The 576,716-nt window shown below is 44.7% G+C and overlaps 1 protein-coding gene across 1 annotated transcript; it reads left to right on the top strand.

Moving 5' to 3' along the window:
- The first annotated feature begins 316,955 nt into the window (after positions 1-316,955).
- ZNRF3 (zinc and ring finger 3) lies at positions 316,956-561,579 on the top strand. The gene is made up of 3 exons (XM_086942470.1): positions 316,956-317,544; positions 559,213-559,338; positions 561,541-561,579. The coding sequence occupies exons 1-3, from the start codon at positions 317,317-317,319 to the stop codon at positions 561,577-561,579; spliced, it is 393 nt and encodes a 130-aa protein (XP_086798596.1). The 5' UTR covers positions 316,956-317,316.
- Positions 561,580-576,716: the final 15,137 nt, after the last annotated feature.

The raw sequence follows: 576,716 nt of genomic DNA, 5'->3' as shown, positions 1-576,716 counted from the left end.
TACTTATCTGCAGAGCTGCCCTTATATGCAGAGTAACCTTGCTCTGTGAAGACCAGCCTTCTATATTTTTCCATGCCAATAAGAAGGGAAGATGTTATGTATTCTTAAAGCTGTTTACTATTATCCAAGGAGGACCAGGCATTGGCAATTTGGGCTAGACTGTTCCATGAGGAGCAGGGTCAAGACTGATTTGCATATGGCTGGGTCCAAACTGGGGTGGCATAGTGAGCAAAAGAACCATGGATTTAACCCAGATCTCTTGACTGGGGTGAATTTCTGATTCACTCAGCATTCCATCCATCATTTGTTGCCTCAGCACTTTTTACCCTAAGTAGGATGGATATGCCCAGACATGGGTCCCTTGCTCTCTGTGTCACCGGATTCAAGCTAGCCTGGCTGATGAGGGGTGTTACCCCAAAACTGGTCCCAATATGCTTGTTTCCAGTCCAGGGAGGCGTGATCAGGCTTGGCAGTTCAGGCAGGACTGTTTCCACGAGGAGCAGGGTCAAGAATGATTTGCATATGACTGGGTCCAAGCTGGGGTGGCGTAGTGAGAAAAAGAGCAATGGATTTAACCTATATCTCTTGACTGGGGGTGAATGTTTGATTGACTCAGCATTCCGTCCATCATTTGTTGAGGCAGCACTTTAATACAGTTGACATTTTCCTGCTTTCGCCATTTTGTGCCTGCAGCCTTCTCTGTGTCACATTACTAGGTGTAGCTGGCATTTGGGCTTTGTGTATTCCACCTAGACGGCCACACACAATAGCGAGCTTAGATGTGCCATCACTGGCAGGATGGGAGGTCCTCCACCCATAGAGCTACAAAACTCCTGTAGTTAGTCTCAGAGCCGGACTGGGAACCAGAACCGGCCCTGGCAAAGTGCTCGGCCGGCCCCCCTCCCCCCTCTGGGAGGAGAGGGGAGGGGGGAGAGGTGCGACCGCGCTCTGTGACAGGGCCGGTTTTCGGCCGTTTTTGTTACGGGGCCGTTTTTGCAGCATAACGGCCCTGTGACAAAAACAGCCCCAGGGGCCCAAAACCGGCCGCCAACCATGCGGCCCACCGGGGAATTGCCCGGTGCCCTCAACGGCTTGTCCGGGCCTGGTTAGTCTTGAGCCAGGACAGGGAATGTAGGATGCCTGGGGACTTCAACAGCAAAGCCCTAGAAGCTTTCCCATTTCAAAGGCAGAACTAGGTATAAATACTGGACCTTCGACACCAACTCTTCAGTACACTTCGCAACCTGACAGGAAGAAGGACTACTGTGCTGCTGAAAGGACTGCCACGTTGCTGGACTGCTGCTTAAAAGCTTAATGCCCTGCTTTTCTGACCTGTTTTTCTGTTGCCTGGGTCTGAAGGTCTGGGCCTGCTTCTGTTGAACCCAGGTCCCCCAAGTGACTCCTAGGGCTACCTGGTTGACCTGGTTGAGCATCAGGGACAGAAGGCTCCAACAACCTTGAGCTTAGCACCTGAACTCTGCCATCTGTGGGTCCTGCCCTACTAAGGAGTGTCCCTTTAGTCTTGGAACATTGGAAGTGGGCCTAAATGTGCCCTGCCAGCCCAGCAGAACCAACGCATCTCTTCTGCTGAACGTTGCAATCCCGAGTAGAACTGATGCATCAGCTCTACTGAGAGAGTTCTCCATACACAATGATTCCACATCCAGTTCGCAGACTGCATTGGAACTGCTGCATGTGTAAAGCTCTCCATACACAGGCCCGCATCACATAGCTCTTGTCAACAGCAGGCCCGAATACGACATACGTACTCGCATCACAGCCTCACAGTTCCTCAGAATCAATGCATCTCCTCGACACCGGACTTCACAATGCATGCCCTCATTGATAGTATCCTCGTGGTCAACCCTGACCTTGCATCACAGCACCTCAGGACCATCGTATTGCCTTGCCTGCATGGCACATCCTCAAAGCTGGATCTCGCAATGCTCCGCAGCCAGGACTTAAGGTACTCACGTTCAGTGGACTGAACTAGGTTCTGTTGCTCCATTCTGATAGGCCTGATTTTGTGACTTTGACCCAGTCCACTGCCACCAGATATCCACAGTTAGTGCTTTGTGCTTCTTGACGCTATTTTCACTGAAATCTTTAAACCGGCATATATCCTGTTCTACTGATTGGATTTTTCTCATTTTGGTCTTGTTTTATGTATTCAAAATTACTTTATTTCTCTTATCTAGTGTGGTATCTTTATGTGGTGTGCTTGCACTGTGTTACTGTTTGAAGTGCTGCACGAATACTTTACACATTGTCTCTGAGTAAGCCTGACTGCTCTGTGCCAAGCTACTCGGGGCTGAGCACAAGTTAATTTAGGATCAGCTTTTGACTTCACCCTGACAAGGATTGTGGTTTCTGCTTGAGTATGGTTTCACTCCCTCAACCAGTAATCCAATTTCTTACAATATCTGTCTCCTGGTAATCAAAGCACAGTAAACTTCGATGAGACAGCACCTTCACCTAAACCCATCAAGGGGCCTCATTTATGAAAAGTGACGCATCGCTGCGTGAAAACAGCGATGCGTCACTTTTCACTGCGCACTCCTTACGACATTCCTGATGCGTCATATTTAATGTATGACGCATCATGTCGCAAGGAGTTACAGATACGTCAGTATTTCTGACGTATCTGTAAGCGCAAAAGTGACGCATTGCTGGAGTGTGTCACAAAAGTGACGCAACTCCAGCAATGCGTCCTTTCACATGGGGAAAGCCCCATGTGAAAGGGCTTGCGTCAGCCTTACGCCTGCTGTGAGGCAGGCGCAAGATTTTGACGCAACAGCGTCCTAAAAGTGACGCAGTGAAATCTCATAGATTTCACTGCGTCACTATTACGAGGCTTTTTGCGGGGGAACGCCCTTTCTGCATACATTATACCTGGCGCAGGTATAATGTGGCGCAGGGGTTTAAAAAGTGACGCATCTACCTAGATGCGTCACTTTTTAAATATGTCGCAACGAGGCGCATTTTTTACACCGCTGGTGCGTCACAAAAAGTGACGCACCGGCGGCGCAAAACTGACGCAAGGCCTTCATAAATGAGGCCCAAGATTTCTTAGACTGAAAAATGGGGCTTTGGCCTTTGTGCACTTAGGGGTCATGCTCAAGATTTAGTAGGTTTTGGCACAACGCAACACTGCAAACAAAGTTAGTGCTCTGCATTGTGTCAAAGGGTGAGAGAAAAACTGCCAAATCTACTGAGATACACTGTTTCTCTCCCCCTTTGCCGCCGGATTTTAGGCCCCCAAGCGTTAATGCAAACATCCTTGCACCATTGTGCATGAGTGTTTGCGTTCTGCCAAGCAAAGGTTTTGCACTGGAAGATTACCCTTCCAGCACAAAAACTCTAGTTTTATATGGTGTCCACTTTGTATGTGTGCTGTACAATGCAGCGCATGTAGAAAATTGTGGAGGTTTTTAAAAGTTGCTCTGTTTTGATGCCTGCGTAGAGGCGGTATCATTCTTTTTCTCACAAATCCCTGTTTACAAATGTTTGTGGATAGGGATTCGCATCAAAACCAATGGGTAATTGAATTGGGATACCCCTGTATCAACCAAGGTACGTACCCTTGGAGCAAAGTAACACAAAGTAGAACTTAGTATTGCCTTGCACTACTGTAGGCAACTCTCCAACGCATATCATGATTTGTATCACTTGTATGATGCTTACTGGGTAAAAATTATTAGTAAATCCGTGTTGATGTTTTTTACATGATGCTGTGACTCTGCCACTGCTGGGTGTAAGTCAGAAAAAGTCTCATCACAGAATTAGGTATAACATGTTGTGGCACTGAATATAAAAGGAACTGACATGCGTTCCAGGTCTAAGATCATACAAACAAGTGTGACTCCAGAATGTGTCTTAGTCAAATCACTTCAGTTATTAGACTACTCATTTACATAGTTTTGTAATGACATAGCATGAAGCACTATCCGAACTATTCATTTGTATACTAATGAACTGTGAATAAAATTAACCAATACAAGCGCCATGGCCCAATCCCACATTCCAGAACAAGAGGGTGACTGTCTGCACAGAACCGTAGGAACGTGGGGGGGGGGGGGGGGGGGGGGGGCATTGTTGAGGCCTTTGATGACCAGATGGTGAAGGTATTAGGTTTTGAGAGTAGCACATAAAATGACTTACATTTAGATAATATGTCCAATGACTTTCATATACATGGGCAGATACAAATGTAGGAAAATAGATGCTGCAGGTTAATGGACAAAAATCCCAGGTAAACAGTAGCTTGATAGATTCAAAAACCATTGTTTGCCGAATCTGTCATGGTTGTGACATAGCGTCATCATCAGGAGAGCCCCGCCTGGTGCAAGCAGATAGTCGGTTTGTAGGTAAAAATGTTCAATGAAAAGAATAACTCTTACAGAAAATAGTGCATTTCATAATTGATGTTAAAGCCCAGAGTAGAAGAGCGTAGGGTGCAAATCCACCTGGCATCATGTTGCCTTAGGGTCATCTCTCTATTTCCACCCCGTTTGCTGGGGACCACCACATCAATGCCATGGAAATGAAATCTGGATTTGTCAACCCCTTCCCTGCAGTCATGTGAGACTAGAGCATATGTGGTGTCCCCATTCATAACTGCTCTGCGGTGTTCCTGGATGCGGGTTTTGAGTTGTCCTACAATACTCCCTACATATATCTTTCCGCAACCACAAATCAGTATGTACACCACGAAGGTAGTGAGCCAGTTTATGAACTGACGTATCCTGTTTTCTGTGCCAGTGTTGTATCTGAAGGTGGTGGTTGCAACCGTTACATGTGCTGCAAGTGTAAAACCCTAAAGGTTTGCACAGCCAGATTTGTTGTGGTGTTTTGCACCGTGTGTAGCTGGGACACAGGGTTTTCCTGATGGTTTTGCTCTTTCTGAAAGTCATGGATGGTTTATGAGTTTTGCTCACCCTCACCACTAGCACTGTTAATATAAGTCACCATTTACCATGTGCTGAATAATACATGGACGTAATTTGGGATTTTATATTTTGTATATATTGTATGGTATTACAGCCCTGAAGAAGCCCATGTCTGTGTGAAATACTTTGGCTGTCTTCATATGAAAACAAAGTGCATCTTTAATAAAAGACACCTTAAGATCAAAACACTACAACGTGGAATTTCTTCTTTCTCTTTTGTACATACTAACTGTTTAGTTTATACATGTTGCCTCTCATACCCTTTTGAATTCATGTTGAATTTTGTGGTCATGTGGCAGCTGGCCATCTTCGGTGGGCAATATTTGGTTACGTTTGAGACTAGTCTTGGCAGTGCAATCCTCTCTTACCCGGCTGTCTCTACATGCTGTATCTACTCTGTGGGCTTACAGCTGGCCCCCCTCTTTAAATTTGTGGCTTTTCATGTCCTACACAAAGACTTGCTTCTCCGTGGTCAATGTGGGTTATATGTCCCTCCTTTTTGAGTGTCGACCCCTCCCATTGAGCGCGCCACTATTACTTGAAAAGCTTGCTCTTTTGCGCAGGTTTGTGTAAGCGCACAATTTTGTTTATTTGGTTTCTGTCCGTATTTTCAAAATCTTTGCTTTTCTTCACCCAACTAGTTTGTTTATACTGCTAATTAACTTACTTCTATCAGCATTCTACAATCTGTTTTGCAAGATCAGCATGTATTGATATTGTTTTTTATCAGGCACTGGGAGAACCGATGCTGAGACTCGAACATGGTTTCAAAGTTAACAGCTCTGGATGTTACGTCACACCCTTTCTCCATATGTTGCAGGGCATAGGCACCAGTGTGTTTGGCTTGACTAAGATCAACTGCTAAACGTGAACAAAGCTAGTGCCATTTAATTAAATTGTATCCAATGGTGGCAGGCATTTCAGAATTCCGTGATTCAAATATATACCCGTTATGATAAAATATAAAACATGATCCAAATAAATTTAAAACGCAATTGGTATACTGTAGCACAAACTACATTCGTAAGGTATTTTGCTTAATAAAAATGTAAATAGAAGATTTAGCTTGATTTTAATTATGACGTCTGGCAACGTGAAATTGTGAGTTTTTTTTGTGACAAATTGGAAAGACCATCATTGAAATATGAGAGTCATGTTCAGATACACTGAATACATCATAGCCTTCCTGCAGGGCTCTGTGACATCTCTTTGTGACGTTAGATGCATGTTCCCACCTAGTTTAATTGGTTCTGGTGTTTGCCCCGACTGCTTGAGTGGTGTTTACAGTCCCTCACTAGTGCCTGGTGTATGATGGCATCAGGAGGTGGGCAGCATTGGTGAAAAACCTTGGCACATCATGTGTTGGTCGTGCAATTGAGGGACAAGGCCAGGAACTGGTGGTTCAACAGGCCCCTGATCCAAAACCTTCTGCTCACTTTGGGCAGCAAATCTGGGACTGGGAGTGCGAGGGGCTGCATTGCATGCGTTTGAAGGGGCTCACTGGGGGAGAACCCGAACTCCATCGCTACCAGTTGAGGGCCTGCATCTGACAGACAGAGCTTTGTCCCAGTAAATTACGCCATTGTCTTGCTAACATTTATCATGGGTAAAATGAATGCAATAGAGCGCCCTTTTGAGGTCAAATAACGCGTTCATTTTAATAAACAAAAAACAGGTTGAATATCTTAACACTTGTCCAGTTCCAGTCCAGTCCCATAGTCATAGTCTTCTTGCAAAGAAAAAGAGGTAAATAGAAGGCCTTGAGGGGGCGTGGCTAGTGCCCGAGGGTAATGGCGGCTAAATCATTACTCTCTGCGGCAGCGGCAGCGACGAAAAACCTAACACGGCACTCACCGCTTGTAGGAGCAATGAGACAACGGTCTGATTTCCTCAGACGAGCCGGCTCGCAAAGAGCTGCTTTTCGTTGGTGGGCATGTAAGCAGCATTTTGATTTATTTTACCTACGGAGCGGTTCAGTGACCAAAACGCCCGCCATCTTTGATACGCGTTTCAAGGAGCATTTCACCTTAGTGTGCTGCCAGCTGACTTCACTTTGCAAACTTGGCTATGGCTTCCTTTTCAAACGTCAAAGTTGATTATGCCTAATTATTTTGTGCGCTCCAACAATTTCATGAATATCTATGCTGTTTTTGAGGGGCACTTCATTACTTCCTCACCAGGGAGGTTTTGCTGATACCTTGAGGAAACTCTATCATAATGAAAAGACAACCTCTAACCTATTGAACAAAAGATTGATGGCAATGGTTTCCTGTTTGAAACACTGTCTGGAGAACAGATTTTGAAGTTTCAAAATATAAATTTCTTCCACTCTGCGCTTTCCTCACATGAAATGTTAAAGGTTATGCGGCTGGGCTGTCATATTACTCTGTTTCTTGGTTGAGCTCTTGGGGGCCTCTCTCATTTGCCAAATTCAGCTATTTTTGAGATGCTATTATAAAAATTACTCTGTTGTCAAATAAAAATTTTATAAAGGAGTAGAGGGGAAGGAAGGAGGGAAAAGATGGTGCATACTCACTCAAAGATGTTCCACCTTCTGCAGTGGTGCTCCCGTGCTATATAATTGTGAGTTACCCAATTGCACTTATACATTCTGTCTGCCTTTAGGTTCTTGCGCTGTTGTTTTTATAAAAGAGATATCTACATCTTTGAATTAAGAGGCATTAAATTACTTCATCCCGACCAAGTGCATAGGCAAACTAATTAAGCTTCTGTTACATTCATCCAATTGCCCACAAAGCCTGTCAACTCGCCACAAGTCTCGCCTGTATTGCACCTCAATGAAAGATTCAGTCAATACTTCACCTAAAGGGGGAGGAGCCAAGCTCGCGACTGCGATGGCCGCTCTGTAGCTCGGCTCCGCTAGCCTTCCTGCCCAACACACATATCCTGCCAAATATCCTGCCCCGAGACGACACACTCGGGAAGAAATGGAAAGGTGAAGCAACGCTCGTACTCACCGTCTGACCTGGGGGCTCCTGCGAGCTGCGGATCCGAAGCTGTGCTCCTGCCCAATCCGGGGCCTTCGCGGCGTGGAGACCGGGGACTTGCCTGTGTAGGTCGGCCGGAGTGACGGTGTTGGCGGCGGCCCCTGGTGGAGGAGAGGGGTCGGCTGGGAGAGGCCGTTGTGCTGTTATGCCGGTGGAGACTGACCGGGCCCGGTCCAGCGGCCGGGGGGCCCCGTGGTAGGGCGCGGCACACCGTGGATGGGGGAAGACCGCGCAGGAGGATACCGCCTTTGTTGCCCTATCCGGCCATCTTGAAGCCCTGCGCCCGGAGTCGGCGTGTGGCGCCCGCGGGGCGGTGGCGCTGGCGGAACCCCCTTTTGGTGGCTCTCCTTTCTGCACCCAGGTTGCCATTTCTGGGGCTCGAGTGGACTCCAGCGGTGGCCTTGCTTGGGGTCCCGCTCCAGAGGTTGAGGTGTGTGGAGACGCGGCTGGACCCGCAAGATGGCGGCCGATGCCCTGGGTCACGGATTTACTCAGGGCGGCGAATTTGTGTCATCGAAGTGCACGGGGACCTGGTCCTGTGAAAGTGAGCCCACGCTTGGCGATGTCCTTGACGCCCTACAGTCTTTACATGTGGCCATGACCACCGTCGCCCCTGTGCAAGATAGACGGTCTGCCGCCATCTCTGTTGGGCCGTCCCTCATGAACACGGCTCGACTTCGAGTGTGCGCTGCTTCGTCCCCCTCAGTTGCTGCGGGGAGTGCAGCCGCTGTGCATCGACAAGACTGTACGCCTGCGGCCCCGAATCTCCAGGTAGCTTTGCCTGTGGCGGGCGCGGGTGTGGGCTCCATGCTGGGGCCCGTTCCTGCTCGAAGGTTCGGGGGGCGATGTGGATTGCCGACTCGATCTGCGTCGGTGAGGTCCCGTTGTTACCTTGCGGGGGAGACTTTACTTTCCTGTGCGGCGAGACTGCACCCACACTGTTTGCTGCTCCAGTTGTCACTCATGGAAGGTCTGGACTGCCGCGAAAAGTTCTTGCTTTGCTGCTGGTTGCCGGGGTCCTCTGGTTTACACCCTTGTCCCGTTTTGTTCCGATCGAGTGGCTTCTCCACCTTGAAAGGCTTGCTGCCCACTACTCTATCACGTATGGTGGCGATGACTAGGAAAGGACAGAGGTGAGCCGGACTGAACCCGGAGGACTACGGGTTAACGGATGGAGATGATGGATGCCCCCAATCACGATAATATGGACGATTCCTTTGAGGGTTTATGATACCTGAGACTATGTCGATCTCGTTTTGAGGTTGCATAAATATGTGGGAAGGCGGGGGGCAGGGGCCGAGCGACTTGATTGATGGTCTCCTTCCCCCCCTTGGTTCTTTTCCCTTTTTGCCTCTTTTGTTCCGTTCCCTCTCTCTGACTTTTTCTATATTTCGGGTTTCCTATTTAGGGCGACAGGCACGCTGCTGGGGGGGTAGGCCGTAGCCTTCTGCAGGGGTGCAGGGCGGGGTGGGTGGGTTGGGGCTTCTTATCTGTTCCTTTTTTCCTTAGTTCTATGGCTCTTTTGTATCCCTTTATCGGGGCGCCGTGTCTGTGCGTGTCTCCCATGGTGTGATTGCAGGTGGGGATGGGGGGCGAGTTGTTCTTCTTTCTCAGTTATTGCTTGCACATATATTATGACTTGCACGCCCTAACCCCGATAGCGGGATCCTCAGTCATTTTGCGTGCCTTTATTGCTGTGGGGCGCGTGCAGCAGCGCAGCGTTCTTTCTTTTCTACTGTATAATATTCCCCCTTCCCCTTTTTTCTTATTATTTAGGTTAGTATAGAGGACGATTGTAACCACTGTTGCTGTTCTGGTTCCTTTGTTATGTATCAGTACGATAATTGGTGGTCGGTGGACAAGCGACGGGCCACGGTGGGCACCGATTTGAAATATGGCGTCTATATCCTGATTGCTGTGAACTGTTGCTGATTACCGTCTTTATCAATGCCTTTATGTCTTGATGCTTGATTCGTAGCCCGCTATGGGAACTTAGATGTTTAAAAACTGCAACTGATCCTGCTATACTCCCTATTATAAAATTAACCTTCTTTGATCCTGTTTTCAGCGGTCGTGCTCAGCTTTTCTCAGACTGAACTAATTGCTTGCATACTGCTGGGTGCTACCGGGAAACCTCCTTATTGACTTATGTGCTTCTCAAAATGTTTCGTGGCCGGCCTGACTGGTTGTAGGCCCGTATTTGTACGCTCCTATCTGCACAATAAAGGTTTTCAAAAAAAATACTTCACCTAAAGTTACCATGGCTTCCACCATTGCGGCACCCTCTGGCAGTAATAAACTGCCAAGTGAACGCCTGAAAAAAGACCCTCCATCTTCCCCTAAACAACCTGCCTCAGTATCCATGTATTTGCTGTTGGACGAAAAAAGAGCTCTTCGCCCATTTGTGGCAGAAACTAATACCAAAATACAAACTTTATCGGACAGATGGTCAAGTTTGGAAGACAGAGTTTCGACAGTGGAGCAGAATATTGAATCTTTATCCTCCTCTCACACTAAAATGAATGCCCTTCATTCTCAAGTGACTTTTCTACAGAAACAAGTTGAAAATCTTGAAAATGGGAGAAGACTAAAAAACCTACACATTTATGGCTTGCTGGAGGGTTCGGAGGGATCTGACCTCATCATTTTCGTTAAGTCTTTTTTACCAAAGATCCTCAAGTTTCCACAAGATACTCATCTAAACATTCAGCGAACCCACAAACTGGGCCCTGCCCACACAACGTCTTCTTCCACCATGAAGAAATCAAGAGGTTGCATTATCTATTTTCTAGAATACACTGACCTGGTCAAGATTCTATCAGCTGCCAAAGCTATCAATCGTATTACCTGGTCAGGTAATCCTCTGTTCTTCTCTCAGGATTACTCAAAACCCACAGCTGATAGACGCAGAGATTTTCTAGCTATGAGACCACAGCTGCGTTCTCTGGGTGCAAGATACGGCCTCTTCCATCCATGTCTCTTTAAAGTGACCATCAAAAATAAGACTACTATCAATGATGATCCTATAAAATTTAAGAGTTTTCTCAATTCTTGTTGCACAGAGTTTATGGATACATCCACATTGTATAAATAAGTAACAGGTTTTGCCCAGGTCATACCTGGGATCTTTTTTTCTCTCCGTTCTCTCTCTTATGAAGGTTATCCTGCACTGTTGATAATTTTCTTTCGGTTTAAAAATTAATGATGTTGTTCTTGATTTTATTTCCCATTCCTCTCATACTTCAGAAGACTGTATTTGAATGATCATTAATCTTCTCTTTTCATTATAGGATTGGTCTCTTTCTTGTACTTCCCTTGTGTTGTGCTGCAGTCGGTTTTGCTGTCCTCCCCATTTCCCTTATGGAGTCTGGATTCGTCATTAGCCCATGTGGCCTCATCTCCCCCCACCTAATATATGTCTTGAGCTATTTGTAAGTATGTTACTTATGTTTTTCCCATTTTATCTCTTACTAATTATTTCTCTTACTTGCACTATTCTCCTTTTCTTTCCTTTCTTATTGTCTTTCTTGCTCTTCTCTTTATTGCAATTCACATCTCTGCATGTTCATCATTCTTTGCTACTTCTTTCAATTTAACTATTTGTACTATTCTTTCATTATTCAGCTTCTTCTCCTCCTTCACTATTCCGTAATCTTTCCATCATCACAGTTTTACATGCATTTCCACCTTTACTTCTCATCCCTTCCTTTTAGCTTGATAACATATATATTTAATTGTTTAATTATTTGGTATGCTTTCCATTGTCTAGTAACTTTTATTGATTGGTGCTTTATATTTGCTTTTACGTTAATCTCATGTCATTAAAACTTATTTCTTGGAATGTCAAGGGCTTACACTCACCTATTAAACGACAGAGAGTTTTGACGCATTTAGCTAAACTAAGAGCAGATATAGCTTGTTCACAGGAATCCCACTTATTGGCAGAAGAATCATTAAAATTAAAGAGAGGCTGGGTGGGGGAGGTTCTTTATTCACCAGGAGATGGCAAACGTAATGGAGTCTTGATTCTCTGTCGTAAATCCCTCCCTGTTAAATTGCTTTCACAATGCTCTGATGAAGGAGGTAGATGGTTATTTGCCAAATTGTTGCTGGGGAACGCTCCAATCTCTTTACTTAACGTATATGCACATACTACTGTGGTCTCATCTTTTTGGACATACCTGGCTCAACAAATTACACTTTGTTTAGATGATAACTTTATCCTTATAGGTGACTGTAATAAAGTATGTGGTCCGTTCTTGGACCGCAACTCCTAGGTCTCCTTCGTTTCCCACAAAGCACACAAACTTTTCGTCCAAGCTATCAAACAGCACAAACTTATAGACGCATGGCGACTATGTAATCCCACTTTAAGGGAATATACATATTACTTGCCCTCTCATCATACCCAATCTCGTATAGATTATTTTTTTATTTTACATAACTTCTCTCAGTCATTAATGGCGGCAGATATCGGATCCATCATAATTTCCGACCATGCTCCCATCACTCTCGAACTTGACGTTTTGCAGAATCCTACTACACCCCGGAAATGGCATTTCAATAATGCCTTACTTCTAGACCCTGTATTTACTACTTCTTTTGTTTCATTTTCCAACTAATCTTTTTTTATAAAATCAGTCTGATATTTTACCTTTTTATGTGATATGGGATGTTTTTAAAGCAACAGCTAGGGACTTGAGTATTTGGCTATGTCTCTAAAAAAAGATTTCACAAATAACCTCCTTGACAAGATAAAGAGATTGGAGCATTCTCATTATTCTTTGAAATCCAAAGCATGTTTATCTGAACTCATGAAATCTAAATTTCAGTTTAATAAAATGTCGACAGATAATGCTTCAACATATTTATCAAAATCCTGTTCAAAATGTTACGAGGGTCAGAACAAAGAAGGGAAGGTACTGGGTAACTATTTGAAAGTCAAACACAACAAACTTAATATAGAGGCTATTCTTGATGAACAACAAACATTGAAATTCAGAGATTTGGATATCCTAAACAAGTTCTTCCAGTTTTATAAAACCCTGTACACATCAGAAAATCCCTCTTCAGAACACCACATTTTTTCAGACATTCAGCAGCCTTTCAATGTTCCACTAAAGTTTACATCTTTGGAATCTGACCTGTCACAAAATGAACTCATTATTGCATTACAGATACTTAAGCGGGACAAGGCGCCTGGGACCGGATGGTTTCACTGTTGAGTTTTTCTTACATTTTCTTCAGCTGCTAATCCCCAAACTGCACAATCTTCTTATCTCTTTTTTACACTCAGATAAATCCCTTGGTTCTTTTGCAGATGCCCTAATTTGCTTTATTCCTAAGGAAGGTAAAGACACAAAATATTGTAAAAATTATCGACCTATTTCGCTAGTTATTATTGATTAAAACATTTTTTCAAAAGCTTTTGGCTTTACATCTAGAGTCTTATCTGCTGGATTTATTAGGAAGGGAACAACCAGGCTTTGTTAAGGACCGCCTTCTTACAGATAATACCCGTTAATTTTTTGATGCTTTGTTCAAATCCCCCAACAGCCCACATTCCTTAGCAGCAATAGCACTAGACGCTGAAAAAGCATTCGAAAGAGTAGAATGCCCTTACCTCTTTTACACACTTAAATGGTTTGGTTTTGGCCCCAAAATTATTTCTTTAATATCAATTATATACTCTAGCCCAGTTGCAGCTGTTTGTACAAATGGTAATGCATCTTCATATTTCAATTTAGGTAGAAGCGTCAGACAGGGCTGTCCGTTATCCCCTTTCCTTTTAAATCTAGCCTTAGAACATTTTCTTTAAAAAATTGTCAAATTAATGATATACATTACCCTAAGATGCCCCCAAGGTGAATGGAATGTCGGTACCCCTGTTAATGTTTGCAGATGATACTCTTTTAATTTCCAAGGCGCAACAAGGGCTACAGAAGGCCATTGGGCGATTTGAAATATTCTGCAAAGACTATGGCCTTACCATCAATGTGTCAAAGACAAAATTTATGGTTATGCACAAACATAAGTTTGCGAAAGGGTGCGCCAGTATGAACAGTGAACCTCTTGAACAGACCCAATCTTTCACCTACCTTGGAATTACATTGGGTGCCAGACTTGAATGGAAACCTCACACTAATCACTTAACCACCAGACACGCCCAGTTAGCAGGAGCACTATTAAAGGAATTGCGCCGTTCAGCCACAAAACCCATGGCCCCAGCACTTAAAATTTACAACACCAAAATAAGTGCTTCCATTTTGTATGGGGCCGAACTATGGGGGTTTAGTAACATTACCCCATTAGCCAAGTCCCAAAATAAGTTTGTGAGGTGACTAGTGGGCCTACCACCCTCTACACCTCTCTTGCCTCTCTATTAGGACCTGGGATGCCAACAACTGGAGGATGTGGCGAGGTGTAGACCAGTGGCATATTGGAGGAGGCTCTGGGTAACACCGGAACTCTCCCAGTATGCCCAGGCCATCCTCGAAGTCCGGAGTACCGATACAGCTAACAGAATCCCATGGTTCAGAGAGGTTAAGGCTGTTTATATCGCCATGGGCCTAAGCATATTGTGGGAGAATCCAGCAGCCAACCCCTTCCCACCACGTAAGGTCCTTGAAGAGCACTACTGGTCAATGGTGTCAATGTGAAACTTTTGAACATGCATTGGCCCATCACTAACTAGAGACCTTTTAGAGCTCAAGCAAGAACTAACGTATGAAGGCTACTGGGACTCCATTACAATTCTCGAAGATAGGAAACGGTTTCATCAGTACAGGGTGGGCACCCTTCCTGTTAATTCCTTTACAGGTAAATGGCTTGCAGGAAATAATATATCATGTCCATTCTGTAGTACCCAGCCGGAGATCATAGCCCATATCTTTTTCATTTGTCCAGAATACAAACATTCACGTCATAAGTGGCTAAAGTCTATATGCTTGTTGAAAGGCATTACTAACGGGACAGAGGCTCTAAGGAATTTTAAAACAGATTGTTCTGAAAGTATTGTCATTGCTGTCTCTAAATTCTTGCACTGGATGTGGGCCATACGGAGGAGAAAGTTACATTCCAATTGAATTTGGGTTAATTATTTTAACTTTATGACCTACCATCATTGTGTCGCAAACTGCCTAATGACCCCTAACATAATTTCTTAAATTTTAAATTAAATTATTGATTAGGTTTTAAACTGTACATTCTTTTTTTTTTAAATGAAATTCTTTTTTTCTACTGTAGAGGATAAATCAGCAGATTCGTTTCTGGTAGGAAATTTGCGTCCCAGATACTCTTGAGGTTTCATGTTGTGTATTTGCTCTTTTTAAAAAAGAAATGTGTGTATTTTATAAATTGTCCAGTCTTTTATGACATGTGTCGAAATAAAGACTTATCTGACTTTAACTTTGATATACATGGTCTTGATTTCAAGGACACCAAAATAAATTGGCAGCTTATGCTGATGATGTTTTACTATTTATTTCACAGCCCCAAACTTCGCTCCCCGCCTTCTTGCAAGAGGTTGACTCCTTTGCTGCTGTGTCGGGCTATAAATTAAATAGAGACGAATGTGAAATCTTACCTTTAGCAAAATATACTTTCAAAGATGAGTTCCATATCTCAGGTTTTGCCTGGAGTCCTCAGCAGAATAAATACTTAGGTCTACATTTTACTCCCTCCATCTAAGGCAGTCTTTCGTTGCATGGTAGATTGGATACAGAAACTATCTTCCTTATCTGCCTGATGGCATCCTCTGTATTTGTCTTGGTGGGGCCGTTTAGAAACAATAAAAATGATGATGTCCCCTATAGTCCTTTTCACAATTTCTAACATTCCAGTTTCCATTCCCCTAAAAACGTTTACAAAAATTAACTCTAGACTATCTTCTTTTTATAGAGCAACAAAAAAACACTTATGTCTCTATAAAAATTAATTAGTCCAAAAATGGAGGGTGGTGTTAATTTCCCTGATTTTCTTGCATATCACAAATCTTTTTTACTTCGCTAGGCATCTAGGTGGCTAGCGGACTCCACCGTACAAATCCCTTTATGGGCTGAACTTGAACGTTCTTTTATTTCCCCCTTTTCATTTCAAGAATACTTATCTTTTACCCGCAAACTACAATCTATATCCACTCCCATACCTGAACATACATAAAAAAATTTAAATCCCAAATTTCCTCTGGGACCTATGGATTGGACCTCCTTTTCTAACTCCACAATTTGGCACAATAACATGATCCTGATTTGAGATAAACCTTTATATTTTAAATCCTGGAGGAAAAAAGGTATAAATAGATATATCAATTATACATTCAAAAGGAGATGATGCCCTTTTCGCAAGCTAGCAGACTATCTATCTACATCTTACCTTCCTAAATATCTCCTTTTGAAAAAAGTCATTTTGGACGCTCATGCCAAATCTAGGTTATCAGAGTCTCTTCATACTCGCACCCCTTCCTCAAATAATACTAGCCTACACACTCTCCTATGACTAAATCTCAAAGCTTCTGTTATTATAAAACCTTACATACTCCAGTTACACCACAAGATAAAACTAAGGTGGAACTTTCATGGGAACATGATTTAGAGGTCTGCTGGCCCACAACACTGTGGAATAAGATATGGACTAAAATTAGAATATCCTCTAGAGCAGCTAACACTACACAGAAACTTTTCTTTGTCTATAACACACTTTTACTATCTCCGACTGCTCTAAGTGCAAGACACGCTGAACTTTCAGATACTTGTTGGACATGTCTCTGCCCTAATGCGGATCTATACCACTTACTCTTTACATGTCCAATTGTCCATAATTTTTGGAGAAAGGTCTGGATTCAAATCAATTTAATTTTTCACTCCAATCATACTTTTTCCATTTCTCACATTTTCCTAGGAAGTTTATCCCCTATTTTGACAGAATCTAACTCTATCACTAACATTATAGATTTGCTAATAGCAGCGGCTTTACAGCAAATAACCAAAAATTGGACAGACTTCTCCAAACTATCATATCAAGCATGGTGGTATGCTGTGTGTTACAACCATAGATTAGACACAACTTTTGTTTATCCCATCCGCATGGCAAAGAAGAGTTCAAACGTATGGTCACCTATCACACGGTTTATTGATGCTAGTGCTAAACGCTTCTTCTCCCCAATCCAGCACAACAGGAGGTCTCTAAACCCCTTTGACTTTCCTTAAATTAATGTTATAGCAATTTGTCATTATATAGCCTATACTATTATTTGTATATGAATTATAATCTTCTTCCTCTGCACCATATACCTTGCATACCCTTGTCATTTCTTCTCTATTTTTGGATTTGTTACCATGTTGTATACATTTAGGGCCAGATGTAGGTTGCCCAATACCGGTCGGTAATGGCCGAAAACACAGAATTTCGGCCGTTACCGACCGGTATTGGGAATATGTAATGTAGGAGCCCAAAACATACCGATTCAGTAAAAACGAATCGGTAAATACCGAATCGGATGTTACCGAATCAGTATTTACCGATTCTGTATTTACCGAATCAGTAGATGACATGTAGCAAGCACATCTAAGAGTGCTCATGTGTATTAAGGATTCTGTATTTACCACCAACTAATAGTTGGTGGTAAATATCGAAAACCTTAAAAAAAGCAATTTTGTGCTTTTTTCAACTGTGCCATGTGGCAGACATACATTCCCTTAGGGCATATATGTGTGCCACATGTGCACCCATGCACTATACAGGGGTGCAACAGGGTATCAATGTGACACCCTGCCACCCTTGTAAGTCTACCCCCTATTACTGATTCGTTATTTCAGGAATGAATGGGGAATACCGAATCGGCAAATACCGAATCATTATTTACCGAATTTTACCGATTCGGTAAAATTTACAGAATCATTAGCTACATATCATTTACCGATTCTAAAATACCGAATCGGTAGAATTCAGTATTTTAGAATCGGTAAATGATATTTACCTACATCTGGCCCTTAATAATTTTGTCTCTGAATTTTATTTCTTTGTATGAAATGCATTGTTGTTTTCCATTATCCTATGTATTGTAATTTTGAATTCTCTTAATAAACTTACTTTTGAACTTAAAAAAGAAGGCCTTGAGGAATCGTCCTGATCGCCTCTCTTGCACACCTCCTGATGCTCGCTCTTCAGCTCTGATGTGCTCCTCTTCCAAGTTTGCTACGTTTTGCTGCATTTGAGTCAAGTGTCTCATTTACACTTCACAGCTAGGCTTGTGCCATTGGATACCATGTCTTCCTTCATAGTGTTACAGTGAGGTGCCCCCGTCCCTGACGCTTGACTTGATTAGTAGCAGTAGCAAACACATGGTCGCCATTTTGAGCATGGGTGAGTAGTCATTCTAGTAAACAACATTCAAAGGTATGTCACAGACATACTTCATATTTCCACTACACATCTTCACACCACACAATTCGATGCCACATAATTCCACAACAAACAATTCCAATCCAACACAACTCTCCCTTGCACTTCCACCAACCCTAATAAACCTTCCCACACATGCCCCTCTCATCTCTCCCTCACACTGACACTACCCTCTCTCATCTCAAAATTCCACTTCCCACACTCATCCCTACCTCTAACTCCCTATCTTCTCTCTGTACTGCCTGCTCACACATACAAGTACTGTTTATTTCATGTGCATTTACAAGGCTTTCGTCCGTCAAAAACGCACTCTCCTTCTCTTTTTAGGGTGTATTCTACATGCACAGATCCTCCCTCTTTATAGGTCTGTGGCCTGCTCTCCCCATCTTTCTCTCTTTCTCACCCACTCTTTCTGCTCCTCTGCCTCGAGTTCATTCAAGACTTCCTGTACAAACTAGCTACCCCCTCTATCTTCATATCTACCTATTCTGTGCAGCTCCCACCCCTATCTAGTCACCCAGCCACATATATCCACTACACAAATACACTCCACAGCACACAATTCCACCTCACACAATTCCACAGCTAACAATGCCAATACAACCCACATAATTCCACTCCACACAACATACATCCACTACACTCCAAACCAAAACCCTTAGGAAAAAGACATTGTAATTGACAACACCAATAGCTCACACTCTCCTAAATGCAAGACCTATTGCATTACAAATGCTTCCTGTGTTTTGCTTTCAGCTTCCATGTGTGCTACTTCCCTCTTCCCATCCTTATACCCTGCGCTGTCTGAGTTGCTACCTCACTTCTCAAGCTTGTCTGCTATTTCTCCCATGCCTCACAATCCAGCTTGGCAAACTTTGCATTTTTAATTAAACCCACCTTCCGCTACTCCCTTTTTCCACTACAGTGCTCCGCTCCCCACCAATCATCAGGAGTTTCACTTGATTCCTCGACCACTCTACCATACCTCCTGTAGCTACCAATTTCCATCTGCCTATTTATTTATTTATTTTTAACTAAGGAGGTCTGGGCCATTTCTATTTGCTACCGAGCTGCTCCTTTCACTAAATTAGCTTTTGCACACTTTTTTTTATAGTTTTTAATTTACTGCTCCAAAATTGGTATCCTTCATCTTCAAATTGAAAATTAGATTTGAAAAAAAACGGTCTTTGCACTATGATGTGTGTGCCTGCATGTTTGTGATGCTCGCATGCGTACGTCATAATGCTGGGGCCGAAAGCCACAATGAGCTCCTGCATGGTGACAGGTGTCATCACCAAGGGACGACTTTTCTTCCATTTTTTTTGCTGATACCATTTAGCAATGGCAACAACCATTTTTTTCTTTTGACAACGCTGTTCAGCATCGACAACAAGCATTGGCAAGACCAAATGGTCGGCAAGCACCTTTCCAAGGCGAGGCCTATTGGTTTTGCCATTGCATTTTCTGCATAGACGACCAGGCCGAAATTATAAACAAAGGGGGCTATATTTACGAAGGCCTTGCGCCACCGGTGCGTCACTTTTAAAATGGAAAAAAGTGTTGTACCAGTGTCGCAAGGCCTTCATACATAAGACCCAGGAACTCTGTTTGTTACCAAGCCCTATCACTACCCGCTCACCCCACAACCATATTGGCTAATCAGGGCATAGGTGTAATGTAATGTAATGTAATGTAATGCGATGTACAAAAAGTCTAGTACCTTTAAGCCCAATTAAGAGAAACACAGATTTTCAGATATGTGCCAATATTTGTCTGCGTAATGGTTTGTTCTTTTACATTAAATACTGTAGAAAATATTGGAAAAGCGTTGCTGATAGTTTTTGTATTGACCACAGCAATTTAATACATTTCATAAATACTCACATCAGTATTAAAATTCTTATACTTGGAGAAACTCTCTTGACATGCCTTAATTGATGCATGATCCATAGTATGAAATATGTTCTTTGGAAAAAAGTGACGTGTAAATTGAACCTCTGTGCCTCACACACCAGACTGAGAAAAATTGAATGTGGGGACAAGACGCAACAATCTTGGTCCGGGGCCTGAGACCCCTGTGCACTGTACCTTCAGGTAATGGAGCTGGCTATTCACAAAACCTAAAACACACAGAATCCAACATTGATTTTTTTACCGACGTATGGAAAATATCAGCAATGTGGACCAATTTTCAGAGTGGGGTCCTGTTAATAATGTTATTTCACTGAACTCTTTGGGCCTGCGAAAAGTCCATGTGCAACACAAAAAATAGTGGTAAGGGAGTTATCTGAAACAAAAAATAGTTTTGAGTGCAATTTTGGGGCATTCTCTGATGAATGTTGTGGGGGAGCTTCCAACTGAGGGATATTAGTATGTAAAGAATGGGAGAATGCAAGTGCAGTGTCTTACCTTTTCACTCCTGCACTATGCCACAGCTTAATGCAGGGTAGGTACAGACAGCAAAATAACCACTGTGGAGGAGGCAACTTGTCAAGCAGGGGATATAGGGTTTGTGGGGGGATTAACCTACAAAATAGGCCAGTTGTTTTAAATATAATTTCCTGTAGCTGCTTTTTAGGTAAAAACTCTTTATGTAACAGCTTGTAATCTGAGTCTGCTAGTCTAAGGACTCAATGAAGAGTTTGGCGGTGTGGGAGCTGGCTGCCGCGTCACCTCCCCGCTCCCACACCGCCAAACAAGGTGCCGCCCACCTGCCAGATTACCAGTATTATCGTTGTCTGGCAGGTGGGCGGCATGGCAGTTCTGTGGCAGTGCAGTTTAATTGCTCATATGTTAGCCTTAAAATGCTCTACCACACGACTGCCAGTGCACGTTTCTGCACAGCATGAACTGTGCATGCACACAGGTGCCCTCCTGCAGGCATCCCAGTGCACAGGACCAAGAGGGCCCTGCAAGGCCCCCTTTTTTTCATCACCGCCAACAGTTTCATGGAGTAATAACCTCCATGAGACCACTGGTGGTTAGGAAAGTCGTTATATGCTTGGAGGTGCCGCAGGGCCCACCAAGCATATTGCAGCCCTCCAACTGCCACTCCACTGCCAGGGATCTCTGGTAGCGGTCGGACCGCCGGTGCAGTGGTGGCTGGACCATAAGTTTAACGGTTATCAGACTGCCAAACTCATAATTAACCCCTAAGTTCCCCATTGGTGGCCTGGTGGGCACAAATAGTGCTGAACCTCAAAAGTGCATGCCATTCTCAAAGTCAGTCGCTGCTGTGCATGTTTTTGATTCAAGTTTAAGCAATGATGCAGTTTTTGGTCAGAAAATAGATGAGTGGATTTTTACTGTGCATCCTGTTTCAAGTCCTGACATTGGTATGGATTACAATTTCTTTGTAATTTGACTTGTTCTCCCTCCTAGTAGCCCATGGCCCTCCAGCAGTCCTATTGCCTCTACCTAGAAGCCTCCAAACCAAACAACAAAGTCCAATTTGGCATACAAAACAGAAAACCTTTCTTATCTCAAAGAATGGTCTTCAAACAGTTATGTTAGAACAATTATGGCCTGCAGGTAATTTTTCATTAGGATTGGTTTCTTTACATTATTTCATGATGTTGCACAGCTCTGGTGTTCCATGAAGCATTAGTGTTCTTCACAGAGATCACAGTATCATATGTAAACATGCATCCCAAAGTCACTCAGTAACCTTATGCAAATTGATGCACCACATGACCTCGTTAAGGGTATCAAGTGATATATAATACATATAGAGTAGCTACTCACTCAACAATATGGAAAAAGCTTTGGGCCTCATGAGGGGTAGGACCCCCCTCCCTTCAGCGCCTTGAGACCCTCAAGGGTGAGTAGCGCGCTCTATAAATGCATTGATTGATTGATTGATTCTCTGTTATCACAATGCAATACTACATACAACAAACTGATTCAATACAAAGCAGTAACAGAAAATGAGCTACTGGAAAGATTAAAAGCCAACAGAATGTATTTACTTTTTTCAGGAAAAACTAGATGAGGTAACTTTTTAATTGTTTCCTGAAAGAAAGGAGAGTAGATTGAGATCTTAGGTCAGCCAGTAGAGAGCTTGGTAGTGATGTTGTGAATTATTCATTTTGTGCTTGGGAGGTTTCGAATCTCGGCGCTTTCAGATAAAGGTAATTTTTGTTTTAAACGTTCTGTGCCTTGATGTTAATCAGATTATCTATTCAGGTCAGTTACTTTAAGTGAATGAGTCTGTAGGCAAGTTAACCCATCTTTCGCCCGTATAATTCGACTTAAAAGACAGCTCTAGTTTTGTTAAATGTCATATTATTTCAGTAAGTTTGTTGTGGCCGAATTTTCAGGTAATACACGTCCATAGTGCCAGATGTGCAAAAATGTGCAGTGAAAGGTGCATGAAAGCTGCATGTTTTTATCAATATGGGTAATATGCTCCTATTAAACCAATAAAACCACATACCACTGTTCTGCTTTTTGCAGAGGGTGTGAATTTCATGACAAGACTGGAGGCTAGCATTAACTATGCATATAACTTTTAATGCCAGCTCCTTGTAGCACTTTAAAGTTTACATCAACAACACCAAATTCCAGAACCTAGAATGTCGCTTTCATCTAGATAAACTCCATCACATCAGCCATCTTCCTCTTTTGTCTGCTGCTCCTTGACAGATAAGTATCGTAGTTAAGACTTGTTGTACAGTAATATTAATTTGAAAATGTTTTATTTTGGTGAAATTATTTGAGTAGAAATGTAATGTATTGATAAAGGATGTTGTAAGTAGTTGTAGTTGTTTAAATATGAATTCGTTTGGGAATAATGAATTAATATTTGTTTATTTGATGTTTTGTTTAATATCCAATTTATGGGTTTATAGGAGGTTTAGGTTGGATGTTAGAAAGTTTTCTAGGCTTTAAATGGGGTTCTAGAAAATAACAAAAAGAGAAGCACGAAACCATTCGGTCACTTGCGAGCGGGTTGTGCTTCAGCTTTAACGGTGGTATAGGCCCAAGTTGGGTAGCGCAAGCTGTTTTTCTTTGCCCGTACACCTAGGATCAAGTTTCGGTTCGTAGGGTGCCTAAGGAAACGTTTGTTCCTCAAAGGCGTCCATAGTTGAAAGTAAGCATTGTCACACATGTGCATGACAACGTGACGTGGAGGCCATTTTAGTAAAGATGAAGTGTGCAATGAATGAAATGGTTTGAACCTACATTCAACCATCGCGGTAAAGAGAAATCGGAGTGTTTGTCTCACCAACTCCCAACCAGCTGATTCGGTTGGTCGGCAGGTTGGAAGACAGCGCGTTGGAAGGAGTACTGTGTTTTTGAAAGTCATTAGTAAGCAAAATTTAGATGTATTGGAAAACTGAGTATTTAAAATAAATAATTTTGAGGAGAATTTTAAGACTATGGAGAATATTGAGGGTGCAGAGACCTCAGCTAAGTAAAATGCCAATTTATGGAAAATTGTGTAGGAAGAGTTTAGAAGCTCTGTGAAGGAAGTTTTACAGAATGTTTTGAGAAGAAAGAGAAAGGAAGTAGAGTTAATGGAAGATAAATACTGGTCAATGGAGAAGCAAGAGGGAAGTGATGGTAAAGGATAGGATAAGAGAGCAAAGAAAACTAAGAATGTTGAAGTTGGTGTCAGATTTCTGACTAAGAATAAAGGTTTGCCAAGCTCCACAAAGGAGGATGGTGTCCAACTCAGCACAAAAGAAGGTGTCCATAGTGACACAAATGATGGTGAGAAATCACAAGGGTGAATTTATTCAGGATTATGGTGATGAGGATGATACATTTGTATTAGATGACTACATTGATGATGGTTCGGATATGGATATGGACAAGGTGGAATAGGAAAGGAAGGAGAAAGGGATTGTTAAAGATCCTCAAGGTGAGGATATGTTCAGTCCTGGGATGATAAGACACCCCAAGAGTGAAGACGGGTGGGCACTGCCTCATGTGGCAGACTTTTTTAAACTATGGGTGAGGAGACTTTTAGAGAAGGAGGCCAGAGCTGTAATTAAAGTGGAGTGTTCACGGCCAGAGGCAGATAACAAGACCTATATGACGCCAGATTTGGATCCTGATTTTATCAGTTTCCCATTTAAGATGGGTCGTGATCCTAGAAAATGATTGAAGAGGGCACTAAAGCAGTGTCAGGATCGCTTGTTGGATATTTTAGGGTCATTGGCCAGAATGCTGGACATGGCGCAGGAAGCAAAGAGGAAAAGTGTTCAAATAGATAACGATGTGCTGCATGGTTGGTCCCAGAGGGCGATCTGCTTCCTCATGAACGCAAATGCTGTGTTTTCTGCTGAGAGACGCAAAGCAATATTAATGAAGATTAGCCCCAAGTTTAGGAGATTTTGCTAAGAAGGAGACTTCGGAGGACCCTAAGGGTTATTTATTCAGAGAAGGACTGGTGAAGGTGATTGGAAAGTATGTATCTACCTTCACCAGCCTGCACAAAGCACAGTCCGCTTTGAGAAGGGTCTTTGGAAGAGGTGTTTTTGATTAGGCCGTGGCAAGGGCCTGTTTCCCTGGCCGGTCATACACAAGGGCTTAGTCTCAGTCCCAGGGAAGTGGGACATTCAGGGGCTTTCAGTACGTGATAGGACAGAGCAGGCAGAATTCCCCAAGCAAGGGGAAGAGCTCAGTTTGCTCAAGGATCACAAGGTGAGTATGAAGGCTGCTTTTGGTTCTATCCCAAAAGAGGTAGGAGTAAGGTTAAAGTGGTATGTAAAGAATTGGGAAAAGCTAGCAAAAGATAGATGGGTTCTTCTCACAATACAGGGTTATCTTTTGGATTTTATAGAAGAGCCCAGACAGCTGAAAGAACCAGGACAGTTGGTTTTCCAGCAAGAGTTGCAGGATTTAGTTGGGAAGGAAGCAAAGGAGATGTAGAAATGAGCAATAGAGAGGTTATCCGAGGAAGTTCGGGGATTTGTGAGTACAAATTTTTGGGTGAAGAAAAAAGAGAAAGGTTGGGGATCCATGATAAATTTGAGAGAGTTGAATCCATATATTGTTTACAGACATTTCAAGATGGAGGGTATCAATCCTTTGAGGTATATTTTGCAGGGTAGCAGTTGGTTGTGAAATCAGACGTAAAGGATGCATATTTTACAATTCCTATAGCAGAAGAGAGTCACAAGTTTCTTCAGTTCAGATGGATGGGGGAGCTGTAACAGTTTTCAAGTTTCCCATTTGAATTGGCATTGGCACTTTAGTGCTTCACAACGGTTTTGAGGCCAGTGGCGAAGTTCCTCAGGGAGAGAGGTATTTAGAATGATTATGTCCCCAAACCTTTTTTTGTTAATGTCCGTGAATCAGGAAGAGTTGGAGAATCAACTGTTTATAACAATAGATCTCTTGGAAGGATTGGGGTTTTTGATCACCAGGGAAAAGTCTAAATTGATACCAAGTCAATGTACATAATTATTGGGATTTGTGGGAACACGCAGAGTTTGCCAGAGAAGATGGTGGTAAAGAAAGATAAGAGGTATACTAAGGAAGGAAAACGTAACTCTGACGCCTTTTGCAAGGTGATTGCTTTGATTTCCTCTTCTATTCAAGCAGTGTTCCCCCAAGAGAGTGTTGTGGCAGACTGGAATTCAAGATACCTCAGGGATTTCAGTGACTGGAAACTAAATGTACAATTTTTTTCAGAGAATATATCAGGTTTGGCGACCTCTAGCGGTGGATTTCTTTGCATTGAAACTAACATATCAATCAATCATTCAGTCAGGGATTTATAGAGCATGTTATTCACCCATGAGGGACTCAAAGCACTAGGGGGGGTGCAGCTGAGGATCAGTCGAAGAGCCAGGTCTTGCGGTTCTTCCTGAAGGTGTGCAGGGTAGGGGATTGTCTGATGTTGACTGGGAGCTCGTGCCAGGTCTTTGCTGCGCGTTGGGGAGAAGGCTCTTCTGCCTGCTCTGGTTCTGCACATGAGTGGTGTCTCAACCAGGGCGAGGTCGGCTGAGCAGAGGTTCCTTTTGGGTGCGTGGAAGAAGACTCTCTTGTTGAGGTATTTGGGTCCGATGTTGTGGACGGATTTGTAGGCGTAGGTGAGTAGCTTGAAGGTTATTCTCTTCTCGACAGGGAGCCAGTGGAGGTCTCATAGGTGCTGGGTCATGTGCTTGTGTCGTGGGGTGCCGAGGACGAGTCTGGCTGCGCTGTTCTGGATGGTTTGGTACTTGTGTAGCAGGGTTCTGTTGATTCCGGCGTAGAGGGCGTTGCCGTAATCCAGTCTGCTGGTTATGAGTGCATGGGTGACGGTGTTTCTGCATTCGGGGCTGATCAATTTGAAGGTCTTGCTGAGGATACGGAGGGATTTGAAGCAGATGGAGGCGATGGCGTTGATCTGGCGGGTCATGGTGAGGGAGGAGTCTAGGTTGATGCGAAGGTTTCGGGGGTGGTCTGATGGGGTGGGTGGGTTCCCAAGGGCGGAAGGCCACCAGGTGTTGTCCCAGGAGGTGGAGGAGAGTCCAAGTTGAGCTTCAGACAGCTTTTGTTCATCCAGGCTGCAACGTCCTTCATTCCTTCCTGGAAGTAGAGTCTGGTGTCTTCAGGGTTCTTTGTGAAGGAGAGGATGATATGGGTGTCGTCGGTGTAGAATACTATGCTTAGCCCATGCTGTCTGACGATGGCAGTGAGGGAGCCATGTAGATGTTGAAGAGGGTGGGGCTTAGCGAAGATCCTTGGGGTACTCTGCGGTTGATCTCTCTGGATTCGGAGAGGACGAGAGGGAGTCTGATCCCTTGGGCTCTGCCGAAGAGGGGGAAACGGATCCAGTCGAGGGCGGTTGCTCGTATACCGGCATCATGAAGTCTGGTTGGAGGGTGCGGTGTGAGATGATGTTAAAGGCTTCAGAGAGGTCTAGTAGAGTGAGGGCCGCAGTGTGGCCCTGGTCGAGTAGAATGCGGATGTCATCAGTGGCGGTGAGGAGGGCGGTTTCGGTGTTGTGGTTACTGCAAAAACTGGACTGGGAGGAGTCAAGGATGGCATTCTCTTCGATGAAGGTGGCACAGCTGGGTGTTGATGAATGTCTTGTTGACTTTGGCTGCGAAGAGAAGGAAAGAGATGGGCCAGTTGTTTTCTGGTCCATCGGGTCAGTCGAGGGTTTCTTGAGGATAGGCTTGACCTCTGCCTGCTTCCAGTCATTGGGGAAAATGCCTGATTCAAAGAAGGTGTTAATGGTCTGGCCTAGTTCGTTAGATCGTTACTTCAATTGGAGACTGGATCGGTTGGCTGAAGAGGTGGATGCATTTCAGCAGAATTGGAGGAGGATTCGGGGGTATGCCTTTCCTCCATTTGCAATGATACAGAGGTTTTTGCTAATGGTGAGGAGGCAGAGGTGTCAAGTGGTTCTTCTGATGCCCTTTGGGCAGGACAGGCTTGGTTTCCAGGTCTGTTGAAAATGGCACTAGAAGAACTATTTTTAGCGCCAGAGTCAGAGGACGTACTAGTAGGGGCAGGAGGAGTCTTTCATCCTTTAGTCATGAGCCTTCTTTTGCAGTTCGGAGGACTTTCGTAGCAGGCTCAGGAATTACTCAAGGAGTCTTGGGCACCAGGAACAAAAATGGGTTTGTTGGTGCATGGAGAGGAGTCTGGATCACATGGAAGCTTCTGCCATAGAGTTATCGAATTGTTTATCATCTTTATTTCAGAAAGGGTTGAGTTATAGAACAATTAATTGTTATAGGTCTGCAGTTGCAGCAGGTCATGGTCTGGTAAGAGGTTGTTCCATAGGTAGAGAACCACTAGTTTGTAGAGCAATTAAAAGTATTAGGTTGCAGAATCTGCCAAAACCAAGGTACAATTGCATGTGGGATGTTAGTTTACTTTTTCATTTATGTGAAGGGTGGCCTACGAATAGGTATTTGAGTTTGAAGCAGTTGTCATGGAAGATGGCAACTATATTGTGCTCGATATTGTTCAGAAGATTATCTGATGTTATAGCTTTAGAAATTGAAAACCAACATTATAGTCCTGAAGGAGTAATTTCATCCTTGATCTTTTACCCAGGGTTTGAGGATCACCCAAAGTTGTGTGTGGTGAGATGTTTGTGAGAGTATGAGAATAGAATGAGTGAATTCAGAGTGCATGGTGAAAACCAGATGTTGATTTCTTATGTGAAGCCCTTCAGGCCAGTCACAACGGCGACGATTGCTCGTTGGGTAAGGCATTGTACAAATGAGGCAGGTATTAATTTGCAAGAGTATGGAGCGCATTCGGTGAGAGTGAGAGGAGCAAAAGCGAGTAAACTTTTCATGCCAGGTGGATGCTTAGAAGAGAATTTAACAAACTGACAGAAATAATATGACATTTAACAAAACTAGAATGAGCTGTCACTGATGTGTAAATATACATGTGAAAGATATGTTGCCTTATCTAAAGACTCATTCACTTAAAGTAACTCACCTGAATAGATAATTAGATTAGCATCAAGGCACAGAACAGTTGAAACAAAAATTAACTTTATATGAAAGTGCAGAGATTCGAAACCTCCCAAGCACAAAATGAATAATGAATAATTCACAACATCACTACCAAGTTCTCTATTGGCTGACTTAAGATCTCAATCTACTCTCCTTTCTATCAGGAAACAATTAAAAAGTTACCTCATCTAGTTTGTCCAGAAATGAGTAAATACATTCTGGTGGCTTTTCATCTTTTCAGTAACTGTTTTTGTGTTACTGCTTTGTATTGAATCAGTTTGTTGTGTGAAGTATTGCATTGTAATAACAGAGAATTCCTACTCCTCACGAGGCCCAAAGCTCTTTCCAGATTGTTGTGTGAATAGCTAAGCTTTATGTATCATGTGTCACTTAATACCCTTAATGAGGTCATGCATCTATTTGCATGAAGTTACTGAGTGGCTTTGGGATGCATGTTTACATATGATACTGTGTTCTCTGTGAAGCACATGAAATGAAATCCAGATTCTCTCTTTTTATTTACTTGGAGAATCTACATTTCCAACCATAAAAGAAAGTGAAAAGTAAAATTTATTTTGATCAGGAGCGGCCTGTGGCAGGTAAGAGCGGTGGAGCGGTGGGGTGGGGTGGGATGGTAGGGACTCGACAGAACGTCGAGAGATAATTAATTATGTATTTGATTTTCCCTCGTCGCTGTCTTTTGAGTTCCCTTCCACTGCTCTTACATGCACGGCCACTCCTGATTTTAATGACAAACAACAATGGTCCCATGCAAGATTAGGAATTAAGAATATAATAATATAGACACAATGGAGCTATATTAGTTTCAAGTGATTTGTCCAGCCGGACAGTGATCACAGAAATCTTTACTATATAAAAAATATGAACAACAAAAAATTCTCTTACATTCAGCAAAGAGTGAGACACAAGCCTGTGCCTCCACGCTCACAGATTGGCAAAGTGAAAAGACAGGGAAAGAGAAAGATATTTAGGCAGAAAGTGAACGATTTCTGTTAATTAAAGCAATGACAGAAATTCATAAACACCATTACTAGCATATCTCAATAAATATACATATTTATATCTGGTGTGACAAAAGGTCGACGACGTTTCGATTCCATAACCAAAATGCAAGGAATCATCATGCCCTTGTTGTTTGTCAGGTATCTGATTTTAATGACAGCACAGCTGAGAAAAACAAGTAAATGTATGATTTTCAGTGCACTCCAAAATCTATATTCTGGCTTCGATAAGTAGACTGTGTAAAGCACTTAATATTCATAAAATGAAACCACATTTTTAGTAGATGGTAGTCAATTACTCCTTATTATCAAAATCACTACAAGAAACAAGCAGAGTAGTTACATCCCCCTCCTGATCCAGCAAATAGTAAACCTGCAGACAGTGCCCAGGTCCACTTATATCCAGTGTCCACTTAAAAATCTGTTCTTATTGGAGGATTACTTTGCCAGGTTAGGACCTCTGAAACAAAGGTGTAAGAGGAGTGTCAGGACAAAACCTCACTCACCACAGAAACAACACACTTGATTGTGAACTGAAGTAGCTATTAGAAGGCTATTGTAATAAGCTTCTAAATCTTAGGTCCAAATTAGACATCTTGGATATAGGTCCAAGTTGGACTACTCTGCTGACCACACGTGTGCTTTATTATAAAAGGACAGCCTTGTCTTGTCTTCTCTGCTGAAAAAAGTTCAACATGACCCAAAGAAGAGAGGCTTCCTTACCCCTTACACATACTTCTGAAATCTACCAATCCAACTGCTACTATGATTCTCTTGGCCAGAATCAGATTCTGCAAGCATGACACCTAAAACAAATCAAGTGGTCAGTCAGGGTTGACGTCTCCTTCCTGACCTAGGTCAAGTCAAAAGAAGAAGAAACAATGGCTATACAGCTAAATTCAAGGAGAGCAGTTGACCTATATCCAAAATGTCTAATTTGCATCTCTACTCCAGAATGTTTTCTCAGCTGGCATGCTATTCAGTGGGTAAACATCTAAGACCCTGCCCTGAGAAATTCACAGAGAGATGAGGAAGTGGGCTTCCAAAAATTAGCTTTATTCCTGTGTCCATATCTAGCTGTTTTTAAGATTATGTATAGCACATTCAACACTAATTCAACTGTGGCCAAAGGCTGGGTTGTAAATGAGACAAATATTTCTATCTGATCCCTTATCAGGCTGGATAAGGAACCTGAGACTTGCTGTTTAAGTAATAAGATGGGCAGGATACAGCAAGACAGAATTCCTACTTGACATTAGGAGCACTCCACATGAGGACGTGCAGACACAGTTCTGGGCAGTGAATGCAGTGAACTGAAACCCCAAATAAGAACATGGAACCAAAGGACAGATCTTACCACAGGTGTATATGTAATAATGTGGTAAGTTAGATAAACCTTAGGAAACACCAAGGAATAGTCATATTGCAATCCAATGTCATTGAACTACTCAATAACAGAAGTGAGATGAAGTCTAACATCCCCTTTCATTGCTAAAGACTTGAGAGTGGATTTCCTATTAAGGGAAGCCATCTTGAAAAGATATGTTACTTACACTTGAGGCAGTCAAAGCAGTGAAAACGGATATTCTTTCAGACCCTACAGCAGTATTTCCAGTGTGTAGCTCAAGGGCAACATTTTCCTCAAAACACCTTAAAGCGTGGCATGGCAGGTGATCCCAACTATGCTACGTTTATCTCTCTGTGCTGCACTGGATGAACATTTATTTTAAATAGGCGGCTGAAGAGGCAGTTCTGATTGTTTCTCTTCTCCCCAGCTACTCTCTCAGTACTCAATTGCATCGTGATTGTTTTGAAGAAACACAAAGGTTTCAGGGTCCAGGAGTCTGACTTGTTGTGACACTGACCTCCCCCCCAACCTCATATCACTACGGCCAACATACTCACCGAACATTATTCCAGGACCATATCCAACATTCTTGATGACCTTGCTCCGCTAAAGCTAAAAAGAACCCAAATCAAAGACAGGAATCCCTGGTTCAACGGATCCCTCAACAATGAGAAGAGGACCCTCCAGTAGACAGAACGAAACTGGAAGAAGCACCCGTCAGCAGCCTATCTAAAACTTCTCCGCCAGTCCAGAAATGCCTACAATAGGAAAATCCTCAACTCAAAAAAAGAATTCTTCAGAACAGAGCTGGAGAACGCCAAGAACAGACTGTGCAAACTATTCGAATTGGTCAAACACCAATCGAACAAACTGGCAAAAACCTTCAAAGAAACCCCCAAATATCTAATATCTTGCGAGGAGTTGTCCTCCTTTTTCTCTGACAAAATCACTGACCTAGGACATGAACTTAGATCCTCTACTCTCTCCCAAACCCCTCCGGCTCTGTCTCTTCTCTCCATGATGCCCCCCAGACATCACCCAAAAACCTAGAGCATTGGTCGAACTTCAAAGTTTATAATGAACATTCCGTCTCGAAAATTCTATCCTCCCTAAACCCGAACAACCACTTCAATGACCCTCTCCCCTCAAACTGCTTAGCCACCGCCTCTCAGGCTATTATTCCTTCTTGCACTGCAATAATCAATGCCTCCCTCCTACAGGGATCGATACCTTACTCTCTTAAAGCCGGCCAAGTCATCCCTATCTTAAAAAAACCTACGCTTAATCCTGCTTCCCCTGACAACTATAGATCTATATCTAATATCCCACTCCCAGCAAAATTTCTGAGAAATGTGTTTAACAGCAGTTGAGCCAACACATCACCAACTTCCACCTACTAGACGACTTCCAATACGGGTTCAGACCTGGTCTAAGCACTGAAACCACCCTCCCCCACATCAGGGATGATGCCCTCCAAGCCCTTGACCAAGGCAAAACATGCCCCCTAATCCCCCTAGACCTATCCTCTGATTTCAATATGGTCAACCACGAAAAACTCCTTGAATGCCTCAAAATCAGGATGGGACTGGATGGCCCTGTTCTTGAATGATTTAGGTTCCTCCAGAATCCCTCTCAGAGATTCGTAATCAATGGCAACTTATCCGCTCCCTCTCCGATCACGGTTGGAGTCCCCCAAGGATAAACCCTGTTACCCACCCTCTACCGTGAACCTCTCTCAGAAGTGCTACACACAGCCAATATCTCCTACCACATGAATGCCGATGACACCCAGATCTACATAAAAATCTCTTCTTCTGAGAACATTCTTTCCCTGAATGAGGCCTTGAAGCTGACTGTCCAATCAATCAATCATTTGTAAAGCGCACTACATACCCGCGAGGGTCTCAAGGTGCTGGGGGGGGGGGGGCGCTACTGATCGAACAGCCAGGTCTTGAGTATCCTCCTGAAGGTCAGCAGGTCTTGGGTCTGTCGTAGGCTCAGTGGGAGGGTGTTCCATGTCTTGGCGGCAAGGTGGGAGAAGGATCTCCCACCAGTGGTTGTTCTTTGGATGCACGGGACGGTGGCGAGTGAGAGGTCGGCAGAGCGTAGCTGGCAGTTGGGGATGTAGAAGGAGAGCCGTCTGTTGAGGTAGGCTGGGCCAGTCTTGTGGAGTGCCTTGTATACGTGGGTGAGGAGCTAGAAGGATAGGATATCCTCTTGTTGACGGGGAGCCAGTGCAGGTTTCTCAGGTGAAGGGTGATGTGGCCATGGCATGGTACATAGAGAATCACTCGTGCTGAGGCGTTTTGGATGCGTTGTAGTTGTTTTATGAACTTGGTCGGGGCTCCCGCATAGATGGCGTTTCCGTAGTCGAGTCAGCTGCTGACGAGGGCCTGGGTGACTGTCTTTCTTGTATCTGTTGGGATCCATCTGTAGATCTTGCGGAGCACGCGGAGGGTGTTGAAGCAGGAGGAGGAGATGACATTGACTTGCTTGGTCATTGATAGTCCACTGGCTCACCTCTAACCAGCTCAAACGTAACTCAAACAAAACAGAATTTGTTCTAATCTCTCCACCTAGAACCAACCCTGACATCCAGGAATGGATCAAGGCGATCATAGCCCGCAACTGCCCACCAACCATAGTGCACTCTGCCAAATCCCTTAGAAGAATCCTAGACTGCAGCTTGAACATGCGCGGGCACATCAACTCGATGGTCAACTCAGCCAGATTTCACCTGAGCTACCTAAGAAACCTTAAACCTTTCCTTGACACTCCGACCTGAAAATGGCAATCCAGGCTCTAGTCATCTCCTTAACGCTGCATCCAGACTCCTAACAGGTTCAAATAAATTTGACCACATATCCCCTCACCTTAAAGCTCTGAACTGGCTCCCTCTCGAGGCCAGAATCCAACTTAAATTGGCTTGCATCACTCACAAGGCCCTATACTCTAACTCACCTGCATTCCTCGCCCAAAAACGTGTGGTATCCGGAGGAGCCAGAAACTCCCGTTCCACCAGAGACCTCTTACTCCAACCAGCACGCCAGCGAAAAAGAAAAAAAAGTACAATCAGCCCTTCTCTGGGGCCGCACCAAGAATATGGAATTCACTCCCGCCCGCAATTCGAAGAATTCCGCCTCTGACACGCTTTAAAACAGAGGCCAAAACTTTCCTAATGGTCACATTTCTCTCCTAACACTTGCATCACAATCACCTCAGCAAATTTGTGCTACCCTCTGTGTTGGCTTCTCCATGGTGTCCGGATGATACCCACCGGCACCTCTGGGCATCCCACCCAGGATTTGAGACCGTCTGTTTCTTGCAAAATGAATCTACCTGTTTTTATCCCAAATGTTTCCACCTGTGTTATTCCAAATGTATCTACCCCTCCTAAGTCCTTGGTATACTACTTGTCAATCCTGTAAACCTCTCTGATACCCTTACGGGTCTAGTTTGCACTCTATAAAACACAAATAAATATATAAAAATAAAAAGCACTGAGGTGGCCAGTGCTGATGCCTTCTCTTTACTAAGAGGACCATGTGGTGGGATGAACTTCACAGAAACCCGAGCCCTAGTGAAGTGACTGTACCTAATCTGCCTCTTGCCGCTGCCCATCTAGCCAGAACCAGCCAAGGACTATTTGCTATGCTAAAAGGAGCATTATAAAGTTTGTGAAATGTGTAGACTAGTAGCTTGATGGAATACACCACAATCTGCAGAAAGTACACAAAACTGCAAATAGGCGATAACTGGGACATCACAGAATTAATTAACAAACTGTGCATACTGATGGTATTGTGAAAGACTGGAAAGTGATACTATTAATGAAAAATGTAAAGCAATAGCTGGGGATTTATAAAAAAAATACCAATGTGTGCTACTCAGGAATTGCCAACAACACCATGGCTGCAAGCTGGATAAATATCGATACTATAAGGTGTGATAATTAGAGCATAATGGAAACTTAAATGAAACAGTGGGAAACACCAGTAATGCTTTCTTCCCCAGTTTACGTTTAAGGTCTCAGCTTACCATATATTGCAGCTGTGTTGTGTTCGAAAGATATCTTAAGGAGGTTAAGAAAGTTGACCTGGGAATGCATTCTGCCCGTCGCTGGCCTTTTGCTTTCTGGTTTGTAACTCACATGTTCATACTCCCCATTTGCTGGCTTTATTTACTTTAGGCTGCCCAGGTTCAGTTTGTCCCGCACAATGAGAAAACTGTGTTCACTGAATTCTTCCACTAACTCGTTTTCTGTTAACAGGCCTTTAATTCTTCTTATCTCGTCACGTTTGCTGGACATTCAAATACCGAGGTCAAATATCAAGCTGATTTTTCAAGTGGGAGCTTTGTTATTTTGCATTCGGCTGACTTCAAAGTGAGAGCGTTTATAGGAAACAGATATAAAGCATAGTTTCTCCATGGAGTCTGCTCGTATCCAATTATTTACATTTTATTTTAGACATAGCCATCTCAAAAGATATCTCGTTCTTCATCTGCACAAAACATTTGCACATTTTTAGAAAAATTACTCTTCTTTGGTGAGTCCATTTAATTTGTGAAACTGCTTTATAAGGAACAAAGTACAAAACCACATTTCAGTCTCAGCAGCAGCCTCACATATGGTGATCTTGGGCGCTTTAAACTGTTTAAGGTCCTTTTGCTGTCAAGCACAGGATAAGATATTTTCACAGGAAAGACCCAGCCACATTGTAACCAAATGTAACCATGCTTGGTTTTCACTTTGATGTGTAAAGCATATGCTTTATTGTGGCAACTCCTTTTGGAGAATTGGATACATTAATAGGTATCTCAATTTTCATTTGCACAAAACATTTGCATGTTTCTTGCAAAATTCTTCTTTTTGGGTGAGTCCATTTTATTTGTGAAACTCCTTTTGTAGGAACAAAGTAATTAGTACACATTTCAGTCTCAGCGTCAGCCTGACACATGGTGATTTTGGGCACTTTACAGTGCTTATGACCCTTTCACTGCCAAGCATAGGATAAGATATGTTCACAGGAAAGAGCCAGCCACATTGTAACACAATTTAACAATGATGGTTTTCACTTTGATGTGTAAAGTATATGCTTTATTTATGACATATGTGGCAACTCCTTTTGGAGAGCTGGATACGCTTTAAGGCACTTTTTATTAATGCTTTTGTGTTCATGTTTACCTACACAATAATTATTTATTCCGTCTGCAACTGTTCCTTTTTTCAGAACACATACATTACTATATATAAACAATCTCCTCATTTGTCCTTGCAGGCACTAGGGCCATTACTTAAATGGTTCACCAGGTGCAGTGGCACGGGGTCCAAAAGCTCTAGGAAGCCCACTAAACACAGATTATTGATATGTATTACTACTAAACAAGCAGTCGCAAGTGCAGTTAACTTGTAGGCTCAAGGGCCATGATTAGAATGGAGCAGCCGGTGCAGTGGCACAAGAGTCAAAAGCTCTTGGAAACCCACTGAACACTGATTATTGCTATATGTTACTACAAAGCAAGCAGTCACAAGTGCACTTATCTTGCAGGCACAGGGGCTGTAATATGAATAGTGCAGCAGGTGCAGTGTCACAGGGGCAAAAATGTCTAGGAAACCCACTGAACACTGATTATTGCTATATGTTACTAGTAAGCAAGTAGACACAAGTACAGTTACCTTGTAGACACCAGGGTCATGATTTGACTGGTGCAGCAGGTGCAGTGGCATAGGGGCCAAAAGATCTAGGAAACCTACTGAACACCGATTATTGCTATATGTTACTAGCAGTCACAAGTGCTGTTATCTTGCAAGCACTAGGGCCATGATTTGAATGGTTCAGCAGGTGCAATGGCACAGGGGCCAAAAGCCTAGAGAAATCCACTGAACACAGATTATTGCCATATTTTACTACTAAACAAGCAGCCACAAGCGCCATTACCTTGTAGGCACTGGGGGCCATGATTTGAATTGTGCAGCAGGTGCAATGGCACAGGGGCCAAATGGTCTAGGAAACCCACTGAACACCGATTATTGCTATATGTTACTCCTAAGCAAACAGTCTCAAGTGCAGCAACCTTGTAGACACCAGGGCCAGGATTGGAATGGTGCAGCAGGTGCAGTGGCACAGGGGCCAAAAGTTCGAGGAAACCCACTGAACACTAATTATTTCTATATGTTACCACTAAACAAGCAGTCACAAGTGCAGTTACCTTGCAGGCACCAGGGACATGATTTGAATGGTGCAGCAGGTGTAGTGGCACAGATCCAACAGCTCTAGGAAACCCACTGAACATGATTATTGCTATATTTTACTACTAAACAGACAGTGACAAGTGCAGTTACCTTGCAGGCACTAATGTCTTGATTTGACTGGTGCAGCAGGTGCAGTGGCACAGGGGCCAAAAGATCTAGGAAACTCACTGAACACTAATTATTGCTGTATTTTACTCCTAAACAAGCAGTAAGGAGTGCTTTTTTGGTTCTTTAGTAACTATTGCACACAAAGTAACACAAGCCTAAAGCATCACTGTAACGAAAGCTGTAACCTGTTGGACGTTTCTGTCTACCTACAACTTATGTTACATTCATTGCGTTTATTTGGCACATTTTCACAGTTTTTGTATGTGCAAAAAAATTTCTGAGCCTGGACACACTGACACCTTGTCACAGGCATTCTCCATTCTATAATATTAGCATTTCAGCCATTATAAACACTAGATAAATACTCATAACTTACCACATGGCATTCCATACCAAGCATTGGCAAAGCTTTGTCAATGTTTTTAAGCCATATCAAACAGCAGCACTAGGTTCAGTGCAGCATAACTTTAAAAAAAGGCACTATAACATGGACAGTACTGGCTGTGTTATTCGGCTTTTTACATTACTGTCAGCCATTGGCAACATAGCTAAACAACATTAGCAAAGCCAATAAATCTCACATAGGCAAGACCTCTTGGCTTTGCCAATGCTTGTTTATTTTTTTGGCCCTGGTACTCTGATCTCTGCTTGGGGAAGATGTCTGAAAATTAAAATTCTGACACTTGCTCTTTTATAATGGAGTGAGGCTGGCCTAACTCCCTATTGGGATCTCAGACAGACACTGGGGAATCATTTCATATTAGACCATTTCAAGCCTATATAGTGGATGTGCAGTCCACTCTGCCTGTTACAAAAGGATCAATATGGAATTGTGGAGCAATATATTTTCCCCATAATTCAAAGAAGCAGTTCACAAAGCTCTGCTGTTCCTTCAGATCTCTGCCCAGTAGCCTTAAGATAACATAGTTCACTGCTTAACAAGCCAGATAAAATCCCTATTGAACCATTAGAAAATTAGCAGAGAGTGGTAATTTGCATTATCTGAAATGGCAAACTGAGCTAAGACCCTAGTGTAAATTGTTATTTGCCTCTGAACAATTTGTCACAAAGTTCAAAGATTATTACACTATAAAATGCACTATTTGCATGGAAAAAAGCTAAAGCATTCTTCGGTAGAAAATGATCCCCCCTTCCAATAAAGCGGTCTTTATATGCTATCATGTTTTGACCACTGTTAGTAGACTGTTCTAATGTGAATTGACTAAAAGGTCCATGGGGAGAACCCCTAACTCCCTCCAAGTAATATGATTTTCCATAAGACCGCGTTGTATCCAATTTTGTTAGCATAATGCACTTTAAATTATTATGTACCACCGAGTCCTTCATGAGCTGCCCAGAGAGGGGTCGGATATTTATTGCACATAATGAAACACGACACTGCAGAGGATCACATTTATCGGGTTCAATAAATAGCACCTGATACAATTTTCTGGAGACTAACGTGCACATTACGATTTAGGTGCTTAGTACATTACAATATGCATGTTACAGTTATAACCAGGCATTTTTTCATTGTTAAATTTTGCAGCTGTGACCTGCCGAAATTAACAGAGTATTCAAACTTGATTGTATCCCAGTTAATAATTACCAGGTGCAAAAACATGTGCATTATTTGTCATTCTGAACCCAACGAAAATAGGGGTTTGTGGCCACTCAGAATAAGGGCCTAATTGTCTCAATAATTCATAGGAGAAACGTGCCCCACACCTCCTCATTAAATTTCATTTAAATCCCCAAAGCTCGATGTTACTGGCCTGATAAACAGTAGAATGTCCCTTTAGTCACTGACGTCGTAACAATCTATAGGGGTGAGCAGCCGGCTACTTTGCAGATTAGTCTGTACACTATTCCAATTTTCACCAGTGTTTCTTGTATCATTTTCTTATAATTAATCATTTGCTATTTTTTTTAATATTTCTTCATCAGAAGGCAGGTCTTTTCAAAAATTGGTCTTCTTATCAAATGTAAGCTTGTGTCGCTGGACAATATTATGCTTTAAAATGCACAACATGCCAGTAAATATAACTGGAAAACATTGTGGATTACTGAAAAAGTCGTTTCTTTATTTATGCATGCTGTGTTCATTACCAAACGAATACATTTTTCAGTCCTTTCATAGCACACAAGTGCAGCTATTTTTTGTGGTTTATGTCCTGCTTAATCTTTGTGCTGACTGACAAAAGCTGCTGATTGCTCACAAGAGGGTGGGGATTCACAACAAAATGGTTTGCTGGCCTCCAATGGGGATTGAACGAAATAACAGATAATTCAGGACACAGTAACATTAACTGTGGTTACAAGTGATATTTTTGATTTGTAAATTCATATCGTTGCTTTGTTCTCCTTTCTCTGTTGTGATTTTTACCTATTACCTTCAACACGGTGTCGATCCCTTTAATCAAAAATATGGACCATAGGAGAAGTTTAAACATTTTTGTGTTGTACTGAATCCATTCGCTCACGACTTCATGACCATGCTGACAGTTCTTTGCAGTCATTTATTTTTCCTTTTTGGAACCTTGCAAATATAGGTTCTTTAAGGGCAGGGCTGTTCCTTCCTAGTCATTATGCTTCTATTCCTGTTAGAAGGGAACATTTTGCTACCGTCCTATGTTTTTTATTTCCCTCTTGTGTACAATTATCCTTGTGCAGTGAAGCAGGAATGCTTGCACTCCCACCCATTTCTTTGAGTAACTATCCTTCGATCTGAGGAAGCGCCTCTTCACTCTATTTTTGGGCCTTTGGCACTTCACAAATTTGTTGAATGATTATATGCATAGCCCAATTGCACTTGGAATAGGAAATGGATTTTTAGGTTGTCTGCCAAGTAGTATGAAAATATTTTGATGTAGCATTATACTTAATTTATATTCGAGGAGAAAGTGCTACCATACTAATCCTGCAACTGCTAGTACATTTCCATTAAAAAAACATTGTCATACCTACTGCAAAAGTATTATTCTTAGAGATCTAGGGAGGCAACTCAAGTTGTGTAAGTCTGTCTAAATTCATCTTATTAGATGAATCAGTTGACGTTGTCTTCATCCCAATGTATCTTCTTTTATTGTTTGTGTCGAATGTCTCCACAGGTGCTGGTTCACATGCATGACTATATATATTTATTTTTCTATTTGGTGTTCTATAGCGTGAACAAGGCCCAAGGGTATCAGAGCACTTTACCCTGAAAGAAGTCGAATTCAGATGATCAAAACAAAACTATTAAACTTTTACTTCTACTTACAACACCAACTCTGTTTTTACTGTGCTTGGCATATTCCTTTAATCGTATCAAGGATGTGTTTTTTTATTTTGATATTTATTTTATTTATTTGGGTTTCTGTAGTGCAAACAAGACTTTAGGGCACCAAGTGAACACCAGATGATTAAAACTAAACAACAAAACCGATACTTCTATTTAAAACCAGAGCCATGTTTTTATTGTTTTTAGCATATTCATTTAACTGCATGAAGGGTGTCTTTTTATTGCTTTATTTATTTTACTTTGTGTAGTGCAAATAAGACTCAAGGGTATCAGAGCACTTTAAAGAAGTATGTGAACATCATATGATCAAAACTAAACTACTGAAGGAGTACTACTTATTAAAACCAGAGCCCTGTTTTTACTGTGTTTACAATAGTCATTTAACCCAATAGTGGTTGATTTTGATAATTGTTGTTCACTGTGTTATTTGTGAAAATCTGTTATGTATTCAGTTGATAGCTAGATTCACTGTGACATTTTAAGTTTTTAGTGAGGAATAGATATTTTTCATTATTGTTAATCATTTCTCCAGACACTGATTAATGGAATTGTAACAATTTCACCTCAGATGTTTCACTAATTTCTGGACCCTTTTTTGATGGTTATTTGGACTCTGTGCACTGTTATTCAGAGGCATTGTGTGTGTGTCCAAGGATGTGGTATTCCAAGAGAATATCGAGTTGGAAATATCGATTTACACAAATATCGAGTTGGAAATATCGAGACACAGAAAAATCAGTAGAAAGAATTTGTGGTCAAGAATATCGAAATCAAGGTAAGAAATAACGTTTTCAGAAAGATAGAAGCCACTAATATTGTTTGCAAAAATACAGTTCTTTAAAATATCGATTTTTTAATTAGTGTTATGTATTTTAGTTTATATTTTAAATGTATGTGAAGTATGTTTTTGTTAAGTATTGTTTATGCTTTTTAATATATGTGTTACATTTTTAGTAGTTATCAATTTTATTTTAATTATATTTTGCGATTTTTATTTCCCTTGCGGGTTGTCAGTTTATAGGGGAATAGGGTGAGAAGTAATTTAATTATAATAAATGATGATTATTTTAATGATTAATATTTATTTCATTGTGATTTTATAGTGTTAATTGTGGGAAGTAATTTATGTCTAATTAAGTATGTATGTATGTATGTGTGTTCTTATATAGGGCTCGACTTACCCTAGGGCATCTCGGCGCTTGCATTGGGAACCCGTCCTGACTTTTCCCTGTGAGATAACACGTACTGGGCATCCCCAAGGTGAAAGCCAGGGGGGGGCATTGTGGAGATTAAGAAAGCTTAATGCCCAGAGCTGCATAGTGTGAACCCGTGCTTAGAGTGGGCACCTAAGCGAGAATTATCAAGTCCGTGGACAATTGGGCTCAAGACCCTGCCGCGTCGGGAATTGAATCCTGGTCCCAGGTCTGACCTCTGCTTCAGGGTATACCTCCTCTAACCAGTGGTTGTTGATTAGCATTAATTAGCATTAATTAATTAATTGTAAATTAATTATGGTAATTGTGTAATTAATTTTAGGTCCATGTTGTGGGGTTTATATGGGTAAAGGGTGGAAAGTAATTAATATTTAATTACTTATCAATTAGTTGAGCATTACTATTAATTAATTAATTCTTATTTAATGAGGGTAATTGTTTATATTGTTTGTGTGTGGGTTTTACTTTTATAGGGGTAAAGGGTGGGTAGTAAATTAATTTTACTTACTTTTTAATTAGTTGTTAAATACTATTAGTTTTTTAATTGAAAATAAGTTTTCATTGTGTAATACGTTTTTTCCAGTTTCATTTTAGCTGTGGTTTGTGGGGATTATAGGGGTAAAGTGTGGGAAGTTTATTAATTTATATGAGTTTTAATTAGTTTTTTAATTAGTAATATTTCTTTAATTGGTAATCAATGGTGTTACTTATGGAAGTACATTGTTTTTAAATGTAGATATGGTATGTGAATTGTGTGGTGTTATAGGGTAGTAAATCTAAAAAGTAAAATTATGTAATAATTAATGTTTTGTTTTTAAATCATTTCTACTTAAAAATATTTATTTGTTTGAGAAATATTTTTTGTTATTTAAAAAATATTTGTAAGTATTTTTCATAAGTATTTAACATTATAATATGTTTATTTTTTATTATTAAATATATTTGTATTTAAATTTTTAACATATTATTTATTTTGTTTTTTAAATATTTTTGTCGTAAATATTTTGTTTGTTTTAAAATTTTAACTGACTAGAGTGCGAATATTTATTGTTACTCCTTCCCAAACCAACAGTTTTCCTACTGTTGCACTAATTGGAGTGGGAATAGTAATTTTTACCCCTCGCTATCCAACACTCTCCCTACTGTTGCAGTCATTGGATTGGGAATGGTAATTTTTTACCTCTCTGCTATCCACCACTTTTCCTACTGTTTCACTGACTGGAGTGGTAAATTTAAGTTGAAAGAACTTTAAATAGTTTAATGTTTACATTTTTAATAGATTTTTTTTAATAGATATTATGCTATTGGTTTGTATATACATATATATATATATATATATATTCACACTCACACACGTATATATATGTATATATATATATAAAAAAGCAGTCCTAGTCCCGTTCAATGATGGCGGAACAGAAAGGTCGAGACCTCATAAGCCTCACGCCCAGCAAACAGCAATAGCACCGATATAATCAGCAATCCAGGAATGGATAACAGGGAAGACGATTTATTCAGTAAAGGTGACGCGTTTTGCTCTACACGAGAGCTTGATCACACAACACGTCAGGAACAAACAAAGCAAATAAATAGTAATGATAAACAAAGGACAATCGAAAGTGACCAATAGTGCACGCCTTCTCTGAGTAATGAACATAGTGAAAGGACTCATAAAGTGACCAGTGTTGGAAAAAATATGAATGAGAACAAATGAACCGTAAAGAGGCTCCAAAATCCCACATAAATAAATCATCACTTGGAAACAAATTAGATACAAGGATAATAAGCACATAGACAAAATGCAGTGTATGTACATCATGTGCAACCACCAGTTGGAATATAAGAGGATGTCTGCAATCCATTCGAAACAAATAACGACATAGTGCCATAAGAAAACGCAGAAAGCAATACTATTGAGTGGATATCTGCAGATCATATAAATACATAATGACATAGTGTCAATAAACATCACAGAAAACATGACTATTTACAACAAGCACAAACTGCCCAGTGCCTAAATAGATGGTAATAAAGTGCTCAAGATGATGAAATTTATAACAAAATTAGTCGTCTAGAACATTCCTAATTACACTATATACAAACAGTCCATAAAAATAGAAAAAAACAAATAATGACTGGTAAACAATGAATGCGAAATGATAAGAGAAAGCAAGAAGAATTTGAAAAAATATATAGGAAGAAAAGAAAATAAACTGAAAAAGAATGTAAGAGAGCCACAGCTGACAAAAATGAAGATGACAGGGAAAGAAATCATCCAATTCATGTAAACCTGCAATCTGGTGTAACAAGATTGATTAGAAAAGCAATTAATTGAAATGCAGTAAAGTAAACACCAGACAAAAATATATACACATGAGAACCAACCAGGCGGCCAACCGCGAAGTGAAAAATCTAAATCACATCAGAAGAATTAATGAAAAACAGAATCATGGTAAGATATCAACAGTTCATAAGAAATTGCTCAAATCTTCAGTGAGGTTCAGTCCATTAGGGGCCTTAGTGTCTAAGGCAAGAATCAAATGTGATTCTCTCTGCCGAAGAAGCTTCATTCGATCACCCCCCCGGCCGGGTTGGGGTACAGAGCATAGAACTGTGTATTCGAGATCCTTAAGTTTTTTGTCGTGTACTGCACGGAAGTGTCTAGCGACAGGATAACTAGTGTCGCTGTTGACAATAGCACGAATGTGCTGCAAAATCCATTGGTGCACCGGAAGTTTGGTACTTCCGATGTACTCAAGATTGCAGGTACGCTTCAATTTGTCCACAACATACTCAGATCTACATGTAAGGTGTTCTCGAATAGGAATGGGTGTGGAACAAAATGCTGTGACATAGTGTGTGCTATTCTTGGCAAAGGTACAAGCTCGACAAGATGTACATCTGAAAAAGCCAGTTTTGGTTGTCAGGCTTCTTTTGAGCGTGATGCCCTTGACAGGCCCATGCCAGAAGGTCTTCTGGCATGGGCCTGTCAAGGGCATCACGCATAGTAGGCGCCCTCCTGAATGTGATGTTAGGGATGCTAGGAAGCAGTGGCCCGAGAATAACATCAGTTAGGATGATGGGCCATTCAGAAGAAATGATGCGCCTAATTTTGCGCTCCTGAGTGCTGTAGTTGGCAATCAGACGTACATTGCACTCTGTGGTAGAGATGTTTTGAACCTTAGGTGTAAGTAGTGTTTTGCGCTCAAATGTACGAGCTTTGTGAAGGGCTTTCTCCAAAATAGACTCAGAATAGTCTCTATTTATGAATCGCTCTTTAGACTCACTTAAAAACTTATCGAGAGAGTCCTTGTCACTGCATATTCTGCAAATACGTATGAACTCCCCATAGGGGATGCTGCGGATTGTGTGGGCCGGAAGGGAACTACGAGCATGTAAAATTGAATTGCCCGCGGTGGCCTTCCTATGCAGACGGGTTTCAATTTTATTATCTTTGATGAAAATGTTAACATCCAAAAATTCTGCTGCATCAGTGGTGACAGTGGAGGTAAATTTAAGGTTGAAAATATTGGCATTCAGTTCAGTAACAAATGCTTCCGCCTCTTCTGATGATCCTTTCCAGATTATACAGACATCATCTATAAAGCGCCAATAATGCGCAATATAGGATAGCCAGCGACGGTGTGTGGTCCTGAGCTCGTGTTCCTCCCACCAGCCCACATGTAAACATGAGTAACTGGGGGAAAGACACGAGCCCATCGCCACTCCCCGTAACTGTTGATATATCTGGCCCTGAAATCTGAAAAAATTGGTGTTAAGGCAGATATTTAGCATTTCCATCAACATGGCATTGTGACCCTGGAAACTGATGTCTCTTTTGTCCAAGTAGTATTTGCACGCCTGCATGCCGTGCTGATGATGTATTGACGTATAGAGTGACTCTATGTCCATAACTAAGAATAGTAAATTGTCACTCCATTCCACTTCCATGATTTTGTTTAAAAAGTCAGTGGTGTCCTTCAAAAAGGATGGGAGATTGTGCGTATGGGGCTGCAAGAAGAAGTCCACATATTTGGAAAGGTTCTCGTTCATGCTGCCAATAGCAGCTATGATGGGACGTCCTGGAGTAGGCGTCACCTGTTTGTGTACCTTCAGAAGAAAATACAGAACAGGTGTGATGGGATAATCATTGGTCAAAAAGTTACATTCATCTTTGGTGAGCAAACCGCTTCGCTTCCATGAATGAATTAGTTTGCGCGTAGTTTCATGGCTTTTGTTCATAGCGAATTGAGTGGACAGAAGATAACATGAAGTGTCACTGAGATGTCTTTCGGCTTCAATAATGTAATCCTTAGTCAACCAAAGCACCATGTTTCCGCCTTTGTCCGCATTTTTAATTATGACATCCTTGTTTTTTTGGAGCTTACTCACAAGTTGATGGTACTGGTTGTCATTGTAGTTAGTCTGTTTCCTCTGATTCAGAATTTCTCTATTGAGGGCTTTCAATTCTATAATCACCCTGTCGCTGAACACATCCACCACATCGCGGGGCATGATCGGTAGAAAAGTAGATTTGGGGCGAAAAGGGGTGACAGCTGAACGTCTCACATCCATACTTTGACTCACTGTAGGGCTAGATTGTGAGTCATTATCAAACGCTAAATCTAGCAAGTTCTGTAACCCCGCAACATCATGAACTTGTAAAGTGGGTATCGCAGTATCGACATCTGCCATAGTCACTACTTGATTCCTTTTGGATTCGAGTTTGAGGTACTTGATAAGTTTGATCTTACGGATGAATTTGTAGATGTCAATGCGAGTTTGGTTATACGAAAACCTGTTGGGAGGACAATATGAAAGCCCAAGAGAGAGTAGTTGTTGTTCTGCATGGGTCAGAGGAAAATCAGTAAGATTGATGACAGTGTTTTCCAACATGCTGGTTATCTTCTCCAATTCCTTTTTGTTCTTCCGCGCGAGGTACTTGCGCTTGAAGATGCCCCTCCTTGCGTGCCTGCGCTGGCTGATTGATTGCCTGGTTTGGTTTGAGGTTGCCGGGAGCGCAGGGAATAACGCCGGTCCTCGCTGACAAAATTCAGCTCGTCAACCAGTGTGAAATTTTCACGACTGGCGGGTCCTTCTGTAGATCTCCCTGGTATGTTATTGTCTTAGCTACCAAAAGTGAGCGAGTTTAAGGAGAGATTATAACTGTTGTCAGTTAGCACAGTACTCGCAGAAGTTGAAGGTTGGATGTTTTGAGAAATACCAACATTTGCCACAGCTTTGCGATTCAAGTTATCATATTTCCTGGAGAAAGTAAAAATCCTGCCAGTGGCATAGTCGTTTTTATCACGGGCAAATTTGGTAATTTTGCGCTCAATGATAGTATCTTCCAAGGGGGGCGCTAGAGGGCGCGCTTACGGAATGGCTGCCTAGACGCGCAGCTCCCGTTCCTTGGCACATAATCCTTCACCGATGCTGCGCCACCGGGTGCTAAATCACCCCAAAAAGGTCGGATCCTGAGTCCTGCATCGTTCCCCACGCTCGCTCCAAGTTTGGCGGCTCTACGTGCTCCGGAACCGGAGATACGGACGGTAGCAGTTTGACCGACCCTGCCACTGGAGCTCGGGCAGGCGCCGGACCGGCTGCTGTATCCACGCGACCCTGGGGATCGCCACGAGATTACAGGCCGCACCTCACCGCCACAACCTGCGACCCTGCTGGGAGGGCGTGCGGCGATCGCCGCGAAGGTAGGAGACGTCTGGCCGCCCTGCCTAGAGCTGCGTCCCCCCCTCCTCATCGCTGGTGGACCCTTGTTGTTGGTGCTAGGGGGGTGGCTGCTCCTCCCATGCTGGACGGGGCTGCGGCCTGCCCGGACTGATTCCCGCCTCGCTACCATAACTGGCCGGCACAACGAGTCTTGACGGACCTGCAGGGTCTGAGGCCTGACCCCACCGCGCTGGGACTTACCCCTGCACCGTGCTCCCTGCCGGCGGGCCCCTACATCGTGGCCACACCAGGGGATACTGTCGGGTCGGGGGCTTGCTGTGTCTCCCTCCTGCGTGGGGGCCCTGGATTGCCCCCCTGTGTGGCGATCCCCGGGGAGCTCTCTTCCTCGCTGCTAGCCGATGCTGCCTGTCCTGCTGGCCTGGATCCTATTGAACTGGAACTGCCACGGGCCCTGAGGCCTGTGCTTTGCCTCGATCAACCCTACGCCACTAGTGTCCTCTAAGTGCTCTGCGCATCTTTGCTCATACATCCACTGTCGCCTCTCTGGAGCCTGGGGGGGCGCGGACCGACGGGGCTCACCGACGTCTCTCCTGTTCTACTCTACTAAAATACACTGCGGTGGGGCCATCCTGCCCCCTCCCGACTGACCACTCCTTCTCAAGACCATTGAATTGCCCTGCTACTGCCCATCCGTGTTTGTGGACTATCGCTGGGAGCTGCCATGGGGCGCCCTGAACACCGCCAGCCTAAACTGAGCTTCGACAATGCTCGCAGAAGCGCTAAAACTACGCTGATGAACCCAGGGCCTAGCACATCTTCTCCACAACCCACCCCCCCCCCCCCCCCCCGGCCCCTGCGGCGGATCTCACGAGTCTGATCCAAGAGATGCGACAGGGCTTTGCCACTGTCGTGGAAAAAGTGGATGGGGTAACGGCTCGATTGGATGCCCTTGTGCACAAGGTTGACCGCCATGAGAAACGCATTACGACTGCGGAGCAGCGGATATCCGACAACACAGACACCACCGCGACCCATACGTCGCAATTGGCCAGGATGGACAATTTGCTACGTGTCATAGCGGCGAAGAACGAAGATTTGGAGGCGTGCAGGCGCCGCAACAACATACGCATAACGAATGTGCCGGAATCCACAGCCACAGGCAGAACGGAGCTGTACGTGGAAAAGTTGCTTAGGGGTTCCATCGGAGAGGACGCTTTTTCTCCTCAGTTCATAGTGGAGAGGGCCCACCGATCACTGGCACCAATGCCCCAGCCTGGCTTACCTCCTAGGCCTATAATAGCACGGCTATTGAACTATCGGGATCGCGACACGGCCCTCCGGGCGGCCCGCACTCAGAAATCGCTGCAGTATAATGGGGTCACTTTTTCAATATATCCTGATTTTACACCGATGGTCCAGGACGAAAGGCGCAAGTTTCTGCCCGTAAAGAAAAAGCTGCGGGAGGCCCAAATTAACTATGCCCTCCTATATCCGGCGAAACTGCGAGTTACCCATCAGGGTAAGCAACGTTTCTTTACTACCCCGCAGAAAGCAGAAGATTTTTTGAAATCTGTGCGTGCAGCGCGCAGGGGCGGGAATGTGCTTGCAGAGGACCTGGAGAATGCTGATTTACCCCCTGAACAACAAGATGACTAACTGTACTTGCAGGATATGTGCACAATGCCGGCCACGCCTGCTGTCTCTCCAACAGCGTATGGAACTTTGGTAGCTGGAGTGACGAGAGAATGATGGACATGCATGGACACTGCACCCCAGTGGTAATGTACGCCAAGGACCACTCCCTTGGCCTTAGTCTCCACCGAGGGTAGTACAGTACTGGAGCTAAGGACCAGGTGGTGGCAGTACGCACTCTATGCTTTACCCCTACTGGGTGCTCCCCATTACATGGTTGTGTTTTTTGTTGCTGCTGTTGCGGTTGGAAGGGAGGTTGGGGCGGGACTACGAGGGGGGGATTCATGGCTACTGGCATGTTTGGGATGCTGGGGTGGGTGGGGGAGGTTGGATTCTACGAGGCTTTTGTTGCTCAGACTGTATCTTTATCTGCTGATATGGTGTTTCTTTGGGTTTGCGAGGGATGGCTGTGGCTATATCACTAGGGCCCTTCGGGCGTTTTCACATATAGACTTGTTTTATCTATGGCGGTATCGAATGCAAGTGTGAGATTGACATGCATATCGTGGAATGTCAGGGGTCTAAATAATGCTAAGAAATGCAGAAATATAATTGCCTATCTGAACAGACATCATGTGCAAGTTGTTATGTTGCAGGAGTCGCATCTGCCTGCTCAGGGCGATACCACATTTGCGACAAAATGGGCTAGTGCCTGTGTTTTTTCCTCATACTCGACATATGCAAGGGGGGTTGCGGTGCTCATTGCCCGCGGAGTGCCTTTTCATCGTCTCGGAGAGGCGGCGGACAAAGAAGGGCGTTATGCTTTACTGTGGGGAAGAGTTGGCCGTGATGTCTATGTATTTGTATCTATGTACGCACCGAACGTTGATACTCCTGCCTTTTATTCTACGTTGTGGGGGAAGATTGTAGCTGTTGGGGCAAGACATGTTGTATGGGGTGGAGATTTCAACCTCGCACTAGTGCCCCCCATGGATAGGGCGGATGGTGTCAGCTCCTACAAGCCCAAGTCTAGGGAGACATTGGAGGGAATCATGGAGGAGGGTGGACTCTTGGATGCGTGGAGACACCTGCATACCCAGGGGCGGGAAGGGACACACTTTACCTCACACACCAGGACATGGGCGCGTCTCGACTATTTTCTAGTTGGCAGAGAGGTTACTGCAGAGTTGATAAGAGTAGAACACCTGCCTAGAACCTTTTCCGATCACAGCCCTGTGTCTATGCAATTCAGCATTCCTGGGTGGGACGATCCACGTCCTCAGTGGCGACTGCGTCCTGATGTGCTTTTGGACAATGTCTTCTGCACTGAGTTGGGTGAGGAGATAGCAGATTTTTTCCCAAGGAATAAAGGCTCGGTAGAATCAGTTGAACACATCTGGGAGGCTTTTAAGGTCACCATTAGGGGCTTCTGCATCTCCAAAAGTCACGGGGTGCTGCGTGATATCCTACAGTCCATAGCTGCACTGGAGCGCAACCTGCGAGCTCTGGAACACCGCATGATCACAAATTCTGACCTACACGCCGCCTTTAGGGAGACACTATCAAAGTTTGAAGAGGAGGCAGCCAGGGAGGCGAAATATCGGGGCAAACACTGGGTGGCTCGGATATATTGTGAGGGTGATAGGCCTGGAAAAGTGCTCGCTGCAATCACACGACCATCACGGGTGCACAACACTATACTTGAGCTTACTGACGACGCCGGCACTGTAGTCAGGGACCCGGCAGAAATACTGTCCACCTTCACAACACACTACTCTTCACTATATACTTCTATGGCAGTGGAACACACCTCATACGCTGAATACCTTAACGAGGTGGCATTATGCTGGCTCAGAGATGGGGACAGGGAGTTTCTTGCGGCTCCTATCGAGCTAGACGAGGTTCGTGAGCCCATCATGTCCCTTCGGAATGGCAAGGCGCCGGGGCTCGATGGCTTACCGGCCGAATTTTATAAAACCTACGTCGACATAATGGCGCCGGTGCTCCGCGAGGTCTTCACGGAATCCCTAGCCGATGGGATACTTCCCCGCTCTATGCGTGAGGTGGTCATCACCTCCCTTCTGAAACCGGATAAAAACCCCACCACCTGTGATTCATACCGACCACTATCCCTCCTAAACTGCGATGTCAAGATTCTAGCCAAGGTCTTAGCCACCCGACTGTCGCTGCTCATGACCAGGCTGGTCCTACCTGATCAGTCTGGCTTTGTGGCGGGAAGGTCTACGTCCCATAATCTTCGCACCCTCTTTGCCTTGCTTCGCACGGTTCACCCCGACATCCCTGTCGCAGCCGTGTTCCTGGATGCCACTAAGGCATTCGACTCGATCGAATGGCCTTACCTGTTTTCGGTTCTAGCCAGCATGGGTTTCCCCAAATTATTTCTCTCTTGGGTTCGACTTTTGTATACGGACCCCACTGCGAGAGTGCTAATCAATGGCCGCCTGTCACTACCTATTGCACTTACTAGAGGCACCCGGCAGGGATGCCCGCTCTCCCCCCTACTGTTTGCCATCGCGGTCGAACCGCTCGCCTGTCGTTTACGGCAGCTACACCGAGAGGGAGCAGTGCAATGTCTGCAACGGCAAATAGATGTGTCCCTATATGCTGATGATATCACATTATACGTTAAACAATCCGAGACGCATCTCAATCCTCTGCTTCGAGAATTCATAATGTTCGGAGGGGTATCGGGTGTCCACATCAATTGGGCAAAGTCGCAGTTTTTTCCCCTCACTGATGCAGTGCATGTCTTCCCTCTCGATTACCCACTAGAGTGGTGTAGCGATGATCTTAAATATTTGGGGATTCGTATATCTCGCGATAGAGATGAGACGTTACGTGCCAACTATGGAGTAGCCATGACCAAGTTAACTGCTTCAGTGGACAGATGGATCACTCTGCCGCTCTCCATGGCGGGTAGAGCCTCACTCATTAAAATGGTGATCTTACCTCGCTTCCTGTATCTTTTCCTTAACATCCCCTATTACCCTGGCGCTTTTTTCTTCAGAACGCTCCGCACGGAGCTGCGCAGGCTTTTCTGGGGTGGCAAATCCCCCCGCTTAAAATGGTCGACGCTGACCCTCCCCTACGATAGAGGTGGCTTTGACGTCCCTGATTTTGAAACTTACTACCAATGTGCACAAGCGCACTTTGCCTACCATTGAATGGCTCCAACTCCTTTCATGCCGCACATAGCGGTAGAGGACTGGATCGTACACCCTATACCACTGAACGGTCTGCTGCACTGTCCTGAGACGTCCGTCACCACTGCGAACACCTCAGTTTCCTGCACATTAGATGCATGGCGCCGCATTGCTAGACACCTGTCATGCCCGTTACCCTACTCTCCTAAATTGCCACTTTCTTACCACCCACAACTATCTCTCTTGTCGGAACGTGGTTTCCGTCAACTATGTGACAAATTACTCATCGCCTGTTGGGGCGACCTGTTCCATGAGAGTAGTTTCAAGACTAAGGAACTGTTCTTTAAAGCACAAGCGCACACCTCCCTTGAACTCTTTTACTACATTCGGCTACGTGCGGGGATGCGGGACATCTTACCTGATTATCCCAATGAACCTGAGACCCTAGCGCCACTGCACTTCCTGCTGGGGTCACAAGAGGGGACCCACTTGGTCTCCGGTCTTTACCGCCAAATCCGCAATGCTGCCCCGGAGCCGGACTCTAGTGCTCGGTTGCGCTGGTCTGCTGAACTCGCCATCGACATTACCGATGAGCAGTGGAAATATTGTTGCACGCTCACCTCTCGCGTATCTGCTAGCAGCAGATTGAAAATTATTCACTACAAATTCCTTCAGAGGATATACTATACTCCGGCTCGGAAATATAGGTTCGGTTTGGCTGACAGCGACCGCTGTGAACGCTGACGTGCTGACCATGCTGATTTCCTGCACCTGGCATGGGACTGTCCTCAGGTTGCTCATTACTGGCAGCTGGTTGTGGAGGCTATTGCGGAGATGGTGGGTGAGGCGGTGCCCGCAGACCCCTTGGTCGCCATACTCGGATACACGATGCAAATGCCTAAAGGGTGCCGGAAATGTGTTGACACCGCCTTGCTCTTAGCCAAGCGACGCGTTGCTTGCCGCTGGGGCAGAGGTAGAGCGCCTAAGTTTAAGGACTGGCTTACAGATTTGACATATTGCCAAGATCAACACACCACTTTTGCCGAATTGGTACCCCTCTCTTGCAGGCCCAGAGATATTTGGGAACCACTAATGCACTATCTGCTCACACGCCCGGACGACGATGCACGCTCGGGCGACCTGCCTCCCCCTCCTCAGCGCGCTGACATCCCTCCCGGATCGCAGCCCCTTGATACCTCCTGCGACATCTGACTCTCCTCGCCCCCACACGCTCTCATGCCCCTGCAACGTCCTGTATGAACTAGGCCGCCCTGTCTTGGCCTGACCCACACCCCCCCTCCTCTTTGGGCATGACTGTTCTCTTTTTTCTGCATCCACAGTCCGTTTCACGCTCTTGCTAGATGACACCCCGTTTTATTTTCTGCATCTATAGGACACACCTTTGCAGGCTTCTGCCACACTGGGATAGCAGTCCCGGACATCAGTTCCGCCATGGGCTGCGGCCTGCCTGACCCACCTTGCTGCACCACTCTTCATTTGCACTTTAGTACAGTCATATACGGCCTCGTAGTTATAACCTGAGTTGGGAAGTTTTGGGTTCTTGTTTTGAAAAAAAAAAATAAAGGAGAGGGATTTCATCTCTCGACTACAAAACCCTGTTCAACTGCTGCTCATCCTTGCTTGTCCTACTCCCCGGGCTACAGAACCAGCATCATGTATGTTTTTTCTATACGCCGCCGGGCCCCCGGGATGCCGGCTACTGGGCTGTGTACTGTTCATAACTTTTGCTGCCAGCCTCCGGGTTGTAGGTGGACCAAGCTGTGTACCATACTCTGTTTACTCCAATAAAGCAGGTTGAACCCCAAAAAAAAAAAAAAAAAAAAATGATAGTATCTTCCAACTTTTTTATGCGGAAATCAATTTCTGCTTTGGCTTTGGTGATCAGATCGGTTTCCCCTGAAGCCTCCAATAGGCCGTTTACTCTATCAATTTCAAGTAGCAATTTATTACGATCTGATTCTGCATACTTGATAAGAATATGGAGCATGTTCATAGAACTCTTGAGATTATTTTCGGCCCATTCTTGGAGCATCTGGGGATCTGGATTCTCATAGGTGGGGACAATAAGGACCCTTAAGCCGCGTGGTATCCTGTCAGCATCCCTATATTTCTCAAGGGATTTTTTCTCCCACCATTTAGAAATTTCACTACGAAGGAGTTTCTCAAGTGTTTTGAGTAGGGTTTTCACATCGTTATCAGCAGCACCTGGCGCCTCATTAGTAGGTTTGGAAGTATTGACAGGGAGACTGTCAAAACGAGCCTCAGCTGTGGCTTCTCTGTTCCTGAGCGCGTCACTTGAAATCATAATCTTGTGTATAAATACACATACGTCTGACTTGGATAAGGTGAAAAACCAAGACCCTGTATAAGTTCTGGAGGCTAAATGTGGGCAATAAGTGAAAGGCAATCCCGCAACCCACTACTGCGTAATCAGAAGGCAGGTCACAGCAAACAGAGGAAAGAGGGAAATGCCTTACAGGAATCGGTGTCGGGTTGCCCGCCAGTCAGCCGACCGGTGAGTTTCTCCTTCACCACGCCGTAAGGGCAACAACTCCTCCACTCGAAATGCGTGGCATATGATGTTAGGTCTGACGCGTAGATGGGGGGCACAGCAAAAGCAGAATCGAAGACGATCCGAAAGTTCAGTGACGCTGAAGAGCGCCAGGAGCCACGCCGACGCTGTGCCTCAAAGCAGCGGGAGGGTCCAGAAGCCGGGAGCAGCCAATCCCGGTTGAATTGTATAAAAAAGCAGTCCTAGTCCCGTTCAATGATGGCGGAACCGAAAGGTCGAGACCTCATAAGCCTCACGCCCAGCAAACAGCAATAGCCTCGAAATAATCAGCAATCCAGGAATGGATAACAGGGAAGATGATTTATTTAGTAAAGGTGACGCGTTTCGCTCTACACAAGAGCTTGATCATACAACACGTCAGGAACAAACAAAGCAAATAAATAGTAATGATAAACAAAGGACAATCGAAAGTGACCAATAGTGCACGCCTTCTCAGAGTAATGAACATAGTGAAAGGACTCATAAAGTGACCAGTGTTAGAAAAAATATGAATGAGAACAAATGAACCGTAGCTCCGTGTAAAGAGGCTCCAAAATCACACATAAATAAATCATCACTTGGAAACAAATTAGATACAAGGATAATAAGCACATAGACAAAATGCAGTGTATGTACATCATGTGCAACCACCAGTTGGAATATAAGAGGATGTCTGCAATCCATTCGAAACAAATAATGACATAGTGCCATAAGAAAACACAGAAAGCAATACTATTGAGTGGATATCTGCAGATCATATAAATATAATATATATATGTACGTTTTGATATCATTTAAAAATTATAAATAAATAACAATTACATTTATTAATTGTTTGAAGTAAATATATATCTATATGTACATAAATATTAAATATTATGTAGTGTTTAACTTTTTTAAATTAAATTTATTTGTTATATTTGTTAAAATGTATATTACATCTACTTTATTTTTTTATTAATTTTAATTTTTAATATATTTAATATTTATTGTTTTATTTTATTTGTATATAAAAAAATCGATATTTTGTACCACTATGAGCCAGATTACGATGCGGTTAGGAAATCTTCCCTACCGAATTGGTTTGGAAATGGTTTCCGACCTACTCGGATAGGGGGATTCCGACCGACCGAGTACGATGCATCCCTATTCTACCTGATTTGATTTGGTTGGACTCCCATTGACTTCAATGGGAGCCTATGTTCCTAACCGCATTGTAATCAGGCCCTCGTTGGGAAGACACATTCCTATTCCGAATCAGAAGGAGCAAATGCCATTAGGAGGCCTTCCTAACTGCATTGTAATTGGGACCTAGGTGGGAATGCTTTCCTAACCGCATCGTAATAGGGCCCTATATTTTTACCCTTTATATTTTTAACATCAATAATTTGTTTGCAATATTTTTGTACTTACCTGTTTAAATATAGGGAGTCAATATTTTGGCATTCTATAATTTTTCTGCAATATTTTGTAAATCTATATTAGTTTACATTGATATTCTGTCACTCAACCATAAAATGCTATGGATAAAATTCCTATACTCTAATGGGTCTATTTACTTTCCTGTAAGGCAGAGCTTTCCAAACTGTGTGTCCCGACACAGTACTATGTCACCTGCAAAGGGTGGGTGTGTCGCAGGATGACACAGGTATTAATGGCCACTTAGCACATAACTGCTGCTAATTAAGAGGCATTAAGCTCTGCTTTAAGGCCTCTGCCGGCGACGTCATTCACCCACTCTCCCCTGGTCTCTGTTGAAAACATCCGATTGTCTTATGAAACATCCCTCCCTTGTGCCAATGAGATACAGAGCTGGCATGTGGGGGACCGTGGGTCATTCAAATACTTTCCGCGAAATTCGAGAAATTTAAATACAAAACGCTGTTAAAGTGCAAAGTGCCAGGCTTTCTACACAGCAGGGCACGCGATCAGCTCGTCTGTGTGCAAAGCTTATGTCTGCTCTGTGTATGGAAAAGAAAAAGAATTCCGACCATATATTCTGCAAGAGGCGAAAATAAAATTCTTTTTTTTTTTTAACAAATATTGTTAGCTTTTTAATAGAACTCTCCGTGTCCTCCTTCCCCACCGGGTCAATTTTTTATTTTCTTTTATTCTTAACAAACATGTTTTGGCCTCTAAAGAAATGCGTTGGCATGTGCCCATCTAACTAACATACCCCTTCCGTCTACTGTCTGGAATAGACAGAGGGAGACAGACAGAGGTAGGAGGCGACAGACGGAGGGAGACGGACAGATAGACATAGGTAGGAGGGCGACAGAGGGAGGGAGACGGACAGACAGACAGAGGTAGGAGGGCGACAGAGGGAGGGTGACAGACAGACAGGTGGGAGGGCGACAGACAGACAGAGGTGGGAGGGCGACAGACAGAGGGAGGTGGGCGACAAAGGGAGGGTGACAGACAGACAGAGGTAGGAGGGTGACAGACAGAGGGGGACAGACAGACAGAGGTAGAGGGTCACAGAGGGAGGGAGACAGACAGAGGGAGGGAGGGAGGGCGACAGACAGACAGAGGTGGGAGGGCGACAGAGGGAGGGCGACAGAGGGAGGGCGACAGACAGACAGAGGTGGGAGGGCGACAGACAGAGGGAGGGCGACAGACAGACAAAGGTGGGAGGGCGACAGACAGAGGGAGGGAGGGCAACAGAGGGAGCGCGACAGATAGACAGAGGTGGGAGGGCGACAGACGGAGGGAGGGAGGGCGACAGACAGACAAAGGTGGGAGGGCAACAGACAGACAGAGGTGGGAGGGAGGACAGAGGGAGGGCGACAGACAGACAGAGGTGGGAGGGCGACAGACAGAGGGAGGGAGACAGACAGACTGAGGGAGGTAGGGAGGGCAACAGACAGACAGAGGGAGGTAGGTAGGGAGGGTGACAGACAGACAGAGGGAGGTAGGGAGGTCAACAGACAGACAGAGGGAGGGAGGGTGACAGACAGACAGAGGGAGGGCATAAGACAGACAGAGGTGGGAGGGTGACAGACAGAGGGAGGGAGGGCGACAGTCAGATAGAGGTGGGAGGACGACAGACAGAGGGAGTGAGGGTGACAGAGGGAGGGCAACAGATAGACAGAGGTGGGAGGGCGACAGACGGAGGGAGGGAGGGCGACAGAGGGAGGGCGACAGACAGACAGAGGTGGGAGGGCGACAGACAGACAGAGGTGGGAGGGAGGACAGAGGGAGGGCGACAGACAGACAGAGGTGGGAGGGCGACAGACAGAGGGGGGGTAAAAGACAGACTGAGGAAGGTAGGAGGGCGACAGACAGACTGAGGGAGGTAGGGCGGGTGACAGACAGACAGAGGGAGGTAGGGAGGGTGACAGACAGACAGAGGGAGGTAGGGAGGGCGACAGACAGACAGAGGGAGGTAGGGAGGGCAACAGACAGACAGAGGGAGGGAGGGAGGATGACAAACAGACAGAGGGAGGGAGGGCGAATGACAGACTGAGGTGGGAGGGAAGACAGAGGGAGGGCGACAGACAGACAGAGGTGGGAGGGTGACAGACAGAGGGAGGGAGACAGACAGACTGAGGGAGGTAGGGAGGGCGACAGACAGACAGAGGGAGGTAGGGAGGGTGACAGACAGACAGACAGGCAGAGGGAGGTAGGGAGGGTGACAGACAGACAGAGGGAGGTAGGGAGGGCGATAGACAGACAGAGGGAGATAGGGAGGGCGACAGACAGACAGAGGGACGGAGGGAGGGCAACAGACAGACAGAGGGAGGGAGGGAGGGCGAAAGACAGACAGAGGTGGAAGGGCGACAGACAGAGGGAGGGAGGGAGGGCGACAGTCAGATAGAGGTGGGAGGGCGACAGACAGGGGGAGGGAGGGTGACAGAGGGAGGGCGACAGATAGACAGAGGTGGGGGGGGCGACAGACGGAGGGAGGGAGGGTGACAGAGGGAGGGCGCTAGACAGACAGAGGTGGGAGGGCGACAGATAGACAGAGGTGGGAGGGAGGACAGAGGGAGGGAGAAAGACAGACTGAGGGAGGGAGGAGGGTGACAGATAGACAGAGGGAGTTAGGGAGGGTGACAGACAGACAGAGGGAGGTAGGGAGGGCGGCAGACAGACAGAGGGAGGGAGGGAGGGTGACAGACAGACAGAGGGAGGGCGACCGACAGAGGAAGGGAGGGCGACAGACAGACAGACAGACGGAGGGAGGGAGGGCGAAAGACAGACAGAGGTGGGAGAGAGACAGAGGGAGGGTGACAGAGGGAGAGCGACAGAGGGAGGGCGACAGAGGGAGGGAGGGAGACAGAGCGAGGGAGACAGAGGAAGAGAGAGGGAGAGGGAGACAGATGGAGAGGGAGACAGAGGGAGAGGGAGACAGAGGGAGAGTGAGGGTGACAGAGGGAGGTAGACAGAGGAACGGAGACAGAGGGAGGGAGACAGAGGGATGGAAACAGAGAGAGGGAGACAGTGAGAGGGAGACAGAGAGCGTGAGACAGAAGGAGACAGACAGAAGGAGGAGGGTGACAGGGAGCCAGACAGAGGGAGCCAGTCAGAGATAGACAGAGGGTGGCAGAGGGATAGAGAGAGGGAGGGAGACAGAGAGAGCGAGATGGTTAGAGAGAGAGAGGGAGACGGACAGAGTGAGTGAGAACCCCCCCGAATCCCTCCTTAGGTGGTTCGGACTTGCTTGCTATGATCGCTCGCTACACTGCCTTACTGTGTTCCAAAATGATGCATCTCCAAAAAGTGTGTCACCAACATGAAAAGTTTGGAAAGCTGTGCTGTAAGGTCATAGTAGATCTTGCAGAAAATGCACCTATGGCATTGAAGGTTAACGTCATATATAGGCTGCAATGTGTATTAAATCCACCCACATATATTAAAAAAATTGTCTGCCAGGCACACTCTGTGCTCTAGATAAACTGCAGTTTAAAGGCATTGCAGTAAAATATGGAAAGGAAAGTGCCTTTTTATGTAGGAAAACGAATTTGTGTATAAGAATAAGTCACATTTAAGATCTGCCTTTTAAGATCACAAAACACACAAGATGATGGACGAAATGTTGCACAATGGCAAAACATTCACCCCCAGTCACAGATCTGGGTTTAAGTCATCGTTATTTTGCTCACCAAGCCCCCCCAGTTCAGACATGGCCATATGCAAATCAGTCTTGACCCTGTGCCTCATGAGAACAGTCCAGACCGAACTGCCAAGCCATGTCTTCCCTGGAGCGGAATCAAGCATCCAGCGGTTTCTGACTATCCAGCGGTTTCTGGCTATCAGCCATCTTCAGCCAGGATAGCTTGACTCCAGTGGCGTAGTGAGCACGGGACCCACGTCAGGGCATACCCTTCCCACATAGGGTGATCAGCAAAACACACAAGATGATGGACGGAATGTTGCACAATGGCAAAACATTCACCCCCAGATCTGGGTTTAATCTATCGTTATTTTGCTCACCAAGCCACCCCAGTTCAAACATGACCATATGCAAATTGTGTGAGTGTTTGATTGGTTCAGATGCTACGTCCTTCACCACCCCCTTTTGTACCGTTTTAAGATCACAAGGCAGGGTGTCTAATATATTAATAAGTGGCACGCTGTATACTTTAAAAAGTGTTCTCACAGGGATTGAAGGCCTACAAATATTTCAATCTGTAGGTCTAGATACATTTTCCATAGGACAGACATGATTAAAGGAATGACAGGTATGATTACAATTTTACATTCTACACTTCTTTTCCTGAAAAAATGTTTGAAAAGCTGTTCAAAGTTATTTACCAGTTAGTTTTCAAAAACAAATGTATTGGTGAAAGCAGATTTGTAATAATATGATTAGAAAAGTAAGTTTATAAAAAATATATTTTAGGCTGCCTGACATCGGACGATCTTGACACCAGTTCTGCCACACCTCAGAATTTGAGAGCTAGAAAGCCCATCTTTAGCTGAGAGTGTTAAAGACCCTGGCTAAGAAGACAGTGACCTGCCTCTGACCTCAGGAAAGACATGGGGGTGTTAAGTGCTGACCCATTCGCAGGCACTAGCTTTCTGAGAAGGGAGAGGAGCAGCAGGCAGTACATAGAACAGTCCTAGCACTACCACTTTTGACTTGAGATGTCAGGAAGAGCTTCTTCTACTCAGTCAAACTCCAGAGGCAGTGGCATAGAGAAACATTTTGGACCATGTCAGGTGGGAAGAGAGCTCATCTAATTAGACAAGTAGCTAAAGAACTGAAGACAGTCCTGGTTGGTGGGAGAAGGACTTTACCATATTGAAACACAGGCTCCTGGTTATTTTACAGTAAGGCAAAGATGAAGTGCTGCAAATGAAGGAGGGGACTGTCAGAAAATAGTTGGGCTTGGATGGCAGAATTTCTCCATTCACCACCTAGTGCAGAGGATATAAATAGCGCCTCAACTACCCCTTCCTAAGAACATTCATGGACCTAGGAAGTTTCTCCCCGAAAAACGTTTTACTGCTAGGGGGTAGATCGGGAACTACAATTCCCTGCACCCCCTGCGCCCAGGAAGGCACGCATCCTGTTTACTGACCCGCCCCCGGAGGTGCGCTTAAGGCCAGCGCGAGCCCCGGGGGAGCGGGGGACCTTGTACAATCACTGACCTGGGAGGTCATCCGGGGGATTGCCGTGTGCTGCAGCCCGAGCGCTGCTTCCTTCCTGCCACCGGACCTTGATGCCAGCTGGATCCCGATCACCGCGGCGAGGCAGTAGATCTGGAACTACAATTCCCTGCACCCCTGCGCCCAGGAAGGCGCGCATCCTGTTTACTGACCCACCCCCTGAGGTGCGCTTAAGGCCAGCGCGAGCCCCGGGGGAGCGGGGGACCTTGTACAATCACTGACCTGGGAGGTCATCCGGGGGATTGCTGTGTGCTGCAGCCCGAGCGCTGCTTCTTTCCTGCCACCGGACCTTGATGCCAGCTGGATCCCGATCACCGCGGCGAGGCGGTAGATCGGGAACTACAATTCCCTGCACCCCCTGCGCCCAGGAAGGCGCGCATCCTGTTTACTGACCCGCCCCCGGAGGTGCGCTTAAGGCCAGCGCGAGCCCCGGGGGAGCGGGGGACCTTGTACAATCACTGACCTGGGAGGTCATCCGGGGGATTGCCGTGTGCTGCAGCCCGAGCGCTGCTTCCTTCCTGCCACCGGACCTTGATGCCAGCTGGATCCCGATCACCGCGGCGAGGCGGTAGATCGGGAACTACAATTCCCTGCACCCCCTGCGCCCAGGAAGGCGCGCATCCTGTTTACTGACCCGCCCCCGGAGGTGCGCTTAAGGCAAGCGCGAGCCCCCGCGTCGCGGGACCGCGCGCGGGCTAAGCCCGGGCAAAGGGCGGGCCCTCTGTGGCCCTCAGAGGACCTGAGGAGGACGGGACGGGCCACCCCACTTGGCCCTATCAAAGGATGAGGTATAGAGACATTCTACCCTTTTGTTTTTCTTTCGTGTTGTGTTTTGCCTATTGACGTTTGGGTCCCCTTTCTGTAACTCAAACAATAATGGAGCTTAGAGGGAATACGGAAAGGGTCGCCCTCCACTCACAGTCAATAATATACAATGAGACCCAATCCAAATAGCGAGCAAATCTATCAGTGACATATGGGGGGTCAAATACATCCCACTCCACACTACTCTCTTATCCACATTATAATGAGATAATGCACTGTGCTCTGCCTTGTTTAAAATATCTGTTCTCCAAGACAACCCAACAGAACGAAACGCTCAGAGTGACCCAAATCGTAGTGGTTCACAGCAGTCCACACCGGTAATCAGACAAAATATTGAAAAAAAAATATCGGAAAGACAAAATATCGAAGTAAAAATATCGTAGGACAAAAATATAGGTATGCAAAAATATCGGATACAAAAATATCGAAATAGGTGAGTATGCAAAAATATCTACAAAAAAAATATCGAGTGTCAAAATATCGTAAAAAAAAAATATCGTGTAGTAATGGAAATAATCAATAGTATAGGAAAAAGTTAAATAATTGTATGGGAAAGTTATAAAAAAGCTGAATTATAATAAATAAAACAATTATAAATAAAATATTTAAAAATACATATCTATGTTTAGGAGCGGGTTATTGGGTTTATAGGGGATAAGGGTGGGAAGTAATTTATTAATAATTAATTAATATATGTTAATAACAAATACTAAATTATACGTATTATTTAATTAATTATAATTAATTAGGTAATTAATTAAGATCATATAGTCTATATTATTAATTAATAATTAATTGATAATTGATAAATATTAATTATGAAATTAAAATTACATATCTTAAACATTATATGTAGATATTTGTTAATTTTGTATTTCTACATTTAGTAAAATAAAAATTTAAAAAATTACATTTTTTGTTTTAGGAGCGGGTTATTGGGTTTATAGGGGATAAGGGTGGGAAGTATTTTATTAATAATTATTTAATATATGTTAATAACAAATACTAAATTATACGTATTATTTAATTAATTATAATTAATTAGTTAATTAATTAAGCTCTTATAGACTATATTATTAAATAATAATTAATTGATAATTAATAAATATTAATTATTAATTTAAAAATATATATTTTAAACAATATATGTAGATATTTGTTTATGTTGTTTTTCTACAATTAGTAAAATACATATTTTTCACAATAATTTTTTTAGGTTTAGGAGCGGGTTATTGGGTTTATAGGGGATAAGGGTGGGAAGTAATTTATTATTAATTAATTCATTAATAAATAAATGTTTTAAAATATTTGTACATTATACCTAATGGTTAATTATTTTTTAATAATTATAATTAGTTAGTTAATTATTTAAGCTCATATAGTCAATTATATTAATTAATAATTAATTGTTAAATAATTAATATTAATTAACACATATTAAATATTTACTTAAATAATTCAATGTACAGACATGTTTATTTAGTATTGCGAAATTTATGTTAAATTGTTATTTGTAAATTACATTTCTAGGTTTGGGAGCTGGTTATTGTGTTTATAGGGGATAAGGGTGGTAAGTAATTTATTAATAATTAATTCAATAATTAATAATTGTACATATTTTTTCCTACATTACAACTAATTGGCAATTAATTAATAATAATTAGTTCAGTAATTAATATTATATAGTCTAATTTATTATTTACTCAATTCGTTGAGAATAATTACTTTTTATTGTTATTAATTTTTTTAATGTACTTAATTATCTTTAATTTAAGGGGTATTAGTTGAGTTTTGGGTCAGTTTTCAGTTTGTGGATAAAGGGGTATTTGTTGGGTTCAGGGTTAGTTTTCAGTTTGTGGATAAAGGGGTATTTGTTGGGTTCAGGGTCAGTTTTCTGTTAGTGGAGAAAGGGGTATTTGTTGAGTTCAGGGTCAGTTTTCTGTTTGTGGAGAAAGGGGTATTTGTTGGGTTCAGGGTCAGTTTTCAGTTTGTTGAGAAAGGGGTATTTGTTGGGTTCAGGGTCAGTTTTCAGTTTGTGGAGAAAGGGGTATTTGTTGGGTTCAGGGTCAGTTTTCAGTTTGTTGAGAAAGGGGTATTTGTTGGGTTCAGGGTCAGTTTTCAGTTTGTGGAGAAAGGGGTATTTGTTGGGTTCAGGGTCAGTTTTCAGTTTGTGGAGAAAGGGGTATTTGTTGGGTTCAGGGTCAGTTTTCAGTTTGTGGAGAAAGGGGTATTTGTTGGGTTCAGGGTCAGTTTTCAGTTTGTGGATAAGGGGTTATTTGTTGGGTTCAGGGTCAGTTTTCAGTTTGTGGATAAAGGGGTATTTGTTGGGTTCAGGGTCAGTTTTCAGTTTTTGGGTACAGGGCTAATTTTAGGGTTCTGGGTCAGTTTTCAGTTTGTGGATAAAGGGGTATTTGTTGGGTTCAGGGTCAGTTTTCAGTTTGTGGATAAAAGGGTATTTGTTGGGTTCAGGGTCAGTTTTCAGTTTGTGGAGAAAGGGGTATTTGTTGGGTTCAGGGTCAGTTTTCAGTTTGTGGAGAAAGGGGTATTTGTTGGGTTCAGGGTCAGTTTTCAGTTTGTGGAGAAAGGGGTATTTGTTGGGTTCAGGGTCAGTTTTCAGTTTGTGGATAAGGGGTTATTTGTTGGGTTCAGGGTCAGTTTTCAGTTTGTGGATAAAGGGGTATTTGTTGGGTTCAGGGTCAGTTTTCAGTTTTTGGGTACAGGGCTAATTTTAGGGTTCTGGGTCAGTTTTCAGTTTGTGGATAAAGGGGTATTTGTTGGGTTCAGGGTCAGTTTTCAGTTTGTGGATAAAAGGGTATTTGTTGGGTTCAGGGTCAGTTTTCAGTTTGTGGAGAAAGGGGTATTTGTTGGGTTCAGGGTCAGTTTTCAGTTTGTGGAGAAAGGGGTATTTGTTGGGTTCAGGGTCAGTTTTCAGTTTGTGGAGAAAGGGGTATTTGTTGGGTTCAGGGTCAGTTTTCAGTTTTTGGGTACAGGGCTAATTTTAGGGTTCAGGGTCAGTTTTCAGTTTGTGGATAAAGGGGTATTTGTTGGGTTCAGGGTCAGTTTTCAGTTTCTGGGTAAAGGGCTAATTTTAGGGTTATGGGTCAGTTTTGAGTTTTTGGGTAAAGGGCTAATTTTAGGGTTCAGGGTCAGTTTATAGTTTTTGGGTAAAGGGCTAATTTTAGGGTTCAGGGTCAGTTTTAAGTTTTTGGGTAAAGGGCTAATTTTAGGGTTCAGGGTCAGTTTTTAGTTTTTGGGTAAAGGGGTTATTGTTGTGTTCTGGGTCAGTTTTAAGTTTTTAGGTTAAGGTCTATTTTTGGGGTTCAGGGTCAGTGTTCTGTTTTTAGGGTAAAGGAGTATTTGTAGGGTTCAGGGTTAATTTATTGATTTTGGTACCTAGTTCTACAGGATAAATATATATTTATTTTTCATTTAATCAATTACAGGATTTTTAACATATATAATATTACATCAAGTTTAATTTACTGTACACTACTGTTGGAATAATCTATTGAAATTAATTAGTGTATAGTACATATTAACATTTTATGTAGAGTGCAGTAGGAATATTAATATTTATGTTATTACTGTGCTACATGTATTGTAATTTAATGTACACTGGATTTTGTATATTCTTCATTACATTATTAGAGGCCAACATATACTCACTTGTAATATGCAGTTATTTATTTTTTATTACATTGATACTTTTTAGTAAGATAATAAAATACAATATTCAGCATGATTTTATTAACTTTTTTTTATTTACATTTTAACAAATAACATAAATGCATAATAATATCTTTTTATTGACATTTCTTTCGAAATAAACTTTTATAAACACAATTAATAACAACTATACAGAACCATTCTTATTTATCTTCATTTTCATATGACATTAACATTCTTTATTATCTCTTTCACATATTGTTATGTCAGAAAAAAATTGCTAATAACACTAATATTTTTCTGTAAAGCTTTTCTCACCTTCATTTGTGAAGATAACATTTTTACAATATAAATAAACATTTTACATTTTAAAAAAAATATTTTTACTTTTTGTGACAATGTACTTACAATTTTTAACATTGTTAACATAAACATCATTGTTTTCATCATATTACATTATTATATTAATGTACATTTTTATCATGATTTCTTTGTAGGAAAAAAAAATAGATATTTTTCTATATAACATAAATTAATACTTCTTTTTTTACACATTTAGTTCTGTATAGATATTATATTTTACAAATGGGACTATTTTATTTAGTTTTTGGTGCTTTCTTTTGTAACCGGGTTTGGTCGTTTTGGGTTATTTTGAAGAAGGGCTGATCGCGGTTGGGAGACACTTCACGTCGCTGCAGGTAAGGTTCATTTTATATATTATATGTGTATTAATATTATGGTTTGACACTAGTGAGCTTATATTTAGTGGTGTTGAATGTGAGGGAGCTATGTTTCAGATTTAGAAATAACATATTTACGTATGGTATATACACGTCGTGTTAGTTAGTTTACTAATTATTTATAGAGTTCATTTAAGTCTTTTAGGGTATATCGAACATTAAATCATCAATGTTAATATGTTAGTCTGTCATTATTTGTTAAATATTGTGGGTGGGAATGTCTGTTTTCTATGTTTTTTTCCTAGGTGTTCGCAACATCGGAAGTTCCGTTTTTTTTCTAAAGGAAGTGTTAGTTTTTCTAATCCTACAGTGATTTACAAACACTTCTTTACAGTTTTTCGGGTTTTCCGGAGCGATTCTTTCTTTTTTTCGACTTTTTCGGGTTTTTTATGGTAGTTCGATGGCTAAGGACCGCGTGGAATTCCTAATTGTGGAACAGTTGTATTTTTACATTTTTTTTGGGTTACTTTTGCACTACCTGGATTACTTTGGTGGTAATGGACGTTCTTGGATAGACAACTAAATTGGTAAGTGTTTGCTTTCTATTATTTTTGTGGGTGGGTAATGTCATATTTATTACGGAATTGATTTTAACTTATTATTTTGTTTTAATGTGTGCATATATTAAAATAATATCATTATATATTGCATACATTAAATACTTTAAAAGCTCACGTTACATATTTTCACATACTTAGGTGCTACATTTGGTGTTTTATAACAGTTTCGGCTTTATTTACAGTAGTGTTTTGGCTATGATGTTTAGGTATTCTATGCCTTTCGTATTAGGGTACAGTTTAACCTGCTCTTCCAGGTACTTGTGCATTTGTTTATTTTGCTTGGATGTTTTAGGGACAATTTCGGTAACAGATTGGTCCATTCGGAATTCTTGATAGCTCTGTTCTTTTTGTAGGCATTTTATGAATTTTTCGAGACTAGGTTTGCTTCTGCCAGTTGATTGGACAAATGCATTGTGCCAACCTTCAACTGCATTGTTAGTTTTTGACTCCCCGTTAAGGGTGCTATGGTACACATTCCACCAGGGAATAAGGAATTTTGGATTTCTCCTGTGCCCAGATCTGTGGAGTCTGCCTACCCAGGTGTCCTCAAAGTAATCAAGAAAAGGAGTTTATTTAGCCTCGTTTTGTTTATAAAATGGACTGTCTATGATAATATTGTAATGTTCAGCTACATCTGTTGTAGGGACATAGGCAAGTGCTATAAGTTTTTTATTTGAAAAGCAAATGAAGAATTTGTAGCATATTCGACACTTAGGGTAGTTTTTTGAAGGTGTCGCCATAAACACTGGTTGAAATGATAATAGCACCCTTGAATGGAGGTATGTGGGTGGATCTTTAGAATAGTTGAGAGCATTGCATGCTCAAAATCAAGAATGATTTTGTCCGGAGAGAAATCATTGGTTTTTTGTTTTATGACATTTAATAATTCCATATAAGTAGAATTGTTTTTGTTAGGCAATAGTGCATATAACAAAGGGATATTGCAGTTGTGATAGAGGCCATGTATTGTGTATAATTGGAAGAATGGTTTGGGACAGATGTTAAATGTCCCATCCATCATCCAATATTGGCTTTGCTGCAGTTTCACTAAATTCATACTGGTACCAAAAATTATTAGTCTATTTTCATTGCTTTCGTTGTCATAAATTATAAAGGGTTGTTTATTTAAAGTTATTATTTCGTTAGCACTAAAACTAATATCCTGATATGTTCTAGGACATGGTGTTGAAGAAGTTGTCGCTTTTTTGGTCCGTGCTATAGTTCTTTTTAATGATAGGATGTTTGGCATTTGGGTTGAGGCTGTTTTGGGAATTTTTGGAATGGCTTCTTTCAAAATGACATTAGTTTGCTTTTGGGATCCGGTACTAGCTTCTTTTATACTTTCCATGGCTGTTCTGACTTCTATTTCTGTAATATTAGGTGGATGAGTATGTTCCCTAGTATATAGTACTGTAGCTTCTTTTGTTGTTGCTCTGCCGTAGCACTTGTTGGAATAATATTTGCAACATTTCCAATTCACTTTCATGCCATATTGTTTTTCCTGTGTGTACGTGTAACCCATGTAGCATAACAATAATTTTCCTTTTTGGCTGGTCACAAACTCGGCTCCTTCAGTCATTTTGTACTTTGTATATCTATAAAATATATATAATAGTTAATATCAATTTAAATGTGATCAATAATCTATGTTAGTGATAAGTAGGAATGTTTATACTTACGTGTTTTACAATGTACAGCTAAACTTTGGACTTTCTTGTTTCTTTAGTTGAGGATAAATAGTGTTGATGTTGTTGTAGCTGTTCTGAGAAATATGAAAGTAGTATATTATTTATTAATGTTTAGGTAAATTAGCAATTATAAAGCTCATTTTTACTACAAAGATGTGTCTTCATTATTCACATTGTAAAGATACTTACATAATTTTTGTTGTTGGTATTTGATTGATTGATTTTGATTGATTTTAAAACTTATATAGCGCTTACTGTCACCCCACGGGTATCCTGGCGCTTTTGACTAAAAACTGAGTCACGATTAAATAGGTTACATCAGCCCTTACCTGTATAGAGGATTCCTGCTAGGCTTTGGGGAAAAGCCAGGTTTTCAGGTTCCTGCGAAATTCCAGCAGGGCGCTGATCTGTCTAAGGCTCTGGGGAAGTCCATTCCACAGCCGAGCGCCAGCTACGCTAAATGCTCTACCTCCTAACCTGGCCCGTTTGAACCTGGGCACCGTGAGTAGTGAGGCACTAGATGATCGCAGTTGCCTGGAGGGTTGATACCTAGAGAACCTTTCCTGCAAAGGGACTGGCCCTAACTCATGTATCGCTTTAAAAACCAGACACAGGGACTTGAAGCGAATACGTTCTGTCACCGGTAACCAGTGCAGCTCCCTCAGTGCCATTGTTGTCGAGGAGCGGCGTTGCCAACCAAGAGCAAGTTTAGCTGCCGCCGACTGGATTCTTTGGAGCCCTTGTAGAATATATAACGGGGCCCCTAGATACAGCGAATTGCAGTAATCCAGTCTGCTACCCACTATGCTACTAACTACCAGTGGGCGAGTCTCTTTAGGCAGCAAGGGTAGAATTTTACGCAGCATACGTAGCAATGCAAAACAGACATTGGCGGTCTTATTGGCCTGTGATTCCAACTGGAGGTCCTTGTCAATCAGCACCCCCAGGTTACGTACTTTGTTCACCGGGATCAGTGGTTCCTCCTCTGGGGTCAGCCTAAATTCAGATGGAAATTGTCTAGGTGGCCCACCCGAGGAGCAGTAAACCACCTCGGTCTTTCCTGCGTTAAACTGTAGGGAATTCCTACTAAGCCAATTGGCTGTCTTCCGCATGCATTCCTGGAACCGATCAAGGGATACAGCATTGTCACCCTCCAAGGAGAATGCCAATTGAGTGTCGTCCGCGTAGTTAACTGTGCAAACTCCGGCAGACTTTATAATGGGGAGCAGGGGCTGCAAGTAAATATTAAATAAGATGGGACTAATTGCAGACCCCTGCGGTACCCCATGGGTGACCGATGTTTTCCTAGCCATGAAAGGGGCCAGTGTTACCACCTGATGACGTCCTGCCAGGTAGGATTTTAACCATTGCAGTGCCTGCCCCTCCACTCCCAAATTCTGTAGTCTCTCCAACAGAATTAGATGGTTGACGGTGTCGAATGCGGCCGACATATCGAGAAGCACTAACACAGTTGCATTCCCGTTGTCGGCACGCATCCGCAGGTTGTCCAGCATGGTGACCAGAGCCGTCTCCGTTCCGTGACCGGGACGGAAGCCGAACTGGTCTTTATCAAGAAGAGAGTTCTCCTCCAGGAAGTGTGACAGTTCCCTACTAACTGTTTTCTCCAGAATCTTCACTGGGTAAGGTAGGAGAGATATAGGTCTAAAGTTGGCCGGTACTGAAGGATCCAGGGAAGGCTTTTTAATCAGTGGAGTCACCGTTGCCAGTTTCCATTCCGCTGGAACCTCTCCTTTCTCCAGGGATTGATTACAAATCTGTCTCAGCCAGGGGAGCGTATCCCGGCCAGATGACTTCCATATTCTGGAGGGGAAATTTGGCAGGTATAATTCTTTCTTCAACTTCTGTAGAATACTTTGTAGTGTTATCTTTAAAAAAATAAGGAACATATGAGTTACTTTAATCACCATGTTGGTAGGTTTTTTGAAACATGTGGTAAATATGTCATTTAATATACTTACTTAGTTATTAGTTTTACTGCTGTTTAGAATGTGAAGTTCTGTATGTTGTCTGTATATCTATTCACTGTGTTTGCTCTGTAAATAAAGAATATGTCATAGAAAATTATTAAAACAGTTAGAAATGTTAGAATTGTTTTCACACAATTATTGCAGTTGCATAATACTTACTTACTAAAATGTATTTTAGAAATACTACTGAGGTCCTTAGTTAATTAGGAGCGCAGTTTTCAGAAGTCGAATCTACAGAGAAAAAAATATATGTTGAGGAAAACTGTTATTTTTTCAGTGTTTAGATTTTTGAGCACAAAATTACACAATGTAACTTAACTTACATAGTTATTCGATTCTGTGTTCCTATGCTTTCTTCACACTTAGTTTGAGAAGAAAATTCAGTTGTTGTAGTATCTAAAAAAATAATAATATGTTATTATTTAGGATGTTAAGTACTATGAATAGCAAAGAGCCACCGGGTATTTAGCATGAAAATAATTAGTAGTACTAAATATGCAGTTTCTATTTCATGTACTTACTTATGACAAAGTATTTTAGATATAGTTCTGATGTTTTTAGTTCTGTAGTAAAGCAGATTTCAGTAGTATAATCTATAGAGAAAAATAAATATGTGGGAGAAAAATTATTATTTCATTGTGTTTAGATTTATGTGGACATAATGAAACAATGTGCCATTCTTTACATATATTTTGGCTTCTGTATTCCTATGCTTTGTTCACAGTTATTTTGAGTAAAATATTCAGTTCTCGTGGTCTCTTAAACAAATACTAGCAGATAATTTATTAGCATGTTAACTGCAATGAATAGCAAAGGGGTACTGGGTATTTAGCAGGTAATTAAGTATTACTAGCAAATGAAGCACTTTCTATTTTATGTACTTACTTAATATAAAGGATTATAGATGTAGTACTGTAGCCTTAGTTCTGTATTAGTGCAGTTTTCTGTAGCAGAATCTATAGAAAAATAAAAAGATGGTGTGCAAAAGTCATTATTTCAGGGTGTTTAGATTAATGTGCACAAAACGAAACAATGTCAAATTACTTACATACTTTTCTGATTCTGTATTCCTATCTTTTGTTCACAATTATTTGGAGTACAATTATCAGTAGTGGTAGTATCTAAAAAAAATAATTTTATATCATTATTTAGAATGTTAAGTAGTATGAATAGCAAAGGGCCACTGGGTATTTAGCAGGTAAGTAAATACAAATAGAAAATAATGTAGGATATATTTTATTTACTTACTTAGTAGATGTAATAGTAGGTTTTCAGTCTCGTTCTTCTACTTGTTGTGCAGCAATTCGGATAGAGATGAATCTCCTTCTGTGACTTTTGGCAAGCAGTTTGTGCTTACGTTTTCATTGCTTATATAGGGGAGTGTCAGTAGTAATTACTTTGCTATTGGTTCATTTAAAAAATTAGGCTTGTGATTGGTTAGTTAGTAGATTTGAATTTCTGTTGACATTAATTAGTATTAGAATATAAAATCAAAGAATAATTAGAAAAGTATACACAGTACCATAGAATATTTTTATATGTGTAGGTGACATATTTTAAAATTAATAAAAAAAAATATTTGATTTTATGGTGTGTGTATAGTAGAAATTAAAGTGTTGTATGTTATTTTTGATGTGAAAACATATAAAGCGTTCCTTAATTATGTAAAGAAAAGCTTTACAAAAGTCGATATATTTCTAAATCCGATATTAATGTTCACGATATTTTTGATTTCGATATTTTTGTAAGTGTCATTACATTTTGCAGATTGCGATATTTTTGTTTTCCGATATAAATGTGGTCGATATCACAGTAAACGATATTTTTGTATATCGATATTAAAAAATCGATATTTGTGTAGATATATAGTTAAGTATAGGATCCCGATATTTTTGACATCGATAATTTTGTTCCGATATTTTTGTACTTCGATATTCTAGTTTTCGATATTTTGTCAGACATTCGTCCACACCACACATTGGACATTACTCTAAATAGAGGAAAAATGTGCGAGAAGCAAGTGACCCCTCACGGAAACACCACCAAGCGGGGTAACTGGTATGCAATTTCCAGACAGGCCCCTGTCTCATCATCGGTGGTCACTCGCTCCTCGGGGAAATAAAGGTGATAGGAAAGAAGACGTGTCCAAAACAAACAACGTATAAAGTGCTACAGTGAAGTGCAGAAAACTCTGCTAGTGACAAACACACACAAACATAATGGTAGAGTGCCTAAAACCACACACAACACACCAATCCCTTATCCACTTTTATTCGTAGGGTGGTGATTGCGTGCTCTTGATTATTAAAAAGGCTGGTAGCTAGTCATGCATACCATTACCTACAGTGCCGACATGTTTCACTGCTGTATAGCGTAGAGCAGTTTCATCAGGGCTGCACTCAAGTGCTGCCACTTCACTCTTTTTGGACACTCAGTTCTGTAACGTGCTGTCAATGGAGAACAGGTACGTAGTTAAAAACATGTAGACTCAGGCTGGCCAGAGGTATACTATGAAGGTATGTACAGAGTGGTAGTGTGAGGAATATTTACCCAGGAGCAGCAAAGCTTTGCATACCAGCCACTCCGGTATCAAATGGGGACCCTAGATACTTCAGACGTAAGTGTGCCCCTTGATTTGTGATCAAAATATTTTATCTGCAAAATGGAAGAAACAAATGCACAGTTGTAGTTTCCCTTGTGCTGTTATGCCACGTAGCACCTCATGTATATTACACCTGTGCTCCAGACTGAGCAAAAAGTGACATACACGCTTAACGCTGATCTCACAAACTGCTGACAAGGGTTGATCACCCTCGTGAAGGTCCAACACTTGGGCGCTGGTTGTAAATACCATGATGCAGCGCACCAACCACAGCGACCCACAGGTCAACAATAATACAGCCAGAGCGAACTGAAAGTTAATAGTCACGATCGTGACCCGCTTCAATCTGAGCATGTGAGGCTACGCGGAGCCGGCGGGCTCAAACATACTACATTTAGCCCAAGGCGCGAAAATCAAAAGCATACTTCCCTGGCGCTTGATTCAAAATCCCCATCTCACCGTGACAGACTAGGAAGACGCCTTTCCTCAGCCGTGTCGGTAGCCCACACCCGAAGCACTGAAGAACGCAGCGCCGACGAAGCCACGCCCATCCCGGCACATCACGTGATCGCGTCTCCATGCGTGGCGGCCATCTTAGCCTAGTCAAAGGGCTTCAATCACTCTAGAGGAATACAGTGACACAGCCCTGCACTTCACTGTAGCACTTTATACGTTGTTTGTTTTGGACACGTCTTCTTTCCTATCACCTTTATTTCCCCGAGGAGCGAGTGACCACCGATGATGAGACAGGGGCCTGTCTGGAAATTGCATACCAGTTACCCCGCTTGGTGGTGTTTCCGTGAGGGGTCACTTGCTTCTCGCACATTTTTCCTCTATTTAGAGTAATGTCCAATGTGTGGTGTGGACTGCTGTGAACCACTACGATTTGGGTCACTCTGAGCGTTTCGTTCTGTTGGGTTGTCTTGGAGAACAGATATTTTAAACAAGGCAGAGCACAGTGCATTATCTCATTATAATGTGGATAAGAGAGTAGTGTGGAGTGGGATGTATTTGACCCCCCATATGTCACTGATAGATTTGCTCGCTATTTGGATTGGGTCTCATTGTATATTATCCCCTTTCTGTAAACCAACTACCATGTCTGTCTGGGAAGAACTTAATGCCTTGTGTGGCACAAACTATGCCCCTGATATTCTTACTTCCCCTACAATGGACAGAGATATGGATCTCACAAACTGCACTCCCCAGGCCCTTGAAATAATCCTGCCTCAATCTGATACACTGTCTCGGGAACCAATCAGTAAAAGGAAAAATGAGGTTACTCCACCAAATGCCGCCCGTATGTGCTGTAGCCCCTTTTTTTTCCTTCGTCAACCCAAGCGTATTAACGCCATCTAAAGCGGGGACCACATCAAATGACTCTGTCTCCCCCCTCCATTCGACCCTACTGGCCCATATTGAGCGACTGTTGAATGCGGCTTTAACACCCTTGCTCTCAAAAATTACGGATCTGGGAAACAGGTTGTCTGATGTTGAAAAAATAGTACAAAGGATTGCACCATCACCTGTAAATACTGTTACTCTCTCTCGCCCTACGCTCTCTACTAACCTTGTAAACCCCGAGTCCATCGAACACAGGAAAGATCCCTCTCTCAGTACACCCATCCTAAGCGGCAGTAAAGTTACTCCTAAGCCCACTCGCCTCCCTCTCAAAGCCTCTAGGCTCCCTCAAGAAAGAAGACACCAAATGAACTTACCCCCTGAAGCCGCCCCCTATGTGACTGTTCTCTCCGGGGTCCCCGAACTTAGTCAGGACAAACGTGAAACAAGCCAGGACCTGCTGAATAAAGCCATCTTTTGGCTCAATAACAATCGACCGCTGCCACCTGACCTAGATGGCGGAATCCTGAGCGTCAGGAGGGTGGGATGGCTAGGGATGATGCCCAAAGACATTCCGGGAGACCTGATACTAATTAAATTCAAACATAGGAACATTGTCCCATTTTTAAGATTTTCCCAGCCCAAAATTGGAGATGGCCCTATTTCTATCTGGGACTTGTTTGATTTTTACCCTGGCCCCAGAGCATCGAACTATAACATCTGGTGAAAGGGGTTTCTGTCTACCATGCGTTTTAATTTCCACTAGATTGGTTTTACTTTGTTTTAAATATCCGGTCTTTTCTCAACATTGTAATGAACTGTTGATTTCTATATACATGTATGTATTTCTTTTTGCTGCTTTTATGGTTTAAACTCAAAAACCGAAATAAAGCTTATTTGATTTGATTTGATTTGACTAAGTCCAAGAGTAAAACCTTCAGCTCAGGCAAAGCTGCAAATCTGTTCACCCTGCAAAGCACTCAGTGGCTATGAAATCCAGATTTGTCTCACTGGGAGAGTTTATTGCCAAAAGGAACAGTTTCAGCAGGAGCTCGGTGATGATGTCTCTGACTTCAAGGGACTGTTCCCAGGCACGGCATTGGAATTTGCACCACTGGTAGATCTTGACATCCATTTCAGAGGCAGAACTTTTGATTAGAATGGATCCACATTTTGGTCAGCCTCAGTGGGTGCTTAAGTCCCAGACAACTGCGAACTGTTGAATTTATACTCTTTACTTTTTCTAGTCACTTTTTGCCTTAAAGTTTTAGAAATTAAAATCTCTGGTTCTCCTTATCCTATATTAATGATCTTGGTGTCTTTACACTCATCATGTTTCTCCATTTCTCTAAACTAGTTTGGGAATGTTATTGTGTTGTCTCCTTGGCTTCAAAAATGTTGGTACTATTTGAACTTAACTTGCACATATCTTGGCATTGCCTGCTGTGTGTGCCATAGCCACCAGGGGTGGAGCAGAGATTACCTCAGAATTCTGTTTTGATTTAAACAGATTGTGTTTATCAAGTTGGCAGGGGTTCCCCACCAAATTAATAAACACATGTGTGACAGGAAGTAATTGCTGCTTGTTTCTATCTACTTGCATGTGTTTTCCTGGCCAATAATTAATTTGAAACCCTCCCTATTCCATATTCTTGCTTCATACCATTTCTAAACATTTGCTTCTGTTTTTCTAGGACATGTTTATGTCCAATTCTAGATTGTGTGTTTACATATTCCAAGACAGTGAACATAAGTCAACGTTTTTGTAAATGTTTTTTAAGCATAGAGTAGAGAAACTGGCTATTTTGTTTTCAAATTTTTTGGTCGTAGGGTGTTCGTTGATATTTTCCTGCAGCGACCTGATCATTTTTGCCATGTAAACATTTATACTTCATGAGGCTACATGGGCATGGTATACATTTGATAGTTTATATGTGATGCATCTTTAGGAAGTCTTCCTTACTTCCATTTTATTGAACTTTCTGATGTTTTCTCCTTTCTAAGTAAACAACCTGAGCATGTTATATATATGTAAATACCCTTGATTGCCCTATACCGTTGTCACAGGAGTTGGGCATAAATTCTTCTTGACTTTCTGCTATACTTTCAGCATACCAATGGTTATTTCATCATTTTTTTAATCTACTCTCATTTTACAGATTCATTTCATTCCATATGTCTTATGCACATTAGTTTCATAGGAAGGGTAAACGAATGCAACATTGTCTAACTTATTTGCCGATCTGAATCAAGTCTTTTTCACTATGTTCTGTCTTGACTTTGGGATCTTATCCACTGCATTGGTTATGCATAGGAATAATGAAATATTTTGTGGTACTCATTTTCTTAGGGACATTCTACAGTTGACATGGTCAGCACAATCAAAGATGTTGCTGTGGTCAATAAAGCATGTGAATATCTTTTGGTATTTCCTGCCTTTTTCAAGTATCCTGCAGGTGCCAAATGATATCACTTGCTCCCTGGCCTTTCTTGTTTGAGGTAGAGATACCACTACTGATTTTCCATGCCCAGGTCCACCACTCCCTGTGCTCCCCCTGAAAAAAATTCCCCTTTTAGGAGTTTGCTGAAGAAAATTTGTTTCAGAAAATTGAACAATGAGTGGCAAGTAGGTGAAACAAATATAACATCTATTTGGCAATCATCTGTGCCTTTAGTGTGCTGTTCTGGTAGAAATATTGAAGACACAGAGATCTCTGCCAGGCTGGTGAATATATTTAAATATGGTGGGTGGTCATCTACCTAACGTTAAGTGTGGCCCTTATTTCTCTTTCCTTGGGCATGCTGGAACTAAGGGGCCCATTATGATGGCGAGCGGAGGCACCACCTAGGTGCTGGTGGTGGCGGAAATGCCATTTTCTGCACGCTAGCAGCGGTCTTCACTCCGGCCATATTAGTATGGACAAACATAGCCCATTTCCCGTCCGCCGCGGTGCGATGCGAACCGCCATCAAAATGCGCCCACCACCGCTGATGTGGGAGGCAATGGAGAGCCACCGCCGTGCAGAATGAAATCAGGATGTCCCAATCAGCCATTCACACCGCAGCGGAGAAACTGCCCAACCAGAGATGGCGGAAGCACGACTGCGGAGTGCCAAAATAGATTCCCGGTCCACACCACTCGGTCCGGACCGCAATGGATCCAGCTCTACACGTCTTCCTGGAGCTGTACCTTATACAATACCATCAAGTTATGCACCGTTGCTGACGTCGCCGCAGGTACGGAAACACAACTCCGCACACAACCGCAACACACAACTCATGGGCTGACATACATTTCCTGCCCATATCAGACACCCTGGTGGGGACAGGAAAACATCCACAAGTGTACCCACACATGTTCTACCTGTCACTAAATCACCCCTCCGCATCCAGTTCACCCATCAACCGCGATATCAATGCAATGTCCCCGTCACGTCACCGCAGCGGTGAAGACATAGGAAAACATGCGTGCAATGTAGAAGGCAGGGCCAGCGCCAGGCATGGGCAGTCCACAAAGATCATAGGACCACCCCACCACCCTGCACACACCAGGACCCCCCCGCACACCCATTAAGGGACATGCTATGTGACCCTCCTATGCACCCCCATGCACAATAACCAGCCAGGTGAACCCACACCCTGCACCACACACCAAACAACCAGGGAGACAGTCACAGCAGGCGGCGCTGCACAGGAACACACAGCACAAACGCTCAGGGCCAGGGCAACCCTCACACCACACCCACACTACACTCATGTCAAGCAAACTGAGTCCAATCACAAAATTAACAAACACAATGAATAGGAACAATCACTCAACTAGACACACCCCACACTGACACATACACAGACCAGATGTCAGCAACAATGGAGGACAAAAACTGGGAAAGCTAAAGTGAGGTGGACACAAATGCAAGGCCAAGGAGCTAGCCACTAAGCATGTATACAAGAGAACAAACATATAACAACACCCTTAGCCCATCAAATCACACATGGCTGGCACAGTGAGTAAAATGAATCCACAACAACTCAGGGAGACAGCAAGACAACCCATGCATAGGCACAGGGATGAAAGGAAGTCAATGAAGTCAAATCGTGTACAGCCACACATCTGTATCCAACTACTTGACAGGTGTATGTCAGCAGCACAACACACAGGCCCATTGTTACACTCCATGACTGTCAAACACAAGTTTGATCCTTCACACATACCACCCCCCACCAACTTCACACCTACTGCACTCAACACCAGTTTCAAACACACAGAATGGTGCCAATAATGTCCAGTCAATGCACTGACAAACAATAACACTCCCTGGGGGGCATCCAAAACATCACACACACACTCAGGGATGCCTGAACCAATGCTGGTACAAAAACAACAGCCAAACACGAAACTCACCAACAACATACACAGAAGTACAACAAGCACAGACCTGTGCAGTAAAACTGGAGTAAGGCAATGTGAGCCCAGACAGAACAGGAGTACCCAATATCACACTCAGGAAGGGAAGAAGTACCTCAGCAAATGGGAGACAGCGTTTACAACGCTGGTAGTACCACGCGGGTTGATAACAACGCAGAGCTTACATTGTTCGCGTTGTTACCACGCATGGCATTACATTGCAAGTTGTTTCAACGCATTGTGCTAGATGGCGTGTAACACAGGGAAATGTCTTGGATTTTAAGTCCAACACATTCCCTGCTGTTGCTCTGACTGGAGTAGGAAAAGTAATTTATACTATTCCTAAGTCTAGCCTGCCATTTAGCGCAAGTCGTAGAAACGACTTGCGATGTTATGCCATGCGCTGTAACAGCACGGACTATGTAATGTCCACGTTGTAACCTACTGCATGGTATTTGCTCGCGGTGTAACGCCATATATTCCAACAAACACACATACAGCTCACCCATCACCCACAGATGCACAAGTCTGGGACACCCAGGTGAAAACAACATGACCAGAGGACTGTGCAGTTGAACTGCATATAAGCAAGCATGACTGCAAGACAGTACACGAAAATCACATATAACCAATTGTGAAACTGTCCTGAGTGGCACATTGGTCCTGTGCAAGATCAGCACCACAAGGAAAAGTGTAACAAATAAAGTGGTAGGGAGGCACACACACTGGCAAACCAAGGGAACAGCTGACATGAAAGTGAAATGTTGTGTACATCAGTAGTGGACATGTCTGGAGTGCACCATAAACAAATAGATGGAGTGCCCCATACACACATAGATGGAGTGCACACTCGCAATGGGTAGGCTTCATAAGCACAGATAGGGGATGTTATGACTCCACAACCCAAATGCCATACTGGAGCCAAAAAAGCCTCAAGTCACAGAAAAGACACCCACAATGTCAGTGTGGCTGAGCAGGTCTGCACAGTGAGCACAAACAGCATCAAGACACATGGCTGATCAAGAAACCACAATGCTGACTTGCCAGTCACACACTCTGCATACTCACAATTGCCACCAACAAGTAGGTGTCCCCAGAAGTGCAAGGACACACCACCACACTGCACTGCACAGTGCACAACCTACAACTCCCAAATATGCACACAACCACAAGCACAGGACTGACTAAACAAACTAACAGGACCTCAACTCCTGGGTGACACATGTGTGCAGTTGCCATTGCAGGGGCACACACACATCAATACTACTGACAAAGGCACCCCCTTCACACTGCACACTTCTTGACCACCCAAGTGCACACATTGAAATTTACCGATGTGACTAGGATGACTGGCCATAACAAGACTACCATACACCAACACTGCCGTCCACACATCAAGAAACATCACACAGACATGATGGCCCTGGCCAGCCTGCCTGCAATCCTGTGGATAGAATCCCACTTTGTGCTGACAGTGCATCCAAATTACGATTTAGCTAACCTGACCAAAAAATGATTATGACAACAGTAGTTCATCACAAACCGCCATCATTGCACTCCCAAGACTCAGAGTCAAGAGGAACTTAAGTGTCTGTCACCTCTGCAAAACCCTGAAAAAGTGGAACAAGCCATTGGCAATGTTGAAGTGGCATACAGAGCATGTGTCACATTAAACCATACACACAAAGAAAACCCTTTATTTAGCAAGGACACTGACAAAGCAGACAACAGGAGTAACTGTCTTTATTCACATATTACACAGATAGGCCCCAAATGTAGACAAGAGTAAGGCCAGTGGTCAGTACAAAGTGCAGAGTAGGTACATTAGAAGCTGCACAGGGAATGGGCAAACAGAAGAGAACAACAATGCCAGTGGCCAGTACAAAGTGCAGAGCAGGTACAAGAGAAGCTGTGCAGGGAGTGGGAAAACAGCAGTGAACATCAATGCCAGTGGCCAGTACAAAGTGCAGAGTAGGTACATGAGAGCCTGCACAGGGAACAGGCAAACAGCAGTGAACATCAAGGCCAGTGGCCATTCCAAGGTGCAGAGTAGGTACATGAGAAGCTGCACAGACAATGGGCAAACAGCAAGGCCAGTGGCCAATCCAATGTGCAGAGTAGGTACATGAAATCCTGCACAGGGAATGGGCAAACATCAGTGAACAGCAAGGTCGGTGGCCAGTCCAAGGGGAAGAGTAGGTACATGAGAAGCTGCACAGGCAATGGGCAAATAGCAGTGAACATCAATGCCAGTGGCCAGTACAAAGTGCAGAGTAGGTACATGAGAACCTGCACAGGGAATGGGCAAACAGCAGTGTACCCCAAGGCCAGTGCAGAGCCCAAGGTGCAGAGTAGGTACATGAGATCCTGCACAGGGAATGGGCAAACAGCAATGAATATCAAGACCAGTGGCCAGTCCAAGGTGCAGAGTACAGAGAAGCTGCACAGGCAATGGGCGAACAGCAAGGCCAGTGGCAAGTACAAAGTGCAGAGTAGGTTCATGAAAAGCTGCACAGGCAATGGGCAAACAGTAGTGAATATCAATGCCAGTGGACAGTCCAAGGTACAGAGTAAGCACATGAGAAGCTGCACAGGGAATGGGTAAACAACAGTGAATAGGCAATGGGCAAACACCAAACCCAGTGGCCAGTACAAAGTGCAGAGTAGGTACATGAGAAGCTGCACAGGGAATGGGCAAACAGCAGTGAACATCAAGGCCAGTGGCCAATCGAAGGTGCAGAGTAGGTGCAAGAGAACCTGCACAGGGAATGGGCAAACAGCAGTGAACAGGCATTGGGAAAACAGCAAGCCCAGTGGCCAGTACAAAGTGCAGAGTAGGTACGTGAGAAGCTGCACGGGGAATGGGCAAACAGCAGTGAACATCAATGCCAGTGGCCAGTAAAGAGTGCATAGTAGGTACATGAGAACCTGCACAAGGAATGGGCAAACAGCAGTGAACCGCAAGGCCAGTGCCCAGCCCAAGGTGTAGAGTAGGTACATGAGAAGCTGCACAGGGAATGGGTAAACGGCAAACCCAGTGGCCAGTCCAAGGTGCAGAGTAAGTGCATGAGAATCTGCACAGGCAATGGGCAAACACCAAGGCCAGTGGCCTTTACAAAGTGCAGAGTAGATACAGGAGAAGCTGCACAGGGAATGGGCAAATAGCAGTGAACATCAATGCCAGTGGCCAGTACAAAGTGCAGAGTAGGTACATGAGAGCCTGCACAGGGAACAGGCAAACAGCAGTGAACATCAAGGCCAGTGGCCATTCCAAGGTGCAGAGTAGGTACATGAGAAGCTGCACAGACAATGGGCAAACAGCAAGGCCAGTGGCCAATCCAATGTGCAGAGTAGGTACATGAAATCCTGCACAGGGAATGGGCAAACATCAGTGAACAGCAAGGTCGGTGGCCAGTCCAAGGGGAAGAGTAGGTACATGAGAAGCTGCACAGGCAATGGGCAAATAGCAGTGAACATCAATGCCAGTGGCCAGTACAAAGTGCAGAGTAGGTACATGAGAACCTGCACAGGGAATGGGCAAACAGCAGTGTACCCCAAGGCCAGTGCAGAGCCCAAGGTGCAGAGTAGGTACATGAGATCCTGCACAGGGAATGGGCAAACAGCAATGAATATCAAGACCAGTGGCCAGTCCAAGGTGCAGAGTACAGAGAAGCTGCACAGGCAATGGGCGAACAGCAAGGCCAGTGGCAAGTACAAAGTGCAGAGTAGGTTCATGAAAAGCTGCACAGGCAATGGGCAAACAGTAGTGAATATCAATGCCAGTGGACAGTCCAAGGTACAGAGTAAGCACATGAGAAGCTGCACAGGGAATGGGTAAACAACAGTGAATAGGCAATGGGCAAACACCAAACCCAGTGGCCAGTACAAAGTGCAGAGTAGGTACATGAGAAGCTGCACAGGGAATGGGCAAACAGCAGTGAACATCAAGGCCAGTGGCCAATCGAAGGTGCAGAGTAGGTGCAAGAGAACCTGCACAGGGAATGGGCAAACAGCAGTGAACAGGCATTGGGAAAACAGCAAGCCCAGTGGCCAGTACAAAGTGCAGAGTAGGTACGTGAGAAGCTGCACGGGGAATGGGCAAACAGCAGTGAACATCAATGCCAGTGGCCAGTAAAGAGTGCATAGTAGGTACATGAGAACCTGCACAAGGAATGGGCAAACAGCAGTGAACCGCAAGGCCAGTGCCCAGCCCAAGGTGTAGAGTAGGTACATGAGAAGCTGCACAGGGAATGGGTAAACGGCAAACCCAGTGGCCAGTCCAAGGTGCAGAGTAAGTGCATGAGAATCTGCACAGGCAATGGGCAAACACCAAGGCCAGTGGCCTTTACAAAGTGCAGAGTAGATACAGGAGAAGCTGCACAGGGAATGGGCAAATAGCAGTGAACATCAAGGCCAGTGGCCTTTACAAAGTGCAGAGTAGGTACATGAGATCCTGCACAGGGAATGGATGAGACTGTACCCTGCCATGGTCAACAACACAGTTAGGGGGATAATAATGGGCAGTCCAGGCACCGCTTTGGGAGAGACAGGTGTGTGAGGGCAACTTTGACTCAGACTTCAGTAGGACTGGGAGGTGGCTGAGTGTCGGGGCTAGATGGAGGACTGGAACGAGGAGAGAGGGGCCCAGCTGAGGTAGAGGTATCAGTGGCTTCGGAAGCCAAAGCGCTGCTTGGACCGGGTGGTGTGGTGGCACGTGGAGGTGGAGTCATGCTGCCGTGAGATACAGTGTGGGTGGGAGAATGCGGAGGGGTGACTTTCCACTTCTTGGGGATTTGAAATAGCTTTCCTGTCTTGGTAGGACTGGGAGGTGCGGCGGACACAACAGGCACACTCTCTACCAAAGCTGCATCAGGTGCAGCAGGTGGCCCTCCCTCTGGGTAAATGCTGGATCCATTGGTACCCTTGGCCTGTCCTTGCCTTTGCCCCTCCATCCCCTGTTTACCAGTTGTACCCTCTACAGTGCCCACCATTCCCTGCTTCATAGGGGTGTGGATGAGAGTTGAGGTTGTTGGTGGTTCTGACTTGGTGCTCTTTTTATATGGACTCTTAGCAGGCACAAGCTTCTCAGCGGGCATGGCAACTGTCTGCTTGTCTTTACAAGACGCTTTTGGAACAGGCGAGTCCTTTGCTGGGGATGCCTCTGAGGCATGTGAGCCTGATGCCTGCTTCTTGGCTTTATGCCCCTGAGTGTTGCCTGAAGGGCTTTTGCCTTTGCCCTCTGGGGTGGCTTTATATTTTTGGGGGGATGGTGTCTGCGCTCTGGACCGCTTGGGCTACTGCTGTTGTGTGCTGCCTGTGCTGTATCTTGAGCCTGAGGTCTCTGGTCACTATCGTCAGATGTAGGCACTGGCAGGGGTGTGGCCAAAGGGACTGGAGCTGGACTCTGAGATTGTGCCAGTTGAATGGCTGCCATCACTACGGAGGACAAATACTGGACAGTCCGGTGTAGCCCACCCACGTCTTAATGAATGCCCTCCAGGAAAGCAACAACATGTGCCAAATTTTTGTCGTGGTCTACGAAGGCGTTGATGAGAGTTGTCTGGCCCACACACAGCTGGTGCAAAAGGTCCACAGACTCAACACTGATGGCAGAAGTAGAGACAGGGGCAGGGGCAGCGGTGCCAGGGGTGAAGGACACTTCCTTTCTTACTGGTGCGCACAAGGGAGGCACTAGTGGAAGTAGGTGGGAGGATGGGCACTGGACGCTGTGTGGTGGAAGAGGAGGCGGAGTCCCAGCTCCCTGTGACTGCCAACATAGATGAATGTCTGACGACCCAATGTGCATATTTGACTGTCTACTTTTCGTGGCTCCTGCACAGACTTAATGTTTATGCACAGATTGGGCTCATTGTGTTGTTGATGTGTGCCAGGTTCGACTTACGCAAGAAGGTCTGGCAGGTACAGCAGCTAGGTATGAGACATTAGTGTTGCTGTTTAACATATATGCTGTCTGAACTACTCTCAGGGCTGCACATGCAAGATGTGGACATTCACATAGTCAGATATTGTTTGGGAGGTGCTAGCTGTGTGAAAAGTGGACAGGTGTACAGATGGTGTAGCTAAGGTGTGCCTACATGTAAGTTGGGCTGTGAGCTTAACTGTGGGCACAGTCATTGTTGGCGTTGTGTCAGTCAAAATGTAAGATGTCAGACACATCTCCTGGTGGATTGTATTGACATGTGTCCCATATCATCTCACCTAGGAAGAGGCCAAATATGCATCGTCCCTACATAGTGTTGGCAGACATGGACGATGAGGAGGTCATACAGAAATTCCGTCTGGATCAACCCACTCTACAAGACCTATGTGCAATGTTGGAGCACTACCTGCAGCCTCGCAGGACATATCTGAGTACTTTCACAGCAACGTCTAAGGTGATGGTGGCCCTGCATTATTTTGCTTCAGAATCATTCCAGTACACGGGGTCCAGCGCAGGTGGGATGTCGCAACCTATGTTCAGCATGGTGCTACGTGATGTCCTGTCCTCAATGATGATCTACAAGGACAGATATATCCATTTCCCCAGGAGGCATGAATTGGCGGCTGTGAAGGGAGATTTCTATGCACCTGGTCACATCCCCAATGTTGCTTGTGCCATTGACTGCACATATATTGGCCTGGTTCCACCACAGGCATGTGAGCACATCTACAGGAACAGGAATCATTTCCTGTCCATCAATGTGCAAGTGGTGTGCCAGGCGAACATGATCATCTCACATGTCTGTGCCAAATTCCCTTGCTCCGGCCATGACTCGTACATCAAGCGCAACAGCATTGTGCCACAGCAGATGGATAATCTGCTTCCAGAGCATGCATGGATTGTGGGTGAGTACAAGTTTCGTTTTTCAAGTTTCAAGTTTATTTTATTTGATTTAGTTTTCAGCTGAGAACAACAAAAATTAAATACATAAAATTTTCCTTTAAAATTTGGCAATAAGAAGATAATATTTGTCGTTCTAATAAAGAGTTAAAAAAGATTTTAAAAATGTAACTAAATTGTAACATACAAATTCATTTGGCGGTACCTTACAAAGCAAAATCAAGGTCTGAACTGAATTAATTGTACGTTTTGTACGAATGGGTTGTATAAACCTTTTTCTTGCTTCTACAACTGTCACATTTGGGCACACAAATAACATATGTTCCAGATCTTGCTCCCCGCAGTTACATAGGTTACATTCACTCCTAGTTTTTTGTTTGGGGAGCCACTTGTAGGTAAAATATTTTAAAGGGAGTATCCCAAGCCGGAGTAATATAATCAAACGCCTGACACCATGCTTTAGGTTAAAATAGATATACTGCTATATGATCCTATAAACAATTGTTTCAGCATATTTTTTATACAGTGTCAAGTTGGAGCAATGCTGAGTATCAAGTTCAAAGCTTAACCTTGGTGTTAGATGTTTTAAAAAGAGCTTCAACTGGGCAGGAGTCCAAGATTGCAACAAATTAATATTAACATTTGATATTTTAAAAGCAATTGAGACATTCGTACAAAATACATATTTCAGCAAACATTGTTCAAATGGCTCTATTTTTAATAAAGATCGCAGCGTTCCTTGTTCCGCATGGACGAGGTTATATCCCCATCTAATGATATTACTAATTCCTCCGGCATAAGAGCTAACTGGTGAAAGCTCGAGGCAGGGAGCTTGTACCGGAACAGCTTGAGACATCTTTGTGAGTTTCCTTAAGACTTTCCCTTATTTGAGATCTAAATGTTTCCATTGACTCAGTGGGGTGTATTCAATAGCGTATGATAGTACTGAAGGAATCTAAGCACTATATACCTGAAGAATAGAGGAAAAATGTATTTTTGCGGTCGAGGCATTTCATCGTAAAAGTGCCCCCACATGGACGTCGACTTTCCGGTTCAGATTCTGTATATGAAGCAAGTTTTGCAGGGATTTAGAAAAAGTTCTCCCTAAGTAGGTATATTCGTTTACCACTTCCAACAGTTTTCCCCATAGAGTCTATTTGTAGTTAACATACCATTTCATTCATGAAAATTGAACTTTTTTTGTTTTTGTGGTGTTCGGTATTAAGTCATTTTCTTCAGTGTATTTATAGAGTGCTTGCAGATTCCTTTGCAGGCCAAATGGTGTTAAATCTAGGATGACTACATCATCTGCATACATCAGGGTGTGAATTTTGTGAAATGCAATTTTAGGTGGAAAGTTGCAGACTTGTTCGAAAGTTTCGGGCAGATCACTAAGATATAAGGAAAACAGTAAGGGAGCAAGAAGGCATCCTTGTCTGAGGCCGTTTGGTGTAGGTATTGGGCTTGTGAGACCCTTCTCCCTCCCTATTTGGACTTGACACCAAGTTGCGGAGTATAGTGGTATTATTACATGGAGTAGGTTACCCTATCGAATGCATTCGTAAAGTCGACAAAAACCTGAGATTTTAAGGTTAGATATTTATTGAATATGGTTTGCAGCACTGCAATGTTATCAGTGATTGTTTTGGTCTAATCCCAGCTTGATATAAAGGAATTAGACCTGATGAAAATTCCCAGTCTTTAAGATGTTCTAGTACTGCTGCTGCAAAAAAAATGCCTGTTGTGTCTAGGAGAGCTATCTGGCTGTACTTACCGGGAAGCAACCTAGAGCCCTTCTTATGTATTGGGATTACAATGCTCCGCTTCCAAGATTTTGGAATTTCCCCTGTGTCAAAGATATGTCGAAAGAGGGGAGCTAGGAACTTACTCCATTCTTTGAGATTGCTTTGGAGGACCTTAATTGGAATTTGGTCCGGTCCCGTTGCTCCCGAGTTTTTGCCTCTTTTATATATAACTCAATTAGACAGGAAGATGGAGCTCCATTGTCTAAACTATTTACCTCAGGATTATTTGCCGATCTGTTCGTAATTTCTAAACTTTTATTTAATTTATACAAATTGGTTAGATATGTTTCCCATTCTGTAAGGGGTACTGGGATAGCTTGTAATGTTTTTTTTTATGCCTATTTCTTTGGCGATTATATTCCAGTGTGCACGTTGGTTATTCTGTTTTGCTGCTATCTCTATGTCGATCCAGTTTTTATCCTGTGTTTCTTTCCGATTTTTTTCTTGGACTTTAATACATTGGAAGTTCTTTGAGTCTATGGGGATAATTACTTGGTCCCACTTAAAATCTTCATTAAGAAGAATTGTGATCCAGCCTTTTGCATGTCCCTGTTCAACCTGCACAGGGATATCATATACGTAAGAGTCTTGTTGGTCAAAGGTTGTTGTTGACCAAGTTTTTTGTAGGGCCACAATCACTGGTCAATCTTCCATGATTAAGGCTAATTTCTACAGTGTTTTTCCGGCAATGTTCCAGGAAAAGATGGTCAAACCTGCGTTAAAAAGGGCGTTTGTTTTCCTTGCCCTGTTTGTTACTATTCAAATTCTCCGCAATCCAAGCCCATGAGTATTCATTTTTTGTTATTTCCCTCTTTGGTAAGTTTTTTCTCCAGCTTCTTCTTTCTCCATTCTTTATTGAAACAATTATATTTTCTTTAAAGAAATTTGGAGGATTATTTATGGCGCTGTGCCTTTGGATCGATTGCTGCGTTTTGTTTTGTTAGTTTCTTCAGGAGTCTCCGATCTTTGGGTTTCGCAATTTTGCACTGGTGTCAAGTTGTAACCATATTTGTTAAGAATCTCACTTTACTTTAATATTATTCCTGGTATTACAGTAGACCAGAATTCTACAATCGCTGTTGTGGTTTTAGATTTTTCTGGGAAAGTTACAAATGTTATTTCGTTTCTAGATAAAAAGTGTAGCGGCTGTATCTTTTATAGTAGATTTGTGATTCTCTCACGATTAAGCGGGACGTCACCTGAAAGGAATAAATCTGTGATTTCCAGGCGGCATGGCTTGATCTTCTCAGATTGTATGTGCATCTTCCCAGTAGAATTGGTTGTTTGTGGGATGTCTTTATGAGCCAGCGACTTAGTTCCAGGTTCTATAGCTGAGAAGCTTGACGCCATTGGGTTCAGTTAGTTAGAGTTTACCCTTTGTACTTTAATTGGAGATGTCTGCTCCTTTTCTACCGGGTTCTGCGCCATTTCTGATCTTTCTTCTTTTTCTCAGGACTTGATCGTGGGGGAGAAGGTGTTCTGGAACTTTCGGGCTTTCTTCTTTCCGAACATTCTTATCGCCTGTTTCTTTGTCCTTTTCCGATTTATCTTTTTTTGTTTCTTTTCGTTGTTCGATGTTTCTAGGCCAGGAGAAACAACAGTTAAAGTTGCAGTAGTCTCTATTGCTTTTTGATTAGATATTGATCAGTTGTTCAAATTTAGTTGTGCTTGATTTTTTATGTTGGCGAAGATTGGGCAATATATTGGCAGGTTGGTGAGTGTCCAGCTTGTTATTTTCCTTGAAAAGATTTCTAAGGAAATAAATCTGATGGAGGTCTTGTGTTCCCCTTTTTTGTTTTTGGTATACTCTGACCTGTTTGATTTGCTACTTCTTTCTTCAATGGAGAAAGCTCTTTTGTTGTTAGTACATCTTTTGGTTTGAGGAGGTTTTCCGCATTATGTTTTTCACCTTTTTCTGCTGGTAGTGTTGTTTTTAATTGGTATTTTTCTTCTTTTTGTTCCCACTAGGTATTTTAACATTCCTAATTGGGTATCCAGTATCTGATCCGAGTTTTCCAAAATGTTCCCAAGTTGGGTGAGAACTGATTCCAGAATTTTTTGAAGGGTAGACAAAGATTTAGATACTGGTGTGTATTCGTTGGAGAGTCGTGTGAACTTTAGGAGTGAGAAGTCTGGTGATTGACAAAGGGACCCTTCTGGGTCGAAAGGTTTTTGTGGTGTACTGTTCTGGATTATCTGTGACTCCTTTGGTACTTCTTTGCAGAAGATAATGTCCTTAATGTTGATATCTGGACAGGTGACATCATAGTTTGCTGTGCTTGATGTGTTTCTGATGTTGTTGTTTCAGGGATTGTAATGTTACTGGTTAGTTCATCCAGGAAGCTAGGGGTGCTTTTTAGGTCTCGCCTGAGCCAGCTCATATGTTGCTCTGGTGAGACATTTTCCTGAGTGGGCTTTCAAAAGTCCGACCGGGTGGCATAGAGCGTGCGGTTACGCACACAATGATTGTAATATACTATAACACGTAATTCCCTTAAGGAATTTTATTCACTTAAATTCACTTGATGTCACAAATACAGTTTGTTCTGTTATTCTCTGTGGGGAGGAAGAGAGGCTGGAACACTCCGAAGCGGACGAAGAAGACGGAAACACCACTTCCTGGTTTCCGAGAACACAGAACCAGGAAGTCAATCGCGCTCTAGTGGTTGAACAACGGAAGGGGGAGGAGTCCCGTCGGCCGACGGAACCAGGAAGCATAAAAGTTAGAGGCGTGGAACGGACGGTGTGCCAGGGCGGAGAGGAGGCTGTGGAGCACCCGGAGGAGATCGGAAGAGAGGAGAGCGTGAGAGCGGAGGCGGAGGAGATCGGAAGAGAGGAGAGCGTGAGAGCGGAGGCGGAGGAGATCGGAAGAGAGGAGAGCGTGAGAGCGGAGGCGGAGGAGATCGGAAGAGAGGAGAGCGTGAGACCGGAGGCAGAGGAGAGTACACGGCGAGTACTGCTGAGCGACGTCACCAACACTGCTACCATACCCGGTGGGCTGAAGGGAGAAGACGCCACGGGTCCTGCTGCTGTGGTCCGAGAGTCGGGCCACAGCCCAAGGCAAGTGCTGTTGAAGGGGGCGTTCTGGTGGGGTGTTTGGGGAGGTGGGAGGTAGCAAGGTCGGGGAGGCGGGAGGCCCCGCGGTGACCCTTGCACTGAAAGCACAACCCCTGTTACTTTAACTTGGTGAAGGTAGCACTACAAATAGCACTGAGAATCGATCAGTAAAACCCGTTTATTTTTCCTTTTCCCTGAGGCCACGAGAACCGGGATCCCGGACCAAACCGTGACGTTCCCTGCATACAGAAAACGACCCCAAGAAGGAAGGAATACTACCACCACTCCTAAAACTTGTAAACCTTAAATAAATCTTGTTTAACTTTTGACAAACAGTGCTCTGGTCTCAGTCTCTGTCCACCCTGCCCCTGACAAAGTGGTGTCAGAAGTGGGATAGACAGGTGACGCCATGACACAGCCCGTGCCTGTCCCGGTGGAGAACATTATTACTCAGTTAGCGGAGGGACAGAGACACCTTCAACTGGTATTCGAACAACAGCTTCAAACCGCCAAGACAGAAAGGGATGCACTGCAAGAAGCCTTAAAGGACCAAGCCACCCTTCTTACCGCCAATCAGCAGGTACAGGATACTGCTATCCTGCGCCTCACAGACGCCATAGCCACTGCTCGCATCCATCCCAATGTACCCAGTTCGGTGCTACAAAAATTCCAGGACGGGGAGGACCCGGACTATTTTTTTACTAATTTCGAACGGGTAGCGACAACAGCGTCCTGGCCAAAGGAGAGATGGAGTCAGTATATAGCCCCCCTTCTAGCAGGCGAGTTACAGGCGGCATACCAGGCAGCAAATCCAGCAGGCAGGACAACTTATGAGGACGTGAAGAAAGCCATCCTCGAGAGACTTGGGTGCGATCAAGAGTACTACAGGGCCAAATTCAGGAAAGAAAGGTGGAACCCCGGAGACAATCCACGAGCCCTGTATTATCGAATCCAAGACTTAGGCATAAGATGGCTGACACCCCTTAACACAACCATAGAAGACCTGATGGCTAAGGTCTTCCTAGAACAATTCCTGGATGCCTTACCCCCATCCACTCGATCCTGGATTAGGCAACATCCCAACCTCACCCCAACTGTAGCGGTGGACTTAGCCTGTGCATATCACAGGTCGCCTGAATTTCGCACAAGCCCTAGTAAAGCACCCGTTCCCAGCCCTCGACCCTTGCCACCTAGACCCCAAAGCAGGCCAGAACCCAGGGTTCCCCTCCTTCCCCGCGTTCCATTTAGGCCGACCAGCCCCGGATCTGGGTCTGGTACACAGGGGCCCCAGTGCTATCACTGTTCGGAGTGGGGACATATCGCCGGAAACTGCCCACACAGAAGCCAACCGGCCGAACCCATGGAGATAGGGTATTCCAGAGGGCGTGTGTACGTCATAGGCAAGGGACCTTGTCAGTATAAAAGAGAGGTTTTCCTTAATGGAAGAAAACAACAAGCCCTATTAGACACCGGTTGTCGTGTGTCTGTGGTTGACACCTCGCTGGTCCATCCCCATCAGATACAGAAAGAAGAGACCGTCTATGTGACCTGCGTTCATGGTAACACCAAAGGATATCCCGTAGCAGAGGTCTTGCTGGAAGTGTCCGATGACCCCCAATTGCGCAGAGTGGGCGTTATACCCTCCCTGCCAGAGGCCGTTATCATAGGCACCGATCACCCAAAGTTCGATCAATACATCGATGAAGCCAAAAAAGACTCCGTAAACTGGTGGAGGGAGGCCCCTTTTGTAGACAGCGATGTGGAGGGGATAGCAGGGAGAGACCGTAAGAGTCGAAAGGAAAAGAGAAGAGAGAAAGCCGAGTACTCCCAGTTGAAAGGGCTATTGTCTGTTTTTTCTATGACCCCTGCAGATACGGTGGGACCTGCTCGTAGCTTCCGGACAGCTCAGTTGGAGGACAATACCTTGTTGCATGCCTGGGAGCAAGTACAAGAACGGGACAACGACAAGGTAGGACCCTATTTCTATGTACAACGGGGTTTGTTGTATAGGGCCACCAGAAAGGGTGACACGGTATCAACCCAACTCCTTGTACCACTGGCATTCCGTAGACATGTGTTAGAGCTCGCACACAATTATACTGGGGGAGGACACTATGGCAAAGAACAGACTCTTTCTTATCTTCTAACCCGATTCTATTGGCCCGGTGTTTATAGAGATGTGGCTAAACATTGTGCGGCTTGCCCTCGGTGCCAGTACTCCAATCCCGCTGCTGTCCTAAAGGCTCCCTTACACCCTCTTCCCATCATAGACGTACCGTTCAAACGGGTGGGTATGGATATTGTGGGACCCCTTACTCCCTCAGCAAGGGGACACAAGTATCTACTGGTGATTGTTGATTACGCCAGTAGGTACCCCGAGGCATTTCCTTTGTCTACAGTGTCTACTCCGGTGATAGCCAGGGCTATGATCACTCTCTTCACCCGAGTGGGTTTCCCTGAGGAAATCCTCACGGACCAGGGGACCCCCTTTATGTCTCGATTAATGTCTCGCATTTGTGAAATCCTGGGCGTCAGGCAGATACGGACTTCCGCCTATCATCCCCAGACAGATGGCCTTGTGGAGCGGTACAACAAGACCATAAAGAATATGCTCCGCAAGGTCATCTCAGAAACAGGGAGAAATTGGGACCACCAGTTACCCCTTATACTGTTTGCCATAAGGACTCACGAACAGAGGTCTACGGGGTTTTCCCCCTTTGAAGTTCTGTTCGGTCGGAGACCCCGAACCCTGCTAGATATGGCCGCAGAACAGTGGGAGGAGGAGGAAGAGGAGGGCAAACCCCTACCTCAATATGCCGCGGACTTGAGAAATTCCATTTCTCAGATCTGGGGTATGGTCCATGACCATCTGGAAGATGCCCAAGCATCCCAGAAAAACCTGTACGACCGCAATAGCCGCTTAAGGACCTTCCAACCAGGGGATAGAGTGTTGCTACTGCTTCCCTCGTCCGACAATAAATTGTTGTCCAAATGGCAAGGGCCCTTCACTATAGAGAAGCAGGTAACCCCGGTCACATACAGCGTGCTTCAACCCCTACATCCCGGTGGGAAGCAAATATACCATGTGAACCTGTTAAAAAGCTGGGTAGAACCTCCTGAAAATGTAGAGACAGGACAGTCATCTTTACTGGTAACCACACAGACACCTCTGGACATTCCTGTCATCCCCACTTCTTTGTCCTCCCCGGACGACATTCCCATAGGAAAGGTCATAAACCCCACCCAAAGGATCCAACTCGAGGCCACTCTCGCCCAGTTCCCTGGTCTCTTTTCCTCCAAACCCGGATTAACCACCATGGTACAACACGACATCGTCGTCCTAAACGACACCATTGTCAAACAGAGACCCTATAGGATACCCGAAGCTAGAAGGGAGGCCGTAGAAAAGGAAGTAACCGCCATGCTAGAGGCCAATATCATAGAACCTTCCGCTAGCAACTGGTGTTCTCCCATCGTGATAGTGCCGAAGCCCGATGGCAGTTTACGTTTTTGTATCGACTTTAGGCAAGTCAATAGTGTCACCAAGTTCGATACATACCCAATGCCAAGGGTCGACGAGGTGCTAGAAAAGCTGGAAGCCGCAACGTACATGTCTACTCTTGATCTAACCAAGGGTTATTGGCAGATCCCTTTGTCCCCACTTGCCAAAGAAAAAACTGCCTTTTCAACCCCCTCAGGACTCTACCATTTCCGGGTGTTGCCCTTCGGCCTCCATGGGGCTCCCGCTACATTTCAAAGGCTTATGGATCGCCTCCTCCAACCCCACCGAGCTTATGCGGCCGCATATCTCGATGACATCGTGATCTTTAGCACGTCCTGGGAGGAACATGTACACCATCTTGTTGAAGTGTTCACAGCCATACAGAACGCTGGCCTGAAAATTAATCCCAAGAAGTCGTTACTGGCCACTGATTCCATCCATTACTTGGGATACACCATTCAGGGTGGCCATCTAAAACCCCAGATGAGTAAAGTGGAAGCCATTAAAGCAATTCCTAGCCCCAAAACTAAAAAGGATGTCAGATCGTTCCTTGGGTTTATCGGATATTACAGGCGGTTCATTCCCCACTTTTCCACCCTCGCAGAACCCCTTACTGACCTGTTAGCCAACCGACAACCTACACACATTAGGGTATGGGAACCCAAACATGAAACCAGCTTCCAGAAACTTAAATCCATGATATGCTCTACGCCAGTCCTACGGTGCCCAAACTTTCAGACACCTTTCGTGTTGCAAACAGATGCCTCTGGTGTTGGCCTAGGGGCGGTTCTTCAACAGCCCGATCAGACAGGTGAACTGAGGCCGGTTTTGTTTATAAGCAGAAAGTTGTTCCCGAGAGAAGTACATTACTCCACTGTGGAAAAAGAGTGTCTGGCCATCAAATGGGCGGTGGAGGCACTACAGTATTATCTTTTGGGTCGTACATTCACTTTGTTGACTGATCATGCTCCCCTCACTTGGCTTGCTCGGAATAAGGACACCAACCAACGTATACTCAGGTGGTTCCTGTCATTGCAACCCTTTTCGTTTCAGACCCTGCATGTTCCTGGATCCAAACAGGTCTGTGCTGACTATCTGTCCCGTCATCCGTACCCCGAGTGGCCACCCCGTCCGTTCTTGAGGGGGAGGATGTGTGGGGAGGAAGAGAGGCTGGAACACTCCGAAGCGGACGAAGAAGACGGAAACACCACTTCCTGGTTTCCGAGAACACAGAACCAGGAAGTCAATCGCGCTCTAGTGGTTGAACAACGGAAGGGGGAGGAGTCCCGTCGGCCGACGGAACCAGGAAGCATAAAAGTTAGAGGCGTGGAACGGACGGTGTGCCAGGGCGGAGAGGAGGCTGTGGAGCACCCGGAGGAGATCGGAAGAGAGGAGAGCGTGAGAGCGGAGGCGGAGGAGATCGGAAGAGAGGAGAGCGTGAGAGCGGAGGCGGAGGAGATCGGAAGAGAGGAGAGCGTGAGAGCGGAGGCGGAGGAGATCGGAAGAGAGGAGAGCGTGAGACCGGAGGCAGAGGAGAGTACACGGCGAGTACTGCTGAGCGACGTCACCAACACTGCTACCATACCCGGTGGGCTGAAGGGAGAAGACGCCACGGGTCCTGCTGCTGTGGTCCGAGAGTCGGGCCACAGCCCAAGGCAAGTGCTGTTGAAGGGGGCGTTCTGGTGGGGTGTTTGGGGAGGTGGGAGGTAGCAAGGTCGGGGAGGCGGGAGGCCCCGCGGTGACCCTTGCACTGAAAGCACAACCCCTGTTACTTTAACTTGGTGAAGGTAGCACTACAAATAGCACTGAGAATCGATCAGTAAAACCCGTTTATTTTTCCTTTTCCCTGAGGCCACGAGAACCGGGATCCCGGACCAAACCGTGACGTTCCCTGCATACAGAAAACGACCCCAAGAAGGAAGGAATAATACCACCACTCCTAAAACTTGTAAACCTTAAATAAATCTTGTTTAACTTTTGACAAACAGTGCTCTGGTCTCAGTCTCTGTCCACCCTGCCCCTGACATTCTCTTACTGATATATTCCATTTTTCTTTCTTCTTTAGGCTATTGGAAAGGGGCGACCATTCGGTCCCCCCGAACGTATGGTGGAGTACCTCGATCCCCCCGGGAAGCCATCTTGGGCGGGAGGCGAGTCTCGGCTGGTATGCCCGAAGCGGCGTAGCCAGGGCGCGCCTTTTCCCGCCCTAGAGTGGGTTGTCCTAGACACTGACGCGACCGGCCACGCGCTCGGAGGCAGGCGGGGGCGGGTTTACGCCCACCCTGAAGACGGATAAAAGGAGCAACAAGCCAAGAAAGCATCCTCTTGTTCCTGTGCTCTGAAGCTGCACCTCCCCGCTGCACGTGAGCTCGAGGGATATATGATGTTACAACACGGACTTTTACTCCGCATACCGTTACAACGCGGTTTTTACAACGCGGATACTGTAACAACGCATGTATTTACAACGCATTTTTTTACAACGCAGGTACCTTTACAACGCAGACCATTACAACGTAAGTATTGGTAAGTATATGTTAATATTAATAATATAATAGTAACTTAATTTTAAAAATATAATTTAATGTAATTTTAAACAATTTAATTTCCGTTAATTATTTTAAATTTAAATTAATATTACTTTATTTTTACCATGTACCCCTGTACCCCAGAAACTGAAAACTGACCCTAAACCCCAAAAATAAATTAAAGTAATTTTATGAAATATAATTTAAATTAATTAATGAAAATAAAAAAAAAATATAACTTTATTTTTACCCTGTACCCCTGTACCCCAAAAACTCAAAACTGACCCTCAACCCCAAAAATAATGCAATGTAATTTAATTTAATTTATTTACTATTAAATAATTTAATTTAAAATTAAATTTAATTTATTTTTACCCTGTACCCCAAAAACTGAAAACTGACCCTGAACCCTAAAAATACCCCTTTACCCAAAAACTGAAAACTGACCCTGAACCCTAAAAATACCCCTTTACCCAAAAACTGAAAACTGACCCTGAACCCTAAAAATACCCCTTTACCCAAAAACTGAAAACTGACCCTGAACCCTAAAAATACCCCTTTACCCAAAAACTGAAAACTGACCCTGAACCCTAAAAATACCCCTTTACCCAAAAACTGAAAACTGACCCTGAACCCTAAAAATACCCCTTTACCCAAAAACTGAAAACTGACCCTAAACCCTAAAAATACCCCTTTACCCAAAAACTGAAAACTGACCCTGAACCCTAAAAATACCCCTTTACCCAAAAACTGAAAACTGACCCTGAACCCTAAAAATACCCCTTTACCCAAAAACTGAAAACTGACCCTGAACCCTAAAAATACCCCTTTACCCAAAAACTGAAAACTGACCCTGAACCCTAAAAATACCCCTTTACCCAAAAACTGAAAACTGACCCTGAACCCTAAAAATACCCCTTTACCCAAAAACTGAAAACTGACCCTGAACCCTAAAAATACCCCTTTACCCAAAAACTGAAAACTGACCCTGAACCCTAAAAATACCCCTTTACCCAAAAACTAAAAACTGACCCTGAACCCTAAAAATACCCCTTTACCCAAAAACTAAAAACTGACCCTGAACCCTAAAAATACCCCTTTACCCAAAAACTGAAAACTGACCCTGAACCCTAAAAATACCCCTTTACCCAAAAACTGAAAACTGACCCTGAACCCTAAAAATACCCCTTTACCTAAAAACTGAAAACTGACCCTGAACCCTAAAAATACCCCTTTACCCAAAAACCCAAAACTGACCCTAACCCCTAAAAATACCCCTTTACCCCAAACATATAACATTTAAAAAATAACTATATACTTACCAATACTTACGTTGTAATGGTATGCGTTGTAAAGGTACCTGCGTTGTAAAAAAATGCGTTGTAAAAACCTGAGTTGTAACAGTATCCGCGTTGTAATGGATGCGTTGTAACAGTAGTGCGTTGTAAAAAATGCGTTGTAACAGGTGCACACCGAGCTCGAGACAGAACGAAGAGCCAATTTTGAGCGTTGTAATCTTTCTTTTTGTCTTACAGAGATTCCGTCTGAGAATGCCCAAGAAAGTCGGAAAGCGGGTCAGCACCGATCAGATGCTCCGCATGCTCATGAAGGAGGTAGCCGATTTGAAGAAGCAGATGGCGGCTAAGGACGGGGAGGGAGGACCGAAACGGCCTTTGCCGGGAGCAGTCCCGGGTGGGAGAGGCAAGAGGTCCAGAAGAGGGGCACTCGGGGGGGAAACCCCGGTCCCCGATAGCCCACTTGAGGAGCCAACCCCGGTGCCGAAAGAGGGGAATCCGATCCCCGTGGTGGTCACCCCCGTGAGCGGGGAAGATATGCCGCCCGAGTTAGCGGCACAATTGGCAGCGTGGTTGGGAAAAGATAACGAGGGCACCACGGCTGTCGACGCCAGGGCAGTGATGAGGCAGCTGCGGGAATCTAGGGAGGCTGCGAAGGCATCGTCTCCTGTTACCCCGCCGGTTCCGGCGGCGGAAAATGCGTCTGGTTCAGGTAAGCGGCCACTGCCGATCGCGGGGGAGGGGTCTGTACCTTCGCGGAGGGAAAAGGTGGCTCAGCATGTTCCAATGGAAATTAAGGAAAAGATTTGGGCGAATAAGTATGTGAACATTTTTTCCTTGCTTACCGATCATTACGAGATGGAGCATGTTAAGAGCCAAAAGGAGCTCATGCATCCGAGTGTTTGGCGCGCAAAAATGGCCGCCTTTAAGGTTGACGAATACATTGGTACTTGGGGCAGAGCGTGGGGCATTTTTACCTCCATTATGGGCGAGCGCAGGCCCGAGTTGCTGACCGAGTTGCCTATTTATCAATCACGTATCATGGAGTATTCCGTAGCGTATGTGGGCAATCAGTGGTTTTGCTATGACAACCTTTTCAGAAAAGCTAAAGAACACGACCCAATTTTGACTTGGGATTGTTACGACTCCGTGTCATGGCAAAAGATGGAGAGTACAGGAATGTTGAAAGTACCATTGTTAGGGAGTAGCAGGGGTGAATCTTCCCGCCAATACTCGGGGACGCCCTTTTGGACGGGTGCAGGTAACGAGTACCACTCGAAGCCGAGTGGCAACACAGGTAAAAGGGGGATTTGTTGGAATTTCAACAGAGGGAAATGTACGAGGCCCCAGGGGTCATGCAAATTCAGACATGAGTGTGGGGGTTGTGGGCAGCCATCCCATCCTGAGTCCATGTGCAGAGCCAAAACGGGTGATAACGGTGGTAAGGGAGGCGCCAAACAGGTCTGATATAGTCCGAGGGGCGCCTTTACCTACCCCGATTGATACCATGGCAATGATTCCTTGACTCAACGAATACCCGGATCATGCTTCCGCTGGGGTGTTGCGGAACGGGTTTTCATATGGTTTCCGCATCCCAGTGGGGGATTTTCAGGGTGTAGCAAACTGTAAGAATCAACTGTCGGTCTTGCAGCATACGGCGGTGGTACAGGTGAAGATTGGGAAAGAGGTGACTCGAGGTCGTGTCGCCGGCCCATTTGATTTGCCACCGGTTGCTAACTTTGTTTGTTCCCCTTTAGGGGTGGTCCCCAAGAAGGCCCCGGGTGAGTTTCGGCTGATACATAACTTGTCAGCCCCACGTGGTCTTTCCGTGAATGATGCGATAGACCCGGAAGTGTGTTCGGTGCGGTACGCATCTTTCGATGAGGCCGTCGCCATGTTGAATCGCCTAGGGCCCGGGGCGCTGATGGCAAAATCAGACATCGAGTCAGCGTTCCGGTTGCTCCCGGTACACCCAGACGATCAGCGTCTCCTTGGTTTCATGTTTCAGGGTCGCTATTACATGGATAGATGTATGCCAATGGGATGCTCTATATCTTGTGCCTATTTTGAAAAGTTCAGTTGTTTTCTGCAATGGGTCTTCACAAAGAAGATGGGTTTTCAACATGTTATGCATTATCTCGATGACTTTCTGTTCCTGGGGGCAGCCGGGGATCCAGAATGTGGACAGGCCTTAAATGAATTTTGTGTCTTAATGAACCAATTTGGTGTGCCATTGGCGCCAGGTAAGACTGTGGGTCCCTCGACTTGCCTCGAGTTTCTGGGGATCGAGCTCGACTCGGAGGAAGGTTGTTTTCGATTACCGAGAGGAAAAGTGTTAAAATTCAGGGCATCCCTCAAAACATGTATTATTGAGACTAAGGTAAAACTGCATCAATTGCAACAAATGGTGGGTGGGCCAGTTGAATTTTGCCCTGAGAGTAATGCCGATGGCCCGCCCCTTTTCCCGCTCGATTGCTCAAGCCATGGTCGGCCTGAAGGAGGGTCATCACCGCACGAGGCTCTCGGCAGAGGTTCGCCAGGACATGCGCATTTGGTTGGCATTTCTGGCGGATTTCAATGGTCGAATTGTCTGGAACAAACCGGCGGTGTCCTCCGAGGAGCTGGGGCTGTGGACAGATTCGGCAGGGAGTATTGGTTTTGGTGCCATATTTGGCACACAATGGTCAGCTCAAAAATGGCCGTCATGGTGGCACGAGGACGGGCTGACAAGTAACATTGCTTTTCTCGAACTTTTCCCTATTCTGGTGGCCCTGAAAACTTGGCCTGAGGGGTTCCGGGATCACTCTGTGGTGTTCCGGTCTGATAACATGACCGTGGTTGAGTGTATCAATAGTCAGGCAGCACGATGCAAATGGATTCTGAGACTGCTCAAAGAAATTGTGTTATTGTGTATGCAATTGAATGTGCTATTTAAGGCAAGACATGTGCCGGGGGTAATGAACCAAGCGGCTGATGCGCTTTCTCGTTTCCGTATGCAGGCCTTCTGGGGTTTTCTGCCCACAGCGGACCCGGTGGCGGCACCCTTTCCCGAAGCTCTCTGGTCTCTCGGTGCCCCGAACTACAAAACCTCGTGGGAGAGAGTTTAGCACCCAGGACGAGGAAGGCATATGAAGGGGCGTTCCGTTCCTATTGGGCCTTTTTGGGGGCTGCTAGGGGGGAGCTTTGGGGCCAGGAAGAGTTTGTAGTAAAATTTCTGCTGTCTTTACATCAGGCAGGCAAATCAGTAGCTACGGCCCAGAGGCATCGGGCCGCCATTTCCTTTATGGCAAGGGCTCATGGGATCCAGGACCCGACAGCGTCTTTCATGGTGCAAAAAGCGCTACGTGGGTGGCAACGCCTTGAGGGTCGCAGAGCAGATGAGAGGCACCCGATAGGTCTGGATAGGTTGGCCCTGTTATTATCCGTACTCCCTGCAACGTGTTCATTCCAGTATGAAACAGTGTTATTCCGGGCCGCTTTTGCGCTAGCATTCCATGGGGCTATGCGGGTAAGCGAACTAGTGGCGAAGAACAAGCAGGATACGATGGGGGGACTGTGCCGAGAGCACATTCAGGTCAAAAGGGAGACGATATCTGTCTCGTTTGTCAGGTCCAAAACCGATCAGGGTGCGATTGGGGACTGCATAATCATACAGAGGATTCCCGGGTCTCCCATGTGCCCTGTTGTCTGCGTGGAGGAATATTTAGCGCTGAGGGTGGCATCATGGGGGGGGACCTTGTTGAGACACGCTGATACCACCCCACTGACGAGGTTTCAGTTCCAGCGGGTGCTTGCGATGTCGATTTCGGCCGTGGGCTTGAACCCCGGCGAGTTTGGGACCCATTCCTTTCGGATAGGGGCTGCTACAGAGGCTACAGCCAGGGGTCTGAGCGTAGAAGAGGTAAAACGTGTGGGGCGTTGGTCCTCGAACTGTTATAAAAGGTATGTGCGGTTGCACATGTTGTGAAGCTGTAATGATGTACTCACGCTTCTTGTTTTTGTTTGATTTTCAGTTGCGCAAGCCTACGAGGCGGGGCGGACTGTGCAGTCGACCCGACACCTGGGGACCAGCGGTCAGACATCACCGGCTGTGAAAAAGGAGGTGTGGGTCGTGGGCCACTCATACGTGAGGCGTGCCGCGGACGTATTCAAAGCAGGTGACATGATTCACGTGGCTGGGGAATACGGGTACAGTGTGTCCTTCTACGGAAAGGGCGGGCTCTGTATTGACCAGTTTCAATCATTTTTCGAGGGTTTGTTAGGGCGGACAAGGTCACCGCCGTCTATAATCATAGTCCATCTTGGGGGCAACGATTTGGTGGCCACTGGTAGACGACTTCTTCTTGAGGCAATGCTTTCCACAGTAAGTTGGTTGGCAAGAAGAGTTCCAGGGTGCACAATTGCATGGTCTCATATGATCCCACGAAAAGTGTGGCGGGGGGCTATTTCGGTTTCTGCTCTGAATCATTCAGTAAGGAAAATAAATAACAAAGTGAGTAGATTGTTTCGTTCAAGTACACTGCATTCTGTTTCGCATAGTTGTATCAAAGGGGACAGTATGTATTTGGGGGATGGTGTTCATTTGTCCCGGGTGGGGAATGAGTTACTCATAGGAGACCTAATAGCTTGGTTAAAGAGTTTATAACATGACCTTTAGGCAGGAGTGGTTGTGGGGGGTCCGGATAGCCGGTCAACTATCCGGCCTGTGGCGTTAAGGTCATGATCGGTGAGCAGTAATTGGAAGATCCCTATGAGGGGGCGTCACCCATTACGGATGGGAGCGCTTGGGGGAGGTGGCCATTGGCCCCTCAACGGGGAGGCGGTCCCGTCTAAGGATAGGCCGCCGGAAGGAAAGGAAAGGTGGTCAAGGCCCCTTCCTGCATAGGAGGGGCTACGGGCCCTCCTGGGGAATTTCCCGGGGCCAGGACATCTGCGACGGCAGATGGGTAAGTTGTGTGGGGTTCGGGAGGGGGTTTACTCTACCTTTTAGACACCTCACACGAGTCCTCGGACGACCGTTAAATGGCGTCGAGTTCATTGGGGCCCCCGTCAAGTCCAAGGGAAATTGGTAGATGCACTTGAGGTACGCCTCTGTGCGGTTGGTCCCCTCACAAGTGAGGGTGGTATTTCTGGTTTAGGGATCTGACACCGGTTACGACCTTGCCGTTGGCCCTTAACGTTAGGATGTACAATTTCAAGTCAAATGTTTTTGTAGGATGTTAGTTCGGCTAGGAGAACCTTTGTATTAGAGATCTGTTAAGGTTAGCCAAACATCGTAATGTGGAAATGAAATTGTACATAATATGAAACTGTTATTTTAATGTTTTGATTTTGTTTCATATTTTAATAAATACGGCCGGGAGGGTCACTCCCTCCCGCCTTCCAAAAGTTCAGAACCGTTTCCGGTTTCCCATCCTTGGGGATTGTGTTGAGAGGGGGTGGCGGGTATCTCAGCCATATGGAAAGGGGCGACCATTCGGTCCCCCCGAACGTATGGTGGAGTACCTCGATCCCCCCGGGAAGCCATCTTGGGCGGGAGGCGAGTCTCGGCTGGTATGCCCGAAGCGGCGTAGCCAGGGCGCGCCTTTTCCCACCCTAGAGTGGGTTGTCCTAGACACTGACGCGACCGGCCACGCCCTCGGAGGCAGGCGGGGGCGGGTTTACGCCCGCCCTGAAGACGGATAAAAGGAGCAACAAGCCAAGAAAGCATCCTCTTGTTCCTGTGCTCTGAAGCTGCACCTCCCCGCTGCACGTGAGCTCGAGACGGAACGAAGAGCCAATTTTGACCCACCCACCAGCCCCTGAGGACAGCTAGTTGTTTTGAATAAAGTTTTGATGTGGTAACTCTATCTCTTGCAGGTTGTGATGATTGTCGTGATATTTTTTATGCAATAAAGATGGTCACTTTCAGTATGTTTTGCAAATAAAGTATTTTGCACTAGTGTTTGATCAGTAATCATGCTTATAATAAGTTATAATTGTTTTTGTAATTTAGTAATTTAGGTAGATTTGTCGTATTTATTGTCGGGCGGTAAGGTCATGATCGGTGAGCAGTAATTGGAAGATCCCTATGAGGGGGCGTCACCCATTACGGATGGGAGCGCTCGGGGGAGGTGGCCATTGGCCCCTCAACGGGGAGGCGGTCCCGTCTAAGGATAGGCCGCCGGAAGGAAAGGAAAGGTGGTCAAGGCCCCTTCCTGGATAGGAGGGGCTACGGGCCCTCCTGGGGAATTTCCCGGGGCCAGGACATCTGCGACGGCAGATGGGTAAGTTGTGTGGGGTTCGGGAGGGGGTTTACGCTACCTTTTAGACACCTCACACGAGTCCTCGGACGACCGTTAAATGGCGTTGAGTTCATTGGGGCCCCCGTCAAGTCCAAGGGAAATTGGTAGATGCACTTGAGGTACGCCTCTGTGCGGTTGGTCCCCTCACAAGTGAGGGTGGTATTTCTGGTTTAGGGATCTGACACCGGTTACGACCTTGCCGTTGGCCCTTAACGTTAGGATGTACAATTTCAAGTCAAATGTTTTTGTAGGATGTTAGTTCGGCTAGGAGAACCTTTGTATTAGAGATCTGTTAAGGTTAGCCAAACATCGTAATGTGGAAATGAAATTGTACATAATATGAAACTGTTATTTTAATGTTTTGATTTTGTTTCATATTTTAATAAATACGGCCGGGAGGGTCACTCCCTCCCGCCTTCCAAAAGTTCAGAACCGTTTCCGGTTTCCCATCCTTGGGGATTGTGTTGAGAGGGGGTGGCGGGTATCTCAGCCATATGTGTAATGTATTTTTTAGGCACAATACTTTTGTCCTGATGATGATTCCGTGTATTGTGGTTATGGAATCGAAACGCCGTCGACCTTTTGTCACATCATATAAGCAAATGTATACCGAATGAGATATGCAAGTAATGGTGTAACTGAATTTCTGTTATCTTTTCATTACTCAGAAATCGCTCACTTTTTGCCTAAATATTTTCCTTTCTTTGCCTTTCCCTATCCTTCTACCTTGCCAATTTGTAAGCGTGAGGGCACAGGCTTGTGTCTCACTCTTTGTGAATGTAAGATATTTTTTCTGTTGAATTTTCTGAATAGTAAAAGATTTTTGTGATCACTGTCCGGCTGGACAAATCACGCCAACTAATATAGTTCCATTGTGTCTATATTTATCTAGATTTATTCCTACCTATGCATAGGACCACTGTTGTTAGATATAAACTATGTTCCCCGAGGTCCTGTGCTGACTCATTGGGTGCCCTTGTTGTTCTTCTGCCGGAGGAGATAAGAGATAGTATCTTCTTCCTCTCAAATGGCAAATCGCAGGGTCCGGATGGACTGCCGCCTGAATTTTGCAAAGCCTACTCAGACATATTGGTCCCGGAGCTGTTGAGAGTCTATAATGCAGCTTTCGATGACTCGGCCCTCACACCTACGCAAAATGAGGTGATGCTGATCTCCCTCTTAAAACCAGGGAGGGTCCCTGAACTCCTTGGTTCTTATCGTCCACTAGCGCTGTTAAACATGGATTATAAAATACTCGCCTCTGCGCTAGCTAAACTATTAGCCCCATTTGTGCCAGCTCTGGTGCATACCGATCAAAATGGATTTGTCCCAGCAAGAAGTAGCTCCCTTAATATACGTCGAGTATTTAAGGTCCAGAAATATGCAAAGAAGAGCTGGCCACGATCTGGATGTTTGGTGCTGGACTTGAAGAAGGCCTTTGATTAGTTGGAATGGCCCTATCTCACAGCAGTCCTATGCAAATATGAACTCAGACACAATCAGGGTCAGACGTGGAACCAGGCAGGAATGCCCTTTGTCCCCATTGCTCTCTTCCCTTGCCATGGAGCCTCTAGCGGCTCTGGTCCGTGAAAGCGGCGTGGACTGGGGTATTCCCTTAAATTATGACCACCAAACAGAGTTCCTATATGCAGATGACTTACTGCTGTACATAAGAGACCTTCATGCCGTGCCGCTGGCCATATCCACACTATTTCGTGGCTTCGAAGAAGTGTCAGGCCTCAAAGTAAACTGGGCTAAATCGGGTGTCTATTCTTTCCGCGAAGACGTGGCAACAACTGATATAGTTATCAATGGGACTGCGCTTGCTTGGTATCCAACCACATTCAGGTATTTAGGCGTCTATATCTATAGATCCCCAGCAGACATCTTGGAGGGTAACCTAGTGCGTGCCATTTCCTCCATAAGGGCACAGATACATTTCTGGGAGACTCTACCGCTCAATGTGATGAGCCATATTACCTTAGCGAAGATGATAGTACTGCAGAGACTGTTGTATTACTTTGCTAACATTCCGGTGTATGTTCCGGTACAACTATTTCGGGAGCTGAAGTGATTAATCAGAGGTCTAATCTGGAGTGCAGGGCGATCCAGGATAGCATTACAGAAGTTGTATGCACCACCGGAGAGCGGAGGCTTGGCAGTCCCACATCTCGAACTATATTACTTACCGAGTAGCTACAATGGGTTGCAAAGTGGCTGATTGGCAGGAACCTAGTGGACATGACGACCTAGTCATCGTCATGGACACAGACTCAAATCTATAGTCTGTTTCACCCGCTGGCAAAACTTCCCCGCCCAACACAGATACATATAGAATTAGCCCATAGATGCTATCGAAGGAGTCTTCAGCTTACTAAAGATACAATTCCTTATACCCCAATACTGCCGATTATCGGGACACCCAGAGGTAAAGATTATGTGACGGACATAGCAATGACACCCAGGACTGCAGCTGGAGTGGAGACGCTAGGAGACTTATATGCGGACGGAGCCCTTATGCCTTTTGCAACCATGGCAAGGGACAACGGTTTGCCGGTGGGCCAGTTCCTCCTACATGCAGCCATCATACGGACGTTGACATCGACATGGGGAGACTTGACAAATGTGCCGCTGACACATCAGCTATTGCAGTATCTGCACATGATGGGGGAGGGGTCACACGCGATCAACTGGCTAGCAGAGGCTTTACTCACTCATGTATTGAAACCAGCACAGAGACTCCATGCACGTTGGGCTGAGGACAGAGGACGACCCCGGACGGATAAAGAATGGGAATGTGTCTTAGCCAGTGCCACATATATACCACGCAATTCACGATTTAAACTACTACAAATGTATATATTACACAGAGCGTAGGTCTCCCCCGATAAAATCAATAAATATTTTAACATCAACACCTCTGACGGTCCGAGATGCCGTCTGCTAGGCGCTGACCTCCCACTGGCGTGCGGTAACAGAAACACTTACAAACAGTACTAGCACCGAGGTACCCAACACATGGGAGGTCTGCATTCTGGGGTTTTATAAGCGTACGACAGCTAAAAAAGTAAGCTCTAGATTTTGCTACCTGGGCCTCATAACCTTGAAACGATTAATAACCAAGAGGTGGAAACACAAGGACCCCCCAGGGGTGCCTCACTGGCTAAGGTCCCTAGGGATGTGGGCACAGGCAGAGAGCACTATTTTGCAGGGGGAAGAAACAGCCGGGTTATGTAAGTATCCCATCGCACAGGCCTGGGATGACTTCCTCAAAGCCCGTACATACTCTAATGATGCACCACATGCATCCCCCTCGCAACAAACAGAGGATGATGCCTAGCATGTTGTTTGGGTGCTTCGGACACGCTGCCTTGCATAGCAGCTCAGCCATCGCAGTCGGGAGTGGCGATGACCCCACGTTCCATCGTAGCTCTTTTTAGACACGACTACAGATATAAAATGCCCCGGTATTCCTATAATTATACGCAGTACAAGAAAAGCAGCTCACGTCCACTACAAACCCACAAGCCTAGACATGACTGAACTCGAAAGGCACCTACTATGCTAGATACATACTTCTCTCAAAATTGGATATCTCCCTTTTTCTTTTGATTTATTTTGTTTTCGTTTGTTGTGGTTACAATGTTTAAAATATGGATATCTCACAGGCAGTTATGGTGCTTACCCCTTTCCGTCTGAGCATTTTGAGTTTTGTGATTTTCTAAGTTGAGCTGTGTATGGGTGGTGCACAGCTGCTTCTAATGATATACCTGCATACTGAATACCATTGTTGGGATGAGATATGCATGATAGATATGTCCTGCTCTTCAATTAGAGGTGATGATATAGGTGGGCTGTTGAAGCCTATGCTAATCCGCAATTGCATATTGCTTACCAAGATGAAGCTGAACACCAAGACATAATTGTAAACTATATATATTTTGCACTGTGTAAACAATGGCATTTTAACATTGAGCCTGCTTTACAGAGCGACCTGCACCCATGTTTGGTTTGTATGGAATAAGAAATAGATAAAATGTAATAAAGATATCAACAACAAAAAAATCGAGGGAACGCAGTTGAAATCATCACTGCGTATCCCAGGTCTTCACACATCACATTGTATTGGATTGTCACGCATCACAACGAAGCGTCAAGTCTGTTGCATCATTGGGGAATGCAGTAAGAAACCAATGCATCACCTCCCCACACAGTAAGAAATCTACACATCATCTCCTCTCCAGTAAGGAACTGATACATCACCTCCCCTGAGCAGCAGCAAGGAGCCGACACATCACCTCCCCCAGAGCAAGGAACCAATGCATCACCTTCCCTGAGTACAAGGAACCAACGCATCACCTTCCCTGCGACTCTTTTTGCTTGCATTGTTTGACGCATCTAAGGTACTTTATCTAAAAGTGTTGCATTCAACATTTTCTTGGAACAGAACTGTTTCTACCTTTAGAAAATCATATTTTCAGTACTGCTTTGTGGATTTTTGTTGTTTTAGTATTGTTTTCGTGTAGATGAAGATTACATATTTTTCTAAACTGGTGTGGTGTCCATTTGTAGTGTTTTTACTGTATTATTGTATGGGTGCACACATGCTTTACACACTGCCTCTGAGATAAACCTGTCTGCTCTTTTCAAGCTACCAAGGGGGTGAGCAGGGGTTATTTTAGATGTGTATCCCTCTTACCCTGACTAGGAAGAAGGGTCCCTACTTGGACAAAGGTGCAAATGCATGCCAACTAGAGACCCCCATTTCTAACATATGTGTATAGTAAGGTTCATAAAAATACTAAACCTGTATTAACAGATTGCAGAATATTTGTTTTATCATTTCAGAAACACTGCCTCTTTTACTTACAACTACATACAGATTGAACATTTCATTTTTTCACACAACGTCCAATACTTGGAGTGTATGGAGAACTCATCTATCCCTTTTTACAATTCATGATCCCACGAGAGTCCCACAAGATTGTAAAACTTGCTTAAAAATAATATATATGTAATTTTTTCATAGTAATTATCCATTAGACAACTACGCTCGAAACTTAGAGGGACCGTATTTATTTCTGCTGCCCCCTAATATAGCTTTTTTATTTAATTTTGTCAACAATTTTTCACAGTAAACAGTAAGGACGCCCATTTCATTTCTAACATTTCAACTGCCAGCCAATCAGAGTGCTCTTGAGAAAATCTGACCTCTCGACCAATCAAAGGGCTCCGTTTTTTATTTCTTGTGGGAAACTCACGGACCTCTTGCTAGCTCAACTTCCAAATATATACAATTATTTTTTACCCTTAATATCTAACAAATTACTGGATGACTTTACACCAACTCATAAAAAGCACAATCTGCAAACCAAGCTCTAGCTTTATGTCGAATTTGATTTAATTCTGTTCAGAAGCTTTTGCTAAAACCTGTCTTAAAGAGGTCTATTGAAAATGCATGGAGATAAAGACCCTGTAAGTAATGGATGTATGGATGTTGAGGTTAGTAATTTATGAATAAGAGGATCTATATAGAGTGCAAATAGAACCGGAGAGCATGGGCAGCCCTGCCTTGTACCCCTCTGAATCGTAATAGCCTCCGACTCATTTCCTGCTATACAAATTTTTGCGGTGGGGTTGGCATAGATAGCTTTAATGGCACTGATAAAAGCATTTCCGAAATTTTTACTTTCCAGGATGTTCCAGAGAAATTGCCAAGATACTCGGTCGAATGCCTTTTCGGCGTCGAGGAAGATCATCGACATCTCGCACCCATGATGTCAAGTAGGGTTATGGCTCTACGAGTGTGGTCTGTAGTGCCTTTACCGGGTATAAAGCCGTGTTGCCACGGGGATACAAGCCGTTCGATGACTCCGCTCAGACGATTAGCAAGTATTTTGGCGTAAAGCTTTGAGTCGGAGTTGATCAGAGATATAGGCCTATATGAGGAAGGCAGATGGAGTGGTTTACCCTTCTTATGGAAAATTATTATATTTGTTTGTTTCCAAGAATCGGGAGGAATTGCGTGATATTGAACTCCTAGAAACAAATCAAGCAGAAAGGGAGTTATCTGGTTACCAAGGATTTTATATAAATCAAGTGGGATTTTATCTGGTCCAGCCGCCTTACCGTTGGCCATCTCAGCTAATGCAATCTCCAGCTCAATGATCGTAATCTCTCTGTCCAAATGAGTCTTATTTTCTTCATCGATATTTTGATTATTAATATGGTCTGGGAGCCAATTATTTAGGAATGTAATAATCTCACTATCAGGATGTGAGATATCACTGCTATAGAGTTTTTGATAGTATTTATGAAATGCTTTAACAATATCTTTGGGGGTAGTATACTCATTTCCCTCGAATTCAATCTTTTTAATATTACTCAATGATTGCTTTTGTCGTGTGCGTAATGCTAACTGCTTCCCCACGTTCTCCCCTGATTCATATAGTCTATCCTTATTGGCTTGATAGGTTTCCGCGGCTTTTTGAATTAACTTACTATTAATCTCATTTTTCAAAATCATTATTTTTTTTAAGATTTTCCCAGGATCAGCGGTAGGATCGACTTGGCCCCCGCGAGACAAATTTAACAGGGAAGCATGATGGGCCTCAAGATTGGACAACTCCTGCATCATTTCCAAATTGGACTGTTTTTCTAGCTTTCGCTTATTAGCAACAAATGAAATGGTCTCTCCTCTCAATGCTGCTTTAAAACAGTCCCATACTATAATACGGGGAGCACTGAACTGATTATAATCAAAGAAAGACTGGGTCCATAATTTAATATACGCTATGTATTCTGGATTAACCAATAGCCTCCTATCAAAGGTCCATTGTGTTATTGGTTTAACTAAATTAGATGTATCAAAAATAAAGGTCAATGCATTGTGATCAGATAAAGTTTTCGGTGATTTAACTACTTCTATTATATCCTTACGGTTAATGTTTGACATGATATAGTCGATTCTAACATATTTGTTATGGGGGAAAGAGAAATATGTATAGCCAGCCAAATCTGGCCCCCGGACTAGGCCCCAGACGTCAACCAGGTTGTGACTTTTCATCATCTGATCCAATGCTGTATATACCTTTGGCTTGCGCCCTTTATAGTTTCGAGATAGAGAGTTCCCAGAGGATAACCCTATGTCGATGTTAAAATCTCCACAAAAAATCAGGGAACCAGACCAAGAGGCCAACTCAATTTCGAGCTCTCGAAAAACGGCAGGGTCATCCAGATTTGGGCCATAAATTGCACAGATGGTGATATCCAGCTGGAGCTGAATTATAACCCATCTGCCGTATTTATCTGTTGATATACGAGTTGGGGGGCCTATTATAGGTTTAGCGAAGATAGCTACCCCTCTAGTTTTGGATGCTTGAGATGTAGCTGCCATTAGGTTATAACCAGGTAATTTAAGTAGGTTCCTATCAGAATGTGCAATATGTGTTTCTTGGAGACATAATATATCAACAGGATTTTGTTGTATTGATTGAAATAACTGAGCCCTTTTATCTTTATGATTGAGGCCTGCCACATTCCATGTACAAAGACTTATTCTCCCCATAAATTGATTTGAAAGGCTAACCCGACAAGCTTTAAACACCCATTCTCCTTAGAATATATAATACGGTTTTGGTTTTCTTTAACATTTCTGTAGTTTTTACTCTTAATACAACAACGTCTATGACTGAATTTGCCAATTTTTCTTTTTTGGTTCCCCCCCTTCCCTCCCCCCCCTCCTCAACCCCCTCCCCAAGGTCTTCCCCGAGACCTTACCCCCCCCCCTCCCCGCGAACTCCACCCTATGAGGCATAACAGACTCTCACTAGAGTCTATAGTGATGGAGAGACACCCTGTGACCGTGCCTTATCATTAATTCTGAATATTTCAAATAACACATGTGTAGGCTAGTGAGAAGGGTATGTAAGAGAAAAAAAAAGGAAAGCAAAAAACATGCAAAGCTATGAAAATATAAACATCCTAGAGCCATGCAGTTCCCAACAAGCCATGCGAAGGAACCCTTGAATACTAGGAGAAAGATACATTATGCCAAAATAGATAATACTTACAGGGTCTTTTTCTACCAAAGTTATGGCATATGCGGATGACATTGCCGTAATAACCACTAAACCGTCTGAAGCAATCTATGAAATTGAGGCAATTACCCAAGCTTTTGGGAAGTATTCAGGGTACTCTTTGAATAGAGATAAGACTATGGTATTGGCTACTAGTAACACTCAGTATGAAAGTACTCTTAGGGTTAATCAGGCCACTTATTTAGGTGTAATACTTTCAACAGAGATTAGTAATATTTGTGATATTAATTATTCTCCCCTTATTGATAAAATCAAAAGCGATCTAAGAAGGGTAGACAGTCTACACCTCTCCATCATAGGTAGGGCCAACTACATTAAAATGAACGTATTCCCGCGCGTTCTATACTTGTTTAGAGCAATCCCTCTATTACCTACAGCACACTCTATAAAGATTATAGACTCCCTTATAGTAAAGTTTATGTGGAGTTATGGAAAAATAAGGCGGGCCCTTCCCCTTCTATCACTTCCCCAATGTAGAGGCGGCTTAGCTTTACCTAATTTAAGATTATATTTTTGGTCATCACTATTGCAATATATGGATCCTCTTTTGACTGCAAAATCAGGAGGCCTAACCTCTACAATTCCTTACATACCATCAATATATGAGCTCAGCTTAGGTAGAAAACATAAGGGACTTTTTTTAAGGCAGGTTGAAACATCTTATTACAAAAAAATTAAATTTAAGACTGTTTTAGACGCTCTTTCAGTTTGGAAAGCCATTGGTAAACATCTAGGCCTTTCTACATATACAAAATATACACCGCTATGGCAATGTAAAATTTTTTCTAATATCCTTAATGATAGTGGATCTCATAGGTGGGAGCTCCTAGGCATTAAAACAATTGGAGACTTTTTCGGAAATAATCTCCCACTTTCCTTTGAGCTTTTTCAAACGAGATATAATGTCCCCGCAAACGACTTTTTAAAATTCTATCAAATATCAGCTATTATCCGCAATACCAAACCAAAAATTCCCCCAGATAATATCCCATTATTTGACATTTTAGGGAAAAAATCTACCAGAATTGGGGCCCTTTATCAGCTACTCTTGGCCAATACCCCGGATGATCTAGAGCGCACGGAACAATCTTGGGCCTTAAAATTAGCTAATCCTAATGTGGACATAGATTTTTCTTTAGCTCTCTCAACAAGATTTTTTATAGCCTCCAACTTAAAGGCTCAATATTATAAAATCATTTATAATTTGTATTATACGCCAGCTAAATTGTTCGCATGGGGGCTTAGGAATGACGATAACTGTCCTAGATGCAAACAACCATCAGCAAATCTCCTACACATGTTTGCTGAGTGCCCCACGCTGGTCACAATTAAAACTATGATGTTGGAATTTTGGACCCAAATTTTTGGCCATCGAATATATGATTCTATATCATTGCTCTTATTGGGTCATGATGACTCTTTGAAACACAATAGAGAAGAACAAGCTGTACTATTTCTGGGATATGCCGTGTTACGGATAATCCTAGCAGCTAGGTGGAAAGATACAGAGCCCCCTACCTTTAATATGTGGCTTAGTCGCTTTATAGCAATATATAAACAAGAAATTTCAATATATGCCACAAGAGGTAGAAAAATGAGAGCAATAGGAACACAGATTTGGGAACCTATTACTAGGTGGTATAATCAAGAAAGGAGAAATTAGATATAGGGCCTCTAAGTGATTTTGATCCCATTCTCTCTCTCTTTCTAGTATTCTATTTCTTCATGGTTTTATCTTTCTTTGTAATAGTGCTTTGATTATATTTATTTATAAATGTACCTTGTAACCCATGTATACTACATCATTTCATATTACTTATCTTGTATATTTTTGTTCTATGATTTGAATTTGCCAACAATAAAAAAAAAGAAAAAAAAAAAAAAGGAAAGATCAAATGGAGGCAAATAGTTTGAAAATATTTTCAATTAATATAACTGGATTGTATAATAGGTGTAAAAGAAAGGCAGAAAAAAATGGGGTTTGTCACACACCCCTTCAGTGATTTTGCTTCAGGAGACATATATTCCTAGGATGAAGCTAAATGATTTGTGAATGGTTTCAGGATTAGCAAGGATTATATCTTGTTTGCATCCGCGGTACCCCCACATGGGATATAGCAAAATTGTTTCCCCAAAAATTTGAAAAGCAAAATAATTATGGAGGTGTCAATAAGACTGGTTTTGGGTTAAATCTTAAACCACAAATGTTTGTGAATGTATATGCTCCCACCTATGAAGACCTCAATCCATTGTGGGAATTGTTTTCAGCATTAATTAACTAGAAGTGTGATTATTATGGGGGTTTCAATTTTACTTAGGGCCAGAGACTAGAGCTAATAGAAGGCAGAATAAATTTAAGACAGCAAAGGTTCTGCTTAACTATTATTCAGTTCTGAATCTGAGGTATCCATGTAAGGTGAGGTTCCAAGGGAAAGGAAATTCGATCATGTTTCTGACTGAGGCATACATTTACTGTGTATACTGCTTGACATATGCAATTCTTGAGATATGACAAATTTACTACAATTCAAGTGTTGGAGGTATTTCACCTATTCCAAGAATTAGAATGATATAAAATGAGCCACTTCTAAACAGAAAATCTGATATTTAATTCACAGCCAGAAAAGGCTACCAGATATAATTCAGCACGCGTTGAACAATAGGCCTAACGGATATTTATGGATATATGTTTCTACAGATTTAGTGAATCTATATGATCTGAATTATGCATCTTTAATAAAAAAAATTGAATCCATAATGAAAAAAAAAAAAAAAAAAAAAGAAAATGCATGGAGATTTTGCATTTAGGTAACCCCCTATTTCTCAGCCCCTGCTTGACAGATCACCCCAAAACCTTCCAGGAAGGAGCTGAGGTAGATGACCTCATGTTTTTGAAAGGAGGGGTAGGTGGCCCCAAGGACTCCCCGGAGTCAATGAGACTCCATCCCCCAACCAGCAGTGCGACAGGAGGCACATTTTCAGAGTGGTGGAGAAAGAGGGCATGGCCTCTGAAGTCTTTTCAGCAATCAGGCTGTGAAGGACTTACTGGAGGTATGTCCCGGGGGTGGGCTCCCCGGATCATAGCAGGAGCTGGCCCTGGGGGCGTTGACAGTCCGCAGGGTCATCTATCACTCCAGGAGGGGGGCTGCGTGCTCCCCCTTCTTTAAACTAAACATCCCTGGGGAGGTGGTGGTCCCTGGGCCTTCTGGGAGCCACGCAGCCCCCGTCCTTAATTATAAAGAGTTGCCCTGGGGGGGGTGGGGGTAACCAGGGATTTCAGGGTACCCCATGGGCACCCCACACTGATTTCATTGTAGCCGTTTAGCCCCCCGCATTATGTTTTATTTTCCCTGGGGTGTTCGCAGACCCCAGGGCTGGGGGGAGGCTATGCGGGCCCCCTGCATTTACTTAACATTTTGTCCTAGGGAGGTGGTGGTCCCCAGGGCTCAAGGGTTGTCGCACAGGCAACCTCTGCATTTTATAAAAAATTAAGCCCCAAGGAGGTGGTGGTCCCTGCGGCATAATAAGCCCCAGGAGGGAGGGCTTGTGTCCCCCCTCCTTTATTTCTATAATGCCATGGGACTTGGCCCACCTTGGAGTTGAATATTAACAAAGCCCACATGCCCGCATTTCATTTTTAATTATTATTTTTAGCAGTAGTCGCAGATCCGAGAGTGGCAACCACTGAATTTAAACACAAAAATGCTGTTTTGGCCCTGCCCAAGAAGCCTACGAGCCAGGGGGTTTCTACTCTGCCCCCTTTTATTTTAAACATTTTTCTGTGACTCAGTTCAAACGAGTCACAAGATGGCGGCAAACACTTCCTGGTCTAAAGTGTTGGCAGCCAATCAGTCCCCAGTTGTTTATCTTAAAAACCTTTTAATAACTCCAATTCCCAAAAGGTTCACTTTGTAGACCAACAGCTACCTTTCTGCCAAATGTGGTGTAATTCCATGCAGCAGTTCAGGCTGTAGCCTTGTCTAAAGTTTCCTATGGAAATTATCATAGGGTAATGCATTTTGGGACCCCACATTTTTTCGGCCCATGCTTGATGGATCACCCCAATATTTGCCCCCAATATTTTCAAAGCAGCAGCTGAAGTGAGGGTCAAACAAGTTTTGAAAATTTGCCAAAGCTATTCGCAAATGAAAAAAGGCTCTTCCTATGAAAACTACATTCTAATTATAACTACCTACTTGTGACCGTCAGTAGGTTATATATATATTTTTTAATGGAGCGAAAAAGGGATGGTGCGAGGAAAGGATTCAGGCCGGATGATATCCTGCCATGATCATGCTGCATAATGAGGTTTTTATTTTTAAATCAAGATGAAAACGATAACATTGTGGTATTTTACCAACTCACCTGACTGCCTTTCAAAAGTATTCCACACCAACATCAGTGCTTGTGCTGTACGAAAATTACCATCAAGGCAAATAACGTCTGAGGATATCCAGTTATTTCACCAACTGGCACAATGCACTGTGGGACTTGAAGTTAAGTGAATACAGGCACATGACCTAACCCTATTAAAAGTACGCCTAAGCGCACCTGAGTGTTTGATACTTCCATCTGCGAACAAGGCTAGTATGCCAAAACGTCGGAATATGGAAGCAGGGGTTGCCAGACTTTAAAAATAAACCTCTTTTGCAGTATCGGGCCTCACTATTTGTGTGCTTACAGTGGTGTAATGATGGGCTGCTCCGTGCCCATTGCGTGAGGCCCACTTGATGGGTCCTGGGCTCCGGAATGGGGACTAGCTGTTTGGAGTTAAATTGATATAATATATGTGTATGTGTGTGTGCGTGTATATATATATATAAATATATATAAATCATCTACTGGTGGCAGATAATATATATATATATATATATACATTTTTATATATATATATATACACACACACACACATACTGTTTTCAATAACACTTCACGCATGCGCCCAACATATAGGAAAGAAGTTGCCCCACAATGCACAGCATGTGCACAATAGCATCAAGACCCATGAAAGAGGTAAGGTGGTGCCAGGAGGTCACAGTCACATTCAAAAAGCAGGTCAAATACTGAAGTGCCATGGGAAAACAGCCCAGGAAGACTGAGGTATGACCGTGGTGAAGTCCATGGAACCCACACTCGATCGTGGTGTGGGAAGATAGTGCAAGAAATTGGGTTAATGGATGTGGTGAGGTGTGAAACTCTACTCAAGCAGGAACCACAATCCTTATCATGGGTGAGACACAAGAAAACCCCAAAATAACTTGTGCTCAACCATCTGGTAGCTTGGTACATCATATTTAATAGAAAATAGTGCCAAAAACTAAATAGCGCCAACTGGTCGTGCCAGACCGGGAGAAAGGCACAAGCTCAGTCCAAACGCAATAGAGCACAGGCTGGCTACAGTGACCCAGTTAGGCCCACTGAAAAAGAGTGCCTTAAATCCTAGTTGCAGAGCGGTCGGGCACTAGGACCCACGGGGTCAGAGACACTGGGGAAAGGACACCGGACACCACGTCCAGTCAAGGGGGCAGGAAGCCAGATACTACAAGGTCCGGCATCATGGTCGAGGGAGCTGCTGTGGATTGCATAGCAATGTATTGGTACTGAGATCAAAGGGTATCGCTCTAGCTGGTGAAGCCGCTGGGGCTTGCGAGAGCTTGCTTTGAGATGCACCATGCTGTGTTGAGCTGGACCAGTGGGTCAAGCTGGGGAGCCACTGAGAGAGCTGGGCTGGTTGTTAGTACTGAAATCGTGCTGAATTAAGCTTGCCGAGCTGTTGAGGCAATGCACAATATTGCATCTAAGATGTGTGGTGCAGAGAAGCCTGTTGTGTCCTGGTGGCTTGAGAGCAGGAAGCCAGCCATCTGAACCTTGGAGATCTTGGAGTCCTGGGACACAGAGGCAGGTTAGTTCAGCATGACAGCTCATAGCAGAAGACCCCTAGTGCAGCAAAAACCTTTGCAGAAGAGCAGTCTTTGGGCAGCAAAGCAGATCAGCAGGGCAGACTTCACAGCTGGGCAGTCCTTATTCCTGCCAGAGTCCACAGGTCCAGAGGGAACTGAAATGTTGAGGTCTGAGGTTTAACATTTTGTACCTGGTGCCTACTTCAAGGTGGAGGAAGCTTCTAGTTGTTTCCACCCCCTGAGGTGTCAGGCATCCCCTTCTACCCTTTCCTGGCACCAGCTTGTCAGGGGTCACAAAAGACTAGTGACAAACCCTTTGTCAGAGTGGTCAGTAAGAACATTTGGATGTGCAAGTGTGGCAGATGAACGCTCCTCCTTTTCATTGACTCAGAGTAGCCCACCCTGACAACACCTATTTTCACTCTGTCTCACTGTCTGGGAGCACTACACAGACCAACTGCCAGTTACAATGAGTCATGGGACTGAGAATCATACTGTAGGAACCAAATGTAAAGGGCAAGACATTGGCAACTTTCTAAAAGTTAACATAGATGAGAGCAGAGGTACTGCTCGCGACTTCGAGGAGTGCACACTCTTCTGTGGACCACAAAAGGTCCTAATATTTAAACCATTTTTGTTTCAATAAAGATATCCATACACATCTTTTTCTTGTACCATCTTGTGATTCACTTTTTAATGATATTTTCTCATTAAACTTTTTTCCAAATATTGGCAAATTCCATTTTTTTGACGCATTTCACATTAAACCCAATGCATTTCGGGTACAAATGGACCCTTCGTCGGGGGTCTCTATGGAAAAGAATAAAAAACAATTTTGAGCCCAGAGCTATGTTCATGATTATAAACAACTTAATCACTTAAACGTAAAACTGTGTCATAGGTCACATGAAACAAACGTAATTGTCCATACACAATTCAAAGCAATGTCAATTTCGTATAATAGATGCACTCTGCCTCAGCGATTTTTCTTAAATCAATCTATGCCACCATAACCTCTATGCAACGAGTAACGGTACACTTATATATACACTGCAATTTTTCTATGCCACCATAACCTCTATGCAACGAGTAACGGTACATTTATATATACACAGTTGGTTATCAAAACGGAGCGACCAGCGTTCCGTGTCAGTTAACTCACTGAAATGCTATCTTTCAACGCCGCCACTCCTCTCCTCCAATAGCTGCCAGGTTAAAATCGCGCACTACGTGTAGGTCTTATATCTAATCTCATTGGTTAGTTGCGCGGTCACGTGATCGCTACTGTTACAAATATCGGCATTTCCATATCAATGAATCAGCGCATGTAATAACTGAAGGAATTAACGTGTTAGATAAACGAAACCCCCTTAAATTGCGTGTGTCTTACTTCCATACATACTCTTACCCATCCGAATCTAAAACTGCACACATGATTTTATCGTGTTTAATCTATCTATTCAATAGATTCACATAAAATAAATGGCAAAATTAAGAAAGTGACAAAATTTAGAAAGTAAGTAAAGGAATCTTTCTATCTAAACCACCTCAACTGACCAAACTACTCGATGCCCATCAATGATGTGTCAGCCATGTTTAAACTGGAATGCGACCATGGTGTTCAATGCATATTAGTAGATCATTACCTGACAGCTTCAAATGTCATGTAACCTGGGTACATAATGCATATTCTTAAACATAGTGAGTTATGTTTGTGACATTTTGGTATTATCGTGGGTAACTACTAATTTCTAAGGTTATAACAGGGCAAATCAAAGCAAAGCCCATGCTGGTCCCACTGCATTGCGCATAATACTCTTTTTCCCATTCCGGGTAACTGTGGAATAACCCAAAATGTAAAATTTCCATCAGGAAATTTTTTTCTGATCCCTCGATCTCATTTCTTAATAGGCACCACTCCATTGCTTCGAGTCCATCATCATGAGGGATCGAGGTGTATAGCGCGGTGACATCAATTGAGCTTAACCAGAGTTCCTCATTCTCTGAAATTTTAACATCCTGTAACATGGTCAAAAATGCTGTAGTGTCTTTTATGTGGGTGCACCAATTTTGGACTAGTGGTTGTAAAAACCAGTCCAAATATTGTCCAATAGGTTCAGATAGAGATCCGCAAGCTGATACAATAGGCCTAAACGGTGGTCGTGTGGGGTGTTTGTGCACCTTCGGCAACATGTAAAACTGTGGCCTTCTAGGATGTTTTATGTTCAAAAATTGATAAGTTTTGTTGGTGATCCATTTCAACTCAAGCGCTTTATCTAATATCTCTTTTAGTGTAGCAGCGAAAACTTCTGTAGGGTCTCGTTCAAGTTTGTGATAGATGTTTGTGTCTTGTAAATGTTGATTCACACTTTCCTTGTAAAAGGTCGAGTTCATTACCACAAGGGCTCCCCTTTATCCGCTTTCTGAATGATTATTTCAGTCTTTTCTTTCAAGGTTTTTAAGGTGTTCCATTCTTTCTTAGAGAAATTACTTTTGGTACCACTCTTGTAATTGATGTTCTTAATTTCTGTGTTGACTACTCGTTCATAAGCATCAATTGTCTTGTGTGATATAGGGGCACAAAATGTGCTTTTGACTTTAAATTCTTTACTCATGCTCTCCTCTTTCTCTGTAGGCGGAAGGGTGTTGAAGAAGTTCTTTAATCTCAAGATACGAAATAATTTAAATAAGGCTATTTCAGTCTCTTCAGGGTTAGATTTGTACACTGGGACAAATGTGATTCCTTTATTCAATAAGTTCAATTGGGCTTTAGACAGTGTGCTGTCTGAAATGTTTATGACAAGTTCTGTTTCTTTTTCTTGGATCGCAGCTCCCGTTCCGCTTCTGACTCCTTTACTTTTTCTTTTTCCCCTCCTGGTTTTGAAGGTTCTATAGTTGCGGATGTTGTTGGTACATTGTTGGCTGCTGGACTTGTATCTAAAAAAGTCTTGTCCGTTTGAGTTTTCTGTCCTGCTTGTGCACTCTTCTCTATTGGTCTTCTGTTTTGGGTTGTGTCTGACTCTGGCACCACACTCTCCTGAGAGGAACTGATGTTTGTGGATGGTTTTTGCCATTTTCTTTGATTGTAAACTTCTGCCCAACTATACACCTCCTCCAGTTTATAGTCCACTGTGTCTCTTTTGTATTTTTTTATTTTTCTATCTTCTATTTCTTTCGCAGATCTGTCTAGTTTTTTATTGATGTCTTCAAGTAATGTTGTTAAATCATCATGTTTATTCAGCTCCCTTTTGATCCCTTCCAATTCTACATCCACTTCTTTCAATTCCTTAGATAGTTCCTCCACTATCAGCAAAATCAGATCTAAACTGCATTTGTTAAGTATTTGATACCACTTATTGAGAAAGGATTTGTTATTCCTGCATAACATCGGTTTCAATGCAATTCTTAAACCTCTTGGTATACGTTTGTTGCGATGATAATGTATTAGTGTTGTAGCATGTAGCCGTTTACTGATTTCACGTTTACTCATATATTCAAGTTGTTTTAGTAATTGATTTGCCGTATTCAATTGTGGGCTGAAGGCTCTCGTTTCTTTAATCAATCCATAGATTTGTTCTGCCTCTTCAGACGTATATGCTAAGGTCTCCGCCTTATTCGTTGTGATCTGGGCGATTTCTTCTAAGTTCCTCATATCTTTGGGTAGGTGCTAACAGTGGGGGGTAGACACTCTGAATAAATCTTTGAATTTCCACCAGTTGCACACTTTGTTATGGCCAACGTTAATCAATTCTCTTGTTTTTGTGCAACTACCTCATTAAAGTGTTTTGTCTAGGAACACTATTCAGTAACTTAACATAGATGAGAGCAGAGGTACTGCTCGCGACTTCGAGGAGTGCCCACTCTTCTGTGGATCACAAAAGGTCCTAATATTTAAACCATTTTTGTTTCAATAAAGATATCCATACACATCTTTTTCTTGTACCATCTTGTGATTCACTTTTTAATGATATTTTCTCATTAAACTTTTTTCCAAATATTGGCAAATTCCATTTTTTTGACGCATTTCACATTAAACCCAATGCATTTCGGGTACAAATGGACCCTTCGTCGGGGGTCTCTATGGAAAAAAATAAAAAACAATTTTGAGCCCAGAGCTATGTTCATGATTATAAACAACTTAATCGCTTAAACGTAAAACTGTGTCATAGGTCACATGAAACAAACGTAATTGTCCATATACAATTCAAAGCAATGTCAATTTCGTATAATAGATGCACTCTGCCTCAGCGATTTTTCTTAAATCAATCTATGCCACCATAACCTCTATGCAACGAGTAACGGTACATTTATAATATACACTGCAATTTTTCTATGCCACCATAACCTCTATGCAACGAGTAACGGTACATTTATATATACACAGTTGGTTATCAAAACGGAGCGACCAGCGTTCCGTGTCAGTTACTCACTGAAATGCTATCTTTCAACGCCGCCACTCCTCTCCTCCAATAGCTGCCAGGTTAAAATCGAGCACTACGTGTAGGTCTTATATCTAATCTCATTGGTTAGTTGCGCGGTCACGTGATCGCTACTGTTACAAATATCGGCATTTCCATATCAATGAATCAGTGCATGTAATAACTGAAGGAATTAACATGTTAGATAAACGAAACCCCCTTAAATTGCGTGTGTCTTACTTCCATACATACTCTTACCCATCCGAATCTAAAACTGCACACATGATTTTATCGTGTTTAATCTATCTATTCAATAGATTCACATAAAATAAATGGCAAAATTAAGAAAGTGACAACATTTAGAAAGTAAGTAAAGGAATCTTTCTATCTAAACCACCTCAACTGACCAAACTACTCGATGCCCATCAATGATGTGTCAGCCATGTTTAAACTGGAATGCGACCATGGTGTTCAATGCATATTAGTAGATCATTAACTGACAGCTTCAAATGTCATGTAACCTGGGTACATAATGCATATTCTTAAACATAGTGAGTTATGTTTGTGACATTTTGGTATTATCGTGGGTAACTGCTAATTTCTAAGGTTATAACAGGGCAAATCAAATGTCTTTCTCATTAATTATAAAAAACATGCTAGTTCCAGTCTGTCATTGAGCCCATCCGGGTGGAGGCTCCCCATCTTTCTTATCCAAAAGTATTCTGATCTGAGTCTCATTTTGTGTGTGTCCAAGCCTGGGCGCACTTCAACCACTTCTAGTATAGTGAAACGTAACTGAGAAATGTTATGTCCTGTTTCTGTCCAGTGTGCTGCCACTGTGGATTTCATATTCTTTTGCCAAATATTGCTTTTATGTTCTGTTATTCTTACCTTAACTTTACGTTCCGTTTGCCCAACATATAACTTACCACAAGGGCATTTGATACCGTAAATCACTCCTTTGGTATCACATGTACTTGAATGTTTCAATTGAATGGTTTGTCCAGTTCTAGGATGTGTAAAGGATGATCCTGTTATTACATTATTGCAGTGTGTGCAGTTCTCACATTTGCGCATTCCTTTATACATTGTCTTATTGGACTCCTTTTCTTCCCGCTTCAACAATTCTTTTAAATTCTTTGGTCTGTTATAAGCAAATGTTATTCGTTCTGCAAACAAAGGTTTAAGGTCAGGTTCCTGAGTTATAATAGCCCAATGTTTCCTCATGATGTTGGTAATTTGCGATGACTGCATGGAGTATTTCAGGACACACACTGTGAGTTTCTGGTCAGTTTTATCTTTTTTAGTTAATAGAGACTCTCTTGTCATGGCCATGACTTTGGTTTTAGACTCTTGTAATAGTTTTTTTGGGTATCCTCTTTGTTCATATTTTTTGATCTGTTTGTCGATAGTGTCAGAAACATCCACGGGATCCGATGTAATCCTTTTGTAACTAATAAATTGAGACGTTGGTAAATGTTGTTTTAAAGCTTGATGATGGAAGCTTGAGTAATGTAACCCACTGTTGCGATCCGTTTCTTTCACATGTACATTTGTGCAGATTTGGCCCTGTTTTATCGATACTTTCACATCCAAAAAAGATAATTGATGTTGATCAATTTCATGTGTAAACTTGATTCTCTCATGTATCAAGTTTAACCTCCCGATGTTTGCTTCCAATTCTTCGTTCTTGCCTTTCCACATGATAAATATGTTGTCTATAAAACGTTTATAGATTACCAGTCCTCTCTTCCAATCCGGATTGTCTAAGATGTAATCATTCTCAAATTTGGACATAAAAATGTTCGCATACGACGGTGCTCCAGCAAAGCCCATGCTGGTCCCACTGCATTGCGCATAATACTCTTTTTCCCATTCCAGGTAACTGTGGAATAACGCAAAATGTAAAATTTCCATCAGGAAAAATTTTTCTGATCCCTCGATCTCATTTCTTATTAGGCACCACTCCATTGCTTCGAGTCCTTCATCATGAGGGATCGAGGTGTATAGCGCGGTGACATCAATTGAGCTTAACCAGATTTCCTCATTCTCTGAAATTTTAACATCCTGTAACATGGTCAAAAATGCTGTAGTGTCTTTTATGTGGGTGCACCAATTTTGGACTAGTGGTTGTAAAAACCAGTCCAAATATTGTCCAATATGTTCAGATAGAGATCCGCAAGCTGATACAATAGGCCTAAACGGTGGTCGTGTGGGGTGTTTGTGCACCTTCGGCAACATGTAAAACTGTGGCCTTCTAGGATGTTTTATGTTCAAAAATTGATAAGTTTTGTTGGTGATCCATTTCAACTCAAGCGCTTTATCTAATATCTCTTTTAGTGTAGCAGCGAAAACTTCTGTAGGGTCTCGTTCAAGTTTGTGATAGATGTTTGTGTCTTGTAAATGTTGATTGACACTTTCCTTGTAAAAGGTCGAGTTCATTACCACAAGGGCTCCCCCTTTATCCGCTTTCTGAATGATTATTTCAGTCTTTTCTTTCAAGGTTTTTAAGGTGTTCCATTCTTTCTTAGAGAAATTACTTTTGGTACCACTCTTGTAATTGATGTTCTTAATTTCTGTGTTGACTACTCGTTCATAAGCATCAATTGTCTTGTGTGATATAGGGGCACAAAATGTGCTTTTGACTTTAAATTCTTTACTTATGCTCTCCTCTTTCTCTGTAGGCGGAAGGGTGTTGAAGAAGTTCTTTAATCTCAAGATACGAAAGAATTTAAATAAGGCTATTTCAGTCTCTTCAGGGTTAGATTTGTACACTGGGACAAATGTGATTCCTTAATTCAATAAGTTCAATTGGGCTTTAGACAGTGTGCTGTCTGAAATGTTTATGACAAGTTCTGTTTCTTTTTCTTGGATCGCAGCTCCTGTTCCGCTTCTGACTCCTTTACTTTTTCTTTTTCCCCTCCTGGTTTTGAAGGTTCTATAGTTGCGGATGTTGTTGGTACATTGTTGGCTGCTGGACTTGTATCTAGAAAAGTCTTGTCCGTTTGAGTTTTCTGTCCTGCTTGTGCACTCTTCTCTATTGGTCTTCTGTTTTGGGTTGTGTCTGACTCTGACACCACACTCTCCTGAGAGGAACTGATGTTTGTGGATGGTTTTTGCCATTTTCTTTGATTGTAAACTTCTGCCCAACTATACACCTCCTCCAGTTTTTAGTCCACTGTGTCTCTTTTGTACCTGAAATGCATTGGGTTTAATGTGAAATGCGTCAAAAAAATGGAATTTGCCAACATTTGGAAAAAAAGTTTAATGAGAAAATATCATTAAAAAGTGAATCACAAGATGGTACAAGAAAAAGATGTGTATGGATATCTTTATTGAAACAAAAATGGTTTAAATATTAGGACCTTTTGTGGACCACAGAAGAGTGTGCACTCCTCGAAGTCGCGAGCAGTACCTCTGCTCTCATCTATGTTAAGTTACTGAATAGTGTTCCTAGACAAAACACTTTAATGAGGTAGTTGCACAAAAACAAGAGAATTGATTAACGTTGGTCATAACAAAGTGTGCAACTGGTGGAAATTCAAAGAACTTTCTAAAAGTGGCATTTTCAGAATTGTGATTACAAACTGACTTTAGCATTAAATAGGGCTTTTAATTAAAATTCTTTAGACACCAAACACAAACTGTCTACCTGCTCCCAATTGGAAGCTATAGCTTTTTAAAGGTAATAAGGTAACTGTAATGTTATCATATGGGAGAAGTAGGCCTTGCAGTAGTGAAAAACAACTTTAGGAGTTTTTCACTACCAAGACATGGAAAAATTAAAAGTGCATGTCTCACTTTTTAAATACAGTGCATCCCTATCTTCTGGGCTGTTCGGGCCTTCCGTAGGGGTAGCTTATATTTATTAAGAAAGAGGTTTGGGTTTGGAAAAGGGTTTATTGTGCCAGGGTGAAATGGCAGTTTAAAATTGCACACACAAGCTGCAATAGGAGGCCTGAGACATGTTCAAATGGCTACCTAAATGGGTGGTAAAAGTATTGCTGCAGACTCACTTGTAGCATTTCATTTACAGGCCCAGGGCACATGTAGTACCTCTTAACTAGGGACGTACAAGTAAATTAAATAGGCCAAGTGGGTCTAACACAATTGTACCATGATTGAGGACGAGAACACAAGCACTTTGGCACTGGTTAGCAGTGGTAAACGGTGCAGAGTTATAAAAGCCAACAAAAATGGGTTCAGAAAAAAGGAGAGTAAAGGCAAGAAATTTGACCCTGCAGAAAAGGCTAAGTCCAACTATGAGGTAAAAACTCTTACAGGCCATCAGGATAAAAATGTGAATTGGGTCAATGGCATAAAAATCACAGAGTATCACACTGCTGCAGAAGATGACAATGCTGAACCTGAATTAAGAAAACTAATAGGACTGCTCTAGTCCTGAACAAACATGTGTTTGAATGTCTTCCTACAACTTCTGGATCCCATTCATTAAGAACCAAGCTTTAGGTAGCAATCCCAGCAACTGTAAAAAGGGAGAGGTTATGAAATTGAGGCTTTTGGGGGGGCTTGAGATTTTGGGCTCAAAAAGCCTGAATGTGGGCCACGTAGAGTCAGCTCAGCTGGGCCCTGGGAGGAATAATAGGGAAGATGTGCTGCATGGTCAAGATTAGGCAAATGAGTTCCCAAAAACTCAAAAAACATTTACAAAGTAGAAAAAATCATTAGACCTCATTCACATACAGATGCATTGACAGAGACCTTGAGAGTAAATGAGAAAATGAATTTGAATCGATCATGAATGATAACAAAGTCACCATGGAATAGTCACCAGTTGAAGCAGGGAAATAAGCAGCCTGAGGTGAAAGAGCAGAAGCTACAAATGCAAAGCCTTTTACTAATACCCCAGAGAAAACAAGCAGAATGTTTGCCCCGGGACTCTCAGATCTATTCGCTAATGACTGCATTATCCCAAGGAAGTTAAAATAAAAGAGCTGGAGAAAGCTGATTAGAGATTAGAAGACACCCATACAAGATTTAATACAATGGATTATCTGCATACACTTTTGAGCGGGCGGCATGGAGATGTCAGTCTCTGCTCCAGATCTCTCCTTAGTTAAGTAAAGAGAGGGGTTAGTTGAGAGAGAGAGGAGCCAGCAACTCTACCCTTCTGGAATCCTTAAGTGAGGTCATCCTTTGTAAAAGGAGAAACAGTCATGCCTGAATAGTTAATCACCTCTGAAAAGGCTGCTCCAAGTGATTTTGTATGAGGTTAGAGAAATCAAAATTAGCAAAAAAAAGCTAACGGACAACAAGGTGGAGAACTTTGATGAGAAAATCTGTGAATTTGTTGAAAGTCCCCTAGGGATACAATCTCGAGTTGTTATAAGGATCATGTTTTCCAGTGTAGAGATCTGTCTTTTATTTCAGTTTGAAGACATGCGTTGTTGAATATTTAACACGTTATTAATTGATATCAAATGCACATTTCTGGCATGTGTTTTTATTTTGTAAAGGAATAATAAATATGTCTGATAAGCAAGATCAAATAAAAACACATTCAGTCATAATTTAGTGACTATTTAGCCTATAAATTACTCTAGGAATGTTATAAATCCTATGACTGTTTCCTATCTATATGTATATTATTTTAATCATTTGCTTTCTCACTAAGTTCACTCGTGTCGCCTCTGGGTGGAAAATAAACCTTGTAGCTCTGAGTCAGAAACTCAGTTTATGCAACAAAGTATGCTCGCAAGAAGAGAAAATGCCTAAGAATGATTCCAAGTGTGAGCATCTGGAGAATAAACTGCATAGATCTAAAATAGGATTGAAAGAATCCTTGAACTGATGCAAGGTGCAAACTCTGCAGATAATCAAGTCATGATGTTACAAGGCCTTAGCAAATAACCTAGCCCCATCATTGACAAAATTCTATAATTAAAGTCTTCTGGGAGGGCAGTCCCTCCTTCATTTAAGAATTGAATCTTAACCTTTTTTTTTATAAACCAAAATCAGATCCTGTGGTTTTGTCAACTTAATTAAGCAATTTCTCTCCTTAATAGTAGCAACAAATTATTTATGAGTGCTTTGGCCAACCAGCTGTCCAGGTGTATTAGTGACTTGATAATCAGACCATGTACAGTTAATCTCGGAAGGTTATTGTCTACCAATACACACCCCCTCCTACTCCTTTGCTTGTGATGTTTCTAAATGAGAAAAGATTTTTGATCTAGTGAACTGGGAATTTTTATAGTTATCAGTGGAAATGTTTGACTTTCCCTTCCAGGTCACCGGATCAATTCTTGGGTTTTTGGAGGATGAGACTGTCAAAGTTAAGAATTAAAGTGTCTTTAATGTAGGCCCCTCCCCGCAGTGGATGACAAAATACCACAGGTTGAACAGACCAAAAACTTCTCAATATCAAGCTATGGAAAATCTAAAATCTGATAAAGAAATTGTCATACGACAATCTGATGAGGGGGGGAATGTTGTGGTTTTAGACAAACAGAAGTATCTATCAGAGGGTTTGAGACAATTAAATGATGTAAATTGTTATTCTTAATGCAGCAAAGATACAATCCTTGCATCATACATACATTTCAGAGAACTATTATTGGAATGGAGAGATAAGGGATTGATAGAATGGGAGGAGTACCAGTACTTGTACTGTACTCATCCAAAGATACCTATTCTATATCTTCTCCCAAAATTGCACAAAGACCAATCCAACCCCCAGGACGTCCTATAGTGTCCTCAATAGGTTCACTATTGGAACATACATCTAAATATATCGACCACTATTTGAGACCTTTTGTGGTGGCATTACCATCATATCTGAGAGACACCACCCATTTTCTGAGTATTATCAATGGTATTCACTGGGAGACTAACTACACATTAGTAACACTAGATGTGAGTAGTCTCTACACCTGTATTCAACACAATCTGGGCTTGGAAGCCATCAAACATTTCCTAAAGACCAGATCCGTTTCTCTTCTGCATCATTCACACATGATTGTGGCTATGACAGAATTTTGTCTGACGAATAATTTTTTTTATTTTGATGACGTCATGTATCGCCAGTCACAGGGCACAGCCATGGGGACGTGCTTCGCCCCCAGCTATGCGAATCTTTTCATGGGCTGGTGGGAGGAGCAGGTCGTCAGGGAAATGGCAGAATTTGACAACGTTGCCCTGTGGCTGCGATACATTGACGATATTTTTTTCATTTGGAATGGTGATGCTGTGTCAGCCAAGCATTTTGTTGACAAATTGAATATGAACTGTCTTAATCTACAACTGACAGAACATATCAGTCAGACAAGCATGGAATTTCTAGATATTGAAATAGAAATTAAGAATAATTTATTAACAACCAAATTATTCAGAAAAAACACAGCAGGCAACAGCATTCTTAGAGCCTCGAGTTGTCATCCTAAAAGCTTGGTGTACAGCATTCCGTATGGCGAATTACTGCGCGCCAGGCGAAATTGCAGTACACAGGAAGATTTTGAGGCAGAAATGAAAATCATGTGTCAACGATTCACAGACAGAGGTTATAGCGCCAAGGTGATAGACAAAGCTGTACAACAGGTCAGTACCAAAACAAGGGAGGAATTGCTACAGGTGAGAGTAAAACAGAATGAGCCAGATAACATCAGGTTCATAACCACATTCTCAGGGCAATCATGGGAAGTTCGTAAAATTCTCAAAAAACACTGGCATGTTTTAAATACGGATGAACGTCTCAAAAACTATCTTAGTGAAAATCCACAAATCACGTTCCGTAAAGGGAGAACCCTCAGGGATGAATTGAGCCAGAATTATGTCACCAAGTTAGGCCAAAAAGACTATTCTACCGGTGAGGGATACAAAAGATGTAGAAAATGCAAAGCATGCAAAAACAGTGTTGATTGCAAAATTCTCAATATACCTGGAACTACACGAGAATTTACTATTCGTAAACATCTCACATGCAATACTCCTTACAGTGTTTACGTACTTATGTGTCCTTGCAATAAGTGGTATGTGGGAAGTACCAAGCATGAGGCTAAAAAAAGAATCTTAGAACATTTGAGGGCCATACGTTCCCACAACAAACAATATCCAATTGCTAGACATTTCTTTGATGTACACATGCAGAATGAAGCCATGATACGGATGGTAGTCATAGACTGTGTTGACTTGGGTGTGCGAGGTGGTAATTAGGAATTATCACTCAGAAAACTGGAATCTAAGTACATCATTGATTTTCAGAGCCTTGCCCCAAGAGGGCTTAACATGAGCGAAGAATTATCTGTACATTTGCATGAATAAGGAAATGTTACATAATGTATTGTCAGCCATCTGATTGCACATATTTTAATCTTTTTAGATAGCATTGGAGGACTAAGAGGCAACTCAAATGAAATTACGTGGATGGAATGAACTTTCTAATGGAACTGTTGCATTAACAAGCCCACTGGGGCTAGGACTACTGTATATCGATGATGAATTTTGACATCGTATGGCGATACTAACACAGTGTTGAATGGGTTATTTGCCCACTGGGGCGTTACTGTGGCTTTGTTTACAAACAACACGTGACAGCGCTCCAACAAGAGCTGCACGATATCGGATCTTCCGTAGAGAATGACGGTGTCTGTGACGAGTAAATTTCTTTTTTAAGTTCAAAAATAAGTTTATTAAAAGGAATACAAGGTAATAATACAAAATAGGATCATAATATTATGAGGAAAAACAATAAGGGGATGAGAAGGAAAGGGGAAACATATGATGATTATGTGAGAAAAAGAAAGAAAAACAATGCAATTGAAATGAGCAATTTAAAATTGAATGGATTAATCATGGGTATCAATAGGCACAAAATAAAGGATGTAAGAAATATGCAATAGAAACAAATGCAATTTAAGCTATGCAGTAAAACAGTTTAGCAGTACATGAGGAAATGGAAAGGGTATCAAGGGGGTTTAGGAACCTCCTGCTGAGCAGGTCGTGGACGAAAGGAGCGGGTTGTACAATTATCTAAATACAACGTAATAGGTAGCCATAACTCAGCACGTTTAGCTGCCAACTGTGCAGGAAAAACAAAAGCATTATCAAGTCTATGATTATGACAAACATTATACCACCAAGCTTTGAAAGTGATATTGGACGTAGACTTCCAGTTGATAGTAATTTGTTGAAATGCAACCGCTAATAATAAGTCAACGATGCGAACATTGGGGTCAATCTTGTCCCAACAAGGGGAAAGAGTTCCCAAAAAGATTCGAGCATGAGAAAATGGAATATTAGTGGAGAAAATAACATTAATTTGAGCCCAAACTTGTAACCAAAAGGCATGTACTTCCTTGCATAGAAACAACATGTGAAACAAAGTAGCATGACCAACATGTAGCTGGTGTGGTAGGGAAACATTTGTGAAGGGTGGAAGGAGTATGTAATAAACGATTATAAATAAAAAATATAGATTGTGTTAGAGAAGCAGCTCTGGAAGTTTTACGAATCTTCATCCAAATCTTATCCCAAAATGAAGTTGGCCAAGATAAGGAAAGATCAGTCTCCCATTGCTCCTCCACTTTGCTTTTTGGTCTGAGAAGAGTGTGTGTATGAAGCTGTTTATATAGGACAGAAGCTTTTGGAAGGGTTAGTAAAGTAGAATGAAGTTGAGTAGTAGGATCAGGGAAGATAAAGAGGGGTGGGATTTGGGAAGTTTATTATAGGCCTCCATAACTGATGCTTTAAGGAGAAGATATTGGGGAACAGAAGAGAGGGGTAAGTCAAAGGTGGAACGAAGAGTGTGAAAAGGCAAGAAAGTGGAATGTGAGAACAATTGCGAGATCCAAAGCAACCCTTTGGCTCTCCAAGATTTCCAGAGAATAGGCTTACCTCGGATTAAAAGGTAGTTATTGTGCCAAATAGTGGAGGAGAGGAAATCAGTAACACAAACAGGAGGAGGAGGATGAGAGGATGAAAGGAGTTTGAGAGTAAATTTATGTATAGGAGTAAGAATTTAGGAGGGCTTGCGTGAAAAGGAGATACATTCAGCAAAGGAGAAAGGTGAGAGAAAAAGGCGCTCCACCTTAGTCCACAAAGGGCAAGGAGAATCAGGATCTTGAAGCCAAAAGGAGGATTGACGCAATAAAAAAGCTCTATGATAGGCAAGAAAATTTGGAAAATTAACACCCCCTTCAGAAGCAGGACGAGTGAGTCTAGCAAGGGACATTCTGGGTTTATTCTTATGCCATACAAAGGAAGATAAGACTGAATTTTTTTTTTATAAACTTAGCTGGAATAGCGATGGGAATATTAGAAAGAGTATAGAGGACAACAGGGGAAAGCATCATTTTGATAGTATCTAAGCGACCCCACCAAGATAAGTAAAGAGGGTGCCACTTAGCCGTAAGGTCAGATAATTTCTGGATGCACTTGGTTAGGCAAAGGGAAGCAGTATCAGTGATGGAGGGGTGATATGCAATCCTAAATATTTAATATGAGAAGAACTCCAGGTGAAATTGGAGGCACTGAAGTCATTCTTAAAAGTAAACTTTGTCAGAGGCAGAATTTCGCATTTATCATGTTTAAGTTTATATCCAGAAATTGAGGAATAATGCTGTACTTCTGCTAAAAAAGCGGGGATGGAAGCAGTAGGGTTCGAGATGAAAAGTAAAATGTCGTCTGCATACGCAGCGAGTTTTATGGAAAGATCCTTAGTCTGAAAGCCATGAATATCAGGGTTTTGACGTAGTCTGGACAAAAAGGGTTCAAGGGCCAAATTAAAAAGAAAAGGTGAAAGAGGGCATCCTTGACGAACACCTCTACCAAGATCAAAATAAGGAGAAATTTGGCCATTAGCAAAAACTGCAGCTCGTGGACGGGAGTATAATAACGAAATTAGGAAAATAAATTTAGGGCCAAACCCAAACCAATTAAGAGTATGAAAGAGGTAAGGCCATTCTACCCTGTCAAACGCTTTTTCAGCGTCCAGGGCTATTGCCGCAAGGGGATATTGGAGACGTGAGGATTTTGTTAAGATGTTAAATAAGAGTCTTGTGTTATCAGTGATATAACGTCCTTTAACAAAGCCTGATTGTTCATCTCCTAGAAGGTCAGGAAGTAAATGATCTAATCTAATCGCTAATGATTTAGCAAAAATGTTGTAGTCTATATTAACTAGGGAGATGGGTCTGTAGTTTTTACAATATTGGACATCTTTCCCGGGTTTAGGAATTAAACAAATGTGTGCATCCGAGAAAGTGCCAGAGGAAGAACCTAATTCAGCAAAAGAGTGGAGAAGGGAATGGAGTTTTGGAATGAGCAATTTTGAAAAGTGAAGATAAAACTCAACAGTAAAACCATCAGGGCCAGGAGCCTTGTTGAGTTTTAAACGTTGAAGGGCAGCAAGCAATTCGTTTTGTGAAACGTCAGATTCTAAGGAAGAAAGTCCAAGAGGGAAAGAAGTAGGGGTTTGAATGGTACAGAAAAAGTGAGCAAGGGATTGAGGAGAAGATTGGGTGTCTGAAGTGTATAAGGTCTCATAGAAATGGTAGAAAATAGCAAGGATGTCAGCATCCTTATGTTGTAAGCGTGCATCATTATCATAGATCGATTCAATATTTACTTTGTTATGTTTGACCTTTAAGTAGTTAGCAAGAATCTTCCCAGCTTTGTTCTTACCACCATAAAATTTGGCACTGGATTTAAGCAAATATAAAGAAGCATCTTCAGTACACTTTTCATTGAATTTGATTTTGGCAGCAACCAGAGATGTCAGACTATCCGAGGAGTGTGAAGTGAAATAGGCGTGTTCCAATCTCTTAATGTTATGGAGGAGGTTTTTAGTGAATTGGCGAGCAGTTTTTCGTTTTTTAGCGACAAAATTAATAATGAAATCGCGTGCAGCCGCTTTAAAAGCATCCCAGAGAGTGTGTTTAGAAATGGGTGGGATATCGTTAAAAAGGAAAAATTCATCAAAAAAGGTAGAAAAGGAGGTGGAAAACTTGGGATCTAGAAGGAGGGTATTATTAAAACGCCACCGTTTAGGACCATCAATTTTGGGGAGAACTTCAAGACTGACCACTACAGGGGCATGGTCAGAAAGCAAAATCGGACCAATTTCTGCCGCCTGGAGCGTTTGAGTAAGTGCGTGGGAAACAAAAATATAATCAAGTCGTGATTGGGAACGGTGATGGGGTGAGTAAAAAGTAAACTCTTGCAAAGTCGGGTTACATAAACGCCAGGAGTCAACAAGCTTATGTTCCGAAATGGCTTGGGTAAAGAGTGGTTTGTGTGGTTTTGTGGGAATATAAGTGGCATCAGATTTTCTGTCCAGAAAAGGATCAAGAGGGTGATTACAGTCTCCCGCAAGGATGAAATTGTCATCCATGAATTGGGTGATGCGGGGAGAAAATTCAGCCCAAAAAAGGGGTTCGCCGTTTGTGGGACCATAAACATTAAGGAGGGAAATTGAAACACCTCTAAGCGATAGTCTGACATGGTTCCATCTACCATTAGTATCTGAGTCTTGAGAGAGGACTGTAAGAGGGAGCGATCTGCGGCATAAAATAGCAACACCATTACGTTTACCATCACCCTGTGAGTAAAAGACTTCACCCACCCAACCTCTCTTTAGTTTCTCAGATTCTATATCTGTAAGGTGAGTTTCTTGAAGAAATGCAATGTCAATATTTAACTTGGCTAGGTGAGATAAAATACGTTGTCGTTTAATTGGGGAGTTGATACCCTTTACATTCCAGGAAACTATATTTAAAGACATAGTTTACACAAAAAAGCTATAAATTGGTAAACCAAGAAATCCAAAATATGAGAAATAAAAAAGAAGAAATCGGAGAAAAGGAAAAAAGTAATCAGAAGTGCAAGAAGAGAAATAAGAGTGAATTGAACAAGAAGGAAGCAAAGTGCAAAGAAAATAAACGCATGAGTAGAAGAAAGACCCAAGATTAAAAAGTAGAAAGTAGAAAAAAGGCGAGCAATGTAGAAAAATGGATAAAAGAAGAAAGAATAGAATTTCTCGAAACTGAGGAAAGAGGAAATACAACCTGCAAAAAGAGAATCATCATCATTATGCAATAAAGGAAATCGATTGATAAAGGAAGGGGAAGAGGACAAGAACAAAAAACAAAAGAGGTACAAAAAACATGAGGAAAACATACCTACAAAAGAGAATACGAGAAGAGGGTGAGGGGGGAAGGGGCCAGGTAGGTAAGGCAACACGACTGAGATCAGCCGGGCAGGGAACCGGGAAGACGTCATCAGGCAACGAAGGGTTCCTGTGAAAACAAACAAAGATGGGGAAAAATAAGATGGTGTTACAAAAAAAAAACTGTAACTTATAAAAGGACCACGGAACACATCTTGGAGGAGAACATTACAAGAATAAAAACAGGCAAGAAACTGCAAAGGGGAGTAATTATGGCGACAAAACGTAAGACTAGCACCGAAGCTAGCTAGTGCAAACATAAGTCAGCCAGAAGCATGAAGCAAACAGCAACACTGCAATGCGAACAATGGAACAGTCAAACAGGCGAGAAAAAAAACAAAAAACATCAGAAAGGAAACTACAAGTAACTAAAGAACGAGAGTATTACTAAGACATGCAGTATTAAAAGTCAGCCAGGGGAAGAGGACGAAGGACCAGAAGCATCCATGGCAGAGGTATGGTGTGCATTAATGAAGCTTTGCAGTCTCACTGGGTCTTCATAGGTGGTGGTTTTGTTATTGTAGGTGACTTTGAACAGACAAGGATGATATAAGCCATACCGAGCACCCATAGAGCGAAGAACCTCTCTCATGCTTAGGAAAGCTTTCCTGCGGTTAGCAGTTGCTTTGGCATAGTCTTGAGCAAAGAATAGCGGAGAATCAGACCATGACAATTTAGGAAGAGCCTTGGCAGCTGCTAGAACTTTCAAGAGATCGGTGTACTCCAAGAAATAAATAATTACACCTCTTGGCCTTTGTGACATGGAGAGGGATGTAGGTAAGCGGCCCAAACGATGCGCACGTTGGATGTTGAGAGATGTATCCTCTGGCAAGTGAAGTAATTTAGGAAGGAAGGATTTAAAGAAGGCAGGCGGATCAGACCCTTCAAGACCTTCCACCAGGCCGTAAATGCGGAGATTATTGCGCCTGCCTCTATTTTCTAACTCCTCCACCTGCTTCTGAAGAGCGCCAACCTGCGAAGACAAATGTGTGACTGTGGCTTGAGATTCTTGAAAAGATGTGACAGATTGCTCCACCGAAGAAACCCTTGTTTCAATTTGGGACCAGTTGTCAGTTAGAACCTGAAGTTTGGCATTAGTCTCCTCCATGAAAGGGCGGAGCGACCCAATTTCCTTGAGAAAAGGACGAAATGATCGAATTTCCTCCAATAAGAGCTCCATAGATACAGGTGTTGATGGCTTAGGTGGTGAAGGAGGATCTTTTTTTAGTCTTTTAACAGTTGTTTTTCCCGATGATGGCTGAGAGGACGGATCCATGGCTACCTCCGAACCAGATCAAGCAAGGGAGTCTTCTAACTGGGAAAGGCTGAGAAAACTTTAGAGTTCTTAACAAAAGCCACCCTTGTGGTTGCTTTGGAGGAAAAGCGAGACATGTGTTTTTGTCGTCCCATATAAAGAAGCTGAGAGCGAACAGGAAATGCAGTGTAATAGCACTGAACAGCAAAGGAAGAAGACACCTTGTATAGCGAATATAGTCACTTGTGGCAGGTCCAGTTATGAAGCGTTAAGCATGAGTAATATGAGGGATGGGTGAAGCATGGACAGCTAATATAAGTGTTGAGGAGATAATTCAGCCAAGTCAATACTGCAGAAACGGAGAAGGTATATTTTTAGGGCATATTTGCGCAAGCAGTAGCATCATAGAAGAAGTTCAAAAGCAGAATTGACATCCAAGAAGCAAAATAAGTAAAGGTGGTAAACCAGCTGAGGTGTGGAGAATATCCAAAAAGCAAAGCCTGCATTAGGTAGTTATCACAAAATCGCCAATAAAATGAAAAGTAGCCAGGAAGGAAGGCTCTACAGCGTTGAGGTATTTCTCATGAAAATGCATCGACTAGTAGGGACAGCAAGTAATCTACCGCCTCTACTCTGCATTAAAACGATGATGCAAGTTAATTAAATCCTTCCAAAAGGTGACCAAAAGACGTTATATTATGCCTAAGAAATCCATAAGGCGCAAGAAATGCGGAGTAAACATACCAATATGCAGGCAAAAGGACTCCTAGGTGCTCAAAATGGCGGTCTCGCTGTGTAGAAAAAATATTCAGTCACAAATGCATATCGCCGCTAAAGCAGTTCAGCAAGCTTCGACCCCATGAGGGTTGTAGAAGTAATTCCAGAGTTCAGCGATTTGCAGGTGAGAAAGTAAAAGCGAAACACACTCGCCTTTGGGAGAGGGACGCTCCGTGTCGGGACCTGCAAGATGGCGGCCGCGAGCACCGGAGCGCCCTCAGAAGCAGAGCCGTGAATTTCTCCGCCTTCCGCATGAACGAGGGCGGCTCAGGAGTTCCGCAGCATAGCGGAGGTATTCCGACGGCGGGACTGGACCTCCGACACAGGAACAGTGGGTGTGAAAAGGTGAGTTTCCCGGTGCCGTAGCGGAGCTTCACTCAGGCGCCGCCATCACCCACGGCGCCAAGCCACGCCCCCGACGAGTAAATTTCTAACTTTGCCACAAACACTGTCAGTCGCTTTCTGACACAGCCTATCAAATTGGAATTATTACGACTATCCATGTCTGTAATTTTGTGCATTAATGAATTTCAATATTGCATATTTGTTCAAACACATCTGACATATAATGAATGTAAAATATGATTATCTGTATGGGTCATAATACAGTGATTGTTATAACAAACGCCACATGGAATGTAGATATAATGCACTTTATGTATATATGTTAATGCCTAGACAAAGATGTCCGCCATGCTCACGATGTATGTCACATGATTTGCACAATGAGTGTGTTTTGGTAATTTAAAAATGGCCGACTTTCGTTGGTCCGACGAGCGTGAACAAGCCGTAATGGTGAAACGCATCGTAACTTTTTACTTGCCGAAATAAATGGTTACAAGCAAGCGCTGTGTGTCTGGGCGACCTTCTTGATTGAGAAGTGATTGGAGTGATAATTAAGGTCTGCCACTGGCCCGGACCGCTCATGACAACCGCAATGCTCTGACTGGCTTTGGTGGAGTGAATATATATATATATATATATATATATATATATATATATATATATATATATATATATATATATATATATATATATATATATATATATATATATATATATATATATATATATATATATATATATATATATATATATATATATATCAAACATCAAGGTTGCCCCACTGGAGATGTCACACAGGGCGGGGTTACAGCACACGCACCACCGGCAGCAGCATGTCAGCCTGCCTTCCTGTCTCCTCAGGAAGGCAGGCTGACATGCTGCTGCCGGTGGTGCGTGTGCTGTAACCCCGCCCTGTGTGACATCTCCAGTGGGGCAACCTTGATGTTTGATGTTTAGCGGCCAGTCCAGCTGCGGAGATGTCCCGCCGCCGAAGTGGCGGATCCCTGGCGTTCCGAATCACGAGCGCCGTTGAGAATGGTGGGGGCCTCGCCACCTGGATATATTGGACAGCATGCAGTATCTCCCTCTCTGCCTCTACCCACTGGGGGTGAAATATGTTTTAAATTGTAACTAACGGCACCCAACCGGGTCTATGACAGAAACCTTGAGTCCCAGCGTTTATCTTATGGACTACAACATCCATGTGACATTGCGGTTGACGCCCACATGGGCATGGCTCAGAATCAAATAAATAATGGTTTCACTTCAAGTCCGTCATTTCCTTACTTGTATGCAGCCAGTGATCAAGGAGCAACGCAGCTCCGAAACGCGTTTGGCACAAGAATGAGGAGACAGGAAGGCAGGCTGACATGCTGCTGCCGGTGGTGCGTGTGCTGTAACCCCGCCCTGTGTGACATCTCCAGTGGGGCAACCTTGATGTTTGATATATATATATATATATATATATATATATATATTATATATATATATATATATATATATATATATATATATATACATATATAGACATATATATATATATATTGTGCTCCGGTGGATTTTGAGAAATTAACGTTTTAAAAAACAGATATATCTGTAACAGCGCTCCGGTTAGCGCTCCGGTTCGCGTACCTGACGCGTAACGGAACTTCGCGAAGCGAAGCTGATTGGCTCTCCGTTGTCTGTCAACATTCTAAACAGTCCGGGCCGGCCGCTATCTTGTTTCTCAGTAGGATCGAGAGACAAGAGGTGGAGAAAAACGAAGGGGGAATTTAATGAAAGGGGTCATGGTAGACCCCTCCTGACCCCCTAGGATTGATGAGGGGGATATTAAAATGCCCCGCGGGGCAAAAAATAAAAAAATAAAAATGTTTGCGATTTTTCGCCGTAGAGGCGCGTCCCGGTACGCTTACCGGTAGCATAACGGGAGTTCGCCATTTTGTGTTTCAGTCGAATTTAATCACAAGATGGCGGAAAAACAATGTGGGGAAATGAGTATAAGGGGGCACGGAAGATGTATCCTGACCCCCTAGGTTTTCTGAGGGTGGCTGAGGAGGCTCATATATGTCGGAAAAAAAAATTGAATTTTTCGCGCGGTTAGCTGCCGGTACGCGAACCGGGTAGCGAACCGGGAAGCGAACATAAGTGAAAATTAGTGAAAAAAGGTACATTCGAAATTTTAAAAGAGTAATTATAGTTAAGGTAGCTCTGAAAAGAGCTTTTGGGTTCTGTGTAAGTTCTAGGTACTTATAAGTAGGTACCAACACACAGTCTTAAATTTTGTATGAAAACTCCGTTGCACTCATCTGAGAAGTGCACACCATCTCCTCTGTAGATATCTTGCATGTAATAACACAAGTTATTGTTGTAGATGGCACCCATTCCATGGTCTCTCATATAAGCTGAAACAGACTTATTTACATGCTTCCTCGCTTTCTCAATTTGTGGAGAAATTTGATTGGACCACCTCCATTTCTGTCTTTGGCATATATTGGAATATACCAAGGCAGTTTGAGGGAAAGGTGCCATTAATTGCTCAAAGGTGTCCTTTAAGAGCATTTCCAGACCTACCCCAGTCAAAGTACCCAAATCATTTCCTCCACAGTGCACTATTATGAGGTCAGGGTTTGGCAAATGTAAAAAGGTTTTCACCAATGGTATCAATTGGTGACATCTCAATCCTCTTTGGCCAATCCATTTGATTTCCACATTTTGTAAATTGAGGTTGTGTAAATTTCTGTTTTCAGCATACCTGTGAGCCCAGTGAATGTAACTATGTCCAACAATCCAGACAGAAAACATGGTGAGAGGAGGTTCTGCTGCAGTCAGATGAAGTGTGGGAATGAAATGGCAGTTGAAACAGTAGGAGTTTGTAAAGAAAAAAAAATGTGGAGTTTGTGTGCTAATGATTCAGTAGCAGTGATTGGTGGATTTCCATTGCTGAAAACAGAAAGTTAGGGTGCATGGATGTGTTCTTTGAAACATGTAATTTAAATGGTTAAGAAAACATGATTTTAAGAAACATTGCAGTGGATTAGCAGGTGTACTGAGAGTTCAGAGTTCATTTGAAACATTGTTGTGTGAACTTGTAAACATGAGAGGTCTGGCAGGAGGTAGTTGCTATGGAAAAAGGCCAGAAAGGGCAGAGAGGGGAAGGGTGTTGATTTGAAAAAAGTGCGGGAAGAGTTTTGATTGGGTCACATGAGAGATATGTGTGATGAATTTCAGCATTTCAGTGCCTTTGTTGGTTCCAGCCTCTGGAGTGCATACCTTTAGTTCTGCTAAAGAAAAATTGGTGTTTTTCTGAGACTGTTTTGAAATTCAAAAAGCATTTGCTAAGGTAAGAAAAAAATCATTTAATTTAGATAGAGAGTAGTATAGTATATTGAGAAAATAAGGAAGTTAGCTGTACATTTAAAATGTTGTTTTGTGTCAAGTGTTTTCATTATTTTTTCAAAAAAGATTTTACTTCTTTGACAAATTATAATTATAGATAATGTGAAGTATTAGTACTGACAGGGTGTGCTTGTACATAGGAGGTGTGCTGTGTTTTCAAATTATGACCAGAAAATCGTTTTTTAAGAAAAAGACATGCTTTTTACATTTATGAGAACGATAACATGGGGTGTGCTTTTTTAAATAAATATTTCACTTTCCAACATGAATATGGGAGAATTATTTGCTTGTTTCTTGTTTCATTTTAAAAGTGACTTTAAAGGTGGTGCAAGGTTCTTGTAAATACACCCTCATGAGTGCTTTGCAAATTTAAGTCATTTTCACCTGGTGCCTGTGCCTTGTAAATACGCCTCTATGTGTGCTAGACAATTTTAAGGTACTTCTCCCAGGAATCTGGGAGATTAATTTCCTTACATGATGTGTTTAAAAATCGTGCTAAGGTGAGAAAAGATTCCTTTAATTTAGAAGGAGATTAGTATGCTTATTGGAGAAAATAAGGAAGCCAGCTAGGGTGTGCTTGTACATAGGAGCTGTTTTGTGTTTTGAAATTATGACCAGAAAATCGTTTTTTTTTTAAAAGAAATACTTTTCACATTTATGAGAAGGACAACAAGGGGTTTGCTTTTTTAAATAAATATTTTATTTCTCAACATGAATATGGGAGAATAATTTGCTTGTTTGATGGTTTAAAAAGTCGTTTCTTGAAGTCATTTAGGTTTTACAATATGTACTGGTAGAGTTTCATAGTCACTATGATAATTATGATATACATTTAGGACTGTTTAGGGGGAATGGATATGCTAAGGCTTCTGTAATTGTCATTGGAGGAGAATTATGTACATTGTACTGCTGCATACAGTCCTCACCTTCTGCGTACTCTTGGATATGCTAGACTATATCTGCTCAATGAGATACCTAAGCTGAGGAAACACAGGTGATGTGATTATGAAATGAGCAAAAATATTTGCACGTTTTTCAATTACATCACCTGTGTTTCCTAACATTACTAATCACATTGTGCTGATGAGGTTTAGGCCTGTCCAGGGAGACAGAGGAGGTCTGGTCTTTGTTGAAGTGTGCAGTGGACATGACTCACTCCATCTGTTGGCCTGCACATGTATTATGTCTTCTGTACTCTTCAATAAGCCAAACTTTCATCTGCAACGCTGAGTAGGCCTCACCTCAAACAAACTTTTGTGACTGCCAGACCTGCCTTTTTGCTCCTAGATATTTCTTGGTTTTACCATGGCAGACAGACAATCCAGCATACTTCTGCATAGGCCACACCTTATGGTGGTGCAAGGGCCTTGTAAATACGCACTCATGTGTGCTTGGTAATTTTAAGTCACTTCCCCCTGATGCAAGGGTCTTGTTAATACACCCTCATGTGTGCTTGGCCATTTCAAGTCACTTCTTTCTGATGCAAGAGCCTTGTAAATACGTCTTCATGTGTGCTTGGCAATTTTAACTCACTTCCCCCTGGTGCATGGGTGTGGTAAATACGCCCTCATGTCTGCTTGGAAATCTGTTAGACGAATGTTCAGGTCAAACACAATTCTCTCAAAATATTCAGCAGGATTGTCAGGAGTTTTTAATGTATATGCTTAATGTATTGCAAGATGTAGGTGTAGATGTAGATCATCTGTTTGGCCTTTCTTATCAATGGCAGCATGACTGCGAGAATTGTACGTTATCAAGTATTACTAGTGTAGACTCAGAAAGATTTATATATTTAACTTTGCCAGACACTAAATCAGTATCCTTTAATTATATATCATGAGGGTCCTTCAACAACATCAGGACATTACACAACTTATTTGAAGTCTGGAAATGGCTGGTCATTCTGCAATGATTCTGTTTTAACTTTCAAAAAAAGATTGCCTTTTCACCTTCAAAATTCTTACCTAGTGTTCTTACAAACAAAATTTTAGGAAAGGAATCTCAGGATTTGTTCTGAGGAATTTCAAGAGGTTCTAATGGCTCCTACACTATATAGCCTTGTGGATAAGTGTAGCACAGAGCGAAAAAATTTTTTTTTAATAAGCTAATTCAAGCAGCAGATCAAAAGAAGGAGTAGAGGTGATGTAAGTCTGTAATGCTGTCTACATTATTTATAGAAACTTATCGGTGAAATGTCATTTTACAATTCCAACTATATAAACCGGATGTAAATAAGTTGTCAAGTCTAATTAAAAATGATTTGGCTGCACAGTCGTCGATTTCAGGAAGAACATTTGTAACTGCAGCTATTATATGACATGATGGTCCTTTAACAACTTCAAGATAGTACACAGCTTATTCGAAATTTAAAAAAGGCTGGTCTTTCGGCAAGGATTAGAATTTGACTATGAAGCAATGTTGCCTTTTGACTTGTTTTCAGAAGTGAGAATTTAGGGTAGGTAACTGGATTATAATGATTCTAGGTGTTGTTGTAATTTAGTGTGCTGTTTTAAATTGCTTTGTATGTCTCATTTTTCTTAAAACGATAGAGCTTATCTTTCAGAAAGTGGCGGGCAGAAAATAATAACAGCACAACAGAGTATAAGCTGTTCATAGGACATCCTTTGACGTCATGGAAAGTAAGTTACTTTTGAGGAGTTCTGATTTCTGATTGATTATATTATATGGGTTTTTTAAACACAATCATTTTGATTGTGTTTTTTTTTCCCCGCTGTTATATGATGAATACCTTCAACTCACTGTTTTCAGTGAAATTTGATATATTCTGAGAACAGCAAAAATAAACCATTTAATATGTATAATTAATTCTGTACTTTGAATTGTGATTTTTAATATGTACTTATCTTGTCTCATGCTCACTCATCTTTTACTACTTTCTATCAATTTTAAAATTTTTGTTCTCTCATTCACAGATTGAAAGTATAAAAATAACACGTGACTAAGTTAACGATAATTATAAGGTAAGTGTTTAGTACTCATTCTGTTACATCTCTTTTACATTTAACTTTTATTAGTTCCACTGCTTCATTTCTTTAACCCTCAGTTTCCTGCCTTTGCTACTTCCCTCATTCCTTTTTCTATTACTTTTTTTACTCTACTCTTTCCACTCCTATTCTCAGTCCCTCTTTAAACAGTATCTCTGTGTTACTCCCTCTAACTGTCTTTCTTTTAACATTACTCTTAGTTTACTTACTCTTCTTTTTTTTTTTTTTTTTAAACTTTGGAGTTCGCTCCCGGTTCGCGGACCGGCGCGCGAACCGGGAAGCGAACCAAAAGAAATAGAGGTTGTCAGAGTGCTAAACATTCTAGCAGTTTCTTATGAAGGGGAGGTAGTTCTGAAAAGAACTTTTTTTTTATTATTTTTGCTGTTTTGTATTTTTTTTAATTATTTTCTGAACATTTTTTTTTTTTTTGAGCGGTTTTATATTTTTTTTGTTTTTTTTGATGGGGGAGAAACAAAAATGATTCATTATGAAGGGCTCAACAGGAGCAACAAAAAAAAAAGATAATTTATTTCCTGGGGCGTTTTGCACATTTGTGATTGTCAATTGCTGTATTAATTAAGTTTATGCTGCTCTCTCTGAAGCAAATGAGTTGGCCACAAAAAATGCATACTTGCTTCACATTGCCAAATTTCATTTGAATATTTGGGACCATCTCCCTCGCCTCTGGTCCCATCACTGCCTCTTCATTGGTGGATGTACTGGCCACAGGTCGGGGGTTATCCACCAGATCACGTAGTTGTGCAGCACTGTAATTTATAGGGTGCCACCTTTCCATATGGCGATACATGGTATAATTACCATAACTGTATTTCTTTTCTGTTCCTCTGAACAGTTCATCTTTACAAATCAGGTAGGTAACATACCGGGCATTTACCTTTTTTTGTTCCGGGGGTATTGAAAAAAATTGCCAAATATAACTTTCTTTAACATGGGACCTCCTTGGCTGTTCAGGTAAAAACCTCCCTGTCCCTTGCTCCTCTTCTTCCTCTTCTTCCTCCTCTTGTTGTAGGATGACCAGAGGAGGTGGTCCTCTCTTCCTAGGAGGTTGAGTGGTGGTGGGGGTCAACCAGCTGCAGCAATCAATGAAGCCATTTCTATGGTATTCAAAAAAGGTCTTTCTCTCATAAAAATGAAAGTCAGAGTGAGGAAAAAAGGTGGGGCTTTCATCATTTGGGAAAACAAGTGTTATTTTTAGGTCATATGACCAAGCCTTCCATCATTAGGAAACCAAAAGTAAAATGAACCAATGAAAAGTTTTATAAACAAGTCACATGACCTGTTATGCTTACGTTACGCGCTCCGCGCCGCGCCCCGGATCGCTTCCGGGGTGCTGCGCTTTGCGCCTCGGTTCGCGTTCCGGAGCTCTTCCGGGTGCGCCTACGCGGTGCGTCATAAGATGCATTACGCGGTAACGTGATACGTCGCGCTTACGCGACGCGTCATGATGTTGCTTTCTAACGCGGTAGTTGCGCAAACGGAACGTTTACCGGTTGGCGGACCGGGTCGCGGAACAAAATGAAGCTAACGGGAAGCTGCCCGGTTCGCGGACCGGCAGCGAAACAAAAAAAAATATTTAAAAAAAATATAAATAAAAAAATTATATTACAAAAATATAAAATATATTTTTGAATTAGAATAAGAATACATTTTACAGCTTTTGATATTTGCTATTAAAAAACCATTAAAATTCACTGAAAAAGCATAGGTTATAGACCATATAAAGTTAGGAATTAGCATTTACAAAACCTTGAAAATTGACTGAAAAAACCATAGGTTATAGATCATATATAGTTAGGGATTAGCATTTACAAAACATGAATGATGTAATATGTGACATGATCAGCAGTGGATTGCGGGTGCGCGATATATAGTTAGTGCATTTAACTATATAGGCGAATTTCAATGGTTTTGTGCGAGTAAAATAAGGTTTTGTAAATGCTAATCCCTAACTATATAATTTTCAAGGTTTTGTAAATGCTAATTCCTAACTATATATGGTCTATAACCTATGGTTTTTTCAGTAAATATATATATATATATATGTATGTATGTATGTATATATATATATATATATATATATATATATATATATATATATATATATATATATATATATATATATATATATATATATATATATATATATATATATATATATATATATATACATATGCATATTCACTCAAACAACCATAGGCCTCAGGGGCGTTATAGTTAGCTGGACATTTCATTTGTACAAAACCATAGAAATTCCCCCGTTATAGTTAGTTCAGCTAACTATAACTCGCGCCCCCGCAATGCACTGCTGATTACGTCACATATTACATCACTCATGACATGGTCAGTGACATCACTCATGACATCACCTCCAGTAAGCCCCAAGCAATGGGATTTGTGAGAGGTAGACAAAGGCAATGCTTTTTTGGGCCCTGGGGTCCTTGTGGGACCCCTGAGCAGGCCCAGGGGTCAGGGTGTTTCTACCCTGCCCCCTTTTCTTGTTTTACACCTTTGTTTAACTGTTTTCTTGTGTCTTGTTACCTGTTTTCTTGTGCCTCGGTTAGTTGATGAGAAAATAAAAAAAAAATAGTTTCGATATTTAGAGGCACGAAGGATCCGCGGACCCTCCCGACCGCAAGCTTTATTCTAATTGGCTGTCAGCACTCCAAACCAAAAGGTGTTGTCAGCCATCTTGTGCCTCAATATGAAACTTTGAACAGCAATCGCCTAAACTTAAATTTCACTTCTACCATTATTGCCAGTACAGTCAACTTTGTTGATACCCAGATTTACATCAAGCCGAACAAAATAGAGACCAGGATCTATTGCAAAGAAACAGCGGGAAATACAACTCTTCACTCAACTAGTTCTCACCCGAGACACTTAATTAACAGAATACCATATGGTGAGATGTTGCGGTTGCACCGTATCTGCAGCAACAAACAAGATTTGACAATAGCACAAACAGATAGCTATAAGAGGTTCAAGGAAAGAAGTTATAATGATCAGACCATATCTAGTGCTATGTCAAAATGTATGCTCCCCAGTAGGGATTCCTTACTGAAAGATAAACAAACAGATGCATATACATTACATAAAGAACCTGAACACAGTAAAGAGCAAGCCGATAACACGTTTTCACAGCATGTCAAAATACAGAAAATAATATAGAAAAACCGGAAGCTAGTATTAAATGATGCAGTAATAGGACCCCTTCTACCACAGAGGGTGTCCATTACTTACAGAAAGTCAGCCTCCATGAGAGACGCACTGGTGAACACTAGCAAAGAAATGATAGAAAAAACAAGCTGGTTACAAACCAACAAGGGTTTTTTTAAGGGCAAGATGTGTAAAGCATGTGCCCACGGCGTAAACAAAAGTACATATGCATCACCATTCAGAGACAGGGAGTGTGCAATACAGAATTTCCTCACGTGCAAAACTGAATATGCTGTCTATGTACTGGAGGGCCCATGTGATCTCCAGTACATAGGCAGCACAAAATTGCAGGTTCACAATTGTATTTTACAGCATTTACGTGCCATCAGTAACCAGGATAATACTTATCAAGTGGCACAGCATTTCAGAGCAGCCCACAATTCCAAAAACACAGATCTCAACACTAAGTAATTGATAGTGTACCACCTAGTAGACGAGGAGGTGATATAGAATCCAAACTGTGTAGACTGGAAACTAAATAAATACTGCAGTTGGATTCCAAAGCACCAGGAGGCCTTTACTGAACTGGGGATATGTACACATACCTTGGCTAACTTGTTGAATTTAAGACTGGTTTGAGGTACAGTGGAGGCAAATTTTGGGGATATTTATAGGAGATTCAATACCAATATGTCGGATATTAGAGCATTCAGGTATCAAATCAAATCAGGTGTTTGTTAAGCACGACTACTCACTCGTAAGGTCTCAAGGCGCTAGGCGTGTGGGGGGTGTTTGCAGGTTTCAGTCCATTAAGAAGGGGGTCTGTTGAATAGCCAGCTTTTGAGGTTTTTTGCAAACATGGGGAGCGATGTTGTCTGTCTGAGGTGGAGCAGAAGGTCGTTCCAGGCACTGGCCGCACAGAAGTAGAAGGATCGGCCTCCGATCTAGTCTTTCTGGCGTGGTGACCACGGCGTAGGTGAGCTGGGCTGATCGTAGGGTTCTTTGGGGTGTGTGGAATTTGAGTCGGCTGTTCAGGTATGCTGGTCCGGTGCTGTGGAGGGCCTTGTGAGCTTGGGTTAGGATCTTGAAGGTGACTCTAGCTTCGATGGGGAGCCAGTGGAGTGTGCGCAGGTGCTGGGAGATGTGGCAGTGGCTTGGCAGGTTGAGGACCAGTCTTGCCGCGGCGTTTTGGATGTTCTTTAGCTTGCGGGTGAGGTTTTTGTTCATTCCGGCATAGAGTGCGTTGCCGTAGTCGAGCCTGCTAGTGACCAGGGCGTGAGTGATGGTCTTTCTGTGTTCGAGGGGGATCCAATTGAAGGTCTTACATTGGAGGCGGAGGGTGTGGAAGCAGGAGGACGAGACGGAGTTGATCTGGCGGTCCATTTTGAGCACTGAGTCCAGGATGATTCCCAGGTTGCGTGCGTGGTCTGTGGGGGTGGGCGGGCTTCCAAGGGCAGGGGGCCACCGGGTGTCGTTCCAGGCGTCTGGGTTTGAGCTCATGATGAGTACTTCCGTTTTATTTGTGTTTAGTTGTAGGCAGCTGGTTTTCATCCATTTGTCGACGGCTTCCATGCCTTCTCAAAAGTTGAGTCTGGCGGTGTTGGGTTTGTTGGATAGGGAGAGGATGAGTTGGGTGTCGTCTGCATATGACACAATGTTGAGTCGATAGGTTCTGACGATGGGGGCGAGCGGAGCCATGTACACATTGAAGAGCGTAGGGCTGAGGATTGACCCCTGGGGGACTCCGCAGGTGGTAGGTGTAGGGTCTGAGAGGAATGGGGGGAGTATGACCCACTGCATTCTGCAGGAGAGGAAGGAGTGGATCCAGTCGAGCGCCTTGTCTTGGATCCCTGCTTCATGGAGTCTGCGTATTAAGGTGCTGTGAGAGACTGTGTCAAACGCCGCTGAGAGTTTGAGGAGGATGAGGGCTGCTGTTTCTCCTTTGTCCAGTAAGGTACGGATGTTGTAAGGAGGGCGGTTTTTGTACTGGGTTTTTTCCTGAAGCCAGATTGGGAGGAGTCGAGGATGTTGTGCTCTTCGATGAATGTGGCAAGTTAGCTGTTGATGGCTTCTCTATGACTTTCACTGGGAACGGGAGAAGGGAGATGGGTCTGTAGTTGTTGAGGTCGGTGGGGTCCGCCGAGGGTTTATTCAGGAGGGTGTTGATCTCAGCATGTTTCCATTCATCAGGGAATGAGGCGGTTGCCAGGCAGCAGTTGATGGTGTGGCAGAGCATGGGTGCGATACTGTTGGCGGCTCTGTTGAAAATGTGGCGGGGCAGGGGTCTGTGGGGGCCCGGAGTGGATTGACTTCACCATCTTCAGTGTGTCTTCAGTGGTGAGGGCTGTCCAGTTGTCGATCGCTGGCTTCAGGGTTTCGGGGGTGGTTAGTGAGGGTTCAGAGTGTTGGTTCTCTTTGTCAAAGTAGTCATACATGCTCTTGATTTTGTGGTGGAAAAAGGTGCTTAGTTTGTCGCAGAGGTCTTGCGAGGGAGGGATGTTGGTGGACTCGTTGGTGGGTTGGGCGAACTCCTTGATGATGTTGAAGGGTTCTTTGCTGTTGTGTGCATGAGTGGAGATTCTGTCTTCAATCGCTTTTTTCCTCGTTTTTCTGATGAGTTGGTGGTGGGTGTTGGAGGCGGCTTTGAAGTTGGTGTGGGCATCTGTGGATTTGGTGTTCCTCCAGGCCTTTTTGAGGTGGCAGCAAGTGCGTCTGGACTCTCAAAGTTTGGTAGTGAACCATCTAGCTTTCTTGGCGTGGGTGTTGTTGTTTTTTTTTTAGGGGGGCTATGGTGTTGGAGCTGTGGGAGGTCCATCATTGCAGGGTTCGGGCTGCCAAGTTGGCATCGTCATTTTCTGCGATGGATGGGGTGGAGTTGCTGAGTGATGAGGTTAGCTGGTCATCACTGATTCTGGTCCAGTTTCTTCATGGGAGAAGGTGCTGGTGTCTGTGGATGGTGGGTGTTCTGAAGGTGAAGTGGACACAATGATGGTCAGTCCATGGGAGTTCGGTGGTGTGGCTGAAGGTGATGGAGTTTCCTGTTGTGAAGAGGGGGTCGAGGGTGTGTCCTGCTGAGTGCGTGGGTTCGGTCATGATCTGGCGGAGTCCACTGTTGTGGAGGTTGTCCAGGAGGGATGTGGTGCTGGGGTCCAGTTGGTGTCGAGGTGGAAGTTGAGGTCTCCCAGTAGGGTGTAGTTGGTAAATGCGATGGCATGTGGGGAGATGATGTCCATGATGGAGTTGGCGAAAAGTCTGTGGGGTCCAGGGGTTCGGTAGATGGTTCCATGATGAAATATCGATAACAAAAACACCGACCTACAAAAATATCGTCACAAAAACATCGTCTACAAAAATATCGTCACCATATACTTAAACAAGGATTTACACAAATATCGATAATTTTTTATCGACTACATTAATTTCGTTTACAATTATATCGACTACATAAATATCGACGACTACATTATCGACAATCCTTGAAATAACATTACCTTCTACACTAATATCGATAACACAAATATTGAGTTACTTTGTACATATTTAAATATACAAAAAATATCACCTTCTTCTCTATAACCTTAAATACACAATACCTTCAAGTAATTTACTTTTTTATAATTATTTAAATTATAAAAAAGTGTTTCTAACATATATCTATATACTATATATTTGATATATTTATATATAATATTTAAATATACATTAGTAATATAAACGTTACCAAACACTATAATACACTCATTTTAGATTACTTTAAATAAGATTTAACATATTTTTACATTTTTAATATTATTAACTATTATAATAAAACACATACAACACATTTTCTATTATAAAGTCAAACAAAATAATTATTGCTACAGGCTCATTAAAAAATAACGGTTTTCAAATTCAAACTAAGGTTCTCATCCAATGAATTTAAAATACATGTAATTGAACCAATCAAAAAGAAGAATTACTTAACTCACTACTATAAATACAATTACATACTTAACTAAAATTACCATTTTTGGCCCAAACTTGGAGAAAAACGGTTACTTTGCTGAAGAGAAGAGAATACACACCTACAACAACGACTACAACACAATCTACTACAACTCAAGTAAGTGAACTCCCATTTTATGTATCATAAAAACCTCTCGAAAAGTAGCTAAACTCCCTGAACTAAAGAAATGCTCTCTCTTTTTTGTAAAATATAACTAAAACATCCTGTCAACAACAGCCACAAGAAAAAAAATAAATGAAAATATAAACTGCCTTATCAATGTCTACTTAGAAACCTTTTAAATAACTAAGAATATAGCAAACAGAAGTTCCAAAAGACTTGATATGTTATGACCTACAAATATATCCTATTATTATAAATAACTAATATAATTTTTTCCCCCAGAATATACAAACTTCATCTACCAATCTACAACTACACAAACAACATCTTCTATTACATTAAGTAAGTATACCCACTGTGTCTATTAACAATCAGAAAGTACAAACAAACAAGTATAAAACTTTATCATTAATTAGTACTATTCTCTACCACAACTACAGGACATTAAACAGTGAAATTCTAAACATAAGAACAGAAAACATTTGATTAGCAGGAAAACAACATTGTAAGTACATTTTGAATTTTCTCCTTTTAACCTAAACATGTAAAGAAATGTTTATCACTTTTACTAAAAACACATATATATGTCTTCACAGATCTACCTTAGACATGGCAGATGGAGCTACTTTTATAACTTCTCAAAAGGGGAAAATAATGCTGAGCTACATGGGTTATACCTACACCCAAGAAAGAGTCAAAGGGAATAAAACCCATTGGAAATGTAGTAAATATTACTCAACTGCATGCTATGGTAGAGCAGCTACTATTGATAACAATGTTGTAAATGTACGTGAGCATAACCACCCACCCAATGTAACAGAAGTCGAAGTAAGAGAAGCACTAGAGACATTGAGAGAAGCTAGTACAGGCTCACAAGAAACAAGCACCACTATTTTGAAAAATGTTTTAAGCAAAGTGCCAGAACATGTAACAGGACAGTTACCTTCAATCCCCAACTTGAAAAGATTAATAGCTAAAAAAAAACGAGCTTCTGATCCAACTCCACCAGCACCTGAAAGTTTTCAAGAGATTAAAATATATCCAGAATATACTATTACACACAATGAAGATAAATTCTTAATGTATGATAACCAAAGTCATGATAAAAGAATTTTACTTTTTGCAACAAATAGCAATTTGCAAAAACTAAAATCGTGTGAAACATGGATGATGGACGGAACTTTTAAAGTTTGTCCCAATACCAGGAAACTAATATCCCTTTAATTTATACACTGCTGCCACATAAAACAAATGCAACCTACGTAGAAATTTTAACAACTATCAAAGATTTTACTGATAATTACTATCCACAAAGAATCATAATAGACTTTGAAATTGCCATGATTCAAGCTATACTTAAAATATATCCCCACACTTCAATACAAGGGTGTTATTATCACTACAACCAAAGTATATGGAGGCACCTACAAAAATCTACTTTAAGCATTGAATATTCAACAAACAGTAACTTTGCTTACCAGATTAAAAAGTTAATTGCACTGGCATATGTGCCAACAACAGAAGCTGCTAATTATTATAATTTACTACTTGACAGTCCTTTCTACCGCAATAATGAGAAAAAATTAACTCCCTTCTTAGACTATTTTGAAGACACCTGGGTGGGAAGATTACATCGTTCTGGTCACCGCAGACAACCTAAATTCCAAATTCCATGGTGGAATGTGTATGCTAGTACTATAGCACAGAAAGCCAAAACAAAAAACAAGGTCGAAGGATGGCATAATGCCTTCCAAGCCACAATAGGAAGAACACAACCAACACTTCATAAACTAATCCGAAGCATCAAAAAAGAGCAAAGCTACCAAGAACTAAGAATAGAGCAATCTCTATCAAAAATGGGCCCTAAACTAAGTAAACAAACATTAAATATGTACGAATACCTACAACAAAAAAACAGAATGTACCCAAGTATCCAAGGTCTAGAATACTTAGACCTAATTGCAAAATCTATCCTTTAACAAAATACAAATAAAAACGCATCAAATAATAAATGAAACAGACCTTTTTTTTTAATTAGTTAAATTATGTCATGTAAAAATAAATGTTCTCTATTATTACAAAACATAATGGAACTAAATTAAAAAATATTTGACAATTTTGCAAAATCCACCCCAAAATAAAAAATAATAATAACTTACGGTTCTGCAGCTGTAGAATGTGTTGCAAGTAGATGGTTTCAACACGAATACAACCAAAATTAATCCACATCGTTCAAAAAATCCCCACAAAATGCTAAAAATACAACTGTATAATAAGGGTCCAACGTAGCAATCCTCTGGATAAGGGAACCATAAAAAACCCGAAAATAAATCACGATAAAAAACGCTCCAAAATCCCGGAAAATCAGGAAATGTATTTAAACATTTCCCTGTATGTATGTTAAAAAAAAAAAAACGAGATCAAATCCATCTGCTCACCAAAACGAACACCTGTAAATAAAGTACAAACAAGACCCACCCGCATTAAATACGAAACCCACAAAGCCTAAAAATAACATATATAAAAGACAGTAAAATACATAAACTAATACTTTAATACAATATATTAACATGACTTCCATATTAAATATCAAACAAAGTGCGTTATCACTAACGTCCTTAAATAACACGTACTTTTCACATAAACTGTAAAATAAAACACATAGCAACACGTACACACTAAAACTAGCTCAATAATGTCTTAAAATGTACTTAAAAGTAATTAAAATTAAACTTACATTCACCAACACGAAGCAGCTCCCAACCGCGAGGTTCCGTTTTCTGAAATGACCCAAACAACGATGTAGATAAACAAAATGGCAGCATAGTAAAAACAAAAATAGGACTTAATCCCCATTATAATAAATAAAAAATGTGTTATAAATTGCAAATTATTTTCCATTATTTCTAATAATTTTCTAAATGTTTTGAATAAACATATGAATAATGTAAAATATACAATAATTTTTTTAATATAATTATATATGAATTAATTATTGTATATTAAAAATATGTTTATGATTGTAAAACATTATTTTTAATTATATAAAAATGAGCACTATTTTATGTATATACTTTTGCAGATGGCAATTATATGTAAATTAATTAACATATTAAATTTTAAATAAAATATTTAAAATTGAATATGCTAATTAATATAATATTACAATGTATATATTACAAAAATTGCAATGTAAAATGTGAAGATATCATTGAAAATTATGTAATAAAATTGTGTAAATCTTTCCATCTACAAATGAAAGTATTAATAAAAAATATTTCACAAGACTATATTACTATTGTACTTAATAAATGTTGTAACTTGTGATGTAAATGTTAAAATGTTTAAAAAATATATATTTGTTTCTTTATAAAAAGATTATTAGAAATATATACATAATAATAATTACAAATATAACAAAATATTTATTTAGTTATATATATATTTTTTTTAATTAACAATTATTAATAATGTAACTACAAATCAAGCATAACTCATTGAAAATGTTTAACAATAAACAACAATAATTTAGTATTCTAACTCCAAATGCAACATAAGTCAGGGAAAGTGCCGGACAGTAAACCATAATAAATTACTATTCTAACTCCAATCCAACATAACTCAGGGAAAATGCTAAATAGTAAACCATAATAATGTATTATTCAAACTCCAAATGTAACATAACTCAGGGAAAGTGCTGGACAGTAAACCATATTAAATTACTATTCTAACTCCAAATGTAACATAACTCAGGGAAAGTGCTGGACAGTAAACCATAATAATTTACTATTCTAACTCCAAATCTAACAAAACTCAGGGAAAGTGCTGGACAGTAAACCATATTAATTTACTATTCTAACTCCAATCCAACATAAATCAGGGAAAGTGCTGGACAGTAAACCATAATAATTTACTTTTCTAACTCCAAATCTAACATAACTCAGGGAAAGTGCTGGACAGTAAACCATAATAATTTACTATTCTAACTCCAATGCAACATAACTCAGGGAAAGTGTTGGACAGTAAACCATAATAATTTACTATTCTAACTCCAAATGTAACATAACTCAGGGAAAGTGCTGGACAGTAAACCATAATAATTTATTATTCTAACTCCAATCCAACATAACTCAGGGAAAGTGCTGGACAGTAAACCATAATAATTTACCATTCTAACTCCAAATCTAACATAACTCAAAGAAAGTGCTGGACAGTAAACCATAATAATTTACTATTCTAACTCCAAATCAAACATAACTCAGGGAAAGTGCTGGACAATAAACCATAAAAAATTACTATTCTAACTCCAATCCAACATAACTCAAGGAAAGTGCTGGATAGTAACCATAATAATGTACTATTCTAACTCAAAATCTAACATAACTCAGGGAAAGTGCTGGACACTAAACCATAATAATGTACTATTCTGACTCCAATCCAACATAACTCAGGGAAAGTGCTGGACAGTAAACCATAATAATTTACTATTCTAACTCCAAATGTAACATAACTCAGGGAAAGTGCTGGACAGTAAACCATAATAATTTACTATTCTAACTCCAATCCAACATAACTCAGGGAAATTGCTGGACATTAAACCATAATACTTTACTATTCTCACTCCAAATCAAACATAACTCAAGGAAAGTGCTGGACAGTAAACCATAATAAATTACTATTCTAACTCCAATCCAACATAACTCAAGGAAAGTGCTGGATAGTAAACCATAATAATTTGCTATTCTAACTCCAATCCAACATAACTCAGGGAAAGTGCTGGCCAGTAACCCATAATAATTTACTATTCTAACTCCAAATCCAACACAACTCAGGGAAAGTGCTGGACAGTAAACCATAATAATGTACTATTCTAACTCCAAATGCAACATAACTCAGGGAAAGTGCTGGACAGTAAACCATAATAATTTACTATTCTAACTGAAATCCTACATTACTCAAAGAAATTATTGGACAGTAAAGCACAATAATCAATAATTCCTACTCACCCTTTACCCTATAAACTCACCTAATAAATATTAAAAAATTAACATTTTAATAGTACATTTAAAAAAAAATTAAAAATAGAACTTACATTTTTTTATTTAATATTGTTTCAATTTATTTTTGCTTACATTTTTTTATTATGATACATTAACACACAATTTTAAATATTACTACCCACTCTTATGTATTATAATGCAAATTACCCTCTAATAAAACATTCACACAATAACTTTCAAATAAAATATCATTTACCAAATGTTATATAAATTTTAAATTTCGCTTTTCAAATTTAAATTTAAATTTAATGACAATTTAACATTTTTGAACCCATTAATACACATTATTATTATTTACTACACAACCTTAGCATGTATAACACATACAACACACTAATAAAATATCACACACTTAACTTAATGTAAATTTTAAAAAAAATTACTTTCTAATTTTAAATGTCAAATTTCGATTTTTGAATTTTAAATTGCTATTTTTTAATTTAATTAAATACTCTAAATAAACAATCACACACTTAATTTTAATGTTAAAATATGAAATATTATATTAAAAATTAACATTTCTATTTTCACAATTCAAATTAAATTTTTTTTAAAAACATTTTATAAAAATTATTTAACTAATTTTAATATACTACCCACCCTTATCCCCTATATAAACAACAACCTGCTACTAAATCTTTTACATAATTCATTAAATAAATGTGTTTTAATCTAAAAAATCAAAAATTTCGCATTTCAAATTATAATATTCTTTTTCTACATTTTTTTTAACAATTCTCAAAAAATATTTACCCAACTTTTTTAAATTACTACCCACCCTTATCCCCTATAAAACCAATAACCCGCTCCTAAAAAATTTACTATTATTTATTAATTTATTATAATTTGTTTCCTATAATAATGACAATAGACATTAAATTACTAAAATTTAAACATAAAACATACAGTTTTTCGACATTTATATAACACATTCAATTATTAACGCAATATTATATACAACAATATTTCTCTCAACTATATTCTATACAACGATATTTTTATTTGACGATATTTATGTCATTCTACAAAATCGATATTTACAACAACAATATTTTCTTTAACGATATTTTAATAACTCGATATTCTTACCTCGATATTTATGCTAGTCGATATTATCCCGTCGATATTCCTGCTGTATACCCGGTAGATGAGGGTTCCATGGAGGGTGGAGGAAGGGCTGGCCAGTATCTTGAAGTGAAGGTGTTCCATCAGGTCTGTGGGCTCGTTGGGGAGTGTGCTCAGGCGGAGGGTGGATTTGTGGACGATGGCGATTCCCCCTCCAGGGCGAGTGGGGCGGTCCTTTCTGGAGGTCTTGTATCCTTGAGGAATGGCGATGGCGAAATCCTGTCCCGAAGTGGTGTTGATCTAGGTTTCTGTAAAGAATTCTACATCCGGGGTAGTGCTGTTGAGGAGGTCCCAGATTTCGGTGTCTTGTTTGTGGAGGGATCGGACATTGAGGAGGATGCATTGCAGGGTCTTCAGTTTGGTTGTGTTCTTGCGGGCGGATTGGGCTGGGATCAGTGGTCTTGGCAGTGCTGCAGGTGTGCCTGCAGCAGTGATAGCTGAAGGGTCCGTTGGTATCGGCTGGTGATGCTAGCTTGCAGTTGTTGTTGCAGCCTGGTTTGAGAGCGTGGAGTGCTGCTGGGTTGTAGCGTTGGCGGTGCAGAGATCCAGGGTTCCTGGCGCTGGTCGCAGTCGGGTCACGGACGGGCGCAGATGGGCTTGCATTTGGTGACCCGGCGGCCCAGCGGCGCAGAGCATTTGGCCAAAGATTACTTTATGAATTCATATGCGATGAGTGACTTTTTGCAAATTTTTAAAATGGTTAATATTCTTTCATATGATATATGATATTCATTACACATCAAGCACATATGTATATAATATTTCAAATGCAATCAAGTGTTCAGGAGGCACTTGATTGCTTCAAGCGAAATGGAACATTTCAAAGTCCTGAGCGTTTCATGCCTTTTGACGGAAGCTGGGGGTTACGCGGAAAGCAGCATCTCAGCAATATCTTTTCTCGAGCAAACAGAGGAAGAGCCTCGGCGCTGGTGAAGCGCTTCTATATTTGTTTTTTGTTCACACAGTAAATCGCCCAGAAAAGCAAGGAAGCACTGAGCTGTTGTTATTATTTCCAACAACCTCCAAAGAGAGAGGTTGCTTCAGCGATAATTAGCACCTCAGTGTGGCGATCAACTCCCAACTTGCCTAGCTGTGCTCTGGAGAGCTAATCAAGGTGGGCATTGACATATCTATATTTACAGAAGGCTCAGAGCAGCCAAACAGAAGGAACATTCAACAGCAAAGAGAGGATTATCTGCGATAAGATAAGTACCTTACTCTTGTGAAACAGAACTATGTTTTTTCCATTTTCTTTATTTTTCTCTTTGTGCCTTTTTTATTTTGAGGTAAGCACTGCTATCATATAAGTAAGTACACATAGGGGATAGGGGTGCTATGGATATGGGGGAGTAATCTCATGTTTTTACTGTGTTTCCACTTACAGGGCAGATGGGGTGGACTATAGAAGAGAGAGGTCTACATCTTCTATTCCCTATTTTGAGCCTAGCAGTGGCAACGTTATTGTTTCTTTTGTCCCCTTTTCCCTTTACCCTATGGTGGTGTTATCAGTGGAGTGTTAGATATATCTACTCCTTGGTATCCCCATATAGGGGAAGGGTTTAATTAACTTCAGCCATCGTTCCTGCTGTACCCGGCTGTAAGGAGCAACCCTTGACCCTATCAGGTAGGCCGCTCCCCCTACGCACAGCACCGCCTGTGTCTCCCTGCCCCAGCTGCCGCTTCTGAGGACGTTCGAGGCCCTTCACCACCCGCAGGCTACCACCTGCGCCTCATCGCTGGTGGCCAGTGGTAGGCCATAGGTAGGTTTGTTCATCCTTCGCTTTTTTTGCTTTTATTGTATTGCCTGTATTTTCATTGTTGTGTCTGTGACTGCTGTTGTCTGTCTTCCCCCGCTGCCTCTACGTGGTCCGTGCCCCTTTTTCTGCCCTCTGTTCCCCTCGCTGTCCCTGTGCTCTCTCTGCCGGGTCTTTCCTTCTGTACCCCTCGCTGCCCCGGTGTCCCTGCCCGGTTTTCCCTTTTGTTCCCCTCACTGCCCCCGTGCCTCTCTGACCGTTCTGCCTTCTGTTCTCAGCTTCCTCTGTATTTCTGTATTTCTGTATTCTGTATTTTGCCTCTGTTCCACTTGCTTTTCCGGTATTTCTCTGCCCTTTTTGCCTCCTGTGCTACTCATTTTTCCCTCGTTTTTGAGCCCCTTTTGCCTTCTGTTTCACTCGTTTTTTGTGCCCATCTGCCTTCTGTGCCACTCGTTTTTCCATCGTTTTTGTGCCTCTTTTGCCTTCTGCTCCACTCATTTTTTTGAGCCCTTCTGCCCTCTGTGCCACTCGTGTTTCCCTCGTTTTTTGTGCCCCTCTGCCTTCTGTTCCACTCGTTTTTTGGATCTTCTGCACTCTGTTCCACTCGTTTTCTGTGCCCTTCTGCCCTCTGTGCCACTCGTGCCACTCGTGTTTCCCTTGTTTCTGCCCTCTGTTCCACTCGTTTTTTGTGCCCTCCTGCCCTCTGTGCCACTCGCTTTTTTGTACAAAATCTAACTGAGGGTGGGATGCACACCTGTTACTCTTCTTTTAAATCCATGTTTTTACATTTTCTGTTAATCCTGAGTTCATCGTTGATAGCGTGCCTCCCCTCATGACACCTTTTTGCATCAAAGGAAGAAGGGTGGGGTGACACATGTCACCCCTAAACCAGTCGCACAGCAACCATTTCGCCATTTGGCTACTCCATCCATACACCTTATTTTTTCATTTTCCAAATATCTTTCATTTTTATCCACATTTCTCCGTATTTCTTATATTTTTCCATTATATGCACTTAACATCCGGGTTATGTTCTGCCATTTCCCAAGTTTCTAATGCTTGAACCGTGCCCTCGGGACCTCAATTTCAAACACGATCAACGCAGTGGTTCGTCCAAGGCAATATTTATTTAAAATTCCAATGCATTTCGGGCACTTCGCTGCCCTTCGTCAGGGAACACTACAAACAACAATAATAGCAAGTAGTTTCTATGTTTAGAACCACTGGGCACGAGTAACAAAAACGTTGTTGAAAGCATATTATTCACAAAAGCTGTGATTGTTGGCGTTGAAAACTTGTATAATGATTTTTTATGAGGTGGCGTTTTTTCATTTTAAACTTAAAGACGAGTTAAATTAAATTATCGAGTCATGAGAAAACATGAAATTCATACTTTGCTATTATTGTTGTTTGTAGTGTTCCCTGACGAAGGGCAGCAAAGTGCCCGAAATGCATTGAAATTTTAAATAAATATTGCCTTGGACGAACCACTGCGTTGATCGTGTTTGAAATTGAGGTCCCGAGGGCACGGTTCAAGCATTAGAAACTTGGGAAATGGCAGAACATAACCCGGATGTTAAGTGCATATAATGGAAAAATATAAGAAATACGGAGAAATGTGGATAAAAATGAAAGATATTTGGAAAATGAAAAAATAAGGTGTATGGATGGAGTAGCCAAATGGCGAAATGGTTGCTGTGCGACTGGTTTAGGGGTGACATGTGTCACCCCACCCTTCTTCATTTACTCGTTTTTTTGTGCCACTTGTTTTTCCCACATTTTTGTGCACTTCTGCCTTCTGTTCCACTCATTTTTTGGGCCCTTCTACCTTCTGTTCCAATCGTTTTTGTGCCTTTGTGCCCTCTGTTCCACTTGTTTTTTGTGCCCTTCTTTCCTCTGTGCCACGTGTTTTTCCCTCGTTTCTGTGCCCCTTGTTCCTGCTGTTACCTTCGTTGTCCCTCACCACCCTCGCTGCTGCGTCCCCTGCGGCCTCACCCACCTGGCTCCCACTGCCCATTCGCTGCACCCGCCTCCCGCCTCCCAGCTGCTCCTCCCTCCCACCTCCCCATATATTCCGGCTGCGGCGCTGCAGCGGGTGCGCCACTGGCACGCCAAAGGCACGCCTAAGGCAAGCCCATCTGCACCCGTCCGTGCCTGGAACACGCCCAGCGCCAGAACCCCTGGCCCCCCGCACCCGCCACAACGACCACCGCCTCTACAAAGCCAGCACTCTGCACGCTCTCAACTCCGGACGGAGCCGCACCTGCTTCAAGGCCACTCCGAAATGCACACACGGACCTTTCACCTGCCGGAACTGCCGCTACACCAGCCTCAGAGCCGATGAACCATCCACCAAGAAAGACCCCAACCACCTCCAATGCATACTACTGAACACCCGTTCCGCACGCAAGCATGCTGTCGAGCTCTGGGACCTGCTCCACACAACATCCCCGGACATCGCCTTCCTGACAAAGACCTGGATTAATGACTCCTCCGCACCCAACATCGCCATAGCCATCCCAGACGGCTACAAGATCACCTCGCCTTCGTCCACAAGAACAGCATCAGGGTCTCGACTAGCACCGACGACACGCTCAGTACCGCCGAACACATGCATTTCCAGATCCACACAGACCATAACTCTATCCTCAGAGGCACCCTCGTCTACCGACACCCCGAGCCCGCCCCCAGTTCAGCGACTCTATCGCTGACTTGATCAGCACTCACGCCCTGACCTCCACCGACTATATCCTCCTCGGAGACCTGAACTTTTGCCTTGAGAACAACGACGACAACAACTCCACAACCCTGATCAATAACCTCACCAACCTCGGCCTGAAGCAACTCGTCACAATGCCCACCCACTCCGCCAACCACACGCTCGACCCCTTCTTCTCCTCAAGCCTGCACGTGTCCGTCCGCCATACCACTGAACTCCTCTGCACCGACCACTGCTTCATACACTTCGACATCCAGGAACCCACCAAACACCACCACTCCCAACAGATCCCCCACCGTTGCTGGAGCAAAATCACCGAAGTCCAATTACACGCAAACCTCGCTCTCAGCCCACCCACCGAACCCTCCGACACGGACGATGCTGCCCACAGCCTCAGATGCTGGATCGAGGACTGCGCCACCACCCTTGCCCCGCTGAAGAAACCCCCCCACAGAGAGACCGGCAAGAGGGCCAGCTGGTTCACCCCAGAACTCCTAGCCTCCAAGCAAGCCTGCAGGAAACTAGAGATGAAATGGCACAGTAAAAACACTCCGGACAGCCACGCAGCACACAAGGACGCCATGTGCAACCACCACCACCTCATCAGGGTGGCCAAGAGGACCTCCTTCAAAGACCGCCTCGACAACAACGCACACAATAGCAAGGAGCTCTTCAACATCGTGAAGGAACTCTCCAATCTCAGCTCCAACACCAATGACATCCTGCCGTCGCAAGCCCTGTGCGACTCCCTCGACACCCTTTTCCACCGCAAGATAGCAGACATCCACGACAGCTTCAACACCCAGACAGCCCCAACAGACAGGAACACAACAGACTCTCCGCACACCATCAACCACGACCTGGGCTAGCGTGAGCATCGATGACACAATCAAGACCATGTGCACAATCCACTCCGGCTCTCCGTCAGACCCATTCCCGCACCACATCTTCAACAGAGCAAGCAGCTCCATCGCACCCCACCTGCACAACGTCATCAATCTCTCCCTTGAGACGCGACCTTTCCAGAGCTCTGGAAACACACTGAGATCAACGCCCTACTCAAAAAACCTAAGGCAGACCCAAGAGACCTCAAGAACCTCCGGCTCATCTCTCTGCTCCCCTTCCCGGCCAAGGTCATCGAGAAAACTGTCAACAGACAGCTAACCCGATACCTCAGAGAAAACAGAATCCTGGACACTTCCCAGTCAGGGTTACGCAGCAACCACAGCACTGAGACTTCCCTAATGGCCGCCACCGATGACATCAGGACCCTGCTGGACAACAGCGATACTGCAGCACTCATCCTTCTAGACCTCTCTGCCGCCTTCTACACCATCTGCCACCGCACACTACGCGCACGCCTCCACGCCACAGGGATCTGAGACAAGGCTATGGATTGGACTACCTACTTCATCTCAGGCAGAACCCAGAGCGTCTGCCTCCCCTTCATTCCAATCCAAAGCCTCCAAGATCCTCTGCAGTGTACCCCAGGGATCCTCCCTCAGCCCGACGCTGTTCAACAATTACATGGCCCAGCTCGCACATGTAGCCCGACCAGCCGTCTAAAGCTGAACTCGGACCAGACGGAGGTCCTCATCCTCGGCTCCAACCCTTCAGCCTGGGACGACCCCTGGTGGCCGACGGCACTGGGGGCAGCCCCGACACCCATGGACCATGCATGCAACCTGGGAATCATCCTCGACACAACGCTCTCAATGACCAAGCAAGTCAACGCCGTCTCCTCCTCCTGCTTCAACACCCTCCACTTGCTCCGCAAGATTTACAGATGGGTCCCGACAAATGCAAGAAAGACAATCACCCAGGCCCTTGTCAGCAGCAGACTCGACTACGGAAATGCCGTCTATGCAGGGGCACTGACCAAGCTCATCAAACGATTACAACGCATCCAAAATGCCTCGGCACGACTGATCCTTGAAGTACCACGCCACGGCCACATCATCCCCCACCAGAGAAACCTGCACTGGCTCCCCATCAACAAGAGGATATCCTTCAAGCTCCTCACCCACGCACACAAGGCACTCCACAAGACCAGCCCAGCTTACCTCAACAGATGGCTCTCCTTCTACATCCCAAACCAAGAGCTACGCTCCGCCGACCTCTCACTCGCCACAGTCCTGCGCATCCGGAGAACAACCACCGGTGGGAGATCCTTCTCCCACATCACCGCCAAGACATGGAACACCCTCCCACTGAGCCTACGACAGACCCAGGACCTACTGACCTTCAGGAGGATACTCAAGATCTGGCTGTTCAATCAGTAGTACCCCCCCCCCAGCACCTTGAGACCATCACGAGTATGTAGTGCGCTTCAAAAATGATTGATTGATTGATTGAAGGTTAGTGTTCACCATCCTCTGTATTTGACATAGATATTTATTGGCAACATTTTCACATTTGACGTAATATCATCAATTTTAATCTTACACTAGTTTAATTCCACGTTTTTCCTCAAATAAATACAATTTTATCAAGTCAATATATTCTATTTCAAATATCAACATGTGTATACCTTTAGATTAGGATCCTCTGGCATTAGCACATATTTGACCTCAGTGAGCTAAACATACTCTGTTCCAAATCAATTTAAGGAAAGTGACAAGGATGTAAACATCTACTTGTCATTCAGAAGGAGTTTATTGATTTTAAAACACTAACTCACACACAGCAAAACACACTGGCACTTTACAACAACATAGACTATTTATAATTAACAAGGACATCTCCCAAATCCATTATGGTTCGCAATGTCAAGTATTTATTTAAAACGTAACAGTTTTAGAATTAGATTGAGTGCAGTAATACCAGACAGAGTGAATTTTAATTCTGTAGGTCTACAATACTCTACAAAAAGCATACAAAACAGGGTATTACACCATTTAACAATCAATTTAATTAATCTCAGTTTGTATATTATTTATATAGTGAGAAATGCAAATGAGGAGATGTAATGTATTGTTTTAATGTCTATGATATATATATATTTTTTTAGGTCTCACGTGATTGAAGTTTTTTTCGTGCACTTGTCACTTTAAATTCCTTCACAAACCTTCTTCCTGTGTCATGTGATCAAGGCTCCTCTGAGCGGAAACATTATGGCGGCACAGGAATAAACTATTGAAGATACCGAGAAGCCTGGGTCCGTGTCCGTGTTTGGAGTGAATGGCTGGAGTACGTGGACGAGGCCGTGGACGACGGATGGAAGTGCATGGGAGGGGGAGAGGACCGTGATTGACTTTTTGGAAAAAATTAAAGGCAAATACACATGCAAGACGGAGTACGCTGTCTACGTGTTGCAATGCCCTAGTGGCTTGCGATACGTAGGCAGCACAATAAATGAAGTACACATCATAAACGCATTTTACCACACTTGCGAGCCATCAAAAACTCTGACAGATCCTATCCTGTAGCGCGACATTTCCAGAGTGCATATAATAGAGATACTAATGGGCTTACATATTATGTGATTGACTCCATTCCAGCGAGCTTGAGAGGTGGTAACCGCCTTAAAAAATTGAGACGGTTAGAGTCTCGATACATCATCAAGCTAGACTCAAAACAGCCTAGGGGCCTCAACATTGAGGAAGATTTACACACACACCTTTAAAAATGAATCATGTGAATATGTATAGGTAGCCGCCTGTAGTAAGAGTACTAATTAATCACGATTAGGATGTTTTTGGACAGACATGCAATGCACTAAATTCACTGAATTGATATTGATGATATTCCCATAGAAACTGTATTCGAAAATGAATTTTGGCAAAACAAATGTATTGATTTAGTGATTTTGGCATTAATGGATTACAGCATGTTCAGAGCAGAATGACTTAGTTGTGGGATGCGTAAGCTCACTTGAGCTTGATTTTGACTATGGATTATTTTCTATTGCAGTCCATTGCCAATCAGTATAATATTTAAGGTCCCATTTGGGCACTATTCTTGGACTGTGCATCCGAGCACTGTCGATAAAGTTTGTTGATAAAGTTTGTTGACAAATTTCAATGAAATGCGTAGCTGAGCATAGGTGATTTACGGAATGCTCTAAATTGCCAAATAATGTTTAAATGATTTTTTGCCAGAACCACTGAAATGTATTTATTGCAAATATAATTGCCACGTTGTTTTGCTAGGGAAATGAGCAATTTTCAATGTATTGGCGTGACTATGTGCAAAAACTACGAGTCTGTCTTTCATGTCATTTGACATGTAGTTCATTACGTGTAGTTTCGTTATTTAAAAATGGCCGCGCGCTTTCTCCTTTTGTCCAGTGAGCAAGACTGCTTGGCAGTCGAAACGCGTTTGGCGGCGGCGGATTAAAGAAACTTTTAAAATCCCACAAGCGTCGTAATTCTTTATTTAGTATATAGGACTTGGCCCAAGGAGTCCTCCCACGACGACGCAACTTTCGTTCTGGAGCGGGCAGGATATGCTTGAGCAGCACCTCTCATTCAAATAGCTGCCACCCCCCCACATCGCTGGAAGACGGATGTCATAACAAGAGAAGTCAGCCCCGGAGAAGAGGAGACGCCTAAGAGGGTCGGAGGACAGCTCGGTGACGCCATCACGGAACTGGGTAAGCCTGACTTACGAGTGCCAGCGGGGGAGAAAGTGAAGGTTTCTGAACGAGTGATTTAACACGAAGAGCAGAACCGGTTGGGATTACAGCTTTTAAACGCTGTTGTAATTGAAAATGGACGCCACGGAGGTTCATGAGCGCGAGCAGGCGGCTCTCCACGTATTCACAGATGTAAGCGCCCAATCTAGCGACCCGACAACACCAGAAGTGGGAAGTAACGTGCAAAACGATTTAATGACAAAGCTAAGAAAACTTGAGAAACTCCAACGTTCAGAGATGTCAAAATGGTGGGAGTCTAAATCGTTGCAGCGCTATTTGGAAGTGCAGCGAGTTCCCCGGGGCCTCAGGGTAATGGTTGCCCTGAGTTATGAGGACCCCAACCCCGAAATGCTAAAGGAATGGGCTGCCAATAATAATGATTCATCCAGACGTATGTTAGGCATATTAATTAAGTATGCCGGCATTGATAGGCAGAAGATTTTGGCAGAAATAGGAAATTTGCTTTCTGATTTGAGCAAAGAAGAAGATCAATCCATCATAATTAAATTCAAAACGGAGTCCAAAGAAAGATTAAAGAAATTAGAGACTACCATTAAAGACCAAATATATACTTTTGCCAAAAGGTTTGAATCCATCAGGCAGCAGAAAACTTCTAAAACAAATACAGTAGGAGCAGACGCACGGTCGGAAGCCAGTAGCCGACTGAGCTCTGATCCCGACACTCACCTTGACGAGAATATTCCTGCCCAGGGAGTAATACCCTCAGTAATTGAAGAATTTGGGTATTTAAACATGGAGCGAAGATACAATCTGCGTCAAAGGCCACAAACACAGAGTGGAGGCCAGGGGCAGCAAAGAGGAAAAGGCAGAGGTCAAACCAGCGGAAGGGGGCAATCCGCAGGGCGCGGTTATCAGAAGAAAAAGAAGAACATGACAAAGTAGGGGATGATACGAAAACATTATCCGTGATTAATCTGACCAATATCAAATTGACTGAGGAGGAACTCAAGATCCTGGAGCTTGGTTTATCGTTTTGTCCAGAGGCGGATCTGGATTATGTACAGACTAGAATAGATCTTTTAAAGTTCATAAGACTATTGAAACTTAAAAAACATTTTTTGATGCACTTTAGTCGCAAAACCACAGGCAATCGAATGGGTGAAGCAACACATGAGGATAACCTAGTGGTGGAAGACATGGACCTAATGATGGATTTACGAGCCAGTAATATAGTGGCACAAGATCAAGGGGCCACCAGTATTGCTGAAGCAATTGCCGAGGAAGAGGAAATAGATATCTTTCAGGATGCCCCTACTACTTTTCGGCCAAGTTCAAGATTCACTCCATCAGTAGCAAAAGATACTGTTGATGTTTATAATGAACTGGTGCACAATGAACTGAAATGTTTGGGCAGAGATATTTATCCCAATAAAGAAATGCCTAAAAAGCAAAAAGCGTACTATGCTTTGATAAAGAAACTATCTGAGTGTGATAACTGCATAGTACGTAATGCGGATAAAGGGGGCAGTGTAGTTCTTTGGGACAGGGAGAAATACCTGTTAGAAGCATACAAACAATTGAATAACAAGAAATGCTATGTTAGAGTAGCGGAAAGCATGATGGTAAAAAGCAACGAACAATTTAACAATGAACTACAAAGTTGGTATGATTCATCATTGATAAGCCATGATGAATGTATGTTTCTTAAAATTGATCAACCTACCACAGCAGTATTTTATCTAATACCTAAGGTGCATAAGGACATTGCTGATCCCCCTGGCCGCCCAATAATATCTGCTATTGGCAGTGCTTTGGAAAACACTTCAAAATTTGTAGATTCTTTCCTCAATCCATTCACTAAGGCACTTCCATTATTCATACTTGATACCGGGGATTTCCTTAAGAGGATTTACGACATACCTTGGGAAGATGACTATCTATTGGTTACAATAGACGTCGCCACATTATACACTAGTATAAGGCATTCTGATGGCTTACGTGCAGTAAAACACTTTTTGGGTACAAGATCTATCACTCTGTGGTCACATACTCAAATGATTTTACGCATGGTGGAAAAATGTTTGACAAGTAATTTTTTTCTAATCTATGGGCACCTTTTTCACCAAGTATGTGGTACTGCTATCCCCCTGGCCGCCCAATAATATCTGCTATTGGCAGTGCTTTGGAAAACACTTCAAAATTTGTAGATTCTTTCCTCAATCCAGTCACTAAGGCACTTCCATCATTCATACTTGATACCGGGGATTTCCTTAAGAGGATTTACGACATACCTTGGGAAGATGACTATCTATTGGTTACAATAGACGTCGCCACATTATACACTAGTATAAGGCATTCTGATGGCTTACGTGCAGTAAAACACTTTTTGGGTACAAGATCTATCACTCTGTGGTCACATACTCAAATGATTTTACGCATGGTGGAAAAATGTTTAACAAGTAATTTTTTTCTATTCTATGGGCAACTTTTTCACCAAGTATGTGGTACTGCTATGGGGACCTGCTTCGCCTCCAGCTATGCTAATTTGCATATGGGCTGGTGGGAGGAGCAGGTTGTCCGGATGCAGTACCAAAAAGAGTGAGAGGAACATATAGTTCACTGGAGCCGTTTCATAGACGACCTATTTTTGGTATGGAGAGGTACAGAATGCGAAGTCAAGGCATTTATCAACAGCCTGCAATCTAATGATCTGAATCTCTCTTTTACTAGTTCCATCAGCAGTGAGAGTGTAAATTTCCTTGACCTCAAAGTTTATGTAGAAAATGGAAGGCTGCAAACTAGTCTTTACAGAAAACCCACAAGTGGTAATACATTGCTGAATGCGCAGAGCTTTCATCCCATGAATTTGAAGTGTAGCATTCCCTATGGAGAGAGCCTAAGGGTTAGGCAAAATTGTAGTACCCCAGAAGAGACAGTAGAAGAACTAGGGGTGCTGAAAAGAAGATTTAAAGAAAGAGGGTACCCTGAGAATTGGATCGATCAGGGAATCTGTAAAGCGTCAAAAAAGAAAAAGGAGGATATCCTATTCTCAAACCAGAAGACCGCCCAACAAAAACAGAGTCAGTGTAGATTCATACTGACCTTTTGTAAACAACATGTTGAGGTGAGAAGAATACTCAACAAACATTGGGATATTATCAAAAATGATCCCATTCTGGGGAAGGAGGTCGACAGGAGACCGTAAATACTTTCAGGAAATCTAAATCTTTCAGAAATTCCCTAGTGAGCACCACACTCAAAAAACCACGCCTGAAAAGAAACTGGCTAACAGAGAAAAACGGATTTGTAAAATGCCTAAAGTCCAAGGCAATTCAGAAAAGGGGGTGGTGATGAACAGAGTGTCTGAATTAAGCAGACCACTCTTACCCAGTCCAAAGATCAGGGCTTGATCCATCACCGTTATTTATCTCACTGCACCATCCCAGCTCAGAACCTGGCTATATGCAAATCAGTCTGTCCCTGGCCCAGTGCATCATGGGAACAGGGCAGACTAAACTACCAAGCCAATTCTTCACCAGAAAGGAGACAAGCTACCGGGGACCGGTTTCTGGCATTTCAGCCGTCTTCGGCCCGGCTTGCTTGAATCCTGATGGTGCATTGAGAAAGGGACTCATGTCTGAGTATACCCTGCCACACCTATAGTGGCCAAAAACGATTCAGAAAATGGGGTGGTGATGAACAGAGTGTCTGAATTAAGCAGACCACTCTTACCCAGTCCAAAGATCAGGGCTTGATCCATCACCGTGATTTATCTCACTGCACCATCCCAGCTCAGAACCTGGCTATATGCAAATCAGTCTGTCCCTGGCCCAGTGCATCATGGGAACAGGGCAGACTAAACTACCAAGCCAATTCTTCACCAGAAAGGAGACAAGCTACCGGGGACCGGTTTCTGGCATTTCAGTCGTCTTCGGCCCGGCTTGCTTGAATCCTGATGGTGCAGTGAGAAAGGGACTCATGTCTGAGTATACCCTGCCACACCTATAGTGGCCAAAAACGATTCAGAAAAGGGGGTGGTGATGAACAGAGTGTCTGAATTAAGCAGACCACTCTTACCCAGTCCAAAGATCAGGGCTTGATCCATCACCGTTATTTATCTCACTGCACCATCCCAGCTCAGAACCTGGCTATATGCAAATCAGTCTGTCCCTGGCCCAGTGCATCATGGGAACAGGGCAGACTAAACTACCAAGCCAATTCTTCACCAGAAAGGAGACAAGCTACCGGGGACCGGTTTCTGGCATTTCAGCCGTCTTCGGCCCGGCTTGCTTGAATCCTGATGGTGCAGTGAGAAAGGGACTCATGTCTGAGTATACCCTGCCACACCTATAGTGGCCAAAAACGATTCAGAAAAGGGGGTGGTGATGAACAGAGTGTCTGAATTAAGCAGACCACTCTTACCCAGTCCAAAGATCAGGGCTTGATCCATCACCGTTATTTATCTCACTGCACCATCCCAGCTCAGAACCTGGCTATATGCAAATCAGTCTGTCCCTGGCCCAGTGCATCATGGGAACAGGGCAGACTAAACTACCAAGCCAATTCTTCACCAGAAAGGAGACAAGCTACCGGGGACCGGTTTCTGGCATTTCAGCCGTCTTCGGCCCGGCTTGCTTGAATCCTGATGGTGCAGTGAGAAAGGGACTCATGTCTGAGTATACCCTGCCACACCTATAGTGGCCAAAAACGATTCAGAAAAGGGGGTGGTGATGAACAGAGTGTCTGAATTAAGCAGACCACTCTTACCCAGTCCAAAGATCAGGGCTTGATCCATCACCGTTATTTATCTCACTGCACCATCCCAGCTCAGAACCTGGCTATATGCAAATCAGTCTGTCCCTGGCCCAGTGCATCATGGGAACAGGGCAGACTAAACTACCAAGCCAATTCTTCACCAGAAAGGAGACAAGCTACCGGGGACCGGTTTCTGGCATTTCAGCCGTCTTCGGCCCGGCTTGCTTGAATCCTGATGGTGCAGTGAGAAAGGGACTCATGTCTGAGTATACCCTGCCACACCTATAGTGGCCAAAAACGATTCAGAAAAGGGGGTGGTGATGAACAGAGTGTCTGAATTAAGCAGACCACTCTTACCCAGTCCAAAGATCAGGGCTTGATCCATCACCGTTATTTATCTCACTGCACCATCCCAGCTCAGAACCTGGCTATATGCAAATCAGTCTGTCCCTGGCCCAGTGCATCATGGGAACAGGGCAGACTAAACTACCAAGCCAATTCTTCACCAGAAAGGAGACAAGCTACCGGGGACCGGTTTCTGGCATTTCAGCCGTCTTCGGCCCGGCTTGCTTGAATCCTGATGGTGCAGTGAGAAAGGGACTCATGTCTGAGTATACCCTGCCACACCTATAGTGGCCAAAAACGATTCAGAAAAGGGGGTGGTGATGAACAGAGTGTCTGAATTAAGCAGACCACTCTTACCCAGTCCAAAGATCAGGGCTTGATCCATCACCGTTATTTATCTCACTGCACCATCCCAGCTCAGAACCTGGCTATATGCAAATCAGTCTGTCCCTGGCCCAGTGCATCATGGGAACAGGGCAGACTAAACTACCAAGCCAATTCTTCACCAGAAAGGAGACAAGCTACCGGGGACCGGTTTCTGGCATTTCAGCCGTCTTCGGCCCGGCTTGCTTGAATCCTGATGGTGCAGTGAGAAAGGGACTCATGTCTGAGTATACCCTGCCACACCTATAGTGGCCAAAAACGATTCAGAAAAGGGGGTGGTGATGAACAGATTGTCTGAATTAAGCAGACCACTCTTACCCAGTCCAAAGATCAGGGCTTGATCCATCACCGTTATTTATCTCACTGCACCATCCCAGCTCAGAACCTGGCTATATGCAAATCAGTCTGTCCCTGGCCCAGTGCATCATGGGAACAGGGCAGACTAAACTACCAAGCCAATTCTTCACCAGAAAGGAGACAAGCTACCGGGGAACGGTTTCTGGCATTTCAGCCGTCTTCGGCCCGGCTTGCTTGAATCCTGATGGTGCAGTGAGAAAGGGACTCATGTCTGAGTATACCCTGCCACACCTATAGTGGCCAAAAACGATTCAGAAAAGGGGGTGGTGATGAACAGAGTGTCTGAATTAAGCAGACCACTCTTACCCAGTCCAAAGATCAGGGCTTGATCCATCACCGTTATTTATCTCACTGCACCATCCCAGCTCAGAACCTGGCTATATGCAAATCAGTCTGTCCCTGGCCCAGTGCATCATGGGAACAGGGCAGACTAAACTACCAAGCCAATTCTTCACCAGAAAGGAGACAAGCTACCGGGGACCGGTTTCTGGCATTTCAGCCGTCTTCGGCCCGGCTTGCTTGAATCCTGATGGTGCAGTGAGAAAGGGACTCATGTCTGAGTATACCCTGCCACACCTATAGTGGCCAAAAACGATTCAGAAAAGGGGGTGGTGATGAACAGAGTGTCTGAATTAAGCAGACCACTCTTACCCAGTCCAAAGATCAGGGCTTGATCCATCACCGTTATTTATCTCACTGCACCATCCCAGCTCAGAACCTGGCTATATGCAAATCAGTCTGTCCCTGGCCCAGTGCATCATGGGAACAGGGCAGACTAAACTACCAAGCCAATTCTTCACCAGAAAGGAGACAAGCTACCGGGGACCGGTTTCTGGCATTTCAGCCGTCTTCGGCCCGGCTTGCTTGAATCCTGATGGTGCAGTGAGAAAGGGACTCATGTCTGAGTATACCCTGCCACACCTATAGTGGCCAAAAACGATTCAGAAAAGGGGGTGGTGATGAACAGAGTGTCTGAATTAAGCAGACCACTCTTACCCAGTCCAAAGATCAGGGCTTGATCCATCACCGTTATTTATCTCACTGCACCATCCCAGCTCAGAACCTGGCTATATGCAAATCAGTCTGTCCCTGGCCCAGTGCATCATGGGAACAGGGCAGACTAAACTACCAAGCCAATTCTTCACCAGAAAGGAGACAAGCTACCGGGGACCGGTTTCTGGCATTTCAGCCGTCTTCGGCCCGGCTTGCTTGAATCCTGATGGTGCAGTGAGAAAGGGACTCATGTCTGAGTATACCCTGCCACACCTATAGTGGCCAAAAACGATTCAGAAAAGGGGGTGGTGATGAACAGACTAATTTGCATACAGCCAGGTTCTGAAACTGGGATGGTGCAGTGAGCTAAAAAACGGTGTTGGATCTAGCCCTGATCTCTTGACTGGGTGAGAGCTTTCTGCTTAATTCAGAGACTCTGTCCCTCACCACCCCTCGTTGTAAATAAAGTCCAAGGCATGCACGCATGGTGTAAACTGTAGTAAGTACAAACTGGGCCTTTCCAGCAGGATGGAAAAAATTAAAGGCAAATACACATGCAAGACAGAGTACGCTGTCTACGTGTTGCAATGCCCTTGTGGCTTGCGATACGTAGGCAGCACAATAAATGAAGTACATAAACGCATTTTACAACACTTGCGAGCCATCAAAAACTCTGACAGATCCTATCCTGTAGCGCGACATTTCGAGGGTGCACATACTTCAGATACTAATGGTCTTACATATTATGTGATTGACTCCATTCCAGCGAGCTTGAGAGGCGGTAACCTCCTTAAAAAATTGAGACGGTTAGAGTTTCGATACATCATCAAGCTAGACTCAAAACAGCCTAGGGGCCTCAACATTGAGGAAGATTTACACACACACCTTTAAAAATGAATCATGTGAATATGTATGGGTAGCCGCCTGTAGTAAGAGTACTAATTAATCATGATTAGGATGTTTTTGAACAGACATGCAATGCACTAAATTCACTGAATTGACATTGATGACATTCCCATAGAAACTGTATTCGAAAATGAATTTTGGCAAAACAAATGTATTGATTTAGTGATTTTGGCATTAATGGATTACGGCATGTTCTGAGTAGAATGACTTAGTTGTGGGATGCGTAAGCTCACTTGAGCTTGATTTTGACTATGGATTATTTTCTATTGCAGTCCATTGCCAATCAGTATAATATTTAAGGGCCCACTTGGGCACTATTCTTGGACTGTGCATCCGAGCATTGTCGATAAAGTTTGTTGATAAAGTTTGTTGACAAATTTCAATGAAATTCGGAGCTGAGCATAGGTGATTTACGGAATGCTCTAAATTGCCAAATAATGTTTAAATGATGTTTTGCCAGATCCACTGAAATGTATTTATTGCAAATATAATTGCCACGTTGTTTTGTGAGGGAAATGAGCAATTTTCAATGTATTGGCGTGACTATGTGCAAAAACGACGAGTCTGTCTTTCATGTCATTTGACATGTAGTTCATTACGTGTAGTTTCGTTATTTAAAAATGGCCGCGCGCTTTCTCCTTTTGTCCAGTGAGCAAGACTGCTTGGCAGTCGAAACGCGTTTGGCGGCGGCGGATTAAAGAAACTTTTATAATCCCACAAGCGTCGTAATTCTTTATTTAATATATAGGACTTGGCCCAAGGAGTCCTCCCACGACGACGCAACTTTCGTTCTGGAGCGGGCAGGATATGCTTGAGCAGCACCTCTGATATATATATATATATATATATATATATATATATATATATATAGCCCATTTCTTTAATTTTTTTTGGGATACACTTCTTTCCTATTTCCTTTTAGACATAGCCATGGGTTATTAGTTGAGTATTTCATTTTCCTCTATCACAATCACATTATTATTATTAGTGGTTCTTTACCTTTGTACTACCTGTTGTGGCTTTAAATTTATTGTTGGCCTTTTGCATCTCTGGCATTTAACTTTTTCAGTGCCGTGTTATTTGACAGACATTTATAATTCATCCTTATTGGATTCTATCCAATTGATTACTTTATTGCATCATTTTGCACAACATTGCACAATGTCACTTTACAAGTGTATACAAATAAAGGACAATTGCACTTTGCACTTTGCATTTGCACTTTAGGCTGTCAAACAGAATTTGCACATTATTGCGTACTTTGCACAATGTTTGGATTTCATCCAAAGTAAAGAAAACAAAAATGTCTTTTTTTATTTGAATGATAACACGATATGTTATTTGCTGGATTGCATTTTTGCACTGCCGCAATTTTAGCCACGTGTGATATATATTCAAATGCACTTTACATTACTAATGCATTTTCACAAAGAATTATTTTAATACTTGTGGATTTGAACCCTTTATTAGTTAGTAGTACATCTAAAATAATGTGATTTTTGTTTGGAAAACAGACTCTTTGATGTCCATAATGGAGTATGTCTTTGCTTTTCATCATCACATGGTGTAGTGTTTGAAAAAAAGAAAAAAATGAGAGAAAAAAATGTTAATTGAAACATGAAAAAAACTGTGAAGCACTGGGTATTTAAATGTGTATGCCGCATTAACTGACTGTCTGCGAGCAAGGGCGGATGCCCGAAACGCGTCAGATTCTGTTGGACTGAAGCTTTAAATAAATCTTGTGCCTTTACCTACTTGTCGGATTCGTGTGGTTTTCCTGGGTCGACTTCAAGCGGAGCCTTTGTAAAACTGCTGTTGCTGCATATATATATATATATATATATATATATATATATATATATATATATATATATATATATATATATATATATATATATATATATATATATATATATTCCAGGAACTCCGTTATCGCATCCGCTATGATCAGGACAAAGAATGAACCGGATCCATTCAGGTGAATTTGCAAATTTTATTTGTGCACTTCTCTCTCCGCCATTAATATATATATATGTATATTACCTACTGGCGGTCGCCAGTAGGTAGTTATAGTTAGGACCTACTTTCCATAGGAAATCCACAACATTCTATTTGGAATAACTTTGGTGCCTGTGGATGAATCTTTGCGATTTTCTCCAAGAAAATGGCCTGCTTGGGTCCGCTCCTTCCCTGAAAGTTTGGGGGAGATTCGTCAATTTGAGGCCGAGAAAAAAGGGGGCTCCCAAAACATGTTTTCCCCATGCAATTTTCCATATGAACGTTTAGCCAGGGCTACAGCACGAACGGCTGAACGGAATTACACCAAATTTGGCAGAGAGGTAGAGTTCGGTTTGCAGATTGTGCTTTTTGTTAAATGGTGTAAATCCGTTCAGTAGTTTCTGAGAAAATTACAAGTAAAATCATAGCGGTATCTAGAGACAGTTCTACACGCTGACGAAGATCCGTTCAATTACGAGCGCGAGCTGCATGTTGATTGGCTGTCAACTGTCTGTCAACACTCGAAACCAGGAAGTGATGGCAGCCATCTTGTGCCTCTGTAGAACCGAGTCACAAGAAAACAGTAAAACAAAGTTCAGAAATAAGGAAAGGGGGCAGGCTAGAAACATTCTGACCCTCTAGGGTTGCTCAGGGGGTCGTACATGGATGTTTAGGCTCTATTTTTTTTTAAAAGAAAAATCGGGGCGTACGGAAATTCATACAATTACGAGCATCAGCTGCATGCTTATTGGTTGTCAACACTCCTAACTAGGAAGTGGTGGCAGCCATCTTGTTTGTCGAGAGAACTGAGTCACAAGAAAACAGTAAAACAAAGCTGAGAAATTAGGAAAGGGGGCAGGGTAGAAACATTCTGACCCTATAGGCTTGCTCAGGGGGTGGTACATGGTTGTTGGTATGGTAGGGCGGTACCGTCGCCGCTCCCACTTTACCACAGTAAACCGTTTTGCTATTTGAAAGAGAGAGCAAGTTTATCTGATCTCTGTTTCAAGTAGGAAAGGAGATTGGTAGGACGTGGGGAACCTTCTGGGATCATGGGGGCATTGAGGCTAAAAGAAAAGAAAAAAAAAAAAGGGACTATATTATCAAGCAAGGGTGATACATTATCGCTGTTTGTTTTTTTTAAACTTTATTGTGCAATACCAAAATCGTTACAAGTATGGGCCTACAACCACAGGGGCCGGCCGCTAAAAAGGAAGAAGCAATCATAAAACATCTCAGAGCAGCGACTGATCCCCTAGAGGTCCAGCAAAATACAGGATACATTTCTCTGCAACACAGGATGGAATCAGGATATAGTTGTTTTTATTTTTTTTAAAAGGAACAAAAAGAAAAACCAGACAAACAAAACTCAAGGCGGAAAGCATTATGGACAAGGTCGAGCTCCAACAGGGGGGACCTTCAGTACAGGACAGATAATCAGGAAAGCAACAGAGATGACCGGGGGGAGTAGGTGGGGAAGTCAGACAGTCAGGAAAAAGAGTAGATTCTTTCAGGAACGTCAGGATCAGGGAGACAGAGAAATGTCTGGGTTGTCCTCAAACGGGGGTGTACAGATGTTCCCTCGGTAGGCGTTCCATTGACTCCAGATTTTATTCCACGCCTGAGGCTTGCCCCTAGCCAAATGTACAGTCTTCTCTCTAAACATACACCAGTCCATATTCTCCTTCCATACTGACACAGTGGGGGGCCATTGGGAACCCTACAGCTGTGCAATATCCCTCTTTGCGATCATGTTCCCAAGGGCCGCCCACCCGGGCCTGGGCGACGTTGTAATCATTCGGCTCCCACACATTCAGCAAGCATCTCCGAGCCTCAGGCAGCAGAGCGACCCCGGTGACACACTCCATTATCGCATGCACACGATTCCAATACGCCGCCACCTCACGGCATTCCCAAATGATATGGAGAAAGGTGGCACTCAATCCACACCCACGCTAGCACAACCCATTTGAGGAAAAGCCCATAGCAACCAAACGAGGACCAGTAACATACACCCGATGAAGAATTTTGAGTTGGACGAGACGGAGACGGGCAGGAATGGCGACCTCTTTCGGGGAGGACAGTGCTGACTGCCAGTCTTCGTCATCCAACTCCAACCCGTCTCCAGTTCAGGCCTCCCTGAGACGCACAAGGAGATCTGCCCGATTGTTAATTAACTTCTTATAGATCAAAGAGATCGTACTATCGGGCACATGACCATCAAGTATACGGTCCTCAAGTGGGGAGGACTCGGGAACATTGACATCAGTGGCGAAGACCGACAGCAAAGCATGGCGGACCTGCGCATACCTGAAAAACTCTCTATCACTCAACTCATACTCACTCTGAAGCACCACAAAGGTCTTGACCGCGGCTTTCACCCAGAGGTCACCCACTCTGCTTATACCGATCATATCCCAGTTCTCAAAACCTTTCGTTGTCCAGAGGCATCCCAGTCTTTCAGAAGCATACAGAGGGGTCGCTTGTGTCAATCGATCGTTCCATCCCATGGCCGCATTCGCATCCTTCCACACACGCACCGCAATCTTGGTGGATCCCGTTAGGTTCCTCCCCGCTGTCCGAGAGTAGAGTGCTCTATTGAAGTTACCACCGGGCAACTGATGTTTATCCATCTCGAAAGCAGGATTCGGACCGGGTGCATACATTGCGTGGCTGATTGCGGACAACAGGGAAGCCCAATAATACCTCCTGATATCCGGGAGCGCCATGCCCCTGTCGTACCAGGGGAGTGTTAGCTTTGCGAGAGCAATACGTGCACGGCCGTCCCAAACAAGCCTCCTCTGTAAACCTTCCACCTCCCTAAAGTAGCTTGCCGGAATAACGTCAAACGAGTTCTGGAGTGCGTAGAGAAACCGAGGCAGGGACATAATTTTAAAGAGTGATGCGCGACCGAGTGACGACAACGGCAATCTACGCCACCGAGCCACGTCCAATTTCAATTGTCGGAGAGAAGGAAGGAGATTGTGCTCATAGTGGGCAGCAGGGTCTAGCGATATAAAGACTCCCAAATACTTGAAGCCTGATAGAGAGATCTGAATGGGAAACCTACTTGGTAATGGAGGAAGGCCGCCTGAGATAACGTAGACACACGATTTAGACCAATTAATAATCAAACCAGAGTTCTTGCCGAACGAGGTGAGAATGTCAAACAGAACGTTAAGGGATTTACGAGGGGAGGTTAGGTACAAGAGGATATCGTCGTTGTACAACAAGACTCGGTCTTCAAAATCGGGGGCCCACTGAATGCCCTTTATCGACGGCTCCCATTGAAGCCAGGCTGCAAGCGGTTCTAAGGCAAGAGCAAAGAGCAGGGGGGACAGCGGGCACCCTTGCCTAGTACCCCTCCCGAGGGCAAAGGGCTGGGACACACGACCATTAACCACCACCTGAGCCAGCGGTTCCGTATATAAAAGTTTCACCCATCCGACAAATTCTGAACCAAAACCAAATTTCGCTAGGGCGGCCCAGAGATAGGGCCATTCTATCGTATCGAAGGCCATCGTGATGTCCAAGGAAGCCAAGATGGCCGGCTCCGGAAGAGACGCCGCCCTAGCGAGAACACCATGTAAGCGCCGCAAATTGAGAGCAGTGTTCTGGCGTGGAATAAAACCGGATTGATCCGGATGGATCAGGTTACAAATTACTGTAAGTAAACGATTAGCGAGGACCTTGGTGAGAATCTTGGGCTCAGCATTCAACAGAGAGATAGGCCTATATGATGAGCAACGATCACGAGGCTTGCCCTCCTTGGGAATTACTACGATCGTTGCCAAACGCTGGTCACAAGGGAGGGTGCCAAGATCACATGACCCCATGAACATATCGTGAAGATATGGTGCGACTTTATCCGGGCGCAGTTTGTACAGCTCAATAGGCAAGCCGTTTGGGCCCATAGCCTTGCCCGAACGGAGGGTACGATTTGCGGTTGCAATCTCGTCTACCGACAACTGAGCCTCCATGCACTCTCGATCTTCCTCAGTAAGGCAGGGCAGCGCAATGTCCCGCAGCAATGAGTGGGAGTCATCCTTGTCTCTATCGGACACCGGGGAGTACACCACAACAGTAGTCGACAAAACACTCAACAATCTCGCCAGGGTCAGTCACACTCACACCATCCGAAGTCTGAATCACAGGGACCACACAACTCGCTCTTTCCTTCTTATTAAGCCAAGCAATCAATTTACCCGCCTTGTCCCCAACATCGTACAGTCTACCCTGCTGTTCCCTGTACATCGTCTTGGCAGTATCCGTGACTAGGGATTTATAGTCAAACTGCTTCAAACCAAGGGCGTGGAGTCTATCCTGGGTAACGCCTGATTCTAGGTCAGACTCCAATTCCTGTATTTCCGTCTCCAGACTCACGACTTCCTGATTCTTATTCTTCTTGGTCTTGGCTATTAAAGATAGGGCCTGTCCACGAATAACAGTTTTAAAGGCTTCCCACAGGGACACAGAGGACAAAACGGACCCCTCGTTCTCCAGAAAATAGTAGTCTAGGGCCTTTATCAGACTGTTACGAGTCTTGGGATCTCGCAGATACCAAGGGTTGATAGGGGCGACCCGCCCCGCAGCGTGCACCCCAGTGTCCATACAAAGCCACAATGGAGAATGATCCGAAATGCCCCGGGCCAGGTGTCTGATCTCCCCAACGGAGGATGACTGGGCAGCTGGGATTAGGATGTTATCAAGCCTGGAGAGACTCCCATGAGCCCCAGAGTGAAAGGTGTACTGACATTGTGTCAGATGCATTAACCTCCAGCAATCCAAAGGTGTCCAAGAACCCACTGAGCCATGATTGGGAATTAGGAAGATCCCTGTGGGGGGGTGGTGGTCCATATTGCCAGAAAGCACAGAATTAAAATCCCCACCCATAAGGAGAAGACCATCAGGAAGCTCCAGCAGCACCCGGCCGACATCCGAGAAGGTAGAGGTCTGGAGACCCGGGGAACGTATACAGTAAGCAATGAAAGAGTCTTACCCTCCCACCTACCGGTGAGGGCGGCATAACGCCCTCTGTTATTCAGGATTACATTATCAATCTCTAGAGGGAGAGAAGACCGAACCAGAATACCCACTCCTCTGGAACCAGTGGTGAGCCCGGAGTGTGCGACCAAGCAATAACCCCACCTATTCATAGCATGACACATATTTCCCACCAAATGCGTCTCCTGCAAAAGTACCACATCAGGAGACAAACGACGCAGATACTGCAGTACAACACCCCATTTTATACGATCCCTCAATCCATTGACGTTCCAAGATAGTAACCTCAACCCACTATACCCCATCCCCACAAGTGATGCATGAGTCACCCCATAAAGAGCAGGACACTTGAAGCAGAGAAGAAATCAATAAGTCGCCTTGAGAAAGAAAAACACAATCACAAACACCCCATCCCACCCCCCAACCAACGCCCGTTACAACTCCCCCCTCCCTGCACCCCTGCAGTAGACTAAAAAGCCACCCCAACATGCAGTGTGCCTGTCGCCCTAACATTCCCATTCTACAAAAAGACCCTGGAGGAGGAAAGAGGCCCGTCCCACCCGCCACCCGGATGAGGACAGCAATAAATCATAATATACAGGAGAAATAGAACACAGCTGAGCAATGTCTAGTGTTCGGAGATCAGGGGCCGAAAGGTCACTTCTGTGTAGGCTCACCACCCTCGGCACCACCAGGGTGCTCCGTCCGGTAGTTTCGGCCAGGCAGGTAATCCAGCCAGTCACTCACATTGTCCGGTCGATCAAAAAAGAAAGTCCGTTCCTCGTATTCCACACGAAGTCTAGTAGGGAAAAGCATCGCGTACTTCAATCCCAAGTCCCGGAGACGTCGTTTGACTCCCTGAAAGCCCATCCTTTGTCTCTGAACAAGCTGAGTGAAGGCCGGGAAAAAATTAACCGTGGAGTTTTCAAATTTCACTGGGCCGCTTACTCTCGATGCCTGCAGGATCGCATCACGGTCCCTGAAGTGAAAAAGTTTGGCAATGATAGGCCTCGGGAGAGCGCCCGGTTTAGGCTTACCACCCGGAACACGATGGGCACGCTCCACTGCAAAAAACTTGCTCAGTCTAGAAGGGGCAAGGTGGTTCAGGACAAGATCTTCAACCAGGAGGTAAACCGAGTGAGTCTCGGGATTTTCCGGAACACCTATGATGCGGATGTTTTTGCGTCTTGCCCTGTTCTCAAAATCCTCCAGCCGATGGGACATCAGGTCATTAGCCAATTTCAGATTGCCAAGCTCGGTCTGAAGTTCTGACACATCGGCCGTGAGACTAGAGGTCTTCGGATCCAATGACTTCACCTTGTCATTGGTCTTCGACAGGTCGGCCCTGATCAGGGTGACATCGATAGTAACCGTGTCAATTTTATGAGCAAGAGCCTCATATTGCTGGCCGATGGTCTCCTTCATGTTGGTGATGGCGCCGATGATGTCTTTCAGGGACAAATCAGTAGGGGCGGATGGGTCCTCTTTGGCGTCCTCAGGGGTACGACTGGAGACCCCAGGGGATCCTTTGGCTTGAGTATACCGGTCCATAACGTTGGACTGGACCGGTCCCCCACAAAGGGGCGTCTTAGTCTTCCGCCTCTCTGCTTCACCCCTGGCTGCCATGCTGGAAGATGCGTCCCGGAGGGGCCCGCGAGACCTAGTGAAAATGGCCGCCTGCGGGCAAGGCACCAACAACCACAAAAGCTGGCTCACGCGGCCAAGACAAAGTCACGACTTGACCCAAGTGACTGTGATGGTGAAGTAGCGCTCGCACAGAATGGAGGCTTGACAGGTCCCCGACCAAGCGGAACTGTCTCGTACTCAGACCATGCCAGGACCCAGAAACGAAACCGAAAGTTGGAGCAGGGCTACTGAGGAGACCCCATAGCCGTTGTTATTCAACTTCGTCCCGACTCCACAAGTAACCAAGTCCCCTGCTCGCCTCGAGGTGGGCCTCAAAAGTTCAAATCGCTGTAATTTCGGTTTCCCAAGTCCGAATTAACTTCTGAAAAGAGTTATGGATTCAGTCGAGGTTCATCTTCGAGAATCTGTCCAAGAATTCAGGATGTTATCAGGATCAGTAGCGAAGAGTGGCGAGGGTCCGGGGAGCCCTGTGCTCACGCGACCATCTTAGATGCAAGCTAAGCTCCTCCTTACTGCTGCTTTTATCGGCAGGAAACTGCCCCTAAAGCGGCGATAATGGGCTTGATAATATGGCCTTGTTAATTCCCATAGAAGCTCGTATTCTGGTGTTAACATGGGCTTCTATGGAAAATAACAAGGCTGTATTATCAAGCTCATTATCATCGTTTTATCAGCAGTTTCCTGGCGATAATTTTAACACCAGTCCTTGATAATATGTACCTAAGTTTACTTGTCAAAAAAAGAGGTATATTTCTATGATAGTATGTAAAACTTTCCGTTTGATTTTTTGTGCAGCAGTTGTACTCTCTACGCATGCGCAGCCTCGTTTCGAAGCCCACATTTTTTTCTTTTTCTTCAAGTTCAACAAGCAAACCTTTCTTTATTTCAGGTATTACATTTGCCGCTTTCATTTTCCGGGTCATTTGTGTCATCCGCTGCTGTACTTTTGTAATATATTAATAATCATACTTTATCTATATTTATCTGAAACGTAGGGCCGAGGCGCCAAACGTTGATTACGTACTCCGTCTACCGCCATTTTAGTTGTTAGTGGTTTTCGCAGTCACGTGTGCTTCACTTTTCAAAGCATGTGTATGTCACTTACAATAGTGCACGGCACAATCAGGTCATTCCTGTAACATGTGACCATATGATAAAAAACAAGAGGGTTTTTTGTCCTAGTGGGACAACCAATATTCGTTGTAGACACTAAAACCTCCACTGCTTGCTAAATCTCAATGTATATACAGAATGTTGCCAATTATTTGTCAAGTCGCTATGTATAGTGACAGGAATCACAACATTTTGTACATTTTTGTTTCATTTCCAGCCCTGAAGAGTCAGAGCAATCTGCACTCTGACGAAACACGTGTCGGCTGGCGTAAGGTCTTTTTGGGCAATAAAACAACAACGTTTGCTCAAACAGAAGAAGCGGAATATTATTTTCTAGGACCAAATATACTGGATGTTTGCTTAAGATATAATTGTACCTAAATTGATAAGTTGTGTGCATAGGAAATTGTGTTATATACCGCCATTTTAGTAGTTTCTCACCATTATTTTTTATTATATCTGTTACTTTCATTTTACCGTCCTCCTATTTTCTCTGTGATAAATGAGATTTCCGGCCACAGACAGCACGGTGTTTGTCCTTGGCCTCTGATGTTATACTCCGTCCACCGCCATTTTAGTAGTTTTCCTCCGTTCTTTTTATTATATCTGTTACTTTCATTTTACTGTGCTCCTATTTTCTCTGTGATTGTTGAGATTTCCTGCCACAGACACCACAGTGTTTGTCCTTAGCCTCTGAGGTTATCAGACGTGTCCGTCAACACAAAGAAATTATTACGATTTTGTGTTTATCATGCGTGGTAAATGCATAGTAATTTTAAAAGCATGCATGGTAAAGACATGCGTGATAAAGCTATATGCGTGCTAAATGCTTTGTGGTGACGATCATGCGTGCTTATGACCGCATTGTAATGGCTGTTTCCCCCAGGACACTGCAGCAACTGGGTGTGGGCGTCGTGGACTCCAGGGCAGTAGGCGGAGGGCCACGCAGCTCCTCATACAATATAGAAATCTTTGTGGGGTGATTGTTTCCGTGGTTTGAGGGGCGTGATTTAGGTCCACACATTTAATTTTGTAGTGGGGTAAGTTTTGCACGGGAAAATGTGGTATGAGGTTTGTAAATATGGTACACATTGTTAAGTATTATTTGATTTCTTTTATAAATTGTAGTCTATCCAGAGGAAATATAACTCAGTAGTTTTCAATCCTATTCTTGAACATCTTACTATAGTATTTCAACATTATTTTTATTGTGGACCGTCATACCCCCCCCACAAAATAAAAGAAGTATGTTGTTTTTTTATGAACTTTTATTAAAACAATAACTGTAAACAAAACTTAATTATAACTATGTTAGAAAAAACTAGAAAAATAATTATAAACAAAATTAGAAATGGAGTCCAAAAGATGTCCGATTGGTAATCTGCAATACAAAAAAGAAAATTAGAGTTTAGAATTATGTAGATGAAAGTAAATGAGCTGAAGCATTACAAGTCAAGGTAACTCTACGGTTTTATGTGTGCCTGGTACAATTCACTTCTGTTATAATGCCGCCTTTAAGTGGTGTCTATATGGAAGTGCCTACTGCGTTAGTGACAGAAAAGTGGCACAACGGGATTGTAAAGATGCAGACTTATTTCTAATGCATTGCAATGAAGGCTTTGTAGATCTAGGCCTCTGTGCTTACCGTTGTATAAACACTGCGGTCAAACACTTCAGACAGTGGAATTCACAACTTCTTTTCAACAATTCTTCTACACGTCCAAGCAGACAGCAGTGTCTATAAGTTTAAGAGAGAAAGAGAAATGATGTCACAGAGAGTGAGAGAGAGAAAGAGAGAGAAAAGGACATTAAAACTGTCTCGCAGAGTCTGGAGTTGAGATTTTTTTCTTGAAAAGGGAGAGGTAGATTTACGAGCTCCTTGTGTCACTTTCCCTATGTTAAAAGTGACACAAAAGCGGCATAATAAGCTTGTAGATCTGTTTGTCAGACTGTTGTAACCTATCTGTTGTCACTGCTCGGAGGAAAATATTGATTTTACACAGTGAAGCTGCTATACACTACGCATTCTCTCCTTTCAGAAATAAAGGTAACACTGCGGTTTTACGTGTGCAGTGTGCCTGGTACATTTCACTTGTTATAGTGGCGTGTTCAAGTGGTGTCTATATGGAAGTGCCTACTGCGTTACTGATGCAAAAGTGGCGCAACAGGATTGTAAAGATGCAGACTTATTTCTAATGGTTTGCAATGAAGGCTTTGTAGATCTAGGCCTGTGTGCTTACCGTTGTATAAATACTGCGGCCAAACGCTTCGGCCAGTTGAATTCGCAACTTGAATTGGGCGTTCTTCTACATGTGCAAGTCGACAGCAGTGTCTATGAGATTAAGAGAGCAAGAGAAATTATGTCACAGAGAGTGAGAATGAGAAAGAGAGAGAAAAATGCATTAAAACTCTGGCAGAGTCTGGAGTTGAGATTTTTTCTTGAAAAGTGAGAGGTAGATTTACAAGCTCTTTGCATCACTTTACCAATGTTAACAGTGACTCAAACGTAGCGTAATAAGCTTGTAGATCTGTTTGTCAGACTGGTGTAACCTATCTGTTGTCACTTGTTTGAGGTAATTATACAATTCTACACTGTGAAGCTGCTGCAGACTACCGAGTCTTTCCTTACACAAATAATTTGTTGTTGTTTCGGAAAGAAAGGGCCATATTATCAAGCAAGAGCGATAAATTATCGCCTCTTTTATCGGTAGGAAACTGTCAATAAAGTGGTGATAATGGGCTTGGTGATATGCCCTTGTGAATTCCCATAGCAGCCCAGGTTAACACAAGAACCTGGGCTGCTATGGGAATTCACAAGGGCATAATATCAAGCCCATTATCGCCGCTTTATCAGCAGTTTCCTGACGATAAAAGCGGCGATAATGTATCGCCATTGCTTGGTAATATGGCTCTCAATTCTTTGTCACCAAGTGCCATGCGGGTGATTAAAAGATGGTGTTGTACGTGTGGAAGAAGTATTCACTGTAATCAAGATAGTTAACTACTTGAATTCATATAAGGTTGTATACAGCAGAGTGTAGATAGTATTGTCGAAATCTTTAAAAAAGGAAGAGAAACCATGTGAGAGAGTAAGAAAGAGAAAGAAAAAAAAAGGACTTTAAAACGTGGGAAACACACACACACGACAGGGGGGGTGTACGTGAAGCTAGAGGCGCATCCACAGTCAAAATTTTGGGGGGGAACTTAAGTTCAAACAAAAAGTGAAGCTGCAGGGGCTGTAAGCGGTGGCGGGGGGCATCATCAAAGCCTCATTAGCAAGCAAAATGTCTTTAAAAGACCTGTGACATACTCTGGTGCGACTGTGTGTGGGTGCAGGAAGGTATGTCATCCTAGCTGAAGCCTCGTTAGCCCAATGTGTGTTTTGTGCGCCTGCTGTAGTTCCGTTGTTCGAGGGTCTGGGGTTCGTAGATTCTGAACCCGTTCAATGAAGGTCGTCGGGTATAGACGATTTTGGTATCAGCGGACCGCAAATCACGAGTAAGGTGTGTACGAGTGTTTTCGTCATAATCGATCAATGAGAACACTACGTATTCAGGGATTTCGTTTGAACCCTCGGGTTCCATTTTGTATGCAGCAGCCATTTTGTGTGGTTGCCCTCACATAGGCCGATGACTATGGCCGAACGAGTCCTTGGGACATGTACACCTTAGCTGACTTCTATGTGACCTGGCCAAACTGACTCCTTTGCCCGAGGCTGACCTCCCTGAGCCAGTTCCTTGTTAAGCAGCTGGTCAGATAAAGATCAAAGAGCAGGACATTGCTGAGTTTATGGTACACGCACCCACCCTTCTATCTTGCATCTCATCTGTTTCTGTTCCTTCCTTTATGGCTTAATCACTGATTTGGGTTGAGGTCTTTATGATGGGTTTGTCCGGCCTGATCGAACAGGAATATTGGAATGTGCTTGGTCATTTCTGGTGGGCTGGACAACGGAAAGTGGGATTGTCGTCATGCGATACTTTTGAAATGTCATGTTTCTATTGGTCAGTTTGTATGTAATCGATGCTAGCCTGGAAGGTGATTTTTGGCATAAAAGACCATGCTCCGCTCCTTGAATTTGTGCAGTCTCTAGCGAACCACCCGTGTTGTGCTTCGTAGACCTCTGTTCCAATAAACTTGGTCTTTGACGTCATCAAGAAGTGTCCCGTGTCTCTGTTTGCCGAGGCAGGGGAATCCAAAGATATCGGGCGTTATCCCTGGCGCCGCTGGGTTCTAAAACCCGGTTCTTCAGTTGGTGCCCAACGTGGGGCGACTTCAGCGGTACCGGTCCAAGCCCGAAGATCGTGAGGAGCTTCGTGTGGAAATTCTGGAGGAAGGCCTGCCACTTCATCGACCCCTGTATGTCGTCGTGGTCCGAAAGTCTTTGCTGCGAGGTTCCCCGCTTTCCGACGGCTACGAAGGACTGCTGCCCTGACTGTTGCCCTGTCTTGGAGCCATTAGACTATTTGTAGAGCGAGACAATAGACAGGTCTTTTGGTGACGCCATCAACATTTCAGTTAAGTATGAGTGGAGCGTCTCCCAGTCCTTAGTTTTTTTTGGGTATCCTTCGGGATCGCTTTGATTTGGTACCTGCAGGCCCCAAAGCCGAGGGACTTGTGTATTCACGAGACTATCGTTTTAAGATTTCCCTTGAAGTTTGAAGCTAGACTAGTGAGCGAAGATGCCTGGTCTTAGGAGACTTGGAAAGATATTTGGTTTTGGTTGTACTAGGGATTCCCGATTGGAAGATTCGTGTCCGGTTCCTCCGATTGGAACTCCGACTTATGAGCTTTACGTAAAACATGGAGTGGGCCCCATCGGGTATAATGAAATATGGGTAAAATACACTAGAAAAGACGGTGTCCTACAGTGGCCCCGTTATGGTAGCTTTGAAACAGAGATTTTAGACAATCTCGAAGTTAAACTGTTCAAGAAGAAAGCCCGGACGGCAATGTTTGACTCTTTCCGCATATGGCAAAAGGAAGCCAAACAGAAAGAAATTAAGTTAGCGAAGAAAAATAAACGTGAACGAGGTATGTCAATGGTGCAAGCTGCTATACAGTTTAGGGATAATGAGGAAGAGCAAGAGAGCGAACAGATGCTTAGGGTCCGTAAATTAGCGGTAGATAAGTGCTACCCAGCTTTGCCACCTCAACAGCAAGAAGAGAAGAAAGATCTTGTGAAAGATCCTTTAATGTTGCATCTATTGCGTTCGCCACCCCCTTATGCACAGAGTGCTACGGCACCTCCGCCACCAGTTGTAGTTGCGCAACCTCTGGTTGCCTTGCCACCTGCGATTCCTCAACAGCCAGCTCCTCTTCCGTTGGCTCCTATTCCTTTGGTGCAGCCTTCTCAAGGGCTGCTGCCTTTGTTACCACCTTCGTCTGTTACTCCTACACCTGTCTTGTATACTCCTCCTGTTTCGTCTCTGGTTTCTTCTCATTCTGCTCCGTGTCCTCTTCTTTTATCACCTTCTCCTTCTGCTCGACAGAGAATGACTGATGCGGTTGCTAGTATCTTTTTCTCCTCTGTTGGGTTCATTGGGTATGTCTCCTGATGTCGAGCGTAGACAATCAAGTAGTCAATTGCCTAATATTGATGAACGGACAGTGTTGGATCACATGGCGCGTAAATGAATTACATATCCTTCGCAGTATGACCTTGAGAGTGTTATGGATGTTTTCCATCAATGGGAAGCACCGAAACAAAGGTATGTCTTTGATATGATGTTTTCTTTCCTTCATGAACAATGGGAAGATAGTGAGGTAGGACAGACTCCGCCTGAATTGTACCGTATACGTTCCGAGTTTGCGAAAGGGACTGTTGTGGGTCTCGAGATTGAGAAAGCAGTTGCAACATTGTTGTCGTTTAGGAATGCATCTCCTTCTGACCGACTGTTTGAGCCTGATTCGTCAGTTAGGAGAGAGGCGCGTCAATATCCGATACGTGAGGTTCCTCCAGTTTGGAGACCGGGTGATGCAGCTGTTAATCCAGCTATTCCGCCACACTTTCAGCGATTTTGGGTACATGTTCCGTGGAAACGTGCTGAAGTTTTAGCCCTTAAGCAGTCTTTGCCTGATCCGCGCAAAAATCCTACAGGGTTTTATAAGGAGCTAACTCAGACTGTGGGTTCATGTATCATGAATCTAGCGGATATAGATATGTTGTTTGGGAATTTTGTTCCACAACCTATTTGGGGTAAGATTCGTCATTCGGATCATGCACAGGAACTAGGTGAAACTTGGAATAATCTTAGAGATGCAGATAATAGACAAGTAGGTGGTGCTAAGCCAGAGGATTTGTTTGCTGATCTTCCTGGTAGGATTATTAATTATATGAAGACTCTAATGCCTTAAGTGTGTGTTAATTGGGACAAGTTGTCCGCATGTAAGCAGAAGAAAGATGAAACTGTGTCCAATTTTTTCACGCGGTTTGAAGAGACCTTTGTAGACCACAGTGGTCAGGACATGGCTACCGAAGGTGGTCAGAGATTGTTCGTCGACAAATTCGTTCATAATTTGCTTCCCGAATTGTGCAATAGGTTGAAGGATTCTGAGAGTGCTTGGGCCGTTTCGGCACAGATTTTGGCTACTGCCCAGTACTATGAGAATATAAACAAGGATGAGATAGAGAAAGCGGATAAGAAGACTAAGGAATTGAAGACTAAAGTTCTTCTACAGCAAGCTTATCCTCCCCGTAATAATCAGCGCGATTATCAGCAAAATCAGCAATATCAGAGAGACTGGCAAAGATTTGTGTCTTCTCAACAGCGTTTTCCCGTTGGTCCTAATCAGTGTGCGTATTGCAAGGAAGGGGGACATTTCAATAGTAGTTGTCCGGTTCTGTTACAGCGCACAAATGGTGCTTCTGGTTTGAGAGGTCGAGGTACTCAACAAGCTCCTAGAGGTAGAGGTCGTGGTCAGAATACGTGTTCTTGCCTCCACAGAATTCCATGAATAGCTTTGATCAGCAGAATGGTGCGTCTGGAAGGACGGCACAGTATTATGCGGACGATTACTACGTCGAAGGTAAGGAAGTGGATGGTAATGATTGCTAGGACAGCCATAGACAAAGAGAGGGAGTTGTTTCAGTTCCAGTAGATCAGAGTGGACCCTATGTTGAAGTGATCACATCAGGTGTGTCAGAGCCTTTTCTGTTGGATACTGGTGCTGCAAAGAGTTCTATTATGCACTCTAAACTCCCTGGCGCACCTTTGTCTGGCTTAAAGAATGTTTCAGTAGGTTTTTCTGGCGCCCCGGTTACGAATCCGATTTCTAGTCCATTGTCTATTTCTTTGGACCTCGTAAATTCAAAGCACCCCTCATTTTGACAACTGGTTGTGGTGAGAACTTGTTGGGATTGGACTTGTTAAAGAGATTGTATGCGACGCTATATTGTTCTCCTTCGGGAGTACACCTTACATTGGGTAAGAGAGTGATCTCTCCGATGTATTTGTGTAAAGATCAACTTCCACCTGAATTGTCTTCTCTCCCTGATTCTCTTTGGGCTACTGGTCCAAATGATGTAGGCCTCTTAGAGATTCCGCCATATGTTGTGACGTTGACAGCAAATGCTAGGTTACCACGCATTCCACAGTATCGTATCTCGAGTGATGGCGAGAGAGCACTTTTGGAGATCATCTATGATCTGATTGAGAAAGGTGTGATTGAGAAAACGAGAGGTAATGTGTGCAATAGCCCGGTTTTGCCCGTTCTGAAGAGAACTGATTCTTCACAGCCTCCTGTATATAGGTTTGTGATCGATCATGGCGAGGTGAATAAGATCATTGTTCAACAATTTCCATTTGTAGGTGATATCACTGCGTTACTGACTTTGATCCCGGCTACAGCCATGTGGTTTTCGGTGATTGACTTGAAGAATGCTTTCTTCAGCATCCCGATTGCCGTGGAAAGTAGAGATATCTTTGGATTCTCTTTAGGAGGACGAAGCTTCCGCTTTAAGCGCGCTCCTCAAGGCATCGATCTATAGCCAAGCTTTGAAGACGCAACTTGATTTGTTGGTTTTACCTGATGGTGCTGCTCTTATCCAGTACGTCGACGATCTGTTAGTTGCTGCTGACAATGAAGAGATTTGTAGAGAGGCTACTTTGTTGTTGTTGCGTCACTTGTCTGATTTTCATCATAAGGTTTCTCTTTCGAAGTTGCAATATTGTCGACAAGAAGTTACCTACTTAGGTCACCTCTTATCGAAGGAGGGAAGGAAACTGACCCCAGAAAGAATTCAAGCTATTGCGAAAATGAGTGTTCCTACCACACACAGAGAAGTACGTGCGTTTTTGGGTATTACGTCGTACTGTAGACAGTGGATCCCTAATTTCTCGTTGTTAGCGAAGCCTTTGATAGCTCTTACTGTTAAGGATACTCCAAATCCTATTCCTTGGACTGATGAATGTCGAAAGAGCTTTTCAGAATTACACAATGCGTTGTGTTCGGCTCCTGTGTGGGGTACTCCTGACTACAGTAAGCCTTTCACATTGTATGTCCACGAGAGAGAGGGATGTGCATTGTCAGTTTTGACTCAACAATTTGGCGATAAGCAGCGTCCATGTGCTTATTTTTCATCGACTTTGGATCCGGAAGTTAGGGTGTTGCCGAGTTGTTTGAGAGCTACAGCAGGAGCGGCTGTTTTGATTCGACAGTCTGCTGGTTTGGTTATTGACAATACACTGATTGTGATGGTTCCACATGCAGTGGATACCTTGTTGAATCGTACCAAGACACAGCACTTAACTAGTGCTCGGTTGTCGGGTTACGAATTGACCTTGTTAGCGAGTCATGTGCATATTAAGAGATGCAACACGTTGAATCCAGCCTCGTTGTTGCCGATTTCAGCTGAGGTAGATAATGTCGAAGAACAACATGATTGTTTCCTTAGAACTGAGGAAGAAACGAAAGGGAGGATAGACATTAGGGATACTCCTCTTCCAGAATGTGATGGTACTTTGTGGGTTGATAGTTCGTGCTTCAAGCTTCCGAATGGTGATACGACTGCGGCATATGCTGTTACGACTTTGCATACGATTGTTGAAGCTGCACGTATCCCACAAAATTCAGCGCAAGCAGCAGAGTTGATTGCATTAACGAGAGCGTTTGTGTTGGCAAAAGGTAAATGAGTGATCGTGTACACTGACAGCCAGTATGCGTTTGTTGTGGCTCATAGTTTTGGACATTTGTGGAGAGAGCGTGGGTCCCTGATTTGGCATGGGACTAAGATCCAGCATGGACAGTTAGTGAATGAACTTCTTGAATCACTTACTTTGCCATTGCAAGTAGCAATTGTAAAATGCAGTGCGCATAAGAAAGTGATGGATGATGTCGGTCGCGGTATTGCGTTTGCAGATGAGGTTGCAAAAGAAACTGCGAGAAATGTGATGAGCCAAATGTATGTTGCAGATCCGGCGAGATGGGTTCCAGATAGAAGCATGTGTGAAGATACGATTGAGAGTGTGAAATCCATCCAAGCTGAAGCTACAGAGAAAGAGTTGAATGAATGGAGAGAGAGTAAGGGTAGATTGGATTCGAATGGTTGTTGGATTGATTTGTCAAAGCATCAGAGATGGTTGTTACCTGATGCGTATGTGCTTCCAGTGGTTACCATGGCTCATGAAATGGCACATATCAGCGTGAAAGGGATTTGCAAGTTGTTGGCTCCGGTCTGGCAGAATGCTGGAATTCCTAAGTGTGCAGAGAATCTGGTTAAGAACTGTATGGTGTGTTTGATGTACAATCCTGGTAAGGGAATTCCAACCTCAGCTGGTCATTTTGCTCCTCCAACGTATTCTTTTGAGGCTTTGCAGCTAGATTTCATCCACATGGAGAGGTGCAACAACCTAAAGTATGTGTTAGTGGTTGTTTGCTCTTTTTCTAGATGGGTGGAAGCCTACCCTTTGAAGGACAATACTGCCTTGCCCACAGCGAAAGCCCTTATCAAGGAATTCTTCCCTAGGTTTGGTTTGCCGAGAATGATCTGGAGTGACAATGGGAGTGAATTTGTGGGTCAAGTGATGAAGAGAGTGTGTGATGGGTTAGGAATACGGCAGAAGTTCCACGCTGCAAATCACCCCCAATCAGCTGGTTTAGTCGAGTGCTGTAATGGCACCTTAAAATTAAAGTTGGCCAAAATTCAAGCGAGCTCTGGTTTACAATGGCCAGATGCCTTGCCTTTAGCCCTTTTGTCCACTAGAATGACTGTGCAATCGCGAATGGATTTGAGTCCGTATGAGGTAGTTTTTGGCCGCCCGGCGAACACTTGGGGGGTGCCGATGTTGGGCTTCATCACAACGTTGCTGAGATTGTTTCCTTTAGTTGCTGCAAACCCCAAACTCCCCTTTGAACAAAACCAAGTACCAAGAATATAAACTCTTGAGTACCTGAAGTCATCCACGAGGGAAAAAGGGAAGGGAAAGTGGAATGAAAAACAAAGAGAGAAACACAGGAGCTCTTCTGGTCCCGTGTTGTTTCTCAGAAAGTGTGCCGGGCCTTCATTAACTGTGGTGTAAATTATAACATGAATCAAAACTCTTGGTGGTCCTTAATCAGTGCCTAAATCAAGAATTATCCTTAAAACACATACCTTAATATTATCAGCCCTTGCTTACACTTCGACAACAATTATAACTCTTCCTGTCTTGAAAGCCTTTAAAATAAATGAACATTCATGACACTTTGTTCCAAAATAAACAGTATGTTAAGCATGCCTTAAATGAGTTAGTACATTAGTTATAACTTCCAACTGTTGTCAACTCGGCATACCTGAATTGTTGTTGTTATTTTTTGTTAGACCTGGCACCTTGGCGTGAGTTTCCCTTCCACTTTTTGCTGGTGTGCCTCCGATGTTTTGCTGGTTTTCCGATACTCAGGGCACTGCGCCACGGCCGACCTGTGCCGCAGTGCAAGTGCTCCCTACTGTAAATTGTACATGTGATTGATGTCCATGATTGGTGCATTGGATTTACTGTTAGTCCCTAGTAAAGCGCACCAGGAGTGCCAGGGCTTGTAGATGCCAATACTGCTAGTGGGCCTGCAGCGCTGGTTGCGCCACCCACAGAAGCAGCCTTAAGATGTGTCTGGGGTCCGCCATTGCAGACCCTGCGTGCAGTCTCGTACTGTCACGCTGGCTGGGCAAGTGCACCCACTTGCCCGCCCCTAAACCTTCCCTTAACTTCATATTAGTCACCCCTATGGTAGGCCTGCGGGCAGGGTGCATTGTAGGTGTAAGGTAGGACAAGCCCTGATGTGTGTGGCATGTGCTAGTAGTGACTTACAACTAAATTCGTATTTCACTATTGTAAGGCTACCTGCTTCCGTTAGGCCAGAATGGGCTGCTGGAATTATTACACTCTTTAATCCCAGCAGGCTCCGGGAGCATGGTAGAGAGTCGTGTTTAGTATGCCTGAACTCAGAATAATAAAATATTTCTTTTAGTAAAGTTTATTTTAGTATCCTGTGTTTGCAAATGCTACTTTTAGAAAGTTAGCATTTGCTTTCCTAACCATTTCAGCCCGCCTCTGCTGGTATGTGTATCTGACTGTCTGGGATGTGTGAGTGACAGGGCTTGCTGTGCTCTGCCACCACAATGCTGGCTCCACCCTCCTGGGGAGCGACTGATGACTCAGCCGACACCTGGCCCAGGAAGGGCGAAGCCCCATCAACAAGGTACTTCTGGCTGCCCCTGTCCACACAATGCTGGCTCCACCTCCTGTGGAGCGTCTGATGCGCCTGCCCCTCACACTGAAAGCAGAAGCCGGGTTTCACCCAGAAAGGTACTCAAGGACTGAAAGTGGCTATGCAAAGGCCCCCCTGGCCTGTAAGAACAAAAGAAATGCAGTATAAAAGAAGGAGCCTTGCTCCTTGTAAATTAGATCCTGTTTGTGCTACAGAAGGAACTCTGCCCGACGAGAAGGACCTGGAAGGACAAGGAAGGGTGCTGACTCTTGCCTGTGTCTGGTGCCTTGTTGCAGAAGGAGAGACTAAGGAAAGACTACAAGAAGACTTTTGCTTTGTGAAACTTTGTGCCAAACTCTGCTGAAAGATCTCCAAGGGCTTGCTGCTGAACTTGCCCCCTGACCAGCGCCCCAGGACCAGTGGGCGCTACATCCTGAAGAAAGCGACTGTGTGTGCTGCTTATCGCTGCAGTACTGACAGAGGGGTCTGGAAGCGCTGGGCAAGCCTGCCACGCTCCCCGTAATCCGAGGCATCGACATCCCCCCAAGCATCGTGACCGGGGCCCAAAGCAACAGCGAGAGCAACGTGAGGTCCAGCCGCCGCTGGCCCGAACACCGTGACCGCATCTGCACCGGGAGCCCAAGAGCAAAGTGAAGGAGGACCCGTCCGGTCCAAGCTCCCGAATTGACTGCGCTTCGAGCCATCAATCCACCTGCGAAGACGGACAGCCGCCCTGTGATAACCCCCCCTCGGGTCGGTAGCCTGCCCGACAGCTCAGCTGGGAACGCACAGCTGCAACCGGCACTTTGGCTGTGTACTTCCTGCACTTGGGGTCCGTACTGCCACTTGCCGCCACCACACAGCCGCCGCCTCCAGGGTCGGAGCGAACGACGAAGGGAGGACCCTGCCGCCACTGAACACCGCCGCCCCGGATGACCCGTGACCTGCCCGGCTGAGAGCCGCAGCGAACAGCGACCCCGGAAAAGCAACGCGACGTGGGACAGCTCCCCTGGAAGCCGCCCGCTCCACAAGAATTTGAAAGGTACTGTGTTGTATCCTCACGGTGCGAGCGTCCTGCAACTCGAGCTCACACCGCGCTATCTGCTCCCAACGCGAGCCGCCTCTGAAACCGAGGCTCGCACAGCTCCTGGTCCTCGAGGCCCGATCTCCTTTCCGAAGCGAGCAGAGACAGCGGAAAGCGCATTGAGGCGCTACAAGACACTGAACCTTACTGAACCTGGGCAGAAGGCCCAAAAGATTGCTTATTGCTAAGAAAGAACTGTGGCAACCTGAACTTAAGTAAACTGGAACCGCTATTGAAAGTTTGACAACTGTATTTACAAACCTGCTTGAAATCTATATAAAGATATATATTTTTTACAAATACAGTTTGGTGTCATTGTGTGGTGGGTTGGTTGTGATGGTGTAATATTGCAAATGTTTAACCCTATGTACCCCAAAGATTAGCCTAAGACTGCTTAAGCCACACTACCTAGAGGGTAAGCAGAGGTTGTCTGGAAGGTAACCCTCAGCCCTGACGAGGAAGAGAGAGTCCCTGCTTGTCGCTAGTGCTACACTGCGCCGACTAGAGACTCCCCCTTCCTACATTTTTCTAATTGGGGTTCTTATCTGGAAAATAAATGAAACACAACAAGAGAAAATGCACTGCACCTTTAAGACATCTGACTGCTTGAATTGTCTTGCTTTTGACAATGCTTATTGTTGTTTATGCACAACATTTCTTAATACCAAGCTACGCACAACTTTCCTTAATATCAAGCTACAATTACATTCCTTCAAGTTCTTAACAGTTTACAAGAAAAAAAAAAGTCCAAGTCTTTCAATCGTTATTTCAAAAACCCCAAATGTCTAGCTTGCATTTTCACCAAGAAATAATGTCTTTCAAGGAAGCAGCTTTTGAAAAAATCGTGTTCCTGTTCTTACTCACAGGAGCTGAGGGGTTAAATCAACCTTACTTGGGTTCCAAGGCGGAGGTGACGTACAGAGTCGGAGAGAGGAAATCGTCAGGCGGAAATGAAATGCTGGAAGAAAAGGGACTGCCTTCGGTGAACACCGGTGAAAGGCAGAAGCCGAAAATGCCGTCCAGAGTCTTCAGGAATCAGGTAAGCTGCCGAGAAGGGAGCGGGGAAGCCAAGAACCGATCCGGGAGGGAGGCAGGGTTCAGGATACCAGCTGTGGTCAGGATGCCTTCCAAGACGCTCGTGGAGAAGCTCTGGTGAAGCGAAGCGTCTCTTTCTATACCGAGCAGTCTTTTATACCTGTTGGTATGCAAAGGAGCACCTGCTGCACGTGCAGAGCCCCTGACTGTTAACACATGAAAGGAACTAACGTGTTCTCAGAATATTCCAATGGTTTCTTTCAGCGGCATTAGAAAAGCATTGGTAAAAGCAAATTCAAATACAAAAGGAACTTCTACATAGAAAAGCATTGGTAAAGGCAAAGTCAAATACTAAGGAACCTCTACATTTCAAGGTATATTCACATTCATTAGTTCTACGTTCTTATTCAAACTATAGCCTAGATCAATTCAGACTCTCTTATGAATAACTTGGACCCTTATTAAATGTTAACCTCTAACAGTTCTCCCCCCCCCAAAGGTCGCCTAATAGGCCTGGGTTTTTCTGGATTTAAAGCATGGAATCTTCTAATCAAACGTGCAGCATGAACATTAGCTTCTGGTTCCCAAGATCTTTCGCTTGAATCATAACCCTTCCAATCAATCAAGTAGTATAATTTCCCCTTGATTCTTTGGCATCCAGTATTTTGTGTACTTCATATTCCAAATGGTCCCCTATCACGATTGGTGGAGGGGGTTTATCTGACCTAGTGGAAGGGTTAAAGGGTTTCAAAAGAGAAACATGGAACACTGGGTGTATAGAATATTCCTCAGGAAGCTGTAATTTTATTGAAACAGGATTTAATACCTTTTCTACGGGGAAAGGTCCTATGAACCGGGGTTTTAACTTTCTGGGTCCCTCTAATTGGATATTTTTTGTCGAGAGCCAAACTTGATCCCCCTGTTTATAGACCGGGCTAGGTAACCTATGTTTATCAGCGTTCTCTTTCATTTTACTCTTGCTTCTAGCTTTCTGAACTTGTTCCTGAATACGTTGTAACTTAACTAACCTTTCAGCTACTGCTGGCATGTCTTGTTCTATGTTAGGGATTATTTCTGGCAAAGAACGCGGATGTTGACCTGTCAGGAAATAGAAGGGTGAACAGCCTAAAGCAGTGTGCAGAGTGTTATTGTAAGCAAATTCTGCTAAAGGTAAGGTCTCATCCCAATTTGATGATACAGTATTAATCAAACATCGTAGGCTCTAATCTATGTGTTGATTGACTCTTTCTGTTTGTCCATCTGTTTGAGGATGGAAGGCTGACGAAAGACCTAGTTCTATTCCTAAATAGTTACTGAGTTTTTTCCAAAATTTAGATACAAACTGAGGTCCCCTGTCTGGAATTATTTTATCTGGTAATCCATGAAGTTTCACTATTTGTTGTAAAAATACCTGACTAAACTCTTCTGCTGAAGGGAGTTTACGTAAAGGGATAAAATGTCCCATTTTTGATAACAGATCCACCACTATCAAAATTACAGTAAAACCATTAGAGTTAGGCAAATCTGTAATAAAATCAAGACTAATGGTGTGCCAGGGATAAGGTGGTATGGTCATTGGTTGAAGATATCCCTTCGGAGCCGTATGTAAGGACTTTTGACGAGAACAGACTGGACATGTATCAACGTATTGTTGCACATCAAGTGACATGTTTTTCCACCAAAAATGTCTCTGACAAAGTTCCAGGGTTTTATTAATTCCTGGATGTGCAGCAATTCCTAAATCGTGATTCCATTTAATTATTAGATTACGTAACTCCTTATCAGGAAGAAACAATTTTTTCTTATGATAAAATAAATCATTATCTATGGAATTATGTTTCTGAGATAACCATTCTTTTTGATCTAGTGATTGTATTTTATCCTTCAAAAGTTTCAAAAAGGTATCTGATGACATTTCTGCACAGAATTTTTCCATAGGAATTATGCTATGTGAATTTTTGATTGAATCTTTTTGTTTATCACATACCAGTCTGGAAAGAGTATCTGAAAGCAATTGCCTTTCCCCAGGACGATAAGTGATTATAAAATCAAATTCACTAAAGAATTGTAACCATCTCATCTGCCTTGGAGTGAAAGCTTTCACAGTAGAATAGAATTGCAAGTTTTTGTGATCTGAATATATTGTCACAATGTGTTTTGCTCCTAAAAGATAGTGTCTCCATTCTTGTAAGACTGCCCTTACAGCCAGCAACTCTCTTTCAGCGATAGTATAGTTTTGCTCTGCTGGCAATAGTTTTCTTGAATAAAAGGCAATTGGATGTAAATGGCCTGTCTGGTTATCTTTTTGCATTAAAACTCCCCTGATTGCTGTTTGAGAAGCATCAGCTTCAACAAAGAAAGGTTTGTCGGGATCTGGATGAGCCAAGATGGGAGCTGAGGTAAACGTTCTTTTTAAGATTAGAAAAGCTTCTTCTGCTTCAGGAGTCCAAGAGAAGAGTTTCCCTTTTTTTAACAAAGAAGTGATTGGTACCACTATTTCAGAAAATTTGGCAATAAACCGTCTGTAGAAGTTTGCAAATCCTAAGATGCGTTGGACTTCCTTGACCGATTTTGGTGATGGTCAATTGAGAATTGCTTCCACCTTTTTTGGGTCCATTGTGATCCCCTCTGGAGATAACCAGTACCCCAGAAACTCCACCTTAGAGGAATTAAAGACGCACTTCTCCTGTTTAACGTACAGAGCATTATCTCTGAGTTTTTTCAACACTTGTCGTACATGTTCTGTATGTTCTTCCTGATTTTTTGAGTAAATTAAGATGTCGTCAATATATACAATGACGCAGATGTCTAATAGTTCATGCAACACTTCATTAATGAAATACTGAAACGCTGCAGGTGCGTTACATAGACCAAAAGGCATCACTGTATACTCAAAAAGCCCGAACTTGGTGCGAAAAGCGTTTTTCCACTCGTCGCCCTCTTTTACGCGAATAAGGTGATAAGCACCGCGTAAGTCCAACTTGGTGTATATACTTGAACCCTTTACTTGGTTTAAAAGTACCGGGATCAGTGGCAGCGGGTATCTATTTTTGATGGTTGCTTTATTAATTGCGCGATAATCGATGCACGTGCGCAGATCATCAGTCTTCTTCGCAACGAAGAAAAGAGGCGACGAAACAGGGGAAGTAGAATGTCTTATGAAGCCTAGTTCCAATAACTCATCTAGGTACTTCCTTAGATATTGGTTTTCTGGTTCTGTTAATGCATATATTCTACTGCATGGTAATTTTGACCCTGGGACCAGGTCAATCCTACAATCATAAATTCTATGAGGCGGGAGTGTTGTTGCCTTTATTGGATCAAACACATCAGTAAAATCCTAATACTCAACTGGTAATTGTGAATTTGAGGTTGTTAGAGCAGCACAACATAAAGGCCTGATAGGATCTTGAGTATCTTGATAACAGTGTAATCTACAGTGAGCAGAATCCAAAGTCACTGTTCGTTTTATCCAATCTATTTTAGGATTATGAAATTCTAGCCATGGAATGCCAAGGATTACTCCAAAGGATGGAGTATCAATCAAGTCGAACACTACATACTCGGAGTGACCATTTTCAGCAACAAATAATAGTGGTGTGGTGTTAAACCTAATCAGTCCTGAAGACAAGGCCGACCCATCTACTGCCCTTACTGGTTCTGGTTCTTTTTTGGGTATTAGAGGCAACTGCAGTGATTTAGCTAAGGTTATGTCAAAGAAATTCCCTGTAGCCCCTGAGTCAATTAACACCGGAATATTATGTCTTTGTTGAGTGGTCAAGATAAGTAGTAGCCTTACCGTAAAATGTTTAGGAACTCTAGTTGTTGCACAAGGTGCATATTGTGGGACCTGATGTAAAGGTGTTCTCAAAGAATCGGCCTCAACATTCCTTGAGATGGTCAGTTTTCCGATTCACAATCAGTCTCAACCACTAAAGCCTGCTTTTTAACTGGTTTAATCAGGAAGTCCTTAGCAAAGTGACCTGCTTTACCACAATATAAACAAAGGTTTCCCTTCCTACGCCTTTCTTTTTCCTCATTTGACAAGGGGCCTTTAATTCCACCAATTTGCATAGGCTCTACGGGAGAGGTTTTATTATCAATTTCCTTTCTTTCTGGTTTGAAATGAAGATTCTTGATGTCGTGCCTTGATCTTTCCCCTTTACGCTCTTCTAATCTGTGATCCAGTTTAACTACAAACTCCTGAAAGTCGTTAAAATCATTTGGCAACTCAACTATATGGGCAAGTGAATCTTTAATCTCATCTCTCAAACCTCTATAAAAGAGTGAAATTCTTTTGTCAACAGGCAAGTGTGTTTCAGCTAGTAACCTATTAAAAGTTGTGATATAAGTAACTAAATCTTTTGATCCTTGACGTAGATTTAATAACTCATTATCCGACGCTTGAAGAAAAACATGCTTAGCAAACAGATTAGTCATAGCCGCCTTAAAATTGTTCAAGTTATGCAGAAGAGGATCATTATTATCCACGAGAGGCATAGCCCAATCAGCAGCTACACCACCCAGATATGAAATAATAAAGGAAACTTTAGCTGTATCGTTAGAAAACACCTGTGGTTTACACAAAAAATGAAGCTGACATTGACTCATAAAAGTTGCAAACCTGTGTGAGTCTCCAGTGAATCGTTCAGGATTTGCCAAGGGAACAGGGGTGGGAGTTACCACCGTTAATTGTACTGGGTGATCAGTATCTGAGGATGACTGCATTCGGGATGTCTGAGAACCAAACATTGTTGCACCAAACTTTGGTGCTGCTAAAACAGGGCGACGCCCCTCATCTGAAGAATCTCTCCAAGTAGTAAAACCAGATTTTGTCTTATCTAACTCTAGACGTAACAGGTGGTTCTCAGAACGTAATTCCTGCATTTCAGTGTTCAACCTCTGCACCAACTGGGTCAAATGATCGACATCCATGACCGAATCCTTCTTGGTTTGCAACAATCAAAGGAAACAGTTTGTGGCTTCGCTTTCTGTTGGGCTTCACCACGACGTTGCTGAGATTGTTTCCTTTAGTTGCTGCAAACCCCAAACTCCCCCTTGAACAAAACCAAGTACCAAGAATATAAACTCTTGAGTACCTGAAGTTATCCACGAGGGAAAAAGGGAAGGGGAAGTGGAATGAGAAACAAAGAGAGAAACACAGGAGCTATTCTGATCCCGCGTTGTTTCTCAGAAAGTGTGCCGGGCCTTCATTAACTGTGGTGTAAATTATAACATGAATCAAAACTCTTGGTGGTCCTTAATCAGTGCCTAAATCAAGAATTATCCTTAAAACACATACCTTAATATTATCAGCCCTTGCTTACACTTCGACAACAATTATAACTCTTCCTGTCTTGAAAAGCCTTTAAAATAAATGAACATTCATGACACTTTGTTCCAAAATAAACAGTATGTTAAGCATGCCTTAAATGAGTTAGTACATTAGTTATAACTTCCAACTGTTGTCAACTCGGCATACCTGAATTGTTGTTGTTATTTTTCTAATTGGGGTTCTTATCTGGAAAATAAATGAAACACAACAAGAGAAAATGCACTGCACCTTTAAGACATCTGACTGCTTGAATTGTCTTGCTTTTGACAATGCTTATTGTTGTTTATGCACAACATTTCTTAATACCAAGCTACGCACAACTTTCCTTAATATCAAGCTACAATTACATTCCTTCAAGTTCTTAACACTTTACAAGAAAAAAAAAAAGTCCAAGTCTTTCAATCGTTATTTCAAAAACCCCAAATGTCTAGCTTGCATTTTCACCAAGAAATAATGTCTTTCAAGGAAGCAGTTTTTGAAAAAATCGTGTTCCTGTTCTTACTCACAGGAGCTGAGGGGTTAAATCAACCTTACTTGGGTTCCAAGGCGGAGGTGACGTACAGCGTCAGAGAGAGGAAATCGGCAGGCGGAAATGAAATGCTGGAAGAAAAGGGACTGCCTTCGGTGAACACCGGTGAAAGGCAGAAGCCGAAAATGCCGTCCAGAGTCTTCAGGAATCAGGTAAGCTGCCGAGAAGGGAGCGGGGAAGCCAAGAACCGATCCGGGAGGGAGGCAGGGTTCAGGATACCAGCTGTGGTCAGGATGCCTTCCCAGACGCTCGTGGAGAAGCTCTGGTGAAGCGAAGCGTCTCTTTCTATACCGAGCAGTCTTTTATACCTGTTGGTATGCAAAGGAGCACCTGCTGCACGCGCAGAGCCCCTGACTGTTAACACGTGAAAGGAACTAACGTGTTCTCAGAATATTCCAATGGTTTCTTTCAGCGGCATTAGAAAAGCATTGGTAAAAGCAAATTCAAATACAAAAGGAACTTCTACATAGAAAAGCATTGGTAAAGGCAAAGTCAAATACTAAGGAACCTCTACATTTCAAGGTATATTCACATTCATTAGTTCTACGTTCTTATTCAAACTATAGCCTAGATCAATTCAGACTCTCTTATGAATAACTTGGACCCTTATTAAATGTTAACCTCTAACAGCCGAGGACGACAAAATTCAGTGAGATAGAACATCCTGTGTTGCTTGATTACTTGTATGAATTGACAGCTAAATTGCTTGTTTTCCATCAACAGGTTCATGACTCTCTGCCACAGCCTCCTGAAGATCCAGCTTCAAGTTCTAGAATTTATATAGCGCACTACTCACCCAGAGGGTCTCAAGGCACTTGGGGAGGGGGTTCATTATTTATCGAATAGCCAGGTTTTAAGTTCTTTTCTGAAGGAGATGTGGTTCTGTGTAAGGCGGAGGTGAGTGGGGAGTGAGTTCCAGGTCTTGGCCGCCAAGTAGGAGAAGGATCTACCTCCCATGGTGGATCTTTGGATACGCGGAACTGCGGCGAGGCCTTGATTGGAGGATCTTAGTTGGCGGGTGGGTGTGTAGAAGTTTAGTCGAGTGTTGAGGCATTCGGGCCCTAGTTTGTAGAGGGCCTTGTGTGCGTGGGTGAGGAGATGGAATGTTATTCTCTTGTTGACGGGAAGCCAGTGGAGGTCTTTCAGGTGGCCGGTAATGTGATCTTGGCGAGGGATGTCCAAAATGAGTCTTGCCGATGCGTTTTGGATGCGTTGGAGTTTTTCTGTAATTTGGCTGTAATTCCGGCGTAGAGGGTGTTTCCGTAGTCTAGTCGACTCGTAACCAGTGCATGGGTGACGGTCTTTCTTGTCTCGGTGGGGATCCAATGGAAGATTTTTTTGAGCATACGAAGTACGTTGAAGCAGGAGGATGAGACGGCGTTGACTTGTCTGGTCATCGAGAGGGAGGAGTCTAGGATGAAGCCTAGGTTACGTGCGTGGTCTGTGGGTATGGGTGCTGAGCCCAGATCCGAAGGCCACCATGAGTCGTCCGAGGCAGAGGGGGATGATCCTAGGATAAGCACTTCCATTTTGTCTGAGTTAAGTTTAAGGCGGCTGTTTTTCATCCATATGGCTACCTCTTTCATGCCTTCGTGAATACTGGTTTTGGCGGTGTTGGGGTCTTTGGTGAGGGAAAGGATCAGCTGGGTGTCATCAGCGTAGGAGATAATGTTAAGGTTGTGTTGATGCGCGATGGAAGCGAGTGGGCTCATGTAAACATTGAAGAGGGTGGGGCTGAGTGATGATCCTTGTGGTACTCCGCAGATGACTTCGGTGGCCTCTGATGTGAATGGGGGAAGTTGGACTCTCTGAGTCCTCCCAGCAAGGAATGAGATGATCCAGCCCAAGGCTTTTCCTTTTATGCCGATGTTGTTGAGGCGTTGTATGAGGGTGCTGTGACAGACAGTGTCGAAGGCGGCGGAGAGGTCGAGTAGAATGAGGGCCACTGTTTCTCCGTTGTCCAGTAGTGTTCGGATGTCGTCTGTTGCTGCGATGAGGGCGGTTTTGGTGCTGTGTTTGGCTCGAAAGCCGGACTGTGAGGGATCGAGGGAGTTGTTGGATTCGAGGAAGGCGGCGAGTTGGCTATTGACGGCTTTCTCAATGACTTTGGCCGGGAATGGGAGGAGGGATATGGGGCGGTAGTTTTTAAGTTCAGAGCGGTCTGCTGTGGGTTTCTTCAGGAGGGCGCTGACTTCGGCATGTTTCCAACTTTCCGGGAAGGTAGCAGAATTGAAGGAGCAGTTGATGATATCACGGAGATGGGGTGCGAAGATGGAGTCTGCTTTGTTGAAGATGTGGTGGGAACATGGGTCGGTTGGCGAGCCAGAGTGGATGGAATTCATTAGGCGGATGGTGTCTTCAGTAGTGATTGGGATCCAGGTGCTGAGGTTGTTAGAGGGCGGTTTGGGTTCTGAGGGGGGTGGAGAGGATTGTTTGTTGGAACTGTTTTCGAAGCTGTTATGTATGTCGGCAATTTTGTTGTAGAAGAAGGAGGATAATGAGTCGCAGAGGGCTTGGGAGGGAGTGATGTCGTTTGAGGCTGCGGTGGGGTTGGTGAATTCTTTGACGATGTTGAATAGTTCCTTGCTGTTATGGGCGTTGTTGTCGAGTCGATTCTTAAATGCTGATTTCTTGGTGGATCGAATCAGCTGGTGGTGTTTGCGGGTGGCTGCCTTGAAGGTGGTCATGTTGTCGGTGGTTGGGTTTTTTCTCCATGTTTTCTCGAGAGTACCGCATAGCTTCTTGGATTTCTTAAGGTCATCGTTGAACCAGAGGGCCTTTATGCTGTTTTGTTTGATGTGATGGTTTTTCAAGGGTGCTAATTCGTCAGCGCTGTGAGTGATCCATTGTTTGAATTTGATGGCAGCTTGGTTTGGGTCCGATGAGAGGGCGGGTGGGTTTTGGTTGAGCGATGTGAGGAGTTGGTCGGTGGTGATTTTGTTCCATTTTCTTCGGGGGATAGGTTCTGGGGGGTTGTGGGTCGAGGTGGTTTTGTAGCTGAAGTGAACACAACAATGATCCGTCCAATGGAGAGCTGTGGTGCGATCGAAGGAGATGTGTTTGCTGGAGGTGAAGATTGGGTCAAGCGTATGTCCGGCTACATGGGTGGGGGTGCCAACAAGTTGTTTGAGGCCGAGATTGGCCAGGTTGTCAAGAAGGGTGGTGGTGTTGCTGTTGTTTTTCTTTTCCAGGTGGAAGTTGAGGTCTCCTAGTAGAATGTAGTTCTCGGAGGCGACGGCATGTGGACTGATGAAGTAAGTGATGTCTTTGCTGAATTGTTTGCGGGTTCCTGGAGGCCTGTAGATGAGGGTGCCTCTGAGTGTGGTCCTAGGGTTGGTGTGGATCTGGAAGTGGAGGTGTTCGGCGGTTGTAAGGTTATCGTCGGAGCTGGTCGTGATTTTGATGGTGTTCTTATGGACGATGGCGATGCCTCCTCCTGTTTGGACGGTGCAGTCTTTTCGGATGATCTTGTAATTGTCCGGGATGGCAATGGCGATGTCGGGTGTTGATGATGCGTTCATCCATGTTTCAGTAAGGAAGGCGACATCCGGTGATGTAGTGTCGAGTAGATCCCAGAGTTCAGTGGAGTGTCTGTGGATCGAGCGGGTGTTCAGCAGGATGAACTTCAGGTGGTTAGAGTCGGAGCTGTGTTTGGGGTTAGTGGATGTGGTATGGGTCTTGACGCTGGTATATTTGCAGAAGTGGCAGGCGAAGGGACCGTGGGTACGTCCCGGGGCAGCTTCGTAGCATTGTGGTGTGTGTCCGGGGTTAAGGGCGAGGAGAGTGGCGGCGTCATACGTTAAGCGAGTGGGGTGGGTATGGCGGGGACCAGGGGGTCTGGCACTGGGCGCGGTCCAGGCGCGGACGGGCGCAGACGGGCTTACCTTTGGCGCACCTTCGGCGCGCATGGGGCGCGACCGCTGGGCGTGACCACTGTGCGGAGAGACATCTGTTCTATGTAGGTGTATGGGGAGGGGCGAGGCAGGGTCAGCTGGGAGGCGGGCGCGGGTGGAGCTACGTCCTAGGAAGCACAACAAACAACAAAATGGCTGCAAGTAGGGGAAAACGAAACTGGGCGAGCCTGGGGGGTAAACAAAGCACAATCGGGCAAAAAGACAAGTACTCTTCAAACAACAATGCGCAGCCTAAACAGCACAATACAGAGATGTTGAAACGCACAATGCACAAATTCCAGATGATATGTGAAAAACGATCTATGTAGGCAGCGGCAGTATTGCGGGGAAAGGACGCGCATTGGAATCAGCTGGAAGGCGCTACGATACCGCAAGACAGCTATCAGGCTGGGTCCTGATAAAGAAATTTTCAGCGGAGCAAGAACGAGCAGCCCCGCTGGACAGGACCCTACCTTGTTTTGTTGTCCACCCGTTCCGCAGTACGAGTGCACGGTAAAAAGAATTGGATCCACGGCGTACATTGCAAAAGGGCTCCTTTGCCTCTACTGTACGACCGGTAGGTCCAGAAGGGACTTCCTGACTCTGAGACTGAGACCGTGCCTCGTTTTCTGCCATTCAGCGATGCCCGTTTGATTGGAACGAACACTGAGCACGAAAGTGATGATCTTCTACAAGAAGCTGTGCCTCCATTGAACCGTTTGAACACTACTAAACCTGAACTTTTATTCCGTGAACAGACATTGCCTGGCAAAGACCGTTATAATTTGCGACCGAGAGTCGCGGGACAAATAAAGATATAAAGTTACTTTTTATGATTTTTGCAGATTAAGTCTCCTCCGAGGAACTACTTTGATTTTTGTTTTTCGAACCGCCATCCGGGTTCAGCTGTAGGGTCGCTGTTGACAAGTCTTTGGAGTGCAAGCCTGAGACACTAGGTCGACGGTTCTGGTTGGCCTAAGGGAGTTGCCCTGGGCTGACAGAGGCATTCCTTAGCATAGAACACCCTACCACCGCGAGCAGCATATTATTGAGGATGACGTTTTTGGAGATGGAGAGACCTGTTGAGACAATAAGCTTTAACCCCTTCTATGCTCATTACGGAGCCGCTCCGTCATGAGCCTCGGTTGAGCTGTGCTCATGACGGAGCGGTTCCGTCATGGCCCGCTCGGCGCGCCTGCGCAGCGCGAATTCTGCGCCTGCGCTGGACGTTCCATTGACCGGGCGGGGCCATGACGGAACCGCTCCGTCATGAGCACACCTCAACCGCGGCTCGTGACGGAGCAGCTCCGTTGCGAGCATGCGAGCGCCGCTCGGCCCCCGCCCTCTTAGAGCTGTGGCGGAATTCCCGCCGCAGCGAAGGTGTTAAGAGCAAAATTTGCAAACTGATGACTCAAAAACGATTTTTAATATTGTGTCTATTCATGTTGCTTACCTTAATGATATTTTTAATTGGTTATGTGACATTCTCATTTCAAGTGACGTTCATGCCCACTACGCAACCTATACCTCCTCCTACTATTTCTTCTCATTCTTTTCACCCTCTGCCCGAACATGAAAAAGTTAGAAGATTGGAATACGCTAATAATTCCTTTAACTCCTGCACCAACACAAGCTAGTTATGAACACGACAAATTGTTGGATTTGTGGCCTAATGCCCCATACGACCGATAAAGGTATTCCTTACCTGGTTTTGCCTTTCAGCCTTATTGGTTCTATTTGGGCATACAGAACGATGTTCATTAATGCTCATAGTGTCTATCCCCAACGTTCAGCGAAAGATAATCCGAAGAATAGTGCTCTGGCCAAGGGTATAGTCGACATGATTAAAGGAACTAGTTCGTATGAGACTATCCCGAGAGATGAGAGACAAGCATATATTGGTTGGAACGTTACTGGATATGGAGTTAGTCTGAGTGTTAACCAGCGAGCGAAAAGTTCTCCACCGATTTGGATAGTGCCCCATCAGGGTTGCTATTGTCTGCAAGGTAATGGCAAGAATCCGAGAGCTCAGTTAGGGAAGAGTGTCTGCACTGAGACTTATGTATTTGCGTCTCAGACTTCCACAGCATTTCTGGCAGCTAAGGGTACCTATTTCATCTGCTACGATAAAGCGTACACATGGTTGCCCCCTGACTTCTCGGGCACATGTTTTGTTTCTTTCCTGTTGCCTCCCACTTTTACAGCTGCTGCAAATTACCATAAGACGAGAGTTGCTAGAGGTGTCTTCAGTAAGGAAGATACAGCAGGGCAAGAGTTGGGAGATTTCTTTAAGGGTTTTCTGCCGTTCTGGAGACCGATGGCTAACAGCAGGAACATTCGCCAGTTGACGAGAGTGGTTGAGTCCACCATTGTCGAAACTGACGGTGCCCTTAGTAACTCGACTGCTGAGCTCCAGTCGGATCGACTTATGACACTTCAGAATAGAGTTGCTCTTGATGTCATACTTGCAGATAGAGGTGGAGTGTGTAAACTGATTCAATCGAGCTGCTGCGTTTTCATTCCAGACAACCCTCCGACAGTTTACCAGGCCGTTTCCAAGCTACATAAGATCTCCGAGTCTGTACATATGGACGAGGGAGATTGGTCGTTGATGGGATGGTTTCGGGATTGATATCCACATGGGGATGGAAGATTCTGATGGTCATTGGGATGATCTTAGCTATCCTTTTCCTGTTCTGTCTCTGTGTGTAGTGTGCTCTAGCTATATGTGGCCTCTGTGCTACTTCATGTGCGAGGAGACCTGTCCAGAGAGAGTTGCTAAGTACTAGGATGATGCTACAGCAACATCTTGATGATCTGATGAATATAGACCTGGATTCAGACTGACATGGGTTTGGGTTTATTGCCTATGTAAGGGAAAAAGGAGGGTCTGTAGTTCCGTGGTTCGAGGGTCCGTGGTTCGTAGATTCTGAACCCGTTCAATGAAGGTCGTCGGGTATAGACGATTTTGGTATCAGCGGACCGCAAATCTTGAGTGCGGTGTGTACGAGTGGTTTCGTCATAATCGATCAATGAGAACACTACGTATTCAGGGATTTCGTTTGAACCCTCGGGGTCCATTTTGTGTGCAGCAGCCATTTTGTGTGGTTGCCCTCACATAGGCCGATGACTATGGCCGAACGAGTCCTTGGGACACGTACACCTTAGCTGACTTCTATGTGACCTGGCCGAACTGACTCCCTTGCCCGAGGCTGACCTCGCTGAGCCAGTTCCTTGTTAAGCAGCTGGACAGATAAAGATCAAAGAGCAGGACATTGCTGAGTTTATGGTACATGCATCCACCCTTCTATCTTGCTTCTCATCTGTTTCTGTTCCTTCCTTTATGGCTTAATCACTGATTTGGGTTGAGGTCTTTATGATGGGTTTGTCCGGCCTGATCGAACAGGAATATTGGAATGTGCTTGGTCATTTCTGGTGGGTTGGACAACGGAAAGTGGGATTGTCGTCATGCGACACTTTTGAAATGTCATGTTTCTATTGGTCAGTTTGCATGTAATCGATGCTAGCTTGTTTCCTTCCCAGTGAAAGAATTGGCTTGGTAGTTTGGTTTGCCCTGTTCCCACGATGCACTGGGACAGGGACAGACTAATTTGCATGTAGCCAGGTTCTGAGCTGGGATGGTGCAGTGAGCTAAAAAACGGTGATGGATCAAGCCCTTATCTGTTGACTGGGTAGGAGTATTATGCTTAATTCAGAAACTCTGTCCATCACCACCCCCTTTTCTGAATCGTTTTGTCCACCATTAGCGTGGAAGGGTATACTCAGATGTGAGTCCCTTGCTCATTGCACCATCAGGATTAAAGCAAGCCGGGCAGATGACGGCTGTAATGCCAGTAACCGGTCCCCGGAAGCTTGTTTCCTTCCCAGTGAAAGAATTAGCTTGGTAGTTTGGTTTGCCCTGTTCCCATGATGCACTGGGACAGACTAATTTGCATGTAGCCAGGTTCTGAGCTGGGATGGTGCAGTGAGCTAAAAAACGGTGATGGATCAAGCCCTGATCTGTTGACTGGGTAGGAGTATTCTGCTTAATTCAGAAACTCTGTCCATCACCACCCCCTTTTCTGAATCGTTTTGTCCACCATAAGCGTGGAAGGGTATACTCAGATGTGAGTCCCTTGCTCATTGCACCATCAGGATTCAAGCAAGCCGGGCCGATGACGGCTGTAATGCCAGAAACCGGTCCCCGGAAGCTTGTTACCTTCCCAGTGAAAGAATTGGCTTGATAGTTTGGTTTGCCCTGTTCCCATGATGCACTGGGACAAGGACAGACTAATTTGCATGTAGCCAGGTTCTGAGCTGGGATGGTGCAGTGAGCTAAAAAACGGTGATGGATCAAGCCCTGATCTGTTGACTGGTTAGGAGTGTTCTGCTTAATTCAGAAACTCTGTTCATCACCACCCCCTTTTCTGAATCGTTTTGTCCACCATAAGCGTGGAAGGGTATGCTCAGACATGAGTCCCTTGCTCACTGCACCATCAGGATTCAAGCAAGCCGGGCCGATGACGGTTGTAATGCCAGAAACCGGTCCCCGGAAGCTTGTTTCCTTCCCAGTGAAAGAATTGGCTTGGTAGTTTGGTTTGCCCTGTTCCTATGATGCACTGGGACAGGGACAGACTAATTTGCATGTAGCCAGGTTCTGATCTGGGATGGTGCAGTGAGCTAAAAAAAGGTGATGGATCAAGCCCTGATCTGTTGACTGGGTAGGAGTATTCTGCTTAATTCAGAAACTCTGTCCATCACCACCCCCTTTTCTGAATCGTTTTGTCCACCATTAGCGTGGAAGGGTATACTCAGATGTGAGTCCCTTGCTCATTGCACCATCAGGATTCAAGCAAGCCGGGCCGATGACGGCTGTAATGCCAGAAACCGGTCCCCGGAAGCTTGTTTCCTTCCCAGTGAAAGAGTTGGCTTGGTAGTTTGGTTTGCCCTGTTCCCATGATTCACTGGGACAGGGACAGACTAATTTGCATGTAGCTAGGTTCTGAGCTGGGATGGTGCAGTGAGCTAAAAAACGGTGATGGATCAAGCCCTGATCTGTTGACTGGGTAGGAGTATTCTGCTTAATTCAGAAACTCTGTCCATCACCACCTCCTTTTCTGAATCGTTTTGTCCACCATAAGCGTGGAAGGGTATACTCAGATGTGAGTCCCTTGCTCATTGCACCATCAGGATTCAAGCAAGCCAGGCCGATGACGGCTGTAATGCCAGAAACCGGTCCCCGGAAGCTTGTTTCCTTCCCAGTGAAAGAATTGGCTTGGTAGTTTGGTTTGCCCTGTTCCCATGATGCACTGGGACAAGGACAGACTAATTTGCATGTAGCCAGGTTCTGAGCTGGGATGGTGCAGTGAGCTAAAAAACGGTGATGGATCAAGCCCTGATCTGTTGACTGGGTAGGAGTGTTCTGCTTAATTCAGATAATCTGTCCATCACCACCCCCTTTTCTGAATCGTTTTGTCCACCATAAGCGTGGAAGGGAATGCTCAGACATGAGTCCCTTACTCACTGCACCATCAGGATTCAAGCAAGCCGGGCCAATGACGGCTGTAATGCCAGGAACCAGTCCCCGGAAGCTTGTTTCCTTCCCAGTGAAAGAATTGGCTTGGTAGTTTGGTTTGCCCTGTTCCCATGATGCACTGGGACAGGGACAGACTAATTTGCATGTAGCCAGGTTCTGAGCTGGGATGGTGCAGTGAGCTAAAAAACGGTGATGGATCAAGCCCTGATCTGTTGACTGGTTAGGAGTATTCTGCTTAATTCAGAAACTCTGTCCATCACCACCCCCTTTTCTGAATCGTTTTGTCCACCATAAGCGTGGAAGGGTATACTCAGATGTGAGTCCCTTGCTCATTGCACCATCAGGATTAAAGCAAGCCAGGCAGATGACGGCTGTAATGCCAGTAACCGGTCCCCGGAAGCTTGTTTCATTCCCAGTGAAAGAATTAGCTTGGTAGTTTGGTTTGCCCTGTTCCCATGATGCACTGGGACAGGGACAGACTAATTTGCATGTAGCCAGGTTCTGAGCTGGGATGGTGCAGTGAGCTAAAAAACGGTGATGGATCAAGCCCTGATCTGTTGACTGGGTAGGAGTATTCTGCTTAATTCAGAAACTCTGTCCATCACCACCCCCTTTTCTGAATCGTTTTGTCCACCATAAGCGTGGAAGGGTATACTCAGATGTGAGTCCCTTGCTCATTGCACCATCAGGATTCAAGCAAGCCGGGCCGATGACGGCTGTAATGCCAGAAACCGGTCCCCGGAAGCTTGTTACCTTCCCAGTGAAAGAATTGGCTTGGTAGTTTGGTTTGCCCTGTTCCCATGATGCACTGGGACAAGGACAGAATAATTTGCATGTAGCCAGGTTCTGAGCTGGGATGGTGCAGTGAGCTAAAAAACGGTGATGGATCAAGCCCTGATCTGTTGACTGGTTAGGAGTGTTCTGCTTAATTCAGATACTCTGTTCATCACCACCCCCTTTTCTGAATCGTTTTGTCCACCATAAGCGTGGAAGGGTATGCTCAGACCTGAGTCCCTTGCTCACTGCACCATCAGGATTCAAGCAAGCCGGGCCGATGACGGTTGTAATGCCAGAAACCGGTCCCCGGAAGCTTGTTTCCTTCCCAGTGAAAGAATTGGCTTGGTAGTTTGGTTTGCCCTGTTCCCATGATGCACTGGGACAGGGACAGACTAATTTGCATGTAGCCAGGTTCTGAGCTGGGATGGTGCAGTGAGCTAAAAAACGGTGATGGATCAAGCCCTGATCTGTTGACTGGGTAGGAGTATTCTGCTTAATTCAGAAACTCTGTCCATCACCACCTCCTTTTCTGAATCGTTTTGTCCACCATAAGCGTGGAAGGGTATACTCAGATGTGAGTCCCTTGCTCATTGCACCATCAGGATTCAAGCAAGCCGGGCCCATGACGGCTGTAATGCCAGAAACCGGTCCCCGGAAGCTTGTTTCCTTCCCAGTGAAAGAATTGGCTTGGTAGTTTGGTTTGCCCTGTTCCCATGATGCACTGGGACAAGGACAGACTAATTTGCATGTAGCCAGGTTCTGAGCTGGGATGGTGCAGTGAGCTAAAAAACGGTGATGGATCAAGCCCTGATCTGTTGACTGGATAGGAGTGTTCTGCTTAATTCAGATACTCTGTCCATCACCACCCCCTTTTCTGAATCGTTTTGTCCACCATAAGCGTGGAAGGGTATGCTCAGACATGAGTCCCTTACTCACTGCACCATCAGGATTCAAGCAAGCCGGGCCGATGACAGCTGTAATGCCAGGAACCAGTCCCCGGAAGCTTGTTTCCTTCCCAGTGAAAGAATTGGCTTGGTAGTTTGGTTTGCCCTGTTCCCATGATGCACTGGGACAGGGACAGACTAATTTGCATGTAGCCAGGTTCTGAGCTGGGATGGTGCAGTGAGCTAAAAAACGGTGATGGATCAAGCCCTGATCTGTTGACTGGTTAGGAGTATTCTGTCTAATTCAGAAACTCTGTCCATCACCACCCCCTTTTCTGAATCGTTTTGTCCACCATAAGCGTGGAAGGGTATACTCAGATGTGAGTCCCTTGCTCATTGCACCATCAGGATTCAAGCAAGCCGGGCCGATGACGGCTGTAATGCCAGAAACCGGTCCCCGGAAGCTTGTTTCCTTCCCAGTGAAAGAATTGGCTTGGTAGTTTGGTTTGCCCTGTTCCCATGATGCACTGGGACAGGGACAGACTAATTTGCATGTAGCCAGGTTCTGAGCTGGGATGGTGCAGTGAGCTAAAAAACTGTGATGGATCAAGCCCTGATCTGTTGATTGGGTAGGAGTATTCTGCTTAATTCAGAAACTCTGCCCATCACCACCCCCTTATCTGAATCGTTAAATTAGAATGGAAGCATGGAAGTGGGGAGCCTTCTTGGATCGTGGAGGCCTTGGGGGATCGTGGAGGCCTGTTTGCAACGTTAGTATTGAGCCCCGGGGGATGGGGTCCTCGGGAATTATAGAAAATTAGTGATAAAGGCTCTTTTTTTTTAATGGTATATTTAGTGAGCGCCTACAGTGGGAATTCTGAAAGTTGTTGTATGAACGTACATGAGCAAGAAAAATCAATAAAAAATAAATATTTTACAGATATCTATCAAGTATATGTGTTTATATCTTGGTTGGTTGTAATGAAAGCTTTTCGCTTTATTGGTACTTATAAGTAAGTGCTTATGCATAGTGTAAATTTGTTGAGGAGCAGTGTTTTATACAGTGCTGAACTTTTGACCTAGGTTGACAGTTGACTTTTGCATGATTTGTTGGGGGTAGGGTGGAAAGTTATGTCAGTTGGAAAGGTTTGGAATGTTAAACAAATAGAAATGTGTGTTTCGTTTGTAATTAATGTGTAAAGGATTTTAATTGGTTATTTATATTATGTATGTGTAAAATGAGAGAGAAAATGATCCATTTCACTGTTCTGCTGGAAAGGCTGAACTAGATAGATTCTGTATAAGAATATTCACTGTGTGAGTGGTATTCTTCTTAATCTACAAGTCAATTTGAAAGGTGAGTTGATAAATTGTATGAGAATGTGTGCTGATAAAGCGGTGATAATGTTATCACCTGTCTTGATAATAAGCCCTTATATTCGCCCGTTGTTAAACCTTTTATAGTAATAAATATGTTTTACTATAATTCATGCTGTTATGTTGTTTTGTTTATTATCAGTTTGTGCGTCTGTGTACATTAAGGGATTATGGGCCATATTTTTAATAAAGGGCGATACATTATCGCTGCTTTTATCGGCAGGAAACTGCTGGTAAAGCGGTGATAATGGGCTTGATAATATGTCCTTGTGAATTCCCATAGAAGCCCAGGTTATGGTGTTAATCTAGACTTCTATGGGAATTCACAAGGATATATTATCAAGACCATTATCTCCGCTTTAGCGGCAGTTTCCTGCCGATAAAAGCGGCGATGATGTATCGCCCTTTACTGATAATATGGCACTGACGGGCATATTATCAAGGACCGGTGTTAAAATTATCTCAGTTTTATCGGCAGAAAACTGCAGATAAAACGGCGATAATGGGCTTGATAATACGCCCTTGTTAATTACCATTGAATCCCATGTTCTGGGGTTAACATGGGCTTCTATGGGAATTAACAAGGGCGTATTATCAAGCCCAGGTGCGGTCCGTGGAGGGAGTTGCGGTGGGACAGGAGGGGCAGGGCTGGGGGTGATAAACAACGGAATCTGGATGATTGCAGGTAAGTAAGGAATTAAATTAATAAAACGAATTTCGTTCCGTGCCCTGCATCGCATTTTGCGATGCAGGGCGCACTACGAAATTTGTTTTATTAATTTAATTGTTTACTTACCTGCAATCATCCAGATTCCGTTGTTTATCAACCCCCACCCTGCCCCTCCCTCGCCCCGCCTGCCTGCCCCACTGCAACTCCCTCCACGGGCCGCGGCTGATTCATTATCGCCGTTTTCTCAGCATTTTCCTGCTGATAAAACTGAGATAATTTTAACACCGGTCCTTGATAATATGCCCTTTTTTCAATAATTTGTAGCCTCTGTTTTTATACTTCACTCTCTCTCCTCTTACTTCTTTCTCTATCTCGGTACTACTGAGTTTTTCCTATATTGTCCTCTGTGATCATATTGTTGTTCTTTGTGTTTATATTTTCTTGTCTCTCCTCTTATTCCTTCTGTCTGTTCATTTTCTTCTCTCTTCTTATTTCATTTTTTTCTTGATACTGCCTGTTCTGTCTCTCTCTCTGTATATAGTCTGGGCATATTTACAAGCCCCTTGTGCGTCTTTCTTGTTTTATTGTGTTAGTTTTTTTGATGTAATAGTGGCAGAAATAATGTAGTAAAATGCATATGTATTTGGAAAATGAGTCAGTGTTGTTCATTGATATGTAGTAATTATATATATGGAATATGTATAGTCAGTTAATCGTTTTTCAGTAGTAAATGGTAAAATACATGGTCTCATTTTTTTGTGTATTATCACACTGTGCATGTGTGTACATTAAGGATTTATGGGGCATATTATCAAGGACCAGTGTTAAAATTATTGGTGTTTTATCGGCAGGAAACTGCTGATAAAACAGCGGCAATGGGTTTGATAATACGCCCTTGGTAATTCCATAGAAGCCCATGTTACAACCAGAACATGGGCTTCTATGGGAATTAACCAGGGCGTATTATCAAGGCTATTATCGCCGTTTTATTGGCAGTTTCTTGCTGATAAACAATGATAATTTTAACAGCGGTCCTTGATAATATGCCCCTATGGGGCATATCATCTAGGCTGGGCGTTAAAATTATCGCCAGTTTATCGACAGGAAACTGCCGATAAAGTTGCGAGAATGTGTTTATAATATGCTCAATGGAATTCAAATCGAAGCTGATGTTAGATGTTCTTCACATCCAACATGAGCTTTGATTGGAATTTCATAAAGCATATTATCAAGCCCATCATCGCCACTTTAGCGGCAGTTTCCTGACGATAAAGTTGCGATAATTGTATCACCCAGGCTTGATCATATGCCCCTATATTCGCCCCTTTTTGCACATTTTCTACACTGTCTTGTCATAGTTCCTCCTCTCTTGTCTTAATCCTTCCTCTCTCATTATACTATCTTCTTTTTCTTATATTCTGCTCTTTTTATCCTTTCTTTTTTTATACTTGGTCCTATTTTTGCATATTTGTGCTACTGTTTATATTGTCTCTTGTCTTTATATTCACTACTGTCGTCATAGTTGATACTGTCTTCTCGTAGTAGTCCCTCTCTGCTTATACGGTCAGTCTTCCTTTATATTTGTCTTTTCTCCATATTTTTGTTTCTGTGTCTTTTTACATTTCTTATTCTTGCTGTTCTTTGCAGGTACTCCCTATTGTTTTCTCATGCTTTTCTTTTTCTTCTAATACTCTTGTGTCTGTTATCACATTTCGTCTGTCTTTTCTTATACTTTGCACTCTCTACTAATATTGTCGTGTTTTCTTATTGTGACATTCCTTCCCTCATTTTATCCCCTGTTGTTATACTGCCCCTGTTTTCATATTCTCCTCTCTGTTCTCTTACTTCTCAATCTGTCCTCTTACTACTGAATTCCTCTTATATTGCATTTTGTCCTACATTCCTTCTTTCTGTGTTTATATTTTCCACTGTTTCTTCATGTTTGTTTTCTAATTTCATTTCCTGTCCTCTCTGATTATACTTCTTAAATCTGTTCATATTGTTTGCTCACATCTGTTACTGCTCCTTAATTCACTTTATACACTCTGCAGCACTTTCCTCATATTCTCTGTATTTTCATACTGACCTCTCTCTTTATATTTATTTGTCTTGTCATACTTTTGCCTCTTTCGTCATACAATTTTCACTCTTTATAATCCTCCATCTGTTTATACTTCTTCTTTTCACCTCAGACTGTATCCTCTGTTCTTGTTTACCATTTTTTTCCTTTTGCTTCACTTTTCCTCACATTCTTCGTGCTTTCTTCTGGTACTGTTCTCTCTGTGCTTATACATACTGTCCTTTGCTAGTATTCCTTTTTTGTTCTTATAGTTGCGTATCTTTTCCCATATTCCTTCTTTTTTTCTTTAGAGTCTTTCTCTCTCTTCTTATAATGCCCCCTCTGTCTTTTTACTCTCTTTTTTTACTTGTTATAATCTTTCTTCTCCTCATAGTTCCATTTTTCTTTCCATACTCTCCCTAACCTATTCATACTTTCTAGTTTATTCATACTTCCTTTATTACATTATATTGCAGTGTTTGTTTATACTCCCCTTTTTGGTTATATTTTCCCTTGTTTCATACTCATTCCTCTTTTATTTTAAGTGCTTTTAATTTTATAGTCCCACGTTTGTCCTCATAATCCTCCGTCTGTTCTTGTAAGTAATATAATAGAATATTTGATATATTTATTTTATGTAATGTTATGTATACTTTTTTTATTATAGATTCTGTTTATTGATACTGAAAAAAACTGTATGATGCCTACGAAAACTCAAAAGAGGAAATAAACAAAAGAAAGGTGTTTATTTGAAGAGAAGTCTTCAACAAGATTTACATGAACAAGAATGTGTTAACAAAGAGAAAACAAGTGCTGGAAAGACAAGGAACACTTTTTGAGGGAAATATTAAAGACTAAGAGTAGTGTGCAGAAACAGAAACATTCTGCAATGAAAAATAAAAATAAAAATAAAGAGAACAATCATGGAAAATCAAGTGCAGAGAAAACTGTGTATAGTAAAAGGAGGAAAAATCAATTTGTGGAAATTAGGAAACAAATGTTTTATAATAGATTTGTGACAAATTTAATTAAAGAAATTAAGGTATGTAAGAAAAAAACAGTATTTTATAAGAAGAAGAAAGCTATAGAAAATGTAGTTGAGAAAGCTTTGGGATTGAAAGAAAAATTGTTTATTTTAGTAATCAATAGAGTTAGATCACTAGATAAACTAATCGATTTAATGAAGGCCAAAAGTAAGTGGAGAAGATTAATTAACAGAAGTAATTTTTGTGAGGTTTTTTTGGGTGAATGGAAACATAGTTCAAGTTCTGAGCCTTTTTTTAATGAAGAAAGTTATCTTCAGAGTAATGATTTGTTGCATGCAGTTGACTCTAGTGGCCGTGCTTATGAGGTTAGAAATGGTTGTCCTATTGAGAAAGAGAAAATTGTTCCTAGAAATGCAGAAGCGGTGCTAGCTGGTGAAGTTTTAGGGAGACGTCCTAAAGCTCCAGTGTACACTTGGAATTGTAGTAATATTTGCAGTGTGCGGCAAGACTCTATTGATTTTTTTACGCAATTTCTTACGTAACTATACTAAGAAAAGTGTTAAACAAAAGATTAAGATGTTGCAAGGACTAGACCCTTGGAGAGTGAGAGAAAATACTGGTTTCCAAGGTCATTCTCTGGCTTGTCTTTCTAAAAAAGTATGTCGAAGTGTTTTTCACCATTTCAGGATGTTAGCAGTACATCATTCTGAAATGAGGAAATTAGTGAGAACATTGTATTATGCAAAAAATCCAGCACTAATGTTAAAAAAGTTGAACAGTGCTCTTTTGCGTGGATCTGTATCAGATGTAACAAATGTTTGTGATGAAATTCAGATTAGTTACTTTGGTCTTCAGGAAGACAGTGCAGAAACTGAGACATTAATAGAAGAAAATGTGGAAGAGAATGTAGAACATTGCGGTGTAGAAAATTTTGAGCAAGAAATGATAAAGTTCAAGGTGATTTCAGGTGAAAGGCCAAATTATTCTTGCATCTGTTGTCGATGAACTAATTATTAAAATCAGAGCAGGAGTGTTGATTTGTATTTAAAAAGTGCAAAGGAAAATAATAATGATTGTAAGGATTTTGCAACTTATTTGTTGGTTGAGAATTGTTTTGATTTGGGTTCTGATCAGCGTATTTGTAAATATTGTTATAACAAATTAGACGAGAACAAAATGCCTGCTAGAGCAGTGCATAATAATCTTGAGTTGGTAAATATTCCTTCTGAACAGATGGATTGAAATACCTATGAGTCTATTCTTATTCAATGTGTGCATCCATTTCAGGCTATTGTTCGTATGGAGCCTAAGACAGGAAAATTGCCTCCTTCAGATTAAAGAGAGGATTAAAGGGAAGAGTTGTATATTTGCCTCTAATGTAAAGAAAAATATTGAAACTATTGGTGTAGAAAATGTAGAGGATGAACCTTTAGTTATTCTTGGTAATGGCGTTCCTACTAAGAGTAAGAAAATCTGGCAAGAATTAGTGGATGTTAGGAAAGTGAAAAAGGCAACGTTGTATTTGGTAAAAAATAATCAAAATAACAGTAATGTGTATGTGAGAGAAGAAGAAATAACTGTAGAAGAAAATAGTGACTTGCCATCTGGACAAATTGAAAAAGTGGATGTGTCCAGAACTGAAGAAATCTACGAACATTACAGTGTTCATCCACTGCATTCTAAAGAAGTGATGGGAAATACTATAGAGTTATTCCAAATGAAAGAAGCAAAAGGAAATCCCATTAGTGTATGGGAAAAAAGCTTGGAAGCTTGTTGTTTCCTTCAATTGTTTCCCACAGGAAAGGAGGACGATATGATGACCGACCTTTGCAGATTCCTGCATCTGAATATCGTAAATCAAGATTATATGCAGAAGATCCAAGATTTCGACAATGTATTCCGTATTTGTTTCATCTTTTGTTTGAGAGTGATTTGTCTGGACTTTCTTATGCAGTAAACCATATATTGAAAACAGGTGTACATCTGCAAAATGTTCTGGCAAAGGAATTTATGGATAAAGTACTGCAGAAATATAATGTTTTGGAATCTCAGCTAATTCATCTCATGGCGTGTCAGCGTGGTACTAATAAGTACTGGTACTGTCGTCATGGAGAACTGAAATGTATGCTAAGGAACTTAGGAACTCCTACATGGTTCCTTAATCTAAGCTGTGCTAAATATGCTTGGAATGATTTACTTCAATTTCTTCGAGAGCCAAATCCAAATGTACTAAATATTGAATACAAGACACATGGAGAATTGTGCTCTTTGGATCCAGTTAATGTATGCAGGTATTTCAATCATAGATTTGAAGCTATGATGTATTTTATCACCAATAAAAGAAATCTTCCTCTTGGAGAGGTTCTGGACTTTTTTTGGAGAAAGGAATGTCAAGCAAGAGGTGCTCCTCACATACACATGCTAATATGGATCAAAGATGCTCCCAAATTTGGAACAGACTCAGATGATACTGTGTTGTCTTTTATTGAACAATATGCTACATGTGATATACCCAAAAGTACACAAGATAAGGACTTAAGACAACAAGTCTTACGATTCCAAAGCAATCGTTGTGGGAAATATTGTTGTTGAAAGTACAAATCTAAGGACAAATTATACACCAAATGCCATTTTGCATTTCCGCGACCTCTAATATCAAAAGGAAGAGTGAACAGTTTTATGTCATCTTTGCGACATACTATCACAAGAAAGTCTCTAAAAAAAACCTACAACTTAAGAAGAAATGAAGAGTCAAAATATATAAATGACTATAATCCAGTCATTTTGACCATGTGGAATGCTAATATGGATATTCAATATGTTGCGGACAATTCCATTGCTGTTGCTCGATATGTAACATCCTACATAACAAAATCAGAAAAGACGGAATTGAAGGAAATGTGGGAAGAGATTTCCCATGAGAAGAGTCTAAGTAAGAAGTTATATACTTACAGTTTGAAGATGTTATCTCAACGAGAAATTGCAGCGTATGAATGCTCGGATCGGTGATCATCTGCAAGTCTTTATTCCAAATCTAGAAGAATCATTTGGGTGAGTCTAGGTCTTGCTGCAACACGAAACCGAGTTCTTAAATCTGTACAAGAAATTGAATATTTAGCTGAAAAAGAGCCAGAAAGTACCGTTATTTTGAAAACAAATATGTTGGATACATATTATCCAAACAGAAGTCATCATCTTTAGAACATTTGTCTCTATGAAGTGCTGCAAAACTATATTTTTAAACAGAATATTACAGAAAACATCAATAATGGTATATATGCCATGATTGGTTCTTAAGGTTGTCTGGTGAAAGAAAGAAAAGGACATTTGTTTGATTAATCACTGTAAACTGAGCTGCGAAACACCTGACAAAAGGGAATTTTACTATTTAGCTCTTTTGCATCTTTTCAAGCCGTGGCGTTCAGAATTGGAATTACCTGGAGATTTTGAGAGCTATGAAGATTCCTTCAATGCAACTAAAGATACTATAGAATGTCCTGTTTTTGCTAATTAGGTTAAAATGTTGAACGACAACATTGAGCAAGTAGCTACAATTGCAGCTGAGATTGCTAGAGATAGTTCTCAAGACAGTCAAACCTCTGCTCGGTTGAGTCAGTACCCACTAGGAGAACCAATTGTTCATAATAAGGCAGCAACTGCTATGGAAAAGGTGGAAACAGCAATGTATCAAGGTCAAGAAGATGTAACAAACTTAGGAAACTCGGAAGAACAACTAAATCTGGAGCAGAAAGAAATATATGAGCAAGTGAGAGAACAGATTGACCATGGATTACTTCATGAGAAGAAAGAGTGCTCTTGCTCATCATTTGAACCTATCCGAATGTACGTGAGTAGACAAGCTGGAACAGGCAAACGTTTTTTAATTAAAGTAATCACAACTTTTCTACGGAAAACAACTGAGTCGCATTTGTCTTGTGTTGTCTCTGCTCCAACTGCATTAGGAGTCCACATTATTAAAGGAATTACTTTACATCGTTTATTAATGCTACCAGTAGAGCATGATAATAAATGAGAGTACCATAAACTATCTGGAGAAGCTTCTTATGAAGTTTCAAGAGTCTTGAGGAAAATTAAACTTCTCATTACTGATGGGGTAAGCATGGTATCAAACGTAATGCCTGCTTTTGTGCATTTAATAATGCAGCAAATTCTTAAAACAGAGTATGACGTATTATTTGGAGGAAAATACGTCATAGTTTTTGGAGATCTTCTACAACTTACTCCTGTAAAAGGACAGCCAGTGTTTAAAACACTGTTGCATGAAGATACCAGAAAGTCTTTTGGGGAGCATTGGAAATGTAAACATTTGGTGATATTATGAGTATAAGGAACTTATTACAAATATGCAACAGGCAAATGATGCTGATTATGGAACTATTCTTCAAGATATAAGAATTGGAAAAATGACTGAACATGGCAAAGAAGCTCTACAGAGACAGTTACTTTCGAATTTGTTTCCAAGTGAAAATATTGTCCCAGAGAAAATATACATGAGAATTGCAGAAAAGCCATCTGTAATCTGCTTAATGCCAACACGACGTGAATGTTCCATATTCAATGAAGAAATGTTAAAGTTGGAAAATGAAGAAATTATAAAATTGGAAGCTATTGATAAAATAGAACAAGAGGAAACACTATAATTTCGAATGAAAAGTTGAAGAAGAAATTGGATTCTTTAGAGAAATCGATAAGTAAAACTGCAGGTTTAGAAAAGAATTTGTATGCATGTGTAAACTGTAGGGTAATTTTCCGACGTAATTTGAATGTGGAAAAAGGTTAAGTAAATGGAGCAATGGGTAAAATTGTTGATTTTGTTAATTATGTAAATAGAGATGGGATTGAATTTTTGAAAATCTAATTTGCTGAAATTGCTGAAGTACAACAATTTAGTTGTTGTTCTTCTCGGTTTTTGCTTGTAAAAGATTTGTATATACGCAGAAAACAGTTTCCTGTTTGTTTGGCATATGCGGTGACCATTCATAAATCTCAAGGTTTAAGTGTATATAGTGCTTTAGTGAATATTGGAAGTACTCTGTTTAAAGAGGGGATGGCATATGTTGCTTTGTCTTGAGTCAGACCTTTATCTGGATTGTACTTGATTGATTTTGATGAGACTAAGGTTAGTGCAGATGCAAATTGTGTGAAAGAGTATAATAGGTTAAGAAGAGAATATGCACCCACTTTAGGTCAATATCCAGTATTTGAAAAGTGTGAGGTAGGTAGAAAAAGGAGATTTGAGAATATCTGTAGTGAAACTGTAGAGAAAGAAATAAAACAAGATGAAGTTGCGCCTGCAAGCAAAAAGAAAAAGGACAGTGTTGAAGAGAACGTTGGTTATCGGTTTGAAAATAGTTCTGGTGTCAACTGCTATGCTAATGTAGTTGTTAATGTTGTTTTTGTTCTTGAAAGTTTGCAACAGCAAATTGTTGAAAATCGGGACGAAAGATTCTGTTCATTGTTGTATTCTGTTTATGAGAAATGTAGTAGTGATAAAAGTAAAATGCAAAGTGTTTCTGATATTCAAAATGTTTTGGACATATGTTCTGGTTCTAGTCAAATTACGCAGAATATTCAGCAAGATTGTCAGGAATTTATAATGTTTATGCTTGAAGTATTGGAAGATGAAGGTATAGATATTGAAAACCTTTTTGGCCTTTCTTATAAATGGCAACATGATTGTCAACATTGTTTGTTTACATGTAGCACTAACATAGACACTGAAAGATTCATATATTTGACTTTACCTGACTATGAATCAGTGTCTTTTAACAATTTAATTAGAGGAGCAACTCAAAACATGGAGTGTAGCCAATGTAAATCAGAAATGTCATCAACATTGTTTGTACAAAGATATGGACAGTATGTAATTTTAATGCTTCAACGTTGTAGAGCTGATGGAAGAAATTTGGAAACTTTAAGGAAGAACTTTTGTAGCTGTTGCAATTATTTTTCATGATGGACCTTCTACAACATCTGGACAATACACTGTTTATTTAAAATGTCTGAAAGGGTGGATACATTGTAATGATAGTCAATTCATTTTTAAGCAAAGTTTGCCTAAAGAGTTATGAAATTCTTACCTAATATTTTTAAAGCCAAAATTTTAAGTTCAAAATTTGGCCTTTTTAGGATGACTGCTGTTAAGGTACATTAGTCTGGTGTTGTAGAGTATTCTGTAAGTGAGGGTGAGGCGGTTGAAGGTGACCCTCTTGTTGATATTGAGGCAGTGTATGTGTATTTGGTGGTGACTGATATAGCTGTAGCAGGGAACATTGATTATCAGTCAGGTGGTGGTGTTTTGGATTTGTTGTAGTTGTTGTAGGTGTTTGGCTGGAATTCATGTGTAGAGTGTTTTGCCATAGTGTAGTCTGCTGCTGATGAGGGACTGTGTTACTGTTCTTCTTTTGGTAAGGATTCACTTGTAAATCTTGCGGAGCATGTGAAGGGTGTTATGGCAGTAGAAGGAGACGGTGTAGACTTGCCTACACATGGAGAGGGAGGAGTTTAGGATGAATCCTCGGTTGTGGATATAGTTGGTAGGTGTTGGTAGTGTTGACAGTTTAGTGAGATAGCAGGTGTCTTCCGAGGCTGAGGGGATGGGTCTGAGGATGAGTACTTTTGTTTTGTGCGTTTTCATATTTATTGAGCTGCTCTTTATGTACAACAAGGCCAACAACCACAGCAGAACTACATGTCTGTCTAGTCGTGGTCTGGAGTGGTCGAGCCAGTGTAGTGTTGTTATGCCAGAGTCCAGACAGTAGTTCATGTAAAATTGTGGATATTTGGCTTGCTGTATGAAATTAGATTTGCTTTGTCTGTCTGTGTCAAAGAGGTATGCTACATGGAGGTTGGTTCACTCAGTGTTGCCTGCCTTGACCATCTGCATGGCCCTGGCCCATTGTGTGCTAATTATTATCCTTGAAAAGGAGACTCAGAGTACTCACTACGCACTTTAGAAATGATGCTTGTATGCAATACTGTTGCCTCTGAACGTGAAAATGTTATTTTTGCACTACACACCGTACCTTTTATTTTTCCTCCGGGGTGTTTTAATATCCATTCCTGTTTTTCCATCGACAATTACAGGCAGGCTTTTACCCTTTGCGATGGGAAAAACATTAACTCAGGCTTACCATAGCAATCCACAATTCCGCATCCGCCAGGAAGGCAGTGGACAGTGTGTCTTCTCACCAAGATTGATCGAGGGAGCATCAGATGGAATGGAGGACTACCGCGAATAAGAGGAATGGCTGGATGCATGTAACTTCCAAAATTGAACAGGACTACTACAACATACAGTTACAGTATCCTCTTCACTTCTCCTTATCTTTTATATAATGTTATTGTTGTGAACTTCTATTAGTGCAACTCTGTATGTTTGCTCTCTGTTGCAAATTCATCCCTACAGCTATTCGATAAGTTTAATTGCTATTTTTAAAACTAATTTAATGTACTAATAAGTGTATATTCTTTCTGAGGGCTGATAGGCAAGTGAAATTGTGTAATTACTGCAGCCATGTACTGTCAAATTGTTTATTCATAGTTAGTAAGTTGTAGTAAGTACTACTTTTCAGTAACCTAACCATCCATTTAGCAAACAACTTCATGCATGCACTTCCTTTATGTCCCTTAAAAGATTTATGGGTATCTTTGTATCCAAAGATTTGTTTTTCTTCATTTGTTGTTTGTCCATGCTGTGTTTTTTTTTCTCTCCACAAAATATTCCCAAAAACCCCCATTCCCATCCAATTTTCAAACCCTAACCCTCTTTCCCTGGGCTGTGTGGATTTCATTGCGGTTTGACTAAATGACAACAATAATTCCACACACTTGCTGGGGAGGATAAGGTCAAAAGCAACAGAAAATCAATGTCAAGTCAGGTCAAGGAATTCGAGGATATATTCTTATTCTGCTTGACACTCACCCATGAGTATTTGCAAATCAAATCAGAATTTCATGTGCGCCATCGAGTAGATTCATCATCAACAACATCCTCCTCCTACACGTGACGAATGCTTACGCTGCTGTGTCCTTCAGTACTATTTCTTGTAGTAGCCATACTCCAAGCAACTAGTAGTTAACTTTTGATGGAATACTTTAGCATTGCTTAGGCCACAATTTATGGCACTGTTCTTGTCTACTGTACTATCTATCGTACTGTTCTAATGCTCCTCTCAGGCCACTCAATGTTTCATTTCCTTTTTTTTCATACTGCCAGTGTGTACCACTACTACTACCACCACAACAATGACATTTCATCCGTCCAGGATTCTATAGCCAACCTTAATCGCCATTTGCCATGCAGCCAGCCCTGTGCCAAGCCCAATTCTCAAACACGAATCATAGGTAAGATAAGCATTTTGGGGGAGGAAGAATAAGGGAGTAGAAGGAGAGGAGAGACTGACGGCCGTACTAGTAAAGTAGTCAGACAATTGAATTCACTGTCAGTGGCACTTTTGTACAAAATTGGGTGATTTCTTAGACAATTTGAATCAAGCAGCCAGTTAAGTTTCAGGAAACCAAACGTACAGTTAACCCCCACCCCCGCCTCCCCCACATAACAGTAAAAACATGTATGCTATGTTTGAGTAGAAAATAAATAATTATTTTGACCTAACAAAAACATACTAACCCACAAGACCCGACCCACCTCCCTACCTAACCCCAACGAATGTCCATGAAATCAAATGTCCCCAAAAGTCCAAAAACCCCAACGCCCAATTCCCACCCCCCCCCCAAAAGTCTTTAAAAAAGGGGTAAGGGATAGTCTCTCTACTTTCACTGGCGGTGTCCTCCTGTGGCCAGGTGGTCACGCAGCTCTCTCCGGAGGTCCTTGAGCAGGGCTTTCTGCCTCGCCACCTCCTGCTCAAGGTAGGCCACTCGCAGGGTCAATCGGTGCATACGCGCCTTGCAGGTTCAGTGGGGGGCAGCTGTTCGGCGGCAGCCGTGGCTGCCAGACCACGGCGCCGCACCGCTGGCTGTATGACCCAGGGGCAGAGGAGGAGGATGCAGCTGTCGTGGATGTTGACTGCGAGTCATCCTCCTCCTCCTGAGCCACCAGCTGCTGATATTCAGCGACAATTGCCTCTAGCTTCCGTTGCCGGGCTCGAATAGCCAACTCCTTCCTTGTTAGTTTAGAAGGAGTATCTATATGAAGAAAGAAAAACATACTGTAACCCATACTCTTCAAGATTAACACAAAATAATTAAACAGAAAGTGGTGTCACAGTAGCACTAGCAACTTGCAAGCACAGTACATAATATTTGTGGCATGTATCTATTTAACCTCCCACTTCCTCAGCCCCTGCTCTAACATTAGTGGGAGTTTCAGGAATTCTACTAGCACTATATGGACTCAATACATTAGACTCAGACAGTACACTGGTCTTCTTCTTCTCTCTTGTTTAGTGAAATTAATACATAAACTTGTGGAAGCCGGCAAAATGCCAGCGCAGTCAGCTTGCACCAAACGGACGCAAGCCATGATGACGAAGACTTGCGTTACTGTTACCAGTCCAGTACATGCAGGTGGTGAAGCTCTTACTTTTCTATTACGGGTGGCACTGGCCATACTCTATTACAAGGGCTACTGCTCAATTAATTTAACTTTCCCCCTGCCCTGCCCCTGACTACTACAAAAAGAAAATGAAGAAGATAAATAATATGATAATCTATCCCTTCACAGAATATTTGCTTATATAAAGGATGACTTTAGATGCTTTGTTTTTATTGATTGAATGAACACAGATAGGCCACACATGAATGACAGAGTTGTAAAAAAATGATTAAGAGAGGTAGTGAGTGGTCCCCGTAATCGCCAGAGGAAGGCACTTGTGAGTTGTGATTTGACTTGATAATGTGAACTATACAATATAGATACACAAATATGCTGTGCTTGCAAACTACTGTTAGTCAAGGGAGTATTCTGAAAAAGTACAACTTGTACTTTCCTCGGCTTTGCTACTCTGGCACAGACGTGCAGTGTTACATACTCTTCAAAGTAACACTCTTCATCCAGTGACTGTCTACATACACCTATGCTATCTATGAGGAAGATACCATCCAGACATCCATCCATTCAAAGTAAATGTCAATCATTCTTCTTAGTGTCTCAACTGGACAAACCTTACTTTTTCTCACCGAAAAACACCCTTTTTTATTTTAGTTTGTAAACCGCCAGCCATGCATCCGTGCTTGACTTGCATTTGAATTTGAACCAAAGATATATTTCGCACACATACAGTTTCTGTTTCACCCACCCAGGCACTCCTCTTTTCTTTCTCCTCCACCCATCCTTGCTTCAGCCTTCAACCAGCCATGCATCAGATTCCCAGCCACCTGTGCCTGCATTCAAAAACACGTATCATTCTTTGCCAGTCATTAATTTAACTCCCTTGTCCTTCCTTACACCCTTCTTTCCCTTTTCGTTCATCCCATTCATCAAGTTCATCTCTGATCTGACTTGGCTTCTCGATAAAACTTTCACAGCTGAGTTGAAGTCAAATTTAGAGGAGGCCACTGGTTACTCGTCAACTCCCGCCGCTAATACTATTGCTAATGCGAAGTCAAGGGTGACTGTCTTCTATCTGGTTGACAAAAACTTAGTTCTAAATTTGTAAGTCTTCTTAACAGTAAAGTGTACTTGTACTGTACAACATATACACCCCTGCATCAAGCCTACTCTGCAATCTCAATAAGTAAGGAATATAATAGCTTACCACTGCCCGCCACTACCGTGGCATCACCCACAGCAGTTCCTGCTGGCACCGCATCCGCCCCTGGAGTGACCGCCTCTGTGCTGACCCCGGCACTGGTGGTGGGCTGTGCCAATGGTGTTATGCCTAGAAAATACATTTAATATTTTTAGATGCTATATACACCACTCCCTATTTTGTCTAGGAATGAAAAAATATGTTACTACGAAAACAAATGTCATTATTTGTGACTCTCTAGTCTAAACTAAAAATTCCCCTTTCGTAATGGGAGGGTGTTTTTTATTTATGCTTAGCCATAACATGCTACACTTTTTGGCACAACTGATGAATGCTTGTTTTTTAACACGCACCATTTTTTTCATAACGGACAGAACCTTCCCTTCTACAAACAAGAGCAATATGTTACCCGGAGTCGTCATCATCACCACCAAGACTTTAAGTTCCAACCAGGTGAGACCTCTCCCACAATTAATGTGTAAAATCAGCCACTGTTGAGTTTTCAAGAGTTCACTGTTTATCTTATTTGAAGTTGATTTTAATAAATGTTTTTATATAATGCACAATTGAAAAATAATATACAGAGTACACACAGAGCTAGTTGTTTTACTTTTAATAAAGCTTTAAAACGTACATGGACTCTGTGGTTTTTGGTCATGAGTGAGTGAGCGAAAGGGTTTGCAATTTTCAAGCATGATTCTGTGACTCTGAGAGGTCGGGACTCTGACTCCGTAGTCTTATGTTCTGGGTTGTATAATCATTGGGGATCATCGCTGCATTCGGAGCTAAATAATGACTCTGACACACTAGCTAATCAGTAAGGAGATTGGGGGTTCAACTTCTGTTATGACTGAGGTATGTGGAAAGTCTAACTGCGCCTATTATCACCAATGCCCTATTTCTTGTCCATAGTTATGTATGTGCAGAATAGTCCCTGCAACAGTAGTAGTATGTCCTCCTATCCAATCAAAAAGTAAACTAGTACCTTATTCTTGGCGGCCATTGACATTTTATTGTTGGGAATTGTCAAAGCATAAACATTAAGAAGACTTCAATAGACAGTATGGACAACCCAGAGGACTGCACTCAGTGCCTAGAGCTATTGCTGAATAGGAGTTTTGTTTAACACCTTTTGCCAACTGTACAAGCTTAGCTAGAAACAGAGGCAGACTAATAAAATAGTAGGAGCACAGAGAGTCATAGTAGAGGCAGGATAAGAATTTAGAAACAGTCTACAAGAAGATCAAAGACGATTTAGGAAAAAATAGAATTATGATGAACGTTTGGATTAAATAGGTGCTGTAAAAGTTAGGAAAGTATAATTATTAATATTAACAGGAAAACTTACTGGGGCCAGCAGAAGAGCCCTCTGCAGACCGATCCTGGCCTTCCTGCTCCGCTGGCGCCGCCACTGCCACCTCTGTCCTCTTGCCCCTGGGAGGAGCTGATGTACATGATAGAAAGACACAAACATGGATGATTGTTGTCAACAAAATCAAGCATTTCAAAAAAACAATAACAAAATATTTTGGGGAAATAAACAACAATTGCACTAAATGTATTGACCTGTCTGATGTAGTCTACTAGGGTATTAGTATTGCTGGATTCGCGGACCGTCTACTCGGAAAGTTATATAACTCACTGAACCAACTACAAAAAGGTTCTACTAGGACTGGCAGCACTCAGCAGCACGCAAAGTGACAGACACAGTCCGTCATAATTGCAGACCACTAAAAAAAAATGTCCTACTAAATAACAAGTCATAATATACTCAACCTATCAATCCACCACCACTATCTCTTCTTAGTGGCAGGAGTACAAAGGAAGGATTGGACTTGAGTCTCTAGTCTCTCTACCATTGTGCAGTTCTGTAAAGTACACTCATACATAATCACTCAAGCCAAATTAGCACAAAATTGAAAACAAGTAAGCATAGTAGCACCACCACTGACTGAGCAGGCGAGCACCTGCAATCACAGAAGCTTTTGAAATATAATCTACGTGCAATGTAATCAGCAGCATTCTTGCTCTTCGGAAAAAACGAATATTTGCAATATAACACAGAGCAGAAGAAAACAAAGTAGTTATTTAGCTACTAGTACTTCCCAAGCCCGGGGATCTCAACGCCAAGCAGGTCGAGCAGGTCTTGTTCCCGGTCCAGGATGTTGGATCACCGGTGCATCACCTGGTTGTAGGTGCGCTGGACCCCAGACTCCCGATACATGCCCCGGCACACCTTACCCCATAGCTGGTGACGCTCTCGGAGGCCATACCCAGTACCGGGCCTGCCGCGACGGTCTTGGGGAGGTGGCGCTGGACAAAGAGGACCAGTGCGGCCACCTCCACCGCGTTAAGATCTCCCTAGGACTTACTGTCTCCCTCCTTAACTGCCTGCAAGAGAGCCAGCTACGGGGTGCGGGACTCTTCCCCTTCGACTTGTCGGCTCCCTTTGCCATGGTCCTGGGTCAAAGAAAGGAAAAATAGGAAAGAATAGGGGAAAAAAAGTAAATAAATGAAAAGAGAGAGCTAAACAAAAAAGTAGTTAGTTATTAAAGTAGCAAAAAGTTGAAAAAAACACAAAATATAGATGTAGAAAAATAGAGAGATAGATGAGTAAAAAAGATTTTAAAAAAGTTCAAACAAACAAAGGATTACAAAGATTAACCTCTTCCATGCTCAAGACGAGCTGAGTTCGTCATGAGCCATGGTGCTCCGGTGCTCATGACGAGCTCAGCTCGTCATGGCCGGTGGAACGCTCACATGCAGGGATAATTCCCCCGCTGTGCTGAACGTTCCACGGAGCCAAGGCACCTGTGACGAGCTGAGCTCGTCATGAGCACAGGAGCACTGTAGCTCATGACGAGCTGAGCTCGTCATGAGCATGCGGGCGCTGTGCGTCCTCCTCCCTACCCCCCAGCACAGCGGGGGAATAACCCTTGCAGCGAAGGGGTTAAAGCTGGATAGAAAAAGCATGCCCAGAACCATAGCAATGAATGAAAAAAAAGATGGCCGCGCCCATTGCAACCAGGTGGGTAACAATATTTCCCCCGCGAGCTGCAAAAACAGACGCGAACACGCAATCGCGCCGCGCAAGTAGGAAATGCACAACGTGAGCATGCAACTAGCACCTGGAAACGGAAATACGCAACGCGAACACTGAAAACAAGATGGCCGCGGACATGTACGACTGCATGGGTAACTTCGCAGTAGCCGCGCTGAAACAAATCACGTGAACACGCAAAAATAAAAACATCCGCAATCTCGCAAAAGTTTGTGGATTTTGTGGCCTGCGAGTACGCTTACACACGAATTCGCGTACCGCGAATTCGCAAAATTCGCCCACACTTACTGACAATTCCCCAGAAAATTCATCCAGAGAGAGCAGCACACTGTCCTCCAGCCTACCAGGTATTTCCGCTTCTACTTCGTCATCATGGAAAAATTGGATGCAGTGGGAATATGATGGTCAAAGAAGAAATGTGACCTTACCGTTTTAATAAATAAGTGACATGCTATTACTACAGGAAAGCAATACTGCATGTAGCGCAATGATTAAATACCTACAGGCATATAATATAAACTCTGTAAGAAATATTGTTCAGGGTTTGCTGCTGTCATACAGTAAAAGGTGCCTCGCACTGGGCTGTCCAAGAAACTAAGATGAAAGAAAGTAAGAAAAATGTGCCGATATTTCAAATATACATCTGTGCACTTCCAAAAACACAATATCGGTGTTATTAGTCTAAGCATTTGAAAATATCTTAACATTTGCATTGTGCCCTATCAAAATTTTGTATCTGGGCACATCATGTCCACAGTCAACAAACTTTCCCTATTAGAAAATAAGCAGAAAAAGCCTTGTAGTTTGAATACCTGTTCTAAACACATGCTCTCAACTTGAACCACATAAGGCACTGCTCTTTGTGTGGCAACATTAAGCGAGGCTCGTCATTAACTTTGCAAGTTTCCAATAAGTGGTAAATGCATTATTTGTGAATTCAATTCTCCTTTTGCAGCCCGAGGAACAACAGCAAAGGCTAAGCTTTTACGAGCAGGTTGAAATGGGACACTGGACAACAGTTCATGTTGACAAAAAAGAAAACCTCTTCAAAATGGTCCCGGTCGGGGCTGATGGACCCTCGGAGGCAGGGGAGCATCAGACACACAGCACTGAATTCACCAAAACTCTCATGCGTGCACCAGGGCCCGATGGAGCGGGCATCAGTAACTGCTTCACAGATAATCCATAGTTTCCTAATCAGAGCAGAACCATCTCTGGAACACGTGAGTCATTCACGTGTTCCAGAGATGGTTCTGTTCTGATTGGGAAACTATGGATTTTCTGAAGCAGTTACTCATGCCCCCTCCATCAGGCCCTGACCCCACGGCCGGCTCCCATTATCTGGAATTAGCACTGCACTGACCCGAGCGGGGACTAGCATGGGCCCGGGACTGTCATGGCCAGCATGACGGGAGGGGGTCGCGCAGGGAGGGGGTGGGTGGGGATTAATTTAATTTAAATACATTTTAAAAAAAGTTCCAGAAAGATATGTGGATGTATATGTGGATTTATCAGCAGATAGACCCATATGTATCTGGAAATAAGATACAGATCCTAGCAAATGTGGTGCAGGCACAAATTTACCTGGGTGCTATCTGCCCACTCGCTTGTTATACATTTAACATTAACACATCATAAAGAGCTACCCCTCTCTAGTCTATGATTACTCAAAATTTTGTGAAGCTGATCGTCCATCCTTTAATGTTCTCACTCCTTCCAAAGTTTAAAGGCCATTTTGTGTAGCCAGTCAGTCTGCTTTTCCCACAGGACTGAATATCTTCTCTGTTTGTGGCCATGCCTCCTTGCTGGTTGTTGGTGTTCTGACCATGTGGCTGGCGGCCTCTTTGTGTAGCCAGCCAGTGTGCTTTTGCAATGGGCCTGCATGTCTTCTCAGTTTGTGACCATGCCTTCTTGCTGGTTGTTGTTTTCTGACCATATGGCTGGTGGCCATTTTGTGTAGCCAGCCAGTGGGCTTTTGCCATAAGCCTGCATGTCTTCTACTTGTTTCCCATGCCTCCTTGCTTTCTGTTTGAACATGTGGCTAGTGGCCATTTTGCATTGGCATCCAGTGTGTTGTTGCCATACGCTTGCATGTGTTGTTCTTCTATCATTATGTTGTGGCCATGCATCCTTGCTTACTGGTTCACCATGTCGTTGGTCGGTGGCCATTTTCTTTAAGTAGCCAGTGTGGTTTTTTTTTGCCATAGACCTGCATGTCTTCACTTTGTTCCCAATGCCTTTTTGCTCTGTGTTGTTGTTATTGATGATCATGTGGCAATGGCAGGCAGCCATTTTTTTTATCCAGCCAGTCTGGCCCTTTGCCATATGCTTTTATGGATGCTTGAGCAATGAGATAGGTGTTTAATAAATAAAAACGAATTATATGCTTGAAAATGTCACTTATTTATACCGTTTTTTATTTAAAAAATTTTTTATTGCAGTTTTATTTTTTATTTTTTATTATTTTGTATTTTTTTGTTTACATTTTTTTTATTTTATTTTTTAAACCATTTTCATAACACCTAGCATTAATTAATCAACCCCATATAGGTGCACAACAGCAATCATTGTGTAAGGATTATTCGATTGTCGATGCATTTGTCAGCTGCACCTCCCTGCACGCCACATTCCATGTGATGCATTGCACATAAAGCACAGTTACAGCTGTATTGTTTTGTTGTTGTTGTTGCTCTTTCTAATTCTTCCTGAGTGTACAGTTACTATGAAAGTATATGTTGGTGTATTTTTTCATTTTATGAATGAACACTGTATATTAATACGAATGAACACTGTATACTATTGTTAATTTTTCATAATAACCTACGTAACCACACTAAATGATATTGTTTGTTTGTATTACTACTTGAACTGGAACAATGTCACATTTCATTGATGTTTTTCTTGCTTGTTTGCTTTTAGGTTCACATGAGAAGAGACATCATCACCAGCAGTATTGCCAGACATAAAACCTCTGTACAACGTGACATGTTGCTGACTACGCAACACGTCATCTCTTCAGCTTGTTCTGAAGCTCAGTGCCACTGCCAACTGACAGCTTCAAGATTGCCCCAAAGATAGGTGCTGCCAAGAAAGTGACTAGTGGGGAGCAGAGGAAGCAGATTTTCACCACTGGTGTGCCGACCGCAACCATTTTCAGGAACTTTGTGCCTGCTGCACCGGCCATTGGATGCAAGCTGAGAGCAGCACTCCTCCATCAACAGCACCATCACCCCAACCTAATCCCAGGACCATGTCTGTCAGTGAGGATCCAGTGCAATCATGCCGGAGAGTAGCAATTTTGAATTGGATTTGTCCCTTTTGCAAAGTAGTACACAATCTTTTCAAGAGACACATGAAAGTGGACAGCAGCCACAGCTAGCTATGTATTTGTCTGATGTTGGAGCAGAACAGGAGGTTGAGTTTCCATCAGAGCAAGAATTTGAACCTCATCTTTTAAAATCATTGGCTCTCAGATAGCCAGCAAGGAAAAGGAAGGGTACTAATGCACCATCTTCTCCAAGCAACACATCTGAGGATGATGATAGGAACATGGATTGGACCCCAACAGAGACCAGGAGACAAGAGGAGAGGCAAGGGAAAAGTTCCAGAAAGATTTAGACTTATAAAAGGGGGTGAAGAAGAGGATGACGATGATATGGTAGTCAGTGGAAGGTGGCACAGAGGAATCTGACATTGCTATTCAACCAGCTCTGAGGGATGTGGCACCGGTAACACCACCGCGAGCTCCTATATTTGCAAAGCCTCAGCTGAGACCTGCACCACCCCTACCTCCCAGGAAGCAGAGAGGCAATCGACAACCTACCACCTACCTCCAATTCTTCTGCAGGCATTGGCGGTGGCTCAGTAAAAAAGTACTCCTCCCCAGTTTAGAACTTTTTTACAGTTAGCAAAGAAAGGGAGCACGTTGCAGTATGCACCATTTTCCACACAAATGTTGATCAATTGAATCCTGGTAAACATTATGGTACTGGAGGCCAGATGACCTATATGAAAAAACACACAATCAAATGAGAGGAACATCTTAAAAAATTGCTGAATGTGGTCATGGTGGTAGGGAGAGCCGTGGAACATTAGCTACAAGTCCAATCATGGCGGAAGGTGAAGATAATGAGGAATAAGTGGGTGTCATCTTCACGCAAAGCAGTCCAGACCTCAGCAGTGCACCAGCAGAACCATCCACCTCAGTGACTTCACAATGGCACAAGAAGACTCAGAGTGAGATGATGAAGACACCTTGGCATACAGTGACTGCCCAACCACCACAGCGCACATTGAGTCTACCACTAGCATCCCTATCCGGAAGCGGATAGCATTCAAGGTTATGACATTGGCCCACAAGGCTTTGCATGCCTCGGGAGCTCAATATTTGCAAAGGAGGCTGGCCTTTTACCATCCGGCACGATCCCTGAGATCGGAGTCCCTCTTCCTGGCTGTGGTGCCCCGAATAAAAAAAGCCCGCATTGGAGGACGTTCGTTCAGGCTGCTAGCTCCGCAGCTTTGGAACTCCTTACCTTTGACCATGCGCTCTACATCTAATCTGCCCACGTTCAGGAAAGGCCTAAAGATATGGCTCTTTACCCGCTAGGGATTTCCTGTTCTGTTTCTGAACCTTGTTGAGCCTTCCTTTCTATCTATACTGTTATGTTTGTCTGTCCCCTTTTAGGTCATGTAATGTAAAGCGCCGGGACACTCTTCGGAGTAGGCGTGCGCTATAAAAGACCTATTTAACATAACATAACATAACATCTACTTCTCAAAAGACACCTATGTCAGTGCACCAAGAAAAGAAGAAAATCCAGGCTACTATTACGGGTATGTTTAGACAGGAGGGGCCCTGCGAGTGAAACCATCCTACCGCACGATTGTACAATGGGAAGCTGACAAAATGTTAGCGCTAGACCTCCTCCTTTTTTTATTTGTGGAAGGAGAGGAATTTTTTGAATTTGTGGCAGCCATCTGGCAAAAATGAAAGGTACCAAGTACAACCTATTTTGCCAGAGTGTCTGTTCCAGTGCTGCATCCCATAGTGCTGCAGTTGATTGGACAAGCTTTGCAGCAAAGTGTTGTTCACACCATCTGCATGATGACAAAAATGTGGACCAGTTGTCAGGCAACTGATTACATGTGCATCACTGCACACTGGCTCTCTTTTGCAGGGGTAAAGCAAAAATATATCTTCAGGTCTTGGCCCTGAAGAAAGTTTTAAGAGCATTCGGATGCATTCAACAGTGGCCATGTTCGCCATGTAGAAATCACATACAGCTGTAACGTCTTGGAGGAATTTAACAACAAGGTGTATGAATAGCTGTGACCCAGAGGTCTTAGAATTGGATTTGTTGCCAGGGACAATAGCAGTAGCATAGTAAACGCCAGGTCAGATGGAGGCTATTTTAGGGTCCTGCATTTGGCTCATTGCATCAACATGGTGGTGCAAGACTTCCTCAAAAAGGAAAACATAGTCAGCAACATACTGACCACCTGTAGAAGACTCTGCACCCATTTCAGCCATTCATTTAAAGCCCGGAAGCAGCTGTGGATAATTCAGCATAATAATAGAGCACCAGTTAAAGTCCTGATACAGGAGATGACAACACGTTGGAACTCCATCTTTTACATGCTGCAACATCTGTTTGAGCAGTACAAACAGATGAATGACTATGTCATTCAAATAAGAGGGAATGCAGTTGGGAAAGCTATGACCATGGATGCAGACAAATGGAGCCTAGTCAAATGCCTGACACAAATGCTACTCCTTTTTGCGATTTTCATGTGGGAAGTTAGAAAAGGAGGACAGTACGATGGGCCAAGCTATCCCTTTGCTGCATCCCCTACATGACCAGGTAAAGAAGTTATCTGAAAGGTTCGCCCCTGCAGGAGTGAATTAAAAGCACTGAAGCACATGCCTTGCTTGAGAGCTTAGTTCTGCGCTTGACTTCTAATATAAGGCTGCAACATGACATCATCAAGTTTAAACATTTGTGCCACACTACTTGATCAATTGTACAAAAACATTCTGCCACCTTTCATTCCTTTTTCTGAAGGGGATGGTTTAAATATAAAAACCTATGCAAAATATTGCAATTCCATTTAATTCTTCAATTGTTCTTCAACAGCAGTGGTCTGCATTCCACATCTATCTTGCTCGGGTCCTCGCGATTCATGATGATGATGATGACGATGATGGAGGTGATTGGTCGAGTACCGTGTTACTCAGAGTCACTCAGGACTGAAAGAGTATCATGGAAGAATTCAGGGCAGGACTCTGGGCTATAGGCCTACCTCATCAACAGCAAGAAGCAAGAAGTTATCGAGTTCAAAGGTAACCCAAGAGTTTGAGGCCTAGTACTACTCAGTTATTTAGAATAGAAAGAAGTGTGTTTGTGAAGTGCTGCTTTGTGTGTGTGTATGTTGGACTTGTGTCAAAAGTGAAACTTTGAGCCCCCCTCAGTTTTTTTTTTGCTCTGCCGTTGAGTTTTCTTAACTTTATACACTACTCATGAAACTTATCTTCATTATGCTCTTCTCCTCGACACTAAAAGACAGTTTCTCTTTTACAATCCGCAGGCCTTCTTTTAGTCTCCTACACAAACGCAAGGCAAAAACAAGCTGAACTCAACAACACTCCTGCTTACCTACTGGACCAGTGGAGAGAGGCCACAAAGGGTGGACATTCCCGAGGAGAATGCAGATGCACCACCCAGTTTTGCAATACAGTATAATTGTTCTTTTAACAATTATATTAACTAAGAGAAATGAGTGGGTGGGTTCACTTCCTAACCTAGAAGACAGAACATTTGGATATATGGTAAATTGAGTTTCGGGGGCAAAAGGACTGTTTGCAATGCATGAATATGTACTCTGTCATACTCATTCCTTTGTTTCCTTCTAACAACAGATTAATGGCGAATGATGTGCTGCTGCTTATTGCCCAGATTAATTTTGGCCTAGTGTTGTAGTGTTTGTCTTTGTCAAACCTTTCCCCAAATCCCATTACACATTCATTCATCAAACCCCTAACTCTCTTCCTCTGAGCTGTGTGGTTTATTGAGCTGTGGCTTAAATTACACCATCAATGGATGGTGGGGAGGAAGTGGTGAAAGCAACACCAATTTACTGTAGAATCTTTGCAGCAGTAGCCCACACCAGCCCAGTCCATTACCAACCCACACATTAAAATGATCCATCGTTTTTTAGATGTAGAATGAAGAACATTAGTCGTCAGCATCGTCATTATTAAGGCCTTTTGTTGCCTAACCATGAATGCCTAACCTAAGCTTGTCGACTCTAGACTTTGAGTCCATTTTTGATAACTTGTGGATTTCCCAAATAATACTGCTAGTCCCACATTAACCAACACTTACTAATATTGCTATTTATTTCTATTTTAGCACAATAAGGCATTCTCATTGTGTCATCATCATCACCTATTACTTAGGTTATGTCAATTGTTTGTAAATCGTTGATAAATATATTGAACCCACTTACTCAGTTTTTCTACTTCCATTTAGTTGCCTATGTGGATAATCATCAATCAATCATTCAGGACAATCCTACAGTTGGAGCTCACCTGGATGGAATTGGAAGTAGGACATCGCTTGTGAAGTTGTGATGCCCTCCCTTTTATTGCTATTAAGACAACTATTATGGATGTTATTTAACTTAGTAAGAAATAAATGAACTGTTACTGTTTTTTATCTAGATCGTTCAGACCCTTGACACAATATAGCCTAGGTCATCTCTTCATGGCAGCATTCCCCACAATGGTCAAGATAGTTAGAGAAGTATATGCCTAGACCCTATAAGTAAGTGCTACGCTATCTCGATTCTTAAGTTACATGCACATAAACAGGCTGCATAAAACTACTTGAAGGCCGCAGTGCAAAGTAAAAGTAACATAAACTACTTCAGGCATACATTTAGATTATAAAAAGTAGTTTCCCTCATTATTTATTTACAAAGCAACCTACCATCTCCACCCAAACAACATGCCCACCCTCCCCTCTCACAAACAAAACTGGCCCAAACCCAAAAACTCAAATTGTTTAAGAAAGTATCTTGAGCCACACTCCCAATTCCCTTCCCACCCTCTCCACCCAGTTCCAACAAAGAACAAATCCCTCCCACCAAAACAAAATATTAAATAAAGGGTTAGAAGAGGGCATTATAGATGTCAGTCGGGAGCTGGTCGATGCTATGCTCCATCAAGGTGAACCGCCGTTGATAGTGTCCAGACGCTGCCGGATGCGGTGCAGCAATAGCCTGTTGCCATTCTGGTAGGGATGACAGCAGTTGGCTGGCAGTGGTGCCAGCCATGGGATGGCTGGGAGCCTGAGGGGACCAGCTGCACTGGGGCCCGGGAATTGTTCATTGATGTCCTCTTCCAGGACCACCATCCGCCAGTATTTTTTCAGGATACGCTGCAGCCTCTGCCGCCACAAATGGGCCACTATTTGTAAGTAATGCTCTGTGCAAAAAAGTGTTTTAAATTAATGGGTATATGATGAGGAGCAGTGAGCAGGGTGGCCCTTGTCTTCCAATATACAACTTAAATTAATGGGTGGCACAGTAGCAGTACATTGCTGGTCCCCTAAGGCCATTGAAATATATTTGATGTGATGATTATGATTAGGATAATCACCATGCCACTTTTATGTTTTCTTTTACCCACACATGTTGCCAAACATAAAAAATGCTGTGACTGTGTGGCAGAAAAATAACAGGCAGACTAGCAGAGAATAACATCAGAGGATTTTAAAATAACTGGTTTTTTTCTTCTACAGGCTTTTCAAGTACCTATAACCAGAGTCAGACACTTTGAGTTGAAAAGGAAATTACTTCAAAATTATGAGTATTGCATTATGCACTATTATGGGGCACAAGTTGTGTGTGGGCTAAAATAATGAGGCTATGCTTATTGTGAGCCATAGCCTCTGCTAGTTTGCGACTGGTTGCAGCTGTAGTGGACAATTATCTAATTCCTGTGGCCCTGCTCTTCAACAAATGCATTTCTCTTTCTACCCTGTCTCCAAGTCACACACCTCATGTATGAAATGTGGATATTAATATATTATTATCCTGTCTGCTGTAAGAAAATGTTGAGGAAAATTAATCTAATGGACTGCCCTACAGGTAAAGGAACGGATTATATAGATTTTATTTGGCGCATTCGTCACTGTATATCTGTTAGAAGTGGGATTTTTGGTAGGCTAGGGCATGTGCCAAAGCCAGGAAAAAAACACCACTCTAGTCAGGATAAGGGAGTTACACTCCTAACATAACCCCTGCTCACCCCCTTGGTAGCTTGGCACAAGAAGTCAGGCTTATCTTAGAGCCAGTGGGTAAAGCATTTGCACATAAAAAACCGTAATACAGTGTAAGCACTACAAAAGGACACCACACCAGTTTAGAAAAATATCCAATATTTTAATCTACTTAAGACAAGACCAAAAACAATATAAATCCAGAATACAGTTCTTAGAAATCTTCAGATATCAAAATAACCTTGAAAAAACTGTTCCTTGAAGTCTATAGCTCCGTTCCGGGCTATCACGGCGTCGTGAACAAACAAATCTAAACAGTTCTGGCTGACCACGGCGTTGCGGGCCAGCTACGAAGTCGGCAAAACCCGCAAACAGTACCTTTTAGAAATGCATCGGCGGCCTCTTGTTGAGCTTCCGAAAGAACGGCGTCCGCAGGCGCCGGTTCAGGAGGCCAGTGCAGGAGTCTCCGGGCCCTTGAAGTCACACAAGTTGCAGATTAAACTCTTATCTGTTGAAGTCAAGCATTGTGTGCTGCGGGGCGAAGTGCAGTGGTCGGGTGTGCCCTCAGGTTCCGATGTGAGCAGCAGCTTGTTGGCGGCGTGAGATGACGTCGTCCGTGAGACCAGGGTCATAGTGCGAAGAGAATGCGGTGCTCGTCTCGGTGCTGGCAGGTCGCGGTGCAAGTAGCGGCATCATCATTGCTGGAGCGCTGTCATCTGGAGTCGATGGCACCGGCGTCGGTATGCCGAGGCTGCATTGCAGGATGAGGGCGGTGCATCATGTAACTTTACGAGCGGTGCCCTCGAACCACGGTGCAAGCAGTGGTGTTGATGGCATGGAGTGTCATCGTCGGGGAGGCCAAGGCATTGCCATGAAGCGAGGGGGTGCGGAGTGCTTTGCTCACAGGTCGTGGTGTGAGCAGCGGCTTGGTGGCGGTGTCAGCAGGTGTCGACGTACAACGGTTGGACCAGGGTCACGGTGCAGGGTTGCAGCGGTGCCCTCTGCGATGCCATCAGGACTCGGAGTTGGCAGCGGCATCGGCAGCGACATCGTAGATGGCGTTGCTTTACTTTTTCCTCTGTTGCAGAAAAAAATACAAAGTCCCCAGTGCTGAGGGCAGAAGAGCTTGAAGTCTTTGCTGTTCCTGAGACTTCTTGAACAGGAGGCAAGCTCTACCTCAAGCCCTTGGAGAAACTCACAAAAGTAGATTGCAGAAAGTTCAGTCCAGTCCTTTCACTGCCCAAGACAGAAGCAGTCACTCCAGGCCCACACAGCAAAGTGGTAGTTACTCCTCGCAGTTTCCCCAGCTTTTCTTCTTGGCAGTCTTCTTGATCCAAAAGAGTTCTAAAGTTCAGGGATCTGGGCCCCAATAGTTATATCCCAATATCCTTTGATCTCTTAGGGAGAGAGTGTCTGTGTCCAGCCAGAACCAGCTCTGCCTTCTCTGGTGTGACTTCCTGGCAGGAGGTGGAGACAGCATGGTCAGAGGCAGACCAGGTCCTTTGAGGTGCAAGGAAATCTATTCCCCCTTCCCAAATTCAAGCCCAGGCCTAATCAGCCCTTTCCTGGCCCACCTAGACTATCTGGAGCCACTCCTGCTCCCCAGCCCTCTGTCATCCAAAACCCAGACAGGCAATCCACATTTCAGCAGAGGCACACGGGATGACTGAGCAAGAAAATACCTATTTTCTAAAAGTGGTATTTTCAAAGACAGAATGTAAAAATCGCCTTCACTAAAAGATGCATCTTTAGATGTTGAGTTCAGGCACACTAAACTTTATTTTCCTACATAAATTCCTGGGCCGGTTATGTTTATAAAATGTTATACACAAATTCCCTATTCTGTACTATAGAGAACAGGTAGCCTGGCAACACCAAAAAAGCGAAATTGGCCGTAATTATCTATCTATTAGGACATACCATACACACCAGGGCATGTCCTACCTTTCACATATACTGCACCCGGCCCACAGGGGTACCTTTTGCCTACCTTAGGGGTGGCTGACATGTAAAAAAAGGGAAGGTGAGGGACTGGCAAGTGTGTGCACTGGCCAAGTCGACATGGAGGTTACGAACTGCGTGCAGACTCTGCAATGACGGGTCAGAGTTACCTTTTCAGGGCTACTCACATGGGTGGCACAATCAGTGCTGCAGGCCCCCTAGTAGCATTTGATTCACAGCCCCTGGCACACTCAGTGCACTTTACTAGGGACTAACAAGTAAATCAGATATCCAATCATGGAAACACCAATCCATAACACAATTTATCGCAGGAGCACTTGCACATTACCACTGATCAGCAGTGAGAAAATTGTGCAGAAACACTACGCCAGCAACAACAGAGTCAAAACCATGATGTCAGGAAGCAAAAACTCTGGGGAAACACGCCAAAAGAGGCCAGGTCTAACAATATCCCATATGCCAAACTTGATATCAAATTGTGCACTTAATCCCACTTTACTCTGTGGCCTCACCGGATGTATGACGGTACCACGCGTACTTTTACACCGCGTACCGTTACCACGCTACTTTTACCACGCAAGTCGTTACAACGACTTGCGTGGAGTTGCGCTGGATAGTAAATTATTTAATTTACTATTCCAACTCCAGTCCCCGTGGACTCTAGGGAAAGGAGTTGGATAGTAAATTAAAGTATTTACTATCCTGGAGCGCCCCCCAGCGCATTTAGTTGTAACGACCTGCGTGGTAAAAGTAGCGTGGTAACGGTACCGCGTTGTAAAAAATGCGTGGTAACCGTTGTATACCGGCCTCACCTACCACCATGTTTTCTATGTTTTCCAACAAATTCATTTGCGAGAAAGAACCATGGAAAGGATAACATTTGATTTTCTCTACTGCAGGGGGTAGGGTAGAGGGATTAGACAGGTAGGGTAGAGCTTTTTTTAATATATATTAATGTTGCTGCTTTGAACGAGGTCTATGCGTTGGACCGCTATAAGAAAATTGGCTGGCTAACCAGGGTGAAATCATTGATGTCCACCTTAGGGATGGAAGGCTCATGGGATACCGATACTCCAGATTCTCTTCCAACAAAAGCCCAGGTCAAGAAATATTACTGGGACTGGGTGGGGCACTCCCTCATCTCCCATCCATCCGGGGGTCGCTTGACACTTGATTTTATGGAGTTCAAGATTAAAAGCTCCTTTAGGCAATATTTGGAGGTTATCACAAATCTCCAGGATAGGAAACTCTACATGCAATTTAGATTTGGTTCCCTTCCTGTTAACACATTTGTTGCCTCCTGGTGCCATCCTTCTTCCAGATCCCAGCTCTGTCCATGCTGCTCTCTTGCAGCGGAGTCCATCCGTCACATCCTTTTTGCGTGTCCTTGGTATCACCATTTGAGATCTAGGTGGATAGCTCCAGTTTGTAGACAGCTAGGCACCCACTGTCACAGTGATGTGTTACATATCCTAAAATCTGATTCTAGCAAATTAATTGTCTGTGCTGTTGCCAAATTTGTAGTCAAGATGTGGATCAGTATGCGGTACGCACTGACAACACAATTTATGAAACTCTTATGTTTTTTTAGTATTCTTAAATGATTTAATACATGTATCTGATTGGCTTTGAACTAATCTTAGAACTGGGTACTGGGGCTCTGCCCAAAAAAAGTGAAAAAACAAATGCTGACTCCTGCAACAACAGGGAGCCGGTATGGTTGCATGGCCTTGGGGCTTCCAACAAACATAATTATCTACGGTGTAAAAAAGAAAAGGGTTGCTGGCTGCTGTGTGGCCAATGGGGACACTTGCAGGGAGCCCACTGGGTTGCGTGGGCCCTGGGACTTTTCTTGCATCCCCAATTTATTTTTGTTGAAACACCAGAAGTAAAAAAAAAAAAAAAAAAAACGAAAACAATCTTTCTCTGGAAATGCATCAAGAGTTTGGAACTCCATTCCACGACCATTATAACAATCCCATCCACACTGTTGACACTTACCATGGACCAGAGTCCCTTATGCCTGGGGCTCTTCCAATTTTAGATTTTCTCACCTCTATTTTCAACACATTTCTGCACTCTTTTTTCGGAAAACATGAAGATGTGTGCCAGCCTTGTGCTGTTACTCATCCCATGGAGGTAGAAGGAATGAAAGGGATGGGGATACCTTGCCATTATTCATCAGACTGTCATCATAGAGTCAGGACATCAAGTATATTTCACTAACACACACTGATACCCTTGTTATCAGACATTTTGTGGTCTCAAGAAACTCGGGGTGGCTAAATAAATTAGCCTTTTTCAAATGTTCATTCATTCTTGTAGGATCTGCGCTCAGGTGCTGGCACTCCTGCCTCTATTCCCCTTGTCATGCTGCTGCTAGATCCCTCTCACTTTATACCAAGGACTGCATTCATATTCTGTAACTTGGGACAACCACATGTCTGTCTACCTAACCCAGCTTGAACCATCATCTCCTACTCAGACAACACTTCACATTTCCTTCCAGCTCCTAAATTATAAAGAAATGAACATGCACAGTTTTAGAAATGGGGGTCTCTAGTTGGCAGAAGTATGCACCTTGTCCAAGTAGGTACCTTTGCTTCTAGTCAGGATAATGGAGTTACACACTTTAGATAACCCTGGACGTGCTGGTGTTGAGGCGGTGGCAGTAAAACAGGCGCTGAGTCGGTTCCTCCAGCCACAGTCAAACGATGCATCGATTCTTTCAGCTGCGCAGCAGGGCCTGCGTTGGAGTCAGTGCGTTGACCTCTGACTTCAGTGCACAGGACTCGGGGTTCAGTGGAATTTTCAACCGCAGGTAGGTGCTGCATCGATTCTTTGACTGCATGCCGTGAGAGCGTGGAAATTTCTCCCACTCTGCGGTGCTGACTTAGAAAAACAGGCTCCGGAAGGGCAATGCATCAATTTTCTTGGTTTCTTCAAGTTTTTTCAACTCTCAGCAACAGGAACAACCTCTGGAGGCCCAGAACGGGAACAGGCACCTCCTGTTAGGTCAGAACTCCCAGCAGAGAAGTTCAAGGAAGCTGGTGGTGATTATTTTGTGGCCCTGAGACTTCAGAATAGGAGGCAAGCACACGCAACCCCTTGGATATTCTTCACATGCAGGATCGCAGCATAGTTCCAGTCTTTGACCTCTCCCTGGCAGAAGCAGCAACTGTCTAGAGTGAATGCACGTCCCCAGCTCCTGTCACTCCAAAACCAGAATACACAAACAGGAAGAGGCACACAGAATGGTAAAGCAAGAAAATGACCACTTTCTAAAAGTGGCATTTTCAAATACACAACTCAAAAACCACCTTCACTAATAGGTATGTTATTAAATTCTGAGTTCGGAGAGCCTAAACTCTAAATCTCTAGCTGTTACCAATGGAAAGTTACACTAGTAATACTGTTACAAGACAGCTCCCATATTAGCCTATGGGAGAGCTAGTCTTTGCAATAGTGAAAAATGAAATTTGCAGTATTTCACTATCAGGACATGTAAACCACACCGTGCTGTCTTACCTTTCACATACACTGCACCCTGTCCATGGGGGTACCTTGGGTCTACCTTAGGGGTGTCTTATATGTAAGAAAAGGGAAGGTGAGGGAATGGCAAGTGGGCGAACTTGCCAAGGCAGCAGTGCAGTTAAAAACACTGCAGTGGCAGGTCTGAGACACATTTGAAGTGCCACTTGTGTGGGTGTTATAATCAGTGCTGCAGGCCCACTAGTAGCACTTAATATACAGGCCCTTGGCACACACAGTGCACTTGACTAGGGACTTACCAGTAAATCGAATATGCCAATAACAGATAACCAATCATAATTACAATTTACACAGAGAGCATATACACTTTAGCACTGATCAGCAGTGGTTAAGTGCCTAGTCTTTGTCTGGTCAAAAGAAGCAGATGAGGCATTTTGGTTTTGTAATAGGAAGTGTTGTATCTGAGAAAAATCTAAAGACTAGTCAGAGAAACCCAGTATCTTACTTTTCCTAGCTTAGCAGAGTTGAATTATATCATTACTGTAAGGCACTTTTGGCCTTTTCAATATCTTTTGAAGAATGGTGGCATTATTTGTTGGAGGCAAAGCATACTATAGAGGTATGCATATCATAAGAATGTATAGCGTTTGAAGTCAAAGCAAGCACTTAATGCCACTCAGAGAGACTTTATTCCTGTGAGATGTGAGAAATTATAGGTCCAAAGTGTGGGAAGGCTGGCACCTTATCACAACAGTATCAACTGGAGAAAGACAATCAGTTGACCAAAGATCCAATATAAATTTTGCTTCAAAAGAAGTTGAGCTATTGTTCTCTTACTTTGAATATTAAAGATTTAATTTTGACTAAAGTACATGCAGAAAGTCAGTTTATAGATATAGAGACCAGATGAAATGCCTTTTATATCACGTCGCAAACGTTCCTGTTATACTGGCAAACTCATTCTTTAACAAACTGGATTCCTTTTTGTGTACACTGATCTGGGGAAACAGGTATTGTCGAGTCGCCCTTAAGAAGCTACAGCTCCCGATAGATAAAGCAGCGTTGAGCCCCCCCTTGTTTGAGGCAACATTTCTGGCAGTGCAGCTACAATTGCTGTCTAACTGGACTGCTGGGTGTTATATGGGAGATGCAAGTGATGAGTGAGGGATCATACCAGTAGCCATGATCCAGGGCTTTCTCCTCCTGAAGGTCCTGCTCTCATCCCTCTGGCCATTAAAATTAGCGGTGGCCTGCTCATGCATGATCTGAGTACAGCATCTCGCACGCAGAGTTCTGATGTATGCACTAACAATATCCCTGATCGGCCTGTACAGTTTCCCAAGTTTTTATGTGCCCAGGGATATGAAATCCTGGACTAACCCATCGCTAATCACAGTGGGAGACCTATTCTCTGACAGCTAATCCATCACGTTTGAACAACTGAGAGCAGACCACGATCTCCCATCAGGGAATTTCCTTGCCCACTGAAAACTCCACATCACCTTTCAAATCCTTTGGGGTATGTCAGAAGCAGAACACGCCACACATTCAGTGTTGCAGGTCTTACTTACTATAGGTGAGTGCCATCACCTGATCATATGGTTATATATAGCCAACTGTGAACTCACAGGTGTTCCATTTACAAGATTACTACAAAAATGGGAAGATGATATTGGGAGAATTCGCCAGGATAAGGAGTGGACACAAGATTTAGATTTTCCCCAGCAGGTTTCTCGGAATTCAAGGTTCAAACATATCTATTGCAGGGTTTCAGGAACTCAGAGAAAATATTTCATAACCTGGACCCAATTCATCACCCGTCAGTTCCTTCCACACTGTAAGAGTTTAGACCAGACTTACCATCACAACTGGTGTAACCTAAATCTTGGAGAAATATAAGGGGGCAGGGAAAGGTGTATAATAGTCTGAATATACACCATGTATTTATACCATTTCAAAAATAATAAAAGACACTTTTCATTAGTATTAATAATCTTTATCTAAATATTTGTAATGCTCATCAAGTACAACTCAGTTCAAATAAGAATTATTCATACCCGGAACACTGGAAAACATCAGTACATCTCATAACAGTACATTGACAGAGTGGATAGATAGGGAGACAAAAGAAGAATGATCATTTGCAAAACAATGCAAATCTGATAGATTATAGTTACCTATAATTTAAGATTTAGATTTAGGAAATGCTACCCTCTGGCCATAAGAGTGAGCGAGGCACTTCAAGAAGAGTTTAAAGTGCAGAGTCTACGAGCAAGGAACAGTCAGCCCACAAGAATAGGAACAGCATCACAGCTCTCTCCTCTCTCAAAGTTAGGAAAAATGCCCTTCCAACCCCACCTACAACTAGGTGCACACATAACAGAGGAGGAATAGGTGTTTTCATTTTAATTCAATGTTCAGAAGCCCAACGGACCACCCCTGTCCCTGTCAAGAAACTTGGGATTCAAACGTGCCGGTAATAATTTTTGATCAAGGTGAGGTGGAGAGGGTCATCGCAGGGCTCTCTACTAACAAAGCACCAGGCCCAGCTGGCATTCCCCCGGATCTGTACAAGTCTGACCCTTCTTTCAGTGCTCCGGTACTTGTGGCTGTGTTTAACGCAGCCGCAAGGAATGGCTGTCCCCAGTCCTGGTCCACTTCTACTATAGTTCCTGTCTTCAAAAAAGTCAGTAGGAATAGCACTCATTGCTAAAGGCCTATCTCCCTTCTTGACTCTGTGGTTAAGGTTATAGGTCATATTCTCCTGGAGAGACTATCTACTTGGGCAGAGAAGAATAAGGTTCTGTTGGATATCTAGTTTGGATTCCGACTGGGGAGGTCAGCGGTTGCCCAGTGCCTCAATCTTTCTATGTTATTGAGTAAATACACAGTTACCCGCCCCGGCACTGTTTACCTTACCTTCATGGACTTGTTTTCCGCTTTTGATTGTGTCAACATGGTCAAACTGTGGCAGTCCATGAGGGCAATGGGGGTGGGCAATAGTGTTGTTAACTTCTTAGAGGACTTGCATAGGTCCACCACGGCAAATGTTAGGTTTTCTAAGGATTTTTGGGTTACCAGGGATCTAGATATTAGGAGGGGCATTCGTCAAGGCTGTATTCTGGCCCCTTTTTTATTTAATTTTTATATTAATGATCTAGACAGTGTACTTAGAGCCACAGGAGTAGACTTCCCATATGTAAGGAGGCGCGGCATCCCAGTTTTACTTTATGCTGGTGATGCCGTTCTTTTATCCAGGACCGCATTAGGATTGCAATCTTTACTAAATGCATTTTGCAAATTTATGACGGATCGTAATCTGGAAGTCAATAATGATAAATCTTATATAATGCAAGTGGGGCAGCGACCCCCAAAGAGTTATCAATTTAGCATTGGCCCTGCAAGGATTCCTCGCACAAATGTATTTTCTTATCTTGGGGTACTCTTGGATGACCAGCTAAATTGGGGGCCACTTATTGTGATGAAAAAGGTGGATCTGTCCCGGGTAAACACTGTAATTTGTAACTTTGCTTTCAAAGTAGGGAGGAAACCTATTGAAGTCTTGTTAAAAGTTTATCATTCTAAAAGCGTGGCTGTATCTATCTATGGAAGCTAAATTTAGGGACATATCGCTGTGAAACCCCTTCAGGTGATCGAGAATAAATTCCTGAAGCGGTTGTTGTGTGTTCTGTGTGGTTTATCCAATCTAGTGGCCCATGAGGAGCTGGTAGTCCCCTTCCTAAGTGACACTCTCGCTCTACGCCCTATTTTGGATGAAGTGTTAACTTTAAACCATCTGATTTTACGGGAGTGTATGTCTCTTGATAAGGCAATGCGAATTCCCTGGTTAAGTTACATTAGAAGAAGTTTGGAAGGGTTAGGACGAGCTAATTTATTTTTTAAACTTGAAACTATTCTTAAGAAAGATGTGGAATCAATTAGTTTAGCTTTTTTAACCCTTAAGAATATGGAAAGGGATGAACAGGAGGTGCAGAAACCTGGGAGCACATTAGGATGGCGGGTGGACTTTGTCCGACCGCCATAATGTCGTAAAAAGGGACCACCTGCCATAAGGGCGGGGGTCCCTTGGGTGCCATTAGGATACGCCCGACACAGTGGCGGGCGCATCATGCATCCTAACATTGTGGCAGGCGGTGCACTCAGCACCGCCCGCCACAATGCCAGATAGGCATGTTGTACAGTTCGATGAACAACATGGCAGGCACCGCGCGGTGCCTGCCATGTTGTGCATGGAACTGTAGGGGGGTACTATAGGTACCCCCATGTGCACCTCCCCGGAGTCCCTGGGGGCCCTGCAATGGGCCCCTCAAGCAGACACCTCTTGCCTTTCTGCTGCCACGGAAAGGCATTTCAAAACCACATTCTAATATGGCTGGCGGTGTCTTTCAGACACCGCCACTATATTGAACCCTTTTCCGCCCTGTCGACATGTCAAACGGGCAGAAAAGCGGCAAACGGTCTTTCCGTCCGCCGCGGACCCCCCAGCCATTGTAATATGGCGGAGGTCATTTCTGCAAGGATGGCGGGCGGTTTGCCCCCACCGGGCCGGCGGTGACTACCCCCAGCCCAACGGGGGCAAACCACTCACTATCATAATGAGGTCCCAAGTGTTCAAAAGTTTGTAATGCTTAAAACAACCCCGCTAATGAAGCCCAACCTTTTAGGGTCCTTATCTATACATGAGAAGTTTTTATTAATAAGGTTTCAGATGAATCTCTTTCACCTCCTGTTACAAAGGCCTAAGGGATGCAGTAGACGGCAAGTGCTTGCATCCTGTGGCTGCGACGGCCAGTCTCCACAGGATTTGCTGCACTTTATGTTTATATGTGGGTTTTATGAAACCCCCCCAAAGGCATTTTTTGGTTCCCGTTTTAAAGAAGTTGAATTTCTCTCAGGCTCGCCCTGCCCTTTTTTATTTGCAGTTGTTGAAAGATGATTGTTTATTTTTTTGGGTGGGATATTTGAAATCTATTGTAAAAACCAGGGTCTGTTTGGACGCCTTGTTAGTGCCCGGATGACTAGGTTCCTTAACAAATTGTGAAGTTTTAGCCCACATCACAAGGTCAAATATGTAGAGGGAGAAATGTTCTACTTGGCATGTTGCACTTTATAATGCATGTTAAGTTTCATATGTTTTGTATGCAGTCTTTTTTCTTAACATGTGCTTCTTAAATACCTGGCTCTACATATTAAATTGTGGTGGTTCTGCAACTGGATTGTTATTTTACATGTATTTTTTAATGTACCTGGGTTTCATGTCTCTATATCTTGTAACTTTTATGGTTTTCTTTTATGAATCCAAATATAGTTTATTTGATTTGATTTGAACTAGGTTGAGATATATCCAAAGTTCACGCAAATCCAACCTCTACTCTATCCATCCCCCCTAACTAAGGATTCTAATTGGCTAAGACAAGGTGTGTCTCGATCAATCCACTCAGGCAAGTTCCATTTTCAAATGTACTATTGTCCAAAGTCATCATGTCATTCTCAGGACTTCAATATCTCTCCCTTTCTGCAGCATGTATGCTTCCGATGCAACAATTTCCACATGTACGCTTCCAGGGGAAATTTACTCTTTAGTTCATTATTCTCTTTCACATAACCTTGGCCATCACTGGAGACACACAAAAAGCTGATTATGTCTCTGCACTTCCATTCAGTACGGATTTTTCTAATTTCAAGATAGGTTTCTGTGGCCTTTCTCTCCAGCATTGAAAGAGTCACTTTCTAAGGAAAGACAAATACAAAGTGAAAATCATAGTTTTCAATTAGTTTCTTTTCTAAAGGTATTTTGCTTAGCAATATTATTCTCTTTGGCAAATGTCAAAAGCATTAATATGATCATTAATCTCACATCCATTTAATCATTAGCTTCTGTATTAGTCATGCACAGGCTTGCGGCCTACCCCAGAATTTCTCCTGCACGTTCTCATTTACGCACAGTTTAATCCACACACAGTTAATGACACACCGCTCATTTTTTGTGATTATTTTACACACAGGAAGGTTCAATCCGAGCAGGTTTTGTTTCGTGAAACCCATGCTCCATCATATCCAATTCTTTACATTACACAGAGCATATCTATCTCCCGCCCAACTGAATCACTACTTGCTGGATGTGCAGATTGGCTGTCCACAGTGTCAGACATCTGATGCAGAACTCCCAGATATGCTATGGTCCTGTCAGGCCCTACAAAGCTACTGGCAGTCATTACATGATAGTGTGGGAGGTCACAGAGCTACCTGATCTCCACACATGTGAGGCATGTGCCTTAGGCATTTTTAGGTCTCACCTGTCAATGCGCTTGCGCATTGAGCTTGCAAGATTATTGGGGCTTATCCAGAGTTTAACTAAACTGGCGATTTCATGCAGTGCACGTGGACACAAGCATGTGGATTTCCCCACATCAAAGCCATCAGCCTCCCTCCCACAGGCTTCCCCAGGGTGCGCAGTGCACTCTGGCCTCACTTCTCCTCCCCCTAATTGCTTTTTTTCACGGCGTGAGCTACATCAAAGGGTTGGGCTCCCCGCCCGCGTCCACTTTTCATTTCCACTGCTGCAACTTTCATGGCCGTTAGGCCGTGTCTCGTTTTAACTTGTGTTCTCCTCCCCCCAGTGTACTTTTTATTATTTTAAACTTGTTTGACGCCCTTTTGTTCTCCCACCCCTTGCTCGCATTTTTATTCACGGGCAGCCAGCGGTACTTTCACTTTCACGGCCGCCAGGCCGTGTCTCGTTTTAACTTGTTCTGCCCATGATTCAGATCCGTCCAGACTGTGCTGCTGGTATGGCCTCTTTTTCTGTGTTCCCGCTGCCTGTAGCTCTCCTAAAAGTAGTTGGGTACTTCCTATGTCGAGAAAGGCAGTGTTGGGAGATCGCCCATGTCCACTTTTCATTTCCTCTGCTGCAACTTTCACGGCCAACAGGCCGTGTCTCATTTTAACTTGTGTTCTCCTCCCCCCAGTGTACTTTTTTTTGTTTTAAACTTGTTTGACGCCCTTTCGTTCTCCCACCCCTTGCTCGCTTTTCACCGTGCCCCCCCCCCCACACCTTCTCCTGGACAGTCCCCCCCCCAACCCGGTCCTTCCCTCCTTTACTGGCAATCCGACCCGATGACCTGTAGACTGGCCCCTTATTCAATGTTTTCTACTGTTGGAAGTGTGCAGCATATGGTCTGATGTGATCTGCACTTCTTTCAACACTGATGAAGTTTGTATCAGAACTTCAAGGCAAACGTTGTATTTAGCAATAACATTAAATTGACAAAGCCCCTGCTGCTGAGTTCACTGGCGCGCTTTCCGCCCTCCTCTACGCATGACGTTACCCATCCGCATAACCACCAAGGCCATGTCACCTTCGCCCGCTTGAACCTCCCGCTCCCTTGCAACTGCACTTTTCTTCTACCATTCAACCTCCATCCCACTGCGACTTTGGCCCCCCGCTGCGTCATCCCGACCCCCCCCCCATTCTGTGCCCCCCCCCGCAGTCCGGACGCCCTCCGCCTCAATGTTTTTTCAATCCCTTTATGTAGTTTTGCATACTTGATCGGCTGCGAGTCTGTGTCTTCCCAACCTCGGGGTGCAAGACTTCTGTCGGGGAACACTGTTGGTCTCATTAGAATGTAAGGTCCAAAATTTCAAGGGAAAGCAGAACAATTCAATTATTTAGTCGAGGGCGCTAAGGGCATAGTAGTGAAAAAAGTTTATTTATACACGTGTATTTGTTGTTTATGAATGCCACCTACATCCATGCGAAGAGACCAGGGCTGCAAACTGCGTGAGGTGGCGCTTCAGGTGGCCACAACGTATAGCGTTTCATGGCAGATTTCCAAGCGCTGTAAATTCAAGCGCATCAATGTAATGTGACTTAGTCTGTCCGCCTCGAGCAGATCCAAGAGTGAGTTTTCTATAGGCCAGTTGATTGCATATGAAGACATGTATGTGAGTTACGTTTGGTGCTGTATTTTTATATGTGTTCGTACGTATGTGGCTTTCATCCTAAACCTTTTTTATTTTTGCACATTCGTTCTGCAACTAAAGTGCTTTCTGCTGGACAAAACAGTGATAGTTCGATTTGCTATTTCTATTGATATGCTGTATTACATATGACACAAAAAATGTTAAATAATGCTATAGGTGTCACATTTGCAAATTCTATAAATATTGGCATTTACAATAACAAAATTAAAACTTAAAAAATGATTAGATTTACAAGACCAATAGCTCCAACTCTTCTAATGCGAGACCTATTGCATTTCCAATGCTTGTTAAATCTAGGATGCAATATAAAGTGTGCACCTGATTCACTGCATTGGTGCTTTTCCTCACCAAACATACACTTCCACTCCAATGGCAGTCACCGACGGCTCAATCGTGGAAGCCTGGCATGGGGCAGCACACAAGTGGGGGGGAGGGGTGGGGCAGAGGAGGAAGCCCTCCACTACTAGATGGCTTGTCATCTCTGCAAATAACCTATCTCTCCTCAATAGGCTACCCTTCTGATGCAATTCCTGCAGACAGTGGGAAATGACAAACTCCCCCGATGAGCTACATGAAACAACCCAGTGATAGTCACCTACCTCACGCACTGGACAAGGAAGCCTCATTTTAAAGACTAAATTGCAACCTTGATTTGTACTCTCCCTAAATTTTATAACAGGGGGACCTCCGGGGAGAAAGCTCTCCTACCTCCCCTCCCCCTCTCCCAGTGGGTTAACCCGCCCTGTGGATCCTGCCCCATCACATCTATCATTATCTCCAAAACGAACACAATACCTCTTCTTCCCAACACTTGCGGCCTGCCCCTGCCATCTCTTTCATATGGACCCCTCCTTCCTCAGGTATTAATCTTACCCCCTGTTAATGAGATTGAGGCAAAGCACAAGTAGTACTCACTGGTTTACACCATCCAATCCTACACAGTACTCTTTTAACTAGTAACTGGTGAAACGTTTATGTATCATTATTTGTATATTTACTAAATCAATATGTGCCCCTTTTGATTAATTTTTTCATAATGTACCTTTGGATGATCTTCTTTGTCACATGTGCTGTTTATAATATAAAATCCCCCCCACAAAATATTTTTTTTAAATAAACAGAGACCAGATTAAAAAAGCAGAAGAATAGATATGAGAAGGGTAATATCAAGAAAATATTGCATTTTCAACGTAGGCCCGTTCATCAGTCTATAAACTGGCTTCCTGATTGTATAATGATTGAGTATCCTAGACTTACTTAGACTTTGTCAGCGATAAGAAGAAGACATTTTCAGTGGCTAACATTATTTTCTGATTTTAAAGGTTATGCTCAAACATGCTCAACCTGTGTCTAATTTAAGAGCTCACAAAGTAAACCGATAGGGTTGTTAAGACCCGTACCTGTTCCACCTAGTCCTGGGCATACAGTGTCATTTGATTTAATGGTTGAGTTACCCAAAAGCCAAGGTTGCACAGTAAAGCTCATGGCTGTGAATCATTTGACTTGTCTTGTTTACCTCCATCAAAAGTGTTAGCACAGATTGTTTTTTACAAATTATTATTTGTTTACACTGGTGGTGTTCCACAGGTACTGATTACTGATAAAGTCTTTGAGATTATTTCAGAATTCTGCCTGGGAGTTAGACATGGATGTTCATCTGTACATGAGTTATCATCCTCAAACAGGTGGACAGACGGAAAGACTCAAGAAATGTGTTGAACAGTATTTGAGGTACCAAACATTAGCACAAGAAGAGGACTGGAGAAAGATGTTGTAGTTGAGAGAGTTAACATATAATTACACAGAACATTTATCTATCGGTATGTTCCCTTTGTTTTGTATGCATTGCCATGATCGCTAAATACTTGTTATCAATCCATGTTTTTTTCTATCTAAGTTCCCTCGGTACAAGAACATATAACTGAGTTAGTTAACATTATGAAATCCACACAAAAGCTTTGGAAAAAGCAAGAGAGTCCTACAAGTTTCAATGCTGATCATAAAAGAAGTCCCACACCTCAATATGTTGTAGTTGAGGTGTGAGTACTTGCAAACAATTACCATTGAAAATGCCCTCTAAATTGCAAATTAAGGGCCGATTATGATGGCGGACGGACCTGAGTCCGTCCGCCACCGTAGAGTAGGAGGGAACCTCCGCATTGCCTGCGGAGTCCCCTCCTGTGCAATTAGGATGTGACCGCCACCCTGGCGGTCACATCCTCAATCTTTAACATTGTGGCGGGTGCAGCTTCAAGCTGCACCTGCCGCAATGTTAAAAATGCATGCACAGCATTTGCGTGCACAAAGCAGAAGGCACCTCGCGGTGCCTGCTGCTTTGTCCACACAAATGCAGGGGGGTACCATAGGTACCCCCCATGTGCACCCCTCACCCCCCCCCTTCACCCAGAGGGCCCGCAACGGGCCCCCGAAGTGAAGCTCTGTATGCTTTTTGACAGCGGAAAAGCCGCCGTGGAAAAGCATACTTTGTACTCCATCCTAATATGGATGGCGGTGTCTGATAGACATCGCCAGCCATGTTAATGATTTTCCGCCGTGGTTGCCTTCCGACCGCGGAGGAAAAGCGGAGGACAGATTGTGAGACCCACCAGCCATCCTAATTTGGCGGTGGGTCTTTCAAGCCTCTGCTGCGGATTTCCCGCATCCTCCGAGCCAGCGGTGGCTTCCGCCGGCCCAGAGGATGAGGGAAATCCGCCATCAGAATGACCCCCTTAGTTTGTGGACCAATTTGTTATTAAAAGTAACAGGGTGTTAATACAGTAGTGGTTAGATTGAAGTTACATCAGTCAATAAAAGTATAAATAATTTTGCATGTCTCTTTGTTAAAACTGTGCTCTACTAAGACATATGTTACTTCACATCCTATGCCAGTGGACTTGAATTTAGAAAATGAATATGAGGTGCAGAGACATTCTGGATACAATAATTATATGAAGAAGTTTACAGAAATTGGCAGATTTTAAGAGGTTTATTCCTTTTGTTAAATCATTGACATTTTCTTGCTATCTTATTTCTCCAAGCTTGAAATAATACTTTTATGCAAGATACCATGAATGCAGGACACTCAGCATGAGAAGGATTGACATATAGCCTCCACATGTAGGGGGTGAAGAACCGGGCTTTTTAGAACCCAGCGGCGCCAGGGGCACGCCACAAATCTTCGGATTCACCTGTCTTGGTTTACAGAGACACGGAATACTTCTGGGTGGCGTCAGAGACCAGGTTTATTAGCTGCAGCCAGTAACAGTGATCCTAGAAACACAGCATGGAGTATTTCAGGAGACTGCTCAAATTTGTAGAGCAAGACATCTCCTTTTATACACAATATTCACATTTACAAACATACTCCCACTGCGCAAAAATCTAACCAATGAGGTACATTCTTAAACAAAGTATCACATGACAAAAAGCTCAGTTTGCAACATCCCAACCCAAAGTTAATCATTGGGAATGTCCCAAATCCAATCTCCACAAGCAGGACAAACCCATAATTGAAAAGCACAATGCATGTAATAAAAAGCATAGAAAAGGAAACAATTTCTGATAGTGAGCAAGATAAGGCATGTGTAAGGAGACTAAAAGTTAACAATGTCCTGAACAGTGATTGGCAATCTCAGACAACTGATCAAGCCAGGGAAATTGACTCGGCAGGGTCAGCTTCAGGTGAAGGAATCAGATCCTTGCAGTTCACCTCGGAGTCAAGAAAGACCCTGTTAATGTATACTAATACATGAAGGCCAGGCCGCTTCGTTCGTTCGACCATATTCGTCGGCCTGCATGATGGCAATACAATATGGAGACTTAAACAAAATGGAACCCATGTTTGAGACGAAATCTCCAAATGCATGATGAACTCGCTAGCTAACGTGACAAATTCTCTCCATATTAGCCGCACTCACTAAATACGGTTCAACATCACCAAAATCATGACAGAACCATGGCCTTACGAGACAAGGCCCGTTTTCACAGAACCACAGACCCTCCTTTTGCCATTACATAGGCAATACCTAAACTCACGTTAATCTGAATCTACGTCTATATCAATCTTCATCAGACCATCAAGGTGGTGTTGGAGCATCATCCTATTACTTTCTACTTTCTACTTCTCTCGAGACAGGTCTCCGCACACACGTAGTACCACAAAGACCACAAACGGCGGGAGCACACTGGATGCAAAGACAACAGGAGAAGAGAATAGCTAAAGCCATACCAAGGAAAATCAGAACTTTCCATCCCCATTTGGACAACAGTCCCCAAAACCATCCAATCAACGACCAGTTTCCTTCATCTACATGAATAGACTCAGAAACCTTATGCAATCTGGAAATGGCTTGGTACACTGTCGGGGGCATTATCTGGTATGTAAATACAGCAACTAGATTGGATCAATTTGCATACCCCTCCTCTATCTGCAAGTATGACATCTAACGCAATACGATTCTGCAATGTCATAACACGATCAGCTTGAACTTCCGATGTAATATTACTGAGAGCACCTGCAGTTTCATTTATGGTGGCCTCAACCACTCTCGTAAGCTGTCGTATATTCCTGCTATTGGCCATAGGACCCCAAAAGGGTAGGAAACCCTTGAAAAAATCTCCTACTTCCTGTGCTGCGGTATCTTCCTGATCGAAGACACCTCTAACATATCTTGTTCTGTGATAATCCATAGCAGTCGTGTATGTAGGGGAAGCAAAACTTGTGCCTGAAAAATCAGGTGGCAACCATGTTTAGGCTCTGTTGTAGCATACAAAATATGTACCTTTAGCTGGCACAAACAGAGAAGAAGTCTGAGATGGATAAACATAGGTTTGAGCACATACACTCTCACCTAGCTGAGCTCTCGGATTTTGACCATTACCAAAAGTGGCCTCGATGGGGTACAGTCCAAATCGGGGGAGACCTTGTCCGTCTCTCCTTCTCTGTCAAACTAGTGCTATACCCAGTGACATTCCAACCAATATATGCCTGCGCCTCATCCTTAGGGATAGTATTGTATGCATCGATATCTCGGATCATATCTACTATTCCCTTTATCAGGGCACTATTGCTCGGATTATCTCTCATGGAACGCAAAGGGTATACCTCATTTGCATAGATGATCATAGTCTGCAAAGCCCATACAGACCCATTGGAAGAAAAAGGCAATACCAGATATGACATACCTCTATCTGTCGTATGAGGCATAAGACCACATACCCAGCAATTTGTAGTATTGACTACCAACTGATGCTGGTGCAACAGCTGTATAAATGAGTTGTTTACAAATTCTGATCTTCTTGTCTGTTCATGTTCAGGCCACGTATAGAATTGGTGCAAAGAAACAGTAGTAGAAGAAAGCATAGGTTGGGTAGTGGGTGTAGAAATCAATAGTGTAGCATATACAATCCAACCCACAAAAGCCAATGTGATACTTAAAAACACGAAAGAACACAATATAATAAAACATTTGTTATGGGCCAATGTACACAATCTCATCTTAAAATTCATTTTCTCAACAACTCCATCAGTTGCAAAAGACTCCATCCTCTAACGTGCTGCTCAGGGCAATTTTCCCTCTTCACTTAAGTGTGCATCCAGGCTAGACACTCCTGGAACCGCAGACCTTGTGTCAATACGCGGGTCACCCCTTAAGAACTTATACCGTGACCCTGCAGCTGAACCTGGATTGCGGTTCGAAAAAGAAAAAGACAAAAAAAAGGTAAGTCTCTTGTCTGACAGATTATAAGGCACCAAAAAATGTGCGATCTTTATTTGTCCAATCTAGTTCACAGATTATAATGTTCTTTACCAGGCACAGTCTGATCATGAAAAAGCGTCTCAGGATTGGTAGTGTCAAGTCTCAACCGTGGAGGCACAGCTTCTTGCAAAACTGCATCATCCTCACGTTCCGACTGAGTCCATTTAAAATGTGCATCACTAAAGGGGACAAACTCTACAATTCTCTTGCTTTCTGAATCGGCAACACCATCAACAATCCATCGGTCATACGGCAATGGAAGTGAAAGTCTCTTACAATGGGTGGCATGCACCCAATTCTTCTTGCCGAAAACTTTGATGGCCGTTCGAGTTGTCAAGAGAACCTGGAAAGGGCCAATCCACCTCGGCTCGAAGTTCTTCGTCCTCTAGAAGTTCTTGATCAGGACCCAGTTCCCAGGTTGAATCGAGTGACCTGCATCCACAGAAGCTGAAGGTAAGGTATTGTGCACCTGTTGGTGAAGAACACGCAATTTAGCAGTCAAATCATGTAAATAATCAACCAACATAGGGTACTCGATGTCGCTGTACTTCTTTGGCCTCGGTACACCCCAAACATTCGCCGGGCGACCAAAAACAATCTCGTATGGGTTAAATCCCACACGAGAATGTACTGTCGTTCTTGTGGACAAAAGTGCCAATGGCAAAGCATAGGGCCATGCTAGGCCAGAGCTCGCTTGTATCTTAGCCAATTTAAGCTTAAGGGTGCCATTGTAGCATTCAACCAAACCAGTTGACTGGGGGTGATTCGCAGCATGAAATTTCTGCCTTATTCCCAAACCTGCACACACTTTCTTCATAATTTGACCCACAAATTCACTTCCGTTGTCACTCCATACCATTCTCGGCAAACCATACCTAGGGAAAAACTCCTTCAACAAAACCTTAGCTGTAGATAAGGCAGTATTATCCTTGAGAGGGTAAGCCTCTATCCATCTTGAAAAGGCGCAAACAACCACAAGGACATACTTTAGGTTGTTGCATCTATCCATATGAATAAAGTCCAACTGTAGAACCTCAAACGGATACGTCGGAGGAGCAAAATGGCCTGCTGGAGTTGGAGTTCCCTTACCAGGATTATGCATCAAACAAACCATACAATTTTTCACCAGATTCTCAGCACATTTAGGAATTCCAGCATTCTGCCATACTGGAGCCAACAACTTACATATCCCTTTCGAACTGATGTGTGCCATTCCATGTGCCATCGTAACCACTGGAAGCACATACGCATCAGGCAACAACCATCGCTGGTGTTCTGACAACTCAATCCAACAACCAGTCGAATCCAACATTCCGTAGTCTCTCTCCACACACTCAATTCTTTCTCATTAGCTTCAGCCTGAATTGATTTCACACTCTCTATTGTATCTTCACACATTGTCCCTTCCGGAACCCATCTAGCAGGGCCTGCAACATACATTCGACTCGTCACATCTTTCGCCGTTTCTCTCACTACTTCATCCGCAAACGCATTACCACTACCAACATCATCTGTAACCTTCTTATGTGCACTGCATTTCACAATCGCAACTTGTGTCGGCAAAGTAAGTGACTCAAGAAGTTCATTCACCAACTGTTGATGCTGAATCTTTGTACCATGAGAAGTAAGAAATCCTCTCTCTCTCCACAAACGTCCAAAACTATGAGCAACACCAAACGCATATTGGCTATCGGTATACACAGTCACTCCCTTGCCTTTCGACAACACACATGCTCTCGTCAGTGCAATCAACTCTGCTGCTTGAGCTGAATTCTGTGGAATACGTGCAGTTTCAACAATCGTGTGCAAAGTCGTAACCGCGTACGCTGTAGTCGTATCGCCATTCGGGAGCTTAAAGCATGAACCATCTACCCATAAAGTACCATCGGAATTCGAAAGAGGAGTATCTTTCAGATCAATTCTACCCTTCGTTTCTTCCTCTGTCTGAAGAAGACAATCATGCTGTTCCTGAACATCTGTATCTACAGAAATCGGCAACAACGTAGCTGGATTCAATGTGTTGCACCGTTTAATGTGCACATGACTCGCCAAAAACGTCAACTCATAACCTGACAAATGTGCACTAGTCAAATGCTGAGTCTTTGTTTTATTCAACAAGGTATCCACTGCATGTGGGACCATCACAATCAATGTATTATCCAATACCAGACCAGCAGACTGTCGAATAGAAACAGCCACTGCCACTGTAGCTCTCAAACAACTCGGCAACGCTTTAGCTACTGGATCTAAAGTAGATGAGAAATACGCACATGGGCGTTGCTCGTCTCCAAACTGTTGTGTCAAAACCGACAATGCACAACCTTCTCTCTGGGGCACATAAAGCATAAAAGGCTTACTGTAGTCGGGGGTACCCAACACGGAGCCGAACGCATCGCGCAATTTAGAAAATCTTCTCTGACATTCGTCAGACCAAGGAAGAGGATTCGGAGTATCCTTAAGAGTAAGTGCCAACAGAGGTTTCACCAATAAAGAAAAATTCGGAATCCACTGTCTACAATACGAGGTGATACCCAAGAAAGCACGCACTTCTCTCATTGTGGATGGTACAGTCATTTGCTCAATCGCTTTTGTACGTTCTGGGGTCAATCGTCTTCCCTACTTCGACAAGAGATGACCTAAGTAGGTCACTTCTTGGCGACAAAATTGCAACTTCGAAAGTGACACTTTATGATGAAGGTCAGACAAATGTCGCAACAAAGAAAGCGTAACTTCTTTACAAATCTCTTCATCATCAGCAGCAACCAACAAATCATACACGTACTGAATAAGAGTTGCACCAGAAGGCAAAACAAAAGAATCAAGATGAGTCTTTAAAGCCTGACTATAGATGGATGGACTCTCACAATATCCTTGAGGAGCACGCTTAAACCGGAAGCTTCGGCCTCCTAAAGAGAAGCCAAAAATATCTCTACTCTCTTCAGCAATCAAAATACTAAAGAAAGCATTCTTCAGGTAAATCACAGAAAACCAATCAGCTGTAGCGGGGATCATAGTCAATAAGGCAGTAATGTCCGGAACAACAGGAAACTGTGGCACCACGATCTTGTTAACCTCACGAAGGTCGATCACAAACCGATACACAGGTGGCTGAGAAGAGTCAGTACGCTTAAGGACAGGCACAACAGGACTGTTACACACATTACCTCTAGTTTCTTCAATCACATCTTTCTCAACCAACTCATAGATAATCGCTAAAAGAGCTCTCTCGCCATCACTAGAGATTCAGTATTGAGGAATGCGAGGACACTTAGCATTCGCCTTGAGGGTAACAACGTATGGTGGAATCTGCAAAAGGCCAACATCATTTGGACCCGTAGCCCAGAGAGTATCAGGGAGAGAACGCAATTCCAGTGGAAGCCGATCTTTAGACAAATACATCGGAGAAATTACTTTCTTACCCAACGTAAGATGTACTCCCGAAGGAGAACAATACAATGTCGCATGCAATCTCTTCAACAAGTCCAAACCCAACAGATTCTCACCACAACCTGTCGTTAGAATAAGATGTGCTTCCAATTCACAAGGCCCAACAGAAAGAGACAAAGGACAAGAAACCGGGTTACGAACTGGGGCGCCAGAAAATCCTACCGAAACATTCGTCAAGACAGACAAAGGTACGCCAGGGAGTTTAGAGTGCATGATAGAACTCTTCGCCGCACCGTATCCAAAAGAAAAGGTTCTGACACACCTGATGTAATCACTTCAACATAAGGTCCACTCTGGTCTACTGGAACTGACACTACTCCCTCTCTTTGTCTATGGCTGTCCTAGCTATCATTAAAATCAGCATTCCCACTTTCAACATAATAATCATCAGCATAATATTGAGCCCACTGACCAGACAAAACATTCTGTTGATCAAAACAATTCATAGAACTCTGAGGGGGAAAGGAACGTCCACTCTGGGGGAACACACCACGTCCTCTACCCCTAGGCACTTGCTGGACACCGCGACCTCTCACACCAGAAATACCATTCGCACATTGTAGCAGAAATGGGCAACTATGCTTGAAGTGACTTTCCTCTCTACAATAAGCGCACTGATTAGGGCCTACCGGAAGTCGCTGAGGAAAAGATTCGGGCTTCTGCAACACTCTCTGAAACTGTGGAGGTTGCTGAAACTCACGCTGATTAAAGCAAGGCGGATACGCCCGCTGTAAAAGAACCTTCGTCTTCAATTCTTTAGTCTTTTTCTCTGCTCTATCTTTCTCATCTTTATCTCTATTCTCGTAATATTGTGCAGTAGCCAATATCTGGGCCGAAGAAGAAACAGCTCATGAATTCTGAGAGTCCTTCAACTTCTTACAAAGCTCAGGGAGTAAATTATAGACAAACTTATCCACAAACAACCTTTGGCCACCTTCTGTACTCATATCTTGACCACTATGATCGATGAATGTCTCTTCAAACCTAGTGAAGAAATCAGACACACTCTCGTCTTTCTTCTGCTTACATGCTGCTAACTTATCCCAATTCACTCGCATAGGAGGCATCAAAGTCTTCATTAAATTAATAATCCTACCAGGTATATCCATAACTAAAGGCTCAGGTTTAGCCCCTCCTACCTGTCGACCATCTGCAGCAACAATATTAACCCACGTATCTCCTAGCTCTACTGCATGATCCTCGTGACGGATCTTCGCCCACAAAGGTTGAGGGACTACATTCCCCAACAACATATCTATATCAGCTAAATTCATCACACACGCATCAACTGTCTGGGACAACTCTTTATAATACCCTGCAGGATTTTTACGGGGGTCAGGTAAAGTCTGCTTAAGAAACCTACAAAAGCGGGTAGTAAATACAGTTTACTCCCTAACCTGATGCACAGCTGATACTAATTAAACTGCTATTCTTAAATTCAATACTCGTTTCAGACAGTTTCAATTACTTCCATTTGGTTTTATTCACCATATTTTTCTTTCTTATATATGTGATATTTATTTTTTCATTTTTTCTTTTTTCAATGGCATATATCAATTGTATATATGAATTCATTACCTATACAATGAATCTTTGGTGTGATACTACTCACACTCTAACACATCCCAAAACTAGTTATCAAATAACAGTTGAGAAATGGTTGGCCCGATGCATTTCGGGACCCAGTCCCTTCTTCGGGGGCCGTCCTGTAAATGAGATACATTGTTAATCATTTTTTGTGTTACTCTGTATTTTTCCATATTTACAACTATAACCAAGGGTCACATTTCAGTTTCAAATCAACCACCAATGCTACGTTTTCCAACTATTCAAATTGTCCCTAAACATTTTATCTCTCTTTGATATAGTCTGTGTCTATGAATAGTAAACTTGTGGTTATAGGCCGTCGATCATAAACTCTAACACATGCTGCAATTTTATTGGACGTTGTCAAAACTAGTGATACTATTTACATCTTCTTCTGTTCGTTTATATGGAATAAACAGCATTTCTAAATAACTTCGTGCTTGTACTATTTCATGATATTCAACTACATGATCGATACTCAAACTGGATATTTTTTATGTTGCTACAGTCTGGTAAAAGGCGCTAGTATATACCCATGCATGAGACTGTGCTGCTTTTTACGGTCAAGATTTTACCTTTTCGTTCGGTTTAATTTCCGTAAGAGTGACGCCGCATTAACAAATTTAGGGGTGCAGGAAGCTGTAAATAAATAAATCGTACTGTAGTGATATTCTAAATGACGGTCAAACAATGTTATGTGCGGGTGTTCAAAATTAATCGTACCTTGTGAGGTAAGATGGGGTTCCTCCTTGCGTTTATAAGCGGGTTATTCAAAAGAATTTCCTCGTGTTAACTTCTACCTGTAGGTTTAAATATAGATAGATTCAAGGCTCGTTTTGTTTATATATAGGTCCTCAACCCCTTTTGAAATGCTTGTTAGTGGCTCCTTACCGGTTCGCTGTGGGTTTCTCGGTTGGTGCTTTCTTGTCACTTGCTCGATCTGCTCGGGAAGTCCGGCAGACTGAAATCTCGAGAGGTTTATAAACACGTTTATTTCCGTGTTGAAGGTCTTCTATCTGAGTGCTGGAACTAGTGGTTTAATAGAGTCGCCATTTTGAAAGGGGGAAACTTACGCTATCAGGGTGGAACCGTAAAGGTTGTGGATATTCTCTACACCTACGAATTATTAAAAATTGTTAGCCTAATAGGGGAGAATGTAAAATCTAAAATATAAGTGAGGTTTCCTATGTTTTCTCTTTAGTCCGCTTATCCTTATATTAATTGTGTCCACATACAAGCGTTCGATAGGAAAATAGTTAATCGTTGTGATTATCTGTTTTAAAGGTGAAGATGGTTTATGGCATAATCAAACATTAACAATAACTGGGACTGCGCTCCTGCGGTAAAAATGGTTATCATATGTGATTTTCTATTCTTATATGAACGTCACTTAGAGTGTCTCAGTGCATAGTTATATACAAAGCTAACATTAGATATTTCAATAATTGCTCAGTGTGTGCGTTATTCATGAACAGTATACCCGTAACTGATTATTTGCTCATATAATTCTATTATCATACTGACATTTCTTTTAGAGTTATTACTTTTCTGCTTACAGCACAGCTATTTTCATTTTGAAGAATTTTTTTTCCTACAAATCAGTGGAACCAGCATGGGTTTTGGAGGAGCGCCCACAAACGCGAATATATTTATGGCGTTATTTGAGGAGCAACACATTCTAACAAACACGAACTGGAACACCTCACTACTTATGTATCGTCGATTCATAGATGATATTTTTCTAATTTGGAAAGGATCAAAGGAAACACTTGAAAATAACATTGAGGAACTAAACCAGAAAAAGCCAAGAATAAAATTCACCCACACAATAAATAATGAAGAAATATCATTTTTAGACGTAAAAATGACGAAAAGAGAAAATAAAATTCACACACAAACATTCGTCAAACCAACTGACCGTAACAACACGTTACTATTCAAAAGCTTCCACAATCCTCAATTAATAGAAAATTTACCATACTCTCAAATGTTGAGGAGTAAAAGAATTTGTTCCACAAATGAAGCTCAACAAGAAGACATACAAAGGATCAAACTGAAATTCAAGCAAAGAGGATAAACAGTTCAGAGACTCACCACTAAGTTTTGGACATGAAATATTTACTATACAGGATATTCTCAAGTGTACAATGTCAGTATGATAATAGAATTATGTGAGCAAATAATCAGTTACGGGATACTGTTCATGAATCACATATGATAACCATTTTTACCGCAGGAGCGCAATCCCAGTTATTGTTAATGTTTGATTATGCCATAAACCATCTTCACCTTTAAAACAGATAATCACAACGATCAACTATTTTCCTATTGAACGCTTGTATGTGGACACAATTAATATAAGGATAAGCGGACTAAAGAGAAAACATAGGAAACCTCACGTATATTTTAGATTTTACATTCTCCCCTATTAGGCTAACAATTTTTAATAATTCGTAGGTGTAGAGAATATCCACAACCTTTACGGTTCCACCCTGATAGCGTAAGTTTCCCCCTTTCAAAATGGCGACTCTATTAAACCACAAGTTCCAGCACTCAGATAGAAGACCTTCAACACAGAAATAAACGTGTTTATAAACCTCTCGAGATTTCAGTCTGCCGGACTTCCCGAGCAGATCGAGCAAGTGACAAGAAAGCACCAACCGAGAAACCCACAGCGAACCGGTAAGGAGCCACTAACAAGCATTTCAAAAGGGGTTGAGGACCTATATATAAACAAAACGAGCCTTGAATCTACCTATATTTAAACCTACAGGTAGAAGCTAACACAAGGAAATTCTTTTGAATAACCCGCTTATAAACGCAAGGAGGAACCCCGTCTTACCTCACAAGGTACGATTATTTTGAACACCCGCACATAACATTGTTTGACCGTCATTTAGAATATCACTACAGTACGATTTATTTATTTACAGCTTCCTGCACCCCTAAATTTGTAAATGCGGCGTCATTCTTACGGAAATTAAACCGAACGAAAAGGTAAAATCTTGACCGTAAAAAGCAGCACAGTCTCATGCATGAGTATATACTAGCGCCTTTTACCAGACTGTAGCAACATAAAAAATATCCAGTTTGAGTATCGATCATGTTGTTGAATATCATGAAATAGTACAAGCACGAAGTTATCTAGAAATGCTGTTTAATCCATATAAACGAACAGAAGAACATGTAAATAGTATCACTAGTTTTGACAACGTCCAATAAAATTGCAGCATGTGTTAGAGTTTATGATCGACGGCCTATAACCACAAGTTTACTATTCACAGACACAGAATATATCAAAGAGAGATAAAATGTTTAGGGACAATTTGAATAGTTGGAAAACGTAGCATTGGTGGTTGATTTGAAACTGAAATGTGACCCTTGGTTATAGTTGTAAATATGAAAAAATACAGAGTAACACAAAAAATGATTAACAATGTATCTCATTTACAGGACAGCCCCCGAAGAAGGGACTGGGTCCTGAAATGCATCGGGCCAACCATTTCTCAACTGGTATTTGATAACTAGTTTTGGGAAAAATGAAAAAATGAAAAAATAAATATCACATATATAAGAAAGAAAAATATGGTGAATAAAACCAAATGGAAGTAATTGAAACTGTGTGAAACGAGTATTGAATTTAAGAATAGCAGTTTAATTAGTATCAGCTGCGCATCAGGTCAGGGAGTAAACTGTATTTACTACCCGCTTTTGTAGGTTTCTGAGCATAGGGGATAGGCAGCCCCATGATACCTGATAGCACGCAGTAGATGGATTAGCCATATCACAAACATAATTTAGTACGGAAAAACAAGAAAAGGAAAATAAAGGTGTGCCAAGTGCCAACTTCGTCTTCAAAGTCTACTTAAGAGCCAGGACTTCAGCTCTCTTCCAAGAAGCATGTACCCAAACTCGCTAAAAATGAGCCGGTGCTCCTTGAATACCCTGATTAACATCAGGCAAAACTGCCTCTCTCCATACAGGAGGAACTTCTCTCATCGGATACTGCTTCACTTTTCTCCTGACCGAAGGATCAGGTTTAAACAACGGCTGAGAAGGAAGTCTACACCTAAATGCAAGAAGCGTCTCTTCCGCTTCCTCAACATCGGGACGCACTATCGTCCCTTTAACAAAGTCAGACTGAACATTAAGTAACTCCGATGGAATCGGACCTAATTTGGGATTGTCCCACTCTTCACGAAGGAAAGTACACATAACATCAAAAACATACCTTTGTTTTGGTGCTTCCCACTGTAGGAAAACATCCATAACCGCTTGCAGGTCATACCTGGAGGCATTCAAAACCCATCTACGAGCAAGGAGATCTAACACAGTCCGCTCCTCTGAACTCGGGAGCTGACTACGCGTTTGTTTCCTTATAGAAACTGGGGTCAGTGACCCAAAGAGAGGAGAAAAAAGGCTAGTAACGGTCTCAGTCATTCGTTGTCGAGCAGAAGGAGAAGTAGTCGACATGAGAACAGGAGACAAAGTGTTTTGAGACGACTAAGACATAGGGTCAGTAGAAAAGGAAGTTAAAGGCAAAGGAGTAGAAGGCAAAGGAGTTTGAAGCAAAGCTGTAAGCAAAGCTGGCGGCCCTAGAGAAGGTTGCACCAGAGGTGGGAGAACCAACTGTGGAAGAACGTGTGGCTGAACAACAGCAGGGGGTTGAACAACTGGCGGTTGCACAACTGGGGGTTGCAGAGGTGCCGTAGCACTCTGCACATAAGGGGTGGTGATCTCAGCAAATGCGACATCAAAGGATCCTTTTCAGGGTCCTTAGTCACATTCGGCCATGCAATGTTGTCTATCTGGCACCTCAATCGCACGATCTTCTTCATCTTCTTTAAACTGCCTAGCAGCTTGCATTATCGACATATTCATTTCTTTCCTATCTCTTTTAGCTTGCTTAATTTCTCGCTGTTTGGCTTCCTTACGCCAGAGGCGGAAAGAGTCAAACATCGCAGGCCGGACTTTCTTCCTAAATAGAGCAACTTCCAAATTATCTAGAACATCTGATTCGAAACTACCATGTTGTGGCCATTTTAAAACACCATCTTTTCGTGTATAGCGGACCCATACTTCATTATACGTAATGGGACCCACACCATGCTTTGAATAGAGCTCATAAGTCGGAGTTCCAACCGGAGGTATCGGACACGAGTCCTCCAATCGGGAATCCCTGTTGCAACTACAACAAAACAAATTCCTAAATTTGCTAAGAACAGGCATCTTCGCTCACTAATCTACCTTCAAACTTCAAGGGGTTATCAAGCACGATATACTCGCAAATGTACGAGCCCCTCGGCTTTGGTATGTGCAAAAACCAAATCAAAGAACCCAAGAAACCAAACAAAGTCGTGGGAGCGACCCACTTATACTTAACCAAAATGTCTTGTCACGCCACCAGAAGACCGTCTATTGTCTCGCTCTACAAATCATCACAAAAGGGTCCAAGACAGGGCGACAGTCAGGGCAACAGTCCTTCGTAGCCGTCGGAAAGGGGAAGCCTCGCAGCAAAAACCTTCAGTCCACATTCGATATGCCGGGGTCGATGAAGTGGGGGCCCTCTTCCCGAATTTCCACACGAAGCTCCTCACAATCTTCGGGCTTGGACCGGTACCGCTGAAGTCTCCCCACGTGGGGCGCCAGTTGAAGAACCGGGCTTTTTAGAACCCAGCGGCGCCAGGGGCACGCCCAAAGTCTTCGGATTCACCTGTCTTGGTTTACAGAGACACGGAATACTTCTGGGTGGCATCAGAGACCAAGTTTATTAGCTGCAGCCAGTAACAGTGATCCTAGAAACACAGCATGGAGAATTTCAGGAGACTGCTCAAATTTGTAGAGCAAGACATCTCCTTTTATACACAATATTCACATTTACAAACATACTCCCACTGCGCAAAAATCTAACCAATGAGGTACATTCTTAAACAAAGTATCACATGACAAAAAGCTCAGTTTGCAACATCCCAACCCAAAGTTAATCATTGGGAATGTCCCAAATCCAATCTCCACAAGCAGGACAAACCCATAATTGAAAAGCACAATGCATGTAATAAAAAGCATAGAAAAGAAAACAATGTCTGATAGTGAGCAAGATAAGGCATGTGTAAGGAGACTAAAAGTTAACGATGTCCTGAACAGTGATTGGCAATCTCAGACAATGATCAAACCAGGGAAATTGACTCGGCAGGGTCAGCTTCAGGTGAAGGAATCAGATCCTTGTAGTTCACCTCGGAGTCAAGAAAGACCCTGTTAATGTATACTAATACATGAAGGCCAGGCCGCTTCGTTCGTTCGACCATATTCGTCGGCCTGCGTGATGGCAATACAAAATGGAGACTTAAACAAAATGGAACCCATGTTCGAGACGAAATCTCCAAATACATGATGAACTCGCTAGCTAACGTGACAAATTCTCTCCATATTAGCCGCACTCACTAAATACGGTTCAACATCACCAAAATCATGACGGAACCATGGCCTTACGAGACAAGGCCCGTTTTCACAGAACCACAGGGTGACACAGAGCTGTAGGCAGCACCCCCAGTCCGATTACTGTCAGTGCCCTCCCTCTCAAAGGCTATTGCCTCAGTGATGTTCAAGTTGATTACATACAGGTAATGTTCAGGTATAAGGCTCAGGCTTCATTGACCAGGTGTGTGATGAGTTAGAAGTGGTAGAGTCCTGTGACTCTATTCTCTCTCTTATCCATTGCATTGGCCTCACATGTTAGTACAGGCAGAGATTTCCTACTGGTAAGGGATTTCAATATCCATAGTAAGTTGAAAGATAATGTGGAGGCTCAATCTTTATTGACGGACCTCTCACTATTAGGTCTTACAAAACATAACATTGGACCCACGCAACAGGCGGGTCATACTTTAGACCTTGTGCTCTCTAGCTCACCTGTGATTGTATGTCACACACCAAAACAGGTTAGCTGGACTGATCATTTCATTTTAGAATTCACTATGCCCTACCCATGTAAACCCCTCAATAATCCATTGCCCCTACCAGAAAAGCGGAGACAATGGCATAAAGTGTCTCAAGAGGTTTTTAAGGAGGCTTTTGTAATGCCTAACATCCTGCCCACTGAAAATATTGAGGTGGCCATGCGGAAATATGAGTTAGCTATTCATACAACAGTGGAACATATTGCCCCTATGAAATGTTATAAACCACGACCAGCTCAAAAGCAGGAAGTTTGGTTCTCAGACGATCTGTGAGGTCTCAAAGGAGCAGCCAGGAAACTTGAGAAGGCCTGGAGATCCTCACTTCAGGAAGCGGATAGAACATGTTACCAGACAGCACTAAGCTCCTATCATAAAGCGATCAGAGCTGCCCGCAAGAATTACATTGCCTCTCAACTCTTAGCTGCCGGCGGTGCCCCTAAGGTATCATATCAGATTTTGCAGACCTTTGTAAAATCTGCTGCCTGCGAAAGCATAGATATGTCATCTCAACAGCTCTGTGACCAAATCTCATACTTTTTCAGAGGGAAAATAGCTAGGATTTATGAACAAATTACAGATTCTAACCTATCTACCTGCCAGTCTGAAGCTCCATCCCATGTTAGGGAGGGATCAAGTATCGGCATGCTCTCTAAGTTTCTGGATATCTCTTTGAAGAAGGTGGAAAACCTGGTGAGCCAAATTAAAAGTGGTTGCCCATCTGATCAGATTCCAGCCAGAATTATGCCGGTGGTTGGCAGGGTGCTCGGTCCTGGGATCCAGGGCCTTGCCAACCTCTCGCTTGCTGAGGGCTGTGTCCAGCGCAGGTGGAAGAAGGCACTGGTGAGACCAATTCGGAAAAATACTTCTGTCCCGTGGACGGATTTATCCAATCTTAGACCCATATCCCTGCTTCCTTTCCTGGGCAATTTAATGGAGAAGCATGTGAATAAACATCTTTCGAACTATATAGAACAATCTGGGAGCCTGGATTACTCTTAATCCGGCTTTAGGCCGAATTATAGCACTGAATCGGCCCTGCTGTTGGTAACGGACGATCTCCGCATGTACCAGGACAATGGTTTCTCGGTCTTCCTGGTACTGCTGGATTTATCGGCAGCGTTCGATACGATATCGCATAACATCTTGATTGGACGTCTTGCAGAGATTGGGCTGAAAAATAGGGCACTGGCCTGGCTGAAGAGCTTTCTTTCCGAGCGCACCCAATGTGTGAACATGGGGGCGTTTCGGTCAGCAGAGCTAAAAATCACCAATGGGGTGCCACAGGGCTCATGTTTGAGCCCAACTCTTTTTAACATCTATGTGGCCCCCCTGGCGAGGATTATGAGAGCCTTCGGTTTCATCCCAGTGTCCTATGCGGATGACACTTAGCTTCTTTTTTCCGTTCAAATCTCTCACCTCGGAGGTGAAACAATCTTTCTCCAAAGGTATGAAGGCTGTCTCCCAATGGATGTCTTCGAACTTCCTTCAGTGCAATGTAGGCAAGACGGAGATCATGCTGTTCGGAGAAGCCAAGTTACTATGGGCCCCAGATTGGTGGCCGCTAGATCTTGGCTCGGTTCCCGAACCAAAACAGGTGGTGAAGAACCTAGGGGTCTGCTTAGATCAAGAGCTATCCCTAAAGCAGCACGGAAATAGTATAGTAGGATCATGTTTCCAAATGATAGGACTCCTTCGCAAAGTATTTCCGCTACTCCCCGACTCTACAAGAAAAACTTTGGTGCAGGCCCTGATACTCAGCCGGCTCGACTATTGTAACGGACTATTGGCATCCGCAAATGAAGAAGTATTGGGCAAACTTCAAGTAGTGACACTGCTGCCAGATTGGTCCTCAATGCACCTCCCAGGTCTCCTTCATAACCCCTCTTGGAAAAGCTGCACTGGTTGTCAGTCCGCCAAAGAGTGAAGTTTAAGACCTGTTGTGTGGTCCACAAGGGTTTACAAGGACTTGGACCCTCCTACCTAGCAGAGAAATTTACCCTGTATGTTCCTGCCCGTTCCCTTAGGTCGAGCGATCAGCTGCTCCTGCGAGTTCCTAGGATTATAAAGGCAAGGCAAGGAGGCAAAGCCCTATCAGTGGTTGGGCCTGTATTATGGAACAAGCTTCCACTTCTGCTGAGGCAGTGTCCGGACCAATTGACCTTTAGAAAAAGGCTGAAAATGTTCTTATTTCAAATTTGACACAGCTTTGAATACTTCCACTAGGATCCTCTTTCTTTTATGATTGGCTACCCCCCCCCTTTTTTCTATCTGTTACTGGTGTTTTTGGGCGCAGAGATACTCCTTCGGGAGTGGTTTCAAGCGCGATATAAACCCATAAATAAAGAAATAAGTAAATCCTTTTCCGTTGTCCACCTCTAGCCCTGACCCTCATATTTTAATTTATGTGGTCTTTGGTATGAATGGTAAGATTTAGAAAAGAGCTTTGCTTTTGTTGGAACCTGCGCATATATTTTGTGCAACCTGTCACTAAGTAAAAAAGGCAACATAGATTTGAAATCATGATTGCCTATGTTTTTCTGTGAAGGTTCTTATAATTTTTTTAAAGCATCTGATATTGAAGAGATCATTGATGGCTTTGTTGTCATGGTCTTGACTTGTAATCATACACTCTAAAATGCTCCTTAAATATCACTGTATGATAATATGATCTGCATTTTATTGTGTTTTTAACTTTTTCTCTGACACTAAGATGTTATTTTAGTTATTTTTCTACAGATGTAATAGTGTGAGTTTGTAGATTGTGTAGTGTGCCATTCTGTGTACCATTATATGTTTGATGTTGGAAAGAAATAAGGGGTTGGAAGTTAAGGACTACCCTGAATGATGATGGTGGAAACTAAGGCTGAAGAACTACCATAACTTGTGAATTTCATGTTGTATTTGGATTTGTTTAGCAACTATTATAACCCCCTTGGAACCTTAACTACTTTCTAAAACGTTTTTATTTTTAGGCTTTTCATTGGTTGTCAGAATCTTAGAGCTATTTTTTTGGAGGGAGCTTAATTAAGAAAAGTCTCTTTAGCAATTATGAATAGGTTGCCAAGTAGGTTGTCTGCTGTGTCTGCCCTTTTTTCTCAGGGTATTTTTACATAGAAGTAGGACTTCTGCCAACTCGGCCGATAACTCATTCATAATTGTATACATAGCTCCATGGTAGCTGTTACCTTTCACTGCTACTGAAACTGGTGGGCCCAATAATGACTATGACAGGTGACAACTTCTACATTTGTAAACAGCGTCCTGGGGGAGTGGCAGAGTAAAATCCCACTCTAAACATTCTCAGGACAATTTTAGTACCAGGAAGAGAGTTAATCAATGGCATTCAGAGTCTATGGCAAGAAAGTTCCAGAATGCACTCTCGAATACACAAGTGATCGCATTCTTATACATTCTTAACATAAAAATGTGATTAATACGCAGCCAAATGAGGCAAACGTTTAGCAGTCAGGTTAGAAAATGAACCCAAAAGGGTACTGGGCAACTGTGAGCTGCACCAGGCGTTCTTCATTTGCGAAGTGGTGTACGCAAAGGAGGATGTGGGCAGCTAGCGATTTTTCTTTTGGCCCTGTTTACTTTTCCTAACAGTGCTAAGGCAGCAATCAGCTGTCCCAAATCTCTTTCATCTACATTTTTGGGATGGTGAATGAGGCATGTGGGGAGTGACAGCTGCCCTGGCACCCTGTTAGCAATGGTTTCTACTCTGGACAAGTGACATTTCCAACTACAGTCCAATCACTTATGGTTCAAATGAGTTACTGTCAGTCCAGCTGAGTAACTCTCAGTCCAGCCTATAGCCTTAAAGTCCAATCCACTGATCCCCAGCCAAACCTGCAAATATCAATCAAAGGCAAAGTACAATCGACTGGCCTACTCATTCCAGTCAACACAGGTTCCAGATTGTTTATTACAGAGAACTAAATGGGGTTGGCATGACAAAATGTTTTTCTCTCGGCTACAAATATCAAGAATGATGCTGTTTTTGTTATAAGTAGATAGCACACTCTTCTTTTGAGAGCATTCACAACATTCCACTGCTTTCACATTTGAAATTAAATCAGTCTGTGCAGAAAGAGCAACATAGCAAACAAACATCTTTGACTAACTGCTACCCACCTAATCCTACTATTGTTCGTACTTGCTGATACTCTGATTTCAACAAATGCCTATTCATACTTCTACTTAATGATATTAACTATTTCCCTTACTACTATTTATTCCTCCTTCACACCTTATTTGTACATGCCCATCCTTAAAAACTCGTCCTCCTCACGCCTAGCTATTTCTTCTGAAACTCATCACACATTTACTTCAATTTACTCCTACACTTTGCCTGTTGTTGGTTGTGCATATGCCTATTGTTACTCCCCTTATTTTTCAAAACTGTTCTTAGTTTTCCTCCTACACTTATCACTACTTAATCCTACAATTATTATACTTTATTCCAATACCTACTTCTTCCCTTAATCTTACTCTTACTCCTATTTATTCCTACTCTTACTCCTCACTTTTTCTAACATCTACTTTATTACTAATGTTAAACTTTGTCCTAATGATGCCTACTCTTTCACACTTACTTGTTACTTACTCCTACGACTCTTGTACTATTAATTGCTCATAGTTACTCCTACTCTTAATTCGACTTAGCTCCACATACTCATATTTTAACTCTGACTTACACAGACCCATATTCACTCCAGTGGTAATAAAACCTTAAGCTACCCCCTATGAGAAAGCTTGAGGCGACCACCTATCATACCCACGCCACATGCCCCGCAGATGTAACTCTCCTTTGTTCAATAGGCAGCGGAGGCACAATATATCTGCAAGACTTTAAGTGAAAAGTGTTAGCTTTGAACTAAAAGTTTTGTTAGATTTACATGTAATGCGGTTATTGACAGCAGTGAATAACAGGGAGTGTAATGGTGTACTATGTGAATGCCTTGCCTCACAGATGCTAAAATATATGCAGTCATTAAGGCTCTCTAAGGGATATCTTTGTAAGAAATTTGAAGATGCAAAACAAATTCATCCACTAGAAGGTGTAGACTAAGGCTTATGAGTAAGAGGATGAATGACTGCTGGAACTACAGAGTTCTGAAGACCTGGCTAGAATCGGATAGTTAGACCACAGATCTTTTACCTACTTCAAAGTAGTTGATGTTCATTTCTCAAGAGTAGAGGTGGTTGAGGTCCCTCTCTGAGAAGGGAAATCTGGCTCCCCAGCTGTTATACCCGTAATTCTCTCCTACATCTATGCTTGCTGTTGTACATACTTACACTACTTTTATTCCTAATCCGGATGTACATAATTCCTAATAAGAAATTGTAAATTGCATCAAATAACGATTTGCAATTTGAGATTTCTTAATAGGAATCCACTAAAATTGATTTGGCAGAAGTGCTTTCAATTTGCACACCGACTTCTACCGAATGCATTGATATTTTGGTAACCAACGCTTTCCTACCTACAGAGGGAGGCTATTCCCCTCTAACTTTCTTAATGGAAGGGGGAGAGGGGATATTTTTTAATCTTTCTTGATGTTTGTGAACATCAGCAAATAATACAATTAGCATGGAGTCAATAATACAGGCGATCCAGGACAGGTAACAGGAGTGGGGTGGTGGGAAGTTGACAGATGACTGGATAGGGAAAGTAACATAAAAATGTAAATAAAACCACTTTTCCTTGTGCTCGTCGCATCGCACCGAGCACAAAGTAAGTGGTTTTATTTATTTTTCTAATTTACTTTCCCTATCCCATCATCTGTCAGCTTCCCCCGCTCCGTTCAACTCCTGCTCCACGCCATCTCTCTTACGGTGCCGCTGTGCCTGCAGTAATCTTTCATAAATCCAATTCTGCCTGTTGGTAAGAGGGAGGCATTAGAGTCATTCTGCCACCCTACCTTCCTCAACGGTTGAGGTCCCTATCTAAAGTAACACCCATCCATCAGCCCAAGGGGAGGTACAAAGGAATGTCCCTCTTGCTCCTCACCGTCCCCACATGGAGGGGGTGTTTTTTAATCTCCCCCAATGGTCAGAATCATCAAGTGAAATTTAAAAACAAATTGGCATGGGAATGTTCTCAAACCCCCCCTTCCTTGCCCAATGGCAGCGGGGCATTAAGGGTGTTATGTCCCCTACCCTGCCTAATGGCTAAGTGTGGTGTTTTCTAACTCTCCCTCCGCTCCCCAGAAAAGAATTGTAGTAGGCCCTTCTTCCACTACCACATTTTCTTGATTTTAGGCAAGACAGGGAGATATGTGTACAAATCATCAAACCCCACCTGGGGGCAAATCGGGGACTGTGTAACATAGATCCCCCTTGCCATTAACCATAGTGGGGGTGTTGATGCCACCTGGGTAGCCGTCTGCTCCCGATGCAATTTAGTTTTGTAATCTCCATCAACCTATTGGAGGGTTGTGGCCATTATTGACCCTTTTATGTTTGGCTTATTTCATTATCAAATAACTTTAGTCTGTTCAAAAGAAGTTAAGACCATAAAATTCAATAAATACAGGTAATCGCTCTAATAACATAGTATTCCTTTGTTTAACTGCACCATTTAAAAACAAGCAACATTAAAACAAATAATGGCTTCAATTAGCATCTGCAAATACAATAATGCTGGTCTAGCTTGTTTGAAAGTCTTACCAACTAGTACAGGGTTCAGAAAATACTTGCAAAAGTGTTTATAAAATGGACAGATCAAAATAAAATGCAGTTTATCCTGTGTTGAGAAATGATCAAATTGACAGGGAACACCTTCCTCCCCTGTTTACCTTAGGGACATGCAACAACTGCTACAAAACATTAAATACAAGGACAATCAAAATAAATCAGTAATATTGGACACATGGAGTAATAGGTATAGTTCAATTGATGTGGTTTAATGTAACATAACATGCAACCTGATAGATTATAGGAAGCTGGCTCAGTATATGATATAGTCACTCGATAGTAATACCGTACGGAGTCCAGGGGTTCCCCAAATGTGTAAAGGGCTGAATGCAAAACCCAAAGTGTTCTATCAGTGGTATTATGGGCAAGCAGCCTTAGGCCTAACATAGGGGAGTGTAAGACATTTGTTGCAAAACAGTGATCAATAATGGACAAACGACTCAAGAAGGAGATCCAGACCAATTTAGGAAAATTATACTTTGCTTGTACTTTATTTTGAGACCAGGGTCTTCGCATTAAAGTAAGTACGATTCTCCAAAAATACTTTTCGGGTTTCAGAAGTTTGACACTGCAACTTTCAGAGCAGTTCAATAGTAACCTGTGGTGGAAAACAATTGTGCCATGTAACAAGTAAGTATACCACTTACAGTTCCATTCAAGGCTTCGAGTGTCTCATATCAACACTGTGGGCAATGTCAGTCGTGGATGGACTGGGGAACCCCAAGAGGTGAGGGATTCAGTATCTACATCAAAGAAGTTGATACCGGTGATGATATTTACTCCTGCGGTCAGCGGAGAGTAATGGAATGGGTTGGTTTTTAGAACACAGCCAACACAGTTACCATCGCGTTGCTGGCGGTAGGCTGCTGTTGATCAGATGGAGGAGTTCCCCTGTCAAAGGACTGTCACAAAGAGGTTGTGGTCGGGCGGCAGCACAGGAGGGGTAGGAGGAGGCTGACAGGGCCACTTGCAGGAGGGTACGTATTCTCAGACACAGGGCTGGGCACAGTTCAGGTCCTGGGGCCGAGACGATCCCTCAAGATCATGGAGGCCGTCCTGCTGCGAACTGTTCTTCTGACCGGGTAGAGGCGTATTGTCAAAAGTGCTGGGCCTCTACCACTGCCTCTAGCCCGAAGGGAGGTTATTGACACTTTGGTGAAGGTTGAAAGGTTTCCGGGGTTTCTTGGAGGCTTTGCAGAGTTTCTGGAAGAACTGCAGGTCCAGTGGATGAACTGGTTGCAGGTGGCAGGGTTATTGACGGGTTCTGTTGGCAGCGGGTCTGTTCCTGGTCCGGCAGCAGTTGTCTTCAGTCTTCTTCTTTGGTCAATGGAATCTGCCTGCCAGGTCTGGGGGAACCACCTACATATGAAATTGAGGAGGTGTTTTTGGGGAGTATCAGGTGGGGCCAATGGGCACCTTACCTGAAGTGACTACATCCACCATTATACAACCCTTCTGTGGTAGGGGAATAGACCTAGCCCTGATTGGAGGGGTCCCGCCATCTTCAAGATGACAGGGACTGGAAGATGTGCTTCAGCTCACTTCCCCTACATCAAGGTTGGCGTTGGCAGAGGTGGGCACACCTCCTACTTTTTTAAATTTTCCGCTGGTTTTCCCTCCCAAAGTGGGGGTGTAACCCAGGGGCTGCCATCTGCTGCTAGCAGCAGAGGCTGGGGGTTGCATTATAAAGCAGCAGGCCTTCCAAGCTCCCCTATTCGCCCATCCTGGGCAAGAGGCATGACCTCTCTGCCCAGTATGTGCATTGTTTCTGATTCCAGAGAGCAGGGATTTTCTACCCAGGGGTCCAGAAAGATGGATGGTGGTGGCTGGCTGCCTACAGCCGGTCAGAGACCACACAGGGGTTGATATGGATTCAGAGGGCACCTTTGAGATGCCCTCTGGGTACATGTTACAATAAATCCTGATATGTGAATTTATTGAAAGGAGTAGTTTGGTACCAAACACTGCTATATCCAGTGGAGCCATCATGGTACTGTGCAACTCGAGTTGTTGAGTTCCTAGTCCATGTACTCTCTATGGTTTCACTGGCATTTATAATATTTGGAAAGGGCGCTAAACATTGCAGGGGCATAACTGATCATGCAGTTATGCCCTCACCTGTAGTATGGAGCACCCTGCCTTATGGCTGTGCGGCCTGCTAGAGGGGTGATTTACCTATACTGTCAAGCAGTGCTAGCTGGCATGGCACCCAGGCAAGATGCCATGTTGACTTTGTTGTTTTCCCCATCACAGGGGTATGCAGGCTGCGAGGGCTGTGACGTGGTTCAAGTGAGGGGGGTCCCAAGGGACCCTCTTCAGCTCCCAGGCCTTAGGTACCCAGGATACCATGTGCTAGGGACTTACAGGGGCAGAAGTAACAATTGGGGGTTTGTTTTGGGGAAGGGGCATTGGCACAGGGAACATGGTTGGTAGGTTCCCTGGGCACTACATTTGAACCCACATCAAAACCAAGCAAAAACGTGGGGGCTTACCATGCAAAAAAGGCACTTTCTCAAATAGATGATTTCAACAAAGCAGTTGTTACTTGTTTATCCCGTTTTTGGGACATCAAAGTATTTTTTACCCAGACTTTACCTGCTTTTGCTGTAGCAGCAGTATTATAAAACAGGTCAGGACAACCAAGCTTTTAAAAAGCCAGCCAATACATATCTGAGCCAGGGTATTTCAGAAGCATGATCAAGCTCCAAAAAATGTTTACTGGCCATCCTGTTAAATTCTAGATCAGGGTTTAGCCATACTGGCAACCACAGCAACAAAGGTCTCAGTTGAATAATGTAAGACATAATCTTGTCCCAGTTTCTCGTGAATGATATACTTTCCGTACTTCTGAGGTGTGAAAGTAAACATTCATAAGAGGTGCTCTCTGTCGTCTGTAGGTCAGTGATGTTAGCATACTCACACATGTTGCTTCTGTACACAGCTATGGCAACACACGTATGCAGCAACTCCATATGTTTTTGTAATAGGCAATGTCTCGCCCTTGAGATGTGGACCTTTGGAATTCTTCTCTAAGTTGAAAAAAAGTTGTTCATGGGTTTGAAAGGAGACTGGGTCACATGCCATACCTGTATAAAAGCATGAATATGGTGAGAAGAGATTTATGGGTAGGCAAGGCACCCAAAATGATGAAAAGCGATTGCGTAGTGATAAACGTTACAAATTCTCACGTTACAGTTCATTTGTTAGGAGAATTCAATGCCAAAGACATGCCTTATGTCTTTACCATTGGATTTCTTCTATTGACATCTTTTCTCAAGAATATCTGTTACATCCCATGTGTCAGCTACACACAGCAACAATGTTGTTTTCAATGTTGCAACTAGAAAAAAATTTGAAGCCTTGGGTAAATTAGATGTCAATGAATGACTACCCCCCTCAAAGTCCAATATTTGGGGCACTATCATAAGAATGGGGGGGGGGAGTAAAATCGACTTAAGATTATATCTAGAGATTTTGTGTAGAAAAATCATAAATATGGGGACACAGAAAGGGGACCATAGTTGGTTGACTTAAAAAAAGAATTATAATATTATATGTTTTCAGGAAACATGTGAGGTCAGAAATAGTTTCTTTTCGGATAGCAATTGCAATTTTTCTGTTCCAGCTATTAGTTCATCTTTTGGGGGACTTAATAGAGGCTTGTTGGTTGTAATCTCTCTAAGCCTTGACTGTAAAATTCACTAGATAGACACTAGGTCGTCTAACTTACTCGAAGTGAGCCTGACTTTTTCCAATTCATGTAGACTTTTACATTGTCAACTTTTGCAATGTGAAAAGCTCAAAATGTACTGTAGACCATGTTTATGGTATAAGAGGTTTACTGGGAAGAAATATTAGTACTAAAGAGGGATATGCCCCTGTAATCTTGCTGGGCGAGCATCTAAAAATTGTCTGTGAAACAAAAGGAAATCTTTTAGAGGGAGGAGGCTTGAGAAGACCTGTCTGTGGCAAGCTGGAGTAGTGACAAAAGTTCCTTCTGGGAGATAGTTAAACCACTATTTAAGCCTGATTCAGCCTCCTTGCTAACGCAGCATCATTTGCAAGACATCTGGGTTGGACACTTTGAGGCTCTTTATGAAGCTCCGGATATTGACTCCTCAGAACAAGGTAGCTTCTCCATATTGCTGTCTTCATTCAATTATATCTTAGTTTTATGATGGGAGGAGGTGTGTGATGCTATAGAAAGGCTCTCTATAAACAAAGCGCCTGCCCTGATGAGGTTCCACAAGACTTGTTTAAGTGCAATGTTTCGTTATGGGCCCCCATTGTTACTAATTATATAAATGTGTCAATTAGACTCAAACTTCTGGCAGAATGTGCTGCTCAGGTATCATACCAGAATCGAAAAGGGGCTCTTGAAAAGATCTCCGGTGTTCTTACTCCATTTTTCTCATAAAATCTATTGTTAAGGTATTATTGAGTGTGATCTTTGAAAGGTTGAGATCACTGGTTTAGTGATCAGTGAGTTTTGTCAGAGGCACAGTGCGGGTTCCGAAGTGGTAGAGGAACAGTGGACCACATCTTAAACTTGTATCTTTTAATCAATAAATATACTGTGGCAAAAGCAGGAGTAATACAGCTATCCTTTATGCACTAGAGATCTGAATTTGACAGGTTTAGTAGGGATCAATTGTAGTAAATGATAAAAAAAATGTGTTTAAGAATTTTTTATTAGAAGTTTGCAAAAACAGTACATACGCCATATGGAAAAAAATGAGTTAACATAATGAAATAAATCATGTGGCATATGATATACATAAAAGAAAGGCTAAAAAAGGAAGAGAAGAGAAGAAGGGAAAGATAAGGAGGGAGAAAGGAGAAAGAAAGGGAAAGAGAACAGGAACAAGAAGAGAAAGGAAGAAAAAGGGGCATAAAAGTCATGTATAAGGGGAATACTTCAAGTAAAGGAGAGAACAAAAAGATCAGCTGGGAGATTTGGAAGAGAGATAGGTAGTAAAGGGGAGCTAAAGGAGATCAGATTTAATTTTTAGAGAAACAGAGGAAGATGAAGCAATAGAAATCCTATGTTCATCACAAATGAAATTCCACCAAGTATGTACAGAAAATTCGTAGTTATCTTTCCAACACGATAAAATCACTTTAAAAGCAAGAGCAATAAAAAGATCAAGTAAACGAACCTTAGAGGGTACAATATCTATATCAGTTGATAAAGAGCCTAAAAACACATTAAAAATGATAAAGAGGATGAACAATGAAACATTGTCATGCAAATATTCCAAATAGAATCCCAAAAGGATAAAACAGAGGGACAGTCAAATTATTGATGTTTAAGCGTGCCCGTTTCTTTGGAACATGACCAACAAAGTGGGGAAGAGGTTGATAAAAATGTATGAATACTAACAGGCGTAACAACAGCTCTATGGTAAATAAAACACAAATATTGAGTAATACGTGCAGCAATAGAAACTTTAAACAGTTTGGACCATAAACGATCCCACGTAGCAATAGAGAAAGAAACAGACAAATCATTTTCCCAAGCATTCTCAATGGTTGATTTAGAACGATCAGTAACATTTGATAACACTATTTGATAAACAAGGGCAGCTTTGGGTTGGTGTGTTGAAAATAAGGGATATAGAGGAGTGGATGGAGTGAAGGAGGGGAAGGTAGCAGGTGGTGATAAATTAGACAGGTGAGATTGTATGGCATTGGTAATGATGGTATATACGGGAAGACAGGAAGCAGGCAATTGATATGTGGTTTGCAATTCATGAAAGGGAATGATAGAATTATTGGAGAGAAATTGAAGAACGAACAAAATATCCTTTTCTTTCCAATATTTGTAATAAAACAATTTGCCATTGTATTTAAGGTATTTATTATACCACACAATAGATGGTTAAAAACGTAGAGAAGGTATTGTGTAGCAGGGTTTGAGCGTATTTTAGGACACATGTTTAGCCAGGAAAGAGCAATTGGACATAAAAACAGTGTTTTGAAATGGAAAATCTTTTATTAACGAGTGTTCAAAAACAACCCAACTGGGAACAGGGGAATCTAAAAAATTATAAGCTAAAGAAAAGGATTGTTTGAGTAAAAAGGCAGAGTGATATAATTTAAAATTAGGGAAACGGACACCACCCTCAGTCTTTGGACGGATGAGTTTATTTAAGGCAATGCGAGGGTGTTTATTATTCCACAAGAATTTAGTACAAATAGAATTTATGCGGGTAAAATACGAATTACAAATTTTGATAGGGAGCATAGAGCCAGTGTAAAGTACATCAGGGGTAATCATCATTTTGATAGTATCAAGTCCACCCCACCAGGACAGGTACAAGGGAGACCAAGTATGGAGAAGGGAGTCAATTTTCTTAATAAGGGAGTCGAAAGTAAATTTAAGGGTGTCAATAGAGGGATGAGGAAAACCAAATGCCAAGGTATTTAATTTTAGAGGGACACCAAGCAAAATCAGTAGAGTTAAACATGTATTGATAACAAATGGCATTAAGGGGTAAGACTTCAGTTTTGGACAGGTTACTTTTATAACCCGATACAGAAGAATATAATCGAACTTCATCCAAAAAAGGAGGGAGAGACGTAACAGGGTTAGCCATATAAACTAAAATGTCATCTGCATAAGCTGATAATTTTGTTTCAGTAGAGGTAAGTTTAAAACCAGCAATCTTAGGGTTAGTTCGACTCCGTTCCAAAAAAGGCAGAGGATAAACAATAAAGGGGAGAGAGGGCAACCTTGCCTTGTACCTCTAGACAGGGAGAAAAATCTAGAAAATTGATTGTTAACAAAAATACTGGTTCGGGGTGAAGTGTAGAGGAGTTTAACCAAAGAAATAAAAGAGGGACCAAAACCAAACCAATGTAGGGTACGAAACATAAATTACCAATTGATGCGGTCAAAAGCTTTCTCAGCATCTAAAGACAAAGCTGCAAGGGGGACTTAAAATTTTTTACTATGAGAGATGATATTGGAAAACATACGAGCATTATCTGCGGCTTATCTGCCTTTCACAAATCCAACTTGATCCGTTTTAATCAAATGAGGGATAATAGATTCAAGACGGGAAGCAAGGATTTTGGCAAAAAATGTACAATCATAGTTGATCAATGATATAGGACGGTAATTTTTACATTGGGAGTTGTGTATTTAGGGGAAGAGAGGGAAAGGTCAAGTACAGCATAAACAGGTGCATGGTCAGAAAAAAAAATGGTGCCAATTTCAGATTTTTGGATTGTGGGGAGTAAAGATTTACTGACCAAAATGTAGTCAATCCTAGAGCGGGTATGGTGGACATTTGAGAAGAAAGAGTATTCAAGAGAATCAGGATTACACGTTTTCCACACATCATATAACGGACGAGAAGCAATGGCTTATTGGAAACATTTATGGGATTTGTAGGGTTGAAATTTACTTGTGGAGAGTCTATCAGAAAAAGGGTCTAACCATTGATTGAAGTCACCCGCAATTACAATGTTTGGGCAGTCAATTGAGGAGATAAGAATTTTGATAGCATTCCAAAATTTGGGATCAGGTTTGGTAGGACCATAAATGTTTAATAGGACCATTGTCTTATTCTGAATAACAACCTTAGCCATTGCCCAACGACCATCATCATCATTTTGAGAAGAAAGTATTTGAACAGATAACGCTTTGTGAAACAAAATAGCAACACCCCCTTTTTTGTTGGTAGCAGGAGAAAACACAACTTGACCCACTCATTACCTCCGCAACTTACTCAATTCAACATCCATACAATGGGTTTCTTGAAGAAAAACAACTTGTGAATTAAGCTTGGATAAATGAGACAATACCTTTTGACGCTTGACAGGGTGTCCAAGACCTCGAACATTCCACGTGACAAAATTACACATGATGGAAGATGGGGATGATGGGTGACATGTGGATGAGACACACTGCAGGGCGACAACTACAAAAAAGGACACAGCAAACAAATAGGTTATGCATGAATAGGTTGAGGCAAGATGGCGGCCGCTACGCTAGCGGTGTGAGCTGCTCTCTCCCCTACTCCCGACTTGGAGGAAGAATGGATTGGCAGTAAAACAGGAAAATACGATCCGGTTTTGCCTTTTTCCTTAAACGGGTTCTCCGACATCAACCTCTCATTTTGGGCTCTCTCACCATTATTCTTGCCGATTGTTGGACTCACGGTGTTTTGTTTCTCCCAGCTCCTGGCTCCCGCTGAGGGACTCTCTCCGTGTTTCCGACGCCAGGATTCGGTGTTTGACTGACAGTTGATGCAGTTGCTTCTCCTGCTCTGCTCCCGGCGGTTTTCCCCGCACGTATATCGACCCTGGCGACTTCTTTCCTGGCGTCCTGGTCAGTTGTCGTTTGGCATCTTCTTGCACTCTATCAAAATGCCTCCAAAGAACGCTAACGCCCAGGTGAAGCTCCCCAACACCAGGAGCGGTAAATTGAAATCTGCAGCGGCAGCAGACGTAGATGGAGCCGAAGAGACTGTTACTGCTGGCTCAGCTCGGGGTGCTCCAAAAACCGGTGAGTCTGCTGCTGTTTCTTTAACAAAAAAGGGAGGAGAGCACTCCAGCAAGAGTATAGTACAAACTTTGCCTGTTCTTTTTGAAAAACAAGCGGCTAAACATGCTCTAGTGCAGTGCTCACCGGTAACCTCTCGAGGAGCCTCGTTAGCAATTTCTCAATCTGACTCAGAACGCCCTTTCCAAATTAGTTATTCGAATGGTGTATTATCCTCTGCTTCAGAGGGTATAGAAGGTTCAACTGGGCATTTTCAGGTTTCTGGGAAGACCGGGGACAATGAACCTGGAACTGAAACCATAACAGAATCAGATATAGCCCCAGACTTAATTTCTGAAACAGAGCCCAGGCCAGATTTTGACTCATCAACAAAAGGCATTCTGGGACATGTAGTCCCCATTGAACCTAATGGCGCTGCTAGAATTGAAATTTCTACCAAAAATCTTACTATATCTGAGGAGAATATAACTAACTTAACGGTAGAATCCAGCGTACTTTATGAAATTAACGAAACCTCAAATCAAGATACTATACAGGAGGCTAACAAAAATTCTTTTCTATGTCTGATCTAGCATCTGATGAGAGCCTGGACAAAGATTGGGCTGATTATCCTGTAGAAGATAGCAGTATGGAAGAGGAAGAAGATGATGGGGTCAGTGAGATCTCGCCCGGTTCAACTATTACAGTCAAGAAACACCGGCTGAGAAAATTACCGGCTTCAAGAAATAAATCCAGCAATCTGGAAGATCATCAATCGGCACAATCATGCTCCATAAATGAACAAGTACTTTCTGACACAACTGACTCTAGTTCTGATCCTGTGGTGACTCTTTCTATGATATATCAAACTATGCTGGCACATCGGTCTGATACTAAAACTGAGATTGCACGTGCTCAAGCCACCTGCCAAAAGGTTAAAAATGCTGTTCGTCGTATTACCAAAATATGTACCGATATGTCGGCAAGGGTTTCAGAGGCTGAGAATAGAATATCCACCTTAGAGGACGAAGTTGCTGCTCAAAAAAACGAGCTAACACAAGTTAAAGCACAACGAGATGACATTAGTTTTAAACTCACTGAGCTCGAAAATCAATCCCAGAGGAACAATCTGCGAGTTCTAGGGGTTCCAGAAAATCTAGGTGGATCTGATGTTCGGAAATTTGTTTGTGACCTTTTTTCCTCAGCATTTCCTGAACTCACTTCTTGGGACTGGCCTGTGGTAATCGAGCGTGCTCACCGTTTCCCTTTTTCTATCAAATCAAAATCAAAAGAAGGAGATTACCCACGAGCGATTTTGGTTAGATTCAATAACTTTTTGGCCAGAGAAGCTGTCTTTGACTTAGCTAGACCTGACAAAAAACGTTCTGCAAAAGGTGCAGCTTTTTTGTTAGACCCGACTTTTGTCAGGCAATCGTGTCTAAACGATGGCATCTTAGGCAGCTGATCTCCGGATTTCAGGAAAAGGGTGCCATAGTTTATCTTCAGAATCCAGCCAAACTTAAAGTTACTGTAAAAGGACAAACAAGATTTTTTGTATCTGAAATTGTCGCTAAAGATTACCTAGCTTTTTTATGATTATCTGCAAAATATGTATAGATAAGCAGTCATGTATAGTAATGTAGAGTTTCATTTTTAGTGCAACTAACTATGATGATACTATGACACTATGATGATTTTGAACTTGTTGGCTGGTTTTGGCTGTCAATCTGCTTGTTTTTTCATTTTTTCTTTTTGTGTTTTTTCTCTCTTCAAGTCAGTTGGGAGGTGGGGGGGAAGGCACTTGGTGATCCCAGGGACTGTCTGTCCCTGTGCCTCATAAGGTGGGTTGGGGGTGTGGGTGGGGTAGAAGGGTGGGCGGGGTGGAGTGGGGGGTGGTGGTGGGGGTGTAAATCAACAGCAGTCGGAACTGAGCAAAATTTGCAGATTACGGTACTTATTTGGTATGGTCTTTTTTTCCTAGATAGTTTAGTTTGTCTTAGCAAAAGCTTTGATAATAGTACAGCAAGGAGATCTCTATTGAATAAACTCACACATGGCAAGAACAGGAAAATGTCTGGGTCCTGGTGCTAATTCGCTGACGTTTAACTGTTACTTTTCCTGATGGGTGGGGAAATTAGAATTTGTACCTTTAATGTTAATGGTCTTAATGATGGCAAAAAAGAGGAATTCTAGCCAAAATGATATATTTGTTACAAATTAATACTCTTTGCCTTCAAGAAACGCATGTTTCTTTGGAAAAAAGAGATTTTTTAAAGAATCTGGGATTAGATTTATGAATTTGTTCTAAAGAGATAGGAATTAAACGAAGAGTAGCTATACTTATGAGGCGGAATTTAGGTATTGCTCTTAAGACATCAGCCGACAATTGGGGTAGGTGGGCCTCGGCCAAAATTTTAGTGTTTCAGAATAAGATTATGATTTATTCTGTCTATGGCCCCAATCTGGATAATTCTGAGCTGTTTAATTCCCTAAATCAGGATCTTGCATTATGTAATACTCCCATTATTTTTAGTGGAGATTTAAACATTCATTTGGAAGCTAGTTTTAATATTAGAAAAAATGAAAGTTATGTAGGCTTTAAACCACGGACGTTTAAGGCTTTAAGGTCCTTGGTAATAGACAATGGCCTTTCTGATGCCTGGCATACCTTAAATTCTGCGGTTCCTGGGTACAGCTTTTCCTCTGCCCCACATAGGAAATTTGTCCGTCTTGATTATTTTTTTCTTTCCCAGTTCTTTTCTGATAAATACAAAATACAAGTTCTTCCTAAATTATTATCAGACCATAACCCTGTTCTTCTTAATCTTAATTTGCCATCTATTGGGCCACACCCGCAATCAACCCGGTCGTTTTAGAGGAACCTGTTATTACAACAAGACTATATACTCTTCATGACAAACATTATTCAAAAGTTCTTTCAGATAAATAATGAAACAGCATCAATCCCAATAGTCTGGGATACATTTAAATCTATTATAAGAGGTGAAACTTTAAAGTACTCGAATTTTCAACAGAAATGCAATCGGGATAAGTTTAAAAAAGACTGTGATATGGTCCTAGAGGCAGAATTACGACAAGCAGAAAATATTAAAAACAACAAAAATGTAGAAGAATCTCAAATTGATTTATCTATTAAACGTAGTCAAGTTTATTCCCATATTGCTGATCAGGTAGCTTTACGTTTCTCTCAATATCACACAGAAAGCTACGAACTGAGCGAACAAACAGGGAAAGTTTTGGCCCAAAGACTTTGTCAGCGCGCAATGACTAATAAGATCTTTAAAATTTTTGATATTAATGGAAATGCGAAAACCTCGAAAGGCGACATACTGGTAGCATTTAACGAATTTTATAAAATACTATATCATCAAGTCAACCAACCATCAGATTCAGATATCCAACAATACCTTGAAGAAATTCATAAAACTGAACTATCGATAGAACAGAAAGAGATACTTAGTGCTCCAGTTATTTGGGAAGAAATTGAAACAGCCATTCTTAGTTTCGCTGCCGGCAAAGCAATGGGACATAATCAAGTTCCATTAGAATTCTATCGGGTCTTTATGAATGTCTTGAAGCCAGAATTGATCAAGATTTTTCAGTCTGCTTTCGCGGGCCATCCACCAGCATCATGGTCGTTTGCTACAATAATTATTTTTAAAAAGAAAGGTAAAAATAGTGAAGAGTTAGGTTCATATAGACCTATTTCTCTTATAACGGCCGACAGCAAAATCTTCTCTAAGATTTTGGCTAATAGACTAAATACATTAATGCCATGTTTAGTTTTTATTAGACAACATGGCTTCATTTTTAAAAGAGACACTACTGATCATGTCAAAAAAATAATAGCTTTGCTGGATTGGGCGCAGGCCTTGGAATCTCTGGAACCTGTTGGATGCTGAAAAAGCGTTTGACAGGGTCACCTGGGGGTTCCTATGGTCTGTACTAATTTGGATGGGATTTCCACATTCATATATTACTGCTGTAAAAGCTCTTTAAAGCAGTCATCAGGGTAACAGATACTAATTCCGAAGGATTTTCTATAACAAGGGGGACAAGGCAAGTCTGTTCTTGCTCCCCCCTATTGTTTGCCTTATATCTAGAACCTTATCTTCATAAACTATCCACTGCAGCAGACATCATTCCTGTAATAATTGGCAAGAATCATTTTTAAGTATTTGCCTATGCAGATGATGTCGCTATTACTACCACAGATATCAGACGGGCACTCCCAAAAATAATTAGTTTAGCTGAAGAATTTGGAGCACTCTCTGGCTATAAATTAAATATAACTAAAACTCAATTGATCCATTCTGAATGGGGGCTACCTAATGAAATAGCTTTTGCACCAGAAGCTCAATATCTGGGGATAACTATTATTTTAAGATTGATGACATTATGCGTCTTAACATCGAGCCCGTCTTAACATCTTCAAATAAGGTTAAATAATTTACATTTTTCTTTGTTTGGCCGTGTTAATATTATTAAAATGTTAATCTTTCCGAAGTTTTTATATTTATTTCGAACAATTCCTCTGTTATTTTCGTCATTCAACTTTACTAAAATTGATAGAATGGTATCTAGGTTCCTCTGGGGCTATCATCGTTCAAGGCGTGCTCTAAAATGGTGTATTTTGTCAAGAACAAGAGGTGGCTGGAGAGTTCCTAATTTCCGGTTGTATTATTGGATTATTTTTTTAAGACATATGGGTATATTACTTTTTAGGGATGTCATTATTGAGGAATCAGTATATCCGTCAGTCTATGATTTACTGCTAGGTGAAGAAGTAACACAATGTTTAGTTAAAATCATAGAACCTAGTTATTAAAAAAAAAATGTTTTAATTGTATTAGCAGCATTTACCGTTTGGCGGCAAATAAGGAGGAAAATAGTATGCTTAAAAGAAATTCATTATTACTCTCCTATTCTAAATATTCATAGTTTACCAGCAGTTTTTCATGACCAAATTAATAAAAGATGGTATCAATCTTGAATTTATGCACTAGGAGACTTATACCAAAATTCTAAATGTATCTCATTTTCAGATCTCCAAGTTAAATATGGTTTATCCAAATATGATTTTTTCAAATACCTCCAAATACAGAGCTTTTTAGAATCTAAAGGCCTTCTAGATCATAGTTGTATGAATAAAAACTCTATTTTAGAAACAAGCAAGAACGTTAAAAAAAATAGGTCTAGTTTATGCTACTGCTATAAATCAAATAGAAGATGATCTCTTGTTAGTAGAGAGCAAATGGCAAAGGAAATTTGAACTCAAGTATGTTGACATAGGAAGATCTATGGAATTATCAATTAAGATTCTTTTCAATGGCTCACTCCAAAGCCAGCATTACATGTCAATTTTTGATTTGTATTATTCCCCTATTAAAATAGCGATATGGAAATTAGGTACTGGTGATAGCTGCAACCGATGTGATGAGACCGGGGCTGATTCTATTCACATGTTTTTTAAATGTATGAAACTCTCCCGGTTTATTGCTGATATAGAATCTTTCATTAATAATAGCCTAGGAATTGATGTAAAGCTAACCCCTGAATTAGTAATCCTAGGCATTCAAACAAATCACATCGGTACTAGATCTACAGCTGTAGAAGCCTTTTTGTTTATTTGTATGTCAATCTTTCATTTTTGTATTACCTCCAGATGGATTGATACTGAACCCCCAATCTTTTATCACTGGCGATCTAAGTTGCTCTCTATATATCGATTAGAAATAGCAATGTTTAAACTTAAAGGGATAAAAAACGGTCACAAGGTTAAAAAATATGGAATCCTATAGCCAATTGGATTTAATATGATTTAATTACCTTATATGATATCATTTGCCCTCTAAGAAGTATTATTTATCATGTGATGTCTTTCCTTTTTTCCTGGTTAATGATATTCTTATTTATCTTAGTTTGAGTCTGATATTTATTTTGCTCATTGTCCGGCTGACTGTTGAAACAAATGCTAAATAAAAAAATAAAAAAATTTAAAAAGGTTATACATGAATAGAACACCCAAAACACTTACATGGTTAGAATAAAACAAGTCCAAGACCAAGAAAAACACCAACAAGAGAAACTGAAACAAAGAAAGAGAATGTTCAGGAATAAAAAAGCAGAAAGGAACACATAAGAGGGAGGGAAAACAGAAGAAGAAGAAGCAAGAGAGGAAAAGGAAAAAACAGAAGGAGAGAAAGAGGGAAATATAAGTAGACAGAGCAAGGCAAAAGAGCCAGGTCTGAGAGGAAAGAGAAAACCAAGTCAGCAGGAGCGAAGAGATGCCAAAGAGGACGCGGACTTCAACGAGCATCAGAAAAACAAATAAAGAGAGAGAAAAATAGAATAAGAAGATAGAACCTCAAGAGAAGAATCATGTAATGGGAAAGTCGGAAAGGAACCAGATTGACAATAGAAAGATAACATTTTCAGTCAAGAGTAAGAAAGAGTTCAAGAAGCAGTGTCCATGTTCGGAGAGGAGACACTCTGCAGGTAAGCGTGGAGCTTCTGAGGATCATCAAACGTATGGGTACGGCCATTGTGTGTAATTTTGCAAAAACAGGGATGTAGGATACCATATTGGATGTCCAACTGTCTCATTTGAGGGCGAAGATTCAATAATTCCTTGCGTCGGGCATTTGTTGCATTGGAAAGGTCTTGGGAGATAAAAATATTATGACCGGACCAAAGGAGCTTGAGCCTGGCAGCCTTCAGGACAGACATCAACTCTGTAAACTCAAGAAATAGTATAATGATACCACGAGGTTTGGATGCATTGGAGTGGAGACGACCCAGGCGATGAGCCCTCTAGATGTTGAGAGGATGGGACTCAGGTTGAAGATCCAAACGTTCATGCAAAAATTTCCGTATGAATGACACCACATCAGACCCCTCAACATTTTCCGGAATACCATAAATATGTAGATTGTTTCGACGATTACGATTTTCAAGGTCCTCCGTATGAAGCTTCAATTTGTGAATCTCTTGTTCCAAAAAAGGTATTTTAGAGGAGACATCCTGAATGTCACTGACACGTTGATCCAGATTCAAAACCTTGCCTTCCATAATGACCCATCTGTCGTCGATTTGCTTAAGTTTTTCATTAGTAGCAGACATAAAAGGTTGGAGGCCCCTTACCTCCTCTAAAATTTAATCCAGAACAGGATTTGAAGAGGTGTGAATGGGGGAGGGTGGGTCCTTTTTTTAGCCGCTTTGGTTTTGCTCCGGTTTGAGAAGCCTTTATAGTATTTTCGTCTTGCGCCATAGTGGTAGCATAAGAAGGTCACCAAAGTTCAGTGGATAATCGACGACTAAGAAGAGGCAGGAACTCTGCAAAAATACTTATGCAGAAAAATATTACAGTTTATACTAAACCGGTAAAAATGCAGGAAGTGCGATGGCAACACGATAAAATAATTAGTTGAGGTAATGACGTGGAGTGAGTGAAGACACCGGCTCAGAGGCACAAAATGGCGGCCGCCCATGTTCAGAAACAAGAGAAATTCACTGATAAAACACTATGAGTCAATAGAAAAAAAGTTCTCAGACTGAAAAATGTGTTGTAGTGAAGGAAAGTCATTCAGGAACAGTGAGATTCCGCCATTAATGAAGACCAGGTCAGCAGGGATGAAAATGCGCACCAAAATCTAAATCTAAAATGGCGGCAGCTCATCACAGAAGAGCAGAAAAAGAGGAGCTTCTGACAGAAAACATAATTGTGAGTAAGAACTATCGCGATTCAAGCCATAACTTGAAGATGAAGAAAAGAATGATGCAACGCGATAAAAGCATTGGCTGAGGAAGCATCACGTCAGCAGACGGTAGTGCGGAGGAGTAAATGCAGACACGGGCTCGGCGGCACAAAATGGCGGCCGTCCGCGTCCGGCAACAGAAGAGAATTACCGGGAATACCAAATACTAAGAAACCGGCAGAAAACCAGTAACTAAAGCATTTCCCAGGTGCAGGCCATCTTCCGTCGGCAGAATTTCAGCAAACCGGGTTCCTAGGGGTGCAGGTTGAGGTCCATACTGCAGTTGAAGTCCCGTAGCTTTATGGAGCTCACGGAGAAGCCGCCATCACACTCCAGCGCGTAAGCCACGCCCCGGGAAATGATAATAACATTGTTTTTTTCCTGAGAGACATACACTCCAATATATCAGCCTCTGTAAGATATGGGGAGAGAGTTGAATGTACCTTGAATTTTCTTTTAAAGAGATGCTGGGTTGTATCCTGACCCCTTCTTGTTCACCTTATGTGCAGGATTTGGTAGGTGGGGGATGTAATTTTCCCATTATTGGAGGACAACCTGTGCCGGTCCTCCTCCATGCAGATGAAGCTGTCTTGGGAACAGTTCTTGGTTTGCAGATGCTAATAGATAACTTTATTAATTACATGGACAGTTTGGATCTGAACACTAATATAAATAAGTCACACAGTAAGGTAATAGGACCCAGATCCACTAAATCTTCTACTCACAAGTCCAAGAGTAGTGTTATTAGCAGGGTGAATAATTTCCTGTATTTAGGCATCCTATTTGATTCATCCCTTAATCAGTTGCCCTTGCTTTGAACTGGGAGAGACGTTTTTTCTAAAACTATTGCCTCAGTCCTTGATTAAGCTACGAGAGTGGGGGTTAAAGGTGTGGCAGCTATGGTGGAGATTCATAGCGCAAGGTTTGCCAGGTATGCCCAGAAGTAGGTCCCATGCCCACTGTGCCAGTAGACCCAAGCTGTTTCTCACTGATGTGCCTTAATAAAGGTGAAACTATTCTTCAGTTGCCTGTATTCTGGTTCAGGAAGGACCTGGTCTGTCAGTTCAGGCTGGAATGTTCGTACTGGAGCAGGGTCAAGACTGAGCAGCATATAGCTAGCCCAAGCTCAGGTGGCATTGTGTGCAAAATAAAAATGGATTAGGATGTGGCCCGAGTATTTAGCAGTGTCTGAGATTAATTCAATCATTCCTTCCATCACCTTTTTGTATGCTTCAGTGTGACACCACAAATTGGACGGGTGTGCCTAGACATGGGTCCTGTGCACAATGTACCCTGGAACCAAGCTATACCTGCCTGATGAGCCCTAATAAATGCAAAACTGGTCTTGGGGTACTTGTGTTCCAGTTCATGAAGAAAAAGGTCTGGCAATTTAGACTGAACGATTCCTATTGGGGCAGGGTCAAGAGTGCTTTGCATATGGCTGGTTCTAAAACTGAGGTGGCATGGTGTGCAAATTAACAATGGATTTTGGATGCCGCCTGAGTAATTATCAGTGAATGGGAATAATTCAAGCTTTTTTGTATTCTGCAAGCGACAGACAAGCAGATTATTAAACCCCCCCTCACCTGTAGTAAGAGAAGTATGGAGGAGATATTTCTCCCTTCGCCCTAAAGCAAGGTAAAGGTTATTGTATAGGCGTTATCCCAAACTTGGCTAATGCAAGCGATAGGGAGACATTTCCACTCCTTGCGTTTGGGCAAGGTGAGAAGGGATACTTGCAGTATGCCCATCACCATTGGGCAAAGCAAGGTGGTAGTGGATCATTTTCCCTCTCGCCTTGGGCAAGTGAGGGGATTTGCCATATATCCACCGCACATTTGGATAAGGAGAGGTTGGCAGTGGGCAATTATCTACCTTAACCTTTGGAAGATGGGGATTTGAGGGCAGTATTAACTCCCCCACACCACCTTTGGGCTAGGTAGTGTGGTGTGATTTGCATCCCTTGTCCTGGTCAAGACAGTGGAGTCGAGGAGAAAGGCCTTTTTTTGTACTTCTCCACCAGCTGACAAACAGGGCATCAGCTCGTCAGCGGTGCTAATGTTTTTACTGAATTATGTTCTTATTTTTTGCTTACAATGTTTGTGAACATTGGGAAAAAAAGCCTTGTAAGTGTTCAGTGTGTGTACCACTGGAGCAATGGAAGTTTCTACACTTTACCAAATCCACAGCTAGTCCCACACTGCTTTGATGGAGATTTACAGTAGACCTGGGAAAAGGAGAATGAATTAAGAGAAAGAAACAGAGACACTGGATATCATCATATGATTTATTACACATGTGGGTTTGTTCTGCAGTGGGTGGTGATTAAAGTCTGTTGACACTCTTTCTATTTCCACTCTCGTGTATTTGTTCTCCGACCTTCAATATTAAGAAATACCTTTTTGTGCTTTGTTTGTAGTGTAAAAGAAAACAGAGACACTAGGAATGACGTATAGAAAATTAACGTGCTTAATACAAATAGAAAACAACACTTAAGAGTGTAATCAAAAATACATTCAGTGTCTTCTTTTATCTAACAATTTTATTGACCGTATCATGTGGGTAATGTTATTTCAATCATTGACAGCACACAACCATAGGTGAATACTACAGTGTGATTTCATCCAACAGCCAACAAGAGTGTTCTTTACAACCAACAAATGTTTCGTAGAATCTCATCATTTTTAAGGCTGGTAAAGAAAAGAATGAAAAAGAATAGATATTAAGCCACGCAAATTGTACCCATATTGCTTCATAACGAATATATAACTATTTGTTGATGTGCTCACAATAGCAATTAATTCAATTGTTTGATTAGCACACTATTAGTACGTTTTCTGTATTGGTTCATCAATTAAACACATGGTCAATTTATTGTAGATATTGTCATGTTCCATAGTACATGCATTTCTTAACTATACATCTCACAAAACAACTGTTCATATCTAACACTTTTAGGGAAACTAAAAAGGAAGAGGAAAATTAAAAAAGGATATGAAAACAGTGAGAACCAGAAGGATAAAAAAACAATACATTCAAATTAAAACCATTAAAAAATAACACACTTCCACTAACAACCTTCCCATATCAATTCTGTTATAATTCAAATGATGCTTCAATAATGATGCATCCCAACTGTTTAATAGGATTTGCCCATTACATTAAAAAACAACTGGTACCTACAATTACAAACATCCTATCAACTTCTTGTCCAATTTCTCATTTGAAAGATGCATCCATGCTCAATCCAATAACCTTCACATGTTTGGATGGAAACTCCAACTTTAATAAAATAATTGAAACATGCAGACTAGTTAGTGCTACATTCCAAATGGTGTTGCTAATTTCTTGTATCAAGTTATTCTAATTAACCACAGATTAAAGAAAGGAAAATCGAAAAACTGAGAAAACAGCTTCACTGCTACTCCTCTTCCCTGAGCTTTTAGGCGGACTGACCAACTATTGAGCCTGTTAACACTTCCCCTGGTGCGTCTGATGAACCAAGGCACCTTGAGTCTGCTAGAGACCTATTGTCTAACACAAAAAGCGATCAAAGAAGTATGGGAGGCCTACGTCTCTATTGTGTGAGCTCAAATGACCTGCTGAGAGACTGTACTGCTCACTTTCCAGGTCAGAAGCAAAATGCTACATTCCGTCTGTTTTAAAGGAGAAAGGAGTGGAAGATTCTACTCTCCCTAAAAAGTTAATCTCCTCCGGTGGGTCCATGTTGTTCATAATAAAGTTGATCCTCCAAGTCCATCCTGGACAGTCTGTCTCTCTTCCTGCCCTGTTAGATTAATCTGGCAGGTATATGGATTGGAGTAGTGCGAAGACACAACCAATTCCCATCAAGAAGCAGTAATCTCTAGCTCACGTACAAACAACTGAGTGATCTCCTTCGACTTTGGGTCTTGTGACCGCCTTCTTTAGGCAATCATAAGGAGATAGTTGGTTGTGATCTAATTACATCTCCTCACTAAGCCATAGGGTTTGGGATACCCTGGCTGAAATGAAAACAACACTACATCAATTGGGAGACCAGAGTTGTATCCCTCTTATGGGATTTATGGGGCCCTCGTGGTACAAGAACATTCAGAAGAACAGTTTCAAGCTACTATTGGTCAGGCTTCGTCCATTTCTATGGCTTTCCAGGTATTTTCTGAAGTGTTTCAGAAGTCTAACTCTTTCTGTATCTCTCCTCGTAGAGATTTGGATTATGCCATACCGACCTTACTCAGAGCCATAATTCCCTGTGGTAGAATGTTCTCTCTGTCCTAGCATGAGGAACAGGTTCTGAGGGAACATTTAGATGAGAATCTTTGGAATGGCCTGATTGTCCGGTCTACATCACCTGCTGGAGCACCACTCTTCTTCATCCGTAAGAAGTCCAAAGAGCAGAGAGCTTGCCTCAATTATTGCGGGTTAAATAAGATCACCATTAAAGCCTGTTACATGCTTCCATTTATCAAATACATACCTGAGTCCATACGTGGTGCAAAATATTTTACAAAGTTAAATCTCCATGCAGCTTGCCATTTGCTCTGAAATAAGGAACATGGTGAGTGGAAGAGCATTTTGGGCACCCGTCAGACACTATGAATATCAGGTTATGCCCTGTCCCCTTACAAATACTGTAGCAGTTTATCAGTGGCTCAGCAATAGATTATTCTCTGACATCCCAATGCAGTTTCTTGTGGTATACCTGGATGATATTCTGCTCTTCTCTGGCTTCCTTCCAGAGTAGTGAGACCATGGTTGTTCACTCCTTCTTTGCCTCATGGAAAACTATCTATTCTGTAAGGCGGAGGAGTGCGAATTTGAGATAAACACAGAAGTTGAGTATCTTGGGTATCATCTCTCAGAGAGGGAATTATCTATGGACCCTCTTAAGATGTCTGCCATTTTGGACTGGCCAACCCACAAATCTATCAAAGAGATCCAGAGTTGTATGAGTCTAGCTATAATTCATAGCAAGTTTGTTAAACACTTCGCTGAATTGACCAGTCACATTCCTGCCACTATGAAAAATGAGAATCTTACGAAAGGTTATTCTTGGACACCGAAGGCTCAGGAATCCTTTGTCATGCTCAAGAGGGCTTTCTCTCAAGCCCCTTTTTTCAGGCACCCAGATCATCCAAGAAATGTTTTAAGTGGTGTTTCTAATTTTGCTGTTGGAGAGGTTCGGCTTCAGCTCCAGGAGGAGGACAGTCAGTTTGGAGCTTCAATGCTTTTATTTTATCCATGTCTTGAACCCTTGCAAACAAGGGCATTGTGTTCCAGAATGCATATGTGTGGCCCTAAAACATGCCTTATGGAGTGGTAACATCTTTTAATGAGAGCAACTAAACCTTTTAAGGTTAGGACAGACCATTGAACCCGACAGTTTCTGCAGCGCATGCAATATGGAACCAGCAGACAAGCTTGTTGGGCCTGTTTCTTTTCCGAATATTGCTTTTTTGTAACTCACATCCCTGGAACTCAGAACATTCTTGTTGATGCCTTGTCTAAATGGAATGTTATGGTTGAGGATTCCGAGACACCTGTCCTTTTCCTCTCTGTTAATGTTATATGTCTGGCAGGGTCCTTCTTACAATGTGTTAGGGATGCTGAGATCTCTCCCAAGGACCTTGATGCTCTGCAGAGTCAAGTGCCCTTGGTCTACTGCCAGAATCTTTATTTGTTCTAGAAGGCCCTGGTTTCAACTAAGAGTCTTCAAACCAAGGTGTTGGAAATGTGTCTTGACTCTGAAGTAGCAGGCCATTGTGGAGTTAAATCAACCTTAGAACCTGTTTTGCATTCTTTCTCGTGGCCTACTGCTCACCAGGACGTAGAGCTTTACGTTAAGTCCTATCCTATCTGCGCACATTCCAGAGTAGTCCATGATTAACCCTTTGGTTTTCTTCAGCATTTGCCCATTTCTCCACATCCTTGGAACACAATGTCCTCTAACTTTATTGTTGACTTACTGGCGTCATGTGGAAACAGAGAGATTATGGTCGCTGTAGATAATTTTTCCAAGAGAACTTACTTTTCACTGTTTTGGAGGCTTCTAATTGCCAGTATTATGGCTAGGAAATATCTGTTTGGCATACTTTGCAAGCAAGGACTCCCTGACACCATCATTGCTGGCAGGAGCTCTCAATACATTTCTAGCCTGTGGTGCTCAGTCTTTTCTACCTTGGGTATCCATCAAGATATGTCCTTGGGTTACCATACACAGGCAAACAGTCAGACGAAAAGAGTCAATGCTGCCTAAAGCTATATCTGAAGTGCTTCTGTAATGTCATTCAAACCAACTGGGCAGAATATCTACCCTCACCAGCATTCTTGTGTAACAACTCTCTTAACTCTGCTACTAAAGTCTCCCTGTTCTATTACATTCAAGGCTTCGATCCTCCTTCCTTTCCCTCTTCTCTGCTGTCTACTCCTCTTGCTTGTGCTTCCTGACACTGATTTTCTTGAGAAACTTGACACTGAAAGTAGAGTAATTGCCTAGAATGTTCAGGATTCTAAGTAGGCTTTGAAGGGTAAAACTAACAAGTTAAGAAGACTGGTTCCAAACTTTAAGGTGGGAGAGAATGCAGGTTGATCTTCCAAGTTCTTCCCCACGTGAAAGTTGCCAGTCTGGTTTCGTCCTCGATTCTTGGGCCCTTTATTGGAACCAAACATGGTAGATGGAGAACTGGAATACGAGGTCAGTGAGATGTATGACTCTCACATTTTCAGAGGTCAGTTGTAATTCTTTATTAACGGGAAAGGCTATCTGGCTAGTAAGTGTTCTTGAATTCATGCTTCACTGGTCCATGCCCCAAGAGTGATTGATCAATATTTTTCTTACCTTTCCTGACAAACATTTGGGTTTGGTAAGGAGGTATATTGTTGTGGCTTCTCGGTCACCTGGATACCCCAGAACTGCCAAACTTTGAGAGTCTCTCATCTTGGCCAGTTTCCTCTCATGCTCCAAAGCTCCTGGCTGCTGCTGCTCTTTCTCCCCTTAAATCCAAAATGGCAATCACCTGCCTGAGTGTTTGTAGCTGCCTTTTACGGCAACTCCACAGTTGGTCCACTTCAGGTTTTGTTCTCTTTTCTTATCCCTTTCCCCTTCTAGTTACACCCTGATTTTTTCTAATCCATTATGTTTTCTGTCATGTGCAATTGGATGTCATTTACTTCTTTTTCTGTTCGTTTATTGGTTAAAGGCCTCAGTCTGGTTAGAGGGTGCTAGTTTCATCGCTCCAGCCACTTGCTGATCTTGACTCTTTGCTACTGAAGAATTCCACTATCGAATTCCAGATTCCTAGTTTTCTTCAATCCTCTCAAGTCCTCGTCCAGCAAGGAGGTTTTTTGCACCTTTGAATTTTTCCTTATGAGAATGTGGCAACTTCTAAAGGGCACTAGGCTAGCAAATATTCCAGTGTGTGATGACATCATGGCGTCTGGAAACAGTCACCTGTAAATCAGACAGTGGTAGACCCAGATCGGATTATGGGTAAGCTTCCAGACCTGAACCTCCAGTAGACTTCAGCACCAAGCAGGCTGACAAGTTGAAGCGATTATATCCAGTGTCTTTGCTCCTTTGTAATCTCATTTACTGCTAACATATACCTTCTTATCATGTATCGTTGGCTGTGTATACGGACGTGCAGAAACGTTAGTCGCTTTTGTAGTATCTGAAGTACAACTAGAGCATTCCCACAAAACCAAGCTGCAAGAGTGACATGCATGCAAACATTTTCATTTGTAAGGACTCTTTAACCTGGATACAGATAAATCTCAATGGAAGAGCCATTTTGGGGAAAATATTTGAGCTGTAAGATCTTTTAGAACAGTGTGACGAATACCCCAATCATACCCCAATCAGCTCTTATCAAAACTTTTGTTGAATGGTCATGTTCAGCATATTTAGTTTGATTCACAGAGTATTTTTGGGTTCATTTTGTTTAAAAGTATGACATCAGGATCTTCGAGGTAACAAAGGAAAGTTGATGAATGTGGTGTAACCATAAAAGGAAAGCAAGGTGCTGTGTCAGCTTCTCTCCCCTCCCCACCCCTTCAATCTTCAGAACCTTGTCAGCTAGTAGTGGCTTGTTACTCCCGAATATCTCTCTTCCTTTAACTGATCCCCTGGTGAATAAAAACATAAACACTTTGATTTTTGTTCAATGATTGTGACTGAAATGTATTTGCAAAAAAGTGATCTTAATAGTTTAATGCTGAGTTAGGTAAGGATAGCCATGCTGTCGCCAAAATATTTTCAAAAGCATTGGCTTAGCTCACTTCAAACTGTACAATACCCTTAAACATATTGCCATAAATAAATTGTATGTGTGAGTTGGGTAGCCAGCATGTAGTCAATTTGGGGCATCAACTGCTTTGAACAAATTTGTAGCATCTTTCTCGTAAACAGGAATCGTAATACTAACAACAAATGTGTTATGTATAAAATTGACATGCATCTAGAAGCTACAACATTTCCTTTCTTTGCTGATGTTGAATTATTGGCTTTGAGAGCGACGCAAGGGCAATATTGGAATATCTGGGCTCAGTAAAAGGCATCTCAATGGTATGTAGTGACCCTGTCACCCCAATTTTAGATAACGACATGGCTTCATTAACACACCTTTTTCTTCCCCCAAACAAAAACAAACAGAAAGACAGCTTCTGAAATATCTGCCCCTATTTCTTGGCTGGTGTTTCTACCGAATATGGGCCTTTCCATGCCATTACACTGAGGTCATTACAACAACTGCGTTGTAACATCGCATACAATTACAACCTAAGTCGTTACAATGACTTGCTGTAGGGGGCGCGCTGGACTTAGGAATTGTATAATTTACTATTCCAACTCCAGTGTGTGCAACAGTAGGGAAGGTGTTGGAATAGTAAATGATACCATTCCTTGGTTTAGCACGCCCCCTACAGCAAGTTGTTGTAATGACTTGCGTTGTAATCGTATGCGATGTAACAGTGCATGCGATCCAAAGGCTGTTTCCCATTTAAACCCTCTTCTACTTGCCATTTGCATGGGCTCCATCAGCTCATAGTATAAGCTTCAGTCAATCTACTCATTCCGCTTTTCTACATACCTTTGCATCTCCCAATAGCCAATGAAAATATACACCCAAAAGATACATTCATTCCCTTTGCTAGGAAAGAGAATTACTGTTGCATGTATACACCCAATTTCTTCCCTTTAATCAAAGTTACATATAGATAAGAGAGCTTTCTCAATTCAATGCACATTTGCCGCCTCCATAAGCAATCGCTCTAGGAAATTATTTTTCAGTAATTAATCATTTATTTACTTTTGTTTATCCTCTAGAAAATATTTCTGATTGTAGCTTACCTTATGCCACCACCGACGGAGTACTATTTTGTAAAATAGGTATGTCCTAAATACAAGTTTAAGTTTCCAAAGTGGCAGTCATTAATACTACTTTAACATGGACACGAGGATAGATTTTGAAGTGGTGTGAAAAGTGTAATCTACAGTGTTTCTTTAAAATTTCCGGCTCTCTCTTTAGTAATGGTCTGGTATGGGGCTGGGACATAATATTGTACCTGGTTTGATTGCCTTCTAGGGCCTCTGACGTCAGTTTCCAATGCTTAGCGGTGCACCAGTTCTTAATTTGGTCGAGCATATATCGCTTGCGCTGCAGAATCATTGAGTTAGGAAAACTCGGGCCGGAGGTCGTTCTTTCCGATACAGAGCGGCGATTCTTTGGAACTCTCTGCCCTCCCATATTCGTGGCCTCGACAATCTCACTGATTTTAGGAAAGCTATTAAAACTTTTCATTTTCCTGCTATTTAGGCTGCTGTCTGTGGCAACGCTGCTGCTTCTTCTGTTAGCGCTGGGACGCCCCTTGGCTGGGGCAGCTGTCGAGGTCTATACATGTTTTAAAAAGAAATAGAAATAGAATTATAAGCACTTTGTAGTGTTTGATTCCTCCCATTGCTTTGGATTGGCTTTTGTCTGTGTCATTCAAAAATTGTAGCTTTAAAATAATTATGGTTGGTACATGGCCACTTTTTTCTGAAAAGATAACTCCCATGGAGTATCGCCTCAGGATTTGTCTTCACCCACATTTGACATTACATTTTGTGTCTTTGGAACTTTTTTATTTTTGTTTGGAATGAGCAGTGATGCACCGTAGCGGCTGCGATGGCGGGACACAGTGGGGCGCACGCTTTGCTTGCACTGCCATTATCCCCTTGTCTGCTTCCATAATTTTCAGCAGCAATGGCCTGAACCAGCACTTCCAAGAAATGTGCATGTTTAGTTTCCCTTGCATTTTCATGGGTGCTCAAGAGCTGCTGTTTCCGGGTCCTGTGACTGCCTCATATAGCGCGTTGCACTGCAGAGCCAGGGACTGTTGCTGCATGTTCTGTTGTCCCATGCTGATCTTGAGGGATCATTAACACCTCATCAAGGAAGTTGGAGTCCCCCAGGGTTTCTCCCGGTCAAAGGACCATGCCGGCACTATTGTGCTGCTAAACTGCAGTACTGCAATACTTTGACACCTACAACTGCTTACCTAGGTCTGACATGAGTGGTCCAAACACCCCTGCACTGCTGGAAATGCCAGCCATATCATAATTATTGGAACCAAAGTGCCACAGTGTTCCCATGTGTGCTGACTGCAGGGAAGTTTGTAATGCTGCTACGTAAATCAGAAATTGCCATATGAACTTTAGTAGAAGCGCAGATGCAACTGGGACTGTAATGTGAAATATATGCATTGATCATGATTTACATTTAAATAAGCATATCTCCAAAAGTAAGGAAGTCTGATAAAGTAGTGTGATTCTAAGCTGCTGTCAAACTCCCTTCCTTTGCCTTTCTCCATGCGCTTCCTTTAGGCTTGTTCTCTTGCAAAGCCTGAGGCTCCTATGACCATAGCAACACACTGGGATAGGCAGTGCCGCTGACCACGCCGCATGCACCATGGTTGCGGTGGCGGTATAATGGATCATAATGATATGAAATGTTCATTGCTGGTCTGTCTTCATGTGCTCTGAGTCCAGGAGGTAGCCCCTAATTTCTCTACAACCAGGTGTAGGTGTTGGCAATCTCAATCGCAAATAAGTGTTCTCACTTTTCAACATTGGTGGAGATCTGCACCTGGAATTCTTCCCATACTGTATGTGGTAAGTCAAAGTATGACTGAATACCAAGTACCAACCTTTTGGGGGCTACTCCGCAGTGTAACATCCTCATAACCAGGGGGGCTGGGATATCTTTCTGAATTTGAACACCAAACAGTGTTCCTGAATTCTGTACTTTCTGCTGCTCTAGTTGAGCGCATGCTATGTGATAACTGTGGACCTGAAGCTAAAACTGGTACGGTGGGATGTATCGTCTGTATAGGGCGCACCATTTAGTTACAGACCTCCATTTTGTTGGAGGACGCAATGGCTGACACAAAGAGGTTTGATAAAGGAGAGACTCCTAACAGCACCCTAAGGTGCAGGATATCAGCTCCACCTGACAGTGAGGCTTAGCAAGGCTAAAATAAGTTGAGGTTTTGTTGGGTGGTTGATGGGTTGGCTGAAGTGCTTTTGTGACTGAGGGGGTGGTAAAAGGGAAAATGGTCAATTGTTTGAATTCCTTTTATTTTTAGTGTGAATTTGCTGTTTTTGTAATATTGTGTTTCTTGTTGTGGAAGCTGGTTGTTTTAAGATGTTTTCTATGAACCGGTGATGGGTGGCCTTATGATTGATTCGGGGTTGCTAGAGGAGACACTGCCAGCGATTCGGTCTGGACTGTTTCTTTGTGGTGCATTTAATATTGATCTGAAAATGGTTACTTATCTCAGGTGAAAGCATTGATGAGCTAAAACCAGTAGAATGGAATGTTCCCCAGAGGGATTCCACGTGGTTAAAAGTGTTTGCTCAAGCATTTCCAATCATAACTTGTTGTTGCCTCACTGAAACAAACCCTCAAACAGAAAGGCCTCGGAGGCCACAAGTGCACATGGATGTATTTCACATGTTCACTATAAATAGGCACAGATGTAAGCAATTGCACAGCACAAACATACATTGATTTTATGACCGTTGTAATGGTTGACATATAATTGTTCTAGTGCTGAATATTTCTTGCTAGTTTTCTAGCCAAGATTCTCATTGATGCTGGTCTTTTTGAAGTTTAAGTCTCCTTGCTATACCTGGGTGGTACATTCCGTTCTGCTAGCGGAATTTACGGAATTTGGATAATTTCGCGTTCTGCAGAGAACGCGGAATTGCCAAAAATTCCACGAAAGCATCAGTGTAGCCCTCTTCATCCCCATTTTCACTCTAGGACAGCCCTACTAATCCTTAACATTACCTCAGGTGTACACATCTTCTACCTTACCTTCACCAGAAGTGCAGCCCTCCTCATTCTCACCTTTAGCTCTAGTGTAGACCTATTTATCCTTATCTTCACTCTAGTGTGGCCCTTCTTGCACAATCTGTCCCCACAGGTGCACCCCTCTTCAGCTTTCCCTTCACCACTAGTGCAGCTATACCCATCATCACTTTCGCACCACAGCAACCTTGAACAACCTCACCCTCACCACTACTGAAGCCCTACTCAACCTCATTTTCACCAGTAGTGCATCCCAACTCTTCTTACCTTTACCACTGGTGCAACCCCCTTTCCCTTTACCTCCACCGCTAGGGCAGCCCTCCACATTTCAATACCTTCATCACATGTCCACCCCTCTTCATTATCACCTTCACCGCTACAGTAGCCGTCTTCATTCTCCCCTTTACAACTAGTACTGCCTGCATCAATCTCACCTCCACAACTAGTGTGGCCCTTCTCATCCTCATATTCCCCTCTTCTCCATCCCTTCTTATCTATTACTCAGCAGAAGTGAAGCCCTTGTCATCCTCATATTCACCACTAATGTAGTTGTGATCAACCTCACCAGGACCAGACAGCAACTCTCTCTAGTTTCACCTGCTCCATTTTTTTATTTTAAGTTTTGTGATGCATTGGGTTGTCTGATAATGTGCTGCATGGCTAAACACGTATAAGGTCCCAACGGCAAGACCTATTGGCTATGCCAATGCTTGTTTTTTTTCTCTTTGCAGTTTTGTATAGCTCGAACTGAAGGAATTGGATCTCTTTACATAAGCAAAAGTTACTTTACACAAGGACACATTCTTTTTTGAGGTGTGGGGGTGTGGGCACAGGGAGATTATTTGATTTGCCCAGAATCATGGATGTTGAGTAGACGCGGAGACTCAAACCTCGTTCCTCAGTTCTAAAGTTGGCAGTTCTGGCCGTCATGTTGCTGTAAAGATGTACGTGTTAAATAAAAAACAATAATTTTGGTCTCAGTCAGAGACGTTTTAAGGCAAGGGTAAAGTGTGCAATTGTCACGGGGCCACCACCTTCCAAGGGACCCCTGAGAAACGGAACTATGTTAAAATGTAACATATAATGTAGTATAGTTTGGAACGTGGACTTGAATTAGCAGGAAATGGTTAATAAAAAACACATTTGTTCTATATAGGGGCCCTCAAAATATGTTTTGAAGGGGCCCAAAAATTCTTAAAATGGCACTCGCCTCAGTATGGGTGAAGCCCTGTGGACCCTTAACGTAGTAATACAGTACAGGACTGTGAGATGTTACCAGGTGAGGTATTAGTGTACCATATTTAAGACTGTTTATTAGTGATGGTGAATTACTGTGCATATTTTTTCCCCACAATTAGCGGCCTGTCTGGCTGAAAGATTCTGTGAAGCTTCATCTACCAAAATGCGTCCTCCCAAATCACCGAAAATAGCAGAGTCTTTCAGATGCTGCACACATTGTTTCCGTTCTAGACATGCTAAAGTGGTTTATTTTGATCACAAGAAGCAGAAGGGGTATCCAGCAGCTCCCGTGCCACAATGTAACATTGAAAAGTGCACTGAAGTACAATAACAACTCCCCAGGGCTACAAAATAGCTTTGTGATGTCTGCCCTCAGCACACATCTAAAATAAAGCCATCTAAAACAATTCCTACAAACTGCAAACATCTATAAATATGTGATTGCATTATAACTGCATATAAATTATATAATTCAAACTGTAACGGGATGTTTAAAACGTTTTACAAAATATGGCTTTAACGTTATAAACTTAAAGTGTGCTAATATGCCTGTCTTGGAGAGTTTCGTGAAGTGGTTGGCTGGAAAAAGAGCTAGGGTTCTGTACCTGCTCCCTTTGGAATACTTCCATGGAGATGTCAGTATTATGGTCTCGCTTGACTATGCAGCTGTTGCCACACAATTATGTGAGCATTACTAGAAAGGGCTTTGGCTCTGCCCACACGTTGTGAGCCAGGAGTACATGATTTGAAGTGTGGCTCAATGGTTAGAGCGGCAGACCCTGATGCAGAGGTTTAGCCCGGGACCAGGGTTCAATTCCCCGCCTCGGCGGGTCTTGGGCTCAGAAATCCACCGACCTGATAATTCTCGCCTCGGTGCCTATTCCAATCATGGGTCCCACTCTGCAACTCTGGGCAATAGCTTGCTTAATCTACACAACGGCCCCCACAACGCTAAGGATGCCTGACCTCCCACCTTGGGGGTGCCCAGGAGTGGACACCTCACAGGAATAGCCAGGATAGGTTCCACAGCGGTATTCGTACGAGCGCCTTGAGACCCTTGTGGGTGAGTAGTGCGCTATACAAGTATCTATTTTTTTTGAATGGGCAGAAGTTGTGTGCTTCCACAAAAATAGTGCTTGCCCTCCACACAGCTGTGATTTTTTTGTTTATTTATACAGCAGGCTGAAGTTGAACTTTGAAGGGCTCACACATGACTATGTCATTTTAATAAAGTGTCTTAAATAACTAGATTGGTTATGGTGTTTTTCTCTGGCAGCAGTACAGATGGGAGGAGCGGAGTCATTAACCTACATGGATTTTTAGGTCTAGCTTGACAGTACATTCATAAGCCAAACCTATTGGCATTGCAGATGCTTGTTTTATCATGGAGTGTCATCATAGTAGGGATGCAACATTGTATCAGGATGCATCCACTTCTAAGCAAGGAGTGTGAGGAGCCTGTACAGCTGCATATATAGATCTATGCACTGGTCAAATTGAAAAAAGTACCTTGAAGTGCATACAATGTGGAGAGTGTTCCCTCATGGTATCTCTGCATCTAGATAGATGCAGAGATACCATGAGGAGCCCTCTCCCCAACGTTTGCAGGTGCTTCTGAAAATCTATGTTTTACTACTGAGGATTGAACTTGATAATGACTTATTTGCCCTGATAAAGTCGGTGGAAATTATCCATGAGATGAAACACGTGTTTGCTGCAATCTGTTCAGACTGGCTGTGATATTACCTATTTGGAATTATGGAATTTGGAATAAAACAAAGAAAATACCATAACTACGGACTTCTGGATTTACTTTGGAATGGACATTTGCTCAGAATAAGATTTTGTTTGTATTTTTATTTGGGTATTCCATTTACAAACCTTGGAACGTTGGGTGGCCGTACCACTTATCCTTAGAGCAAACTTTGGAATTTTGATTTACATGGCACGGACTCAGCTCAGAGTTGGCCCAGCCACTTTTAGGTTGTTGTATTATAATTACAGGAGTTTCTACTTTTTTACACTAAGACTGTCTAGAAAAAACATTAGCTAGCTTTTTAGACCTGTTAAGGTCCATGTCACACAAGCATTTATGAGTATTAGTAGTAGGACAACTCATTTACATAGTCTTGCATGACTTTATAAATCAGTTCCAAAACGTCCAACTCTGTCAGTAAAAGCTCAAAGAGTCCTTTCTAATTATATATGACTAGTCCCCGATTATTAACTTTTTATTCGCATTTTAGATGTTTTGTAGCTATTTCACAAAGGTATGTAAAAGTATTTAAAAGTGTATTAGCGTAGTGCTACTTTATGTACTCCAAGCTACATTTGTGAATAGGTTCTTTAAAGTGATGTTAAAGTTTTTGGTTTCTACCTATTTTTGATCTCTTTCTTTTAATTTGCATATATCCCATATATACTACCTTTCAGGCAATTTTGAGCACCATGCATACAAAAGTAAAAAATGACAAGGAAATAAACATATTTAGACGTAGAATTTATAAAGGAATATAGAGGGGGGGGGACATAAAAATGTGTCAAGATATAATTCATAAAGATTACTGTATTGAGACATATTTTCATTAGAATACGAACAAACATAAATGACACTAGAACGAAATACAAAAATACACAAGTTTCTATATGTACATAAAATACAGGCAACAAAAATGTTCTGATTAATACAGGTCTCAAAAGACATACATAACGATGATAACCAAAAAGTGGCTTTTAGATGGGACAAGACCCATCTAACAGCCCCTTTTTGTTTATCATTGTTATATATTAATATTAATTTTCTGATTAATATTATTCAGAAAATGGGTCTGTATTTTATGTACATATAAAAACTTGTGTATTTTTGAATTTTGTTCTATTGTAATGTGTGCCGTTGACAGAGAGATCCATGTTCTTCACTAGTGGTGCGGTTACCGCAGCGTCTTCTACTTGCCTTGGGTAACAGAGATGCGGATTCCTTCTTTGGTCTGAGATGGAGAAGGGGGAACAGATTTTACCACAGGATAGGAGGAGCAAAGAGCCTGGGTTTCTCAAATGGTCCAGACCACTGGGGTCCTAGGGTGCTGACTCGATTTGGGAATGCAGGGTGGCAGAAGAGATGCTAGACTGCAGTCTTGATCTTGGGGAGCGGGCAGGCACAGAATAGTGAATCCCAGCCTGTTTTTGTATCCTCAGTTTGGAGAAGAAGGGCAATGATTCACATCTGCTCTGTTTAAGTTTTAAAGAGAACTTTATTGAAAAGAAAGATTGCCATAATGAAACTTACAAAATCATCAATATAGAGAGAAAGCAATCAATTCAAAGAGGGGGAATAGTACAATATAGGAAGAGAAAAAAGAAAGGAAAAAGATAGAGGAAGAAAGGAAAAAAAAACATCTGCTCTGTTGATATGGTGTGCATGGGCCGGCCCTTGGTCTGTGGGTGCACAGAGAGAAGAGCGCTCTCTTGGGGCCTTATTATGAATAGCCCTGTGAACCGTGATGTGTGTGGTAACTGCTGTTATAGTGCACACTGTAATTATGAGTTTTGCGATAAATAGGGATAATGCCTTGAATTTACAGGAACATGCAGCTTTTGGTGAGGTAAGCATCAAAGTGTGCATGTTCATCCCTAAAATCTCATAAGTGTGTGGTGTTTATCGCATACAATAAATTCCTACTCCGCTGAGTCAGATTTTATAAGGTGCGATAAATAATCCCACCAGTTGCTGGGCGACTTGGCATGAGGGTTCAAATCTGCAGCCCGGTGAACAGTTTAGACTGCTGTCTTGGTCTCAGGGGTGAAAGGCTGCTTGCTTGGCCTGAGAAATAAAGGGGAGTACAGATTGCTAGATGCATCCTTAGCGTGCAGGGGACACAAGAGAGGTCTGGTGGTGATCTTGGCCTGGGAGTGCAGGGGACAGCAGAGACCCAGGCAGAGAGGGAGAGGAGAGTTTCTAAACTGTTCTTTTGGTCTGAAATGCTGGGATGCGGTTTGTTCTCTATGAGTGGAAGTGCAGAGAGGGGACCTAGAGAGCAGGTCGGTCCCTTTGAGGGAGGCTAACAGAGAGTCACCGGAGAGCAGAGATTCAGGAGGTTTTATGTGCACTTGAGGTTTTAAACAGAATGGAATAATAGGGTAACAAAGTGCTTTACAAAAAATTGAACAAATACGAACTGAGCATAAGCAAACATCTTACATATATTAGAATAACTGTACTGTAGTGAATACCAAAATAAGTCAATAGAAAAAATGACATGTAAAGCCAATAGGCTTGGTGTTGGTCGCCAGCATTTTGGCTGTTTATGCATGCTTTGTCAAGGTTTTGCAAACCTTATTTTTGGAAAAAGCTGCTTGGCCCTCTTCAATCTCATTTAAAAAACATGAAAAAAATGTTTGTACAAAATATCACGCACTCTCATTGTACAATTTGACACTTGATGGGGCTATTTGTAAATAGGTGTGTTCCTTGTGAACGGGCAAAATGACATCACCCACAGTGAAGTTAGCAATGGCTGGCACCGTTGTGAGTAATGGAAGTGGTTTGGTGCGTGGTATTGGGCACGGGAGTTCCCTCTTGGACTGCGAGCGCCATCAAGGCGGACTTCCGGGGTTGCGCTTGGTCCTGGGTGCAAGGACCCTCTGTGGAGCGAGCAGCTGCAGACATCGCGGGCTTGGGTGCAAAGCAGCCCTGTTGCTATCTTGATCCGCGGGACCGGGGATTCGCGGGTCCCGGGCGCTCCGGTGCTATTCATGGTTCAGATCCGCGGCTCCTGCAGTCCGCCGGCGCGGCAGGCGGCGGATCCGTGCCCTTTGATGTGGCGGGCGGAGGGAGAGGCCGGGATCCCAGGTTTCTCTTGATCTCAGAGACACGCTGTCTCTTGATCTCTCCTCCTCCTCCCAGCTCCCTCCTTCTCTCACAGCCCCCCCTCTCTCCCTCCCTGGGAGTGGAAAGGGAAGGGTCAGGGAGCTCGGTGGGCGGAGATAACCCCTTTTGGTTGGAAAGAAGCGGGATCACGTGTGAAGGATGAAAGGGCTGCCGCGCGGCGGGGAGGAGGCCGCGGAGGCCTGGGTACAGAAGCAGGGAGCCTCGGAGCCGGGGGAGGAGTGAGCCCAGCTCGTGTAATTGACAAAGCTGTACTGGTGAAATAAACACGTTCCCGCACCGCTCTCCGCTATCGATTGCAACCGCCCCTCCCCCCGCACACCCCCACTTCTGCTCCCTCTCACTTCTCGCTTCCAGCTCCGCGGTTTTGTTTTTTTTGGTGATTTATTTGGTTTTTTTTCCCCGGTTGTTTGGTATTGCAACGGAGCCCAGGAGGAAGAGGCATTTTTTGCACCCGGCGCCAGGAGGGGGCACAGCACCCCCGCTGCAGCCCAGCGAACATGTCCCGGGAGGGACCCACGCGATGAAGGTCCGGAAAGGGGGGCCCTCAGGGGCCCTGCTGCCGCTTCTGCTGCTGGTGCTGGGGGCGCCCCTGGGCCCCCCGGCCGCCCGGGCCAGGGAGGCCGCCTTCGTGGAGGTAGTGCTGTTCGAGTCCAGCCCCAACGGGGACTACACTACTTACACCACCGGCCTGCAGGGCAAGTTCAGCACGGCGGGGGCAACTATCAGCGCGGAGGGAGAGATCGTGCAGGTAAGAGCCGCGTGCTGCCTCCCTCCCCTCTGGAGTCTCGCAGGAGGCTCTCCTGTAGTCAAAGCAATCGCCCCAGTGCCGACATAGGAGGCAGGTCTCCCGTGCTAAGGTGCAACGAGACCCCGCTAGACACCACCCCCTAAACAAAGTCGCACAGGAGACACCCCTATCACTGAGAAGACCCCATTGAGCCACACATGGAGACCTCCAAGTCACATCAAAGAAGCAACGCCCGAGATATTCCTGTGTCTAAATATATATATATATATATACACATACACACACGCTCCACTCCCCCCCCCCCCCCCCCCCTTTGAAGAAAACTTGCTGGAGTAGTGAGTGTGCAAGACTTTTGTCTAGGGTCACCCATCCTTGCATGAAGCATTACAACACCCCCCTTGAGCAGCAGGGTGGACGGGACCCCGGGGGCAATTAAACACCACCCAAACACACTCTTGAAATATGTATTTTTATTTTGTACTCCGGGGAGAACTGGCATTTTGTGTCCGCGTAACAAATGAGGTTTGCGAACCTGCATAGAATGCAACACACCTCCCGCCCCCTCCCATACACACACACACGTTTATTTTGTGCCCTTGGGAGAGACCGATTCTCGCAGAGCGAACTTCTGCACCCGTGCTGTGCATCTTGAGAAACCTGCTCAATGTGTGTTCCTGTAAAGAAATGTGTATTGTGTGCCGTGCATCATGTTGTGGATTCGCTCGCCTCATACGTTTTGTGTGTATACCTGGGAGAAGCCCGCACATTGCGTACCTTCAGGGGGCAGCTGCACATAGTGTAATCTCCGTAGAAGATCTACACAAATGTGTGATCGGAGAAACGTCTTAATATGCTGTAGTCCTAAGAGAGTGCATAGATTGTGTGCTTGTAAGTGTAATCTGCTTTGTGTGCGTACCACAGGAGAGATGGACATGTGTTGCATCCTAAGGCAAACCTGCAGGTTTCTTCCGAAGTGGGAGCCCTGTCCAGTGTGACACCTGGAGAGATGAATAGTGGATAGCCGCATAAAACATGTCCACGGGTGGCAGATGCGTTGTGGGCACCTACTGGAGTTATCTGCCTATTGTGAACATATCATTAAAGAAAACGAATGTTTGTACAAACTCAATCTCCTCAGCAAATGCTATCATGACCAACGTAAATCAACCTAGCCTTCTTCATCCGAGTTGTCTCCTCTCTCTCTGGACGCTCTAGAATAGTGGGTGACCGGACCACGTCACTCTCGCCTTTCCTTTTATTGCACTCTCCCCCTCCACTCCACTGCATATTTACTTCCAATGCTGTATTTTTTTTCTGTGGTTTGCCTACTACGTAATGTACTATCCTTGTGCTGTTTACTATGTGTATGTAAAGCGCTCTTATACTTACGGGTCAAGCTAGCGCTATATAAACGTTAAATAAATAAATATACATACTTGTGTATACAGTGCAATAAGCTTTATACAATGCACCCCGGGCGAGCCACACCTTTTATTTAACACTGATTCTGTAGAGGTGGGAGGCTACAAAAATACACCCCATGTATAGTTTGCACTTCCACACACAGTTTAGGAGAGGCGTGCACGTGATGCGGCCAAGGAGAGCTGTACTTCCACCCCCGTGCCATGTACCCTCGCGGCACACGTGTATTTATTACATGTGACATCTGCAGCTTGTGCGCCTCTGGTAGAGAGCAGCAGGTTGTGTGCCCCCGGGCGATTTCTGTTTTTGTGCTTAATCTAAGGACGTGTTTTGCGTGCCACAGGGGAGGCAGGTGTGTAATTCTCGCCCCCCCCCCCCTCCCCATAACTCCCCCGAAGCGAGATGTACCCCCTGCTGAAGCTGCCAGTTTGCAAGGCTGGGCCGGGGTACAGCTTGCCCTGACACAAGATGGCTTCTGGAGTGGGACTGGCATGTGGGACTCATTCACAATAAGAGGCTGGCAGTGCCCGCTGATCTCAGAGAGCAGGAATGAGACAGCGCGTCAGGGAAGGGGCGGCCTCCGAGGGCTACGTTAGGGACGCCGATTGCACAGCGCTACACCGGAGTCTAGGCGGCGCAGCGCTACATGGGGGCCCGGAGCACCTACGTGTGTCTAGGACTAGAGGGGGTTGGATTTAATTAGGGGCACCGAACTGCCGGGGCTCAGAGCATTGGCTTTGAGCACACGGAATTGCACTGCATTTCGGGGAAAGTTGGCCGGTTTGGGTTGTATGTTGGGGGGCGTAGAACACCTAGGGGTGTGGGGTCCTTTACTCCAGCCTGTGGTATAATAACTGCAGAGACCCCGGAGCACCGTATAATGCGTGCACAAAAAAAGTGCACTGCACTTTAGTGAGTAACAGCACCCCCAAAGCGTTCCTAGATTTAGAGCTTTCCATGCACTGCATTGGGGTAAATGGTGGGGTGGGGGCTATTGAGGCTGGCGTGGAGCTGAGCGTGATCCCTAGTGCGGGTGTTTCTCTCACTGATAGATAGCCAGGGAACTGATACTGGACGTGGCCTCACCATGAGATAGATTTCATCCTCTATAATAATATTTATATAGCGCTTACTTTCCTGACCAGTCCTTGATGCGCTTTAATGTGGCACGGGATGTTATCTTTACAGTAGACCGCGGAGGATGTGACCCTTGACCTGGGTCTCGCTCGGACCAAGAGAGACGGCGTGTCCTGATGCCTAACAGTGGTCTCACTGACATCCTGTGAGATGCACTTCCAAGAGTGTGTCTCTCTCTGGACGAGCCCTGCTTTGAGACAGCCAGCGGGTCTGTGTGGCCGCTCTCAAGGGGGAGGTCAGGTGGGGGCACTTAGCCATGTCTCAAAGTCGAAGCTGCAGCCAGCGTCCTGCTCTGCACGCACGGCTGCGCTGCACCTGGAACCGCTGGGAAAGCTGTGTTTGGCCTGCTGTGCCGCCCCCCGTGCAGAGGTGTGCGGGGGTATGAGGTGGGGCTTCAGAGGCGGGAACTCCGCGTTGGGCCACGGGGCAGGGGTTCTTTCAGTGCTGTGCAGCAGGACCCAGTTGTACCTATGGCCTTAAGGATGCAATTTGCTGCCCGGCTGCTTGTGACGTCTTCCGCACGAGGACCGGCCTTACTCAGCTGCGCGAGCCTTTCACACTGCGGTGGCGAGCTTCTGGGGCTGAAAAAACACAAAAAGTTGTTAATGTGTTGTTTTAATACTACTTATTTTTTTAACGCCGCGAGGGGGATTGCAAAGTGGTTTGGGGTCGTCTGGCCTTTGCAAATACAGAATCAGGCACTGTTTTTCTGAAAGGCTAAGCTCGCAGTTAGGAGGGGCACGTTCTCCGGGGTGCCCAGGGCTGTCTAGACTGGCCCAGCGTAATCCAAAGCATGAAAGGATAAACTGTGAGTCTTTGGCAAGGGGGCTCGCTTGTTTCATTGGGTACCCCCTCGATCATGGGGCTGTTCAGAGTGATACTCCCCACGTCTTTGCTTGCAAGAACTGGAGGAAGAAGAAAAGCATAACTAGGCCTGGATACCTATCGAGAGCAAGCGGTTTTCGAGGTGGCTTCCAAGATCATGCCATGTGTGCCACATACGTGACGAATCTTAGACTAGTGAATGCACCAACTCCAGAGAAATACTGGGTGCTGGAGATTTCGTGAAGTTCAGTCCCTTCATACCTATATATTGTTTTAAAATGAAATATTTTTGTAATGCAATGGTTTAAACAAACTATGCAAATAAATAAATAAACTTAAAACAATCCCTTCATCAGAATACCACGGGAAGTTGCCCAGATGTTTGTAACCAGGGCATGGGGCAAGGGTGCTAAGGATTTCGGGCACGGGACTGGTAGTAGAGGCAGCAATGAAATGTGGCAAAGGCAGGTGCCCCACCACAGGGAGGCTTTCCTCATTGCACAATCTCTAGCCCTGTGGTGGGACAGTGCGTGGGTTAATGGTACCCATGGAAGGCAGCCTTTCTCCTGAACGCTCCTATGTTTTAGGTCCTTTATTGAGTGGCTCAAGTCCCGGGTTACCTTGCAGCGGATTTGCCTGCATCTGCATAAGGTTACAGTCTAAGAGGCATTGGATGGACCCTGGGTTATTCTGTGGCTTTGGAGTGGACGTGTTTGTGACTGTTGTGGTTGGTGGGTTATTGGCTCAGTCTCCAGTGGTTTCACCGCTTAGCCTGGCAGTGGATGGTCTTTGACTAAATGGGTGGTGGAGGGTTTGGGACGCCAGGAGGTCTTTGGCGACCTTGTAGTAGATGTGATAGGACAGGCTTGGGGGTGGAGGCTGGTTAGTGACTGTGCCTCAGGGTTTCATGTAGACCGCAAACGATGTGCTGGGACCTGCAGTTTCTTGAAGTGTGGATTAAACTGATAAATGCTTGTTTCTTTGCTGTTAATTGTTCGGCTCTCTGCAGTGTTCTGATACCATCAGGGTTGTGCCCTCACCAAGGAGATTTGTCCCTGCATCCAATTTAATAACTGAGCACGAGCAGGCATTGTAACATACTGGTCTGTGTACAGGGAAGTCTAGAACCTAGTTCCCTACGTGGATGCCTACACATGTAATTATTGTGAGACCTGGAGTTGCACGTAGTCCGTGAATGTTAACCAAGAGCCTGAAAAAGCCTCAGGCTTGATCGCCAGCAGAGGCGAAACTAGTCGGCTGTCCAGAATTATTTACTATGCATTCAATACATTGAAATCTTCATTATCCATACCGAATTTTTAATTTGTTTTGTTGAATTGCTCAAATCAGAAGAATTTAATTTAAGGGTGGCAAACATTAAAGATTTTAATAAGTTATCTGGAGTGCCGGGGATGAAGTTAGGGGGTGCTGAACGCTTCCAGAATTAAAAGCTCTCCAAGGTGTGTGCTACCACAGATTGCTCAGATTGGAGCGGGGATGCCCAAGATGGAGCATGTCCTGAAATGAGCATGCAGTTCACAGCTCCAACTAAGAAGTATGGGTTTTGGAGACATCCGTACTGTATGTTCCCACCATATCTTATTACACCAGGATCGGCTTGCAATCCACCTTGAGGCTGTCCGGGCATAGCTAGATTCCCCAGACGGTCCTGTGAAGGATGGTAAACTTCCTCGCACTAATCCTGTGCCTTTGAACCAGTAGTTTGTTGTGGGCCTGTAATTGTTGTCAGCCCTCATAGTAATGGTCTAATAAATTCATGCATTAGCATCCGCCCACAGTAAAGGTCAGATGCCATGAAGGATGTTGTCTAGGCCTGGGCCCAGGGCAAAGGTCAGCAGCCTGAAGAATATCAGAACACTCAAAGTAGCTTGAGTGTTTCCTTAGGCACATCTGCTGTGGAGTGCCTGTTCCTTGTTTTAAGTTAAATTCAAGTTTCAAGGGCATCTGCTTCTACAATGCTGGTGATGTACTGGAAGCAGACACTCCCTTTCTCCTATGAAATCTTGTTCTGGACAACATTTTGTGTTTTTTATCATTAGAAGTTATTCTCTTTACTATAATTGGTCTCTAATGAAGGTATATCAAGTGGGGTTTGGAATATCTTTAAAGCCATGTACGTTTTTCCGGTCCCTGAGGGGAAGTGGGGCAAGGTGTCCTATTAATACTGATGATATGATCCACACAAGTTCTCCTATGTTGTACATGCCAGTTGTGTTTAATTGGCTCTCACACTGAAACTGCCCCATTGATTTAAGGTGATATCTGATGGGAGAAGTAAGATGTTGAGAGAATTCAGCTTTTTATAGTGGCTCTTGTCAAATCTAGTTGGAGGCTTCTGTAGCTTTTTACTTTTTGGCACCTGTCGGGCATGGTTTGGGCCCGAGATAGCCACTTACCTTAAGATGGCATCTGTCGGACATGGTTGGTATCTGCAATGGCTTTGGCCACCTCATAGATTTCTATGACTTGAGGGTAGCCCTCATTTGGCTTCTTCAGGACCGAGATAGATACGCTCTAAGGTGATCTGCCATGGCTGGAGGTTATGGTAGATCTGCTGCTTATGGTGTCACCTGTTTGACAGACATGCCATCTTAAGGAGAGGAATTCTCTTTGATACATTCAGGTAGCAAGCCAACTTCCATATTGAGACTGTATGGACCTTTATCTCCTGTATTGCTGCTTCAGATTGATGTGCACTGGCCATGTCAATCAATTTGGTACACCTTGACTTAAAATTAATTATTTGTGTTGGCTTCCATCCAAAATAAGACCAGGAACTTCCATTGACACAAACACACACATGCAGCCTGGTTAATTGGGAACCTCATGGTCACGTGAAACCCGTCCATATGACTTACATTGGCTGCCTCCTTTAGTAGAGTCACAAATTTGATATCTCTGCTATTTAAGGTGGTCCATCTCAATCAATGATTGAGTTAGAGAGGTCTACTCTCTAAGGTGGCATGCCGTGAGGATGGTAAAAGGCAGCAAAAAGCAGTTCTGTCTGTGGCTGCATATTTTAGGCATTGTTTCACATCTTTCAGGTGAAAGTCTTTTCTTTAAGGTGGCATGTGCTTGTTGAGGAAGAAAGTGGAGATAGAGAACTGCCACGGTTTGTTTAAATGGGTACATCTCTTCTTATTGTGTGCTGACATGTTTTGTTGCTCCTTCAGGCACTGTATCTTACCCAATTTAGGCTGTCGGATATATCTTCTCCTAAAGGCACCATGTTAAGTGTGCTTTATATTGGTCTGACAGAGATTTGCCTTAAGGTGGAACGCCTGCTCTGGTTTTGGCTGGGCTGGTGGATCTACACATTAAGGCAGCCTGCCTCGTGTGGGTTAGTCTAGGACTGATGGAACTGCTTCTTAAAGTGAACTGAATGTTGTGGGCTGACCACTCGGCACCATAAGTTGCTATGTCATGTGTAGATTAAATTACATTGAATAAGCTGCTTATTAAGGTGGGGCGCATGCTGTGGGTTTGGCAGGGGTCCAAAGACTGGGCCACACCACCGTACCATTAAAATCACGCAGGAATGCTATCCAAATTCGCATATCCTGCTGGACAACGAGTGTGGTGGTGTTTTTCTTTTAAGCCTGACATTGCCTGTGCAATGGAACACGAGAATGGGCGGGCCATTGGGGTGATTTTTAGCACAAAGTTAAGCTGACCAACCGTTTCTGTAGCTGGTGCAAGGTGACCTTCTCCTTGCTCAGGCACTCCTGTAACGCTAAGGGGAACGCCACCATTTTCCCTTGTGGGAGTCGTGATACCCCATTCACCAAATGCAGTTCTATGCCCAAAAAAATACATTTTAGTGGCCAGCCCTACTGTTTTTCCTGGTGCTAGTGGGACCCCAAATTCGTGCATGAGTGCACAAAAAAACATGTAAAACCCTGTCACACTCTTGAGATCCCGGTGCACCCAAGAAAAGGAAATCGTCCAGGTAATGCAACACCGACCGATGCCCCGTCACTTGTCTGAAAACCCACTCCAGGAAGGAGCTGAATTTCCAGAAGTAGAAGCCGAAGCAGGAGACCGAGAACCGCATGGGCAATTGGGCATGCACTTGTCCATTTAGTAGTATCTGCCCTCTAGTTGAAAACTCAACAAATGGAAATCCTTTGGCTTCACCAACAGTAAGCGGAAAACTGATTCGATGTCAGACGTAGTGAGCAATGCGCCTGGTCCCAGCCCCTGTAGCATTACTATCGCCTGATCCAAGGATGCATATTTTACTGTGCACAGGGCCCCATCAATAGCATAGTTCAATGATTGGCCGCCGTGACCGCACGTTATGAAGTAAGCAGCACTCTTGGGTGTATTTCTTGGTCACCACCCCCAATGGTGAGCATTCAAATCCTTCTACCAGTATCGCATCAAATGGGTCAGCCACCCTCCCCAGCCTCAGTGCCTTGGCAATTTTGGCCACTGCTACCTCCTTGTTGGACCTTACAGATAGCTGATTGTGACAGTATGAAACCCGTAGGTAGCCAGGTGCAGGAATCCTACAACCATCTCTGAAACCTTCCAATAGAATTTGAGCCAAGCTGGGGCAGCTGTACTGATTTACCCGTGGGATCAAAGCAGTTGTCTTTATTAGGGAGGGCTCCTTGGTGTATATTCCATCCTCATTCTTGTGTCTTACCCACTTTATCCTTTGAGTTTTTAAAACATTTGGACTGAGAATGTGTGGAGTGGCCACAAAAAGTTCCTTTGCCCTTCTGAATTCTTTATCATACTCTCTCCATCCCACTCCCCCGTTATTATCATGTGCACAGGCAATCCTAGTTTGGTAGCATGCCATTTGTACGCCTAAACCAGGAAACTGTTCAGCAATTATCGCTTGGTAGTTGGAGAACCCTTTTATCCAATTCACCAGAGTTTCCTCAGTCTTTTCCTTGTGAGAACAACTAGTCTAATCCCTGGAATGTGCCCACTCCTTACCCTTTTTTGCATCTTCTTTATCAGCTTCATCTAGTAACAAGGCAAACCTAATAACATACACCCCTTTCCAGATTTTTTTCTGAGACATGCCTACCCAGCAACTTACACAAACCTAAACTTGGTAACAATTGCTATTACCTGTTGCTGTAGCATCCTGTTTCTTAGCTTGTTCAGCCTCCGTTGTCGTACTCTTTCTGAGATTCAGGTCCACCCTTGTCTTTCCTGGCACCACTTTTCCCAACCCCACTGGTTGACACACCACTAGTATCTGCTGTAGTTGCCGCCACATTCTGCACTGCTCTTAGCTTAGACCTTTCTACCTGTGCCATTTGCTTCCTGGCTGTATCCAAGGCATCCCCGTTGTCCAACAAGGCCCCACAGCCAACTGCTGGGGTCCAAGTTCCTGCCTTAGCTAACCAAGGAAGCACAGCTGCCAAACTGGCTACTAAATCCAGGGACCCAAGCACAACACCGAACAGGCTCTTACAGGGAACAGGTACTACCTGGCTCGGGCCCCTTCTGCACCTGGGGTGCCTGCTGTCACCACTGGTGGAATCACCTTACAACCGGCTAAACAAATGCACCAAAGGACTCCCCGCACCTCAGCTGTACAGAAAATTTGCTCAGAAGTCGGCGCGTGTTTTGAGCAAGCAGCCAGAGTCACCACTGCAAATCCGATCTTGCGGGGCAGGCGAGTGTTCACTCAGCCCGTGCGGCTCCCACAGCTAATTCCTCCGTCGGGACTTGATGCTCCTTCGACCTGTAAAGGGAGACAAAAAAGCAAACAAAAAAAACAGAGATCTTTGTCGCGTAGACAGCCTTTGCTAATGTGCTGTGGCGAGGTAAAAGACCGTCTCACCACTCCACAGCCCCTTTTATCAGTCCCTCCACAACTGGCAGGATCCAGATTGGACCTGCCTTCCCACGCCCAGGAAGCACTTTAGTGCTTCCAGGGCATACACACATTACTCCAATCAGTGGCAAAGGTAGGGCGGGTGCCGGCAGCGTCTCCATGTACCGTCAGCCGCCCCACCAATCCTTGCCATCAGGGACCGACACAACCACCATAAGTGCGGCATGCTCGAGTCCCGGTGGTGCCTTAACAAAGTGAATTGGATGTTGTGGACTGACATCTCTGCTCCTTACGTTGCCATGTCATGTGTGAATTAAATTACAATGAATGAGCAGCGTATGAAACTGGGGTGCATGCTGTGAGTAAGGCAGGGGCCCATGGCTTTGGTCCCAAGGCACCGCATCTAACATGGTTTACACTAGGGCTTGTCCACGTAGTGGCATTTCACGTAAAGTTAAATGCGAGGCTCGGAGAGGACTCTCCTCCACAAGGATCTACGTTCTTGTGTTCCTCAGGTTGAGACCTAGGCTGGTTTCCAAGCTTCAAAGGCTAGTTCTAGGTCTTTAACGCGTGCTTCAATTGGTCTGTGTTGCTGGCAGCTGATTGTACCAATTCCTGCCAAGTTCAGCTTCCATCCTTCTTCAGGAGTTCAAATGAGAAGCAAGTGATTAAAACAGTGTGTGAGAAACGGGTAGTAAAATGTTTTGACTGCTGAAAGGAGCTGTGGACATTCCTAAAATAATATCCTTCCAGGTTCTGATTTTAATGCACTTTCGAAAAGCTTTGTTTAAAGGTAGGCAAGTTCAATCCAGAGTAGGTTGTGAGGCAGATGTGTGGGAGCTGGCTCCTCGAATTGTCCGCAGCGATGGCAGTAGTGAGCGAAGGACAGTCGTTAGCAAAAGATTGGCTGCTGTAGTGAAGGATCGCTTTGTGTCTGATGCACTTGACGGTCCCAGTGGTGATGAGGACTAGGTGGTTGTGTGGTGACTGTCAAGATAGCACCCCTGTTTGCATTGTAGTTGCATTTAGTACCTCAGAAGAGGTGCGTTAGTGTAAGAGGTACCATGCTACACTTTAGGGCGTGCTTGGTGGAATAACGTTGAATTAAAATGTGGCTTCTGTGACAAGTGTTGCTGGTGAATCCATTCATGGTGCTCTTATCCAAACAATGGTTACTGGGCTTAAAAGGGTAGTTTGCCAAAGAAGAGTGAGGAATAGGACGATTGAGCATGATATTGTGTAATTGCGACTGGTTGGTAGGGTGTTGGTTATGAGTAGCCTGTGTGGGAAGTGTTAGGTGGTGTAAGTGACGGTTAGTGAAATGCCCTTCTTGTTTCATTATGATCATGTAGATTTTGGTTACTGGGTGGGCATGCACTGCAGTCATTGGATGAATTGACTTTGGTTTATGGATGACTGAATCAATTTTATAGTTGGAATGATCTCGTTTCACCCCCTAGCTCCAGAGATAACTGAAATGTGGAAATCACATTTTTTAATAGGGGCATGTAAACACGCTTAAAATATTATGCATATGCGCAACTACCAAAACGTCTAGCTTATTGTCAAATCTACATACAAAAATTCTGATTCACACCTATTCGCGCTGTAGAGCACCTGTCGCCAAGTGTGCTGGTACTGTACATATAATAGGAAAAAAACCAGCCCTAATACTTCAGGGACATGTTGGACTGGCTCTAGGAATTAAACGTCATTGTTGGTTTTTGAAGGTAATGTTTGTTAATTTCACTATTTTGGCTGTCCTTATATTGGTCTCTGGGAAGTCCATATGGAACCGTGTAAAGTGATTCGAAGCAGAGAGCCAGTGTTTCATGGTGGTGGTTAAGAGGAATATGGCAGACTGGTAATCCAGAGGGTTTTCTGGTACTGTAAAACCAGGCTTCGTGGTAGTAACGAAGAATGGAACATAGTTGTTTTAACAACAATGAAAAAGGACAGTATTTGGAGGCAGCTGTAATAAGGACTGGAACACTTTCTTGGTGGTACTATAGAGTGGGTTTGCGTTTTGTGGGTTTAATAACTATAAGCAGGGCAGTTCTGCATGTAAGCACGATGGGGGTTGTGTTTGGTAATGTCGGTACTAGCGTTGGGACGGTAAGGAAGAATACTTCCGTTTTGGGGGCGTAAAAGCAGTTGGGAATCAAATAATATTTATTGGCAGGACTGCAAAATGGGAAGTTTTTAGCAAGTGATAAAGGAGAAACAGAGAATTTGGTGCTGCTAATTTGGGGGGAATTGGCCAGGTTTTGGTGGTGGAGAGAAAAGGAATTATGTGATGCTTGTGAGTAGCTGGACCGAGGAATGGCACAGTCTTTTTTGTGTCATTGCAGAATATTAACAGTAGTTGGTTGTAGCAAGGAAAAATTAAACTATACTTGGCTACGGTATGTAAGAATCACATGGTTTTTGGCTGTGACCAGAAAGAATCCAGCTGTGCATGTTTGTTGTAATGGGGCTATTAGTTGTAGTAGCAAATCAAATGAAGCAGCTTTTGGTGGCTGTAATAAGGAAGACTTGTGAGATACTCATCTAAATACAGGAGTTTTATGCAGCCAATGAACACGATAGTATTTTAGCAATGTTTCAGAAAAGTTGATTGCATGGGGCTGAGAAAGGAGGCTGAATTTTGCTTTAGGCTAATGCCTTGTCCTTAAGGAATGGTCAACTATCTGAATATGGATGCTGTAAAGAAGAATGTTGTCATACTCCAATTGACTGCTGAGCACGTAGTGATCAGTGCGTCAGACTAGTTGGCCAACTCTATTGAGCACTGTACTAATAAGGAAAATACATTTCACTGCAGGTGCATTTGCCTTTACTGAGTAGCTTACTCCAGTGTGCTGCCTCAAGCATTCACGTTCTGAATGCTAGTCAATGTTTAATATGTTCAGTGTGTAAGAAGATCCTCAGAAGTTCAAAACTCCAACTCAGAACTTTCTGGGTAATAAAATCCTTTATTCCCCCCACGCCCCCCACAAGGCTGAATACATGTCGATGGAGTCCTGACCCAGAATCTATTAGGGCAACTACCTCCCTAGTACCTGGCTCAGCAACCAGGCAAGCCACCCTCAAAGCAACAATCCCTGTGGCTGCACATACAATCCATCACCATAGTGCTAAATCATCTCTGGAAGCAAGATAGTCCTTCACTCTGTCCCACTTGTTTCACATACAAGGCGGTCCATCTACGCGCTCCAAAATTCTTCTTGCAAAATCTGAGGCGGTCAGGAACTACCCACTCTACCAGAGGGCACAGTCAAAGAGTAGAAGTCCTGAAAATATAAAGCCTAAGATGCTGAAGCATGCATCTACAGAGGAGCCTGGAATCACTGGTGCTCCATGCCCTCCCCTGTTTGGAAGCGCTTACTCTCAATTCATTTAATAGTTTGGAGGCACCTTATGTTTATCCCATTCTTGGCGCTTAATAGATATAGGCGCTCCTTTTACAGGCCACCGAAGACTGAAACGTGTCAGTAATCATATGCATATGTGTTATTCGGCCCTGATCTGCCCTTGCTCTCTTGCCATCTCTGTACTGTGTATATGTATGTATGTGTGTATACATACATTTGGGTGAAGGGGTACAACTTGAGAATTGTAAAAAAGGGTTATGTAGCGGTGCCTAGAGGGTGTGTGACTGTCTGTGGGTGTGAGCTTCGGGTGAATACAATTTGATGGGTGGCTTTATCTGAAGTGCAAGTTTCGATGCCACCAACAAGTTTCAGGGTTTTTTCACCACAAACACTTAGCAATGCTTGGCTCTATGCCCATCAACGTTCTAACTAGTCCTCTGACCTTAGAAGGCTGATCCAACTTTAATTTCCCATTGTTGAATATTTCGGAATACCACACCAGGAAACTGGTTAAGTTTTGAAATACAAATAGGGATGAAATAAGGCCAGGCCCCACAAACGAGCTTCACTTGAGGTCTAGAACAGTGTGTGCCGGTGGAATTTGCTGTTGGATCAACGAGGCCTTGTCCTGTGGATGCTTTTGTCGCTTTTTCGCTTCCTGTGGGTTACGAAGGCAGCCCAGACACTCTTGTCATTTGCGGGTGGCCTTGGAATAGTTTGGAATCTTCGAGGTTTCGTTCTCCAGATGTGGCTGAGCGGATTGCCTCATATGTGTGCGCATTCTTATTTCAGGCGACATTGGCTGCTTTTTTGATGAAGCTCGTTTTGGGCTTGGATTTCAATACAGTCAAAAGGATTGATCTATTTGATTAAAAATGTCAGTTTTTATAGCGTTTCATGTTGATGACTTGAGAATTTTGGCCTGAACTCTGTTTCCACAAGTCCTAGTCAGTCCAACGGTGCTTGCTACATCATTCTGTACTCTACTAGCCCCATCAATATTTTCTTCAGATCCCAAAGCAGTTTATGCAAAGGGCCAATTCTGGATCCATATTACAAAAATACCTTCACGGAGAAACAACTACAGAACAATGAATTCTCTAAGCAACCTTCGGACCTTTAACACCAAACTCTTAGCATTCCTTTTTACCAGAAATGTGAGCTGACCGCTCTTCAACTGACTCATATCCCTAACTCGGAACCAGGCTTGATTTGAACCCAAGTCTGAAACTGAACGGTAACCACTGACCTGAAAACTACCCTTAATGCGGACACCAACTCAAAAGGCTCTGCTTTAATCATTACCCTAAAGCTTGACCTCTTCTTTAGGTGGCATTGGTTACCCTTTTATTTAATGTTTAACTTACTTGGAAATGTATACTTTTAAATGGGTGTATATTTCATTGACGCAACCTAGAGTAGTTTTCATCTTTAATGACCTTTCCGTGCAATGATTGCTTTGCAAAGGCATAGATCCCATCGCCTTTCTCCAAGGATGTAAAACTGCCAATCACTTGCCATGACCTGCCCGACTGCGATGGGCCCCGGACGGCCCGTGGAGGCTGCGTCCGCGGCTGCCGACCTTTAAAACTGTTCGTGATGAGTTAAAGTTCCATAAAATATACACAAAAGTCTTTGGCTCCGAAATGAATTGCTCTCAACCCATTCTATTAGTTGTTTGGTGCAGCATTACAGTGCGTGAGGGATTATATCCATCTCAAAGGTACACTGAATTATCCCTCCTTATATTCTCGGAGCATGGATAAGAACAAATTTATTTAGTTTTTTTTTCAATGTAGCAGGCTTTCTGTGTTTGACAGGACATTCAATCCAATACAGACCTTCTAGTTTTGCCATTGTTTGGGTAAAAAACATTTGCATCCGTTTTTTTGGAAACGCTGTTGCTTCATAAATGGAGGAAAGCAAGAACCTCTGATTTTCTTTTTTTTTTTTTATCTTAAACTACATTAACAGTAATGGTCTACATTAATGCATAGGCCAAACCGCCTGTATAAACTACACTACAGTGGTATGTATGCCGTATAAATATGTATAAAATCATTTCTGTATGTACATGGTGGCTGGATTCCAAAACTGTCCGCTCCGCATTTCATCCTTCCAGTACTGATTTACTTGAGTAGCATTCACTTTAAATGCTAATAGAAGAATTTGCTATTGGCGCGTAAAGACTGTTTTGCTCTCTGATAATGAGCACTGCTAGTCGGATCCTTATTTTACTGCCACTAACAATTTAACTTTTCTAGGTAATCTATATTATGTTACATGCAGTCAAAAGTGTGTCTGAGTTAGAGTGGCACTTCAATTTAATTAACTTTTGAGTGGTAGGTGATTTTGCCATAAATTAACGACAATCTTCATGAAGTTTGAAACACAGAATAGTTGTTGTAAAGGTTTGTTGTGGTGTTTTGCATGCTGGGGTGTAGGTTTGTTTCCTCACTTTGTTTTTATTCTCTGGGCTGTACTGAAAAGGATTCGCATAGTGCATTGAGTTGCACCCAGTTTTGGTCTTCCAGGTGTCCCAAAACCATCTGATGCACCAGACTGGCAGAGACCGCTGAAATGCAAAGGCAGGACTTTCCTGTTGCTGTGTTTAGTGATGTCTTATTCCAAGTGCTGCTAAAGACATGCAGAATGCACTAGTTGACCTTGTAAATTGAATATTGCACGACAGTCCGAGGGTTCACTTCTACTCTCATGTCTTGCTGTAAATATGGGAATACTTGAGTGAAAATGGTTAGAACCCCAGATATGCAGAGGCTCTACAATAGGTATGCAGAATTATTCAATTTTTCTTTCCCATTTCAGGTCTTGGTGATTTAATTTTGATGACAATCACATTTTAATAGATGATAAAGTCACTCTTGCTTGGCTTATTTCTGCAACAAATACTACCTTAAAGTATAAGCTTCTCTGGATTTTGGGTTGAGTAAATCTGGCGGCAGTGTGATACAAATAATTCTGTGCTTCTGGTAGTAGGGTTGCAAGTTCCGAGCGAGTAGCTGGGGGATCCATCGCTCTTAGACTGCTTTAGGACATGTAGATCTGGGTGTGAGTGTAGCAGCCCCAGCTTCATACAGAGCATTACAATTGATGATTTGAAAATGGCTGACGTGAACGTGTACGGGACCCTTCAACGACGCAAATCTTTCTCTTGGGAGTGGGCATTCCCACAAGAAGCAGAGCAGCGCACCCCCTTTCTTGTTTTTCATTTGGTAGATAGCTCCTAGTTAAAACATTTGTTTAATGGAAAATAACTTGTTTCTGACTTTGAGGCTTCCTTACCAGATAGTCCAAGGCACTGTCCAATCTGGCACTCTGGGTGCTTCCAGTTGGCCACCGCACCTGTACCCGCCCAGCATGCCATGGCGAGAGCTTATGCCATCTTCCTAGCTTCAAGTGTTGCAGGGAGCCTGACAACTTGACTAAAGGAATTGATTCAACATCTCCAATAGAGGGCCCAGCAGCTGTATAATAAAAATATTGTTCCAAGATTTTTTGGTGGGTTATGTTGTATTTGGGAAAAAGAAATACCAACATGTTTCTTCGACCGGTCTTCCCCCCGCCCCCCCCCACCCCTTCCTGCTCCGAACTTTGGCTCGAAGTGGTCTTCCTCCCGGTGTGAGGTTGCTGAACAACTCTTTCACTATAGAAATGTGAAGTATTAAGGTCGTTGAATTGTGTCTTTCTCCAAATAGTCTGTCAGTAACCTCGAGTGTAAAAATACTGCCAATCGTCTCCCTACTGCCTTGTGGTCAACATAAGGATCCCGCCCTACCTGCTTGAATTTTGGAATGCAGCATATTCTGTTTTTCTCTCCTGTAACAGAAATATACCTTTTCCTATGTTCTCTATGTCGGTTACCTCAAGTGGAAGTGATTTAGACATTTCAGCTTGTAATAAAGAATACAAAAATATTGCCGATATTCAGTTTCACACAGGTGCGGAATACTGACTACAAGATATCTTCCGAGTATGATATATATTTGGGGCTGGCTGTTTTTTGATGTGTTCATGTTTAAAAAAAAAAAAAAAAAAAAAGATTTCCAGGTTATTACAGGTAAAACAGGGAGCTAGGCGGCTTTTAATCTTATTCAGCTACCAGACCCATGTCCCTGCTAGGCATTTTGTGACTGTTCGGGCCCTATATGCTTGTCATGCTTGTCATGCTTGCAGTTCCACCTCTGACCACGAGTCACTATTTGCGACCCCTGTAATGCTTTCCTAACCAGGGCCAGTTCACAGAAGGCCCCAACAGAAAGCTGAGGCCTTGTGGCCATGTGCTTCTTTCAATAAAGTGCATCAAATGATGTTGCTTGTGTGTAATAATAAACTACCTCTGATACAACTGGTTAATTTTTGTAATCACACTTGCCAACATTTAGCACAGTAACTGGAAAAAAAAAATCTAAATGATATATTACATTTCCATCAACCCCATGCGTAGATATGTGGCGATATACTAAAAAGCAGGTTTGATTAAATGGCTTTAAGGAATACTTTTTCAAATGCCCTTTTCAATGGCTATGGTTTTCCGTATCGCAGGTAGGATGGATGGTTCTTTCTTAGCTTTACAGTGGGGTCAGTGGTTTCTCTGTGCATAAGACAGAAAATATATCTCTGCGTTCTTTTGTTAAAAGCCTTTTATTCGTATTGTTTTGTAATTGTATATATGTAGCGCTCACTATCCCTATCCAGGCATTTAACTGCTTTATGTCGGGCAGCACTCTGTTCCCCAACTCAAGATCAGCGTGTATTTTGTTGATTACCGTGCTTAGTTTTGGGCTCTCAAGGAGACCATTCTGTGCTTTTGATCCAGTTAATTTCAAATTAATAGATTACCTGGGCTCATTAGTGGCTCTAGGTCATAAAAAGACATTGCCTACATTTAATCACAATTTTGTTTCTTGTGTGTTTGTCTACAACAAAGTTTGGGGGATTTAGATGGATATTTGATTTTCCAGAACCGCAGTGCAGAGTTATAATGTACATCAGTTTGCTACATTCTCTTGACCCATCCTACGCTGCTTATGCATTTTGCTCAAACGCCCCCTCGTCCCGTAGAGGTTCCAATGTTGAACCAGTTTTATTTTTCTATTCTCTGTAAACTCTGCAGTTTGTATTACAAACAAGAACAATCATTTAACTTACATACACCTATAGCAAATTGGCACTTCCCATAATTGAGTTTTACAATACCCCCTTTAAATATAGGATATCCCGAAAAAAATTACGATCTCATTCTGTACAAATAGTCTAAAATGTACAAAAAAAAGTCTTGAATTCAAAATTCATTAAGGGCTCATATTCCTCAATGGGTGCTAAACAAAATGTTTACATTCAGACATCGGCCTTGAGGCATCATCACATAAGTAATGATTTAGTAGTCTCTTCCGCATAATTGTCACAGCCTCTGATTCACCAACCATCCATCTTCTATATCACATACTAGTGTAGACAAAAAAGCATATAACCAGAATTGTATTGGAATCTCCGAATATTGGTGCTTATGAGCTATCCTCCGTTTCAGGAGAGTCAAACTTGAACCCGCCCATTTAGATTTCTTTTTCTCCCCCGACCGAGCCCAGTGATCTGTATTTAACTTTTTTTAACTGTCTTGGTTCTCCGTTATCTAGTTCCTATAAGGGATTGTGACCAACATTTCAAACCTACCCTTACAAGACTAAGAATGCCTGTGTGGTGCTTTTGAGAGAGTGTCTTCGGTACTCTATCACTTTGATTGAAAGAACCTCTAATCCCCCAGTCGCCTTTCGAAGTCCGGTTGTAATATTGAATAAAACAGGTGCAAGAATGCATATCGGAATAATAACCCCTGGTTCAGTCCTTCTCATTCAAGTTGACATGCAGGCTTTAACTACCCATCAAATATCAGTGTATTCTTCACAAAATGTTTTACATTTCCACAGGAAGGCCCAAAGTAGCCCTCCAAAGAACACTTCATTTTGGTCCACCTCCTTGGATTGCTTTCCACACCTAGGCCCAGAGGAGATTAGTCCTTTGAGTGCTCCAACAGCATCCTCCCTGAGCAGTCCAAGGAGCAAGAGCACCAGGCCATTGTGTATGCATCGCCTTGATGGAATCCCACCTTAAAAAGTTCAAATGCAAACTTGTATAAGCTCCTCATGTGTTGATCAGTTTCCCGTTTGCTCTTCTGTTCCTTTGCTGGATGTCTGGACGCTGACTATCATGAATGGCTGAGGGGTCATGGGTCGCCTCGGCTGGATTCCATTTGATTAGAATAGATGTGGTTTGCCCTTCTTCCGGCCTCCTGTTTTTGTTTCTGGGAAGTTTGCCTTTAGATGTGGTTGGTTGGTCGTTCTATTGGACTTGGTCTGTGTGCTTTAATGAGCTTGAAGTACATGTAAGAGTGTTTTTTCTCTGGGCACACCACAATTTTGACGCACCAGAGCCCATGCTCTTTAGACATGTGCCACTTTTAGTGGCAATGAGGGAGCTGGAGGGAATTTGCCCGAAGAATTGAGTAGTCATTAGCAGACAGAGCATTAGCAGAAATACGATGCCTCACCAACAGGTCGTTGTTGTAAAAGATTAAAGGGACTACAATCTAGGAAGAAAACGGTTTTATTTAGTACTTTTGTACCCTTTTTATTCTGGATTGGAGTGTTCAAAGGAAAAATTAGGTGTTTGGCAGAGGCTGCGGGAAATTTAGTAGGTCTTGGGTAAGAATAATATTGCATTTGTATGCTTCATGTACACAAACCATGCTGTTCTTGAGGATTATTGCACACAAGTGCAAAGCCAAAAGTCTTTGGAACGATTGCATTGACTAGCACCACACTTGAGAAGCTGGTGGCATCCATTGTGATCCGGTTGTTAGAAACGGACGCACTGCAGTCTGTTTTTATTTTTTATTTTTATTTTCTAATTTTTTTAAAGAGTTTTGAGAATGACCTTTCTGCCAAGCCTAACACTTTTACTGAAGAGGATGAAGGAAGGAAGTACATGTGTTTTACTTAAGTTCATCCTTTATGTTAATCCTGTTTAGGGACATCAACCATCCACTGGGATGACAGGGTAAGTGGGAAGGGGGTGACTGCTAGTGAGTATGCTTTTTTTTTCTTTTGGGGATTTTTATGATGTTACAAGGTTGACAGAGGAAACCTGGAGCGTCTATGGGATACCGGGACAGAGGCTCATCAGCCATACTCCAGTATGAGGCCAGCTACTGGTCTAGGCTTTCAGGATGCTGCATGTTGGTGCTCATTCATGTTTGAGAGGCACAATGCAGTGTCTGGAGCTTTCTATAGAAGATTTATATAGGAAAAACAATTCTGGGTAAACCTGACGTTTAAGTTGGGTCTCCCTAGGCGTGGATTATAAAGAAATGGACTGACTGCACAGTTCCAGGACTTGAATGGTATCACACCTGCCTCTTATTAACTGTAACCACACAGGGGAGAAGCTCTGCTTGATCTTACATCAGAAGTGCATGAAGGGAAGCAACGGAGAGGCCCGCGAGGACCTCTTTGCACAGCACATGAGCATGATGTACCAGGATGAAGAGGAGACTCTCCCTTGGGCCGGTTATTAAAAGAGGTTGCCCAGGGAAAAGCACACCTGGTGCCGCCTTCATCTGGCATAATAATCGGCGTCAGCGCTTGAACAGGCCACATGCGCCCTCCCCTCCTTTCTGCTGCATTTGCTATAGATTTTGACAGAAGGTTTGGCTCTCTGGTTAGTGGACTGTAGAAGTGCTTAGCACTCTGTGTCTGAGGTGTCCTGGTGGATTCACTAGTGGCTACACGCTAGTGTGCTGTTAGTGGGCAGTAATCTAGCATGTCGGCATTAGTCCCTTCACTGGTGACCCTCTGTAGTTGGAGCTGCACAGGTGACAGCCCAGTGCGTAGGTGCGGACTTTAGTACTTTACTATGGGTACTGTCCCATAGGTGGAGCTTGTCCAAGTGCACTTTGTTAGGTGAAACTGGTCAGGTGACAGCCCAGTGCACAGGTGCTCATCTTTGTATTTAGTATGGGTAGTATTGTCCTAATACACGTTAGTAGAGAGTCTTCCATAGGTGACGACCCAGTGCATCGCTGCTCTCTTTTTCTACGTTTCTATGGGCACTGTTTCGTGGATGGTTGTCTTATTTCACATCAGTAGAGGGAGTTCCATAGGTAAAAGCCCTTTTCATAGGTGCTAATATCTAACTTTAGGATGGACACTTGGTGTTCTTTGTCCCCATCAAAAGGGGAATCTGCACAGGTGACAACCCAGTGCTTTGGTGCCCTCCTCTGTAACTTACTATGGGTACTGTTGTCCTAGTACACTTCAGTAGAATCTTCCACAGGTGATTGCCTGGTGCTTAGGTGTTTCCTCTGCATCTTACAGTGGGTACTCTTGGGAAACCGCCTTTAGAATACAGGCATTATCAAGCAAATGCTTTTATCACGCATCATTTACTATGCATTACCTGTACTATGCATTGCTTTTTCCACGCATGCCTTTAACACGCTTATGCCTTTACCAACCATACCTTGGCAACGAAATGGTAAGTATATATCTGGGAAGCATGTGAGTGTAACACATCACACAAAAAACAAAGGTTGAAGATAAGTTATAGTTGGGAAAACTGTTTCTTATACAACCCCAATTTAAACTACACATACATTATAACTTTTAAAGTTATAGTTATCCCTTAAATGTATGATTTATGCACCACTTACACACTATCTTATTTGTGACAATCACAACTTAAACTACACAAACATAACATTCAAAAGTTATATTTATGTTAAATTTGATTTACGCACCAATCTCAAATTAGTATAAATCCTACTTATAACTTCCATTTATACTTGAGCACCGCCTTTAAATGAATCACTCACACACCTCTGTACAGTGTTGTCACTTCACTCATCACACTACATTAACTATAACTCCCCCCTTCTCCATGAACTAGCTATACCCTTAGAGATTACCTAAGTTTTATAGCATGCCAAATTATTGCAGTAAATAAAATACTTATGACAGAAGAAATGATATTTGCCAGAACATAGTGCATGATACAGTAGCGAGTTATAGTTAATGTAGTGTGGCGAGTAAGGCGACAAGACGGTTTACGGAGGTGTGCGAGTGATATTCACGACATACAGCGGAGTATCATAGTGTCTCCTACAGTGGAGTTGCATACAGTGAATGTTAATGCAATAGAGTGGCGTATAATGGAGTGGTATAGAGTGCAGTGGTGTGCAGTTGAGTGGTGTACAGTGGAATTGTATACAGTGGAGTGTGGTAAAGTGGATTTAAATCCTGTAAATTCGTGGAGTGTATTTGTGTACAGTGTAGTGGCCTACAGTGGAGTGTTATAAACTGGAATATTGTATAGTGTACAAGCCTATATTTGAATATCGTGTACTGAAGTAGAGTGGAGTATGGTACAGTAGAGTGAAACTGAAATAGCGTACACTGGAGTGAGGTATACTAGTGTGCTGTGGAGTGGGGTGCAGTGGGCTTACGTAAAGTGGTGTGGTAAAGTGTAGTGTTGTAAAGTTAAATTGAGTAAAATGGAGTGGCGTCTATTGGTTTTGCCGAGCGGTATAGTGTGAACTACAGAGGGGTACAGTGTAATACGGTACAGTGCAATACTGGAGTAGCATAAACTGTAGTGTGATATAATAGAGTACCGTACAATTTAGTAGTGTGTAGTGTAATAACGTTGAGTTTAGGGCCATTACCTGTACAGATGTACATTGGAGTGCCATATAATGGAGTAGGGTACAGCATATTGGTTTACAGCTCAATTGGGGTAATTATAAAAGCGTAGACTGGAGTGAAGAACAGTGTAGTGTGGTTTTGTGGAATGGTGCAGAATGTAGTCTTGTAAAGCAAAATAGCATACAGTCACTTGTGGCCCACAATCCAGTGGCATATAGTGAATTTCGATACAATGGAGTGACGTAGAGTGTAGTAGACTCTGGAATAGCGTATACTCCAGTAGTGTACCATCATGTGGGACATAGTGGAATAGAATTTAGTGGAATAGCATAAATTGGAGTATAGTACTGTGGAATAGCGTGGACTTGGTCCTGCAAGAGGGCTTTTTGTCTGAGATCTTTTTAGGGGATCGCCGCAGTCGTTCGTGCAGGTGTGTGGAGATAGGTTCAGGTGGATTAAAAATACTGTGCTGGTACCCTCAAAGCAGGGTCGGATTGGGATCACAATTTGGCCCGGGCACTGACGAAAAAAGTGGCCACGTTCAAGGGGCGTGGCATACATTTAAGGGGCGTGGCCTACAGTTAAGGAGTAAAATTCAGAACAAACCTTCTGGACAAAAGGTACGTTTTACAGACCCATCAGGAGGTTGTGCATTATTATGGAAGTAAGTAAATAGACAACCATTTAAGCACAAGTCAAAATAAGTTTATACCAGGTTGAACCAATCGTGTACTTCACGGTTTTTCAGTATGCACGCAGCTTTGATCAACTGTGCAGGTCTTTTTGTGATATTTCATATGATAATAATCTATATATATGGTTACAGCACTGGGTTGTCCAGTCTGATATTTTGTTTACAATTCATGGTTCTGAGCAGGCATGTTTGGTGAGAGAAATGGTCGGGAAGATCTGCTTGGATAGTCATTGTGAGATGTAAAGTGGCAAACATAAGATTCCGCTAATCCAGATCCAAACATATTCAACCATTTGCAAACCTATCCATCATGTATTCTTCCATCCATCATTTCACTCATCCATCCCTCCATCCACCCTTTTACTCATCCGCCCATTATCCACCCATTCATCCACTCTTCCACCCATCCATCCATTCACTCATCCATTTACCCTTTCACCCATCCAGCCACCCTTTCACCCATCCAGCCACCCTTTCACTTACTCATCCATCCACCCAGTCACTCACCCTTAGACACATTCACCCTTTCAGTCATCCACACATCCATCCTCACTTTTTCTCTCCATCCACCCTTTCATCCAATCCATCTCTTCACTCATCCATCTAGCCATTTGCCCTCTCACCCATCCAACCATCCTTTCACTTTCTTATCCATCCACCCAGTCACTCATCCTTCCACCTATTCACTGTTTCAGCCATCCATTCTCCCTTTCTCTCTCCATCGACACTTTCACTTAGCCATCCATCCTTCCTTCCATCCATCCACCTATCCATCTACTCATCCACTCATGCATCCATCCATTGACCTTATCACTCATCCATCCTTTCAATCATCCATCCATCTTTTCTCTCATCCATCCTTTCACTCCTTCACTCATCTATCCAATCTTTTGCCCATGTACCCTCCCTTTCACTCACTCATCCATTCTTACGGCCACCCTTTCACACATCTGTTCATCCATTCACACTTTCACTTATCAATTAATCAATCCATCCATCATTTCACTCATCCATCCACCCATTCTCTCTCATCATCCATCCATCCACCCTTTCACTGATCCATCCACCCTTTCACTGATCCATCCAGCCATCCCTTCACTTACTCTCTCACCCACCTTTTCACAATAATTGTGAGCTGAGCCTTTGTACGCAGAGTTGCAGACAGAAGAGACTCATCAGGAACTCACCCCTCGCTGTAGTTCCTAAAGCAAAGGGAGGCGTTCAAGATGCCCCTGCACATAGTCAATCTGAAACCTTGGAAGTCATGAGTCATGCATGATGCACAGTGCCAGGCCCTGAGGTGTCTGTGACACGGTGTTGTTTCCAGGGCTTTAAGTGGGATGACAAAACTGAGGGGTCTCTCCAAAGGGGGTGTTCAATGTAATTATGGGCGTAGCTTAAAACACCTAAGCTACAAATCTGTGCTTAGCATAGTGTGCCGCCCGACTGGTATTTTGCTGCTTCTGTCATTGCGTCCAGATATATAATACAGCAAGTAATGTTACACCTACAACAAGCCAGAACTATAGGTTTTGTCAATGGTTGTTAGTTGCATAAAATAGAAAAGCTGCAACCATGACTTCCTTGAAAGTAATATTGAAAATGCATCAGTTCTAAAATGATGACAGAGAGAGAACTATAACCCTTTTTTTTAAAACTTCTTGCACGGGGGGGGGGGGGGGGGAGGGGGTTAAGGTGAAGATTGTGCTGTGCGCTTTGAAAACATCACCTGGCTCCCACAGCCAGACCCATTCTTCCTCGCCCACTGTGCCCTGAGTGTGAGGGGCTGTGGGCGAGGTGTTAAGACTATCACTGTTTCCCTGGCGGCGTGGGCCCCAGGGGGGCCATGGTGAAAATGGCTCAAAAGGCCTGAGAAACACCTGGCCCCCAGGGAGACCGATTCTTGCAAACAATCACCCCTCCCCAGCTACCCTCAGCGTGATTGCTTTGCAGGGCAGGGGGTGCAGTAGAGGCCACAGCTGATAATCGCTGTATGGCCTGCACAGTGAAGCGCTTTTATTTCAGTCTCTGTGTCCGTGCTGTGGGCCGTTTTTTTTCTCCCTTTCCCAGTCCACAGAGAGCAGACCGCAGAGAGCACTCTCTGTGGACTGGAAAAGGGGAGAAAAAAACCGGCCCACAGAGGGCACTGAAACCGCGGCCCTTCGGCTGATTCCCCAATGCCCGCAGTGCCAATCCGCCCCTGCCTCAAAGGTATTTATACTTTGGTCCGTACGGTATGTTTAAAAATAGGCAAAAGTGAGAACTAGTGACCCTGCTGTCAATAAGAAGGGTTAGTCGGATTTTGCAAATTGAAGTGAATGTTGGTGCTGGAAAGGTAATCTGGTGTAGTCAGGTCGACATGTTTCATGCCTGTTTGGTCCCTAGTGGATCCGATGGCGTTTCCTCAGGACCAGGGGAGTGTTTAAGAAATAAAAAATAAAGTGTGACACAGGGGTTCGAGACAACAATACCCAATATACCCTGTGAGGTTAGCCTGATTCAGGTATGTGGTCTAGGCGGCTCTGCACACGATCGGTATGATGCGGCTGGGGGCAGGTATCAATACTTGTTTCTAGGAGATCAATGCTACCTCATGAGCTGCTTCTACCACTGTTGAGGCAATGTTTGGGGTTGGATTTATACCAATCCGGTGCAGAGCCGCCTAGACCACATACCCAATTCAGGGTAATATCACAGGGTATAGGGTGGTGGGCAAGGTTATAGGGTGGTAAGGGAGTTTTTTGGGTTAAAGGGTGGGTGAGTTTAGGGATTAGTGGTTCATAATAAATGACTTCAACCCGGTGGTTAAAGCTCTAGTCATCCCTAGGTTGGACTATGGAAGTGCAACCCTTTGCGGCCTTCCCTGATCCATGTTGCTCTAAGGGCTTTTCTCAATGTGGCTGTCAGATTTATCACAGGAACAGAAAGAAACAATCGAAAAACCTTAAATGGCTCCCTTATAAAGCAAGGATTCAGTTAAAAATTGCTTGCATGACCCATGAAGCACTTCATTACAACACACCTAGGTACTTGCCACACAATCTAGAAGTATCTGGTGGATGCAGATCCTCTAGAAGCTCCAGTACCTTGGTACTGAAACAACAGAAATTCCATAAAAAGAAAACTTGCAACATAGCCTTCTCTGGTATGGCCCCTAGACTTCGGAATTCCCTCCCACTCAAAATCAGATTAATTCCCTCAACTGCATCCTTCAAAAAAAATAAGTTAAATTGCTACTTATGAACAAAATCTTTCACTAGATCATTCAATTTGACTCATGATCTACTACTAGTCTGGCTGACCTTGCCCGTTATCCAGTCGATCTGTCCTAGAAATATTGCCTTCCCCAATTTGAGAACGTACACAGTTTGTACTACGCTCAATTGTTATTAATCTTTCTTATTTTATTTTATTTCCGGATCACCTGACCTTTGATCTACTCCCATGATTACTACTAGACTGTTGGATAGTGTTCATTGTCCCGTCAACTAATCCTAGAGATTTGGCCTTCCTCAATCTGTGAACCTAAACTGTTATATCTTATTATTATGTTGTCAATTGCGTTTTTTGTTTTCCTTTTTGTTCTGATTATCTGTGAAGGGCTCGAATACCCTCATGGGTCAAGTTCGCGCTCTATGAAACTTTATGAATAAATAATGGAATAGGATGGTAAAGTAAAAGAAAGCAAAAAAAAATGAATGTGTGTGTGATACTTGATATATACTTAGCCATTTGTTGTGAAGGCATAGGCGTGGTAAAGACCTGTGTGGTCAATACAGTGTATGCTAAATGATACACGGTAAAGGAATGCGTTGTATTGTCATTCATCTGCACTCTTGTGCTAGTATACTTCAGTAGAGACTTCCACTGGTGGAGTACCAGTGCATAGATGCTCTTCTCTGTACCTTACTACGGGTGCTCTTGTCCTAGCCGGAGGGCCGGCGCTGGGCATGGGCAGTGTACACTGGCCCTCATACTTGGGGCCTCGCACCAATGCGACACGCAAGATGGCACCTTTCATGGAGTGACCTGACTTAAGTGCGCCAATTTAGGGAGCCCCCTCCCCTGGCCTCACTGCTGTGGTGTAGTGAGGCGAACCCGGTGGTGTGGGGCAGTCCCAGTTTCAAGAAGACACATTCCTCAGTTTTGCCCTGCAATTAGGCCTCCTCCCCTGCCCACGCAGAGGCCCAGTGGGAGGACTGTTGCCCGGCTGTTTAGCTCCCTGGCAGTCTTAACCCTCTCTGGAGATAAGCAACCATCACACCTTCAGCCCTTTTGAGCTGTTAAGTGGTGCTTGTAGGTGGCTGAGAGGGAGGGGCTGCATTCAGGAGTGGATCGGGGAGGCGGCATATATTGAGATGCAGACAGTCCTGATTGGGTCAAGTCTATGCAAATTAGAGGGGCCTCGCACATGCCCCTCCTGCCCAGGTCCCCAAAAATCCTAGAACTTGCCCTGCCAGCAGGTGACAACCCGGTGCATGGGCACTCTCCTCTGTACCTTACTATGGGTGCTCTTGTCAGAGTACACTTAAGTAGATTCTTCACAGGTGAGGGTACCGCATAGGCACTCCCCTCTGTACCTTACTATGCGTAGTCTTGTCCTAGCAGGTGGCTACCCAGTGCATTGGTGCTCACCGCTGTACCTTCATCTGATATCCGTGATGATTTGATGTGATCGGCTATACGTTGTGCGGAGACAAACTAATTTTTGTACTGTATTGGCTGACACATTTCACATCAATTTACATCCAATAGGATTTTTTAAGGGTGTTCGAATCTTAAGTATTTTGCCTCTAACAAGCTCTTTTAACTAGGCCTGAGCAGTAAATTCCGTTCCGCTTGCGGAATTTGGTTACCTTCGCGTTTCGCAGAGATGGCGGAGTTGCCCAAAATTCCGGGATCCGCTGCTTTGCGGAATTTTTTGCTTGTTCGTGCTTTCAAAATGCTTGTTCGCGAGATATTTCACCCTGAGCATACACAGTGTTTACGAGCAGAAAAAAAGCATCGCAAACTGGCGTGTTCGCAGAACTTTTGCGTGCCCGCAGGGATTTTGTACCGTTTTGCTGAACTTTGTTTAGTGCGACTATGCAAATTCTGCCCACCCCTACTTTTAACTTTAATTCTGCGTAAACATTTCTCATTTTCCCACGATTGAGCCATTGTGATGAATTAGCTGGAGGTTTTTTTAGTTTTTTTTTTTTTTAACCAAATGGGTAAATCAACATGAATATTTGTCCTTCCCTGGCTGTACCGCAGTTATTTGTGGCACCCCAAAAGGAGAATCACGAACCGAATGGTTAAGTACTCTTGCCCTCCGTGGTGTAAACATGGCCGCCAGCTGGATGGGCTGTACAGTGAAGGTTACACCGTGGCTTCTGTTAAAGCTCTCAGTAGCTTATAGCCTGGCCAAAAATATAACCAAAGCTGCGTGGCATTTCACGCCCCCGGCCTTTGTGGAGGTCCTCGGGGCGCGTGGCTTTTTGTGGAGATAGATTTAGCTATTTAACGTTTGGGGGGTGGGGGGGGGGGGGGGGGGGGGCAAACCTCTGAGATGTAATCTACGAACGAGCGCTATATTACTGCGAAACCTCATGCATTGAGGCACCTTAGCATACACATTTTAACAACAATATGTATTTGTTGTTAGTACCTACACGGTGCAATGTTTGTTTTGAATTTGGACAAACACTACTTGCCTTCAGGGTTTTGAATAGGTATTTACATTCGTTGTTTTTGTTTTTTTAACTTGTAGTCGGAAAGCGGCTGCATCGATTCCTAGTAAACTTTACAGACTGGGGACTGGAGGGTAGGTGGGCTTTGTATAAAACCACCAACGCCATCATCTGTGGGTGCACCGGTGCGGGGCTTGAGCACCAGCCGTGCATGATGTCAACGCGTGTGTCAAGGGAAATAGGACCGCATGAAGCTGAACTTATATTACTGATAAACACAAAAGACTTAAAGGGAGCTTCCAGGTGTCTTAAACAGTTATCAGGAACCAATACACACTGGAGTCCTCTAACGGGCATAGGCATCATTTCTCTTTCAGGTTTGTGAGTCCTTAAAAAGTTATAGATTATCTTGGGTTATGATGCAAGGATTCCATGAATTCCATTTTCAATTAATGCAAATTTTTAATTTTGCCACTTCTATGCACCAAGCCAAGGGAAGGCAGCAAGCCAAGGGAAGACGGTCTCATCGCGAAGGTCTGTTAAGATTATCATTTCGAGACCGTTTCCGTTGAATGCATCACTTTATATTCGAATTTACTTGGTAGTAATAGAATAAATTGTATAGATGGTGTGGAAAGAACAATACCGGTCTGTTGTGCATAATGTATTCATGATGCACATGTACGCTTGCTTCCCATTGTACAGTTAAGTATTTTAAATGATGGCATGATATGAACCACATTAGCAATCCAACATAGCAAACCGTGTAATAATACATAATGCAATACCATATATACAATAATCCGGGCCCCTGAAATTATGGAGCAGGACTGGGCCAAATTATACGGCATAATGGTGCACATTTTGTAATTATTAGGGCAGTTTATAAAGCGCCTGGTTACGCGCACCGGCGTGTCCCCGCGCTATGATAAGTGGAGTAAACAGTCCCAGCCTCCCTCATGGTCGCCTACCTCCCTTATAAGTGAGTTTTACGTTTTTTTCTGAAGATGGACTCCGAAGGCTCCAAGCGTAACTCCAACGGGAGGGTATTCCATTGCTTGGCGGCCAGATATCTAAAAGACCTGCCCCCCATTCGGGCCTTCTTTATTTTTGGAACCTTCAGTAGTCCAGTGCGGGAGGATCGAAGATCCCGCGTAGGCTCGTAGCGAGTCACCAAATTCTGTAGCGTAGCAGGGGCTTTGCCGCTCAGAATGCGGTGACACGTAGTGAGAGCCTTAAACTCCACCCTTCTTTTAACAGGGAGCCAGTGTAATGCCTGGAGCGCTGCTTTAGAGGGAGATCTCTTTGGGAGCCTCAGGACTAAGCGAGCGGCTGCATTTTGCACCACCTGAAGGCGGCCTATGGCCTTTCCCGTGGCCCCCAGATACAGCAAATTGCCATAATCTAGGCGCGATGTGACTAGGGCATGCACCAGCGTTCGGCGCGCTGTGATGGGTAGGAGGTCTAAGACCTTCCTTAAGGTTTTCAGGACACCGAAGCATAACCCTACCACCCGGCCAATCTGGGGGTCAATCGTATTTCTTTAATGCTTTTTTTCATTTCTAAACTTGATAACACTGTCTAGGTATTAGATGCACCTTTGCAGCAGTTTAATACTCAAATATAGTAATAAGCAACAGAAGTGTCCAGTCCGGGCTTGCTAAACGGCGGCTTTCCACTGCGACCAGTGCCGCTTCATCTTTTAGCAACTTTTGAACCCTTAGAGGTAGAAACAACACTTTTTCTCGTTAAACTCTGCAGGTTATGCAGCAGAATATAAATAATGTGGCAAATCTATAGTAGTTGGAAAATCAACCTGCATCACATATTTCCAATGGCCCCGACAATGACCAAAATTCTACGATTTGTTCTGCTCAGACACTAGTAATTCTGTCCCTTTACATTGAACTATGTGTACTATTCATTCTGGGGTAACCCCATGGATGTGTAAAATTTGGTTTCTAACTCTCAAATATTGAAGAAGAGTTTGGTCTTTTGAGGTCAGTGGGGTAATTTATATAATTTATTTAGTCAGTTGATCCTGTGCATGAACTGCCAAAATATGGTAGGTAGCTGGTTTTAATATATGCTCAAATGTACTACATTTTGTTTGCATTTTAACTTTGTTGCTTTAAACTTCATTTGATGTGAATCCTTTTCAGTTCGTATAGTTTCATCGAACGTATGAAGTTTCACTTGGTTACATTAACTGGAGATTTTGGGGGTCTGAATTTTCTACAGCAGAGTTGTCAGGCAGACCTGTTACCATTAAACATGGAGTAACGTTTGGGTACACTATTCCAGCATTCATTTTTTTGACCAGCCTCCTTTAGCCATTGGCTTGACTTTATCAATCTCGTTTTTAGTTGGCCCAGTGCAGTATTCATCTCCTGTGGGCTGCTTTGATTAACTTTCACCTCCACCTCAATAATTGCATAAAATTGCATGAGGACCACTTTACAGCTACCCTCTCCATCCTATTCTGTAGGTTTCCTCCCATGTGTCTCACACTAACGTGCTAACACTGCATGCTTAGTACATTAAACACAGAACGTTTGGCTTTGCCAATGCTTGTTTTGTATCTATTTGAATTGTGTTAGTTCTCTCACAACAAAAGTCCAGATTCAATGTAGTGTGATTCAGTAGCGAGAGCTAAACTTTTTTTTCCCCATATTTGTGTGAATAAGCTGTCTTGTTCACTGAGGTCTGGACAGGGCACTGTTCAGTATTTTAGAACTTTCTCGTTGCACGTATACAGAGTGCCATCTGATCGTCTAGCAACTCCACTGTTTTTTTGGGTTTGTATTTGTGACTTGTAATGTGCAGAAGATGTATTCTGTTGAAATTCTACTGTTACTGTTTGTGCTTATTTGCTTTGTACTGTGAACTCGAGAAGGTGTCTATCTAGGGAGACTCTCCCACCCCTTCCCATTCCACCACCATCCCCACGACACAGCAGTGAGTTTCAGGGAGTGTGTGTAACAACCTATATCGTGTTGAGTTGCACTGGTCTTTTGCAGAGGACAGGCTGCAGTTAGATTGTGAATACTCCATTTAAGGTTGATCTTTAGGTCGAACCTGGGCAGTGCATGTGCTGCTCTGCGAGGCATTCTATATTGAGGTAGGGACTTGAAGCTCCGAATGCTTTCTGCCCAAAATTTTCATTGGCTTGTCATTGTCCACTGTAAACTGTGGCTGCTGATTGGTCAGAAGGCTACAGCCTCCGAGGACTATTTTCTCAAATAGCTTTGTCCTGCCTGCTGTTGCAGGCAGGACAGACACTCTCCTAGGGCTTTCAAAAAAAATTATAGCATACATTTGTAATGCAATAGATTTCACATTTGCGAGAGTTTAATCTATTGGCATTGTAAATGACACTGCCATTTATCTGTTTTGAAAAGAACACATAAATAAAAGGCATTGTCATTTAGAATGCCAATAGCTCAAACTCTCATGCAAGACCTATTGCATTGAAAATGCTTGTTATGCTCATTGGTCTATGGCTCTACTATCGTACATCAATGTTCTGCCTGTACAGGATTATGTAGGAATTTTTAAACACTACTATTTGAGTGTTTGTCTACTGTGATATTCTGAAGTTGTTTTTGTATTAAAATGTGCAAATGGTTCTAAGTGGAGCATGTATTTTTATATACCTGAATGTTGTCATTTTTATAGCTCTGTCTGCCATTTGTGTGATTGAATCTGTTTTGAGTTGTTTTTGTGTGGTGGCATAAATGATGTCCCCAGGTTACTTCTATGCTCCTGCGACAAATAGGTATGTGCCACTGAATTGAAGTGCATATCTTAACCCCTTCAGCGCTGCACGAATTCTGCTGCGGTGCTGAAGGTTCTAAAGAACAAATGGAACCATGAGCGAACGGTTCCGTCATAAGCACAGGCCAACCGACGCTCATGACGGAACCATTCCGTCATGAGCATGGAAGGGGTTAACGAGAAAAAGAAGCATTACACCGTTTCACCCAAACATTCATTTGTTTTAATGGATAAACTACTCCATTTAAAAAAATAATGTGTAGTAGATGATGCCAAGTCCGCAGATTTGATCCCACGTTTACTAGAGGCAGGTTTTATCATTTCTGTTATTTAAAAAAGTTATTTTTTATTGATTACCATAGTTGCATCCTTCGCCCAGGCAGTAAAGTAAGTGACACTGTGCCACACTCCATCTCTTTTCCACCCACCCTGTCAGCATGGAAGAAACATTGGGTGTTTGTAGCGGCAGTCAGGCAGTCTTTTCCTGCCAGTGGCAGCCTTGGCATCAGCATCCAGTACGGACATGGCATGTTTGGATGATGGGACCGATTCTGGTCTTGCACTGTCGCCAGGGAATTGTTGTCATTGGCTTTGGCCAGGGGTTGCTTGTATTCACGACCTTTGTCTTCATAACATGGCCTCGAACACCCTCTCTGGCTTGCACCTGGTAGGATACTAATTCATAATCGCTTCCTTATCCACAAATCCATATGTACAGACAGTACGGCTTTTTTTGGCCGAGCAAATTGATACTCCTCGTAGTTTATTATTCAACCACCAACTCTCAAAATCATCAGGTTTAGAAGTTTGGCACTTGCTTCCCATCTATGACTTGCTCCTGCCTTCAGAATGACCTTGCAGAAGATCTTGACTTGTGGCCAGACCATCTGGCCTTTAGCACCGGAAAACCAACTTGGCCACTAAAATGTTAGTATTAGTTCCGGACACTAAGCCCCAACCTAGTGCATTTTTTTGAAGCACATATAAGCTTTGCTCCGTGGCATGGCCGCAACATGCAAAACCTCAGAGAGTGAACTGAGGGTGGCTAACTGTTGTAAGTGGAAATAAGCTTTCAGGAAACTTCATGCAGGTAAGTAGATAAGTTTATTGGAGAGTAGAAAGAACACCATATCTCTCCAGCTGACCAGACTCTAACTGACCAAACTGGAACCCTCAAGCCTAGATGACAAGCAAGACAACATTCAGAGTTCTACAATATGGATCTAAAGATGAACACAAAGAAAGGGCTGAACAGAACTGTGGACAAAAGAGAATGATATTTACAACACATCTCCTTCCCTTGGAGTGTATTGACACTTAAATTATAAAACATAACTAACACCCTCAAGCCTAGATGACAAGCAAGAGAACATTCAGAGTTCTACAATACGGATCTAAAGATGAACACAAAGAAAGGGCTAAATAGAACTGGACAAAAGAGAATGATATTTACAACACTAACCTGGACTACAGAGGTCTCCAACTTTAGCTTGCACCTGTAAATAGGTGTCGTTCCTTAGACTACAGCAAATTCTTCTGCGTCCTTATACTTTATGCAGAATGTGCGCGCAGAGGCCAACCTGCAGCTGAGAAAAGCAAAGGAAAAGCCTGAGGTGAAGCCAAAGTCCATCTTAGTCCGGCCTATCTTTTGTGTCGTTCACTGGGATTTGAAGGGCTTTCTAAAAAGAACCAGGACAATTGGTGAAATGATTTCCCTTGCACAAAATAAGAGTTGTGTGTGCTAGGACCCTGCTCAGCATAGCCTTGATATCCCATCGCAGAGCTCATCCTTGCCCCTAAAGAGCAGCCCAGAAACCTGAAAGCCATTGCCTTTTAGCAGAAGACAGTAGCTAGACCTGAATGAATGAGGGGTTTCTTATATCGCGCAAACTTTGCCCAGTGGGCGTCAAGGCGCCAAAATCAAATACAGAGGCTTACACCCTACCGAGTCCTATTCTGTCATAAGTAGGCCTTCTTAAAGAAGTAGGTTTTTAGAGCCTTTTTAAAAGAGTCGGTGGAGGGAAGAGTTTTTATTTCCGTGGGGATGGAGTTCCACAGCTGCGGAGCAACCACGGAGAAGGCTCTGGCTCCCCATCTGGCAAGTTTAGCACGGGGGACAACCAGTTGGCAGAGTCCCGCAGAGCGAAGGCTTCTTGTGGGGATGTAACGCAAAAGAAGGGAACCAATAGCACTAGCAGGACCATCCGTCAATGCTCTGTGAGTCAGGCATAGAATTTTGAAGGCGATTCTGTGCTGCACAGGGAGCCAATGAAGCTCCTTCCTGGCTAAGGTGGCAGAAGAGGCTTTAGGAAGATCCAAAACAAAACGTGCTGCAGCGTTCTGAAGAATCTGTAGACGGTGAATCAGACCTTTGTTGGCTTCCATGTATAGGGAGTTGCAATAATCCAGCCTCGAGCCTACCAGGGCGACTGCAACCTGTTTCCGCGCCTGGGGGGACAGGTACCCACGGATTTTATTGAGTACCCGGATCACACCACAGCAAGTGGCCACGGTCCTGTTGACTTGAAGGGACATTGAGAGCGAGGTGTCAAATACCACTCCAAGATTTCTGGCAGATGGAGAGGGAGTGGGGCAGATGCCAAGAGAAGAAGGCCACCACTCACTCGACCATAGATTTTGATTCTTCCCAAAGATCAACACCTCAGTTTTTTCGCCATTTAGTTTAAGGGAGTTTATAGTCATCCAGTCTGCCACGCACTGCATGCATACCCTGAAACTAGCGGCCGATGTACTCACGGAGTTGTGAGCTAGAGATACCATAATCTGGGTATCATCTGCGTAGGATACCACCTCCATCCCCTGAGATTTAACTAGTCTTGCAAGGGGGGGCCACATAGATGTTGAACAGGGTCGGGCTTAAGGCCGACCCTTGTGGCACCCCACATTGCAAAGACTTGGCAGGGGAGAGGTGGCACATCTGAGTAGAATGGACGGACCATCATTTTTGTTTCTAGGTACGCCATGTTATTATTCCACTGCAGGGGAAACTTGCCCTTAAACTTAAGTAAGTTTAGTTAATACCCTCAATTTTTACTGCTTTAAGGTTACAGCCTTCAATGGGCGCTGGAGGCCGAGATTCAGGGATGCTGCAGCACCCCCAGAAATGACTGTATTGGTGTTCAGAAGGTGAATGCTTAACAGTCTTGGCTTTACATTTTTTCTTTATATTGTCCCGTTTTGCTGTGTGTTCAAAAAAAGAGATCAAATGTCAGGTTATCAAATTGCTGCTTATTCGTTTACTATGGAGATTGGTGTTTACTTTTCACACTCTGACTACAAAGCGAGAGGATTTTGTAAATAGTTCTGTATGTGACTATCTCGCTGGAGAGCGGGGAGTGTGACGTGAAAGGCGGTGGGATGTTATTTTGCTTCTAACGCCACATTTAAAATCCTGTAAATGGACTTTACAAATATTTAGCATTATATCTGCAGCTAGGAAACACAAATGAAGCATTTTTTTGTAATTCTGAAGTCTGATGGGACTATTTTTTATAGGATTAAAACAAATCGAGGCACTTTAGTTAAGTGAAGTGCAAGCAAGAATTATTCACTGAAGCCCGATTTCCACACATTACAGTTTATCATGAAAACTGTAGATCGACTCAGTAAACTGTATGTCAGCAAATGTAGTGGCCATTTCAGTGAAGATGTGCTCTCTGTAAATGACAGTGCACTGCCTGAATAGAGTTGTGCCCCTGTGCTCCAAAGTGCTTTCCCAGCTACTTACCACATCCTTAATACTCGCCTGCTTAATGGGCTTTGCACATTTGCTACCCACCCTCGTTCTTTGTGTGATGCTTGGATTTTCACAATCCCTATGACTCTGGTCCACCAGGGCCGAGCTCTCTCCCAAGGCCTTAACTTCATAAATGCGAACATACAGTTTGCCAGAGGGCAGTGCCTATGTCGGGGCTGGGAAATACACATTGCACACATCAATTTTTCCAATAGCACCTGTAGATTTTCCGATGGTACCTGATATTTGCAACAACAAAAATACTTGGCCTACACATACCAAACAGTAGTCAGTCTTAACACCTGTACAGCTGAGATGTACACAAAGGCCACTGTTTAACTGCACACTGCCTACTGACTGCACTCTGCTGCGTCCTACTAAACAACCAGAAACGCACTCCAGTCTGTGACGCATCTCAAGACCATTGGTGGAAATATCAGAATTATGATAGCGCTTCGAGTCCATTCTAAAGGCAGTAACGCGCTACACAGACCCTGTAGCATAAGGGGTGGCCGGGAGTTCCTAGAGTGTTGAGAGCTCTCGGTGCAGCCACACACTGGATCATTCCAGAAGGGTGACGCCACGACCCCAGGAGAACGCAGTCTGTCTTTACAGGGCTGGGAAGCCGCGGAAGGCATGTCTGCCTTGTGTGGTGCGGAAGTGCTGTGAATAGAAACGCTTCTGTCTGAAGGGCTGCTGAACAGTCCTGTGAGGGTTTTTTTCCTCGCCTCATGTGGCGCTATACAGACCTCTGTGAAAGGGCCCTTACCTTGGGAGTGACTGGAAATAGTGTGTGGACAATATTTTGCCTTTCGTGAAAAATAATGCAAATGACCATGCTGCTGCCCGGCCCCCGTTCGAGTAAACAAAAAAAAAACGCTGTGCAAAAGCACTTTTGTTACATGGTTTTAGAAAAGCGCAGAACAGGGTTTCGGCCTGTTTTAAAGCGCTATGCGAAAGCCTGTTTTTGCCGTAAGTGTGGAAACTCCGCATACTCTGCCTGTCTAATGTTTGTATTAAAAAATGACACGGGCAGAATAATTGTTAACTCTAGTTGTGATTAGATAGAAGCTGTAGAAAAGATTTGAAAAAAGACGATGAATTTAGTTATTTTACCTTCTCACAACCCAAGATTTGTTTGGCAAATGTGAAGGCACACTTGCGGGGGTGGGGAATTCAAAAGGATTCCCGCCATTTTGCAATCACTGCAATTGATTGTGAAGTCTCTTAACTTGCCCTTCACCGAGAGGCCAGTGTACCTAGGTAGAAACTTTTCTGCAGTCGGTCCGGTCTCACACATCCATCCTCTGTTTTACAAAGAAAAGATTCGAACTCTTCCATACAGTGGCCCTATTATGATTTTATGTCATTCTATAAGATGCATGAATTAGCCTATTATATGTTGCCGGTATATCACTATACAGACTGTTACCACCTAAAAGGCCCTGTATGGATGCACATAAGGAGAAGGCACTGAGTCCACGTGCTCTATGCATCCTGGTTGCTTGCGAGTTGCATGTTTATTGCCAAAATATGGCCCTTCCTTCACCTTACTCCGATTCTAGAGATCCATTGAGTGGGATAAGTGTAGTGCCTGTTCTTTCCTGGGCCGGGCTACATAACTTGTTGCTCCAAAGCATGTGAATGCAGTTTTATGGGAGGCGGATACTGGGTATAGGTGAGACTTGTCTTTATTTAGTACAGTGTAGTGAGGGAGTACTCTTGTACTGTTGTATAGGAGAGTTGAACTTTGTGTCTGCTTCTGGTCTGGTCTTCCGCCTTCAGTGCATTAGTGACAACATATCCAGGCCCTTACTGGCATCTCTTGCTTTCTTTGTGCAGGACCCCGGTCTCCGCACTCACACTGAGTATCTCTGAAAGGCTATTTCTACCAAATCTGGTGCTGTTACGCGAAGTGTAAATGATTGCTGCTCACGCCTCTCTGAAGCTGGGCTGCTCCAAGTAGTGCAAGAAAATGAATAAAAACAGAAAAGTATGTACTGCATAAGAACAGGTGTGCTCCTTGTAGTTGTGGCCAAAAGTTGTGGATGCAAATCTTAGATGACAAAAAGATTGATGCTACCCTAAGTGTCGCATTCCAGGACTGGAGCAACCTTAACTCTTTGTAGGGGCATTCTGGTACCCCCACTGGTAGTGGTCCCCTTGGAGGCATTGTAATTTTGTATTGTCATCAACAGGCCCTAGTAAACCCAGTTTGGCACTGATGATGATAAAAACTTTATTTGTTTTCAAGGGATAAATGTGGGATAATGATTCATTATGGAAGTCCAATTAAAATGTATCCTTTGGAACGCCCCCCCCTTTAAACCCTTCACTGCCCTACCTCCTTGATCAGTATGTATCCACTTTAGTAAATTAAATTTAGACGTCGCACAAACATGACCTGAAGCACAGCCAATACACGCCTTGTTAAAGCGGTCACTTAGACCACTGAAATTAACACCCAAAATGCAGTCGCCATTTTAATTTGCTTGCAGTATTTGGTGGCATCAAATGTAACCCAGGTTTCTAGATTGCAACGTTAAATTCCCTTACGTTGAGTGTTGCACAAACTCAAAATACGGCTTAACCCCAAAGTGGTTGAGAGTCCCCAATTGCCTTGAAGCTTTGTCTTCTGAGAACATGAAGTCCCAGTGGCAACTCATCTTGCATATGGCAATAAATATAAATTCAAATGCCTTGTATTGGTCTTGTAATTGCATTTTGAAACTTGTTGACTATGCACTGGTGTTACAACTTGTTCAAGGAAAACTTTGAATCATTACGTGTTGATTTATTCAAATGCGAGTTGAGAATTTGTTCGGCGCTCCAGAATGCAGACCTATTAAATCTTAAGCGAAACCATGAAGGAAACTCGGAAGATGGTAAATTCTCTCATAATCCACTTTATCTCCACACTAAACCAGATGACATCTAGTTAGTGCGGTTTGTCCATGTAACTCTGGGGTAGTCTGATGCGGAAGCCCTTGTGGAGCCGTCCATGAACGACGCTGTCCTTGAACAACGCTGTCCTTTGACAGAGTTATGATTTTACGATGTGCACAAAAATGATAAGAAAGCACCAGGAAGGCTCGTTCACCCTTTCTATCTTTCAATTCTATCAGGAAATTTAAATGTTTTCAAAAAGTATTGTGGGCAAGTGCGCTTGGTTTGTGTAAGTCCAGCACCCCTCATTGTTGCATAGACACAGGGATTGGAGAAACATCTGAAGACTTGACCATCACATGTGCTGCCCCGAGCCTCTCATTGCCTGGCCCCCAAATGTCCGAGACTTCTCTGCTTTAAGAAGTCTTGCATCCGTAGTAACATGTAAAGTAGGGCTATAGTATCTAAGTGCACATTGTATATCCAAGCAGGGCACTTGTTGACATAGTGAAGAAGTGGGCCTAAGAGAGCTGCGTGCGTGTAAAGCGGTAGAATAAGCACACATCTCAGTAGTGAGGTGGGCTGAGGACTTGTTCAGTGCATGTCCACACATTGCGTTACAATAGCTCTAAGGTGGGCTGTAGATTCACCGTAATGTACTTTTGAAACCGGTCACCTTTAAGGCAGGGAAATAATTCACCAAAGATACCCTACAGATGGATGTGGGTTACTAAGGGACAATTTGAGGTATTTTCAAGTATAGGTAGATCCTAGATCAAGCATGCCCTGTGGAATGGTGCATAGGCGGAAGATGCTCTTTGTCAGGAGAGGGCGATGGGATAGTACAGTGGTTTTAGATTTGTGAGTGGAGAGCAGAGGGAGACTGTTTCCAAGGTTGGAAGGCAGAGACCGAGCCGAATAAAGGTAGAAGTATTTTTAAGGATCCATACAGCAGAGAGAGCTAACCTAATTGGTGTTTGCAAAGGAAAGAAGAGGCTTATCGTGGAAGGTTAAATACAGTCAGAATACAGAGAAGCTGATGAAGTAGTGAGGAACCACTGGGGTAAGGCTTTTGTTATAGTCCAGGTAACTGAGGGACGAGTACATGAACCAATGTCTATGCTAAATAGAAGGGGATGTTGTGAGAGTTTTGATGATTTGGAGAAGGGAAAATTTGAGGTTAATGGAGAGTTTTCATAGCAAATCCATACCTGCTTCGGGTTTGCATCTGAATGGTACATTGTTTTCCCCAGACCTAGTAGGTGAGTCATTCTGTGGCTTGTAGCCTGCATACACCCAAAAAGGGCTGTGCGATCACCAAGATCTGAGACTTCCCACCTGGACACAGGACTTGCAACTTGTTCTTGACTCGAAGGATAATTCAAAGAGATTTTTAAGGAGTGGAGTGGGAGCACCTATCAAGACTAAGAGGCAGCTTGCCAGTCATTCCCAGCCAAAGGATAGCTGCACATAGTCTTGTGCTTGAAGCAAAATGTTAAGGAAAGGAGCCCCGCCTAAATGACTTGACATTCATATAAAGTTTGAACAACAGGCATCCCACAAAAAATCAATCATGATTTGAAAAGCACAGCTAATCACCCACAAGGGTATCCAAATGCTGAGGGCGTTGAAGCTTTGGGTGGTTCAGTTGAACAGCGAGATCTGGAGTCCTTTCCTGAAATCTTAAAAAGAGGATGTGGTCTGGAGGTGAAGGGGAAGGCTGCTCCAGGACTTGGCAGCGAGGGAGGAGAAGGAGTGTCTTCCACTGTTGCTTTGGGGGAAGCAGGGGTTGTAAGCGAGGGCGGGAGAGGCAGAGTGCAAGTGTAAGGAGGATTGATGGAAGTTCATGTGGCAGTTGATGTATGCTGGATTTTGATCATGAAGGGCTTTGTAGGCCTGGATCAGCATCTTGAATTGGCATCTATTCTGAATGTGGAGCCAGTGCAGCTTCTTGAGGTGGGGGTGATGTGGGTCCATTTAAGGAGGTCAAGGGTGAGTCTGGCATCTGCGTTCTGTTTGGTCTGCTGTCACTTCAGGAAGTGAGTGGTGATTCCTACATAGTGTGTTGCCGTAGTCCAGCTGGCTGGTGACTAGGGCTTAATTGATGGTTCGTCTGGGGTTCACTGGGAACTATTTAAAAATGATTCCAGAGGAATCAGATGGACGAGACTGCATTGATCTGGCTTTTCATTGTGAGTTTGCTGTTCACGATGATTTCATGGTTGCGGACATTGTATGTCTGTGCCGGTGAAGGTCCCAGATCGGAGGGCCACCAGGGGTCGTTCTAAGGGGAGGTGTTATTCTAGAAGATCAGCACCTCCGTTTTGTCAGTGTTGAGTTGGCCCTTGTGGTGGAGGGGTCTAATGAAAATGAGCGTATGAGCTGGGTGTTGTCTGCGTAGGATATGATGTTTAGTCCATGGGTTCTAACGATGTTGGCAGGGGGGCGATGGGGGGTCATGTAGGTTTTGAACAGTGTGGACCTGAGGTAATGACCATTGAGGGATGCCACAGATGATGCTCTTGGGTTCCTAGGTGAACAGTGGCAAGCAGATTATCTGGGTTCTTCTGGTGAATAAAGCGGGATCCTTTTTAGGCTGCCTCCTTGGATTCTGATGTGATGAAGCATCTTGATACGGGTATGGTGGGCTACGGTCTAGAATGATGCTTACAGGTCGAGGAGGACTAGGACCACCATTTCTCCCTGGTGAAGGAGGGCTCTTATCTAGTCTGTGCCAGCTATCAAGGCAATTTTGGTTCTGTGTTTGGTACGGTATACAGATTGGGAGGGGTCCATCATTGTTCTTCTCCATGTGTTACCTGAGTTGGTGGTTGCTGGCTTTTTCGAAGACTGGCTGGATAAAGGAGCGGTGGTTGCTGGCTTTTTCGAAGACTGGCTGGATAAAGGAGCAAAGAGATGGGGCGGTAGTTCTCTAGTGTGCTGGGGTAGGCGGGTGGTTTCTTGAGAAGGGGTTTCACCTCTGTGCTTCCATTCTTCAAAGATGGTGGCTGTGCTGGTGGATGTGTTGCTAATGGAGGTAAGCTTGTTGCTGATCTTCTTGCTCCTGAGGTTGAAAATTTGGTGGGGATAGTGGTTGGTGGGTGCTACTGAGTGGATGGAGTTCATGATGACTGGTGTTCTCTGTGGTGAGCTGGTCCCAAGCGGTGAGTAGGTGGTTGGGATTCGTATCTGTGTGAGCGAGGAGGCGTTAGATGTTGGTGGGTTGGGGTTAGAAGTTTTTGTAGGTGGTGGAGATCTTGTTGTGGAATAAGTCATCCAGGTTGTCTTAAAGTTCCTGGGAATGGATGATGGTGTTTTGGTGGCTGAGGGGCCGGAGAACTCTATAACTATGTTGAAGAGATCTTTGCTGTGTTTGGAACTGGCTTCAATGCGGTCAGCTAGGGAACTCCTATTCGTGTCTTTCAGGAGTTGGTGGTATTGGTTGAGGGCTGTCTAGAAGGTTGCTCCATCTGTAGGATCCTTGCTGGTGTGCCATTTCCTTGCTAGTTGCTTGCTGTTGCAATTTGAGGTTCTCAGTTCTGTGGAGTATCAAGTGGCTTGTTTGGCAGATCTATTGGGTTTGGAGGGCTAGACAGGGGGACTTTGTTAGCGCAGGTGGTGATTCATGTGGAGAATTTCTTGACAACCTGTTCTAGATTAGTTGCAGTGTCAGGGTGGGAGGTGCAGAGGGTGTCAGTCCACTGGATCTCTGACTCTTTGCTCCAGCTGCGTTGTGAGGTACTGAGTAGCTTGGTGGCGGTTCCGGTAAATCCTGTGACCGTTAAGTGGACGATGGCATGGACAGTCCAGGTGAGCTCAGTGACATGACAGTACTTGATTCTGTCGCTGGCCATGAAGATGCGGTCCAGCATGTGTTCAGCGTAGTGTGTGGCATTGGTGACAAGTTGGGTGAGGCCGATGTTCATGCTTTTAAGGAGGTTGGCGGTGTTGAGGTCGTCGAGGTGAAAATTGAGGTCTCTGAGGAAGATGATGTGTGTGGAGTCAGTGGTGTGGGGGGCAATAAAGTCCAGGATGGTGTTGCAGAAACTGGGGCATGGTCCTGGAGTTCTGAAGGCAAGTGTGCCTCTGATGGAGGTTCTGCCATCTGTTTGGAGTTGGAAGTTGAGGTGTTCCATGATCGTGGTGGTGCAGTCTGTAGTGGTAGTGCAGCGGATGGTTTCTTTGTGGTTGATAGCAATTCTGTGTTTGTTGGTGCGGTCTTGGTGTGCTATTATGTAGTTGTATGGAATAGCTGCAGCAATGTCAGGAGCGAAAGCGTGGTTGAGTGAGGTCTTGGTGATAAAGATGACTTTGGTGGCAAGGGAGGAGATGGTGTCCCAGATCTTCGTGGAGTGCATGAAGAGTGATCGTGCATTGAGCACGACGGATTCCTACCTCTTCCTGAAGAATACCCTTCATAAATGCATCAAGTGTCGAAATGCACAGTGTTACAACAAGGGTTAGGAGACACTATTAGGAATAACTGCAAATCTTGGAAGCTTCAGTGTGCTTATAGAAATAAATGGATACATTCTGAAGCCTCTATCAAGGCTTGCCTTCGTCAATGTAAAGAATTGACCTGAGGACCTCTCCGTAATAGTTTAGACCCCTCTCAAGTTAAAATTGCTTTCCCTGCAGATAATTTGAACTATTCCTAGCATCTTTGCTCACCTGTCTGTGCACAATATTTGCCACCTGTGTGAATCCACATAAATGCAGCATTTCATCACTGCACACAAGTGTTTGCTAAATCTTGTCAATGTGTTAATGAATTGAATGTTTCTTTCTGAATACAGCAAGACTACCATTCAACAATATCTCACTTTGGTAGGAAGCCAGTTTTCAGTTCAACAAAATGTAATCAATTACAAAACGTTCAAGTTGTTACATGTCCATAAATACCATCAATGATTGAGTGTCTCAAGCTTGCTTCATGAAAATGTTAAACTCCAGGGATCTTTACCTAATGTAACATGAATGGCTAGGCATCTGATTGGTGCACGGTTGACCCCAATCCCTTCCAGTGGGCGCTGTTCTGAACTTTGCGGTTTTCCTGCCCAATGAGAGGACCAGGGTGAGTTGGCCACTGATTGATGCATTTTTGGCCCAAGCTACTCCTGTTGGTAGCTGTTCCGCTACCTGTGTCTTTGGTGCCCAATGAAAGGACCAGGAAAGTTTGTACACAGATTGGTGCATTGTTGGCTTTACTTGCTTCTTCTGGGAGCCCTACTGCAGTTTGTGGCTTTGGTGTCAAAGGAGAATCAAGCAGTACGCGGGCTTGCCTGTCGGCCACTGGCAGGTGAATTTTGTGGTCCCGAACCCCTGTGATGAGAACCTATGGAAAGGGAAAAAACAGCATTGATATCTACATTTTGCGCCAGTTTTAGCTAACCACTTCACTCCAGCTAATCTCAGACAAGCACATTTAATGCAAATTAGCAATTTAAACAAACCATTTATAAGTATTTTATCCTACCGACTGAAGAGATAATGTGCACAGCTGGCAAGTCCGGCTCATTTCTATTCACTTTACCACTTTTGAAGTGCTTATCTCGCGCTCTTTGTATTCCATTAGGCCAATGTGAGCACAATATTGAGTCAACAATCACTGTGTAAAGAAGGATGGAAGAAATGGACGGGTAATGCCTTGTGCCAGCCCATGCCATCCACGCTGGCTGGACTGCTGATGCCGCACACAGGGCTCACTCCTTTACAATAGTCCTTAGTGGTTTCGCAACCTTCTCTTCTTCACCTAATGCTCCCTATTTAAGTGACGATTGCTTTTAATGTATACCCATTCATTTTATTCTTGACCGTTCGCTCAGTTCCCCCACATTTATTGTTAGCCTACATGCTTGATCATCCCCCCCCCCTCCTATCTCTAAATCCCATTTGCGCTACCATTCATGCATTTCTTGCCACTTAGCACTTTTTCTCTGGCCAAAGCTCGCTAAGAAGCATGGTTTTAGGGGACTGATTGCAGAGAGGTGTTGATAATGGAATTAACCGCTGAGAGCTGGGGTTTATGGAATTGACTCCTGAGGGCTGTGGGAATTGACTGCTGTGGTTTGAGATTTATTTCTGGATGCTATTGTCTAGGGGACTTGCGGAGTGCTGTGGTGTATTTGTTTAGCATTGTGGTTGAAGGGGATTTGGCGAGGGCTTTGGTTTACGTGATTTGGCGGGAGCTTTGGTTTACAGGATTGCTGATATCTCCATATTCGCAAATGGCTTGGGATGCGGCTTTGGCGACTGCTGAGGGGTGTAGATTGGGTGTGATGGTTGTGCTTGGTAGATTAAGGGAGGATCTCTGTTCAGTATGGATAGAGGAGATGTTTGCCTAGTCTGTGTGGTGCTGGGTGTGCATTCCTAATTGTATTGTTGAGTTATGATGGACAGACTGGATGAACATGCAGTGCTTGTCCATATTACCAGTAGTTGTTTGTCGAGCTAAGGATTTGGGGGATTATTGAGCTGTAGACTCAGTTGCATGTTCTGTCAATACCCCTTCTATGGTCGGTTTTTGATTGAGTATGCATTTAATGTGGTTAAGGAACTTAAGAATCTAAAAGCAACCAGTGCAGTAGGCTCCGAACCAAAACCATTAGGGAATCAAGTTCATGGAGATGTTCTTAAACTAATAAAATGGATCATCTGGCTGATGTTGATTGGTATGGATTATTAAAGTTTCATGGGTTCTGTCTGAAATGGTTTTATTAAGTAACCATGTTCGGAAGCAACATGACCAGGTTTGTTGCACCGACAGCAGACAACTCTGATTTTTTTGTTGGCTGCGCATCATTGAAGCATGGGCTAGGGATAGGATTTTACTCAATAATTGTCATGATTAGACTAGAAAACATTAGTATACCTGTATGTATGTCGTTTTGGGTAGCTCTTCACTCCTTGAGTTTGAACCTAGGGGCATGAAAGGAGGGAGTTTTTCTAGAAAAAGACAAATACAACCTGTGTGCATGTTTTCTTCGCCAACCGTCTATTCTTTCACCAGGCGAGAATCTAAGATTTGCAGGATTTGTCTGGAAATGGTTAGTGTAACCTGCATTTAAGTAGCTGTTCCTCAAGACATCCTCAGTTTGCACTTCTGGTCCTATCATGCGATGTGATGGTAAGTCTAAGATTCTCAGATTCTGTCCACAAAAGATTAATTGTAGCCTTAACTATCAAGCAGTGCATTATACGCCTGGCTAGAGAGGAGATCCTAAGATGTTCAGGTTTTGTCTAGAATCGATTAATGTAACTTGGATGGAAGTAGTCCTGCCTCATCGCAGGTTCAAGCTTGTGATGTGGTGTTTACCTTCAAAATGTCAGACCTATTTATGTGATGGAAGATTGCACCCAACCTTTAATAGATTATGTGGGATGCGCTGTTAAAAACCCATGACCGGAGTAGTGGGGTTTTATAGTAGGCTCGGCTCCCGCTGAACCACAAAGTTCATTTCCAACATTACTCAAGCATTTGGCACTTCCGGATTCTTCTTGGACAAGTTGGTAAACTAACATGTTTGCCTTTGTGGCTGTGGGGAAGGAGGGCATGCCCACGTACAGCCCGTCATTCACCATTGTCTGGAAGGGGTCCCAGGAGTGATGGTTAAGTCTTTCTTTCATGTCTTGACTCAGTACCAGCGGTCAAGTATCGAAAAGCTACCACAACAGGCTCCCATCCCAAAAGGCTCACCGTTCGAACAAAGTGGCGCAGGCAGAGTTAAATCATGGCTTGCAAACAGCCCTAAGCGCCTACTATTTCCCCCTCTAAAAACCTTTGATTTCTATACATAGTAATTTCCTCTGAATTGAAACCTGTATTTAAAAAATGTTCCCTTTTTCCCTTATTACAGGCTCTGCTGCAGTCATGAATGGGATTTCTGTGCACATCCCTCTCCGAAACTAAAATAGCCTGCTTGTTTTTGACGCGTTGGCAGCCGCCCCACCTAGGCAGTGGCCACAGACGTCTGCGCCTGCTGACTGTGAGCATCAGCGGAGACCCCCAAAATGTGAACATGTATATCACACTCTCAGCAGAGGTCCCACAATGTGATTGCAGACTGTGAGCGATAGCACAGGACTCTGGTGTTGTCTTATGTAGGATGTGGCTCTCAGCACTGACCCCCTAGATACATTTGCTTGCCTTGCCTTTAAAAGAAGCACCAATAGCTCCTGCTCTGTCCATGTTCCTCGCCAGTGGCACCCACTTGGTAGCCGTCATCAGAACTTGTTGCAGGCCCCCACAGACCTTCTAGGGGGGCAGAGGTTGCAGTAGGTCTCCTTGTTATCAGGGGTCCTTGGCAAACACCCTCCACAGGTCTCCAGAGACCTCCAATATCCAAGCCTACAATATGTGGGGTTTGGCCTCCCAGTATATGCACATGTAGTAGAGTGGCTTCGGTGTAGACCCCGAGTATCGTCCGCTCTCTCTTGACTATGATGGAGGTTTCAATATCTGGGGCATCAGCAAAGACCCCTTTGTCTATACTTGAAGTCTGTGGTCTTTAGCAAAAAACTCACGTGGCAGTGCCTGCTCTGACTGGGCATTCATGCAACCCTTGAATATTGATACCGGTTGACTCCGGTGGTGCTCCCCAATTGCTAACCTTCTGACTGTGGACATGATCAGACACACCCCAGGTTCTGTGCTTGCAGTCAGTGGGTTTTGCCAGACACCCCCAGTGCCTGTGCTTACAGTCAGTGGGTTTTTCCAGAGATCTTCAGTACATAAACTGAATGTTGTTGGTACAGTGCAACCTGTGTGTTTTACTGGATATCAGCAGAGACCCCAATGTCTGTCACCTCTGTGACCCTTGGCAAAGGGAACCCTGGTGCTCTAAGCTTGCGGTATGAGAGCATTGGCAGAGAACCCCAATATCTACGTTTGCATTTTTGTTTTTGCATCAGAGGGCATGTACACAAATCTCAGTTTTATCTGCCCACAGTCAAAGGAAATGAACACAGAAGGGCCTCCATGCCCTCTCTAACCCCACCTCTTACCAGGGTATCCTGCCCTTATCTGTTCTCGCCTCTTACTTTGGTCTGCTTGCTTCATCCTCTCAACTTGTTTCCTTGCACCCAATGCCTACTGCCTCTCTAATTGGTTTAACCCACCCCTTTCACCCCGACTCTTTCATCCTACCAGCTCTCGTACCCTCCCTCCCCCCACGCCCCCCCCCCCCCCATAGCATTTTACATACACTCGAGTCTTCCTGAACCCAGTGCTTGCAGTGGAAAATAGAAGTGCAGGTGCCCTGTACCAGAGTACCTGCTTGTTTCTGAGAAGTGCTGGTACTCTCCAATTCAAAGTGTTACGTTTCTCTAGAGAAGTACCGGCCCATTCAAAGAGTGCCAGCCCCCCTCGGTTCAGTCCCTTCTCTTCTTAGCGTGCTGTGACTGCCCCGCTGTATCCCCTCGCCCAGGGGTCTCTCCCCATGTCTCTCCGTTGCTCTACCCCTGCTCTCCCCTCTGCCCCTGCTCGCTCGCTCACTCCCTGCTCTCTTCTTTCCTTGCTGCTCTGCCTCTTTGTGTCTGATCCCAGGCTCACATGTCGGAGCTGGCAGCCCCCGCGGCTAGTTCCTATCTGTGTGACAGCATTTTTAATTTAACACAACCGCCTTTGATGTTTTCAAATATTTATAGCCCGCTTCAGAGCACTGCAGAAGTGTTTCCATTCAGATGGAACGGCTCGGCTCGCTCTCCTCGCGCAGGCCCTCTTCAACTGAGATCCCGCGGGATTTAGTTCACACGAAATTCTCTCTGTGTCTCGTGCTTTTCTGTCTCTCTTTAACTTTTCCTTTACTTTGACCTTCTGCTCTTCCATGAGTTTTAGTGTCTGTCCCCATCTTTCTTCTCCTTTGCCTCTTGTCTCTCACATTAGATGCCTCCCCCCCCCCTTTTTTTCTCCCTCTTTCCTCGTCTCTCATTCAGTCGACCCCAATCTCTCTCTTCCTGTCTCATTCTTTTCAAGTTGGACTCCCTCTCTCATTTGTCACTGTACTTTACCCTCTTGTTTGTTTGTGTCTTACTTATTTCTACTTATCATCTTTACCGGTGCATCAAATCTTGCTTCCGTGTAAGGGAGTGGGGGCTGCATAAGCATGTCCAGGGACGTTAAAGGCTGTGGCAGGAAGACCAATAGTGTTTGCAAAGATACCTGGGGAAAACGTGATTTAAAAAAAATAATTATGATCATGATTGCAATTTTTGAAATGTTTTGAAAGTTAGCATGAGAAAAGTCACCATTGAAAAAAGAAAAAAAAATGATTGATCATTAAACGCTTCTAGCCCTAAAATTCCTTTAATCTCCCTTGTTCGGAAAGTTTTGTTAATTTCGTGACTTGGGTTTAGTATGTGAAAAAAGGAACACCCAACAGTTTGGGACGTTTCTTAAAAGATGATCCGGACTCCCTACCCCTTTCTACTTCCTATCTCATTTGAAAGGTCTGCCATCCTTGCAGTAACTGACACACGGAACAAACTTCTTGCTATCATTCAAATGCACTCCTGAATGTCGACTGTCGTTTTGTTGGCACAGCTGCCCTAGAGTGCCCTTGTTTTGCAGTGTTTTAGCTTACTTGCAAAATTTAGTATTCATCATAGTAATTGTGAGAAAATATGGCTTTTGGGAAGCACGTTCGAAATATCTTTATTCTCGCAACAGGATTGGAATGAAAAAGTTTGAAGACCATGTCCCTAAAGTTCCAAGTCTCCACAAGAGGCAGCCATGGTAACTGCATGAACCAGACACCTAGCAAGACTCACCAGACCCCAATACCAGCGGGACGTTGCATGGTCACCCTATACTTCCCCATTTCAGATCCTAATGACCCAGGACTCTCACTGTTTCTCTTAGTCCTCATATCATCCTGAGCACGCTCCCTTCTTTCCAGATCTTGCCTGGGGCATGGAATATCCTTATCTGAGAGCTAGGAGCTTCCTTAATAATACTCCTAATCCAAGACTGTACTCCTTCAGTCCAGGTGGAAAGCATCCATGCTCCACTATATAGGTGCCAGTAAACCACAATATTTTCATGAAATCCATGTAATGTAAATTTGCGTACAATGAATCTGAATACAACTAGAACGCAAAGTCAGTTATTCTAAAAATCTGTCCTGGATCATGCAGGCCCTTCTGAGCCTATGTTGGACACTGTTAATCAAGGAGAGAATGCGAGGAACTAGAGTAGCTAGTTCGTTTCCCCTGGGATATAGTGGTTAATCAAAGAGAACTAGCTATGTCTGTGTGCTATGTGTCTACATGGGAAACCATTTGGTTTAAATGAAGGCCCTCACCCACCAACCTAAATGGTGGCATACATCATCATCGTGCCCCACCCGAGGCACCGAGTGCGCCTCAGGTGTGCTGCGACGCCAGATTACTGCGGAGCGGGTTTTTTGGAAGGTGAGTGTGCTGTGCAGGTGTGTTGCGTGAGATTTAAAAATTCTATCCTTGGGGCCCCTAACAGTTTCTTTATTGGTGGGCCCCAGGCAGAGGTTTAAAAAAAAAGACTTGGGACGTGTATGGGTTGACTTATGGTCTCCCACGTCCAGTGTGTTCGACTAGTTTTAGCCAGGCCTTTTTATTAAACTGGCTTTCTTCAATACCTATGTGTGGGGGTGTTACATGGATCTATGTGATTATCCGTGCCCTGTACGTGAAGCACGCGCTATCGTGCTGATATATGTAAGAGGTATTTCCTCTCAGTTTGTACTCCTGTCTACAGAGGACAAATCTCCCTGGACTTCCGCAGGAGGGTCGGGACTTATTAGCACTTTGGCTGTGTCTCCAGGCCCAATGGAACACCTGTGATATGGTCGCAACCTTTCTCACCGTTCATTCCTCTCAGACATACTAACTCTCATACCGTGCAAACATATTGGCCAACAATATACATCTGAGAATTCCATCTAAGAATCATGTCAAGGAAAATGATCATTCAAAAATAAAATGATGGTCTGGTGCCTTTTGAATGTACGTATACAGGACAAACAGTATTTTTGTAATAGGTTTTTGTCTCGGATGTTCTTTTGTAAATATGTTTGCACAGTATGAGAGTTAGTATGTCTGAGAGGAATAAACGGTGAGAGAGGTTGAATGAGAGAATGTGACTGATATCACTTGAATTCTTTATTTGAGGGGGTTATTGAAACAACCTAATTATGGAGAAGTAAAATATTTGATGCCTTTCTCTTTCTTTCAAATGTTATTGTACAGATTTTCCAGTCATGTATTTGTTGATGAACAAATCAATTTTATAAAAAAAAGAAAAAAATAGATATATTTATACAAATAAAACAAAAAAAGAGAAATAATGTTTTTCTGAAAAATAAAACACAATTTGAATGAAAGTCACTTCTTTTTCGGTTTTGTATCAGTGCTGTATTTTTGATAATGTTTGCAGAGCTATAGCCAATTTGCAAATTAGATAGGTTTGACAAGAGGTTTCTTTACTTTGTATTTACCGAATCTCCCTCCTCGTGGACCTCAGAGAAATAGGGGGTACCTAAGCTTTATAGCACTCCATGGGAATGCAGGTGTTTTTTTTTTTTAATTTTTTACTTTGTTTTTGATCCTCATTGGCTCTCTCCCTCGTGGACTAGTTTGCACATATATTTGCACATGAGCAAAATTCTGTCACTCACAGTGAAAAGATCCAATGGTTGACCCATTGCGCCCATGCTGTGTACTGGGGTGGACATATGTAAAATGTGAACGACACTTAAACAGACCAATAGATGAAGAGGGCTGGCAGAAAAATCCTATATCTACATATATATGCATATCAAAATGCTTAACAGTCGATTTGTTAAAAAAAAGTGCACAATACAAGGTTTCAAGCAAATGACGTTCCACCTAGTTTACAAAGTGGTGCAATGAAATGCACCAAATGCAAAGGTCTTTAGGTCATACCTTGAAGTAGTTTTACGGTCTTGCAAGTCTCGTGTTCCCCCCCCCCCCCCAAAAGTAGTAAAACGTAAGTCTAAAAGATGTCCATACGCAGTGCCCCAGGTGAAACATGTTGCATTGTTAATTTTTCAACTGCGCATGGCACGTGGGTGACCAATTTGGTATCCAGTGCACAATCTTAATGAAATAAAACCAATTTCAAACACAAAGCACCTTATTTTTGCCCGGCTTCTCCCCACCCCCACCCCTACCTCCATACTTCTCTCACTAGGTGAAGTATTTGATTTCACCTTGTTGGAGCCACGAGCCTGCAGGCTTCCCAATATGATCTTCATCGTAAGACTGAACGATGGACAGAATGTGGAACAAATCAAACATTCACCCCAGTCAAAAGATCTGGGATAAATCTGTTGCTCTTTTGCTCACCAGGCCATTCCAGTGTAGACCCAGCCATATGCAAATCAGTCTTGACCCTACTCCTCACGAGAACAGTCCTGCTCGAACTGCCAAGCCAGGTCCTCTGTGGACCAAAAACAAGCATCCGGGGACTGCATCAAGGAAGGCACCGGTCTTTGTGAATATACAGCAGCAATGGTCCTCTAATAGATTTGTACTGCAGCTTAGTTTAAAGGCTAGTTGTAGCCCCGCCATCCTCAGGGACAGGTCGAGAGATGCTTTGAGTCCAGGTACTCTTAAGTAACTGTTCTTCATAACAGCCTAGGTTTCCACCACAGCGGTTTAATGTAGACTGGAAAGCAGAACTTTATCTAGGGCCGATTTGGGATCCATAAACATCTCTGGCCCCCCCCAAAAATTATTACCAGCCCTACATTGCATGAAACTTTGCCCTACACCCCTTCCAGAAAACGACTGGAAAGAGCACAAAATGGTGTATACTTCATTGCACGTTCTTCAAATATAGTTGCTAAAAATACATCTGTTGTATACAATTCTGAAATGGACTAATGAATTATTTCAAGCTGCAGAGTCCGTTTTAGTACCCAAGGGTAATAGTTGTTTGCAGCAAAGCAACGCTTCCGTGGGTTTGCTTTCCTGACTTGCCTGCCCAACCTTTCCCCATCACTCTACTCCCACGTAACAGTATTCTCACCTATTCCTTTACTTGTCTGTTATATGAGGAGAACAGTCACGAAACCCTCCATCATCTGGTCCTCAGTCCTTAAAAAAAATGTGGGGCTGAATTAGCAAAGCAGTGTACGACCTCAAAGAAAGTGATCTCACAGGAAGTAACTTCACAGCCCCCTCATCCTACTGTATTGGGACGCAATCTCTTTTCCCTTCAAAATTTATGTAGAAACTTTGCTTTATGTAAAATATTATGCCTGTCAATATTTTTATACAGTATGTGTATCCATAAATAACCTACAAATGTTTGACTGCTTTGCACTGGCACAGAGGTAGACCATGTTCAATGAAATCCATCAACTTAAAAATAATGCCTGCATTATACGTGATGGATTAAAAAAAGTGTGACCCGGAACATTAGCAAAGTTTTCCTACCAGATCTGGAGTGATGGTATATTTCTGTTAATGCTTTGAAGCAGCCGCTTACACTGCGCAAGTGCTGAGCAAAAACCAAGTACACATTATCACACAGAAAAATTAAGAAAACTGTTGGACTTAAGTTCACCAATTGTAAATCACATCTTTTTCCATAGCCAAAGGAGGGTCTGATTCACTAGAAGACTCTGGCCACGAATCTCCCTTTTTACAGCTACATAAGCTCTTTCACCAAGCAGACACTTTCCCTGTTTATGCAGCAGGAAATTAATGAATAATCTTGTACTTCTTCAGTTGTCTCGTCTCTTCCTTCCCATTCTTCTGTTAGGAGTTTAGGAAAGCTACCTTAAGTCTCCGCTCGAATGAAAATTACCTAGTTGCCCTAATGGCCAATCTGGCCGTGCAGCTGCCTGATTTTCTTGTTTGCACCTAGTCCCGGGGAAGGAGTCCAAGAAGGGGGCAGTGGGGTGCGGTGGCTGTGATTAAAGGCGGAGGAACTAGCCTTTTCGGGGGGGGGGGGGGGGGGGGTGATCCCTTTCTACATTCTGGCTCCTTGAAGTCTTCAGGATGTAGTGACCCAGTGTTGTAGGGATCATGCTACTGACTATTAAGGAATTAAGAGTACTAAAAAGAGGAACTGGGTACCCCCACTTATACACCCATGGTACTGGATTATCTCCACCTACTATAATAATTTTATCAGATGTGCCCCCTTCATAATTTTTGGGGACACAATTTCTATCAAAGGAACATAGGATTTTGACCTCCGTTTTAACACAAAAATAGCAGCAACTGACTTATTCCACCGAATTCAAGCTCCTTAAAGAAAAGCATTGGCAGAGCCAACAAGTCCAATTTTGGCAACCATGCCTTTTTTACAATTATTTTTTCAAACCTAGACCAGATGCCAGAAAAATTCTGGGAACCCTATAAAAAAAATCCGCATAGAGGATATCCTAGCAGCTTGAGCAACCAGGCAACCAGGCACTGGAACTGAAGTGCACATCTTCTCAGGAAACCGTGCATGTGTGATCATGGAACATTTCATCACACAGAGTGCAAAATAGCCAATGACTGTAGTGGACTGACCCACTGCTTGGTGCTGTGGTGGGTGGAAGCAAAACGTGATTGACACTTGAACCAACCAAAGGATCAAGAGGGCTGACCGAAAGTCCGTTTACCTATGTATATGTGTACACTTTTTTTTTTATTTGGAAAAAATGAGGTTGGTGAGACACCAAAGCTGTCTCACCAGTTGGACTGTAATCCAGTGGGACATCACCCCATGGTAGTCAGAGCCTTCGTAAATGTACAATTGGACCATGGGTTGTCTGATGGTCGCTGGACCAGTGCTCTGGAGCGATCTCCCGATAAACATCCAAACCACAGCTAGTTTCATGAGGGCAAGAGTCACTTGTGGCCGCAAGGGAAACTCTGAGAAATTGCATTGACTTTGCATGGATTGCCACACTTGGCTACTAGTTTCAGCCCATTTATCATAGACCTTTAAATGTACATGAAAAATCTACTTTCATCTCTTTAGGACACCACTATTCTGAAGCCTCTGCATTTACACGCATCTCTCACAACTAGCAGCGTTCGTTGCCACCTATTTCTCGTAGAAATAAAAAATAAGAAAAATATGGTGACCGCTTCTTCTTTGTGCTATGTGTCCTCGCGCAAAGGCTCCAAAAAACAACATTCATTCACAGTGTAGAAGGCAAAACAAAACTAAACCTGTTGGGATGAAAAATAAGTGTTAGATGCAAAATTGTAGATGGGGTGCACTACGACAAAATGTGGAACTTTATGTACCGAGACAGACACCATGTTTACTCCCTGCAGGAGGTAAGCTCCGACAGGTGCGTAGCCTATCGCGACAGCTGTCTTTTTAGGCACCGTTCCAAGTGAGCTGTAACATCCCTGTTGTCTCGCGACGGCTGCCGTGTTTACGCATTTCTGGTGGCAGCCTCTGGCACATGCTTTTCATATTTTGATGGTTGCTGATGAAATGCACTGCTGAAGGAAGGCTCTGACACGTGCGTTATCGTATTCTGCCCGCCGCCATGTTCAAGCGCTGCCAGATACCAGCTCTGCGGCGTACATGAATCTGGGAGGACGCCATGTTTACGCAATGCCGCGTAGAAGGTCCCGCACGTGCTAAGAGTGGCTGACGCCATGTTTACGCACAGTACGAGGACAGTTGTCGGGTGTTTTTCACTTGAATTGTTATATATAGTTAAGATTTATGCACGTTGCCCTTAATTTCAGGTGCGTAAAGATGACTGCTTTCGCCTTTAATAATTAATTTCGAACATGTTGAAAACAATTGCGATATGAAAGTAAACGTGTATGACTAGACATCTTTAAAACTTGAAAAATAAAAAGCTGCAAACTGAGGTCGAGGAGAGCGAGGGGTTCGGTGAAATATGGGCGGGTTTGGAGTTGTGTGCCATATATCGCACGCGCTGGCATCCTCAAATAGTTTAGTCAGGGGGCTAATATGTTGTCTCCTGTGGCCGGTCAAGAGACAATGCTATTTTACCGCATAAGAGGATACTTGTGTGCGCAGTGCCCGCAAAGAATTCACGGAATGCACGACTCGTCGTACTCGGTGCCTTGCTTGTACTCTGGGGGCTGGTCCTGCCATAATATCCGATGCACGTGTGATTAACAATGTGAGGGAATCGTGCCCTCAGTGTGCTGTTTAAGGGAAGCTTGCAATGTTGTACTTGTGGTGGCGGCCTGCACGCTGCTGCTTATGCAAAAGTCATGGAAGATTGCTCTCCTTGTACTCTACATGTACATTGAATATTAATTGAAGTGAAGCTTTCACTGCTTTTGCATCGTGACATGCCCTCTCCCTTTCTAGAAGAGGCTTGCACACTGGTATGTATACCAGATTTTTTTCCATTTGTCCCCCTGGGGCTGTACCTGCTACACGTGTGTTGTTTTGCGGGGCTGGTGGTGGTGGTGGTGGGTGTGGAGAGGAGCGTGTACTGCTTCTAGAAGATTTCAAAAAGTGGGTGCTGTTTGTATACTATTCTGAGGATTGCCTTTCATCCACCTTATACCTTCCCCTGCCTTGGCCCCAAAGTCTCCTCGCTTAGCCGCTGCGAAACATACTTAACGCTTTTGATGGGGGATCCTAAGAAGGCTTAACATTTGGCCATGGGTGTAGAGTCTGAGAAGTAAATACATGGTGCACTCCTGAGAGTTCCAAGGTCACCTCCTGTTATGCACTTTCCTAAGCTCAACCACTCCTTGCTGCACTTCTACAGCTGTGTAGCCTTCCAGTGGATGCTTCTTTTGAAGCCGGCTGGGCACCGGGGATTAGCCAAAGAGCAAACAGTAGATATGCATGTGGTCATTTGACATCACACTTTTTTGCTCCGTTTCTTTAATTTCCCCTTATTTCCTCTACTTAATCGTCTCTGTTCCTGTTCTTAATATATTTGTTGCCCCTCTTCTTTTCCTCTTACGTTTTTCTAGCTGACCCACCTTTTTCATGACCCTTTACCAGTACCCTCCATTTCACACTCTTCCCTCTACATCTGTCCCCTTCTTGATTCCTGCTCCTTTCTTCACCTTGTCCCGGTGACCCTTGACCCTGTTCACAGGTCAGGTCGCCCCCCCCCCCCGCTTGGCCTCCCCCCGTCCCCCTGCTGCCACTACCAAGAGGTCGTTGCGGGCGTGCTCCCGTGGCTATCCTGGAAACTGCTTGTGCCTTTGTGACTGCTTTGTGCCTTTCCTTTCCTGTTAATTATTATTGTACTTTATTTTCACTTGTATTGCATCTGTTGCACTGAAGGCGCCCTTAGCGCCCTTTGCCCTCTGTACCCCCCTGCTCCCCGCCGCTGCACTCCTGCGGCCCCACACCCTTTGCCTTCTGTGTCCCGCCCCGTCCCCCTTCGCCCATTGGCCTCCCTGCTCCCGCCTCCCAGCTGCTCCTCCCTCCTACTTTGCTTTTTATGGAGGACGCCACACGGAAACACAGCGGACGCGCGCAGCGGGCGTGCAGCGGGCGCGCCAAAGGCAAGCCAGTCAGTGCCCGTCTGCGCCCGTCCGCGCCCAGCGCCAGAACCCATGAACCCATGGACCCAGAGACCGCTGCAACACCAGATTGCACTACAACACCCTCCACGCACTCAACGTCTGACCAGCTCACTCCTGCCACCGGGCAACCCCGAAGAACACCCAAGGGGCCTTCTCCTGCCGGAACTGCAGCTTCACCAGCATCCGGCCCGCCAAACCACAAATCAGAGAACCCAACCACCTCCGATGCATCCTCCTCAACACCCGCTCTGCTCGCAAGCAGTCCATCGAACTCTGGGACCTCCTAGACTCAACCACTCCGGACGTCGCCTTCCCGATGGAGACCTGGTTAAACGCCACCTCGGCACCCGACATCGCCATAGCCATCCCTGAGGGCTACAAGATCTCCCGCAGAGACCGCACCAACGGAGTGGGAGGGGGAATCTCCATCATCCACAAGGACACCCTCAGAGTCTCCACCAACGCCGACGACACCCTCACCACCGCCGAGCACATGCACTTCCAGATCCACACCGACCCCAACACCACCCTCAGAGGTACACTCGTCTACAGACCACCCGGACCACGACCACAGTTCAGCGACACAATCGCTGACCTCATCAGCACCCACGCCCTCGGATTCACGGACTACATCCTCCTCGGGGACCTAAACTTTCCACCTCGAGAACAACAACGACGCCAGCTTCACCGCCCTGATTGACAACCTCGCCAACCTCTGACTCAAACAGCTCGTGACGACACCCACGCCACCGGACACACACTGGACCCCATCTTCTCCGCAAGTCCCCATGTCTCCTTCAACCACACCACTGAACCCCACTGGACCGACCACAGATGCGTCCACTTTACCTTCAGGAAACCCACCACACACCATTGCACCCAACAGCTGCCACGCCGCCGCTGGGGCCAGAGCACCAAGGACGAACTGACCACCACCCTCGCCCTCAGTCCACCCGATGACCCCAACGACCCAGACACCGCAGCCATCAACCTCAACAAATGGATCAACGACTGCGCCGACACCCTCGCCCCCCTCAAAACCTCCACAACCCATTGCACCAACAAGAAAGCCGCATGGTTCACCGAAGACCTCCAAACACACCTGTCGGAAGCTGGAGAAGAGATGGCTTCACGACCGAACACCAGACAACCACACAGCCCACAAAAACGCCACCCGAAGACACCACCAACTCATCAGGACCGCCAAGAGGACCGCCTTCAAGAACCGCTTGGACAACAACGCGCGCAACTCCAAAGAGATCTTCAGCATCGTGAAAGAGCTCTCCATCCCCCGCTCCAACAATAACTACATCCCACCCTCACAAGACCTTTGCGATGCACTGGGCACCTTCTTTCACCGCAAGATCATCGACCTCCACAACAGCTTCAACTCAGACACCCCACTTCTCCCGCTGAAACCGCCCCCGCGACCTCCACACGCACCAGTCGCCTGAACACCTGGTCCAACGTCCGCGAGGAAGACACCATCAAGACCATGAACTCCATCCACTCCGGATCCCCATCGGACCTATGCCCCATCACGTCTTCAACAAAGCCGGCACAGTCATCGCACCCCATCTCCGGAACATCATGAACACCTCCTTCGAGACAGCTACGTTCCCGGAGAGCTGGAAACACGCCGAGATCAACGCCCTACTGAAGAAACCCAAGGCAGACCCCAAGGACCTCAAGAACTTCCGGCCCATCTCCCTGCTCCCCTTCCCGGCGAAAGTCACAGAGAAGATTGTCAACAGACAGCTGACCCGCTACCTCGAAGACAACAACATCCTAGACCCATCCCAGTCCGGCTTCCGCAACAACCACAGTACTGAGACCGCCCTCATCGGCGCCACGGATGACATCAGGATCCTGACGGACAAAGGAGAAACAGCCGTCCTCATCCTTCTGGACCTATCAGCAGCCTTCGACACGGTCTGCCACCTCATCCTAACAGCACGCCTCCACGACGGCGGAATCCAAGAGAAGGCCCTGGCATGGACCACATCCTTCCTCTCCGCCAGAACCCAGAGCGTCCGCCTCCCACCCTTCCGCTCAAAGACCACCGAGATCATCTGTGGCGTCCCACAGGGATCCTCCCTCAGCCCAACGCTGTTCAATAGCTACATGGCACCGCTTGCCCAGGTCGCACGACGGCATAACCTCAACATCATCTCCTATGCCGATGACACCCAGCTGATCATATCCCTCACCGAAGACCCCCACACCGCCAAAGACTATCTCCACAGAGGAATGAAAGCCGTCGCCGAATGGATGAAGGAGAGCAAACTGAAACTGAACTCAGACAAAACGGAGGTCCTTATCCTCTGCTCCATCCCCTCAGCCGGGGACGACTCCTGGTGGCCCACTTCGTTAGGAACACTGCAAGAACCCACCGAACACGAACGCAACCTGGGGATTATCCTCAACTCTTCCCTCTCCATGACCAAGCAAGTCAACGCTGTCTCCACGTCCTGCTTCAACACCCTCCGAATGCTCCGCAGAATCTTTAAATGGATCCCCTCTGACATGAGAAAGACCGTCACCCACGCCCTCGTCACCAGCAGACTGGACTACGGGAATGACCTCTACGCAGGAACAACAGCCAAGCTCCTGAGAGGGCTCCAACGCACCCAGAACGCCGCGGCCCGACTGATCCTCAATGTCCCACTACGCAGCCACATCACACCCCACCTGAGAGACCTGCACTGGCTCCCCGTCGACAAGAGGATCTCCTTCAAGCTCCTCATCCACGCACACAAGGCCCTCCACAACACCGGTCAACGACCGACTCAACTTCTACACACCCACCCGCAACCTCTGCTTGGCCAGCCACGCCCTCGCCATAGCCCCTCGCATCTGGAAAACCACCGCCGGCGGCAGATCCTTCTCTTACCTCGCCGCCAAGACCTGGAACTCTCACCCCACCTACCTACGACAGACCCAGGACCTGCCGACCTTTAGAAGACTTCTCTAGACCTGGCTCTTCTCCGGTCCGTAGCAATCCCCCCCCCCCCCCCCCCCCCAGCACCTTGAGACCCTCATGGGTATGTAGCACGCTTTACAAATGTATTATTGTTTGCTCCTTTCCGACCCCTATGCCCCACTCCACTTCTTGCCCTTCTCTGTTTCTTGCATCTTCCCCTTCCAACCCTTTCCCCCCACTGCTGCATTGTTCCTCCTGCCCCTTCTTTTCTTCCCTCGCTGCTCCACTCTTTCTCATGTCACTCTGCTCTAGTCTACCGTTTGTCCCCAACGGCCACTGTAGTGGATTAAAGCCCAGGTAATAACATAAGAAACATAACGATCCAAATGTGTACTTACTGAATTTCTTGCAAGTTATTACAGGGTATTAAGTTTCCCAGAGGTAAAAAGTAGGCCGAGAAAAAATCTACGTCATTTCCTTTTAATCCAACGTGGAATAATGATGTAATTTGGGGCATTTTGTGCAGTAAGTGTACTGCAAAATGCCCAAAATTATACCAGATTACACCGGCATAAACCCAATTTTGCCCGAACCTAGTATTAAAAAAGTAGAAGCTGCTTTGTTCGGTGTAAACGTTACATTAGAAGGATGTAGGGTTGGGAGGGCTCGGCAGGCCCGGTCTGTGCTCGAATGCTGTGTTTCCGTGAGGCTCAGAGCAGCTGCGCCACGAAATGGCCTCTCGGTTGCTAGTAGAAGTGGGCGGGAGGGCCTGTAGAAAGAGGAGTTATTTTGGGCCCCGTCCCCGTACAGCTCTAAAGCCCCCGCAGGCCGGGCTTAGCTGCCCCCTTGATGTGTGGGGCAGAAGAAGCCAGAGTGGCCCATAATTGGCGGCAGTGAGTGACGGCGGGGCACTGGCATGCCGCGGGTAAGCCGGTGCCCCCGTGGGCGAGGCCAGGCGGGATTAGGTTGCGGAGGCACGGAAGCCGTGGTATCCTTTCTAGTGGCGTTGTGTTACCCGCCACAATTCGCCGTCTCGAAACCGGAGCTGTGGAAAATGACTGCGGAGGACTCGCCCGGCGCGCAGCGGCGCAAAAACAAAAACTCCCGAAGAGGAAAAAAACGCGCCTTGAAAACTTGGCCGCCGCTCCACAATGCGCCCAGGGTGCGCTTCCCTCTTGGTGTGTGTACAAGGAACGCAGGATGTCTGTGTGTTGCCCACGCGAAAGGGGCCCGGGGCCTTCTCTGCAAAAACACTTCCTGGTGATGCTCGGTAACCCTGGACGACGAGGGATAATGAGACTCCCGCGCTGGGGCCAGCTACTGTTTTGTCGTGCGTCCTCATACCTGCCAACCTGTTGGCTTCTGATGCAGGGTGAAGTCTGATATTTAAACCACGATCTCAATAAGCAGCTGGCGTTTAAACTATTTTAAAAAGTTGATACTCAATTTCTGATTCTATTCAAAAGAAAATTTACTCTACATGAGGAAAACATTCATTAGATGCCTTTTTTCATATCACGCTGCGAGCACTGTAAATACTACATGCACTATATATTGAAGCTGGTGCATCTAAAACCATTAATGCTTTGAGTCTAAATTGCATCTAATTAATGTTTTCCTCATGTAGAGTAAAATTTGTTTGGAATAAAATCAGAAATGGAGCATGGTGAATTGTCTGTCCCTATGTGTTGAATTTATAGTAGTAAGGAACTGCCACGACCATACTTTAAACGTACTGCACCATTGACCCAGGCCGGGTAGTTTTATGGGGTCACCCCATTAAAAACTAACCACAGATGCCAGCACGACAAAGTAATGTCACTTCGTTACCTTCATTCTCATCTTCCTGTTCCCTCCTTTTTCTCCTGCCCTCCTATTCTGTTTCCTACCTAGCACTTTAAAGTGGCCTGAGCGCTTTGCAACAATACCCCCCACCCCTCTTTCCATCTCTTATACTCTTTGAACGTCTTCTGTTCTCGTGCAATGGTCTGAAGTAACCCTAAGGAAACATAACTGGCATACAAGCAAAATTACATAACATCACGTCCCCACCTTGCTTCGTTCTTTTTCTGCTCCCTCATTCTCTTTCCTGGTTCCTCATCTCTTTCCTGGTTCCTCATCTCTTTCCTGGTTCCTCATCTCTTTCCTGTTTCTTCATCTCTTTCCTGTTTCTTCATCTCTTTCCTGTTTCTTCATCTCATTCCTGGTTCCTCATCGGTCTTCACTCTTCCTTGCTCCCTCTTTGCCTACCAGTTTGCCTCCTTAATGCTTTCAAGTGGTGCTATGCTGGCATAATCCCTGTACACCTGCCAATGTGCTCATCTGCTTCTAGACTAGAGCTTTTAGCCCCGTACTTCTCTTTAGGCCTTCGGTAGCCGAAGTGCTTTCCAAGAAGACACATTACAAGATGTCTCAGAACTCTTTCTTTTAATCTGGAGTGCATTTCTCAATGGAGGTCTTGCACCAGCTGTGGTACAATGATGATGTGGGAATACCTGTACGGTTCCAGTGTGCCCAAACCTCCACAGATGCCTGTTCGCATAGACAACAGAAGAGTGATGGATTGAAATGCTTGAATCATTCTCAACCACTGGACTTGCACTGGACTCATTCTATTCCATTGACATTTAGCTTGTCCATTTCTTTATAGACCAATGCCTATCATGTGCTTGCCAATCTTGGCTCTGCCCCAAAAGAGGCAGTAGCCTTTTAAATTCTTGGTTACAAGCTCTATGAATGGGAACACAGGCTTTCCTTGTTTCTATCTTTTTCAGTCTGGCTTTAGCCAATGTTTTTTAATTTTACCAAAAATATATGCATAATCTACTTTTTGAGGCTTCAGCCTGCACTCTCTCTCCATTGGTCTGTTACTGTCATTTACAATTTTCTTCTGCCCACTGCATCCCACAACGTGGAGCAACAGGTGCAGCCTCTTTCAGCCATTGGCTGACGACCGTGTTAGTGACAGGATTTTTCTCTTTCACAAGAAGCGCACATTCACACACAATATAGTTTCCTTAAGTGCTAGAGAACTAGGACAATGTGTACTTTTTGAAGCCCCATCATATTTTTGCTTTTAGTGTATTTGTGGGTATATATATATATATGTATATTAGGCTCCACCAGGCACTCACAGGGTGAATGAATACATTTGTTCATGCAAACGCGTTTCGGAAAACTTCCTTCTTCAGTGCTTTAAATGTTATCACAAGCGTAAGACGTTAATTTCCTTAAATACTGCAAGCACCTGACTCATTGGTGCATAGCAGTTCATTGAAAGCAAAGAAGGAGATGCATTTTCCAATTTCGGCAACCCTGAGTTGAGCGGGAATTGGACCACCACCTGCGTTACCAACCTGTTCCATCTACAGCGGTAAGGCGATGGGAGAATGGCGCATGACGAACCATGCACAGCTTTGGGAGATGACGGCAATGTGGACAATGATACGTGGAACATTGTTTATTGAAGCTGACTATCATGGAGAAAATTGCCATGTCAACATGGCGGGCCAAATCGAAAAAATTAATCTCCCTCTTTGCTTTCCATGAACTGCTATGCACAGAGTCAGGTGCTTGCAGTATTTAAGGAAATTAACGTCCTGCGCTTTTGATAACATTTGAAGCACTGAAGAAGGAAGTTTTCCGAAACGCGTTTGCATGAACAAATGTATTAATTCATCCCGTTAGTGCCTTGTGAAGCTTGTGATATTGTCTGTGATACCTACCGTCATGTTGAAACGGCACCTGCCTGCCTTTGAGAGTTCGGCAGAATGGGTGGGAACTGGAGATTATATATATATAATGTGTGCACGAAGCACTTTGCAAGCGAGTTGGAGCGTATATATATATATATATATATATATATATATCTCTTTTTAAGATTAAGGAGAGTCTGGCAGCATCCCCAAATAAAGTTTTGCAAAAACCATGCATTGAGAATGGCAAAAAAGCTGGCATCCAACACAAGACCTATTGGATTTCCCAATGCTTGTTGGGCCTTACCATTGGGACGCAGCTCGGGTTCCTGTGCGGCTTTTCAAAGGGCTTTGATTGTGCCTCCCTTAAGCTACTGTAAAGTGATGGCATTAGCTTATTCGCTCTTCGCCTCATTTGTGACGAACCCTGCACTGGATAGATTTTCTGTCTCTGCACATTTTGTCTTTGGCCTTGTGTACTCAGCCTACTCATTACTAATGGTGTTAAGAGTAGAAGCTAACTGTTCTGAGAATAGTAACTGATTTCACAGCACAGAAAAACCTGCCAATATCGCAAAACCTTTTTCTCTGTTGCAACCTCACTGCGGGCGACACTTGAACCTATCCGTACTTCCTAACAATGCGTTGCATTAGCGTCTCATCCCAAAGTGGAGAAGTGTGGCTCAATGGTTAGAGCAGGCAGACCTCAAAGCAGAGCTCTGGCCAGGGACCAGGGTTCGATTCCTGCCCCGATGGGTCTCGGGCTCATTATTATCCCTGACCGGATATTCTCGCCTCAGTGCCTATTCTGATCATGGGTCCCATGCTACAACTCTGGGCAATAGCTTGCTTAGTCTCCACAACGGCCCCCACAACGCTAAGGATGCCTGGCCTCCATCTCGGGGTGCCCAGGAGTGGACACTTCACAGGGAAAGCCAGGAAGGGTTCCCTTGCGGTATTCGTACAAGCGCCGGGAAACCCACTGCGGGTAGCTGTGCGCTATACAAGTACAAAAACATTTACATTTACAAAGTGAGATTTCAGCAATCACAACAATGGCAGGGTGGACGAATGTACACACCTTAGATTATGCTATGTAATACCTGTTGGTTAGGTGTTCACTTATGAAAATAATGGTGATAAATACTGACCCATATTGGTTATTACTGAACTTGATATTAACTAGGAGCTTCAGATGGGGTTTTCTTTAAAGTAATAAAGTTTAAAGAGTAAAAATATATACATTTGTATATTTCTGCCTAAAAAAATTGCTTAAGTACCCAGCAATTTTGCCTAGTTGTACTTTTACGAATGTTTGATCTTGACTCCGTTAATGACCTGTTTATAATTCGAAGGTACTTTTTTGGAAAAGCTTCCATCAAAAAATAACAAATGCAGATGCTTTTTGCGAAAGAAAAATGTAATGAACGGTTTTCGACAAACATTTTCCTCTTTTAAAAGTACACGGTTTGCTTTAGGAGTTTTTAGAGTTTTTAATAAATCCTCTCCACTAAAATTCTTTTCATATTTAATAATCTTTTTAAGTAACCTTTGAAAAGTACAGTATGAATTAGGTGTTGAGTGAAGATGAGAGATTGTTCTGTGGACTTGGAAATCTCCAAAACACAGAAATGAGTGGATTGAGAATGCAACATTTATGTTTGTTTATTAGGTCGGCTTTATATAGCAAGAACTAGCCCTTGAGGGCATGAGAGCGCTTTACGTATGCTTTACGCGGGAATAGAAGCAACAGTGTAGACAATGCGAGGAATATGGCATTTATAAAGCATAGACATTAGTAGAGAAAAGCATATTAAGCAAATACTGATATTTTTAATTTGTGAAGAAGTAGCAAGAGTATCTGAAACTATTGTATCGAAGTAGACCCTAGTGTCTTTACAGCTCTGTTGTCATGGTGACAAATCCCTTTACTGGTTACAATTGTGTGCTGCTCTGAACTTGTTTGGTTGTTTTGAATGTTTACAAAAAGTATCTAAATTTAGAAAAGTTGTATAGGGATTAAAAAAAAAAAGAATTATTACTACAGGGCAAGTTTCAATGTTCATTGCTGGTGGGGAAAAAAAACGTGTCGCCAGGAAGTAATTAACTTTGCTTGAATTTAAGCCACAATGCAGTACTTCTGCATTCTTTTCCATTAAATTTGCCAGTGTAAAACATTTTGCAAATGTCCCATTTTAGGTCTCGCCTCAGACCGCTCTTGTCGATCTCTTGTAAGACCTTTTGTTAGCTTGCAAGGAAATTAGGGGCTGCCCATTGATCGCAGTTGGTTGGCTTCATTTGCTTGCCTTTTAGTAGTCTGCTTCTGTGGGCTTCTTTTTTCTTTGTGCGATAGTCCCTCCACTGGAGCCTGGACACATTAGTGTGTCATTTCACTGCTTGCAATTTTAGACACTACTTTTTTTCTTTGTTTAAACCTTCTGCAACAGTGCATGTGTTTTTCAGCTGTCTCCCAATGTAATTCCCCCTCTGAGCCTGAGTCCTCCCCCTCCCGCCTGCCCACTTTCCCTCTGTTGTCTGGTGCTTATCTGGGCCCCAAACCCTCCATAGTGGGTGTGCTGCCTCCACCCGCCTCTCGCCCACCCTCTGTCAGTCTGCTTACCCGCAGCACCTCCCGGCCTCCGCAATTATGCTGCTAGACCTTTAAAAAAAATGCTTTGGCAGAGTTAAAAAAAAAAAAAGATTTTAGCTATGCTGCTCTGTAATATGGCTACAAACCATTGCCAAAGTCAATAGCACTCCTAAGCAAGACCTATTGTATTTAGCAATGCTTTTTTTCAATGTCTCTCCCTTATAAGCTAGGGAAGTTGCAGGAGGTAGAGTTGTATTGTATTTGCTCCACGACCCTTGTCCTACTGACTTGTGGTCCATCTGCTGACCAGTGTGCCTTGTGTTCTATTTCTCTTACAGGTTTCAGGGGCCCCTGCTTGCACCTTTAGTGGTCTCTTGGTCTCTACTTGCTCCTTTAGTGCTGTCTATTTGCACTATTTTTGATCTCCATTTGCATTATTCGTGGTCTCTGGGTGCGCATTAGTTGTCTGTGTGTGTGCCCTTAGTTATCTACTTTTGCCATTATAGATCATGGGTGTGCAAGTAGTAGTCCTGTGCTTTTCTTGAGACCAGAAAGTCTTTTGCAAATATAGTCCCATGCACTATTGTGATCACTTCTTGCATTTATTATAGGTGCCGTTATGCGCCTCAAGTGGTCCCTTCTGGCCCATCTCTCTCAAAGCTGCAAGGCTCGTCCAGAAGAATCCCGACTGAGTCTGCCCCCATCTTTCCTACGGTGCCAGAGACAAGTGTTTGGAGTGTCCTAATAATCCTTCCAAAGCCAAGCATTTTTGAGGGACTTGGGTATCCCGGACTATTCCTCGGTATCTGTCACTCATTTGAGTAGAGAGAGGTGGGGCTACTGCACCTTGTTGTACCCACCAAGCCCTATGCGGAGATCAGGATTCAATTACAGGCATGTGGACAGGGACTAGCACACATGATATGACTAGGAAGTGGGTGTTTTGTGGGACACCCTGTTCGTTAGAGACCTGCCTTACAACTGATGTACCTGTTCCGGACTAGCCAAGTTTGTTGCACATATAGTGAGAACTGCAGGTACAGTCAGCAGAGAGAACTTGTTACCCACGTAGCCCACGCTGGCCAGGCACTGGTATCATTGGGCACCTCTTTCTCACAAGAAACCAAATGGAACACCATCAGCGACACTGAGGCCTGGACCCTATCTGTTAGGTACTGTGGTACCCTGGTTACTATTCAAGTTGAAGTGCCTGAGGCTCAGACAAGGATTAAGAAAGTATCAGTGGCTTATCACTCCGTTAAACTTGATAGTCTGAAACGTCAAAGAGCCAAAAGCATTGAAAAAGTCAATAGGTCTGACCTTCGTAAGCTGGTTCGATGATACATTTTTTGTTTTTTAAACCTGTCCTACAAAAGTAAAGCAAAAAATTGCCATCACTCAAACGTGGTTCTTGCATTATGCAATTAAAAATACATTAAACTTGAAAAAATTAAACCTCCTGCATGCTCACACACACACTCACTCTCTCACACCCGCTCTTGCTCGCACCGGCTCTTGCTCGCACCGGCTCTTGCTCGCACCCGCTCTTGCTCGCACCCGCTCTTGCTCGCACCCGCTCTTGCTCGCACCCGCTCGCACCCGCTCTTGCTCGCACCCGCTCTTGCTCGCACCCGCTCTTGCTCGCACCCGCTCTTGCTCGCACCCGCTCTTGCTCGCACCCGCTCTTGCTCGCACCCGCTCTTGCTCGCACCCGCTCTTGCTCGCACCCGCTCTTGCTCGCACCTGCTCCTGCTCACACACACACACTCTCGCTCTCTCTCGCTCTCTCTCGCTCTCTCTCGCTCTCTCTCGCTCTCTCTCGCTCTCTCTCTCTCTCTCTCTCTCTCTCTCTCGCTCTCTCTCTCTCGCTCTCTCTCTCGCTCTCTCGCTCTCTCTCGCTCTCTCTCGCTCTCTCTCGCTCTCTCTCGCTCTCTCTCGCTCTCTCTCGCTCTCTCTCGCTCTCTCTCGCTCTCTCTCGCTCTCTCTCGCTCTCTCTCGCTCTCTCTCGCTCTCTCTCGCTCTCTCTCGCTCTCTCTCGCTCTCTCTCGCTCTCTCTCGCTCTCTCTCGCTCTCTCTCGCTCTCTCTTGCTCTCTCTTGCGCTCACCCCCACACGCGCTCACCCCCACACGCGCTCACCCCCACACGCGCACACCCCCCCACGCGCACACCCCCCCACGCGCACACCCCCCCACGCGCACACCCCCCCACGCGCACACCCCCCCACGCGCACACACCCCCACGCGCACACCCCCCCACGCGCACCCCCCCACACGCGCACACCCCCACACGCGCACACCCCCACACGCGCACACCCCCACACGCGCACACCCCCACACGCGCACACCCCCACACGCGCACACCCCCACACGCGCACACCCCCACACACTTTCAATGTTACATGAGGTTGGTTAGACAATTGAAGCTGCTTCCTGGCCAGATCTGAAGAGGGGTCTCTTGAGATGGCAAGAGTTTGCACCTTAATCGAGATGCACATTTTGTGACTCAGGATTCTTGACTGGAATATAATGCCATGTAAAACAGTGCGTATTCAGAGTTAATGGTCTTTGAAATGGGTGACATTGAAACACATGCAAGTAAGTAGGTTGTTCTCGCTGATTCTGAGGTGGCCACGTAAGAGAGACGCGGCAGGAGCTCAGCCGTAAAATAACACATACCTCAGTATTCCAAACTGCAGTTGTGATATTACCGCGTTTGATTCTGTGTAAGGGTTAGAATGATGCCCTTGGGATGCTGTGACTGTTTAGTCCATCTTTAGTAAATGTTGTGGCCGCTGTTTTTCTTTTCGAAAGAGTAAAACGTTATGCCACATTCAACCGGACTCCAAGGAGTAATTTAGTTAAGTGATCTTATTTTTGTTCCCTATTTCCACTTCTCTGAAGAAAGATATTTACTTTGGTTATCGAGGAGTTATCTCCCTAGAGTGCTAGCGAAAACAAGTGGTAGATAAAATCCACCAGACAAAGAAAACCTTTGTGTAATTATTAGCAAGTAAAATATCTGAAGGCCCAGGTGTAAAAAAGTAAATATATTCAATATCCACTTATAAAGGAAGCACTTAATAACCACGTGTAAAAAGGCTGGTCATTGGGTGAAATTTTTCTGATGAAATATGTTCAGTGCTATCAAACGCCAACACCACAGATGCATTTTAGTAAAACTTGTTATTGGAACTCTAGTGGACTGTTTATTTTGGTGGGCAGTATTGCCAGTGCACCCTTTTGGGATGGGTGTGTTTTGCAGAACTTGAGTATCAACAGGGAAGCACCTGCCCCTCATAAATGTAAACAAAAAATGGCCTTTGTAGCTATTGTCCAGTGAATTTCCGAAAATTGTAATGTATGCATTGATCGCTGAAAGCTGTAGGTTGCTGATACAGATCGCTTAGAGATGCTAGCAGCAACGTTGCTGGGTTTAGGCCCCCCCTGAACAAATTGTGAGTGACCTTGAGCAGGTGGTTTTGTCCTTGTTCTTCACTTTGTTTTCAAGTAGGGACTATGCAAAAGATAAAATCCTATTTAGGGAATTGGAGGTTACCAATGTCACCTGGCTATAAATGTGTTTGTTTGCTTCACTATTGCTAACTACCTCCCATTGCAAAATCCACAACCCAAGCTATACATTAATATGTATTACACGATGGTGAACTAAAGGTTACTTGACAGCTTTGTGTGCACCTGGACTGATTTCTTGTTGTCCAATCTGTTATTAGTCCTTTGTAATAAGCCTGGAAGCTCTGCTGTGGGAATCAGCAAGAAGCACTTCAAGGAACCAGCTACCCCTACCCTCTGTACTCATTATTACACCTATCCATGCTCCCCAGCTTAAATGACCAAGTTATCCAAACGTAATTTCCTATTCGGGATAGGAAGAGAGGATGAAGAATGGGAGATGGAAGAGCAGGAGAGCGAAGGATGTAACAGGATATGGAAAAACAAGCAATTGCAATGCAATAGGTCTAGAATTAGGAAAGTTTGAGCTATTGGTATTGTAAATGACAAATTTTTTATTTGTGTTGGTTTTGAAAATAGCGAAATTAATAGCTTTGTCATTTACAATGCCAATAGTTATAACTTTCGCAAATGTGACACCTATAGCATTTGTAATGCAATGTGTTGTATTTACGTGACTTAGATGTATTGATATTACAAATACCAATGGCTTTTAATTTTTCTAAATAATTAATACTTAAATAAGTTATTGAAGCATGCGCCGTGCTCAACATCAAAGGAAAAAAATGAAACTAAGCGTGGTGTCCCCAAACCGTGCGCTGCGCTCAGCATGCAAATACAAAAACAAGGTCCATTTGTGATGGTGGTAACAAATGCAGATGAGACACACCAGCCTACTTACGAATCAGAAGCCACCATTTAAGAAGGACAAAGCCAATGTCCAATATGGTCAGAGAGTGAGCGGGGCTGCTAGTGCATACCCTAATACAGCATGCCTTGCAGAGCGAGCAGCACATGCGCGCTGCCACTAGGATCAACCTAAAAAAGAGATGGAGTGAATATTGGAAGAGAGAAAACTGTGGAGGCCGGAGGGGGGAGGGGTTAGAAAAATGGTAAACAAATGTGAGAAGTGGCAGAGTACTACAGAGAATGAGAAAAAGAAAATGTGGGCATGGAGGATAATTGAAAAGCGCAATCGGAGAGGCAAAGAAAGAATGAATAGAACTAAAGCGACCAAAATAAGTAAAATGAACGGATTACCAGATATGAAATAAATGCATCCATTGCATGTGTGTGTACTATCAAATTACCTGTGCAGTTTTACACTGTTCCCTTGTAAACACTTGTAAAGCACTTGAAGGCCTTCTTAGATTTAAAGATTTGCTTCTCAGCACGAGCTTTTCTTGGTAGCAGTTTTTGGGTTTCTGTATTCTGATATTTCGATCCATTAGCTTTTTCCGGGAGAGTCCAACAACATATGACAGACGGGCTTCGTATTGTCTGTTTGGTCACGGATTAGCAGCGTAAACTGTGAAAAATCACGTTTTTTTAAAAAAAATAGTGGTGTGGGAAAATTAATATTCACGACTTGGCTCTGATTTTAACATGGCCATAGCAAATAGTATAAGGCAGCACAGTATCCCTGGGGCGCTACTGAAAATAAGATGGATCGTTAGGGGTCCCATATTTTCATTAGCCTATAAAGCATTATTTATTGTAGCAAGGAACCCCGAGTTCTAGTTGTTTTTAAATGTTTTTGTTTAAATGTTATACCATAAATGTTTTTGTTTAAGTGTTATACCATAACGAACAATGCAAAAAATGAAGGGTGGAATGTTTGAATTAATCTCAGCCGCTCGCAATCACTCCACTGCATTCTAGTCCATCACGTTTTAGCTCCTCTATTCTGCTTTAATCGAGATGAGCCGACAAAAGCATCCAATCAAAACTGCTAGGCCAGAGGTCCTCCGAACGTAACGCAAGACACCACAGAGGTATCACAAGAGGCGGGGACACCACAGAGGTGTTACAAGAGGCGGAGATCAATCAAGAATTTATTATATCACTTTTTAAGCATTATACTTTTTTCCCCCCTTTCCTCGGTGAAAAAAATCCCTAAAAATAGACCGTGTCACTTGGTGGAGAATGATCCTGACAGGTGGTTCCACAAGAGGAGGTCGCAACCTTTAGTTTGTATGTTTTGTGACAAGTTCCCCAGAAGATGGCATTCGTGAGGACAAAGCCCCCCAGCTCCAGAGGCTCGGCTCGCGCTGCGCCTTCCCTTTGATGTGCCCTGGGAGGATTACAGCCTTGAAGAGGATTTATCATCCGGAATCCAAAATGTCTATCTAGGAACAGGTGCTGCACGCAGAGTGCGTGCATTGCCCTGGCTTACTGTCCACACTGCCCTCACAACAATGTCCTCTGCATTGACACTGGCGGCATCACATCTAAGAATGAGGCGCTCGCAGTGTCCATGCCCATTCGGTTCTAAACCTCTCGGCTGAGCATGTCTACCAGAGCGGCAGGTGTGATCGTCCAAGTGTCCACGTGCACTGGGCCAGTAACCTCAAAAAAAGTTGAACATGTGCCGACCTGTTGGGCGTCCATGTGGGGCAGATGCCGCACGCTCTCCTAGAGGGGACAGCAAGCCAGCTGTTTCCTGCGTGCATTCATTCTTATAATATCTAAGCTCGGAAGCTGCCGTGCAGCTAGGCATACAATGCCTCCTGTGTCTAAGCTGGAATGGTGGATTGTGATTCCTGGGTGTACATTGTGCCCCTATGTGTAAACCAGGAGGCCACTGTTCGTCCCCAGGACAAATACAAGACCCTCATGTTTGCGCTTGGAGGCTGTTTTGCTTCTAGGCTTACAGTGTCGTACCCATATGTGCTAACATTTTAGCAGAGAAGTGGGCTATATATATATGTGTGTATATGTATAAATGTATCTGTATATATGTGTATGTGTATATGAATATGTATATTTTCCCCATAGCCTTATATTGCAGGAGCGGCAATTACAGACAGGAAACAGCCAAAATAAGCCAAGCCTTGACTTCGAAAATAGTGTATTTTGCGTCTGAATCGGGTCTATTGGCATGTGTTACCTAACTTTCAAGACTGTTGGGTCCCTTGCCACTCAAAATTGCATTGTATAATTTGACAGGGCGTTGTTAAACCTCTAGACACAGAATGCAGAGAAATATTCAGTCTAAATGTCGAACTACTCAGAGCTCTGAACTGGACCTCTCTTCCGCCCAAGTGAAGTGATTTTTTTGCTTTCTTTCTGCTAATGGGTGAAGAAGACCCGACCAACGCCAGGGACCCTGGATCTCACCCACCCACTGCTACGACTCAGCTACCCTCCTCGCACTCAAACCCGGAAGGAACAACTGCCAGCTATCCACGCCGAGCACCACCCATGGACAGTTCTCCTGCCGTCACTACCACCAGAGCTTCAACACTACCAGCACCACCACAGCTACAACCCCCTCACCGAACGCCAACACCTCTGAAACCCTGAGGTGCAAGCTCCTCAATGTGCGCTCGCTGCACAGACATGCCATTGAGATCTGGGACCTCCTCGACACCCTCTCACCAGACATCGCCTTCTTTACAGAAATCTCGACCAACGCCTCATCCGCCCCCAACATCTCCACCACCATCCCATACAGATACAAGATCCAGAGGAAAGAGCGTTCCAACCGCCCAGGAGGAGGCCTCGCCATCGCACACACGAGCTCCCTCGGACTCTCCACCTCCACCACGAATGACTCCCCCTGTCCCCCCGCGCCCCCTCCTTCCACCACTGAACACCTTCACATCCAGACCAGCCCTAGAACCACACTTCATGGCACCCTCTCTTACAGACCCCCTGGATCCAGCACCTCCTTCGCCACAACCATCGCTGACCTCATTGCACCCCACGCCATTGCCTCCATGGACTACACACTCATCGAAGACCTGAAATTTCATCTCTACAACCCTAGAGACTCCAACTCCACCTCTACCACCCTCCTGGACAACCTCTCAAACATCGGCCTGAAACAGTTCATCACCACACTCACTCACAAGGCAGGATACACCCTCAACCTAATCTTCGCAGGAGGTAACACCATCTACTTCAGCCTCACCACGCAGCCCCCCTGGATTGACCACCACTACATACACTTCAACATTGACAGACGCACTGCCCCCAAACCTGCATCATGCCCCCAGTAAGGAACTGGAGCAAAATCACTGAGGAGCAGCTCAACTTCCCCCTCAACTGCACCGTCCCCACCAACGCCAACCTCGCAGCCAAAGAACTCCACAGATGGATCTCCAACTGCGCAGATGAGCTCGCACTCCTACTCAACCCTGACAGACCGCGCCCCAGGAAGGCCACGTGGTTCACCGCTAACCTCCAAGAATCTAGACGCACCTCCAGATGCCGCGAGAATTGCTGGAGAAACATCAAAACGCCAGAAGAGCACACCTCCTACAAGAACGCCAAGACTGAATACTACCAATGCATGAGATTCACCACAAGGACCTTCATAAAAAACAAGGTCCTCGCCAACTCCAGCAACTCTGAAGCGTCTTCCAGGAATCCACCAAACCCCCAGCGAAACCACGGACATCACCATCTCCCAGGACCTCTTCGACAAGCTTGGATCCTACTTCCATCTGAAAATCAAGGGCCTCTACGAACACTTCGACCAGACACCTGATTCTGAAACCAACTCCCCCTCCAGCTACACCAGCCAGCCCACCGTCTGCTCCTGGAGCCCAGTCTCCACTAAAGACGCCAATTCAACTATGAAAGGCATCCACTCGGGCCCCCACGGACCCCTGCCTTCCGCACATGTACCACAGAGCCGCCACCGCCATCACTCCAGAACTACGACGCACCATCAACACCACCTTCAAGACTGGCACCTTCCCCAACAACTGGAAACGCAAAGAAGTCAGACCCCTGCTCAAGAAGACCTCTGCAGACCCCATGGACCTCAAGAACTACCGACCCATCTCCCTCCTCCTCTTTGCAGCTAAAGTCACAGAGCAGATAGTCAATGCCAGCTAACAAAATTCATCCAATAAAACTCTATTCTTGACCCCTCCCAATCCGGATTCCGCCGCAACCACAGCACTGAGACTGCTCTACTCACCGCCACAGATGACATTCACACCCTCCTCGACCAAGGGCCCACCACGGCCCCGATCCTACTCTATCTCTCTGCAGCATTCGACACAGTCTCCCACCGCACACTCAACAACGGACTCCATGACGCCGGCATACAGGGAACTGCATTCGACTGGATCTGCTCCTTCCTCACTGGTAGAACCCAAAGGATCAGACTGCCACCTTTCCTCTCTGAACCCACAGAAATCAACTGCGGAGCACCCCAAGGATCATCGCTCAGCCCCACGTTTAACATCTACATGACCCCCCTTACTCAGCAAAGTATCCTATGCCGACAACACCCAGCTCATTGTCTCCCTCACCAAGGACCCGTCACCAGCAGACTCAACTTCAAGGATTGAATGAAGGCCGTCGCATCCTGGATGACCAGCAGCTGCCTGAAGCTCAACACGGAGAAGTCAGAGGTCCTCGGACCTCCCCCCCCCCCCTCTGCATGTGACAACACCTGGTGGCCCACCGCCCTCGCCAGCCCTTCCACCCCCACGGACCACATCGGAAACCTCTGCATCGTACTAGACTTCTCCCTCTCCTTGACCCGATAGGTCAACGCCGTTGCCTCCAGCTGCTTCAACACCCTCCACATCCTCTGAAAGACTTTAAAAAGTGTTCTCCCCAAATCAAGGAAGGCAGTCACCCACGCACTCGTAACCAGCAGACTGGACTATGGAAATGCTGTCTACGCTGGGATCAACAAGTCTGTTCTCCACAAACTCCATTTTATATAAAACACCGCAGCCAAACTCATCCTCTGCATCCCTCGACACATCACCCGGCACCTGCGTAGCCTCCACTGGCTCCCCGTGGAGAAGAGGTTCTTTCAAAATACTCACCCACGCCTACAAATGCCTCCCCAACACCGGACCCCAATCCCTCAACAAGAGAATCTCCTTCCACGTACCCAAGAGAAACCTCAGATCTGCTGACCTCGCCCTCGCTGAAACTTCACGTATCCGCAGAGCCAGAACAGGTGGAAGAGCATTCTCCTGCTTCGGGCCCAAGACCTGGAACAAGCTCCTGATTGACATCAGATGCGACCCCTCCCTGAACCTCTTCAGGAAGACACTCAAGACCTGGCTATTCAACTGAGCAGAGCTGCTTACACCCCCTCCCCCCCACTCCCCTCAGTGCCTTGAGAACCTCACGGGTGAGTAGCGCGCTTACAATTCCCCTGAATGATAAAGGCCTAGCTTCTTCCCATCCTTTAGAAGGGCAGACACGGAGTTGGGACAGAAGAGCTCCAGGAAGGTCCTATTGGAGGAAGAGGCAGCCATCCTGCGACCAAGAGAGACGCTCTCTATTGATCAAGGAACTCTTGGATCAGATTTATAATTGCTTTGAGCTTGAACAGATCATGTTAATCTAAACTCCATTCGACCCACATACTCGCCTGTTCCTTGACAGTCCTTTGAGCAAGTGAAACCATTGTAGGTCCGGGAGGTCCAGTTTGCATGACTTCCACATACGGCATATTTACATGCAATTCATCTAAAATTACCATATTACATAGTCTGTGGTTATTCTGAAAATCTGGCATGGATCTGTCCTTCCCAGATGTACCTATAGGTTACTCGGAGGTGGTGAAACGGGCACACACTTTTGTTTAATCATTTGACTTATATTTTATCTTGCATTAAATATTTGGACTATGTTTTCGAGTTGTTATGCCCAGATTTCGCATTTTTACATCAATAGGTTATTTGTGTTTTTACTAACTCGGACCAAAGTAGATAAATCAGTTCCTCACATGAAATGTATATAAAAATGCATGTTATATTTTTTACGTTGGAGTCACTGTTTTGCTCATTAACTTATTTTGCGGCTGATGGCTTTATTACATTTCATGTTCTTTTCAAAGAAAATAAACATTGTGATAGTAAAATTTAAGTTTTTCTGTTCTGAAACTTTAGTGATGAAGAAAACCGTTTTATCTCTTGCTGGAAACTTGATCAACTCTCAGGTGTTTGGCTGCATACTAAAATAAGCCACCTGGCACAACATTTATTCCCATTGGCTATCAAGCTTTCATCTAAATATTCTCTTGCTTCATTTTTCAAAATGTTTATTGCTGCTTCAGCCGCCATGGTATTTGTGGTTGATACTGAATGGTTGTTCATTTTGGGGTCCATCACTTCTGGTATGTAGATTGCTTATGTCTCAGCTTAGCTGGCCTTTCATCAGTTGCTATGGGCTGCTGAGAAATGTTCCACTCGCCCCATTGGTGAGCCCGCCGAGAGGTGGCCTGTTATCACCATTTGATCTGTGCTTTACACTCAAGGGCATATTTCCATGCTAAAAATTTCATGGAAAAGTTGATCAGCCCCTGGCATGACTACCATCGTTTTAGTTATTCCGTCACTTCTTCCGCTATTTTTATAACTCTTCCCCTCCTCTTTTTTTCCATTTCATTCTAGACCTTTCTGCTACTTCCCTTTGAATCAATATTTTCATTTAGTCTGTCCCGGACCGTCCGTCGGGCCTTTGAAAGGGATACCCATTGGCAGAGCTTGCGGCGTTGGAATGGCATGTGAAGAGAGATGCTGCAAATAGTTCCTCTGTAAGAGCCGCAGCATGCCCAATGTCACAATGTGCCACTATAAAGTCGCCTCGAAACCCCCTGTTGGACAAACAAAAGGCATGTGTATGGAGACATTGCGGGCCCTGATAATACTGTTTATTGCACAGTGCTAGGAATTTTTTGTCATCCTTCCTGAGGCTTTATAGAGAAATGGAATGGTGCACCTGGAAATTTAGTAGTCCACAAGTCCCCAGTTGTGTTAAACACATTTTTTATTCTTCCTTCAATTCATATTAAAAAAAAAATCCATACAAATGGACATCCAACCAACGTGTTTCGTTCAAAAATGATTTTGAACTTCGTCAGATCTCTAATATATTAATATCCTTCATTCCCCTGGAGCATAGATTACTGGAAGCAATTCTCAAAATTATTAGGTCAGATCGGATGAAAGCTATAATTGAAAGATCTGCCAGAAACGCATTCAACTCGTTCGATAATATACAGCAAAATCGTGCCCCCCATATGATCTGCTCTCTGCCAAAAAAGTCTAAATCTTCAGAAAACGCTGTCACTCCCTTCCTTCCTGAGGGTTGCCTTTTTTTTTTTTTTTTTTTTTATAAATGCCTTCCTATAGGCAACTTTCAGCTGTCAGATATCTAAAGACCTGTTAAAGACCATACCTTTACTTACAGTGGGCTTTGGGCCAGCTCGTTGTTTACTTGGTTTTATTTTCCCTCATTTGTTCGCTTCTTATTCCACAGCATTCTTTCCTCTTTGTTTGACCTTCTTCTAGAGCAAAGTTTTTTTTACCAGCCTTTTGATTGGATGTCATGTATCATTCCCCTGCTCGCATTCAGGGAACTACATTTTATCTTTCAGCACCCTATTAGACTGCATGTGCTTTCTTGTTCGCTTCCTTGTGGACTGCATCCACCCTTAACCTCTTCAGTGTGCGTCCATCGTCACGGTGGACGAGTGCGTCGGACGGCCGGGGGCTGTCCGATCTGATAGAATTTGCCGCACAGTGGCGAAATGTGCAATGCATCGAAGCGGTTAAATATCCATTCCCCCATGCACGTTTTTTTTGTGCCCCCCCCCTTTCTCCCCCCCCCCCCCAAACTGGTACCTGGTTTGCTGCTTTCACACACCTCCCTAGCTTTTTTTTTTGCTTTTTAAAAATGTATTTGGTCTTTCCCCGTCCCGGTCTGAATCACTTCCTTTACTCTCCTACCAGTTTCCCATTGCATCGCCCACTCCTCATTTTCTTTTTTCGCAAGGACTCCTCAATTGCTCCCCTGACCTCTATCATGTACTTAAAAAAAAGTCCTCTTTTTATTATTATTTTTGGAAGGCCCATCAGCTGCCATTTGCTTCCTAGAAGCTCCTTGTTTTTCTTTTTTTTAAATGTACTGTTCAGACCGACGTCTGCCATCTCTAACCTCTAAATAAATAATAATAAAATGCTGGCCACCTGTTGCCGTAAGTTGGCCAGCATACGTTGTCATGCTGAGTGGCCCTGGCGTCATGATGTGAATGCATGCATGCATCATTACGTATGCACACATACAAGTCATTCCGCTTTTTTGTTGTTGCTGATGTTGAACATTGGTAAAAAAAGTTGGCGTAGCCAATAGGCTCAAAAGCAAGACCTGTTGGCTTTGCAAAAACTTGTTTATCTCTGGATATGACTTGACAAAACAGTTGTCTGGAAAACCTGTATTCAATAAGCATTGCCTGCCCTCATAGTATCGCATCATGCTGTTGGCAGTTTGGTGTAACAATCTGCCTTTTATGAAGAGCCCCAATTGAAATGCATGAAGGAATATTTTACATCTGAAGAGGGTCATTACACATGCAATTCTCTATCTCAGACATGCATTCTTTTCTGCTACCTTTTCCCACTTCAGTAGCAAAGCCATTATGGCAGGCTTTAATATGATACAATTTGTGCATGCAAACTGCATTTGTGAATGTCTGTGGAGTTTACATGTGTAAGCACATTAAAGCCAGACCTGTTGGCTTTGCCAAAGCTTGTTTCTGAAGGGCATGGACATGCTGTAATTTTTTTTAAATCCGAAGGGATCCCAATGAAAACTCCCTTCTGTGGGGAGAATTGACCTTGTCTTTTAAAGGGACTAATGCCTATCGGTTTTGCTTCATTCTCCTTTTTCAGGAGAGGCCAAGACAGATATGCATATATATTTCAATTATATTTATCTGTATCTATATTTATGTATTTAGAATGCTGCCCAGAATAAATACCTCTGGTTCAGTTTGCTTCTAGCATTTCTATTTATAATTTTGTGAGAGTGAGCTCTGCTTGGTTACAGATTTGTGAATGCGAAAGTTTTAAGATCGACCATCCTTCTGTACAGTGAGGAGGAGGCTGCGTATTGTATTAACCCATGATTCAGGATGACCGACTGGGAGTTAGGTGATGTGACCTCAATCGATTGAAAAATCAGTGAGGGCTTTTGAAAAACAAATAGGTAAAAAACAAAACTGTATTTAGTTGCCAACGCCTTATTTAACCCTTTCGCTGCGGCGGCAATGTTTCAGCAGCGCTAAGGGGGTGGGGCGGCAGCGCGGCGCTCCAATGCTTATGACGGAACCGCTCCGTCATGGCCCTCGGGTGGGCTGCGCTTGTGACGGAGTGGTTCCGTCATTTCCCCGCTCGTTCTTTAGAACGTCAGCGCAGGTGCGAAATCAGCACCGCGCAGGCCATGACGGAACCGCTCCGTTACCAGCACAGCCCACCCGAGGGCCATGACGGAGCGGTTCCGTCATAAGCGTGGGAGGGGTTAATAACGGTTGATATTGGTTTAAGTGGCCCTCCAGAATAGAGGAATAGGCATTTTCAATGCAAAAGGTTTCACATTTGCGAGAGTTTAAGCTATGGAAATTGTAAATGACGATGCATTTTATTTATCTGTTTTGATAATGAAAACACAAAAGGCATTGTCATTTACAATGCCAGTAGCTCAAACTCTTGTAAATGTGATACCTTGACCGCCACTGGCTGCTTGGAATGGGTCAGGTTGCTTGAAAGTGAATGTGCGCTTGCTGGGCTGAAACATGCAAGAAAGTATGTAATGCGTGCAGTAGGAGAAACACATTAAAGGCAATAATGCTTACAGACTAAATAAGACCCATTGTGTAACAGCAGAGGTAAAAGGGCCAGTCCTCATGGGAGGTTACAAATGAAGACCAAGCAGTGCTAAGGAGGGACTAACAAGCCTATTGACGAACCCGAAGTCTGCATTAACAAAGGACAATGACACAATCCAATGACAAATATGAGCGGAGAATGGGCAGGGCTTAAAGTCCATTCTCGAATACACCATGCCTCGCAGAACAGCACATGCGCTGCTCAGGCTCGACCTAAAAAATGAGTTCCTCATCTTTAGCAGTCCCCAACAATACACATTCTAGAGTCGCTTTGTTTCATTAATTAATTAATTGCGGGTTTATATAGCGCTAGGAATCGACTCCCGGAGGAGTATCTCCACGCTTCGACCGCTGGAGAACCCGTCCTGGCTTACCCTGAGAGATGGTCCCTGATGGGCATCTCTAAGGTGCGACCAAGCATCCCCGGCGGTCTGGGGGGCCGTTGTGAAGATGAGGCAAGCTAATGCCCAGAGTTGCCGAGTGTGGTCTCTGACTAGAGCAGGCACCGAGGCGAGAATTATCGAGTCCGCTGACCCTGGTCCACGACCCTGCCGCGTCGGGAATCGAACCCTGGTCCCGGGCTGTCCTCTGCTTACGGGTCTGCCGCCTCTAACCAGTGAGCCACACTTCTCCACCATGACATCTGAGATGTGTTATGACATCATACAACGGGCGGCCCATTAAGGAAGTAGCATCCTATTCGGCTCGCACATAGTCTGTTTTAAAGTAGGGCGTCAGTGACGCTTATGATGTAATTAGGAACAAAAAATTAACATTACAATGAGAGAACAAGAAAGAAAACATTACACACCTTTAGAACGGAAATCGAATCTCTCCAGGGTAAAGTGCTGGAACAGAATATTGTATAGTGTTCACATCTCTTGATGCAATTAAAATATTGATTTGATGTAACATTTTCAGACTGGAAAGAATGGAAACATATAGCAGAGCCCCTGCACTTTGCGTGTTAGATACAATGAGGCTTAAGCAACCTTGTTAAACATAACGGTCAAATTGTTATGAAATTGCAGTGATGCGCCATGAACTTTGTCCTCACGGTTTTATGTATGAAATATACTAACTGAAATGTGTGGTCATTTTATTTTTTATTGTGAAAATGTTTTATTTGACTGTAAGATGTGTGTTGTTGAAGGGAGGGCAGTTCTGCTGGGCCTGTTTATATTCATCGCATTCTGAAGCTAATAGTGCAGTGTTTGGCACTCTTCTCTTCTTCACTCTTTTTCTGTTGTCTATCTGGATTGAAGGAGTCCTGCCTGACCCTGTTTTGTACCTGTATCAGCCTTCTGACGTGTTGTTCAGCTAGGCACCGTAAAGATTGAAAAAGTAGGTCCTACTATATGTAATGTGATTTAAAGATATTTTTGATATGAGTGGATTGTGTTGGCCTAAAATATGTTCTGTATGAAATAAATGGTACAAATCAGAAACAGATGGAATAATATTTGTAATATTAGATCTTGTTGACTCGAAGGACTAAAAGGCGCATAAAACGTTTGCGCAGATTGCAGAAGCAGTTCGAGATTAAACCAAGAAAGGTGTGATAACTAAATCTAACATTTTCAGATATGTCAGTGATGTCACTAGAATCCGTAGCGGCTGCTACCTAAACCAAGTGGTGGGTAGCGCGAGGGGAGGAGGTGGGGGCGATAGGGAAGAATATATATGTTTTAAAACTTACCTGCTGCTGCCACAGTTCATCTTCTTCCGCGATCGCGTGCTGCACAGGCTCCCACCCAATTCAGATACTGCCCTCATGCATGAGTATGGTCCTACTTGCATTTAGGGAGAGGTGTGGCGCAGTGGCCGGAGCGGCTTACTCCGGAGCACAGGGCTCACGTTTGATCCCCAGCACCAGAGGCAGCTCCGCTCAGCACCATGTGACTCTGGACAATAGCTCACTTAAAATCCACGAAGGCCCCCAGCACCTTGAGATCCCTAGGGGTGAGTAGTTTGAGCTTTACAGATACTGTATGTATTTAGAAAATTATTTTTTACAGTTTTCAGACCCAGAGAGTAACTGTAATGATTTAATCACTGTTTGACCGCTGCTTTTGTTACCATTCATTGAGTGCTGAGTCATGCTTTTTTACACTTCTGCAAATTTGTTTTGGAACCAGATACCGATCGAGCTGAATCTCGATGATCAGCCTTTAAACATAAAATGATGATTAATAGTTTTATTATCTTTTTTTTACCTCCTGGTTCTGAGAAGTGGGGCGATGCTCCTCCACCATAATGGAGGAGCTGCCCCTGCCTAGATGGGTGTTGGATTTTCTATCCAGACTATGATCTGCTATGACCATTATATTACGGAAAAGTCTATTGTGCTTGAGTCTCCTATTCTGGTATCTCACAAGTCTGTTTTTAAAAGACACTGTTGCATCTGATGAAATATTTTACCCCCACATCTTAGAGGTACTGTCTATTTATGATGTGCCCAAGTGAAGTTGCATTGCTGAGTCTAACAGGTACACCAAAGTTGGCAGTTTAGTAGATGCCTCTTTAAGAGTTTAATTGGGACACCAGTGGAGTGCTGGACGGTTACCTGAGTGCATGCCTCTGAAAGCTAGATGGCAAATACCAGGTTCGAGAAGTTGATGCCCCCTATGCCTGACTTTCGAAAGCCCTGAGTTACTTGGAGCAGATTTCTTTTTAGTGCAGTGTCGATGTGACTGGTGTCATGTCCACATTGAACTGGAGGGCAACACCAGGATGGCAGGCCCCAAAGACCAGTGCAACTGGATTGAACCGGCTGAAGGTGGCTGCCATATGTTTGAATTTTTGCTGGCATCCCACACCACTAGCCATTGGCTGGCAGGAGGGTGATGGGGCTCGCCTGGACGGACCACAGGGGCAACCATGTGGATTAAAAGGAGGGGCACTGTTCAGCTTACCGCTTCCTGTTTTTTGCTTGGCCGCCCCCAAAACCTTGCACCAGACTCAGAATGTTTTAGAATGAATTAACAGAGAATGTATCCATACATAAGGAAATTTTTTAATGCAGTAGTTGATTTTACAAAATGTATTGTTATGGTTTTAACTAACTGAAACAATAAAAAACTTTCACTTTCGTTTGGCCGCCCCCTACGACCCCGGATGCTCCTGCACCTGGGATTCCTTATCTTCATCGGACCAGCAGAAAACTTTTTCCCACCCGTCCATGCCTGTAGATAGCCTCTTGGGGGGGTTGGTGGGATTGGCAAGGAAGGATTCATGTATGGACTTAAAGCAGGTGGGCAACCTTGTCATCCGGAATAGAAGTTCAGGCGAATTCAGGATGGGATTGGAAGCCTTTGGCTCAAACCGGGGCTCGAGTACTGCAGTGTATAGGGTATAGTGAAAGTCCATAGGTTGCACACTGCTCCACCCACCAGCGGGTATACCCCTGAGTATCATGGTAAATGCAGTTCTTTGAAGCGTGTGCGCTTTTCGTAGAATCTCGAGTGAAAAAGCAAAGTTGCAGGCCAACTCTAGATGTGTATAGGGTATAGCTCTGGACGCCCGATACAGCAATTGTCCTAAGCCTCCCACGACACTCAGTTACGGTGCCCTGGGGATGCTGGGGGATGGTGACTGCACTAGGGGACCAGGGTATGGCCCGGTTGCCCATGTCCATCGCCCATTGGGCGCCGGTCCGAATCCCTTTGGGTTGGCTCTGACATGGTTGTTTTGGGGTAGAGATTTAATTCTGGACCACGCTCCCTCTATCGTGAAGGAGCAGGTGAGTTTCCCTTGTAATGTGCAACTTGATGGGGGGGATCATGGCCTCGGAGACCACTGGTATAGTCGATGCCATAGGTGCCAGAGGGGTGGTCAATCATGACTCCTTCCAGAGCTATTGTTAGGAGAGTCCATGTATTAGTAATCCGCAATGAAGCGCTGTACATATTGTAAATAATATGAAAGAATGCAGGAAAATGTTTTTTGATGCCGTGTTTATGGACTGTAATAATAAGGCCTGAGAATTGTTATGCTTTCTAACGGAAGAACGTTGTCTTGTCTCTGTCATTCCATGGGAAGATTCCCATCCCACTTGGAGGAATAGGGGTGAAGCCTCAATGGGAAGGTAGGGATAGGTGTCGGTACGGTCCTCCACCTGTTGGCTTGAGCCTCCTGTAGGAAGGAGCTGCGTACTTTGCTCAATTCCTTTCAAAGGAACTCCTCTCAGGCCTGATTGTTTGAGTCCACTAAAGTGGAGGCATTGTGGACTGGGGCCCAAAACGTGCACACTGAAAAAAATATATGCAACCTAATTCCCTGATCCCGAGGGTGGCTGAGGAGAAGACGGCAGATTCTGATTTTATCTGTAAGTTTGTTCCTGTTTGACAACACTGCTTAAAACTGAGATTGTGGGTATGTTTTGATATTAGTACAGAATGTGGTCGTGATGCGCTTAAAAATCTCACTAAGGCACCTTTAAATGTTATCCACTAGACAAGGGACTGTGTAGTTGTAAGGGTGATTGCTGACCTCTGTTTGCACCTCAGTTGTAGCTTATTTTTAGTGTTTGTTTGCATAATTGACCCAGCCTTGGGTGGACTCGAGTACGGTAACCAACTCTAGACACGAGCCAGTCACTGACTAGCACCTTATATTGTTTGCATGTTTGAACTCTAATGTGCAAGAGTGGTGGAAGTGAAGATCACATGCGAAGATGGTATTAACTTGGGACTTCGGGTGGATGGGATTTGGCTACAACATAAATGGCTTGTACCCATGCCGAGCCAGAGCATGCAAGGAAATGAGACAACACATTACTTTGCCGCAAGGTCTCAGTTTTTCAAATAAAATATCTGAAACAATCCTTTAGAGTTCACTGACCCCTGCATCAAACCTTCTCACAAATGCTACATCACTTTATATTGAGAATGTATGTTTCGTATTGCATTGTAAAATGGTGCTGCAGATGTTTACGGGAATACTCCTTTAATGCTATTTTATGTTTTGCTCGGTCTCGCTTACAGTTTATAATTAATGCACTTTTGGCTTTTTCTTCTTTGGCATGATTAGAAGTTGATCCCATTCACTCGAGCAGTTGTATCTCAAGTGTGATTCATGTGTAATCACCAGGCATGTAGGGTGTTGTCTTGGAACACAATGTATCTATTGAATTTAAACCTGCAAGGCCTATTTTGGTTTATGCAGGTACACTCTGTATCTCAATCTGTTCATATGTGCAGTGAAACATATGCTATTTTTCACATTTGTTTTTGATGTGAATTAGTTAATTGATTACCATGGTCATTAAGTGGAATGATCGAACTGTTCCATCTGAATGTGTTAATAGTTAATGAATTCATACATGCATCACTTAGACAACTTTAGTCAATGAGCCACTTGCCATTGATATTTGATTAGTAACAGGGTAATGGTGCACACGAATGTGGCACTCCTTAATGTTACTTAGTGTAGGGATATGAGTGACCATACAGTGATCTTTGAAGTTGGCTTTTTAAGGGAGGGGTTTTGTGGGAATTGTTATATATAATGGAAGAGAAAATCTGGAGATTTTCAGAATTCCATATGTATGCACTGATTAATGTAAAGCGAAGGGGGCTGGGAGTACCATCCATTCAAATTGCTTGAAACACATTATTTGTTCAATCTGTATGTAAGACACAATGAACAATATGGCCTTCCCAAACTTTCTTTTGAGTAAAAAAAAAGCTGTAGGAGAAGACGTGGATACTTAAAAAGAAACACAATCCACTTGTTGTGTAATGATGGATAGTGGCATTCCTCAGGCTTCTCTGAAGTGCCACCTAGCCTGCTCAGAGTGTATCTTGGGCACTGATGGCAGAAATGCTGAGATTTGAGAAATAATGAGCATGCTGATCCCCTTGGATATTGAAAAAAAATGTTTGATCGATGCTTTTTGCATTTTAGTGAATCTGAAAGAAAAAATGGCCTCCTTAAAGCGTCGCTTGGTCTAGAACCTAAAAGGTGCCCAAGTTCAGAGAAATCCTACAGGATCATACATATGGCCTTAAAGTGCTATACACGTGAACATAACCCTAGCTAAGCCTATTCCTAGAAGAGATTACAATGAAGTTGGAAAAAAATGACCCTTCCTCTTTTCTGGCTATTATTTAGGCACCATTCTGCATTGTGTGTTTACCCTCGCAGGTGCTGCAGATACTTAATATCTATCAGTGGTGATTAAGAGATGTTGTCTAGTTCTGAGAATCTCATGCTCTTCTTAAAAGGAAGAGCTATTGGCTTGTGTTTTAAAATTAAGCCATTTCAAACAGAGCACTTTCCCCCTAAAGGGCATTGAATTTTGCCATGAGTGATGAGGGTGCAAAAGGTAAAAAAAACTATGCCCAGGACATATTCTTTGGGGACGAGGACAGCTAGTTTCCATAATTATTTTGCTTGCAGTATGGATCGGTGAAAGAGGATAGTCTCCAATAAAGGCAGATTTTGTATCCACTTGTATAAGATGTTCAAACTTTCGCACTCTAAGATAATGCAGTAACGTGATCTCTGCTTGCATTATTGTGATTCCTCTATCAAAAACATGTACACATACGAAATTGAACATTTCAAAAGTAGCTATAAGGCAGCCAAAATGCTCCCTGGCTGTCTGCAAATACAAGCAGGACCATGAGAGCAAAGTTGGGGATCGTGCTTTCAAAATTCCACACAAATCCAACTTGTAAAAAAAAAAAGGTTTACAAAACTGTATTGCAGCTTTAGATACCACTTCTCTGTGGCATTAGTTAGTAAAATGTGTTTGATGCATACCAATATTTTTTTTTAAGACTGATCACTAATGCAGTGTCCACGTAAAACCATTATGTACATCAGGAAAATACATTTGGGGCCTAATTGTTGAAGAAAGTCACAAAAGTGCACCCATAGGCCTGCTCTTGCATTGGTGCAGATATATGAATTAAAGAAATTCCTAGAGTTTACGGAAGTAGACCTATAAACGTAGACTGCAAGCTAACTTTTGTGGATTCTGGGTTCATATGCTCAAATATACACGTATATTTGCTGATTCAACAGTCTGCTCAGATCACAAATACAGGTGATTACCCTTAAGCATCTTAGTTTGTGGTGGTGCAAAGACTCACGGGGCATTCCAACACTGGAACTACCACTTCCTGTGCCTCTAGAAAGATGGCAAAATGAAAACCTTCATGGAATCCAAACCCTGAGAAACTCGAAGCCTTAACCTAATCGGAGAGTATTATCGAAGCTCTGATGTAATGTGACATCTATCACGAGTTGCCACCTCATTGCATGACACCAAAAGAGCCTTTTTTTTTCTCCACGACAAGCAGGTTTTTGATGCATCCCGTCCATTGGACAAGTAGATAATTTTAAAAATTCCACACCCTGGTAGGAGTCTGCCTCGCCTAACCAATAAGGCGTCCCATATGCAACAACGATTCTTGGGCAAGGGATATGCTGTCTCCGTTTTACCGGTTGTGTTATTGTACAAAGAAACCTTTGCGTGGTTCATTTTAAATACTATTGAAATATCAGAAAATGTTATCCCATGTATTGGGTGCTGTCTTGACTGGCGCATCTGAAGCCCTGCTATCACAACCCCATGGGGTTTTTTTGGGAATGGGGTGTAACATGCTGCTTTTTGTCTTTGTTTCATTGTTTCTGTCTGTCATCTTTTAAAGCAACCATGAACGGCGGTGTATAACAATAAAATCGTTGATTTTGGGCTCCTGTGGTAATTCATCGAGTTAAAAAATAGATATTACGCCGTAACGTGATAGACTCTCGTAACCACACATTTTTTGGGTTTTGTTCCACATATCCAAACTGCAGCTTGTGGTGCTGGGGTAACCATCTGTTTTGAACCATTGTATTTGAATTTTAAAATTTTGAGCTAAGACATTTATAGCACATCAACAAGCCTTTTGATTACTCTTTCTTTTTTAAGTAATATATGCTTTTTTTTCTACTGATGGACTTTTGTTACGTCGGGTGTTGACTCTGTTTTATGACTTTGCGGCACCTGTGTTTGTTTCGGTGATTGACAAACTTCCTCTCCTGTTAGCATGTGGTGAAGCCTCACCCTAATGAGTTGTATTTAACGTTAGGGCCCCATCTGAAGGATTTGGAAAAGGGGACAGCTGGGGACTGAATATTTGTCGGCTACCTCCTCAAAAAGACCTCAGTCAACCTTTCAATAACTCAAACCCTCAGGTATTACATCCAAAAATGTAATTGTTGAAATGGATTCTGAAACTGTGGCTGATCTTTGAAATGGTCGGTCTTGCAGGGTTGTTTCAAAGTTGGACACAATGAAAACGGCCATTGGCAAAGTCAATATGCTTTTTCTATGTGAGACCTATTTGCTTTGTCTGTGTTTTGTTTTAGACATATTGTCCAGCAAAGAAATAACAGCCAGCAGGGGATGGTAAAGAAACAACTGACCGAGTGGATGTTGAGGTGAGAACGAAATATTGGACAGTGGGATGAGCGCAGGGGGAAAGAGACACAAAGGAGGGAGCAGCGAAAGTAGGGCGGGTGGGGTGAGGGACTGCAGACACCGTATTCTAAAAGAGTCCATGTTAAAAAAAAAAAATAGGAAGGAAAAGTACCTGTAGAAGCCTGCAGTCAGTGGAAGACCCCATCTGCAGATGACCAGCTGTACAGCAGGACAACCTAGAAGCCCCAGTTGGAGGCGAGGAGAAGGATCTGACCATTAGCAAGCAAGGAAATGATAGTGACGTCGAAAACAACCAATGGGAAGAAATGGATTGCTCTGAGACTCTTTGATAGCTTTTATTTTTCCTCGTTAACAATAGAATTCACCTAGCGCGAATGCGTGCTGTTCAGGTGCAAATAAAAACTCTAGGCTTGGGAATGCTTGTTCAAGTGTTGATAAACTCTTGAATATGTTACTGTTGAGCTTCACATAGCCTACTGCACTCTAAACTCTTGTATTCATTCCCTGTTTACCATTAGAGTTAGCATGTGGTTTTTGTTCTCAGTTGTTTTACTTTCTTAAATCGCTTATTTGAGGTGACCACTGGATCTCCTCATTCTTAAATCCTTGGTGGGGGTGATGTTAGACTAATGCATGGCTCTGGAGGGTGTCATGATGCTTTTTTCACTTACTCTTTTCAGCACGTTGTAGCTTCCAGCCCTGTTGGGTTCTGGTGTATCAATTGGACCGTCTTTAAAAAAAAAAAAAAAAAATGAGTGCACTTGCTGGCTACTAACATGGCTTTGACAGAGCAATTGTATTCTGCAGTTGCCAGTGTCCAGTTCCTGGTGGGCACCTTTTTGTTATGTTGATTTGCATAATGCACTAAAAACCCGTGAGGGTATCCAGGTGCTTGGGCAAGGTGTCCAGGTGCTTGGGCATCAAGAAGATCTCCTTGCAGCTGTTGGAGCTTGCAGCTGTTGGAGCTTCCTACCATGTAGTTCACTTGTGCTTTTTTTCTTGGTGTCTCTACAATTTGCTGGTGATAGCATCTGAGTGCAGCCTTGCAACACTTTCCATGGTGTTGAGGCTGGCACTCCATTTCCTTTTTTGTTGTTTTCTAGTGGTCTCTGAGATATTCTGTGTACCCGGTGTCCTGCTTGTTAGATCTACTATGCTTGTTGGGTTTGATGGGGGCAAGGGTGTCTGCGCAGTTCTTGATCCAGTGTTTGATGTCCTTGTTGCAGCTGTCTGTAGGGCTAGGCTGATCAGTGCTGATGGCGCAGAGCCAGTCTTCGTCTCCTTCTGCTTCAGCTTAGAGTACTCTACCTGGCATAGGTGTTGACTTGGTGTGTTGATTTGGGAAGTGGATGATGGCTGGTTGGTCTGTGGTGGAATTGTATTTGATGATGATGCTTGTGGTGAAGATGCGGTCTAGTGTGTGTCCTGCGTGTATGTTGGTTCTGTGAATACCTGGGTGAGTCTGATGTTAGTCACATTTTCAAGGAGTGCTGTGGGGCATGAGTAGTGTTGGTCTTCCAGGTGAAAGTTGAAAGCAAGAGTTCCGTTCAGGGTGAATATTTCTGAGATTTTGCAGCTTGAAGTGCAGGTGTTCCATGAATGGGTTGGCATTCTCTGTGGATGATGTGCATTTGATGGATTCCTTATAGATGGTAGCAAGCGCTCTTTCTGGCTTGTTAAGGCGGTCCTGTCGAGTGATCTTCTAGACCACTGGGATTACTGTAGTGATGTTGGGAGCCATTGAGGGGTTGAGCCAAGTCAGTGATTAAGAGAATTTCTGGTGCGTTGCTGCAAAGAAGGTCCCCTATTTCGGTTGTGTGTTTGCCAAGTGATTGTGTGGTGAGAAGCATGCATGCAAGTGGAAGCTGACGTGGGCGTTTGCTATGGCCTATGGTGTAGGCGCTTTTGGTGCTTGTGTGCTGTGTATGTTTGGAAAGGGTGTTGGGGGCGTTGTTAGTATTCGTGTTCGGGGTGGGTGGGTGGCAGCTGGGGAACCAGCAGAGGCTACAGGTGAAATCTCCTCCCTTGGTGTGAGGTGTGGTGCAGCATTAGATGGGAGGACAGAGTCTGGGGTCTAGCGACCTAAGCAGTGCTGCAGAGTAGTGCTCGGCGGTGATCAGACCAGGGTTTATGGCACTGGTTGCGGTCCAGGCATGTATAGGTACATATGGACCGCGTGTCTGTGATGCAGCTGTCACCTAAATAGGTCCTGGGAGGGGGGAGGAGTCCAGTAGCCATGATGTAATTTCCTGTGCTAGTGGGAAATGAAGTCCTCTTGCTTGGCATCTTCTTTTAAAGACTGTTTTTGCAGACAAAAATAGTAATGTAATTTTCTGTCCAGGTGGTTGATGGGAAATTCGTTGAAGTTACTTCCTGTGTTGATGGGTGGTGGGAATTTTTTAGATCTGCCGTTGGTAACCTTGAGCTGTAGATAGTGCATTACATTTTGTTAATATAATGGTAGACCAAACCTGAGCAAGAGCATATTTTCCATCGGATGCTTTACTCTTTGTATGTATGTGGAATTTATATTCCACAAACCTCGCCGAAAGGCGTTGAAGTGCTGCACAGTGTGATAGACGGTCATCTTGTGTATTTAGCAGTTTTATACTGTGTGGGCAAAACCCAAGGCTGACACAGCACTTATGTGGTTAAACTGAGGGCAGTGGGGCAGAATGCCAAGCGGGGCGGGGGCAGTTCCCTTCACAATGCCCATCCTCGGCGGTCTGTTGTCGGTCTGCACATCGGATCCTCCGCTCGAATTTGGCTCCAATCCTCGGATGACCTTCGAGTGTGTAGGATTTACATTACGGCCACATTACAAATAAGGCAGTCTGCCCCACTGTACTGGGGTGCGCCTTTGAGATTGTGCATCAGATGATGTGTGTACACACCACTAAAACCGCATTGCTTGGTGTGCACATTTAGTTTAGGTTAAAATTCAGTGCTTTAAAGGGGCCGGTACTGTCCGGTACGGAGTACCAGCACTATTTTATTTTGAGGGGGAGAGTACCAGCACTTAAGAGAAATGCAATATTTTTAATTGGAGAGTACTGGCACTTCTTAAGAGAAATGGAATACTTTCAATTGAAGAGTACCGGCACTTCTCAGAAACAAGCAGGTACTCTGCTACAGAGAACCTGTACTTCTATTTTTCCATTTTAAGCATTGAGTTAAATATGGAATACTTCAGTCCTGACATGAGGATGGGCGGTGTTAGGAATTGCTATTTTTGTTGAAAACAGTTCTGGAAACCGATTTGTGTGAAGTTTACAAGCTAGCAAGTGCATAGGTTGGAACAAAGTCATAAAAAGTAGCCAAGCACGTCCAGGACCATGCAGACCGCAAGTGACTTCAACCAGTGCTTTAAATGGAATTCTAGAAGTGCAGGTACACCCGATTTAGAATACCGGTTAGCTCCTGAGAAGTGCTGGCACTCGCCTATTAAATGCATTGAAGCAGTGCTGAGAGTTGCAGATACTCTACCTTTCAAATTGAAGAAGTGCAGGTACTCAATACCGTAACCACCTCCCCCACCTCCCTTCCCACACCTAAAGCACTGAATTCAACTTCACGATGAACTTTGTTTGCTCATAAAATATCCAATTAAGAAACGATATTTTAAAAACATTGCCAACATTTGAACAGCAAAATGTATCTGCACAGCCAGTAAAAGATAAACGCAAGATACATGCGTACCTCACGGTCTCACCAGACCTACTGACTTTACCGCATACCCTATCCAGTCTGTGTTTAGGGACCAGATTGGTTTGTGATTCCCCTGGGGGGGGGGGGGGGGGGGGGGGTGGTTGTACATTGACCAGGCAGAGCAGTGCAGGTGACTTTTCTCTCGTGTGTGAATAGACTTTTTGATGGTAGTGATGTAAGAATTTTGAAGTGAATATTTGAGCCTGTGAGGCGAGCCTCCCCTCCTCTTTTGTGAAAAGATGTGCCACTTAAAAAGAGGCGATCCTCGTAATAGCGTTTAATACCAAGTCTCCAAAGTGCATTCTGGGCCGCATCAGCAACAGGCAGTCAGTCTTCTGGGCCTCACCGCTCTAGCACTAAAAATATAGAGACAATTCTGTGCAGAAAACCTTAGCACCAATGCAAAGTGTTGCTGGTACCGCGCCAACTTTTATAAGGCTAACTAGGTTCGGAAGAGATGGCCATGTCAGCAGTTCAGTTTTCAGTGTTTGGTTAGTCTTCGTTTAATCTACCCTTGACCAGTACACCAGAAAAGTGGTTGTGCTGAGGTGACCACTGCCTGTTCCATGTGCCAAAGCCTGGAACGAAGGAGGCCAGTGTCTAAAGGTGGAAGGGGCAGGATCTCGGAGGGCCTCTGGTACTGACCAGTGCCCCCTGCCCCAAACCATGGCCCTGTCACCCCCTCGACCCTCCTCTTGCCTACCCCAGCTCTCCCTGGCCTTTACCTGAAGGCTGGGCCCCCATCCTTTATAAAGTGGCAGTGTTGAGCCAAAATGCTTGGCATGCCAGCCAAATACACAACGCATTGCAAAGATCATTCACTTCACCCCTTATTTACTTTCACCTTAACCCACACAAGCTGTTTCTAAATTAAACATTAAATAAACTTTGTGATTTGACTCAACCAGACGTCACAATCCTGTTCACACCACGATTGCAGCCAGTTACATGTGCTCGGATTCCGAATGCACTCCCGTGCCATGACAGTGGTAGTAAACACTATTCTATACTAAGGGTGTGGCCTTCTGGCTAGAGGGTCGACCTCGGCGCTGGGGAAGGGTTCGAGTCTCGGTAGGGACGCTCAACTTCCTGTGATTATGGGCAAATCACGTCATCTCCCCGTGTCGAACAAAAAACGAATGTGTCTGTCTGTAAGCTACTGGTGCTCATGTAAAGCGCTCTGATACCTTTGGGTCAAGTTCGCGCTATATAAAACCCGGCGAAACAAATGCCAGGGACGTAGTATCCTAAGCACGTCTCATAACCACTTACTGTTTTTTCAAACTGATTTTAAGTTCACTTCGTTTATTTTCATTTACACAAAAAGACATATAAGGATTGTACTAGGCACACTGGAACACAGCTACTACAAACCGACAATACAAAAACAGACCGTTTCTCACGTTTTTTCTCTCTCTCTCGTGGTGTCACTATTTCATTTATTAACTATGCACGCTTATTTTTAAGCCTATTTTATATCGCAATCGTCCTTTCTGTGTGAGTGTATACACTGACATGCGCGCATAAGTTGTTGATTTTTATACCCTCTACGTTGTGTAAACACGTTTTTTTTCTTCTTCTTCCCGTTTACGGGTCTCTCTCACACACTCACTCATTCTTTCCCTCTGCCTCTCATGTGTACACACTCTCTTCGGCTAGTATGTGTACAGTACACGCCCTCCCTCACAGCCAGTGAATGGCTGTCCGTGCTCCGGGCCTGGAGTGATGAATCCTGAGATCAAAGACTCGAGCTGAACACAGGGAGGAGGCCCGCCTTCCACGCCAGGCCCTGAGCAATGCATGATTGATACAGCAAACCAAAAGGAGAAAAAAAAATCTGTTGATGATGTAATTGTACCCTGCAAGATGGCTTTTTTCTAATTTAAACAAAGGCGGCTCTTGTTTATTTAGAGAAGGCGAGAGCGTGTGCGGAGGGTTGGGGGCTGGGGGAAATGCCAGGTATTTGAAAATGTGCAGGCTAAGCCGAGGCCTACTTTCTGTGTGTGTGCGCGGCAGCCAGCCGGCCCTTCTGTTTGTTAGTGTGCCCCAGAAGAAGGACATATTTTCAGTGCGGGTCCAGCCAGCCGCGCCCGCCTGCGTGCCAACTTGGCATACTATCCCCTGCTTTTTGTGCGCGCGCTTCTGCGTGAAACCATCTTTTCTCGATTTATTGTGTTTATTTTTTATTATTTTAAAAAATGACCCCAAAGATAATGATTCATTTAGTGCATATATTGTCACGTTTTTAACTGCTGACATTTTTAGATGGATTTTATGCTTAGCCTAATTGTATTTTAATCATGTATATATTTAAGGTATGCAGCGCTAGGTTAGAAGACTATTAGGATTTAGGACTGGTGTTCAACAGTCTATAACAGTGTTTTTTCTATCCATATTTAAGGTCTACAAATCTTTTATAATGCTCTTGCACAGGCACTTAAATGTAACCAGTCATGCTTTTAATAATTGTTTTAATGACCAATACAAATACTGTATATAATCATATGCATTTCCAAGTGTGTGTCATGAGTGTTAGCTCAAGTCCAGATACACCACCTTGCTGCTATAAATTGAACCTAAGTACTGTGTATACAGGCAACTCCAGATCGAGGTATCCGGACTGATTGGAAATTAGATCTGTGCAGGCAAAACCGTGTACCAGTTACAATGTTATCCCATGTCTGTATACCTTTTTTTTTTTTTAACTTGTTTTGAACTTAAATGAGATGTTGAATTCTGCTTAAATTTCTTTTATGATCATATTGACCGAAATAAAGTTTGATTGATTATAATTTTTTTATTTTGCCTTCGGGTTCGCAACCGCTTTAGGGCGTTAGTGATTTATGCTTCGCAATGCTGGCGTTCTAGGGAAATCTCCGAAATACCGTATAAGAAAGTGATGTTGCCCAAGTACGTTGTAGAGAAATACAACCCCATACTGCTTCCTACACATCACCCAACATTGAAAGCCTTCTAGCTTCCGCATCTGGGTGAGAATAAATTAACCGCAGACAATTTGTGCTGCGGAGGAGGAACAATTGCGCATATGCATATGTGGTGCGCATATTCCATGTCCCAAGTACACACAAGAGTATGTCTGAGGTATGAATTCAAATCTAAAATTCTCTATTTTACAAATATTTTTGTGTACAATCATACAGTTCTTCTCGTGTATCGCACCAAAGGAATTGTTTGTCATATGTTCTGTTTAGCTATCGTGTTAACTATGAATTGTGCATATCTGCTTGAATGCAAAAGTTTTTGCATATAGGATTTTCCAGTTACATATTTTCGTGCCCTGATGAAGCTGTCTATAAGGGAACGAAACACGTTGGCTGTTGCGTATGAGGATTCCTCAAAGTGAACAATAAGTTACCTCTCCAATCTCTTGCAAAATTTTCTATGGGTCCAGTGCAGTAGACAGCTGGCAGATAGAAATGGCATTTTTTTCACATTGCTTATATTGAGGTATAATGAAGAGGGGACCGAGGTGTGTCCATACATTGATTTCAGTGTGCAATATGTGGGTGGTCTCTTCCAGTCCTTCTGACCAGGTACCCCTTTACAAATCCCACTGTTCTAAAGAAGTGGTTTCAGCAGTGCGCCCCGTGGAAGTGTGGTGCAGCGATTCTCTGAAAGTTTGCACAAGGTTATGCATCTATTGCCTCATTGAGTATTCATAATCTAACCACTGTTCAGTTATATGGACTGAAATTTAGCATGAGTTGAAATAGGGGATAGTTGATATGAACCACCTCTTTTAACCTCTGAATTAAACAGCTGTTCCTGTACTTCAGTCCAATGTTTAAATTCCTAAACAATGCAGACTTTCCTTTAGTGTCCTTGTCCAGTACAATTCTCTGCCTCAATCTACCAAATGTGAATCTCCTCCCTTTCTCCATCTTGTAGTGAGTTAATCCCTCAATTTCTTCGGATTGTGGATTTCCCCATTTTATTTTCCCTCCTTGCACCTAATAATGCAACCCTATTCTTTCAGTCATCTACCCCGCCACAGTCTTTGCTGCTCTTCCATGGTTACGGTGATGGTTGTCTTATTGTCTCCTAAACTGGGGAAACTTGCTCACTCCACCCTAATCTGTATCATTCTTGGCAGTCAGTGGCCCTTACGAGCATCCAAGCAGCATTAGGTCCTGTGCTGTAGCGTGGTGTTTTAACATCCTTAGTTTTGGCATGTTCAGTGAGTTTGTTGTGGTGGTTGTGGCCTCTGGTTGCTGGCTGCATCACAGTTACTTGTGTGTTGATTTCTTTACATTTGACACCAATGTTCTCCTGAAGAACTCACTACAGGAGGATCGATTTTGTGGCAGACAGCCTAAGGCTGCATCTAGCTCAGCATTCGATGGCTGACCGGTGGGGAATGGACTACCTTAAGGAAGAAAGGGTTGTTTCGACTGCAAACAATGGCATCATACCCATTCTTCACTGCTGCAGCATTCATATTTTTCACAGGTGCAGCATCCAATTCACTGGATTGGTTGAGGGGGGGGGGGGTTCCGGAGTCACTGTGGACCCCATCAACATTGCACCCCAACATCTCCACAGTTCACTAATGAACAAGGCAAAGTAGAACTTTGAGGGACAATTTTGCCAGCTCCAGCTTTTGGCTCACAGCCGCCATCTCTTTGCCAGCGGCCTTAAGTAATCTCCCGCTAACCATTAACAAAGGGACATCCGCCAGCCCGACCTGCTATCGCCCATAGCACAGAGAATGCATTGGAGGCTGCTGAACTTTGTTTAGTTCCTTTTCAGATAAGGCGGCAGAAGAGGATGAGAATCCGCTTTGGGGAGCATTGCCCCCCATCCCCCAAACCTCCAATTCTTATCCTTCCATCCCCACCCTATCTTTCGGGCCACCTCACTCGGATGAAGCATGAAGCTTGATGGTGTATTAGAGAGCATTGAATGCGATTACACTGGGCCTAAATGTGTGCACTGTAGTTTTAAGTGCAGGATTGGGTGGGTGGGGGGGGGGGATTCCCTTTTCTCCTTTACCCTCCCAGTGTGCACTGCTGTCCATGCAAAGAGTTTAAAAGACTTCAGTGGCAGGAACTTGAGGCACTTGAACCAATGTCTCAAAGCTACTGAGGCAGACCTATTTGGGTGGGCATGGCTGTTAATTCACTTTTTGGATCTTTATTGAGATTCTAAGATTGAGGGATAGAAACATGAGAAAATGCTTTAATATCTTTGATAATTTGTGGGAGATTAACAAAGCCAGATTTCACAAAACTGGGCATGGATGAAGTTAAACGTGTTGGTGCTGTTGATCAGTTTAAAAATGCCTCGCATTTCACAACATACATTTTTAAAGGTACAAATACAAAATTAATTGCGTATCTTGCAGTGGTATGTTTTTAAATAATCAAATCTGAAAGTTGCTTGTTCCAAAGCCCTGGGCAATGATGGGGGCATAAAAACTCCCGAGGAGTGACTAGTGTCAAAGGAGGGCAGTGGCTCACGTATCTGATAGGAAGTGAGGGTCCAATCAAAAATGCCTGCCATCCTTCATACATTTTAAAATAACAAAAAAATTATCCTAAAGTTTGGAATTGCAGGTGCAAAAGCAACATTGTACTGTTGAGGAGTCGTTTATATTACAAAAAAGGGATGTATGGACCTTGAAAATAATAGCGGGTAGCACAGTGACCATTAGAAAAATGGAAGAGCAGAGGGGAGTTAGTATGGTATTGGATGCCTAGTTGTTTATTATGAAAACATGTCCATATAGAGCATTTCCCGTTTTTGTTATTTTTATTAACCTTTGAATTCTTGCATAAAACTTTAAACTCCTTGACCATAGACTGGTGTTAAGAGACCTGTGTGAAACGGACCTGATATTATGATATAATGCATCTCTGGACTATCCAACATGGTGTTGCAAACTAGGGAAGGAGGAAGTTTCCTAAATAACCAGTGCCACTTGAAGGCCAGCAGATCAGGTGCAGAGTTGTCTCGGCAGACTAGCGCTGGTGACTTATAAGTGAGTATGCCGAAGCCCGACTGGCCGAGAAGAGCCCAGCTAGCAACCGAGATCCAGCAGATGGCTTGTACCCAAACTTTGCTTACTCAGTTGGTGTTGGGTTCGAAGTGGGCTGGTACATAAGGATCCTTTTGTGTTCCTTGAATACAGTAAATCATTCGTTCAGAGTCATTCCTGTGCCAATGCACGAGGGAGTTTATTACATCATGTGTACCACACTGAACACTAGCAGATCTTTCTTTACATCAGGGGTGTCCAATGCAAGTCAGGGGGCTAGATCCATGCCACTTTTCAGAATAACCACTGTATAGTTAAGTTCTAAATAGTTCCTCTGCACATTTATGTTATGTGGCTATTCTGAAGCTCTGTTATGGATCAGACCCTCCTAAATTGCCTCTGGTCCCCCGTTTTCAATGCAAAGTCAGTCACTTTATTCATCTGATGGCAGGAGAGTGCATAACTTACCGATAAAAAGAGGGGTTTCTGCAATCTGAAGATTGGAATGCCTGTCTGAGACATCTCCTGAATCTAAACATCTTTTCTGCAATCAGGGTACCATAGTGTCAAAACTACTTTCGACCAAACTACACTTTGTGGATAAGGTCGTTTCTTTTGGCAAACGGAAGCAGGAAGGATGTGAGGTTCTGGCTCTTTCTAACTAGCGATTCAGAATTACAATTTCAAATGTCTTCTTGATACAAGCTCAAAAACTCTGACACCTCCCAGCAAATGCAAGAAACATCCATAAGCTAATAAATACTTGAATTTTCCCTTACCGTTGGTTCAGAATCACAGAGACACAGACTAACACGTGATTTTTTCCACCCAGAAGACCATATGAAAACTAAATGTTCTATTGCTACTGAAGAGCCTGAATTGTCCCGGACGTAGGATGATAGCACCTATCCACGGCTATCTCTACATCATTCCACTCCAAGCATTGGACAGTGTGACAAAGTGCAGTCAGCTGTACCACTGCTCATCAGGTATGTCATCAAAATACCACGCAGGGAAACAAAAAACCCACACATTTATTGTAAAGCTTAAGCATTCTATCCCTCTCATCCTCACCCCAGTGCCTGCCTCAAATACAGAGCTGATCTCCATAGAGTTCCACCCTCGTCTTCATGTTTGCAACAGTTACTTCCCATGTTGGCAACATTGTATTTGGTAGTATAAGAAGATTATAGCAAGAGAAAGGATGTCAACCAAAACTATAGATGAGAATACCTCTTATGTGTAGGATATATAGATCTCTTCAACGGGCACCCTATAACAACAATGTATACACATAGAGAAAAATAGAATGATATATTCAATTTTTTTTTTGTATGCAGTTCATATTTCATTTCTCATTACACGATTTAAGGATGCATATATGATTCAAATTGATCTTTCCAAAGAATAAATTTCGACAGTCGGCATAAATATATACAAATCCACATGATAGACGAGGCGTTTATTCAGGCAGTGCGGCAGATGTCTATAGTAGACATCTACAAAAAAAAAAATAATTAAATATATCATTCTATTTTTCTCCGTGTATACACTGTTGTTATAGCGTGCCCTTTGAAGAGATCTATATATTCTACACATAAGAGAGGTATTCTCATCTATAGTTTTGGTTGACATCCCTTCTCTAGCTATAATCTTCTTATACTAGTTTATTTCCCTATGTTATAGCTAGCTGTTTCTATAGGGGTCCCTTATTTCTTAAAGGGCAACATTGTATTTGCGCATCATCCAACCAAATAGTTTATATAATGTAGTGTTCCACCCTTCTCCTTCTGCCCTTTGATGTCTTATGGTATGAAGTGCTGTATAACTGCAATTACACTAACGTACAATGGAAACATGTTAAAATAACCAGGCACTGATGCAGACTCTAGTCCAAACCAGTCTAGCATTTAAAGTTAAGGGCTGCTTATTTTGGATTTAAGTGCCACATTCTGTACAGCGTATGTCACTCTTCCTTGGAAATGTCATATAGTTGTCTGTACAGCTGGTGGGTGAACCTAGCTGTGTACACCAGTCTGAATGTTCACAGCTGCATATGCTCCCTGTGAAGCAAGGGGTTCCATTAAGACCACCCCCACCGTATCGACGGCCCATTGTCTGGCACCAATCGACTGTTCGAAACTAGTAGCAGAGCCTGGTGCACAGGTCACAAGTGCTTCTGCTCCGATTTGTGAGCTGTATCTTATGCATGCCTGACTTCTCTTTTAGCCGTAGTGATGGAAGGCTCCTCCTCTGCTGTCACTAACTCTTGACTGATCTATCCACTGAGCATGGGAGTGGATTCCTTCAGATCCCGACTTAAACCCCTTTGCTGCGTGGATTATTCACCTGCTGTGCTGGGGGATAGGGGGGCGTGCACAGCGCTCCTGTGCTCATGACGAGCTGAGCTCGTCACAGGTGCATTGGCTCCCGTGGAACGTTCAGCACAGGAGGGGAATTCTCCCCGTACTTGAGCGTTCCACAGGCCATGACGAGCTGAGCTCGTCATGAGCACTGGAGCGCCGAGGGTCATGACGAGCTCAGCTTGTCATGAGCATGGGAGGGGTTAAGCTGAAGGTATTAGGGAATGGACGTCAGCCCGACCCTGAGCTGAAGGTGCCATTACCACCCAGTGTTTGGCTCAGATCCCCAATTCAGCATTGTGCACTATGCAGGAGACCTGGACCATATCGGATTAACATACTGCCATATCCGGTTGGACTTAAAAATAAAGGGTTCCACCCTCAAAACAAAGATGTAGTGATCTCATAAGCTGAAACAAACTATTTTTAGAAGAATAGCATCCATCATCATCCATGCTGTGATTGCATCCTCGATTTAATACAGATCAGCCATGTCCCTGCTGCTCCTCATTTTGCTTTCCTTTGATAAGGTTGGCAGGCTATGCTCCTGTGTGTCGGACTGAGTCCCAGCTCCTTCCATTGAGTGCTGGGCACTTAACTTGAAAGTCATTTTTCTTTGAAAAAGGTTTCAATTTTGAGTTGACTCGTGTTAACTCCCCTGTAACCCTCAAAGGACCAGGGCATAGTCTCCTTAGATTGTTTATTCTCCATCGGGTTCTGATGTATCTTCAAGAGTTCCAGGACCTACTCGGCTACAGAAGCCAAGAACTTTGAGCATTTCAATACAGAGACGCAGTGAGAACAACTTACAAATGTGAGATCTTTTTGCAGCCATTGGCTGATTCACCAGAGTCTTGTATGACTATCGACTACTATGGACCTGAATTCGATTAAAAAGTCTGGCGACAGGTTATGTGAAGGATTCATTTGTGGTTGGAGGGGTGTATAGAAAATACACCATTTAAATTGGGGACCGACTGCCAGAGTAAGTTACCAAGGTCTGAACATCATTGTGTCTGTAAACGGTTTCTCAAAGCACCATGATGAGTCTGCCTGGTTGGCTCGAAAAGCTATGGGTGCAAGAAGACCACCCTACACTAATAGTATAGACTGTGGATTCATAATAGGATGCCACTTCCAGACTCCCCTCAGCCACCATTTGAGCAGGGTGTAAAAAAAATTAGAATGGGCTTGTTCTGACAGCTGAAGGAGTAGGGCCTCGGGTAGTCCAATATCCATAGGGAGCAGAGTCCACAGTACATGTCCTTTATGACATTGGAGACCATTCTTCAGGCCCCTTGTTGAAACTTTCACCCAGGAGAAAGAGCACAGCTAGGACTTTGCCTACACAACACACATAGCATCTTCGCTCTGGTGTTTTACCTAGAATTAAGTCTGGTCTTAAGGTCAAGAAGTTGCCCAGAGTGGCCATTGTTGTATACCCTGAATGCCCCTCCAAAGAGGTCTCTGCAGTTGGTGTTGCCCTTTGTACCCTCAGCCGTTCAAGCCTAAAAGGCACCTTCTGCCGCAGACACTCATTAAACTCCAGAGCCTGAGCTGCGACACAGAGATACTCCACCTCTGTGCTAGAAATGCACTCAACTTTTCAGGGAAACCAATCAGATCTCTGTAACTTCTTTGCAGCCTCACTGGGAACCAATTTCTAAAGTGGACCTTCTGAGATGAATTGTCAAATGCAATGAAGCTCGCTACACCAAACCAGTGCACACTACACTCTGTAGCCAATGCCATTTAAATGGCAAAAAGGGAACTACCATGATTAACATTGGCCACAATCTTCTTGTAGGTATATTTAAAGCTACTATTTTATCTACTATCCATTCATTTACTACGACTTACGATGTGAACATTCATGCACAACAAGAACCACAACTCCGTGAAAGAGTACTTAAAGCATGGTTTCAAATGTCTTCCATTGTTGCTTGCAAGCCACCGATTTAGGTAGGTGGGCATTGCTTTACAGTCTGTGTACAGAATGTGATCTACATCAACATATGCTGCAAACAGAAAACGTTACTTACCTGTAACGATTAAGCTGCAGCTCATAGTGCTGTAGGCTCACATGCACCCTCCCCCTACAAGCTCTTATTTAAAATCACTATTTTACTAATGCTATTCAGCTATCGATGCTCATAGATTTTACAGCTTTGCATCTCCGCACCTACTCAAACTTGCCTGTAGAGGAAAGAAAACAAGCATTTACAATGCAATGGTCTCGCCTTTGCGAAAGTTAGAGCTATTGGTATTGTAAATGACAATTTTTATTCATGTGTTGATTTTGAAAACAGATAAATAAATGGCAATGTGATTTACAATGCCAATAGCTTAATCTCTTGCAAATGCCACAAACAAACCCACACAGACACAGAGCCCCACAGACACAGAGCCCCACAGACACAGAGCCCCACAGGTACAGAGCCCCACAGGTACAGAGCCCCACAGGTACAGAGCCCCACAGGTGCAGAGCCCCACAGGTGCAGAGCCCCACAGGTGCAGAGCCCCACAGGTGCAGAGCCCCACAGACGCAGAGCCCCACAGACGCAGAGCCCCACAGACGCAGAGCCCCACAGACGCAGAGTCCCACAGACGCAGAGTCCCACAGACGCAGAGTCCCACAGACGCAGAGTCCCACAGACGCAGAGTCCCACAGACGCAGAGTCCCACAGACGCAGAGCCCCACAGACGCAGAGCCCCACAGACGCAGAGCCCCACAGACGCAGAGCCCCACAGACGCAGAGCCCCACAGACGCAGAGCCCCACAGACGCAGAGCCCCACAGACGCAGAGCCCCACAGACGCAGAGCCCCACAGACGCAGAGCCCCACAGACGCAGAGCCCCACAGACGCAGAGCCCCACAGACGCAGAGCCCCACAGACGCAGAGCCCCACAGACGCAGAGTCCCACCCAGAGCCACACACACCCAGAGCCACACACACCCACCCAGAGCCACACACACACACCCAGAGCCACACACACACACCCAGAGCCACACACACCCAGAGCCACACACACCCACCCAGAGCCACACACACACACACCCAGAGCCACACACACACCCAGAGCCATACACACACACCCAGAGCCATACACACACACCCAGAGCCATACACACATACACACATACACAGAGCGACAGACAGACACACCCAGAGCCACCATCGCACACCGAGCCACCCTCGCACACACACACAAACTTTAAGGAATGTTACTGAATCAGTGTATTAATAATACAAGGAGGTTATGGTCCAGTGTGTTATTTAACCTGGATGTTATAAACCGGTTATCTTTCTGTGCCTTGTTATGAGCCAGAGTGTGGATGGATCCGGGCTCACTGAGTCTGGATGTTATTAGGAGGTTATGATATGGACCAAGGTGTTTCTTAGATGGGTTGTGAATCAGCCAGGCATTTTAAGAGCTGGGATATTATGCTATAAGCCGATATGTTATGAGCCAGTGATGTAATGAAGCGGCCAGATAGCCCGGGAGGTTATGAGCCTGTTATGAAACAGACAAGATGTTTATGAGCCTGGGGATATTCTGTGCGCGGAAAGTTATAAGCCAGGAGTGTGCACGAGCCGGCGGGGGATGAACGAAGATGGTAAGAGTTATGTTAAGTGTTATGAGCCGGGCATGTAATGATAAGGGGTATTCTAACCCGGGGTGTTATCGTGCCGGGCTGTTTTTGAGCATGGGATGTTAATGAGCAGGGGATGTGATCACAGGAGACATGAATTACCTTGATGTCCATACACTAGGCTATTAAGAGCCAATGATGCAATGAGCCATGATGTTCTAACCCGGGATGTTAGAAACCGGGATATTATCAGCCAGTGATGCAATGATCTGGGTGTTATAACCTGGGATGTTATAAGTGGGGGTGTTTTGGGCTTGTGCGGACCGAACTGGGTCCTAGACCCAGGACACTCTTGCGCCAGGGGTGTCTATGTGCTTTGCCAGGGTTAGAAAGCGCTAAATGCCCCTCCCCTATGCTGGTATGCAGGCTCGTCTGCATACCAGCATAGCAGCTAGGAACTCCTCCCCTCCTTCAGCAGGAGGGGAGGAGTTCCTTACTTAATACATGCATCTCCTCATAAAATATATATAGTCTAACTCTAACTGCTGCCGTGGGAGAGGATGCGTTATCGTGTCAGGAGTCCAGACGGATAACAGTAGGGAGGTGACAAGCCCTGAGCCACTCATCTTCTACAGCGCTTCCATGCCCTCACTTCCAGGCACTTTAACACTAACACTCTCCAAAGGTGGCAGCTCCCACCCAGTCTGAGTGTGTGCAAATTGGGGGTGTACTTTGACATCTTTAGCGCTTTAATGCGTACGTTGTACCCGTAGCAAATCATTCATACAACAATAATAATCATTATTGTGGATTTTGTTTGGTGATTGATGTTGTTGCTGTTTCGTTATATATCTTATTGTTATAATTATATTATTATTATTATGAGTGCATCACGTCGTGCCAGGACTCGTGCTGAAACAAGAGTGGTTCGGTCCGGGAGCCTCTTTGGACTCTCGCGTGGCCTGTGCCGCGAGCCGTCGGACAATGCACAGCCAGCGCGCGCTGCTCCAGATGATAAACAGTGTGATGAGTTTGTGATGAGTTTAAGGTCTGGCCCGTCTCGTGCGCTGCCTGCCCGTGTCCCTTTCCAGCAGCTCTGTGGGGTGGTCTGTGTTGCCGTAACAGAAAACAGACCCCCTTGCACCCCAACCAGCGGTTTGCGTGGCCCTGATCCCTGACCACTCCTCCTTGTGATCTTGCGCAACCTTTACGGGCTGAGCCTGAGCCAACCCGAGCCCCCTCTAACTCACCCCTCCCACTTCCTCACACTCCATCCCGCTCCCCAATTTACCACTTGGAGGCAGTAAGCCCTCCCGGGGAGAACGCCCCCACACCCAGGGAAAAGCCTCCAGAGTGCAGCGCAAGGAGGCGCTACTTACTGGTACCCGCGGTCAGCGGTGCACTGTTTCAACAGGACAAGCAACAAGTTGGCAGTGTTCTCGGAAACATGTATTCTGGGAAATGAAGTTTTTATGACGCCCGACCTTAACTAATACACTGTAAACAAAGGCTTTATCAGACTTTAACATTTAAAATAAGCCATGTTGTATATACATTGTGTTGTATGCGCAGAATCTGTGAAACTCACATGACGAAAACCCCGGAGTGGAAGGCAATCAAGACATTTTTTCCGCTCGATAAATTATTGTCAGGCTGAGAAATGGAAGATGTTCGATAATGCGACCAGCGTTTATCCAGTAACCAGCCCCGTCCTTTTCAGACTGGGCACCCCTACTTCCTGCTGGGGTAAGAGGTTCCTTATCTTCTTTATGGGGCCATCTGGACCCATAAAGAAAATAAGGAACCTTTTACTTCAGCAGTAAGTCGAGGAATCCAATCTGAAAAGGACGGGGCTTAAATAGAAAGAAGAACGTCACTAGGACCTCTTCTCCAATGGCTGGCCACCGTTTAGGAGGCCAGCCAATGAAGAAGAGGAGCGGGGCTTTACCCTCGCTAGTGAAGTTCACTCTGAGACATAAAATCTTGCGAGCTCGACTGCGCATGTGCGCAGTATGCCACGCGAGACCTAAAAAAAAATGTGGAGTCTGTGTCCTGATGTATTGTAGGTTTTGAGGAGGTACCACATGACACTTCCATGCCAAAACCTGTTCTGTAAAGAAAAACTGTTTGCAGCGTCCATGCCCAACACTAGATGACATCCGTGTGCACAGCAATGTGAATCTACAGCACTAAAAGCTGCAAACAGATTGTTCTAGATAAGTAACATTTCTCTAAACTTTGCTGTGAACAAGTTAGCACTATGCTGTATCCTACAGCTAATGCCATCTTAATCTGTAAGAAGCTGTAATATCTGGCTGTACAAACATGGTATAATGTTCAGATTTACCAGTAATCGGAGTATTGCAGCTGAAGAAGCCATGTCAACAGCAGCGCCAGCTGCTGCTGTGTGGTCTAAACCCACACAATTGGCTTACCCATTATTTTTTTTTAACATTCTTTTTATCAACAAATTGACAAAAAGAAAAAGAAACAGGTGAAATGACAATCTTCTCATTGTAAAGGTCAAAACACCGCAAGCACAGATTCACATATGACAATATGCATTTAATAGGATTACGGGAATTCCTGCGCTTCCGATTCCGCTCGCCGCGCCGATCTCCCCTTGATAACTGTTCCGTGCCCCCCAGACCTTCCCCCATATTTCCGGGCAACCTCTAGCCACATATACATATTTCTCCCTAAATGTACACCAATCCAAGTCCTCCGCCCATTTGGAGACTCTGGCGGCTGGCTTGCTCCCCACAGCTGAGCTATATTTCGTTTCGCCACCATGTACGCTAGTGTCTCCCATTGCATATGATACACATTCAAGTCTGTGGGTTCCCACATATTGAATATGCATTTCCGGGTATAGTCTTATTCCCTCCCCCATTACTTCTTTCATCTTGTCGTGGACCCTTGTCCAGAATCCTTGTATTTCCACACAGTGCCATAGAATATGTATGAAAGTACCAGTTTCTCCACAACCCGTTCTGCACTCGCCACTCACCATTCGCCCCATACACACCAGTCAAGGCCCGGAAATATACGATCTGTGTAAGAGCTTTAGCTGCACCAGCCGAAGCCTCATATGAATCGCCACTACTTTCTGGGAGGAAACTGCCTCCACCCAGTCCTCGTCATCTAACTCCAACCCATCTGCACTCCACTGTGTTTTAATACCTCCCAGCGGGTCCTCCATATTATTAGCAAGTTTTTTATATATTAAGGAGATAGTCTTCATGGGAAGGTGCCCATCCAGTACTCTGTCCTCCTGAGGAGAAGCCTCTGGAAGCGAGATGTGTCTAGGTATTTGGGCGTGGAGAGCATGTCTAACCTGACGATGGCTTACCCATTTTAACCATGGATAATGATTTCAGGTATAAGGCAGTGAGTATTCAATACAAGAGAAAGTTCTGGTGTTGCAGTGAATGTGAAGATTAAAAGGAACCCATGTGTGTGTGTGAACAAGTAGGGATCTGAGTAAAATAAGTGAATGTTCAGATCCGCATGAGCCCAACGTAATTAATGGGGTTATTAAGCAAGTCAACTATATGAAGCAATGGCAGTCTTTTAAGGTAGTGGTTGCAGAAACGATACGCAACCTAGGTAAGGCAGTAAGTGTGCAAGTCAGTATGAATTTGCGAGTTAAACAGTGATTGGACAATCCACCTCATACGTGTGTGCAGAAATCCATAGCTAACTGGGGCAAGGCAGTAAGTATGAGATCCGTGGGGATCCGAGCAAGGCAGCCATTGTGTGAACAATTATGACTAATGTGTGTATGTATTTGCATGTTATTTGTATAGCACAAACCTAGCCAAATGCAGCAAACTATTTCCTGTGGCAATGTTTCGGGCATGGTTGCTAGAAATGTAATCTTGTTGGATAGCTGCAAAACACCATATTTGGCGATTGAGGATTTGAGTGTTATGTTTAAGTAGTGCTTACTTTGGTTGTGTAGTTCAATGGGCGCAACCGAACTTAGCTCCCACTCGATCTTGTTAAGTATGTGGACCCCATGTTGGATTGAGACTTTGAGGCAGCTCCTGCACCCTTCTGAAAGTTGGCGCCCTGGGCGTGGGCATAGTTAGCACGTGCTAAATGCTGGCCCAGATACTTAGGATACGTGTGGACATCTTTGCAATCACTTTCTTCAGGATAGGCATGCTATTTGAGGTTGCAATAGCCTGGACTTTATATTCTTGTCAAAGTGTGAGTTAAACACCTGTCGATTTCATAGGCTTTTTTCCCGGGGACCATGATTGAAATGGCAAGATGACTATGTTCAGTTAGGGTTTAATTTCGAGGTTGTTCCAGAACTGTCATTGTTGGACAGTCACATATTCTGTTCAACCACGGTCATCTAGATGCTGCACTTTTTGTTTGTACCGGTATTTTATTTATAAAATCTAAAATACCGGTACAAACAAAAAGAAGTTGTGTTTGGCCATTGAGCACGAATTATAAAAGCTTAAAAAGAAAGTGTGGTTTAGGCAATCTTGTTGTTGTTGATTGTTATATGGCCCTGCCTAAATCCACATCCCTTTGGGCCTAACTCCTAATTTCTTTAATTTAGACTCCAGTAAGGGCAGATGGATTGGGAGGGGGGTCAAGGAGGGCTGTTCATTAGGGTGCAGAAGGCCTATCTACACCCTCCTAGCAAATGTTATCCTTGCATATAACAAGATAATGAAATGCATGGTGCTTGTAGACGGTAGTGAAAAAAGGTGGTCTGGAAAAATTAGATTCCTCCTCTGAAGTTTATGCCATTCAGTAGCAATAGTTTGTAGCATTAGGAAAATAATGTTTTTTATTTATAATCTGCCATTTTAAATTAACAACCCTGAAATGAAAATGTTTAGCCGTGGTGGTTGTTAATGCCCTGCGCTTCGGAAATTAACTACTTGGATCCTGTAATGGCAACAGTGGAAGCAACGTGGTGATGGTAAGGTGGAATATTAAAAAGCGTACCAAATGGAAGTGTCTAATTGTAATGCCAAATGTCATAGCTTATGTAGTGGATTTGGCCTGGAGACGGATTGTGTTTACGGCTTGGATACAGAAATTAGAGCTGTGCCCAGAGTGCACCATTCCAGAGTTGGGCATCAATGTACTGCAAGCGGTTCTTTCTAGAGCGGAGACCTCCACACCGCATGCCAGGTAAGTACAGTTGCCTTGTGGAGGTGGCTGTATGTGTATTCCGATTGCTGGACAATTCCATTCCAAGGTGGACATTTCCAAATAAGGTTTTGCCTTCGAGGATAGCTTGGGACAAACTGTTCAGTTAGGAGTGGTACAAGTACATGCCTCGTGAATGCTCCAGGCACTTTATCTGCTTTTCCCAAAGGTTCTGCGATGGTGTATGCACAGGCGCATGCGCCTTCAGCCAAGCCCTCTTATAAATCCGCTACAGAGAAGACCTTGGCAATAATGTCCATGGTCGGTCTTAATTCGAAGCAACTGGCGTTTTATCCCAAAAGTTCTTGGTGATGCCAGTATTTTGGCACTGTCAGAGGCCTACCGAGGAGGTGGGGCCTAGTAGTGAAATGCATATGGTTGAGAAGAGTAGTGACACTATGTGGCTTTGCGTTCACAGGTCAATGTGTGATTAAGTGGGGGCCTGTGACCGGTGGCAGAAGAAGGAAGGGGGCCAGCGTGTGACTATAGGAGCCAGGGGTGGGTACTCTTGAACTCTAGGAAGTAGCCGTGGTCCTTTCTGGTCTATTTTTCACTTTTGATATTGGTGGCTTTCATCTCGCTAAATGACGGGTGAAAAAATCAGAGTCAAAATAGTTAAACTGAAAGGAATACTTCTTACCAATGTAAGTTAAACTTTACTGACCTGTGGACATGGTTGGATACAATAGAGGAATTCTTTACCTTTAAGGATTCCTCTCACTTTGACCCCTGCCGTTGCATTTTAAAGGCCATTTGATCTTCACCTGCGCAGAGACCAAAATAAATCCCTCTGAGAGCGAGGTCAGTGGGCAGACTGGCGTCGGTCCAGATTTTTAGGGCTAGCCAACCAATAGCGTAAATGCTGGCTGTTTGCGAAAGACCCTTGTGGTCCATAACAAAAAATTGCAGTGGGCTTTGTGAAATTATAGTGGGTATTGTTCCAGCCCATTGCTTAACATTGGTCTTTTCTTCTTGTCACTCATTTGCTTGCTTATTTGACATCCTTCCTTCTGTTTCTTGTTGGTCCCTCCCGTGGAGCATAGCTTCTTTACCACCTGGATTGGATGGGTTGCAATCAAAGTCTTGTTCATTGGAGGGGAAGTAAAGGTTGAGACACGATACAATATGGTACGCTCCTCGCAATAAAGATGAAAAAACTTTCCAGGCTTATTATTTTGCAAAGGAAATCACTTTAATAGTTTTAAATCGTCAAACAGTAAACATTGGCACACATTGTGAAATGTTGTTTATCCTAGCATTAACTTCCACAAAGATATATATCTAGTTTATTTTATAATGTGTGAAAAAAATACCAGAAAATCCAACACTGTCTATAAATCCTATAGACCTATCTATAAAAAAGACCAACAACTGCATAAAATAAACCCGCTGATTAGTAAACATCAGAAATGTCTGCACTTATGCCCTAGATCCGAATGAAACAGACTTTCTGGTTTTCCAGAGCTAGACTTACCTAGCTGAAGCTTTTTTCCTTGAAACTCTCCAAATGACCGGAAATTGTTTTTTGCAGGCCCATCTGATGATTTGAGTCAATATGGGTTTTTGCTTCCCATTTAATAAATAAATGATTGAGGTCAGTTGTGTTTCAGCAGAAACAGAAATGCATGACCTGTGGCTAGCCTATGGACTTTTGGCACCGTGGATAGCTTCGGGGTTGTCCAGAGTGCTGAAACGATAGGGAGGCAATAGAGATACGACTTGCACATTGAAAGTGACACAGATGTTTCCTTTAAGAAGTGACCCTCACTATCCTGCCCCCACACATCATTAGACTAGATGTGGAGTTAGTTTTGGAAATCAGCTGAAGAAAATCCTATCAAAGTTGAATTAATACTTGAATTAAACCAAATGACAATAAGTGCAACTAATGTGGAACTGGAGGCAGTTAAATAGGTCTTGCGTATTCTTCAGGATCTACCAGTTGTAGTAAAAAAAGAAAATGCATCCCACGTGGTTCAGTTCATGACTAGGTCCTCCCTGGTCCTAGGGAGAAGCCTTGTATTGGAGGGAGAATAAGGGAATGGGAGATTGGTGGGGTCCTGCAGTGATGCAATTTTTCTTCTTTCTGGTGGCACCATACCCATGTTTAAACCCCTTTTTAGATTTTTTTTTTTAAAGAAAAAAAAAGTACATGTTTTTTTCTATAGGGAAACTTCAGATCACATGCCAGCTCTCCACTTGACAAATTGTGGACCAGTCAGAGCAATCTGTTCTTCCAGGACCTTGCTACCAAACCTGTCATGATTGGTATTTAAATCGGAGAAGACTGAAGCCTCCATGTAATCGAATACTTGAAACCGTAAACTTGTCTATTAAAGTTTAAAATTGTCAGAGACAATAGGTCTGCATTTTTAAACAAGTTTCTGATTTCGTTAGTTTCTTGGTGGCAATGAAAAACTAAAAGTCTGTTGCAGCTGTCCTTTCCCTTTAAAAATAAATAAATAAATCACTTTGTTTGTTTTGTGTGCACTCCCTTACCCCAATTCGAAGGACCACCAGCGTACCAATTTTAGCGCAAACTCAGAGACTTTAGGCTGCTGCTGGGTAAGGGGAGAAGGGTCCTGCAACTGTCACCCCGTGCATCTTTGGGAGACGATCCTGCCCTTGTCTTGATTACACAATGTCCAGGTTAGTGGGAGTATTGATTTGTATTGGCCATTTGAATGTTCCATGAAGTACTTGTGAATGAGTGAGTGTGCTCTTCGCCTAGAGCTTTGTGCACTCACCCTGCAGTGTGACCATTATAGGGCTAACCCTGTGAAGAGGTCCATGTTTCTCTACGTCACCCATCATGTTCTTAAAGTTATTGAGTAAGTGCCTGACTTAGGCTGTGTTTGTCACACAGATTTTGTCCAAGCATCCCACACTTTTTGTTGCCAGAGGCCCATGGAAATAGCTGCATGGTCTCGCTGCGGACACTTGAAATTAGATCTTCCGCCTACTTGTGAGCTAGACCCCGTGTCTACCTCCTGCACACAGCATCAATTCTGGTCCCCTGGAACTGGTATTGTGAAAGGGTACACTTGGCTTGGTTCTGCAGGGGCTTCTTGAATTTCTGGATCTGCATGATTGTTGCTCCCCCAAGGGCGGGACCAAGCCGGGAAGGTATCTGTCAGAGTAATTGTTGCCGTACCTGTCTACCTGGTAAGATTTGCACTAGGCAGGCAATACGTCTGATATGCAAGATCTAGACTACCAAGCAATGGAACTCAGAAGGTGACATGGTCAGCGCTGGCCACATCATAGCACTTTGTGTCTCGATTTTAAGCCATAGATATGACAAATTGGCTTTGCAAATGCTTGTTTGCCATTCAAACTAATGTCTGACGCAGTGCATGGTTTCATCTTGTGCTTAGTACCACTGCTCCCTCCCATGCTCTGTCTTTGGTGTCCCCTCCCTGTGCTGTGAACTCTCTCACTGTGCATACACATATTGTAGAACATATACTGTCCTACATGGTACATCTTGCAGAACATTTCCTGCTGTCTACTCTAGCTGTCGTTTTTATGGTGCATCGCCTTGCCGTGTGATGTTGGTGTGTGTTTGTCTTCCCCATAGAGTGTTCCAATCCCGGTGCCATACCCGGCTCCCCTCAAGTTGCTGGGAATTTTCTGTACATCTAGACTGTGAAAACCTGTGCCAGTCCGTCCACTCCTTGTGGGGATACCAGAGGCGTCTGCTCCTGTTCTGAAGGTGCCTGGGTGAACGGTGTCTACTGCTGTGGCGTGACCTTTCTCGCCAGCCCTTGGCATAGGCCTACCCCTGGAGGTGTGAGCAATGACCACCCCGCAGTGAACCGCCCAGCTGGCTTCTGCTGCTGCAGTGGGCAGTCCCGGTGCGGCCTGACAGCTGCTCGCGCCTGTAGGCTCCTGACAGCAGCTCGTGCCTGTAGGCTCCTGACAGGCACTCGTGCCTGACAGCTGCTCTTGCCTGCATGCTCCTGACAACACCTCGTGCCTGCATGCTCCTGACAGCTCCTCGACGTGCCTGCATGCTCCTGACAGCACCTCGTGCCTGCATGCTCAGCTCCTGACAGCCCTCGTGCCTGCATGCTCAGCTCCTGACAGCCCTCGTGCCTGCATGCTCCTGACAGCCCTCGTGCCTGCATGCTCCTGACAGCCCTCGTGCCTGCATGCTCCTGGCAGCCCTCGTGCCTGCATGCTCCTGACAGGCCCTCGTGCCTGCATGCTCCTGACAGCTCCTCGTGCCTGCATGCTCCTGACAGCTCTTCGTGCCTGCATGGTCCTCGTGCCTGCATGCTCCTGACAGCTGCTCGTGCCTATAGGCTCCTGACAGCAGCTCGTGCCAGTAGAGAGTAGCTCGCGCCTGTAGGCTCTGCTCTGATTGTATCTGGTCTTACCTCGGCTCCTGTTCCCCGGCTCTGTCCTTGGAGCCGCTTAGCCTGCACCGAGGCCCTTTCGCAGCCTTCCCGTTTTCATATCTGCCAGTGACACTAGCACGGCACTTATTGTTTGAGGGACAGAGCCCAGATAGCTCCTCCTGCTCCAAGAGAGACGCGTCCCGTTAGGTGCAGAAGATTTCGCAAAACGTCACATGAGGCCTTTAGCATGGCCTGACAGTCAAAAGAAGTACACATGTCTGACCGTTACCGCTGGAACGCGCGCATCTGCACTTGGATGCAAATTTCACCCTTTCCACTACTTGACTTCCTAACACTTGATTAATGCCAAGAAGAAAAAGTTTAGAAAGTCCAAAAATTTATTTTTTCCATATTTTAAATTGTTGTGCCATGTTGTGTGTGTGTGATAACACCAGCCGCCTTCGTCTTTTCAACTAAGATTGTGTTGCAATCTGGAGCTCCTAGTGAAAATCAGAACATGGAAAGTGCTGGTAGCTGAAAAGGAAGGACTGGTTGAAGGCGTCCCACCTAAAATAAAGCCACGTGATAGCTATGTTTTTAAACCTTGCAGAAAAATGGCAACGAGAGGCAGGGAAAGAAAGAGTGACAGGAATTGGATAGTTACTGTAAGCAAGAACCCATCAGCAGAACCACTGGAATTATGGGATTTTGCAGCTGCTGCGTTTCCGCATAATTATAGATTTTCATTATAATCCTTCAATTGCTGCATAATTTGAAGATTTTAACCCCAAAAATAGCTTCCCGCACAAATGGATCAAAAGTTACTAAAACGTGGTGGCACATGTTGCTGCACAGTGTATGGCCCCTTTCAAAGGTTGGCTGGTAATCTTTCTGTTGCCTATTTCTGTATTTTAGTGTTAGACTGATACTAAAGTGGTGAACCTTTGTCCTGCGTTAACTCATGCAAAAACGACAAAATAATGAATCCATGCTACTACCATATGTCCTGCATTGTATTGCATAATTTGGCTCTAATGACCGTATAATTCAGGACACCCTGACACATAATTTGGTCGTCCCCAGCCACATTATTCCAGCAGCACTGCTTATCAGCCTATATGTCCTTGCAGGTCACAATATTGGCACACTAACTCCTGATGTCCCAGTCTGATAGCAGTGTCTGTTGCAGGTCAGACGTGCAGTGAGTGCTCTGAGAACGTCGTTCTGCATAGAAGAGTTAAATATAAGGGGGCCCTTGGAGAGCTCTCAATATTCCACTGTTCAGTAGTCGAATAACCAGTGCACTGCGCAAGACTGCATAGCGATGTAGTGTGAGAGCCCTGTTAATTTCTAACTAGTGAGGTGTCTAAGAATGTTGAAATCCAAATCGGAGGCATGTGCTGCGAGCTGTGTGTGTGTGTGTATTAACATACCAGGCCAACAGGTGCACTAAGGGCTCGTGGAGTTCACAACGATATCAGAAATGTGAACATAGAGGTAAGTATAGACCTTTTAAATAGCCCCTTGGGCCAAGATCACACGGTTAAAAACCAGTGTCAAACATAATATTCTTTTAGCACGGAAACAATATGTACGTGAGCACTACAGTGCGGTGTAATTAATCGCAGGTAGTCACTCCCACATACTCTGCACTGATAGTGGTGCTACGGCTATCAAGCAGATGTGTCCGGGGCGCACTCACACGTGCATGTCAAGAGCACTCTATTACGGGGCACTGATATCCGGCAGGTCAGTTGATAATGCACTTGTAGACCCCGTGGCCCCAGCCTGCCTCCACCCTTCAGCTACCCTCCACCCACGGGCTGGAAATAAAGAACACCTTTCCCCTGATACTAGGCCGATCGTGGCCGAAGTCACACTTGGAGTCGCGGTTTAAAAGGTAGGGAGTAGGTAACAGGCTAATTAGGTGGCCGTCAAATGGAGGTTTGGCCACCACTCTGGAAGTTAAGTCAAAGCATTCCAGGATCCCGCCTGCCTAGCCGCTCTTGACCCCTCTTAAACCTTTTCCATTCCGCCGCACTTCACCACCAGTAAGTGCGCGTCGGGGTACACACCATGGTAGCTGTACCTCCTCCTTGTCCCACTCCTCTGGTTATTTGAATCTCTCTCCCCTGCCTCTACAGTGCCCTCTCCTCATTGAGTGACTTCCTTCCTGGTGGCACAAGCCTTGCTGCCCCACCGATATTCCACCTTCACCCGCCTACAGCCTTCAGGTATGCCTTAACGCTCCAATTCCCTTCATTCCCATTGTCTCCCCTTGCCTCCCCTTTCTCAGGTCTCATTTCCCCTTTTCCCTCCTCTTTATAGTACCTTCAACTGGTAAACTGGTCCTGATGATGATCCGAAAACACTAGGATCAAAATGCCGTTGACCTACCAGCGCTACTCCCGGCGCCTTTTTACTATGGTTCACTAAAAATGTTTGAATATACGATAAATCTATGTAAATGACCCACTGCGAACCATAAGTTCTTCAGTATATATTTGTCACTTTCTCACATTGGGCCCTCGCTGTTTTTCCCCTGGTCACCTGCACCGTTCACCTTTGAGTGTCACGAGCACTTGCACCGTTCACCTTTGAGTGTCACGAGCACTTGCACCGTTCACCTTTGAGTGTCACGAGCACTTGCGTGCACAAAGTCTTCGGGTTGCCCCTGCAATAATTGCTTACACTGCTGATACGACTGTTCCCAATTATTTTCTATTGTTCCTCTAATTTCTTGTATTCAATCAAATATATGATGCCTTGAGCTCATTTGAATCAAATTATGAGTCTCCCTACTTTCTTTCCTTTTATGTCTTGTACAAACTTGATAACTACTTCTTTCAATAATACCGGTTGAGATATTCTTGTTTTTCTTTTGAATGTCACATCTATTTCTATCCTCAGTGTATTATTTCTTCCCTCTCACCTTCTTTGAAATTACCTCACATGTTACTCTATTACTTCACCCTTCTCTCGTGCCTTCCCTCTGCACAAATTCCTTTACTTTGAATTGTTCTCACTCCTCTCTAACACACACAGTCACCCACAGACTACTAAGATACCTTCACTCTCCCACATTCACTCACTGGGAGTCAGTCACGTGTTTTCTCAGCCAGTTATACCCTGCCAGTCTTATTTATTTTTTGATACTGTATCATATTAAAATACGTTTGTGGTGCGACTTGATTTGACAGTTTTTAGCTTCTTTGTATTTTTGATTGGATCTTATTGTAAGGCGCCTAGAAGCTGTGCTCCTGGCTTTAACTCTGTTGTGTGTGCTACAGTCACTGGGTCTGAAGCTACCCTTGAGCAGACCGAAACAAACTAATATACATGCACGCAAACCGAGGCAGCACACATGATATAGATGCACACATACATACATACATAAAAATATAAATATATACAACTATATTTATTAAGCCTCTAACATATGTACATGGGTACATCCAGAAACATATCATACGCACGCACACACACACACTCACACACCTATATACACGTCTCCTATATGCGCACTGACACATTGGCACACGCAAGATAAATATACACCTGCTGGTATAGGCTCACAGAGGCACACACAAATGTTCTTCCGCTGAGGCATAAATGAACACAGACTTTCTGTTAAAATAGCAAATTTACTTTTTGACCTGGAAACAAGACGCCTGCTTTCCAAAAGCCCGGGTTTCTCTTCTGAGGCACAAACGGTACTGGGTGCTAAAAGTTTGTTGATGTTACTTGTTGCAGGTCTGTAGTGCGTCCTCTCCTGACGAGGCTGGGTACACTCCTCACTTGGTTCTGGGGACTATAGCCCCCCACGGACCACGGGAGTGCGAGCTCTCCGCACTAGAAGTCCACATGCATGACACGCGGTCCCAATCCACCCAGCCCACAGTGCGTATCCTTCTCACACCACCTCTTCCAGTCAGTGTACCCCTAGATAGCTACGCTATGGTCACACCAGTGCCCCAGCTCCTCACACTCAAAACCCCAGAGCGCTTCGTATAGACCCGATCAAGCTCACATCAATCTCTCTGGCAAGGAGGAATCCTTTACAGAGAACATTTGTATTGTACCGGGAGCATCGGAAGCACAAGGGGCTGTTCTTAAAACCGTGTCATGCCCCACTAGAGTAGTGGGGGCATGACTGCAGCATCTTGCTCCACTAGCCACGACCTCTGGCTAAGCACTTCTGAGGTCCCAAAGGCGAGACCTATTGGCTTTGCCAATGCTTGTTTCGTTCTGTTAAATCTCCCTCCTAGCTGCCCCACGTGTCGCAGTGCATGCATCTTCCATCCAGCCCGAAGGTCTCTGACAGGAGTGAGGCCCGTCCTCGGCGCTCCACGGAGGCTCTGATAATAGACTCAGTGTGGCAGGGGTCGTCAAACATCAGAGGGCCCCCGCTGGGCTGGGAGGCCCGCGCGCACAGCCCCTACCGGCTGCAGGCACAGCTGCCCGGCCATGTCCAGCTCCCAGTGCCGCCGTGGCCGCATGCCTGGAACCAGAGCCCGCCTCCCCTGGCAACCAACCCTTTGAAGGGACTCCGTGCTGCTGCTGCTGCCGCCGCCTAGCACTGTCTGTTGTGATGCAGCCTGCCTATGCAGGGCCAAGTATCCTCTGATGGCGCTGGGGCAGAGAAGAGGGATGGGCCCCGCACCCCCCTGCCCTCAGCCCTCACCGTCTGTTCCTGAGCTCTGCACGTTACTATGTTGCCTTTTATTTTTTTCACTATTTTATATGATCTCTCTATTTTCCCTTTTGGGCTTACATTTTTTTTCCTTTTTTTTTTTTTACAAAGCATTACTTTTTTTTACTACTTTTCATTGTTCGCGTTTGTCTTTTTTATAAAAAAAATTCTCACCCTCTTTATTTTAATCTTTTAATCCTGCACTTTAATGTTTTTGTTCTTTCGAAGGTCTACTTTTCTCTTGTCCTTTCCCTTTACCCTCTTCCCCCCCTACCCCTCTTTACGCCTACCTCTTTTGCCCTCTTACTTAAATCTTCCACATTTATAACCTCCTATAACATTCTCTTTATCACCTTCTTTCCTACTTGTTTTTTTCTAATTCCCGATACTTTACCTTTTTTTGTTGTTGCTTTTTTCTTTTCCTCTCGCTTTCTCTATTTCTCTTGTTCACATGACTGAGCTTTATTTTTAAACCTTTTCTCAGGTTACTTTCACTCTTCTACCCTTTTCCATAAGAATTGTAAAGAAAGCTTTAATGACTGTGTAAAGCCTAGGATGATTTTAAGTACGCATTCTGCATTCCTTCCTGCCTACATCGTGCTCCATTGCTAGTGCTGTATTGAAGTATGTACTTATCATTTCATACATTCACGCATGTACTTGCCTTCATTACGTGTTCCGGACACGGTTCCTCTAAATGAGGGGGGAAATGACACTATCTAGTAAGGAAGATTGAGCTTGGCACGCAATCATGACCTAAACCCTGAAAACGTACCCTATAGACGAGGTGGGAGAACCACTGAAGGCGCAGACTAGAAGCCTTTCTCTGGCTCCGCTTGCTGTCATTTTGGGCCCTTGAACCCAAAACGAGCAAAACCCTCATGGGGCTTGTGTTTCCCATCCATGCTCTAACCTAGTGTGCTGGCACGTAAAGTCAAAAGCATGAACCTTTCTTGTAAAACAGGAGAGGAAAGAGATACCCGTCTAGTAGCTGTATTGCACAATGTGAAACCAGAACCTGGGATCAATCCTGGCGTCCCCGCTTGACCAGATTGTGCGATCCTAGACAATTTATTTAATTTCACTGCGCCTTTTTAAAAGCGCTTTGATGCCTCGTCAAGGGTAGTAAGCACTATATAAATAAAATTGCAAGTATCACATATGAGAGCACCTTGTAAGGCATAGGGTGTGCACTGTGGATATAACGGGCTAAAATGTTGCTCCATATCTAATAACAACCTAGGCCACATATAGGGTGCACATAACGACTAATTTTCCTCTTAGTTCGCTAATGGCATTGTTATCTGGGTGGGAGTGATCGGGTGGAAGACATGAATGCTTCCAAGTACATGTTTACAGACTATCACTTCTGATAAGTGCTGATCACTGTAGTGATATAATCAGATGAACTCGGGTAAACTGCTTCTGCATGTTTAAGAAATGAAGGATTTTGAAATTCGAAGAGGCGGTATCATATTTTCACATTGATTGCACAATTTACATGCCAAACATTTTCTAGGTTTGGGCTTTGCATAGGCACTTAGAGCCAAGCCAGACCCTTGGCTCGGCTCTTCAGCTTAATTTGTTGGCACGCCTACCCCTACCCCTGCCCCTGCTACAGGCACTGCAGGTCACTACCTGGTCACAAACCTCTCCCTGCGATCACAAAAACCAAACTAGCTAAAATTCATCAATGAGCTAAAAACAGTGGTGCTATGCTGCCAGTTATCCTCTCAGTGTGACCTGTAGGCAAAGGGATGTTTACATAACCGAGAGCCTGGGCAGTAGAGGCTGCACGGTCACGTAGGGGGAAGGTGGCATGTAGCAGTCTGTACCGTGAGTTAGCCTTCACAGACAGGACCACTGTAATATGGTAATGGAGAAAAAAGTTATGCAACACTGTTCATTGTATTATGTGAAAAGGAAAGTCTCATTTTGCAGTATATTGTGTGGTTTAAGGCAAATTATATTGCACGTTATCGTGTTACCTAGCATTTTTTCATATTTTAACAAATCTTGATACAAGCAGCATTGGCTAAGTCAATAGACCTGGCCCTGTCAAGTTGATGCAATGCTGTTTTTTTTTTACCTTCATAAAAAAAAAGCTCAGGCTAAATATGGTGGTCATATGCTTTCAATTAAAGGTTTAATTGGACATTAACTTCTCTTTATAGTTTTGATACAACAGTACGGTTGTTTCTTTGCAGGCAGGTGTGTTTAGAAGAGGCATAGAAACGCTCTATAATTTTAAAGCACACTGGTGGAAACTATGCTTCTTACTTCTGCAAAGACAGGGTGCTATTCTAGAACGAGTGTAACCTGAAGTCGTAGTTTAAGCACCTATGGCTAACTGCTAAAAAAAGGAGAAAGAATGGAAAGAAAACATCATTGGTAAAGTATTGTCCCACCTGACTTGGCTCTTACAACGCATTTCAGTTTTTTTGGGTGAATGTGCAGTTGTGATTTAGAAAAATTGCAATCAGACATGAGAGCAAATGGCTGCACTACGCTAACCCATCGCTTCATACTGTACGGTGTAGTGAGCGGAAGGAAGATTACATTTGAACAGACCAATGGATGAATGGGGAAAACCCAATGCCCCTTTATATATGCAAGTATTTTCGATGTATATCTTTCTTTGATATGGGACTAGTGAGACATCTAAAGTTTTCTCTAGGCCAGGCCTTAAAATAGATCACAGTGCAACAATAAATACACAGCATTCTTTAGAAAGAAAATTGTACTTCTGGAACAGCTCTATTCAAAGAACTAGTCATCAAACATTAATGTTTTTTATATTATTATTAAATTGAAACAAATAAGCAGCATCTTATTAAGACTGTCGTTTCAACCTCTCAGAGTTAAGGCAAGCACTATCTAGTCCAGTCAACTGGGAAGCGCAGTTCAGTTTGCAGAGACCATTGGGCTTTCATAGCGACCTACCGTTGGGAGTGTTTGTGCCCTGGAGCGGTAAAGAATTCAACACAAAGCACAACGAGTGCGCTCCGCCCTATTGCAGCCTTCCTCCTCATATCGCTCCTTTATCTGTTCTCTTTATGCTAATCCTCTTTTCTCTTCCCATTTCTTTTTTTCTTTCCTTGAAACTTCCCTTTCCCTTGGCATCCTCACTCTTGCTCTCCACACATTCTCCTAAACTCTTGCCTTTGCTTGCACGCTTGCAACCACTGCACTTCCAAATTGCTCACCCCCAGCCCCTGGCTCCACCCAGTGCTTGCCCTGGCTGCCATATTGCCAGCAGTCTCCGACTGTCCACCTATGCCTGATCCCTGATTGGTGGGCTTTTCCCTGGTGCTTGGAAACACTCTGGCGCCCCTCTTCTTCCCTCCTCCTGGTGCTTGGCCACCCCGGTGTTCGTCGTCTCCATGTATTCCATCCATCCCCCAGTGTGGCTCCAATGTCTACTCCAGGGCTTAACCCCTTCCTCAACCTCCAATTCTGGCTGGCTTCCCACTGGATCCCCTTCCCCCCATGTTGCTCGGCTACCCCCAGGGTCCCCTGCATGTTGGACTCCACACTCTAGGTGCCCTTCTACCCCTTTAATTTAGGTCCCCCTGGCTTATTTGCTTCCATTATTCTACTCAATCCAAGCACCTCATGCATACACTGTGCCACACTCCTTGAAGATATGTTCCCAATTCCTGCCTACGACACAATGTACTTTAATGAAGAGTTATCCAAAACCTATTTCTAGAAAATAATCATAATTTATTTTAGAATTGTACCTCGTGTACACCAGGCCCTTAGGGCACTTTAGTGGTGAACAAGGGATGTGCGGTATTAAACTAAATGTCGTCATTGCCAATGGGCCATAGAGCAGTGACAGGCGGCAGGTAAAGGAGGGCCACACACAATGTGAGTCTACCCTGAATGGCAGCTATGGGAGTGAATCCACTCCCGCTGAAAATTCTGAAATGTACAATAATTAAATATATACGATGCAAGCAGGAACCTAATGAGCTGCAATTAGCAGCTTGACCTTACATTCACTGAGCTGAGAGTTAAAAACCTTTTTCTGAAACTAAGCATTTAGCTGTTGAAGCAGCCCTATGAATTGACCGGAATCCCTCTCTGTGCTCTGACCCAGAAAGTACAAAATTTCCAGATTTTGAAGGAACTTTCCTTAAATACCACATTGGAGTTATGATCATGTTTCTTCCCATTTTAAAGTGACAGTCCTACAAATGTGGATAACATAAAGCTTTCACGTTTTTACGTTCAATGATTGAGGTTCTGGCCTTGTTAAAAAAAAAATGGTCTCTTGGGTAGTGGTCAGCTTTCTGACGTTTTTGTTTTCAAAGAAATATGATTTCCCACCCACTGATTTTTATCCAGGTAGGATCCATAAAGAGCTGCCTGCTGGTAAAGCTCGTTGTCTTTAACAACGCCCTTATCGATCCCATTGTACAGGATCCATTCTTCCTGCTATAAAGCAAGCAGCAATCTCTCTGCTTGGGATACCATGAATTTTCTGAGAAGCTGCCAAGTACTTCTCTGTATAGGTGTAGGAGAGTAGGGTCTGCTATCCTATGGTCACCCCAATTTTTGCTTTTTGCTTCACTGGTTTTCGACTTACTGAGGCTGTGGGCCTGCTAATCAGACCCCCAGCCTGCTGTTCTCTCTCTAAATTTATGATACATGTGCTATAGGTACATACCACAATTGGAAATGGACTCCTTGTCAGCCCCTGTACCATGCACTATAGGTGCTCAGGGCATAGGTGCCACCAAGGCCTACCAGGGGCTGAAGCATAGCTTTTGCCACCCCTGGCTGGTTCTTAAATTGACACAACTGGCTGATCACTCAGCTGGGGCAAGTGGGTGTAATCACCCCTTGCTTAGATATAGTATACCTATATCTAAACCTATATCTGGACACATATATAACCTGTGAGCCACTCCTATGGAAGGCCTCATCAATCCTGGAGGCAGAGTGCGTGGTTTTATGTGAGATGGTGCTCTGGCATGAGCTGAGCCTGTCTGCAGCTGTCGGGAACAACTCCCTAAGCTGATCCGGGATAATGCCATACCATATACTCTTAAGCGCATTATAATCCTCGCGGTTATATAGCAACTTTGGTTTGGCTTTATCAAAACATGTCGTGTAAGGTGTCATACGAATTGGAATACTATCCCCTCGCCAGTTCTGGCGACGGGGATAGCATTCCACCCTTCTAGAGGGAGAAGACATGTTACTTTACTGAAACGCGGTTGATTTAAAATGAGCCTCAGATCCACAAAATGGATGCCCCTGCCACAGACACGGGTCTGGCCTCCTGCTGCTGACCGAAACCCGGCAGAGGAGGCCTGGACAAAGAGTTTCCTGTCACAGGGCGGTGTCAAACCACCCCAGACAGGAGATAGTGGATTGGAATAGGGAGGTTTCAAAGAAACCAGACACTGCCTGGGGAGCACAAGGCTGCCCCTGGCAGGATCCGGCCAAACCGGTTCTGGGGCCTCCCAGCCCCTGTCCCAGCGCGGCCAGGATCAAAGGAGAGGGGTGTAACCACCCCCTTCCTGGGTCCCACCCATAGGAGGGGACCTAGCAGGATGTCCAACCCCCTAGATTCGAATAAGAGGGGGAGCAGTCCCAACGGACCTCAGATCATCCTGAAGAAACATAAGAAACGAAATCTGGACCCTTCGACTTTCTACACGACGTGAGAAGACTGAAGAATCTCCCTTGTGGTCAAGGAGTGACCACCCTGTGCAAACAGGCACCATCCAGCCCTCGACCCTTGCTTTGTTGCAGTTCCCGCCGGAACTCGAGCGACAGAGATCGACGAGATCAAGCTTGCCTGCCTTCTACCTGCCCGATCCACAGTCCCTGCAGAGCTGAGACCCGTGGAGGCGACCGGAAGCGTGGGGCACGCCATCTTGAAAAGGCCACGAGACGCTGACCGTGCAGCCCACGAGTGACCCTCGAAGCTGTACACCGGGGTTTGAGAAGCCCCAGCCCCGAGCTCCACTTGCACCAAAGCTCACCCCTCCACACTCGACGAGTGCTGCGTGGGGCCCTTCTGCCTGTGTGTGCTCGACGCGTTGGCCCGGTCACTTGCCAGCTGGCTTGTGGCCCCTGTGCCGACGAAACTTGAAAACCGACTTGCTTTTCTGGTTGCTCCAGATCTGCACCAGCTCCTGTGAAAAGGAGCACCCACTCTGACCCTCCTGGTTCGAGTGATAAGCAATCTCCCGGTTCCGCGTGGATTGCTTTTGCCAAGTGCTGTTTGCTACAATCTTCAAGCCGACGGTGCTGACGGCGAGAGCCTACGTGGGACAGATCGTGACCTGCTCCTGGACGTCGCAGATGCCCCAGAGCCCACGTGACAGCGGAGAGAAGCCTATCGACAACCGCCTGATTGCGCCCGACATTGCCTGGTTCCGTCCTGGTTCCACCCTGGTCACTGCTGAGTGACCCAGACTCTGTCCCCTCTGCTTTCAGGTACTTTTCTACTTCGATCCACCCTTGGATCGCACCGGACACTTCTGCTTCACAGCGCCTGCAGCTGCAACAGCTCCAAGCACCAAGAACCTGCGTGACAGAACCTGACGCCACTTCGACCCTGTGCACCCACGGCCTGTGGGTGAGGTAACTTTGCAACGCCGGTGTCCTTACACTGGCACACACCTCTAGGGTCTGTGTCTGAAGTTTTGTGTTTCTAGGTTCAGCGGAAGTATCATTTAATTCACTTTAACTAACTTTTACGCACCATTGACTTTACATTGGTGCGCGCCGCACTTTCCGTGCTGCACCCGTATCCTGTGGGCTACTCCCGACTTCTTCATTGCTTGTCCTGACTGCTCCCAGCGAATCTCTAGGCCCTAGGCCTAACCATTGCTCGATAAGTGTTACTTATACCATTTTTTTAGTATATGGTCTGAGTGGCCCCCCGCCCTCAGCCATAATTGTGCCAACTTTATATGTTTAACAGTGCTTTTGATTTAACGCTTGTGCCCCTTTCCTCATAAAGAGTACTGGGGAGTAATTTAGAAATAAATACATATATTTTTACAATATATACTTGTGTGGTGTCCTTTCATTTGATTACAGGATTGTATGTGGTAAAACAAGCTCGCTTAACACGACCTCTTAAGTTAAGCCTTTAAGGCTGCTTAGTCCATGCTACCACTAGGATAGCTTGTCTACAAGGTTGACTTACAACCTGACATCTTTGGGGTTTGTTTGGACTGATACCCAGTGGTTCCAGAATTGGAAACACTACATATCAGGCCAACTTCTCACATTGGTGTGCAGCGGTGCGGATTTGAGCTTGCTGTTTGTTTTACCATTGCAATCTTTATCAAATTGAAAGATCACATCAAGTACCTCTAGGTACATATAAATCAAAAGCTTAGCATATTAAGTTCTACTGAACTTAGTAGTTGTAGATAAAAGGGAGTAGCACACCCTGACTACAACTCACTAGCAAGGTACAGTAGGAAACCACTTAGTGTAGGTAAGTGCACCACTTACACCTCACTAGCAGTCATGTCTGATACAGGTAGACCCTCAGGTTCTGCTCCTGTAGAAGTTGATCCTATAGGGACAACATCCAGATATGACAACCTTAGCCACAAAGACCTGAGTGCCTTGTGCACAGCCAGGGGGCTAAAAAAGGGCAGAGGCCCTACCATTCCTTCCCTAATAGCTCTCCTAGAAAAGGATGACCTAGATAAGGTGAGTCAGACTCCCTTAGAAACAGAGGAAGGGATAAACTCCCCTGAGAATGAGGATCTTCCAGATGATGATGTAGTGGAGGAGGAAGAGGAAGAGGAAGGCTCTGATGTAGAAGAGCCTGAAGATCAGGATCAGCAGGGAAACCAGGTACAGGTTGCCAGCCTTAACCAGGCCAACTTGGACCTACATGGGAATGGGGGGGGCCAGCACCACCCCAGATCTCATAACCAAATTCTCCCAGGCAATAGAAGGGAGAGATCTCCATCAGAGGACTCTCACCTTTCTAGTGCCTCAAGAGAATCTCAAAGAGGGATGACTTCCTCCCAGAGAAAAGAGCATAGGGCCAGAATGAGGGCTGTCCAACTCCAGATAGAGAGGGAAGAGGTAGCCCTGGCTCAAGCTAAGCTTACTTTGGAACAAGCTAAACTTACCTTGGCAAGGGAGAAAAAAATAAGTGGCTTAGATGCCACTGGTGGCAGCAAAATTCCTAAAGAAAAAGACAGGGCCTATGACAATAGAAACCTGACAAAAATTGTGCCCCCCTACAAGGAAGGGGATGATATCCACAAATGGATGACTGCTCTTGAGAGGGCCTGCATGGTACAGCAGGTCCCTGAGGATCAGTGGGCAGCAATTTTATGGTACTCCTTTTCTGAGAAAGGGAGGGACAGGCTCCTCACTGTTAGACCTGAGGATGCCAAAAACTACTCTGTTCTGAAGAGTGCTCTTATTGAAGGGTTTGGCCTAACCACTGAGCAATACAGGTTGTTGTTCAGAGACACCCAAAAAGCACAGACTCAGGACTGGACTGATTTTGTAGATTGTGCCACTAAGGCTCTGGAGGGTTGGCTGCAGGGAAGTAAAGTTTCAGACTATACAGGATTGTACAATCTTATGATGAGAGAACAGATCCTTAATAACTGTCAGAACCAGCTGTTGCATCAATACCTTGTTGACTCTGATTTGACCTCTCCCCAAGAATTGGGAAAGAAGGCAGACAAATGGGTCAGAACAAGGATTAAGCAGAAAAACCAGAACCAAGGTGACCAGAAGAAAACAGACCAGAAGGGTGGGAATCAGAAAGATAAAGAAAAGGACCAGAAGTCTTCAGGCCCCCAAACTAGCAATAAGGAGGGGGGTTCCCAAAATGGAAACAAGAAAAAGAAGAATGATGGCCCAAAGAAACCTTGGTGTAATACCTGCAAATCAGTTTCACACTGGGGCAGTGAATGCACTAAGAAAAATCCAGTCCCCACCACTGCAGCTCCTAAAGCAACTGCACCCCCTAGTACAGTCAGCAGTGGTGGTACACAGCCAAAGGGTTTAGTAGGGTTGACCCTGGGTACTGAGGTGGAATCTGGCCTAGTCAGAATCCCCACACAGGCAGTTCTCCTATATGATGTGGACATATCTTTGCCCACTGCAGTAAGCCCCAGTAACCTGGGCAAATATAGGCAGACTCCCTTAATTAATGAGAAACTGGCTCAGGCCTACAGGGACACTTGTGCCAGTGTCACAATGGTGGCACCTGGCTTTGTGGACCCTGGACAGATTGTACTAGGTGAAAGTTACCTAGTGACCAATGCAAGCAACTCCACTACTTCCCATAGTGTGGCTGTTGTGAACTTCTCCTGGGGAGGGGTAGATGGCCTAAAGAAAGTTGTTGTGAGTGCAGACCTCCCAGTAGACTGTCTGTTAGGCAATGATCTTGAAAGCTCAGTTTGGTCAGAAGTGGAGTACAGGACTCATGCAGAAATGCTAGGGATTTCAGCTCATGTCCTTGCAGTGACAAGGTCTCAGGCTAAGAAGTGCCTTCCTGAACCAGTGGTGGATCTTGAAACAATAGACCAACCACAACCCAAGAGGAGGAGCAAGAGGGTTAAGGCTGTGCCTTCCCACTTGCCCCAGGTTGAGGATCAAGTTTCACAGGAAACTGATTCTGCAGTCCAAGAGGAGACTGTCTCAGATGAGCTTGAACCTGAACAGGTTGAGTTTCTGGGGACAGGGGGACCCTCAAGGGCAGACCTGGGGCAGGCCCAATTAGATTGCCCTTCACTTGAACCCCTCAGACAGCAAGCTGCTGCTGAGGCTGCAGGGAATGCTCAAGGTACCCATAAGGTGTATTGGGATGAAGGGCTCCTTTATTCAGAGGCTAGAGACCCCAAGCCTGGCACCACCAGGAGGTTGGTTATACCTTTGAAGTTTAGGGGCTTCCTTCTTACCTTGGCCCATGATATTCCCCTTGCAGGACACTTAGGCCAGAATAAGACTTGGGACAGGCTTGTTCCACACTTTCACTGGCCTCACATGTCAGAAAATGTCAAGGAGTTTTGTCGCTCCTGTGTCACTTGCCAAGCCAGTGGTAAGTCAGGTGGCACAACAAAGGCCCCCCTGATACCACTACCTGTGGTGGGGGTACCCTTTGAAAGAGTTGGAATAGACATTGTGGGTCCCATGGATCCTCAAACAGCATCTGGGCACAGATTTATACTGGTGGTAGTGGATCATGCCACCAGGTACCCAGAGGCAATTCCCCTGAGGACCACCACAGCTCCTGTGGTGGCAAAAGCCCTCATTGCAGTTTTCTCAAGAGTGGGCTTTCCAAAGGAGGTTCTTTCAGACAGAGGTACCAACTTTATGTCTGGATACTTAAAAGCAATGTGGAAAGAGTGTGGAGTAAACTATAAGTTTACCACACCCTACCATCCACAGTGCAATGGGCTTGTGGAAAGGTTCAACAAGACCCTAAAGGGAATGATAAAAGGTTTACCAGAGAAGCTTAGGCGGAAATGGGACATCCTTTTACCCTGCTTGCTCTTTGCTTACAGAGAGGTCCCACAGAAGGGGGTTGGCTACAGCCCTTTTGAACTTTTGTTTGGCCACCCTGTAAGAGGTCCATTGAGTTTGGTGAAGGAAGGATGGGAGTTACCTCTCAAAAAGCCTAAACTAGACATTGTGGACTATGTACTTGGTCTCCGCTCCAGGATGGCTGAATACATGGAGAGAGCATCCAAAAACCTTGAGGCAAGTCAGGAATTACAGAAAGCCTGGCATGACCAAAAGGCTGTCATGGTTGAGTTCCAGCCAGGACAGAAGGTGTGGGTGTTGGACCCAGTGGGGCCAGCAGCTCTCCAGGACAAATGGACTGGACCCTACCCTATCATTGAAAAGAAGGGAGAAGTCACCTACTTGGTTGACTTTGGTACCCCTAGGAGCCCCCACAGGGTGCTCCATGTGAACAGATTGAAAGCATTTGTTGACAGGGAGGACATGAGTCTCCTCATGGCCACAGATGGGGAACAGGAGGAAGAGAGTGACCCTCTCCCAGACCTGCTTTCCCAGAACCCTGATGATGGTTCAGTTGATGGAGTAGCCTTGGCAGGCAGCCTCACTGAGCAGCAACAGGTGGACTGCAGACAGGTGTTGCAGGCCCACAGACAATTGTTTTCACTCACACCCAGTCAGACTAACTGGTGCACCCATGAGGTGGACACTGGTGACAATCTGCCTGTGAAGAATAAGATCTACAGGCAACCTGACCATGTCAGGGATTGTATAAAGGCTGAGGTGCAAAAGATGTTGGAGCTTGGAGTGATTGAGCCATCAGAGAGCCCATGGGCTAGCCCAGTGGTCCTTGTGCCAAAACCTCATACCAAAGATGGGAAGAGAGAAATGAGGTTTTGTGTGGACTACAGAGGTCTCAATGCTGTCACTAGGACAGATGCTCATCCCATTCCAAGAGCAGATGAGCTCATTGATAAATTGGCTTCTGCCAAATTTCTGAGCACATTTGATTTGACAGCTGGCTACTGGCAAATCAGACTAGCTGAGGAGTCAAAAGCCAAAACAGCATTTTCGACCCCTAGTGGACATTATCAATTTGTGGTAATGCCCTTTGGCTTGAAGAATGCACCTGCCACTTTCCAAAGGTTGGTGAACCAAGTCCTTGCTGGGTTGGATGACTTTTGTGCAGCATATCTAGATGATATTGCTGTCTTTAGCTCCACCTGGGAGGATCACCTGATCCACCTGAAGAAAGTTCTGGAGGCCCTGCAAAAGGCAGGCCTGACTATCAAGGCTACTAAGTGCCAGATAGGGCAGAGCAAGGTTGTGTACTTGGGCCACCTAGTAGGTGGGGGTCAAGTTCAACCACTGGAGAGCAAGATCCAGACCATACAGGACTGGGCTCCTCCAACTACCCAGACACAAGTCAGAGCCTTCTTGGGCCTGACTGGGTATTACAGAAAATTTGTAAAGAACTATGGGTCCATTGTGACACCATTGAATGACTTGACATCCAAGAAGATGCCCAAAAAGGTTCAGTGGACAGTTAGCTGTCAAAAGGCATTTGATGACCTGAAGAAGGCCATGTGCTCTGCACCTATCCTGAAGAGTCCTGACTACTCCAAACAGTTCATTGTACAGACAGATGCTTCTGAGTTGGGGGTGGGAGCTGTGCTTTCACAACTTAATCAAGATGGTCAAGACCAGCCCATTGCTTTTATTAGCAGAAGGCTGACCCCCAGGGAGAAACGTTGGTCAGCTATTGAGAGGGAGGCCTTTGCTGTGGTTTGGGCCCTGAAGAAGTTGAGGCCATACTTGTTTGGTACTCACTTCCTAATTCAGACAGACCATAAGCCCCTCTTGTGGCTAAATCAGATGAAGGGTGAAAATCCCAAACTACTCAGGTGGTCCATTTCCCTACAGGGGATGGACTTTACAGTGGAGCACCGCCCAGGGACTGACCATGGTAATGCAGATGGTCTCTCCAGGTACTTCCACTTAGAACATGAAGACTTATCTGGTCAAGGTTAAGTTTAATGTCCCTGCGTTTGGGGGGGGGTTATGTAGGAGAGTAGGGTCTGCTATCCTATGGTCACCCCAATTTTTGCTTTTTGCTTCACTGGTTTTCGACTTACTGAGGCTGTGGGCCTGCTAATCAGACCCCCAGCCTGCTGTTCTCTCTCTAAATTTATGATACATGTGCTATAGGTACATACCACAATTGGAAATGGACTCCTTGTCAGCCCCTGTACCATGCACTATAGGTGCTCAGGGCATAGGTGCCACCAAGGCCTACCAGGGGCTGAAGCATAGCTTTTGCCACCCCTGGCTGGTTCTTAAATTGACACAACTGGCTGATCACTCAGCTGGGGCAAGTGGGTGTAATCACCCCTTGCTTAGATATAGTATACCTATATCTAAACCTATATCTGGACACATATATAACCTGTGAGCCACTCCTATGGAAGGCCTCATCAATCCTGGAGGCAGAGTGCGTGGTTTTATGTGAGATGGTGCTCTGGCATGAGCTGAGCCTGTCTGCAGCTGTCGGGAACAACTCCCTAAGCTGATCCGGGATAATGCCATACCATATACTCTTAAGCGCATTATAATCCTCGCGGTTATATAGCAACTTTGGTTTGGCTTTATCAAAACATGTCGTGTAAGGTGTCATACGAATTGGAATACTATCCCCTCGCCAGTTCTGGCGACGGGGATAGCATTCCACCCTTCTAGAGGGAGAAGACATGTTACTTTACTGAAACGCGGTTGATTTAAAATGAGCCTCAGATCCACAAAATGGATGCCCCTGCCACAGACACGGGTCTGGCCTCCTGCTGCTGACCGAAACCCGGCAGAGGAGGCCTGGACAAAGAGTTTCCTGTCACAGGGCGGTGTCAAACCACCCCAGACAGGAGATAGTGGATTGGAATAGGGAGGTTTCAAAGAAACCAGACACTGCCTGGGGAGCACAAGGCTGCCCCTGGCAGGATCCGGCCAAACCGGTTCTGGGGCCTCCCAGCCCCTGTCCCAGCGCGGCCAGGATCAAAGGAGAGGGGTGTAACCACCCCCTTCCTGGGTCCCACCCATAGGAGGGGACCTAGCAGGATGTCCAACCCCCTAGATTCGAATAAGAGGGGGAGCAGTCCCAACGGACCTCAGATCATCCTGAAGAAACATAAGAAACGAAATCTGGACCCTTCGACTTTCTACACGACGTGAGAAGACTGAAGAATCTCCCTTGTGGTCAAGGAGTGACCACCCTGTGCAAACAGGCACCATCCAGCCCTCGACCCTTGCTTTGTTGCAGTTCCCGCCGGAACTCGAGCGACAGAGATCGACGAGATCAAGCTTGCCTGCCTTCTACCTGCCCGATCCACAGTCCCTGCAGAGCTGAGACCCGTGGAGGCGACCGGAAGCGTGGGGCACGCCATCTTGAAAAGGCCACGAGACGCTGACCGTGCAGCCCACGAGTGACCCTCGAAGCTGTACACCGGGGTTTGAGAAGCCCCAGCCCCGAGCTCCACTTGCACCAAAGCTCACCCCTCCACACTCGACGAGTGCTGCGTGGGGCCCTTCTGCCTGTGTGTGCTCGACGCGTTGGCCCGGTCACTTGCCAGCTGGCTTGTGGCCCCTGTGCCGACGAAACTTGAAAACCGACTTGCTTTTCTGGTTGCTCCAGATCTGCACCAGCTCCTGTGAAAAGGAGCACCCACTCTGACCCTCCTGGTTCGAGTGATAAGCAATCTCCCGGTTCCGCGTGGATTGCTTTTGCCAAGTGCTGTTTGCTACAATCTTCAAGCCGACGGTGCTGACGGCGAGAGCCTACGTGGGACAGATCGTGACCTGCTCCTGGACGTCGCAGATGCCCCAGAGCCCACGTGACAGCGGAGAGAAGCCTATCGACAACCGCCTGATTGCGCCCGACATTGCCTGGTTCCGTCCTGGTTCCACCCTGGTCACTGCTGAGTGACCCAGACTCTGTCCCCTCTGCTTTCAGGTACTTTTCTACTTCGATCCACCCTTGGATCGCACCGGACACTTCTGCTTCACAGCGCCTGCAGCTGCAACAGCTCCAAGCACCAAGAACCTGCGTGACAGAACCCGACGCCACTTCGACCCTGTGCACCCACGGCCTGTGGGTGAGGTAACTTTGCAACGCCGGTGTCCTTACACTGGCACACACCTCTAGGGTCTGTGTCTGAAGTTTTGTGTTTCTAGGTTCAGCGGAAGTATCATTTAATTCACTTTAACTAACTTTTACGCACCATTGACTTTACATTGGTGCGCGCCGCACTTTCCGTGCTGCACCCGTATCCTGTGGGCTACTCCCGACTTCTTCATTGCTTGTCCTGACTGCTCCCAGCGAATCTCTAGGCCCTAGGCCTAACCATTGCTCGATAAGTGTTACTTATACCATTTTTTTAGTATATGGTCTGAGTGGCCCCCCGCCCTCAGCCATAATTGTGCCAACTTTATATGTTTAACAGTGCTTTTGATTTAACGCTTGTGCCCCTTTCCTCATAAAGAGTACTGGGGAGTAATTTAGAAATAAATACATATATTTTTACAATATATACTTGTGTGGTGTCCTTTCATTTGATTACAGGATTGTATGTGGTAAAACAAGCTCGCTTAACACGACCTCTTAAGTTAAGCCTTTAAGGCTGCTTAGTCCATGCTACCACTAGGATAGCTTGTCTACAAGGTTGACTTACAACCTGACATCTTTGGGGTTTGTTTGGACTGATACCCAGTGGTTCCAGAATTGGAAACACTACATATCAGGCCAACTTCTCACAATAGGGCTCTGTCTGAGCCTCAAAAGTAACAAGTGTGTCATTTACAGCAACAATGCGGTCATATCTCAGCTATCACAGTGCATTTCATTTGGTACTACCAAACTCTTTCTTCCAACATCTTCAGACAGCATAACATGTTGTTGGAACCCTCACATTAACTAGGTCTGCCAATTGCTAGGTATTGTATTCTAGCTTCCGGTTTTTCTTTGGTGCGATAATGGGAATGCACCTCCTCCTCAGACCCACATTTGCCTGCCATTCCACCAGAGCAGCGGGTGTAAGCTTGTGGTTCCTAGATCCTGCTGTACGGTTGATCATTTTTTCTCCTTACCGTCATCTTTGTAGAGTTGGCTCTCTCTTAATGAATCTCATCTAAGACCACAGGATCTTTAAAAAATTAAGTGTTTTATTTCTCCTTTTTTAGGTCTAATTTACCTGTGTCACCAGCATTTTTATTCTATATTTCAGTGTGTTTTGTTATGGACCAAGATATCTCCGGCTGCATCATTTCATTTATTAGTCAGAAACTCACACCCACCCACTCACTCTCACCCACCCACTCACTCTCACCCACCCACCCACCCACTCACTCACTCTCACCCACTCACTCACTCACTCACTCACTCACTCTCACCTACCCACTCACTCACTCTCACCCACTCACTCACTCTCACCCACCCACCCACCCACTCACTCACTCTCACCCACCCACCCACCCACTCACTCTCACCCACCCACCCACCCACTCACTCACTCACTCTCACCCACCCACCCACTCTCACCCACCCACCCACCCACTCACTCTCACCCACCCACCCACTCACTCTCACCCACTCACTCACTCACTCACTCTCACCTACCCACTCACTCTCACCCACCCACCCTCACCCACCCACCCACCCACCCTCACCCACCCACCCACCCTCACCCACCCACCCACCCACTCACTCACTCACTCACTCTCACCCACCCACCCACCCACTCACTCACTCTCACCCACTCACTCACTCACACCTACCCACTCACTCACTCTCACCCACTCACTCTCACCCACTCACTCACTCACACCCACTCACTCACTCACCCACTCACTCACTCACTCTCACCCACTCACTCACTCACTCACTCTCACCCACTCACTCACTCTCACCCACTCACTCACTCACTCACTCTCACCCACCCACCCACTCTCACCCACCCACCCACTCTCACTCACTCACCCACCCACTCTCTCACCCACCCACTCTCTCACCCACCCACTCTCTCACCCACCCACTCCCTCCCTCTCACCCACTCCCTCCCTCTCACCCACTCCCTCCCTCTCACCCACTCCCTCCCTCTCACCCACTCCCTCTCACCCACTCCCTCTCACCCACTCCCTCTCACCCACTCCCTCTCACCCACTCCCTCTCACCCACTCCCTCTCACCCACTCCCTCTCACCCACTCCCTCTCCCCCACTCCCTCTCACCCACTCCCTCTCACCCACTCCCTCTCACCCACTCCCTCTCACCCACTCCCTCTCACCCATACACACACTTGCACTCATGCACTCCCTTGCACTCATGCACTCCCTTGCACTCATGCCCTCCCTTGCACTCATGCACTCCCTTGCACTCATGCACTCCCTTGCACTCATGCACTCCCTTGCACTCATGCACTCCCTTGCACTCATGCACTCCCTTGCACTCATGCACTCCCTTGCACTCATGCACTCCCTTGCACTCATGCACTCCCTTGCACTCATGCACTCCCTTGCACTCATGCACTCCCTTGCACTCATGCACTCCCTTGCACTCATGCACTCCCTTGCACACTTGCACTCTTGCACACTTGCACTCTTGCACACTTGCACTCTTGCACACTTGCACTCTTGCACTCTTGCACTCTTGCACACACACTTGCACTCTTGCACTCACACTTGCACTCTTGCACTCACACTTGCACTCTTGCACTCACACTTGCACTCTTGCACTCACACTTGCACTCTTGCACTCACACTTGCACTCTTGCACTCACACTTGCACTCTTGCACTCACACTTGCACTCTTGCACTCACACTTGCACTCTTGCACTCACACTTGCACTCATACACTCACACTTGCACTCTTGCACTCACACTTGCACTCTTGCACTCACACTTGCACTCATACACTCACACTTGCACTCATACACTCACTCACCAACCACTCATACACTCACTCACCAACCACTCATACACTCACTCACCAACCACTCATACACTCACTCACCAACCACTCATACACTCACTCACCAACCACTCATACACTCACTCACCAACCACTCATACACTCACTCACCAACCACTCATGCACTCACTCACCAACCACTCATGCACTCACTCACCAACCACTCATGCACTCACTCACCAACCACTCATACACTCACTCACCAACCACTCATACACTCACTCACCAACCACTCAATCTTCTGCCCGGAGTTACCCTAATCCGAGTGCTACAGCTAAACTGCGAACTGTCTTCCTCAAAGCAAATAACACAGATCCTCTGTGCCTATGAAACATCACTTGCACGAAATTGCACCTATATTAACACTGGAAGGTAATTCACAATACTCTTTCCCTTACATCTTTGCATACAGCTCAACCACCCTTCACCATAATCAAAATGGAGCTTCTCACAGATGTATAGTTCATCAGACTGTAATTTCTAGATGTTGCAGCAAATTAAAATTTCCTTGAATAACCATCATCCTATATAGTTTCACTTTTAAGACTGCGGCCTTCTACCTTGTATGTGACCGGGAGCATATATCGCTTCATTTATGTGCTCAAGCATCTTGGACAGATTGCGTTAAGCAGTCTCTGATTCCCTGTCTGAGAGCAGTAAGAAGAGGTGGCTGAGCCAACAAATTAACAAGCTGATCCAAGCCAAGGGTCTTTCTGGGCTCTAAGAGCCGAAGCACGATCCAAACCCTAAAAATGTTGCCATGTAAACCGTGCAGTAAACCCCATATAAAAATAAGGCTCTTCAAAATGCCACAAAAATGTATTTCTTTAGCATGCGCTTCAACGTACTACATTAGGTTATATCACTGCATTGAGAGCCTTTTATTAAAAGTGACATTTTTTTAATAGCGGACTTAAAAATATTCATGCCTCCCACACCCTTCCATGGCAACAATGCCATTGGTGAATGAAGGGGCAAGTCATTTGTCATATGCACCCTATTTGTGGCCTAGATTCGTACATGGAGCAACATAATATTCCATTTAAGTTATCCACAAGAGTGGTGCTTGTATACCATCCACCCTGAGCTCATTTCAAAGTGCTCTCAAAAACAATAGGGTAAACGGAAGCGCAGTGAAATAAAATATTCTCCTAGAATCACACAATTGGGTCAAGTCGTGATGCCAGGAAAAATCCTAGGTTTTCTAATTTAACATTGTGTCATTCATCAACTAGATGTACATCTCCATTAGCTCTCCTGTTTTACATAAAAGGTTAAGGTTTTTTTCCTCAAATGTTGGTACATTCGGTTAGAACGTGGGTGGCAGGCAGAAGCCACATGAAAGCTCAGGGAATACCTCGAGCTGACCCAGAGCCAGGCATCATATAGCTGTGGCCTGAGCTTTCAGTGGCTCACCCACCGGTAGTGAGCGACCATTTAAATTGCCTCGCCTGAAAGAAAAAAATTATTAAAAAAATACACACCACCACCACACACACACACACACACACACACCCACACCCACACCCACACCCACACCCACACCCACACCCACACCCACACCCACACCCACACCCACACCCACACCCACACCCACACCCACACCCACACCCACACCCACACCCACACCCACACCCACACCCACACCCACACCCACACCCACACCCACACACACACACACACACACACACACACACACACACACACACACACACACACACACACACACCACACACCACACACCACACTCCACACTCCACACTCGGCACACACGGCACACACGGCACACACGGCACACACGGCACACACGGCACACTCCACACACGGCACACGGCACACTCCACACACGGCACACGGCACACGGCACACGGCACACTCCACACACGGCACACGGCACACGGCACACTCCACACACGGCACAGGGCACACTCCACACACGGCACACGGCACACTCCACACACGGCACACGGCACACTCCACACACGGCACACTCCACACACGGCACACACGGCACACTCCACACACGGCACACTCCACACACGGCACACACGGCACACGGCACACTCCACACACGGCACACGGCACACTCCACACACGGCACACTCCACACACGGCACACACGGCACACTCCACACACGGCACACTCCACACACGGCACACACGGCACACTCCACACACGGCACACTCCACACACGGCACACTCCACACACGGCACACACGGCACACTCCACACACGGCACACTCCACACACGGCACACTCCACACACGGCACACGGCACACTCCACACACGGCACACTCCACACACGGCACACGGCACACACGGCACACACGGCACACTCCACACACGGCACACACGGCACACTCCACACACGGCACACGCGGCACACTCCACACACGGCACACGGCACACTCCACACACGGCACACTCCGCACACTCCACACACGGCACACTCCACACACGGCACACTCCACACACGGCACACACGGCACACTCCACACACGGCACACTCCACACACGGCACACTCCACACACGGCACACTCCACACACGGCACACTCCACACACCGCACACACGGCACACGGCACACACGGCACACGGCACACTCCACACACGGCACACTCCACACACGGCACACGGCACACTCCACACACACGGCACACACGGCACACACGGCACACACGGCACACTCCACACACGGCACACGCGGCACACTCCACACACGGCACACGGCACACTCCACACACGGCACACTCCACACACGGCACACACGGCACACTCCACACACGGCACACTCCACACACGGCACACTCCACACACGGCACACACGGCACACTCCACACACGGCACACTCCACACACGGCACACTCCACACACGGCACACTCCACACACGGCACACTCCACACACCGCACACACGGCACACGGCACACACGGCACACGGCACACTCCACACACGGCACACGGCACACTCCACACACGGCACACTCCACACACGGCACACTCCACACACGGCACACTCCACACACGGCACACGGCACACACGGCACACGGCACACACGGCACACACGGCACACACGGCACACTCCACACACGGCACACACGGCACAAACTCCACACACGGCACACTCCACACACGGCACACTCCACACACGGCACACACTCCACACACGGCACACACTCCACACACGGCACACACTCCACACACGGCACACACTCCACACACGGCACACACTCCACACACGGCACACACTCCACACACGGCACACTCCACACATGGCACACACGGCACACTCCACACACGGCACACTCCACACACGGCACACACTCCACACACGGCACACACTCCACACACGGCACACACTCCACACACGGCACACACGGCACACTCCACACACGGCACACTCCACACACGGCACACTCCACACACTCCACACACGGCACACACTCCACACACGGCACACACTCCACACACGGCACACTCCACACACGGCACACTCCACACACGGCACACACTCCACACACGGCACACACTCCACACACGGCACACTCCACACACGGCACACTCCACACTCCACACACGGCACACTCCACACACGGCACACGGCACACACGGCACACGGCACACACGGCACACGGCACACACGGCACACTCCACACACGGCACACTCCACACACGGCACACTCCACACACGGCACACTCCACACACGGCACACTCCACACACGGCACACTCCACACACGGCACACTCCACACACGGCACACTCCACACACGGCACACTCCACACACTGCACACTCCACACACGGCACACTCCACACACTGCACACTCCACACACTGCACACTCCACACACGGCACACTCCACACACGGCACACTCCACACACGGCACACTCCACACACGGCACACGGCACACTCCACACACACGGCACACACGGCACACACGGCACACACGGCACACTCCACACACGGCACACGCGGCACACTCCACACACGGCACACACGGCACACTCCACACACGGCACACGGCACACTCCACACACGGCACACACGGCACACTCCACACACGGCACACACTCCACACACGGCACACACTCCACACACGGCACACACTCCACACACGGCACACACTCCACACACGGCACACTCCACACCCGGCACACTCCACACACGGCACACTCCACACACGGCACACTCCACACACGGCACACGGCACACACGGCACACACGGCACACTCCACACACGGCACACTCCACACACGGCACACACGGCACACTCCACACACGGCGCACACGGCACACGGCACACACGGCACACACGGCACACTCCACACACGGCACACTCCACACACGGCACACTCCACACACGGCACACTCCACACACGGCACACACGGCACACTCCACACACGGCACACTCCACACACGGCGCACACGGCACACGGCACACACGGCACACTCCACACACGGCACACTCCACACACGGCACACTCCACACACGGCACACTCCACACACGGCACACGGCACACTCAACACACGGCACACACGGCACACTCCACACACGGCACACACTCCACACACGGCACACGGCACACTCCACACACGGCACACGGCACACTCCACACACGGCACACTCCACACACGGCACACTCCACACACGGCACACTCCACACACGGCCCACTCCACACACGGCACACTCCACACACGGCACACTCCACACACGGCACACTCCACACACGGCACACTCCACACACGGCACACTCCACACACGGCACACTCCACACACGGCACACGGCACACACGGCACACTCCACACACGGCACACTCCACACACGGCACACTCCACACACGGCACACTCCACACACGGCACACTCCACACACGGCACACTCCACACACGGCACACTCCACACACGGCACACTCCACACACGGCACACTCCACACACGGCACACTCCACACACGGCACACGGCACACACGGCACACGGCACACTCCACACACGGCACACACGGCACACTCCACACACGGCACACACGGCACACTCCACACACGGCACACACGGCACACTCCACACACGGCACACACGGCACACTCCACACATGGCACACACTCCACACACGGCACACACTCCACACACGGCACACTCCACACACGGCACACTCCACACACGGCACACTCCACACACGGCACACTCCACACACGGCACACTCCACACACGGCACACTCCACACACGGCACACTCCACACACGGCACACTCCACACACGGCACACTCCACACACGGCACACTCCACACACGGCACACTCCACACACGGCACACTCCACACACGGCACACTCCACACACGGCACACTCCACACACGGCACACTCCACACACTCCACACACGGCACACACTCCACACACGGCACACACGGCACACACGGCACACTCCACACACGGCACACTCCACACACGGCACACTCCACACACGGCACACACGGCACACTCCACACACGGCACACACGGCACACACGGCACACACGGCACACTCCACACACGGCACACTCCACACACGGCACACACTCCACACACGGCACACACTCCACACACGGCACACACTCCACACACGGCACACTCCACACACGGCACACTCCACACACGGCACACGGCACACTCCACACACGGCACACACGGCACACTCCACACACGGCACACGGCACACACGGCACACTCCACACACGGCACACTCCACACACGGCACACACGGCACACTCCACACACGGCACACACGGCACACTCCACACACGGCACACACGGCACACTCCACACACGGCACACACGGCACACTCCACACACGGCACACACGGCACACTCCACACACGGCACACACGGCACACTCCACACACGGCACACTCCACACACGGCACACTCCACACACGGCACACTCCACACACGGCACACTCGGCACACGGCACACTCCACACACGGCACATGGCACACTCCACACACGGCACACGGCACACTCCACACACGGCACACTCCACACACGGCACACTCCACACACGGCACACTCCACACACGGCACACTCCACACACGGCACACTCCACACACGGCACACTCCACACACGGCACACTCCACACACGGCACACTCCACACACGGCACACTCCACACACGGCACACTCCACACACGGCACACTCCACACACGGCACACTCCACACACGGCACACTCCACACACGGCACACTCCACACTCCACACACGGCACACACGGCACACTCCACACACGGCACACACGGCACACTCCACACACGGCACACACGGCACACTCCACACATGGCACACTCCACACACGGCACACTCCACACACGGCACACGGCACACTCCACACATGGCACACTCCACACACGGCACACTCCACACACGGCACACTCCACACACGGCACACTCCACACACGGCACACTCCACACACTCCACACTCCACACACGGCACACTCCACACACGGCACACTCCACACACGGCACACTCCACACACGGCACACTCCACACTCCACACACGGCACACACGGCACACTCCACACACGGCACACACGGCACACTCCACACACGGCACACACGGCACACTCCACACACGGCACACTCCACACACGGCACACTCCACACACGGCACACTCCACACACGGCACACGGCACACTCCACACATGGCACACTCCACACACGGCACACGGCACACTCCACACACGGCACACGGCACACTCCACACATGGCACACTCCACACACGGCACACGGCACACTCCACACACGGCACACACGGCACACTCCATACGCGGCACACATGGCACACTCCACACGCGGCACATACGGCACACTCCACACACGGCACACTCCACACGCGGCACACGGCACACTCCACACACGGCACACACGGCACACTCCACACACGGCACACACGGCACACTCCACACACGGCACACACGGCACACTCCACACACGGCACACACTCCACACACGGCACACACTCCACACACGGCACACTCCACACACGGCACACTCCACACACGGCACACTCCACACACGGCACACTCCACACACGGCACACTCCACACACGGCACACTCCACACACGGCACACTCCACACACGGCACACTCCACACACGGCACACTCCACACACGGCACACGGCACACACGGCACACGGCACACTCCACACACGGCACACACGGCACACTCCACACACGGCACACACGGCACACTCCACACACGGCACACACGGCACACTCCACACACGGCACACACTCCACACACGGCACACACTCCACACACGGCACACTCCACACACGGCACACTCCACACACGGCACACTCCACACACGGCACACTCCACACACGGCACACTCCACACACGGCACACTCCACACACGGCACACTCCACACACGGCACACTCCACACACGGCACACTCCACACACGGCACACTCCACACACGGCACACTCCACACACGGCACACTCCACACACGGCACACTCCACACACGGCACACACGGCACACACTCCACACACGGCACACACGGCACACACGGCACACTCCACACGCGGCACACTCCACACACGGCACACTCCACACACGGCACACTCCACACACGGCACACACGGCACACTCCACACACGGCACACACGGCACACACGGCACACACGGCACACTCCACACACGGCACACACGGCACACTCCACACACGGCACACACGGCACACTCCACACACGGCACACACGGCACACTCCACACACGGCACACACGGCACACTCCACACACGGCACACACGGCACACACGGCACACACGGCACACTCCACACACGGCACACACGGCACACTCCACACACGGCACACACGGCACACACGGCACACTCCACACACGGCACACTCCACACACGGCACACACGGCACACTCCACACACGGCACACACGGCACACTCCACACACGGCACACTCCACACACGGCACACTCCACACACGGCACACTCCACACACGGCACACTCCACACACGGCACACTCCACACACGGCACACTCCACACACGGCACACTCCACACACTCCACACATGGCACACACGGCACACTCCACACACGGCACACACGGCACACTCCACACACTCCACACACGGCACACACGGCACACACTCCACACACTCCACACACGGCACACACGGCACACACTCCACACACGGCACACACTCCACACACGGCACACACTCCACACACTCCACACACGGCACACACTCCACACACGGCACACACTCCACACACGGCACACACTCCACACACGGCACACTCCACACACGGCACACTCCACACACGGCACACTCCACACACGGCACACTCCACACACGGCACACACGGCACACTCCACACACGGCACACACGGCACATGGCACACACGGCACACTCCACACACGGCACACACGGCACACTCCACACACGGCACACACGGCACACTCCACACACGGCACACTCCACACACGGCACACACGGCACACACGGCACACACGGCACACACGGCACACACGGCACACACGGCACACTCCACACACGGCACACTCCACACACGGCACACACGGCACACGGCACACACGGCACACTCCACACACGGCACACTCCACACACGGCACACTCCACACACGGCACACTCCACACACGGCACACTCCACACACGGCACACTCCACACACGGCACACTCCACACACGGCACACTCCACACACGGCACACTCGGCACACTCCACACACGGCACACACGGCACACTCCACACACGGCACACGGCACACCCCACACACCGCACACACGGCACACACGGCACACTCCACACACGGCACACTCCACACACGGCACACACTCCACACACGGCACACACTCCACACTCGGCACACACTCCACACACTCCACACACGGCACACACTCCACACACGGCACACTCCACACACGGCACACTCCACACACGGCACATGGCACACTCCACACACGGCACATGGCACACTCCACACACGGCACACTCCACACATGGCACACTCCACACACGGCACACTCCACACACGGCACACTCCACACACGGCACACTCCACACACGGCACACTCCACACACGGCACACTCCACACACGGCACACTCCACACACGGCACACTCCACACACGGCACACTCCACACACGGCACACTCCACACACGGCACACTCCACACACGGCACACTCCACACACGGCACACTCCACACACGGCACACTCCACACACGGCACACTCCACACACGGCACACTCCACACACGGCACACTCCACACACGGCACACTCCACACACGGCACACTCCACACACGGCACACTCCACACACGGCACACTCCACACACGGCACACTCCACACACTCCACACACGGCACACACTCCACACACGGCACACACGGCACACACGGCACACTCCACACGCGGCACACTCCACACACGGCACACTCCACACACGGCACACTCCACACACGGCACACTCCACACACGGCACACACGGCACACTCCACACACGGCACACACGGCACACTCCACACACGGCACACTCCACACACGGCACACACGGCACACTCCACACACGGCACACACGGCACACTCCACACACGGCACACACGGCACACTCCACACACGGCACACACGGCACACTCCACACACGGCACACTCCACACACGGCACACACGGCACACACGGCACACTCCACACACGGCACACTCCACACACGGCACACTCCACACACGGCACACTCCACACACGGCACACTCCACACACGGCACACTCCACACACGGCACACTCCACACACGGCACACTCCACACACGGCACACTCCACACACGGCACACTCCACACACGGCACACTCCACACACGGCACACACGGCACACACTCCACACACGGCACACACTCCACACACGGCACACACTCCACACACGGCACACACTCCACACACGGCACACTCCACACACGGCACACTCCACACACGGCACACACGGCACACTCCACACATGGCACACACGGCACACTCCACACACGGCACACACGGCACACTCCACACACGGCACACTCCACACACGGCACACACGGCACACACGGCACACTCCACACACGGCACACACGGCACACTCCACACACGGCACACACGGCACACTCCACACACGGCACACTCCACACACGGCACACTCCACACACGGCACACTCCACACACGGCACACTCCACACACGGCACACTCCACACACGGCACACTCCACACACGGCACACTCCACACACGGCACACTCCACACACGGCACACGGCACACACGGCACACTCCACACACGGCACACTCCACACACGGCACACACGGCACACTCCACACACGGCACACACTCCACACACGGCACACACTCCACACACGGCACACACTCCACACACGGCACACACTCCACACACGGCACACACTCCACACACGGCACACACTCCACACACGGCACACACTCCACACACGGCACACACTCCACACACGGCACACACTCCACACACGGCACACTCCACACACGGCACACTCCACACACGGCACACTCCACACACGGCACACTCCACACACGGCACACTCCACACACGGCACACTCCACACACGGCACACTCCACACACGGCACACTCCACACACGGCACACGGCACACTCCACACACGGCACACACGGCACACTCCACACACGGCACACTCCACACACGGCACACGGCACACTCCACACACGGCACACTCCACACACGGCACACTCCACACACGGCACACTCCACACACGGCACACTCCACACACGGCACACTCCACACACGGCACACTCCACACACGGCACACTCCACACACGGCACACTCCACACACGGCACACTCCACACATGGCACACATGGCACACACGGCACACTCCACACACGGCACACACGGCACACACGGCACACACTCCACACACTCCACACACGGCACACTCCACACACGGCACACTCCACACACGGCACACTCCACACACGGCACACTCCACACACGGCACACTCCACACACGGCACACTCCACACACGGCACACGGCACACTCCACACACGGCACACACGGCACACTCCACACACGGCACACTCCACACACGGCACACGGCACACTCCACACACGGCACACTCCACACACGGCACACTCCACACACGGCACACTCCACACACGGCACACTCCACACACGGCACACTCCACACACGGCACACTCCACACACGGCACACTCCACACACGGCACACTCCACACACGGCACACTCCACACACGGCACACTCCACACACGGCACACTCCACACACGGCACACTCCACACATGGCACACACGGCACACATGGCACACACGGCACACTCCACACACGGCACACACGGCACACACGGCACACACGGCACACACTCCACACACGGCACACACGGCACACACTCCACACACGGCACACACTCCACACACGGCACACACTCCACACACTCCACACACGGCACACACTCCACACACGGCACACACTCCACACACTCCACACACGGCACACTCCACACACGGCACACTCCACACACGGCACACTCCACACACGGCACACACGGCACACACGGCACACACGGCACACACGGCACACTCCACACACGGCACACACGGCACATGGCACACACGGCACACTCCACACACGGCACACACGGCACACTCCACACACGGCACACTCCACACACGGCACACTCCACACACGGCACACTCCACACACGGCACACACGGCACACACGGCACACACGGCACACACGGCACACACGGCACACTCCACACACGGCACACACGGCACACTCCACACACGGCACACTCCACACACGGCACACTCCACACACGGCACACTCCACACACGGCACACTCCACACACGGCACACTCCACACACGGCACACTCCACACACGGCACACTCCACACACGGCACACTCCACACACGGCACACTCCACACACGGCACACTCCACACACGGCACACTCCACACACGGCACACTCCACACACGGCACACTCCACACACGGCACACTCCACACACGGCACACTCCACACACGGCACACGGCACACACGGCACACTCCACACACGGCACACACTCCACACACGGCACACACTCCACACACGGCACACACTCCACACACGGCACACACTCCACACACGGCACACACTCCACACACGGCACACATGGCACACACGGCACACTCCACACACGGCACACACTCCACACACGGCACACACTCCACACACGGCACACACTCCACACACGGCACACACTCCACACACGGCACACACTCCACACACGGCACACACTCCACACACGGCACACACTCCACACACGGCACACACTCCACACACGGCACACTCCACACACGGCACACTCCACACACGGCACACTCCACACACGGCACACTCCACACACGGCACACTCCACACACGGCACACTCCACACACGGCACACGGCACACTCCACACACGGCACACACGGCACACTCCACACACGGCACACTCCACACACGGCACACGGCACACTCCACACACGGCACACTCCACACACGGCACACTCCACACACGGCACACTCCACACACGGCACACTCCACACACGGCACACTCCACACACGGCACACTCCACACACGGCACACTCCACACACGGCACACTCCACACACGGCACACTCCACACATGGCACACACGGCACACTCCACACACGGCACACACGGCACACACGGCACACACTCCACACACTCCACACACGGCACACACGGCACACACTCCACACACGGCACACACTCCACACACGGCACACACTCCACACACTCCACACACGGCACACACTCCACACACGGCACACACTCCACACACGGCACACACTCCACACACGGCACACTCCACACACGGCACACTCCACACACGGCACACTCCACACACGGCACACACGGCACACACGGCACACTCCACACACGGCACACACGGCACATGGCACACACGGCACACTCCACACACGGCACACACGGCACACTCCACACACGGCACACTCCACACACGGCACACTCCACACACGGCACACTCCACACACGGCACACTCCACACACGGCACACTCCACACACGGCACACTCCACACACGGCACACTCCACACACGGCACACTCCACACACGGCACACTCCACACACGGCACACTCCACACACGGCACACTCGGCACACTCCACACACGGCACACACGGCACACTCCACACACGGCACACGGCACACCCCACACACCGCACACACGGCACACACGGCACACTCCACACACGGCACACTCCACACACGGCACACACTCCACACACGGCACACACTCCACACACTGCACACACGGCACACACGGCACACACGGCACACACGGCACACACGGCACACACGGCACACACGGCACACACGGCACACTCCACACACGGCACACTCCACACACGGCACACACGGCACACACGGCACACACGGCACACACGGCACACACGGCACACACGGCACACTCCACACACGGCACACTCCACACACGGCACACACGGCACACTCCACACACGGCACACTCCACACACGGCACACTCCACACACGGCACACTCCACACACGGCACACTCCACACACGGCACACTCCACACACGGCACACTCCACACACGGCACACTCCACACACGGCACACTCCACACACGGCACACTCCACACACGGCACACTCCACACACGGCACACTCGGCACACTCCACACACGGCACACACGGCACACTCCACACACGGCACACGGCACACCCCACACACCGCACACACGGCACACACGGCACACTCCACACACGGCACACTCCACACACGGCACACACTCCACACACGGCACACACTCCACACACGGCACACACTCCACACTCGGCACACACTCCACACACTCGACACACGGCACACACTCCACACACGGCACACTCCACACACGGCACACTCCACACACGGCACATGGCACACTCCACACACGGCACATGGCACACTCCACACACGGCACACTCCACACACGGCACACTCCACACACGGCACACTCCACACACGGCACACTCCACACATGGCACACTCCACACACGGCACACTCCACACACGGCACACTCCACACACGGCACACTCCACACACGGCACACTCCACACACGGCACACTCCACACACGGCACACTCCACACACGGCACACTCCACACACGGCACACTCCACACACGGCACACTCCACACACGGCACACTCCACACACGGCACACTCCACACACGGCACACACGGCACACTCCACACACGGCAAACACTCCACACACGGCACACACTCCACACACGGCACACACTCCACACACGGCACACTCCACACACGGCACACACTCCACACACGGCACACACTCCACACACGGCACACTCCACACACGGCACACTCCACACACGGCACACTCCACACACGGCACACTCCACACACGGCACACTCCACACACGGCACACTCCACACACGGCACACGGCACACTCCACACACGGCACACACGGCACACTCCACACACGGCACACACGGCACACTCCACACACGGCACACTCCACACACGGCACACACGGCACACTCCACACACGGCACACACGGCACACTCCACACACGGCACACACGGCACACTCCACACACGGCACACACGGCACACTCCACACACGGCACACTCCACACACGGCACACACGGCACACACTCCACACACGGCACACACTCCACACACGGCACACTCCACACACGGCACACTCCACACACGGCACACTCCACACACGGCACACTCCACACACGGCACACTCCACACACGGCACACTCCACACACGGCACACTCCACACACGGCACACGGCACACTCCACACACCACACACGGCACACACGGCACACTCCACACACGGCACACACGGCACACTCCACACACGGCACACACGGCACACTCCACACACGGCACACTCCACACACGGCACACACGGCACACGGCACACACGGCACACTCCACACACGGCACACACGGCACACTCCACACACGGCACACACGGCACACTCCACACACGGCACACTCCACACACGGCACACACGGCACACTGCACACACGGCACACTCCACACACGGCACACTCCACACACGGCACACTCCACACACGGCACACTCCACACACGGCACACTCCACACACGGCACACTCCACACACGGCACACTCCACACACGGCACACGGCACACTCCACACACGGCACACGGCACACTCCACACACGGCACACTCCACACACGGCACACTCCACACACGGCACACTCCACACACGGCACACTCCACACACGGCACACTCCACACACGGCACACTCCACACACGGCACACTCCACACACGGCACACTCCACACACGGCACACTCCACACACGGCACACTCCACACACGGCACACTCCACACACGGCACACTCCACACACGGCACACTCCACACACGGCACACTCCACACACGGTACACTCCACACACGGCACACTCCACACACGGCACACACGGCACACTCCACACACTCCACACACGGCACACACGGCACACACTCCACACACGGCACACACTCCACACACGGCACACACTCCACACACGGCACACACTCCACACACGGCACACACTCCACACACGGCACACACTCCACACACGGCACACACTCCACAAACGGCACACTCCACACACGGCACACACGGCACACTCCACACACGGCACATGGCACACACGGCACACACGGCACACGGCACACACGGCACACTCCACACACTCCACACACTCCACACACGGCACACTCCACACACGGCACACACTCCACACACGGCACACACTCCACACACGGCACACACTCCACACACGGCACACACTCCACACACGGCACACACTCCACACACGGCACACTCCACACACGGCACACACTCCACAAACGGCACACTCCACACACGGCACACACGGCACACTCCACACACGGCACATGGCACACACGGCACACACGGCACACGGCACACACGGCACACACGGCACACGGCACACACGGCACACTCCACACACGGCACACTCCACACACGGCACACACGGCACACTCCACACACGGCACACTCCACACACGGCACACTCCACACACGGCACACTCCACACACGGCACACTCCACACACGGCACACTCCACACACGGCACACTCAACACACGGCACACTCCACACACGGCACACTCCACACACGGCACACTCGGCACACGGCACACTCCACACACTCCACACACGGCACACACGGCACACACGGCACACTCCACACACGGCACACACTCCACACACGGCACACACTCCACACACGGCACACACTCCACACACGGCACACACTCCACACACGGCACACTCCACACACGGCACACTCCACACACGGCACACTCCACACACGGCACACTCGGCACACTCCACACACGGCACACACGGCACACTCCACACACGGCACACGGCACACCCCACACACCGCACACACGGCACACACGGCACACTCCACACACGGCACACTCCACACACGGCACACACTCCACACACGGCACACACTCCACACTCGGCACACACTCCACACACGGCACACACTCCACACACGGCACACACTCCACACACGGCACACTCCACACACGGCACACTCCACACACGGCACATGGCACACTCCACACACGGCACATGGCACACTCCACACACGGCACACTCCACACACGGCACACTCCACACATGGCACACTCCACACACGGCACACTCCACACACGGCACACTCCACACACGGCACACTCCACACACGGCACACTCCACACACGGCACACTCCACACACGGCACACTCCACACACGGCACACTCCACACACGGCACACTCCACACACGGCACACTCCACACACGGCACACTCCACACACGGCACACTCCACACACGGCACACTCCACACACGGCACACTCCACACACGGCACACGGCACACTCCACACACGGCACACACGGCACACGGCACACTCCACACACGGCACACACGGCACACTCCACACACGGCACACTCCACACACGGCACACACGGCACACACTCCACACACGGCACACACGGCACACTCCACACACGGCACACACTCCACACACGGCACACACTCCACACACGGCACACACTCCACACACGGCACACTCCACACACGGCACACACTCCACACACGGCACACACTCCACACACGGCACACACTCCACACACGGCACACTCCACACACGGCACACTCCACACACGGCACACTCCACACACGGCACACTCCACACACGGCACACTCCACACACGGCACACTCCACACACGGCACACGGCACACTCCACACACGGCACACGGCACACTCCACACACGGCACACACGGCACACTCCACACACGGCACACTCCACACACGGCACACACAGCACACTCCACACACGGCACACTCCACACACGGCACACACGGCACACTCCACACACGGCACACTCGGCACACTCCACACACGGCACACTCCACACACGGCACACACGGCACACGGCACACACGGCACACTCCACACACGGCACACTCCACACACGGCACACACTCCACACACGGCACACTCCACACACGGCACACACTCCACACACGGCACACACTCCACACACGGCACACACTCCACACACGGCACACACGGCACACACTCCACACACGGCACACACTCCACACACGGCACACACTCCACACACGGCACACGGCACACACTCCACACACGGCACACACGGCACACTCCACACACGGCACACACGGCACACTCCACACACGGCACACACGGCACACTCCACACACGGCACACACGGCACACTCCACACACGGCACACACGGCACACTCCACACACTCCACACACGGCACACTCCACACACTCCACACACGGCACACACTCCACACACTCCACACACGGCACACACTCCACACACGGCACACACTCCACACACGGCACACACTCCACACACGGCACACACTCCACACACGGCACACACTCCACACACGGCACACACTCCACACACGGCACACGGCACACTCCACACACGGCACACGGCACACTCCACACACGGCACACACGGCACACTCCACACACGGCACACTCCACACACGGCACACACGGCACACTCCACACACGGCACACACGGCACACTCCACACACGGCACACACGGCACACTCCACACACGGCACACTCCACACACGGCACACACGGCACACTCCACACACGGCACACACGGCACACTCCACACACGGCACACGGCACACTCCACACACGGCACACGGCACACTCCACACACGGCACACACGGCACACTCCACACACGGCACACACGGCACACTCCACACACGGCACACTCCACACACGGCACACTCCACACACGGCACACACTCCACACACGGCACACACTCCACACACGGCACACACTCCACACACGGCACACACTCCACACACGGCACACACTCCACACACGGCACACACTCCACACACGGCACACGGCACACTCCACACACGGCACACGGCACACTCCACACACGGCACACACGGCACACTCCACACACGGCACACACGGCACACTCCACACACGGCACACACGGCACACTCCACACACGGCACACACGGCACACTCCACACACGGCACACACGGCACACTCCACACACGGCACACACGGCACACTCCACACACGGCACACACTCCACACACGGCACACACTCCACACACGGCACACACGGCACACTCCACACACGGCACACACTCCACACACGGCACACACTCCACACACGGCACACACTCCACACACGGCACACACTCCACACACGGCACACACTCCACACACGGCACACACTCCACACACGGCACACACTCCACACACGGCACACACTCCACACACGGCACACGGCACACTCCGCACACGGCACACTCCACACACGGCACACACGGCACACACGGCACACTCCACACACGGCGCACACTCCACACACGGCACACACGGCACACTCCACACACGGCACACACGGCACACTCCACACACGGCACACACGGCACACTCCACACACGGCACACACGGCACACTCCACACACGGCACACACGGCACACTCCACACACGGCACACACGGCACACTCCACACACGGCACACACGGCACACTCCACACACGGCACACACGGCACACTCCACACACGGCACACACGGCACACTCCACACACGGCACACACTCCACACACGGCACACACTCCACACACTCCACACACGGCACACACTCCACACACGGCACACACTCCACACACGGCACACACTCCACACACGGCACACACTCCACACACGGCACACACTCCACACACGGCACACACTCCACACACGGCACACACTCCACACACGGCACACACTCCACACACGGCACACACTCCACACACGGCACACACTCCACACACGGCACACACTCCACACACGGCACACACTCCACACACGGCACACACTCCACACACGGCACACTCCACACACGGCACACACGGCACACTCCACACACGGCACACACTCCACACACGGCACACACTCCACACACGGCACACACTCCACACACGGCACACACTCCACACACGGCACACACTCCACACACGGCACACACTCCACACACGGCACACACTCCACACACGGCACACACTCCACACACGGCACACACTCCACACACGGCACACACTCCACACACGGCACACACTCCACACACGGCACACACTCCACACACGGCACACACTCCACACACGGCACACTCCACACACGGCACACTCCACACACGGCACACACGGCACACTCCACACACGGCACACTCCACACACGGCACACACTCCACACACGGCACACACGGCACACACTCCACACACGGCACACACGGCACACACTCCACACACGGCACACTCCACACACGGCACACTCCACACACAGCACACACGGCACACTCCACACACGGCACACACGGCACACTCCACACACGGCACACTCCACACACGGCACACTCCACACACGGCACACTCCACACTCCACACACGGCACACACGGCACACTCCACACTCCACACACGGCACACGGCACACTCCACACACGGCACACATGGCACACTCCACACACGGCACACACGGCACACTCCACACACGGCACACACGGCACACTCCACACACGGCACACTCCACACACGGCACACACGGCACACTCCACACACGGCACACACTCCACACACGGCACACTCCACACACGGCACACTCCACACACGGCACACTCCACACACGGCACACTCCACACACGGCACACTCCACACACGGCACACTCCACACATGGCACACGGCACACTCCACACACGGCACACACGGCACACTCCACACACGGCACACGGCACACTCCACACTCCACACACGGCACACTCCACACACGGCACACTCCACACACGGCACACTCCACACACGGCACACTCCACACTCCACACACGGCACACACGGCACACACGGCACACTCCACACACGGCACACACGGCACACTCCACACACGGCACACGGCACACTCCACACACGGCACACATGGCACACTCCACACACGGCACACACGGCACACTCCACACACGGCACACACGGCACACTCCACACACGGCACACTCCACACACGGCACACACGGCACACTCCACACACGGCACACACTCCACACACGGCACACACTCCACACACGGCACACTCCACACACGGCACACTCCACACACGGCACACTCCACACACGGCACACTCCACACACGGCACACTCCACACACGGCACACTCCACACACGGCACACGGCACACTCCACACACGGCACACACCACACACGGCACACGGCACACTCCACACACGGCACACTCCACACACGGCACACTCCACACACGGCACACACGGCACACACGGCACACTCCACACACGGCACACTCCACACACGGCACACTCCACACACAGCACACACAGCACACTCCACACACGGCACACACTCCACACACGGCACACACTCCACACACGGCACACACTCCACACACGGCACACTCCACACACGGCACACTCCACACACGGCACACTCCACACACGGCACACTCCACACACGGCACACTCCACACACGGCACACTCCACACACGGCACACGGCACACTCCACACACGGCACACACCACACACGGCACACGGCACACTCCACACACGGCACACTCCACACACGGCACACTCCACACACGGCACACACGGCACACTCCACACACGGCACACTCCACACACGGCACACACGGCACACTCCACACACGGCACACTCCACACACGGCACACTCCACACACAGCACACACGGCACACTCCACACACGGCACACTCCACACACGGCACACTCCACACACGGCACACACTCCACACACGGCACACACTCCACACACGGCACACTCCACACACGGCACACTCCACACATGGCACACTCCACACACGGCACACTCCACACACGGCACACGGCACACTCCACACACGGCACACACGGCACACACGGCACACTCCACACACGGCACACACGGCACACTCCACACACGGCACACTCCACACACGGCACACACGGCACACTCCACACACGGCACACACGGCACACTCCACACACGGCACACTCCACACACGGCACACACGGCACATACGGCACACTCCACACACGGCACACTCCACACACGGCACACTCCACACACGGCACACTCCACACACGGCACACACTCCACACACGGCACACACTCCACACACGGCACACACTCCACACACGGCACACACTCCACACACGGCACACACTCCACACACGGCACACACTCCACACACGGCACACTCCACACACGGCACACTCCACACACGGCACACACGGCACACTCCACACACGGCACACACTCCACACACGGCACACACGGCACATGGCACACACGGCACACTCCACACACGGCACACACGGCACACGGCACACACGGCACACTCCACACACGGCACACACGGCACACTCCACACACGGCACACACGGCACACTCCACACACGGCACACTCCACACACGGCACACTCCACACACGGCACACTCCACACACGGCACACTCCACACACGGCACACTCCACACACGGCACACTCCACACACGGCACACTCCACACACGGCACACTCCACACACGGCACACTCCACACACGGCACACTCCACACACGGCACACTCCACACTCCACACACTCCACACACGGCACACTCCACACACGGCACACTCCACACTCCACACACTCCACACACGGCACACTCCACACACGGCACACTCCACACACGGCACACTCCACACACGGCACACACGGCACACACGGCACACGGCACACACGGCACACGGCACACACGGCACACGGCACACACGGCACACTCCACACACGGCACACTCCACACACGGCACACTCCACACACGGCACACTCCACACACGGCACACTCCACACACGGCACACTCCACACACGGCACACTCCACACACGGCACACTCCACACACGGCACACTCCACACACGGCACACTCCACACACGGCACACTCCACACACGGCACACTCCACACACGGCACACTCCACACACTCCACACACGGCACACTCCACACACGGCACACTCCGCACACGGCACACTCCACACACGGCACACTCCGCACACGGCACACTCCGCACACGGCACACTCGGCACACGGCACACTCGGCACACGGCACACTCCGCACACGGCACACTCCACACTCCACACACGGCACACTCCACACACGGCACACGGCACACTCCACACACGGCACACGGCACACTCCACACACGGCACACATGGCACACTCCACACACGGCACACACGGCACACTCCACACACGGCACACTCCACACACGGCACACACGGCACACTCCACACACGGCACACACTCCACACACGGCACACTCCACACACGGCACGCACACACCACACACAACACACACAACACACACACCACACACACCACACACACCACACACACCACACACAACACACACAACACACACAACACACACACACCCCTTTATGGCAGCCTGTAATAATGCCCAATAGAAAAAGGTGATTGTTCACCGGCAGGGCTTTCTGCATAAACAAGAATTTGCCAGACTTGCACCATATTTATCTGCTGCATAATTTGCACATTTTTACAATAACTGTTAATAGCGCAAACTCATTAAACGTTAGTAAAAGCAGTGCATGCTGATGCAGTGCTGCATCGAGACACTATCAAACCTTGGAAGAACTAACTGGTCTCCCTTAGGCAGTTGATTGTTATGACCAGGCGAACAAAAAGGTTACAGTATTCCCAGATAGGGTAATCATCCCATTTGATTGACTGAGGAAGGGGTTTTTGTCTGCAACAGGAAACCACCTCAGATGTTTAATGTAATTGAATCTTGCTAGGAAGGAGTCCTTCCTTCCTTGTCAATATTTTGTTTGTTTTACTAAAATCCCTCATTCAGATTAGAATAAGACACCGTTTTCAAAGCTGCAGTCCTTCCAAACAGAGCTTCATACTCGATAATCGCAAACATGTTGCATCACGTTTTAAGGTACTTGGCCTCGAATTATATAGCCTTGTATTGATGTGTATATATCCCATTCCATTACCCCTTGTGATGCCTACGGTGATTGCTCGATGGTTGAGTAAGTTGCTACATTGCGTGTGTTGATTATATATTTCATTAGGGTCCTTGCAAAGTTGTGCATAAGGAGTCACGGTTGTGCAGAACTTCCGTAGCGCCTATGCATGGGTGTTGCAAAGTGTGTGAGCAAAGGCACAGTCACACATGCAGTACTTACCATCCTTGTGTTTAGATTCTTACAGATACGATTGCTGTTGATACTGTCTCTATCATCCCAACAGGTTCGATGATTATATAGGCCAGTGTACAGTTGTGGGGGATAAAACAAAACCTACTGTTCATTTCTCATGCAACCAAGTCTCCTTCGGACTTGGCCCAGCTATGCCATTGAGACATACCTGACAGTAGTTGAATGCAGTGGCAAAGTGTGGCAGCGCCCAGTTCCAGTGTTGCGTAGTGGATTGGTTTGTCATTGGATCGTGTTGTCTTATCCCAACTTAGATTGAGTAAGATCTTTGAGTTGTTGAATAAAGTTTGTGGAAAAAGCCATTTTTTATTGCTTTTCTGAATTTTCTGTCATTGATGGTTGCCCTAACTTTGTTGGGCAAAATGTGAAGCCTAAAATACCTCCTACAAAGGGATGTTTATTGTGAATGTGAAATTCATTAAAGTGTTCTGCAGAGGTATTGTATTGAACGCATAATTGTCTCTAATTTTAGTCAACCGTTCCACATACTTTGATCTTTCACTGCCACATATTTCCAGTGGGCCCTCACCTACTTGACTGGCAGGTCTGTGCCCTTATCTGCATTTCATGCAGTGTTACGTCACCTGAATGAATGAATGAAAACAAATTTATGTAGCGCTACTAAGCTCAGTGGGCATCAAGGCGCCTGTTTCTGGCAGACTGTAGAGCCACATCTAAATCTTTGACTTGTCTAACAGTTTCTCTTTTTCCTATAATAATGAATTTTGTTATTTCTCTTTGTGTTAATAAAAGCGCATTTTTGTAGGTACTTTTTGCTTTGGAAGAAAAGTTTTCAGGAAACTTGCTAGTTGCTGACTTTAATTTTTTTAAAAGGAGGCTAAGATGGAATGAACGCTTGGAGTTGTTTTGGAGACATTCTTGCACAGTTGCGTGTTCCCTGGTTGGCGCACAGTGCCTAGCGAACGCGTTCCCTGTCCTCTTGTGCACTCATACTGTACAAATGCATGTGACGCGGGTAACACAAAAACGCTGATCATTTAAATCGTTGCTCTGACAAGGATGCACTTCGCAAAACAGTTTCCTGTTGAAACCCCCATGGAGACTTCCTTTTTCAGTGCAGTGCTATTTTGTTGTTGACTCTCCAAGAACTGTTCATCTAAATCTGGACATCGATGGATTTCTAGCAATGCCGGACTGGGAACCCAAAGCAACCCTGTTAATTTTGTTGGACTAGCCCAGGGGAAGGGTGCAAGCATGAAGCACTGTTGCTTTTATTACTGTGTGCCAATATTGCAGCATTGCTGCAAAACCGACCTTCACTAACAAAACCGGCCCCTATAGTTCCCAACCCAGCTCCCGCCTTTCCAGGCTCCTAGCAAATGCCCGATGCCTGCTACAGCCAGTCCGGCCCTGATTACTAGGGTAAATCTTGCTCAACGCAGATCCCAATCCAGCCTAAATTAAAAAATGTAACAATAGTGGATAAGATTTTCATGAAACACAATCGATAAGTTGGCGAGCATGAGCAAAGAAAATCCAACGCTAGACCACTTCCCAGCAAGATTTCTCAATAAGGGCGGTCACAAATGGTTGTTACCGCTAGTGTTGAGAAACCTTCCGTTTGTGTTGCGGAAGCAGCCACTCGATGAGAACTTCTACTCGAGCAGCAGAAAGAAGCAGTGTCCTCTTTCACTGGGCGCCGATTTTATAGCATGGGACATACACCCGGCACAAAAAATCAGTGCGAATTGCGCAAGGTAACCCACTCCGCCGCTCATAGAACTCTGAGTAGCTTGGCATAGATTTTTTGTCGTTTCTCTGAGTTCCGTGAACTCCACCCAGGCTTAGATATTACATGAATAGTAACATAGTGCAAATAGGAAACTACCAGAAGGCAGTGGCGACTACCACCTGCGGGGAATTGTGGGTGCACAAATGGGAGGTGGGTGCTGGTGGCTGACATGCATTACATTATCGTAACTTTAAAATGGTAATGAAATACATCTCGTTGATTTAGTGCATAAACGTTAAATAAATTCAAAACATAAAAAAAGAGAGAAAATTCACTTAACTTGCTGCATGTCCGTGCTCCTGTCCGGGGTCCTTCACTCCTCCAGCGCGGGCCCCAGGCAACTCCCCTTACCAATCCTGGTACTGCCCTCATTCAGCATGAGAGCAGCTTCAGGATTGGCTGGAGCAGTGCTCGAAAGAGCACTGAAAGCTTTTGCTTGGTATCAACCCAGCTGTCTGAGAAAGCTAGGTTGAGAGGTTTAAAGTACGCATTTTAGGCCGGCTGAAGGGACATGCACACTTTAAGCATAAGTGCCCTGTACATAACTTCTTTGTGCTGCTGCCAGCTGGCTTGCCCTGTCCTGCTCCAGATGGGGTTATTGAAAATAAAATGGTATTACATTAACTGCATTACCATTTTATTTTTCATCTCTGGGGCATGGGGGGACATTTCAATCAGTGGGGCGACACTCTTCTGCCATAATGGAGTAGCTGCCCTTGCCAGAAGGCACACATTTTTAAGCTATGCACTCAACTTCTGGAATAACAAACGTCCGACCACAGACTAGTGCATCACACCACCATGGCTAATCAGAATGGAGATTGCTACTCACCCCTCTGAAGTGCATCTCGCTCACCATCGTCCTCCTTGTATGCGGCTGGGAACTGCCGCCCACCACCCACAACTGCTCTCTGTTCCTGGCCAGTTATTTGTGGGCTACGTAATTGCCAATATACCTCATACCTCCCTTCTATAGCCGAGCAAGCAAACATTTCAATGATTTAAACATTAAGTGCAATCCTAGCAATTAACTATTTCTGTTAGTGCGTAACGTGGTTGGTGAAAGATCACATTACGATTTCAACATCGATCAGATAAATGCCTTACTGGCTGCGAGATCAGAGGTTACTAGGCGCTCAACAAAGAAAAAATGAAACAAGGGGATAAAATTTGTTCAGTCTAACGGGTTAACAGATCACGTGGCATTAAAAAGTTTCAATGTTTTTCATAAATTAAAATAAACTTACACCCTATACTTTCCCAATATATCTTACTGCTGCAACTCTCTGGCGTTTAATATTTCCCCAGTGGACAGTGCTCATTTAACAAGCCTAGAACAGTCTTAGCTGAAATACAAAGACCTGAAACGGGGGTTTCTTATGGATCTCTGCAGCCAGCACATTTATCTATGTCAGTTATGATCTTATGCACCAGTTTCCTAAACTTACAGCTGTTTCCTATAATGTCAATGTTGGAGCGCTTCGACAAAAGGATTGACACCAAACGCTCAATAAAGAAGTTGGGCGTCCACTTCCATTATTGTGGACTGTAAAGGAGAAAATGTTATAAAGTATAACTGGATACCCGAGGCGACGGCAGCAGCCTTGCTGGCGGCAACCCGGTGGAGACGCAGTGCTGGAACGATGGGAGGGGCCAAGAGCGCAGTTTCTTAAAATAATAATAAATTCGGCATTTGAAACTAGTTAAAACTCATGTGCGGCGACTCAAGTCACCCATTTAAAAAAATAAAAAAGTAGTACTGAAACAATGGATAAAAATGTCCACTGTGTAGGTTTAACAGTAGTTGCGCGGTGCGCTTGGGGTGAGCTAAAGACCGGAAAGACATGACGCATGCATGCCCTTCAGAAATAGGGAAAATAGAACAATGGTGCCATCAAATGGGAAGCCTATAGTTGGGCTGTATGCCCACAAGTAGATACAGCATGTCCTGGTTGGAGACCACGCATGTGCGCAGTCTAGAGGCGAGACCTAAGTAGTTCAATCTATAGAGTGTGTCTGTTCTTCGTGCACGATATAAATCATTGAGTCTCTATAGTTGGTCTGTCTGTAGCAGGCGCATGATGCATATAATTCAGTGTTTACAGGCTCTGTGTCTGGCTGACTGCTGCTATAGATGCATGGTTTACGTTCTGTCTGTGCAGCTGTCTAGCTTCCTTATGTACGTGATATAAATCATACCTAATTTAATGTGTGTTCACACAAACCAAGTATTTGTAGGGATGCCAGTGTTTACATACTGACCTGATTGCACTACCAGCTGAGATCAAATGTGCTAATAAAAAAGTTTCCTGAAAAAAAGGCAAGGTATATTGACTTTGTCAGTGGTGTTATTTCATGTAATTGCATTTGATGTTGTGAGCCAGCGTGGAGGTTAGACAAGTCGCCAAGAGTCTATGTAAAAACAATAAGATTTACCGGCTCTGCACGGATAAACCCTAGCGCACATAAACATGAAAAAGCAGACCAACATGTTGTCATATTAAATACAAATAGTTCATTGAACTAAATCTCAATTATCCTCACAGACCAAACACAAGCAATTGATGAAAATCGCAGATAAGAGAGGCTAACTTGATAGAGAATGGGCCGCAATGCTATAGTAATGTAATCAAATGCCATCAACATAACTTAAGACAAATGTAAGAATCATGGACTGACCAGGTGTTTATATACTTGTCCCCATTTGAGATGCACAGGTATATCTCATACCCACCTGTAGGAGAGTAGGGTCTGCTATCCTATGGTCACCCCAATTTTTGCTTTTTGCTTCACTGGTTTTCGACTTACTGAGGCTGTGGGCCTGCTAATCAGACCCCCAGCCTGCTGTTCTCTCTCTAAATTTATGATACATGTGCTATAGGTACATACCACAATTGGAAATGGACTCCTTGTCAGCCCCTGTACCATGCACTATAGGTGCTCAGGGCATAGGTGCCACCAAGGCCTACCAGGGGCTGAAGCATAGCTTTTGCCACCCCTGGCTGGTTCTTAAATTGACACAACTGGCTGATCACTCAGCTGGGGCAAGTGGGTGTAATCACCCCTTGCTTAGATATAGTATACCTATATCTAAACCTATATCTGGACACATATATAACCTGTGAGCCACTCCTATGGAAGGCCTCATCAATCCTGGAGGCAGAGTGCGTGGTTTTATGTGAGATGGTGCTCTGGCATGAGCTGAGCCTGTCTGCAGCTGTCGGGAACAACTCCCTAAGCTGATCCGGGATAATGCCATACCATACTCTTAAGCGCATTATAATCCTCGCGGTTATATAGCAACTTTGGTTTGGCTTTATCAAAACATGTCGTGTAAGGTGTCATACGAATTGGAATACTATCCCCTCGCCAGTTCTGGCGACGGGGATAGCATTCCACCCTTCTAGAGGGAGAAGACATGTTACTTTACTGAAACGCGGTTGATTTAAAATGAGCCTCAGATCCACAAAATGGATGCCCCTGCCACAGACACGGGTCTGGCCTCCTGCTGCTGACCGAAACCCGGCAGAGGAGGCCTGGACAAAGAGTTTCCTGTCACAGGGCGGTGTCAAACCACCCCAGACAGGAGATAGTGGATTGGAATAGGGAGGTTTCAAAGAAACCAGACACTGCCTGGGGAGCACAAGGCTGCCCCTGGCAGGATCCGGCCAAACCGGTTCTGGGGCCTCCCAGCCCCTGTCCCAGCGCGGCCAGGATCAAAGGAGAGGGGTGTAACCACCCCCTTCCTGGGTCCCACCCATAGGAGGGGACCTAGCAGGATGTCCAACCCCCTAGATTCGAATAAGAGGGGGAGCAGTCCCAACGGACCTCAGATCATCCTGAAGAAACATAAGAAACGAAATCTGGACCCTTCGACTTTCTACACGACGTGAGAAGACTGAAGAATCTCCCTTGTGGTCAAGGAGTGACCACCCTGTACAAACAGGCACCATCCAGCCCTCGACCCTTGCTTTGTTGCAGTTCCCGCCGGAACTCGAGCGACAGAGATCGACGAGATCAAGCTTGCCTGCCTTCTACCTGCCCGATCCACAGTCCCTGCAGAGCTGAGACCCGTGGAGGCGACCGGAAGCGTGGGGCACGCCATCTTGAAAAGGCCACGAGACGCTGACCGTGCAGCCCACGAGTGACCCTCGAAGCTGTACACCGGGGTTTGAGAAGCCCCAGCCCCGAGCTCCACTTGCACCAAAGCTCACCCCTCCACACTCGACGAGTGCTGCGTGGGGCCCTTCTGCCTGTGTGTGCTCGACGCGTTGGCCCGGTCACTTGCCAGCTGGCTTGTGGCCCCTGTGCCGACGAACTTTGAAATCCGACTTGCTTTTCTGGTTGCTCCAGATCTGCACCAGCTCCTGTGAAAAGGAGCACCCACTCTGACCCTCCTGGTTCGAGTGATAAGCAATCTCCCGGTTCCGCGTGGATTGCTTTTGCCAAGTGCTGTTTGCTACAATCTTCAAGCCGACGGTGCTGACGGCGAGAGCCTACGTGGGACAGATCGTGACCTGCTCCTGGACGTCGCAGATGCCCCAGAGCCCACGTGACAGCGGAGAGAAGCCTATCGACAACCGCCTGATTGCGCCCGACATTGCCTGGTTCCGTCCTGGTTCCACCCTGGTCACTGCTGAGTGACCCAGACTCTGTCCCCTCTGCTTTCAGGTACTTTTCTACTTCGATCCACCCTTGGATCGCACCGGACACTTCTGCTTCACAGCGCCTGCAGCTGCAACAGCTCCAAGCACCAAGAACCTGCGTGACAGAACCCGACGCCACTTCGACCCTGTGCACCCACGGCCTGTGGGTGAGGTAACTTTGCAACGCCGGTGTCCTTACACTGGCACACACCTCTAGGGTCTGTGTCTGAAGTTTTGTGTTTCTAGGTTCAGCGGAAGTATCATTTAATTCACTTTAACTAACTTTTACGCACCATTGACTTTACATTGGTGCGCGCCGCACTTTCCGTGCTGCACCCGTATCCTGTGGGCTACTCCCGACTTCTTCATTGCTTGTCCTGACTGCTCCCAGCGAATCTCTAGGCCCTAGGCCTAACCATTGCTCGATAAGTGTTACTTATACCATTTTTTTAGTATATGGTCTGAGTGGCCCCCCGCCCTCAGCCATAATTGTGCCAACTTTATATGTTTAACAGTGCTTTTGATTTAACGCTTGTGCCCCTTTCCTCATAAAGAGTACTGGGGAGTAATTTAGAAATAAATACATATATTTTTACAATATATACTTGTGTGGTGTCCTTTCATTTGATTACAGGATTGTATGTGGTAAAACAAGCTCGCTTAACACGACCTCTTAAGTTAAGCCTTTAAGGCTGCTTAGTCCATGCTACCACTAGGATAGCTTGTCTACAAGGTTGACTTACAACCTGACATCTTTGGGGTTTGTTTGGACTGATACCCAGTGGTTCCAGAATTGGAAACACTACATATCAGGCCAACTTCTCACATTGGTGGCAGCGGTGGGATTTGAGCTTGCTGTTTGTTTTACCATTGCAATCTTTATCAAATTGAAAGATCACATCAAGTACCTCTAGGTACATATAAATCAAAAGCTTAGCATATTAAGTTCTACTGAACTTAGTAGTTGTAGAGAAAAGGGAGTAGCACACCCTGACTACAACTCACTAGCAAGGTACAGTAGGAAACCACTTAGTGTAGGTAAGTGCACCACTTACACCTCACTAGCAGTCATGTCTGATACAGGTAGACCCTCAGGTTCTGCTCCTGTAGAAGTTGATCCTATAGGGACAACATCCAGATATGACAACCTTAGCCACAAAGACCTGAGTGCCTTGTGCACAGCCAGGGGGCTAAAAAAGGGCAGAGGCCCTACCATTCCTTCCCTAATAGCTCTCCTAGAAAAGGATGACCTAGATAAGGTGAGTCAGACTCCCTTAGAAACAGAGGAAGGGATAAACTCCCCTGAGAATGAGGATCTTCCAGATGATGATGTAGTGGAGGAGGAAGAGGAAGAGGAAGGCTCTGATGTAGAAGAGCCTGAAGATCAGGATCAGCAGGGAAACCAGGTACAGGTTGCCAGCCTTAACCAGGCCAACTTGGACCTACATGGGAATGGGGGGGGCCAGCACCACCCCAGATCTCATAACCAAATTCTCCCAGGCAATAGAAGGGAGAGATCTCCATCAGAGGACTCTCACCTTTCTAGTGCCTCAAGAGAATCTCAAAGAGGGATGACTTCCTCCCAGAGAAAAGAGCATAGGGCCAGAATGAGGGCTGTCCAACTCCAGATAGAGAGGGAAGAGGTAGCCCTGGCTCAAGCTAAGCTTACTTTGGAACAAGCTAAACTTACCTTGGCAAGGGAGAAAAAAATAAGTGGCTTAGATGCCACTGGTGGCAGCAAAATTCCTAAAGAAAAAGACAGGGCCTATGACAATAGAAACCTGACAAAAATTGTGCCCCCCTACAAGGAAGGGGATGATATCCACAAATGGATGACTGCTCTTGAGAGGGCCTGCATGGTACAGCAGGTCCCTGAGGATCAGTGGGCAGCAATTTTATGGTACTCCTTTTCTGAGAAAGGGAGGGACAGGCTCCTCACTGTTAGACCTGAGGATGCCAAAAACTACTCTGTTCTGAAGAGTGCTCTTATTGAAGGGTTTGGCCTAACCACTGAGCAATACAGGTTGTTGTTCAGAGACACCCAAAAAGCACAGACTCAGGACTGGACTGATTTTGTAGATTGTGCCACTAAGGCTCTGGAGGGTTGGCTGCAGGGAAGTAAAGTTTCAGACTATACAGGATTGTACAATCTTATGATGAGAGAACAGATCCTTAATAACTGTCAGAACCAGCTGTTGCATCAATACCTTGTTGACTCTGATTTGACCTCTCCCCAAGAATTGGGAAAGAAGGCAGACAAATGGGTCAGAACAAGGATTAAGCAGAAAAACCAGAACCAAGGTGACCAGAAGAAAACAGACCAGAAGGGTGGGAATCAGAAAGATAAAGAAAAGGACCAGAAGTCTTCAGGCCCCCAAACTAGCAATAAGGAGGGGGGTTCCCAAAATGGAAACAAGAAAAAGAAGAATGATGGCCCAAAGAAACCTTGGTGTAATACCTGCAAATCAGTTTCACACTGGGGCAGTGAATGCACTAAGAAAAATCCAGTCCCCACCACTGCAGCTCCTAAAGCAACTGCACCCCCTAGTACAGTCAGCAGTGGTGGTACACAGCCAAAGGGTTTAGTAGGGTTGACCCTGGGTACTGAGGTGGAATCTGGCCTAGTCAGAATCCCCACACAGGCAGTTCTCCTATATGATGTGGACATATCTTTGCCCACTGCAGTAAGCCCCAGTAACCTGGGCAAATATAGGCAGACTCCCTTAATTAATGAGAAACTGGCTCAGGCCTACAGGGACACTTGTGCCAGTGTCACAATGGTGGCACCTGGCTTTGTGGACCCTGGACAGATTGTACTAGGTGAAAGTTACCTAGTGACCAATGCAAGCAACTCCACTACTTCCCATAGTGTGGCTGTTGTGAACTTCTCCTGGGGAGGGGTAGATGGCCTAAAGAAAGTTGTTGTGAGTGCAGACCTCCCAGTAGACTGTCTGTTAGGCAATGATCTTGAAAGCTCAGTTTGGTCAGAAGTGGAGTACAGGACTCATGCAGAAATGCTAGGGATTTCAGCTCATGTCCTTGCAGTGACAAGGTCTCAGGCTAAGAAGTGCCTTCCTGAACCAGTGGTGGATCTTGAAACAATAGACCAACCACAACCCAAGAGGAGGAGCAAGAGGGTTAAGGCTGTGCCTTCCCACTTGCCCCAGGTTGAGGATCAAGTTTCACAGGAAACTGATTCTGCAGTCCAAGAGGAGACTGTCTCAGATGAGCTTGAACCTGAACAGGTTGAGTTTCTGGGGACAGGGGGACCCTCAAGGGCAGACCTGGGGCAGGCCCAATTAGATTGCCCTTCACTTGAACCCCTCAGACAGCAAGCTGCTGCTGAGGCTGCAGGGAATGCTCAAGGTACCCATAAGGTGTATTGGGATGAAGGGCTCCTTTATTCAGAGGCTAGAGACCCCAAGCCTGGCACCACCAGGAGGTTGGTTATACCTTTGAAGTTTAGGGGCTTCCTTCTTACCTTGGCCCATGATATTCCCCTTGCAGGACACTTAGGCCAGAATAAGACTTGGGACAGGCTTGTTCCACACTTTCACTGGCCTCACATGTCAGAAAATGTCAAGGAGTTTTGTCGCTCCTGTGTCACTTGCCAAGCCAGTGGTAAGTCAGGTGGCACAACAAAGGCCCCCCTGATACCACTACCTGTGGTGGGGGTACCCTTTGAAAGAGTTGGAATAGACATTGTGGGTCCCATGGATCCTCAAACAGCATCTGGGCACAGATTTATACTGGTGGTAGTGGATCATGCCACCAGGTACCCAGAGGCAATTCCCCTGAGGACCACCACAGCTCCTGTGGTGGCAAAAGCCCTCATTGCAGTTTTCTCAAGAGTGGGCTTTCCAAAGGAGGTTCTTTCAGACAGAGGTACCAACTTTATGTCTGGATACTTAAAAGCAATGTGGAAAGAGTGTGGAGTAAACTATAAGTTTACCACACCCTACCATCCACAGTGCAATGGGCTTGTGGAAAGGTTCAACAAGACCCTAAAGGGAATGATAAAAGGTTTACCAGAGAAGCTTAGGCGGAAATGGGACATCCTTTTACCCTGCTTGCTCTTTGCTTACAGAGAGGTCCCACAGAAGGGGGTTGGCTACAGCCCTTTTGAACTTTTGTTTGGCCACCCTGTAAGAGGTCCATTGAGTTTGGTGAAGGAAGGATGGGAGTTACCTCTCAAAAAGCCTAAACTAGACATTGTGGACTATGTACTTGGTCTCCGCTCCAGGATGGCTGAATACATGGAGAGAGCATCCAAAAACCTTGAGGCAAGTCAGGAATTACAGAAAGCCTGGCATGACCAAAAGGCTGTCATGGTTGAGTTCCAGCCAGGACAGAAGGTGTGGGTGTTGGACCCAGTGGGGCCAGCAGCTCTCCAGGACAAATGGACTGGACCCTACCCTATCATTGAAAAGAAGGGAGAAGTCACCTACTTGGTTGACTTTGGTACCCCTAGGAGCCCCCACAGGGTGCTCCATGTGAACAGATTGAAAGCATTTGTTGACAGGGAGGACATGAGTCTCCTCATGGCCACAGATGGGGAACAGGAGGAAGAGAGTGACCCTCTCCCAGACCTGCTTTCCCAGAACCCTGATGATGGTTCAGTTGATGGAGTAGCCTTGGCAGGCAGCCTCACTGAGCAGCAACAGGTGGACTGCAGACAGGTGTTGCAGGCCCACAGACAATTGTTTTCACTCACACCCAGTCAGACTAACTGGTGCACCCATGAGGTGGACACTGGTGACAATCTGCCTGTGAAGAATAAGATCTACAGGCAACCTGACCATGTCAGGGATTGTATAAAGGCTGAGGTGCAAAAGATGTTGGAGCTTGGAGTGATTGAGCCATCAGAGAGCCCATGGGCTAGCCCAGTGGTCCTTGTGCCAAAACCTCATACCAAAGATGGGAAGAGAGAAATGAGGTTTTGTGTGGACTACAGAGGTCTCAATGCTGTCACTAGGACAGATGCTCATCCCATTCCAAGAGCAGATGAGCTCATTGATAAATTGGCTTCTGCCAAATTTCTGAGCACATTTGATTTGACAGCTGGCTACTGGCAAATCAGACTAGCTGAGGAGTCAAAAGCCAAAACAGCATTTTCGACCCCTAGTGGACATTATCAATTTGTGGTAATGCCCTTTGGCTTGAAGAATGCACCTGCCACTTTCCAAAGGTTGGTGAACCAAGTCCTTGCTGGGTTGGATGACTTTTGTGCAGCATATCTAGATGATATTGCTGTCTTTAGCTCCACCTGGGAGGATCACCTGATCCACCTGAAGAAAGTTCTGGAGGCCCTGCAAAAGGCAGGCCTGACTATCAAGGCTACTAAGAAAATGGATGCCCCTGCCACAGACACGGGTCTGGCCTCCTGCTGCTGACCGAAACCCGGCAGAGGAGGCCTGGACAAAGAGTTTCCTGTCACAGGGCGGTGTCAAACCACCCCAGACAGGAGATAGTGGATTGGAATAGGGAGGTTTCAAAGAAACCAGACACTGCCTGGGGAGCACAAGGCTGCCCCTGGCAGGATCCGGCCAAACCGGTTCTGGGGCCTCCCAGCCCCTGTCCCAGCGCGGCCAGGATCAAAGGAGAGGGGTGTAACCACCCCCTTCCTGGGTCCCACCCATAGGAGGGGACCTAGCAGGATGTCCAACCCCCTAGATTCGAATAAGAGGGGGAGCAGTCCCAACGGACCTCAGATCATCCTGAAGAAACATAAGAAACGAAATCTGGACCCTTCGACTTTCTACACGACGTGAGAAGACTGAAGAATCTCCCTTGTGGTCAAGGAGTGACCACCCTGTACAAACAGGCACCATCCAGCCCTCGACCCTTGCTTTGTTGCAGTTCCCGCCGGAACTCGAGCGACAGAGATCGACGAGATCAAGCTTGCCTGCCTTCGACCTGCCCGATCCACAGTCCCTGCAGAGCTGAGACCCGTGGAGGCGACCGGAAGCGTGGGGCACGCCATCTTGAAAAGGCCACGAGACGCTGACCGTGCAGCCCACGAGTGACCCTCGAAGCTGTACACCGGGGTTTGAGAAGCCCCAGCCCCGAGCTCCACTTGCACCAAAGCTCACCCCTCCACACTCGACGAGTGCTGCGTGGGGCCCTTCTGCCTGTGTGTGCTCGACGCGTTGGCCCGGTCACTTGCCAGCTGGCTTGTGGCCCCTGTGCCGACGAACTTTGAAATCCGACTTGCTTTTCTGGTTGCTCCAGATCTGCACCAGCTCCTGTGAAAAGGAGCACCCACTCTGACCCTCCTGGTTCGAGTGATAAGCAATCTCCCGGTTCCGCGTGGATTGCTTTTGCCAAGTGCTGTTTGCTACAATCTTCAAGCCGACGGTGCTGACGGCGAGAGCCTACGTGGGACAGATCGTGACCTGCTCCTGGACGTCGCAGATGCCCCAGAGCCCACGTGACAGCGGAGAGAAGCCTATCGACAACCGCCTGATTGCGCCCGACATTGCCTGGTTCCGTCCTGGTTCCACCCTGGTCACTGCTGAGTGACCCAGACTCTGTCCCCTCTGCTTTCAGGTACTTTTCTACTTCGATCCACCCTTGGATCGCACCGGACACTTCTGCTTCACAGCGCCTGCAGCTGCAACAGCTCCAAGCACCAAGAACCTGCGTGACAGAACCCGACGCCACTTCGACCCTGTGCACCCACGGCCTGTGGGTGAGGTAACTTTGCAACGCCGGTGTCCTTACACTGGCACACACCTCTAGGGTCTGTGTCTGAAGTTTTGTGTTTCTAGGTTCAGCGGAAGTATCATTTAATTCACTTTAACTAACTTTTACGCACCATTGACTTTACATTGGTGCGCGCCGCACTTTCCGTGCTGCACCCGTATCCTGTGGGCTACTCCCGACTTCTTCATTGCTTGTCCTGACTGCTCCCAGCGAATCTCTAGGCCCTAGGCCTAACCATTGCTCGATAAGTGTTACTTATACCATTTTTTTAGTATATGGTCTGAGTGGCCCCCCGCCCTCAGCCATAATTGTGCCAACTTTATATGTTTAACAGTGCTTTTGATTTAACGCTTGTGCCCCTTTCCTCATAAAGAGTACTGGGGAGTAATTTAGAAATAAATACATATATTTTTACAATATATACTTGTGTGGTGTCCTTTCATTTGATTACAGGATTGTATGTGGTAAAACAAGCTCGCTTAACACGACCTCTTAAGTTAAGCCTTTAAGGCTGCTTAGTCCATGCTACCACTAGGATAGCTTGTCTACAAGGTTGACTTACAACCTGACATCTTTGGGGTTTGTTTGGACTGATACCCAGTGGTTCCAGAATTGGAAACACTACATATCAGGCCAACTTCTCACACCACCTGTGGTGTGTGTGGTTGTTTTCTAATGCAGGGTTGTATTAACTCTGACATTTTTGGCATTTTGTTCAGAACGTGGGAAATAAGATTTACTTGGTGCTTTGTCCCGGAGGCAGGCTGGAGAAAGTGGCCATTGTTTCTACTTTATGTTCTCTAGCATTTCCCTTTCTAGCCAGTGTGTAGTCTCCCTGCATAGGATGGATACCTGCCCCAGGGCATGTATGGATTGATACTGCGGGCACTCAGGCATTGGCAAAAGGGTTGGTGTCCGAGTGCCCTCTGTGGGCCATTTTTCCCCCTTTCCTAGTCCACAGAGCGCACTGGACAGGGAGAGGAAAGCAGCCTTTGCTGTGCGGCCGTTCAGAGATGATCAGCTGTGGCTTCTCCTTCACCCCATGCCCTGCCAAGCAATCCCGCTGATGGTGGGCTGGGGAGGGGTGATTGTGTGCAAGAATCGGCCTCCCAGGGGGCCAGGTGTTGCCAGGCCCTTGAACCATTTTCATCTCGGCCCCACACAGCCCTGAAACAATTTTTGCATTAACACCTCGCCCACAGCCCTTCTCATTCAAGGCATAACAGGTGAGGAAGAATGGGTCTCTCTGTGGGGGCAAGGTGATGTTGGGAACTCGCACCATCTTCACCTTAGACTACCACACCCCCATGGATGGCCCAGCAGCTGTGTTCTTTGCTTTAGCCCCTCTCCTGCTAGGTCATTGCCCTGAGGCAGTGAAGGGCCAGGGAGGGCTGAGTAATTTATAAATAGCTGGGGCCTTCCTGCCTTTCAGGTGCTCCTGCCCTGGAGGGCTGGGGAATAATATGTAAGTGCTGGAGGGCTGGGGAATCATTTTGTAATAGAAAGGGGCCTCACTGTTTTTCAGTTGCTCAGCTTGTAGGACATTGTCACCTTGGCCCTGTGTCTTTCTCAAGAACAATATCCTCCCACTTACATTCCTTGTGTGTTTCATGAAAGGGCACGCCCCGCGAATGTGGGCCCCGCGAATGTGGGCCACTTTATTCATCAGTGCGCTGGCCAAATTGTGACCCCAATCTGATGTTGCCCCTGGGGCTTGCTTTTGCCTGCATTGAGGCATTCTGAAAGTCTTACGTTTTGTGGAATTCTTTCATAGATTGGCAATCTCCAGACCCATAAACACCAAATATTGGTAAATAGTGTCAAATCCGCATTCGCTTGCTTTCGTAGTCGGCCTACACCATTGTCAAGTCTGTTAAGGAGACTTCGAAAGTGTCACGTGCAATCACGTTTAATAAAAACATAATACACTGCTGTAATCTGTTTGTTATGAAACCATGAAAATTAGTTGGTGTATAACGAAGACACGTTATGGTCCTCAACTATGCCATCTGTAGACTAGTCTGTGCCGGGTAATGTTGATACTGTTAAGTGTCCTGGAGGCGACATGCACATGGAATGCGCTTTTGCTTATCATGACATTGAGTTACAATATTATTGGAGAGGAAGCATATTCCGGAGGCGCTCAGGAGGAACGTTTAGGCCAACAGGTTAAATGCCATCATGAATGAATTAAAACAAATAAATTAGAACGCACACTTGCATTCCAACTCTCCTGATTCGTGCAGGACGCCTGAAGCAAACTTTATTATAGTGCCCTACTAACCCTAAACATTCGTCTACTTAAATAACTCTTCCGGTGTATAAAATCGAGAGAAATATATGAACGTCTTTGAGCGATGTCATTTTGCAGCTTCTCGGGTAAGTTGCGTTTAAAGAGGTGCTGCTTTTATTTTTAATTTTTTTGCAGCTTTATACAGCACAGACTCGCCCCGAAGGTATTCCATTTAATGCAACATTTTGTTCAAATCGTAGACATTTGGCAAGACGTTGCTCAGCACGAATATAATCGACAACTCTGCGCAGAGTTTGCAAGCGCAGTGGAACTCAGTTTCTGATTCACCTGCCGCGGTGCAGCTGAAGTGTAAAAGTGTTAATCACTACGACTGTGATGGCGCCGTCTGCCGCATCTCGCCGGAAGCTGCGTGGCGCGTGCTGCAGCCTATGAGGAGCTAGCGGCCATACTTGTGTCGAGTGTTCTCAAAGAGCGACTGACTCTCTGCTCTCAGGCCTTAGCGCGCCCATTGAAGACGTGTTTCATTTCCTGAAGCACCATGACGGAGACGGAGGGGTGTGAAGACGATGACGGAGAGCTCTGGAAGGTGCCGTCACATAATCATTCAGTTCTGACATCTGCGTTACCTGTTGAGTGTTACTTCAGCTTTCCTAATGCCACCAGACCATGAATTGCGTCATTGTCCTTGGAATGCATGAGGGAAAAGTCCACCTCGCTCCTTGTGCGGTTTTCACGTTAAGGCATTAACTAGCAAACTACTAGTTAATCCCAAAGATTACTTGGATGTTGCCTATGGCAAAATGCAGGCACTGGCATATTGGATGTAATTCTTGGCATATGGGATGAGGGCACACATGGCAAAATGCTGGTGCTGGCACGCTAGAGGTAATATATCTTTGGGATACCAGTGGCAAAATGCTGGCACATATATTTTTCAGATCATTTTTGACATATGGGACACCAATAGTAAAATTCTGGTTCTACCATGCTCAAGATAATTCTGGGCATTAGGGAGGGCAACCATGGCATATTGGGCAGAGGTGTGTGTGGGGGAGGGGGTGGGGGGGGCGGGGGGGGGTGCAGGCAATCACAACAAAATTCTTGCCTTGACATACTAGTGGTCATTTTTCCCTTTTGGGTCACCCACTATCTCTAGTCATGGGCAACATCCTGTCACTGGCATACTGTTTGGAAATTTTGACATTAACTGTGTGCCCATGGTATATGGGACCCATCCATACCAAAATGTTATCCCCGACACACAAATGTAATGGTTAACATACAGGGGCGCACCTGCTGCACATTTTTAACTAAATGGGGTAAACTCTTGAGTATGTCTTCATTCACTTGGCGCTCTTTTGAAGTGCTTCAGTTTTTAATTAGTGCACTTTGAGAGACAGTGATTTTCGAGCAAGTTTGTCTGAAAATTCTGTTTTAAAGGGATGGTCTTTCACAAAGAACACATCTACACACCAAGTAGCTCCCTTAAGTTCCAGGGTCTACTATGCTAATATGTGCTTTTTGAGACCAAACATATTTTTGGTTTTAGCCATTTTTTCAACATTGTCAAGTTCTCAGCAACTCCACAGACACAGTTATGCCAAAATCATGACAAAAATGAAAGTATTGCCAAAACCGAAAGGCAGGCGGATAACATCAATATTCATTTTGTAGTTGAATCCTGCTTCATGCAGGCTGTTGCAAAGCATCTGATGTGCCCGAGTGTCATACTCGGGCAATGCTGTCTGACTGTTCAGCCACTAACCTGAGCCACTGGGTCACAGACAATGCAGAGTCTCTGGATGTGCCATCTCCACAACTTGGGGGCTATTTGCACAGAGAATGTCTCCTGCATGGCTCTGGAGAGCATGCCCTCCCTGTCTTGACTTTAACACACAATGATCATTTGTGGTTCATGAGGCCTTTCCAACATGTGGGATAAGAATCTGAACTGGGGTTTGTGGTTAGAACAAAATCAAATGCTCCTCCCATTGTTAGGAGGAGAATACTGTCATTTCGCCAGGCTATAAAGGACTGTCAGTGGTAGGAGTGAATTAATTGTTATGCAGGGCCGGCCTTTTTCCCCCCACTGTGTTGCCTGTAACTGCAACCTCCTGGCTGCTCCTGTTTATGACATTGGTTCCTCAATCTCTTATAAATTGCTCCTTCACTCATCCATAAGATGAATGGATGTTGTGTGCTCTACAGATGTGTAGATGTTGCATGTGCACATGTTGCTCACGTGTAAAGAATGCACGTGGAGAGGTTGTCAGTGGTTTCGTTTTGCATGCTCTTAATGGTACTTAAGGTGGAGGCTTGGGTGGAGAACATGCAAAGTGTGCATGACTGTTTGGCCGGCCCAAGATGTGCGGTCAAACTGTCATGCGCACTTAAGTGCTCACCACTCACCCCCCTGTGGGATGAGCAGCCTAGCCCCACCCCTCAAAACGGCCTCCGCAGGGAAAAATAAAATAACAGCGCTTTAATCATTTTATTTTTCCTTTTTTGCATTGCTTAAAGCAGTGGGGTGCACTCCTCCATCTTAGTGGAGGAGCCGCCACTATTAGTACTGTGACCATTGCTCTCTGAGGAGAGTGAAGAAAGTAATTGATTGGGGCACACTGACAGATTTCGCTGTGATTTAGTACAACCTGAGCACCAGGCAATATCCCCTTAAAGGCATTGTCACACACTCCCCATCCACCCACACAGGGCCAAGGGGAAACTTGCTCAATCAGAAAAGGCTGTCACACAGCATGCCAAGGGTACTGCTTTCGTTAGTGCCCGATTAACTGCCTTCTGCTAAATTGTCCACAGAGTTTATTTTCTTTGTGTGTGGCAAGATTGAACTAATTTATTGTTTACAATCCAAGGTATTGGTTCAGTAGTGATTTATTATTTGTCACCCCATAGCTAGTGACCGCTGGGTCTCTAACCCTACGTTTGTTCCTTAATTAGCCTAGGACTAGTTGACTTTGCTACCATGAGTTTCAAAAGCTAAAGAGACCAGTTCAGGTCCACGGTAAGGTTAAACTCCTTCATACCAGTGGTAAAGGTCTATGGTTAATGCATTCAGAGCCCAGTAACCCTTCATTGCCCAAGGACTCTAAAAAGTTCCCACCAGGGCCTTTGTCAAATCTCATCCAGGAGGAAGGCCACTTCTGCTGTTTATCCTTAACTGACACCAGGCAAACTCCACTCATCGGTGACTGCTTCATGTTCTTGTAAGGAGCATGAAGGAGCTTCCCAGCTGGCGATGGACTGCTCCCAAGCACCCAGAAGTCTGATAGAGAGCTATATTCAAGCGGTCTGCAAATTGAGTCGTCTTGCAAGCAGGAGATGAGATCTATTTAGGTATTTAAGAGTATACGATATAAAATTATTCATCTGAGAGCCCTCCCACTGTTGCCATGTTGGTGATAGTGTCCTGGAGTTTCTAGTTTTTAGCCATGTGGAATTTTATAAACTACCTAATTATCCAAAGGATGGCATGCTTCAGTCATCTACTTCTGTTGAAGAAAAAAATCCTCATCCCTTTTTGTGCCATGCAGCATGAAGGCCAATCATGACAGTATTGAATCAGAGCTCTGATAATGGTATCTGATTATGCACCGGTTCATATATTAGGGCTTGAATTCTGTCAAGTCAGTGATTTTTTGGCACGTTTCCACAAATCTATATATAGGTCTGGAAGTAGGTATTAAGCAGTAGTTCAGGGTTGAAATGTGCTGCCACTCTGCACACACCTTCATATTTAAGGCTATTCATCAATTCCTTTCCAATCTCTCTTCGCTTTGGAAAATGTCCGCAATTTACTCCTGAAATTGGCAGAAGCAAAACTTTTTGCCAGAATGGGGAAAACTTTGATGTAGGTAGAATGAATTTGCAATCGTTTAACAGAATTTTGCTTTGGCAAATAAGCAGCTGTACGTTTGTGCATCTAAAAATTTATATTACAAATGTATTCCAGAGATATGATTTCCGGGGCTGTTTTTGTAAACTCTTTAGAATTTATGCAAGCTCTAAACCTGCACCAATGCATGGACATATACCTGCAGATATACTTTTGTGACATCTTTAAGAATTGGGCCCCTAATATATTTTCCTGCCACACATGATGATTTAACACCAGTTCTCCATTTTTACTATTTTGAAAAATATTGGCATGCAGCAAACTCCCTTTACTACATGATACCTCAGAAAAATCGTATTTAGAGTTGAACAGTAGTTTAAAATAATTTTTTTCAAGTTGCATTTTTTGTGTACTTTTCTATTTTGAAAGCAAACGACAATCAATCTTTTTTTTTTTTTGTGTTTTTACGCGTCTACATGTATTTGCATACATTCGGGGAGCATTGTAGGTAGCTTCAAATTAAGTTTGTAGATTGGGTCCGTGTTCCTAATGCAAGCTGAGCTCACACTTCACTGCTTTTCCTTAAAGCACTCACCCTAATAGCAAAGGCTTTCGTATCAATGAGTTTTATATATGTATATTTGCATTCTCGTTTTGCCTTAAATGCTTGACAGTCCATTTTCAAAGATCCATATTGTGGCATTGTAAACTGGCAACCATTTTGTGCTACAGGTGGTTAAGCCCATTTATCCAGTCGACGAAGTAAACATAAAAACCTGTTGCTCTTGACCGAAACAATATGCCCTGGGCACCAGGCAATGGGATCTGACCCGTGTGAAATTTTCTGAAGAGTTCACCTAACCAGTGCACTTAAATGCGTTCATTTTCAGAATGGCTAACGGTCAATGGAACCAAGACGAGGTATCTTCATCCTGGCCTTTTCTCATTCCTTTGATTTGTCAGAAAACGAAGGTTACCAAATTACTCGATGTCATCTGCTACAGCATGATTAAGCCCTGTGCTTTGAATGTATCAATCCGAAGCTTTAGGGGATGGAGGAGGGGGCAAAGGGGTCATAGTCCCCGTTTACCCCAACTAAACCAGTTAGAGTAAGCCTCATTAAAACAATGGTCTGTAGAAGGAAATTGTGCACTAGAAAATTGAGTTTCTGTTTACATGGTCATCCGGCTAGCTTACTGCCCCGTTGATTTTAGGTATCGCCAGCAGATGACTTAAGCCGTCTGTAGTGGAAGACCTACTGTCTCCTAAACAGAAAAATACATACATAGAGTGGGCTTAGGATCAACCTCTTCTTCTTGATTGAGTTACTTTCTTTTCTATCTAATTTCCTTGTGTCTAATTGAAAGGCTTTTCTCCATATTCTTGCTATGGCCCTCCCCTGGAGCCACCAGGCTGCTTATTAAAATGCGATTTTGGGGGCGTGTGAGACTGGAATATGGAAAAAAAAGGAAAACATCGTGTAAAAGCAGGGGAGGTAGCTTTAGGGTGAGAGCCAGGCCCTGGGATGATGATGTATATGTTAAAACATAGAGTACTGAAAACAGGTGTTCTAAGTTGCTTTGACAAGTCACTGACACAGCTGAACTTGGAGAGTGACTGCATACAATAAGTAGAGGAAGGGGGAAGGCAGCCGCTACTGTACCCGCACCTCTCACCAAGATACTTTTGCAGCTTGCTTCTTCCTGGCTCCTTGACTGATGGGGGCGTGGGTCCATGCCAGATATTCACGATAACCATTGACTGTATAAATGAATTTTATTTAGATTTGTTGTAAGTCAATTTATCTTGCATGGATGTTCTGAAATTCTGGCATGGGTTCTGGATACGTCTTGTAATTGAAGGCTGGGTGAGCCATATTGGGTGGGGGCCCCTTATCGTGTAGTGGATACGAATCCTCGAGCCCCTTAACTTTTCCTCTGTGAGTGCAAAGTGCCTGTCTAGAGTACCCTGTGTCTTCTAGGCACTCTGCCTCCATCTCTGCGGAGTGACCTTGGCAACATGGTAGCGCGTTACAGATCAACATATTAAGTAAGTCATAGGCCAACGTCGGACTCTTGTGTGGAAGGGTTTTCATATAGCGGAGCGATGCGCAATTAATTAGTCTTGAGGCGCTTATTGGAGTCATTTGTATAATGCCCCTTTCCCTATAGTTCTTGTTCTAGGACCTTCATTCTTTCACCTAAACGGGGGCTTCTAATTCACTCTCAAATGCTGCGATACCTGCCACAATTTTCGAAAATGCAGTCGTCCTACTGAAGAGCCCATATTTCCAATCCTCGGTGACACTGTACAGTTGGATCGGCCATTAGGGTCTCCAGTAACTGTGCCTTCCTCTTTTCCCTGTGCAGTGAGAAGGTATGTGGGTGGTCCTGTAGTGACATCCACAGACAAGGTCATTGTACGTCCTTTCCCTGCGGGGGCTGCCATTTCATCCTCCTGGGTCACCGCATTCCAGGCATATTCTGCGCACATTCCCGAGCCAAGAGTCCTCTCCTGGGGCCCCGCCCCCTAGGACATCAAAAGGCTCCTCTGGGGTTGGCTTCAGACCTCGCAGCGGCCAGGAAGCAGTCTTCTCTCCACAGTCCGCTCTTCCTGCCTCAGGTTTACAGCACCGGGTGGGGACGCTGCTCCCTTTGGAGAACGAGAGGACTGGACTAAAGCCCTCCTAAACAGTTACTTGCCTCCTCTTTATTTTTTTAAGGCAGATTTGTATAGCACGAACTCGACTCGAAGGTATTGGAGCACTTTACATGAGCACCGGTTACATTATACATCAGGCACAGGGAGATTACGTGATTTGCTCAGAATCACAGGATGTGGACACGACCATGGGGGGGGGGTTCTTGATTTATTATTAATTATATATAACCACACTTCTGTCGTTTAGAAGTGCTGTAAATACAGATGTTGCTGTAATTTAAATCGTTAGTCTTCAGATAATTTCTTATGTCAGAGGCGAGTGTTAACCTCTTCAATGCTCATGACGAGCTGAGCTCGTCATGAGGCACGGTGCTCTGGTGCTCATGACGAGCTCAGCTCATCATGGCCCGTGGAACACTCGCACGCGGGGATAATTTCCCCGCTGTGCTGAACGTTCCACGGAGCCAATGCACCTGTGACGAGCTGAGCTCGTCATGAGCACAGGACAACTGTAGCTCATGACGAGCTCAGCTCGTCATGAGCATGCGGGCGCTGTGCGTGCCCCCCTCTCCCTCACCACAGCGGGGGATTAACCCCCGCAGCAAAGGGGTTAACTCGCTGAGCTATCGTGCTTGACTTCTGATAGCCTTGAGTGCCTTGTGTGTCTATAAGCCCCAAAGAACACCCCATTACGCTGGACCGTTTATTGCCCCCTGTGCACCCATTGGGCTGTTTATCATGTGCATAGCGTAATACTCCATATTTTATATTTCCTATAGTGGGGTTCTCCACAGTTTTTCTTGGAGGTCTGGATCCATGCCAGATTGCGAGATGACTACATTTATCCAAATGTGGATATGCTAAAAAATCTGGCATGGATCCGGCCCTCCAGGACAGACTTTGGAGAACCCCGTCCTATAGTAATGACTTTTTCTGGCATGTCCAGTTGTAGCACACTAGCCAGCGACTCCAAAGCAAGCGCAAATAACTAGGGTTGGGATGGGCACACCTGCCTCGTCGTAGCACCCATTTTTTGATATCACATCCCATGTCTTTACTCTTGCCTCCGGTGAGTGAATAACAATTTAATTTAGCGCTGTGTACTTGTGCCGATGTTAATTTCTACCAGTACTTTGAACATGAACTCTTACCCCACGGTATCAGAGGCTTTCTCTGTTTGGAGGGATGCCACCACAAAGTCATGTGTTTAGATAATTTTTCACACAAGCCAGTCTACGTAGATTAGATCTACTTCTGTGTGGATGGAGCCCAGTTTAGAATGCATAGAACATGGGGATTACTTTTTAGAATATCTGGGCCAACAGTTTCCCAATTTCAATATCTGCCTAGTTTATGAATAGGAGATGATAGAGCTCTTTCCCTACTTTGGGTATTATCTCTTAAAGTTTCCCGCATTTTCAGGCAGGTTGCAACTTGGCTAGCCCTTATGCTGCTTCCAGCGGGTTTTCCATAACTTGTGTAGGAGACGGTTCATTGAACTCTGTGGCTGGCGTATTCCGATTTTGGGCTCCTTCCTTATGAAGTCTGTGGATATGTTCTTTATGAATACTGGTCCAACCTATTGCGCGCAATTCCCAAAGACAATTATTCTCTTAATAGGTTTCTTATTTCTTCTGGAGACTTTGATACTTGGTGTTTTAATTTAAAAAAATCCTTTTTCACTTTCTTTGATTTTCTTTCCACTGTTTGTCTACCACCCATCTGGTTTACCAGTAGTGACACCCATAATCAGAAAAAGGAGACGGGGCCTGGGTGGGGATGGAGGACGACCGTGGAAAAAAATAAAAAATAAAACTTACTTGCCGCCCTCCAGCATTGCGCTTATCTACTCCTCCACTGCAGGCACATGCTCCCAGATAGCCCTGCAGCCAATCCTGAAGCTGCTCTTATACATGAGAGCAGCTTCAGGATTGGCCTGAGTGCCGTGAATTTGTGCTCCCAGACAGACTTGGAGCCTGTCGCTGCTGTCTTTAATCCTGCAATGCAGATTGGGGTAGAGAGAGCTTCAGTGCGCATGACTGATAGGCCGTTCTGAGATGGCCAGCCAAACCATCTTGCGCACTGATAAGTGCCCAGCACCCCTCCCCCTCCATTATGGTCACCCCCCCCCCCCCCCCCCCCCCCCCCCCTAGCCCCACTTCCAAGATCCGGCACACAATCACTTAGGAAGAAAATAAAATCATGATAAAACGTGATTCATAAACCCATTTTATTATTTTATTTTCCAAGTTTTGGAGTGTGCTGGCCGGGGGACGGGGGCAACGCTCTTTCGCCATAGTGGAGGAGCTGCTGCTGCCCATATTCACTACTTTCATTGCCCCTATTCTGTGGCTTGCGAACATGTCTCCCAGATAGAAATAAAGTAGGCAATCATCTCCTTAATTGTTGTACAAATTCAGTGTCCTGGAGTGCTTCAGTTCTCAATCTCCATGAGCAAATACAGGCTCTTTTATGTTCCTGACTCAGTGTCAGTGGTGGTAAGTTGGCCAATCTTCACTGTTTTTACTCTGTAAAGATTGATCTATAAAAGGACATCTTCGTTTCATACATAATAATGGTGTAGGACTGTCACTGGGGCCACTTTTGAGATGCCAGCTTCGTACCTGCAGAAATGTGACACTTTTGTGAGCACCATCTTGAAATTTAAGTGGATCTTGTCTACAGCGTTTCATATCCGTATCGTAGAACTGAGTGTGTGGAATATTGCGGCCTGAATTGCTGCTCAGTGCGGCACAGAAGCAGAGTATTATCGGACTGACCCTGGATCCAGGAGGGAACAGGTCCAATGAAGGACACATACTGTCCCTGAGACTTTTCTTGTTTCTGCACATTAATCAACATTAGAAGACTATATTTACTGACTAAGCCCTGAGGAAGTCCTCGGATGTTGGACGAAACGCATTGACTGTTTTGTTATACTGACAGTGACGGACAAAATTACTTTTGGAATTGGTGATGCAATCCACATTTGTGAGAAAGTTAACATTGGTCTTGGTGACTGCTCTCTGGAAACGCACACCGTATTAGTCAAATACTCATAATACTGGAGACGTGTGTCACATGTACCCTGAGGTGTATATGTTAGGCTTTGTGATTGTAGCCTTCAATAAGGCGTTTAGATTTTGTGCCCTCAAACGATGCTTGCATCTTCATTGGACCACAACTTGCCAAAGGTTCAAGTAACGCTTTGAAGGTGTATGGGTTGTTGGTCCACAAATGCGTTTACCTGACAGGGTTTTAGCTCGAAATTGTTTGCTTTAAATTGTTGCTAATGGGAGTGTGGTTAGTACTTTAGTTAGTTTTCCTACCCCACACACTAGTTTTTGAACAGTAAAGTGCTGCCTACCGCTGAATGTGCCTTGAACATGCACCTGCAGATTCCGACCTGCCAATCCTGAGCTTGCATTTTCTGTTAATTTTTTCGGTGACCAATTTCAATTCTACACCTTTAGTGTAGAAAACAAAGCTAGCTTTCCCCCTCAGTGGACCTAGATCTGCGCCATTGGCTCCTTCTGTTGGATCAGCTTCCACACTCCTCATCCATTTACTATTCGTTTGATCACCTTTAAAGGCATTCATACACTTTTCTCAATCTTCTCTCTACCCAATTTTTTTGTTCTGTACCCTCTGTTCCACCCAGACCCCTTATTTTCTCAGTCTCGTTTCCCATCTTTGTACTTTCTGGACATTAGACTCCTGTCCGCCTATGTTTGTCTCCCGTCTTCTCTGCTTCTTCTGGCTCCTAGTTCACCGTCCACTCTCAGCCTGAGTTATTAGCTACTTGCTTGGTCAATTTGTTCCCAGCTACATTTCAGACGCATGTTAGGTTTTGGGTAGCTGGTCAGCATGTACGGAGGTGTGAGACTGACTTATGTAACACACATGGTTTAATACTGACCCATCTGTACATATAAACGGTAATAAAAACAAATGCAACCCCTACATTGATTTCAAGTACATTCTTTAATTCATCTGTGCTGTGATGCCTGGAATGGCATAGTTCATTCGACACAACAGACTAAGAACTAACTTAGCTGCTGCATTTATTGAAAGTGCAGCTACTGCATGCCATTGCTCTCCCTCAGATGGTCATCACTTTGCTGAAATTCCTCTGTAAATAAAAAAAGTCACAGATCCAAATATGGGTATATTCCACCGCAATGACAAACTTAAACCAGGCCAAAACATACAAAGTTAAGACAGTCTGGCTCGGCCTCCTGCAGGGCTCTGTACTAAAACTTCCCATGCTTTGCTGTTTCGAGGTAGTGGCACCAGGCATGGTGTGGTAAGCGAGATCTTTTTAACGGCACCGGGGGCTGCAAGAAAGAACATATTTGCAAACCATATGATTGGTTCAGAATATGAATTTAGTTGAATTCACCAAAATTCCGTTGTACGTTTGAAGGTGGGACATAGCGGGGAACATTAGTAGTACATTGATATATCCAGAGCACTACACACTTAATTTATCTTGGTCTGCCAGTGTTGGAGGTCCAAAGCCGCCCCAAGCATTGGAGAACAGACAGTCATGCAGAGGGCTGTAAAAGGGCCATGTCACAGTAATATCAGTGATAGCACAGCCTTCTATTGTGTCAATTTCCATGCGTTGCCTACTTAGTGTGCTTGAGGCACTTTATTACGAGCACAATCTGAATCCGAAATATAGATTTTATAAACTGGGAGCCGACCGAATACTTGTCTCCTCATCTCCTTGGGGCTCCTAGGACTTTACCATTTCTACATAAGATGTGTGTGGAGTTGGATTGCTCTTTCTAGTGATACCACTCAGCCTTGAGGAAGTCTTCAATGATGAAACATGTGTCCGCGGTTTCATTTTTGGACATTAACCTGTTTTTTCAGGTTTTTTTAAAATAGATTTTTATTGGGATTTTATGAGTTATACAACAATCGTATGTATTTCTTGTAACAGTTTTGTTTACTCTTAGAAGAGTACTAAAGAGCGACAGGATCGTTCAGTCCGAGGGTATGAGAGATAGGAGAGCTAAGAGGAGAGAGATAGGAAAGCCCTGTATAAAAAGTACTGAAACACCAGCTATGCATCAAGCACACAAACAAGAGCAGAAAAAAACAGACATTTCCCTGCTACAGATTACATTGGACTCGTTTTGGTCGTAGGCGTCAGGTCAGCGAGAAAGAATTGTAGAGTTTGGGTACACAGACCCCTGGCAGAGGCCTTCCATGGGGAGTACTGCATTGCCAGGCTGTCCGCACCTCTTGGGTACGTTATCTAGTTAAGCCAACTTTGGAAGGTAGCTTCTGTCAGCAAGAGGCCCATTAGCTCCTCATCATTTTCTTTCTTTTTTTTTTTTTTTTTTTTTTTTTTTTGCTCCTCATCATTTTCTGAAGTAAGGTCCGACCTTATGCTCACTGTGACAATGGAGGAAAAGTCACTGTTTGATTTGCGATTAAAAAATCTCGTCAGTAAAGTCCAACACCCTACCCCAGAAAACCCTGAGTGTAGGGCAGTGGAAGATTAGGTGTGCTAAGTCCCCCTTCTGTGTGTTGCAGTTCCAGCAGAGGTTGTCCTCTCTAAGGCCAAGTGTGTGTAGGCGGTCTGGGGTCCAATATGCCTTGTGGAGGAGCCAAAGCTTAGTTTGTGCTAGGACCGGGGTGATCTTATTTTGTGTGGCAGAGGTACGTTTTTACTGAGCCTTTGGTGTCTTGAAAATAAAGCTTTGGACCTGCAACACTGGCAGACCAATATAAACTAACTGTGTAGTGCTCTGCATACATCATCAATGAGCTACACTTATACAGGGAAGAGGAACTATTTCAATATATTCAAATACTAGCTGGGGCATAGTGTTCATTCATACATCCATTTGAGCACATGTTACTTGTATTGATTTGTTACTCACCCTCTACTTGTGATGTGCAAGCTGATCTGTTTTACCACTTCCACTTTTGTCTAGCTGGGAACATAGTTTGTAGTCCTGTTGCTTGGTATTGGTGTTGTGTTTATACTGTATGAATTACCAATGTCAATTGGAGCAGTCCTGGTCCATGCTTTCGGCTGTTTTGAGTGCACAGTCGCCAAATCCTTCCAGCTTTTGCTCCCCCATAGATATTCTCTACATTCATTACATAGACAACACAAAACCAAAATTGCCACTACTGGGAATACTATTGCTGGTAATCCTACTCCGTATACAATCCGAAGTGTAAGGGGTAGTGTTAGGTTTATGGTTTGACTTTGTGTTGGAAATAGGGTTCTGCATACAGTTCAGATGTATTACGCGTAGTGTTCGGCTAGGGTTTAGCGTAGTGCGAGGCTTAGAGCTATGGCCCAGTTTCGGCCTTGAGATTAGTGTCTGGCTAAGATTTATGCTTGGGTTTACGAAGATGGTTAAGGGAAGGTTATGTTTTAGGTTTTTGGGTTTGGCTTAGTTAGCTCTGTTTTCCTTGTACTTTGCTTATTTGATATTGTGTTTTTTTCAGGAGTGGCCATTTTTACGTAGTGGATGCTATATAGTGGTATCTCCATAGGCTTCCATGCAGTGCACCATACTGCCTGGCACGAGGGCAAGGCCGCTCTTCTTTCAAGCTTGGCATCTCTCGTGCTGGTGACGGTGTCCTCGAGGGTAGATTTGCTTCCTCTCCAACCTGCTGCGGCTCCAGGGTAACCCTAGCCCCCTGGTCTGGCCGCCCTGTGACTCCAGAGTAACCCTAGCTCCTTGGCTCAGCTGCCCGCTCTTTGAAGCTATTTTAAACCCTCTCCACTGTACACAGATACTGTAACCTTGATGAAAGGCGTGCCGCCTCTTCTGCTGCCCTCTCTGGCATTTGGGAAAGAGCTGCGGGAAATCTCCTGGGTTATGTTGGGACCCTGTCTTAAAAGGACAGGCCGCTGCTGACTTCATGGGAGCCCTGCTGCCTGGCCAGGGCCCCTCACAGCTGACGGCATGAAGCCCTGCTGCCCCAACAGAGGTCCTCTCTTGACAAGGACACGCCATTGTAGGTTGCTTCTAAGCCATTTTGTCCTGGGCTGGGATCCTGTAATAGGATTGAGCACTGCTTATGGCCAGGGCCACTGGAATTATGCGCTTGAGTGTCCGTGGCATTTTTCCGTATAATTATGGATTTGACGTGTTTGCCCCATAATCCATCTTCTGCTGCATAAACCGCAGATTTGAACTAAAAATATGTTTCTAATTCGCTGGTTCAAAAGTTATTAAAATCGCAGCAACACATGTTGCCACGCACTGGAGCAGGCTCTTTGCCAAGATTGACTGGTCACCTTTTTATTGCTATATCTGGGTATTGACCTGCTTCTAACGAGACGCAACCTATGCCCAGACAGTGTTAAGTGTGAAAATGACAAAATAATTAATGTAACTCCATCACTAAATATGCCACATTGAGCCATTTAATTGGCCTTTACTTGCCGCATAACTTGGCCCTCCCCTGCCGCATAACTTGGCCCTCCCCTGCCGCATAATTCCAGTGTCCAAATTTAAGCATCCTGCTGCACAAGTTGAGGTTCACTAGCATGGTTGTGTGAAACTTTGTGTCGAAAAAGTGAATCTGCCAATATCAACCTGTTTGTGGATGTTATCTTACAGTGCATGTCAATGGTGCGAATTTAATCACAGAAACGTCAGAGATGTCAAACTGGTACCTTCACAAAACCTCTCCGGCATTAAAAACAAAAGAAAAGTTTACACTCCCATACGGAGGAATTACTGTTGTCCTGTGAGTATTCCTTGATGTCCCCTGGTGTCCTCTAAATCTCTTCCAAGAAGCTGTTACTGTCCTAGACTGCAGTCCTCTACTATCGGATTCCATCAGCCTTCTACTCTTTAGGTCTGACAATATTGCTGGGGTGTGAAGGGGTTGCCCTTGGGGTGTCTAAGAAGGTGACTAAAGTCTAACAAAAGCTTGACTCGTTGCGGATGCCTGTCCCTAAACGCCCATTTTCACCGGTGTTGTAAATGTAGTAGTATTTGTATAGCGCATCGAATTCACCCCCGAAGGGGTATCTCAGGCGCTTGTACGCATACCGCTGTGGAACCCTTCCTGGCTTTTCCCTGTGGAGTGCCCACTCCTGGGCACCCCCAAGGTGAAGCCAGGCAACCTAGCGTTGTTGGGGCTATTGTGGAGATTAAGCAAGCTAATGCCCAGAGTTGCAGAGTAGGACCCATGATTAGAATAGGCACCGAGGCGAGAATTCAGGTCTGCGGAAATTGAGCCCAAGACCCGCTGAGGCGGGAATTGAACCCTGGTCCCGGGCTAGACCTCTGCATCAGGGTCTGCCGCTCTAACCATTGAGCCACACTTCTCCACAGAAGCACTTCTGATCGAAGGACAAGACATGAGTGATAGACAGTCAAAAGAAACCAATACCGTAGCTACACAAAACTAGAAAACAAGAATTTGCAATGCAATAGTTTTCGCGTTTATGAGAGTTTGAGGTACTGCCATTGTAAATGACAATGCATTTTATTTGTTTGTTTTAAACAACAATAAATAAATGGCATTGTCGTCTAAATGGCAGTAGCTTAAATTTTCGCAAATGCGAGACCTATTGCACTGCAAATGCGTTCGGCGACCGTGCTAGAAAATACTTTAGCAGAGAGCATGTTGGACAAAGCTAGTGGAGTAAATAGTGCTCAAAGGCAGTATTCAAAGCCTACCGAGGAACAACACACGTAACCAGGGGTGTCTCCATGGGAGGTTACAAAATTAGACAACCTGTTACTAAGGAGGGATTATTAAGCCTATTGACTAATGAAAAGCCACAGTTTACAGTGGACAATAACGCAAGCCATTGAAAAATATGGGCGGAGAGTGGGCGGAGCTTCAAGTCCCGGCCTGAATACAGCATGCCTCGCAGGGCAGCACATGCCTTGCCCAGGCTCGACCTAAAAACAGTAACTCAAGAGCACATTTTGATGCACCAGTGGCCGCAGTTGCCTTTGATATCCTTGGAGCTACCCTTGCTACCCCTTGGGTCAACAGTAGGAACTGAAAGCCTGTTAACATTTTGCCACTTCCTTCCTTGCCCTTCACCTGCCTGTCACCTTGTAACTTGTTAATAAACAATAGGTAAACCCAGTGACCCCTGGGAAGGTTGTGGCCGGGTAAGTGTAAAAATGTGTGATGTAATTCATACGACTTATGGCATTTTCAGTGAGCAGTGCACAGTTGTGGTGAAAAGACACGCCTACAGTAATTCCGGGTAGATGATCCACTATTTTGTAAATATGCAGGATTTAAAAATATCCGCTATAGTCACTGTTCTCCTCTACAGGACATATAGATTTATGAATAATCCCTTGCTCACCTCTGCTTTCTATAGATGGGCAATGCATTGAGTTTTAAAAGAAAGGTGGGTATGACCGGTAACCCGTAAATGTGGCATGACAAATGACTGCCTGAATGGAAAATGCAAGTACTGTATAGCAGATGTTGGCATGTCTGCCAATTTGTCTTGGATAGAGCACTATCTCTTTGGCTGTAATGGTAAAGCCTTTGTATGTATGTAAACCTCTGCCTCCAGGTTCACCTTTAAAGTCTCTAAATTATATGGCTACCTGCTGTCACAGGGGCCCGAAACTGGAGCACAAGTGTGCCTGCACAGCAGCAAAGATAGGATTAGGTGAGTCCTTCGCGTGTTTTTGTGGCGAGGAAGGACGGGTCTACAGAGTACCTCTACTTAGTAGCTTTCCAAGTTAGTGCCACCTCCCCAGGGCGACTTCAGCCATGAGGAACACATACCCCAGAGCCCGTGACCATATTTATTGGGGAGCGGGTATGCGGCTCAACTCAGTGGGCTGATTTTGGCCAAGGGAGATACTACCCCCGAGGCCTGGCACATTTTGTGTGGGAGGGGGCGTGTGCCCCCCTCTCTATGCCAATTTCCCACAGGGCTCACTACACTGTAAAAAGGGAGAGGGCATGCACCTTTCCTCACTGGGCCAATTTCGTCCCTTGGGACCCTGTCCCCTGGCGTTAGGCCATATTGCCGTAGGAGGAGAGGGGCACACAGCCCACCTCTCGATGCTGATATATGCCCTGGAGAGCACAAACCCTGGTCGCCAGGCCAACAAAGGGTGGGTGCCCTGCTACCCACTCAGGGTACACACCACACTATGGTTGGGTGCCGCAGGAGGAGCCCCAAGTCCCCCCACGGTCCCAGCCGGCTCCCTGCGTCCAGTGGGAGACTGCATTGCTCCTGCCTGCAGGGAGTGGCCAAAAATGTTACCACCTGTGGGCAGGAGCAATCATTTCATCTGTTTCCTGCCTACTTCAGTGCTGGCAGGGAAATAGATGTATTGTCCGCTCCCAGCAGGTGGGAGCATTTTTCATTCTCCTGCCCGCTGGAAGCAGACTTAGTGTTTGTTCTCACTTGGCTAGAGTTTTGAAATTGCTCCGCCAGGCAAGAGCAAACCCAGGTTTCCCTGCCTATAACCGTGCGAATAGGGAAACCGCTATGTTCCGGGGCTAGGGCCTCAGCACGGGAAACAACCTTTACAACTCAGTCATTACATCGCACTACCTTTACAATGCATGCCATTACAACACAGCCATTATAACACGCGACTACAACGCATGTCATTACACCGCATGTCACTACACCGTATGTCACTACAACACATGCCATTACAATGCAATATAAGGTAAGTAATGAGGAATAGTAATTTTTACCTTTACACTTTGCAACACTTACCCTACTGTTGCACTCACTGGAGTGGGAATAGTAATTTTTACCGTACACTATCCAACACTTACCCTACTGTTGCACTCACTGGAGTGGGAATAGTAATTTTTACCCCAGCGCTATCCAACACTTGCCCTACTGTTGCCTTCTAAGTAATATGTGTTGTAATGGTACGCGTTGTAATAGTATGCATTGTATTGGATTGCGTTATAAATGTAGTTTCTAAAAATGCGTTGTGATGGCATGCAATGTAAAATCATGCGTTGTAATGGATTTTGCGATGTTAAAACTGCAATGTAAATGCATGCTTTGTAAATGTTTGCGTTGTAACATCCTACATTCCCTCGGGACATAGCTCGTAAGCCGGCACTAGAGGATGGGGTCCCGAGGGCCATTAATGGTTCATGGGGGTGGAGGGGGCATGGGGTCCCCGGGCCTGAAATTGATCCATTGAGGGGGCTGCATGCCCCCTCCCTCTTTTTGATTACTACCAGGCCCTGGGGTAGAAATAGGCAGAGAAGGGTGGGCAACATTCCCCTTTCCAGTTGTTTTTGAAAGGCCTTGCGCTGTGGGATGAGGTCCCCGGGGCTTAAATCATCCTGTGGAATGGAGCCACACCTGCCCCTTTCCCACCAAATATTTGTCGTCCCAGGCCCTTGACCTGGGACCTGGCCCACCCAGGGGAATTACATTTAAAAAATGAAATAAGTGCAGAAGACCACTGTTGTTTTTACATTTTTGCCGCAGATCCTGTGTACATTTGTGGCGTAATTTAAAAAAGAAAAAAAACACCACCAATCCTAGGGGGTCAGGGTATTTCTACCCTGTCCCCTTGTGTTTTTTTCTTTTTGAATTTTTTTTCTTGGGACTCGGCCAAGTTTGAGTCCAAAGATAGCTGCTCCCACTGCCCGGTTGAAGTGTTGGCAGCCAATCACAACATTGCTCTTGGCTCCTGGATCTGCATCTCTAGATATACATAAATCTTTTTTCTTTAATAAGTCCAATATTACTTAACAAATGTATACCAAATTAAAAAAATCTCTCTTTCTGGACCAAGAAATAACTTTCTGACAATTTTGGTGTTCTGTTCAGCGGTTTAGGCTGTAGTCATGTCTAAAATCCTAATGGGAAATTGCCTGGAAATAACGGGTTTTGGGAACCCCCCATTTACTTGGTGAATCACCCTGATATCGTCCAGGTAGCAGCAGAAGTGACTGGCGCACTAGTTTTGAACATTTTTGTTTTATATTTTTTTATTGGTTTTTTAACATTTTTTATTTTTTATTTTTTTTTGAGGGGAGAAGCAAAAAACTGGGAATTCTAAAGGGCTCAACAGGAGCAAAAAAAAAGCGGAACAAATGAATGTTTCCTTGGGCACTTGTGGTTATCTCAAGCACGATTAATAAGTGTGATGCATTGCTCTCCATAGCATATTGTTTGTCCACAAAAAATACAAACCATTTTAAAATTGGAAAATTTGGTTTGTATGGTGGAGCATATCTCCCTAACGTCTGGTTACCCATACCAGTTACAACAACCAATTCAGAAATGACACCATCTATATACACATCCACTCATTCACCAACAGTTCTATATAGTCACTCATACATATACTCACTCATCATATGTAGTGATACACCTATACATCCTGTTACACACCGGCAGTCATCCAAAAGTTACTCACACATGCAAATAAACTATTGAACATCCATTTATTTGCATATACAACTATACACAAACTACCACCTTACTTCTAAGGAAACTTACACATACTTACTCACTAAAACAATCACTTATAGAAACATACTTATTTAAACAGGAACTCTTACAATCTCTCACTCTCTCATATACTCACTTATAAACATCAATACTCACATATACTAGATTAAAACATATCTTGTTATTGATAAAGACACTAGTGAGACAGCCATTTACTCACTAACACACACATACACACTCATCCACCCATACAGTCCTGCACATATGCTGTCTTCAAAACACATACAAACAGTAAGTCAGTCATTGATGCATCTATGTGCTAAGTAATACCCCCACCAAACCATACAGACACTCATACTGATACTAAAAAAACATCTAATAACCCATATACACACACATGTAGCTACTCACCAACCCATGCAGCCACTTATACACAAAGTGAAACACTGATACATATATTTAAACATTACTCGCTAATATATGTGTTCACTAAGATACACTTAATAAGCCAGTTAACCAATCAATTTTTTTTTAAAAAAATATCTTTTTAGACTCTTATTTAAACATTTATTCTTCCATTGACCTTTACATATACATATATAAAACATATTTATTTTTCAGAAAGACGCACATTCACTGGATGGTGTCATCAGTGATGTCATGAGTGATGTCACTGACCATGTCATGAGTGATGTAATATGTGACGTCATCAGCAGTGCATTGCACGCGCAAGTTATGAGTCCAACTAACTATAACGTGGAATTTCAATGGTTTTATGGCAGTAAAATTTCCAGTTAACTAACTGGTGTGAAACCTATGGTTTTTTCAGTGAATTTAATAGGTTTTTTAAATGCTAATTCCTAACTATAAGTTTTTTCAGTGAAAAAAAAAAAGAAAATATATATATATATATATATATATATATATATATATATATATATATATATATATATATATATATATATATATATATTTTACTACTATTTTTACTTACCTGATATATACTTACATTTTCCTTGTAGGAATACGTGGTGAAATCCGTTTCCCTTAAAAACCTTACTGATCTGTGTATTTTCAACATTCCTTCATTCTCCTAAATTCTCTTTGGTTGACTTGTCCCACTTGTTCTTTCTTTTTGTACACTCGACACTGCTGAATGTAGGGACTGTGGTGGGTGGGAGAGGAGGAAATCGTGAAAGAGAATGGTATAGTCAGAGATGATGTTGAGAGCAAAGAGAGGCAAAGCTAGATTTGAGGTAGAGAGAGGGGTCCGGGAGGATGCGATATAGGGTAAAGCTAGAAAGGCGATTTAGCCAGAAAGCAATATGCACAGAGGGATGAAGAGGTAGGAAGAGAGAGATGGGGAGTAGTAAATGTTGAGTGAGAGGGTTGGGATGCACCGAAGGTGAGGTAGTGAGAGAAATGTAAGGCAGAAAGACGAGTAAGAGAGGCAGTTGTAAAGGTAGGTACAGAGGTGAAGTAGTGAGACAGTCCAAGAGCTATAAAAGGACAGACCTCTTAAAGACCGTAGGCGGCAGAGCAAATGATGGGTAGAAAGCCATGAGATGTAGATGGTAAAGGTGAAGTGGGAAGACAGATAAGGTAGGAGAAGTGGTGGCGTTTATAGGGGACTGAGACAGTGATGGGAGATGGAGAAACAGATGTGACGCAGATGGAGAGATTAAGTTTGAGAGGTGAAGTAGTTGGAGAAGGAGATATAATACGACCTGTGAGGTGCAGAGACAGGAGTGAGTTGGAAGGGTAGGAAATAAAGAGGGGTTAGAGATGTAGGGGTGGGCACAAATAGTGGTAGGGTTCTGGTTGTGAGATAAAGGTGTATTGAGAGAGAGGCGTAAAAATACGAAGACGAGGTAGTGAGAGTGAAGCTTGCATAGACCTGTGGTTGAGAGAAAAAGGTTCAAGACAGAGCATCGAGGTAGAAGAGATAGGGTCTGATGTTATAACGAGAGACAGGAGGCAGTAAGATCATTTAACAAAAAAAAGTATTTGCCACCAGGTCTCAGTTTGTAAGGTTTAATGTTGGAAACCTCGGATTTGCACACTAAGCTTTTGTGAATGGCATCACCAACTGCCCTGTCATATCCTGAAATGTGTTTTTTTTTTGCACATGGACAGTGGCACTTCTCACTGTCCCCATCACTATCAGGAGACCATTAAAAATTAGAGCCAAGGGCAGTTGCCCACTTTGCACATGTCCTAAAATGCTTCTGCACCAAGCCACACTCTATAGCTGACTTTAAATTATGCATAATTAGAAGCATCTCAGAGGTTTTTGCCAAGTGTGGGGTCAACAAACTAGAGCAAGGCACTTCGCAGAACAACGATCTGTCTCAAAGATAATAAAGAAGAGAAAAAACAAGTATTCGAGTATGTGGCTACGTGAAGAAGTTGTCACTGGTATGTGCCGGTAAAGTAGGGGAAAAGGCAACTTTGATTTAAAATATATAGATAATTGTTGCAGTAAGAGAGCGGGCTTGAGGAATAATAATCCCAGTCGCACTATTTCTAATTGGTCTGGACCCTCAAACAAAGATTAGTGTTATTTGCTCAGGGTGATGTCAAGCGGTGTAGCTGGCATTCTGAGTCCTGGATCAAGCCCTTTTATCTGGGTAGTAGAAGAGAGCGCTCTACTGGGACTTTACTTTGTTGGGCCAGCTCAGGTTATTATCTTTCCTACCTCCGTTTACTCTGACGTTTTTTCTGCAGATGAAACAGATTTCACTTTTACAGGCAGATACCAGCTGTTTCTGGATACATTTTAGGTCTGGTGTTGACAGCTTTAGTTGTTGCCAAAGCTGATCTTTAAAATATATATATTTTTTTAAACAAGCATTTGAAATGCAATACGTCTTTTATTTGGTAGAGTTAGAGCTATTGTCATTGTAAATGATAATGCCTTTAATCTAGGTGTGTGCCTTTGGGACCTTATAAGTGTTTAGCCCATTATCACTAACTTCTGCACACACCCACCGATCAGGAAGTGCGCTGCAGACTGAGTATTGCTTCACATACTGGAGTAGATGAAGCATGCTCCGCGTACGAAGATGTCCCTTCAAAGAGGCTGCAAAGGCATCAATGCACTAATAGGTGTACCTTCTGAAAGCTGCATGGGAGACCCTTTGCCGCTAGATGTCCCTTCTGGATGAAGTAACGCACGCTGCAATACCACTGCAGGTCCCTAGATGAAGTGTTAAGTGGAACACAGCAACTGCACATTTTTTTTATTATACATTTCACCTTTGGACCATAAATTGTAGGTAAACGGATAGGATTCAGTTTGAGTGACAGGGAGTGAAGTTTTGCAGTTTAAAGTAGTAGTTTGAAATGGCAATGCTACAACCTCTGGAGATGGAGGCAGCATGCTCCAACAGTTTTTAGAGAATAGTCCGAATTGTGGATGCATGAAACATTCACAGTACAAGTGCGGAATATGGCAATTTAGTCAACTTAAAACCAAAATATGCAGTGAGGGGTAGGAAACACTTTAATAATTTGCAGAAAGGGACTAACTTGCGCTCATGGCCTGCTGTAGTCTAGGAAGACACTGTACAGTTTTGATTCATAGACATAGAGGTTGTCAGGGTGTTTTAAGAAGCGGATGAACGCACAAGGTTGTGAAAATCACAAGATGGGTTGAAGCACTTGCTGCTTGTAGCTGGAAACACACCTTGTTACATAATATGGATCCTCTGAAGTCACCAGCGTTAAGTTAAAGCAGCCTGAAAAGCAAGTTAACCAAGCTCCAAACACACACAGAATCGAAATCCAAGCTACAGTTGGTGCATGTTGCGTGTACTGCAAGCTGGGTGGTTGGGATAAACCGAGCCTCTCGGCCGCCATCTTTGTACTCCTCAGACAGTTAAAGAAGAAATTGTAGCATTGTCAAAATGAAGGTAAGAAATGTTGTTCAATACTGTCCACCAATTAGCTACAAATTCTTGGTCTCTGCAAGAAAATTAGGGTTTAGCAGTATATGCAACCAAAAGGCTATCCATATTTCTTGTTGATATTTGGGTTATTACTCGGGTAAGAAGAAACAGCGGTCATTCCATTGAAAATTAAAGTTTTTATGCACTGTGGAGGTCATTCTTTACAATATGATTTATTAATGAATTAACCTGATTTGAAGGGGTTGTCAAGAGGAGTAGTGTTTGAACACTTGCAATCCCCTTATGTTACCACGTTTCCGCAGATCTACATACTGGGGCTGAAGGTAGTGGTAAACAATAGTTCCAGGGTTAGAATGCCCTTTTGAGTCTGTCCAAACTTACTAACTTGCATGTTTAAAGGGTTTTCAAAAACTATTATCTAATCTTTTCCCATATTGAGAGATGTTGGAAATGTACTCCTGACAATGGCAGACATAAACCTTCTTCCAGAGTTGGGGAAAAAGTTGTTGGAGGGAAAGTGAACTTGCAAACACTCAGATTTTTGTATGAGCAAATATACACATGTATATTTGCTTATGCTAAAATGCAGTTCACAAACATTTTCTAGGAGTACTATTTCTTGTCCTAGGTCTGTAAATTCTTGGGAATTCGCGAAAGCTGTATAGCTGCACTTAATGCAAGGACATATACCATGGATGCACTTTTGAGACTTTCTTTAATAATTGTGGCTCTAATTTTGTCTGGCGTTGACCATGACTTTTTGCATTTATTAAAAATCTATCTTTCTCGATCTCTGAATTGGCTGGCTTCACTGTGAGTGACTGCATTCTGCTCTTTCACAAGGAGCATATCAGCACACAAAGTAGTTTTGTTCAGTGCCAGTAACTACTGTGGCAGTGTGTGCTTTTTGAGACCGAAAACAATTTTTGCTTTTGCCAATGTTTGTAATAATGGTGAGGACCCGGTAGCTCCCACACCAATAAAGTTTTACAAAAACCGTGCCAAAACAAGTCTAACATTGACAAAACAATAAAGCTGACCCCCAATTTCAGATCTACTTGCTTTGCCAATACTGGTTTATTTTTGCTTCCCATAATCCTATTAAAACTGGTTACACCGATTTTTCCACTAGGAATATTTTTGGGAAATACTAGCATGTATCAACACGTTACTAAATGATGCTGCAAAGAAATGGTACCTGAAATTTTACAGTAGTTTAGCGAAATGTTTTTTTCTGCTTTTATTTTTTTATGCAAAAGACAATTGATGGACAGAACGCAGAACAAATGAAAACATTCACTCCCAGTCAAGATATCTGGGTTAAATCCATCATTCTTTTGCTCACCATGCCACCCCAGTTTAGACCTGGCCATATGCAAATCGGTCTTGACCCTGTGCCTCATGGTCCTGCCCGAACTAGCATGCCATGTCCTCCCTGGACCAGAAAAACGCATCTTAGGACCGGTTTCGGGGTTTCACCCCTCATCAGCCAGGATAGCTTGAATTCAGTGGCTACGTGAGCCCGGGACCCACCTCTGGGCATACCCGGCCCATTTGGTGCGAGAAAGCCAAAGAGACTCAATTGATGGACGGAATGCAGAATAAATTAAAACATTCACCCCCAGTCAAGAGATCCATCATTCTTGTGCTTACCATGTCTTACCAGGCAAGAAAAACGGCCGGCATTTGCTATGGCTTACTAAGATCATGCAGAAAGGTGCTCTCCCTACTCCCATTCCAGTCCCGACTACTGCTGATCCAAGGCCTAATTGTGTCCAGGCTGGACTACAGCAATGCCATTTACCTGGGAGCCCCGGAAACCACTCTCCAAATATTACAAAAAACCCAGAATGCCGCAGCACGACTGCTTACGAATACTCCAGCCAGAACATCAGCCAAACCTGCACTGAAAAAACTACACTGGCTCCCGATCAGGGAAAGAGTGATATTCAAGGCCCTTTGCCTGGCCCACAAGGTACTGCACAACACAGGCCCACCAATCCTCAACAACTGGATCACACCCTACAAACCTACGAGAGCGCTTCGGTCAGACCATGGAAACCTTATCATGGTTCCCAGGGTGAAGAAGGCCCGCGCAGGTGGCCGCCGCTTCTCAGTCAATACAGCGAAAAAATGGAACGCGCTCCCCTTGAGTCTCAGATCTGAACCTAACCTCCTGCGATTCAGGAAGTCTCTCAAAACCCTTCTCTTCCCTTAAATCTTCGACATCCCCTACTTTCAGCCATCAGGAACTTGAGGTTTAGCGCTGGGATACTCTTGGGTGACTACGCGCTCTATAAAAACCTAAAATAAATAAATAAATAAATAAAAATGTCACCCCAGTTGAGACCTGGCCATATGCAAATGTCTTGAACCTGTGCCTCATGTCCTGCCCGAACTTCATTTTTTTATGAACATTTTATTTTGAAAGCAAAGAATAATCAATCTTGCTTTCAAGCCTCTGAAAATATTTGCATCAAATCAGAGAGCATTCTGGGAGCATTATACATAGCCTGATATTGATAAACTTTGAAAACCTGGCTACCCATTTTTATACTGGAACCTCTCAGTGCAGTAAGAGATTTAACATTTACTTGGAGAACCCACTCAAATAATAAAGGTTTTCACTTAATGAAACATAAATAAAAGTTTGAACAGCATTAACATATGGACATCTGGATCATACTTTTTGCGTAGCCATTCCATCCCATCAGTCCAAATTCCATCCGCTGGACCAGGGGGTCCCCCAGGGATCCTCGCTGAGCCCCACGTTATTCAATCTGTACGTGAGGCCGCTGGCGGATGTCGTCAGACAGTGGGTCCTGACTATGGTCTCATATGCTGACGACACTCAGCTGGCGGTCACGCTCAGCGGGGACTCTGATCTGGATGCCCCTAGGTTCCAGAATGGGCTGAGGGCGCTTGCCAGCTGGATGAATTCTAACCATCTCCAGCTGAACGCAAAAAAAAATGAGATTATGGTCATCGGCAAGAAATCGGAACTATGGGGTGACATTTGGTAGCCTCCGGAATTGGGACCTACCTCGACTCCGGCAATGGAGACAAAAAATCTTGGAGTGTGGCTAGATCCCGCCCTTAGCTTTGTCTCCCATACCAAGAGAACGGCCGCCAGTTGTTTTGGCATTTTGCGAGGACTAAGACCAGCCTTGAGGTTTTTTGATGCCGCAACCGGGCAACTGGTGTTGCAGGCGACAGTGATCTTTCGGCTGGACTATGCCAGTTCTCTTTTGGTAGGGTTGAACCAAGCTGAAATTACACGTCTCCAACGGGTGCAGAACGCGGCAGCCAGAGCTGTGGTTGGTTTGCCCAGGTTTTGCTCCGCCGCCAATACTCTGATGTCTCTGCATTGGCTTCCTGTCAAGCAGAGGATTCAGTTTAAAGTGCTCTGTTTGTCCTACAAAATCTTTAAGGGCTCGTCGGCTCCGATGCTTACGAATCTCTTGACGCCTTATGTCCCTGCCCGTTCCTTGAGGTCCTTAGGCCAGGATCTCGCAGTTGTCCCTCGGTTCAAGCTTAGCCGAGCTGGAGGCCGCTCATTTCGAGTTCGGGCTGCGGCCCTTTGGAACTCTCTTCCTTTAGAGATACGTGCGTCTGATAATCTCTTTTCATTTTGTAGGGCCATCAAGACTTTTTTATTTTCTTAAGCCTGTTCCTTTTTAGTCTGCTGTCTTTTTAGTTGTGTTGTGTTGGTTTCCTTGTCAGGCGCCAGGACGCCCCTTTGCTGGGGCAGCTGTGCGCCGAATAAATGTCCATAACATAACATAACAAAAATGTTACTTTAACTGCAGTCAGAGTCCTTCTCCGATTCATAATGCGGTACTGCAAACTGGCAGCCAAAGGGTTTGTGCTGCAGGGGGTTGAACCTACTTGTCCCAAGGACAAAATACATATGAAAGCTTGTTGCTCTTGACCCCAAACAAGATGTCCTGCACGTCGGACTACAGGAATTCCACATCACTGAGTAAATATACTTTGTCTAAACTACCTCCCAATGGCTGAGCCCTAGTACTAATAAGCGGTATCTGGAATAGCCGCCTCATTTGTGTCTCAAAAGAAAAGTAGCATTTGCATGTGGCTCGTGCATCTAATGTAATCTCTTAATTGAGGGTGAAGTGGGCATTCATGATAATGCTGGGAAAAAATCAACTGTGAAGGGTTTCTTCATTCATAATTCTATGTATGTGCTAGACCTTCTGAAATATTGAACGTCAAAGTATTTTGCTCAGACTTCACTGTTGTCAGGCAACAGACTGGGGTGCACAAGAGTGCTAATGCAACCAAAGTGTGAAGTTGCAAGTTATTTTGTGGAACTGCTACATAACCCTTCCAAGTTAGAATATCACAAGTATTCAGACTTCACCCGATCATCTTAGTAGAGGCTGCAGAAATAATTGATTACCCATCAGGGTCACTTCTTAGTTGGACCAAGACTCCTAAATGAAGAAATGGGCTTTGGTAGGTACGTATGCATGATGACATTTCTAGAAGTCCGATGTTTAGAATCTCAACATGCTATTGGGGTTCTCGAACTTAGCTTAGATATTAAAGATACGTTAATGGATGGATTAATTCCATGCATAGCTGGTGTCAATGTAATTCACAAGAGACTCATGATAAAGTGGATACATGAGATAATATGTATGCCCAGAATTTGAACTATTGTGAAAAAGCAGCTTTGACTCCCAAGACTTCCGATGCCGCTTGGTGCACACCACCTCTAATTCACATAAGAATAGCGATCAAAATAATGAGGCAGGCGCTGGGAATTGGAAGGCGAAGAACAAGTTTATTTCTCCGGAGGAGAACACATCACATCAGACACCGGGGCTATCGTCAGGAGGTGCTCTAACTGCATCTCATTTTGGCTCTTCCTTTTATACAGATTTTACACAATGCATTGTTGTCATGTCAGCCCACCTTTGTTATATCAACATGTTTATACAAGATTTGAGTCCCCGCTCCGAGCGTGTTGTCATACAAGCCCCACTGTTATTCTCCTCCCACCCGGGTCAAACGGACAATATTATGGTATAACAGGGCCTTGCTTCAGGGTCTAAAACATGTGAGACCGGCCTGATCTAAGAGTCTGTTCCGTTGATAAAACAGGTCCCATTGTTGGTGAAAACAAGTCTTGCTGTTTGTGGTGCAATAAACCATGTCTGCAAGGGTCATCTTAGTATATGAAGTCTTTGGTTAGTACACAAGTGTGGGGAGGGGAGAAGAATGCTAAAGGTCATAAGTTCATTAGTTATCGAGGACAGGAAGAGGTGGTGGTTTAGCCAAAGGGCGCTAAAGGTTATTGTGGCAATAGAATGTCTCTTTGAAAATACCATCAAAGGCATGCCTGTTAGTTATGGCCTCAGCACACATACCAGGTTTGGTCAGAGGGTCAGATGGGTGCTAGTGGGGGCAGGGTGAGAAAAAGGTGACCATCAGAATACAAAATGGCTGCGGTTGATCAAAATGACTGCGGCTTATGTTAACGACAGAACTTTCACCAGACAAGATGGCGCAGGTAATGTTCATGCTTGTTATTTTAATTCTAACACTTTGAAGTGTGAGGTGGGGTATAAAGCACTCTTGAAAATATTATATATTTTGTATCCGTGCTCTGTGTCCTTATACAAGTGACAGCTAGTTGTCTCAATTTTTGTTAGGTCTTAAAGGTGTTCACTTATCTATGCATCAATGTAATACTAGAGCCCCATTCAGTATAAGTTGAATCTTAATTTGTGGATCGGTTTTTTATTTTATTAATATTTAGAGAGATTTGACCATTCCAAGATGACTGCCTTCAATACCTAGAAAGAGCCTTTCATTTTTCCTGTACTGAAGATGTCCAAGAGTTAGAAGAATTTCAATGTAGAGACCATGCCAGCAATTGTGTTACTGGCAGATTTCGAGTAGCATGGGTAAAGGTTCTTTAAATGTAAGGCAATTTGTGATGGGGTATGTTTGGTAAATGAACCTCACCACAAAAAGGTTATTTCCAAAACAATTTACACAATAAGATTATACAGTAAAGTGCAAATTAGTTCTTCCTAATATGATTGGTGAATATGCATGTGAATATTTATGCTAATAGAATTTTGCTTTTGTGTCTTATTACTTTACAGTGAAGTGGGATTTTGAGGACATGTAAAGTATATGAGATTTAAAATTGACTGAAAAAAATGCATTTGCGTATACTGCCATTTTTGCAGAGTGATATGAATATTTTATTTCCTTATTTTGAAGTTTGTTTTTGTTCATTTAATTGAAATCATTCTAAAACAGGGCAATAAACATAGTGAAACAGAGAGCGACAAACATTATCTTATTAGTGACCCTGCTGTAATTTTTTCAATTTTTATCTATATATATATATATATATATATATATATATATATATATATATATATATATATATATATATATATATATATATATATATATATATATATATATATATATATATTTATCTATCTCGGCGGATCAAACTGATCTAATACTTGAAGCTTCAGTACGTTTTCATATGCGTTTTACTGTTTCAGCTAGTCTGGTTAGATGACTGTGCAAGGGTTAGAACAGCCTGTCTGAACCTGCTAATGAAGAAAATTCCTTCCAACCCCCCTCACCCCACCCCAAAGTGTTTGTGAGAACCTTAGCCCTGTTGATCCTCTTTTTACTTTAATGTTGTGTATGTGACTTCCATAAATGTTATGAATCTTGTTGCAACTTAGGGTTGTTTGTCATTTAAGCTAATTATAAGTGCTTGACAGCATCTGTGGATATTGATTTGAATAAAGGGTCTTTGCATCAATTTCCCGCACTCATGTTAAGGGCTGGATTTCGTAATTTTTGGACTACTGTGTTGCTAAACACTAGGCCTTTCAAGTTGCAGGTTTAGGGTGGATCCTCAGGTGCTACAGTAGACGGCTATGTAGCATTTTACTATCATTATTTAATACCAAATAAGTTATAGTAAAATGACGAAACACTGTAGGACTTGGCCTTTTTGGCTAAAGTTCCCTAAACTTTTTGCTTTCCCCCTAGACCGTTTTCCTGACAGAGTTGCCAAATTAGATGCTTTGGGTACTTTGCCACTGCTGATCAGTGTCAAAGTACAAGTGTTCCCTATGTAAAGTTTAATGGTAACTGGTTGGCCATGATTGGTAGGTTTGCCTTACTAGTAAAGTCCCCAGTGATGTGCACTGTGTGTGCCAGGGCTAGTAATGCAAAGGTGCGCTGAGAAGGGAACTCAGGCCTGCAGTGTAGGGCCTGCACGCAGTTTGCTAAGTTAGCATGCTGTCCTGACAAGTACAGCCACTTGTCAGGCCTTACTTTCCCTTTTGCATACACATTGGGCACCCCTGCTGTAGAGAAGAATCCTCCATGCCTGAGAGGAATCAGATGTGTCCAGAACGCTTTCTTTCTTGATGAGCTATGTTTTTGTGCTACTAGAAAGTTTAATTCTGATGTTTTTAAAATGTTTTGAGCTTACATGGTTTTAAGTATGCCAACTAGTAAACTCTTTATCCTATTGGATTAGAAGCTTTTCTTTCAGTTTTTGTGTTTTATCTCCCCAAGTGCAGTGGGTATTTCCTGAGGTAGACATCTCAACTTCTCTGTGGCTCATCACTGATGAGGCCAAAAAGGCTGAAACTATTCTGCCGCCGTTTGTTGTCTTGTCGTTTGTTGTCTTGTCGTTTGGAGCATGGCCTAGGAGTTGGAGCTCTAGTGCTCCTTTCAGGGTCGTGATGGACTGATTTGCTCAAGATTGGCCAAAACCAAGATAACATGAGAGATTCTACATGATATATTCTTAGATTTTAGCATTGCGGGCTTGTTTCTCAGTATCTTTGGTGTCCATTAAAGTGCCAAAAACATCAGATTGATTTGTCATGATTGACTTCCTGGGGCAGTCAATAGTCTGCCACAGTGGGGTTAGTCATACCATTGCTGAGCATATGTACTTTGGTTGGTTTTGGTAATTTTCCATTGAGTCCTGGGCAGGACTTTAAGTGTGATGACAAAACTCTGGGGGGGGTTGGGGGGGGGTCTCTAATGAGTGTGTCTGATGTAATTAAGGGCGTGGCTTTAAAACACATCAGCTAAAAATCTGTGCTTGGCAATGTGTGTCGCCCGACTGGTATTTTGCTGCTTCTGTTATTGAATTCCGATGTTTAATGCAAGTAACATTACACCTACAACAAGCCTTGAATATTGGCTTTGTCAATGGTTGTTAGTTGTGTAAGATAAATAAGCAACAACTATAGATTTGTTGTATATAATAAATGCTTCAGTTCTGAAATGATGAGACTGAAAATACTATAAGTATTCTCTTTGAAGTAAGATCAAAGTCAGTGAAGGGTGGCACTGCTGCAGAGTTAAGAATTTTTTCACCTTGATGGTGACGGCAAAAATGGAGAGCCCGATAGGGACCCGACTCAGCACCTGCTTTTTAGAACTGCTGGTCCTGAGCACCGGCAGGAACTGGCCCATTTAAAGCCCTGGTCCCGGGTGTGACGTTTTAGGTGCTCGTTTGGACAGTTAGTGCTGCAAAGGTTTTTCTTACTTTGACTTTGATGCACTCCAATAACTTTGGAATCCATATGTGTATATACAGAGGACATTACTCTAGAGCCTGGAGCCGCCTTATGCTTTGCGGCGCAGCTAGCACCAAAGTGCAGCCAAATACTATGCCTGTGTAAAGAATGATAATGCCTTGCAAAGTTTTGTCGAGTTGTGACTGTTGCAAAAATAGAAATTGCCCAATGGAGTAGAAAAAAAGCATTCTAAGTAAATCCATTAAGACCGGAAATCGGACTAACGTCAATACGACTGGAAACGAGCAGTGCAAACAGTTATGTTCTCAGATACCCCCACCCCCGCGTTTCTTTTTTTTTTTCTCTCTCCCTTTCCTTTCGTCCTCTTTTCTCATCCATGTATACTGTATGCTCCATGTAAATATATATTTTTCTACAATAAAAAAATTAAACAAAAAAAAAAGTGGGCTATCACGCTGGTTGTTGGTGTCATTTGAACTTAAAGGGTGACAGGGAGAAGCCTAATTGGTAGTAGAAAATGCCTTTTCTGTGAGGCCTAAGAGCGTGGATGTCGGTCCAGGCATGGTGTACCCAACACTCGCATCTGTTGTGCAGCACAGAGTATACCAGCAGTTCCTCTGTAGTTCATGCCAAGGGGAAGTTAATTTTCACACTGGTTCTCCTTCAAAATTCTTGGCTTCCAACTTATGTCTTTATTTATTTTTGGACCTGTGCCGGTGTGTTCCTGTGGAGCCCTTTGTTGGTGCGCCTCTGCTGAGGCTGATTTTCGGAACAAAGCACTGAAGGAAAACATTGCCCGCTGTGGGTTCCCCTGATAGTTTCACCCTGGCTGGCAAAGCAGTGGGGCCACAATGGTGGAGATTGTGTGCCGGGTGTTGCCATGAAAAGGGTAGTGTTTAGCGGTCTCCTCCAAAGCCCTTGTGCCTTGGCTGGGCAAGTGGATGAACCAGTCCGGTGTGTTTACTGGCCCTGTGAAGTGAACGAGTCCATGTGAATGAGTAAAGGGGTGTCTGGTGCAGAAACTTTGTAGGACTTTGGGAGCCAAGGAGCAGGTGCTCCAAGCACCTGAGAGCTGGAATGTGTACAGGGTGGAACAACATCTCGAATAAATGGGATGAGGGCTCTTCAAAAGATGTGCATGTGCTGGAAAATTACAGAGCGAGAATTGATTATGGGGACCATTTCAGCTCCCCATTAATGGATTGGTTAAATTAGTGGATAAATTGGGGAGTACTAATGCAGATGCTGCTGGGAGATGTAGATATTAACAAATAAAATCCATTCATCTGTTGAATAAATGTGTATACTGTGTGGGATTCAAACGAGACTTGCATGTTCTGCAATTTGCTATTCGGGTGAATTAACCCGCTGAGTTACCCCGCTCTTTTTTGATGAGGGACCTTTGAAGTTTGAAAGTAGTTGAGGATGATCTTTGGCTGATGAAGTCAGTGTTCTTGCCATTTATGCTGAACATGTTCCTTCTGTCCACCTCGTCGTATGCATTTGGGCTCAATTTGTGAAAGTTGTACACCCAAGTCGGTTCTATGAGACACTAAATCAATGAGCCTTTCCATAGGGGCCGGGTGATTGGCTGCAGCAAAGGCCACCTCTTGGCTCAGTATGAGGCTCACCAGTAGCGATCCTGTGATCAGTATTCAGATTGATACAACCTATACAGTATAAAAATAGATTTGATGGGATGCAGTGTTAAATAATTCATTGACTTGCTGGTGTCGAAGTTGATCTGGGTTGGCCGTGCCTTTGCTAGTTAGGCATGTAGTGTGCTGTTTGGCAGAGCAGCATGGAGACTAACTAGCCACATTGTGATTTTGATGTGTTCTGGTCAGACATGCACAGAAGTGCTCGTGCTTAAATTTCCTGGAGGCAGCAGTGTATCACATAAAGTATTCATGTCGGCTGCGCTAGTATCAGTCGTTCTTATGGTACCACTTCTATGCTCACTAGGATGAGGTACTAATTCGAGCACAAAAATTTTAGTGGTAGGAATTTGTTGAAGAGTATTAAGTTCACAGACCTCTTTGTTTGAAGGAATTGGGTTGAGTCAAGTTGAGAGTGCCCAAGTCAGTAGCCACTAGTCTCCAATGGAGAGAAATCTTCCCACCCAATGAGACTTTACTTGTTCTAGTTTTTTTAGGGTGATGGACTTGACTCAAAATCCAAGGTGATCGTCCTGGAGAAACAGTAAAGTTCTTGACGCCCCACCTGCAGCTTTGCTACTTGTGTTGTAGCTAGTATATTATGTCCAGTTCTAAAAGTTTCATCTATAGTATTAGGTGCAGTAGTCTAGTAGGAATGGCTTGGTAATTTAAATGCTTGCTGTAACACGGGGTGAGCTGCAGGTCATGAGTTTTCACCCCGGTAAGGTAGACTCGGTGTTCCATCTTTTAGATTTTGAGAAATTGAGTACCATTACATTGGTTACTTATAACACATTATTTAATTAATTTTGTGTGTATGTATATAGATAGATTGATTGATCTATATATAAATTTATACACACAATATTAAATGCATAACGGCTAGATCATTAAAAGAACGGTTTTAGGGGTGGGTAGGGGAAATAGGATATTAAAAATGTTTGAGTATAGGGATGGCTAGGAATAAAGGGCAATACGTTTTTTTCGGTGTTTGTGGTGGTTAGGAATAAGGGATATTTAGGGTTCAGGGTAGGGTAGAAGTTAGTATAGTTATTTTAAGGGTTCAAAGATGGGAAAGGATTTTTTAGGTTTCAGGACTAGGTAGAGCTAAGTGATGGGGAGTTTTAGGGCTCAGGGATTGTTGGGCATCAATGGTAGTAGTTTGTTTTTTGAGTGTTTAGGGATGGGGAGGGGCATTCTTTTTCAAAATGTAAATTTATTTTAAATGTAATATATATGTGTGTGTGTGTGTGTATATGTATATGTATATGTATATATGTATATGTATATGTGTATATATATATATATATATATATATATATATATATATATATATATATATAGAGAGAGAGAGAATTTTTATAAGGTGCAAAATTGTAAAATATTGTGTTGTAATATTTAATGCGTTGGGTTACCTGGGTTAAGTACCAAATGGTAAAGGTTTGTGTGGTCTGACATTCACAGAAAGAAGTGTGAAGAGCAGCATAACGCAGGTTGTAGTCTAGGTTGCCTCATCTGGAGTATTAGGTTTATTTCTGGGGGAGGGGGGCACTGCCGGGTTTGCAGGATAGAATGACGACTCCCTAAACCATGCATGCCTCAACAACTTGACACTGATCACGTCTTTACCACGCATGCCTTTACAATGAATTTAGTTTTAAAGGCATGATTAGTAAAGTATAAGAGTGGTAAAGATCACACCTCAGCCGCCCTGCCTTGAGCCCTTAAACCCAGCCCTGCAATGTATCTGCCCCAGCCCTAAAAACTACTCCGACCCCACTACCCTGATCCCTAAAACCTGACCCCCCAGTCTGAAAGCTACCCGACCCCAGCACCCCCACCCTGAAACTGGCCCCTAGCCCTGAAAAATGCCCTGAGCCCTAAAAACTGGACCCCAGCCCTTAAAGACTACCCTAGACCCCAGCTCTCCACCCTGAGCCTTGAAACCAGCCCCCAGTCCTAAAAACTACCCCTGCCCCCATGCCCCCCCTCTCCCCCCCCCCCCCCCCCCCCCCCCGGGCCCCAGCCTTACTTACCAAGTAGCGTCCCAGTCCTTCCTGTCCCGATCCTTCCTGTTCCTCTTCCCGCCCGTCTGCTCTGCAGCTAGAGTGCAGACTGCCTTGGCCATGCATATGCGTGATTAAGGCAAGCGTTGTAAATGCAGTTTCCCCTGCAGAGGTCTGTATCCATTGCTAGAGGACTCTTTAGGAATATTAACAGGTGTTTTGGTAGCTTCATTTGGTCTGTGGTGTCCTGGTATTGGGCCATATCCAGAGTATTGTGCTCAGAAAGTTTCATATTGAGCGTTACGCACTTGTGGATACCTCGCCTGGAAGTACTGTAGTCTATTTTGGTTGTCGCCCTTCAAGTATTGTGTGCAGTTCTGAAGGTTAAAGTGGTGTCAGAAAATGATTGGTTGGATTGTGGTTAAATGGGTGTTGAAACAGGAAACTGAAGTACGAGTTTAACTGTGCGAGTGAATTTGAAAAGTTTTCTGTGTAAGTGTTTGATGGGCAAGATTGTGTGGAAAGATAAGGATGGATAAATAGGTGAGTGGGTAGATTGTAGGTTTTGTTAACTTAAGTGAGTTAATGAAGTGATACATTGGTGGGTGATTTGGTGTGTGCATGGCTAGATGAGTGGTTGGAGTTGGGGGGAGCGGGGGCAAGGGGCACGGGTTGTGCTTGTCATGGATTGCACTTTTTTGCCATATGCCTTTACCTGGAAAATGCATCCTAGAACTCGCCTGCCGTAGAAAAAAATTGCAATCGGTTTTGATGCTGGGCCCTAAGCACTCGGTGGGCTGCAGCCAGCACCACTTCTTGGAACACTTGACAACCTGCATGCTGTGCTGAATGAAAGATTTTGTTCACATCTTGTTTCTGTGAAGTGCTGTACTACTGTCCGGGTTACACTTAGGGCAGTCTCTGCAGTGGCCCGAAAAATCCACGTAACTGCGACGTGTAACTAAAATAGTGTGGGCTGATGTCTGCTTTGTGTAGTTTCTCAGGAAGGTTGACTGTTACCACCACAGTATCATTTGAGACTTGGGCTCCCTCACAATTTAGCCATCTTGTCACCTGCACATTATCAAATACATCTTTTTTTACCAGTTTTGTCAGCTGCCAGGTTTCCCGCTTCTGACCTTTCCCTTGTGAGATTGCTCAAGTTTGACTGTGAGCACATCCAAAGTGCGTACGTGTGAATATTATCACGCACAAATACTCCGCACTCGTATAGATGCCCATCTAAAGAAACCGTGCTTGCGAGTTTATCCCTAGTTACATATATGCCCACTACATTCCCTTGCTCTTACCCCTTGAAAACGACCGTATTAATACAGATGGGTTAGTGGAAGAGTTTGGTTCAAAGGTTATAGTCATGAGGTCAGAGGTTGCATTCTGGGGTCAGAGTTCGGGACCTTCTCAGCTCAAGGCCTGAATGCTCACACAAGACCTTGCGTGAACCCTGGCGCTACCTCCGGATTAAATCTGGGTGTTCCTCCTCAAAATACCCCTTCGGCCCTCCTCGCCCCCAGTGCTTGCGATAACCACGGCCCTTTATGGCGGGTTTCTTTCAGTACATTATCCTACGGCTAAGCCCCTGGCCTGGCTGTGTTTCCTGGGCACGTATTCCACCGCGGGCAGCTGTATGAGGAAGGCTGTTATCGGCCTGACCACGTCACAGACATTTTGAGGGGTCCAGGCCTATAGTGCGCCTATAGCGTGCTCTGCTCCTTCCTGCCACGCGGCTGCGATTGAATTAAGTCCTACAACAAGCAGCAGGTCTTCTGTTTTACTATGTAGTTTGTGTTCATTTTTTCTTTGCTATACATTTCCTCCTCGTCCTAGTAGGACCCCAAAACCTCACTCCAAATCGGTAATTGGAACCCCTGGTCGGTCTTTCTACCATTAGTGATCCCTGTTTACGTGTAATGTTTTATTTCTTCCTGCGATCCCTAGGAGTGGTTTATTCCACCCATGATGTTTCTGTAGTTTTTTTCATGCGACTTAGGACTTCTGGGTAGTGCAAAGTTTGAAATGAGTCTCTTACAGGTGTCTGAGTGGGTTAAGGTTGTGGTTGGGTGTTCACGACTGCACAAGGATGAGAGCTCTGAAGTTGTTGCCAAAGGCAGTGTGAGTTTCTCACAGTGCCTGTGTCAGTGGGTAATACACGTGTGCAGCATGCATGCACATCCAATGGTTGGCCTCCCTGGATGGTGCACAACGTGATGGTTGCATATGTGGGAACTGTAATTGTGAGAAAGTGTGTTGCGGAGCACACAGCTGGCGAAATAAGACTGTGCAGAAGAAAACAAAAATGCATTGCTTACAAGTGAGTAGATATGTTGTATGTGGGGATGGGGTGATGGTTAAGTAGAGGAGATGAAACGAAGTCCACACTGGGAAAAGTGTGAAGACTTTGCTAAAGAGGAAAGGGAAGAAGTGTGAGATATGCAGATGAAGGATTTCATTTTCAGAACTGAAACATTTACAATTCTAATTATTCACAATCAAATAATGTTTATCTGAATCGGCCAACAAACACTGACAAAATCATTAGGTCTGGCTTGTTTTAGATATATTTGTTGGTTGACATGTCAGGATGCAGTTACAGAATACCCAGAGCTGCTCCTAAATACCTTTTGGGTGGTATGATGGGTGGGATTTTGGATTACTTGTTTTAGGCCATACCTCTTTGAACGGATTCTTAATTATACTTCATTATCCATGCCCTTTATATAAACACCCCCTCCACTTATTTCATCCCACTTAAGCACGGCTCCTCTTCCTGGGACCAGGAATTGATCTTAAATCCTCAGGAAACTACAGAATGTTCAAAACGCCACAGCCAGACTAGTTCTCAACCTCCTCGAACACAACCACATCACCGAAGACCTGCGAGAACTCCACTGGCTCCCAGTCAACAAAAGAGACCCTTTCAAGCTCCTCACACGCTTACAAAGCCATCCACAACGCAGGACCCACCAGACACCTCCGCTCTGCCCAACTGGTCCTGGCCACTATCACCCAGATTCCAGCGCCTTGAGACCCTCACAGGTGAATAGTTGCGCTATATAAACCACGATTGATTGAAGTATCCGAATAGGTGCATCTTCTTCTCCACAGCTGCACCAGCTTGGCAGCGAGAGATATAGAACTGGTCTGACATCTGTTCCTGTGGAGGGCATGAAGCAGTGCCTTTCTCAAGCATCAGTTACCCTCTGTCCTTCTAGAGATTGCAGTGCCACTCTGGTGTTAGTTCTTCCATCATGGACCTTCGCTCAGCATTGAGGAGAGAGTCCTAGGTTTAAAAAAGGGTAATCTTCCCTACTGTATAGAAAACCAAAATGTTCAGTAGAGTGCCTGAAACTTTTTAAGAGCTCACTGTCTTCTCTTCTGACGTGAGCCCTCTTTACTGTTCAAGAGTATCTCCTTACCTCCTCCTGGAGAGTCATCTTACCTTCTTCTGGAGTGATCTCTTTGCTGTTTCAGCAACCGTAGTGCCAATCTGAAGTTGGTTCTTTAATTCTGTAGATCATAGTTTATCCTTCAGGAGACAGACCCATACTTACAAAGGAATCTCCTCTCCTTCTGCGCAGAGAACCCAAATCCATCTATTGACAGTGTCTGAAGCGGTCGAAAAGAGTTCCCTGCTCGCTGCTCTGCAGTGAGCCCTCCCTTACCCTTCTGCAGTGAGCTCCCTTACCCTTCTGCAGTGAGCCCCCCTTACCCTTCTGCAGTGAGCCCCCCTTACCCTTCTGCAGTGAGCCCCCCTTACCCTTCTGCAGTGAGCCCCCCTTACCCTTCTGCAGTGAGCCCCCCTTACCCTTCTGCAGTGAGCCCCCTGAGCCCCCTTACCCCTCTGTAGTGAGCCTCCTTACCCTTCTGCAGTGAGCCCCCTGAGCCCCCTTACCCCTCTGTAGTGAGCCTCCTTACCATTCTGCAGTGAGCCCCCCTAAGCCACCATGCCCTTCTGCAGTGAGCCCCCCATGCCCTTCTGTAGTGAGCCCCCCTAAGCCCCCATACCCTTCTGCGGTGAGCCCCCCATGCCCTTCTGCAGTGAGCCCCCATGCCCCTCTGCAGATAGCCCCCATGCCCTTCTGCAGTGAGCCCCCATGCCATTCTGCAGTGAGCCCCCCATGCCCTTCTGTGGTGAGCCCCCATGCCCTTCTGTGGTGAGCCCCCCGTGCCCTTCTGCGGTGAGCCCCCTGTGCCCTTCTGCGGTGAGCCCCCGTGCCCTTCTGTGGTGAGCCCCCGTGCCCTTCTGCGGTGAGCCCCCGTGCCCTTCTGCGGTGAGCCCCCGTGCCCTTCTGCGGTGAACCCCCGTGCCCTTCTGCGGTGAGCCCCCCGTGCCCTTCTGCGGTGAGCCCCCCGTGCCCTTCTGCGGTGAGCCCCCCCCGTGCCCTTCTGCGGTGAGCCCCCCCGTGCCCTTCTGCGGTGAGCCCCCCCGTGCCCTTCTGCGGTGAGCCCCCCCGTGCCCTTCTGCGGTGAGCCTCCCCCGTGCCCTTCTGCGGTGAGCCTCCCCCGTGCCCTTCTGCGGTGAGCCTCCCCCATGCCCTTCTGCGGTGAGCCTCCCCCATGCCCTTCTGCGGTGAGCCTCCCCCATGCCCTTCTGCGGTGAGCCTCCCCCATGCCCTTCTGCGGTGAGCCTCCCCCATGCCCTTCTGCGGTGAGCCTCCCCCATGCCCTTCTGCGGTGAGCCTCCCCCATGCCCTTCTGCGGTGAGCCTCCCCCATGCCCTTCTGCGGTGAGCCTCCCCCATGCCCTTCTGCGGTGAGCCTCCCCCATGCCCTTCTGCGGTGAGCCTCCCCCATGCCCTTCTGCGGTGAGCCTCCCCCATGCCCTTCTGCGGTGAGCCTCCCCCATGCCCTTCTGCGGTGAGCCTCCCCCATGCCCTTCTGTGGTGAGCCCCCCGTGCCCTTCTGTGGTGAGCCCCCGTGCCCTTCTGTGGTGAGCCCCCCCCGTGCCCTTCTGCGGTGAGCCCCCCCCGTGCCCTTCTGCGGTGAGCCCCCCCCGTGCCCTTCTGCGGTGAGCCCCCCCGTGCCCTTCTGCGGTGAGCCCCCCCGTGCCCTTCTGCGGTGAGCCCCCCGTGCCCTTCTGCGGTGAGCCTCCCCCGTGCCCTTCTGCGGTGAGCCTCCCCCGTGCCCTTCTGCGGTGAGCCTCCCCCATGCCCTTCTGCGGTGAGCCTCCCCCATGCCCTTCTGCGGTGAGCCTCCCCCATGCCCTTCTGCGGTGAGCCTCCCCCATGCCCTTCTGCGGTGAGCCTCCCCCATGCCCTTCTGCGGTGAGCCTCCCCCATGTCCTTCTGCGGTGAGCCTCCCCCATGCCCTTCTGCGGTGAGCCTCCCCCATGCCCTTCTGCGGTGAGCCTCCCCCATGCCCTTCTGCGGTGAGCCTCCCCCATGCCCTTCTGCGGTGAGCCTCCCCCATGCCCTTCTGCGGTGAGCCTCCCCCATGCCCTTCTGCAGTGAGCCCCCATGCCCTTCTGCAGTGAGCCCCCATGCCCTTCTGCAGTGAGCCCCCCATGCCCTTCTGCGGTGAGCCCCCCATGCCCTTCTGCGGTGAGCCCCCCATGCCCTTCTGCGGTGAGCCCCCCAGCCCTTCTGCGGTGAGCCCTCATACCCTTCTGCGGTGAGCCCCCATGCCCTTCTGCGGTGAGCCCCCCATGCCCTTCTGCGGTGAGCCCCCATGCCCTTCTGTGGTGAGCCCCCATGCCCTTCTGCGGCGAGCCCCCATGCCCTTCTGCGGTGAGCCCCCATGCCCTTCTGCGGTGAGCCCCCCATGCCCTTCTGCGGTGAGCCCCCATGCCCTTCTGCGGTGAGCCCCCATGCCCTTCTGCGGTGAGCCCCCCGTGCCCTTCTGCGGTGAGCCCCCGTGCCCTTCTGCGGTGAGCCCCCCGTGCCCTTCTGCGGTGAGCCCCCCCGTGCCCTTCTGCGGTGAGCCCCCCCGTGCCCTTCTGCGGTGAGCCCCCCCGTGCCCTTCTGCGGTGAGCCCCCCGTGCCCTTCTGCGGTGAGCCCCCCCCCGTGCCCTTCTGCGGTGAGCCTCCCCCGTGCCCTTCTGCGGTGAGCCTCCCCCGTGCCCTTCTGCGGTGAGCCTCCCCCATGCCCTTCTGCGGTGAGCCTCCCCCATGCCCTTCTGCGGTGAGCCTCCCCCATGCCCTTCTGCGGTGAGCCTCCCCCATGCCCTTCTGCGGTGAGCCTCCCCCATGCCCTTCTGCGGTGAGCCTCCCCCATGCCCTTCTGCGGTGAGCCTCCCCCATGCCCTTCTGCGGTGAGCCTCCCCCATGCCCTTCTGCGGTGAGCCTCCCCCATGCCCTTCTGCGGTGAGCCTCCCCCATGCCCTTCTGCGGTGAGCCTCCCCCATGCCCTTCTGCGGTGAGCCTCCCCCATGCCCTTCTGTGGTGAGCCTCCCCCATGCCCTTCTGTGGTGAGCCTCCCCCATGCCCTTCTGTGGTGAGCCTCCCCCATGCCCTTCTGTGGTGAGCCTCCCCCATGCCCTTCTGTGGTGAGCCTCCCCCATGCCCTTCTGTGGTGTAGTGAGTGGGCCCCCTTTACCCTTCTGTAGTGAGTGGGCCCCCTTTACCCTTCTGTAGTGAGCCACACTAACACTTTTGGAATTAGCTCTTACCATTCTGAAGAAGAACAAGCATTTACAATGCAATGGTTTTGCCTTTGTTAAAGTTAGAGCGATTGGCATTGCTCTTGACATTATTTGTATTTATGTTTTTTTTTAACATAAATAAATGGCATTGTCATTTACAATGCCACTAGCTTTATCTCTCGCAAATGACACACACCAACACCCACAGAGAGCCCCCCCCACACACACACCCACACAGAGCCCCCCCACACACAGCCACACAAAGCCCCCCACACACACCCACACAGAGCCCCCCCCCCCACACACACACACACACACACACACACAGTCAAAATAACGTATTTTTTGGGGGGGTTAGAAATTGGTAGACACCCGCCTGACTCGGGTATATTGGCACGTATGCAATAGTAACGGAGAGAGTGTGAGCCAATTCAGAGCCTGCTCAGCCGCGAGGGCACAAGCGCCGGCAAAATCTAGGAATATTATGACTCATGAGCAAGTAAATATAGTGGGGGGCGGGGGGGTGTAAATGTAGGGACAATTTGGGGAAGAACATCTCCAGGGACAAAACTGCGGACCTTGGGGGGTGGCCGAGACTTCGCCAATGGCAGCCGGGACTTGGCCGCTACAGGCGACTTGGTCTTCACCGGAGTGCTCTTGGGCTTCACAGGGGTGCTCTGGGTCTTCACAGGGGTGCTCTGGGGCTTCACAGGGGTGCTCGTAATGCACATTAGAAAGTAAGTAAAAGAACAGGGAGGAATAGAAACAGCATGTTTACGAGAAACATGGGGAGAGGAAAAGAATGCAAGAAACCGCAGGCGGTAAGATCACCTTCAAAGTGTAAGGCTAAGAGTAAGCAAAACATCTGGATGATGAAGAGAAACAGCAGTAGGAGAATAAGGATAACAGCAGGGTGCGGGGCACGACCACCTTCGAGCAAAGCAAATGAGAGAATAAGCAAACCTTGTGGCTGGGGAAGAGAAACAGGAGGGCTTAGAGAAACACGAGGCGAGCGAGAGAGTAGGAGAAACCACTGGTAAGCATTAGTAAGGCAAATAAAAGAGATCGGGACGAGTAAGAGAAACAAGAAAGGGGGTAAGATCATCTTCGATTTAGAAAGGATAAGCCAAACATCTGGGATGGGAGGAGAAACGGCAGTGTATGTGAGTAAGAGAAACAGTAGGGTTAAGAGAAACACTGGGAAAGTGATAAAGTACGAGAAACAGCAGTGAGCTAAATCACCTTCGAGCAAGGCAAATGAAAGACTAAGGTAAACGTCTAGCTATGGGAGAGTAACAGCAATGCGAGTAAGAGAAACAGCAAGGTTAAGATAAACCCTGGGAGAGTGATAGAGTTCGAGAAACAGCAGGGGGTAAGATCACCTTTGACTAAGGCAAATGAAAGAATAAGGTAAACATCTGGGTAGGGAGAAGAAACTGCAATGTGAGTAAGAGAAACAGCAGGTTTAAGAGAAACATTGGGAGAGTGACATAGTACGAAAAGCAGCAGGACATAAGATTCCCCTTAAAGAAGTAATACAAATGAGAGAATAAGGAAAACATCTGGATGAAGAAGAGAAACAGCAGCAGGAGAGTAACCAAAACCGTGGTGTTGAGAGAAACACAGGGAGGAAAGAGTTTATGAGAAACAGCAGGGGCAAGGGCCAGTTCACGGAGTAAGAGTGTGAGGATAAGGAAAGCATTTAAGAGAGGTATAGAAAGAAACAGTAGTGAGAGAGTAAGAGAAACAGCAGGGGTACCAGAATACTAACACGAGTAAGAGAAAAAGCTCAATGAGTGCTCGGGAATCGGCAAAAAAGAGAGAGTAAGAGCAAGAAAGGTATGTTGGGAGCACAAGAGAAACAGAGCAAAGAGAAATAGTCCTAATATAGTAAGAAAAACATAACAGGGTAATGAAAGAAAGCAGAAAAACTATGTATATTGGAAACGGATAGGGAGGTGAATGGGGGTGCAATGCAGGCGTCCACATAAAAGGAATCGAAAACAAAACGGTTACTTACCAGTGAGATGAAGGATGTTTCCCGCAGGTCAGTCCTCAGGGTGAAGGGTGACGGCCTTCTGCTCCGTATTGTGGACTCCTGGCTCATCCACCGCTGCCTCTCGCTCAGCTTGTGATCCTGACATCGCCTTTTGCGCCTCAGCCCCGGAGATGCCCGCTTCTGCACGCATCCCTGGTCACATGTCCTGTCCCGGCCGAGATGCACCTTTCCACGGCTGGTCTCTTCTCGGGGTGACGGGGTGTCCCGTTATATCCCCCTGCCTTATGGCCACCTACAGGACACCTATCGAAAGAACGTATATCCGGTATAAGACACGAAAAAAAACGAACTATCTGGGAAACCCAGGTCAGGGACAGTTGTCGCAGGAAGCACGGAGCCGGTGTTTAGGTGGGGTGCTACTGCTGTGTTCACAATCTGACGTGTGTTCACAATCTGACGTGCATGAGAGACCTCAGCGGTTCTGACCTCGGTGATGAAGCTTCGCCTCAGATTTCGCAGTCCGTTCTCAGGACCGTGTTAGCGGGTCATCGGATGTCGAGCGCTGTAGCCCTGTTCATGTGTTTCGCAGTCCGTTCTCAGGACCGTCTTAGCTGGTCGCCGGATGTCGAGCGCTGTAGCCTTGTTCATGTGTTGCGATGCGGGCAGGCAGGGTGCCTACCAGGGGGTGCCGCGGCTCTGCCCATCAGCTCTGTTGCTCGGGGCAGCCTGAGCAGGATTGCTGCTTCGTCCATCAGCTGCCACACATCCTGCCCCGGGCGCTTTCGGAAGGATCCCGTCATTTGGTGAAACAGAGCTGTTCACAAGTTTCTTTCCGTATGGGGGGGATGTCTACCCTCAGATGATGCTTTCCCATCATGGTGGAAGTTGTACCTGATCGGGGGGTTCAGCAAACTCAGCATCCCAGAACAAAATATCTGTCGACCCCTTTCTGTCTAGCCTCCCCAGGCATCGACCCTCCCCCCAGTGCAGAGCATCTTTAGTGTGAGGACTTTCCCCGGTGGGTTTCCATCCCCAGATAAAGGTCAGGGTCCGCCCCCTCGCCAGGTGTGGCCCCGTCCCTCGCCAGGTGCGGCCCCGTCCCTCGCCAGGTGCGAGACCCCTCAGTGATTCCCGGGCCCTGGCTCCTCTTGCAGGAACCCCTCCTCGCCAGAGATGCTCCCAGCCTCCATGCACTCGCCGCCGGTCTGTGCAGCCAGCTCGCTGTCAGCAGCAGGAGTGGGGCAGAAGGCGGAGGCAGCCCTAGCAGGGTAGGATGCGTTTAAAGCGGCAGCATGGGCTGCGCAGAGCGAGCCTGCAGAGCGCATCTCCCGGGGTTCCCTCCAGGCCACGGGAGCCCCGCGGGCGCCGCCATACTGCTTGCCGTCTTCCTTCTTGTTGCGGGGGGCGGGCACTTCCGGCCGGACGCGCTAGGATTGGCCGGCCGGCCAGTCACGGGGTTAGGAGAGACGCAGAAGTGCCGGCAATGCCGGACCAGACACTGGGGCGTTCCCGGCGTCGCGTGACGTCGGCAAAAGCCAAAGAATGTCGGGAACGCCCCCGTGTCTGGTCCGGCATTGACGGACAGGCCCCTCGTCCAATGGCAAGGCTCCGTTTACGGAGCCAGCCAATCAACGACGAGGGCCGAACCAAGCCACACTACTGTTATCATCAGGTTTTCGCCTGCGCGAAAAAGCTGCGCAGAAAGCGCAGCTTTCGCCAGGCAAAACCTAAAAAGTACCCTTTCAACAAAACAAATCAGGGAAGGGCACAGGGACCAGAGAGAGCACCATTGAGGTGAGGGGTTCTTGCCCAAGCATCAAGCCATTGTGGTGTTAATTGATTTACATTTCTCTTTTTGCTTGCGACCATGGAATTATATTGATACATAAACCGTTGGATTTTCTGATGGTTAAGGTGGACTTTGACTGTGGTAAGGAACCCGATTAGCTCTTTGACATGCAGTGGGGTTCTAATACTCCCCTGCTCATCAAAGGTCTGATCAATAACATTTGTGACAGATGCCTGTCATCTGTTCAGTAAGCTCAGTAATGTTTTAGTAGAGGACTGATGTGCACACTCTTTCATACTGCTGATACAGGGCATAGGTGGGGGTGGCTTCTTGGCCAGTGCCTAGCAGATTTTAATGCAGAGCACCATCCATCAGAAGATGGTCCATTTCTGCACAGCCTTTCCCTGCTCTCTCAGACATACCCCACGAAGAGTTGGTCATCCACCTGGAACTCTTGTCTTATCTAGACATAGATGTTTTAGTGGTGAGTGCAGGATGGGACAGTCCACAGGATGGAATTTTAATTGCAAGCTGATGTACAGCAGGCACGGGTCTTTCATGTATGCATATGATCGATACAGTATAGTAATGTTTCTAGGGACTAGGGGATGCGGCTAAGATTGGTGTTTTTTAGGGGGGGGATAATTTCCTGTTGTGGGAAACTAAATTGCTGTTAAACTCTTGGAATGGTTTCTCTCACCAAATGGTTGAGTAAAAAAATGTGTCCAGAGCTTACTCACAATGGACAATATAACAAGGCATGTTTTCAAAACATTTTTATTTGCCTCGTATCCGCATGCTGTTGATGAAGTTGCAGATGGTCCTTATTGCAAGGTAATGTAGTCAATGGCACTTTAGTTCTCCTTAAATATGCATTCTTGAGACTCCTTAGGGGTGAAAAACCAATCCAAGCCAACCCCTTCACTAAAACCTAGCACTATGTGGTCAGGCTAACATCAGAGTCTACTCTGGTCCAGCCTAACATTTCAGGGAATTCGTAGGACCTGGGACGCCAGCTATTGAAGATGGAATGTGTTTACCAAGTGACCCGCCACTATTGCTGGAAGATTGCTTCTGTTGAAGGTCAAGTTTCCTTCTTCTTCTTACCTGTATGGGAGGGCATAGCAGAATCGACCATGCATGTGAATGTAGTCAAGACTGGCTAGACACATGAAATAAGTCTATTGCACTTGAAGCCCAGACCGGAAGCATGTGGAGTGTGGCCTTGTGGGGAACTCTCTGTCCAGTAAGGCCAGGCCCTGTCCCTTTCAGATGAGATCATTCAAGGCAGGGTCCCTATTTCGCGAGACCAGGCATGGTCCCTTTCTACTAATGTCAGATGTCGCAGTGCACAATTCCATGGATGCCAGGCAGGATTCTGGTATAGGGAGGCCAGAACTGTCTGGTAAGGTCGTGTGGAGGCACGGATACTGAACGCGGTTATTTTCGACTCTGGCCAGGCCTGGACCATTTACAGTAAGGTCAGGCCGGGACAGTGTCCCTGTCCAGTGAGGCCATGCGGGCTGCTTGTCCTCTGAGGCCGGACCAGGGTCCAGTCCATTAAATTCAAAGCATGCACTGTCCCTATGTAGCAAGCACAATGCAGAGACCTTAAAAGCCGCTATTCTCTTGCAGTGTTGAAATCCCAGGGCTTGCATGAGTGAAAACAAACACCAGACGGGAGGGGAACAGATGTTGGCACAGATTTGTTTTTTTAAAGTTTTCAATTGAGAGCTTTGCATTCTGCAGAATGTTGTGGTATGTAAAAAACAAATACATAGCAAAGATTCCTACCAAGAGAATGTGAGGGAACAGATGTGTGCTTATGGGGAGTGAGAGCAGTTTCCACAAACCTAGATATGTGCTTTGAGAGAGGCAACCATTTTTATGGTTCAGCCACTGAAAGGTCTCTCCAAGGAAATGCTGGGATTGTCATGTGCATTGATTCAATTCTCGCTACTGGTTGTGTTCCATTGTGCATTCAAGTTCTGTGCACTCTTTAGTGTACTGTGTAATCATTCACTGCAGTCAACGTGGTTGATTGGAATCTTATTTAGATGTTTCATATTTTTTTAAAATATATAGCCGGTTAGAGTAATCTAGTGTTCTGTATAGTCATTGATTATATTGTATAGTGCCGTGCTAGATCCTATCATGGATCTGTGTGGCGCATTATTTATTTCTTTCTTTCTGCTGGAGTGTAATGTCATTTGTGTCAAATTTGGATCGGTGCTACGTTTCGAAGCATTTTTGCCCATTATTTGGCTTTGGTGCTGCACTATGTGGATCCAGTAGTTGCCATGTTTAGGTTAAAATCTACAGGAGGGTTTATTTGCTGATTGCTGAGAAGAGATGTGTTGGCAGCAACAAAGAAAACCTAGATCTCCAACCAACAAGAGGGTATGGCTTAACGTGGGAAGGGTTGGATAGATTGGGGAAACGTAAGAGACGTACAACGTTTAACTTAACATGCCGTGTAACTTGGGCCCTAGGCTAAAAGCGCATTTTGGCATGTTTGGGGAAGGCAGGGGTATGCCAAAAAGAATTGAGAATCCCCAGCAGAGCTTTTCTGGTGCAGAGGGGAATCTGGAACTAGCTCTAGAGTTTGAGTACTCGAGTTATAGCTATAGTGTTTTGGGGAACCTATGGCACAGGAGTGCCTAACGACTGAATACACAATTTTTAGCCCAGAATTTATCCATGACTTTGGTAAATGCCATTTACAGTATGTATGTTCCATCACTTTGATCTGGATTGTGGGATTTGAAAGTGTCGGATTAGCAAGACTGATTCTGGATGGCATTGCATTGTTTTTCTTACAGGGAGGTGGAGCAGCGAGAAGTACAGTTGAATAATCTTTCGGTACAACTTGTTTACAAATGGCACTATGAGAGGTGGTGGTGGTGGGGGGGGGTTTGGCAGCATGTTCCCTTTTAGCCGTAGCGTTAGATGACAGGAAAGGAACAGACATATATTTGTTTAAAAGAAATACAAAATCACCCTGGGTGAATCTAGTCAAACTCAAAAACTAAAATACATATTGGTGTATTGCACAAATGACTCCTTCAGTGTTCAAGCAGTATTATGTTGTATTAATTGCACCCTACTGTAGTTCCCAAAGTGCATCCCATTGGTTGAGTAATAGGCTACTTCATTTGTTGTGTTAGTGGAATGTGATTTAGTAGAGCACTTTGTGTATGTGAGGTTCTTTAGGTGAACGTGTGGCTCTGCTTAATCTTGGAGTAAAGCAGATGTGTTGAACATAGTTGTATACAAATACTTGCAACAGTTAAGAGAGGATAATGAGTTTGTTGTGCATGATTGGTAGTGTGAATTTTTAGTGTGACCTCTGGGGAAAGAAGGTGTGCAGTGTGTTCTGGAACTCAGCAAAGCTCATCCATAGGCAACCAAAGGCAGGACTGTGTTCTGGAAACTTTAATCTCCGATACCTACAGACCAGAGGTATTAGAGCTTGGGCACACAAGGTTTCCTGCTCGAGGAGCTCTATATAGAGCTAGCGTTAGGCCATTCTCCCAATCCTGGTCTCATGGGGCCTGCTTAACAGCCCTGTAGGTTGTTCTGTCTGGAAACATGGCAATATAAGTGCAGATACAAGATACATTTGTGTACTTTAGGATATACATTTTATTAAATAGCAAAAATAATGTGTTAAAGTACATCGAAGAAAAAAATAGAATTCACTAGTCTTTGATAAGTTATGACTTCAAACAGGTCTGTAACAAAGTAGGGGGCTTATTTATAAAACAATGGGGCAATGTTACCCTGGGTGCTCACTGGCTTCAAACTGGAAATAGACCAGAAGTCTGTACCTAATGTTTTTTTCCCAGGAAAAACTTCATGATCATAAAATCTGAACTGCCTCTAGGTTTGTGAATATTGATCCCGCATGATAGTAATTTAATTTGCCCTTTGCTCATTCCATAATAGAATGGATTTACGGTTGGAGGAGAACGTTGCTGCAGATCACCTTCTACACCAATGGGCCTGAGCAGTTTGACAACTAATGGAGATGGGCAACTGTAACAATGCTCATCTTGGTTGTGGAGAAATTAATAGTACTACCTATCAAGCCAATATTGGTGGAAAGTCGCAAAACTGATTGTAGGTTTGGAATTGTGGAGAACTGAAATAATAGCTGGAGATGAAGTAGGAGCAACCATTTTTTAACATGTAAACTGTTGATCCTATGTAAAAGGGTTGTAAGGGGAACATTGATATAAAATATGAGAATCTTATTCTATTAAATTTAGGAAAACAGTGACATATAAATGGTGTAATGATAAATATTTGCAAAGTTTTGATTCTTTGGTTTAAAATCTGTTTGGTCTTTTAGAATTTGTTTTGATTGAAATGGAAAGTAGTGTTACACAGGAACCCAGCACCACGTCTGGTGGTACCCTGCTGTAGGTTGAACATGGCTTCATATTTAGATTTATGTTGATTGTAAAAATGTTTATTAGTTCTTCAAAGACTAACCTTAATATTAGACACAAATATTCAGATGTGTGAAATTGATGCTCTTCAATTATTAAACTGATGTAGAAAATTCTTCCTTGGGATCAAAGAGAATTTATGATAAGAACTTCTACGGTTGCTAATAAAATCCTTCTCTCCTATTTGGAAAGCTGCAAAAGCATTGAAGGCTAATTGCTGATATTAACTAAACTGGGATAATTTGTGGGAATTCTATAGAAAAGACAAGGTCATGTGGATACACAATTTGATCTTGTCCATGTTCTTATCTTTATGTGGGTGCCAAATATTACACACAGTTTAAACAAAGGAATGTTTGTGATAATTTGTCTTATAATTATAGAACCGCCCTTTTTTTCTATGTCGACGGGTCCACTTTCTTTATGTTCATAAAGGATAATATTTCTAATCTAGTTAGGTTTACTAGTTTAATATTGTAAAATTATAAACTAAACCACAGAACATAAAATAAGTTGTTGCAATGCTTTGATTCTGATGTGGTCTCTTTCAGGGTGTAATAGGAACTGTGTTGTGTATTTGCCACTGTCAATACTGCCAATGAGTGGCCAGGTATATTCTGTATCAATCACAGGCTCAAGTAAAGAAATGTCACTTATTTGTGACTGTAGTGGGGTTTTCTGCAAGTGGTCTTCCAATATTCTGTTTGTACTGAGGTTAGTACTGAGGTTTTTTGAAAATTGACAGGTGTTTGTCTTTTTCTGATGATCACTTGTTGATTCCTTTGAATAGGACCTTCAGAAAGAAATTCTCGCTAAATGTATGGAAGCATGTGTTGGAATTCCCAGTGGAACATTTGCATGCCTGCCTTTGTCTTGATTCAGCGGTATGTGAAAAGCAGCGAGTCTTCTAAGACCCCAATGCTGCCCGGTGCAGGGTTCACCTTTAATTCACCTTGGATTCGCTATCAAAATAATGAGGCAAGCGCTGGGAACTGGAAGACAAGACTAAGGTTTATTTCTCATGAGGAGACCACATCAACTGCAAACACTGGGATGTCTGAGGGAGGTGTTCTGCTGGCATCTCTTTTGGCTTTTCCTTTTATATAGGTGTTACACAATGGATTTGTTTCATCAACATGGTTACACAAGCTTGGAGTCCCCGCCCCGGGCAGGTTTCCACACAAGCCCAACAGTAATTCTCTTCCCACCCAGGTCAAACAGACAATCTTATCTTGCAGCTGGGCCTTGCTTCATGGTCTAAAACATGTGAGACTGGCCAGATCTAAAAATCCGTTCTGTTGATAAAAACAGGTCCCATTGTTGGTGAAACAAGTCTGGCTGTTTGTAGTGCAATAAATCATGTCTGCAAGGGTCATTTTCGTGTCTAAAACTGGTTTGAGTAACTAGGTGTTGTAAGGGGTAGATTATTCCTTTGATCTCTGTTTGCAGGCAAACCTTTGAACAAACTAGTTTGTTGCAGCAAGTGGCGCTGAGGTTTGTCGTGACAATAGGGTTTATAGCCCCCAACACACATATCGGGTTTGGTCAGAGGGTCAGATGGATGCAGGTAAGGGCAGGGTGAAAGAAAGGTGACCAACAGAGTACAAAATGGCTGTGATAGATAAAATGGCTGCAGCTTACGTGCACATAGAAATTCCCACTAAACAAGATGGCGCAGGCAATGTTCACGATCTTCATTTTACTTTTAACAGGTAAAAGAGCTTTAGAAAGTGTCTGAAAATCGCAGTTCTGTTTTTTCACAGCCGGTCGCAGTGAATTCTCTTTCGTGGTAGACTTAATGAGTTTTAGATGTGGTCAGGAGTAAAGGGTAGAATTGTAGCTTTGTGGTTGGAGTTTGGCATGGAAGCAAGTCAATTATGTGTTGTTGTATAGAGTTTAGATATTGCATCCCTTGATGGGGAGTGCATTTGCTCTAATGGCTTATGAGTGTTTTACAAGATGATTGGCTGAAAGAGAGCTGCATGTCTTTATTTTTCTACTGTACCGCCAATGTTTCCTGCCCGAGGCCTGTGAAATCACCTGGTTTCCATTCATCTGTCTCCCATCACATAAAAAAACCTGTTTATGTTTTCATTGATGATTGCTAACAGGCTGAACATTGGGGACATTTTTTTTATTTTTGTGTGTATTGTATAAGTTTAAGTTTGTCCAGGTCTTACTATTTTCATTGATTCTTCAGTTGTTCGAATACAACCTCACATTGTCACAAGCGGGAATGGGCACACATGAAAGACAAGGGCTCCTGCCTGCTGATGATCTCACCCATAAGACAGGCTTCCAGAGCACCTTTTAATCATGTTAAGGACCCTTTAGGTTTTCTAGACCGATTTCTGGGGCTTTTCCAGTTGCTACGTTGATTGACTCAGCAGTGTTCACCTCAGTGCATCCAGCAGTATTGCAAAAAAGTGCTTTGTTAATGTGGCATACCTCTAAAATGGTTATCCATAATTGCCCTAGTTATGATGCCCCTGCCACCAATTTAATAGGTCTCCCCAACATCAGATTTTTCATTAATTTAATTTGCACCAGTTTTAATTATATTTTGGAAATAAATCAATTCTTCTTCAAACGTCAGCTTGTGAGTTCTGACAATGCACACATGGTTTTGAATATGCAATTTTCAATTGTGGTATACATGTATTAATTCAGCCAAGCAAAAGCTTCTAATTTAGTATGCTGGGCTGTACACTCGAGAGCTATTTATAGATAATTGGCGAGCTACTACTTGTTGAAGAACCCGGTTCTATATTAAATTATTACGCATAGCAGAGAGTTTACTTAACATAAGTTTGCATTGTTGGTTGTAGTGTGATATGTTGTGCATATTTGTGCAACATTCGCTGCAGACAGATGCACATTTTACATTCTCTGAAGGTTTATGGGAATGTGATGAACTTATTATTATTTAGTAAAGGGGGGATTTTTTTGTGTTTTTTTTTTTATTATTCTCGCCTACTGACAGCTGTTGAAAGACCTCTTGTGCACAAAACCAAAACTCAGTGAGCTCATTGCTTGAAATTGGTTGACTTTCTTGTCATCCTGCTTGCTTTATATTTTCCCTCCTCTTCTGGTGTTTGGCCCTATCCTTGAGCAGTGTTTCTTTACCATCCTTTTGGTCAGATTACTTGCATTCAACTGCTGACATTTTGGAAGCATGTTCCCTTCCGTACTGCTTCCCCCATCACATCCCTGCCTCATTGTACTCTGTGTTACTGTCTCCTGCCAGCTCATCCATTGCTTCCCCACCCCGCTTGCCTTTTTTCCTCTGCCCCAAACCTCTAGCACCTCTTTTACTTCCTGCTGCTTGGCATCTTTGACTCTTTCCCTTCCCATACTCTTCCATTGTTAGGCACCACTTGACTCTGCTGACTTCCCCTCACCATGCTACTTCACCATCTCATTATTTAAAAAAAGAAGCACTTTTTTTTCTTTATTTTTTTTTAAAGGCCATGCAGCTGCTGTTCACAGTCCATCTAATCCTTTCTCTAAGTGTGCATTTTCGCAATGCACACTTTTTCACTTTGCCACTCCAGGATTGGGGTCTGCTATCTTGGAAAAGTAGATTAAAAGTAAGCAAATAGTCTAGTATGTCATGTTGCAGACGTGCGTAGTGACACATGCAAACTTTTGTCATGTTGGCGGGATATATATATATATATATATATATATATATATATATATATATATGTATATGTATGTATGTGTATATGTGTGTATATGTATATATATATATATATATATATATATATATATGTGTGTATATATATATATATATATATGTGTGTATATATATATATATATATATATATATATATATATATATATATATATATATATATATATATATATATATATATATATATATATCCAGCCAAACAAAGTCGCTTTTGGATCCCTGACGCTTCCAGTGGCGGGCCTCGGACGGGGTAGCGAATCCCTTATTATTAAAGTCAAACACTCTCCTAGTGTAAGAAAGAAATCCGGGCCACTTAGAGTGTTGCAAAGCGTTTTATTTCAGTGAAAACGGCTTTTCTCGACTCGTTTCGCAGGTGAAACCTGCTTTTTCACGAGCTCGAAGTGGCCCGGATTTCTTTCTTACACTAGGAGAGTGTTTGGCTTTAATATATATATATATATATCACCACAATCCCTGACAGCGCAGCGCCTTTCCTCCCTGCAGGAAACGAACCACAAACGGCAAGTAAATATATTCTGTGCTTTATTCCATTTCAGCAGATATAACGCGTTTCGACTGGGGAACCCGGTCTTGGTCACATGACATGCCGTGACCCCCCATGTGATTAAATACTTTTCATTTCGTAACATGCTCCTCCCATTTGAATATAGATATGAAAAACAGACTATTGGAATATTTTTACATTGAGACCATGTTGTTTGAAAATAAACACATTTCTGTATGAATACACAGATTAGAAATAATGGGCAAGTGCCCTTAAATGTATTAAAAATACACAATTTATCAGACTAAACCTGCTAGTCATTAGATCTCATTGCAGAACTGTGTTCTCAAAATTCTTTGTTGAAGGCATGTTTTGAACAGTGAAATCCTATTATCGATGTGCTATTCCCAATGTGAAAATAATCATATTCATAGTAAAAAAAGTGCAATTTTGTTCATTTTATAACCAGCATTTTCTTTATGAATTTGTACTTAGCACCTATAACTGTATATTTTTTATATCTGACCATTAGACTACTCATTATTGTACCTATTTATTAAAGTGCTAGATGCCTGAAAAGTGACGTGTGCATTAAAGTGCAAATAACATGTAAACAATGACCACAACTCAAGTTGATTCCATATAATATATCCCATATGGACATCATGATTTGATAAGCTTGTGCAAACAGCAAAATGTAGACTCCCTACCCACAGATACCAGATAAAAACTAGTAAAACCAGCAAACAGTATGACCAGCTTAAAAATCCAGTATAAATAAGGTAAAAAAGCCTGCATAAAACTATATACACAGCTAAAAAATCATCAATTAAAAAATTAAATACAGTTTGAACAACATAAATTATCAAGATTTATATAACATTCAATTCATAAGAAATTGTAAAGATCTCCTCTATTCAAACCATTAGGCATTTTGGTGTCGAATTGTACAATATATTGACTTTCCAGCTGGAGTAATTTTCTTTCTCCATTACCCCCTCTCATAGACTTTGGCACGGCATCAATCACAAAATAATTGAAATCATTAAGATTATTGTGATGTACTAATTTAAAATGTCGTGTCACTGGGTAGCTAGAAACAGAATTGACAATCGCACGTAAATGCTGTAAAATACGATTAAAAACTGGTAATTTCGTACTGCCTATGTATTTTAATTGGCAAGTGCATTCCAAAATGTAAACCGCAAACTCTGTTTTGCATGTAAAAAATCCTTTCAATTTATATGGTTCTAGGGAGAATGCATCCTGTACCTCCCTTCTATTGACACAAAATGTACATGCTCTACAGGAGCTACACTTGAAGAAACCGGTTCTTTTGGACAGCCAGTCAGTTTTCTTTTGGACTTCAGGACTTGATCTATCTAGAGCATTATATATATATATATATATATATATATATATCTATATATCTATATTATATATATCTATATATCTATATATCTATATATCTATATATCTATATATCTATATATCTATATATGTATATGTATATGTATATGTATATGTATATAGATATATATATATATATATATATATATATATTTTGTTTTCAAAAACAAAGTGAAGCGCACACTCGGGGGAATGTGCTTGGCACTTGTAATTTATTTCAGTTACGCGTTTTGACCGCGAACAGTCTTGATCGCACGCACTTACTTACTTGGGCTTCCTTCTCCAATCATAGGTTTGCTTTTGTCATTCACATATTTCTTCCATCCAGCTACAGCATATTTCTTAAATCAGTAGGTCAGCTCACTTTAGCCTTTGGCTAACCTTACTTTGTGTGACAGCATTTTACCCTTTCACAAGGAGCACATCCACACAGAGTGTAGTTTCCTTCAGCTCCAGGAACTATAGTGGTGGCACGGTGTGCTTTTGACATCAAAAGAATTATTTTGCTAATAGCAATGCTTTTTTTCATTGTGTTGAGTGCCAGTCAGCTCCCCTCAACAATAAGATTTAACAAAAAAACATAAAACAAGCATTAACAGAGACTGACATGCTGACAGCTAATGCTAATCAAGTGCTTTGTCAATGCTTGTTTTCTTTGTGCTGATGCTGTTCAGAATTGGCAAAACCAAAAGGTCAACGTTTTTCAACAATGATCTCTATTTGTTTTTCCAGTGCTTGTTTTATAATGGTACAATATTTGTTGATAGACTGAATATTTATTCATCACCTGCAGCATTATTAGCTAGATCCTCGGCCAAACCAGCTCTGAAGCATCTTCACTGGCTCCCAGTAAGAGAGAGTTAAATTCAAGGCTCTCTGTCTGGCCCATAAACTCCTGCAGGATAAAGGAACCCCCATCCTTAAAAACTTCATCAGGCCTTACAAAGCCACAAGATCCCTCCGCTCTGACCATGAACACCTCATCACAGTCCACAGAGTGAAGAAGGCGCGCACAGGCGGACGGCGATTCTCTGTGAACGCAGCCCGCCTTTGGAACACCCTCCCCCGCAATCTAAGGATGGAATCTGATCACCTCCAGTTCAGGAAACTTCTGGAAACGCACCTCTTCCCCTGATCCCTCTTCCCCACTTCTTCCCGCCGTTCCACCCTCTTGACTGTCCTGGTCTCAGCGCTGGGATGCTTCCGGGTTACTATGCGCTCTACAAAACCCTAATAATAATAATAATAATAATAATAATAATTCCACATGGTTTCACAGTGCATTCATTGTGTTTTAAACCTGCCTCTGTTGTGTGGACCATGTACTGAACATATTTGTGCAGTGCCCGTTTGGACCGTATGTATGCCTGGCATATTAGTGTGCTACACCTGTGACACATTTTGCTGCACCTTTTGCAGTGTTGTGTACTTGCCAAGTGTGTGTGTGAGCTATACTTGACACATTTGTACAGTGCCTCTTGGTAGGGTTTCAAGGCAGTTTAAATAAACTTGAAAAGTCTCCCAGGGCAAACTGGTCTGAGTAGTTTTCATGAACAGAAAGTGTAATTGAAGAATGTTATGAATGGGCTGGATTGCTGATATCGGGGCAATAAAACAGCGTCCGTTTTTTTTTCTCCCGAAGTTCTTTAGTTTCTTATAAAAAGTTATTTCCCTGACCCGGTTCATTAAACTGGAGTGTGTATTTTCCAGTCTGGGGAATTATTCAGACTCTTACAATGTTTGCTTAATCCTACCTGCACTCAACGTCTTGAGATGCTTCTGGAACCTCGGATGATCTGAATGAGTTCTTTGTGCAGCAGATTCATGCTCTTCGAGCCAAGTTGGCCATGAGATCGCATACCAGTACTAAGGCTTCACCTTTTATTTCTCAATAATATTTCTGCTGCCCATTGTGTGCAATGCATGTGCAGTTTCACCTTGCTGGAGGAAGGCACAGTAAGTAGCATGCTTTGAAAACCTGCCCTCTCCCGTGAACCCGGTCTGGCACTGGTAGCGTAGTCTAATCCCCGTAATTTGACCACTAACTCTAAACAAGAACCCGTCTCTTTCTTCTGGATAAGGGCAACAAAGTTTGAACTATTTTGTTTTGACGCCATCATTCAAAACTCTTATTTATCATTTTTGCCCAATTATGGGACGATTTGCTGATGTTGAACATTCAGGTTCTTATAGTTTGACCTGTTGGGTATTTCTCATGGTAGAAGGTCTGTCTTGGTGGTGGTTTGGGTGTAGCACAGGCCGAAGAGGCTCAGCCTGGCCTCCTAAGAATGGATCTGTTTGGCACCCTTAGCGCTGTGCTGCAGTGCAGTCTTCTAGACAGACTGGCTAGCTCAGCTGGGATCTCTGTAATGGCCATACAGAGTTTTAGTGTACTTCTCTAGAGCTGCATCATGAGTCTTTGAGGCCCAATCTAAGGTGGCAGAGTATGGTGCTCCGCCTTTGTCTTCCCTAACTAATGTTTACACCATCTGTTCACTTCATTGATGTCTGCTTTATGAACTGGAATGTCTTTCTTGGCTTGAGAGATGCTACCGTGGAACTCTGTATCTGATGGACAGAGCCAATTGAAGAATGCCCCTCTGATGCTCATTGGAGATGATGTGGTAGGAAGGAGGCCACGTTGGTTAGTGGTATCAAAAGCTGTTAATAGGTCTTTCAAGAAGAATAAACTTTACTGAAGAGGAATGTAAGATTTAATGAGAGAAACCTTGGACAAGTCACAGTCCCCAAGTCAATGGTTCATCAAAAACGGTTTTGTAAGCAACATTGATTTATGTGTCTTGCCTTTCAAGAAATGGTGCACCAAATGCCATAGACCTATTGTTTTATTTAACCGGTTTATTATTTTAACTTTGACCCATCACAACCCTTTTGTGGGTATATGCTTGTTTGGTGAACAATTCTGTGACCGATTCACGTTTGGTGATTATAAATATTATACACTTAACTAAATATTTTCAGCAAAATAGAAAAGGTCTAATTAAAGTTAATGTCCAATGTTCATGAAATTAATATAGATGCGCCTAGACCGTATATAGCTGTAAAATTAAACTGTAACTGTGCGTTTTATGTAACTTTAAAACCATTTAATCAGCTACTCTTATTTCTGAATTACAAAAATATTTTATTTCTTTGTGCTTTCATATGTCTCACTAATCGATGATCATGTCGTTCAGTCTCTTGTACCTATCCAGGAACCTTCTTGCAGTGCCCTTCACCCTCTTTTCTAGGGATTACATGGGAACCCCATATTCTTGTAAAGTAGATAGGACTAGCAGCATGAACCTCTGTCTTCTTTGTTGAAGACAACGAGCCTTTGGGATGCATGCTTGAAGCTTTGGAGTGTTGGATCATTGTGACTGATAGAGGCTGAAGATGGGGTGCGACAGCTTTTTCGTGTACTTGGCCTAGATAAAGCAGCTGTAGTGGAATGTTACCTGTAGGGTTGGCCATGGTATAGTGTGTCCTGATAGGAGGGAGCTTATGCAGTTTTCAGAGGTGGAGAATGTTCCATTAGCCCACTGGTCGAAAGCAAATTCCGCCCAGGGCACCTCGAGGTTACAGATGCGTTCCTGTAGACAAGCAAGAACTCGAGAGGTGCAGGCCAGGTGAAAGTTCATTGTGTCTGGGTCGACATCTTCGATATTTTAAGGCTGGTGATCATTCATATTACAAGGCTGCTGGCTTAGCAAAGTGATATTCTAAGCACTCTGCTGTCTAAAACACAAAACCTCATTTTGGTACCCAATTTTCCTCTACCCTGGCCTCTGTGGAGGTAGCTGGGTATGGCATGACATAAATCTAGGTAATTCAGAAGGGGGGGGGGGCGGGAGTGTGTGTGTGTGTGTGTGTGTGTCTTATGTTTAGATAAATCCATTGTTTCGAGAAGGTGTCATAAAAATTAGATGGTAAGAACAGATGATAGTACTGTTTTGTATGGTTCAATTAAACAGGTTAAGATTTCGAGTTGTTGACGAAATTTATGCCAAGAATCACACGATTTTTTATCAATGACTAAAGCCAGATTGGAATTCGCGTCTCCAGGTTCCAAGAACAGAAATATAGTTAGTCGACAACAACCTTTCAGCTAGTCTGGGTGATGTCTGATTTTTAGATTAAAATGTACTATTTGGGACTGATTAATTGACCACAAGTTCAGTCTGAGTGTGGGAAGGCTGTGGTTTGTCGCACTACTGTGTGTGCTTCAAATGTCTTTGAAAATCTGGTCTTCTGAAAAATGTACAGCTCCGTTAGTACCATGTAAGACAGTGAATGCCTTTGCTTTTGTTTACACTGTGTACCTGAGGCAAAGTTTTACTGTCGACTGGGCTGCCTCACGGGTTATACAAGGCAAGCTCTGACTTTGTCTCTGAAATTTGGTCTTTACCCTCCAGCTACAAGATCTGTTTTGGTACAACTGTAAATGCCACTGCCTTTGGGATATCTGACAGTAGACAAAGGACTTTTGAAATCGATCCCAGTCTAGTCACTCTGAAAATGGGAGGCAGGCTGATTTATACATACATGCACATATATATGTGTATATTTGTGTGTGTCTGTTTTACAAAACAGTTCTTCCCTCTGAGTCCCTTTTCTGTTTTTATCACCCTGCATGTAAGTGAAAAGGAAAGCTCAGACCAACGCATAAACATCGTGAGCAAGGGAGCGTGACACCCGAAACGCATTGATGAAATATGCTTAAATAAATAAGCTTTTTGACAAAACCTGTTCGTGAGTGCCTGGATGCTTTCAGTTGCTGAAACTGTGGAATCTGGATTCTTATTTTGAATATATATATATATACACAAAAATCCTTTGTCTACTGTCGGAAATCTCAGAGGCATTTAGAGTGGTACCCAAACATATATTAGCCCCAGGTTCCTAATATAATATTTCATGCATGAAGATGAAACAAAGGGCAAGCAGATCCTCTGTCCATCTCTTTCTGTTACACAAACACACCCCTTACCAAAAAAGAATTAGGCCCTCTGCAAGCTTCCCTACCCCAGCATTTGTGCAATTCTTTGAACATCGTGCATATTGATCGCTTTCACCAGGTACAGGTGGGACAGCATTTAAAAGGCAAGCTGCCTTCTTATAAACCCGCAGAACAGCATAGCAAATGTTCCTCCTTCTCAAACCAATGAAACGTGGCTCTGTCTGCATCACCGCCCAACTGACAGGAAGACTTCAAACTGTAGAAAATGCAGTGGCCAGACTCAGACTTTCACCCCACTATCAAATTACCTTGGACCTCGGAGACCTTCATTGTCGCCCCATCCACATACATGCACAATTCAAGCTCCTCTCTCACACATGCAAGCCCTGCACAATCTAGGTCCATCCTACCTCAACAGCTGCATCAATGTCCACATCCGGACCAGAACCCTCCACTCAGCCGGCCTCCTGCTCGCACGCATCTCTGGCATCCGCAGAGCCAAAGCCGGTGCTCATGTTTTCTCATACCGTACCCTCAGAGCAGTCTCTTCACTCCTTGGTTCTGCAAGAAACTGAAGTCTAGGCTCTTTACCTAGACCACAGGCTCGGCCAGCCCGGTCCCTTCATCTAGCTGTAGTGTCTAGATATGCTCTTGGATAAAGTGCTTTGTCTACAAATCATAACATAGCAGGAGCAGCACTCACAAACCGATTCGGTAGATACAGCGTTGCAGGAAAGCAGTACTATCACACACACCATTATGAACAGCAGCAGTGCAAGTGTCTCCCACATAGAGGAACAGTAGTGCACTTGGCTAACAGAACAGGCACTGCATGGGCAGTGATGCAGCACTGCTCCCTCTCACCGATCAAGCAGCAGCACCGTCCCATATTTCCTTTACTCAACGGTGGCCATCTGCATTGAGTGCAGCGGCGAACGCCGCTTTCACTCACGCCGCTTTCACTCACGCCGCTTTCACTCACGCCGCTTTCACTCACGCCGCTTTCACTCACACTGCTTTCACTCACACCTCCCGACCTTTTGAGTCAACAAGGAGAACGAGCTCCGGCGCCTTTGAAGGGTAATGCCACTGAAATCAATCGAGATTAGCACTTGTGTGGACAGCTCAGTGGGTTACTTGCAGTACAGAAGTTACAATCCTAAAATAGGACAGTGACCTATAAACTAACATCAAAGAGCTGCATACAAACCTGAATGGTATAATTCGAACTTATTTTTTTGTGTTGCAATATGGTTAGAATTTCTCCAGTCTTTCATTACTCTAATGTTGCTATAAAGAGTTTGTTTTGGCAGATATACATTTTAATCAGTAAAGCCAACCCCGCAACCACTGGGGTATACTTTAAATCCTGTGTTTGCCCTTCTCCAGACCAAACCCTCTTAAAAACATGCTGCCCACCAGTATGGATGACATGTGATTCCTACACCTTGTTATCCTCATTGTCTTATATTACATTCCCTATAGGCTGATTTACATACTTGTACGGTTTATTGTCTTTGCATAATGTATGCATGATGTAAGTACTGTGACACCCTACACTATGAGGAGCGCTATACAACAAATGCATTTGAATATGAGAGAGTGGCTACAGAGATGAAGGACACTGTTGAAGGGTGGCAGTGAGGGAGTCTGGGGAGGTCATGAGGGGAGGGGCTAAGGAGAGATTGTGAGGGGCACTGTTGGAGGATGGAAGCGAGGGCTTCCGAGGAGCAGGTCACAAGATGGAGATGCTTTGCGGCGATGAGGGGCACTGTTGGAGGGTGGTAGTGAGGGAATCCGAGGAGGAGGTAATGGGGGGGAGGTTGGGAGATATGGAGAGATGAAGGGCACTGGTGGAGGGAGGGTGGTAGTGAGGGAGGCTGATGAAGAGGTCATGAGAGGGAGGAGCGTTTTGTGGCGATGAGGGTGGCAGTGAAGGAATCCGAACTGGAGCTCATTGGGGGAGGGGCTATGGAGGAATGAGGGGCACTGGTGGAGGGTGGCATTGAGGGAATCTGAGGAAGAGGTCACGAGGGGGAGGGGCTATGGAGAGATGGAGTGCACTGTTGGAGGGTGGTAGTAAAGGTATCTACAGAGAAAGAGGTCCGTTGTGTGGGGCGCCAATAAATAACTCTCCACATGCTCTGTATACTCACAGAAGCAATCCTTGTATCATAGTGACTGTTTGCAAGTAGATATGATGTAATCTATGGCTTGTAGACTACCTCCAGAAGTGACAAATTGGGCCGGTAGTGGCCCGCCCGAATGCATCCTTGGCCCACCCAAATAAAAATTCCTGGAGCCGGGCCCGATTGTGAGGGTGAGTAAGTTCTCAGGGTGGGGCACTCCTCTGTAGTCGATGTGGGGAGAGGTCCAAGGAAGGCGACACACTCCAAGGGGGGAGGGAGGCGTGCACATACAAACAGCGCTCAAGTTTTTCTTATGTGTATTAGCTACAAAAGAGGCTAGGAAGCGTAGACGCTCCCCTCATGCACAACTGCGGCGCGCGCGCGCAGCAGTGGAGGATTATTGTACATAGGCAGCTGGGAGAGCGCAGGAAGGGATCTGTGAGCTGTTTGACCTCGAGCAGACACAGCAGTAGCAGTGCAGGTTTTCTACATCGCATGATGAATGGACAGCACTGGCGACATGAGAGCAAGCTTCCTTGACGCAAGGCAGGAGCCGAGAGACCAAAAACTGTGCATGTTTTGGACATTTTAGAGTCCCTTTCTCAGATGAGCTTTAATACCTGCATTGTGGGTCATTACTGCCGAAAAGCCAGGTTGTGTGTGTGTGTGTATTTTATATATATAATATATTATACACACATTGAGTAAAATTAACGCCGGGAGGCAGCAGAACTTCACGTCACGTCCACTCATGGACATGGCCGGGCAGTTTTCCCATACCCATCAGTTCTTGGATTCTCAACTGAGACTGCACACAAGCAAGAGGGATGTCCTTTGTAATCTTTTTCGATCACTTCCAAACACACCTGCCTCTAGGCTGCGAGAAACCTGGATTCAGAAGCATTGACGCTCACATGTGATGGTTTAGGAGTAGTTCGCATTTGATACGATTGCCTGGAAATGAACTGCCTACTTCTCCTGTGCTTTCAGTTTAAAAAGTCTGCCCCTGTTTATTTTGCTAACAAAACAGGTGATGGACCGAATGTTGATCAATGTCACACATTCACCCCAGTCCAAATATCTGGGCTCAAATCCATCGTTTTTTTTGCACTCCACACCACCCTGGGTTAGACAATGCCGAAATGCAAATCAGCTCTGACCCTGTGCCCCATGGGAACAGTCCAGTCCGAACTACAAAAGCCATGTCCTTCCCAGAACGGAATCAAGCATCCGAGGACCGGACCGGTTTCGAGGTAACACCTCTCATCAGCCCGGCTAGCTTGACTCCAGTGGTGTGGAGTGCCTGGGACCCACGTCTGAGCATGTTGCAGTCCTTAGCTCACAGGGGCAGGTTTTTTCTATGTAACCTGTAGAGTTTGAGCATTAAATATCTGTGAATTCTCTGTCAAGATGCTCCTGGTAACATAACCTCACTCCACCGCCTGACCTCAACAGCAATTCACCAGGAAAAAAGGTAATCTGCTCTTTCAAAAAAGTTCATGCCCCCTAAAAAAGTGGCAGCACATTTTTGTTAATTGGCATGACACATTTTCTGAGGTGAAGTGCCTAGAATTCTGCTGCGAGGCTGTACTAATGGCAGAATTCATGCTATATAAACAAGTCATGCCATACCGTGATATTCTATGTGCCCAGGTATCCAAGATACAGCGGGTCTTTCCTGGGCTTAGAGCGCAAGACCCACCCCACCCCTCCTCTGCCACCCAATCTTTGTATGTGCCTCTCGAATTCCCCGTACATTTGTTATTCTCCCTACTCCTTGATGGAGGTGCGGTGGTGGTTGTTTTGACTCTTAAGATTTTTACATTAGAGGGGGGTAATGAAAGAAGGGGAGACTAAAGCAATTATTGACTGATAAGTGTTGATAAAACATTTTACCCTAAATACCAACTTTAATAAAATATACTCTTTAAATAAGACAGTGAGGTTTATAAAGCCACATCATTGCGTTGACCAGCTTTATGACATGATACAGTTAGTAGAAATATACTAAGAATTGCTTGAAAAGTGACATGGAATTATGCTCTGCTGTTCATTTGTTCTCTCAAAATATTCCGTTCCATGACGCTTGACGAAGAAAACCTGAACAGGCGTTACTCTGTGGAAGTCGCCGTACATCTGTTTCGTAATGCAGTGGAAGACCCCCTTAAATAGAAGCTGCACGTAGAAGTGTCTCCCATACTTAAGGACACAACATTGTCCACAAATTGCCACTCTGTGTCTGTTTGCAGCTGGGAGAGGGCTTAGTAAAGTTCTGGCTATCCAAGACCGCTGATTGGACAAAGTACTATTGGGCTAACTTTTAGGAAAGGGTTTGGGAGAAGCATGTTCTGCCTGAATTTATAGGGATATAACAATTCTAGGGATCAAAGTAGTTGATTAACCATGCTGATTTACTTGAGCCCTCTCCTACAATCTTCAATAATGACATTGGTCTTTGCTATACTGTGTTGAGTGTTTGACTCCTGTTTTTACCACGCCTCTATACTGTGCTCTCAGCATTTCTGCCTTCTGGTTTGTTCCTTGTAACACAAAAGTAGACTAATCGTGCACCCAGCCTTGTTCTTTGCAGGGTGCTAGAATCCCCTTTATTTTGTGGTGATCAGAGCTGGAACAGAGTCTCTGGTTGTGCTCTTTTGTGTCATCAGTTCATATGCGGATGCTCTTTTGGTACCCATCTGTGCCTCTGTGAAATGAGCATGCTTTGTAGCCTGTCTGTGTCTAGGCACATAACTAACCCATTGCTCTCTTTTGTCCTCAGATGCACCCTCTTGGTCTGTGTAACACCAACGACGAGGAGGACCTGTACGAGTATGGCTGGGTGGGCGTGGTGAAGTTGGAGCAGCCTGAGCTGGACCCCAAGCCCTGTCTGACCGTCCTTGGCAAGGTAAGATGGCGCATGTAAGCGGGACTAGCGCCTTCCTGGTCTAGTGGCTATTAGCCTCAGGACGCCCTATCTGACGGGGAGATCAATGTATTGATGAAATTACCGATTTGTGCCAGGCCCAGCGATCTAATGGTGTAATTCACCATGCTTAGCTCAACTCTTTCATGGCTGTTTGTGTTCTGCCCTAGCTCTTCCGTGCCTGTCAAGTGTCCTTTTGGGAGACCTTAGCGCCACGTTGATTGCAATCTTTTTGCGTTCATCCTATCCTGCTCCTGCTTAATTGTTTGTCACCTGGGACTGTTCTGTTTACTTTATGGGTCATCAGTGCTCAGTACAACTACTTTTCTGAATATCTTATAGCGCCCCAGGGCAAAAACACCCCAAACCAGGCCTCCTGTGAAATATTGATGTATTTGGAGATTGTCCACTCAAACAACTAGACACAGTAACGTTTAAAGGATGTAAAATATTACTGTTGCCTTCACTCAGTTCAGCCGACATTGGTGCATGACAGTTTGCTACTGTCCCACATAAGCTATAGGTGAGTGCCATACAGTGTAAACGTCGCTATATCCCCTTGTCAGCAGGTTTTCTATTTCAGCTAACCGATGATGTTCTAGGTCATCTGTGGTATACTGGTTGTTTTACTGCAAGCCCTATGGGAGCTGCCTTCCCTGCACCCTTAACCCATTCTTTTCTCCAGTGTCTGTGAACATTCACCACCTGCAGAGCAGAAAGCAGCCTGTCCCTCATTTATAACCCAGTTCCAAATGCCCTTCGGATGACCTTTCCATCTTCCCTTAATTTTGCCTGCAGCAAATACTGTGCTTTGTGGTTTACTGTCTTCACATAAACATAAAAGTTTTAGCACACTGAATTAATGTGACCAGATCCTCCACACGAAGGCCAATGTTTACAAGGTGTTGGATAGAAAACGATAGGTTTAGGAGACCGGTACGAAGGAGGTCTAATGAAATACACCAGGCTCTGCAATAAAACACAGTATCATTTAATAGTAGCAGCAGTTTATTTTATTATACAATTTTTTTCACGTTTTGATATCATAGTTCATGAATGCCCCATGGCGCCTTTCTCAGTAGGCTCCAATAGTAGCTGCTGTCTACGTATGTATTCATAAGAGATTCACGACTGCCGCAAAATGCTAAATGTATCGTAGGCAGATGTTGGCGCCTCAGCCGAATTATTGCATCTCTGCTATAGTGAGCTCTTTTATCATAAAAATCCATTCAGAATCATACGAGAAAGGCACCGGTTTTAAATATTGTGCCAGGATAAAATGCCCGTCTTTGTTGTGCTACAAAAGACAACCTTTGAAGCTACAGTATCCCATGCTACTATCATCAAAGTCCAGGTCCCTCACAATGCATGCTTGAGCGTTGATCTGGTATTCTGTGGAGCATCAGTTTATAGTAGGGCGCTGCTCAAGGATGATTCCAGTGTGCTACTGCGATGATGCATATTGCGCCAGCCTGCTAGAGGTGCTCCTCAGGGGTATCAGACATCATCTGAATATTCATGCTTGTAAGAAGTGATCAATGAAGCTCAAGTAGGAAAAGACTACCCATTGTGTGAGGGGGGTCATGATACCTGTTGCTCTCAGATTTCTGATCTTCTAGGCTGAGGACCCTGGCAGTAGGTATTGCAGAAATTGTGACCTCTGTCACTTCGCCCTAATGTAAGGCACACATCGCACTATCATTTGCTTTGCTTCAGTACCTAAAATACAATACTACAGTGCTCCAAAAATGCAAACAACTATTGCCATTCTTGATCCACATTTCCTTTCCAGTAAGCGAAGCGTCATTACATTGCTGTTGTAATTTGCCCAAGAATGTAAAATGCCATGTTGTGTCCCAGCAACTCTCAAAGTAGTTACAGCATTGTTGCCGTTCCAGTATCCTGAATCTCTCGCATAGTATACAAGGTAGTGTTCACCTAGCATTGCTATTCCAGCATCCACAGAGGAAAGGGATTATGCCATGGGTGCAAGGTGTGATGTAATTGCGCTTTTCAAACATCTGCAGATATTATATGGTAGTCGGCCGATGTCCGTTCTGGTCATCTGTGTGTTTTGTTATGGACACTGTGTCTCCGTGATGGACTTGGTGGTAAGGTGCACTTTTATAGTAGAAAGGCACCCCTCTGTATGTTAAATCTATTATATTATACATTACTTTGCAGGTGTTTTCTTCTTCTTCCTATGTCCAGAAAAGGCCTTAATTGATGGGGCCGAAACGTGTCAACTTTCTTTAATTGGAGGAGTCCTGCTTCTGAAATTTAAATAACTTAAGGATTTTGGTACACATATCAAGGTTAACGAGGGCTGGGCGTTCCCTCATGTGTGGACCCTAAATGGACCACCTTCCATATGGACTGTTGTTGATGAATAAGAATTGCCGCCGTATTTTGTGACAAAACGCAGGACGATAGATAAGAATCATATACATTTGGTGTACAGTGAATGTGTTTTGTTCTTTTTCTGTTATGTATAAAGTTATGTTTTTTGTCGTGTCAATGCACAATTTAATTGTTTAATGTGCACACCTCTTTTAAGAGAAACTAGGCTAAATGATTTTTGCTTGTGAATAAGTAAGAATAAATTATGTTTTGTAAAGTTATATACAGTGCCAGTGATTAATTTGTATTTTCACGGGCATAGCTGTGATATAATTGGTTTCCCACAATATGCAGTTGATTGTTTTCTGTATACTGATCCCAGGTTTTGGTGGGATTAATCAGGCAAACCCCATATTTCAGTACATGTTTGTGTTGGGGCAGGGGCTAGACCGATATTGCTTCTGCATAGGTATGCTTGTTATCATTGGAGAAGTAATCGCCCACCGTGAGTGGTTGGTTAACACTCTGGCGATGGTGCAAAATTAAATTTGTTAGAATACTTCCGCTTTGTAGATTGTCAGTTTGCGGAATGTTTTTGATGGACTCTGTGTAGACAAGAGATAGATCCCAGATGGCGCAAGTGGCAGAGGAGGACACGGATGACCCTGATATGATGGTGAGATGGAGCCCATGTTATGATGGTGACCGCATCCTTGTAGCTTTTATTTCTTTTTGCAATCATTAGGAAGGACATGCAAACCTTGCAGTCTGAAAACCATTTAATGCATTCCCTAGATGCCACCATTTTTTTTTTATTTAGGTAGAGTCTAAAGGTTGCAAAATCTGTTTTGTGGCTTGCCAAGAACATAGATGGGCTTACAGCCCACTTATTGCTTAGCATTAGTTGGCTTTGTCACACTTAGTTGCCTGCTTCTTACTCAATGACTTGCCTTGTCCTTCTTGCCTGTCCCTCCTTGCCTGTCCCTCTCCTGAAGAATTGCCAATTTACTTCTGATTTCTGCCCTTCCACTGCTCTCTTTCAGGGATTTACTTCATATTTGTTTGGTTTTAAGCACTCCATATGAGTTATCAAGCTGTCTTTAGATTGCTTCTCTTCCTTCACCTTCTTTCTCAGTCACCTGTGCCCTTCTCAGTTGCCACCTCATGATGCGTATGCCTCTCCATGCTGTGTTGCTTTCTCAATCATGTGCTTCTCACTCCAAGCCCCTCGTTGCTCTCTCTTGCACCAGAGATGCTATATAGCATCACTAAAAACCATTGGTAAAGCATATAGATCCCAAAGACGAAATGTATTGACTTTGCCAGTACTTGTTTTCAATTTTAAATGTGTATTGAAGTAAATTGTTGTGTATGTGAGATTAGAAAAAGAAGTTGAGCTTGAGAACATCACAACCATTCCATCAATAGTTACCAGATTCATAAATTGTATAAAAGCCTGGGAAACTATTCCAGATTTATTAGTAAAATACTTATAGAAATTGTGCTGTGTAATTAGTGCATCTTCCAAGGCAATTCATTTTTGAAGAACTGAACAGAGAACACAAAACACTTCCTACCCCCAAAAAAACTCTACCCTGTGCAAACAGAAAAACAAAATTGAAAAAAAACCACATTTGAAAACAAAGGGAAAAAAGGAGGGAGGAAGAAAAGCCTTAATTATTTAATTCAAGGCACCCCCACATATTCTCACACTTATTTAACAGTAACATGTAGCCATGGTTGACTTTTTCATCGAGGCCAGATCAATCGGGATGATGAGACAAGACTTTGCTTTTTGTTTATTTAGTCTCCCAGATCCTAAAAATTGAACTTTTTGGTTATGATTAATGCTCTGGAAAAATAAAAGCTTCATTCATACCACTCAAAAGGAAAAAGCAAGACGAGTGTGATGAAGAACAATCACTCATTAATACCAAAACAAATGTTAAATTAGTTCTTTAAGGGTGGATATTTGTGTGTAGAACAGTGTAATATTCTTTAAAACTTCATTATTGCGCATCAGATCTGTTTTCCCCTCTGAGTCAACAGTGTTATCAGCTTCTTTGCTAGCCCAGAATATTCATTTGTATCCTAGTTTAAACAAATGTGCCCTTCTCTCTATTAACTTTCCGTGGGCTTGTCTTGCCCTCATAAACCTCTGTACATCAGCTTCATGCTGAGCCTGAGTGAAATGCAGCCCTAGCCTCCTCACTTCCTTATTCAACGTAGCATCTTGTCCAAGAGCCCCTCTATTTTTTTGCTGGGTCAATTCCTACACATTCTGTTTCAGAAAGTCCCAGATAGAATTGACTCCACCGAATCTTTGTTCAACACTGGATAAACATATCCCTTCCAAAGTAATAGGGGCAACTTCAACTTTGTCCTTTTAGGAAGGAGGTGTTTTTTCTTTTTTTGGACTAGTAGTTGCAGAGCCTTGTTTATGAGATTCAAAGGGAAATACACAGGAGCATGATCAGAGTCTGACCTCTCCCAAGCCAATCATTTCCTAATTTTTTACATTAAAAAAGATGAGACAGAAAAAAGTCCTTTAATAAGTGAAATTGTAATTTGTATTGTAAATTATGTAATCGTAGTGAATGAGGTAAATGTTACATGTTCACAGATTATGCGGCAGCACGTGCGTATTGCTTGAAAGAGTGCATTGTTGTAGGTGATGCAAGTAACTGGATTAGGGGGTGTACTGATGCAGAGTGGACTGTCGTATGCATCCAGGACATTAAGGGATGCAGAGAAAAACTACTCCGTGATTGAAAGGGAACTGTTGCGTGTGTCGGGAGAAGTCTGGGCGTATATGCTTCTGAGCCTTTTTGTAATGTAGTAGATTTATGATCAAAACTGACCAGAAACCTTTAGTAAATATGCTGGCACCAGGGGGAGGTCGTACCAGGACTGCAAGGTTGGCCAGACTTGCATCTAAGTTGCAAGTTTTTCAATATCATATGGAATATGAACCAGGGAAGACTAATGTAAATGCTTACTGTATGTCTAGGTTACCCCCAGCTTGAAGCGGGTCTGATGACATCGAGTGCGAGGTAGCTTTTACTGTGAGGGATATCAGTTTAGGGACTGCAGAGCATCCGGTGGTGTTGGAGAGTAGTTCGGAAAGCAAGATGTAAAAAGATGGTCGATTGACCCAGGTTAGAAAATTTCTTTAGCAAGGGGGGCCTGAGGAAAGGAATGAAGCTTCTTGTGGATTTGATGGGGTTTTTCAAAGTGCATGAGGAATTGGCCTTAGAGAACCGTGTTGTGATGAGAAGTCAATCAATCAATCAATCAATGACATTTATAAAGCGCACTACTTACCCGGAGGGTCTCAAGGCGCTTGACAAATGTGTGCCTCCTTGTGATCTGAAGAGAGTTGTAGTGGACATTGCCCAGGAGGGACATATTGGGATATCCAGTACTAAAACTCAGGTTGGGGCCAATTTTTGGTGGCCAGGTATAGACTTTTTTATAACACCAGGTAAGGAAGTGTGGCTTGTATTTCTCAAGCTATAAGTCTGCTAGAGGATTGATTTCAAAGTCTCAACCAGTGGAGTTGCCACTGGGACCGTGGAGGAAACTTTGGTTGGACATCATTGGACCGTTTGCGGTTCTACCTAGGCAGGAAACATTTGGTATTGTTTTGGTGGGCAACTTTACTAAATTGCCAGAAATTAAAATGGTAAGGGGGGGGGGTTACATCTGAAAGTATTGTGATTTCTTGATTAAGTTTTTTGCACAGAGGGTATTTCCCAAGAAGTAGATTCATTAGTGATTCCGCCCAGATTTATTTGGCGAAGTGTGGTAATGTGCACAAGATAATTGCTGTGTACCATCCCAAATCAAATGGTCTAGCCAAAAGTTTCAATAGAGTTGTCAAGGAGGCGATCCAATTATCTGTTAAGGTGGGTCAAGGCTGGAGGAAATCACTGCACTCTGTTACTTGCATATAGAACTCTTCCCAACTCTGTGACGGCTGTGAGTCCATTTGAATTAAGGGGAAGCAAGCAGAGCACAACATTGGTTCCTTGGTGGTTGAAAGACCGGAAGATAGAGGGTATGGAGGTATCAGAAGCAGATTTCAAAGAAATCGGATGAGTAGTGCAAGTATACAAATCAAAAAATGAAAGACACTTTCCAGAAGAGGAGGGGGACACCTAGTAAACAGCATCCTGGTGAGTGACATTATAGTCTTAAAAAAAGGGGGCATTGTGAGTAAGGGGTTGTTAGCTACATAGTCTGAACCCAATCGTGCAATTGCTATTTTTTTAAGAATGCGGTTCGTGTGGATGGAGGTAGTGTGTGGAATTTGGACAGAATATCTCTATTCAAAGGTGGGAGTGCCAAATCTAGTTGTGGGAGTGAAAGTGGGAATGTGTTTTTAGATGTAGGAGAAGGGTCCTGGAGAAAGGACTCTGCAGGAACTGGACGTTCTGCAACGGGTACGATGATTGAGGCAAGTGACACGCATAGGTGTACTAGGACATGCAGAATGCCTACTAGGTTACAAGATTGTGTTGACTTAAAATATTTACACTGTAGGATTGGAGCGATAGTGGGGGGAAAAAAACAATTTTCAAGGAAAACAGTCACACATTTGTGAACGTTGGAGCTTATTGGCTTTGTTAATGACCATGTATTTTACTTTTCGTTTGCAGTGGAGTGATCATTTAGAAAACGAGTTAGAGCGATTGGTGTAAATATTTTTTACTTGTATATTATGGAGTGGATGTATGTGATGTGTAGTGGAATTGTGTGGTTACCTTCCAGATAATGTGAACATTTAAGAAGCAGGGGTGTAGTTAGGATGGATGGATGGATGGGTTGGTGGAGTGATAGTTGTTTGTATGAATGCTTGAATTGATGGCTACCTGTATGAGTACATGAATGGATGTCTGGGTGATTAAATGAATGAATGAAAAGATGGTAGGTGGTGGATCGGTAGGATAGGTACAGATGGTTGTTATGGAAACAGAAAGATGGATACACAGGGAAATATTCTTAAAAAGGAAATTTTAGTACTTTGTTGGATGTTTGGTCAAGACTGGATGATACATCAGGTTATATGGTGATAAACAACTAGCATTGTAGCAGGCAGAGCAGATGCATGAAGCAGCAAGAGGACAGCAGCCATGTTGAGAGCACCAGGCTGTGAGACGGACGGATAGACGGACGGACACACTCTCTCTCTTTTAAGGCCAGGTACAAGTACCTGTAGTTCTGGAACATCCAGAGCCTGAAATGATTTTAACAGTTAAAACAGATTTTAAAAATCAATAATAAAGCACAACAACGGTGGAGTTTTACAGACGCACATCACTGTACCCTTTCTTCTTTATCTGGTAGATGTGCATAAAAATTCCTGCACCTGCCATTGTAGGTGCAACCGCAAATGCAGAACAGAAATTAAGGGTATTTGGAATGGTGCACCATAAACGTTCTTGTCACAAGTCAATAAGAAAATGAGTCCGGCAATATGTTCTTTTTAGTCATCTCTTTTATTAAGTCAACTAAAGTTCATTGCATCAACGAACATCATCCAGCCAACGCTTTTCGTTCAGTTGTTACTTGAACTTCGTCAGGGCTGTGAACAATTAATATATAAATACATAAATATATACGAATGGTAGACATTTACAAATGCGGAAACACAATTCACAAGGAATTTGCATGTCCAATCACACTATGAAATTACACAACAGCCAGTTTTCAAGGACAAATTAAACACATTAACTATTGTGAGAGGCACAATAAAATGTCAGTTAAAACCTATATTTTCACGAGGTACAGAAGGGAATAACAAACGGAAAGGGGAAGGAATGGAAGAAAGAACAGTTGGCAGAGGGGGAAGTGTATTAGGGGGTGGACCTGCATGATTAAAACATACGCCTACTGCACTGTAGTCAATGGACAGTGAATAAAAACAAGCACTGGCGTTGCCAATAGGTTTCGCATTTGGAAAGTTGGGGCTATTGGTTTTGTAAATGACATTTTATATTTATATATTGTTATTGACAATGCCAATAACGATATATAAATATAAAATGTCATTTACAAAACCAATAGCTCCAACTTTCCAAATGCGAAACCTATTGGCAACGCCAGTGGTTGTCCTGACAAGTGCCCGACTTATCTTCCAGCGTAATTTTGCTTTTCCTACAAGTGAAGTTATAAAAACATAGTCGGACTCTTGCAGGACCCTCCCGTACCCCGTCTGCCCCCCGAGGTGCAACCTGACAAGCATTTAAGTTTACCGTCCTCCTCCCACCATTTCCTTAGCATGCCTTATTCTCAAAGACTCGCAAGCCTGTTTACTAGGTCTGCCAGTCTGCCATGCACTCTCTTCTGCGCCATCTCTCGGTACACACCTCGGCAAGCTTGTTTGTGTCTGCCCTCCTACGATCGGACTGGTAGGAGCTAGTATGAGCGCCCAACATGTTCTATATCACAGAGGAGATGGCGGTGCAGGTGCTTCGAGAAAAGCACAGCAACCACACATTGTTTAACTTCCGCGGGGCAACAGCAAGCACCCTCCCAATTGGCTGTCTCAATTGCATCACGTCCAACTGTACTGCATAACTATTGGCACGAGCCACAGCAGGCTTTATTTTATTTATTTATTTATTTATTTATTTTGTGTGTATTAATTTGTCGGAGGGATTTGAAAATATGCCGGTATGTTGTTGGGTGAACGAACCGTGGTGCCAAAGGTTACCTTACCATTCAGGTGTTAACAACTTTAAGCATGGGCAGAGGTTTCTCACTAAACTAAGTAAATACTACAAAATGCCTATGTTTTCAAGAAGATCGGGTAGACTCAATTTGTGTTTAAAAACGCTATGACTCCGATAGATGGAGGTAGGTGACAAAAAAAAAATGCAGGCCACCGTCAGAGACCCGTGCTGGGGTAAACAGCCCAGGAACCCGTCAGCAGGCTTGTGTGTATGCTAATGCGATACTACTGACTGTTTGGGTGTTCGGAGGGGAAATGAACAGCTCATACCACACCGAGTGGAAACCAAAACTCGCAGGCTGTCACACAGCTGTGCACTGAAAGACCCAAGTGACCCCATTCTGGCAGATTTGTCATTCTTTTATTTCGATGTTGTTAGCAAGGGCCCCTTAGACTATCTGTGTTATGCTAGCTGCGTGGGCTCTACAATCTTTCAGCGTAAAGCAGTCTGTTTCAAAGCAAACATAAGACATTTTACTTAACTTCTGGCACACAACTCTGGCTTGCATGGCTTCTTTGTTTGTATTAAACCGAATGCTACAAATGTTTTTCTTCAGCTGGCCTCGCAATGCTGCCAAATGCCCGGAGGCAAGCCGGATGGGGGCGGGAGAGCCTGGTGGGGGGGGGCGGGAATGCAAGCGAGGGGAGAAGTGTGGCAGGCGGATTAGGGAGATGCGCGTGCTTGTGTGGTCACGTGACCAGCTTTTGTTGTCACGTGACTCACATGCACTGTGGAAAAACCGCAGTGGTTTGATGAGTCGATGGAGCACTTGTATTTTCGCCTATTACATTCGCAAGCGAATGATAATAGGCGAAACCTAACTAGAGCGCATCAGTCGAACAGCCAAATGTAAGTACATAATACTGCTTAAAAAATTGTAAAACCTAACATAAACACAAACGACTAGGGGCCACGCCTACCTATGTTACGCATAAACAACGGTACGAAGTCTAAGTTCGAGGGACAAAAATACCAAACTAAAGGTACAAAAACACAACATAAGATAATATGAGCAACCTGTGAGCACCCACAGTGCTCAAGCACAAGTGAAGTGCAAAGTTGTCAACCTATATGTGACATTCCTCTTGGAATATTTGTAGGTTTGGGTATCCAACTAAATCCCAGGCCTCTTCACGTGGAGGATGTAGCACCTGTGCAGCTGCTGTATGTGCCAATCATCCTTAAAAGAGCTGGCGAATATTGAAATGGCAAAGCCCCAAATTTGGGCCACGGGTTTGATGGCCCGTACACTTGGAATGCCTATATGTATAACAGACAAAGTAAAAACGTAATTGAAGATAAGGCAGAGTGAATCTCTGGCTAAGCACAAGATAACGTGGTAGAACCACAAAAACGAATCAGGAGATTAAGCGAAGTACATATCCCCCGCCCGTTATAAGGGCCGCCTTGTACACGCCAAATAAACTTGCACCTCCTGCGTGTGCCCACCTTAACATGGGGCATAGTGATAATAAAGCGAATACAAATGACCTAACCTCAAAGAATGATAAAAGCAATGTAATAGACATCACGAAATGCGGATCACATGGTACACGCTGAATAAACGTGCGCGTCCTGCGAGTGCACACCTTAGAATAAGGCATAATGGTGAAGATATGACCCAACATGAAAAAATATTATATGAAAAAACAAATCTAGTTGAAAAAAATCGGACTTTGTCTGTAAAGCATTTGTAACATGGGGACTTTAGAAACATGCTGTCTCATGCAAATTTTACACTATGGTATAGGTGGAGGGGGAAAGTGGATGCTGCCTATGTGTTGAGCCAAAAAATTGCATGAGTATCATGCAGCGTGACCAGCTGCAGGAGCCATAGTGCATCTACTAGCTAATACCATATTGTGACTGTATGCAAAGGTGGTGGTAGCATGCATTTTGGCATTGATATAAATGTTACTCTGAACGTACTATATACGCAATGCTTGGAAAGCAACAGGGGACTGTGCCTGAAAATCTCAGAAGATGCAGGGCCAGGATTGGCCAGGAGCCTTTCACATGGGGGCTAACATACCATAGGCATTGTGTCTGTGCTTGTTTGTGTCTGAAACACCACTGCTGACTGTCAGAGGTTCATAGATGGCAGGGGCAGTAGCCGCAGTCTACAGAGAGAGAACAATTGCGTTTGTGCTCAGAGTAAAGGTATCATGTGGTTTGTTCAGCCTAGGTAGGCTGGTTGGGGTCCACTGAAGGACAGTGCAGCCCGTGGTTGCAACCAGATGGGTGCCAGTTAAGTGTGCGGTACAGGGCGTGTCAGTCTAACTAATGGTTATTACAAGCTCGAAATGCGGGAAGCCGCCAAGCTCAGAGCGGATTAAAAGGAACCAAAGGGCCATGGAGAGGGCAACTAGATAATACACCAGAGATCTGCGCACACCGGGAAGAACCATACTTTCATCCAAGGGTGGATATCAAGATTCAGGGCAGTGCGATTAGAAACCCGAGGTGGTAGATCCGGTGGAAGAACAACTAATAAAATGCCAAACTAATAGAGGCCATACAGGTATTGTATGGTAACCAAATAGCATGTAAGGGAAGGTGAACCGCTTAGAGAGAGGGAGAGCTTACCTTACACTTGGTGGCATGAAAGTGTACATGCTTTCTTGAAAGACTATGCTGGAATGCCATAGCGTGGGCAGTGCTGGAACCTCTTAAGGGGAATAGATCTATAAAGTAGAAATAGGTACTGGTCAAAATGATCAGGTACCTGCCAGGGTACTGTGTACTAATGGATCAGAGGAACCTTTTACTTGGGCGTCTTGTGAAGTACACTTAGGACAGGCCAGATGAGTCGGCAGGGATGTAAGAGAAGCTCTCCAAGGATTGTGGAATTGACCGTGGGAGTGTCAAATAGATCTAGTGAGCCGGGAGTACACCAGGACAGTGATTCTTAAATGTGCAAGGGTACCTGTAGGGGAATGACTGTAAAGCTAAAAAAGTGTTGTACGTGTTAAATTAAACAGCAGACCAACTGGTAGTACGTATTAGAAAGAATGCCTCAGTGCCCCAATGAAGAGCAAGGAAAACATGGGGGCGACCTGTCTGAAAGGGTCTTAATAAAGTGCTTAACTGTTCCGTTTGAATATGCGGTAAAGAATAATTTTAAAAAATGCATGCGAGTGTGTTCAAAGTTACACATCTTAAAAAAGGAAGTAACTGTGCTGGTCTCTGTAACAAGGCGTGTGCACGATATTTAAACAAAAAACAAGAAGTTAAAATGCAGTGCTCGTGAAACAGGTGCTGCAAGAGCCTTTGAAAGTGCGGCGTGCCACACTGAAAGTGCTAGCTGTCAATAGAAAAAAAGTATTTAGCCATGCAGTACATTATGCTTACAGGATCAGGTAAACACACAAACAAAAGCCCACATTTAAACAAAAATGCCATCGGAACCATGAGGGCGCCATGATGATACACTAGCTAAGGCAGACTAAATAAGTGTGCTCCTAAAGGAACCTAAAATAAATAAGAGTAAGCACACATAGAACAGGGACAGTCTCCTGGGAGGGTTGGGAAGACCAAATGGCGGGACTAATTAAGCATACTGACCACACAAAAGCAGGCATTTATGAAGGGCAGGAACAGGAGACAATGGAAAAGATGAGAGGTGCTTGAAGCCCCTATTCCAGATACCCTGAAACCGGTACCAGGATGCTTGTTCATGGTCCAAGGAGGACCTGGCATGGCAGTTCGGTCTGGACTGTTCCCATGAGGCACAGGGTGAAGACTGATTTGCATATGGCTGGGTCCAAACTGGGTTGGTTTAGTGAGCAAAAGAATAATGGATTCAACCCTAATCTTTTGACTGGGGGAGAATGTCTGAATCATTCAGCATTCCGTCCCTCATTTGTTGCGGTTAACACCCCTATTCCAGATACAGCATGCCTCACAGGGCAGACCATGCACTGCTTGGGCTCAGCTATTAAACGGGGAAGATGTGTTACATGGTCACATGTTATGCAACAGCGTGTGTGTATTGCCCTCGTTTAACAACATGCAACTTGTTGTGATCCGCGCGTATTTAGCAGCGTTGTTACATTGTGCTCGGGCTGTCATTATAAGATGCACTTATTAAAAAAAGCTATTGGTCATACTGACTATTGCGTTCTGTTACTATGTTGTGTTTTGACTGAGCTTGGGTAGAGAATGAGAGGAAGGTATATAGAAAGTGGGAAAGATTAAGCATTGATTTGTTATGTTCAACTTGTATGTAATTTGTTGAGGATTAAACTCTGCTACTTTCAAGTCCCCGACTCTATGGATTTGCTCATTCTAGGAAATACTCACCTTACTTAGCAGTAAACATTTTAGAATTAAAACATTGAGAAATTTTTAGGTTTGTAAGTTGTGCATTTGGAATTAATTAGCCTGGAACATGTTTGTGCCTGGAGTTTTTTCTATAAAATAAATGAATACACCTGTCATACTAAAAAAAGATGTGTGCATTAATCATCTGGCTTTAAGGGAGTAGTTGCAGTAGTAGCTGCTAAGATAAAAGAAGAGATTCTTTGAGCCGAAGCCATTTGGAGTTTAATACGTATTTACATAATTTGTACAAGTGTTGACCAGGGCTCAAAGGCATCGGGGCACTGTACAAAAGATTTAAATTCCATTCTATGAACAGGAATCAAATCGGTCAATTCCTACACACAGGTAGCAGGGCTGGGTCAAATAAGTGCTTAACAATGCAGATGTTATCACATAAATATATCGGAAGTAGCGGCTGATCACAAAGGAGGGTTTGTCTACTATGAATCGAGCGTGCAGTAAACCAAGTGCTTGCAAACCGTGAAATTAAGAACAAATCGACCCATCAGAAGAGCGAAATTCTTTGTATGTGACCTGAGACCGCTCAATCCTGTCTAATAGGGTCAACTCTCGCCATGAATGTTTTGGAGCCCATATTTGAATGGGTCGAGAGTAGGTGTTGCCACATCGGAGAGCACAGGGAGTGCCTGAGTTTCAAGCTGCTACGGATAAGTCATGTCTCCGCATCTCCTAGTTTTCCGGACTTCAAGGGCCCGATGTAGGTTAGTTCAATTTACCACTTCTTAAATACCGAATCATACTGATTCGGTATTTAAGAAGTGGTGAAATGGAGGGGGGGGGGGGGGGGGGGGGATGTAGGTATTTCAGATTCGGTAAATACCGAATCGTTAAGATTCGGTATTTACCGATTCGGTAAATACCGATTTTTGCAAGGGTGCAGGGGGTGTCACTTTGACACCCTCTAGCACCCTGAATTCAGGCACGTGTGCCATGTGGCACACAGACATTCCCTAAGGGCATGTCTGTCTGTCACATGGCACTGCTGTGCATGCACACCTGGATTCGGTATTTTACCACCCAATTGGATTGGGTGGTAAAATACCGAATCGGTAAGGCCTGTGGGACTCAGAAGAGTCCCACCTACATCTCCAATTTACTGAATCGGTAAAAATACCGATTCGGTAAAATAGGTCACCTACATCAGGAATGACCATTTACCGGTCGGTAACGGCCGAAATCGGCCGTTACCGGTCGGTAAATGGACACCTACATCGGGCCCCAAGTCTTTAATCCAGTTTGCTCTTGTAGAGTGAGTATTTCCAGATAGTGTCAGATTTTTAGTTATTTTGGTTTGTTGTGGATGGACTGGCTTGTATCTAAAATGAGTGAGTGTGAAGGAGCATTTTTCTTCAAAATGTAGCCCACAGAGATAATTTGGTACGAGGGTAATTGTATAGTTGTTTATCCACCTGGGTTTTACTTTTAGGGGTGCTTGCCTCACTTTGGATACACCAACCAGAAGAGAATTGTTCTAATTTACCCTGTTAAGATCCAGGGCTTGAACTGCATACTTTAACTCCTGCTTAGGGTGGAAAGGTTTTTTTTTTGGTTGCCGTTCTGCACGAATGACGATATTCTTCCACAGTGACAACGAATTAAAAGGGGCCATCCAGTGTAGAGAAAAGTTATGATTATCTGTTGCCGGCACTCCACCTCTAAGAATCACCAGCAATAAGCATTCTAAGAGTGTTCATTTGTTTGTCATCCGTGGGTTTGAGACCCATCCTGGCATTATTCGCCCTGATGTGATGCAGCACATTGCTGTACAGAGAAGGCACTGTTTACTGTAGTGAAACTGTTTTTTCCATATTACTACAGTGGTTAATATATTTGGCCAAAGGGTTGTGGCACTCGTCATTACCAACCCGGCAATCCACCAGTTTCTGTCAACGTTTCTCTTTACAGCAGTCTCCTTTGGGCAGTGCACCAACCCTTGATTTCAGGGCATCTGCTGCCACCAATATTAATCCTCATTTCGCTTCCTATTGCTGTCAAAGTCTGCACCATCGCTAAAATGTCAACATTGCAAGAGAGGACTGTTATGTCTAGGAATGAGTCATGCCCCAGTCTACCTTGCCACATACTGAGAATTCCACTATAATTTTTCATTGCAGACACATTCTGCTCCATGTTTCTTTACCACCACCACAAATCAGTCCCGTTCCGCATTACTGCCATCAAGCACTGCTCCATTCATTACCGTAACCAAATACTGTTCGACTGCTCCTCGCTATAGTTCAATATTGTGAGTTTTCTCATTGCCACATTAAAGACTGCCCCATCTGTCATATGACTTTTCCACAAGGCGATCTTTATTCCTCCTAGTACCACCACCAAAAACTGTTGCATTCCTCACAAATCAGAACCACCAAATTCTCCTCCATTTTCCTTATTGTCCGCCAATCACCTTCCCTTTCTTCACATCACTCGCAATAAAAAATAGTTCATTCCAATTGCATCTATAGCATAAAACTGACCGATTCATAAAAACCAGTACTGGCCCCACTGCACACTTATTTTCCTCATAAACACCATTACCAAACACTGTTCCCCACCTCCCAATTAACTCTGCTGCTGCCTTTGTTGTGTCTAAAACATCTCAATGCAAACTGTTAGGTAACAACAGTAAATAGTGCCCATAACCTTTGCCGCCAAATACTGCTAGATTTGACGCTGCTAAAACGACTAAATACAGCTCCACTGCTCATCACCAACACGTACTACATTTCCTATAAACAATGTCACAAAATATAGGACCGCTCCTTATCACTCAACAAATGCCTCCCTTTTGTAAATGGGGAGCCGAATAAGTAACTATATGCCGAGTTGCAAATAATGCTGAAAATCACTCCAATACTGCCATAAAACACAGCCTAGTGTGCATTATTTCCAAAAAGAATTGCTCATTTTTGCCAGCTGACAGGAATATTAAATACTGCGTCTTTCTCCTTTGTCACCACCAAAAAGCTCTGGTCCCATGTTCACTTTTTGTAATGTTACTTGCAGGATCTTATCCCCTCCTTGTCAATCCAGACCATCACTGTGCTGCATTGCAGGATGTAACACACTGCTGCAAGGCCCTCTCTAAATGTGCTGTATAAAAACTTTGAAAAAGATTCATTCACTGAGGACTGTCTCTTCTTCCTGTGCCTGGAACAGGGTTAAGACTGACTTGCATTTGGCTGGGTCCAAACTGCGGTGGTGTGGTGAGCAAAAGAATTATGGATTAAACCCAGATCCTTGTGACTGGGGTGAATATTTGCATTGTCCAGCATTCCGTCCATCATTTGTTTCTTTTGCATATGTCACCCTAAGTGGGAAGGGTATGCCCAGGCGTGGGTCCCGTGCTCACTACACCACTGCATTCAAGCTAGCCTGGCTGATGGAGGGTGATGCGTGAAACCAGTCCCAGGATGCTTGTTTCTGCTCCAGGGAGGACCTGGCTTGGCAGTTCGGGATGGACTGTTCCCAGAAGGAACAGGGTCAAGACTGATTTGTATATGGCTGCGTCCAAACTGGGGTGCTGTGGTGAGCAAAAGAATGAAAGATTAAACCCAGATCCTTGTGACGGGGGGGGGGGTGAATGTTTGCATTGTCCAGCATTCTGTCCATCAATTGTTTCTTTTGCATATGTTTCTTCATCACAGCCCTTCTGACTAATCGAACTGTCACTTCATTCAACCCTCGTCCTGTCACTGTCCTTGTCCAATCCTTGCACAATTCTTGCACTTGTTCCAAATACTTTCTCATTGACCCCATCCTCTCATTTTTCTTAGGCTCTGTTTACGTTTGACCTGATGTTTCATTACTTATGCCTTTATCCCAGCCCGTCATGTCTCATTCCTAGTCTCCTGGCTCCTCTCCGCCTCTGCCCCATTTACTGTTAAATCTCTCCTTGCCCCTCCCCCTCATTTGTCTCAGACAGGTCCTCTCATGTAC

Source organism: Lissotriton vulgaris, chromosome 11 (genome assembly GCF_964263255.1).
Source record: "Lissotriton vulgaris chromosome 11, aLisVul1.2, whole genome shotgun sequence".
In the NCBI taxonomy this organism is placed as follows: domain Eukaryota; kingdom Metazoa; phylum Chordata; class Amphibia; order Caudata; family Salamandridae; genus Lissotriton; species Lissotriton vulgaris.
The sequence above is the reverse complement of the archived record's forward strand: the minus strand, read 5'-3'. Positions and strand labels throughout refer to the sequence as shown.

What these genes read in the sequence shown, in the direction of transcription:
- ZNRF3 (XM_086942470.1), top strand. Translation starts at nt 317,317, where the DNA reads ATGAAGGTCCGGAAAGGGGGGCCCTCAGGGGCCCTGCTGCCGCTTCTG. An exon ending in CGGAGGGAGAGATCGTGCAG is followed by an intron (nt 317,545 to 559,212) that starts GTAAGAGCCGCG and finishes TTTTGTCCTCAG; the next exon opens with ATGCACCCTCTTGGTCTGTG. An exon ending in GTCTGACCGTCCTTGGCAAG is followed by an intron (nt 559,339 to 561,540) that starts GTAAGATGGCGC and finishes ATTACTTTGCAG; the next exon opens with GTGTTTTCTTCTTCTTCCTA.